This window comes from Hypanus sabinus, chromosome 6 (genome assembly GCF_030144855.1).
Source record: "Hypanus sabinus isolate sHypSab1 chromosome 6, sHypSab1.hap1, whole genome shotgun sequence".
NCBI lineage: Eukaryota > Metazoa > Chordata > Chondrichthyes > Myliobatiformes > Dasyatidae > Hypanus > Hypanus sabinus.
Genome location: NC_082711.1, coordinates 92,128,100 through 92,704,815, shown reverse-complemented (window position 1 = coordinate 92,704,815; position 576,716 = coordinate 92,128,100). Strand labels below are relative to the sequence as shown.

The 576,716-nt window shown below is 40.6% G+C and overlaps 3 protein-coding genes across 6 annotated transcripts; 1 reads left to right on the top strand and 2 right to left on the bottom strand.

Annotated features, from left to right (window-relative positions):
- Positions 1–114,400: 114,400 nt before the first annotated feature.
- Positions 114,401–366,789, bottom strand: phf14 (PHD finger protein 14). 3 transcript variants are annotated; one of them, XR_009512717.1, is made up of 19 exons: positions 366,642–366,789; positions 343,992–344,102; positions 334,416–334,996; positions 330,306–330,450; positions 289,017–289,176; positions 282,483–282,594; positions 281,580–281,717; positions 275,657–275,803; positions 273,514–273,784; positions 271,243–271,349; positions 268,617–268,712; positions 265,420–265,523; positions 257,028–257,159; positions 250,657–250,825; positions 200,712–200,768; positions 200,506–200,630; positions 150,789–150,906; positions 119,002–119,126; positions 114,401–117,140 (listed from the first exon to the last, which is right to left on the bottom strand). XR_009512717.1 is itself a non-coding variant. In XM_059972616.1 (18 exons), the coding sequence occupies exons 1-18, from the start codon at positions 366,682–366,684 to the stop codon at positions 117,063–117,065; spliced, it is 2,694 nt and encodes an 897-aa protein (XP_059828599.1). In that variant the 5' UTR covers positions 366,685–366,789; the 3' UTR covers positions 114,412–117,062. The 3 variants fall into 3 exon arrangements, 2 of the variants coding, with proteins under 2 accessions (XP_059828599.1, XP_059828600.1); XM_059972616.1 differs by lacking the exon at positions 119,002–119,126 and having other exon boundaries at positions 114,412–117,140; XM_059972617.1 differs by lacking the exons at positions 114,401–117,140; positions 119,002–119,126; positions 150,789–150,906 and adding an exon at positions 177,154–177,552.
- A 26,106-nt stretch (positions 366,790–392,895) lies between these two features.
- Positions 392,896–438,560, top strand: LOC132395695 (cytochrome c oxidase subunit NDUFA4-like). 2 transcript variants are annotated; one of them, XM_059972613.1, is made up of 6 exons: positions 392,896–393,030; positions 393,196–393,316; positions 417,324–417,412; positions 437,259–437,320; positions 437,987–438,047; positions 438,227–438,560. In XM_059972613.1, the coding sequence occupies exons 2-6, from the start codon at positions 393,275–393,277 to the stop codon at positions 438,258–438,260; spliced, it is 288 nt and encodes a 95-aa protein (XP_059828596.1). In that variant the 5' UTR covers positions 392,896–393,030; positions 393,196–393,274; the 3' UTR covers positions 438,261–438,560. The 2 variants fall into 2 exon arrangements, with proteins under 2 accessions (XP_059828596.1, XP_059828597.1); XM_059972614.1 differs by lacking the exon at positions 437,259–437,320.
- Positions 407,580–437,242, bottom strand: LOC132395694 (proline-rich protein 36-like). Its single transcript, XM_059972612.1, has 3 exons — positions 429,190–437,242; positions 415,284–415,449; positions 407,580–408,032 (listed from the first exon to the last, which is right to left on the bottom strand). Exon 1 carries the CDS (start codon positions 435,815–435,817, stop codon positions 434,303–434,305), a length of 1,515 nt encoding a protein of 504 aa, XP_059828595.1. The 5' UTR covers positions 435,818–437,242; the 3' UTR covers positions 407,580–408,032; positions 415,284–415,449; positions 429,190–434,302.
- Positions 438,561–576,716: the final 138,156 nt, after the last annotated feature.

Below are 576,716 nucleotides of genomic sequence, written 5' to 3'. Positions count from 1 at the left end.
TCTGCACCCTGACACTATCACATTTCTGGCATTCTGCTAGTGTCTTCCACAGTGAAGACTAACTCAAAATACTTATTAATTTTGTCCCCATTACTACCTCTCTAGCATAATTTTTCAGTAGTCTGATATCCACTCTTGTCTCTCTTTTATTCTTTATATATCTGAAAAAAACTTTTTGCATCCCCTTTTGTATTATTGGCTAGTTTACCTTCAATCTCCATTCTCTTTTTTTCTCTGTATGGCTTTCTTAAATTGCCTCTGTTGGCTTTTAAAAAAATTCTCAATTCTCTACTTTCACACTAATTTTTGTCACATCATACATTCTATCTTTTGCTCTGATGCTGTCTTTGACTTCCCTTGTCAGTCATGGTTGCCTCATCCTTCCTTTAGAATACTTCTTCATCATTGTGGTGTATCTATCCTGCACCTTTCAAATTGTTGGCAGAAACACCAGCCTTTGCTCTTTGCCATCATCCCTGATATATCCCCTTCCAATCAACTTTGGCTGATTTGTCTCCCATGCCCCTGTAATTCCCTTTACCCTACTGAAATATTGATACATCTAACTTTAGCTTCTCCTTCTCAAGCTGCAGGGTAAATTCTATCACATTATGATCACTGCATCCTAAGGGATCCTTTACCTTAAGCCCTCTAATCAACTCTGGGTCATTACATGACAGCCAATCCAGAATTGCCATTCTCTGGTGGGCTCAACCATTCTGGTTGGCTGCCGGTTACCAGTGGTGTTACACAGGGGTCTGTGTTGGGGCCGCTTGTTTTTACATTGTATATCAACGATTTGGATTATGGAATAGATGGCTTTGTGACTAAGTTTGCTGATGTTACAAAGATAGGTGGAGCGGCGGGTAGTGCTGAGGTAACAAAGAGTCTGCAGAGAGACTTGAATAGATTGGGGAAATGAGCAAAGAAGTGGCAAATGAATTACAATGTCGGAAAATATACGGTCATGCACTTTGGTAGAAGAAATAAACGGGCAGCCTATTATTGAAATGGGGAGAGAATTCAAAGTTCTGAGATGCAATGGGACTTGGGAGTCTTTGTGCAGGATACCCTTATCGTTAACCTCCTGGTTGAGTCGGTGGTGAAGAAGGCGAATGCAATGTTGGCATTCATTTGTAGAGGAATGGAGTATAGGAGCAGGGATGTGATGTTGAGGCTCTATAAGGCACTGGTAAGACCTCACTTGGAATACTGTGTGCAGTTTTGGGTTCCTTATTTAAGAAAGGATATGCTGACATTGGAGAGGGTTAGAGAAGATTCACTAGAATGATTCTGGGAATGAGAGGGTTAACATATGAGGAACGTTTGACCACTCTTGGACTGTACTCCTTGGAGTTTAGAAGAATGAGGGGGGACCTCATAGAAAGATTTTGAATGTTGAAAGGCATGGACAGAGTGGATGTGGCAAAGTTGTTTCCCATGGTGGAGGAGTCTAGTACGAGAGGACATGACCTGAGGATTGCAGGGAGCCCATTCAGAACAGAGATGTGAAAAAAAAAAATTTAGCCAGAGGGTGGTGAATCTGTGGAATTTGTTGCCACGGGCGGCAGTGGAGGCCAAGTCATTGGGTGTATTTAAGGCAGAGATTGATAGGTACGTGAGTAGTCAGGGCATCAAAGGTTATGGTGAGAAGGCGGGGGAATGGGATTAAAGGGGAGATTGGATCAGCTCATGATGAAATGGCAGAGCAGATTCGATGGGCTGAATGGCTGACTTCTGCTCCTTTTTCTTATGGTCTGATGGTCTTACCCTCAATGGTGCGTGGCACAGGGCAGCAATCCAGTGATTAATACCCTGGAGGTCCTGCTTTTGAAATTTCTACCTAATTCCCTATATTCACTCTTCAGAACCTCTCCCCTTTTCCTACCTATGCTTTTGGTACCAACTTGTACCACAACTTCTGACTGTTCACTCTTCCCCTTTAGAATGCTTTGGAACCAATCTGAGACATCCCTGGCACCTAGGAAGCAGCATACCATCTGGGTGTCCCTCTCACATCCACAGAACCTGCTGTCTGCTCCTCTAATTATGGAATCTCCTATTACTACTGCATTTCTCATCTGCCCTTTCCCTTTAGAGCCGCAGAACAGACTCAGTACCAGAGATCAGATTGCTGCATCTTCCTCCTGGTAGGTCGTCTCCCAAAACAGCATCCATAGCGGTATGCTGATTAAAGGGAAATGGCCACATGGGTTCTTTGCACTAGCTATCCATTCCCTTGCCCTCTCCTGACAGTGGCCTCTTTATTAGGTATAGCTGTACACCTGTTCATTAATGCAAATATCTAATCAGCCAATAATGTGGCTAAACTGAGTATGATCAAGAGGTTCAGCTGTTGTTCAGACCAAACGTCAGAATGGGGAGGAAATGTGAATCAAGTGACTTTGATAGTGGAATGATTGCTGGTGCCAGACAGGGTAGTTTGACTATCTCAGAAACTGCTGATCTCCTGGGATTTTCACGCACAGCAGTCTGTAGAGTTTACAGACAATAATACAAAATATTAGAAGACATCTAGCGAGGGGCAGCTCCGTGTGAAAAAATGCATTATTAATAAGACAGATCAGAGGAGAATGGCAAACTGATAGGAAGACAGCAGTAACTCAAATTACTGCGTGTTAAAACAGTGGTGTGCAGAAGAGCATCACCGGATGCACAACGTGTCGAACCTTGAAGTAGTTGGGCTATATCATCAGAAGACCATGATCATAGGCTCACTGGCTGCTTTATTAGGTACAGGAGGTATTGAATACAGTGGACACTGAGTGCATATGTAGTGTGTAAATCTTTCACTGAGCTTTAATAGTCAGGTTCACGTGGTTCTGCAATGGTTTTAGTGAAGGGAAGAGTCAAATTCCCTAACTAAATTGAAACTGGTAACAACCATAGTATATGGTTGTATTAGCACAGAAGTGTGTTAGCACAAAAACTTATAATGACCACCACACGTCTGCTTGTTTGCCCACTACCCTGGACCCCCATCAATTTGCCTATCGCACTAACAGGTCAACAGAGGACACCATCTCCATGGCACTTCCCTCTGCCTGACCCACCTGGACAACCCCAATTCTTATGTCAGAATGCTGCTCATTGACTTTAGATTGGCATTCAATACTGTTACCCCCTCCAAGCTGAATGCCAAACTTCATCAGCCTGGTATCAGCTCATCCCTCTGCAATTGGACCTTGGACTTTCTGACTAACAGAACCCAATTTGTTAAGTTAGACAACCTCTCCTCCCCCACTCTCACCCTGAACACCGGCGTGCCTCAAGGCTGTGTGCTGAGCCCTCTTCTGTACTCCCTTTTCACCTATGACTGCATTCCTGTACATGGTTCTCACTCCATAATCAAGTACGCAGACGACACTGTGGTGGTTGGCCTGATCAGAGGGGATGATGAGACGACCTACCGGAATGAGGTCCAGCACCAGGGCACGTGGTGTGCTGACGACAACCTGGCCCTTAACACCCAGATGACCAAGGAGATCATTGTGGACTTCAGGCACGCTAGGAGCCACACTCACATTCCCATCTACATCAATGGAGCTGTAGTGGAGCGTGTATCAAGCTTCAAATTCCTTAGTGTCCACATTTCCAAGGATCTCACCTGGTCCCTGAACTCCTCCATCCTGATCAAAAAGGCACAACAGCGCCTTTATTTCCTGCAGAGCATCAAGAAAGCTCACCCCTGTCCCAGGATACTAACTGACTTTTACCGCTGTACCCTTGAGAGCATATTCACCAACTGCATCTCAGTGTGGTATGGCAATTGTCCCGTATCGGACCGCAAAGCACTCCAGCATGTGGTGAAAACTGCCCAGCAGATTATTGGCACCCAATTGCCCACCATTGAGAACATCTACCATAAACGCTGCCTGGGCAGGGGGAAAAGCATTATCAAGGATGCATCTCACCCTAACCATGGACTTTTTACTCTCCTCACATCCGGTAGGCGCTACAGGAGCCTCCGCTCCCACACCAGCAGGCACAGGAAGAGCTTCTTCCCTGAGGCTGTGACCCTGCTGAACCTCACATCACAGCGCTAAGCAGGATTGAACCCACTTTGGACTGTCTCAGTACTTTTATATTTGTGTGCTGTAGCACTTACTTTTTACTCACAGTTATTTTTTAAATAACACATTTCTTTTGCATTTCTGGTTAGATGCTAACTGCATTTCATTGGCTTTGTATCTGTACTCGGCACAACGTCAATAATGTTGAATCTAATCTAATCTAATGTCATTGCCTAGAATGTCCCAAGAACAATGTGCAATTCAAAAGTGGCATACAGCATTCCTTAATTAAAATGAATGAAAATAAACATTCTGCATGGTTGCCACTTACTGGGAACAGAAAATTTTATTGGTGAAAACATTTCAAAGGGTTATTCTTTCAGATTTTAACAAATAAAAATGTTCAAGGTCTAACCATTTCCAGTCCACTTAAGATGCTTTGTGCTATGCCAATTATGCTTAGTATTATACTGCGAAATGTGAATCCTTGGAGTGCATAGGAATGCATTTTAGGACCAGTATATTGTGCCTCAGATTGGTTATTGTGCAACAAGAAAAGATTTGTTGGTTATTTTGTTCTGTAAGTCTCTTAGGAACAAGTGACTATTACATGATAAAATTCTTTACTAAGAAGAAAACTGAGGTGGTTGAAACCTACAATGCAAATTTAAAATTGAAACAAAGGAAACAATAAAGATCTGAGAAATGAATTGGGTATGATAGAATTGAGACCTTCATTAAGTGGTAGGGTGGATAGGTGATAGTCAACACTTAAGAAATGCAATGGTTATACATTCCTGCCTGCACTAAAAATGTTAAGAATAGTTCTAAGTCCAAAGGTGAGTCATGTAAGTATGCCAGACAAAATCACAAATCTGGCAATTGGGAGTTGTTTGGATCTCCACAAAGAAGGATTAAAAACATTGATTAAGGGAATTCACATTGATTGAGGGTATGAGTAAACCTGAAAGGAATGTAAAAGTGGACAGTAGAGGCTTCTATATACACGGAGAAAGAAACATATTAGTGAACGCATATGTGGCTACCCTTCAGTAGAATTGGAAAAGCTTAAAATAGAGAATATTGTCAGGATTACACAAAGTTAATGTAGGTCTTTGTAGGAGAAATATTGCTTGACAATCTTACAGGAGTTTTTGGACAAAATAGCTGGTAGACTAAAGAAAAAAATACACTGCACTCCAGTTTTCAAAAAGCCTTTGATAATGTCCCACATCCTAAAGCATATAGGATTGAGAGTGATATATTTGCAGGAATTGAAAACAGAAAGTAGAAATGGATCATTTTTGGATTGATGGGTGATAACTAGTTGTGTCAGAATCAGAAACAGAATCAGAATCAGGTTTATTATCACTGGCATGTGTCGTGAAATTTGTTAACTTAGCAGCAGCAGTTCAATGCAATACATAATATAGAAGAAAGAAAATAATAAACAAACAAACAAACAAATAAATAAATAAATAGATAAATAAATAGCAGTATATTTATATTGAATAGATATAAAAATGAGCAAAAACATAAATACTGTATATTGAAAGAAGGGTTCAATGTCCATTTAGGAATTGGATGGCAGAGGGGAAGAAGCTGTTCCTGAATCGCTGAATGTGTGCCTTGTTATGAATGTACCACAGCTCTGAGGGGCCGAAGGGGCAGGAGCAGCCCCCTCCTTCTGGAGAATCGCAAGATCGCTATTAATTCGGGTCTCGGACCCAGGAAGCGAGAGACAATGCAACGGTTTTGGCCATTGTTCTTAGAGGCACCTGTGTGACGTGCATGTCCCTGCTATGTGACAGCTCCACGGATATGGACACTCTCGGGCAATGTGGGGGTGGGGATTGCATCACCCTACTTTGATGGACATCTACAACTCTGCAAGTCAAGATAAAAGGGGACTGCAGGAGGAGGTACCCCAGCGACGCACCAGAAGGAGACGCTCACTCAGTGCTCCCGTAATAGCTGGAAGCCACTCAACGCCATGTGTGCTCCTAACTCCTTTGCCTGGGGAGCGGGTGGCTGATACTACCGAGAAGGAATTTGAACTAACAACAGGGAAACAACGTTCCCCTGATTTTACGGAGTGGCTTCATAAAGACCTGGGCAAGTTTTTTTCGTTTTTCACCGATCCCTCTAAAACACGTGAAACCCAGCGATTCCCCAAAAGGCTAAAGTCTGCAGACTTCTGAGTGATTTTTATATTTCCAATGGACAAAATATTATCCCCTAGACAACAGTCGAGATTATTTCTTAATGATGATTATTACTATACCCGCGTTTTAGATTGAGTATTGACGACGTGCATTATCTGAATGTTTGTATTAACCTTACTTTTGTGCCCCTTTATAAATAAAAACGTTTGAAAATAGTGACATCAGACTTCAACGGACCTCTCTATCTTTGCTGGTAAGTTATCCAGTTACAGTATATGTAACAGCCTTCAGGCTTCTGTACTTCCTACCTGATGGTAACAGTGAGAAAAGGGCATGCCCTGGGTGCTGGAGGTCCCTAATAATGGACCTTAATAAAAGACAGTGTCTTTCTGAGACACTGTTCCCTGAAGATGTCCTGGGTACTTTGTAGGCTAGTGCCCAAGATGGAGCTGACTAGATTTAGGACCTTCTGTAGCTTCTTTCGGTCCAGTGCAGTAGTCTTCCCATATCCACCTCCATACCAGATGATGATGCAGCAGTCAGAGCTTTGGTCCCAGCTTAGTTAACAATAAATTGACTTAAGGAACAAAAAAATACTTCGAAGTTGCAAGGAGAATGCAAAAAGGCTTCAAGTTGTCTTAGATTGCCATGATTTGGTCCACTTTGTCAGACACAGTATAAGACAGATAACTGTGAATGTGTTATTCAAATATTGTTAGATTGGGATGTATTTACATACCTCTATAAGGAGCCATGTGTGTTCTTGAACAGAGATGTCCTTGTGTGATGGGTTTGCGTTTGTTGACTGCAAAGTTCTAAATTCAACTGAGACTGTAACCCTATTGGAAATAATTAGGCACACGTACTCTTTGTAAAGGGAGACTATACAGTAACTACGCAATCTTCAAAGACTAGTTCACGTCTCTGTTTATTTTCCACAGAGAATACCCATTATTCGAGTGGTGAGTCCTCTCTTCCTACCAAGAAGATACTTCCAGTTAACAAAGCCCAGTCATTTTCAGTGATACATGTTTAAATGACATTCCTCAAGCACATTTAATACTCACAGAGAATTCCCATCTTACAAAAGATTTCCAAATTACAAACCATTTCTAAAGCACAAAGTATCTCCAAAACACAGGTACAAATCCTATAAGCTATAAAGACATGACAACAGTGCAGCTGACTGAATTATTCACCGCAGAAATCAAAGCCAAAGGAATAGATTCTAGTTCAAACAACAGCACACACAAAATGCTGGTGGAACACAGCAGGCCAGGCAGCATCTATAGGGAGAAGCACTGTTGATGTTTCGGGCCGAGACCCTTCGTCATGACTAACCGAAAGGAAAGACAGTAAGAGATTGTAAAGTAGTGGGGGGAGGGGAAAATGCAAAATGCTAGGAGAAGACCGGAGGGGGTGGGATGAAGCTAAGAGCTGGAAAGGTGATTGGCAAAAGGGATACAGAGCTGGAGAAGGGAAAGGTTCATGGGATGGGAGGCCTCAGGAGAAAGAAAGGGGGAGGGGGAAGCACCAGAGGGAGATGGAGAAGCACCAGAGGGAGATGGAGAAGCACCAGAGGGAGATGGAGAACAGGCAAACAACTAAGTATGTTAGAGATGGGGTAAGAAGGGGAGGAGGGGCATTAACAGAAGTTAGAGAAGTCAATGGTCATGCCATCAGGTTGGAGGCTACCCAGCCAGTATATAATGTGTTGTTCCTCCAACCTGAGTTTCGATTCATTTTGGCAGTAGAGGAGGCCATGGATAGACATATCAGAATGGGAATGGGACGTGGAATTAAAATGTGTGGCCACTGGGAGATCCTGCTTTCTCTGGCTTACTGAGCGTAGGTGTTCAGCGAAACGGTCTCCCAGTCTGCGTCGGTTCTCACCAATATATAAAAGGCCACACCGGGAGCACCGGACGCAGTATACCACACCAGCCAACTTACAGATGAAGTGTCGCCTCACCTGGAAGGACTGTCTGGGGCCCTGAATGGTGGTGAGAGTGGAAGCTTAAGGGCAGGTGTAGCACTTGTTCCATTTACAAGGATAAGTGCCAGGAGGGAGATCAGTGGGAAGGGATGGGGGGGACGAGTGGACAAGGGAGTCACGTAGGGAGTGATCCCTGCGAAAAGCAGAAAGAGGGGGGGAGGGAAAAATGTGTTTGGTAGTGGGATTCCGTTGGAGGTGGCGGAAGGTACAGAGAATTATACGTTGGACCTGGAGGCTGGTGGGGTGGTAGGTGAGGACAAGCGGAACCCTATCCCGAGTGGGGTGGCGGCTGGATGAGGTGAGGGCAGATGTGCGGGAAACGGGAGAAATGCATTTGAGAGCAGAGTTGATGGTGGACGAAGGGAAGCCCCTTTGTTTAAAAAAGGAAGAGGCGACACTTCACCTGTGAGTCGGTTGGTGTGGTATAGTGATCCGGTACTCCCAGTGTGGCCTTTTATATATTGGTGAGACCTGATGCAGACTGGGAGACCGTTTCGCTGAACACCTACACTCGGTCCGCCAGAAAAATCAGGATCTCCCAGTGGCCACACATTTTAATTTCACATCCCATTTCCATTCTGTTATGTCTATCCATGGCCTCCTCTACTGTCAAGATGAATCGAAACTCAGGTTGGAGGAACAACACCTTATATACCAGCTGGGTAGCCTCCAACCTGAAGGCATGAACATTGACTTCTCTAACTTCCGTTAATGCCCCGCCTCCCCTTCTTACCCCATCCCTGACATATTTAGTTGTTTGCCTGTTCTCCATCTCCCTCTGGTGTCGTCCCCCCAACTTTGTTTCTCCCGAGGCCTCCCATCCCATGATCCTTTCCCTTCTCCAGCTCTGTATCACTTTCGCCAATCACCTTTCCAGCTCTTAGCTTCATCCCACCCCCTCAGGTCTTCTCCTATCATTTCGCATTTCCCCCTCCCCCCACTACTTTCATATCTCTTACTATCTTTCCTTTCGGTTAGTCCTGACGAAGGGTCTCAGCCCAAAACGTCAACAGCGCTTCTCCCTATAGGTGCTGCCTGGCCTGTTGTGTTCCACCAGAATTTTGTGTGTGTTGCTGTTTGAATTTCTGGCATCTGCAGATTTCCTTGTGTAGATTCTAGTTCACCTATTTTCTATCATTCTTATTGATTCTCTTTAACATTTCAAAAATGCCTGGACTACTCTTTACATTTATACCCTTTTACTCCCACTTGAGTGACTTCACATGCATGTGATATTTCCTCAGAAATTCTTTTAACATAAATGGACTAAAAGCAATTTTGGAGTCCTAAGTTTAATGTTCACAGTTCACAATTAATACTATAAATCTGTGAAGCCAAATTCCTTGGGCTAAGCATATTAGAATCAGCTTGTCTGAAACAACCCATTGTATTACACTGAGCTCTTGAGCAATAATAAAGCAAGTGTAGTGAGCTGCATCTCATTTCTCATACACAGTGCCTTCTATCTACAGAGCTTGTTTGCAAAGTTGCGTATGTAATTTTAAGCACTACCTGCCATTTACATTTTAAGAACTGAAGACTGACTCCCATTTACAGCCAGAAACTAAACAAACTGTTAGTTGGAAGTTTACTGACAAGTACTTGTGATCTTAAAAGTGGCAGCTACTACTCAGAAAACAAGCTTAGCAAACATGAGATCTCCTTTCCCAAGTGAGAGAATATTATCACACTTGTTTATCAGTTACTGAAAGCTAAAAGGCAGTTGGAAGTGAATAGTGTTTGAAGAATTAAAGTACAGGAGTAAGATAACTTGCTACAATTCTCCATAGCTTCGGTGAGACCACATTCTCAAGTATTGTTTACAGTCTTGATCTCCTTGTCCAATAAAGATTTATTTGCCGTACTGGTTCCTGGGATGACTGAACTGCCAAATGAGGAAGATTATGTCTTCACTGGAGTTCAGAAGAATGAGAGAGGCTATCATTGTAATTCACTCGAGTTTAAAAAAAATGAGAGAGCTGTCATTGTAGTGTAAAGAATTCTGACAGAATTCAACAACACCAAGAGATTTAGGATTCGGATGAGATGAAATTGCTTTACTCAGAGGGTGCTAAATCTGTGGTTTGTAACATTACTTAAAAGTTTATATTTTAACATCTTTATCATCTTCTCATGTTCCACACATTGTTCATTCACTTTGGTTTCACCATTCAAAGAAAGTAGCAGCTTCTGTGAGAGAATCAAATAACTGTGTAGACTGAGGTAACTTTAATGTACAGCCCTGGGTTTTAATATTATAAATTATCTTTTTTTTCTGTATAACGTTACTCATACTTGACTGAAGGACATAGAAAAAATGGAAAATGTAAACTGCTGTTTGGACAAGAACAACTAAAATTAATTGATTTAGCGTAGCACTTTGGTTTGCTTTAGCCAATGTCCCACATTCTCCGAAATCCTGAATAGGGTTTTTACTTCTGCCAAAACATTGAAAAACCTCTGATTATAATTGTAGTGTAATTTATTGATAGATACACTAAGTCTTCCTCAAACTATCTGTAGCCTTCTAAAATAGCTCACCTTGCTACTTTAAGAACAAAAACACATAAGAAATAAGGGCAGGAGTAGGCCATCCCATCCTTTGAGCCTGCACTTAAAATTTATTTCGGATGAACTCAATGTCCAAGCACCCACAGCATCCAGGGGAAGTAATTTCAAAAGTTCCCCATCTTTAAATAAAGTAATGTCTCCTAGCCTCAGTACTAACACGTTATATCTTTTTCTGCAACTATGCCTCTTGATCTGAGATTCCTCAGCTGAGGAAGCAACTTCTCTGCATCCAGCCTGTCTGGCTTTTCCTGACTGCATTGCCTTGAAGCTGGATGGAACAAAACTCCTCCAGTTGCAATCCTGTCCATCCAGATGCAGCAGTAATTTGCTTTTAGTTTAAACTTAAATATCTGAGCTTCCACAAATCTGGCCCATTGGATATCCTTGAAGCTGCCAAGGCACCGAGCTCTAGAATTCTTTTCCTTAACTATTCTGCTTTCCTCCATAACAGATCCTCCTTTAAAACCCACTCTCTAGCCGCGTTTTTTTTGACTATTTGTTCCAATATTGCCTTCTGAAACCCAATGTAACCCAGCTGGTGGTGGAGTGACATCAGCGCTGGACTTTCAGGGGAGAGGTCCTGAGTTCGAATCCGGCCGGCTCTCTAGCACCCTCACCAGCCGTACCTGGGTTGAGTGTTGAGCTAGCAACTCGACCTCGTAAAAAAATCCTGGAGAGGGATGGGCTCTGCCAGGTTTCAGATGCCCAAGGCACGTCGTACGTCAAGCAATCACCAAAAAGATCGGTGCAAAAAGCTTGTCATGACGGCGCCCCGACGACTCCACCAGGAAATTTTATTTGACAAAATTCCTATGAAGTAATTTAAAGATGTATGTCTTGTTAAAGCTGATCTACGAATTCAAAGTCAGGTTTGTTGCCCAATGCAAAAGTACATATATGCACAGATGCAATGAGCAACTCGCAGCGACATTACAGGTATATAACATCATATAAGCAAAGCTCAAAGTAATTTAATTAACAAAGTAAATATAAGTCACCATACACAAGACTGAGATTCATTTCTTGTGGGCATACTCAATAAATCCAATAATCATAACATGAATCAAAGAAGGACCGCACCAACCAGTGTGCAGAAGACAACAAACTGTGCAAATAAAAAAGAAGGAATAAAAGATACAATAAAGTAATAATAAATAAATACATAAGCATTAAATATCGAGAACATAAGATAGAAAGTCCTTGAAAGTGCGTCCATGGGTTGTGGGAACAGTTCAGTGATGGGACAAGTGAAGTTGAGTGAAGTTACCCCCTCTGGTTCCAGAACCTAATGGTTGAGGGGTTAAAGACTGTTTCTGAACTTGATGATGTGATTCCTAGGACTCCTGTCCTGTTTTACTGATGGCAACAAGAAGAGGTCATGACCTGGGTGGAGGGGGTCCCTGATGAAGAAGAAACATAAATTAAACATAAAGTAGACACAATTTTTTCAAGAAAGAACACAATGTTAGTGCATAGTGATCAATGTGGTCATAATGTTGCTAAACTATAGTGTTTAGGATTTTGCCTGTTGGTTCAAGAACTGAATGGTTGAAAGGAAGTAGCTTTTTAATAACCCAGTGGTGTGAGATTTCAGGTGTCTGCTCCTCCTGCCCAGTGGTAGCCTTGAGTTGTTGTTCAAGTTCTTATTGCCACAGATATTTACTCTGTTAATTTAAGCTTGATAAAAATAATCTCAAACAAAATGCTAGAGGAACTCTGCAGGGTTGGCAGCATCAATGGAAATTAATAAACAGTCGACGTTTCATGCCGAGTCCGTTTATCAGGACCCATTGCATCCTGAAGAAGGGTCTCAGCCTGAAGCATTGACTCTTTATTCATTTCCTTAGATGCTGTGTGACCTGCTGAGTTCCTCCAGCATGTTGTGTGTGTTGCTTTGGATTTCCAGAATCTGTAGGTTTTCTTCTGTTTAAAAATAATCTCAGTTTAGGTCTTCATAGAAGACTATAATTGTCAGTTGTCACTATTTGTGTTCTAACACTGAAATATTGTTTCCTTCTTGAGTCTTAGCTAACCCTTGTTGCCACCAGGCATTCCTTTCACAGGAAGATCGAGGCAGTTTTGCAGCTTCAGATGACACTTTCACAGAACAGTCTATAATCCAGGTCTCCGACATAGCAAGAGCCTGGAGCCAAATAAATAGCATTTATTTCACTCATTTACTTCCAGGGAAATTAAGGGAGACCAAAGCCTGTATTTGTTCTGTCTGGTTGATTTGAAAACGTTTGATGAAATCCTGGCTGTCATAGGACTGTTTTTCTATGATCAGTTTCCTGGTGGTGGAACTGAAAGTGGATGAATTTACATCTGTTCATTTGCATGGCACCAGATTGCATGACAACATATGTGGCTTAAACTCTACCATCTGTGCAAGAAAAATATTCGAACCTGCTCAAAATATGGAAAATATCAAAAGCGTGTGGAAAAGACAGCCAGGGATACTTATATACAGATAAATCACTTTATAAAAAGCCTTGAGTTAACTAGTGAAGAATTATCTTGGCAGTCTAGCTTCAAAAATGTAGCAAATTCATGATTTCTTTGAGAAAAATGCCCTGCTGCTTTAATTCAATTTTCATGCAATGTTCAGAATTCAAAGAATGTTTGGGTGATTAAAGGACGTTATATATATTGAATTTTATTAACAAATTATTATTGAATGGTAAACTACCTTTGGTCAAGTTTGACATGCCATTCATGGATATAATAGAAACATGGAAACATAAAAAATAGGTGCAGGAGTAGGCCCTTCGGCCCTTCGAGCCTGCAACGCCATTCAGTGTGATCATGGCTGATCATCCAACTCAGAACCCTGTACCTGCTTTCTCTCCATACCCTCTGATCCCTTTAGCCACAAGGGCCATATCTAACTTCCTCTTAAATATAACCAATGAACCGGCCTCAACTGTTTCCTGTGGCAGAGAATTCCACAGATTCACCACTCCCTGTGTGAAGAAGTTTTTCCTCATCTCGGTCCTAAAAGGCTTCCCCTTTATCCTTAAACTGTGACCGCTCGTTCTGGACTTCCCCAACATCGGAAACAATCTTCCTGCATCTAGCCTGTCCAATCCCTTTAGAATTTTATAATGCATTGCCATTTGTTGCCAACTGGTACAGAAGTGATTTATCACCCAGTCCTTACACCAACAACACCACTGAAGGATCGCAGCTCAAGGGAAAGCTGGCTCCATTCCCTGGAGCTACAATAGGGACTGCTTCTCTGCAGTCAAGAGAAAAAAAGGGACATTGAGTTTTGAAAATGGAACCCAAAAGTCACAAGAAATATTTGAAACATCATGTTAATTAAAAAACTAAAAATGTATTGATGATTAACTCCTTCTGTAAACTAGTTTGCTTAGTAATTCTAATGTATTTATTAGTTTGTGTTGGAATGGTGAGGATATAGGCTGGTAACTATCAATTTTGTTGTTGCACCTGTTGCATAAAACATTAGGTCCAAAGTGTAAAGCCCAACAGAAGGGAACAGCTTCTTCCCTTCTTTCCTTTTGTGTGTCCCTGTGCAGGAAAATTCCTACCTGATCTCCTTTATGAGGCTGGCTCAGAGTCAGGGGTCTGAAAGACCAGCAAGGATGGATTATGGTCAAAGAACTCTTTCATAATTCCTCTCCACCAGTAGCAGCGGAGAACGGGTACAAGAACTTTGCATGTAGTAAGATACTTGCGGAAAATAACTTTGGTTTAATTGAGGTGAGTGATCCAGGGATGCTCTGCAGCACATGCCATCAGATGCAAAGACTTAATCATCACACACTATGTGTTGAACAGGCTTGTAGACTGGAGATAGCAGCTGGTATCGGAGGAAGAACAGCAGGGAGAGCTGGCGCCTGAGGACTATCAGGCAGAGGCTGAACTTCAGCAATGAGGAGGAGGATGGGAAAGTCTAGCAGAAGAATAATCCTGCTCACCATTCATGGCCTTTATGTCTTCCAGCTAAGCAGAAGAAGTAGTGATAATCCATACTATGTGGTAGTCCCCAGCACAAGCTCTGTAACCTACTCTGCCCTCTTCCTGATGCTACCATAAGGAAGGATGTGCAGGAACCTGCATTCCCACACACAACAATTTAGAAACAGCTTCTTCCCTTCTGCATTAAGATTTCTGAACCTTCCATAAATACTACCTCACTACTTTCTTATTTCTATGTTTGTATTACTTATTTAATTTAACAATTTTATATATATATACTGAAGTTCATGATTTTTTTTCTATTATTATGCATTGCATTGTACTTCCGCTGCAAAGGCAACAAATTTGATGACATATGCTGATGATATTAAACCTGATTCTGATTTTGAATCCTCTACCTCCAGAAAAATTGAAATTTTTCAAAGTAGTTACTTAAAAAAGCTATCACAGAGAATGGCTCATACGTTGCCTAAAAAAATGTGGAAGAAAGATAATTGCTTCATGGTTCCAGAATAGCTGTTACTAGTTACATTGATTTCCATATTGCAATGATTTTGATATAAATTTATACAACCTGGTCAGAAGAGTGAACATCCACTGGCAACTGCACAATGTTTAGTTTCATTGGCAACTTTCCAACAAGTGAAACAGTCTGTTCCAGCTGGCATTATTCAGGCACAGGTTGATAACTGGAAATTGCCATTTTCAATACAAAACTGCCAGGCAACGAATATCACCAAGAAAACAGAGCCTAATCAATGCCACTCTCTTTGCCAAATCACCATCTGTCTCTATGCTGGGGCTCACCACGACCACATGATTAAAGTAAACGCAAGAGCTGGCCAGAGGATGGCGGTGTGGGGGAGGGCTGACTCTCTTCCTATCACCCCAAGGCTATTCCACCATATTCAAGATGGAAGTCAGCAGCATACTACAGTATGCTTGCAAACCTCAAGTAGCTTGACATTGTCCAGTTAAAATGTGGGGCACCACAGTAGCATAGCAGTTAGCGCGACGCTATTACAGCTTGGGGCGTCCCGGAGTTCAGAGTTCAATTCTGGTACCGTTCTGTAAGGAATCTCTGTCTGTCCTTCCCATGGAATGGGTAGGATCTCCCTCGGTGCTTCGGTTTCCTCCCACAGTCTAAAGACGTACTGGATAAGTTAATTTGTCATTGCAAATTGGCCCAGAATTAAGTTAGGATCAATCAGGTTTGGTGGGGTTTGCTGGGGTGGAGTGGCTTAAAGGGCCAGAAGGATACTCTATCATTAAAATAAAATCAAATCAGTCCAACTGATTAGTATCCCGTCATCCTGGTAAATAGTCATTACCTCAACCATCAACCTACAGTGTAACATCTACAAATCACACTGTAATATCTCATTCACAATAAAACTGCCAATCTGCAACCTCTAATGGCAAGAAAGACAAGGGTAGCAAGTACATGAGCACTGCCACCTTTATGTTGCCCTCCATCCTGACATAAATATATAAGGATTTCACCTGAGTCCCTGGGCTTAAATAATGGTACTCCCTACCTAAAAGCACAGTGGAAGGACTGAAACAATTCAAGAAAGTGGCTGACCATCATCTTGTCAAACAATTAGTTAGGCAATAAATGCAGCTCAAAAATGAATCAAAAATATAGTAACTCCTATGTCATTTCATAATAAAGAGAACAGAGACATGTTAGGTAATAGAATGTCTTTTTTATTAGCCAACATTTTTTTTTTGTTTCAACCTGTAAGACTCAACACTGGAAATCAGAAATTAGGCATTGAAATTGACTAAAAAAACAGGAAATCAGTTTATTATTGTCACATGTACCAAACTACAGTGGAAAAGCTTTGTTTTGCATGTCATCCATACAGATCATTTCATTATGTCAGTGCATTGAAGGAAAAGAACAACAGAATGCAGAATAAAGTGTTAACAGTTACAGAGAAAGTGCAGTGCAGACAAGTGATAAGGGGTAAAGCCATAACAAGTTGGATTGTGAGGTCGAGAGTCCATACGGCCAGAGTAGGGAGCCATTCAATACTCTGGCAATAGGGATTGAAGCTGTCCTTTTGCTGGTGAATGTGCTTTCAGGCTTTAGTATCTTCTACCTGATGGAAGGATAAAGAAGAGAGAACTATCTGGGGTGTGTGGAGTCATTGACTTTGCTGGCTGCTTTACTGAGGCAGCAAGAAATGTAGGCTGAAACCATGGAGGGAAGGTTGGTTTTTGTGATGTACTGAGCTGTCTCTACAGCTGCCTGGCTGTTTCAGGCGTAGCAGTTGCCATCCTATGCTGTGAATCACCAAGAAAGAATACTTTTGATGGAGTATCAAAATAATTTGGTGAGTTTCAAAGGGAAGCTGGCAAATTTATTTTGCTTCCTGAGGAAGTAGAAGTGCTGGTGAGCTTTCTGGGCTGTGGCATCAGGACAACTGATGATGTTCACTCCTGAGAATGTGGATCATGGCCAACAAGGCCTGCCTAAACAAGCCCCTGCTTCCATTGCCAATTGCTATAGTAATCCTTTAGCTATGGGAAAATGTAACTAGATAATTAGAAATAGTGTTGACCTCCATAACATTTGAAAGCAGCATGAAACAACATCTCTTGTATGCTAAGGTATCAGTTAGCAGTCACCAAAGGCTTGAAGTCTAGGAGAAAACTTTGATTTTCCATTTTAATTTCGATGTGATTTTTGCCTTATACACATTCTTTGCCTATCCTTTGCATTCACTTCCTGGAAAACAATAAAGCTACATGAGCCCAGTCTTCTCCTGTAACATAGTTAAATAAGGCACAACTAAGTACATCATAGAATCGCAGTTCATGAGTCATATTGCAGTGTTGGCTATTAAGGTTACACTGCTTAAATTTGTGTCCCTGCAATCCTCTCTGAGACTATATAGATTTACTATAGACAATGTCTTAATTGGATTTCCAGTGCACAGATATTTTACCCAGCTCTAAAGCAGCATGAAGCAAGTAATCCCAGTGCTACATTAAAATTTCATTTCTAAAAGTAAAAACACTTGTCACTTAAAATAAAACTTGTGAATCTGAAATACAAAACACAGCACAAACAAATGTTCTGCCAGCATCTCAGCCATTAGAGCATGCAATTAAGGCCTGTGGATTTTGTGGAAAACTAGACAATAGTATCCTACTGTGATAAATTAGCAAATTCAAAAATTACTTCATCATTTTATTTGAATGTTTGGATTGCTTATTTTGAAAAATGTGTATGTAGATATAATATTTATATAATACTTAATATATAATAAATATTGCTATTTAATATATTTATATATATTAATAATATATATTATTTGTTTTCATTGAAAAATATAAAATCTGGGTTTAGCATTTATTTAACTCTTTTAGTGAATAAAATGCTGTAAATAATTATTGCTATTACCTTTATACACATGGCAGAATTGAGTTGTCATCCACACCTCTGCTGGAGACCATGCTTTTGGTAATGAGTGAGTGTGATGTGCTTGTCAGTAATTAAGATTTCAGCTTGTTTTTCTAATGGTATAGAAAATCTACCCTAACCTTGATTATTTCTTGCTGCTTGGGATGCAGTTTTGTCATCCTGATGACGCTGTCTATCGCAAAGCAATAAAGGTACTAAATGCAGATTAAGATGAAAAGGAAGCATTTTATGTAAATTAATCGGAAAACAGCAAAGCCTTGTATCTATGTGAGCAGAAACAGTTTCCATGCAATGAATCTCAGGACATATTAGTGTGGAAAAAATACATAGCAGGCATATTTTGCAACAAGCTTGACTGTTCATAAACATATTAGCTGCCATCTGTCAAGCTTCACCAGAAACTAGCAGGCTTTAGTTATTTGTTTCAGCCAAGTTTATGAAAGGCTGCTTTTCAGAGCGTTAAGCCAAAAATATCCTTTCAAATGGCAACTTGCGACTTCCTTAACTTGTAACATTGCCATTGGATTCCACTAAAGATATAAATCCAAATTTATTGCACAGGCATACTGTGTATTACTACAAGATTCTGCCGCTACTTGCAAAAGAGCAGAGCTTGAAAACAAATCAATACAAAATGATGATGGATGACCCAATTTTATCGGAAATAGAACCATAGCAAAAATTTACTGAAGGGGTGCCAATGCTTGGCGTTTCAGTGCAATAAATTTATATTTACAAATACTTTTCAGTAACATTCAAAATATTATAGAAGCAAGGTTTCCTAGATAGCTGTACCAGAGGCAGGTATAATTCTGAGTGTGCAGTGCAAATTGCATTATTCTGTAGGTTTCCACAGAAGACATTCCTCTTGAAAAAAATAATCATGTAATGTTCTCCCCAGTATCCACAATACTTGGCATTATAAATAATGCATGTAAATGGTCTGTTGCATATTAACTTATTTGCCCAAAAACTCTATCACAACTAATAGTATTATTCAATGAGTAAGTACAGGTTAAATTAATGAATTTAATTTTCAACTATACTACCAAATAATTCATTTATTCTTTTAAGTAGTTCTTGTTAACTACCATCTTCCTGGGGAGTCTCTTGAGATCAAGGATAATGAGTTTCCATTCTGGTTGTGTGGGTTCTGAGATGGTTGATTTTGGTCATTGCGGGGCAGCTGGGGGCTGACTTGGGTAGGTAGTTTGCACTGTGTACATTTCACTGCTCACAGATAGCTTAGTGTGCTTGTGATGCACTGAACGGAGATCTGCAATACTGTTCTGAGTACTCCTCCTCCAATTTGTATGGTCGTGGGCCAGCAATTCCCAGGAGTCGGAAGGATGGTTGCATTTCTTCGAGGGGATTTTGAGCACATGCTTAATCATTTCCTCTGTGTGGCCTCAGCAAAGCTTGGAACAGAGTGACACGCTGTGGGCTTCCTAACCAGGCATTTATTAGGGGCTGTCTCAGGGCTCTCCAAAGCCACAATGACTTTCTTAGTTCTCATGTCAACCCAATGTGTATAAGTTTCCTGAAATTTTTGCCTTATTCAGTACTATCAACAATTGCCACTGCTATTGAACTTAAAGTTCTTATGCACTTGAAAGTAATAATTAACCTTATCAACTCTAATAGGCATTTTACTCACATGAAATATTATAAAAAGGAAAATTGCTATCTTTTTATATTCCTTTTACACTGAACATTCTGCAATCAATGAGCTGCTGTCATACCTCTAGGTTTCCTCCATAAGTGGGAAAAGTTGTGCCTGCCCTAGTGAAAAATCAAGCACAAGCAAATAGGTTATTGTGAACTGATGGTACAACAAAATATTATGATCTAAAAAATTAAAGTTGAATTAGGTAGGCTTAAAACTTAGAATAAATATTCCATAAACTGCAATTAGATGTTGTTTAGGATAATATTACTCAAGGAGTTTAACTGAATTGTCCATTATGGAGCTGATTGAATGTAGCCTGACTTAATGGATGAGTGACCATTTTTCATAAAGTGTCTTTACTAGTTCATTATTAGTATGTTTAAGTCGTGTTTTTGTCTGGAAAAGATAAATCCAGTGTTTTGTCAGTGTAAGGAGGGGCCCCAGACTTCCTAAATTTATGATACCTGAATTTTTCAGAAATTCAAACTTCAGAGCTTTTTTTCTCATTTACAGAGTTGGCATTTTTAATTCTTCTTCAGAATACATTTGCTCTCAAGAATAAATAAATCAACATGGTGCTAAAACAATGTCGTCCTTAAATCTGAATAGAGCTAAATTCATTTTGCTATGTGACAAAGGAGGTCAGAAATGGCAGAAAATGCTTGGCTCCTTTTGGTAACAGAAGTAAAGTAATTAATTCACGAAAGTGGAATAGATTCAGAAAAAAAATTAAGATTGTCTGATTTGATTTCCCAAAATGCACTTCACACTCACACTTTTCTGGATTAAATTTCATCAGTCACTGTTATATCCATCTTTCCAGCTGATCTATGTCCCACTATAACAAACCAATTTATCGCTATTTATGACTCTACCGATATTCCTGTCACCTAAAAAATTGCTAATTAATCCACCCACATTTACATCCAAGTCATTCATACAAATTATGAATAACGAAGAACCCTGCACCAATCCTTGTCATATACCATTGGTTGCTGTGTTCCAGTCAGAGAATCACGAGTCCACTACACGCAGCCTCCTATCACCAAACTAGTTTTGGATCCCAACCTGTCCTTATAAAACTGGATCTTTTTTTCATCCTGCTTGTATCTTCCATTACCACCTAGCTTTATGTCATCTCTCATGTACAGTATTAACATATTATCATTAAGATTGAGGTCCCCACATTGAATCTCATGGTAGCCATTAGACACTGCCTGCCACCTGGAAAAAGACTCATTTATTGGTGGTCAAAAAGACCCACTTTTCATGTTTGCCAACCAATTCTCTATCAGCAACATTGCATTTTCTCCAATCTCATGTATTTCAGTTTTGTGCTATTTTTTGTGAAATTTATTCAAAAGAAATCTGAAAGTCCAATCAAATCCATTGGTTCTCCTTAATTCATCCTTCCAGGTTACATCCTCAAAATAAATCCAGTAAATTTGTAAAGCATGGTTTTCTTTCCATAAATCTATGGGCACCATGATAACACAGCCGCTAGTGTGACACTATTACAGCTCTGAGATGTCGGAGTTCAAAGTTCAATCCCAGCATCCTCTGCAAGGAGACTCTGTACGTTCTCCCTGTGGAGTGCATTGGGTTTCTCCAGACGCTCATGTTTCCTCCCACAGTCCAAAGACATACTAAGTAGGTTAATTGACCATTGTGAATTCTCCTGTGATCAGGTAAGGGTTAAATCGGAGTTGTAGGGGGTTGCGTTGTGGGGTGGGGTGGGTCCAAGGGCCAGAAGGACCTACTCCATGCTATATCTATAAATAATGGTAAAACTCTATTTTCCCAAAGCTCTTCAATTATATTTTTAATAGTAGACTTGTCCATTGGTGGTGTCAAGGAAACCAGTGAATAGTTCTCTATTTTCGCCAGTCTTTGAATAGTTGAGCTACAGTACCTACCCTCCAGATAATAGAAACTGGAAAATGACTATTAATGCATCCATTCTTCTCTGACCACTTTAAGTATTCTTTCACACAGACAACCAGATACTGGGGTTCCACTGGCCTTCAGTCTTGCCAATTTTGCTAACACCATTTCTCAGCTATTATTGATTCTCCTCAGTTCCTTCCTTTCACCTTTGGTTCCCAGATATTTCTGAGGCATAACTTGTACCCTCTTTGGTGGAAGAAGAATCAAACTTATTGGTTACTTTGCCCACCATTTCTTTGTTCCATGTTATAAATTTACTTTTTTAATCTAGGGAGCCAACACTGCTATTCGCTGATGCTTTCACAGTCATATATCTATAGAAACCCCCAATGTTTATGTTCCATGCAAGTTTGCTCTCAAACTCTTAAATAATTGCTTGACCCATCTTTGCTTAATTTTAATCAGTTTCCAGTCCCTGTATTTGCTATTTTTCCAGGCCAATTATACATCTTCTCCCTAGATCTGATACCACCTCTAATTTCCCTTCCTGTTTTATTTTTGTTAGACAATGAACAATTGTTGTAGACTACCCTTAAAGCTTGTCATTGATGATCAAATGTTAGTCTAATGTATAACATTTCACTATGCACCTTAACTAACTTGCCTCTCACAATAGTTTACCTCAGTTAGAATTTGGGTGGTGATCCAAAATTACACATAGCTTCTGCTGTGATGTTGCCTGACCTGCTGAGTTCCTCCAGCAGCTCCAGCATCTGCAGTCTTTTGGGTCTGTGTAATTGATATGAAATGCCAATTTTGCATGTTTCCAGGTGTTAGCAGTGCAAATAAGAACACTTTGGTAACATGGTGGCATAGACAATTGATGTTTGTCACTTGCTCTATCGGAACTAGGCTGCTTCCCAAACAGTAGGCACCATGGAGTTCAATGTTGTGATGGTGTTTTGACTTAGAAGACATGCTAACATAATAAATGGTCTATGGAGAATCCTGGGGAACTGGCAAAAAAAAATACTGAATATCTTGTATGTTGACTTGAATTTGCTATTGAATTTTTTACAGCTCCAAACCCATTCAGTCTGGAATTTAATAGTTTCTTGGGGTATCAACATGGTCCTAATTTCCAGAACATAATACGAAATAACTTCCTGTGGGAACAAACAAAAATTGTCCTTGGTATTTCACTTGTCCCATAAAAGTATTTAATGTATTGCACTGCCAGATACAGGATGCATGAGATACCAACAGTTTAGTAATCCCCAAGGGGCACCTGGGCTCCGAAGAACAGCACAAGCAGTTGTGAATCCCCCTAACAGGTCAGATCTTGAAATTATGCAAAAGTAATAGCTGCTGATGATTTAAAAAGAGAGAGAGAGATTGTTAGATGCACACCCTTAGAAAAGACCCGGGAACACTCACTTTCTGTAGACAAGTTAGCTCATTGAAAACAAAGGAATATAACCCCCTCAGTACTGTTGAATGGAGGCCTGGTGGTAAGCTGCTGTTTCGGTAAAACATGCCAGAATGGCACATCTTCAACAGGAACTTCTTAAGCACCTGCTTTATTCACACTGCTGCCCTTGTCCAAATTTGCAGAGCTATTTGTACATAACCTTAAAAATCTGCCGCAATGTTATTTTGATTGTAAGTTTTACCCCATTTAATTAATCTAGATTAATCAAACTGCCTGCTTTTCTTATTAATTTCTCTCAAAGGTGAAAATTTATAATAAAAATAAAAGGGAAAAACACTAAAGGCAATCATCTTATGGGGTTAAATAGGAAAGGTGGGTTTTGGAGTTCAAAACGCAGAAAACAACAGGATGGCTACAGAAACCTGCATTTCCTACATAGTCTCAGCACACAGATGTGAACACCAAACCTTTGATGTTTTGACCCATTGAACAAAGATGTGTACCGTTTTGATCGTATCCAACTGATAAACATATGTTTAAGAAACTATCGCAACAAAATAAAGTTTCCAAATGGCTTTTCCATCAGAAAGCGTGAATTTTATTTCTGTTTGTAATTTAGAGGCTAGTTAGTATGCTGTAAGTGTCAATAGAAGACTTAAAACAAGCATAAGGACTGAGCCTTTTAGTCATTAGTTCGATGATGGCTAACATTATTATGGGCATAATAAAATCTGCTATAGACAGGAATTCAGAGGTGTCATGCTGAGAAATCAATGATGTGGGTCGGTTTCTGACTGCGGGCAAGGAATATCTCATTAAAGCACGCAAATTCCATGTGTCTGTTTTAAAATTTAAAGCCCTTAATGTAATAGTTTATGAGGTTCAACAATTTTAAAAGGATGCTCTTGGAGTCATTGTAATAAAGGAAGCATTACTTCTTAAAGAAAAGTAAATGCAAGAAAAGCGAGGTCACTTTCTCTTCACCTAATCTTTCAAATATCAGGTTGCAGATTGGATAACCAAATCACGTGCTCTACAGCCGACCCCCTGTATAGACAATTTACAGCTGCTGTTGATTGCATGCAAATCAGATAGCTGGAATCCTGACTCTCATAGAATGCAAAAATCCTCTTCTGGAGAACAAAGAACAAAAAAGCAGCACAGTCATCATTAATCATATTAGATCTTTCTACAGACAAAGATGGAGTCCATTAAGAGTAGAGCACTTTCAGTTCAATAACAAAAGTCACTTGTTATAAAACTGAAGCTGCTCTGCAATTCTGGATTTTAAACAAGTGTCTCATGATATACCCACTCCAGTATCAGTGTAAGTAAAAGGACATTAATTGCTTTCAACAAGTCTTGCAAATGATATTCGAAGAAGAGCAGAGACACACTTTGAGTGGTTGCATAGAGACCAGGCTGTTGGGAGGTCACATAACTGACGGGAAGACTGTGCTGAATAAGCTTGCTAAAAATTGTATTAACCTGAATTTAGTTATTAATAATTCCTAATTTCTCATTCCAAACCTAAATCCAATTTTTCTCTAAAACTGCTCACAAACTTTAATGCAGATAATTTTAATCTGCATCCAGCAGTCCAAGAAAGAAATACACAAATTGAGTAGCAGCATATTTCTACCCATTTGATCTTATTATCCCAGCACCCATTGCTAATGATGAAATTAGAGCTTTCATTTAAGAGCCAAATGTCACTGGTCATGGTAGAACACCAACTGTGTGGCTTCTGGTAGAAAATGCAGAAGGGGCAATTTTAAGCAATTCAAAAGAAATAAGTAAATTCTTCTTATAGTTTGAATAATTTTGTGCGTTAGCCTCTAGGTATCATAGATATTATGTATAGATGAAATAAATGAATTGATCTTTTGCCATTACTGGGCTGTTGATATAATCAGGCAGCTGGTTTCATTTATCTACAGTATATACAGTATAATACAACATTTAATGAACTCCAAAGCAATGAGTTCACTCTAATGCTTTCAAGATAAGCCTCTTGCTAAAGCCACAGGAATGCAAAAATTTGAGATAATCACCAGATATACATCACCTCTGTTGTTTAAGCACAAAACCAGAAAGTACGAGGAACAGTTCAGACAAGTAGTCCCCTCATTGCAGCTTAGTGTGGTAGAACCTCTGCTACCCCAAGCTCACCAGTCATCTGGGATCTGGGACAATTCTGTTCCTTCCAATACTGGTTGAAAGTTTTGTCTTCCACTGAGCTCTCACAGGGCCTTTCCCACCACATGCAGACAACCCCAGTTATAGCAAGTGTGGGCTGTGATTAAAGTCATTTGTTTGTGAATATCTTTGTAAATAGGACCATAAGACATAAGAGCAGAATTAGGCCATTTGGCCCATCAAATCTGCTCCTCCATTTCATCATGGCTGATTTATTTCCCTCCTAACCCCATTCTCCTACCTTCTCTCCATAACCTTTCACACCCTGACTAATCAAAAGTCTATCAACCTCCACCTTAAAAGCATCCTGTGACCTGTCCTCCATAGCTACCTGTGGCAAAAGATTCACCACCGTCTAACTAAAGAAATCCCTCCTCATCTGTGTTCCAAATGAACGTCCCTCTATTTTAAGGCTGATCCCCCCCCCCCGCCGGTCCTAGACTCCCTACCAAAGGAAACATTCTCTTCACAGCCACTCCATCTAGGCCTTTCATCATTAACCCTGGAAGCTGGCTTTGTTGAGAGCATGTTGTAACTTACTTACTTACGAAAGGATGTGCTAACATTGGAGAGGGTTCATAGGAGGTTCATGAGCATGATTCTGGGAACGAAAGGGTTATCATATAAGTAGCGATTGAAGGTTATGGGCCTGTACTTGCCGAGACCAGCGGCCAACGAGGGGGTAGACTTCTGTTCCGATAACGTGGAGTCTTCAGGATACCCAGTCCTGTCTTCAAGGGCTGACAAGCCAGCTGCAATCGACAGACCACACAAGTCCCGACCCAATCCAATCAGGGGTGCACTTGAACTAGATCTCTAGTTCAGAAACAAACCATGGACCAATACGGAAATCTAGCAGCTAAGCAAAGGGACTCCAGTTCCCAGATCCCGTCTAAAGGGAAGGCTCCAAAACGGAGACCATTGGTGCCAAGTTCCAGGAGCATAGGGAACATTCGTCATGCTTTGAGGATATGGACAAAGAGTTGTACTGTGATTTGGCCTCTGTTTTCACTAAAGAATCTTGTGAACCTATGGAGGAAACTCTGGGGTCTGCCAAATCACTCCCGCCATTTAAGGACCCTCAGGAGTCATCTGTGGAAGAAGGGTCTGGGGTATTTGCTGCACCAATACAGGTAGAAATGCCTTCTGTCTACCAGGATTGGAAGAAATCTTCAGCAAATGAAAGGCCTTGACTGTTCCACCACACCGACCCTACGAATGTACAGTAGATCTACTGCCTGGTACTAATATACCACAGGGTTGAGTGTTCTCAGGCCCAGAGAAAAGCACTATGGAAGAGAATATAAAGGAGGCTCTTGCCCTGGAATTCATTTGATCCCCCACCTCTCTGGCCAGAACGGCCTCTTTGTACAGAGAAAGGACAGGACCCTGCAGTCATGTATTGCCTGTAGAGGGCTGAGTTGCATGACGATCAAGACCCTCTTCCACTCATGAACACTGCCTTTGAGGTTCTCCAAGGGGCAAGAGTATTATTAAAGCTAAACTTGCAGAGTGTGTATAGTCTAATTCACATAAGGGATGGTGTTGAGTGGAAGATGGCATTCAACACCCTGACAGGGCACTGTGAGTACTTGATCATGTCCTTCAGCCATGTGAACATCCCAGCAGTTTTCCAGGCCTTATAAACGATGTGCTGCAGGATGCTCTCCATAAGTACACCTTCGTCTGCTTGGATGACATCCTAATTTTCTCAAAGTCCATGGAGGAGCACATCACTCACATCAGAGATACCTGAAAGAGGCTTCTTGATCATGGACTTTATGTCAAGCTGGAGAAGTCTGAATTGCATATAATTGCCATTTCATTTTTGGGTTTTTATCATCTCTAATGGCAATCTCAAGATGGGCCTTAGTATGACTCAGACTATCAGAGATTGGCCACAACCATTCAGCATGAAACAAGTCCAACGATTCCTTGGATTTGCCAACTTTTATCAAAAGTTCATCAGAAACCACAGCTCAGTGGTGGCTGTGCTGACAGCAGTAACCCAGAGATACACCAGCCCTTTTGTTTGAACTACTGAAGCAGAGCCTGCTTTTGCAGAGCTCAAAGTTCACAACAGCTTCCATTTCAGTTGCACCTAACCGGATCCTTCCCTTCATCATGGAGGAGGGCACCTCGGACATTGGAGTGGGTGCAGTGTTGTCACAATGGACACCTTTGGACAATAAATGACACCCGCATGTGTCAGAGAGCTGCTAGCGGTCAAGTTCGCTTTGGAGGAATGATGTCTAAAGCTTGAATGCCCTTTCACTGTATGGACAGATCACAAAAACTTGGCTTTTATTCAGGAGGCCAAGGGACTGAATTCCAGGTAGGCCAGGTCGTCTCTATTCTTTAATTATTTTAATTTCAGCCTGATCTATCGACCAGGATCAAAGAACCAGAATCCGGATGCCTTGTCCCATTAATTTGACGAACCCAAATGTGAAAAGCAGCCTACCACCTTTCTCCACCTAGCCAATGTGATAGCACTTTTCGTTGGGGAATCAACACACTTGCTTGCAGAGCCCAGGTGCAAAGGATGATTTTTCAGAATGGCCCTCCAAATGGTCAGCTGTTTGTTCCTAGTCCCATCCAGTCTCAGATTCTTCAGTGGGGACCTGCATCAAGATTTACATCTCACTCAGGGATTGCCAGAACCCCTCAGTTCTGTAAGAGAAGATATTTGTGGTCTGGAATGGCGAGGGAGTTCCATTAATATTTGCTAGCACGCAAAGTTTACACCTGGAACAAGGAGCCCGCATGCAACCTCAAGGGCTCCTTCACACTTTGCCTATTTGGGAAAGACCATAGGTTCACATCTCCATGGACTTTGTCACAGGTCTTCGTCCTTCCAAGGGGAAAACCATTATCATGGTAATTGTGGATCGTTTCTCCTTGGACAGACTTCCATCTGCAGTGGAAATGGCTGAAATTGCCCTGTAGCAGCTCTTCAGGATCCATGGTTTTCCGGTGGACATTGTGTTGGATCACATTCCGCAATTCGCATCACTTTTCTGGAGGGCATTTTACAAACTGACTGGGGCAACAGCGAGTCTTTCCTCTGGGTTTCACCCGCAGTCTAACAGCCAGGCGGAGCGGGTTAACTGGGATATGGAATGTACCCCCTGAAAGGTCGAGTGAGTGGAGCAACCACTTAATGCAGGCAGAGGTCTCCCACAACGCTTTACGGTTTTCAGTGCACGGGATGTCTCCTTTCGAATTGCACTCTGGGTATTCTCCACCACTCATCCCTGAGCAGGAGCTCTTGCAGCCAAAGATCTCATCTGATGCTGCAAGGAGAGATGGACTAGGGCAAGGGAGATTTTGTTAGTAAGGCTAACTGCAAGAGAAGTCAGGGACCAGTTCTACAGCCTGGTCAGCAGGTCTGGCTGTTGACTCAGGATCTGCTTCTCCAAATGGAGTCCAGGAAATTGACACCCAAGTTCATTGGACCCTTCAAGATTTTTAGAAATGTATAGCAGGTGGTTTACACCTTGCAAATCCCCAAGAGCCTCAGAATCAATCCCACTTTCCACATTTCCAAATTAAAACCTTTGAACACCAACCCTTAGCCCCACCACCATCAGTCCTGCTGCCACCCATGTGGGAATAAATCTTCACAGTGAGGAGAACTTTGGATTCACAAACTGTTCAGGGTGTTCAGCAGCCCGTCGTGGACTGAGGAGGATTCAGACCTGAGGAACAGTGCTGGGTTCCTGAAAGGGGCGTCTTGGATCTGGCTTTCATCCATGACTACAACCGTGATCTCTCTGAGTAGCCAGGGCCGTCAGGAGTCGGCCATGGGGGAGAGGATCCCATTCTGACACCAGCTTCCAAGTTTAAACCCTCTAACTCTCCAGAATAGATAGTTGGTGTGGCCCCTTTAAAGATTCACAACCATCCTGCTAATTGGCAACAATGTTTTGGGGGTCGAAATGAGTAGTTAACGAGCACCTGAACTGAGGTTGTGCTCAGTCATAAGCCCTATTAGCGATATCGTCTAGTGTTTTGTGCTCAGTTCTCAATCCATTTTGGTACTGTGTCTCAACCCTTGCTTCAGATACTCCAGCATCTGGGTCCAACCCATCCTCGTCAAGGACACGCATCACAATAGGAGCACAAAACTGCTCACAATACTCCAAGTATGGCCTCACCAGTGCCTCATACAGTTTTAGCATTACATCCTTGCTTTTATATTCTAGTCCTCTTGAATTGAATGCTAACATTGCACTTGCCTTCCTCACCACTGACTCAACCTGGAAATTAAACCCTAATGATTCCTGCACAAAGACTCCCAAATCCTGTCTGCAGGATTTTTGAACTTTTCCCCCAGTTTAGAAAATAGTCTCTGCTTTTATTCCTTCTGTCAAATTGCATAGCTGGCTGGTGGTGTAGTGGTATCCACACTGGACTTTGACATGGGTGGTCCTTGGTTTGAATCTGGCTGGCTCCAATCTTCTGGAACCAGGCCACAGTTTATTGACTCTTGAAGTTTCATTACTAATGTCTCCACAATCTATTCAGCTACCTCTTTTGAAACCCTTGGGTGTCGTCCGTCAGGTGCACATAACTTATCTACAGTGCCTATAAAAAGTATTCACCCCCTTGGAAGTTTTCATGTTTTGTTTTAAAACATTGGATCACAGTGGACTTAATTTACCTTTTTTGACATGGTCAATAGGAAAGGATTATTTGGTATCAAAGTGAAAACAGATCTCTACAAAGTGATCTAAATTAATTACAAATACAAAACACAAAATAATTGATTGCACAAGTATTTACCCTCTTCAAGTCAGTATATAGTCAATGCACCTTTGACAGCAATTATAGTCCGTTTGGATAGTTCTCTACTAACTTTGCACTGCTGGACACTGCATTTTATCCCCATTCTTCTTTACAATACTGCTCAAGCTCTGTCAAATTGCATAGGGATTGTGAATGAACAGCTCTTTTCAAGTCCAGCCACAAATTCTCAATTGGATTGAGGTCTGAACTCTGACTTGGCCACTCCAGGGCATTAACTTTGTTGCTTTAAAGCCATTCCTGTGTAGCTTTGGCTTTATGTTTGGCTTCATTTTCTTGCTAGAAAACAAATCTTCTCCCAAATCACAGTTCTCTTGCGGATTGCATCAGGTTTTCCTCCAGTATTTCCCTGTATGTTGCTGTATTCATTTTATTCTCTACCTTCACAAGCCTTCCAGGGATTGTTGCAGTGAAGCATCCCCACAGCATGATGCAACCACCACTATGCTTCATGGTAGGGATGGTGTGTTTTTGATGATGTACAGTGTTTGACTTACACCAAACATAGTGTTCAGTCTGACGGCCAAAAAGCTCAACTTTGGTTTCATCAGACCATTGAACCTTCTTTCAGCTGGCTTCAGAATCTCCCGCATGCCTTGTGGAAAACTCAAGATGAGAATTCATATGACCTTTTTTCCCAACAATGCCTTACTCTCCATCTCTCTCCCATAAAGCTGTGACTGGTGAAGCACCCAGGCAACAGTTGTTTGTGCAGTCTCTCCCATCTCAGCCACTGAAGCTTTAACTCCTCCAGAGTTGTCATTGGTCTCTTGGCTGCCTCACTCACTCTCTCTCTCTCTCTCTCTCTCTCTCTCTCCCTTCTTGCATGGTCACTCAGAATTTGAGGGCAGCTACTCTAGGCAGATTACCAGCTGTGCATTATTCTTTCCATTTCTTGATGATTGACTTAACTAAAGTCCAAGGGATATTCAGTGACTTGGAAATGTTCTTGTACACATCTCCTGACTTCTGCTTTACAATAGCATCTTCACGGAGCTGCTTGGACTACTCTTTTGTCTTCATGGTGTAGTTTTTGCCAGGAAAGTGATTCCCCAGCAGTTAGACCTTCCAGATACATGTGTGTTTTTACTACAACCAATTGAAACACCTTGACTATACACAGGGTTCCAAAACCAGATCTCCATTTAACTAATTATGTGACTTCTAAAACCAGTTGGCTGTACCAGCAATGATTTGGTATGTCATTTTAAAAGGGGGGGGGGGAAATGGGGGGTGAATACTTAAGCAATCAATTATTTTGTGTTTTATATTCGTAATTAATTTAGATTATGTTGACACAAAAGAGTCATTTTTTCTGTTGATCAGTGTAAAAAAAACAACTTAAATCACTGTTAATCAATGTTAAACAATGCAACATGAAAATTTCCAAGCGGGGTGAATGCATGTTATAGGCACTGTACCTACAGACCTTTCAGTTTCCCAAGCACCATTTCCCTAGTAATAACATCTGTGCTCACTTCTGCCCCTTGACACTCGTACCTCTTGCATACTGCTACTGTCTTCCACAGTGAATGCTGATGCAGAATACATATTCAGTTGTCCACTATTTCCTTGTCCCCCATTATTATCTCTCCAGCATCATTTTCCAGAGATCTGATATCCACTCTTGCCTTTCTTTTACTCTTCATATACCTGAAAAAGCTATAGGTATAATGTTTGATATTATTGGCTAACTTACCTTCATATTACATCTTTTCCGCCTTATGGTGTTTTTAGGTGACTTGCATTGGTTATTAAAAATTTCCCAATCCTCTAACTCCCCACTAATTTTTACTCTATTATATGTCCTCTCTTTTGCAGTTATATTGGCTTTGACTTCCCTTGTCAGCCACAGTTGCATTATATTGCCTTTAGAATATGTCCTCTTCTTTGGGATGTATCCATCCTGCACCTTTCAAATTGTTCCCAGAATCTCTGGCCATTGCTGCTCTGCATCATTCCTACTAGTGTTCCCTTCAATCAACTTTGGCCAACTTCTCTCTCTTGCCTCTGTAATTCCCTTTACTCCACTAAAATACTGATATATCTGACTTCAGCTTCTTCCTCTCAATTTGCAGGATATATTCTATCATACTCTGATCATTGTTACCTGAGGATTCCTCTACATTAAGCTCTGTAGTCATATTTGGTTCATCACACAACACCCAGTCCAGAATTGCTGATCACCTAATGGGCTCAACCACAAGCTGCTCCAAAAAGCCACTAGACACTAGAATACTACAACACAGTACAGGCCCTTCAGCCTTCGATGTTGTGCTGACCCATATATTCCTTTTAAAAAATGTACTAAACCCACACTACCCTGTAACCCTCTATTTTTCTTTTATCCATGTGCCTGTCCAAGAGGCTCTTAAATAACCCTAATGTTTTAGCCTCCACCACCATCCCTGGAAAGTCATTCCAGGCACCCACAATCCTCTGTGTAAAAAACTTATCCCTGATATCTGCCCTAAACTTCTCTCCCTTAACTTGGGTACATATGCCCTCCAGTGTTTGCTATTGGTGCCCTGGGAAATAGGTTCTGGCTATCCACCTTATCTATGCCTCTCATAATCTTGTAGATCTCTATCAAGTAACCTCTCATCCTTCTACGCTCCAAAGAGAAAAGTCCCAGCTCGCTAACCTTGCCTCATAAGACTTGTTTTCCAATCCAGGCAACATCCTGGTAAATCTCCTCTGCACCCTCTCCATAGCTTCCACATCCTTCCTATAATGAGGTGACCAGAACTGAACACAAAACTCTTAAGTGTGGTCTCACCAGAGATTTGTAGAGTTGCAACATGACCTCTCTACTCTTGAACTCAATCCCCCTATTAATGAAGCCTAGCATCCCATAGGCCTTCTTAACTATCCTATCAACCTGTGCAACAACCTTGAGGGATGTATGGATTTGAAACCCAAGGTCCCTCTGTTCATCCACACTCTTAAGTATCTGACCATTAACCCTGTACTCAGCCTTCTGGTTTGTAAAATGCATCACCTCACACTTATCTGGATTGAACTCCATCTGCCACTTTTCTGCCCAAATCTGAATCCTGTCTATATCCTCTTGTAACCTTCGACAACCTACAGCTCCATCCATAACTCCTCCAATCTTCATGTCATCCGCAAACTTACTCACCCATCCTTCCGCCTCTTCATCCACAAAGAGCAGGGGTCCCAGGACAGATCCTTGAGGCACTGCACTAGTTACCAACCTCCAGGCAAAATACTTTCCTTCCACTACTACCCTCTGCTTTCTTCCTGTAGGCCAATTTTTTTATCCAAACACCCAAGGTTCCACTGATCCCATGCTTCATGATTTTCCAGATGAGCCTCTCATGGGGTACTTTGTCAAATGTCTTACTAAAATCTATCTAGACCACATCTACAGCCCTACCCTCATCAACTTCTTTTGTTACCTCTTCAGAAAACTCATTTGGGCTCGTGAGGCATGACTTTCCCTTCACAAAACCATGTTGACTATCCTTGAGTAGACTATACTTCTCCAAATGCTCATAGATCCTATCCTTAAGAATTTTTTCCATTAGTTTGCAGACCACTGACGTAAGACTCACCGGTCTATAGTTCCCAGGATTCTCACTATTATTTTTTTTTAAATAAGGGAACTACATTTGCCATTCTCCAATCCTCCAGCACCTCCCCTGCAGCCAAAGAGGAGTCAAAGATCATAGCTACTGCTCCAGCGATGTCTTCTCACGCTTCCCACAGCAACCTGGGGTAAATCACGTTCGGCCCTGGGGACTTAACAATCTTGATGTTTTTATGAAAATCCAACACTTCTTCTTCCTTAATTCTCACATTGCCCAGCACACAAGCCTGTTCTATTTTGACCTCACCCTGATCAAGGTCCTTTTCACTTGTGAATATTGAAGAAAAGTATATTGAAGAAAAGACCTCCCCAACCTCCTCCGCCTCCAGGCACATGTTGCCTTCTTTATCCTTCAGCAGCCCCACCTTCATTCTTGTTATTCTTCTGTTCTTCACATACACATAGAATGCTTTGGGGTTCTCCTTAATCCTACATGCCTACTTAATCCTCATGCCCCCTTCAAGTTCTCCCTACTCCTTTCTTGAGCTCCTTCCTGGCTACCCTATATTTCTCATGAGCCCCTCCTGCTTCCAGCTTCTTATATCTAACATATGCTTCCTTCTTCCTCTTGACAAGTTGCCTCACAATAGACAATAGGTGCAGAAATAGGCCATTCGGCCCTTCAATCCAGCACAACCATTCAATGTGATCATGACTGATTATCCACAATCAATACCACATTCCTGCCTTCTCCCTTGACTCTGCTATCTTTAAGAGCTCTATCTAACTCTTTCTTGAAAGCATCTAGAGAATTGGCCTCCACTGCCTTCTGAAGCAGAGCATTCCATAGATCCATAACTCTCTGGGTGAAAAAGTTTTTCCTGAACATTCTAAATGGCCTACCTCTTATTCTTAAACTGTGGCCTCTGGTTCTGGACTCCCAGAACATCAGGAAAATTTTTCCTGCTTCTAGCGTGTCCAATCCCATAATAATCTTATATGTTTTAATCAGATCCCTTCTCATCCTTCTAAATTCCAGTGTATACAAGCCCAGTTGCTCCAATCTTTCAACATATGACAGTCCCACCATCCTGGGAATCAACATTGTGAACCTATGCTGCATTCCCTCAATAACAAGAATGTCCTTCCTCAGATTTGGAGACCAAAACTGAACACAATATCCAGGTGTGGTCTCACCAGGGCCCTGTACAACTGCAGAAGGACCTCTTTGCTCCTATACTCAGTTCCCCTTGTTATGAAGACCAACATTCCATTAGCTTTCTTCATTGCCTGCTGTACCTGCATGTTTACTTTCAGTGACTGATGAACAAGGACACCTAGATCTTGTTGTACCTCCCCTTTTCCTAACTTGACACCATTCAGATAGTAATCTGACTTCCTATTCTTGCCACCAAAGTGGATAACCTCACATTTATCCACATTAAACTGCATCTGCCATGCATCTGCCCACTCACCCAACCTGTCCAAGTCACCCTGCATTCTCCTAACATCCTCTCGTATTTCACACTGCCAGCCAGCTTCGTGTTTTGTCAGCCATAATTCCCTTTTCCCACCATTTTTTCCTTGTCTCAGTGGGACAAACCTATCCTGAACCCAACACAAGTGGTCCCTAAACTTCCTCCACATTACTTTTGTGCTTTCACCCTTGAACATCTGTTTCCAATTTACTCTCGCTAGTTCCGGCCTCATCCCTTCATAGATAGCCCTTCCTCAGTTCAGCACTTATCCATTTTGTCTGTTTTTATCCTTTACCATAGCTATGCTGACTCTAAGGGAGTTGTGATCACTCTCACCAAAATGCTCCCCCACCAAGAGGTCTGCCACCTGACCAGGTTCATTAACTCGAACTAGATCTAGTATGGCCTCTCCTCTCATTGGCCAGTCCACATACTATGTCAGGAATCCTTCTTGAACACACTTCAGCCTCATCTATCCCCCTTGCAGTCAGGAGGTGCCAGTCAATATAAAGGAAATTGAAATCACCCATAACTACAACCCTGTATTTCTAAAATCTGCCTGCTTATCTGCTCCTCGGTGTCCCAAGGGGTATTTGGGGGCCTATAGACTATTCCCAGTTTTTGATCCCTTCCGATTTCTGACTTCCACCCACACCGACTCAGTGGACACTCCCTCTGCAGCGTCCTCTCTTTCTATAGCCGTGATACTATCCCTGACCAGTAACGCTACTCCTTCCCTTTCTACCTTCTATCCTATTCCTTTTAAAACACCTAAACCCCAGTACCTGCATCAGCCAATCCTGCTCTTCCTACAGCGAAGTTGCAGAAACAGCTACAACGTCGTAGTTCCACGTACTGTTCCATGCTCTAAGTTCACCCTTTTATTCCTAATATTCTTAGCATAGAAATAGACACATTCAACCCCTCTAAATGGCTACATTTATGTTTTGTCCCTTGCCTGTCCTTCCTCACCAACTCAGAACACATAGCATTATGCCCTTGCCCTTCTACCCTAATCTCTGCACATTCTGATTCCCACCCCCCTGCCAAACTAGTTTAAACCGTCCCCAACAGCTCTAGCAAACCTTCCCACCAGGATACTGGTCCCCTTCCAGTTCAGGTTCAGCCTGTCCTTTTTCTACAGGTCAGACCTTCCCTAGAGGCGATCCCAATTATCCAGAAATCTGTACCCCTGCCCCGTGCACCAATTCTTCAGCCATGCATTCATAACCATATAACAATTACAGCACCAAAACAGGCTATCTCGGCCCTTCTAGTCCATGTTGAATGCTTCCTCTCATCTAGTCCCACCGACCCACACTCAGCAAATAACCTTCCATTCCTTTCCTGTCCATATAACTATCCAATTTTTTTTAAGTGACAATACCGAACCTGCCTCTACCACTTCTACTGGAAGCTCATTCCACACAGCTACCACTCTCTGAGTAAAGAAGGTCCCCCTCATGTTACCCCTAAACTTTTGCCCCTTAACTCTCAACTCATGTCCTCTTGTTTGAATCTCCCCTACTCTCAATGGAAAAAACCTATTCACATCAACTCTATCTGTCCCCCTCATAATTTTAAATACCTCTATCATGTCCCCCCTCCACCTTCTACGCTCCAAAGAATAAAGACCTAACTTGTTCAACCTTTCCCTGTAACTTAGGTGCTGAAACCCAGGTAACATTCTAGTAAATCTCCTCTGTACTCTCTCTATTTTGTTGGCATCTTTCCTATAATTTGGTTACCAGAACTGTACACAATAACTGCCATAACTTCCTGTTCCTACCTTCTCCGTCCCATGGCACAAGAAACAATCCCGAGATTACCACCCCTGAGTTCCTGATTTTTAACTCCTTTCCTAACTCCCTATATTCCTTCTTCAGGACCTCATCCCTACTCCTATCTATGTCATTGGTTCCCACATGGAGCACGACATCTGGCTGCTTACCCTCTCTCTTGAGAATACTGAGAATTTGATCCAAGATATCATGGACCCTGACACCAGGGAGGCAACAGACCATCCGTGAATCTCAATCTCTCTCACAGAACCTCTTATCTGTCCCCATAACTATCGAATCCCCTATCACTACTACTCTCTTCTTTTCCCTCCTTCCTTTCTAAGCTGAGGGTCCAGTCTCGGTGCCAGAGACGCGATCACTACAACTTGTCCCTGGTAGGTCGTCCCCACCAACAGTATCCAAAACGGTATACTTATTGTTGATGGGAATGGCCTCAGGGGTGCTCTGCTCTTTCTGACTATTCCCCTTCCCTCTCCTGACAGTCACCCAATTACCTGTCTCCTGACTTTTAGGAGTGACTTTCTCTCTGAAACTCTATTACTGCCTCTGCTTCCTGAATGATCTGAAGTTCATCCAGCTCCAGATCCAGTTCCCTAACTTGGTTTGATAGGAACTGTAGCTGGATGTACCTTTTACAGGTGTAGTGATCAGAGACAATTGTACTGTCCCTTACTTCCCACATCCTACAATCGGAGCACTGGACTGTCCTATCTACTGCCTCCATTACCAACTCCTAAGTCAATTAAGTTAATTAAAGAAACCTACCCGACATTACCTCATTGGGAGCAAGCTCGTCCTCTGCCTCTTCTTGCCGAAGCCTCTTGAGCCAAAGCCTCAAAGCTCCACTCTTTCAATGGTCCACTCACTCACTGCCCGCCTTAGAGGCATTTCACAAATTTTCCCTCTTGGAATCCAGTATGAACTTGAGTTTCCCAATCTATTTGTACATTGAAATCCTCCATGACTAACATAACATTGTCTTTTTGATATGCTTTTTCTATCTCCTACTGTAATTTGCCAACCACATCCTATCTACTGTTCAGAGCTTGTAAATAACTCCAATCAGAGTCTGATTACCCTTGCATTTTCTTAACTCTACCCACATCTACATCTACATCTACATCTTCTACATCTTCTGATCCTAAGCCACCTCTTTCTAAAGATTTGATTTGATTTTTGTACCTGCTGAGCCACTCCTCTTCCTCTGCCTACCTGCCTGTCTTTTTGATAGATTTTGGATCCTTGGATATTATGCTCCCAACTACAATTGTCTTTCAGCCATGACTCTCACAGAGACTCTCATAGTCATAGCTAAAACGTCATACCTTCCAATCTCTAACTTTGCTACAAGATCATCTATCTTATTTTGTTCACTGTGTGTATTCAAATATAACAGCTTCAGTCCTATATCTGACACCCTTTTCAATTTTGTCCCTCTTTTTACACTGCAACCCATTCCACTTCACCTTAGTATCTGCCTTTGTCATTCCTGACAGTCTCACTATACACTACCTCTGCTTGTAAACTGACTTTCCTATCCTCTGCTTGTAAACTAACTTCCCTATCCTCTGCCTTTCACTCCCATTCCTACACCCCTGCCAAATTAGTTTAAACCCTCCCTAATAGCTCTGGCAAACTAGTCTGCAAATATATTGGTCCCCCTCGGGTTCAGGTGTAGCCCATCCCTTTTGTACAGGTCATACCTTAATCAGAAGAGATCCCAATGATCCATAAATCTGTATCCCTGTATCCTTCACCGGTTCTTCAGTCATGCACTCATTTGCCAAATCATCCTATTCCTATCCTCGTTGGCACATGACACAGGCAGCAATCCAGAGATTTTACCCTGGAGGTCCTGTTTTTCAGATTTCTGCCTAATTCTCCAAATATTGACAATTGCTTAGAAACTGCCAAATATCAAAATCATTCTTAAAAATCTAAATGATTAGAATAAGTTTCAAATTAAGGAAGTAAACTACTGTTATTCACCATTCTCCCAGTAGTAATTTCTCTATTTACACTTGGTTAATATAGCATTGAATCCAACACGTAGATGTTTTTTCCCAGCCTAAGCAGCTGGAAAATCTGCAGAAGTTGCCCTGTCCCAAAGGTTTCTATAAGGAATGTACCAGCTAGAAAATCATGTGGACAGCTTTCTGCTGGAATGAGTTGTCCAGTAATAGGCATGCATATTTTGATCCACCATGAACTCTGCAAACATCTAGTCTCATTGTTTATGTTTTCCAAGGACAAAAAACTTACAGAAGCACCAATTGTGAAAGACTATTTTTAACTTGGTTTATTTAAACCATAAAACTTCATCTTGGGTCATAAAAGTTTGTTAACACCGTTATAGAGAGTAATTATACTCTGGTGTACAGTATTTTATTTTCTATTGACCGAAAGTACAAGTAAAAATCTGCTTTGACTTAGCATGGCCCTCTTGACTTCGACTGAAAAGATCATGACAGAGGAAATTAATCTTAATTGCCAGCACATATTCTTCACTGTTTCTACTTCTCTGTTATTGTTAAGGTTGATTTACTGAGGTGAAGTATTGGTGTTGATTAGCAGCTCCGCTTGAAACAAAATTGATGGAAGTGCACTCTTCATTGATTTTTCAGAATGAAAAATTTCTCATTTTATGGACTTCATTCCGATGAAGCTAACGGCAGTTTGTCTGCTTTACAAGGAATTGAGAATGGGTTTTACAGTAGTTCCAGCATTACACCTGCTTTGTACCAGTATGCAAAATACTAACAAAACACCCCGGCCCAGAAATTTTCTATTGGCAAAGTCCTGCCCACAAACTTATCTTGGAAAGTGAAGAAGTTCATCAAAAGTTTGTCAGGTTTGGATGAGCAAGCAGAAGAAATGCTTATGCAGTATCAATAATTGCTATTGTAACCTAAAATAGGATGAACGTATCGTGCCATATGATTGCTAACTCTTCCATATCAAGAACACCTGAGCGTATAAATTTAATTACCTCCCTACAAATTTCACGGAAGAGGCAGATGCCTAAGGAAACTGTGCAGTGACCAGCCCTTTATTATCAGATAGCATCATGCCATATTGAAGCAGGTTCATTGGGAGCATTTGGAAACTTAATTACCAAATTTAAACAAGGGTCTACACTTGAAGGGTCCTTGATAAAGTTGAGCTGTTGCATCCAAACTAGCAGATTGGTATTCATAGACAGACCTTTACAGTTAATATTGCAGCAGTATATTGAAATAAATCTGCAAAATAATGTGTGACCTATTGAAGTAAATATTAGTATGGTTTCTATTTCATTCATTTTTACATTCAAGATTCAAGATTCAAAAACTTCATTGTCATTCTAACCGTACATCTACTGTTCGGATAAGTTCGCATTGGACTTTGATTCCTGGTAAATAATGGTAATCTTACTGTAAAGCACAGACAAGGGTTGAAAACTAACTTTTGGCATTTGCTCATGATTGGCACATGCAGTATGTTACCACTTGCATTGTTTGATGTTGGAAACATTTTCTGGATCAGCTTAGTTGGTGATGTGACAATGAATGTTGAAACAATGTTGCGATAAAGGGTGAAATTAATATTAAAATGTGTGTGGTTATCCAATGGTGAAATTATGTTTATTACACTGATCTAAAAGATTCTGAGAATTCATTACATTATGATTTGCTTCTTGGAGAGGGCCGATATCACTGGAGACATGACCAGGTATCTTGCTGAAGCAATCTTCTTAAGAATCAATAACAGCAAATGAGCTCAGCCCTTGCAACTGAACCATCACATCTGTGAGAGCAGGAGAGCAACCGGAAGCAAGAGTAAAGCCACCGACAGGAATGTTGGCACCCGCTCACGGCTGGCAGCTCATATCTGACCTGGGGAAACAAATGAAGTTCCTACAGCACGTCATCAAGACCACCTTAAGACCAGACATCCTCCTGGTCTCAGAGGCACCAAAATACATCATCCTGCTGGAGCTGACAGTGCTGCGGGAGGAGGGTCTGGAGGATGCCCGTGAGAGGAAACTTGCCGGATATGTGTAACTGGTCAGCGACTGTCGGAGGCAGGGATGGAAGGCAAATCTAACATGCCTGTTAGATTGAGCTGCCAGGGCTTCACTGGACAGTCTCTTCACAGAGCGCTCAGCCCATTGGGCATCGTTGGTGCAAGGAGCCAGAGGGCCATCAGCAACATCTCTGAGGCAGCAGAGAAAGACTCAAGATGGCTCTGGATGAAGAGAGCAGGTCCATGCGGACCTCAAGCACATGTTATGGCTCAATCGGCCATGACTGGTTCACCTGGGTGAGGGCGTCTGATGTTGAAAGACCAGAAACACCTGATGAACCCAGGTTACATCAATGATGGTGTGTTCAGAGTATCATGTATTTTTCAAATATGTGGTTTTCCACTGTTCGGATAGGTGCACATTGAACATTGATTCCTGGTAAATAATGGTAATTTTACTGTGAAGCACAGACAAGGATTGAAAACTAACTTTTGACCTTTACTCAGGATTGGCACATGCAGTATGTTACCACTTGCACTGCTTGACTTTGGGAACATTTTCAGGATCAGCTTGGTTGGAGAAAAAAGGTGAAATGATTATTAAAATGCATGTGCTATTGTGATGGTGAAATTATGATCCAAAATATTCTGAGAATTCATAACATTATGATTTGCTTTCCAAGGGTGCCCAAGTTTTGCACTGTAAGTCCAGGAGGCAATTAGATTGCAGTGTTTCTAACATAGCTAATTGATAAATTACTTACTGCAACAAAGATCCTCCTTAAAACTATGATGCGACTGGTATTTCTTCTGTCAGGAAAATAGAAAACACAGGGCCCTCACCATTATTAAATTAGAGGCAGCTTTTTTTAATGTAAAAATGGAATTTAAACTGCGAAATTAACCTAAAAAATACATCTAGAAATAAATATTAAACATCAGCAGTTCTTGTTAATCTGCAGTTTGCCTCATTAACTACACTTCCACAGATGCCAGCTTAACGAGGGTTGGCAAAATGTATCTAGAAGAGACCTTGATATGCTAAAACCTGGAGGAACAGCAGTACTGAAGCAAGCAAAGAGGTCTCCAGGTAGATTTTCTGAATCAATTGGAGCATTTAATGCTGTGGTAGCTTCTTGTTAGCAATTACTAAAACTTTGTCTGGTGAGCCTGAAAAGATTATCATTCCACTGCAAAGATGACAGGTAGTACATCAAAATAAAGAGCTCCTGCTTAAGATGGAACACTTTCCCATGACTATAGGAAATTAAGTCAGTTAGAAAGATGAGCGTTTCAGATGCGAAGCTCACATTGTGACAGTGCAAATGTGACAATTATTTTTATCATGTCCTTCATAATTTTCGTAAAGACAGTATGGGTGAAAGAGAATAAATGAAGGTGGTTAACACCATATGTATGAGGACACTTCACTGTCCCCTTGCATCAGTCTGGTTTATTCCCTAAAAAAAACACTATTATTCATACATGAAATATCATTCAATCTGCACTATCTGTCCAGTGCCTTATTCACACCTGATATTTGTTCTTTAGATGAGAGGTTTCCTCAGAGCTGTTTCCAGCTAATGCATCTGAGCATAGCAACTTTCAATAATTTGAAAATAGGAGGATACACTATTAGTAGGCCTGCTTAATTTTCTTGAATGTACACCTCAAAGGCTCCCCTATGAAATTATTACCTCAAATAAAGAATTGTGTTAATTCAGTAAGCACAACTTTTGATTTGTGGCAAATTACATTAACCAATGATTCTCACTGGCTAGTGCTTCCCGGTATGGTTACTTCCATTACAAACTGTAGCTATTAGCTTCTCTCCTGATCTCTGTCCTGGCCTGGTCATCCTCTTCTCTGTAAGCATATGTGGTCATATTTAAAGAAAGATCATAATACATTGCAGCAAAGCCACATTTACACTAATAGTATCTTTTCTAATGAGATGGATAAAGCATCAAACCAACTTTGAAAAGCAAAAGTAAATTTAAATTAATGAACATTTTAATAACCAGAGGCCATTGTTACTTCAGAAATAAATTGAGAGCATTGTAGTCTATAATCTTGGGGAAATTATAATGTTAAACAATATTTATCCTATACATAGAATTGCTGTACTTTACAAAGACACATCAGGTTTATTTCCTATCATGATGGCAATCAGATGATTCAATGATAATAGGGTTTTTTCCTCATTAGGCAACACAAGGTGAACTTTAACAAATCCTACCTAAGTTTCAGGATGAGCATCAAAAAATTGTGATGACATTATAATCTAAAACAGGTTAATGAAAAAGTTATGATAGCTGTTATTAATTGCAAAAGGTACCTGGCATTTTCGTTTCTGCAGAGTGAAATGAACTATGCTATATGAACACCTTCTATATTTTTATGAAATGTTTAAACTTAGGAAGATAGAAAAATTGTGCTGAGTAAGCCATCTTAGCCCCTCAAATCTGCATTAGCACACAATATAATCATAGCCGATCCTCTGTCGACCATATTTCTGCTCGCTCCACGTACCCTTTGATGTCTTTTACATTTAGAATTTATCTGTCACCTTATTAAACATAATCAGCAACTTGGCTACATGGCCCTCCATCACTTCACCACCCTCCAAGTGAAGACCTTTCTACATATGTCAGTCTTAAAAGCCATAATCCGATACTGTAACTCTACATTGTAGACACCCCAGCTGGGGCAAATACCCTGCTCTTGTCAAAGTTTGTAAGTTTTAATTAGATCTCCTCTCATTCTTCTGAATTTCAATAAGCACAAACCTAGTGGAACTAACCTCCTATCTCTCTTCATGCAACCAATCTAGCAATCAGAATAGTGAATGTTTGCTGCAATTCCTTTATGGAAGTGTTGCCTTTACTCGATAAGGAGAGCAAAATTGCACACACTACTCCAGATGTGGTCTCACCAAGAGCCAAAATATTTGTCCCATGTAGTAAATATATCATTTCCCCTCTAAACTGCTTACCACGTCTGGTGTACATGGGCACCCAAGTCTTTCAGTTCATTAGAAATTTGCAGTTCAATAATATTTAAATAATATGCTACCTTTTTACCTTTCCATCCAAACTAGTTAACTTCATGTTTATCCTCATTATTATTGCACAAAACATTTTGCCTGCATATCTAATGTCTAAGTCATATTAAAGCATTTTTATTGCATCCTCACTGTTTGTAATCTCACCCAATTACACATTATCAATTTACTTTGTAATGTTATATTCTGTTCCATTCTCCAAGCCATTTAATTAAATCACCTTTTGCATTACCTTCATTGAATGCTTTACTTTAGTAATTATCCATTTTACTTAATAAAATCCCTAGGTAAATTGCAGTTCATTGCTTCAGTCCAGTCATGCTATTGGTTGCATGCCAGACGTCTGCTGCATAATAGGTGGACAAATGCCGAGCTCAGGTGTGTCATGAGGAAGCTGTCAGAGAAAAGGGTGGTTAAAAATGGGGCTTGGAATGATGTTGCTCTTCGCAATACAGGCCTGACGCTGCACCTTCCACAGTATCCTAGAGAGGATATTGAACCATTAACTTTCAAGACAAATTTCAAGAGTCGTAGATTAATACAGCCTGGAAATAGGTCCTTCAGCCAAACTTGCCCATGACAACCAAAGTGCCCAACTAAGCTGGTCCCATTTAGCTCATATCCCTCTATGCATTTCCTGTCCAAGTTACTGTCTTTTAAATGTTGTTATTATACCAGCCTCAACAATTTGTTCTGGCAGCTTTATTACCTACCACCCTTGCTGTGAAGAAATTGCCTCTCAGGTTACTTTTAAATCTGTCCTCTCTCACCTTAAACTTATGTCTTTAGTTTATATTTCTCTTTCCCTGGGAGAGAAAATGATTACCTACCTTTTCCTCTATAATATGTGTTAAATCATGATGTATGTATAATGAGCCGCTATTTTTTCCCCAAGGTAGAGATGTCTAATGTGAAAGGACATTGCATTTAATGTGGGGAGCCGGGTGTAAATTCAAAAGAGATGTCCTGACAAGTTTTATTTACGTGAGAGTGGTAGGTGCCTGGAATGTGCTGTCAAGGATGGTATTGGAGGCAAATGCAACAGAGGTGGTTAACAGGCTCTTAGGAATGCACCTGAATGGAAGGATATGGAGGGCAATTAGCTTAGTTAGGCATTTAGTTATCAGTTCAATTAGTTCAGCACAACATCACAGGCCAAAGACCCTGTTCCTGTGATGCATTGTTCTATGGTCGAGGGCCACCCACCCAACTCCTGCATTCTAAGGACTAAGTTCCCAACTAACCAAACCTTTCTTTGTAACTCAGGCTGTCAAACAATTGAAAGGTTACAGTTAGTGAATCATGGGCATGCTATACTGGCACTGGAAAGTGTGACAACACATGTGGGCTGACCAGCATAACCCACACCGATCTGATTTGATGCAAATAGTGCATTTCACTCTATGTTTTGTTATACATGTGACGAATAAAGCTAATTCTTATCTTAAAACTAATCTTTCTTCTAGTTTAATGATGTCTTTCCGATACAAAACAGTACACAAAAGTCCATCTGTGGTCTCAACCAATATTTTGTACAATGGCAACATAATGTCCTACCTCCTTTGTCAGTGCTCTAACTGATGAAGGCAAGCATGCCAGATGCTGCCTTCACCGCCCTGAATACATCTTTCAGGGAACTGTGTATTTGTATCCTAGGTCCTGCTGGCCACAACTCTTCCCAGGGCCCCTCTGTTCACTGTGAAAGTCCTATTATGGTTTGACTTAGAAAAATGCAACAGCTCACACTTATCTGAATCAAAAATCAAATGTCTAAGTGCTTGTTTTTTTGCGGTCAGTGATCACCTGAAGGATATTACTCTCTTTGGTCCATCTATTAGTGACTGGAAATTAAATTCAAGACCAACATTAAAAGATAATGCACAACATGGGATCTACCTCTAATAAGATTTAATGCTTCAAGTGCACAGGCAATGTGCAGAAAGGGATGATGCCATAATGCAGATTCACAAAGAAAAACTGGTATTTGTTAGACTAATTTCTTTTGTGCTATTGCTTGCCATTTCTTATAAAGTTAAATACAGTTTACAGAAATAATCTTTAATAGCTTTCCATAAATAATGGTTTGGCAATATTATCTGTTTCTAAATTATCCCAATTTTATGCATTTTCATGAGCCATGAAAAATCAGTACTGAAGGTCAATTCTGCTAAAGATACCTGTGTCAGTTCAATGAATCTCATTTCCTCTGCTCTTTTAACCATATACTTCATATTTCTTCAAATATTGGTCTAATTTGTTTCTGCTTCTGCCTTTCTTGCTGGTAAGATACTCCAGTGTAGAACTTACTGCGTATTAAGTTTACTATAAAAAACAGAGCAAACAAGCCAATTTTGATGAATCTATGAAACCCTGTATTTGTATTGATTGATCTCTTTTGAAGGTTCCCATAACAAACAATTAAAACGTGTTAGATTCCAGATATATACGGATTGGAAGTTACACCCTGTGTATTACATCAGGAAAAATAGCTTTGATCCATTAAGAAAGTTAAATATTAATGAGCTGGAAGTTGTAGGAGTTAGTGAAATGCGTAAACTCTGAATGTGTGGACACAAAGCATGTGTGTAATTTTCTTAGTTTATGATGTACACCTGTGCACACTGAGCTCCCAGGCATGTTCAACAATGTCAGATACCATGCCATACATATTTTGATGGCAAGCCAATTAATTTTTACAAATATCTTAATGTAACACATGCATTAAAATTGATCTTAACAGGAGAGTTGATGACATAACTTAATCTACAGTAGAGGCATCCATGCCTGTAATTTCTCCTTCCTTGATGTTTGGTTCCTGCACACCCACCTTACTGACAAGATTCCCAGGATCCTTGCTGCTCAACTGCTCCACTCTCCTAAGCCTGAGCTTAAACTTTGTCCAAACTATCCACCATTTGTTTGCACAACACACACAAAATGCTGGTGGAACACAACAGGCCTAGCAGGACTAGTCCTGACGAAGGGTCTCGGCCCGATACGTCAACAGTGCTTCTCCTCTTAGATGCTGCCTGGCCTGCTGTGTTCCACCAGCATTTTGAGTGTGTTGTTTGAATTTCCAGCATCTGCAGATTTCCTTGTGTTCACCATTTGTTTGCAGATCTGTCTGCTCTACTTCAACACGCTTGTTTTTCCCAAATCCTTTCCCTTCTTCAACTAGCAATCCTCTGACTTAAGAGAATTGAGTTTTTGGAAGACAATAGAAATGTATATAAGAACAAGAGAATAATTGAGGGGAGGGCAGGACCATTCAAGGACAAAGGAAGGAATTTATCCCTGGAGCCAGAGGAAATAGAACATGGAATAATACAGCACATTACAGGCCCTTCAGCCCACAACGCTGTGCTGACCCTCAAACCCTGCCTCCCATATAACCCCCCCCCCACCTTAAATTCCTCCATATACCTGTCTAGTAGTCTCTTAAACTTCACTAGTGTATCTGCCTCCACCACTGACTCAGGCAGTGCATTCCACACACCAACCACCCTCTGAGTGAAAAACCTTCCTCTAATATCCCCCTTGAATTTCCCTCCCCTTACCTTAAAGCCATGTCCTTTTGTATTGAGCAGTGGTGCCCTGGGGAAGAGGCGCTGGATGTCCACTCTGTCTATTTCTCTTAATATCTTCTACACCTCTATCATGTCTCCTCTCATCCTCCTTCTCTCCAAAGAGTAAAGCCCTAGCTCCCTTAATCTCTGATCATAATCCATACTCTCTAAACCAGGCAGCATCCTGGTAAATCTCCTCTGTACCCTTTCCAATGCTTCTACATCATTCCTATAGTGAGGCGACCAGAACTGGACACAGTACTCCAAGTGTGGCCTAACCAGAGTTTTATAGAGCTGCATCTTTACATCATGTCTTTTAAACTCTATCCCTCTACTTATGAAAGCTAACACTCCATAAGCTTTCTTAACTACCCTATCTACCTGTGAGGCAACTTTCAGGGATCTGTGGACATGTACCCCCAGATCCCTCTGCTCCTCCACACTACCAAGTATCCTGCCATTTACTTTGTACTCTGCCTTGGAGTTTGTCCTTCTAAAGTGTTCACAGTTCTCCGGGTTGAACTCCATCTACCACTTCTCAGCCCACTTCTGCATCCTATCAATGTCTCTGCAATCTTCGACAATCCTCTACACTATCTACAACACCACTAACCTTTGTGTCCTCTGCAAACTTGCCAACCCACCCTTCTACCCCCACATCGAGATCGTTAATAAAAATCAGAAAAAGTAGAGGTCCCAGACCAGATCCTTGTGGGACACCACTAGTCACAACCCTCCAATCTGAATGTACTCCCTCCACCACGACCCTCTGCCTTCTGCAGGCAAGCCAATTCTGAATCCACCTGACCAAACTTCCCTGGATCCCATGCCTTCTGACTTTCTGAATAAGCCTAACTTTGTCAAATACCTTACTAAAATCCATGTAGATCACATCCACTGTACTACCCTCATCTATATGCCTGGTCACCTCCTCAAAGAACTCTATCAGGCTTGTTAGGCACGATCTGCCCTTCACAAAGCCATGCTGACTGTCACTGATCAGACCATGATTCTCTAAATGCCCATAGATCCTATCTCTAAGAATCTTTTCCAACAGCTTTCCCACCACAGACGTGAGGTTCACTGGTCTATAATTACCCGGATTATCCCTACTACCTTTTTTGAACAAGGGGACAACATTCGCCTTCCTCCAATCCTCCCGTACAATTCCTGTAGATAACAAGGACATAAAGATCCTAGCCAGAGGTTCAGCAATCTCTTCCTCTCCTCGTGGAGCAGCCTGGGGAATATTCCATCTGGCCCCAGGGACTTATCTGTCCTAATGTATTTTAACAACTCCAACATCTCCTCTCCCTTTATATCAACATGCTCCAGAACATCAACCTCACTCATATTGTCCTCACCATCATCAAGTTCCCTCTCAATGGTGAATACTGAAGAGAAGTATTCATTGAGGACCTTGCTCACTTCCACAGCCTCCAGGCATATCTTCCCACTTTTATCTCTAATCGGTCCTACCGTCACTCCTGTCATCCTTTTGTTCTTCACATAATTGTAGAATGCCTTGGGGTTTTCCTTTACCCTACTCACCAAGGCCTTCTCATGCCCCCTTCTTGCTCTTCTCAGCCCCTTCTTAAGCTCCTTTCTTGCTACCCTATATTCCTCAATAGACCCATCTGATCCTTGCTTCCTAAACCTCGTGTATGCTGCCTTCTTCCACCTGACTAGATTTTCCACTTCACTTGTCACCCATGGTTCCTTCACCCTACCATTCTTTATCTTCATCACCATAACATCCTGCAAGAGATCTTTAAACATTGTCCACATGTCCATAGTACATTTCCCTGCAAAAATATCATCCCAATTCACACCCACAGGTTCTAGCCTTGTAGCCTCATAATTTGCCCTTCCCCAATTAAAAATTTTCCAGTCCTCTTTGATTCTATCCTTTTTCATGATAATGCTAAAGGTCAGGGAGCGTTGATCATTGTCTCCCAGATGCTCACCCACTGGCAGATCTGTGACCTGACCCGGTTTGTTACCTAATATTAGATCTAGTATGGCATTCCCCCTAGTCGGCCTGTCAACATACTGTGACAGGAATCCATCCTGGATACACTTAACAAACACTGCCCCATCTAAACCCTAGAACGAATCAAGTGCCAATCAATATTAGGGAAGTTGAAGTCACCCATGATAACAACCCTGTTATTTTTGCACCTTTCCAAAATCTGCCTCCCAATCTGCTCCTCGACATCTTTGCTGCTACCAGGTGGCCTTTAGAATACCCCCAGTAGAGTAACTGCTCCCTTCCTGTTCCTGACTTCCACCCATACTGACTCAAAAGAGGATCCTGCTACTTTACCCGCCCTTTCTGCTGCTGTAATAGTATCCCTGACCAGTAATGCAACCCCTCCTTCCCTCCCCCCCCCATTCCTTTTAAAACACTGAAATCCAGGAATATTGAGAATCCATTCCTGCCCTGGTGCCAGCCAAGTCTCCGTAATGGCCACTACATCATAATTCCATGTATGTATCCAAGCTCTCAGTTCATCACCTTTGTTCCTGATGCTTCTTGCATTGAAGTACACACACTTTAGCCCTTCGACCTTACTACCTTTACACCCTTTATTCTGCTTCTCTTTCCTCAAAGCCTCTCTATATGTTAGATCTGGCTTTACTCCACGCACTTCTTTCACTGCTCTATTGCTCTGGGTCCCATCCCCCTTGCAAATTAGTTTAAACCCTCCTGAACCATGCTAGCAAACCTACCAGCAAGGATATTGCTCCCCCTCGAGTTCAGGTGCAACCCATTCAATCTGTATGGGTCCCACCTTCCCCAGAAGAGATCCCAATGGTCCAAAAATCTAAAACTCTGCCCCCTGCACCAACTCCTCAGCCACGCATTCAACTGCCATCTCCTCCAATTCTTACCATCACTATCACGTAGCACTGGCAGCAATCCTGAGAACGCCACCCTTGAGGTCCTGTTCTTCAGACTTCTGCCTAGTTCTGTAAACTCACACTTCAGGACCTCATCCCTCTTCCTGCCTATGTCATTGGTACCAACATGTATCACGATTTCTGGTTGTTTTCCCTCTCGTACCAGGATGTCATGCACCCAGTCAGAGACATCCCGGACCCTGGCACCCGGGAAGCAAGAAACCATGCGGGTGTCCTTCCCACGTCCACAAAATCTCCTGTCTGCTCCCCTAACTATAGAGTCTCCAATGATGACAGCTCTCCTCTTCTCCGTCCCATCCTTCTGCACCACAGGGTCAGACTCAGTGCCAGAGGCCCTGCCACTGTGGCTCACACCTGGACAGTCATCCTCACCAACAGCATCCAGGACGGTAAACTTATTATTCAGGGGAATAGCTACAGGGGTGCTCTGCACTACCTGTCTATTCACCTTCACTTTCCCCCCTCGGACTGTCACCCAACGACCTGCTTCCGGCAGCCTAGGTGTGACTACCTCCCTGTAGCTCTCATCTATGACGGCCTCATTCTCCCTTATGAGTCGAAGGTCATCCAGCAGCTGCTCCAGATTCCTTACACGGTCTTCCAGATCGCCCAGCCGCAAGCACTTCTGGCAGTTGTGACTCTGCAGGAGAGGGGAGTTCCCCCAAGACTGCCACATCTCACAGGAGAGGCACATCACCATCTCAGGAGGCAGTGTAAAGACTAACTGGGAACTAGCTCATCTTCCATCTCTTTTTGTTGAAGCCTCTTGAGTCAAAGCCATAAATCTCCACTCCTTCACTGGCCCACTCACTTACTGGCCGCTTTCCACAGGCTGCTTCGCTTGAGCTAGCCCTCTATTTATTTGTTAGGTGAGATACCGAACAAATCTTTAGCATCAGTATTCACCAAGGAGCAGCACATGGAAGGTAACAAGAGGGCATGTTAAGGTCAAGAAGGGGAGTTATTGGAGATCTTGATGAGCATTAAGGTGGTAAAGTCGTCAGAACCTGATGCAATCTATTGTATACTATTGAGAGAAGCCAGAGAAGAGATTGATGAGGCCTTGACAGAGATATTTCTTTACACTTTAGTCATAGGTAAAGTTTGAGAAGACTAGAAAAAAAGCCAGTGGTCTTTGTCTGTTTAAGAAGGGCAATAGAGTTAAACAAGGAAATTATAGGAGAGCATGCCTTACATCATTGGTAGGGATGGTGTTGGAGAAACTTCTTAAGGATAGGTACTATCTGCATATGGAAGAGCACAGTTATGAGGAATAGTCAGCAAGGCTTGGCTTTGTCTGGTGGAAGTCTGGTCTTATTATCTTTATTGAGTAGGTGAGAAAGGTGACTGATGAGGGTAGAGTAGTGGATGCTGAATACATAGATTTTGGTAAAGTTCTTGACAATGCCCTACAAGTTAAAATAATCCAGAAAGTTAAGACTCATGACTCCATGGACACTTGTAAGATAACATTCAAAATTGGCTTGGCCACAGAAGACAGCAGAATTGGGTAGAGGGGAATTATTCTGATTAGAAGCCTGTGATCAATAGTATTCTGTAAGTACCAGTGCTGGGATCTTTGCTTTTTGTGATCTGGTTGAAAATGCAGGTAGGCTGATTAGTATGTTTGCAGAAGACATAGAAATTGTGGAGTTATGAATGATGTGAAAGTCTTTCAAAGGATTCAGCTGGATATATATGAGTTGTAGATGGGGGAAGAAAAATTGTAAATAAAGTTCATTCCTGACAAGTCTGCAGTGTTGCTCTTCTGCAATGTCAAATGTAAGAAGAAAGCATACTGTAAGTGACAGGGCCCTGGTACAGAGGTTCTTGTGGTACAGAGGGGTATTGGGATGCAAGTGTATAGCCCCCAATAAGTGGCACACCAGTGCAAAGAAAGCATTCAACAAAATTGCCTTCATTGGTTACGTTGTTGATTATAAAAGTAGGAAATTATTTTGCAGCTGAAAAAAATTTGTTCAGGCTTCATATGGAGTATTGTGTGCATTTGTAGTTGCCCATTAGAGGAAGGTTGTGCAGGCTTTGCAGAGAGTGCAGGAGAATTTCACATGCAGAGATTATTAGCTATAAGGAGAGATTGAACAAACTTCTCTGAAAGTTGGAAGTTCAGGGGTGACCTAATCAAAGTATATAAGATTAAAAGAGGCATAGACAATGTTACCACAAGAACATAAGACAGAATTATGTCCATACAGTCTGCTCTGACATTCAATCATGGCTGATTTATTTTCCCTCTCAACCTCACTCTCATTCTCCTAATCTGTCCAAGTCATTCTGCATACCCTCTTCTTCCTCAGTACTTCCTTCCTCTCCAACATAACATCTGGAAAGTTGGATACAAAGCTATCAATCCCATCATCCAGATCATTAAACTATATCATGAAATGCAGCAGACATAACATCAACTTCTGCAGAAAACAAGTAGTCACTTGTGGCCCACCAGAAAAGCCCCACTTAATTCCCAGTCTTTGTCTTCTACCAGTCAGACAATCTCCTGTCCATGCTTGAATTTTTTTCTGTAATACCATAGGATTTTATTCTTGTTTAGCAGTTTCAGGTGCTGCATCTTGTCAAAGGATTTCTGAAAATTCAAGTAAGCATGATTCTCTGATTCTCCTTTGTCTGTTCTGACCACTGTTTCCTCATAGAATTCTAACACATTTGTCAGGTAAGATTTCCCCTTAAGGAAACCATTTTGACTTCTGTCTATTTTATCATGTGCATCCAAGTACCCTGAAATCTCATCCTAAATAATAGACTCTAATATCTTGCCGATCACTTATGTCAAACTAACTGGCTTATAATTTCCTGGCTTTGCCCTCCCTCTCTTCTCAGCACCAGCCTTATTTTCCTAAGCCTTCTGCATATCAAAATCTCCCATGATCATCACAAAATAGCCCTTTTTGTCTGCCTTTTCTACCTTCCATTGTAATTTGTACCCATATCCTACCAACTGTTCGGAGCCCTGTGTATAACTCTCATCAGCTGTCCTTTTACACTTGCATTTTCTTAACTTTACCCACAAGGATTCTACATCTTCTGATCCTTCTTTATAAGGATTTGATTTGATTTTTTACCAACAGAGCCACCCCAACCCCTCTATTTACCTGCCTGTCCTTTCAATTACAATGTTTATCCTTGGATATAAAGCTCCAAATTATGATCTTCTTTCATCCATGACTCAGTGATGCCTACAAAGTTAAACCTTCCAATTTCTAACTTGTCTACAAGATCATCTATCTTACTGAGTACCTTCAAGTATATCACCTCAAGTCTTCTATTTACTACCTGCCTTCCAATTTTTTCTCCATGTTTCCTGTAGTTAATTTCTTATCCCTCTCTAAACTTTTTGTCTTACTCTTTATTCTGGGTACTTCAGTAACCTGTCCTGCATTCTCTTTCCCTTTCACTTTATCCACACTTATCCAAGTTTAAAGCCCTACCCACCACTCTAGTTATGCAGTTTACTAGGATCCTGATCCTAGCATGGTTTAGGTGGAGCCTGTTCCATCGAAACAGCTCCCTCCTTCCCAATATTGGTGCCACTGTCCCATGAATTCAAATCCATTACTCCCTCACCAATCTTTAAGCCATGCATCTAGTTCTCTGATCTTATTAACCCTGTGCCAATTTGCATGTGTGTCGTAACAATCCAGAGATTAACTTTTTGATTCTGCACTTGTCCATAGCTGCTTTAATTCCCACAGTAGAGCCATTTTTTCCTTGTTTTTCCTACATCATTAGTATCTATGTAGACCAGGATCTTTCCTCTCCCATTCCAAATTCCTCTGTATGTCAGATGAGATGTCTCGATAAAGAAGCCTTCCGGACTCTCAGTCCTTGTAACTTATGTCTATTTCCCTGACTAAACTATCCCCAACTGCAACTACATTTCTCTTCTCTCCCCTCTTCTCTTGAATGTCTTCCGGAACCACAGTACCACAGTTCAGTTGCTCATTGTTCCTTCAGCCCCAACTCTCATTCTCACAGGGAACACAATTTCAAATCTGCTGGCCAAGCTCCTCCAGCGCTACCTCCTGGATTCCCCTACCTGCCTCACTTGCAGTCACTTCCCTTTGTTTCTGACTACAGACCAAATTTAAGAACAGAGTACATAGGACACTACTATACAATACAGCCTTTTTTAGCCTACTCTAAGATAAATCTAACCCTTCCCTCTATTTTTATATCATCCATGAGCCTATTTAAGAGCTTTTTAAATGTTCCTGTTGTATCTTCCTCTAGCACTGTTTCAGGCAGGGCATTCCACACACTCACAATACACAGTGTAAAAATCTTACCTCTGACATTCCTCCTGTATCTTCCTCCAATCACCGTAAAATGACCCTCTGGCATTAGCCATCTCTGCCCTGGAAAAGACATCTCTAGCTGTCTACTGGATCTATGCAACTTATCATCTTGCACATCTCTATCTACACCTCTCATCCACCTTTGCTTCAAGGAGGAAATCGGTAGCTCACTCAACCTATCTTCCTAAGACATGTTCTCTAATCCAGGCAGCATCCCGGTAAATCCTCTCTGAATCCTCTCTAAAGCTTTTACATCCTTCCTATAACTTGAAGTAATTCAGCTAATGGGTGTGACTGCCTCCTGAAACAGTATCCAAGTAACTCTCCACGTTCCTGCATTACAGTGTTTGAAGTTCAGATTCCAGGTCATCAGCTTTGAGCCTGAATTCCTGGAGCAACCAACGCTTACTGCAGATGTGATCACCAGGAACCACAATAGAGTCCACTATCTCCCAAATCATTTATCTACAACAAATCACCTGATTCTACATCCTTATTGGTAACTGTTTAGTTAACTACTATAAAAAATGCCTTTCCTGTTCTTATTAGCTACTTACCTGTGTCTCCTTGCCAAAGCCTCTTGACCTAAGAAAATGTTCTCATCTTTCAACTCTCTTTCAGCCCAGTCCAAGTTCATGTTTTTAACTAAAAGAAAGCTTTGACCAAATCATGATCAACATTAATCTTCATTGAGTTATTATTGCTAAGACTAATCGTTAGAGCCTTCCTCTGCAACTAGATACTTGGCTTTTGAGCAACAGACAATCAGTAAAGATAGGCACAAATACCTCCACAGCAATTAGTCCAAATGCTGATGCTCCACAAGGTTGCATCCTCAACTCCCTACTCTACTCCTTGTATGCTTATGAGAGTGTGGCCAGATTCTGTGCCAACTCCATCTACAAGTTTGCCAATGATACCACCATAGAGGACACATCTCAAAAAATGATTAGTTGCAGTGCAGGAGGGGGAATGAGAGCTTAGTAAAATGGTGTCATGACAAAAGCTTTTCCCTCAATGTCAATGAAACAAAGGAGCTGCTCTGACTTCAGGAAGGCATGTTCCTGTCTACATCAATGCTGTTGATGTTGAGAGCTTTGAGCTCCTAGGAGTGAACATCACCAATAGTGTGTTCTGGTCCAATCATATTGACGTCATGGTCCAGGAAGCTCACCAGTGCCTCTATATCCTCCAAAGGCTCAAGGAATTTGACATGTCTCTTTCAGCCCAGTGATGTGCTAAAGAAAATATTCTATCTGGATGCACAATGGTTTGGTATGACAACTGCTCTACATGTGGCTGGATGAAACTATAGAGAATTTTGGACACAATTCAGCAAATTATGAAAACAAGTATTCCCTCAGTGGATTCTGTCTATACTTCTTGCTGCCTCAGTAAAGCAACCAGCATAATCAATGACTCCACCCACCCTCTCCCCTCTCTCATCAGGCAGAAGCTACAAAAGCCTAAAATCACATACAGTACCAGCAGGCTCAAGGACAGCTCCTATCCCACTGCTATCAGACTCTTAAAATGGACCTCTGGTACAATAAGATGAACTCCTGACCTCACAGTTTACCTCATTATGACCTTGCACTTCATTGGTTATCTGCAATGTACTTTCTCTGCAACTTTTACACTTTATCCTGTAATGTTATTGTTTAACCTTATTCTACCTCAATGAACTGTGTAATGATTTGATCTGTATGTACAGAATATAAGCAAGCTTTTCACTGTATCTTGATACATGTGGCAATACTCACAATTTTACAACATTTTTGTTCCATAATTGGTGTTGAGTCTTTCATGAGTATTCCAGAAGACGGCAAAAAATCTCTAGATGTGATGAATCTTTCCCAACCTGAGACCTTTAGATAATTGATCCAGTAACCAGATATACAATCCATGGCTTTTGGGTGTGGATATAGTCTGTAGCATGGAAGGCTGGTGTTCAGATGCAACAGCACAATACAGAATTTGGGTAAGCAGGTCTGCATTAGTGGGCACACAGGCAAAGTAACCTGGAAATCTCTGCCATGTCTCAGGAACATTGTATTTCTCATTTCATTCAGGTAAATCCAAATGTTCCTGGGAATGGCACAAGTTTATAGGGATGACTGTAACTGTGTTCCTTCTAATGCAATTCATATGAACTGTACCCAATCCAGTGTTTTCCAAGTCTAGGTATATCAATCCATCTGTGGCCAAAACAATAATATCTAAAAACAAAATGAAGTGGAAATGTGAAATAGAAGTGCTAAATGCCGAACATATTCCGCACTCAGCTGGTGCACGTGGTGTGAGAAAAATAAAGTTGACAATTTAGATTTTAGACCGACGATTTTTCATTTAAATTGATGATGTAAGTTTAGCAAAAACAGCATTGAGTTTTCAATGGCTGAAAGGGGGCAGTGTTGACCAGCAAATGATGGGATTGGCGCTACCAGTAGCTCCCACTACTAAGGCCATGTCAGCCAATGGGCAGTCAGTTGGTGCCAACATGCATAGTAGACTATTTTAAAATGTAAATCTCTGTGGTACTCTGGCTTCTACTTTGGGCAGTATACATCACAGGAATCCCCTTGAAATGGAGGATGTTTTGATTCCAGGTTGGCTTCATGGCTTCTGAGGAGATTAATGAGACAGATGTGGGAATTTCAGACTCTTCCATTGATGGTGCAAGTAACATATGATGGGACATGGGGCCTCTCTGTGTTCTAACTTCATGGCTTTGAGCCTGTCAATGCCATCCCGAATGTTATTTTCCCATTTTGTGTGGCATGGGCAAGAGATTTCCACACAGTGGGAAGATTTCATTTCTTCTGAGAAGCTTTGAAGTTGTCTTTCTCTCTGCTTTCCCACAACAGGAGGCTGGTCTCAGGTATGCAGATCAAAGGGGCCTGGGCAAAGTGGCCTGCTGAGAGTGATCAGGGCCTTGTTGCTGGACATGTGGTTTGGGAGAGAACACTGATGTTGGTTCAAGTGAATGTGAGGACTTTGAACTGAGAACATTGGTGAAATTCTCCCATTGCTTTGTGAAGTCTACATAGATAGTCGAAGTCTTAGAAGCACATAAGAAGCAAGATCTCTGCTGTCTGGTAGGCCACGCATTTTGTACCAGAGTTGAGGTCTTAACCATCCAATAACATTGCCCTCTATTGACCAAAAGCAGTGCTAGTGCATTGAGGATGGTAATGAACTACTCATCCATACCTGCCTTCACCGAGATCTAGCTCGCAAAATGTCAGAAACTATTGACTTTTGTCTAGGGACTTGTCAGAGGGCAGGGGGAGTATGTTGGTAGAGGACCTTGATTGAGTGTGAGGCCTCTCCTTTTGTCTGTTGGGGAACGTATTAAGGACGACTTGGAGCTCAGCCACAGAGCCTGAGCAAACGCAGGCATTGTCTGTATAAGACTACAAAACAAAGAAGCAGAATTGAGCTAATCATCCCATTGAGCGTGCTCTGTCATTCAATCATGGCTGACTTAATTTCCCTCATAATCCCATTCTCCTCTAACCTTTGACACCATTAATAGTGAAGAACCTATCAACCTCCTCCTTAAATATACGCAATGACCCGGCCTCCACAACCGTCCGTAGCAATGAATTGCACAGATTCACCACCCTCTGACTGAAGAAGTTACTCCTCTTGCTGCAGTTCGGCTGCTGAGATTTGCCAGGACTTGGTTCTGAAGTGTAATCGCAACAGACTGAGCAGTTTCCCATTAGTTCTGAAGATTAGCTCCACACCCAGGGGAAATTTGTTGTTAATAAGTTTCAACGTTCCAGTGAGTAGGATTAAGAAAACTGTTGGGGCAGTAATGCAGCTTTATTTATCACTAGTCTTCACTGAGATCAGCTTTCAGCCCTGTCAGTCAGTATTGTGGCTTGCGTGCTACTGCAATGCAAGTACAAAGTGAAGACGGATTTCTGTGGGCAGCTACACTTGAGGAGAATTTTCCTCAGTCCCTTCCGACTAATACGGTCAGAGGCTTTAATGAGTTTGATGACAGCACGGTGATAAGATAGAAATAGGAAATTTGTTTCCATTGGTAGGTGAAACTTAAACTAGGGGACATTGCCTCATGATTCAGGGGAAAGGATTTAGGATGGAGATGAAGAGAAACTGTTTTTCCCAGAGAGTGGTGAATCTGTGGAATTCTCTGCCCAGGGAAGCAGTTGAGGCTTCTTCACTAAATATATTTAAGATACAGTTAGATAGATTTTTACACTGTAGGGGAATTAAGGGTTATGGGGCAAAGGCAGGTTGATGGAGCTGAGTTTACGGACAGATCAGCCAAGATCTTATTGAATGGCGGGGCAGTCTTAATGGGCCAGATGGTCTACTCCTGCTCCTATTGCTTATGTTCCTATGTTCTTATGTTCTTCCTGAAGCTTCTTTGAAGTTCCCCTGCAGCAGACAGTAGTTAGTTACTCGAGTTGGATTTGTCTCCTTTATTGAAATAGGTCATGCTTTTGGCATCTCTGAGGTCCCTTGATTATCTCTTCCCAGTTCTGGGCAATTAGATCTCTTCACTGACTGTCAAGTTTTAGAACTTCAGTGGGGATGCTTCTCATTCGTGAGGCCATTTTTTACAGTTAAGATGTGGCCTACTCAACTTCCTGTTGGTCGTATGTGTCTGTAAAGCTCATCTGAATAGCTTACTGTGAAACGTACTCCAGCTCACTCATCTTAAGGACAGAGCAATGATTGAGGAGGTGATAAAGGTGTTCCACAGGCATTGACTTCTGTTTGTGATAAGTTCACCATATTTTTGACTTTCATAGGCCTGGGGCCAGAGGTAGGTTTTACAGAAATGTATGATATTTAAAAGTCACACCTATCAGTGAGTTTCAGAGCCTACACTACTCCCTCATTCACTATCTATTCTTTATGCCATGGTTTTTCTGTAAGACCTCTACCTTCATATGCCTGTAGAATTGTTAGATTTGCCTTGAACAGAGATAGATACTCCAATCCAGAAATGCCTTACATTTGCAGTCAATTAGCTCTGCAATGTCATTATCATCAAACCAGCCCAATTCTTGTTAAAGAAGCCAGAAGTTTCTTCACTGATAGACTTCTGAGAATTTTTGTAGCACCCATAGACCTTGCTATCCAATCTGTGAAGAGTTCAAGATTCAAGATTCAAAAACCTTATTGTCATTCTAACTGTACATCAGCTCTGCAGGGCAGAATGAGACAGCGTTTCCCAGGAGCAGTGCAATCATAACATAACAAATGCAACACTAAGTAATAAACATAACAATAAATAGTAAAACACAACAGCTACATTCAGTTCAAAATAAGTTAGAAGTGTCCAGTGCAAGCTAAAAGTGTCCAAAGCAGAGTCAGGTCGAGCAGCTATTTAGCAGTGGGAGGAAGCTGTTTAGTAGCCTTGTGGTTTTAGTTTTGATGCTCCTGTAACATTTACCTGATGGCAGAAGAACTAACAGTTCATGGAGAGGGTGTGAGGGGTCTTTAATGATGTACCACGTCTTCAGGAGGCATCAACTCTGAAAGAGGTCTTGGTCAGATGGTAGGGAGACTCCAATAACCTTCTCTGCTCCCCTAACCACCCTCTGAAAGGCTTTTATGTCGGCAGCACTGCAGCTGGAATACTAGGTTGTGATGCAAAAGGTCAGCACACTCTCAACCACGCCTTTGTAGAATGTAGTTAAGATGTTAGTGGGGAGTGATGCTTGTTTAAGCATCCTCAAAAAGTGCAATCTCTGCTGGGCTTGTTTCACAATCCCAGTGGTGTTCCTGGACCAGGTGAGATTGTCCGAGATCTGCACCCCAAGGAACTTGATGTCTTCCACTCTCTCCACTGTGGAGCCACTGATGCTGAGGGGTGTGTGCTCAGGCTGAGACCGTCTGAAATTGACGATCATCTCCTTGGTTTTGGTGACATTAAGCATCAAGTTGTTGTCAGTGCACCAGTTCTCTAGGTGTTTGACCTCCTCCCTGTACATTGTTTCATCATTTTTGCTGATGACCCCCACCACTGTGGTATCATCAGCAAATTTAATGATCAGGTTCTCCTTGAATCTGGCTGCACAGTCATGTGTTTGAGTTGGTTTGGCATTAGATCTTCTTGTGACGGTATTTATGTTGAGTCGATGATTTTGCACCAGATTACTAGAATTAATAGAACTGATCAGATGGTGGATGATCCAACAGTCATTCATGGCATCATGACGCAGGTGATGTGGACACCATTGCAGTCACTTATTTGGACAATGACATAATCTGACTGGCTTCAGTGATTGGACCAGAGGTGATGTCATGAGTTCTTGCACTTGTCCCTCTGACAAAACATGATATTTGTTAGAACAAGGCCATGCTTGGAACATTTTGGAAAAGGAAGACCTTCATTGGGGTTGGTCTCTATTAACTCATTTGTGCCAGAATGTTGCATTCTTTGCCATGTTGGAGGATCCATTTGTCATCCTGGAAGCTCAGTTTAGCTCCCTTTGAGAACTGAACAATGTCTTGTACAAAGTCAAATGAGGTCTGATTTGACTCGTATGAAGTTTTCCATTTTGGACCTGTGTAATAATAATCGTTGCTCCATGAAGGGTCATAAGGCATTCTTTAATTCACAGTGCAAATTGCTGAAATGGTAATTGATAACAGAGTCTAGTTCATGAAACTGGTAACCACCTTCTGATCTTGCCTTCCAGTAGGTAATGTCATGTGGGCGGTTAGTTTACTTGTCGGTTGAAAGCCAGTTCTACTATACCAGTCATTGATTGGCCCATTTGAAGGATGCAGTAGCTCTTTCCCATTGGTTGTCTTTAGTGCTGTGGCACCAGCATCCAGTTCCAGGCAGGTCATGGTTATAAGAACTGCACATGTGGGAGGCTTGGCCTCTATTCCTGTTGTCCCCAGACACTCATTTTCACACTGCTGCAGAACCATTGGGAAAGTATACTCCAGACTTAGGAGGGCCATGTGCACTCTTAGCTAAGCATCTGTTTGCTGAGTGCTTACTTTTGCAGTTGTGTAACTCTGAGGGACTTAGATACTTTGTCAAATATTTTACTGTTTGCAAGCAAATGATTAATGTGCTTATTCGTAATCGATATCTTCTCAGGTTGGCTCAGACCCGGGCTGCAAAACTAGAAGACAAGTATACAGAGATAGCCTGCCTGCTAATGAAGTTACAGCAGCTAGGGGCTGCCCAGATGGCTAATTGGCAACTGCATATTGCTAAGGTCCAAGCCTTGATGCAGCAGGGTGATGAGGGTTGGGGATGTCTGGCTGGATGGAAAAAATGTGGAAGAGAGAGTTGAGTGGAATCCTGGGATTCTGCCTCTCCCAGGCCAGTGGTCACTCAGTCCCATACCTGCCATTCAGGGCATCAGCCCACGGTTTCTTCCTCCCAGGCGGAAGAGAAGGAGAAGGATGAGGAATGTATGGGGAGTGGTACAATCAGTCCCTCTATGACAACGGAGATCACGGAGTTTTCCTCTAACGATCTGACGAGATCAGGAGGTGGGTACAGACAGAAGCCTGGAGAGTCTCTGGCCGCATGGTTGTTCAGGATATAGAATGAGGGGGGTACCTAGATGAGCCTATCTAACAGAGAGATGGGCATTTTAATAAGCCTATCATCCCGACACACAATCAATAATGCTTTGAGGACTCTGCTCGCTACCTCTGAGCACAACGCATCATTGTGGGATGGAGTGGCAGTAGCCATCAGTTTCAGGTACCTTTCCCTCTTTCAATAGCATTTAAAGCCCCGGGCGGATGCAGCACAGTAGAGGGAGACACTAAAGCCCTTCACCAGAGGAGTCTTATTACAGAATTATGCAGTGACATTGGTAGCTCACTGGAGGATGTTGAACTAACACCTGGCATGATAGGATACGTGGTTACAGCAGTGGTTCTCCACTTGAAAGGACTAGGACTGTTTTTAACAGGACCACAGTTGGACATCCCGTAAAGCAGACAGGGAATGGGGATCCCACATGACCTGCAACAAATTGCTTTTACCATTGCTGAAAACTGGGGCCTGAAGGACTGGGTAAATGGATGTCCCAATCCCACCCTTCATGTGATGTGAAGGGAGTGCTGTCTAAGGAAGACAGGTCAGCTGGTCATTAAGGGTGAAGGGTCACTCTTCAAGCCCTCTCCCAGTAAGGGTTCCTTTGTTCCTCAGCTGGTTTCTTCACATTCCATTCAAGATTCCCTACATCCCTTGTTATAGGCTCTGGTGGGCCTCCAGTGACAGCAGGCATGGGAGGGTGGTTAGCACCTTTATACCTCACCCCCATAAGGAGGGGGCCATTCAGCCTCTTCTCTATAAATAGATTGTGAATGGTTTGAGTGCAGGAGAAATGTTGCGTGATGTGTGGCCACATATCAGTTTGCTTGAGAGTGTGGGTGACTGAGGTTTTTGCCATTAAGTGGCTGTGTGAATGTGTTAGTGTGCTGGGCCCCACCCCGTTATTTTCTCTTTCCCTTTGTTCTTTAGTAAAAAAGGTGTTAGGTTTTCCCTGTGGGAATTTACAGCACGCTCGAAGTTTTCCAGTTGCTTGAAAAGGTTCTGAAGAAGGAGATGTACAAGGATGGAATTTTTGTTTGCCCTGTTTTAAGGCTGTCATTTTATTTGTTGCACTTGCAATTGGTTTTAGGGAGAAACCCAGTGGCCAAGTGGAATTTCGGTTAAGGAGAAACCTGTGCATCTTTATTCTGGATATGAGATGCACATGTTGCAGAAGGAAATAGGCATTTGGGGAAAATTGCTCATTGGTGGACAGTTCCATTGGAAACTTGGGATTCATATTTTGGAAGATTGAGAGATTGGGGGAACAATTCTAGAAGCTGGTGTTTTTGTGATTTTTATATCTAAGTATCCAGTGATAGGGTTCGGATAATAGCCTTTCCCAGTATGGTAGGGCTAGACAATTCTGGGAACTGTTATCGATTGTCTTATATTACCTGCTTGCAAAGAAATGTGATATTCATGCTGTTGTTGGTCAAGAATGATGGACTAACATACCTGATGAGTCAAGGAATGCCACTCGCCTGGCTGATCTCAACTGACAGACAGAGGTTAAGGTTAAGGGGGTGACCTGCTCCACAGCTATTATGCTCCGGGAGAGGGCTGGTGGCCTACTGTAGTATACTGGAGGGCAAGTATTGGGTTTACAGTACTGGGTGTAGTACTTTGGCGTTTTGTATGTAGTTTAGTAGGGTGGTCACAAGGTTCATACCATTCTGAGGGCTGAATTGTCACGGTGTCACAACTTTTGAGGGGTGCAATGTGTTGTGGGGGGTAGTTTTCTTGGTCTGAAGCTCCTTCTGCCGTGCTGGTCATCGATTGGCTTCTTTGAGGGATGCAGCAGCTCATTCCCATTGGTTGCCTTGTGAGCCACAACACTGGTGGCCAGGTTCAGTCACGTCAGTGTGTGAGAACAGCACATGTGGAAGGCTCAGCCTCTTTTCCTTTTGTCACCAGGCACCCGTTGTCACACTGAGGTCATGACGAATGCTGAAGAACCTTTAGGAAAATATGCTGCAGACTTAGGCGGGCCCATGCACACACGTAGCCAAATATCTGTTACTGAATATTTAGTTTTGTAGTTGTATAACTTGGGGGGTGCTTAGATACTTAGTCAAATATTCTGTTGTTTATAATTAGATGATTAATTAGTGTCTTCTGTCTCACTCACCAAACCCATGAACCTGCTTCCTCGTGCACCCACCATTTTGTTCTTCTGTCTCCTGTATGTCTCAGTCAGCATGGAATGTTGGTGTCAATGCTTTTGAGTTCCCATTTTATGATTCCAGAGTGCCACTCAAGTCTGTGGTTGTTGGGATTGTCTGTGATGGTCCTAATGTTCCAGGTACCACACTTCACACTGTGACGAGGATACTGTGATTTCCAATATGGGGTACCCATTACATACCAGCTTCCATGCAGGCTTCACAGACAATGTCGTGATGCAGGATAACTGGTGTTACTGCATGGGAATTAATACTCCTGCCTGGGAGGCACATGTGCAGGAGCCTCCTGTCAATGTACGCACATGCACAAGCATACATTTGTGGACATGGACAAGAGACCTTGCACTCTATCCCTCTGCTCTTGCCTCTCAGTCACCAGTTCACAAGCCCGATCACATATTGGGTCCTGTTCCTGGTTACCGTGTGCTGCTTGTATTCCTAAACCTGGCTCTAACAATGTGCTTGTCACACATTCCAGACCTCTGGCTCCAGATGTACAGCAGCCCCTTGTTCCATCGCTGGCTTTGGTAGCAGACCCTGTCAATGTTACTGATTCCCCCACTCATTTTACTGATGTTTCTGGTCATTAAAGCACATCCTGCCATGAGTTCAGGAGTGTGACTGTGCTTTCCAGTCATCACAACCTCTGGCTCCCCAAAACTGAGTTGCACTGCCCTGGGATACCAATCAATCGCAATCACCACCAGTCTGCCTTGTTATTGCCAGAGATTGTCTATTCTTCAGGCATATAGAAATACCAGGCTCATCTATCTTTGGCTGCTGTGTTGAAGTTAATATTTAACACCTTTCACAATGGACAAACTACTTCGACAGATGGTTGAAACATTTGCTCGAGGTTTGCTTGGTAAGGGGTGAAGTCTATCCCACTGAGTGGTCTGTTTGTGATGCCCTTGATAAAAACACCGACTTTGCTCTTTAACAGAAAGATTTGTCATAAGAAACAATCCCAGCCCATCCTTACACATTTTTGATTTCCAACTTACAGTGCCACTGTTGGCTTCTCAAGTGAATTAAATTTCCTCATTATTTGATATCGCCTAGCCTGGGTAGCTATCTTACGAGTGAAGCCACTCATCATTTATTTATGCTGGGAAATCTTCAAAATAAATTGTGTTGCTCAACATCCTTTAATTACAAGATATAAATCTTTCAGGACACTATCTCTGGTCTGGCACACCAGCTGAATGAGAAAGCAGGATTTTAGAATGGAAAATATCTGATAAAGCATGAATAATGGTAAGTCTAGGTCACTTATAACACTTAGAAGCAATATTTTAAATCAGCCACAAGAAAGTGAAATCCTGTTTTGCTTGTTCTTGCCAATACTAGTTGGAAAGCAATGGAAAGTGCAGTTGTGAAATATGCCCATATTTTGGGCTAAGATTGAAAAACTTGCAGTGTTATATCTTGCGCCTCAAAGACAGCTGAAATATGTCCACAATATTTTGGCTTGGATGATATTCAGATGTCCCTGGAAGCTACCTTAACTGAAGTGTTAGTCCTCTGAGGGACCTAGTATCTGTTAGTGGGTACTTCCCAGTAAATTGCCAGTAATGATTATATAAATACTCAGCAAGTATAGTCCTAATAGAATACTTCACCCTAAAGTCATTAAAGGAATATTTTTTTAAACTGTAGATGTTGCAATATTGAAATTAAAAGAGAAACTGTTGAAAATGTTTGTCAGGGGAATGGAAAGAGAAACAGAGTTAATAGTTGAGGTCAAAGGCCCTTCTTCAAAATAAGGATCAAATGTTTCTGCTTCTCCTTCTGCAGGTCAAAACACAAAAATACAACTGCAGATGCTGTGGATCAAAGAATACAAACACAACGCTGGAAGAACTCAGCAGGTCAGGCAGCGTCCGTGAGAAAAGAGTAGCCAACATTTCGGGCCGAGACCTTTCATCATGTCCCCATTCCTGATGAAGAGTCTCGGCCCAAAACATTGGCTATGTTTATCTAAATTTATAAATGGCTTGTATAAATGGCTTCTTATAATTTTATATTGTATGCAATTAGTTGACTGATAACTTCATATCTGGACAGTTCTGTCTTCTTGAGCTTGTCACTTTTCAATGTGATAGCATATATTATGGGTATATTTGTACAATGTCGTGTGATTTTGAATGCTTTTTATCAACCATTACCTGAAGGATATTGTTGGTCCGTTCTCACCCAACACCTGCATACCTACCTTTACCCAGGTGCTCCTGAGGCTCCTATTCAATTTCTTCATTAACATGTTCCTATGCAATTCTGTCAAAAGCTGCAAGCAAAAATCCAAACCCAAATTAACTAGCACCATAAAACTCACTATCCAGAAAATTAACATTTTTAAACATTGCTACCTGCTGGCAGGAGTCTCCCCACTTATTAAGTTTAAATTTAGAATAACATATACCAGGTATTTATTTCTGATTTACTTTCTTCTTGTCATTGCAGGTTAATATTTTTATCACCATTTTATTCTGGTAGATACAGATATGTTATCTATCAATAACTGATTTATACCTGAGCAAGTGTATCTTGGATTGTTAATTTCTTTCACCAAATACTTTTGTAACATAAAGCAAAATAATAAATTTGTTATGTTATAATTGCAAGAAATACCACAAATAAAACAAATTAAACTGTGTCATCTTGCTCTCTTGCCTCTGGTTTGGAGCTTGATTAATAGCATCCTTTACAGGGCTTCAGCAAACAGGGCTGGTATATCAATGCAGGGCTGGAAAAATGCTCCCTTGTTAGTGGTGTTGTTCCTTGTGAGAAATTATATTAAGGTCCCAAATGATTCTAGTAATCTTTAACATAGCTGGAGGATTAGTCTAAAACAAACTCCAAGTTCAGTTAATGTTTGACTGCCAAAATTAGTACTGCCACAGGCAAGCTGGGTAGTTATTCATCTTGTTAACTTCTGGGATTGTGCACATGAAAATTGGCTACTAGCTCTCTCTGTAATTTCCTAAATAGTCCCTTAGGGTTGAGGATGACTTGTATCCACTCTAGTAGTAAGTGATAAGAGAGCTTCCGACTTCTCCACAGATGGGGCGGGAGGTACCTGAAGGGTGGATTAGTGGATGCTCCTTCTGAGCTTTATAATGGAGCTTTCTGGGGCTCTGCGTACAATGCCTTAATTTTTCAATTCCCTCCCAAATACTCTACCACTTGAAAGGCACATAGCCATAGCCATAGAGGATATCGCAGTTTTCTCAGAACACTTTGAGCACATCCTTAAATCTTTTCCTCTGCCCACATGGTTATTACTTCAGAGGATCTGTACTGGGTCCAGCATGTAAGTGCAATTACAAAAAAAGCACTGCAGCACTGCAGAGAGTTTGTGAAGATTTGGCATGACATGTAAACTCTTACAAACTTCTATAGATGTGTAGTGGAGAGTAAATTGACTGGCTGCATTACAGCCTGGTATGGGAAGCACCAAAGTCCTTAAAAAGAATATCCTACAAAATGTAATAGATATGGCCCAGTCCATGATGGGTAAAGCCCTCCCTTCCACTGAGCACATCTCCACGAAAAGCTGTTGCAGGAAAACAAGCATCCATCACCCAAGAAGGTATAGGAACCTCAGGACACACACCATCAGGTCAAAAACAGTTCCTACCCCTCAACCATCAGGCCCTTGAACCAACGAGGATAATTTCACTCAACCTCTCTTGCCCCATCATCAAAATTTTCCCGCAACCTATGGACTCTCTTTCAAGGACTCTTCATTCCATGTTCTCGAAGTATATTGATTATTTATTTATTATTATTACTTCATTTTTTGTATTTGTATAGTTTGTTTTCTTTTGCACACTGGTTGTACATCAAATTGGTGTGGTCTTTCATTGATTCTGATATAGTTATCATTTTATTATGGACTTATTGAGTATGCCCACAAGGAAATGAATGTCATGGTCATATGTGGTGACAGAAATGTACTTGGATAACAAATTTACTAGGAACTTTGTTGGATCTTTTTCAATAAATGAGTAACAAACCAAGTGTTTTGTGAATCCGGTATCAGGCTTATGAATAATAAGTCTTGTCCATTCTGGGTAACTAAGTATAATTAGGGACCTCATAGTAGAGATATTAGTAGAAGAGAAGGCACTGACTTAAATCCCTTTCTATTTAGAGAATTTGGTGACATTTGTGGAGACAGCATTGGTGTATTCTGGCTCCCAGAAACATATTGATAGACAGAGATCACCGTTGTCTAATTTTATTCCAGTTCTCAAAGATTGATTTCTTTGCACTATTTCCTTCTGTTGACCAAAAGCTGTGCTAGTGTATTCAAGATTATGATCAATTTTGTTTTTAATAACCTAGTAGTGGAAACATTTTTTAAAACTTTTTCTGAAGATGCTGCTGTGCAGACTTTTATAATGTAATCTGATAACCAATGAAAATGGCACAAGGTAATACTTAAGCTTTAAAATTGTTATTTCTTGTTTTTGTTTTCCCTTCTCCTTCCTTTTCCACATCATGAGCAGCATTTTTTAAAGAGAAGCAGAGCAAACTGATTTGTGCTGAGGTTCCCGACAGGCAGTTTGAATTAAAATCACCCCCTAAACTTTCAGCTTCAGTCGAAGAATAGGTTTCAACCATATAACAAAAAACAGCCTCAACAATAGATAGAATTTAAAACTCAGATTCCTTTATTGAAATTCCCGTTGCAGTTCAATCTGCAGGTTTAACTGATGAAATGTGAATTCCTAAGATACTTGTTTTGTGAGAGCAATGTCAGTATTAATCTTAATGCAATGGAACTGGAAAAAAAGTGTATATCTTACTTACAGAAACACATTTTTCACCCTGCGATTTAATATTTTGTCTGGAGGTTCAACTGATTTCAATTACTAACAGAGAACCTTTAAAAACTGACCACTCTACCTCATTGAATGACAACCACGCTTTAAGTTACCAGTACTGACTGATATACTTTATTCAAACAGCAACCTACTGAAGACTAGGCCTTTTGGGTTAAGTACTCTATAGATTGTTTGACTTAGTAACATCCTGCAGTTAGTAATTTGCAAACCTTATTTTAAATGTATTGATTGCTTTCTTGTAATTAGAACCACCATCTGATTAGCTTGCAACAGCAGTCTCACGTGAAAGAAAAAAATTAATTGTGTAGTCCTCAGATGTCTTGGCACTGAAAGGAAAGATTGATTGAAAAGTGCTCAATACATTGACAAATAATAGTGTGTCAAGTGCATATTTCAAATTCAGACGGCAAGAGGTAGTTCATTTAAACCTTTGCAGCCTGGTTTATGTTCAACCAAGTCTTTTGCAGGAGATGAGTGATGTTTGCTTACCAATGCTTTTCATAGTGCAAAACTACTTCCCAAATGAAGTCAATTTTTGATCAGTAGTTATTTCGGGGTTTTCAAAATGGTGATACGTTGTCAATTGCAGGAGGAACTCAAAGGGTCAGACAGCATTTATTGATGTAAAGGGATAGTCAACAGTTTAGAACAAGAACCTGCAAATATATCTTTCACATCAAATTAATTGCATTTGTTTCCTTCAATGCCTTCAGTTTAAGCTATGAAGAAGGCATGCATTTTAATCATTGTATTGATATATCCCAAGCCAGATTTCATTTTCCTTTTATATTCTAAAGATATTTAAGGTACAGACATTTCTTCCCAATCAAATTAACATACTTCAGACTTGATTTTTATGTTAAAAGCTAAATGTTCTTGACTTTGTATCCAGAAATAATATGAATTTTGTGGTAAGCATTCATGAGGCTCATGTCAGGAGCAGCACAGTGGAGCAGTTGGTAGAGCTATTAGCGAGGTCCACTAGAAAGCAAGTTATATTAAACAGGTGGGGCTCCTCTAGGTGCTCTGGTTTCCTCACATCTGTGAAATGGTAGTTGAATTGGCCCACTGTAAATTGTGCTTTATGTGTCGGGAAGAGGTAGAATCTGAGATGGCATGGGTGGTGGTGGTGTTGGGATTGATGTGAATTTGGTGAGATTAAAATAAAGGATTACTGTAGGATTGTTTACAATATTTGATGTTGACTCTTTTGACCAAGGGGCTAATTCTATGACTGATGGAGAGAGATAAACCTATCTCAGTGACACTGTGCTGAGTTCTCAGTGAGGGCTGTTATCTTGGGCTGCAGGGAAATGAGATGTTGATTTAGAAATTCAGTTGCAAAATAATTGAATCCTAATTTTTATGGTAGGCAATGTAGGCTTCAACTATTAGTGGTTGTTCAAGTACAACACAACATTTCCATTATGTAGACTCACCAACCACACTCAGGTAGGAGGAACAACACCTTATATTCCATTTGGGTAGCCTCCAACCTGATGGCATGAACATTGATTTCTCTAACTTCTGTTAATGCCCCTCCTCCCCTTCTTACCCCACCCTTTATTTATTTATTTGTTTGTTTGTTTGTTTGCTTGTTTATTTATTTATTAACCCCCCCTTTTTTTCCTGTCTCACTTTTTTCTCTCTCTGGCCCTCTCACAATCACTCCGCTTGTTCTCCATCTCCCCCTGGTGCTCCCTTCCCACTTTCTTTCTGCATTGGCCTCCCATCCCATGATCCTTTCCCTTCTCCAGCTCTGTATCCCTTTTGCCAACCACCTTTCTGGCTCTTAGCTTCACCCCTCCCCCTCCTGTCTGCTCCTATCATTTCGGATCTCCCTCTCCTGCTCCCACTTTCAAATCTCTTACTGTCTTTTCTTTCAGTTAGTCCTATCGAAGGGTCTCAGCCCAAAACATTGACTGTACTTCTTCCTACAGATGCTGCCTGGCTTGCTGTGTTCCACCAGCATTTTGTGTGTGTTGCTCATCATTTTAAGTTGTGGGTTAACATTTCTTCCTGTCATTGACTATTCCCATTGAGTTAATATCTCACCATTTTTCTTTAATGGTAATTGCCCATTCCTCATCCTGAGAGTCATCTTTAGTCCCAAGTTCAATGTTCAAAATAAACTTTATTATCAAAGGTCATATATGTCATCATATACAACTTCGAGATTCATTTTCTTGTGTGCATACTCAACAATTCTATAAAATAGATAGCTAGATAGCTACTTTATTGATCCCAAAGGAAATTAAAGTGTCACAATTGCATTACAAGTGTACTGATATACAAATGTGAGAAGAGAATTAAGAAGAATAAAAAATAAGTTACCTTAAAAAGATGATGTACATGATTTCCAAGTCAAAGATTGCAGGGTTTACAAGATTTCCAAGTTCACGCTGACAAGAATTACTGAAGTATTACATAGTAATGGGTGCACATTCACACCGGCCAGATAAGAGGTGATAGTAATATTGTATTCATCCTCCTGTCCTCTCTTTATACACCCAACTATTGCTGAGTCATCAGCAAATTTCTGCAGATGACATGACTCAGTGTTGTATCTAAAGTCCGGGGTATACAAGGTAAACAGGAAGGGAGCCAATGCAGTCCCCTGTGGGGCCCCAGTGCAGCTTATAACTATGTCTGGCACAAAGCGCTTAAGCCACTCAAACTGTGGTCTGCCAGTCAAGTAGTCTATTATCCAGGATACAATGGAAGTGCCAACCTGCACTGAATGGAGCTTTCCCCCCAGCAATGAGGGCTGTACAGTATTGAAAAAAAACATGATCCTCACAGTGCTGCCCTGCTTAGCCAAATGGGAGTCAACTCTGTTCAGCAGCTAGACAAGAGCATTATCAACTCCAATGTGCTGCTGGTAGGAAAACTGCAGAGGATCGAGGGATGATCTGACCAGTGGTCAGAGGTGAGCCAGCACCAGTCTCGCTGGTCTTCATGATGTATGAGGTCAGAGCCAATGGATGGTAGTCATTCAAGACTTTGGGTTGGCCCATTTTGGGTACTGGGACCACACATGATGTCTTCCGTACAGTCGGGATCCTTCCCAGACTGAAAATGTGCTCAGCACACTCCTTCAGCACCTTGGGTTTCATACCATCTGGTCCCGATGCTTTGCTGTGTCTCAGTTTTCCCAGAGCCCTTCTCACTCACTCAGTAGTGAAGGTGAGCCCATGATGACTGGGAGTTGGTGGGAGGTGGGGGCTGAGGGAATTGAAAATCTGTATGATAGCAGTTCGTGTGTGGATGGTAGGTGCAGGGCAAGGAGGGGATGTAGACAATGTTATTCACCCATGGGTTGAACTGGAAGGGAGAGGAGGGGGGATGGAAGGAGTTGGTGCTGAGGGAGCATTGGATGCCTCGACACCTGGGCTGGGGGGGGGGGGGTATGATCAGGAGGGCAAATGTCAAATCTATTAGAGAATTGGTTGAACTCACTAGTCCATACACGACTGCATTCCAAGGCTCTACAGCTAGGCCGATTGAATCCAGCGCCATTCCTCGTGCCTCTCCACACCTCCCATGTGCTATTCTGCCCAAGCTTGTTTTCCAGCTCTCTCCTGTATTCCTCTTTAGCCACCTTGATATTCTCCTCTGCACATGTTTCAATTCCTTCCTGTCTCCTGATTTGAAGGCTCTCTTTTGTGGTTGAGCAGAGCCGTCACTTCACTGGTGACCCATGGTTTGTTGTTAGGGAAGTAGTGAAGAGTCCTTGATGGTATTACATTGTCCACATAGAAGTTAATGTAGCCAATGATGCAATGAATAAGTCTGTTAATGTCCTCCCTATATGGTTCATAAAGCATATTCCAGTCAGTAACCTCGAAGTAGCCCTTCAAGGCCTCAATGGCCTCTGGAGACTATTTCTATACTTCCTTGATGGTAACTAGCTCCTGCTGTACTTTGGGTTTATGCAAGTGCATAAGGTGAACCAGGTTGTGATATGATCTTTCAATTGGGAAAGAGCTGTGAAGCTATATGCATCTTTAACATTTCCATACAAGAGGTCCAGTGTTTTATTTCCCTTTGTTTGACATTTGACAAACTGATCAAAGGTTGTTGAGAGAGAAACCCAGCTGAAGTCTCCCAATGCTGCAATGAACATACTGTGGTGTTGAGTGTGGAGTCTTGCGGTGGTAGCATGTATGACGTCACGTGCAGCATCGGGACTGCAGCGGGAAGGCGGAATGCAGACAGTGAGCAATATGGCATGGCTGAACTCACATGGTAGATGATAGTGATCTGCAGACTCTGGAGCAGTAAGGACACGGGAACAGCTGGAATGTGGGTGCTTGGCCAGTACGATCGTTCCAGCATCTCCTCTTATCTTCAGCAGTCGCTCTTCCAGATTCCTCAAAATTCATGGCTGCTCCATGGATCAGCTTTCTCCAGCGGTCTCTGTCATAACCGAGCTGCTGCCACTCGTTGACCTCAATACTTGCCCGAGAGAGCTGCTGTTTAAGTTGGTCTTTGTACTTCTTGCATGGGGCACCATGATCTCACTTGCCCTGACAGAGTTCACTGTAGAGTACTGCACTCAGTAATGTGGATTTGTCCACACGTGACACGTGGCCTGGCCAGCAGAACTGCCTGAGAGGCAAAGTGGCTTCCGTGCTAGGAAATTGAGCCTTCTCTGGGACCCTGTTGTTGAAGACATAATCCTGCCAGCTGATACCTATGATGGAGCAGAGATAAAACAGACACAAGCTCACAGGGAGCATTTTGATGTCCAGCCTGCAGATTTGTTCTGTCTCAGATGTTATGAATGCAGCAGCAATGAATATGAAACTGAGACAGGGTTTAAAACAAATCCCGAGATTTATTAACCTCTGCTCAAAACTTAGAAAAGTAAACAAAGGACTAACTTAACTGGTATTTAACAGATTAGGCGGCAATATCTAACAAACAGTCAAAAGTAGAAACTGTTGTTAATGAGTTCTCATCCAAGCACAGACTTAAAGTGATAAATTCAAAAGTCCATGTGATGTATACGGTCAGTAAGGAGAGACTTCCCCGAAACAATGATTCCTTCAAAGTAACAACGATCCGCCGATCCCACAGCCAGGAGATGCCTTGTTCACAGAAATCACGAAGAAATAAAAGGAACTGACCTTTTGACTGTAGGGTGGCCACTGCACAAACCTTCCCGACCTTGCAGGGGTTCAATTCAAATGTGCATGCCACAATTTCCAAATGAATTCATAAAAAAGGTCAATCAGTCCCAAGACACTGAACGACATTAACTTTACCCAATCCTTTGAACTCGGGTAATTCCGGTAATGCCTTCACTCTCCGATACTGGACTGTAAGGGGAAAAATAAACGTGCAGCAAACAAAACTGGTGGAGCCTCCACACCTCTGACTAGCAACAACAACGTTGCCTAAAAACAAAAATGAGAACTGCATCACAGTCGTGGGCTTTGGTTCAAATACTGTTTGGAACATGCCATCACGTGACATAACATCACCCTATGGTCATAAGACCATTACATCATCGCACTGTCCCGTGATCAAACTGTGAGCATGTAACACAGAAAGGTGACAGGGATTGCATTATCTGTTGTTCCCAAGCACAGCAAACTCACCTTCCTTCCTCTTACTGCACTGTAGGTTAACTCTGTCTCTCATAGCATTGAAAACCCATTCACAGTACCACTGGAATCCAGGATTTGCTCGTGTAGCCATGTCTCGGTGAAACACGTAGCACTGCATTTCTAATATTCATTCTGCATCCACATGAGTATTGCTAGTTCCTCCATTTTATTTGCCAGCAATCTTACGTTCCCCATAATGATACACAGGAGATATGGTTTATATCTCCGTCTCTTTTTGCACCACTTTGCCCGATCTGTAGCCACGGTATCTCTGTCTCAGCTTATCCAGAATATCAAAGGCTGCTTCCCGACTGCTAGAAGCTGTTCCCTCATATATAGAAAATTGTGTAGTCACAAGGTTCGATGGAATAAAGTAACCCAAGATCCAGAGGATGATGAAAATGTTCTTAAACAGATTAATATCCATTGTTTTTTCGCAGTGTTGCTAGCCAGTACAAGAAGCAGTAGAATAATAACTATAACAGAATCAATGAAAACCCATCCAACTCTGGTGTACAATTGGAGTGCAGAAGACAACAAACTGTGCAAATGCAAAAAGAAGCAATAATATAAATGGTTAAGCAATAAACATCAAGAACATGGGATGAAGAGTCCTTGAAAGTGAGTCCATTGGTTGTGGGAACAGTTCAATAATAGAATAAGTGAAGTTGTCCCCTTTGTTCAGAAAATAATGTGACATTTAATTGGTGTAAGTACAGAAACTTGTCAAAGGCTGTGAACACTGTCAGAAGGACAAGCTTTCAGAAATGAGAATGAGATACAAGGGAATGTTTCTGAAGCACCAACAGAACTGAAGAGTGCCCTTTACTCCTTCTAAATGCAGGTCCAAAGAAACTGAAGGATTCCACCTACTTTCCAGTGCAGGCCCAAAAAATACCCTCTATTTGCCTTTATACTTGTGCCTCCAGTCTGAAGAAAGTCTACCTTATTTGAAACAAAGCAGCTTGCTGCAATGCCAAGCCCATTAATCAATCTGTGCTTTCATTGCACAGCAATATTAATTCAATGTCTGATGTGTGCAGTTCTTTAGCTGCTATGTGGTGTTAGTGGAAGCCTCCTTTCTGTATTGAGGAGAGGTCTGGACCTATACCAAGAAGGAAAGGCAAGAACATAATTTTAAAAATGGAAGTCCATTATTCACCTTGTAATATATTTTCCATTTCCCTGTGCTCACTTATTCACTACGTTGTCCCCATAATAGCAATATTAATCTTCTTTCACCATAGTACTGTGTTTCACAAAGGTAGCCCCTCGCCACTCTCAATGACACTGGACTGAGCAGCAAAGGGTGAGCGCTCAGTAAGGGCTATTATCATGATACACTAGTGAAGAAAAGGCAATTTAACTTCCAGAAGTATCTTAATCCTGTGCCTCTCTTACTGGATATCAGGGACATCCTTTCCAAACGAATTAAGAAAGCCCGAAGCAAACAATCAAAGGACAAGCATCTATATTATACATCCAATGAACTGCAGACATTGATTGATTAAGTAATGGCTGCAGTGGCAGCAACTGTCTCCCCAGTTCTCTGCATCTGCACCATCTCTTCTGTTGCTGCAGCCGGGTTGGTGGATGGTTGCTGCCCTGGAATGCAGATGTTTTCAGAAAGCTGAGAAGGGCAAATAGAATTGAGCCTGAGCACTGTAGTTGGGGTTTGTATGACACAGTGTTGTGATGAGCACAGCCCTTTAAGCTGCCTGACGAATAAGCAACTGTGATAGTGCTGTAAGGTTGGAGGAGCATAAATGACCTCATCCTGAGAGACAACAGCAGCTCCATGCTCCCCAGAGCTGAGTGTCACATGACCATAACATGCTGATAATTTGATAAATGCAGTTACTATCCCCACCCCTGAGCTGAGCCTTAGTGCCTATGATGGCAGTGAGTTAGCTGAGCTTGCACAGAAACCCTCTGATATTGGGTGGCCACTGTTGTTTCGGTGTCAAAATGGAGTTCTGATGCATCTAGTGTGGTAATAGAGTGGATAGTGCTTGTCGCTCTCACTTTCAGCTTCCACCACTGGCCAGCAGTTTTGCGAAAAGGAGAGCTGACTGTGTAAGTTTCTCCCTACCTGTACACAGCCCCTCCAACAGCAAGCCTCGTGTAGTGCCTCCTCACTTGTGACACACGGAAACCAACCTCCTTTTGGGCTCAGGCTGAACTACAGAGGACGGGGAGGAGGTCTAGCCCTGGTACACGTAGCACTCAGGCCCACTGGTGTGTGAACAGCCTGGTGCTCATGAACCAGATTCCCAGCTGTGGGTGAATAGCTTCACTGCTTTGTGGGCAGCCTCAGGAGAGATGAAGGCTATGGGAGTGAACCCAGACAGCAAACCTAGAGCAGAGCCTCTTAGGTGGCTGGATGCCTTTGAACATCCTTCTGGCAGTTCCTGTAGCTGAGCTGGTTCCAATCGTATTGCTTTCCTTCAGATGATACTGGTGAGGTCGAGAGGGAGACTAGACATCTCAGGATCTCCATACGTTCCATCCAGGCTTGTGATGATAATGATCATCATCAGCCATTGTCCTTTGAGACCGACAGATGCCAACCCTCAGCTGTTGTTGTGCCAAGTCAGACCTCTCTTGGGCCTGGCCAAGTGGAAATGAGAAAAGCACAAGAGTCTGATCATGCTAGCGGAAAGGGACTGTCAAGATGGCATCATTTGCATCATCCAAAGGTTAGAAGTTAGAAGAGATTGTAATGAAAAGGGAGCTGGAATCTGGAAATCAGATTGGACTTAAGTATACTGTTCTCCTCTGTATTTGTTGATCCATTGCTGGATAATGTCTCTGAAAGATGAATTCTTGATCAGGAGCGCTCTCTCTCACAGCCAGATTCGACCAACTAGGTGGAATAAAAACCAGCCATAATTGCCATAATGCTGTAAACTGGATGATAAATCTCAGTAAAATATGCAAAGCTGTGGTTAAAAATTACCATAAATCATCACAGACAAATCAGCAAAACAGTCCTTGAGATGACTGCCTAAAAAAAAAGAAATCCAACTTAGCATCAGCTTAACATTCAGGTTAGTCTGGGAAAGTCGAGAAAAGATTAATGAGTTAGCTCCCTGCATGTCCAGTCTAGTGGGGTAAATTTGTATTTGTCTGGAGTATTGCTTTAGTTACCATGTTGTAACTAGATGTTCAATGAAGAATTTGGGGGGTGGGGAAGGGGTTGATGTTGGAAAACTTCCACTGATATAGTCTGCTGATGAATCTTGGAAAGTTCCAATAAGAAATATGTCATGAAATGTGTTGCTTTGTGGCAGCAGTACTGCGCAATATATAAAAAGTACTGTGAATTACAACAAAAAATATATTTAAAAATTAAATAAGTAATGCAAAAGGAGAGCAAAAATAGTAAGGTGGTGTTTATTGTCTGTTCAGAGACCTGATGGCCGAGGGGAAGAGGCTACTCCTGAAATATTGAATGTGTGTCTTCAGGTTTCTGTACCTCCTGTCTGATGGTAGTAATGAGAAGAGGGCTTATCCTGGGTGAGGAAGTCTGAACTGTTTGATGCCAACTTTTTAAGGCATAGCTTTTGAAGACGTTCTTGATAGTAGAGAGGCTAATGCCATGATAGAGCTGCCTGCGTTTACAACCATAGCTTTTCCCGATCCTGTGCAATGGCCCCTCCATATCAGATGGTGATGCAACCATTTAGAGTATTCTGCACAGTACATCTGTAGAAATTTGCTGAAGTCTTTAGTGACATACCAAATCTCCTCAGACTCCTAATGAACCATAGCCATTGACATGCCTTCGTCATAATAGCATCAATATATTGTGCCAGACGGATCCTCTATGATGTTGACACTGTGGGGTTGCTTGCCATCCAACTGCCGGGGGAGCAGCATCCACGCCAGTGTGCTCTACCAGGGGTGGCGTAGCACGTTTGTCGTAAGTGAAGGTTTCAAATAGACTGTGGGGTCTGGACTACATACAGTATATATTTGTGTGGCTGTGTATTCACTAATATTCTATATGGGTTTGTATATGTGAGGACCGGGCCTCAGAGCTGCAGATACACCCAGTGGGGCAAGGACTAGGCCTCAAAGGCATGGTGTCACCTAGTGGGTGTCGGGGTCCAGACAACAAATGATACTGATAAGTATACCGATAATTATGCTGATAAGTGTGAGGTGCTACATTTTGGTAGGACTGATCAAAATAGGACATACATGGTAAATGGTAGGGCATTGAGGAATGCGGTAGAACAGAGTGATCTAGGAATAATGGTGCATAGTTCCCTGAAGGTGGAATTTCATGTGGATAGAGTGGTGAAGAAAGCTTTTGCTATGCTGGCCTTTATAAATCAGAGCATTGAGTATAGGAGTTAGGATGTAATGTTAAAATTTGACAAGGCATTGGTGAGGCCAAATTTGGAGTATTGTGTACAGTTCTGGTCAATGAATTATAGGAAAGATGTCAACAGAATAGAGCGAGTACAGAGGAGATTTACTAGAATGTTACCTGGCTTTCAGCACCTAAGTTACAGAGAAAGGTTGAACAAGTTAGGTCTTTATTCTTTGGAGCATAGAAGGTTGAGGGGGGACTTGATAGAGGTATTTAAAATTATGAGGGGGATAGATAGAGTTGACATGGATAGGCTTTTTCCATTGAGAGTAGCAGAGATTCAAACAAGCGGACTTGAGTTGAGAGTTAAGGGGCAAAAGTTTAGGGGTAACAAGAGGGGGAACTTCTTTACTCAGGGAGTGGTAGCTGTGTGGAATGAGCTTCCAGTAGAAGTGGTAGATGCAGGTTCGATGTTGTTACTTAAAAAAAAATTGGATAGGTATATGGACAGGAAAGGAATGGAGGGTTATGGATTGAGTGTAGGCAGGTGAGACTCGGTGAGAGTAAGCGTTCGACACGGATTAGAAGGGCCGAGATGGCCTGCTTCCATGCTGTAATTGTTATATGGTTGTATGTTATATGATACCGGTGAGCAGGAGTGTGAGGGGTCTGGTCTATATACATGGATATTCTGCGTCATTGTATTTTTACTGATAACCTATATGGGTTTGTTGACTTGTATATGTGAGGACTGGGCACTGAGCTGTGGTATCGCGGAGCTCATGGGGACCCTTATTATGTGATTGTGATCTTGTATGTGCTTATTGTTGGTAATGTGTCTTTGTATTTTGACCCCATATTAGCTCTATCTCGTTTGACTATATTCATGAGCATTCATGTAAAGTGAAATGACAATTCACCTTGAATTGAATTGAATGGAATTGAATTGATGAGGACTGATGTGCGTTCCCTCAGCTTCCCTTTGCTAAAGTCCACAATCATTCCTTTGCCTTACTGACAATGAGTGCAAGGTTGTTGTTGGAACACCACTCAACCAACTGATCTATCTCACCCTGTACACCTCCTTGTCACCATCTGAAATTCTGCCGACAACAGTTGTATAGACAGCGTTTGTGCTGTGTCCAGCCACACAGTTGGCCACACGGAGAGAGTAGAACAGCAGGCTAAGTGTGCGTCCATAGTGTAAGCCTCTGTTGATTGTCAGTGAGAAGGAGGTGTTATTTCTAATCCTCACTGACTGTGGTCTCCCAATGAAGAAGCCAAGGATCCAGTTGCAGAGGGAAACACAGAGGGGCCCGTTTTAAAGCACTTTGATTGGTACTGAGGGGATGCTGGTGTTGAACACAGAGCTCTGGTAAATAAAGAGCAGCCTGACATAGATATTGCTCATGTCCAATAGCCCAAGTTTCAGTATATCATCAACTGGGAATCTAAATGCATATAAGCAATGATATGCACAATATTTTTTTAAATCTCATTTTCAATCTGAAGACAGACATATTGCAGAAGACAAGAATACTGAAAGAATGCAGTTTTTGATTATAGGATATATTTAGGAAACATGGGGTGTATGGGGTGTCCAGGGAGGGGTTGCACCACGTGAAAAAGTTTTTTGTGTCCATCCACATTTTGGCCCAACTAGACACTCAGCCCTAACCTATGATTCCAAGTAGCTGCTTGAATGCTGTAGCAGCCACACTTGGCTACCTGCTTTGACAGACATGCTAAACCACATGAGGATAGCTGGTGGGCTTCATATCCCAGTGAGATAGGAACATGCCTGTCCTTAGCATGTGAAGTCAGCTCTGGTGGAATGGGCAGATGAGATCAACAGAGAAGGAAGTTTTGGAAAGCTTCCTAGAGAGTGAAGGGTGTGACAAGGCACAGAAGTCATGGTCATCCACTGCAACCAAGGAAGAACCCAATTGTGATGACTACTTGTACCAATGGACCTGGACCTCTGAGATGGAGAGAGTGGAACTGCCTCTGTGGAGTTCCCACTTTAAAATCTCTCCTGCACAGATCTTCTGTCATTGTTGGATATGAAGGACAGCCACCATATGTAGGAAGTCTCCTTTTCGTGAAGCACATTTGGCATTCATCTGGTTTTGTTCAGAGAACGATCCATTAAACTGAAGAATAGAGATCCTCTTTGGTCTTGGAAGAACATGTTCAGTTTATTCTGATGGAAAATCAATAACTCTTTTATTGTGTGAGAGGGAGAATTAAATAGGATAAAGTCAAATTAGACTATTCTAGGAAACATTTTTTCCATGTTTCTTAATGCTTAGCATCAGGATGGCTGAAGTCTAAAATGATAGTTATAGCAAAAAAAATAAAATTTAAGTACCTATAGTACAGTTTTTATCCGTCACTACTAAAATCTAATTGGTTAAGGAAAATATGCTGTGGGAAAAGTTATCAATCAAGTTGAAGATTGTAAGAAATGTAATTCAGTTAAAAGAAATCAAAGTACAATTAAAAATGTAATTCATTAACACTCAAAAAGTTGAAAAAACCTAGGCAAACCGTTTTCACCTATTCATCCATCTTAATTGTTGGATTAACTTATGAGTATTTAAATATGTGACAAATTGTACTTTCCTTTTCTTTGTACAGAATCAGCTGGATCTTACAGTTGTAAAGAGGGCAGAACTATTTCTGTTTGGTGTCATTAGATTGTGCAAATGATGCGAGCTGATGTTCTCTCTGTGTACAGCAATTAAAATGCAAATCCAACATGCCATCAGTAGTTCCTTACTTCGTTAGGTGCATAATTTTACAGATTTCTCCATGACAATCAAATGAAATCCAATAAATTGACGTGAATTTCAAAGCCATTTCTTTAAACAATCAATTTTTTCCCCTGGGCTCTGTGCTTTTCATGATAATTAATCAGAATTATAATTAGTCATAATTACTGCTCAACAGACTCTCTGGCCCTAAATCATTACTTTAGTGTATCTTGTAAGTTTTCACAAATAAGTAAAAAACATAACACTCATTTACTGAGCTCCAAAAAACTGAACACAAAGCACAGTGAAAGTATTTAACGTAATTATGTAATCACGTCAGACCAGCCTCTTAAAGTGAACCCCAACTCAATGTCAGTGGTTGTGAATTCTGTACAATACCACCAACTGCATTACCCTACTTTATTGGAATGGTCCAATAGATATTCTAAAATGACTCTGAGATTGGACAAGTTAAGTTATAAGGATAGAGTGATGGCCTGGGGATTTTTTTCCCAAAAATGTAGGAAGCTAAAAGGTGACCTTACAGAGGTTTAACAATCGCAAAATGCATAGATAAAGTGAATGATCACAATGTTTTTCGTGGAGTAAGAGAGTCTGAAACTACAGAGCATAGGTTTAATGTAAGTGGAGACTAAAGTGGATTTAAGGAGCAAATATTTCAGACAGTGCAGGGACTATGTCTAACAACGTGCCAGAAGACATGGTAGAGGTGGAAACGATTATATTTAGGCATTTTGACAGGTCCATGGATCGGAAAGGTTCCAATCAGGGGTTCCCAACCTGGGGTCCATGTATCCCTCAAATATCCAAGGCATAAAGAAGATTGGGAGCCGCTGGTTTAGAGGGATATGGGCCATTGAAGGCAAATGGGGCTAGCTCAGGTAATCATCTTGGTCATCATGAATGTGCTAGATTTGCTAATTCTTTGACTCTGTGTAATTATTTCTTATCAAATTTATTTATAATTGTTCCATTTAAAAAAAATTGTTCTGTTTTGCTCAGCATAACATAACTCGCAATTTCCTGACACACTTACAGATATCAGGTATATTAGAACACTTCCATCAAAATATAGATATCACCACAACATCCTATACAAAAACCCTTATTAGTATAGCAGACAGGTTTACATCTACATACTGCAGAAAAGGTTGCAATGTTTTATGAAAACTATTTGTTTTTGAGTATACTATTCATGTCAAAAAGTCCATTTTTACTTGAGTCTGTCCTGACCTTTATTTTGATGTCTATAAAAAACTATTTTAAATACTGTTTTACTTTGCACTTTTATTTCCTTCCTGATTTATTTGGATTTATTTATGTAGCAGTGTTTCTAATCTAACAGTGTCAGGAGGTAAGCTCTGCTGGATAGGATAACACCCCGTCTTTCCAGCCTTTAAAACTCAGCTAGGGAAAGTGGATTTTGTCCTGACGAATCTTGATGAAGTATTGTGGCCCAAAGTTCCAACTGTCTATTTCCCTTTGTATATTCTGCCAGACCTGCTGAGCTCCTCCAGTATTTTATGTATGCTGCTCAAGGCTTTCAGCGTCTGCAGAATCCCTTGTTCACTGGATTTTGTTATATCTTTACTCAAAGCATGCAAACGGTTGGTGAGCTGGAGGTATAACACTTGTTAGCGCAGCTGCTAAGTGGATAACATTTATTTTCTGGTCTTTGTCCTGTGAAGGATAATGATATTTTACTAACTTGAAATTCTTGATGAGTTGGAAAGGAGAGGAAATTAATCCATTCACATGGAATGTCATTTATCCATGTTTATGGTTCGCCTTGTAACAGATTGCACCTGACAAGTATAAAATTGCAATAATACAATCTGGCTAATTGTTTAATTTACTTAAATCCATTATTCACCCTTTTAGGTATGTTATTATTTACCTTTTTTGGAATGTTAAGTAATTTATTTTATTTAGAGATAGAGAGTGGAACAGGCCCTTTCGACTCAATGAGACACAACCACCCAGTAGCCCACTTATTTAACACTAGCCTAATCACAGGACAATTTACAATGACCAATTAACCTACTAACTGGTAGGCTGTGGGAGGAAGCCAGGTCACCCAGAGGAAACCCGCATAGTTCCTGGTAGAACGTACAGGCAACGCAGGATTTGAAATCCAAATTCTAGAACACCCTGAGCTGCAATAGTGTAGCACATTGCAATGATCCTACCATATGGCCCGTTTGTAGCTAATCAAAGCTACCATCTTGGCTGCAAGATACAAAGCTGTTTGTCCAACTATTGATCTGAAAAATTAGTTCTCAGTGCAGCACAAATAGATGGTAACACTTATTGAGGGACAAATTTAAATGGTCTGTTTAATGAAATCCAAATTGATCTCTCAGATTCAGAAAATGTTCAGGTTCCCAAGGCACTACTTAAAGATGAGTACAGAGAAACATGAACACTCCTTTACCTGGTAATATTCATCTCCCAATTAAAAAATCTACCTCCTTATAAACCTTACTTCATTTCTGGGATAATGTTGTGACTGATTTGGTATTTGCCTTACAATTACAATGTTGAAAACACTTCATTATCTACCCATTCAATATATATTGCTTGAAGGAAAAGGATATTTTCTGGTGGTTAATAATCTATAATTTGAACATAATGTTCTTTTATCTCACACCTTTGTTGAGTCTGAAAGTTTAATTTAATGGCTGTGATCATTTTATCTTTTCATCATGCAATCACTAGAATTCTGAATGCCTTTTGTTTTGAAGTGATTATTACCATTGCTCTGTAATAATAAGTTCTTGGAATGTCAATGTCATAGAACTGACCGGATCAGCAAAAATTGATTGAAATCCTATTGACATTAAGGCTATTATTCTTCAAACAAAGGTGCATGTTGCTGTAATGTGCAAAATGCCTCAAACTATTGAGGTTCTAAGAACTGACTTTCACTTTTAAGATTTTCCGAATGGAAATTACTTCTTTCTGTGTGGTCCTATTGACAGTCATCTTCAGTTAATTTTCGTAGGGCAGGTATTTTGCATAGCATTCACGTTAGCATTACTCATGTTCCATTTATTCTTGAGGAGAATATTCTGAAAATGAAATATTTTGAATCTTGAAATCTGAATTAAGTCAGCAGTAGAAGATACTGTATATGCCAACTCGGTAAAAGCTTTTCAAAGGCTGACATCTGAACAAGTGTTTGAGAATAATACAATATAAAGGATCTAAAGTAGTATATAGATCATCAGATTGCACAAACTTAAGTACTTACTTCTGAAAGTACCCAATGCCTTACATATCTAGACACATTAAATATGACTTGTTTAATATCAGTACAGTAGGGAAAACTCAGGGAGTGCAACAACTGTGACTGTAACAAGAAATATGTCGACCAGGCAGGACGTCAACTCTCTACTCGTTTACAGGCGGTATGGAGACAGGATCCAATCCACTGTCACTGATCTCAATACAAGAAGACCGAGAAGGACACAAGTTTAACTCGGACACCATGGAGGTTCTGGCACAGGCAAACACAAAGCAGGCATGAGAACTTTTAGAAGCGTGGTTCTCTTCTACGAAGGGTGATTGATATGTTCGTGGTCTAAGGTAGAAGGAGTCAATTTTAGAAAACCTAGCACATTTATTTTTCAAATTAGACCCCTCCTACATTTACATACTTAGTCCAGCGGTCGTGAAGCATACGGATCTTGGACCTCCAGAAAGTGTCCACAGATGGGTGATTGATAAGTTTGTGGCCTAAGGTAGAAGGAGTTGAGTTATACAGCTCTCGTTACATGCACATGCAGGTCAACTCTTCGAGTGATTATGCAGAAAGTTTGAAATTAATAACTCATCTCCTTCAACTTAGGCTATAAACTTACCTGCTTATCATGAGTTATTAACTGATGAGTTATTAACTTCAAACTTCCTGCATAATCACTCAAAGAGTCGAACTGCATATGTTTGTAACGAGAGCTGTCTAACTCATCTCCTTCTACCTTAGGCCATGAACACCCTGATGAGTTATTACGGTCCAAGATCCGTATGCTCCACAACCACTGGACTAAGTGTGTAAATGTAGGAGGGGACTATGTTGAAAAATAAATGTACTAGGTTTTCTAAAATTGACTCCTTCTACCTTAGGCCACGAACATATCAATCATCCCTCGTAGTAAAAAACATATTGAAATAGATGCCACTTATAAACCCCTAAGAGCCAGAGAAACACGAGCCAATATAATTCAAAGGTCAATTGAAGGGGTGGGCAATAAGGACCGAAGCAAGTGAACAGGGGCCTATATAAATATGAGTGCTCCCAGAGAGAAACACCAGCAATTACACACTGAGGATGTCACCTTGACTGGCGATGTAAAGTCCGCAAGCTAATTGCCAAATTTGGTGAACTCCACAACATCAAGTGCAACTGCTTAAAATTTTTAAAAATAAAATTAAACAATAGTCTTATATCAAATCGATTATAAATATTGTTAATAAGGATTTCCTGCATGGCTGGTCACTTGATGTCGACATCCATGGATGTTGGGCTGCCCCAGGACAGTGAGTCCCAGAATCGGATTTCCATGTGAGCAGGAAACATAGAAGTCGGTATCTCAGTGAGCCCACGGTTTGTGGTCAGCTGGTCTGGGTGTTCATACTGAAGGCTGAAGGTCGATTGGAGGTCTGGAGGTGGAAGCCAGGGTTCCTATCCTGTGGTTGGAGGACTGTCCTTGTGTGTGGCTGGTTGGGAGGGAGGAAGGGGCTTGCTTTGTTTTGTTATTGCTTGTAATATGTCATTCTGCCTAGTATTGTGGACACGCTATGTTCAAAGTTCAAAGTTCAAAATACATTTATTATCAAAGTATTTCTACTATATACAACCTTGAATTCGTCTTCTTACAGGCTGCCACAAAAACAAAGAAACCTAATTGAATGCATTAATAAATGTGGTCAAACATCCAATGGGCAAAAAAAATAATGGTGCAAACAAATAACATTCAGAACTAAAGTTCATGAAGGTGAGTCTACAGCCCCAGAGCTTGTTCATTGCTATAGCCAGTCTACGAGTCTGTTAGTTGCAGACCATAGCCTCAGTTCAGTGTAGAGACAAGTAACCCTCGTGGAACAGCAAACTGGACATCAGTTCATCCCTTGCCTTTGGAACCAGCACCCCACGCTTTTCAATCTGTCGCTGCCAGAACATCTTTTTGATAGATGTTGTTGACACAAATAATGCACTTCACTGTTTGTTTTGATGTGCATCTGATAAATAAAGAACTCTTAAGTCTGATTTTGAGGACCAATATTCAGTAATTGTAGAATCGGGGATGATCTGCATTCACAGCTTTGAAGTACAATGAAACGGTCTTTATTTTCTGTCATTTTAATAACTGTTGTCACACATCAATGTAGATTCCTTCATTTAGCAATCTCACAACTTAAAAAACAAAACATATTAATTTATGTTTGTCTTTACTGGAAGTGTTCTATAATAATGTATTTGCATATTCAAAGTGTTGATACAAGGAGACATTTACATACCAAGGGATGTACCAAGAATTTGTGGGAGGGAATATTGAAATAGAAGTTCATATTTAGCAAGCTTTAATAGAGAAATATCTCCCAAGCATGTGCTGCATAGAATCTGATGTAAATACTCTTGAGCATGTTAAAGAGTTTATTCAGGATCTAACACACCTGATATTTAGATTCCTAATGCAGAAAATGTTGCTAATAAAAATATCATTTACTGTTCCCATTTTACGCAATTAAATACAATAATAATAAAATAATGGAGATTTTGTCATTTGAACTTAAACCATACTTTCACATTAGTTCTTTGATTTACATTTCATTGTACTCCAACTAGAATCTATTTATTTGTATCACATAGAACTCACAGATAACAAAAATGTCAGGAAATGTAGAGGAGGCTTAATCCAAACATAGAACAATGGGGATGATTTAGCAGTGAGCGAGATTTCTTCTAATAAACTGCAAAATAACAAGCCACAAAGAGCTACAAAGCAAGAGAGAACAAATACTTAACATGACAAGGCAACAAGGTAACTAAATGCGAGAAGCAACTCTTTGCGATTTGCTGGTTTGATGAGAGAAAAAGGATTGTGGACAAGATCTGGGGTTTGAATAGGCTGCAGGTGAGGAGTTGGAAACAAGGTGGAGATGATTCCTGTTAGCTGGATGGAGACTGGGAGGTGACTGCTTGTGCAAGCCTGCCAGGACCATTGCACCCCCCCGCCCCCCCAACTCATCTCCTTCTACCTTAGGCCACAAACTTATCAATTACTGCTGATGAGTTATTAACTTCAAACTTTCTGCATAATTACTCAAAGAGCTGACCTGCATGTGCATGTAACGAGAGCTATATAACTCATCTCCTTCTACCTTTGGCTGCAAACTTATCAATCACACCTGCAGTGGACACTTTCTGGAGATCCAAGATCAGTATACTCCACAACCGCTGGACTAAGTGTGTAAATGTAAGAAGGGACTATGTTGAAAAATAAATGTGCTAGGTTTTCTAAAAATGACTCCCTCTACCTTAGGCCACAAACTTATCAATCACCCTTCGTAGCTTGCTGTCAACAAACACCCCTTATGCATTAACCTTTATATTCCTACAGTCATTCTCGTGAACTTCCTCTGGACCCTCTCAAATCACAGTACATATTTTCTTCGATAAGGAGCCCAAAATTGTTGACAGTGCTCCAACTGTGGTCTGTTCAATACTTTATAAACTCTCAGCATTATATCCTTTTTATGTTTTAGTCCTCTCCAAATTAATGCTGACATTGAATTTGCCTTCATTACCACCAATTGAATCTGCAAGTTAACCATTTGGGAATCATGCACAAGGGCTCCCAAGTCCATTTTATCTCTGAATTTGCTCTCTGTTTATAAAATAGTCTATGCCTTTATTCCTTCTACCAACGTGCAGGACCATAAACTTTCCTACACTATAAATCATCCGTTACTTCTTTGCCTAATCTAATTTGTCCAAGTCTTTCTGCAGATTCCCTGTTTCCTCAACACTATTTGTCCATTCAACTACCTTTGTATTGTCTGCAAACTTGACTACAGAACCTTCAATTCTGACATCCAAGTAATTGACATATAACCTGATGTTACAAACCCTGTAACTGGGTCATTTACCAGCAAAGATAGAGAGGTCTGTTGAAGTCTGATGATACTATTTTTTACAGTATTTATTAGTAAAAATACACAAAAATAATATCAATGCAAATATACAGACAATATACGTCATCAATACTAAATCTAAAAGTGCGGGTATAATAATAATCAATAAGAAATAAGCTCTATCATTGTCTAGGGGATAATGTATTGTCCAATGGAAATATAAAGTTCACTCAGTTCATGCAGGCTGCAGCCGTTGGGGACTGCTGTGTTGCAATGGTTGGAGAGAGAGAGAGAGAGATTTGGAGAGAAAATTGCAGATTTTCCTTTTATGATTTCAATCCGTCAGAGTCTTGTTGGTGTGGCCGTTCACTTGTGGCCTCTCCTTTAGCTAAACCATTCTTTCGTGGTGAGCCCGCCAACCCAGGCAAGGGAGGATGCACACGGGCCCCCACCGGCTTTTGCTATAAAACGCTGTCACTGGATTTCCAGCGTTTCTCCTGGTGCGTGTAAAGGGGTTGTTCCCCAGACCCTCTTTTATCCTTACTCACAGGGTCTCAGATGTCAATCAGGTTGGGATGATGCAATCCCTCAACCAGCCCACTCTGGTTGTCCCCTGAGGGGTTTCAATGAATAGTACAGTACTCAATACACAATTCCGTCTCCAAGAGACAAAGACCATTATCAGCGGTTCCATTTCACTGAGGTCAGGACACATTCCAAACCTTGTGTATTCTGGACGTCTCTCTCTCATTTCCTGGGTCCCAGACCCGAATTACAAGCGATCTTGCGATTCTCAAAAAGGAGGGGGCGACTTTGTACCCTTTGGCCCCACAGAGTTGCATCACATTCGTAACACTGAAAAGAAACACTCCCAACACAAATCACTATAGAATACCACTAGACTCCAGCAGCCAACAAAAAAAGGCCCCCTTTATTCCCTCTCTTGATCCTAAGAGGGGGAAAAAATCTTTTCAATGCCATTGTAAATGAAGGGCACTCTATTGTTAAACATTGACCCTTCATTCTAGGTTCTCTACACATCCTCTCCACATCATTCATTCAAAACCTCACAGAATCTTGTATGTTTAAACCATGTTCCTCCCACTCTTCTAAATATTAACCTATACAGCCTTTTCTTATTTGAAAATCTGTCCATTTCAGGTATTGATCTAGTTGACCTTCTCTACACTGCTTCCAAAGTTGAAAACCGGGAGAGCAATACTGTACATAATGCACCAAATGGCATCTCTCCAATGCCCTGTGTAACAGAAGAATAACATAGAAACATAGAAAACCTACAGCACAATACAGGCCCTCTGGCCCACAAAGCTGAGCCGAACACATCCCTACCGTAGAACTACCCAGGCTTTACCCATAGCCCGCTATACTTCTAAGCTCCATGTAGCCATCCAGGAGTCTCTTAAAAGATCCTATCATTTCTGCCTCCATCACCACTGCCGGCAGCCAATTCCACGCACTCACCACTCTCTGCATAAAATACTTACCTCTGACATCTCCTCTTTACCTACTTCGAAGCACCTTAAAACTATGCCCTCTCAAGCTAGCTATTTCAGCCCTAGGGAAAAGCCTCTGACTATCCACATGATCAATGCCTCTCATTACCTTGAACACCTCTATCAGGTCATCTCTCATCCTCTGTCCCTCTAAGTAGAAAAGGCCAAGTTCACTCAACCTATTCTCATAAGGCATGCTACCCAATCCAGGCAACATCCTTGTAAATCTCTTCTGCACCCTTTCTATAGTTTCCATGTCCTTCCTGTAGTGAGGCGACCAGAATTGAGCACAGTACTCCAAGTGGGGTCTGACTAGGGTTCTATATAGCTGCAACATTACCTCTCAGCTCTTAAACTCAATCCCACAATTGATGAAGGCCAATGCATCATATGCCTTCTTAACCACAGAGTCAACCTGCATAGCAGCCTTGAGTGGCCAATGGACTCAGACCCCAAGATCCCTCTGATCCTCCACACTGCCAAGCATCTTACCATTAATACTTCATTCTGCCATTATGTTTGACCGACCTAAATGAACCACCTCACATTTACCTAGGTTGAACTCCATCTGCCACTTCTCAGCCCAGTTTTGCATCCTATCAATGTCCCGTTGTAACCTCTGACATCCCTCCACACTATCCACAACACCCCCAACCTTTGTGTCATCAACAAATTTACTAACCCATCCCTCCACTTCCTCATCCAGGTCATTTATAAAAATCACAAAGAAAAAGAGCCCCAGAACAGATCCCTGAGGCACACCACTGGTCACCAACCTACATGCAGAATATGACCCGTCTACAACCACTCTTTGCCTTCTGTGGGCAAGCCAGTTCCGGATCCACAAAGCAATGTTCCCTTGGATCCTATGCCTCCTTACTTTCTCAATAAGCCTTGAATGGGGTACCTTATCAAATGATTTGCTAAAATCCATACACACTACATCTACAGCTCTATCTTCAACAATGTGTTTAGTCACATCCTCAAATAATTCAATCAGGCTCATAAGGCACAACCTGCTTTTGACAAAGCCATGCTGACTATTCCTAATTATATTATGCCTCTCCAAATGTTCAAAAATCCTGCCTCTCAGGATCTTCTCCATCAACTTACCAACCACTGATGTAAGACTCACTGGCATATAATTTCCTGGGCTATCCCTACTCTGTTTCTTGAATAAGGAAAACAACATTCTCAACCCTCCAATCCTCCAGACCTCTCCTGTCCCCATTGATGTTGCAAAGATAATTTCCATAGACTCAGCAATCTCCTCCCTCGCTTCCCACAGTAGCCTGGGGTACATCCTGTCTGGTCCCGGTGATTTATCCAACTTGATGCTTTCCAAAAGCTCCAGCACAGCCTCTTTCTTAATATCTATATGCTCAAGCTTTTCAGTCCACTGCAAGTCATCCCTACAATCATCAAGATCCTTTTCCGTAGTGAATACTGAAGCAAAGTATTCATTAAGTACCCCCACTATTTCCTCCAGTTCCATACACACTTTTCCACTGTCACACTTGATTGGTCCTATTCTCTCACGTCTTATCCTCTTGCTCTTCACATACTTGTAGAATGATTTGGGATTTTCCTTAATCCTGTCTGCCAAGGCCTTCTTATGGCTCCTTCTGGCTAGCCTTATAATCTTGAGCTCCTTCCTGTTAGCCTTATAATCTTCTAGATTCCTATCATTACCAACTTTTTTGAACCTTTCATAAGCTCTTGTTTTATTCTTGTTAAATTTACAACAGCCTTTGTGCACCACGGATCTTGTACCCTATCATCCCTTCCACGTCTCATTGGAACGTACCTACTCAGAACCCCAAGCAAATATCCTCTGAATATTTGCCACATTCCTTCCGTACGTTTCCCCGAGAACATCTGCTTCCAATTTATGTTTCCATGTTCCTGCCTGATAGCCTCAGATTTCCCCTTACTCCAATCAAATGTTTCCCTAACTTGTCTTTTCCTAATCCTCTCCAACGCTATGGTAAAGGAGATAGAATTGTGATCACTCTCTCCAAAATGCCATCCCAATGAGAGATATGACACCTGACCAGGTTCATTTCCCAATACCAGATCAAGTACAGCCTCTCCTCTTGAAGTCTTATCTACATATTGTGCCAAGAAACCTTCCTGATCACACTAAAACAAACTCTACCCCATCTAAACCCCTCACTCTAGGGAGATGCCAGTCAACATTTGGGAAATTAAAATCTCCCACCACAACAACTCTCCTATTATTATGCCTTTCCAGAATATGTCACGCTATCTGCTCCTCAATGTCCCTGTTACTATTGGATGGTCTATTAAAACACCCAGCAGAGTTATTGACCCCTTCCTGTTTCTAACTTCCACCCACAGAGACTCCGTAGACAACCCCTCCATGACTTCCTCCTTGTCTGCAGCAGTGACACTATCTCTGATCAATAGTGCCACGCCCCCACCACTTTTGCCTCCCTCCCTATCCTACTGAAACATCTAAGGCCTGGCACTTGAAGTAGCCATTCCTGTCCCTGCACCATCAAGTCTCTGTAATGGCCACAACATCATAGCTCCAAGCACTGATCCACACTCTAAGCGTATCCGCTTTATTGATGATACCGTTCGCATTAAAATAGACACATCTCAAACCATCGGTCTGAGTGCATCCCTTCTCTATCACCTGCCTATCCCCCCTTTTGCACTGTCTCCAAGCTTTCTCTATTTGTGAGCCAACTTCCCTTTCATCCATCACTTCAGCTCGGTTCCCACCCACCAGCAATTCTAGTTTAAACTCTCCCCAGTAGCCTTAGCAAATCTTCCCGCCAAGATATTGATCCACCTCGGATTCCAGTGCAACCCGTCCATTTTGGGCAGGTCACACCTGCCCCAGAAGAGGTCCTGATGATCCAGAAATCTGAATCCCTGCACCCTGCTCCAATCCCCCAACCAAGCATTTATCCTCCACCTCATTCTTTTCTTATACTCACTGTCACGTGGCACAGGCAATAATCCCAGGATTACTCTCTTTGAGGTCCTGCTTCTCAACTTCTTTCCTAACTCCCTGTAGTCTGTTTTAAGGATCTCCTCCCTTTTCCTACCTACGTCGTTAGTACCAATATGTACCACAACCTCTGACTGTTCGCCTTCCCAGTTCAAGATATCGTGGACGCGATCAGAAACATCCGGACCCTGGCACCTGGGAGGCAAACTACCTTCTGCATTTCTTTCCTGTGTCCACAGAATCGCCTATCTGACCTGCTAACTATAGAGTCCCCTATCACTGCTGCCATCCTCTTCCTTTCCCTACCCTTCTGAGCCACAGGGCCAGACTCTGTGCCAGAGACGTGGCTACTGTTGCTTCCCCCAGGCAGGCCATCCCTCCCCCCCAACAGTTCTCAAACAGGAGTACTTATTGTTACGGGTTAGGGCTAATAATAACCCTACTTTTCTATTCAATTAGAAATAAGCAGTGATATTCAGTTAATTTTCCTAATCGTTGGACGGGTATACTATTGATTTGACATTTGTGCCTCAGCATCACAAAGGTTTGGAATGTGCAGAGTAACCATAATGTGGACAATCAAGGGAGACCGGAAACAGACTGACTCCATGTCTACTAAAAAGCTATGTCTGGCACTTTATGTTTTAAGTAACAAGAAATAAATTATTTACATTTATGTATTGATTTTTATATCTTAAAATTATTTTCTAGGTAAGGAGTTATAAATTGTTGTCAGTGATTGAGAGTAGAAAAAATATAAGTGTTAAGAACATGTTTATCTACCTATTCGGCACCATATTGTTTGGAAAAATTAAAACCAAATAAGCTGCATACTCTTTTAATAAATAAACACCAGAATCATTACTGCAAAAGAATATTGAGGTTATAGAAGGAAAGGAATAAATTTACATTTGTTTTTTTATGCCAGACCACAGTATAGATTTCAATGAGGGATCTAATTCTGTAGTCATCTTCATGAATCTTAATGTCATCCTATATTTTCCCACATCCTTTTACTCCATAGAGAGTTCAATAAAATGCTTTGGATATTTACTTGTTGTCAAATCAATGTGTTCAGAATATCTTACAGAATTTTTGAATGAACATAATTACTAAACCAGGAAGTATCTGCCTACTGCATAACTCTATAATGAAAAGGGTGCATGTTTCCTCACAAACCTGCATTAAGTATTGTTCTTTATAGGATAATACAATGTAATTTGCATAAGATGAATGATAGACTTAAACCTTGATATATATATTTAAATGGAATATAAATACATCATAAACTTTAAAACCAATGATAGAATATGTTAAAATATGCTGATTGCTATAATAAACAATTTAAATAAAACCAGGAAAATCAAATTTCCTGAATAACGTGTTCCTAGTTGCAATTCTGATTACACTGAATGACCAAGATTTTGCTTCTTGGATACTTTTGGATGTATCTTATGGGTTTTGGGCTACTGATCATTAAGCATGTCATCAATGACAGGCAATTTGAAGAACTTCTAGTGGGACTGGAGAAAATCGCATGGAGAGCATTCAAGGATGTTGTTGAAAGTTTTCTTGGCAACTACAGAGCACCAATCTATATGCTGCAAGTTGACAACATGCTTCAAGCACACAAAACCATGAATTGTAACATGCCACTAAAGATACATTTTCTGCATTCCCATTTAGACTTCTTCCCTGCAAATCTTGGCTCTGTCACTGACGAGCATGGTGAAAGGTTTCACTAGGCCATTGCAGTTGTGGAGAAATGCTATCAAGGTAATTGGAATCCATCAATGCTGGCTGATTATTGTTGGTCACTTAAGTGAGAAGCCTTAGACACTGAGTACAAATGAAAATCATCAACAAAACATGTTTAGCTTAGTTGAACTATTGCAAAGCTTCCGCACCATAATGCAATTAAACACATTATATTCAATAAAGTTAATTTATTGTTTCTCCAAATTCCAACGTGATACAAGTAGTCTGAAATTATATTTGTATTTAACCTTATGTGGTCTATCATAAACAGAATAAACTTCTGAGGAAGTAACACTTCTGAAAAAATGTGTTGCCTAGTGTTACCAATCGGATTCTCCCTTCCCAACAGCATTCCAGCCTTGTGATAGTCATTTATATACAATGACTAGCATACCTGCTTTGTTTTCTAAGTCCCACCTTGATCACTAATCTATTTTTACTGTCACATTTACTCCTTAACTAAAAATCAAACTATCTTCTCTAACTACCAAGTATACTCCATGACATCCAAGCCTATAACCTGACTAATGATCCTTCCTTAACTTCTAACCAATACCTGCAGTCAAAACTGACCTGAAACCTCCCAACCATTGATGAACGCCAACCTGAACTGTCTGATTGATATGACATATATTGGTTATGTAGTTGAGTCTCCTTTTGCTGTAAATGCTCATCTAGATAAACTTTTATCTTTGTGTCCACCAAGATCCTTCCAGCTTCCCCACTAATTACTTTGCAATTTTAAGTCTACATCTAATGTCTCCGTTACTGTTTTATGTACTTATATATCTTGTTATAAATTCTAAATTGTCCCTTCTAAGTCCATAACTGCTTTTTGTTTACAATGAGTTCCTTGTTATCGCTAAATATGCCCACAGTTTACTCTCACTGATCAGCGGGAAAATATACTCTCTCTTCAGTTCTATATCAAACCTCTACATTTTACTGGCTAAATATCTGAAAATGTATTTTCTATCTTAAACATTTCTTTCTAGTAATGTTTTCTATTCTATTTATAGTTTAGCATTTTACAATTCTAGATTTCATTATTCATCTCTATCTTGTTTCTCTCTTCAGCTATAATTCAATTGCAAGATTGTGTTTATTTAATTCTTTCATTTCATGGATCATTAGGGCAGTCTTAATACAGGATCTTTTGAACATCTTGTGGTTTAAAATTTATTTATTCAGACAGGCTTAATGTGTCAAAATGCCTTATTTATATTAAATCTCGTCAATCAAATACTATTGTAATTCAGGATTATTTATTTGAATTTCCCACTGAATATCCTTCTTAGTCACATCAGTACAGTAAACAGTAAATTAGCAATTGGTGAAGATTCATTCCAGCTTATTCCCAATATATTTAAAGATGACACAGCCAATTAAATTAACACACTAAAAATTATTTATGCTTCTATACCTTACCAGACATTTTTTCCATAAATTTAACCACTGAAGCACAATACAGATCTTTCCTGTTACATCCATCTGTTCAATAAAAAATGCATTTATTGGGTGTTTGTTGGAGCAAGGTTTGTTTTTTAATACTTGGTCTTTGTTATTAGTTCATTGCCTCAGATCAGTCATATAGCATGCTTCTTTGTAATTTATTTTTTTATTGAAGTTATAGCATGTTTTTTTAATCAGATGACCAGAATCCAACTCCACCTATCTAATGTCCAGGGAAATGTTGAATAGATAATGTTATGGTTGTGTAGAGGAGCAGAGTTGTCAGAGGAGCTACCTTTCAAATAGAATGTTTAATTGAAATTTGTCTGCTCTCTAAAATATTAGCAAAACAATTTAAGCACCATCCAAGAGAAGAGTGCAGATAGTAGTGAGAGAATTATTTGATTTTGCCATTGTTTATCCTCAATAAAATTGGATTCGGTTGCCCAAATATATCCTGTATCACATGTGAATTCTTTTATGCAATTAGAAATTGTTGAAGAGAAAAGAAAAGTTTGGCAAGGAACATTTAGCTATTATTAGACAGAAACTTGCAAAAGTTGATAGGAGGAGGCTTCTCATAAGCAAAGGGATGCCCAGTAGGTGAGAGGTTTTTATATGAATTAACGAGAGTTCAAGATCTGCATGTTCCTGTTCAAGTGAAGAACAAAACTGACAGAAGTAGGCAACTCTGGATGATGAGGAATATTGAGACTCTTGTCAGAAAAATGAAGTGGACATGAGTCAGATACAGAAAGCTGAGATCATTTGAATCACCGGAGAAGTACAGTGAATGCAAGGGTATACTTAAGAAGGAAGTCAGAAGGGCAAAAAGGGGCATGAGGCAGCTTGACAGAGAAGATTAAGGAGAATCAAACGCAATTTTATAACTATATTAAAGAGCAGAGAGAGAAAATAGGGCCCCTTAAGGAAGAAAATGGGCATCTCTGTTGTGGAGCTGCAGGAGATGAATGAAGTACTCAACTAATATCCAAGACTTGATCAGGTTTCTCCAAGAATGATTGGGAAGTTAGGGAAGAAATGGCGGGAAGCCAGGTAAAGAAATATGTATCACTGTTAGTGAAGGGTGAAATGTCGGTACACCGGTAGATGACTAATGTTATGCCTTCATATTGGAAGAGAAAATTCAGAGAACTATAGAGCAGTAGGTAGATAATCTACTAGATTCTGTGGTATAAAATACACATGCCTTTGGAAAGGCAGTGTTGATTGGGATAGTTGTGGTGGCTTGTGCATGAGAGATCATGTCTCATGAATTTGATTGAGTTTTTTGAAGAAGTAACCAAGCTCGTTGATGCAGCTTATGTGGACTTGTAAGCTTCTGCGTGGTTGGCTCCTATGGGAAATTAGATTGCATTGAATCCAGGGAGAGCTAGCTAACAGAATACAGAATTGGCTAAAGACCATAAGGTCATAAGATAAGCAGCAGAATTAGGCCATTCAGCCCACTAAATCTGCTCCACTATTCCATCATGGCTGATTAAATATCTCCCTGAACCCCATAACCTTTGACACTCTTACTAATCAAGAACCTTTTCCATTTTAAATATACCCAATCATTTGGCCACCATAGCCCTCTGCAGCAGTGAATTCCACAGACACGCTACCCTCTAACTAAATAAATTCTGTTCATCTCTGTTCTAAAGGGACACCCCTTTATTCTGAGGCTGGGCGCTCTAGTCATAGGCTCCACAACTATAGGAAGCATGTGCTCCACATCCATTCTGTCAAGGCCTTTCAATATTTGATAGGCTTCAATGAGATACCCCATTCCCCACCTCATTCCTCTAAACTCAAGCAAGTACAGGTGCAGAAACATAAAACACCCCTCAGACATTAACCTTTACGTTCCTAGAATAATTCTTGTGAACCTCCTTTGGACCCTCTCCAATGCCAGCACATCTTTTGTTAGATAAAGGGCCCAAAACTGCTCACGATACTCCAAGTCAGGTCTGACTAATGTCTTATGAAGCTTCTGCATTACTTCCTTGCATTTATATTTATAGTCCTCTCGAAATGAATGCATTGTCTTCCTTATCATCAACACAAGTTTCAAGTTAACATTTAGGGAATTCTGCATGATTATTTCCAAGTTCCTTTGCACCTCTGATTGCTGAACTTTTTCGCTGTTCAGAAAATAGTCTATGACTTTAATCCTTCTACCAAAGTGTATGACCACACCCTTCCTACACTATATTCCATCTGCTTCTTGTTTGCTTTCTGCTTTCTAGTCTGTCTACCTGCTCCTCCACCTATTTTTGTATTATCATTAATAATAGACTCCAACATCTTCCCAACCACTGAAGTTGGGCTGACTGGCTTATATGTTTTTTTTTCTTTTGCCTCCCTCCCTCTTTAAAGAGTGAAGCTACATTTGTATTTTCCAGTCCTCAGGAATCACTTCAGACGCTTGTAATTCCTGATCAGTCATTATTAATGCCTCCACTATCACTTCAGCTATCTCTTTCAGAAACAGGGGGTGTAGTCCACCTGGTCTAGGTGACTTATCTACCTTCAGACCTTTCAGTTTCCCAAGCACCTTCTCCTTAGTAGCAGGAATTACACTCACTTCTACTCCCTGATAATCTTGAATTTCTGTCATACTGCTGGTTTCTGTCCATGAACACTGATGCAATACACTTATTAACTCTGTCCCCCATTACAACTGCTTCAGCATTGTTTTCCAGCTGTATGATATTTACTCTCACCTCTTTTTTCTTTATGTATCTGAAAAAATATTTGGTATCCTCTTTTATATTATTAGCTAGTTTACCTTAATATTTAATCTTTGATCTCCTTATTACTTTTTTAATTGCCGTCTATTGGTTTTTAAAAGTGCCCCACTACTCTAACTTTCCACTAATCCTTGCTATTATTATATGCTCTCCCTTTTGCTTTTATACTGTCTTTGACTTCTTTGTCAGCCATCATCCTCCCTTTAGAAAACCTCTTTATTTTTGGGATGTATCTATCCTCAGCCTTCTGAATTGCCTCTAGAAATTCCAGCCATTGCTGTTCTGCCATCATTCCTACTAGTGTTGCCTTCCAATCAATTGGGCAGGTCCTCTCTCTTGCCTCTGTAATTCCCTTTCTTTCACTATGATACAAACACATCTGATTTTAGCTTCTCCCTCTCAAACTGCTGGGTGAATTCTATCATATTACTACCTTAAGTTCCCCAATCAAATCTGGTTTGTTACACAATCCAGAATTGCATTTTCACTAGTGGGCATCTTGTAGCAATACTTCCAATTCTCTGTCTTGGGATCCAGCACCAACCTAATTTTTCTAATCTACCTGCATATTGAACATGACTATTGTAACATTACCATTTTTACATGCCTTTTCTATCTTCTTTTGTAATTTTTACCCCATATCATGGCTACTGTTCAGAGGCCTCAATGTAACTCCCATCATGGTCTTTTCCACCCCTAAGGTTTCTTGTCTGTACTCAAATTTTGTAATCTTCAGATCTCATTTCACCTATTTTGAAGGATTTGATTTCATTTTTACCAGTAAATCCATGCCAACACTCCTGTCTACCTACCTGTCCTTTCAATACAAAGTGCATCTTTGAATGTTAAGCTTCAAGCTATGATCTCCTTTCAGCCACACACCCGTCATACCTGCAAATCTCTGAATGCGCTATAAGGTAATCTATATAATTTTGTAAATTGTATGCATTCAAGTATAACACCTTCAGACCTGTATTCATCACCCTTTTCAATTTTTCCCCCATGTTACACTTCAAATAATGCCACTAACTTCGATGTTGTCCTATTATTCTGCCTGTCCTTCCTCACAGTCTCACTACACACTGCGCTTATCTGCATACCAACTGCCCTATCCTCAGCCCTATCACTCCAGATCTTATTCCCTCACCAAATTAGTTTAAACCCACCCCTAAAGCTCAAGCAAACCTGCCAGCAATGATATTGGTCTCCCTTGGGTACCAGGTGTACCCTGTTCATTTTCTACAGGTCATACCTTCCCCAGAAGAGGTGCCAATGATCCAGAATTCTGGAACTCTGACCCCTGCACCAATTCCCCAGCAACACATTCACCTGCCAAATCATCCCATTCTTAATTTCACTGGTGCACGGAACAAGAAGCAATCCAGAGATTACTACCCTTGAGGTCCTGCTTTACTGCTTTCTACCAATTTCACTCTATTCTCTCTTCAGGACCTCACCCCTTTTCCTACCTACATCATTTGCACCAATACGTACCACGACTTCCTGCTGTTCACCCTCCCCCTTTAGAATGTTTGAGACATCCCTAACCCTGGCCCTGGGGAGGCAGCACGTCATCCGGAAGTCTCTTTCATCACAGAATCTCCTGTCTGCTCCTCTAACTATGGAATCCCCTATCACCACTGTGTCCTCTTCTCACTCCCTCCCTTCTTGAACCAAAGAGCCAGACTGAGTGCCAGAGACCCGATCACTATGGCTTCTCACTTTTAGGTCGTCCCCTCCAACAGTATCCAAAACAGTCTACTCATTAATGAGTGGATTAGCCACGGGGGCACTCTCCAATGGCCACCTACTCCCTTTTCCTTTCCTAACAGTAATCCAGCTGCCTGCCTCCTGCGACTTAGGAGTGACTACCTCCCTATGGTTCCTAGCTATCTCCTCCCGTATGAGTGGAAAGCCATCCAGTTGCGGCTTCTGCAAACCTGTAGGTGGAGTTAGAGCAGAATCTGTCCATGCAGCTATGAGTGTGCAGGAGCAGAGTTGGGCCTGGGAATACAACCAGTCTTTAGAATAATCGTGACTGAGGTGTTGCTGTCTGTTCGTACGGAGTGTCGTGTGTTGTTCAGGAAGTCAAGGATCTATTTACAGAGAGAGGCATGAACTCTCAGAGCCTGGAATCTGATGAAGAGTTGCTTGGAATTGAAGGATTGAAGGCAGGCTGTAGTCAATAAAGAATAGTCTGACATGGGTGTCTTTACAGTCCAAACATTGCAAGAATGAGTGTAGGGCCAAGGAGATGGTGCCTACCTAAGACGTGTTTCAGTGGTAGGGTAGGCAAATTGCAGTGGGCTGAGGCTGTCTGGAAGGCTGGTGTTGATGGATGCCATGGCTTGCACTAATGATATCAGAGGCAATTATGGTGTTTTTCTTGGGGGACTGGGATGATAGTGTTCTTCTTACGGCAGGTGGGAAGCTCATTTTGAAGCAGGGGGAGGTTAGAAATGTCTGTAAGTACCCCATCCAGTTGATCTGCACAGGATTTAAGGGCACAGCCAGAAACAGTCTGGGCCTGGTGCTTTCCATTGGTTCACTCTTCCAGTGATTCGGGGGGGGGGGGTACTCTTTGGGTTGTGTGATGGAAAGCCATTTCCCTTCTGTTCGAAAGAGCAGAGAATACATTCAACCATCAGAAAGGAACGTGCCGTTGTCTGCGGTTCTGCCGAACTTCATTTTCTAACCTATTGTAGCATATAATCCCTGCCATGGCTGACAGCTTGTCTGGGACTTGATTTTGGACTCTTAGCACCTCTGATAGCTTTACAGATGCCATATCTTGATTTCTTGTAAATATGAGGGTCACCTGATTTGAATGCTGCAGACCTAGACTTCAGGAGAGTGGATCCATGGCTTTCCAGTTTGAGAACACTTGGCTGGTCCGGTTTAGTACACAGTCCTTAACACATTTGCTGATAATGTCCGTGATGAGAAGGTAAGATTTAATAGGAATCTGAGGGGCAACCTTTTCACCCAGAGTGTGATCTGGTGATCTGTTTATAGAATGAGCTGCCAGGGGAATTAGCCGAGGCAAGTATATTAATAACATTTAAAAAGCACATGGATAGGAAAGGTTTAGAGGGGATATACACCAAATGCAGACAAATAGGGCTAGTTTAGATGGGGACCTCTGTTGGCATGGTCCAGTTAAACTGAACACCCTGTTTCCATGCTGTTCGACAGATTGAAATATACTATACAATTAATATGTAAAACTAGTTTCCAGCAATAATATATTGACATAACTGTGAATGTATTTTTTCTGGACAATTCTGTAGTTGAAATATTGTATTCAGTACTAAGCACAAAACTTTAGGAAAGACATGACAGCCTTGGAGTAGATGTAAAGGTGATTGACTGCAGAGATACCAGAAATGAGGAATCCTGGAAGGATGGACTGAAAATGGTAGGATTCCCTTCCCCAGAGCAAAACAAAAAGAGAGCTGCCATTAAAGACGACTCTGCCATAAATGGGGCAAAATGCAGATGATCAAGTAGTTGGGTATATCAAGTATTGTCATCCTTCCACTATTTATACTGGGCTTATGCTTTGAAACAAGGACTTGAGGATCCTCCTCCACTTCAAGCAGGCATGGGCCAGGGGTTTACGGGAGACATTGGGCACTTCGCCTCTTTTGTCAAAACAACTTTGAAAAAAATCCAGCTTTTAATCTCTTCTTGTAAAAGAACATAGAAAAGAATATGGCCAGCCCAGCCATGATCTTACAGAATGGCTGGGATGGAGAGCACTCAGTAAACGCACACCTTACACTTGCACATTTACACACACACGCAAACATTGCCTTGTCATTCTGCTGTCATTGTGCTGAGTTTATGCACTTCAACGTCTCCCCTGGAATATGCTCATAATGGGTCCTAAACTGAGTTGATGCATGCAGGTTGGCTTTATGGTGCCTTTCCCACTGCTCACATACTATTTCTTCAGTAATGGGAAAGTGTAAATGTGTATATGTTGTTTGTATAGTGTACTTTAGGCAGATAATTCTGTTTATTTTGTAATATGATTGTAACTACATTGTGAGGTGTTTCATATTCTAATTCATTTGTACTCTTAAGTTAACTTTGTTGGTAATTAAAGGCGGTATGTCCCAGGAACTCACCACCCTCAGTAAAAGAGAGAAATGGGGGCTGCAGGAATACCCACTGAACATGAGTAGTATGAAGCTATTATTGTGTTTTTGGTAGATAACTTTTTGTAAATAATTTCAGTTTTCTTTTTGCTATTTTCACTAAATCTTGTAAGTTTGATTTTTGTTTTCCTAATAAACGTGCTTGCACTAAAGTGCTAAGCGATTGCAGCCATTTTTTATTTTGGTATATCTAATAATGGCAGAGCAATCTTGACAGGCTAAATGGACTACTTCTGCTCCTATTTCTTATTTTTTTTACTATATAGAGCCACTCACAACCTTAGGATGTCCTATAGCATTTCTCTGCCACTAAAGTGCTTCAGAAATGTTATCACAGATGTACAAAATTTATACTAATAACCCTCCACTACCATCTGCAGTCCTCCCTGTAATGGTGCCTGAGATGATTCAGAGAGCAGTCGAGGTTCAGCTCAACGTTCAGTTTGAAAGCTGGCACTTGTGACAATGCAGCACACTGAATATATCAACCGAGAGATTCTGGAATGGGAGTCGAACCTACAGCTTCATTGCTTGGAGTCAAGGATGCCACCATCAGCCAAGGGTCCCTTGTAGAAAACTGAAAGTAAATTGAAAAGTGGAATCTGAATCCAAAGTAGTTTAGATAGAGCAAAAAATGAACAAGCCATTTAGCTGGCAAGCGAAAACAGATATAACACAATTAACACGGAAAATCTTAATTCAATGAGTAATTAGGGCTTGGAGTACTCTACAAGTCTGTCTTCAATATTAAACCTTCAAAGGGGAATTAGATATTGATTTGAAGAAGAAAAAGGTAACACAAGGTTATGGGGAATGAGCAGAGAGTAGGATGAATTAGAACTGCTCTTTCATTGAAAGCACATGTTTAGTACTGCCTCCTCTGTTGCACTGTGTTATAATTATACATAGCTTCATATTTGTTTAAAAATTTAAAATAAGCAGAACTAAACTTTTCTTTTCCTGTAAACTGTATTAGTTAACAAGTTCAAGTTCAGTTTATTGCCATTCATCCGTACGCGTGTATACCACCAAATGAAACAACATTCCCCCAAGGTGCAACACAGTGCATATAGCATACACACACACACACAGAGCACATTAAATAAAATCACTACAAAAAATTAACAACTAATAATGTGCATTTAGGAAACATGTAAAAGAGTAAAGAGTATATAACTACTACTGGTGCTTCATACAAGATGAGACCTTGGAGGTGGCAGGGAGTTCAATAATCTTACAGCCTGGGGGAAGAAGCAGCTTTTCATCTTAACTGTCCTTGTCTTAATGCCACTGTTAAAGGTTTTTGCAAATTAAGTGAAGTGAGGCATTTTATGTTTGATGAAACGCGTAACATTTTATTGAACTCTAAAACCTAAACACAAAGGCATGCTAAAAATCCTTACATAATAATGTCATCACATCTGACCAGACTCTTAAAGCAAGCTCAGACTAGTCTCCCGGCTCGGATCCTATGTTCCATGGGTGGTATGGACAACCATAGTAAGAAGCTGTGTGAAACTTTGGGAGGAGGGAGAAGGACCAATAAGGTTCACATTGACATCGTCAAACCGTCGCTCCCTATAGTCCTTCACGGATGCATTAGTGAGGGATATGCAGACTTGGTCAGGCATTTGCTGTATGAAGAGTTCTTTAAAAATAAAACAAGGGTGGTGATTTCCCAGGGGAGACAGCATGGGATCAATTAGCTCTGAAGGCCTATCATCATCGAGACTGAGTAAGGGCAGCAACTGTTCGGCTCACTGTGACTCCAATAGTCCAAAAGTTCGTAAAAGGTGAGCTTTCGGTGATCAGTATTTATCATATTCAGGCTGCTGTTCAAGAAGACTCACCACTCCGTCAGCCATGGAATTGCTGAGCGACATTACCACGTAATGGAATTTGGTGCTGTCAGCGGTGATTCCCTGCAGAGCGAACTGGGCCTCAGCTTGTACAAACCATGTGATGACATTTTGCTCCCAGAACTCAGACAGTTTCAAAGTGACTGCATTGGCTGACGTGTTCAATAACTCTGGAACTGTCCTCGAGCATTGGGGTCACCAATGTAGTTTATCACAAATAAACAAAGTGAGACATTTTATGTTTAATGAAACCAGTTATACATTTTATTGAACTCCAAAACTTAAACATAAAAGCGTGCTAAAAATCCTTATGTAACACATCATCATGTCAGACCAGCCTCTTAAAGCGAAACCCCAACTCAATGTCGGTGGTTGTGAATTATGTCAATTTCTCCCAATTATGTTGGCCCACACTGTACCTTTTGCCATTGTAGGGGGTCAAAGTGATTGTTTGATGTACTGTGAGGGATCCTTGACAATGACAAGGACCCTGCAAATGCAGTGCTCCTGATAAATATCTTTGATGTGTGGAAGAGAGACAACGACATAGGGACCTGCGAACAAGATGTCTTGCAATTGCCGGACAAGTCAGTGATGCATCTGGTCAGGACACTCTGTAGAAACTGGTGAGATTGAAAAGGGGGAGGGCGTTTGCTCACCTCAATCTCCTTACTCTCTCCACAGAGTAGCTGTTTATGTGCAGTGAGTAGTGTTCAGCCTGCAGCTTCCTATAGTCCACAGTCATCTCCCCTGGTCTTGTCCACATTGAGACTCAAGTTACTGTGCTCGCACCATTCTACCAGCTGCTCTAGCTCCTCTCTGTACACTGTCTCATCATCATTGTTGAGGTCAACCACTGTTGTGTCGTCAGTTAACCAGATGATTTGGTTTGAACTGGATCTAGCAATGCAGTCACACATCAGCAGTGGGGTGAGCACACAACACCGCTGCTCGGCGGCATGGAGCCAACACACACTGACTGGTCTTTCTGTCAATAAGTCCAGAGTCCAGTTACAGAGAGAGGCGTTGAGTCCCAATGAGGACAGTTTACCCATCAGCTTCTGAGGGGTGTTCATATTAAATGCTGAGCTGAAGTTGATAAGCAGCATCCTGGCAAATGAGGGAGGCACCATTTTCCAGCTGTGACAGGACAGAGTGGAGTACAGAGGCTATGCCATCAGCAAGCAAGTCATTCACAGGACCAGAAAACTGAGTACTTGTGCATGTGAACTCTACTTATCTTTCTCTATCTAATCACTTCTACCTATGCAAGTGTGGAACTGACTAATTGAATGGAGTAATTCTAAAATAGAAAGGCTTCCGATTCATCATTTTTGTTTAACCATTAGCAATATTTCTCTTTTGTCAGAAGATTCTGGGAACATGATCCAGATAAATAACTTGGTAGATTTTTACCAAAAGGGTGTAATTATTTCAATGAGATTATTAGTAACACCACATTTAGTGGGAACAATTTTCTCTAAATGACAATAGGAAAATGGTAATATCTAGTGAGATATTAAGTTAAGAGTTAACCATATAGCTGTGGACCTTTAGTTACACTGGCCTAACCAGGAAAGCGTGAAGGCTTGCTCTCCTAAAGTACATCAATGAATTTGACATGAAATAAGCATATAATCCAAATTAAATCAAACAATTTATTGAATGAAACAAAGAAGCAAGAACTAACGTGTAATTCTATTTATTATTTTTTTTATTTATTGAGGGACAGCACAAAATAAGACCTTCCAGCCCTTTGAGACGTGTCGCCCAGCAACCCCTGATTTAACCCTAGGACAATTTACAATGACCAGTTAACCTACTAACCGATAAGTCTTTGGACTGTGGGAGGAAACCAGACACCCAGAGAAAATCCACTCATTCCATGGGGAGGATGTATAAACTCCTTACAGATGACATTGGAATTGGAATAGAACTCTGAACTCCTAATACTGCGAGCTGTAATGACATCATGCTGACTGGATTTCCCATTAGTCCTATGACTGCTGTTTGACAGCAAACTATCCTTTAATTTGAATTATGAAAATAAGAGGTCTAGCTGGTAATAATTAAATGGATGTTTAAAAGTTAGACATAATTAAGCTTTGCAATCCAGAAAGATGCAATCATAAAATGAGGACCTCATTAAAATCTATTCCATGGATAAAGTATAAAAATTAGGAATTTTTAGCAGCATGGTAAATGCATAAAAATATAAGTTGATGCACTGACACTAAGTTAATATACAAGAAGCATGAGCTTCACAAATCTGCTTTTCTTCATCCATAGCATGTTCTTTTGGCAACAAACATTCTGGAAATATGTCAGATCTAGCAAATATTCTTTCCTTTTTGTTGCCATGACAAAACTCATCTAATTAGAGATGCCAGGACAGTTCTCAGTAATACACTTATGCTTTATGTGACTTACATCCAATTTATTTACAGGTCTGTTTTTGAATTGAAGTGTTAATGTGACAAGTTAAAGAATAGATGCATTTTAATTGTTATTTATTGGAGAGTTGTCTTCTAGAAGACAGTTATAAAATATTATTTAGTGATCTAGTTAAAATGCCAAGCTACACATTACAATGTTAAGAGAGAAAGCGAGAAGATGAAGCAAATCAGAAGCAAGTGATCTTCCAGTCAGACGCTTTTGAAGTTATAAAAATAAAACCCCTAGACGAGGAGGAATACAATGTTCTTCAGCTCTTTGATAATCATCTTATCCAAGGGCAGCTAAGCTGTACCTTAATGGTCCGGTTTGGTTCAGTCTGATTGGTTTTCAGAAAAGCATATGTCTAACAAGTTACAATGCTGTAAACAGCTAGCTACACTCGATATCACTTGTTACCATGTCATGATCTGGACAACTTTAATTTTTTTCAAAGGGTTGTGAAGTTATTTTGCTCAGTAATCAGAAGTACATCTTCTGCTTCTGAAAGAGAGGCAAGCAAGCATTCAGTTCCTGACATAATCGATTCATATGACACGGTGTATGCTGCAAAAGTGCTCCCAATGAAGCTATTATTTCCACAATACCTGAGGTGACCAGTATGCATTAACCTTGCAGATAACTTTACTCAAGAAGGGCAGCAGGGATAAAATAGGTAATTACAAACCAGCAAGCTTAATGTTAACAGTAGGGAAAAATGCTGAAGGCCAAAATTGTTCTACACTTGGAAAGATGGAGCTTAATCAAAGATGTATCAGATTCCTTCTTGTCTGGACCTTTTCCTTTTCCACCTATCTCTTCCCAGCTTCTTACTTCATCCACCCTCCCCTGCCCACCTGCTTTCCCCTTCCCCCTTCTTTTCCAGTCCTAATGAAGGATCTCAGCTCGAGACATTGACTCTGTTCAGTTCCGTAGATGTTGCTTGACCTGCTGAGTTCCTCCAGCATTTTGTGCATGTTGCCAAAGATGGTCAGCATGGTTTTGTTCTTGCCTGAACATTTTGTTTGATTTATTTCAAATAACAGCAACATGCACCAATTAAAACTGTGCAAGTTGGCATAGTCTATGTTGACTTTATTATGCCTTAACAAGGTTCCATATAGAAAACTCATCCAAAAGATAAGAACTCATGGAATCTAACACAAGTTGGCAAATTGGATCCAAAATCAGTGTTGTAACAGGAGGTAGAGGGTGTTGTCATCAGAAGATTATGATCAGTCGTACACCTGATGGCTGAAATCCATACTGTTTTCCAAATACATTAACAATTTGGATATGTATGTTTGAGGCGTGAATAATAAGCTTGCAGGTGACAAGGTAGTATGATTTTTCATGAGGAGGATATTGATCAGTTGGTAAAATAGGCAGAGCACTGGCAAATAAAATTTAATCCTTATGAGATGAAACACTTTGGGTGGATTAATAAGGATAGAACAGATTCTAGTGAATGATGGAACCCTTGAGTGTGTTAAAGAACATGAGACCTTTGTGTGCAAGTCCAAGGGTTCCTGAAAATGGCAGATAAGGTGATCAACAAGGCATTCAGTGTGCTTGCATTAGTTTGCTTGGGCAAAAAATGGAAGGGCAGTGAAGTTATAGTACAACATTATAAAATGTTGGTTAAGCCACAGTTTTGAGGCCTGTTGACATTTTTTGGTTGCAATGTGTTTGGAACAATGTATTGGAGAGAGTTCAGAGGGCGTTCATCTGAATGTTGTCTGGAATTGAATAGTTTATTGTGATGGTGTGAGAATCACAAAATGTGAGGAGAGTGAATAAGCAGAATTTGTAATCTTTGGAGTGGTAAAGATTAGGGAGGTGGGGAGGGAACCTTGTAGTGTGACTCATAGTCAGTGGTCAGTCTTCCCATCCTTATTATCTATAAATAATCTCTATGAATTGGAATTTGTACTTAAAATTCATACACTTGACCATATCTTTAAATGTTTGTCTATCCGCAAACATCATATTACATCTCACATCACCAGTCAGTCAGCTCCATCACAGGCACTAGCCTCCCCTGCATCGAGGGGCATCTTCAAGGCAAGATGTCTCAAAAAGGCAGTATCTGTCAGTAATGAACCCCAGCCCCCCGAACATGCCCTCTTCTCATTGCTACCACCAGGTAAAAGGTACAGGAGCTGGAAGGCACACACTCAGTGATTCAGAAATAGCTTCTTCACCTCTGCCATCCGATTTCTGAATGGATATTGAACCCATGAACACTACTTCACTTTTTTTCCTTCTTTTTTGTACTACTTATTTAACTTTTTACATATATACTTCTTACAGTAATTCAGTTTTTTATTGTGTATTGGACAATAGACAATAGACAGTAGGTGCAGGAGTAGGCCATTCGGCCCTTCTAGCCAGCACCACCATTCACTGTGATCATGGCTGATCATACACAATCAGTACCCAGTTCCTGCGCTCTCGCCATATCCCTTGACCCCACTATCTATAAGAGCTCTATCTAACTCTTCTATCTATAAGAACTCTATCTAAGTATTGCAATGCACTGCTACCAGAAAACCACAAATTTCATGACATATGCTAGTGATATTAAACCTGATTCTGATTATGCACTTGCCACCTATTCAATCATGAATTTCACTTCACAAGCACTTGAGGAACACTCAGATGAAACAGGCTGCAATATAAGACTGTTTTGCCTACACAATGAAACATTTGGAATCTTACCAGAATACCTGGGTTCAGTATCGAGGATCACTAATAATGTAGATATAGAGCTGAGAACCTATTCCTCACAATCTCCCACCTTCCTTACCCATTCCATTTTGGAAATTATGGATAAATCCACTGGCACATTGACAGCCCCAGTGCCTGATAGGCAAAGCTGCAACATTCTCTACAGCACAAACAGCGGTCACCCACACACAGCAGAAGGCAGGTTGCTGTTGTGCACATTGAACTCTCTAAGTAATAAGGCAGTGGACAGCTGTTGTCACAAAAATGGCTTGCCACGTGCCCAGAGGCATGCATGATCATACAGTTTTCCAACAGTTTGAAGCTAACAGACTACCAGACTAGTGAAACCTGTATGAGTAGTAGTAGCTCTGTGAGGCACAAGCCTGGCATTATTGCTGTTTGAAATTACTGGTGTGAAGTAGTTCACTGCTATGTTAAAGATTCTATGTAATGAGAATTTATCATTGTTTAAGATATAGATTGAGTGCTGGAAAATGGGTTTAGTATGACATGATACTCATTGGCTGATAAGGATACAGTGGCATGGAAAGCCTACTTCCATTCTGTCTCACTCTACTCAGCAATCAAACATTTACTATTGCTATTTATCCAGTGGCCTGTGTAGGGTAATGCAATAGGTGAAAACATACGCATAATTCACAACCACTGACATTGAGTTGGAGTTCATTTTAAGAGGCTGGTCTGACGTGATGACATAGCAACATGAATATTTTACTGCGGTTTAAGTTCTGTGTTTGGTAAAACTGAGTTGTTATGGTTTCTCTTGAACTTAAAATACTGCTGTGGTTTTATTTACGAAAGCCTGCCTTGGTGACTCTGATGCTCTAGGACGATTCTAGAGTTATTCAACATGTCAGCCAACACACTAGTTCTGGGAGCAAAATGCCATCACTTGGTTTGTACAAGCTGCACTCTAATTCACGCTGCAACAAATCTCCATGGACGACACCCGATATTACTATGTAGTCGTGTTGCTCAGCAGTTCCACACAACAGGACTGCTCTGAGTCTGCTTCAACACCCACCTGAATATGAAAAATACTGCACGCTGAAAACTCAACTTTTACAAAATTTTGGACTAACTGAGTCTGAGCATGTGAAATATTTGCGCTTCTTGCCTGGACTGGGGGATTCCAGGCCTTCGGAGCTAATGGATCACATGCTGCCTCTCCTGGGAAATCACCATCTTTGTTTGATTTTTAAAGAACTCCTTATGCAGTAAATGACTGAGCAAGTTCGCATAGCCCTCACTGACACCCCTGACTGACTGTTAGAAGCTTGCAAAAATGGCTGATAATCTACACTCAGCCAGGCTGAGGTGCAAAATTCCTCCTCCTTTCCCAGCCTTAATAGGCCTGGGCTCCCTGCAGGGCCTCTAACAGATGCACACCTGAAGCTGCAAAATAGACAACGCTGGGTCTGTGCTTTTACCACACTTTTTTTGGTATGAATGCTAGGAAGTGCTGACTGCCTTGCAGCTTTGACAGTGCCAGTGCGTCAGGACATCTATGGATTCCGACTGCCAGGGTTGTATACTTGTTCATTACGGACACGTTTTCAGGGTGATGCTCCTTGTGTGACATGGATGCTGTCAACATTGCCTATTAATAAGAAGGCAAAGAGCAATGAAACCTCACTGCAGGCTGCCAAAGGCAGTAGGATCCAGAGTTACAGTACACAACGGGTAGCACTCTACTTTAGTGGCCAACTTTATACACGGGAATTTACACATGTGATGGTTTGACCATGTCAATGTGGACATGGTTGGTCCTCTTCCCTCCTCCTGTGGTTTTGTGAACCTCCTTACCATGGTGGATTGTACCACAGGGTGGTCATAAGTCATCCCTCTGGCATCGATGATGGACACAGATGTGGCTCGGGCGTTTATCAGCACCTGAGTTGCTCGGTGTGGAACCCCATCTGATATTTTGTCTAACTGTGGTCTCCAGTTCACATCAGACCTTTGGCGTTGACTATACCACACTACAGCTTATCACTCACGATCCAATGGCCTACACAAGGGGTTTCACCACTCCTTAAGGCTACTCTGAGGGCTTCCCTGATGGATAAGTGTTGGCACAATCGCTTCCCGTGGGTCCTGCTGGGGTTCAGAATAGCTCCAAAAGAGGACCTGTAGATGTCCACGGCTGAGTGGTATACAGGCAGCCATTACGATTGCCAGATGATTTTGTTTCTGATGCCACTTCCGTTGGTTGACCCCTCAACAGCATTCTGCCCTCCTCAGTAAACTCATTTCCTTTACATCTATTCCTACTTCCCATCATGGCATACAGCACTGGTTCTTGACCTGCATTCTACCACGTTCGTTTTCATCCACTGTAATGCACACCAACATCTCCTTAGGCGCCCTCATGGTGGCCCGTTCCGCATTTTGGAACAGAAAGGGAAAGCTTTTATCATAGATACGAGGGGTAAACATGAATCTATTTTGGTAGATTGCCTTAAATGGGCCTACCAGGATTTGGAGGATTACTTTGCAATGCCCCCCGGCATCATGAGACATGACCACAAGCGTGTCAACACACTTTTGGACAAGCCAGAGGCACCTGCCTGTTCCTTCACCCATGGAACACAGGCCATGAACCGGATGGCTTGTCCTGAGCTTTGCACAGGCTCAGTGCCAGTTCTAGTAAATTCTGGGTGGGCCTGTGTAGGGTAATGTAACACTTGGGAACATATACATAATTCACAACCACTGACATTGAGTTGGGGTTTAAGAGGCTGATCTGACGCAAGGATGTGATAACGTAAAGTTTTCACCGCGCTTTATGTTCTGCATTTGATTGGCAAGAAAAGTAAGTTGTTAACAAAAACTGGCTATTGGTCCATATGATCCTTAAGAATTAGGAAATAGCTCATTGGCAGATTAGATAATCTGGCATGTTTTACAATACTGTGACTGGTAGTTGGTAGCCACATGACGGGTATATATTTAGAGAATAAAACAGAATGTATGTTTTAGGTCAATGCTCTTGATCACAACTGGAAAAATAAGAAAGCAAGTGTGTACTTAAGTCTCAGAGGAAGATTGTGGGAGATATGCCACTGCTGTCTGTAAGGTGTTTGTACGTTCTCCCCATGACTGAATGGGGTGCCCCTGGGTGCTCCAGCTGGTAGGTTAATTGGGCACTGTAAATTGTCCTGTGTTCGGGCTAGGTTTAAATTTAGAGACTGTTGGGTGGCACAGCTCAAAAGGCCGTAAGGGCCAATTCCACACAGTATCTTGATCAATAAATATGGAGAAAACAATGGGAATGCCATTGTTAAGGACCTTCAGCTCCCAGGACATGCCCTTTTCTCACTGTTACCACCAGATAAGAGATACAGAAGGCACACAGTCAGCAATTCAGGAACAATTCCCCTCTGTCATCCCATTCCCAAATGGAACATTGAAACTTTGGACACAAACCTCACTTTTTTTTAATACACAGTATTTCTGTTTTTGCACATTTTAAAATTTATTCAATATACAGAATTGATTTACTTGTTTATTTATTATGTTTTATTTTATTTAATATTTTTTTCTCTCTCTGCTAGATCATGTATTGCATTGAACTGCTGCTGCTAAGTTAACAAATTTCACGTCACATGCTCGTGATAATAAACCTGATTCTGATGGTGTGGAGACCATGATTGTCCAGGTGATACAACAGGATGCACTGAAAATAATTGTGTCACCTGGACAATCTTGGTCTCTTCCTCGGCCTTCCTTTTGTTCTCTCTGCCTGGCTCACCTCTTCAATTACAATATGCTTGCTTTCTAACTTCTCCAGTTCTGATCAAGGGTTATTCATTTGAAATGTTACCGGTTTCTACTTCCCTAGGTGCTGCCTGGCCTGTTAAGTAATTCCTTTTGCTTTTCATTCAGATATCTAACATCCACGTAAACAAATGGAGGCTAAATTTATGCACTGCACCTAAGAACAAATTCATTCAGTACTTATTTTTTTTTCGGTTGTGGGCATCACTAAGAAGACAAGCATTTATTGTTTATTTTAGGTTTCCTTGAGAAGGCAGCTGTTGGTATTACACACTTGAAATTACTTGCACCGTCCTTTTAAATGAGAAGGTCCAGGACTTTAATCCAGTGACAATAGATGAACAAAAACTGTGTGTCCAATTCAGCATGGTGTGTGCCTTGGAAGGGAACTTGTGGGTAGTAGTTTATTATACTTCTGCTGCTTTTGCAAACTAAATTGGTGGGAGGTTACAGGTTTGGATTAGGTAGCTAAACTTTGGGTTGTAGTCCACTGTAGCTGGAGGGATTATATGTGAATGGGTTGACTTCAAATGTACCGATGTGGCCACAGTAGCATCAAAACTGCCCGACAAATCAGTGGCACCAGACTACCTGCCATCAGGGACATGTAAGCAGAAAGATGCTGAGAGAGGGCCAGTAACATCATGAAGGACCCCACCCAACCTGCTAATGGACTGTTTGATCCACTTTCATCAGAGAGGAGGCTACATATCATCCACATTCATAAAGTTACTTTCCCCAAGCAGTAAGGTTAATCAACACCTCCACATCCCCAACTACCACTACTTTTTCATTTCCTGTCAGTCAGTTCATGTACAGACTCTACTGTGCCTAGCATCGCTTTGTGGACATACAATCCATGCATATAAGCTATCTTATTTATTTATATTTATTGTGTTCTCTTATTATTTTAACGTTCTTTATCTTACTGTGTACTTCTGCGCTGCATCAAATCCCGAATAACAATTATTTCGTGAACCTTTACGCTTGTGTACTGGAAATGACATTAAACAATCTTGAATCTTGAAACATTGCATATGTGCTTTGCAAGCATAGGAGAACTTTGGGGATTTTATAAAGCAGTCTCTGCATTGTGAGTAGGCACAACAGTTAGTTAAATGTGGGATAGACCTTTACTCATTTTTCCAGTGATAGTTTATCCTGTCAGCACAAAGAAGTGAATGTTTAATGAGGAAGGAAGATCCATGCTAGATAAGTATGGATTTGTTCCTCTGGTGGTAATAAGCACTAAAATTAGTGATAACTAAAATCTAATTTATTATTTCAACCAAGTTGCAATTTTCTTTTAAAATTAAATATAAACTTATAAATTGCAGTATGAATACTCATCTGCCATTCAAAGTATATATACATTTTGCAAGCGTGTACAATAAGTTAACATCAGAACATAGTTTGATCCGAACCAAAATAAGCAAAATTATTTAGATGAAAATTTGTGTATGGTTGTCACGGAAACTTCTGGGAACTGGGCCTTTAACAGGAATGGATATTTGTTGCACTGGGCTTCACCTGCAGCAGGGATCTGGCCTCTTATTGGATAACTGCACCTAGATATTATCTACAGGGAAGAGGTAATTTCAAGGACAGACAACAGCGTAGTTTAGCTGCCTCCACATCCAAGTTTGGCACCCAATTTAGACCTTTTGCTGTTGGTAAAATGTGGTTTCTAATGAGGCAGTTCTGCACTTTCAGTGAGTTTTAAATTTCAAAACAAACTTTTTAATTTCATTTTAATGGCATAATTTTAATCTGAACCCATGATTGTATTCGATTTATTAGCATTGTACAGATCCAAAATTAAAATTTCACAGAGAATTTGGACTGAGTTATCTCCTGCCAAAACATCAGGTCTGATGAGTCCTCAAAAGCAAAGTACTGAACTTCTACGACAACAGAACAAGTCATGGCTTCTTCTGAAAATCTACTGCACTAACTGCTTTAATTTCTTTAATGATTTTAATTCTGTTACAGTCACATAGGGAATTTGATACTTTATAAAAAGAGATATCTGAGCAAGAAATATTCACTCATGGATCTGAGATTGAGAAGTACAGATAAACAACTGCTAAAATTGAAATATCAATGAAGGATTATCTATATACATACACGCAACATTTTATTAAAAAAGTTAGGGAGGTATATATAACAGGTTTACAGACAAAGAACTAACTGACAACTTAACAGCTGTAATGTAAGACAAAACAGAAACGCTTTCTAAGAGTTGATCTGAAATTGAGACATGTATCAACTTTATTTTCTCTATGAAGTCATTCGGTCCTTATTCATTTACTGGGGCGAAGTCATTTTCTTCTTCCACTTCTTCTTCATCATCATCCTCCAGCTCTTCTTCATCTTCCTGTGAAACAGATGTTGACTTTTAAGATGAAGCATTATTTCTTCATTAATCCCAGACAATCGTAATAAAGTTGCTTAATGTTTACAGTAACCTCTGATATAACCTCTTTTCATTTCTAAAACAATATCTGCATTAAATCAATTTTCATTATTTTAATGCTGTAATACTTGGGTATCACTTATATCTTTAAATACGATATATTGATCTAACATGTTAGCATCCTGAGGAACCTTCTTTTTAATTTCTCTTTTGATGATTGTCACAATGTAATCAAAAGATAATTTCCTTGATTAATTCAATGTTGATTCGAAAAGATATTCAAGATATTGAAAATAAGGTTTATAAAAGTATTAATTATCTCAAACTAATAACACCAAATTGATGCAGTGATACAAAATGTTCTTTTACTCAGTTATTTCAGTCAATTGAAGTAACTATAAACCTTACTTCACAAGCATTTTATGTCTCTGCATTTTATGCTCTCTATCCCAAAGCTTCCTGACAAGTCTGTCAATTTTCCAATTACTAGCAGCACCATATGTTATCTGAAGTTTGATCAAGTCTATCATAGGAAAAAAAAATCATGTCAGACAGCAGTACGCTGGTGATCTACCATAACCCCTATTTAAGGAATCCTGCCTGCCAGTCTTTGCAGAGTCACAGTATGCCAATCGTTTAAATGAATTAGTGTCAGTACATTCTTTAGCATGATTAGTTCAATAGGTGGTACTGCATTCAATTTTAAGAAAGAAGCTGTAATTATGACACCAGCAGCAACCAATTTTCAATAAATTTTGAAATACTTTTGTTTACTCCTGGGCGAGTGTGTATAATGTTGAAAGACGCGAAACACCCGAAGACCCCAGGTTACATCACCGATGATGTGTCCCAGTGCATCACAGGATGTATCTCAGAATCAGAATTTTTTCAAGGATTCAATAAATTGTTGTATGAGACATTAGGAAATGATAGTCAGACGTCAGTGAGACAAATGTTGGAGATTCATCATTCAAGGAACAAGTTCAAAATATCACTGGATCTGTATTTTGCTGATATATTAGACACTTTCAATATTTAAAGTGTAGTACAGAGATAGATGACAATGTGGATACTGTGACATGGCCTCACACAGAGACAGCATATGATAGAAATATCCCTCTGCATTGTACTTATTGTGATAGCTTACTCCTTTCAATGAAGGATATGTGAAAATTCTACTGGATTCAGCAAATGAGTGCATTCCACATTATCCAGCAGCAATGTACACTGTGTGTCAATAATAATGGATGATGGTGGTCTCTTAAAAGATGTAGTGGCATGTGGTAACCTGCTATATGAAATACACTGGCTCAGTAATAAACATGGGACTGTGAACAGTTAAGCCTGGTACCAATTGCTTTTATAGACAGACATAAAATATTTACAATAGATTGCAAATTTTGACACTGCAACTGCAAAGTAGACAGCGGTTTATTATTCAGGGAAAAGGAGACCACGGCTACATGGATCATTTTCATATGACAGGCTCGACAACTTTGACATTTGCTTTGTTAAGAATTGTGAAGCAGCTGTCAAATGAATGCACCCCCTAGGGCTTTATACATTTTACAACAATACCCTCTGTTGTACATCTTTATTGGTTTTCATAAGGGAAGAAATGCGATTGCATGTGGAAAATGCCACCTTAATAATGGCTCTATGAAAGAAAGCTTGGACTGACTAATGACAAAAACGTGGCAGCCACTTGCTTGCTCAAATGCAAATACTCCGCAAGAGAAATTCTTTGTAAATGTTAATTTTGCTGAAGAATTAAGAGGAAGATTTCTAACAGACGTTAATTTTATTAACTTATTTCACTTACTTGTTATGTTACACCTTATTTGTTGTTATGAGGTAAAGGGTTAACACAATAGATTATGATTTCATCCTGATCAATACTCCACCTCTAAAAAGGTGAGGAAGGTAGTAAAATTCAATGCCAATTCCCTAAAATAATAAAAAAACAATGCATGCATCATATATTAGGAAAACCTCTATAATACCACTAGCTCTTTAACAGCTTTGCACTTTAAATTTCCAATCAATCAAATCTGTAATCAGCCTTTCTGGCTTCTGCCCCCTTCAGCTGCAGTTCAGATGAAAGGTCTTCATCCAAAGCATTGACTGTTTATTCCCCTCCATCGATGCTGCCTGACTAGCTCCTCCAACATTTTGTGTGTGTTATCAAGGTTTCCAGCATCTGCAAGATTGCTAAATTATTACTTAATCTGCCATCCACTTTTTGAGTATTCTAAAAAATATTGTGATGATTGTAAAGACATTATAATTGGTATAATATGCAAGGTAGAAATTCCTTGAAAATGTGATCCAAATATTTCAAATAAATTATTAATTTTATACAAGTTCTGAGTGTAATATGTTCAGGTGGGATTATTTATATCAGCATCATCAGTATGCATGGCATTTAAAGTGACACTTCATACATACTAGAATTAGTTTTTAAATATTAAATAGAGCCTACTAAAACTGGATTAAGATCAAGCAAAGACTTCATCAACAATAATACTAAATTGTTTTATTAAAATAAACTGGAGAAAATGCTTCATTTCTATAACTAACAAGAGTTGAAAACATTGATCTTAAAAAGTGCTTTTCTATGCAATTTATTTTTGCCAAGTACAGTATCCCTAATAGTATTAAAAAAAAACTGTCTTTAAAGAAGGTAGTTATTATTTACCAAGAAGGTTGTAATTTCAGATTCATATAAACCCCAAAACAAGTGGAATGCTTTGTGTAATATTGCAAAAAAAATGTAATGACTGGCTCATTTTACAAGAGTGATATAAAACTAAGACTTTATAAAAATGTTCAGATAATGGAGTGGGTAGATAGATAATAGATTCAAGTTTATGTTGAAAACTGAGAAGATGTTTTGGAAGAGTGAAAACGTTTGTGTATACAAACGTTTGTAGAATGAAGATTTAGTGATTCACTTATGTAATATGCAATTACAGATAAACAATAAACAAGCCAAAAAATGGGAACTAGATTAATAGACTGAAAAATCCATGAAATGGAAACTCATTGACTGTTTCAAGCAAGATTTCTTGGAAGTCGGCAGGACTGGCAACAGAGTTTTTGCAAAAACAAATGATTCAAGTAGTTGGTAAAAGCTTAGCCTGTTGTATTGTGTTCTTTAGCTTCCACTAGACTGTGTTCATTATCTCCACAGAATAGTTAACTACCCTTGCTTGACTGGATCCACATTCAAAAATCCAAAATAAAAGATCACACCCTACAATGGCATAGCTGAGAATAGTTAGAAAATGTCTACTGCACTTGTTTTCCCATGGTGGAACTCATGCTCGGTTTAAATAGAAAATTACTAATTCCATTTTCTGTTGCTTTCTAAACATAAAATTCAACATTAAGTATGACCTTGATAATCTCCTTCTACATTAACATAAACAATATCAGAATAATCTGGAAAAAAAAGACTGCAGTTAGTCACCTATATTCCACAAAATAAACCAAACATGCGGACAGTAACATGCTTTTGTCCTTTGCTATCAGATTCCCCCTTCCCCAGCCATGATCTTTTTCACCAATCGACTTCCCAGCTCTTCACTTTCACCCGTCCCGGTTTCACCTATCACCTTGTACTTCTTCCTCCCCTCCCTCACCTCTTACTCCGACTTCTCATCTCTTTACTCCAGTCCTGACGAAGGGTCTTGAACTGAAACATCGACTGTTTACCCTTTTCAATAGATGCTGCCTGGCCTGCTGAGTTCCTCCAGCATTTTATCTGTGATGCTGACAGTAAGTAGCATTGATGAGTTGACATTAATTTTACGTTATCAAAAGGACAGACTTTAAATCTTTTAGTGTATATTCTAGAGATGTATCTAAATCATGCCAGCTTCAAAATGCATTAAAATTAAAAAATAAATTAATGGTTTTGACAAGAGGTATGCTGAAATAAAGTGTTCCTAACAGTATATCAACACAAAGACACTCAGAAATAAGAGATTAGTCCATGAGCCAGCTCTGTCATGCAACAGGGCAGCACTGACTTGTGATCATGTACTTGTCTTTACCTAAGATTGCTTGAGGCTTTTGGTTAACAAGTCTAAGATTGACAGTGTTAAAATTAACAAATTTTCTATATTGATTTACATTTTTATAAGAAAATTCAAAACATTTTGGTAAATCTAAACCACACTTTTCTCTCCCATCATCCCCCAAAGCTTAAAATATATTGTACCTCCTGCAGTGTGGAGCCCAGAAATCTGCATGAGCCATGTGAAGGCTAATTAGTGTTGTATAGCTGGTACGTAACTGCTGGCTTCTTGAATTCTTGTTTCCTAGGAATGAGGTATTTCAATAGCTTTTGTGATTAGTCTCATTTTTTTCTGGCATTTGCTTGCATAAATGCCAGGACTATGGAGACTCCCATGCAAAGGCAGAAGTCAGGAACTCGTTGACTAGATCTTACGAACTACATGCTGATATTAGCATATCAAATTCCTGTGATTTCCTAGCAGTAACACCAAGAAATTGTGCTGTTAGTCTTGAAGGGTGTACTGGCTGCAGGTTTCACTGGAAAAAAATAGTTTCAGGGAGTCTGACAATTTTCAGGTAACTTAAGACTTTAAGTTTATTAGAATAGCTCCTGTGTATCAAATTATTAATGTGGCTTCCAGAGTCAGAGGCATTTGGGTATAGTCAAACTCTCTGACAAATGGTGAGCAGGTTGGGTGAGCTTCATGGAATTACCATGGAGAGATCTACTCTAGCTTAGAGCAGATCTAGCTGGAAGTGTAGTGGGAGTTGATGGTGTTTCAGACTGAAATGACAACTCTTTATTTTATTCCTTTCCATAGGTATTGCCTGACCTGCTGAGTTCCTCCAGCATTTTACATTTGTTACTCTGGATTTCCAGCATCTACAGAATATCTTGTGTAAATGGCTGAATAGCTGTAAGATTGCAGAGTTTGATCATATCCATCAATTACTGGATTATTTATTTTTATATATTATATTCTGCTGTTAGTATTTCTTGTTCTAACAACTGTAAGTGTTTTTAAGTTTCAGATATGAGAACATTCTGATTCCTTAGCTCCCCTCCATTTGAACAAAATGTTTCCCTTCTTCCTACAAAAAAAGAATAACCTTATTCTACTATGTTACATTCACCCACTACAATTTTGCTCACTCCTTTAACCTATTTATACCTCTTTGTTGATAATATTCTTCCCGTAACTTGCCTCCTTAATAAAATAAACTATAGGAAATCTTCAATACAGTCTGGGCTCAACCATCTTTAGCTGCTTCATACATGAATTTATTTGTTCCTGAGCAGATAAAAATAAATCCAACTGCTCACTGTAATATTGTGAACGTATCCGAACTTTGATGATTTTTGAGGAAATTTAGTAGCAAATTTCTATAGCTGTACCATGGAGCTCATTCTGACTGGTTGAATCACCACCTGGAACAGAAGCTCCAATGCACATGATGAAAAGATGTTGCAAAGGCGTGTAGATTCAATCAACTTCGACCATCAAGGACATCTTCAGAAGGCAGTGCCTCAAGAAGTTTGCTGCCATCATTGGGGACCCTCAACACCCAGGACGTGCCCTTTTCGCATTACTACCATCAAGGAGAAGGTACAGGAGCTAGAAGATCCATACTCAACATTTTAAAAATAGCTCCTTCCCATCTGCCATCAGATTTCTGAACATACCATTAACCCATGAATGCTACCTTATTATTTGTCTTTTGGCCTCTCGCTATCATAAATGATTATGTCTTACACAGTAATGCCTCCACAAAACAACAAATTTCAAGACATATGTCAGTGATAATAAGCATGATTCTGATTCTCATTCAATTCTGATTCCGCCTATTGTTCTACTATGCCAGGCAATCTACCTAACACTGAATAACAACTAATTTCACTTCCTGATCTGAAATGTTAATTTTGTTCCTCCTACGACTGATACTGCTGCACCTGCTTTGAATTTTAAACTTTACTCAATCTTTGAACGTTCAGGAACACAATTTAATTTAAAGCTTGAATTTAGATCCTCTCTGGTAAGTTTAAGGTGTAGAAGCTCAACATATCTTTCAAACTGTGGAGCCCAGAATAACTCATGGTAAAACAGATGTGGGCAACACATCTGGTCTTTGCAATGTTTCTTCCTGACTTGTGTCAAGAGGGTGATCAGAATCAGAATAATGAAATGTACTCTAGGTTTATGCTGGGGCATGTTTTATCAGCATTTCTTACCCTTTCAAGGAAACTTTTATTATTGGGTACCCCAATTGCCGTTAGATTTTATTATCACTAGTATTGATAGTCATTGATGATTTTTGTGTTCAGTATAATTTATTACATAAAGTACAACAGTAATTTAATACAAAATACTCTGGATTATTTATTTGAATCAATTTGCAATCATTTTTGCTGTTTCCTTGATAGGATCTCTTACAGGTAAAAGTAGCTCATGGGTAATACATTTCCAGTAGCCCTTTTACACACGCCAAAGAGAAAATTAAAATATATTTAAGTGGAAGAATGCAATTTATTCTATTTTAAGTCAGATGAGATCTTTTAAACAAAATAAATAATCATGTTAACAGGTAAATAGTGCCTGCTCTGTGACTGTCAGGACAGATTTTATTTAGAATCTGAGGAGAAACACACAGATTGGAAATCAGATCATTGAAAAACAAGGAGACAAGGAGTGGGAATAAAGGGGGCCTTTTCTGGTTGGCTGCCTGTAACTAGTGATGTTCAACAGGCATTGGTGCTGGGACCATATCTTCCATGTTATATGTCAATGGTTTGAATGACGGAATTCATGGCTTTGTAACCAGGCTTGCAGATGATACAAAAATAGGTGGAGGGTTATGTAGGGTTGAGGAAGCAGGGGGTCTGCAGAAAGACTTAGACAGATAGCTAGAATGGGCATTGTAGTGGCAAATGGAATATAGTGTAGGGAAGTCATCACTTTGGTAAAAGGAATAAAGGTTAGACATTTTTCTAAATGGGGAGAAAATTCAGAAATCAGAGGTGAAAAGGGACTTGGGAGTCTTCATGCAGAATTCCCTGAAGGTTAACTTGCAAGTTGAGTTGGTGAAGAAGGCAAATCCAATGTAAGCATTCATTTTGAGAGAACTAGAATATAAAAGCAAGGATGTAATGCTGACGCTTTAAAAGTCACCTGATTTAGCCAGAGGATGATGAATCTGTGGAATTCATTGTCACAGACAGCTGTGGTGGCCAAGTCATTGGGTATAGTTAAAGCAGTGGTAGATGGGTTCTTTATTATTAAGGGTGTCCAAGGTTAAGGGCAGAAGGCAGGAGAATGGGGTTGAGTGGGACCATAAATCAGCTATGATGGAATGATGGTGCTGACTCAATGGGCTGAATGGGCTAATACTGCCAATATGTTGTATAGCGTTATACTCATTGAGCCACAGAAGACTACAGCACAGAAACAGGTCCTTTGGCCATCTAGTCCATGCCGAACCATTTAAATTGCCTAGCAGAGATACAACTTTACCATAGGAGGTGTAAGGCACCCATTTCTTCTGCTAGTCAGCAGGTCATCCTTGGGCAAGATGTAGCACCTGCTTAGACCCCCCACCTCCAATCAAGGTCACGTGAAGCTATGGGAGTAGGTGGTGCACGGTCATATCAACAGTGGTGCATATAACAAGTCCTAGTTATGTGACGACCAATGAATGCCAAGCAATCTCTAAACAATATTGATAATGGCTGGGGTCACTTGTCTTGTAAAGACTGCCCAGAAGAAGGGAAAGGCCAACCATTTCTATAGAAAAAATTTCACTCTGAGTGAAAAAGTTTACCTTCATGCTCCCCTTAAACATTTCACCTTCACCATTAACTCATAACTTTTAGTCACAATCTTACCCAACCTCAGTATAAAATGCCTGCTTGTATTTACCCTATCTATGCCCCTCATAGTTTTGTATACCTCTAGCAAATCTCCCCCCAACCTTCTATGCTCTAGGCAATGAAGTTCTAACCTATCCAATCTTTACTTACAACCCAGGTCCTCCGGTCCTGGCAACATCCTTGTAAACCTTCTCTGTACTCTTTCACACTTATTTACTTAATTATTGTAGGTAGCTGAACAATACTGCACACAATTCTCCAAATTAGACCTCACAAATTTCTTATACAACTTCAACATAACATCTCAAATCCTGTACTCAATAAATTTAATCCATGAAGGTCAATGTGCCAAAAGCTTTCTTTATGACCCTATCTACCTGTGATGTCACTTTCAAAGAATTATGGGCCTGTATTGCCCTTTGTTCTACTGCACTCCTTCGTGCCCAACTGCTCATGTGTAAAACCAATTCTGGTTGTATATGCTTGTCAGAATAAAAGGAAAAGATACCAACCTCCCCACCATCTGTTCTGATTTCTATCCCCCTGCAACTCTAGTTTAAATGCCCCGTGCAATACTAGCCAACCTTCACATTAGGATATTAATCCCCCTCCTGTTCAGGTGCAAACCATCCCTTTTATACAGGTCCCACCTTCCCTAGAAGAGAGCCCAATGATCCAAAAATCTGATCCTCTCCCTCCTACACCAACTCTTTGGCCACATGTTAAACTGTATGATCTTCCTATTTCTGACCTCACTGGCATGCGTCATGGGCAACGATATCAAACTTTGGATATCCTGTCTAAGTTAGCACCTAACTCCCTGAACTCACTTTGCAGAACCTTGTCACTCTTCCTACCTATGTCATCAGTACCAGAATAGACCACAATTTCTGTCTGTTCACTGTCCCACTTAAGAATGCTGAGAACTTGATCCGAGATGTCCCAGACTCTGGCACCCAGCAGGCAACACACCATCCAGAAATATCATTCTCATCAACAGTACCTCCTTTCTGTTCCCCTAACCAATGAATTCCATGTCACTACAGGTCACCTCTTCTCCTCACTTCCCTTCTCATTTGTGGAGCCAGATTCAGTGCCACAGATCTGACCACTGTGGCTTTTTTCTGGTAGGTCATCCTCCACAACAGTATCTAAAATGGCTTTACGACAGCTTACTGTTATGAAAGACCTACATTAGTACCTGTTTTCGCTAACCAAAGAGAATTTTTGCTTTTACGAGAAAAAGGCGCCTGCTTTATACGTCTGTTTACCCTGAGAAAGACTACCATGACCGTGAAGCCTTGTGTGGGCAGTTGTGTGCGCATGCGGGTACGTGCCGATTTTTTTTCTCCAAATCGATTTTGGCTCGCTGTCTTCCCAAATTTGATAAGTGAAACTACACCGTACATACAATATTTCTACTTTATATAGGCTGTGTACTTATCATATCATTCCTGCTTTTACTATATGTTAGTGTTATTTTAGGTTTTATGTGTTATTTAGTATGATTTGGTAGATTTTTTTTTGGTTCTGGGAACGCTCAAAAAAATTTTCCCATATAAATTATTGGTAATTGCTTCTTCACTTTTCGACATTTCTGCTTACAAACGTTTCATAGGAATGGGAAACAGGGGAAACCTGTACCTGTTCTTGAGGGGGATGGCCACAGGGGTGCTCTGCACTGGCTGTTTAACCCCTTTCCCTTTCTGACTGCCACCCAGCCTCTTGTGTGCTGCACCCTGAGTGTAACTACATCTCTACATGTCCTATCTATCACCGCCTCAGCCTCCTGAATGTTCCAGATTTCATCCAGTCCATTTGGAGTGTTAGAAGCTGCAGCAGGACGCACTTCTTGCAGGTAAAGTCATCAGGGACACTGGAGGTCTCCCTGCCTTCCCACGTCCTGCAAGAGCAGCATTCAACTATCCAACTATTCAATGAATAGTTGAGGTTGCAGATGACAAAACAAGGGAGGGTTTTTTACCATTACAGGTCCTCTACCGTTTATAAATGCCAAACTTATGAGCAATGCATCTATAGGAATAAGTGTTCTGCAGATCAGAGGGATGAATTTGCTGGCTATTGCAGAGCTGAAAGCAACTGTTCTTGACACCAAATGAAATTTTGCCATATTGAACCCAAAAAGAATACAATCTAGTTGACACGCTGTCCTTTTCATGATCCCTACCTGGACACACTGACTAGGCCAGCAGCAGTGCCTTTACCATAAATAGCACTTAAAAGCTCATGTGTTGTAAAATCTTTTAAAATAATATTATTACCTGAGACAAGTTCAGGCTAAATTTGTTAACATCTGATTTATCATTAAGAATTGCAAAATGAAACTTAAAATGCTTCTCCATAGAACCTACAATGCGACAAGTACCTCTGAAGGCATCTTTTGCCTTGTGAGACCTCAGTTCACAGCTGCATTTCTGACTTACAAGCTATTTGGGTTATGAACAGTTTTCAGGAACAGAACCCTACTGTTATCTGGCAATGACCTGTAGCTAAATAGCTACTGTATGAGAGGTGCAAAAGCAGTCTTGTCTTTCTTATATAATGACATGCTTAAAGATATGTAAATTGAATTGAGATACAGACAAGCCATGATGAAGAATGGACTAATTGTACTATGTTGTGAGGATAAAAATAGGTAATATTTGAACAGGGCTTCAGATGAAATGACTTACTTCAGTTTCAGAAGAGAAAGGAATTTAGAGTAAGGTTACATGCCAAGAGTCAAAAGCAATTGTATAGTGTTCAAGCCTTAGATGTATTTAAATCCATGCTTTGCACCGTTGTCTTGATTTGGGAAAGCTTCAAAAACAGTAGTGATACTTGAATTTTACTTTTCTCCAGAACTGCATGAACTTGCATCGCGCGCTATCTCGATTTTGCTGAAAATCTCAGAAATCTTATTACAATGATAATTTAAAGCATAACGCATCGCTAATGCCAAGACTAAAGCTTGCTGTTCCTAAGCAGTGGAACACATGAATCCCAGAAAGCATACCCATTAGTTTTAATAATAAATGCAAATTTAATTTGTAGAGGACTAGATGTTTTAAAATAAACATTTAGTTGAATATAAACTAAATACACTTGTATTGAGTCTCCAAGACCAGTAACTGCTGTAAAATAATTTGAAGCACATTATGTCGTCAAACTCGAGAATCTTCTGCACATTAAATAAGAAATCTGAATAGAAACTACAATTAGTACTTCAATTTTAAAGCAAAATTTTATAACATATAATAAATATTATATAATATATAATCCATGTGAGTGTTTCTTAAGTGATTTGGATTGTTAAATTGCCTACATGTCATGAGCCACATAATTTATAGTCTGTTGCAACTCAGTGTTTTTAGGTTAGTATTTCCTATAACTACACCTGTGCAAATCCCTGCAGCATCTGGAAACCTCTTGATTTCTGTCTCAGAGGCTGACATCAGAACATCTTTCAAGAGAGTAAAATCTCGCAAGGCTTCAGGCCCTGATGGCATACTTGATAGGGCACTGAGAACCTGCGCCAACCAACCGGCAGGAGTGTTCAAGGACATCTTCAATCTCTCAGTACTACAGTCAGTTTCCCACCTGCTTCAAAGAACTGTTTCACTTCATTCACCATTGTTGCTGCCCTTATCTGAATCTCTTCTATTTCCTGGACATTCACATCTTCCCACCACCTTAACAGAGATAGAGTTCTTCTTGTCCTCACCTACCAACTGATGAGCCTCCACATCCAACACATTATTCTCTGCAACTTCCGCCATCCTCAACAAAACCCTTCCATCAAAGACACTTGTACCTCTGCTTTCTGCTAGGATCGCTCCCTCCATGAGTCTCTTCTCCACTTGTTATTGCCCATTAATTTTCCTCCTGGCACCCATTCCTGCAATGACAGAAGTGCTACACCTGTCCATTCATCTCCTCCCTCACCTCTATTTGGGGCCCCAAACAGTCTTTCCAGGTGAGGCAACACTTCACCTGCAAATCTGTTGGGAGTTGTTTAATGCATCCGGAACTCCCAAGGCAGCCTCTTCCACACTGATGAGACTGAACGTAGATTGGAGGACTGCTCTGTCGAGCACCTCAGCTTCACCTGCAAAAAGTGGAACTTCATGGTGGCCAACCATTTTATTTCTGACATGTCGGTCCAAGACCTTCTCTTCTGCCGTAATGAGACCACTTTCAGGTTGGAGAAGCAACATCTCATGTTTCGTCTAGGTTAACTCCAACCTAATGGCGTAAACAACTTGAGTAATTATTCCCCTACCCCTTCCCTTTTCTGTACTTTCCCACTCCAATCTCTTACCTCTTCTCCTCACCTGCCAATCACCTCCCTCTGGTGCCCCTCTTTCCTTCCTTTCTCCTTTGATGCACTCTCTTCTATCAGATTCCTTCCCCTCCACCCCTCTGCTCTTTCCATGTACCACTTCCCAGCCCTTTTCTTCATCCACCCACCAGCTTCACCTATCATTTTCTGGCTTGTCCTCCTTCCCCCCACCCCCCCACCTTCTTATCTGGCATCTTCCCCCTTACTTTGTAGTCCTGATGAAGGGCCCCAGTCTGAAACATAAACTATTTATTTCCATAGATACTGCCTGACCAGAATTCCTCCAGCATTTTGTGTGAATTACTCTAGATTTCCAGCATCTGCAGGATCTCGTGCTCAGAATTAACTCCTGCCTAAGCGAGGACTTGGAGTTGATGTAATATGCTATTGCCACAATAGGTGTAATCTTACTGGCTCTCTTCTTGGCCTTGGATCACCTAGACAACAGCAATCTCTAATGTCAAGCTGCTGTTTATTGATTACAGCTCTGCATTCAATACAATTATACCCTCAGCTCTAATCAACATGCTCCAAAATCTGGGCCTCTGTAAATGGATTCTTGATTCCCTCACCAGGAGACCACAGTCTGTGCGGATCAGAAATAAAATCTCCTCCTCACTGACAATCAGCACTGATGCACCTGCACCTACAATCATGTACAGCTCAAACTCCATCTATAAATTTGCTGATGACACACTGTTGGCAAATGCCGTCAAGAAGGCATACAGGAGTGAGATAGATCAGCTGATTGGGTGGTGTCGCAACAACCTTGCGCTAAGGAATTGATTGTGGACTTCAGGAAGGGGATATTGAGGGAATACACACGAGTCCTCATCGAGGGACCAGCAGTGGAAAGGATGCAGTTTCAGGTTTCTAGGTTTCAACATCTCTGAACATTGATTCTGGGCCCAACATATTGATGCAATTTCAAAGAAGGCATAACAGTAGCTATATTTCATTAGGAGTTTGAGAAGACTTGGTATATGATCAAAGATCTCACATATTTCTACAGATACAACACACTGTGGAGAGCATTCTAACTGGATGCATCACCATCAGATATGGATGGGGCACTAAGTAAGATCAGGAAAAAGCTGCAGAAAGTTGTAAGCTCAGTTAACTCCATCCTGGGCCATAGCCTCTCTAGCGCCATACACAACTTAAAAAGATGATGCCTCAAAAATGGCGCATCCATCAGTAAGGACCCCCATCGCCCAAGATATGCCCTCTTCAAATTGCTACCATCAAGGAGGTGGTACAGGAGCCACTCAACATTTCAAGAACAGCTTCTTCCCGTCTGCCATCAATTTATGAATGGACAATGAACCCCTTGAACTTTTGCTCTCTTCTTGCACTATTTGATTTTTAATATATACTTACTGTAATTCATAGTTTTAAAATTATGTATTGCAATGCACTACTGACACAAAACATCAAATTTTGTGACATAAGCCAGTGATATTAAACTTGATTCTGAGTCCTAAAACTGATCAAATAAGGAACTGCTAATTGCATTTTAATGATATATTAGACAATTGGGTGACCTATTGGGCGCCCTTTGAGAGAAAGGTAGTGATGTGTTTTGGAAGGACACGTTTGTGACATTTCTGGTTGATCTGCCACCCTTCAAGAATACTCTAACGTTTTTATTTCTTTTTCCCTGGCTTAAAGCCACATACAGCTGACCATGCTGGAATACTGTTTTTTCCAGATAAATCAACACATTCTCCATGGTTTGGCCTTGTGCCTTATGTATAGTCATAGCAAAGCATGAATGTATCAGAAACTGGCTCCGCTGAAGAGGGACATCTTCCCCTTCTGATAAATTGAGAGTAATTCTTGGGATCATGACAATATCATTATTGAATGCACCAATGTTTATCTTTGCAACGATGAGATTGTCGTGCAGTTCTTCCACCATCATTCGCGTTCCATTGCAAAGCCTTGGTGGATCCAAGTTACTCATTGAAATGATGGGAGATCCCTTCTTCAATTTCTGTTTATGTGACGGCAATCCAGAGAGTTCAACTGAATCAAGGAATTCTGTTGGAAAATGAGTGGTGTTAGCTCCTTCACTTACAGCATTGAAGGAACAGTATTCTTTTATGATTCCAGGGAAGCAGCTAATGCATGTGAAGTTTATTTTTTGCATCATTTCATTCAGAAGAACCAAGACAGAATTCCTCGAGAATAGTTCTGCAGGACTGTTGAATGTCAGATAGATGAAATCAATGCATTCTTCCATAGTTTTTGCTGGCAGAATCATATCTTCAGGTAATTCGATTTCATCGTTTTCATTTTTCTCAATCTTGTCTTCTCCAACATCCAATAACAACTTAGAATATCGTCCTTCTCCCTCACTCAGTCGCATGTTTCTCTTCAATTGAAACTTGATAAAGCTTCTCCATAAGTAGGATGTTTTTATGCATGCATTCTCCACATCAGCATCATTTCCACATTTCACAACTGGTAGAAGCTGACGGAAGTCGCAACAGCAAATGGTTAAAATACTCCCGAAGGCCTCATTCTTGCTTCACACATCATGAAGCGTCCAGTCCATGGCTTTGAAGCTCTTCCTCCTAATTGTGCGACACTCATCCCAGACAATAAGCCTTGCATTTTGGAGTAAATTTGCAGAATTGGTGTTTTTATCATTGTTACAAAGGGCATCTTCATTGACTTTGAAGGGTATTTTGAATCTTGAATGTGCTGACCTACCACCAGGCAGCAATGTGTTGCTGCAATACCTGATGATGCTACAGTAATAGCAACACCTCCATCTCCCCTAACTTTAGCGAGGATCAAGTTGATGATAAATGTCTTGCACGTTCCTCTTGGTGCATCAATGAAAATCATTGAAGAGAGATTCCTTTCCAAGCAGTCGTATACATATTCATATGCTTCTCTTTGCTCATAATTCAATAGGGGCGCCTTCTGTGAAACAAATTCCTGTCGTTCATGTCTGTTGTATTGCAGTTCACGCAATAATTTCAGATGGCCAGCACTTTGAGTAACTGTTCAGTTTTTTGGTGTTGGCAAGTTATATTCTTGAAGTGTTTTGCCCAAGTTCTCAAGTTTCTCTTGGAAATACATAAGAGCTTGTCCATGATGCCTCTCATCGATCATCATATTAGGATCATTGATAGTTCTCTCCAATTGTAAGAAATCTTCAGACATTGCATTCTTGAACTGGTTCCATAATTGCTGTGGATTGTTGAGTTCAGTGTTTGTTAGCAAGACAACAAACAAATCTCTCATTGCTCTGGGCATTCTTGTTGTTTCTGCTTCTTCCATAGTTTGCTGTGTCAATGATAGTTAGCTTACAACAATCTTCTCTCTCTTTGAATGATGGAAGGATATTTCCATCATGTGTTTTCAATGATTCGAAAGATACTGATCTCTTTAAGTGATGAAGACGTAATCTCAAATAGTAGAGGTCACCACTTCATGCAGAAACTGTATATACTCGACCCAGAACATTTGCTTCAAAAATCCCGGCATACTCCTCCACTCTTTTCCCCATTTTCCTTCTTTCCCATCTCTTATTAGTCCAAGTGTAGAATCTGGGAATATCTACGTAGTACAGGGTTCTTGTAAATGGATCACAAGTGGAAAGATCCATGAATTCCATTAAAGTGGTTCTTGCCATATCATTATTCAGTTGCACAGGAGCATTATCTTGAAAGAATACCTGATGCTGTTGGGGAAGGTACTCTTGAAGGCGAACAACGGCCGGCGCCCTCTCGTGAATTGGAAATCCAAGCATTGATCCGACAGCTTCAGAGGGCTCGATATATCTGCCTGTTAAATACTGTGTGATTTCATCTTCTCTACTCACTGCAAAAATAGCCCGATCACTCAAAGGTGGGATCACAAACACACAGACAGAGCATGAGAGTTTTAGTATTATATAGATATAAACCCTGGTCATGTTTCTGGACCGCTGCAAGTGCTAGCTTTTCATCTTTCATTTGTTATAAAATTCTTGATCTTTCAAATTCTCAAAATTTTGTCTTTTTGATTAATCCAATAGTAATTTTTATAATCAGTACATTCATTCATGTTGGTGATAAATCTGAATGATTCCATATCCTTGGTCTACTAGAATGAAGTTTTTATAAAGTCACTAGCAGTTGCTCATAAAGTTCTTGTAATTTGCCTAAGTAGTAATTTTATTTATTTAAAAATAACACCGGCAAGCAACTTTTGTGAAAAAGGAAATTATGACTGATAAAATTGCTGAGAACCGTATAAGAAAACTACTTTTCTTCCATATTTTCTCCTACTTGCAAAAGAAAACAGGCAGTTTAATGAAACAGAACTGAAGATTTTGTCAAAAAAATTGTTAGGTTCTTGGAAGAATTAGATGAGTTTTTTTTCTGAAATCAAAGTAAACTGATAGCATAAGTATCTCAAAAAAAACATTTGACAGTTCTTGACTTTAATGTTGGAAACTGAGGATTCAAAACCATGCTATCTTTGTCATTAAAATCCAATTCAGAGTTGAAAGCAGGAAAATGACAGGTTGTTGGAAAGCTGAATTCAAACACATTTTGCACAGTGTTGAAGATAACGTTGCATCCAGTTTGCTAACAACCTGTCATTTGTTGCTGTCCACATGAAGCACCATGAACAAAATCACAGGCTGTCTATTTCCCTTCACAGATGCTGGAACCTGGAGCAAAAAACAGTCTGTTGTGTCTCCAAACTGTCATTTTATTTTTCTAATTTGAACCCTGTACCCAAAATCATGTGATATTTACACAGAAATGCATAAACTCTGCTGGCAAAATACAGTAGGCTATTCTTTCCCCCAAAACAATGGCACCCGAAAATCAACTACCTCTCCAATATTCCTCATCCCACAGTCTCAATACTGCATGTCATCATATTAATCAAACAATTTAGAATATAGAACATTACAGCGCAGCACAGGCTCTTCAGCCCACCATTTTTCAATCAACCGTGTACCTACCTAAGAGTTTCTTAAATCTCCTTAATGTATCTGCCATACTACCATCGCTGCAGGGAGTTCCATGCATCCACCACGCTCTATGTAAAAAGCTTAACTCTAACATTCCCCTCCCTAATTCTTTCCCAAAATCACCTTAAAATTATGCCCCCTATATTAGCCATTTCCATCCTGGGAAAAAAGTCTCTGGCTATGCACTCAATCTATGCCGTTTTATCATCTTGTACACCGCTATCAAGTCACCTCTCATCCTCCTACACTCCAAAGGGAAAAGCCATAGCTTGCTCAACCAATCCTCATAAGACATGCTAGGATACATCCTGGTAAATCTCAGCACTCACTCTAAAGCATCCACATCCTTCCTATAAAGAGGCAACTGGAACTGTGCACAATATCCCAAGTGCGGTCGTTTGGCTTATAAAGAGGACTGTACTACATATTTTATTAAATGAAGAATAAATACCCCAGAATAACCTTTAAATTTTGAGGGAAAATGTACTTTATTAAACATTACAGAAGAACCTTCAGTTCTTAATGCACCTCCAAAGGGACTTTGGTTAGGTAATGACATTTTCAATGATGAAATGTTAATCTCAATTTCCAACAATTTAATTTAATCCAATTTTTTTTTCTGAGTGTCGTAGTAAGTGTTAATGGGATATGCTTTCACTATCCAATTAAGGACATTTTCATTTAAAAACCAATTGCACACAGAACTAAATGTAACAAAAGTCTATTTGCAAACATAGTAATCCGTGCCCATCACTTTATGGTTGCACTTTTGTTTAAAATAATGTCTTTACCTACTAGATGACAGGGAATGGAAAGGACAACAAGGAGGATATCCCATGTGGAAAATAAAAAGCTATTTTTTTCACTTGAATAATGATCTTTAATCTGTGCAAACTCTGAGTATAAAGACTGAGTAATGATCTTTGTTTCTAATTTCCTTCCGCCAGTAAACCCACCAGAGTAAGATAATTAACTAACTTAATTAGACTAACACTCTCTCAGGTCAATATGTATAATACCTTGAAATACTTATAAAGCTAACAGTATTTCTAATACCAAAGTCATCAATCGTGTTAAATAGCTGGCCACTAAATTATGGCACAAACAACAACTTGTATGTGGTAATGCTCTGGAGACAAAATGGAAATCTGTATTTGAAAATCTATTTCTCAAAATTAGGAAGAGAAACAAAGCTTTATCATGTAAATATATATGCATTCTAATAACTCATGGTCCAGAGCAACTTGTTTTTTTATTGAATAGAACAATAACGTAAGTTGTCACTAATGGGTACAAGAATTTAGTACAGTTGACCTTCACTAATCCGACTACCTGTAATCCAGTTCCTTCGGTAATCTGGCACTGATTTCAAATTTTCCGCGCAACTGTAATTTTAAATTTTCCGGGCCACTGTACCAATCTGCTGTGCATTGTTTTGGTTGCGCTAGATCTGTTCACGTGTTGGCGCGCTCTTGTAAGCATAGACAGGCGATTCCTACTTGTTTTCCTGCATTTATTATTATCATTTGCATGAGGTATGGCCGCCCGGAACCCACTCATCTCACCTACCAGTGGCAGGGGAGCTGGTGCACACTGGGTTGGTCTGCCTTCTTGCCTGCCTGCCAGCCGTCGCACACTGCTCTTCACTGAAGCCCGGCCGGCGCTCCATTCTCTTCTGCCTATGACCTCAGATCAGTCATGGCAACCCGCTAAATTTAAACATATTACTAAGTGGAAGAAAAGAAACTAATGAGGATTTCCTCAGTAACTGCGAGTGAAGAGGGAAAAGCCCAGCGCCAAATCACCAGCCACTTGGCGGTTGCGTGAAATATGGTGTATAGACCTCCTTTCTCCGACTTCTCCTTTTGCTCACCCAGATGTGCTGCCACCAACATCAACAGTTTTTGAAGAAACTGTTGTGCCAGTTTCAGCACCAGTTCCTGATGTTTCGCTCATTTTTCAAGATGAAGATGTTGATGATCCTGACAACCCCACACTTGCAAACATGAAACTTTGCCTGAAGGTATATTAAAACATCTCACTTTAGAAGTGGAATTGCTCAATTGTTCTGTATAAGTTAATTCTTGTACATTTACCTGTACCTTTTATTTTATCTGTGCTTGTATAGTATATTACTTTATTAAAATTTCATTTGCTACTCATTTAATATTTCTGTTTCATTATTATCTAACTTGCACTGATTTACATGATATTTTAAAGGTATGATGAGGCGGTTAGCTATTACTTAACTTGATCCTTCTGTAATTTGGCATTTTCACAAATACACTTAGAAGCTCCACTCTATATTGTACACAGTACAATAGTTAGTGCACTTACTAAGGACTGCTAAGCTAAAAAAAATTAGATTACTTTAAGACCAATTTCATTAAAAAATATTTCAAAGTACTTTAAATGCAAAACATATGCTAGCAACTGAATGCTTACGGAACAAAGAATGATCAAGTTCCATACTACTAAAGTAAAATTGGACAAAATATACCTAGACTATCTCTGAATATTCACAAAGAATTTTATTAAGTCAAGTAACATCATTCTTCAGTAAACAATGCCCACAAACAAAATTAGTTATTTATATTCATGTTGTTTAAATATTAACAAATCTTAAAATCACCCTAATTCTTTAACCATTACAGGAATTGTTGGAATGCAGAGCTAAAGATCTCTGAGTCAAAAATTAAGGCATCATAGTACAAAAAGCAAGATGTTCAAAAAATATAGATTAACTTGTGCTTTGACTCTTGGAATAAGTTAAGATAAATAGAGCATTCAAATTAAATTCAACATTAGGATTTAAAGTCTTACTTCATACACTATTGTTCAAAACAAACAATTACTAAAATAGAAACATAGAAAGCCTACAGCACAACACAAGCCCTTTGGCCCACGATGCTGTGTTAAACATGTAATTATTTTAGAAATTACCTAGGGTTACCCATAGCCCTCTATTTCTCTAAGCTCCATGTACCTATCTAGGAGTCTCCTAAACAATCCTATTGTATCTGCCTCTACCACCATCGCTGGCAGCCCATTCCATGCACTCACCACTGTCTGTGTAAAAAACTTGTCCCTGACATCTCCTCTGTACCTACTTCCAAACACCTTAAAGCCATACCCTCTCATGTTAGCCATTTCAGCTCTGGGAAAAAGCCTCTGACTATCCACATGATTGATGCCTTTCATCATCTAATACACCTCTAATAGGTCACCTCTCATCCTCCGTCACTCCAATGAGAAAAGGCCAAATTCACTCAACGTATTTTCATAGGGCATGCTCCATAATCCAGGGAACATCCTTGTAAACCTCTGCATCCTTTCTATAGTTTCCACATCCTTCCTGTAGAGAGGTGACCAGAACTGAGCACAGTACTCAAAGTGAGGTCTGACCAGAGTCCTATAAAGCTGTAATATTACCTCTCGGCTCGAAAACTCAAACTCATGGTTGATGAAAGCCAATGCACCGCATGCCTTCTTAACCACTCAGTCAAACTGTGCGGCAGCTTTAGGTGTCCTATGGACTGGGACCTCAAGATCCCTCTGATCCTCCATACTGCCAAGAGTCTTACCATTAATACTATATTCTGCCATCATATTTGACCTACCAAAATGAACCACCTCACACTTATCTGGGTTGAACTCCATCTACCACTTCTCTGCCCTGTTTTACATTCTATCAATGTCTGCTGTACCCTCTGACAGCCCTCCACGCTATCCACAACACTCCCAGCCTTTGTGCCAACAGCAAATTTACTAACCCATCCCTCCACTTCCTCATCCAGGTCATTTATAAAAATCATGAAGAGAAGGGGTCCCGGAACAGATCTCTGAGGCACACCATCGGTCACTGATCTCCACGCAGAATATGACCCATCTACAAACACTCTCTGCCTTCTTTGGTCAAGCCAATTCTAGATCCACAAAGCAAGGTCCCCTTGGATCCCATGACTGCTTACTTTCTCAATAAGCCTTGCATGGGGTACCTTCTCAAATGTCATGCTGAAATCCATATACACTACATCTACTGCTCTACATTCATCAATGTGTTTAGTCACATCCTCAAAAAATTCGATCAGGCTCGTAAGGCACGACCTGCCTTTGACAAAGCCATGCTGACTATACCTGATCATATTATGTCTCTCCAAATGTTCATAAATCCTACCTCTCAGGATCTTCTCCATCAACTTACCAACCACTGAAGTAAGACTCACTGGTCTAGAATTTCCTGGGCTAGCTCTACTCCCTTTCTTGAACAAGGGAACAACATCTGCAACCCTCCAATCCTCCGGAACCTCTCCTGTCCCCATTGATGATGCAAAGATCATCGCCAGAGGCTCAGCAATCTCCTCCCTCACCTCCCACGGTAGGCTGGGGTATATCTCAGCCGGTCCCGGTGACTTATCCAATTTGATGCTTTCCAAAAGCTCCAGCACATCCTCTTTCTTAATGTCTATATACTCAAGCTTTTCAGTCCACTGTAAATCATCCTTACAAACACCAAGGTCCTTATTCTTTAGTGAATACTGAAGCAAAGCATTCATTATGTACCTCCACTATCTCCTCTGGTTCCATATATGCTTTTCTACTGTCACACTTGATTGGTCCTATTCTCTTGTGTCTTATCCTCTTGCTCTTTACATTATTGTAGACTGCCTTGGGGTTTTCCTTAATCCTGCTCGCCAAGGCCTTCTCAAGGCCCCTTCTGGCTCTCTTAATTTCATTCTTAAGCTCCTTCCTGCTAGCCTTATAATTTTCTAGATCTCTATCATTACTTAGTTTATTGAACCTTTGGTAAGCTTTTCTTTTCTTCTTGACTAGATTTTCAACACCGCTTGTACACCACTTTTCCTTTCCCTGTCTCATTGGAAGGTACCAATGCAGAACATCACACAAATATCCCCTGAATATTTGCTACATTTCTGCCGTACATTTCCCTGAGAACATCTGTTCTCAATTTATACTTCCAAGGTCCTGCCTGATAGCTTCATATTTCTTCTTTCTCCATTTAAACGCTTTCCTAACTTGTCTGTTCCTATCCCTCTGCAATGTTATGGTAAAGGGTTCAGAATTATGATCACTATCTCCAAAATGCTCTCCAATATTTGAGGCATTTTTGTGTAAAGTTTTTGAGAAATTCTTGTATAAAACTTTGGAAAAAATTGACAATTATGCACATAAGAGGCTTATTAAAAACTGGGAGAAATGCTTTTTTTTTTAAAATGGTTGACTGAACCCTACAATCATCACGTTTCATCAGAAATCCTTACAATATGTCAAAGCATTCTAATCAACTTTCTCGAAGAGCTGGATAAGACTATTGAAAAATTTTATTCCAAATAAAAGCTGCAGCTCAAAAAAAAAAGAGAGTGCATAAATAAAAACTGGAAACATTGTAACAGAAGCCTTATTTGTGTACAACATTTACCTGAGTTTCATATAATTTAGGTGTGGTCAACCTGGACCTAAACTGAGCTTAGTTATTTTGCTCCCCAATCCAATCATTAATTCAAAATCCATGTGTACTGCTATTCTTTTGGCTATCCAAATGCATTACATAGAAACATAGAAACAATTGGAAAACCTACTGCACAATACAGGCCCTTCGGCCCATAATGTTGTGCCGAACATGAACTTACTTTAGAAATCACCTAGGGTTACCCATAGCTCTCTCCAGACTGAATTCTGTGCAATCTCTAGAGCTCTTACTCCTGCCTGAAACTTGCGTACTTCCTTACAATTAATAACCATATGGCATATACTGGCATTTGGTGAATTTCCTAATCACTTATGTCATCAAAATGTAATACTCCTCTTTGAATGCTTCCCTCTGCCATAATCATTTATTTATACATGGTCTCTTCTAATTTACTTTAGCTAAATCCCATCATAAACTGGCAAAATTGAACTTTTAAAACATTTATTTTTGGTCTACCTTTGTCCTTTTTAAATTATGCTTTGTCTAACTGACTTAGGATTTCTGCCTCCAATATGCTCTTCCACTGCTAACCTTTCCACTTGTAAAACACAAAAAATTCTGGGAGAACTCACTGGAATCTGGCTTCTGCCCTCTTCCTTTCCAGTCCTAGTAAGGGTCGCAGCCCGAAATGCTAACTAAACATTTCCCTTCATAGATGCTACCTGACATGCTGAGTTCTTCCAGAATATTGTGTGCGTTGTTCCAGATTTCCAGCATCTCCAATCTTGTGTATCCTTTCCACTTGCCCACGTTCACCCACTAAAAACTAAATCATACCCCTCCTTCTTAGTTTATTTGCCCCATATTGAATAAATATACCCTTCACACTACTATTGCCTCAATTAATGTTAGGATGCCTGTTTTTGATCAGTAATTATATTTCTCTCCTTTACTGATCATGTATGTCATGTGTTTCGCTCCTTTATTTCGAAACCTTGCAGAAATATATACTAACTTAGGCATTGCTACCGTCCTCATTTCAGTTTCTCCAGCCAGTATTTCTTCTGACTTGCAGACTTGCTTAATCCTCATCTTCCATAAGTAATTTTCTCTTTCCCTCCTGCACCCAACACTTATGCTTCTATTCCCCCAAGACAGTAGTTCACTAGAGAACGAGTAGGAAACCTGAAATTGCTTTGTTATTCAAACCTGTGATCATGGTGGTATCTTAGCAAGAAAGAGAATTAATTCATTGTAATCACTTGGACTTGTTAAAATCCTTTTAAACAACTGCAGTGATTGCTGAAATTAAATTCTCAATTGTTGACAAATCTTCGTAATGAAAAATAACGATCCTCATTAACGTTTCGTTATGATTATATGAATTACAGCCAGTTTGCAATAGCATCTGCAGCAGCTCGTGCAAGCATTTGGATTGCATCTGGGTGACCAAAAATTAGTCCAATCATCTGATGGGCAGAGGCTAAGAGACTTTTTGTATTTGCATGATTTGGTATTATTTCAGCCTTACACAGAATTGATAACATGCAAATGAAACCATTGCAATGCAAACAAATCTGGAATTAAGGGTAGCAATTTATTTGAAACAATTAACAGCCATTGCAAATACAGGTTACAGACTGGTTAGTCAGAATGACTGTTAATGAGAAATGACATTTAACATGTGAGGTCGTTAGACATCTTGTGGGACTACATTCAGTTCCTGGGCCATAACTCCTGACTCTTTACGTCCAAGACCTTTTGTTCCCTTCAGTACCTTCTGAGTTTCCTGGCTCCCCAGGGATAAGGTCATTTCTGCTAATTCCCTCCATTTTTCAATTCTTCCCAGGTCAGGCTCATTTGTAAAACATCTGCCAGCTCTTGCATCTATTATCATTTTTCTCCTCTTTATGACATAGAGATTAGCTTTAATTGAGGCATTCCTCTCATGATACTGTCTCCCACGGATGCATCCATAACAATAACCATGGCTAGCAGCTAAGTTCAAATAATCCACTATCTGATTAATCTGGAATCCCAAAAGTTCACCATCTGGCTCACAGGGTGAGGTTTCTTATGCTCCCTTTAAACTCACAGGGGCTCTGTTGTTTGGCTTCTTCAAAACACATGTGGCCCTGTTTCCAGCGTGCTTTATAAACTCTACAATTACCACACTTCTCTTAAGCTCACTAGCGCTCTGTTTCCCACTCTCCAATGAATTCACTATGTAATGTGCTCCACTTAAACTTCCGGGCTACTTTCCCAACACTCTTTAAATGCATCTTGCTCACTGAATGTTACTATGATACCATAAAACATATTTTAAAAATTGTGGTATTGATACAAGTATTATCCCACAGTCTGGAAAATCTGCCAGCATCACTGAAGTCTTAAAGGTGCTAGGTCATCACATTTTTACTGTAGTTATGGAAACAAAGAGGTGGCATGCTCTGAGATGAGATCTCTTCATGGGAAAGTATGACCTGTACAAAACAGACAGGTTAGATATGAACTTGAAGGGGACAGGTTTGCTAGAGCTGTTGGGGAAGGTTTAAACTAGCTTGGCAGGGGGATGGGGACAAAGTGATAGGTCAGAGGATGGGGCAGTTGTTGAAGAGCTAGAAGCAGCCTGCAGAGAGACTGTGAGGGAGGACAGGCAGTGGAAAGAACATCATTGCAGTCAGTTGGATGGGTTGAAAAGTGTCAATTTTAATGCAAGTATCGGGAACAAGGGTGATAAATTTAGAGTATGTGTCAGTACATGGAACTCTGATGTTATGGGGTTTCAATGTTTCAAAAGGGACGGGGGAGTAAAAGAGGTGGTGGAGTGGCATTGTAAATCAGGAATATTATCACAGCTGCAGAAACGGAGGGTGCCCTGGAGTAATCAATACTGTGGGTGGAATAAGAAACAAGTCCCTCCCCCCCCCCCCCCAAATAGCACAAAGACATTGGTGTTCAGTTTGGGGGGCAGATTTTGGGGAAAAAAATGCAAAACTAACAGGGTTGTTGTAATGGTTAACCAACTTCCTATTATTGATTAGCACCTCCTCAGTGCGAAAGGTTTAGATGGGACAGAATTTTTTATGTGTATTCAAGAAGGATTGCTGACACAGTATGTAGACATTTTGTCTAGAGAAGAGGCATTACTGGATCTGGTACTAAACAGTGACAGACCTCTGGGTGGGTGAGCATTTTGGAAATAGTGACCACAACTCACTGACCTTTACCGTGACCTTGGTATGGGAAGGTATATGATTGGGCGAGTGCAAATTATGATGCAATTAAGTAGGAACCTGGCAGCATAAATTGTGAATGGAAATGCACAACAAAAATGTGGAAATTGTTTAGGGTGCACACATGGGATTCTGGATAGGTCTGTCTCAATGAGGCAGAGAATGGTTGACAGGGTGAAGGAATCATTGTTGACAAGAGAGACTGAATATCTAGTCAAGAGGGAAAAGGAAGCATACTTAAAGCTTAGGAAGCAAGGAATACACAGGGCTCTTGGGAGTAACAAGGTAGCAAGGAATGAACTTAAGAATACTTATGAGAGCTAGAAGGGGACATGAGTAGGCCATGGCAAGTAGGATTAAGGGAAACCTCAAGTATTCTATATGTACATGAAGAACAAGTGGATGACGAGAGTGAAGGTAGGACTAATTAAAGAGACAATATGTGCTTGGAGTTGGAGGAGATAGGGGAGGTTCTTAATTAATGCTTTGCTTCAGTATTCACCAGTGACAGGGACTTTGATGAATGTGAACACAGCATAGAACAAACTGATATGCTGGAACATGTTGGTGTTAAGAAAGAGGATATGCTGGAACTTTTGAAAACCATTAGGATAGAAAAGTCCCTAGATCAGACAGGATATACCCCAGATTACTACAGGAAGTGAGCGAAGAAACTGCTGCAACTTTGGCAAATATCATTACATCCTCACTGGTCACAGAACAGTGTCAGAGCATTGCAGAGTAGATAATGTTATTCCTTTGCTCAACCCTAGGAATTATTAACCTGTGAGTCTTAGGTCAGCGGTGGGGAAACTATTGGAGAGGATTCTCAGATACAGAATTTTTGAGCATTTGGAGAAGCATAATCTGATTAGTGATTGTCCACGTGACCTTGTGAGGGGCAAGTTGTGCCTCACAAGTCTGATTGAATTCCCGGCAGAAGCAACAAAATATATTGATGAAGCTTGAGCAGTGAATGTAGTATATGTTATATTAGTAAAGCCTTTAATAAGGTCCCCATGTAAGGCTCATTTAGAAAGTCAGGAGCCATGAGCTCCAGGGAGACTTGGCAGTGTGAATTCAGAATTGGCTTCTGCACAGATGGCAGAGGGTAATAGTACAAGGAGCACATTCTGCCTGGAGATCGCTGACTAGTGATGTTCCACAGGGATCTGTGTCTGGACCCCTGTTACTTGTGATATTTATAAGTGACTTGGATGAGGAAGTGGAAGGGTAGGTTAGTAAGTTTGCAGATGCCATGAAGGCCAGTGCGGAAGGTTGTTGTAGGTTACAAAGGGACATTGATAGCATGCAGAGCTGGTCTGAGTAGTGTAGATGAAGTTCAATTCAGAAAAGTGTGAAATGATTAACTTTGGAGGATTGAACCTCAAGGCGGAATACAGGGTTAATGGCAGGATTGTCAACAGCGTGGAGGAATAGAGGGATTTTGGGACTCGTATCTATAGATTTCCCTAAGTTTCAATGCAAGCAAGAGAAAATCTGCAGATACTGGAAATGCTTTTTCTCCCCATAGATGCTGCCTGGCTGCTGGGTTCCTCCAGCATTTTATATGTGTTGCATGCAAGCTAATAGGGTGCTTAAGAAGGCATATTGTGTTTTGGCCTTCATTAGTTGTTGGAATGAGATCAAGACCCGTGAGTTAATATTGTAGCTCTACAAAACTCTGGTTAGACAACATTAAGAATATTGTACTCAGTTCTGGTCACCTCATTAGAGGAAGGATGTGGAAACTTTAGAGAGCGCAGATGAGATTTACTAGGATAAAGCCCGGATTAGCAGATATGTCTGGTAGGTTAAGAGAGCTAGTGCTCTTTGTTTTGGATAGAAAGAAGATGAGGTGTATAAGATGATAAGAGGAATAGATTGAGTGGACAGCCAGAGACTTTTCCCAAGCAGTAATAGCTAATACAAAGAGGTACGACTTTAAGGCGTTGGGAGGAAAGTACAGGGGGATGCGAAAGATAGGTTTTATTTACACAAAGAATGGTAGGTGCAAGCAATGCACTGCCAGGCATGGTGGTAGATGCAGATATATTAGAGACCATCAAGAGACTGCTGGATAAGCACGTGGATGTAAGAAAAATGGAGGGCTATGTGGGAGAGACTTATCTTGGAGTAGGTTAAAAGGTCAGTACAACATCATGGGCTGAAGAGCCTGTACTATGCTGTACTGTCCCATGCTGCCTGCATTTTGATCAATAACCACAGGTCAATTACAGACCTTGTTTTTAGGATTCTAAACTTTAACTACTTATATTAACTTTCCATTAATTCCAAAAATAATGTTGAAACCCAAAAAAACCAATGATAATCCACAATGCAGATTGACATTAATCTGTGTGTAACTCAAAATGGAACAGGATTTTAAATCAAGGTCTCATCAGTATGTTATGAGGTTCTGTCTTAGTAAAAAACAATCACCAGGTGTGGAAAAATAGATGCCGAGCTCAGTTGCAAGTGGTTTATCTCTGATGCCAGCCTCTGAAAGCATGACTACAATAAAGGAATGAGTTTAGCTTACTAATAAAGTCCTTGGCAACAATTAAAAATATGGTTCTTCTTTCAGATTAGTCAACATGATTATATAAATAAGCATAAATATTGCTAATATTGTTAATGACATTAACTATGCCAATAATTTGTAAAATTAAGATGCATAAGTATCAAACACTTAAGTAGATACTGGCTGCTGTGCAGGTTATTTAAACGCAACAAGGTTCTCATCACAGACAATATTATATTTTACATCTTGTTAGTTAACGCAAAGTACCCCTTGTGTAGTGATTATCTCTACACATAAAAGACTATTAACCATTTTTTTCATCACTTATGAACAAGACTTTTTTAAATAGTTATTGCTGGGGCCCCACCCATCTACTAACTCTATTAACAACTAAAAGGTTTCAGTACTATTTGTGCAGTACACCTGCAAAGCTTTCCAAATATCCTTCAAAAAGCTCACAACTGTAACTTGGTCAGATTGACTCTTTCCAAATCAATGCAAAAAAGTTGCTTTGTGCAACAAGTCTGAAGACACTTATCTATTTCCAAATTTGATTGTCATGGTAGAACCAACATCCCTCATTTCTGTTCCCTGCCATGGGAAGGGGAAAAAGGAAATAAGGAATGTTTTCTTATTTGAGACCTGTTAGCCAGGAAACATGTAGAATAAATACGTCACCAGTACCAGAACTAAATTTGGACTATTTTACAAGATTATATTGTCTCCTTACTGAAGCTTTTTGAAGATTTGTATTTCCTTAGACACCAACTAAAAGGTAATATTGCTGAATAATACAGGGTAGCTGCTATAACACAGTGGTCAACTACTCTACGCTACTCAGGTGCAACATACCACTTCAATCATTCAACTTGATTCAGTCCTCCACAAGCCTCCTTCCTCACTTCTTTTTCCAGTGAACTGATGACTACTGGTGCTGTTTCCTGCTTGAGAACAGAACCCAAACGTTTAAGCACTTTTTTCCTGTCAATTTAACTCAGTTTTAATCCCACTCCTACTCTGTCCTATCTGCTTGTGCTTGTAACAACGCTCAAAGTAAGCCTGAGGAATAGAGGCTCATCTTCCATTTAAGTACGCTATAACTTTCCTAGCTCCATCCTCAGGATACAGGCCAAGGACCAACATCCATTGCAAGCTCTCATGGCCCCTGGCTGGCCTGAACATATTTTTATATACACAGACGTGTGCCCTCTGGTTGGCAAATACGTGGGCGGAATGGCCCAGTTTCCAAGCTGTATGACTCGAGTCAAATCTGACTTGGTCGTTTGTTACGTTGATTACACTTTTCACACCAGTGCATCCTAGATATATTCCTTTTTGCATATTCATGATTTCCCCTCTATCAGAAATGACAGAACACTTAACTACCTCTGTACTATCTCTTGCACTGCTCTCATCCCCCTTGCTTCCTTCCGAGCAGGGTGTTGAAACTTCATCTTAGACCTTAACAATCTCTAGATTTAATGTTCATACTCTGATTTTTGCCACTGTCAATGTTATGCCAACTTAAGAAACATTCTCCTTCTCCTCCTTCAGAATTTCATAAACTGTGTCTCTGTCCACTCTACCATCTCCAACAATAAGATTCTTTCCTAGTCACACGTTCCCAAGCAACATGTCTACGAAGGTTTTCAGTCATCCAGGTCACTGTATACAAGCAGTAGTAAGTCAAGGCAAATGGACTTGCTGACAGCCCAACAGGCAGAGGTAAGCAGCAGAGAAGACAGAAAAGCATAGTCATCCCATATGTAGCTGCAATTTCAGAGAAATCCAGAAGGATTTTCTACAAGCACCGAATCCCTGTGTTCTTCAAACCTACAAACACATTCAGACAGAAACTTGTCCACAGAGCAATATTGTATATGTTATCCAATGCAATGAGATCTGCACAGATCTGTACATTGGTGAGAGAAAACAACCACTTCACAAACAGACAGCCCAGCGTTGGAGGGCTAACACCTCAGGTCAAGATGCGGCTGTATATCTACACCTAAAGGACAAGGGGCACTCCTTTGATGTTAACAATGTGTACATTTTGGACATGGAGGATAGGTGGTTTGAAAGAGGGATTAAAGAAACCACCTTATTCAAACTGGAAAACCCATTCTTGAACAGAGGGGGTACGACACCACCTATCAGCTACTTACAGTGCAGTCCTAACATCTCTACCCCAGTGTCTCCACAACAGTTCATACCTCCAGTCATGCAAAGATAAGACTAATGACCCCCTCATTACCTCTATGATTCTTAATGATCCTCACATGATTACTATACCTTTAAACAACTCTCAGAGTGTATAGGCCAGAAAACTATCCACGATGGATTAGAACTGAAGAAGTCTCTTGGATGAGTGGTGAAATGTCTTCTGGACAACACAGCAAGTCCAGTTGCCTTGATTTACTACTGCTTGATATGTTTTCCATGCAACATTTTCCTTTTGCCACTCTACTTTTCATTATCCTCAGACCCAAACACTTCCTCCAGGTGAGGCAGCAATCCATGTACACATCTTCCAATTAATTCAGTGGATCCAGTACTCATAATATAGTCTCTTCTACATTGCGCACTTGTGCTTGCAAATATCCTGAATCATGGGAAGTTCACAACTACAGCTATGCTGGGTTGTTCACACCACTGTCTGAAGAGTCCAGCGATTAAGGGAGGTACAGTTCCCATACCAGGCAGTGATGTAGCCAGTCCGGATGCTCTCAATTGTGCCATGTAGGAAGTCCTTAGGATTTGGGGGCCCATACCAAACTTCTTCAACCACCTGAAGAGAAAAAGATGCTGTTGTGCCTTTTTCACTACACAGCTGGTGTGCACATACCATGTGAAGTCCTTGGTGACGTGGATGCCGAGGAACTTGAAACTATTAACCCCTGCAACCCCAAAGCCATTGATGTCAATAGGGGTTAGCCTGTCTGCATTCCTCCTGTAATCCAGAACCAGCTCCTTTGTTTTTGCGACTTTGAGGGAGAGGTTGATTTCTTGACACCACTATGTCAGATGACTTCTTCCCTGTAGGCCACATTGTTATTATTTGAGATGAGGCCAATCAATGTAGTGTCATTGGCAAATTTAATTAGCAGATTAGAGTTGCGAGTAGCGATACAGTCATGGGTGTGCAAGGAGTAAAGGAGGGGACTCAGTACAGAGCCCTGAGAGGTTCCTGTATTGAGAGTCAGAGGATTGGAGGTGAGGGAGCCCACTCTTACCACCTGCTGGTGATCTGACAGGAAGTCCAGGATCCAGCTGCACAAGGCAGGGTCAAAGCCAAGGTCTCTGAGCTTCTTGTCGAGCCTGGATGGAACTCTGGTGTTGAATGCTGAACTGTAGTCCAAGAACAGATTCTCACCTAAGCATCCTTCTTCTCCAGATGTGTATGGATGGTACGTAGAGTAATGACTATTGTGTCATCTGTCGATCAGTTGTGTCGGTAGGCGAATCGTAGCAGGTCCAGTTTGGGTGGTAGCAAGCTGCAGATGCAATCCTTGACCAGCCTCTCAAAGCATTTACTTATTATTGAGGTGAGTGTGACAGGACGTCAATTGTTCAGGCATGTTACCTTAGTCTTTTTTGTTACAGCGACAATGGTGGATAATTTGAAGCAGGAGGGCACTCTACACTGGGAGAAGGAGAGATTAAAAATGTTTGTAAACACACCTGCCAGTGGTGCTACACACATCCTGTGTACTCACCGAGGAACGCCGTCTGGTCCCGCAGCCTTGCGACTGTCCAGTCGTTAGAAACATCTGCGTACCTCAGCTTCAGAGGTGACAAGGTTGCTGGTTGTAGTGGTGGCATTCCTCGGAGGCTCTGAGTAAGCGACATTGAACCTAGCTTAAAAACAATTGAGTTCATCTGGGAGAGAGGCCACGGTGTTGGTTGCACCACAACATTTGACTTTGAAGTCTGCGATGGTATGCAGCCCTCATCACAAGTCATGTGTGCTATTCGTGGTGAATCTTGATTCAATCTTCTCCCTATATTGTTGTTTTGCAGCCTTGATAGCTTTGCGCAGATCATAGTTGATCTCCAGCAATGTAAGCTTGATGTCACACTGCAAGTGCTGCATATTGTTAAATATTGAATAATATTAATTAAATATTGAATTTAACAAATTCAGATAAGCATTTTGCACCAAAACTGGTGACAAAGGAGATTGCAGATAGAGGAATCCGGAGCCACACAAAAGACTCTGGAGGAACTCAGTGGATCAGGCAGCATCTATGCAGGAAAATGGATCGTCAATATTTTGCGCAAGTTCCTCTAGCACCTTTTGTGCTGTATTGGATCAGAACTGGTTAGTTTTGAAGGCATCAACCTGTAACTTAAATTTCAATTTTCTTTCTCTACAGACCTGTTGAATACTTAAAGTCCTGCATTTTATTTCACATTTCCAGGATTTGCAGTGTTTTGTATCTCACAGTTCCAGCATGTTTTAGTGTACTTACAACTCCTCCAGACAGACAGATTCTTTTAACAATTCATTACCCTGCCTCATTTGATGCTGCCAATCTGCTAAGTATTTACCATATTGGCTGGTTTTATTTCAGATTTCTAACATCTGCAGTTTTTTTCTTTTGCTTTTCTAGCATTCAACTAGGAATTGCCTGTGAAAGTCTTCAGGTTTTAATAATCTGTCTGGTAAAGGAAGGCCATGTTATACAGTTCTGTTTTCTACTGGAATGCTGACAGACTAGAAATACTCTGAAGACATCTCTCTTGGAACTGAATAAATGTTACTCTATCACTTCATATAATCATTTTGTTTAATACTGTACATTCCTTTAACATAGATTAAATGACATGGAAGAAAATAATTAACTTATAGTTATCTCCAACAATTGAAATAACTCAGATTAAAATTCCAAAGGTCTACAAGTTGGTGTTCCAAACATCTTTCTAATTCATCAATAATGTAGAATTGGACTTCCCTAACTAACCTGAAGATTGGAATAATTGGGATTTATCTACTTTAACTACAAGATTGCACACTCTACATTAAAAGTCTGACAGAAATTCAATATCATTTTTGATTCGCTCCAAGTCTGACGAAGATATTTAAGCATTGTATGACTCAGCTTCTTGGATTTCTGAATCAATGCTGACAGGTATTTTCCACACACTAGTTTTTAGAGTTGTACACTGAAGTGAATTCTAAGGTAGCATGCATTTAATCTTACTTTTGAAGATGTAGAGTCACACTCCTGACAGATCCAACCATAACCTGTCTGCTTTGGGGATTTCTTCAGGGGTGGATCGAGGCAACCAAAGTGGTAACAAAGTCTGCATTCATCACATCTACATAAAAAAATAATTTTTAAAAAATCAAATTAATTTTATGATGACACAAAATTAAATCTATATTTTAAGAAACAAAAGTATGAATAAAGCATCAACTTCTTGTCAGGCTGGTTGCATAAAGAAACCACTAATTTATGACATTCTGGCATCACCCTACCCACCCACTTCAATGGGTTAATATACAAGGTGATGAAAATACTTTCAAACTTAACTATCCAATTTAACAGAATGAATTCTAGAACTCTTTAACAGGCCAAAAACGACTGTGGAGAAAGTTAACATGCTAGGTGAATTATTTTTCTCTAGTTCTGATGAAAAGACCATTAAGCTTTGCTGAGAATTAATCCTACCTGTTCGTAAATGTATTCAAAATAGTTCAAGATATATTTGGTATTTCAAAGTCTATCTGTATGAAATAAAAGTCATAGATAAAAATAGATCATATACATAGACTTCATTTTTGACAAAGGTTCTCTGACCTGAAACGCCGATTTTGGTTCTCTTCCCATAATTGCAGCCTAACCTGATTATCTCTCTTGAACAATTCCCCGCCCACTTCCCACAACAGAATCAGAATCAGGTTTAATATCACCGGTTCATGTTGTGAAATTTGTTAACTTTGTACAATAATAGAGAGAAAAAAAACTTGTGAATTAAAGTATATCTAAAATAGTTAAATTAAATAAGTAATGCAAAAAAAAAGGAAATAAATAAGTAGTGTTCATGGATTCAATGTCCATTTAGAAATTGGATGACAGAGGGGAAAGAGGATGTTCCTGAATCGTTGAGTGTGTCCCTCCTTCCTGATGGTAGCAATGAGAAGAAGGCAACTCCTAGGTGGTGGGGGTCCTTAATGATGGATGCCACCTTTCTGAGGCATCGTTCCTCGAAGATGTCCTGGATACTACAGGCTAGTGCCCATGATGGAGCTGACTAACTTTACAACACTCTGCAGCTTACTTCAACCCTGTTCAGTGCCCTCCACTGCCACCACTGATACCAGACAGTGATGCAGCTAGTTAAAATACTCTCCACCATTAATCTGTAGAAAACTGAGTGTTTTTGGTGACATACCAAACCTCTTCAAACTCCTAATGAAATAAAGACACTGTCTTGCCTTCTTTACAGCTGCATCGATATGTTGAGTCCAGATTAGGTCCTCAGAGATATTGACACCCAGGAACTTGACATTGCTCACTCTCTTCACTTCCGATCCCTCTATGAGGACTATCTTTTCTGAAGACCACAATCAGCTCTTTGATCTTACTGATGTTGAGTGCAAGTTTGTTGCTGTGACACCACTCAACTAGCTGGTATATCTCACTCCCATCTGCTTTCTTGTCACCATCTGAGATTCTGCCAACAATGGTTGCATCGTCAGCAAACTTATAGATGGCATTTGAGCTGTGCCTCGCCACAGTCATAGGTATGGAGAGATTAGAGCAGTGGATTAAGCACATATCACTAAAGTACACTAGATTGAAGTACACTGGATTGTTAACAAAGTGGAGATGTAATTTTCAATCTGCCCAGATTGTGTTCTTCCAATAGGAAAGTCAAGGATCCAGTTACAGAGGGAGGTACAAGTGCAAAGGTTCTGGACCTTTTCGATCAGAACTGTAGGAATGATGGTGTTAAATACTAAGCTGTACTCAATAAACACATCTTGACATAGGTATTTGTATTCTCCAGGTGATCCAAAGCCATTTAGAGAGCCAGTGAGATTGCATAGACCTATTGCGGCAATAGCAAATTGCAGTGGTCCAGGCAGGGGTTGATTCTAGCCATGACTAACCTCTTAAAACACTTGATCACTGTAGAAGTGAGTGCTATTGGAGATAGTTTCTAAGACAGCTTACTCTGCTCTTCTTGGGCAATGATATAATTGTTTCCCTTTGAAGCAGGTGGGGTATCTTTTTTTCATGATACAGATTTTCGACAACTATGACTTTTTTTCTCTCTGTTTGCTCATTCATGGGATGCAGAATGACTCTGGCAAACTCCTCATTTATTGTCCATCACTAATCACCTTTGAACCAAGAAGGTACTTAAATATGCAATAATTCACATTTGTGGACTTTAGCAGGCAAAACCAAACATAGCTTTTCTTCTAGGAAAACAGTGAAGGGGGAATGATGCGGATAAAGCAGATAATATTCAAATTAACTTAAGACTAGTTAATGTCCTGAAGAAGGGTCTCAGCCCAAAACGTTAACTGTTTATTAATTTCCATAGATGGTCCTTGACCTGCTGAGTTCCACCAGCATCTTGCATGTATTGCTTTTGATTTCTAGCATCTGCAGACTTTCTCATGTTTTTAACTTGGAGTTAGTTAATGTGAATACCTCTACCCTAACCCCTTTTAAATGTAAAACTACTCCTTTATTACTATTCTCACAATTAAAATGATCACCTGCAAGGACTTACATAATGCGATAAGATGATCACCAATGTTGATGGATATTCCAGATTTACTTTTATTCATTTTAGAGGATCTGCGTATTGCTACCAAGGCGTGTGCTTATTCACATCCCTACCTAATCATGAGAAGATTGAACTTGAATCACCATAGTCCTTCCTTATGTAGTTACTGCCTGTAACGCTGCTGGCATTTAGGCAGCAATGAAGGCCCCCCATCTCTAGGGGGGTGTTCAGGGCTTCCTTCATCATATAAGTAGCTTCCTCTTGGTTTTCACTACCATCAGTCATAGACCCAGCTCTAGCTAGAGACCCAGGAATACCATCACATTCAGATGTAGAAGGATTCTACATTGCTGTTTCTGTAACAATTTTGTTTTACCAGTCAGGGTTGTTAGCCCAGAGCTTAACCCCTGAACCTAGAGAACTGGTAGACCACTCTTTAGTCTGGCCTCTATCTTTTGACCTGTTTGGCATGTGCATCCCTACCAAGAGCCAAAGCATAAAGCCCTGACTCCAGCCAACATAGCTCTCTGGGTCACTGAAGCACACAAGCCTCCAAACCATGACAAGGTTGTCCTCTTGGAGGTTCCTTATGAAGATATAGCCACAATCATCTGACCATTTCAATACGATTCATAGTGCTAATCAAACTTAAGTTTCTCGATCTTTGGGCAACATAGTGGTACATTTGATGGAGCTGTTGCTTCACATCTCCAGGTTCCTGGGTTCTGTCCTGGCCTTTCGTACCATCTATGTGGGGTTTATAGAGTCTCCCTGTGACCCTGCTGGTTTCTTCTAGGTGCTCCAGCTTCCTCTCACGTTTCAAAGAAAAGAAGCTTATAAAAATTAATTTTAAAAAGATGTTAATAATTTAATTAGATTTGACTTGTGCAAGAATGGTAGAATTTGGGAGCAGTTGATGGCAACAAGAGGAAATTAAATGAAATTAGCACAGCTATGTCAATGAAACTTCATGGTTGGCACAGATTCTGAAGAACTCTGGATATAAGTTCGGTAACTTTAACTACGTTACCATACCCAAAATACAGGCTTACTAAGTACTAGGGAAATCTTATCCTGGACATGAACCAATTGTCGGTGCCAAACATTAACTTCTATATCTCCATTGCCTAAAATTGAATTTCTTATTAATGTAAGGCAATTTAATGTTAAGGTTATAAATTAAAAGAAACCCTATTTTTCCACCTTCCAAAAAAGTAGTCAGATGCAGGGTCCATAGAAAAGAACAAGACATGACAATGCATATCTCATTTAAAAATAGAATAACTAATATATTTTTATCTATTTAAATGTATGCCATGCTTGTTTAAGACAGAACTTTGGATTCTAGACAGACAGAATTACATGTCATAGATATCAAGTATTATGACACAAAAGCTAAAGGTATACTGGAGAAATGATCTTTCCTTTTAAACACTTTAAAATCTGGGTTTCAACGTAATACTAAATTCTGTCTATAACTCTGGAGCAATTGAAGCACTTAGAATTAAAATTTGATGCTATCCTGGAATAATTTCCAGTTAGCCTAAAAATTGTTTCATGCAGCATTGAACTCTGTTTTCTAAATTAGTCATGTTTGTACTCCCTATTAAGTAAAAACATCTAAAGTTTTACTTATTTATTAAAAATGGTCTCAATATTGTTGATTCTATTTCACTCTTCATTTCCTAATTCTTGTGCATTTTAATTAAAAGCAATCTCACGAGGACTAGCCCATTATTGTATAATTATATTCTATCAATCAAGGTGAACCAGATTTTGTATCGTAAATCAGATAACCAACCTATGGATCAATCACAATTCACTGCAAAAACCTTGATTCCAAATTCCACCTCATTAGATTTTCTGCATTGTCTTATCAGCGCGTTTGCAGAAGTCTTTGTTCTAATACACCAGAGAGAGTGTTTCAAGGAATAAGGGTCATATGCTACCAGATATAAGAGTTAAAAACAGAGGAAACACATGTTACATTTCAATTAACATCAAAAGGACAAACTAAGCAATCTAAATTGTCTGCTTAATGTTACATTTTTATTCCTATTTAAACTAACTACTCATTCCTTTTATTTTGCACTTTTCCCCTTCAGTCCTTTATTCATGCCCCTATCCTCTCTATCATTCATATCTAAAGGACAAATGATTAGAGGCCATTGCCCAAGGACCCAGTTATTTCCCCTTCCACTGAACTCCTACAATAACTTTGTATCAATTAAAAGCTATGCTGTTTTCCAAACATTCTTTAAAAATATCCAAAGGATTAAAAAGAGAAAGCTGTCTTCTTTCCATTTCTCTGTTACACAGTATTTCAGTATTGGAAATGAGAACTGATATCTCAATACAATAAATTCAAAGTAAATTTATCAAAGTACATATATCCCACCATATACAACCCAGAGATTCATTTCCTTGCGGGTATACTCAATAAATCCATAATAGAATAATAACCAAAGCAATCAATGGAAGACCCCACCAACCTGGGCATTCAACCAGTGTGCAGAAGACAACAAACTGTGTAAGTACAAAAAGAAAGAAATAACAATAATAAATAAGTATAAATATTGAGAACATGAGACAAAGAGTCCTTGAAAGTGAGTTGTTAGATTGAGGTAACATCTCGACAATGAAGTTATCCCCTTCGTTCAAAAGCTTGATCATTAAGCTCTTAGAAATTAGTTTTATTTAGTCACAAAAAGGAGAGAGACATTCGTTGACTTCAAAATACAACTGATGTGGTTTTTTCCAAAAACTAAGAGCACTACATTAGCACAAGATAGGGCAAATAGTCTGATCTATGCTACACACTCTGTGTAATACATAAAGATACAACATTTTGTTTTCTCCTCTTACACCTTGTAAAATTCACTGAATACAAAAGCAAAAACACCTAATTTTCACTCCTTCAGAGATGTACAAGGTGTCCTTGCCTAGACGTTCATTACAGTGGTACTAAATACAGAAATTTACAACACAGGTTTTAATCTGCTACCAAATTTCACATGAGGAAATACATTTTTTCATAAGAAAATACAACTCAATAACATGTTTGAGCTACTGACCGGTGTGGGGAGGAGGGGGGATATCTAGACAAGCATCCTTCAAATGACCATGCAACTTGCATTTTACCTTCACTTATTCTGCAGACTATTTATCTCAAGTCCGTTTCAGCAATTAGTTGGATTTCAAATGACAAATTTCAATGAAATTTATTCAGTTTCCTTAAATTCTTAACAGCTGATCCAAGCCTTGATAGTCAAAATTGCTCTACCACACATTTTAATTTAATTTTATTTATACTAGTGTGGCATCATTATACTAAAATACAAGTTATAGCCTCCATTTTTATGACATTAGAAACAATTCACCATAGCAGTAGCTGGCAAAGCATCTTGAGCTATTGCATAGGCAACTGATTAAGATTGTTGATCAAGGTCTTGTATGAGCCCATAGGAATGATGAACATAAAAAGCAAAGAAATGTCACATTAAGGTAAGGAGCTTCCACAAATTGATTAGGACTCCAATTCTGTAAAATGATTGGATAGGATAGAGTTTTGTCAAATATGCTTAGGAAAGTTTCATTAATCAGTATCTAGAGATCCAAACTATGGAGAACACAATACGAGATCTACCAGGGAACAAAGTAAGCCAGGTGACAGAAGTGTGAGTAGGGGAACACTTTGGATCCAGTGATCATAATTCTATTTGTTTCAAGATAATTATGGAGAAGGATAGGACTGGTTCTCATGTTGAGACATTGGAGAAAGCCCAATTTTGTTGGCATCAGAGGGATCTGGCAAGTGTGAATTGGCATAGGCTGTTTTCTGGCAAAGGGATGCTTGGGAGCACACAGAGTTTCTGTTCCTATTAGAATAAAAGGCAAGGCTAGCAGGTTTAGGGATCCTTTCAATGAATACTGAGGCCCTGTTTAGGAAGGAGATGCATGGTAGGTACAGGCAATAAGGAACAAATGAGGCTGTTGAGGAGTATAAGAAATGCAAGAGAGCACTTAAGAGGGAAATTAGGAAGACTAAAAGAAAGCATGAGGCTGCACTGGCAAACAAGGTGAAGAAAAACCCAAGGGCGTCTACAGATATAGTATATTAAATGCAAAGGATAGCAAGAGATAAAATTGGTCCACTTGAAGATTAGTGTGGTCATCTAAGCATAGAGTCAAAAGAGATGGAGGAGATCTTAAAAGGGCTTTTTCAATTTGTATTTACTCAGGAAATAGACACAAAATCGATCGAACTGAGGCAAAACAGTAGGTGGTGAGGTCATGAACTGTATACAGATTACAGAAGGGGAAGTGCTTGCTGTTTTGAGGCAAATTGGGGCGAATAAGTCCCCAGGGCCTGACAAGGTGCCCCTCAAGCGGTGTGAGAGCCTAGTGCAGAAATTGCAGAGGGCCTGGCAGACGTATTCAAAATGTCCTTAACCATGGGTGAGATGTTGGAGGACTGGAAAATAGCTAATGTTGTTCTGTTTTTCAAGACAGGCCTTCAGAATAAACTTGAAAATTACAGACAGTGATCCTGATTTCAATAGTTGGTAAGTAACTGGAGGTATTCTAAGGGACCGCATAACGTATATAAGTACTTGGATAGACAAAGACTGACTAGGGATAGTCACCATAGCTTTGCATAGACCAGGTCATGTATGACCAATATAACAGATTATTCAGGTGGCTAACAGGAAAATTGATGAAGGAAAGGCAATAGATGTTGTCTTTGTGAACTTTAGCAAGGCATTTGACAAAGTCCCGTATGGGAGGCTGATCCAGAAAGTTCAGTTGCTTGGCATTCAAGATGAGGTAGTAAAATTGATTCAAATGGCTTGATGGGAGAAACAGGAGAGTTGCAGCAAATGGTTTCTTCTCTGACTGGAGACCTATGACTAATGATGTGCTGCAGGGATTGGTGTTGGGTCCATTGTTGTTTGTCATCTATATTGATGATTTGGATGATAATATGGTAAACCAAATCAACAAATTTGCAGATGACACCAAAATTAGGGGAGTAGTGGACAGTGAGAAAGATGATCAAAGCTTGCAGTGTGATCTGGTCCATCTGGAAAAATGGGCTTAAAAATGGCAGGTGGAATTTAATGCAGACAAGTGTTGCACTTTGGAGGTCAAACCAGGGCTATGTTGGTCTATGGGCCAGACCAATGGGAGTAGGCCAAACAACAATTCCGCATGGACTAGGAGGTCAAACCAGCCTGTTTCTGTGCTGTAGTGCTCTATGACTAATAATTTTTGAGCTTGAAAGCAGGTAGAGGCTCTGTAAACTATACAACATGTTTTCTGATTCATGTAGTAATGAGAAAGTAAGAATGCAAGAAACAGCAAAAAGTCAATTAGACTTTCTCAATTCAATAAATCTACGACTGATCCCATTTTGCCCTCAATGCTTTTCTTGGCTTTTTTCCCCCACCTCATTCACCAAGAAGCCCTGCTTGATCAGATGCTTATCAATTAATTGCTGCCTTGAATATACTCATTGAATTTGCAACTGGATTATCGTTCAATAGCCAGAATGAGACTGAATTCTTCAGCACTCTTGCATAGGTGACCACCTTCATTTTATTAGCTGCCATGCTTTGTTTTAACAACACTGTTTCACTGTTGAGCCATAAATTTAGCCAATTCTCTCAACTGAGGGAATACTGTACAGTGAGATGTTAAACCTGCCAATATGCCCTCTCAGAAGGATATTAAAAAATCCGAGGCATTTTTCAAAGAAATATGGTGTAATTCTCCCAGCCCCTTTTCAATTGCTGACTGTCGAGTGGGAAGAAGAATTAGGTGAATGGACAGAAAGACAGTAGTAATGAAACAACAGCGGTAAGTATGTATTTAATTGGGAGTGAATAAAGAAGTCAGAGGAGAAAAATTAAATTATCTCTGAACTAGACCAATATTGAAGGAATCCAATGAATAAAAATCTAACATATCTGTACAATTTCAGGCAAATTTTGATAATATGGGAATACATTCAATTCAGATTACAAGACACAAATTAAGGTGTCTGTCTCATGAGCAGGTAGATCTGTAATCATAATAAATGGGCTGCAATTCAACAGGTAACAGGTGGAAGATCAAGTTCCCTGTGTTGGAAATACATAACTAATATCAAAATTCTCTCTTCAGCTATCAACCTCAGCATTGAGGCTATTCTTCTCTCTACAGATGCTGTTTTTCTTACAGTTTTCCAGTGAGGACAGTTTTGTTATTTCTTAACAATTATAAAATTTCCTGTCATTTAACAAAAATCCCCATGCTAGGGACCCAATTATTTTTTAAAAAAATCAATGTCTATGCAGGATATTACAAATTCTCACAGGGTTTCTGAGACTCTTCATTGCATTAATTTTTACATATCATTATTTGCAGAGAATTCAATTCATAATAAGTCAAAATACTCAACTTGTATTTTCAAAGTATATTATAATCAAATCACTCTTCTAAATGAAGTTAAATTCCTTGTCATCAGCAAGTAGCAAAATCAATTATTATAGCATAAACACCAGAGATTCTGTAGATGCTGGAAAACTTGACCAACATGCACAAAATGCTGGAGGAACTCAGGAAGTCAGGCAGCATCTGTGAAGCAGAATAAGCAGTTGACATTTCAGGCTCAGACCCTTCATTAGGACTGGAAAGGAAGGGGGCAGAAGCCAAGATAAAATGGCTGTTAGTATAACACCAGCAACTGGGGTTCAATTCCTGCCGCCGCTGTCTGTAAGTAGTTCGTATTTTCTCTCCATGGCTGCATGGATTTCCTACAGGTGGTCTGGTTTTTTCCCTCATTCTAAAGATATACAGGTATACTATGTTGGCAAAGAAAGCCAGGTGACATTTGCAAGCTATCCCCAGTACATCTTTAGACTTTGTTGGTTGTTGACACTTTTACCAAAGTGTCTTTTACTAAATAGCTTGTCATCAGTGAGTAACAAAATTAATTACAATATTATAAACACCAGAGATACTGCAGATGCTGGGAAACAATTAATTTTCCTGTATGTTTTTATGTTTTGAAGTACACATGACATATAAGATTCAAGATTCAAAAACTTTATTGTCATTCTAACTGTACATCAGCTCTGCAGGGCAGAATGAGGCAGCGTTTCCCAGGAGCAGTGCAATCATAACATAACAAATGCAAAACTAAATAATAAACATAAGAATAAATAGTAAAACACAACAGCCACATGTCAGTTAAAAACAAGTTATAAGTGTCCAGTGCAAGTTAAAAGTGTCCAAAGCAGAGTCAGGTAGAGCAGGTATTTAGCAGTCTGACTGCCTGCGGGAGGAAGCTGTTTAGTAGCCTTGTGGTTTTAGTTTTGATGTTCCTGTAACATTTACCTGATGGCAGAACAACAATCAATTCATGGAGAGGGTGTGAGGGGTTTTTAATGATGTACCGTGTCTTCTGGAGGCATCAACTCTGAAAGAGGTCTTGGACAGAAGGTAGGGAGACCCCAATAACCTTCCCTGCTCCCCTAACCACCTCTGCAAGGCTTCTTTGTCGGCAGCACTGCAGCTGGAGTACCAGGTTGGGATGCAAAAGATCAGCACACTCTCAACCACGCCTCTGTAGAATGTAGTTAAGATGTTAGTGGGGAGTAATACTTGTTTAAGTTCCTCAAAAAGTGCAATCTCTGCTGGGCTTGTTTCACAATCTCATTCTCTGAATATTTATGTGCTTATCGAAGAACCACTAAAATGCCTCTATTGTATCTGGTTCCAACATCACCCTGGCAGTGCATTCCAGGCACCCATCATTCTTTGTAAAAATAAACTTGTCCCATACATCTCCTTTGAACTTTTCTGCTCTCAATTTAAATGTATACCACTAATACTAGACACTTTATCCCTGGGAAAAAAATATCAAGGCCTTATGTAAGAGAAAATCCCCAGATGCTGAAAATCCAAGCAACACACATACAAAATGCTGGAGGAACTCAGCAGGCCAGGCGGCATCTATGGAAAAAAGTCCAGTCAACTTTTCGTGTCGAGACCTTTCAGCAGGATATCTAGGTTTCTCACTTTTATTAACTTGTGTCAGGTGTTGGGAGCAGGAGGAGCCATGCCAGAGGTTTTTGCGGACCTGAGCGACTTTGTTCAGTTTGTCTGAGAAAAAGTTGAATTGTCCTCTTCTCTCATCTCTTTTCCCTTTTTCAAGGTAGCCAGGGTCCTGTTGGTGTCCATGGTCTACAGCTGCATCTCAAACTACAGTTCTTCACAGGCAGTGGATTCTCACTCTCGAAACTCAGTGAGCACCCTGTTGTTCAATATCTTCAGGTGTGGTCAGGAAGACATGCGCCTTTGGGGTGTGGCCCTATGGATGACCCAATTCCTCACTGGTGTCACCACCTGAAGCGTTGAGGGAGATTAAAGCGTCAAGACAACAGGCAGGCAGTGTACGCTGCTGTCGAAAGAAGGCCTCTGCATTCTCTCGCTGGTGAGTGAAAGTCTGCTCATCCTTGAGTTCGGACAAGCAACGTGGCAGATTGTAACAATGAAAGAGGAAGCTATTGCTCTCCCCTCTTGTTGAGGAGGAGAGTGATGGCAAAGTGTTGGGATGGACAGTAGTTTTCAATGAACTCTAGATCATGGTCTCTTGGGGTTTTGCTATTGCTTGCATGGTGGATGGTGGATGTGGGGTCAATGCTTTTGCTGGAGCAAATGGGGTTGGGAAGTGGGGAGCGTTGGTTGATGCTTTTGCTACTGCTTGTGCATGGGATGGGGAGGAGGATTTGGAGTTCTAACATTTTCTGTCATTCATTCTTTATTTTTTCTCTTTGTTCCATGGATGTCCATGAAGAGTAAGGATTTCAACTTGTATTAAACCATTGAACTCAGCCTCCACTGCTTCAAAGAAAACAACTCTAGTTTATTGATCCTCTCTGTAACAGAGGATTCTGGGTAATTGGAACACATCAGGACCAGTAAGTATATTTTAGCCCAATTAAGCAGCTGCCTCAATTAGCCAAAATTTCATAGAAATAGCTAAAAAGATATAAAAATAAAAAACTAAAGTTTAACTGAGTAACAACTTATGTATTTAAATGAAATACAGAACTAGAACTCTACCAATACCACCACAACACTATAAAAATGTGTATTAGTTCCTAATAATTATCGACAGAGGAATTCATCCAGTGTACACTGCCATGTTCTTTTCACTGACTATAAATTGACAAAACCAGCGCAGACATCTAGTGCAGATAACGAGACTGTCTTCATACAATGCTTTTGACGATAGCATCCACCAAATCTTCAGTTTTACTGGGATTTTCAAGATGATTGTCAATAACCTTCAAATTCTCTGTAGTTCTTTCACTTGTTGAAGTAGTGAAATTGTTTCATTTTCACTCCCGGCCATTTCTGCAGTCTCCAAGTCTGAATGCCAACTTATCAGTGACAAAAACGATTGCTGTTTGAACACAAACATGCACAACTATTTGAAAACTGTTTGCTCTGAGCATGGTGTGGTGTCCAACAGCCATAGCAAGTACACGCGACTGGTGCTGGTTAGAAACTGTTCGGCAACAATCTCCTACCCCAATTCAGTAGCAGGGTGGCCCAAATAAACAAGGAGAATCCTGGCTATTTTCTCAATTAGTTTTTATTCTTTAAGAGATGTCCCAAATAAGTGGCTGCCCTGATTCACCCAATGGCCAAATATCTGGAATCCACTATAGCACATTCTCTTCAATCCAGGCAGCATAGGGAATGAAAAATATTGATATCTCTGGAGCCACTGGCACTAACAATAAGGCTGCAACAGATTACTGTGACCAACCCCTCCAGAGATGCAACAACTTCAATTTGGGTTCTGGCTTGTCAAAGCAAGCGCAGTTTACTTTTTGATTTTCTGCAGCCGTTTAGGCAGAGTTGTGAGCAAGACTACCCTGGCTCCAAAGTGTTTTAACCGTTTGGTTTTCACACCATTGGACACAACCACAGTGTACAGAGTTCACTACAAAGCCAACTTTATCTGAATACTACAGTGCTTCTTGTCAACCCCCTCTAAGGCCATCTACAGTCTCTTCTAATGAAAATCAGCAACCATGTTGTAGCATTTGGTTCACAAAAATAAATATGGATTGAAATGTTTATTTTTACCTGCTTTTAATTTTCAGTTGTAGCTAAGCATTTGCTTGATAAGTACAGTGGAAGTTGTACGCTTGTTGTGATGAGCACTGAATTCGAGTTACTACCATCAAGGTTGATGAGTTTTCCAGGAGGGGGAAAAAAGCTCCTTCATTGGATTTCTTCCTTTTTCTTTCTGCTTCCTGACCTCCATATTGTCTTGCCATTTGGTTGCTCAGTATACAGCTGAGGATAAGGCCTGTACTCTCATGGTGATACTGTAGTGTGGAACACCATGAACGAAAGGACAATATGGCCTCTTTACTGTGCTCCAGGTGATGGCAGACTTGATTCAGCATCTCAATGATCACTGATTTTACAGTTGTGAGGCAGTAGTTTTCACACTATGCACAACCTGCGCACTGGAATAAAAAGTCATGACATCCACATGATTTTTTTCTCTGTTTCCAAGTAGTTTGGTTTCTTCTGAAGGCATAAATACAGCTTCAAAATTAAATGCCATAGAATGAAAACACCAAAATTGTAGACTGGATATCAAGCATTGGCCATCCTTTCAGAAAAATTTAATAAAGTCTACAAGCCATCTTCAGGTTACAAGCTTGCCTATTCTTTAGGCTTACTACTATTAATGAGAGTATTATAGTGTGTTCTTCAACTTGTTTAATAAAAAACAGATAAATCAAGGGTTCATGTGGCACTTTACTGTTTATGGACAACACAAAAGCTAGTCACATCACAAGATTAATTATCAAAAATCCAGACACACTACTATGTACTTTTTCAGCCCATTCTTTCTTGTTATTTTTGTGCAGGAGAGGGGGATTTGGGGGCCAATGCTCCTGTTGCGTTTTATGTCCTAGGTGGGATTGATGTTCTTGTTGCATTTCATATGGAGGGGGTTTGGAGGGGGGTGATCGATGCTCTTGTTTGGTTTTATGTGCAGGGAGGGGAATTCAGGGAGCTGATGTTCTGGTTGCATCTCGTATGGAGGGGGTTTGGTGGGGGGGGGTGAAATGTTCTTGTCTGTTTTTATGTACGGGGAGGGGAGTTCAGGGGCTGATGATTTTGTTGCGTTTCATGTGGGGAAGGAGGGGGCTGATGATCATATTGTAGTTCTTTTTTGTGCAGAGGAGGGTGTGGTTTTTCATTTTTCTCTCTGAACTGACTTTGATGCTTTTTTCTATGTTTCGTGACTATCTGGCGAAGAAGAATCTCAGAGCTGTATATTGCATACACACTTTGATAATAAATGAACCTTTGAACTAGTTAGCAATTGCACAAACAGGGCAGAGTTTACAAAATGATAGGTATGCAAGCAATGGAACTCTACCATGGGGCAAGCCTACAATCCTACAAGAGCCATGAAAACAATCTGCTTGACCTGGAAGGTCAAAGATTCTTTGGGAACTATTGGCACTACATTCAGTGTTACAGTTAGCGATAGCTACAGCAGGTCTGAATGAGACATCCTTATTGAGGTACAGAAACATCAAATATTGTTGCAATGCTTTCTAAACATCAAGTTATATAGTGATGTCCTGCTGAAAAATTGTCCTCCTTTGCTTTTTCCCCCTCTAATCCCCTATCACCTCCTTGTTCCACCAGTTTGTTCGGATATATGCACCTACAGTTCACTTTCTCAGTAATGCTGCAGTGACAATGTTTAATAATGTACCAGTTTCTGGGAGAACAGGCTTGTGAGGAAGCCTTCACGTCAACAGAAAAATTTTTCAATGTTTGCCATTTATTCCCTGTAAACTTTTGGAACACAGAAAAATGTTCAACATTAAGCCAATGAAGAATCAAAAACAATCAGAAGAAATTAAACAAAAACAAGTTGGAAGTGGTTGATGATTTCTTTGTTAAACATGACTGGGGTCTTTCTCTTAGTCTTTAAAATTGTTCACAGTGCAATAGTTAGTGAGCAATAATCACTTGGAGTGATCATGCCATTAGTGCATGCACGCACCAACATAATCATGATTTTCCAACTCTGTATACTTCAAACAAGCTTTCACTGACTACATTCTTGTGCCCTCATAAACATGGTTCTGAGTGCAATTCATTCCAAAAGCATGGAGATCGCCTGTTGTCAGTTTTGAAAGCATGGAAAGACTTGCAGCACATAAAACATTGGTGGTTCCCATGCTAAATATGTTACAAATTTCAGTATTAAACAACTTGCTTTCCAAAAATTTCTTATTAAATTTATTTTTCCTTATCAACATTATTTTAAACAGACAAAAAAAAAACAAAAACAATTATCTTCCATTGAACATTTGTTGAAGATTGCAATACCTTTGCACCATAATACTGAAGTAATTTGCTTCAAGGAAATTATGCTTTCCTGAAAATAAAAAAATCTATTGCTGCAGGTCAGTTAAGAGTGACAATTTCTAACACATAGGAAAAATGCCCTGCAATTGCTGTAGAAATTTGGTACTTGCAGGGTTATTCCATTCAGTAATGCCAATTTATCAAAATTACGAAAGCCTAGGTTATTACCTTGTTATCTGACAAAAACAGTGGTACACTCATTGCTCCCTAGTGAAATAGACTCTGAAAGTATCCTGCTCTTGATACTCTCAATATTCAAAGCTTATTAAAAAAGAATTGTTAAATTAGGAAAAGGTAATGAAGTGTCTGCAACCTTTCAAGCATTACAGTTGAACACTCCGTCATGTACATTTTCCTATTTGAAATGACATCATCAAATTTCTATGCAACGATAAATTTACACACATCAGTGATCCTTAATATTGCAGGATATATTAAAGTAAGGTATCAACAGAATGGATATGCTAAATTTACACTTTTTAGTTAAAGTAATTCTGTATTATCTGTAGTCCAGTTTATAGACAAAATTAGGTCATTCTACAGACATCAGCATTATCAATGGGATAATGAAAAAAAAACTGCTGGAAAACTTAGCACAGCAAGCAGAATGTGTGGAGGCCAGGGAATAGTTGACAATTCAGGTCAAAACCCTGCATCAGGATTGAGGGTGTAGAAGGAAGATATCCAGTATGTAGAAGTGAAAAGAAGGGTGAAACGGAGTGATAAACTGAATTTTACAGCATCTGCAGTTTACCAATGAGGTAGCTCTTTTTACTGTGATAAGAAAAAAACATTAGATGACAATCGGAGAATATCAAAAGATTTTGATCAATGAAAAGGTCTTTCTTTTAGTCTTTCCCAATATTCAGACAATTATTTTAAACATAATTTGATATCCAAAATAAATGCTTGAAAACAAAGTTTCACTTTTAATTTGTAATTATATCCCACATTTATATTTTTATATATATTTTTGTCAAAGTCAAAAAACACAATTTGAAGATATATTTTATAATGTTCCCTTAATTCATTGTTTTTTGTGATATACTTCATTCTATTAAAAAGAACTAATATTTTAATAAAGTTATATCCAAATACTATTGTATAAAATTTATATTTCCTGCCCATAAAATTTACTTCCAGTTGTCATGAATTTTTCCTCCTTCCTCATCAAAAATAAGAATATAAACTGTTATGTCAACATTTCACATTTGGTTTGAATTTTTCAGTTGCTCAGATTTTTTTGTGACTCAAAGGCATTAGTCTGTCAATGCAGTTGTTTCTGAATTACTCTTCCTGCAACCCAGCTATTATCTTGTGTTGAGTGACTTTGTGCATGTATTGTATGATTTCTGTATGTACACAAATAAAATATTTAGATTCATTAACTGAACATGAGCAATCATCAGAACCCCTAAACGTGTTATCTCCATTAACATGCTTTGCAGACCTGCTTGTCCATGCAGCTTCTAACCTGTATGATTGCTTTGTCATTGCTGATGGAAAGGTATCTCATTATAAGACTTTTTATGAACAATGTTACTTGGGACATATTATTTTTATTTACCCTGACCTTTTAAAATTGATTTCATTCAATTTATAAAGTTTCTATAAATATTGTAAGATGTTTGTGTACAGGAGTCAGTGATGAATGTTGCTGAAATATGATCCACAAATGGATGCTGCACAATACTTATGGTCAACTGAGTTCAGACTAGAAATAAATTATTACAATCCTTCACTGTTCCAGCAAATGTAACCTGTACACCTTGGAAGTCTAAAACTCAAGCTGTAAGGAATTAGATCCTCGCAGAAGACAGTGTGGACATTACACTGTCAACTTAGTCAGTGACATTTTTACTTCTGTACATGGCAGTGTTAGCATGAATATGTAACCCAGGCTGATATTCCAGCATGCAATGTTTTGGCTGAGATATCGAACAGCACACTATGTGGAACTGCCTCCCTTGAATCAAAAGCTGTCCAATAAGTTGAGCTGCGGGTCAATTCATGTTTCATGGTCACTCTGGCAAAGTTTTGCAAATTAGTCAGCTTGTTGGTTTCAAGTCCCAACTCACAAATATTTTAAGATTGTTGCTCATTAATAAGTGTCCAGATACTGCATCTATAAATGTAAACACACTAGGGAAAAGATTATTTAGCACTGGAAATGTGTACTGCAAATGCAATGCATGAACAACAGGTGACCATTTGACCTATTTGCAGACCACACAAGAAGTGCTTCAGTTTAACAATCAGCATCCAGCAGTATGAAGTTTATTATTCATTGCCTTAATACGCACCTAAAGGGCCCAAGTTTTGTGAGTGGTGAGTTCCAGTTAAAATTGAGTATTGCTGATTTTAAGAATTTAAGTCATGTCTGCAACTTTCAAAGGATTGCTTCGAAGCTAATGGTGAAGTCGCTTCACTGGTTTTGGACACATTAGAGGCGATGGCAGTGGAAGGCTGCTGACATATAGTTTTTAAATAACTTTTTAGACCTTAGGTTAATAATTGAAAAGAGGTCTTTTCTCTAAAAGTGCAGGTGAGGTGAGAAGAAGATAGAGGACACTCCAAGCTGAGAGTCTAGCAGCAGAGGGAAGTTCCTCTGCTGTGTGCTGTGGTGCTGTGTCCCAAAAGTTTAATCACTAACAAACACAGTTAAGGTCAGTAAGATAATCCTTAATGCCATACTCTTGGACATTCTTCTAACTATAAATCAAAGCCGGGTGAAACAGTTAAATCCCCACTGCATCCTCACATAGATCTAATTTCCACACACCCTCTCTGCTCAACTTTGGATTGTCTTTTTACATAGACATGTTCCAAGACACTCACTAATACGTTTGCCTCCCTTAGAGATAACAACCAGCCAATTGCTGGTAAAAAGTGCAAATCCAGTGGTCCATTCTGCTAGAGGACATTGCTGATCACTACTGGAAATGATCACAGGCACTGTAATTGATGCCAATGTGGAGACAAGTGAAGGTCCACTTCCTTATACTACCCCACAATCACTTCTGCTAGGTAAGGTGCAGATGGAATAAGCAAATAGTTCCTTGCTTTCCTCACTGAGCCCCTATTCTTTAGATAATAGGATTGAATAGGAGATTTGACAGCTGCAGGTTCAGAAAGTGGTGTCACTTACTCCAAGGTGCTCCAACCACACATGAATACCCATGAATACAGCCAAATGAAACAGTGTTCCTCCGGGTCCAAGGTGCAAAACACTATACCAACAGTTGTACAAGAAAAATAGTCCAAGTCTCGTGACATGTCCTGTAAATTGATGGTGCAAAGGTGTTGTTCCAGTTCCAGTCTGCACACTAATATACGCACGCATGCAATCCAGCATGTCTTCCACTGAGCAAACACCGGACAGAGAGCATCACCAACCGGAGCAGCAGGCCCAACCCGGCATGGACACTGCACCAAGTTGCCTGTGGCTTCTCAAAAGATTCAAAGGTTCATTCATTATCTAAGCATGTTTCCATATACAACTCACATTCCTCTTCTCCAGATAGCCACTAAACAAAGAAAGAACTTGAAAGTCATTCAGATAGAAACATCAAACTCACCTCCACACAAAAATGAATGGCAACACAATCATCAACTCCCAAACCTTCCTCTCCTGCACAAAATGGAACAAGAACATCAACCCCCAAACCCCCTCCCCTTGCACAACAAAATGGAAAGGAACAGGCAAAAAACACAATATAAAAACCATGTCTTAAAAGTGTCCACAATCTATAAATGCAATTGTCTAATCCATAATGTAGAATCACGATAACATCCTCCATTACTGAAAGAGAACATCACATGACAGGTACAACTGCCTGCCCACAGTGAGTCATACAGCGATAGGCCTCTTACAGATTCCTTCTCCAGCAATGATCTAAAGGAAAGGTAGTCATGCTGATCTCTTGCTCGCCACCCACGTTCGTCTTGATGTCTTAAATCTTCCTCAGTGCTAAATTGGTGAAATTGAGTTGAACATCAGCTCAAAGTTTCTTTGCACTGAAGCCAGCCAAGTACGTGCTCGCTTCCTGGAATCCTCTCAGAGACAACAAAACACTGGATCACTCAATCAATCTCCAGACTGTAAATCACAGGCTCTAACATTTCCATAAACATACTTAAGATGAAAAAAAGTAAAACTTAAATGGCCATTTTCGTGAGCTATCCGGAGGGAGAGCTGTACGCTGCACCATCTTGACTTGTGAATTGATGGTGCATGGGTGTTGTCGGCAAGAACAAGTAGCTCCAGTCCATGCACACATGCAACCCAGCTTGTCTCCCACTGAGTGAACACTGGAGAGTATCACCAATGGTGATTATTAGACACTTTAATCAGCATCCATCTCTCCCCTCCTGGACTGCTGATGGGGTAGACCTGCAGTACTTGAAGTTCTTAATGCCCAGCATTATCTTACAATCATAAAAAAAGACATTTAAAAAAAGACAAAAGCACCTTTGGTTGACCCTGAGGAGGCTGCTGCATCTGAGCACACCACTATCTCAGAGAAAGCACTAATCTCTAAAGTAGGGGGTCTCAGCTGGGTTTCCATGAGAAGTCGCTTGGGATTCCGCAAGAGATTGTGATTTATAAAGATAAACATTGTTCTTTGAACTTTGCACAACACATGATGCTAGTGCTCGCAATGGTGGGCTGTGATCAAGCAGCCCTGTTAGCAATCTCGTTAGAGGTCTCTAAATCCACTCTGGCAGTGAGCAGTAGGCTTGTATTTATTTGCTTGATCCATTCTCTGTATTTGACGTGAGATAGGGGAGGTCATTGATAATTAGTGAGCATTGTGCTGCACGGAGGGGAGGATGGTAGGCTGATAATTAGCGAGCACTGTATTGCATGGAGGGGAGGATGGGAGACCAAAGAGGAGCGTGAAGTGCATTTTCTGAGCATTGAGTGCACTCAACCAACTTGGGATGTGACATTACATGGGAATTACATCCCTCAACTTCCTCTTACGTACCCCTGTCTGACTTATGAGAGTGAACAAACTCAGCTGGTGTAGTACAAAATTGGAGGGAAATTTTCATGCTAAATAAGAAATTTTTACGCGCGTGACTCAGCTGATGGCCTGCCACTTTATTCTCGTTGTAAACGTTGCAAAAGGTGGATTGTGTACATTAGAAGTGAATTGTATTCTGAAGCACTTGTATTTTTTGCAGTTTTCTTGTTTAGTTATTTATTATACTTTTCTTTTTTTTATGTTTTATTAACCTCTGTGTCTTACAGAAATGCCTGAGTCATGTACAATCATTTCAATGCACAAGTGCAACAAAAAAAATCCGCCTTTACAACGAAAGAGACTTATCAATAGGTTTTACGTGGACTAGTGATCCAAGTTGTCCTATTTCATTGTGCCTAGTCTTTGGAAAGCAACTTACCATTGTAGCAATAGCTCCAGCAAAATTGAAAAGACACTTAACTACAATTCACAGCCATATGGCACGGAAAAGTGCTGATTATTACGAACGGTTATTGGAATCTCAAAATAAACAGAGTAAAGCATTTGTTAATAAAGTCAAAGTCAGTGAAAGGATTCAGGAAGCAAGGTATTTAGTAGCAGAACTTATTACCCAAAAGAGGAAAAGTTATACAATTGGTGAGCTCTTAATAATGGCAGCATGTAAAATCATAGTGGGTAAAATGCTAGAACAAGATGCAGTACAAAGAATTGAAAAGGTTTCACTCTCAAACAATACATTAAGTCAAAGTACTAATGACATGTCACATGATGCTGCATAAACTGAAAAACAACAGTTTCTCTATCCAGGTTGACGAGTCAATAGATTTCACCAATAAATGTCATGTAACATTTGTACAATTTGTAAATGATGGTGAGATTCAGGAAAACTTTTTCTATTGCAAACATAAAGATATATTTAATGTTTTGTCTTCATATCTGGAAACAAAAGGCCTGTCTTGGAGGAACTGTGTTGCTTTGCCTTCTGGTTTTTAGTAACTTTACTACTCAACATTGAAGATAAATTTTCATGTTGTAAATAGAATTAAAATCAATTTACAACCTTCATTTAAATTAAATCAACTGAGCCTACCTTTCGAAAAATTAATTCCCATTTTGGCTTAAGCTAGTTATTTAACAGAAATTTATTATGTTTGTCTTTTGAGTTTTTAATTTCAAGAAAGGTAAGCTAAGGTTAACTACATGTTTTCTTCCAAGAAAGGTTAGCTAAAAATTCATTCCCTACTCAAAAGAGCACTGACAATTATTTTTGGATAATTATATCTACAACTTACTGATCGCACTAATGTAACACAAGCTGTAGTAATAATAATTTTTTTGCTGGGGTTCCCTGAGACCTGATTATTTCAAGGGTTCCTCCAGGGCAAAAAGCTTGACAAAGGCATACCACTTGTGTCCTGTTAACCACTAAAAGATTCATTTTTGCTTATTCTGCTTCCTATTGGTTATCAATCTTCCACCTGTGCCACTATGTTTTACATAATAATCAAGAGCCTTCTAAAAATTTAATTATAGCATATCCATCAGTATTCCTTTATCCACAAAAATTATTCCTTGATCAAGGAACTACAATCTATTGATTAACAAGATTTCATTTTCTCAAAAGCATGTTGACACATTCTGATTTCCTTGATTTTTTTCCTCATATTGCACAGCTGTCAACACATTTTAAATTGTGTTTAACCACTCCTTTGTTTTTGACAATTTATGCTTTGAATCCCTATCCAACTTTGGATAGGACACAGCCTTCAAACTGTTCTATGTTCTGCTCATGACAGTAATAACATTTTTCTAGATTCCACTTCTTCATCAACTCCTTCCTTTTATAACATCTTTTCATCAAACTATGGCTGAGGGAGGAATTAGGATCAAAATATTTGATCCTAATTTTTTCAGGTCACATCCAAAATACTCAGATCAAACATCAATTGCTCTTATCCGTGATAAAGAATGCAATAAAATAAATGTTCATTAGCTTTAAAGATAATGAAAAATTATGAATGTATTGAATATCCTCAAGGCCTTGCAGGAAACAAAACAGGCAGATATTGCTTGATGGTTCTCCAACTAGACTTTCAAATCCCTAACGCATACCTGTACTTGAAAGAATCTACAGAAGTGAGGCAAAGCAGCAATGAGGGCACGGACCCTGTAAAGATTACAGAGGAGGAGGTGTTTGCTGTCTTGAGGCAAATTAGGGTGAATAAATCCCCAGGATCTGACCTCAGAATTGGTGGAAATTGCAGGGGCTTTAATAGAGATGATCAAAACATCCTTAGCCGTGGGTGAGGTGCCAGAGGATTAGAGGACAGCTGAAGTTGTTCTGTTGTTTAAGAAAGTCTATAAGTATAAGCCAGGGAACTATAGACCAATGAGCCTGACATCAGAAATGTGAAAGTGACTGGGAGGTATTCTAAGGAACCAGATATATAAGTATTTGGATAGACAAGGACTGATTATAGATAGTCAGTGTGCATGCTAAGTCATGTCTAACCAATCTTACAGAGGTTTTTTGAGAAAGTTACCAGGAAAGTTGACGAAAGCAAGGCAGTGGATGCTGTCCACATGGACTTTGACAAGGTCTCGTATGGGAGGTTGGTCAAGGTTCAGTTACTTGGCATTCAAAATGAGGTCGTAAATTAGATTAGACATTGATTTTGCAAGAGAAGCTGGAATGGTAGTCGATGGTCACTTCTCTGACTGGCGGCCTGTGACTAGAGGTGTGTTGCAGGGATCGTTGCTGGGTCTATGGTTATTTCTCATCTACATCATCGATCTAGATGAGAATGTGGTAAAACGGATCATCAAATTTATGGATGACACCAAGATTGATGGTGTAGTGGACAGCAAGGAAGGCTAGCAAAACTTAGTGAGATCTGGACTAGTTGGAAAAATGGGCTGAAAAATGGCATAGAATTAAATGCATACAAGTGTGAGGTGTTGCACTTCAGAAGAACCAACCAGGGTTGGTTTTACTGAGAAGTTCAGTAGAACAGAGGGATCTGGGAATACAAATCCATAACTCCTTGGTGTCATCAGCAGATAGGGTCACAAAGAAAGCTTTTGGCACATTGGCCTTCATGAATCAATGCAATGAGTAGAGGTGTTAGGATGTTGTGTTGAAATTGTATAAACCTGGGAGAGTCCTAATTTAGAATACTGTGTACAATTTTCTTCAGCAGGTTGCCTGGACTTAAGGACCTGGGTTACAGGGAAAGGTTGAATAGGTTAGGACTTTATTCCCTAGATCATAGAACAGTGAGGGGAGACTTAATAGACGTATACAAAATTATGAGGGGTGCAGACAGTGTAAATGCAAGTACGATATTTACACTAAGATTGGGTGAGACTATATCTAGAGGTCATGGGTTAAGAGTTAAAGGTGAAATGTTTAGGAGAACATGGGGAGCGCTTCGTCACTCAGAGTATGGTGAGAGTGTGGACTGAGCTGCCAGTGTAAGTGGTTGATGCAGAGTCAATTTTAACATTTAAGAGGAATTAATATGTACATGAATGGATGGGGTTTGGGCCCAGGTCGAGGGGACGAGGCAGATTAACAGTTTGGCATGGACTAGATTGGCTGAAGGACCTGTTTCTGTGCTGTGGCATTTTATTACTCTACTACTCTAATTTAAGTCAGACCTACCAGTGTATACTGAGGGTCTTGGAACATTCTCAAACTTATATTTTATAAAATGGAATAATTAACCAACTCAATTTCTGGTCATTAAGTTTTCCTCTTAGCTCCTGTCTCTTGACAGTCACATCAGGTTGAGGCATAGAATTAGTACAGATAGCTTACCAACACAATGACCTACCTTCACCTATTCTATTAAGAGGTAACTTTCTCCTGCAGCCGTATAAACATCTCTGCCCCATCTTTTTTTTCCTTCACCAAACTTCAGGAACATATCTTTGACACAGTGAGTTAATCTTGAAGTTTAGTAGACTTCAAGTTAGCATGTCCCTGGTCAAAGATTGAATACACAATTTAATTCATCCACCTTTAGTGAAACCCTTTAGTGTTCTCCATTTTATCATACAATTCTTTTTCTTGAAAGGTTCTAGTTGCTTGTATCTACTCTAAAAAGGAAGCTCTAACAGTCAAGTCACAAATTTTAAAATATAGGAAAGGCTAGGCAGCCAGTATGTAATGGTGCAGATATTTTTTATATAGTTTATTAGAGCAAGCAACTCCACAAAAAACTCTTAACACATTCTTTCAGAAGGCTAAGATTGCTGTAAAAATATAGCTATGATACATATTTTAAAATAACGTGTATAATCTAGGGTAAGCATACTCATTCAAATATGGATCAACAACCATCAATTCCTAATTAGTACAGACTGTCCCTCAATTATGGACACCCAAGTTACGGGCACCCATACACATGAACAAGTGCCTTTAATTAAATTCGAAGTTCAATGTATATTCACATATTTGTCCCTACTCACAATATGACCAGTTTACCCCATCTCATCACTGCAGTAATTGTTCTTTAACATGTTTATGTGCTCTTAATGCCATTTATTATAATACTGTGGAGGACAACTACCATATTGATTGAATTCTGTGTACTCTTGACAAAAATTGACTCGTGTGTGTGTAAAACCAGAACCCAGGGAGTATCTGCACTTATCAATTGGAATGTATTGAATGAAAATAACCTACATGCAAATTTAAAAAAATATGATCCATATTAATCATAAAGTTAGCCTTCAATGGAATGTTGTGCTCATTTGATGTTGAATTGATCTATGTCCATGTCTCAGTGGATATTTGCCTCAAGAGAATGGATCTAATTTAAGCCAGGTAAAATACAAACAACTTATCAACCTTGAATACTTGACCTGAATGCAGAAACAAGAGAAAATCTGCAGATGCTGGAAATTCAAGCAACACACACAAAATGCTTAAGGACAGGGTCCCACTGAAGGGTCTCAGCCTGCAAACATCAACTGCACTCTTTTCTATAGACACTGCCTGACCTGCTGAGTTCCTCCAGCATTTTGTGTGTGTTGACCTGAATGTAGATTATGCAATGTTATATTTCTCAACATAAGCTGATAACCAACCAACAAAGATACATTTCAGCCTATCTACTTTATCTCACACAACAGAACAAGAAGTCTCACCACTAATCTTTTCTAATTGTGGAGTTACAAGGTTCATATACATTTATATCTGGTTTCAAGAAAATAATATTAACAGCTATAAGAGTAGCCACAAGTAGCAGAGATAAAAAGAATCAGAAAAGAATCAAAATTACTTTAAGTGTCATTACCCACTCAATGTAGCATTTAAATTCCGCTTATTTTCTCTGAATGCAAAAATAGATTACCTATCCCATTAAGATAAAACAAAAGAAATGAGCTATCAAAAGGGCTCTGAGGGACTAAACAAATTTGTCAAGGTTAGTGTCATGAAATGCAATCCAATAGCTGGGCACTTTACTAACTTCTAAACAGCCACAATGCTTGCACTGAATTGAAGCTATGTAATTATTTTGCCTAGCCTTATAAATTATTTGCATCAAGTGTGGATAAAGCACCTACATTTGTTCTCTGCTCCACCGTATTCTGACACTGATTTGTCTTCACTCCTGTGAAACGACATCCTACATCATAAACTGATGGCACCCACAAAAAGGTGCTAGCATGCGGCAAATAGAGCCATCCCTTCATCCTTTCAATGACATCCATAATAAAAAGGTACACATAACAATTAACTTTACTGTCAAATAAAGCAGCTAATAACTTTTACTACATGAGAGCAGTGAAATGTTTTCACAGAAAACATCTCACATCGGCTTGGCACCTGCTGGACGATTGCAAGAACATATGATGTTGAATGAAATGTATCAGTAGTTGGATAGTAAATGGTTGGCAAAGTTGGAATTGGCTTTGTTTGCTTATATTTGTTCTGTCATTTGTGAGTAAACATAGGATATTCAGTAATAGTAAAGTGGTTTAGCACCTCTATGAATATCTAGTTCTCCACATTAAACATATTCTCTTTACATTAGTAAAACTATGTTACTTAAGATTATTGGTGAGATATTTAAAAAATATATTTATCCATTAGAATGTCACATACACCCACAAAGAAACAAAAGTGTTCAAATGATGGGAGAAGCAGCAGAGAATTTCAAGAGTGGTAGAGTGAAAGATCCGGCATGATTGAAAAAGTTGATAAAGTAGTATGCATCTAATGTTCTGAAACAGTGGTGTGCAGTACTTCCTCCATAAAGCGGCATTGTGAACTATTCATTGATGACTTTGCGATAAAAGTTAGCAAGAATAAAAAGAAAACATTTCTTGAGAAATCAGCAACAAAAGAATGCAGTCATATATTTTGATGTCTTTATTTCAGGTAGTTCCAACTTAGTTGCTGCTAGTTTAGAGGTTTCAAAGATTATTGCTCAACATGGAAAACTAATCAGTGATGGGGAATACGTTAAAGAATCGTGGCTAAAGTCATGACGGTTTTTCAGAAAAGAAAAAATTATTCAGTCCATTCAGTATTTACCACTGAGCAGAAACACATTAAATAATAGAATATTAATGATGGGAACAAACATAGCAGAACAACTATCAAAAGATATTAGTTCATGTAAATCTCTTTCCGTTTGTCTTGATGAGAGCACTGATGTTACATCATCAGCTAGGCTAGCCATTATTGCTCGATTTCATAGGAATGATGAAATATTCGAAGAACTGGTTAACTTGATAACGTTACCTGAAAACACAATAAAAATACGTAAGGCAGTAATAAAAGAATTGCCTGGTTGACAAGTTAACCTTTCAAAGACTGTTGGCCCATCGAGTGTCTTTTGTAAAGAAACAGGTTTTGTCAATCTATTTGCAAAATATGTTGGACATCCACTGATAGGCTTTCATTGCATAGTACACGAGGAGGCTATGTGTGGAAAAAGCTGGTCTTAAAGAACTTGAAAAAGTGACGAAAATTATAGTCAAGATAATTATTTATATTTTCTAAGCATGCCTTGGAAAATAAAGACAATTTCAGAATTTACTTAGCAAAGTGAATTCAGTGTACAAAGGTCTAATTATGGACAACAGTGTTCACTGGCTGAGTAGATATTCTATCTTTAAATAATATGTTCAGAGTTTGTTTTTGATGAAATTTGTTTTTGATGAATGAAAATTGTTCTTGTTAAGAATTATATGGTATTGTATGGCATTTGTAGCTTGAAATTTTTACAGATTTCACCTCGTACAGTATTTAAATGACTCGAACATCAAGTTGCATGGACCTGGCAAAACATTTGATGTTATGTTTGATAACATAAAAACCTTTGAAATCAAATTGGAGATGATTAAATATGATGCCTAAAATGGCACTTTTAAATATTTCCCCAAATCTAAAAAAAGTGACAAGTATTGAAATACCGGAATAGACAGACATACAATGCCTTACAATGCAATTTTTGAGCATTACTGGTTCAACTACTGAACAATTTTAAGATTCACTAAATTCAGATTATTTGAAGAAATTTATAAAGTATGCAGACAGTGCAACATTAAACAAACTGAATTTGGAAATGTTGCAGTGGATTTTGGATAATTTTGAAAGGCAATTGATTGATTTACAAAGCAACTCAGTTTGGAGGTGATCATTTACAGATAAGAACTGAACTACAAGATATTGAGAGATTGGTTAGTGACTGAATCAAAGCATAAACATACAGATAAGAAGGTTCTGAAATTCTTCACTGAAAGTTTTAACTGAAAATTCTTGCATTGGCAGTATTAACAGTATTTTCGTCGACATATTCACATGAATTTTTGTTTTCAGTAATGAACTTGGTCAAGTTTAATGATAGGAGTAGGCTAACTGATGAAACTCCTAAAACTCCATGCATAACTCCTAAAATACAAGGCAGATATAAAATATTTGTCATCACTAGTGGAGCAACAAAGTATGCCTTTGTATCCTTTCTTTGATCTTTGATGAATATACACCAAAGTTTATAATTTCCATTATCTTTATATTTATATTTCCAATGCTAACAACACTATTTAGAAATTATACTATTTTTCAATATTTTAAAATATGAAAATAAATACTTTTAACATGGTTTCTAAAATGCTTCATTTATTTCAAGCAGACTCTGTCATACTTTTATTAATAGTGATGCAATAAATACATGTAAATAAGCAACAGGGCTCATCAGTTTTCCTTAAGAAGGTCCATAATTATTGTTGTTAATTCATTAATCAATTTGATAATTTATAAATTTTTAGAACATTATCGCCAATTTGGCACATGCCACTCCTTCCTACAGAATTATATATATATTCAATCTTTATTTCTTCCTGTATAATCACTGCACCTGATTTGCAATACATCTTGATAGACTAAGAGGAATAGAGTATTGCATGAATATTTGTTCCTTAGTTAATACTCTGTGCATATGCTCTTTGCTAATTAGTGGCTGATTTACAGTGTTTCTTGGAGTGGAATTACAACACAAGGGACAAAAATAAATTAGTTCCAAAGAACTAGGTGTCTAAAATTACTGTTCCCAAAAGGTAGAAAACCTAGTCAAAAAAAGACACAGATGATTAATTTTCTTTTGTTTACAACGCTCTGTCTTTCTGCTTATGATCTTTGTATTAGTATTTGAATACTTCCTTCACACATTTAATCTGCTATTTTAGTTTTTTTTAAAAATTACTTGGACTAAAAGATTCAACACAACAGGATGTTGACATTAAATTATTTAGTAATATTTTATATAAAATATCAGGAAGTAGTTTCGTCACAAGGAATATTACTATTCCCTCAGCACATTTTTTACCTGGTTTAAAGTACATTTGAGAATACACAATTATTCACTGAACAAGATTAGCCATTACTCTCAGTAGGTGTAATGGGGCATCTGAAGAACTCTGGTATTTAACAGACCATTTACAGTGCAGGATTACTGGGTATTAATTAGCTGATGGCCTACAAAACAGTTAAAGAAAATGAATAAATTTATATCCATTTTTCCAAATCTTGATGCATTAATGTAAATCTAAATAACATAATATGTTCACATCGAGAGTTCTGATATGCCAATGATTCTCAACTTGATTCTAACCCCCATGGTTCAGTCCCTTCCCACCTGCATCTGCAACACTTCTCACGTTTTCAATCTCCTCACTTACTTTCAATTTCCTTGCCCAGACCACCTCATTTTTACCATGGATGTCAGTCTTTATACACTTTTATTTCCCATCAAGAACGACTTAAAGCTCTGTTTCTTTCGCAATTAAAGAACCAACCAACTTTTCCCCCTGCTCCACTACCCTCCTCCATCTCGCAGAACTGGTCCTCACCTTCAACAATTTTTCCTTCGTCTCCTCCCACTTTCCTGACTCGGGGGGGCAGCCAGGCACCTGCATGGGCCCCAGCTAAGTCTTCCTTTTCATTGGCAACGTAGACAGTCCATGTTCCAAGCCTTCCCTGGTAATGCTGCACAACTCTCCTTGCACTACATTGATGACTGAATTGGTGCTGCTCCATTCCTCCATGCTTAGCAATCAGTTTCTTCAACTTTGCCTCCAACTTGCACCCTGGCCTTAAATTCACCCAGTCCATTTCTGACAACTTGCTCCCCTTTCTCAATCGCTCTGTCTCCATCTCTGGAAACAAACTGTCAGCTGATATCTTTTATAAACCTACTGATTCGCATGGCTATCTTGACTATATCTCTTCCGATCCCTGTTTCCTGCAAAAGTGCTATTCACTTTTCTCAGTTTCTTCATCTCCACTGCATCTGTTCCCTGTATGAGGCTTTCCTTTCTAGGATATCACTGACTGCATCACAGCTTAGTATGGAAACACCAGTGCCCTTGAATGGAAAATCCTACAAAAAGTAGTAGATACAGCCCAGTCTATCATGGGTAAAGCCCTCCCCACTATAAGCACATCCATAAGAAATGCTGTCGCAGGAAAACAGCACCTATTATCAGGGACCCCCACCACACAGGACATGCTTCTCTTCTTGCTGTTGCCATCAGGAAGAAGGTATAAAAGATTCAGGCTTCACACCACCAAGTTCAGGAACTGTTACTACCCCTCAATCATCAGGTTCTTGAGCAAAAGGAAGATAACTTCACTTAACTTCATTTGCCTTATTATTGAAATGTTCCCACAACCAATGGATTCACTTCCAAGGACTCTTCATCTCATGTTCTCGATATTTATTGTTACTTTTTTTCTTTTGCATTTACTTAGCTTGTTGTCTTCTGCATTCTAGTTGAATGCCTTAATTGGAAAGTCTTTCATTTGATTCTGTTGTGGTTATTATTCTGTAGATTAATTGAATAGGCTCACAAGAAAATGAATGCCAGGGTTATATAGGATGACATACATGTACATTGATAATAAAATTTACTTTGAACTTTAAATATCAGAGATACCCTCCTCCTTCAACGATCCGGGTTTCCTTCCTCCACGATTGATGGTGCTCTTACCTACATCTCCTTTATTTCCAGATAATGATGCTCCAACTTCCCACTGTCTTAACAGTGATAAGAGTTCCTCTTGTCCTTACTAAGCACCCATGCGCCTCTGCATTCTCTGCAAGATCTGCCATTTTCAAAGGGATCCTACCACCAAGCTCACACCCCCACTCTCCACAGGGATCACTCCCTCCATGACGCCCTTGTGCATTCGTCCTGCTCCACTAATCTCCCTCCCGACACTTATATCAATATTCTGCCAAGTACAACACCTGCGCATTCATCTCCTCCCTTACCTTTCAAACACAACAAATTAGAACACTACGACAGTACTATAAAACTGTATATTAGCTCCAAATATTTATGATGGAGGAATTCATCTAGGGTACGCTGCCAGGGTTTTGTGACTGACTGTAAATGAATACAATCAGAGCAGATGATTGTAGATAATGGAGTGTAGATAATGGACTGCCTCATGCAATGCTTTGGAAGATTGCATCCTCTAAATCATTATTTTCATTGCAACATTCAAGATGATTGTTGATATCTTCAAATTCTTTGTGATTCCTAACTTGTTGAAGTAGTGAAGTCATTATATTTTCAGTCCTGGTCATTTCTGTAATCACCAAGCCTCAATGTTTGAAGCTGCAGGGAGCAAAACAGTTCTGAATTGTCTATTGCATTTCTTGCCAAATATAAATGACAAAAATCATTGCTCGTTCTAAGCACAAGTAGAGTCTAGCAGTCATCCAAGGGCACACAACTGACAGTGGTTAGAAACCGTTTGGCAACAGTCTCCTGTCCCAATTAAGCAGCATAGAATCCAAAATAAATGAAGGGAATCCCGGCTATTTTCTTGATTAGTTCTTGTTCATTAAGAGTTGTCCCATATAATTGGCTGACCCGATTAACCGATGGTCCAATTAAACTGTATCCACTGTACTTCCAGAAAGTGTGATGTAATCCCTACTTTATACTGAGAACGTTAAGCTCAGCCAGAAAAATAGGAGAGTGCTTCAATCAACCTTTTCACCAAATAAAGCAAATAGTCAGTCAGGCCACCTCAGGCTGGATAATTTTTTAATGACTTTTTCTAGAAGTCTGCAGATCAACCAGACGCAAGATAAAACATAATAATTGCGTCTTCATTGATACAAATTGTTCCAACGTTTATCGCCAAGATTCCTCTGAACAGGGAACATTTTCTAACCTTTGGAACAAGAGTCAGCAGATACATGGCCTTCATTCCACCATGTTTGTGACAACCATCAAGTACCTATCCGTGATTGATAATCACATTCATCAGCATTTAATCCATAGCGTTCTATGCTTTGCTGATCCAAATGCTTGTTTAGATTCTTTTTAAATGATTCTTTTTAAATCCTTTTACATCCCTTTTAGAAAATCCCACAGAATTTTATTATGAGTCAAATATATTTGTGGTCACTATAATAAATTATGCTGCAAAAATATGCATGCCATAGATATTTTTCAGCAAATCTTGCCCAGTCAACTGTCATACACATTTTTTTTTACAAAGGCAAGAAAGCATTATTTGAAAAATAGCAAAATGAAAATTATAATATTTAAGCAAGAAATAACTCACTCAGCAGAAAGTTAGGGCCGATATCAAGCTGCTTGAAAAGATGCCTCAGTTGACAAGTTCTCAATGCCATTCAAGGATGACAAGGATAAAAGAGAAGGGGATCTTGGATGTTGAGAGATGTGGTGAACATAGTCAAGAAGAAAAAGGAAGTACATGCAAGATTTTGGAAGCTAAAATCAAATGGGGCCCTTGAGGATTATAAAGAAACTGAAAGATAACTCAAGAAGAGAATTAGGATAACCAGGAAGGAGGGGTAAGAGGGGGGAAGAGAGGGCAGGAAGGAGGGAAGAGAGGGGGAAGGAGGGAAGGGGGGAAGACCTATGTTTAACATTTTAGGAACAGCTTCTTCCTCATTGCCATCAGACTTTTGAATGGTTTATGAACCTATGAAAGCTGCCTTGCAATTCTTATTTTGCACTATTTATTTATATTGTACTTATAATAATTTTTAATGTATTGCACTGTACTGTTGCCATGAAACCATACATTTTATGACATATGAGTGATAATAAAATTGATTCTGATTTTGATCCTTGGGGATAGGATTTATGAGCAGTTGGAAAACCATAGCCTAATTAGGGATGTCCAGTAAACACGAGGAAATCTGCAAATGCTGAAAATTCAAGCAACACACGCAAAATGCTGGTGGAACACAGCAGGCCAGGCAGCAGCTATAGGGAGAAGCACTGTCGACGTTTCAGGCTGAGACCCTTCATCAGGACTAACTGAAAAGTAAGATAGTAAGAGATTTGAAAGTAGGAGGGAGAGAGGGAAATGCAAAATGACAGAAGACCAGAGGGGGTGGGGTGAAGCTGAGAGCTGGAAAGATGATTGGCAAAAGGGATTCAGAGCTGAGTAGAGGAGGCCATGGATAGACATATCAGAATGGGAATGGGATGTGGAATTAAAATGTGTGGCCACTGGGAGATCCTACTTTCTCGGGTGGACAGAGCGTAGGTGTTCAGCGAAATGGTCTCCCAGTCTGCGTCGGGTCTCACCAATATATAAAAGGCCACACCGGGAGCACCGGACACAGTATACCACACCAGCCGACTCACAGGTGAAACGTCATCTCACCTGGAAGGCCTGTCTGGGGCCCTGAATGGTGGTGAGGGAGGAAGTGTAAGGGCAGGTGTAGCACTTGTTCCGCTTACAACGATAAGTGCCAGGAGGGAGATCGGTGGGAAGGGATGGGGGTTGAATGGACAAGGGAGTCGCGTAGGGAGCGATCCCTGCGGAAAGCAGAAACGGGGGGGGGGGGGGGGGGCGGGAGGAAAGATGTGCTTGGTAGTGGGATCCCATTGTGATGTCCAGTATGGGTTTATGCAGAACAAGTTATGGCTTGCTAATTTGACTAAGTTTTATAAACACATCAGATGCCACGGTTGGATATTGACCCATCTCCAGATTAGCAGGTCAAACCTTTGGATAAAAGGTGACTTGATAAACATTTGAATACCAATAAAACACAGGTTATGAGTCTGATAGAACATACTCTACTTAGTTTGATGAGTGCCTATGCAATAGCATTCAACAACATGGTTACCATCCAGGCCAGAACACATTTTGATCTTATATGCTTCAGCTTTCATCTATCTGCTTTAAAAATGATATCCCCCCACCCACACTGCCATGGCTACAGCATGCAGATCTATCAGACTTATTTTCAACCACTGAGGACAAGGCAGCAGATGCACCAGCCTCCAAAAGAGTTCTGTTTAACTTTCATACAACTTCAATTTGTCTGCATAACAATGTTCCTCCTTCACTCAATCAAAATCCTGGAACTCCCTACCTAGCATTAATGGGGAAGCAGTGTACCTTCACAGAAACCATGTAAAATACTTCCCCATTAATAAAGAATGTTACTTTCACCTTTTCAAGAATAACAAGGAACGACTATTAAATGCAAGTTGGGCCAGTTAGATCCGGATTACCTATATCCAGATAATCAATGACAGGAAAAATACTGAAGTATTTTGGACCATAACAGCTCTGCACAATCACACAAACAGAAATAATTGTACAGGCAGTCCCCGGGTTATGTACGAGTTCCGTTCCTGAGTCCGTCTTTAAGTCGGATTTGAACGTAAGTCGGAACAAGTACATCCAGTATTATTTAGTGTCAGTTAGTCAAATGTTTGTCTTAGTATGTAGTATATATTTTACCTTTCCACGCATTGAAAACACTTAAGAAACGTATGTATTCCAATAATTAAACCACTGTGTTGCTTAGTAATAATTGTAGCTTTCAACAGGGCAAGGCCTTTCATATGCTCCATTATTCTCACTTCATCCTTTAAAATTGCTCCGATCGTTGACCGACTGTAGCCTAACGCTTTTCCAATGACCAACGGCATTTCAACTCTTTCCACTTTATTTTCAATCGCGATCGCTTCCCATCAGCGGATCAGAAACACTGCGGGCAGCGGGTCCTGACCTTTGCTGGCTCCCGAGGTCCGCTAGGTCCTAAGGACCACTGCACTGAATTCCCCGGGTCCAAAAGTCCACCGCACTGAGACAGGTTAAATGGGACAAGTGGGGACTGTGCTGGGTTTGGGTACTGTATTTGATCCTCCACAATATTCCGCGTGGTAATTTAAACTGGAGGCGGCAGTGTTTATTTTACAAGGTCGAGTTGCGCGCTTGACATCAACCCGGCACGGATGGTACGGTAGTCACTGGATCAGTATCAACGCAGCACAGGAGCGGTCTGTCGCTAGATCATGCCAATACTAATACAAATACACTAGGCCAATGCCACAGCGTGTGCCTTGGCTGTCCATAGCACTTCTCCAAACTATGTTGTCACAAATGACACATTTGTGTCATTCACTCAAAAATGTCTATATATGTACCATGGAGAGCATTCTGATAGGCTGCATCATTGTCTGGTATGAGGGGTGGGGGGCATGGTGGTCGCTACTGCACAGGACTGAAAGCTACAGAAAGTTGTAAAGTTAATCAGCTCCACCTTGGGTACTAGCCTCTGTCTTCAAGGACCAGTGCCTCACAAGGGCAGTGTCCATTATTAAGAACCCCATCACCTAGGACATGCCCTCTTCTCATTGATACTGCCAGGAAGAAGATACCTGTGGCATAAATCTAATACTGCACATCAGTAGGGAGCACAATCCCTACTGTAAAGTATGGTGGAGGTAGTATCATGCTATGGAGATGCTTTTCAGCAGCAGGGACTGAAAATCTGGTCAGGATTGACCAGAAACGGGAAGAAAAATGCTGCTAAATTCTCAGAAATCCTGGATAAATGATAACTAATAGAGACTTATCCAAAAACACTACTGGGAGTAATGGCTGTGAGAGGTGGCTCACTTAAATACTGAGCAAAGGGGAATAAATACTTCAGAACTGCTGACATTTCGGTTTTTGAATTATTAGTTTTTCTCCTGAACTTTGGGCTCTACTGTGAAAAAAAGAACATGTAATACACAAGCAAAAATTCTCAGTTCACTTGATCAAAATTCCTGGTTGTAATACTTATTTATGTGAACAAAGTCACTGTAAATACATTTTCTTCAACAGTAGCAATGTGTTCTTACAATGCAGATGTGGGCAAATAAATGCATTTTATTTATGTGAAAGATAATTTGAAATAGCTCATCACACATCATTTTAGCTGTGTTATATACAGTATTTCTAGGTAAGGCACGGGTTAGAGTCATAGTTATACAGCATAGAAATAGGACTTTTAGCCCAGCTCATCTAACCAAGTTGCCTATCTGATCTAAGCCATTCCAATGTCTAAATCGCTTTTAAATGATGTACCCACTATTTCCTGTAGGAAAATCTTTCCCTTCAGATCCCCTTTAAATATTTCCCTTTTCACTCTCCTTTTTAAGAGTACAATCTAAATGGGGTGTATGGGGTGTCAGGAAAGGGTAGCAACTCTGGTGGGGGAGCTTGTTGCGTCCTTTTCAGGCGGTTTGTCCACCTTTGGTCCCCACCTGGCACTCAGGCTCTCACCTGTGGCTCCCTGTAGCTGTTTGCATGCGACAACAGCCAAACCACAGGCAATGGCTTTGACAAGCCAGCTAAACCAGATGAGAGTAGCCGACAGGTCCCAAACTGTGAGATTGGTGAGATAGGAAGTTGTCTATCCCAGCATGTGAAGACAGACTCTGGCAGATTGAGCGGACGAGACCAATGGAAGGTCAATTGGTCAAGAAGGCGGTCTCAGCAAGCGTCGTGGAATGCGTAGAGCACGACAAGACACAGAAGATGTCCTGGTCATCCACTGTGTCTAGTCCCATCTCCAGCCGTCTCAACTCTTGTCTTGCCACTGGATCCAGATGGGAATTGGGAAGAGGGAGTGAGGCTGACGCTGTGTAACTCTCCCTCACTTAAATCCAAACCAAGCGCTAGTCTCGACACTATCATCATCATAATGGTGTCAAGGTCTTCATCGATGACGATGGACAAACAACCACAATCTAAATATGATAATGTGGGAGCCACCTCTTCATGATGAGACATTTAATTGCTCATCAGGTTCACTATACACATGACAATTGTATACAAGTGATATTTAGGACAAACAAGTCTCCTATTTTTATTCCTCATTATTAAACCCTTCCCCTTTATAGTTGGCAATGGAAGGGGTGGAAAAAAATGCTACCACAATTATATCTGAGCCCAAGGATTTTGAATTCAGAAGCTCCCCTGAGGTATCTTCTAATTAGCCACAATTTTCTTGCATATTTTACTTGCTTTCACATAACTCCACTTAAGGTATGGTGTGCCAAGCTGGAAATGCAAGTTTTCTACAGATGCTCCAGTTTCCTTTCACATGGTTTGGTGAGTGAATTGGCTGCTGTAAGTTGCTCTTAGTGTAGGTGAGGGATAGAATTTGAATGCAAATATAGTCAGAATAAATAAAGTGAGATTGAGGTAGGATTATTGTTAATGTGAATGGGTGGTTGGTGGTCAGCACAGACTTGGTGGGTTGAAAGGTCTGTTTCCATACTATATCTCTCTATGACTACAACGAGCACAACTTGATGACAGCAGATGAAACAGTATCTGCATGAGAATATAATGGTTCTAATGCCCTCACTTCCAGATTTCTCACTGATGTACAATTTTACTGCACTGATGTCCTAAGCACGAGACCCTTTGGCAGAACTGGGATAGAGCGAAAACAAGGTAGCATTCAGTAACAAAGAAGAATGGGGTTGGGATAGGTAGAGCAAAGGGAATATCTCAAATAGGATGGTATCAAATGACTTTTAGTAGAACCCATCACACTTGTCTTTGTTATATATTGTTAGGTCAAAGCTCTGTTGCATACCCAGCAAACCAGATAATCCTTATAATAAGCCAAACTGATGATAAATAAAAATGGCTAGTTCTGATACTGATAGAGAGAAAGAGTGAGTTTTCTACAGTTGGAGAATTTCATATTTGATCCTGCCGGCTGAAAAATGCCCAGACAAAAGAAGAGGTGCTATCCTTAAGCATAAGTTATACCTCACCGTACTCAGTAGAGCACAGTGAGGAAGGTCACAGCAGTAGTGCAATGGGAACTAAAATCGCAGGAAACTCAGGATCACTCATGTACTGAATGCTGGTGCTGTGCAAAGCAATTAAACTATCTGTATTTGGCTTATCCAACATATACAACACCACATTATGAACAATGAATGCCATACACTAGACAGGATGAAGTACAGCTGAATTGCCCTTCACCCAGAAATACTACTTGGATCCCTAGATGGCAAGAAGAAAAGAGGTGAAAGAACATGAGGTGTATCCCCTGCAGTTGCATACTTTCAGTATAACATTTTCAATTTCATATTTATTTATTTTTTTAAGCAATCACTTATCAAAAGTTGCAGAGAGAATTAGAATTAAACATACAGATTTTGATACTAAATGATTAGGTTGGCAGGTTCACAGTTAAGACAATCTACAAATGAACAAAATAGCTGTCACCTTTCAAAATAAACAAAAAATAATTGATGAATTTTAAGGAAACATATGATTTCCTTTAGTTATTGAATGATCTAGCTAATTAAATACGTTGTTAAGATAATGCAGTTCAACTAAATGGTTCACCAAACACACAGAAAGCCTAGGCAGGTGAAGATTTTTGGAGTTATTTCCTTTTTCATCAGATATTCAATTTCATATTCTCTACTGAATTTCCAGCCCTCACAATTATACATAATCCAGTAAATAATTCAGATAACAGAAACTAAATGCTGATATGACTACACTTTGCACTGCAGAGCTAAAAGTGAATCAAAGGTGACCATCAGATCTCAAAATTAGTTTGCTGCTGCAATCAGAAAATCACAAATTAACAAAACTGATGTTTGTAACATTGCTGTGTCAATGTAGGCAATTACTAGCATCAAAAGATTTAACTTGCAAAAGGTCACTAATTTAAGATCAATACTTTGAACATTGTTCCTCATTTGTTTTAGAAATGTCACCATGGATGCTTAAGAGCTGCTTTATGCCTAAAACTCCGTATACACTTCAAACATCAGAGATCTATTTTAATTGTGTTATTATGACAAAGACATTTTTTATTCTGTATATCATGTCAGCACCCAAAACACACAGATTTATTAAATACCAGAAACCCTATGGATATGTGTGCTGAAAAACAGGTCACCAAGCAAAGATGAATGGGAGACAAGAACAGGGTGCATGAAAAACAATATTCTTGCCTCTGCTGTTCACTTTTTGATCCATCAATGTATCAGAATTGAAGCTTGTAAGTCTGTTCAAAATCATTGCTTATTATTTTCGACTGAAATCCTCTATTTCTATGACAATAGAAAAGGCAAACCAACTGATTATTATCAATATATTCCTAGTCCAGTAAATAATCAACTGAATGGGTATGATGTTGAATGTAAAGTTATTGCTACATAAATTTGACTGAGTTCACCTAGGGGGAAGCAAAGGAGAGAGATGTAAACTGTAAACTCAAGGATTTGTTGGGGGTGGGGGGGGGGGTAAACAACCTGCCATTTATCATGCAGAGAAACATTTTAGATCTAAATGAGTGGAAAATGAGGCAACATTACAATCTACAATGAATGATTGCTATGTTATTCAAAGGGCTTGAAAAAGCTAATTCCTTGCATTTTGAAGTAAGAAAAATCTCAAACCAAGCAGCCTGATGAATAAACCTGCTGTCCAAAGAGTGAAAGGGAAATGGCAGAAATAGTTGTGTTATGAATGTGAAGCAACTCTGAGGGGCCGAAGGGTACAAAGTCACCCCCTCCTTTTTGAGAATCGCAAGACCGCGATTAATTCGAGTCTGGGACCCAGGAAATGAGAGGGAGACATGCAGAATACACAGGGTTTGGAATGTGCCCTGGCCTCAGTGGAATTGAACCACTGATAACGGCCATTGTCTCTTGGAGATGGAATTGTGTATTGAGTACTGTACTACTCATTGAAAACCTTCAGGGGACAACCAGAGTGGTCTGGTTGAGGGATTGCATCATCCCAACCTGATTGACATCTGAGACCCCATGAGTAAGGACAAAAGAGGGGTCTGGGGAACAACCCCTTTAGACGCACCAGGAGAAATGCTGGAAATCCAGTGACAGCATTTTATAGCAAAAGCCGGTGGGGGCTCGTGTGCGTCCTCCCTTGCCTGGGCTGGCGGCCTCACCACGGAAGAACGGTTTAACTAAAGGAGAGGCCACAAGTGAACGGCCATGACAACGGGACTCCTGATGGATCGAAATCATCAAGGAAAATCGGCAAGTTTTTCTCCAAATCTCTCTCTCTCTCCAACAATTGCAACACAGCAGTCCCCAACGCCTGCAGCCTGCATGAACTGAGTGAACTTTATATTTCCAACGGACAATACATTATCCCCTAGACAACGATAGAGCTTATTTCTTATTGATTATTATTATACCCGCACTTTTAGATTTAGTATTGACGACGTATATTATCTGTATATTTGCATTGATATTATTTTTGTGTATTTTTACTAATAAATACTGTTAAAAATAGTATCATCAGACTTCAACGGACGTCTCCATCTTTGCTGGTAAGTGACCCAGTTACGGGGTTCGTAACAGTTGGGTGAATGGGCTGAATATTAACAGAGAGAATTGCTGGAAAAGCCCAATGCTGGACATTGAATGTGATGATTAAAGAGACAAGAAAAACAGAAAAAGAAAAGAAACAAATGTGTTGATTGATACCATCATCAGATAGATAGACCACAGACTGGCAACTGTAGTACTGGCTTTGGAAGCTGGTGGTTATACAAATCAAGAAGTCCAAGATCAGTTCAACAGTACACATACAGTACAATGTTCCTCTGGAGCAAGGTGAACAACACAGTACATATAACTCACACAGACAACATAAAAGTAATCTTACCACAAATAAATTAACAAATAATAAGGTGCATTTACAACACAAGATGAAAAGTAAACTATATAATGCTACTGGTGCTTCATACATGATGAGACCTAAGTGACTGTAGGGAGTCAGTAGGATTATGGCCTTGAGAGAGAAATTGTTTCCTGTCCTAACAGTTTTTATCCTAATGCTACGGTACCTCCTGCCTGATGATTGAGGGCCAGAGGTTGTTGGATGGATGGGAGGGATCATACACATTGCTAAGGGCCCTGAGTATGCAGTATCTGGATAAATATCTCTGATATGTGGAAGAGAGACTTCAATGATCCACTCAGCAGTTCTTGCAATCCTTCTTTTTGGACTTGGGGTCAGATGCCTTGCACTTCCTGTACCAGACAGTGTATAGCGGATCAGCATACTCTTGATGATGGTTCTGTAAATATTGGTTAGAATAGGGGTGTGGCCTTGCTCATCTCAATCTTCTCAGAAAGTGGAGACGTTGCTACGCTTTCTTGACCAAAGAGGTGGTATTGAGGATCCTGGTGAGATTGTGCATTATGCGCATTCCCAGAAACTTGGTGTTCCTAATTCCCTCCATGGTGTGTAAGAGCTGGGATGTCATGTTGCTATTGGTTAGATTGCCTTTAAAGAATTATGTACAGTTTTTGTTGCCCTGCTACAAAAACAATAAGATGGTGCTAGAGAAAATGCAGATGATATTCATCAGAATGCTGCCTGGAATCAAGGACTGTAGTAATAAGGAGAGATTGGATAGGCTTATTCTCGTTGGAACATGGGAGACCATGTTATGGAGATTTAGAAAATTAAGACACATGCTCAGATTTTGTTTATCAGGTTAATGCAGTCTAAAACTAAAGGGCACAGACCTAAGGGGAGAGGTGAGAAATTTACAGAGTATGGAAAGGATTCAGGGCACTAAACTAAGCATGGTGGTCTTTCAATTTGATGGATGACCAATGTCTTGAGTGAGTCACTACTCCCTAACTGATTCCCTTATGCAATCAGAAACACAGTAGTGTTTGAGTGAATACTGTGCTGTTGACTGGATGAGTGGAATTCTATGGGTATTCTGCTTGACACCATTCAGAACTTAATCAACATTTTACCAGCATTTTTATCGAGTCATTGTATATATCATTTCCAAAATGCAGTGCAACAAGTCTCCACATGCTTATTCCACTGTGACCTTCAACAACGGTGTAGCAAGAGGGCATATGCACACTTCCTTCCAAATCTCACAATATTGTGAGCTTGAAATAAAACTTTCTTTTTCTTTTAAAGAGTTATGTCCCAGGATTGTCTATCAGCAATGCAGTAATAGTGAGTATCTTAACCATATAAGCTGCAGTGGTTCAGAGTGACAATTTGCCATCTTCTCAAGATCATTTAGATTTGGGCAATAAGTAATGGCTATGCTAATGATTTGATTTCTGCATTCTTTGCAAATTGAAGATGAGAGAATAACATGCAGCCTAAATTTCTGAATTCCAAAATTGATTCAAAATGTGTAAATTACATTTGTAACTACCACTAATGATGATGCAAAACAATATTTGATCCAGTTATGCTTTGTGTTTTGTATATCTCTATTTCCAGGTGAACACTACTTAAATAGGAGGACAGTTGTTCTCCCTATGCAGATTCAACTACGTTTACCTTGAGTATTATTGTGTCATCACTGAAAGGTCTTGCTCTGCTCTAAAGAGGGCACACTACAGTTTATAAAAAAAAAGCTTCAAAAAAAGATGACTATTTATATAGGAGGTTCCTAAAGACTGCTGACTCTTCATTTGTCACATGTATTTTAAATGCAATAAGTGTTAGTTAGATTCTGGGAATCCCACATGTAACAAAGCAAGTAGGCAGTGAAGCAACAGTGGTGTAATGCGTAATGGAGATAAGATATATTTAAATGCTATGAATTTCCAAATGCCTGTTTACTTCCGGTTGCTTCAATAAGGGGCAGAAATTTAGCGCTTTGGAAGTTTGAACATCAAAGTATTGGTGGTATCGAAGTACTGGCAGTATACTTGTAAAATTAACAATGTTGCAATAGTTATGGGGATTTCAATATGCAGGTTTGGAAAGTCAGGCTGGTATTGGATCCCAAGAGAGGGAAATTGTAGAATGCCAATAAGATGGCTTTCTAGAGCAGCTTGCGGTTGTGCCCACTAAATGAAAGGCAATTCTGTTGTGTAATAAATCAGACTTGATTATGGAGCTGAAGGTAAAATAACACTTTGGAGGTAGTGATCATAATATGATAGAATTCAACCTAGAGTGTGAGATGGTGAAGCAAGAGACAGATGTATCAGTACTACAGTGGAGTAAAGGGATTTATAGAGGCATGAGAGGGAGGTTGATTGGCAGGGGATACTAAGAGGGATGATAGCAAAACAGCATCGGCTGGAGTTTCTGGGAGCAATTCAGAAGGTGCAGAATAAGATGCATCCCAAAGATGAAGTGGCATTTTAAAGAGAGGATGTGGCAACCGGCTGACAAGGGAAGTGAAAGACAGCATAAAAGCAAGAGAGGGCATATAATATAGAAAACATTAGTGAGAAGGTTAGGAAGCTTTTAAAATCCAACAGAAAGCAACTAAAAAGCAATATGGAGAGAGTAGATTAAATATGAAGGTAAGCTAGCCAATAACATAAAAGAGGATACCAAATGCTTCTTTTCTGATGTATATGAAAAGGGAGGCCAAAATAAATATTAGACCACTGGAAAATTACACTGGATAGGTAGTAATAGAGGAATGGCAGAGGAATTTAGTAAGTATTTTGCACCAGTCTTCACTGTGAAAGACACTAGCAGAATGTCAGAGACTTAAGAGTGTAAGGGGCAGAAGTGTATGCAGTTGCTATTACTAAGGAGAAGGTGCTTGGGGAGCTGAAATGTTTGAAGGTAGATAAGTCATCTGGGCCCGATGGATTACATCCTAGGGTTCTGAAAGAGGTACATGAAGAGATTGTAAAGGCATTAATAATAATCTTTCAAGAAACACTAGATTCTGGAATGATTGCAGAGCACTGGAAAATTGCAAGCGTCACTCCTCTTTTTAAAAAGGGAAGGAGGAAGAAGAAAGGAAACTATAGGCCAGTTAGATTATCTACCATGGTTGGGAAGATGTTAGCAGCTACTATTAAGGATGAGATTTCAGCAGACTCGAAGGCACATGATAAAGTACAGCTGGCCGAAGTCAGCAGGATTTCTTTGAGAAGAAATCTTACCTGACACATCTGTTGGAACTCTTTGAGGAAATAACAAGCAGGATCGACAAAGGAGAGTCAGTGGATATTGTATACTTAATTCCTGGGTACAATTTCTACTGCTATGCTGTGAAATATTTTTATTTTAGCATTTTTCTGTAAAGCAGTGTGCCCTGCTGGTAACAGTGTTTTGGCTTTGACTTAAGATAAGGAGCCTTGTTGTCCAACTTAGGAATGTTGTGTCAGCCACTGGGTATGTGTTGTAACTTTCTGCTCAATGGGATGAGAAAAAAGGTTCTAGTGAACCAGCTGGGAAGTGTTTTCTGGAGGACAGTAGTCTGGTTTGGGGTTCCTTGATGGGAGGTGCAGAGAAAAGAGCACCAGGAAGGTGCCTGGAGGGTCCCATCTGAAGGGGAGAGCCTAATGCTAATATAAGGAGTTACTTTGCTAGATGAAGGATTCCAAGATGGGAAGTTCTACTTATGGTCAGTGATGGGGATTCAGTGCCATGAGTAATGCAAGACACCCAGCTACTGCAAAAACGAGCTCCAACATTTATGTGCACATTTAGACTGGTTTACATGCAATGGGCCCTTTTTTCTTTATTTTCCTCTTAACTGTATGATAAAGTTGAACAATTGGTAAATATAATTTCTTGATAACCTTATGCTAGTGACCAATAATTGTGTGCAAGCAGTATTTTACACAGCATTTGCACCCATCTATGTTCCTTAATTCAAACATCTGAACTTCACTATTCAGTTGAACCCAAATCATACCGACCTTAGACATATATTGTTTATGAAAGGAGGCCTTCTCGCTGCTGAATCACATGGCTGTTAGAAGAGTTAGCTTTTCTGGTTGGCTACCAGTGTCTAGTGGTGTGCTGCAGGGGTTGGTGTTGGGACCGCTTTCTTTCACGTTATTCGCTAATGACTTGGATGACATGAATAGATGGCTTTGTGGCCAGATTTTCAGATGATATTAAGACAGGCAAGTAGTCTTGAAGAAGCACGGAGTCGACAGAAGGACTTAGTCAGACTGGGAGAATGAGCAGATGGAATATAGTGTAGGGAAGTGCATGGTTATTCACATTGATAGAAGGAATAAAGGTGTGGACTATTTTCTATATGAGGAAAAAAATTCAAACAACAGAAGTGCAAAGGGATTTGGGAGTGTTCGTGCAGGATTACCTAAAGGTTAACTCACAAATTGAGTCGGTGATAAGGAAGGCAAATTCAGAGATAGCATTCATTTTGAGAGAACTTGAATACAAAAACAAAGATGCAATACTGAAGCTTTCAAAGGCATTGGTCAGACTGCACTTGGAGCATTGTGAGCAGGTTTTCAAGTCAAGTTTATTGTCATTTAACTATACACATATATACCGTCAAATGAGATGACATTTCTCTGAATCAGGCTATAAAGCAAAGTAGTACACATAACACACAATACTTACAATATCTACAAATGAACAACGCCTTGTATACATAAACAAAGTAAAGTGTATAAATTAAATATGGTAGGGTACAGTACATATTGTTCGGTGATTCTTTGAATGCTATGGAGCAGCGAGTTCGGAAGCCTTATGGCCTGAGGGAAGAAGCTGTTTCCCAACCTGACTGTTCTTGTCTTCATGTATTGCGGGTCTGCTGCCTGCTGATAGAATGCAGCTTGTCAGGATGCCCTCAATAGTGCTCCTGTAAAATTCAGTTAAGATGGGAGGAGGGGGGAGCCTCGGTTGCCTTAATCGTCTCAGGACATGGAGGCGTTGCTGTGCTTTCTTATTTGGGGAGGTAATATTGAAGGTTGAGGTGAGGTAATTTGTGATGTGAGCACCCAGGAACTTGGTGCACTTAACTTTCTCTACACATAGGAGCCATGTATGCGCAGAGGGGGATGGTTCATCTGCACCTTCCTAAAGTCCACAATAATTTCCTTGATCTTCTCCACATTCAGGTTGAGGTTGGTGTTCTCACACCAGTCCACCAGCCACTCCATTTCCCCTCTGTACGCCAACTCATCATCGTGGTTGATGAGGCCAAGCACTGTTGTGTCATCCGCAAACCTGATGATGTGGTTTGAGTTGCATTAGCAATAGGCTGAGCACTCAACCCTGGGGAGCACCAGTGCTTAGCGTAACGGAACTAGAGTCATTGCTGCCTACACGTACTGACTGTGGCCTTTCTGTTAAAAAGTTAAGGAGCCAGTTACAGAGGGAGGTATTAAGACCCAGGTGAAGGCAATGTCCCAGGTGAAGGTAGTTTCTGGAGTGCTAAGCACTGAACTGAAGTCTATAAACAGCAGCCTGGCACATGGAACTGCATTTTCCAGGTGGGATAGGACAGAATGGAGGGCAGACGCTATGGCATTGTCAGTGGGATCAACTTGAGAGATTAGGGAACTGGAAAGGGTCCAATGTAGCCGAGAGAAAGGCTTTAACGCATTCCATGACAAGCAGTTCGAAGCATTTCATTGTTAATGCCACAGGACTATAGTCATTTAGGCAGGTTACTGTCACCTTCTTCAGCACTGGAATGGTGGTTGCCACCTTGAAAACCGAGGGGACAAGAGACTATTCCAGCGAAATGTTGAATATATCCATCAGCACTTCAATTAGCAGAGCTACACAGTCTTTCAGAACCCAACCTGGTATGTTATCGGGCCCCAAAGCTTTGCATGAGTTGACTCTGGCGTTTGAGAGCGTTTGATGGCTCTGGGCCTGTACTTACTGGAGTTTAAAAGAATTGGGGGGAGGGGGAATCTCATAAAAAATGATCGAATATTGAAAGGCCTAGAGAGAGTGAATGTAGAAACATAGAAAACCTACAGCACAATACAGGCCTTTCGGCCCACAAAGTTGTGCCGAACATGTCCCTATCTTAGAAATTACTAGGGTTACTCACAGCCCTCTATTTTTCTAAGCTCCATGTACCTATCCAAAAGTCTCTTAAAAGACCCTATTGTATCCTCCTCCACCACTGTTGCTGGCAGCCCATTCCATGCACTCACCACTCTCTGTGTAAAAAAAACTTACCCAACATCTCCTCTGTACCTACTCCCAATCACCTTAAACCAGTGCCTTCTTGTGGAAGCCATTTCAGTCCTGAGAAAAAGCCTCTGACTATCCACACAATCAATGCCTCTCATCATCTTATACACCTCTATCTGAGCGTGTCCCTTCTCTGTCACCTGCCTATCCTCCCTCACACATTGTCTCCAAGCTTTCTCTATTTGTGAGCCAACTGCCTTTTTCATGGAGAGAGGATGTTTCCTATAGTGGCAGAGTTTAAAGCCAGAAGGCTCAGCCTCAGAATAGAGGGACATCCATTTAGCCAGAGTTCAAAGTAGATTTATTAATGAAGTATGTATATGGTACATAACCTTGAGATTTGTTTTCTTGCAGGCAGCCACAAAGCAAAAAAAAACAACAGAATCCATTCAAAAAGAAAACACACACATGACCATAAAACATGCAAATGTGTGAATGAAAGAACAAACCGTGCAAACAATAAAAAATAAACAAATAACATTAACCCCAGAGTCTCCAAAAGTAAGTCTACAGCCACAGAGCTGCTGAGGCAAGAGAAACCAGTCCAGGAGCTTGATAGCTCTATGCCATAGCCACAGAAACAGTACAGTACTGCATCAATGGCTGCAGGCTGTACAGTCCGTTCAGCATTAGAGTGCCTTGATGAAATTGTGCAAAGGGTTAAAAAAGTAGCAAACAGATACAGAGAACATGAACTGCAGAGTCCCAGAAAGAGAGGGTAGTGAATCTGTGGAATTCATTGCCACAAACAGCTGTGGAGACCAAGTCATTGGGTATATTTAAAGAGGACATTGATAGGTTCATGATTAGCTAGGATATCAAAGGTTATGGGGAGAAGGCAGGATAAAGGAGATGAGAGGGATAATAAATTAACCTTGGTGGAATGGTGGAGCAGACTCAATGGGCTGAATGACCTTCTATGCCCTATGGTTTTATGATTGCATGATTTCAAACAGGATTGAATATATGATGAAGAATTTTTTTGGCACACGTGATTTCAAGAAATTCTCAATTTAACAATCTAGATGGATCTAGCTGACATTTTACATTCATTTTTAAGAATACTTTGTTAGGGGGCACACAGCAGCAAAGAAATCAAGGCATTCCCCTGGGATTAGGTTATATTTACATTAGGAGAAGATATTTATTAATACAGCACTTTTTGTGTGCGGCTGCTTACCAGTGGAGACTTATTTGGTTTAAGGGTAGGGACATTGCTCTTCATCAACAAAATCATGAGCCAAAATAATGAATGTACAGCAAAACAAGAGCAGTGAATACAAATCAGTGAAATTATGCTGAACTATAGTAATTTTCTGATTAGGTCACAATTATAATATTACATCTAAGTTTTAATCTACGCCACAGGAAAGACATAAAGGTCCTTTACAAAGTATAGAGAAAATTTACAAGAACGTTTCTAAGGACCAGGATTTTAACTTATATTAGTTGAGAGGAACTATGGTACACTGAATCATAAGATCTTGCAGTGCAGGAACAGTTACTTATGACCCATCTCATCTATGTCAAATACGATTCCCATTTATGCTAATCCTGTCCACCTACATTAGACCCATATCCCACTGGTCCTTTCCTATCTTAACAACCTGTCCAAATGCCTTTTAAATGTTGCAATAGTATCTGCCTTTCTCTGAGGGTCATTTAATATTCACCATCTCTATGTCAAAAACTCTCAGATCCCCTTAACTGAAATCCATGCTCTAGTTTTAGAGACCCCCAAACTTGAGAGGGGAAAAAACACTGATTATTTATTCTCTCTATGTCCTTCATAGTTTAGCAGACCTCAACAAGGTCACCCCTTCACTTCCTGTATTTCAGTAAGAATAAACCTAACATTGACAATTTCTCCTTATAACTACAGACAACAACTTGGTGAATCTCTTCTGTGCTTTCTCTCTGTTGCTATAACATCCTTATTGTTGTGTGCCAATCAGAACTGTACATTATACTTCAAGTGTGGTCTTACCAAAGATTTGTACAGATGCAACATGACATTCTAACTCTTATATTGAAAACCCCAGTCTACGAAGGCAAGCATACCAAATGTCACCACTCTTAGAGAGCTAAGGACTTGCCCTCCAACATCAACATTCCTAGGCTCCTTCCATATACTATATATGCTCTAGCAGAAACTGATCTCCCCAACCACATTCTCTCACACTAATCCAGATTAAGTTATGTCTGACATGCCTCTGCACATCTTTCAGGTTGATCTATGACTGACTATAGCTTCACAAACCATAACTCCACCAGTTTCTGTGCCATCTGCAAACGCACAATCACTCCTATATTCTCACCCATGTCACATATATTTACAAACAACACAGGTCTCACCACTGATCCCTGCAATATTCCATTCTTTTAGCAGTAGATTCAATTAAGCATTAGCTGAAAGGCAACATTATTTGGTACACCACAATAAATGTCCAATTTCTGGATATAGAAAATCAAAACATGTTCAGAAAAAAATCTGATACTTCTCCTTACATTTGTGTGCGGTATTCTAGTGGGGAAAATGCAAGCGAACATCGTAACATAATCACAGATCAGATGACTAAATGTCAGAAGCAAACTAACCCATTGATTATTTGCTAGACTGAATAAGCTTTACTTAACGCAGAACTCTGTACTTCAATTGGATTACTGCCTGTTTATCTTTGTGACCTCTTGTTATACTATATTGACAATCAACCTGACAAGGTATAATTAATCCTCATGTACAGAAAGAGATTATCCAACTTAATTACATAAAAATCCATAATGCAAATGTTTGTGGTATCTCAATAGACATAATCAATCTGGTTTTCCAAATCAAAGCTTCTGCAGTCAGATTTTTAAAAGATTACAATATTGTAAATTACTTTATAATATTTATAATGTTATAAGTAAATACAAAGGTAAGAAAATGTTAAGTAGCAAGAGTAAAATTCATTGAACATCTACCTGACTAAATTTTCATTGTCTCCAGGATTCTTGCAGGTAGCACATTCTGTTCTCAGGTCTTCAGATTTTGGTCTTTTCTGTAATGAGGTTTGCCGTCGTCGTCTTGTTCTAGGAGGAATTGGTTCCTAGAAAATAATGAATTTCTAGATGCCATATACATAATGTTAAAAGATGGAAACATATGTGCCTTGTAAATTAGCACAAACCTCAGCCTTTTCGCCATCCGAGCTGGTACCTCTTTTTCGTTTCTGCCCTTTACTTCTCTGTGAAAGAATAAAAAATGTCTTTACAAATTACTTGCAATACAGTTTTTCAGTCAGCATTCTAAATGAAAGATTCTGTAACTTAATAATTGAATGCCTCTGGTTCTAATCACAAGCTTTTAATTGCCAGAATGTAATGCATCATGAATAATCCAGTTTAAAATACTAAAATCCATAAAAAAAGAAATTGTGGATTTGAATCATTTAATGTCTCTCTCAAAATAAAGGAGGACTTCAGAAGCCAACAGGTGTTCTATTGCTATTTAACTGTCTGATCCAATAATCAGAGTATACCATGATTCTAGCAACTATTCATGCTCAACTTTCACAGGCAGAGGGTCCCCTTGGATGTTCCTTAGCAGGCTCCTTATTCAGACTTAAGTCACATTGTAGTATCCAATTCTCTTTTCCAATACATAATTTTGTTATGTACAAATCATTAAAAAAAAGCAGTTATGAAGTGATGTGCTACACACAGCACTGAAATAACGACATGCAGTCAGGGCGGAAATGCACTCTCTGGGAGGAAATGACGTCAGAGGTGCATTACCAAAGTCTCCCCCTGCGTGCTGACTATTTGAGAGCCTGCGCAGAAAGTGGGTCGCCACATAACCCCCTCCCCCCCACAAACCGGCGATACACCTCCCAATGTCCACAGTCTGGATCAGCCTCTGTTTGGGAGGTCTGCCTCTGCGCCGCGGTGCCTGAACCTCGACCGGCTATGCCAAGTCCACGTGGGCTGGTTTGAGTTGGTCCACTGTGAAAACCTCCTCTCACCTCCCAATGTCCAGAACGTACGTGGACCCGTTCTTGTTGATCACCTTGAATGGCCCCTCGTACGGTTGCTGTAGCGGTGCCCAGTATCCACCCCTTCATACAAACACAAACTTACAGTTCTGCAGGTCTTTGGATACATGGGTTGGGGTCCGTCCGTGCTGTGAAGTTGGTATGGGGGCCAGGTTGCCGAGCCTTTCTCGTAACTAGTCCAAGACTGCTGCGGGTTCTTCCTCTTGCCCCCTTGGGGCTAGTATGAACTCTCCTGGGACGGCCAGGGGTGCGCCGTGCACCAATTCGGCAAGACGAGGCGTGCAGATCCTCTTTGGGCGCTGTGCAGGATCCAGGGAAGCTCGTCCACCCAGTTAGGTCCTCTCAGGCAGGCCATGAGAGAGCCGACTTCAAGTGACAGTGGAAGCGTTCCACTAGTCCGTTCAACTGTGGGTGGTAGGCAGTAGTGTGGTGTAGCTGCATTCCTAACAGGTTGGCCACAGCCGACCACAGGCTGGAGGTGAACTGGGCGCCTCTGTCGGAGGTAATGTGGGCCGGTACCCCAAAGTGTGCTACCCAGGTTGCGATCAGTGCTCGTGCGCAGGAATTGGCAGATATGTCGGTGAGCGGAACCACCTCTGGCCACCTCGTGAACCAGTCTACCATAGTTAGGAGGTACTGCGCTTCTTGGGACACTGGTAGAGGGCCCACGATATCCACATGAATATGGTCGGACCTCCGGTGGGTGAGTTTGAACTGCTGCGGCGGGGCTTTAGTGTGCCGCTGCACCTTGGCTGTTTGGCACTGCGCACACGTTCTGGCCCATTCACCAACCTGCTTGCGAAGTCCGTGCCATGCGAACTTGCTGGAGACCAGCCGGACGGTTGTCCTGATAGATGGGTGCGCCAAACCGTGTATGAAGTTGAAAACTCGCCACCAATAGGCGGCCGGGACGATGGGGTGAGGTTGGCCGGTAGCCACGTGGCACAGGAGGGTCCTATCACCTGGTCCTACGAGAAAGTTATGCAGCTGCAAACCTGAGACTGCGGTCCTGTAGCTGGGCATCTCGTCGTCTGCCTGCTGCGCCTCCGCCAGAGCTGCATAGACCACCCCCCGGGACAGGGACAGGGCCTGGACAGCTGGTCCGGAGAGTGCGTCCGCCACGACGTTGTCCTTTCCCGAGACGTTCTGGATGTCTGTCGTGTACTCGGAGATGTAGGACAGATGTCGCTGCTGGCGAGCCGACCAGGGTTCGGACACCTTTGTGAACGTGAAGGTCAACAACGCGGTGAACAGCCTGCCTTCTAAGAAGTACCTGAAATGGTGGATTGGCGGATACAGTACCAACAGCTCCCAGTCGAAAGCACTGTACTTGAGTTTGGGTGTTCGTAGGTGCTTGCTGAAGAATGCCAGGGGTTGCCAACGCCCCTTGATGAGCTGCTTCAGCACCCCACCAACTGCTGTGTTGGGTGCGTTCACTGTGAGGGCAGTTGGAACATCCGTTCTGGGGTGCACCAGCATCGTGGCATCTGCCAAGGCTTCCTTGGCTTTAACGAAAGTGGCCGCGGCCTCCTCGTCCCAAGTAATGTCCTTGCCTTTACACGACATCAGGGTGTACAAAGGGTGCATGATACGGGCTGCAGAGGGGAGGAAACCATGGTAGAAGTTCACCATACCAACGAACCCCTGCAGGCCTTTGACCATGTTGGGCCGGGCAATGTGGCGGATCGCATCTACCTTGGCGGGCAGAGGTGTTGCCCCGTCTTTAGTAATCCTGTGGCCCAGGAAGTCGATGGTATTGAGACTGAACTGGCATTTGGCCGGGTTGATCGTGAGGCCGAAATCACTCAGGCGGGAGTAGAGCTGGTGTAGGTGGGACAGATGCTCCTGGCGACTACTGCTGATTATAAGGATGTCGTCCAAATAGATGAATGCAAAGTCCAGGTCGCGTCCCACTGCATCCATCAGCCGCTGGAATGTCTGTGTGGCATTCTTCAGGCCGAACGGCATTCGGAGGAACTCGAACATGCCAAACGGGATGATGACTGCTGTTTTGGGGATGTCTTCAGGGTGCACTGGGATTTGATGGTATCCCCAGACGAGGAAAAGATTCTTGCTCCGTGCAGGTTTGCTGCAAAGTCCTGTATGTGCAGCATGGGGTAGCGGTCTGGAGTGGTAGCCTCGTTCAGCCTGCGGTAGTCGCCGCATGGTCTCCAACCCCCGGCTGCTTTGGGCACCATGTGCAGGGGGGAGGCCTATGGGCTGTTGGACCTCCGTATGATCCCCAATTCCTCCATTGTCTTGAACTCCTCCTTCGCCAGGCGGAGCTTTTCAGGGGGAAGCCTTTGTGCGCGGGCGTGGAGGAGTGGTCCCTGGGTCAGAATGTGATGCTGTATCTCATGTCTGGGCATGGCTGCCGTGAACTGCAGTGCCAGAATCGATGGAAAGTCCTCCAGGATTCTGGTGAATTCGTTGTCCGACAGCGTGATGGAGTCCAGATGTGGGGTCGGCAACTTGGCTTCACCCAGGGAGAACGTCTGGAAAGTCTCGGCATGTACCAGTCTTTTCCCTTGCAAGTCGACCAGCAGGCTGTGAGCTCGCAAGAAATCCGCCCCCAAGAGTGGTTGGGCCACCGCGGCCAGTGTGAAGTCCCACGTGAACCGGCTGGCGCCGAACTGCAGCTGCACTGTGCGGGTGCTGTAGGTCCGTATCGTGCTGCTGTTTACGGCCCTCAGGGTGGGTCCTGGCTTCCTGTTGCGGGTGTCGTACCCCGTCGGGGGCAAGACGCTGATCTCCGCTCCGGTGTCGACCAAGAAGCAGCGTCCCAACTGTTTGTCCCAGACGTACAAGAGGCTGTCCTGGTGGCCAGCCACCATAGTCATTAGCGGCAGTTGGCCCTGGCCCTTGCAGGGCGGGCGATGACGGCGGGCTTTTGTGCCCCACCGCTGGTGGTAGAAACACCACTGTTCACTGGCGTCCTCACCCCTGCCTCTGTGTTGTGTGCACCCCCCTGCCGGGCCTGGTCTGGTCTGCTGTTGGGCGCGTGGCCTGGTAATCTGACCGATGGACGCCACCCTCTCCCTCTTGGCTTTCCACAGCACATCTGCCTGGGCTGCCACCTTCCGGGGGTCGCTGAAATGTGCTTCGGCCAGCAGCAGATGTATGTACTTGGGCAGTCGCTCTAGAAACGCTTGCTTGAACATGAGGCAGGGCTTGTGTCCGTCAGCCAGGGACAGCATCTCGTTTATCAATGCTGACGGCAGTCTGTCTCCCAAACCATTCAGGTGAAGCAGGGGGGCACCTCACTCGCGCCATCAGAGGCTAAAGGTCCCAATGAGCAGTGCTTTGAATGCTTCATATTTGCCTTCTTCCAGGGGCGACTGTATGAAATCCAAAACCTGGGCGGCCGTCTCCTGGTCAAGGGCGCTCACCACGTGGTAGTAACGCGTGGAATCAGAGGATATCTGCTGAATCTGGAACTGGGCTTCTGCTTGGCTAAACCACACGCATGGTCGCAGCATCCAGAAAGTCGACAGTTTTAGTGAAACTGCGTGAACAGATGTCATCTTTGGTCCAAATCCCGTTTGTACCGTTGGGGTCACCAATGTAGCGATGAGCTACACACAGCGCTGAAATAACGACACGCAGTCCATAAGTCGTTTGGAGACTAGTTTATTCAAACTTCGTGGCGCTGGCATTTAATCCCCAGCGCCCACCCTCTCCGGGCGGAAATGAAGTCAGAGGTGCATTACCAAAGTCTCCCCCCGTGCGCTGGCTATTTGTAAGCCAGTTTGCCTGCGCAGAAAGTAGGTCGCCACAGTTAGGAATTTATCTGTTCGCACCAGCTGTTCTCAATAGTGAAGTGTTTCAATCTCTTTACTGAATTGTATGCTCAATTACACAGCAAGATCCACTCCTGTTGCTGGATATATCTTTGAATGGCATTTCTTAGCTTTGATACACAATTTTTGCCCATTGATATAAAATAGAGAGGAAAAAAATACACAATGCAACTTATGAAATCATTCCTAGTAAGGTTTTAAGGGATATTCCATGGAACCACATAGTTCTAAGCTTTTGCTCTAAACAGTCCAAGACCTCAATAAAAAATGCACAGGAAAACTGTAAAAATTGTCAACTGGTATCTGTTCTTATTTATATTTGCATTTGGAATTATTTCTGAAAACCGCTACAAAACTCCAGGCTAAGTTCACTGAGTTCATCAACATTTGTTGCTTCATTTCAGTCTCTGTGCTTTGAAATAAAGATATCAATAAGCAATCTGTGGCCCTCTTTCCTCCATATGAACTGCAGAACTAATATCGGGGACATTCCATAAACAACAAAATAACCTTTTCTTCAAAAAAAACTTCTTTCATAAACTTGTCAATCTATCTTTTTTACTCAGCTGTCAACCATGTTTCTTCTTGCCGACATATAACACTAGCTTTGCTAGTGTAAAGAAATTGGCATGATCAAGCTTTCTAATTTTTACTCTAAAATTTGCATTCCTATACTGCATTTGAATTTATTTTCATGGCGCATATTGACTCAGGATCTTACAAAGTGGAAATAGGCTATTTGGTCCAAAACGTCAATGGTAACCAGTGGTATCCATCCATCCATATTTATTCCACCTTGCAACACTTGGCCCATAGTCTTCTATGCCCAGGTAATTCAAGTACTTGTCTAGACAGTTTCTCCAGTTTCATATTATCCCTCAACACAGCGTTCTCCACTCTTGAGGCAAAATACTTTGGAAGTACCTGCCTGATTCATTCTGCATCAATTCCCCCCTCTTGAATGCATTTGCATTGCTAGTTTCCTTTTAAGTTTAAAAAAAAAGCTCTTTCTTTGACATACCTCTCTATTAACTTACCTTAACCCTCTCCACTTTACCTATTTCCTCAAAAATCAATTATGCAGATGTTTTCCAGTTCAAGTCTTAGTGGTTTTGTGGTACTAACCCAGAGGAAACTGGGGCCACTAACCCCGTCACATAGTTAAAGAATCTTTTGGAATGTGACATGGATTTCCTTAGCATTTGGAAGAAATAAATGGCAGTCTAGGTTCCATTCTGAAACACTACTTGATGCAAACTCTATAGAGCATCACCTGTTTAAGGGTGAACAAGAACAGTTGAATAAGGATAAAGGACAAAAGCTTGGTGCTAAGAGATGAGGGGTTAGAGAAAGGAGATCAAGCAGACATCAATACGTGGCTATGCTTTCTATGCAGCTCTTTTTTTTAAGTGTTGCACCAGACAGTCAGCCATTGGGGTTTCGGCATCTCCTCCCATAGATGCTGTCTGGCCTGCTGAATTCTGCCAGCATTTTGTGTTTTTAGTCAGCCATTCTTGTCTGGCGCGTGGTGTCAGGATTGGTCTCCTTTCGGATTAACCAGGTCATGATATGAACGTTCCTGACTCAACCCTTGTATTTTTTTTACAAGGCTGAGTGGCTAGCTTGACGCTCAACCCGGCACAAATGGAAAGCATGCTTGGGGGTGGCTCCACTTGGATTCCAACTCGGGAGCCTTCGCTCCCCGGTCTGGCATTGATGCCATTGCGCCACCAGCTGGCCTTGTGCAGCTCTGATAAGAATAATCAAACATTCACATTTAAGACAAATACAGCTGAAATCTAGTCACAGCCATGGGCACTTCAGTAAGCAACATAGTTCTAAGACATTTAAAATATCTATCGATGCTCAAAATTGGTGAACTCTGGACTGCAGACTCAGATCAAGAGTACAAGGAAGCATGAAAGGTGAGCCAGTCTGTAGGTACGATTGAAATGTAGAGCCCTCAGACACCCAATCCTGATTATCCTGCTGCTGACAAATATAGAGTCTCTGGAAAATAAAACAGAAGACCTCAGAGCAACATTGCAGTACTAGAGGGACTTCAGGGACTGCTGTGTATTTTGCTTCATGGAAACATGGCTCACCGCTGCCATGATGAATGCAGCGCTGCAATCTGAAGGCTTCACCATCCCCCAAAAAGACAGGGCAACTGAGTCTTTTAAAGGTAGAAGGGGTGGACTATGCTTTATGATTGACTCATCATGTGCACAGACATGTCAGTTCGGTCTCAATCCTACTCAACTGACCTGGAAAATCTAGCAGTCAAATGTCATCCATTTCATCTGTTGAGCAAGTTTTCTGGGTCATCCCAATAGTGCTGTACAATCCACCACTGGCCAACATTAGGCAAGCACTGGAGGACCCAGTGACAAGAGGGTAAACCTTCACACAGCTTCAGGCTGATAGTGTACTTTATAGGGCACTGTAAACTTCTGCCAACCAACAACTAGAGCTTGTGTCAAAGGACATCTTCAATCTCTCACTGCTGTAATTGGAATTTCCCCCCTGCTTTAAAAGGACAACAAACATACAGTGTCCAAGAAGAGCATGGTGAGCTGCCTCAATGACAATCAGACACTTGCACTCACACCTACTGTGATGAAGAGCTTTGAGAGGACAGTCATGGCCAGAATCAACTCCTTTCTAAGTAAGGACCTGGACCCGCTGCAATTTGCCTATCACCACAATAGGTCTATAGTGGTTACAATCTCACTGGCTCTCCACTCGGCTCTGGATTACCTGTAAATTAACAATACCTACGTCAGGTTGCTGTTTATTGACTACAGCTTTGCATTCAATACAATCATACCCTCAGTTCTAATAAACATGTTTCAAACAGTAGGTTTTTAAACCCTCTCTGCACTGGATCCTGGATTTCCTTACCAGGAGACTATCATCAGTGTGGATCAGAAATAACATCTCCTCCTCACTGACAATCAATGGCATGAAGGTGTACATGATTGAGAAAGATTAGCTGCTTGAGTGGTGTTGCAATAACAACATTGCTCTCAAAATCAGTAAAACCAAAGAATTTGTTATGGACTTCAGGAACGGGAAGTCAAGAGAACACACACCAATATCCACTGAGGGACCAGCAGTGGAAAGGGTGTGCAGTTTCAAGTTTTTTGGAGTCAACATTTTTGAAGATCTATCCTGCAATGAACAAAAAAGCATGACAGTGCCTATGTTTCATTAAGAGGAGACTTGATATATCACCAGAAACTCTTGCAAATTTGTATAGATGTATTGTGGAGAACATTCTAATCACTTGGATCAATGTCTTATATGGAGGTGCCACCGCATAGGTTCGGAAAAAACTGCACACAGTTGTAAACTCAGCCAGGTTCATCATAAGAACTAGCCTCCTGAACATTGAAGACACCTTCAAAAGACGATGCCTCAAAAGTTCGGCATCCATCATGAAGTACCCCCATTACCCAGGACCTGCCCTTTTTTCACTGTTACTATCTGGTACAGGAGCTTGAAGATACAAAATTTACGTTTCAGAAACAGGTTCTTCCCTTCCACCAGATTTCTGAATGGAAAAGAATCCCATTTGCACTACCTCAGTTTTCCTATTTCTGCACCACATACTTAATTCTTACACACACACACCACCACTACCACCACCACCCCCAATAGATATGTGACAGTTAATGACCCAGGGTTAATACTGTACTACATCTTCTGCTGATGAGCGCATGTGGACTAAAGAGAGAAAGGCAACAAATATTACCAAGAAAAGGATTTAGTAATAATGGGGTTGAGTTAAGCTTTGAAAAAAATGTCCCTTGAGACTTGCCACAATAAGAAGTTTGCTGCTTATGCAATCTGTTTCAGGTCATTCTAAAAACGCGAATTGCAGTAAATAATGACTCATATGAGAAAAGTACAATTTCCAATACTGCTCTTGTACATTCAATGACTCACTGCTAGTTACTGATGGAATCAAAGCTTCCATGACTTATTGTCCTATCTCTCTAGTTTTCTCTAATTTTTCTCATCACTTCCATGTTTTTAACAGTTTCTAGGTGGTTCTTGATTTTTGAAAATGCTTACAGTAACAACCACAAGCAAAGATATCCAGGAAAAGGGAACCACATTTTCAAAGGTAGAGGCAGTAATCAAACTGCTAAGACCTTAGTACAGAACCCTAATTGGCAAGTGTTGGAAAGATATCCTTATTAGAATCTCCATGTGTGATGCTTCCTACCTTTCAAAACATTTTTTATTCTACAATATATCTTAAATGCACTGAATGTCTCACCTTAACCCAGAGCATCACTGAGATTCCCCATTGTACTAATATAGTTATTAAGCATCACTTTCTTTATTTCATAGTCAATTTACAAATAAAAATGCAATACTAGGATTCCAAGACCTATTGATTTGAATGCTAAATCTGGGCCAGGGGTTCCCAACCTTTATTTATGCCATAGACCAATACCATTAAACAAGAGGTCTGTAGACCCCAGGTTGGAAACTCCTGATCTAGGCTCATACCCATGCATTATTGATAGGATCTTCACAGCAAATTTACTTGCTAGTTTGTTATGTTTTTGCTTGAGCAACCACTTACATGTGGGATTTGGAAATCAAAAGGTAAATGGAAACTGATTGAAGTTATGGGGACAGTGAAAAGTGATTGTAGAAGGCAATTTGTAAAAGCAGTACGCCCTCTTTTAACCTTTCCAAGTTGCTTTTTAAAAAAAAACTTTTGAACAACACAGGTACTTAAAAAGTATTGAAAATTGAAGAGAAAGCCCTCAAGGTAAGGAGAGGCTCCTGTAGCATCTTCCTCCTGAGGAAGGAGGTACAGGAGCCTCAGGGCTCATACCACCAGGTTCAGGAACATTTACTACCTGAACCACCAGGCTTTTGAACCAGAGGAGATAATTTCATACAACTTCACTTGCCCCATCATTAAACTGCTCCCACAACGTAGGGACTCATTTACTAGGACTCTTCACCTCATGCTCTCAATATTTATTGCTCATCTATTTATTATTATTATTATTATTATTATTATTATTACTTCTTTTTTTCTTATATTTGTACTTGTATAGTTTGGTGTCTGTTACACACTGGTCGTCTACCCTATTGGTGCGGTCTTTCATTGATTCTATTATGGTTACTGGATTTATTGAGTATGCCTGCAAGAAAATGAATCTCAGGGTTGTATATGGTGACATAAAAGTAGCTTTGATAATACATTTACTTTGAACTTTGCTTTTTCTTTGGCAGCTGTCAAAATGTATCACAAACATTTCAGGGGTGGGCCTTTTCATGGCTCTGCTAGAAGCTATGTTTCTGACTCAGCAATACAAGAGTAACATGATTGGCCTTTGCATTTAGCCCAGGGGACCTTAAGAGCCAATTCCATGAAAGGCATGCACTGAGCCAGTAAGATCTGGCCTGTCACAGGTCATTGGAAGCTATGCAAAACATTAGAAATTGAATGAAGTTGTTCCGCAAAGTAGTCACTTAAACTACAGTTTGTCTCCTTGATGGTTTGGAAACCGCAACATGAACAACAAATAAAGCAAACCAAAGTGTCAATGAAACGCTGAGTGGCTGGTGGTCACAGTAGAAGAACCGATAATGCATTTGTATATGAAAATATGCAATTAAAGATATTAGGTGATGGGGCATATCCACACCATATTAACCACCTAAATATTACATCCAAAAGTGTATCCAACCTTTTTATAAAAAATATAGCTCTCAGAATGTATTAAAATTTTACTATCAAAATCCACAAACGTCTAAGCTTCTTTTCCAATTTAGTTCCTTTCACTGTAATACCTTATATAAAAAAATAAAATTTTACCATCATAGCTGTCCAGCTAAACATCACATAATTAAAATTCTTTCAATTTTGAAAATCTTCAGCTAACTTAAGTCTTAACATTATAAATCAATAACCTGTTTTACTTTTCATACTTAACCAAATCAGTAATATTGTAAAATTAAGCATAAGTTCCTAAGAATAGCATAATTTGAAAACTTAGTTACTGCCAAAATGTAGAATCTCCAGTGCACAATTTGCATTCTTGCCTAAATGAAAAAGAAGGACTGCTTAATTCATTATTGCAAGCAGAAGCCTACCACCTCAGCCAGCAATTAACACACTCCCAGCTTTAGAGACTATCGTGGCTCTGCAGCACCAAGTACATAAAATTAAGATCCTATATTGCATTCTGAAGGGCCACAATAAAGAAGAAAGACCTGCAGCATATTTTAACAGATTGCGGTTTGTATCCCATCTGCTTGGTTTTGGCTGTGAACACACAACAGATGGAGTAGTTATCATCTAAAAGCACAAATAACACCAATGCTGCCAATTCAGGACTAAATTTAGAATCAAACTATTTCTAAATAGAAATATTAAAGATCATTAAAATAATTAACAAATACAACTGTACACATTTAAAATTTGTACCTGGGAGATTGCAATAGTCATCTGTATTGAACAGTCAAATGCAGTCAGATAGATTTTCACATAGAGAGCCATTTCTGCTACTTCTAAGTCTGCAACCTATTTAGTTTTCAAACAAATGGGTAATTTTCACTAGCAGAATGACATCATTCACTTCAGAACTTCCATCGATTCCACTACAACTAAAGGTTGGAATGTAGATATTCAAGCTCTTTCATTATATTCAAAATTTAGCTTTGTTATTCCTAATGTGTATGAGCACCAGGGTACTCCCATTGTAGGAATATATATTTTTTACTTTATATTTTAATAAACTTCGTTTCAATGTTCAAACAAAAGCTATCCCTGTGTATATCACATCCACAGCCCAAAAACTTCTAACCTTGCCTCTCATAGAAACCAGGATAAGTTTCATATGGCTCTGGGAATTTGCCCACCTTCAGGACTGACAAACCATTAAAAACCTCCTCTTGATGCATATACTTCCACTAAGTTCTTCAAAATCAAATTCCATTTCCTTTGTGAATTTCATTCTGGACCATACAGATTGCCACATCGTTCCTAATAGGCCTTACTCTTTCCCTGGTTATTTGTCTATTCATAATGTACTTATTATGTAATAAAACATCTTCAGATTTTCCTTAGTGTTGTCTGCACTGATAATCCGTACTCACGATGGGCTTCTGCTGTCTTTAGATTACTAAAGCTGTCATTTGATTCCTTTTTCCCCTTTATCCATTCCAGTAATTTCCCTGTATAACTACCCTGCAAATTTGCTCCATGATATCCTTTCCATTGGCTGATGACCCATGAGCTTCTTAAACAATCCCTTGGATTTGGTGGTTATGTTCATCTACTCCAATTGTTCTGAGATAGCAAACAAGACTGACATGGGATCACAGCCTTAGCCGTCAGTGAGATAAGAACTGCTTAATAGGGCCCTATTAAGATTTTTAAAAATATTTTAAAAATATATATTTTTTTTATAATTTTAAAAAAATATTTTAAAAATATAAAAACTAAAAAAAGATATTTTAATTTTTTTCTCCATTCTCAGCAGTCAGTCCTAGGATTGCCACAAGTTAATGAAAGTGTTGCATTTTCAAGAGACTCTGAGAGTATCATTGAATTATTTTTTCCACCCTGTCATAGGTATCTCTTGCCACATCTGAATTTAAGAGTACAATTTACAGTATACAGAATATAAACCCCTTCAATCGTGATATCCTGATATTTTTCTTAACTTTAAACAAATAGGTACTTTTGTCTGTTTGGGATACCTCACCCTATCTCTACAATACTCTCCTTAATCAATATCACTTCCATACATTCTCATTTTTCTTGATCAGCAATATTAAATATTGTCCTGCACTTGTTTTAAAATCAAATATCTGTTCTTATTATAACATCTTAATCCTATTTGGCCAATTACACCTGAAACGCTTAAACTTTGGTTAATATGATTAATGTATCCATGCACTATAAATTTCTTAGCCTAATCCTAACAGAAAGTACAAGGAAACCTATTCAATAAAAAGCTACTTCTTGTTCTTGACTTATCACTTCCATTTCTCTCCTTTTCAATGTCATAAGCTGATGCTCAACCCCCAGCCAAATTATTTCAAACTATTTCAGAGCTCTAGTGTATTTTCTTGCAAGGATACTGGTCCTGATTCTGCCGCAATGCAAACTATCAAACCTGTACAAGTCACACCCTGAATTATATGCATTCATTTGCATAACTGTTCCATTTCTATCCATGCTGGCATATGGCAACAGCCATAATCTTATATTTACTACATTTGAAGCCCTGATCATTAAATCCATTAAAATCCTTTGCCAGAAGCTCACACTTTTTCTAGTTTGGTATCAGATGCACCACAAATTCACAAATTCCAGGTCACTCTATTCCGCCCCGCCCCCCCTCCAGATTTTTATACAGGTGGGAAACATATTGACGGTTGCAAAATGATTGCTTATCTGGCCATCAAACCATGCAGTCTCCTGTGCCAACTGCATTTTTACACTGCCATCCTGAAGGTGGTTCACATGAGGCAAGGATTTGAGCAAGGAACAACAGTCATTTAAAAGAATCATCACTTCCACCAGTCTCTTAATACTCATGAAATTTTGAGAGTGCTACACAGCTTGATTCCTTCTTTTCCTGCCCTTTCACGTGACTATTGTTATCTGACTGAGTGGTGATCACCTCCTGGAATTTTCAATTCAGAAAATTGCCAGCTGCCTCTCAAGCCCTGAAGCCATAATATCTATTGTCCACATTGTTCCCCAGATTTTTTTTTAAAGAGTCCTGAAATTTCTGCATGTCAGTGGAACATCAGGTAATTGGAATCAGAATCAGGTTTAATATCGATGGCATGTGATGTGAAATTTGTTAACTTAGCAGCAGCAGTTCAATGCAATACGTAATCTAGCAGAGAGAAAAAAATAAAAATAACAATAATAAACAAGTAAATCAATTACAGTATACATATATTGAATAGATTTAAAAATGTGCAAAAACAGAAATACTGTATATTTTAAAAAAAGTGAGGTAGTGTTCACGAGTTCAATGTCCATTTAGGAATCGGGTGGCAGAGAGGAAGAAGATGTTCCTAAATCACTGAATATGTGCCTTCCGGCTTCTGTACTTCCTTCCTGATGGTAACAGTGAGAAAAGTGCATGCCCTAGGTGCTGGAGGTTCTTAATAATGGACACTGCCTTTCTGAGATACCACTCCCTAAAGATGTCCCGGGTACTTTGTAGGCTAGTACCCAAGGTGGAGCCGACTAGATACACAATCCCCTGTGGCTTCTTTCAGACTTGTGCAGTAGTTCCTCCGTACCAGACAGTGATACAGCCTGTCAGAATGCTCTCCATAGTACACCTATAGAAGTTTTTGAGTGTATTTGCTGACATGCCAAATCTCTTCAAACTCCTAATAAAGTATAACAGCTGTCTTGCCTTCTTTAACTACATCAATATGTAGATCCTCAAAGATCTTGACACTCAGGAACTTTAAACTACGCACTCTCTCCACTTCTGATTCCTCTATGAGGATGGTATGTGCTCCTTCGTCTTACCCTTCCTGAAGTGCACAATCAGCTCTTTCATCTTACTGACGCTGAGTGCCAGGTTGTTGCTACGGCACCATTCCACTAGTTGGCATATCTCACTCCTCTATGCCCTCTCGTCACCACCTGAGATTCTACCAACAATGGTTATATAGATTTATAGATGGTTATATAAATTTATAGACGGTATTTAAGCCATGCCTAGCCACACAGTCATGTGTATATAGAGAGTAGAGCAGTGGGCTAAGCACACACCGCTGAAGTGTGCCAGTGTTGATCGTCAGCGAGAAGGATATGTTACCACCAATCAGCACAGATAGTGCTCTTCCAGTTAGGAAGTCAGGAATAGGACTCAAATGTCTGTCCAACATATGAGAAATCCATTTACTTTTTTTTAATATATTTATTCATTTATAATCCTGATTTGATGCCCCAATTTCTAGTACAGGTTTATTTTCAGACAAAGCTACATGCCTAAGATAGTGATTACATAATTGTCATTTTCTTAATTTAACTTTTTGTTAAAACTTTGTTTTGCACCTCTCCAGTCTTCCTGAATTCCCTTGTTCACCAGATTCCCAATTTTTACACCTTGTGGAAAGCTCTTGCTTTTGGAGAATTGCATTCTACAATGAGCTCAGTTCCTTTTCATTCTATATTATGGAGCCTTAGCCCAGCGTTTAAGTTATCCCAAGGCAGAAATTCTGCATTGGTGGAAGATTAATGAATAGGTACGTGCAATGAAGTTTGAAATACCTTGCTCATTAGACAGATTCTAAATAGAACAGTTATTGCAGATGCTGGAAACCTAGACCACCACGCACAAAATGCCAGAGGAACTCAGCATAATTGGATATGAATAAACAGTCAACATTTCAGGCCAAAAACCTTCATCAGGACTTCAAATGAAAGGGTAAGATGCCAGAATAAGAAGGTAAAGGAGGGGAAGGAAGGCAAGCTAGAAGGTGACATGTGTTTGTGGGGATAAAGCAAGAAGAAGCAGGGAAGTGATAAGTGGCAAAGGCAAAGGGTTGGAGAAGGAGGAAACTGCTAGGAGAGGAGAATGGATCATGGCAGAAAGGACAGGAGGTGGGGCACCAGGGGTTAGATGATAGACAAGGGAGGAGAAAAGGGAAGAGCCAAAGTGAGGGAATGAAGAACAGGGAAGGGGGAAAGGGGAAGGGAAAAATACCAGAAATTGGAGAAACCAAAAGATGGAATATGAGGTATTGCTCCTCCAACTTGAGAATGGCCTCATTGTGGCAACAGACGCGGCCATGAACCAACATGGTGGAATTGGAATGGGGATAGGAAATGAAGTTGTTAGCCACCAGGAAATTCTGCATTTTGCAGTTGGAGCTGAGAGAGGTTCACAGCAAAGCCACCTCCCAATTTAGGTCAGATCTTACCATGAGGTGGCCACATTGGCAAAACTGGATACAGTAGACTACCTTGAATCTTTGGGGGGGGGGTTAAGTGTTTCCTCAGTTGGAATAACTGGGATCCTGAATGGAGGTGAGGGAGGAGATGAATGGCCAAGTGTAGCACTTCTCTGCCTGCGGGGATAAGTTACAGGATGGAGATTAGTGCAGAAGGACAACGTAACTATAGACGAGCGATCTTTGCAGAAAGCAGAGAATGGAGGAGGAGGAGGTTAAAATGTGTCTGGTGGTAAGGTCCCGTTGAAGATGGCAGAAGTTGCAGAGAATCATGGGTTGGATGTGGAAGTTCATGGAGTGGTAGGTGAGGATAAAAAGAACTCTATCCCTGTTATGGTGGCTGGAAGATGGGGTAAGCACGGATATTCAGGAAATGGAAGAGATGTAGGTGAGGGCAACATTAATGGTGCAGGATGGGAAACCCTGTTCTTTGAAGGAGGAGACTATCTCTGATGTCCTGGAAATGAAATTTTATCCTAGAAACAGATGCAGTGGAGACAAAGGAACTGAGAAAATGAAATGGCATTTCTACACGAGACTGTGGGGGGTGGGGGGGCTGGGGTTGATGGTAGAGGTATAGTCAAACAGCCATGGGAATCAGTGGGTTTATAAAAGATATCAGTAGATAGTTTGTCTGTAGGCAGATAATATCAAGGAAGGAGAGAGAGGTGTCAGAAATGAATTAGATTGATTTTCCAGAATACTATTTCAAAACCATTCTGAATTCCAACTTCAAGGGAGCTATTGCATGTTTACATAATTCTAAACTTATATTTTAACGTACTGGCTTTAGTAAATACAGAACTGTTCAACAGAGAAACCTTTGTCTACCTCACTTTAATCATATTTGCCTGCATTTACCTTTGACTTCATTAAGTACCTGCTCAATGCCTTTTAAACTTTTTAACTGTATGTGTCTCTGCTACCTCATCTGACAACTTATTTCATACATATATATTCAACACTTTCTACACTAAAAAATTACCTCCCAGATCGCATCTAAACTTCTTCTCTCTCAAAGCCTGCACCCTCCAGTTTTACACTCCCCTGCGGTGGGATAAAGGTTGACTGTTTATACTGCCCATGTCCTTCATAATTTTATGAACATCTGAAAGGTCACACCTCAGACTTCTGGTCCAGTTCCACTGATAATAAATTCAGCCTATCTATTCTCTCCTTGTAGTGTTCTCACACAGGTGTAAAAGAACTCTGAACTAAACACCAAGCATAAACCAGTCAATGAGGCGGTCCCAGTAAGATTAACCGTTTACTGGTTCACTCTTCCACATTAATGTATGGTGAAAACTGTTGATAAAACAATACAAAATATATACAGTATTTGTTTCCTTCTTGATATCACATTTACATCATAAATACTTGCAAAAGTAAAACTACAACAACTATATCACATTAAAGTGCAACATACAGTCAGAATCTACCTACGCCATCGACTGGCTTTAAATACACTTCAACACAATCTATCCACAACTCTTAAAAAAACAAAAAACATAAACATCAGCAATCATCATTACTTTTAACAGAATCAGTGTTAACATTTTGAATTCAACATATCGATTATCTCATGAACTTACAGTGTTGCTTCACTGATGTTTCTAGTGCGTAGAAAGAAAACTTTTCTCACGCTGATCCTGCACACACATAAGCCCCCTCCTTCCCGTTTCTCCAAACCGGTATTTTCCCACAAGACGCGGTGTAACCGGGTGTGACATCATTGCATGCCGCAATATATCACAGACAACGAATTTACTTTAAACAACCTTAATTTTAACTAGAAAACGATAACAAACAAATTACTAAAGCGAAAATATATGCCTAAACAAATGCCTTAAAAGCAACACACTCCTCCTAATTAAAGCCTTCCATTCCAGGCACACCCTCTTCTCCATTTTCTCTATTGCTACCACCAGTAGAGTGTGGCAAACAGATCTGTAAACCATATTCCAAATGTGATCAAACAAATCTTTTGACCAGATGCAACATGACATTTCAACTCCTATACTCAAAGCCCTGCACAATGAAGACACGCAATGCAAATACCTTTTCGCTACCTGTGTCACCACTTTCAGTAAGCTATGGACTTGCACCCAAATTCACAAGACAATGGATAATCATTTACATGAAATACAGCTATTGAAAATCAATATCAACTTCACAACTGGAACTCCAAATAGAATACAATGACCTCTTAATTGATCCCGCCTACTGTTAATGCTGAAAAATATTAAAATTGGAGACACCACCTATCATAAGTTTTATTTTTTATTACTCTGCCTTAAGAAGGCAGAAAATTTCTTCTATTTTCGAACCTAAGTACCAAGAACATATACTAAATGATAAGGAATGTCTGTAACATTTCTTTTAATGAAGTACATAAATTTCAAAGCTTTAATCTATTAGAAACAATGATTTACTTGGATGAAACAGAAAAATGTAGTGAGTACAAACATAATCCAATAAATGGCTCCCAGATGTTTTCACCAAGCTACTTTTGCATACAAATTAGTAGAAACAATCAAATAAATTGAACATTTTTCTTCAAAGCTGTAATAATTTTATCAATTCTAAGAACCTAGTAATTTGACGTAACCTTAAAAATATCACATTTCTCAAAATCCTGATCAATCAGAAAGAGAAATTTTGTTTTAGAAAACTTAGGGAAACTGGTAAAGCAACTTACATAATCTCTTCTTTTAATCGCACTGTTAAAACTGGCGAAAATGTTGGAACAACCGAAGTAAAGCCATTTTTAAACTAGTTTTCATTCTTCAAATTACTATTATTTCTTTACTTCAAATTGCTTCATTCAAATCAACCACCTTTATCAAAATTACAATTCAAAAAATTCAAAAAATTGATGCTTCAATAATGTCAATTTATGACAACATTATCATGATGCAAGTTCTTGCCTCTTAGCAAGAAGCAAAAAGTTTAATCCTTCCCCATCCTCATATGACTCAATTCATACAGTAATCTCCTCCTTGGCAATTGAGACAATGAAAGGTACATGCTATGGCTTTAATATATCTTCAAATATTCCATTTACCTGATGTGCTCCATCCTTGGTATCTAAGCAAGAAAACATGAGTGTAAAAACGCTTTGGGACATGGGATCATTTCAGTCTTCTAAAATAGTGCTACTTCACTTAATGGTAATATACCTAAATATGAATGGCAACCCTTGAACTTGGAGTTTTAATTAGTCTAGCAGTGATGCGGAGATGAAGTGAACAGCAATGCCAAGCAGAAAGGAAATTTCAGAGTTCAGGAAATTCAAATACAAGCTGGATGAGAACTGGTATAAAGAAAAACTGCAGACTAGAGCTCCAAAGGTGGTAGCCAGAGAAATAGTGAAAGGATTGGTTGTCATTTTCCAAAATTCTGTAGTCAAGAGTATAGTTCCTGCAGTTTGGAGGGTGACCAACTCCACTAATTAAAAGGAATCTATTTAAAAAGATGTGATAACTTGAAACTTTGAAAATATCAATGTCAAAACCAATTTATGAAAAGGAATCATGATAGGCTTTTGTTTTGAGGGCATAAATTGCAGAATAGACAAGCGAGAACCAGTGGAGGAGGAGCATTTGGATTTTCCATTTTAAAACCCTGGTACATTTTTTTTACCGTTATGCTGTTCTGTATATGATTTTGTGCTGTTCTCTGCAAGATGCTTGTTTGGGTTACTGTTGAAGATAAGAGATAGGAGAACTGTGTGCCATCCAATTAGGATGGCCAGGTTAAGGGGAGGTTTCTCTGGTGAGGGACACTAAGGTTGGGCTTAGGGCTTTTGTTATGGAGATGAAGAGAGAAGACGCGGGATGGTTGAGGTCATAGGATTCAACTCGGAGTGGGGCTGTGATTCGACGAAGCTGAAGGTGAGATTGAAGGAGGATCAGCGAAGGAGAACTCGTGAGCTCCAACTTGTGCACATTAGACTGTTTCATTAAAATGGGCCCTTTTCTTTTTTTGTTCCTTCTTTATTAACCCTTTAGTCAAATTAAGAATTATAAAGCTAAATCTTTTAATTGTACATGATGCACTGTCTGTTATTTCATGGCACTTATTGTTATTTCATGGCACTTATTGTTATTTCAGGGCAATGAATCATGCAGCATCCACACAAACAGGGGGTTTTGGGGTGGGCTCATACCTCAATCTCACACATTTGGCAGGGCCGGAGATTGTCTTCCCTTGATTTACGCAGTCAACGGAACCAGAGTGTTTCGTTGTGGGGGCTCGTCTGGGATTGATGTTATTGGATGTTGTGTAATACCCTGAGCTAAACTATTGTCCAGTAAAGTGGTTATAGATGCTGCAAGGGTTGAGCCGAGGTACGAATCCATGGGGGTACGGTGGTAGCAAATGCATGTGTGTTGAATAGGTAGACATTCGCATCCCTGATGAATTGTTAATTCAGACTTTAAGTACTGCTAAAGCAATAGGAACTGTTAGGATTGTGGAGTAAAGGTTTGATAAAATGGCGGGCAAAGACTTTGCTTTGGTTCAGACTAGCGCTGACGTAATGGCAGTGGAACTATTTGGTACTATTGGGGCCCAAAGAGGGGGCTCATTGGCTGTCCATACTTTCCAGGAGGGGCCAAGTTGCAAGACGAGTTTTCTGTAGCTGGGAGCAGAGACTTCAAAGACAGGTTGCTCTCATTTCTGCACAGCACCAGGAAGGAGTGGTCTGATTTGGAATGCCTAATGAGCCCCCAGCAAAGAGTGGGAGTTCTGAGTTGGTATCTGCCCTTACCTCCCTGGCGAATAAATGGCCCATGACAAGGGTCCTGGCTATCGAAAGCTCAAAATGTACTCTGGTGTGAAGTCCATCCCCAAGGGGGAAGAGGAGTATGAGACTTGGGCAGAGCAGACCTCTCAGTTGTTAGATGAGTGGCTCTGATTCAACTCTGATGATGTAAAAAGACAGCAATTGGTTGAGAGTTTGAGAGGATGGGCTGCTGACATAGTGAGAGCTGCCAGTTCTGCAGCCAGTGAGAGGCGCCCAGTCATAGGACCTGATTGTTTGGGGTCTCTGACTGCCTCACAAGACGTATGCCCCTCCATTTGTTGAACTGATCAGAGAAGTACAAGAGGAGGAGAACGCGTCAGAAGCACGGGAGGGTCTCTGTCAGCAGGGCACTGTCTTCGATAGTAGCCCCCTGCATTGAAGTGACCATTGACAGCCCAACCGGGGAGTGGTAGAGGAGATTGTGGGAGAATTGAGAACTGAGATGTCCTGGTTACCAGCTGGTGTGCCCCCACCCCCCCATATGATGGAGCTGATAGGGAGGCGGACATCCAAGGGGTCAGACTATGAAGAGGGCTGCTGGAAGCAGGGGTCCTGCGACAAGGGGAAACGGCCAGTATTGTCTGTTATAACTGTGGTGAAGAGGGACACTTCAGACATGAGTGTGAATGATGGGAAACCCCTTGGAGAGTGAGTCCCTGGGTAGCAGAGAGAAACATCCGGAAAACTTTGAAGAGACCCAGTGAGGGAATGGTCTGGCGTTTGGGGGGGGGGGGGGGTTGTTAAGACACATTCCCAGTAATATATTAACGAACACCCTAAAGCTAAAAACCCTATTCCTGACGGCTTAGTGGGGCCAAGTTCCACTGTATCACTATGGATAGAGGGTATTTATGCTAGACCCATACTTAACATAGGGTAGCAGGTCACTTTGGTGTATTGTCTGCTTTACAACCAACATTTGATGCATTTACTATTGACACCACTTAGTGCACTTGAGATCTGGGGTCTTAGTGTGGGTATTTATTCGTATGATGGTTATTTATCAATGAAGCTAGTTTTCGGATGCAGATAATGGAGTGGCTGAGGTCCTTGATACATTTGTGATGGTTTGTATGGACCCCGTTGAGAAGGGTGGAGTTTCAATTCTTGTAGGGACCAATACTCCTATTGTGAGGCTGGAAGCCTGCAATGAGAGAGGTGGAGAGTGCATTCTGAAAACATTGTCCATTCACCTGGTGTTTCAAGCTGCTTTTGAGGAAGTGCGTGGCCTCATTGGGCTGGATAATGAGCTTAGACGAGGGACTGTGTGGTTCACCCAGTCAAAGCACATCGTGTTACTGCCCAGGGAAGTAGCAAGAGTGATGGGAAACCTGAAATTTCCCAGAATGCCTGAGGCCAAGGCCCCCTTGGTGGATACTCTGAGAATTCGGGCTTACCTGCTGGGATACTGGTGAGGCCCGAACTACAGAAGCCCTCGGTTGTACAAGTGAACAGGATGGCAGTGATTGTCAGGAACATTACAAAGAGGGACATCACCTTCAAACAGGGGATACCCCTGGCACATCTCTTCCCAGTGACGGTAATGTCTACTGCCCCTGTGAGACAAGCCGGGGAGAAACTCTCTTTGAAAAAAGGGAAGTTGACAGCTGAGTCATTCAATTTTGGAGACTCCCCAGTAGCCGCGGGTTGAAAGAGTAGGTTGATAGAGAAGATATTGAAACTGGAAGGTGTCTTTTCTACTGACGAGTTTGATGTAGGTTGTCCCAAGAGCATTCACCACACTATCCGGGTGACCAAGAACACCTCATTCAGAGAAAGGTTGCAGCGACTGGCTCCTGCAGAGGTGGAAGACATTCGGCAGCATTTGTAGAAGCTGAAAGAAGCTGAGATCGTCATTGAGTCCAGAAACCCCTATGCATCCCCAATAGAAAAGGCCAGGAAGAAGAATAGGAAGATATGCATGTGTGTAGACTATAGGACTCTGAACAGGCGTACCGTCCCTGACCACTATATGGTCCCAAGGATCGAAGATGCACTGACCTGAGTGGTGCAAAGTGGTTCAATGTGCTGGGCTTGAGGAGTGGATATTACCAGATCCCCGTGAGTGAGGCTGACAAAAAGAAGACAGTATTTATATGTCCACTGGGATTCCTCCAGTTTGAAAGAATGTGTCAGGGGATATCAGGAGCCCTGTGACCTTCCAGCGTGACATGGAGAAAATGGGTGGGGAATATGAACTTGCCTGAGGTATTGGTGTATCTGGGTAACCTCATAGTGTTTGCGTCCACCTTGGAGGAACATGAAGCGAGGCTACTGCAGGTGCTGGGCTGACTGAAAGCTGAAGGGTTAAAACTTTCCCTTGGCAAGACGTCTGTCAGCTACGTTGGGCAGTCTCACTGTATGGAGTAGGTAGCTATGGATCCGTCTAAGATAGAGGCAGCGACCACATGGCCAAAGTCTCAGAGTGTGAGCGCTTTGCGCTTGGGTTCTGTAGGTACTATCAGAGGTCTGTGAAGGGCTACGTGAAAGTGAGTCTCCCTTCTGTGTGGTTACGCAGCCTTAGGGAAGAAAGGGAGGAGGACAAAAGGAAAGAAGGGTAAGGATTATCTTAGCCCTTTGGAGCCTTTTTGAGCGAGATGGGATGTAAAATGTGAAGAGGCCTTTCAGTCACTGAAGGAGTTGCTGACACAAGTGCATATGCTGGATTTTGCAGACCCCCCCCCCCCCTTAATTGCCATACGTACTGCATACGGATGCCAACAGAGAGGGCTTAAGGTGTGTTCTGTATCAGGATCAGAACACAGGATTGAGACCCGTTGCATTTGTCAGACGGAGTCTGTCACCCTCTGAGAAAAATTATCCCATGCACAAGTTGGCATTCCTGACATTGAAATGGGCTGTGGTGCATAAGTTGAGTGGCTACCTCTATGGTGCCGAGCTTGAAGGGAGGACAGACAACAATCCCCTAACTTATATCCTGACCTCAGCGAAATTGGATGCTACGGTGGTTGGCGGCGATGTCTGCCTGATTTCAGCCTGAAGTACTGGCCGGGAAATAGGAACATTGATGCTGATGCTTTGTCCGGACTTGCACTTGAAAGGTTGGACAGGGACAAAGAGTGGGAGAGCATTCCTGCCCTGTGAGTGAAAGCCATCTGCCAGTTTTCCATTACAGTGAAGGCAGAGGGAAGGTATGAGCAGTATCTAGCAGAAGAACAATTGGAAACTTCTGATGGCACCATTCCACAAGCTTAATGTAACCTGCCCACTCTGAAGATAAACCAGCTGCCAGAATTGAGTCCTGGGGAAGTGGCAGCTGCCCAGCGAGATAACCAGGGCAATGATACCTATTTGGTCAGCGAGGATGAAACATACTGTAGTGTCTCATGTACTGAGAGAATGTCCCAGATTGGAGTTGCAGAACCAGATCCTATACTGGGTCGCGTCGCGTCCAGACCAGTCTCAGCGTTCCCAGCTGGTTCTGCCTGAGAAGTATCGGAAGATTGTGTTGGAAGTCACTTCCTGATGATTCTGGCCATTTGGGGGTTGAAAAGACCTATAGATTGCTCAGAGATCGGTTTTACTGGCCCCGAATGAAGCCAGAGGTTGAAGAATACTGCAAGTCGTGCATTCGATGCACACAGAGGAAGACGCTGCCTGCGAGGGCCACTCCCTTGACCCACTTGCAGACTGTGGGATCCTTTGACCTGTTGTGTATTGATTTTCTATCAATAGAGCCAGATGCCAGCAACATGACGAATGTCTTGGTCTTTATGGATCACTACACCAGATATGTGCAAGCTTTCGCTACTAAGGATCAGAGGGCATCAATGGTGGCCAAAGTGTTGTGAAAGAAGCATTTCATTTATTATGGCCTCCCCAGGCGGACATATGGTGATCAGGGACAGGTATTCGAGAGTGGGCTCATACATGAGTTACTGAGTATGCCTGGAGTCAAGAAGTCGAGGACTACAATTTAAAATGGTGGGGTGATCCCTTGTCCAAGAGGTTTAATTGAACCTTGCTTGACATGCTCAGAACCTTGGAAATCAGCAAGAAGAACAAGTGGAGTCGACATATTGGACATCTGGTCTACTGCTACAACTGTACACGAAACAAAGCAACTGGATACTTGTCATATTATCTGATGTTTCGGCATGAGGTGAGGTTGCCCTTCGACCTTTGTTTTGGGACTGGTGAGGAAGACCTACAACTGAAGACTTATCTGAAGTACGTCTGATATAAGAAGGGAGCTGAAAAAGCTTAGGAATTAGCTGAGGTCGCGTCTGCCAAGCAGAATCAAGGAAATAAGAGCAGGTACAATGAAAAGGTTAGGTTCTCCCAACTCATGCCGGGAGACCAAGTCCTCATAAGGAACTTGGGGGCTACCTGGGAAGCATAAGTTGGCTGACCGCTGGGCGGCTACCCCCTATGCAGGGAAGAGTCAGATGCCAAATGTGCCAGTTTTACAGGTGAAAGCAGAGGATGAGAATAGGGCTGTCAGAGCCACCTTCTACCTCTGTGACAAGAGATGTGGGTTGACCCAGAGCCCAACCTGGAATCTACACCTAGTAAGAGGACTCTTCGACGACGTGGAGACTGAAGGACTGACAGCAAGAAAGATTAGACCAGCCCCCACTCCAGAATGGGATACAGACTCGGAGGATAAGGAAATGGGGGTGTGGTACATGCTGCCTTTTGCTAACTCCCCACTGATTGAGAAGAGATTTCCAACCCCTCTCACACTGAGTCAGATGAAATTGGGGGGACCATCTGCGGGCTTCAGTGGGACAGTGAAGGCATGAAGTAGGGTTAGGCCAAATGGTTGAGGGCTCCGAGTTGCAGGAGGGCACAAGTGATAGACCGGGGGAGGCCTCAGCAGATAGGTCAAAAGTATCCTAAAGAGTATTGGAACCTAAAGAAGTAGATGACAGGGTAAGGAGGTGTCAAAGAATCAGGAGACCCCCAGATAGGCTGGCCTATTTAGCACCGGGGGAACAGATTGCTACGGCTATCCCCCTAGTGAGATATGCCACCACCCTTTACAAATGGATTGGAGGTTCTGACATCATGACATTTCTTTGAAAACTTTATTATTAATGACAAGTTGACAAATTATTTCAAAGTCATGAGGGCATGACTGTTTTGGTGGGGGAAGGGGGAGAGTATAATGCCCTGGATCATGTTTTTTTTTTACTGTTATGCTGTTTTCTATTTGATTTTATGCTATTCTGTTCAAGTTGCTTGTTTGGGTTACTGTTGAAGATTAGAGGTAAGAGAATTGTGTGCCATCCAATTAGGACAGCCAGATTAAGGGGAGGTTTTTCTGTTGATGGAAACTAAGGTTGTGCTTAGGGTCTTTGTTAAGGAGATGAAGAGAGAGTATGACGGAGAGAGAAGAGGTTGTAGAATTCAACTTGGAGTGGGGCTGTGATTCAATGAAACCCAGGGTGAGATCAAAGGAGGATCGGCGAAGGGGAAACGGTGAGCTCCAACTTGTGCACATTAGACTGTTTCATTAAAATAGGCCTTTTTCTTTACTAAACCTTTAGCCAAATTAAGAATCATAAAGCTAAATCTTTTAATTGTAGGCGATGTACTGTCTGTTATTTCATGGCACTTATTTATAACAGGGCAATGAATCATGCAGCATCCACACAAACGGGGTTTTGGGATGGGCTCACACCTCAATCCTACACATTTGGCAGGGCCGAAGATTGTCTTCCCTAGACTTATGCACCAATGGAATCAGAGCGTTTCACAATGGGCCTTTGATAAAATCGCACATAAGAGGTCAGTATTCAAAATTAAATTACACAAAATTAAGAGTAATATGCTTGTATGAAAATTGGTTGACAGACAGGAAACAGAATTGGAATAAATGGAATTTTCTCAAGGTCGCAGAAGTGATTAATGGGATACCATAGAGATGTGGAATTTTACAACATACATCAATGACTTAAATGGAAGAGCCAAATATATATTATTTCAAAATGTGTTAATGACGTGAAACTGTTAGAAAGTAAGTTTAGTTAGATGCTAGAGTATATTCATTATTTTATGCATTTAGATTTTATTATACTTAAAGCATTTTCATGTATTGTTTATCTAATTACATCAGAGCTTCCCAACCTGGAGTCCAGGGACCCCTTGCTTAATGGTATGGTCCACAACATAAAAAAGGTTGGGAATCTCTGATTTAGATGAAACCACTTAAGAGTCTGAATACATCTGGATCAATTTCTCAAGAATGAACAATCAAAGAGATGCACTTCAATAGCTGCCATACAAAGTAAGGATTCCCTCTAAGATCAGAGATTAGGTTCACCTAGTCTGTATTCATTTGAATTTAGAAGATTTAGAATTTTGCCAGAAAGAGGATGTTTCCCCAACCAGTAGGTTTAGAATAAGGATATACATTTTCAGGTTATAGGGCAAGATATTTTGGACAGAGGTAAAGAGAAATATCTCCACTCAAACAGTGGTGAAGCTGTGGAGTACTCCATTACAGAATGTGAAAGCGAAGTCACTGAATATGTTTAAGAAGGTAGGCAGATTTCTAGACAGAAATTACATTCCATAAGAAGTAACAGGAAAATAGTACAACAATAGATTAGCCATAGCTTCAAAGGGCAGAATAGCATAGCTCTGCTCTTACTTTCTATGTGAAATGTATATATAACTAATAATTGTCAAATTTTCATTGGACAATGCAATACAGTATTCTTACTAGGAATATTACCCGATGTATTGCTCTCTGGCTCCCATCGCAAAAGACAAACACATATCAGGGATGGTGAACCTTTTTGAGAGCGTATGCCCAAACTGACCATAATTTTCATGAACATTTTCTAGCATGCCATGGTAATTTTGAACATAGATTATTATTAATTAATGAATTAGGAACAATAATTAAAGACCAAGGAAAAAGGAGTCCTGTTGCTTATTTACTTGTATATTGTTTTGCTATTAATAAAAGTACAACAGAGACAGATTGAAATAAATGAAGCATTTTAGAAAATTGCTCAAAAATTAATATAAATCTTCCAAAAGGGCAATTGAAAAATAACATCTCTAAATAGTATTGTTATTGTACGCCACTTATAAGAAATGTGAATGTAAAGTTATAAATTCATAACAGATCAAAGAAAAGAAAATAAACACACTTCAGCTCAATGAGACTTCTGTGCTGCATAAATGTTGATATTTTATATCCGGTTTGTACTCTGAACAAGGCTGGAAAGGGTACACAATTTTAAAATAACTCACTAATAAACATATATAACATTGTTTTACTAATATAAATAAAATGATTACAGCAAATCAGTAAATATTCATGGAAGTGCCAGACTACATGTACTATTTACCATTACTATCACTGGATATCCAGTGTTCACTCAAACAACATACGAAAAAATAAAAGCAGTATGAAGCCAAAGCCATCTGGCCCAATCTCTATCATCCATGTACTGATGTGTGCAGCAAGTCTGTAAAAGTTTTACAACATATCATCCGACATCAAGTGTTCTCATAACCGTCTAGTATAAGTGTTCCCAACCTGGGATCCACAGAACCCTCAGTTAATGGTAAGGCTCCACGGTATAAAAAAGGTTGGGAATCCCTGAACCAGCTGGTGTCAAAAAGCTACTAAAGGTGTCAAAAAGCTACTAAAGGTAACAAAGCACCTAGAGACTGCAATAAAAAATTATTAGCAAATCCCAGGATTAGCAGGGAAATTTGAAAGAGTGTGCCTATAATCAAAATAATAGTTAACATTTTGGGACACTTTTCAAAAGCTCTTTCTTTGGTGGAACTAACCAAGGCAGTGAGAGAAGGGACAAGGACAAGAGCTGGAGGCCAAAAAGAATAGCAGCTATTTGCAATGAAGGTCTGGATGAAATGCTGAAGGAGTTAGGGGTATGATGAGGACCATAGCATTGAATCTTAGAACGGTGTGAAATATAAGATGTGGAAGTTCATTACTGGCATTCAGTATCATAACTATATACAGAGCAAAAAGATTGTCCTTTGTTTAATAAAATTATATAGACTCTGCAAGCATACTAAGAATAGTTTTTAACAATGTAAATTACACAATTAAGCAAACATGCTCCAATGCAAGCTACAAGACCTTTGCTCTGACTAGTAATGTTTGAGCTTTGATTATCAATCTGATTTTGATTTATCCATTTGAATCATGGATATGGAAACATCTCATTAATTGGCCTCAAGATAGTTTGTTAAGGATGGAAAAAAAAGGATATTTTCTCCTGTTCATTGTACAGAAACTCCAACAAAGCAGCTAAAAGTGTGATGCCTAACAAGAATACAATTTGTACAAACCTATTGTTGTTACACACTAATTAATACATTGTTTCTCCAATCAAAGGTTTCAGACAACTATTGGCAACTTGAGTTACATACTGAACAATAATGGAATTGTATCTTAACAAGTCAATATATTAAACGCCCATGAAATTTAAAAAAAAGAAAATTGTAACTGAACCTTGAGTTTTAACTTACAAACACGGAGACAAATTTTAACTAGAATAATGTGTACATGAATTTTGCTCCATAAAAAGTGATTAAAAAAATCAAAAAAGCAGCAGTGAGAAGTGAAGCTAAGAGGTGGCAGGAGTTAAGACTGTCTATGAAAGTAACACGCACATCCTGGCCCTCCAGGTTTCACCTATCACGTTCCACCTTGTACTTAGAACATAGAACACTACAGCACAGTACAGGCCCTTCAGCCCTCCATGTTGTGCCGACCCATATAATCCTTAAAAAAAGTACTAAACCCACACTACCCCATAACACTCCATTTTTCTTTCATCTATGTGGCTGTCCAAGAAGCTCTTAAATATCCTTAATGTTTTAGCCTTCACCAACATCGCTGGCAAGTCATTCCAGGCACTCACAATCCTCTGTGTAAAAAACTTACCCCAGATGTCTCCCCTAAACTTCCCTCCGTTAATTTTGCACATATGCCCTCTGGTGTTTGCTATTAGTGCCCTGGGAAAAAGGTACTAACTATCCACCCTATCTATGCCTCTCATAATCTTGTAAACCTCTATCAAGTCCCCTCTCATTCTTCTACACTCCAAAGAGAAAAGTCCCAGCTCTGCTAACCTTGCTTCATATGACTTGTTCTCCATTCCAGGCAACATCCTGGTAAATCTCCTCTGCACCCTTTCCATAGCTTCCACATCCTTCCTGTAATGAGGTGACCAGAACTGAACACAATAGTCTAAGTGCAGTCTCACCAGAGATTTGTAGAGCTGCAACATGACCTCTCTACTCTTGAACTCAATCCCCCTCTTAATGAAGCCTAGCATCCCATAGGCCTTCTTAACTACCCTATCAACCTGTGCAGCGACCTTGAGGGATGTATGTATTTGAACCTCAAGGTCCCTTTGTTCATGCACACTCTTAAGTAACTGACCATTAATCCTGTACTTAGTCTTCTGGTTTGTCCTTCCAAAATGCATCACCTCACACTTATCTGGATTGAACTCCATCTGCCACTTTTCTGCCCAACTCTGCAGCCTGTCTATATCCTCTTGTAACCTTCGACCACCTATTGCTCCATCCACAATTCCTCCAATCTGCGTGTCATCTGCAAACTTACTCACCCATCCTTCCACCTCTATATCCAGGTCATTTATAAAAATCACAAATATCAGGGGTCCCAGGACAGATCCCTGCGGCACTCCGCTAGTCACCGACCTCCAGTCCTACTTCTTCCTCCACTCTCCGCACCTTCTTATTCTGATTTTTCCCCTTCCTTTCCAGTCCTGAAAAAGGGTCTCATCCCATAATGTCGACTGTTTAATCTTTTCGACAAATGCAGCCTGGCCTGCTGACTCCCTCCAACATTTTGTCTGAGTGGTTTTGGATCTCCAGCATCTGCAGATTTTCTTCTGTTTGTCCTGTCTATCAAGACAATTGTTTTTATTTCAGGACTTTCCAAACTGTGCACAATGCTTTTTCTTATAAATAACATTAACTTTAAAATCAAGACCGCCTCAGACACAGCATCAAGACATGGCTTCTGGCCCTGCTAGGCCATGCAAAAGCCATACATTATTTCTTTTGTATTCCAATAGCTGCTTTGGAACATAGCTATCAAATTTACAACTTTGAATTGAACAGTTTTCTACTTATTATGTTGCTCTCCAGGAAAAAATCCATGCTCATTCTTTCTTTCCAGAAGTTCAAAAATGACAATATGTAGATGTGAAGATGGAAGATGTCATCAGAAATCACACCATTCAAACAGCAGGCCATGATGGAACTTCTTCGTGTTAAATAAACAGACATTTACTTCAGAGTTTTCTTTTATCTGCCTCTAAATTGACCCAAAATGACTAGGGAGGAGCTGTTGTAAAGGAAGTGCTATCTGCCCCACTCCCTATGTGCAATTGTTTGCAAAAGGGCACAAGAGAAAATGAGGACCAGGAACAATTTTTGGAAACTTAAATTATAAGTAAAATACAGTGGATTCTAGTTAATTAGGACACATCGCGACCAGCAGATTTTGACCCAATTAAGCAGTTCCCCTAATTAGCTGAAGTTTCATGAAAATACGTAGTTTGAAAAGGTATAAAAAAAGATAAACTACCAGTTTACTGTATCAAATTATGTATTTGAATTAACCACAGGACAAATTAAAACACTACCAATGCTACTATAATACTATAAAACTGTGTATTAGTTCCTAATAGTTATCAGATGTATGCTGCTGTGTATGAGGTGTCCAGGGAGGGTTAGCACCTCTGCTGACGGGTCTTGTTGTGTTCATTCTGGGGAGACTCACTCACCTTTGGCCCCCACTGGACACACAGCTCTCACCTGTGGCTTCAAGTAGCTGTTTACTTATGACAGTGGCATCACCGCATTGACAGGCAGATTAAACTAGCTGCAGGTAGTCAGCGGGCCTTGTACTGGTGAAACAGGGACATGCCTGCCCTAGCATGTGAAGTCAGTTCCAACAGGCTGGGTATATGAGATCAACAGAGAGATCCAGTGGCCTAAAAGTCAGTTCTGCGACACTCATGGGAGAGTGAACGGAATGATAAGGCACAGAAGAAATCAATGTTATCCACTGCAACCAAGGAAGACACAGCTTGTTTCGACTACTCGTACCACTGGACCTGGACTTCCTGAGGTCGAGAGAATGGAACTGCCCCAGTGCAATGGTTTTTCCACTTTAAAAATCTCTCCCGCACTGGTTTCCTATCAGGATCAGAATCAGGTTTATTATCACTGGCGTGTGTCATGAAATTTGTTAACTTAGCAGCAGCAGTTCAAATGCAATACAGAATATAGAAGAAAGAAAAAATAATAAATAAGTAAGTGAATATTGTCGAATACAATGGACAACCGCTACTCAGTAATCCAAAAGCTTGCAAAACTCACTTTCCATTCTAGTATATCGACTTGAAAGACAGGTATGGGACGGGCTGCTGACATATCTGTAATTCCTGTATACCCTCGGAAGAAATAAAGGTTCCTTACAGCGTTCTTATTCTTCTAATTAATATTTGCTTTAGGAACACCATAAAGTTGGAATAATAAGCATCCAGGGTAGTATAGTGATCACAACAAAGAAAAAAAATACAAACAGAAATTTACCAGTTATCTGATAAAAGGTCATAGAACTTAAAAACATCAATTCTATTTCTCATTCCCTAAATGTTGTCTTTCACAAGTATTTTCAGCTTTCTCTTCTTCCAAATTGCTTATATCTGCAATTTTTTTGTTTCCATAATCAACTGGGAATGTGTGGTCCAGGATTGTCATTGCTGGAAAGTTTATTCCTTCAGTGTACTGTCACTAAAATCAGGTTATAACATAGCCAAACTACTAAACTGATCACTTGTACAGCATGAAAATGCAAATTAATTATTTTAAAGGGCCATTCCTGTTTATTACATACACTAATGATCTTGATGTGAATGTAGAAGTTAGCGAGTCTGCTTATGACTGAAAATTGGAGGGATTGTTGACAGCAAGGCAAATAAACTTCCATTACAGGTACTGATTGGCTGCTATAATGGCAAAGCAAGAGCAAGGAACCAAATAAGGGTGGACATATACCATGAATGATAGGAACTAGGAATTATTAGAAATCTGTAGGTTGATGAAGGTGACATGAGGGATATTTACATATTTTCGACATGTGGGATATTTATTTATTATTATATTTATTTCTTTTGCACATTGGCTGTTTGTCAGTCTTTGTTTGGGTGTCAGTTTTCATTTCTACTATATTTCTTTGTTCTGCTGTGAAGGCCCGCAAGAAAATGAACCTCAAGGTAGTATATATTAACATATAAGTACTGTGATAATATATTTATTTTGAACTTGCCTTTTTTAGCTGGAGCCTGGTGGTCTTAGAACAACATTATAAAGCTTTGAATACAGGACAAGTGAAAGATTGTGTGCCATTCAAGTTACCACAGGAAGGACATGATTGCATTGGAGAGGGTATACAGAAGAATCAGCAGAATATTACTTGGAAAGAAATAATTCAGTTATCAGGAGACAATAGATAGGCTGGATTTATTTTCCTTACAGCAGTCAAGATTGAAAGAGGACCTGATGATTCAAAGATGTATACAAAGATCAGGTAGATAACAAGAAAAATTTCTCCAAGGCAAAGGCATCCAATACCTGAAGGCATTTGTTTACGAATTTAGAATTAAGAATTTTTGTTTGTCCAGAGAATGGTTAGAATCTGCTAGTCATTATCTAAATTGGTGGCAGCTGGATGAACATTTGAATCACCAAATGTTTCAAATTGATTACTATGTGCCAGGAAAAGAGATTAGTGTAAAGAGGTACATGATGGTCAGTGTAAACATGGAGGTTGAAGAGCCTGTTTCTGTGATCTATGATCCAATTAAAATCTGAATTGATCCAATTAATCAATGAGATATTATCAAATAATTAATAGCTGTGAAGTTCTGATATATCTTAAATATTAAAGGTAAAGAATTAACAACTTTAAATTGAAAACTGCCCCAGCAGTTGGAATGACAGAAGTCATAAGAACAATAACAGTAGGCCTTTCAGCCTCTTCAGCCTGCTTTGTCACTTGGTAAGATCATGAGTAATTTTCTATCTGAACACTAATAATCCCTGTCCTGCTCACTCAATATCCAGAATTAACAAGGGCATGCTATCCATTAGCTTGAGAAGGGAATATCCAAAATCTTGTTTAACAAAATAAGCATTCCCATTCATGTTAATTTTTTTGCAAACGTTGCTGGCCAGCAGCTCATACAACTTATCTCAAAAAAACTACTATTTCCCTGAACTTAGAACCCCAAAGGAAGATTCATGCATATTGTCAAGAACAGAGATACTAAGTAATGGATCCAAGATGTTCAGCAAACGCTGACATTTAAGCTGTTTCTGAAATATACAAAAATATCATTCACTTCCAGTACACTTCCTGTTCCCCTCTCTCCCCTCATCTCCTTACTTGCCCATCACCTCCCTCAGGTGCTCCGTCTCCTTCTCTTTTTTCCAGAGTTTTCTATCTCTCCTATCAGATTCCCCCCTTCCGCAGCCCTTTAACTCTTTCACCAATCAACACTCAGCTCTTTACTTCATCCCCTTGCCCCGGTCTCACCTATCACCTACTTCTTCCTCCCTTCCCTCCACTTTGTTGGTCTGATTTATCTTTCTTGCCAGTCCTGAAGGACCTCGGCCCGAAATGACAACTGTTTATTCTTTTCCATAGATGCCTGCCCTGCTGAATTCCTCCAGCATTTTGTGTGTGTTGCTTTGAAACTGAAATGCAGATTAACGATTTCACTACTGCTCAAAAAGTAAAGTAGATTGCATTGTTCAAATTCATTCTGTATAATTTTGATAAGCATCTGAAATTCTTTTAACCCTCTACTTACACTGCTTTAATCTGATCATTATGATCTACAAGAAAGCCAAGTACCTTCATCTTCGAAGATTTTCAAAACTAGGTTCTGTTCTACTAAAAGTAACCAAACTGAAATAATGCAACACTTACACAACTTGTATATTATTTTTAATGGTTTACATCTGTAAATGCAATAAAGGGTTTTTTTGCCATCTGTTTATCCATATAACCTAATGTAGCAAATTGGATACAGTGCCAATCCCATTGTTGGGGTACAATGTAAATGAATCACAAAAATAGAGAAGAGTATAAACGAAGTTTCTTTACAATCAGATTTGCTAGAATCAAAATTCTCCATTACAGCAGAAAAAACAAAGAATCAAAAATAGTGAAAACAATGGTGACCAGAAATCAAATTAATGTGAGATGTTTCATAAAGAAAGAGGAAAGATTAATAAGATTAAAAGCAACAATTATCCCCAATTACAGGGTATCTTTAACATAAATGTCCCAAAATGTTTCACAGAAGCATTATTAAATAAAACAAAGACACTATGTCATATAAGAAAAGCTATGGCCAAAAGAGTAGGTTTTAAAAGCTTGTGAAAAAGAGAGAAACAGAGGTACTGAGGCCAAGGGACATTGGGAGGAAATTCCAGAGTGTAAGACCTTAGCAACTGAAGGAACAGCCTACTAATGTTGCAGCAAATAAGTTCTAGAAGTGGAAGAGTGCAGACTTCGAAGGTATTTGGGCTGGAGGTTACAGAAAAGAAGCTGCAAACAAAGATCAGAACTTTTAAAATTAAGGTATTATTTAACTAGAACTGAGTGGCAGCTCAGCTGAGCAAATACTGGTTCATTTTTTGAAAGAGACAAACATAGACATGATACAGATAAGGTGCCATAAATTCAGCTAAGGTCAAATATGACATTAAGGTTGCTAATAATGGTCAAGGAACAAAAACTTGGTTCTCTGATCACTAACTCAGCAACTCTCCCCAGCACAGGGGCAGATGTGATCCGCTTTTACCTGGTCAATATTTAATTTGAGGAAATCAGTGGTTTTCAGGATCAATAATAGAGAAGCCATTGTTGATGATTTTCTGGCTCTGAAGACAATAAGCATAGAATCAGGCAACACATCCTCTGGACTTGGTTAAACGGTCTAGGATTTTACATGAGATGAATGGGGAATAGCAAATAAGTTGTTTTTAAACTTCCACCAAGGCTTTGATTCCAAACAGTTCCTATCAATTATTAGCAAATATAACTACAAAAAGGGAAAAATGGTGGGGTGGGGGGGATAGCAGAAGAATAGTTGTTCAATATCCCAAAATCCCAAGAACTAAATAGAGGTTCCAAATTATACTAGATTTGTGAATATTAAGAGTACTGCTAGATCTGATACTTATTTTCAATGAAATAAAGAAACTATCAGGTAAATAGATGTGAATATTTTAGGTGGAGGAATGTTTTGGAATGGTTTCTACCAGGTGGTGATCCTTCTGTAAAATTATCTGAGTCCCATCACCAACGACATCCTAGAATATAATGGAAGTATTTGTTCTGCCATTATGAAAAAAAAATAATGGCTTCACAAGTTACCTGCATAGATACCATACAGTCAGTATTTTCAGGTTAAATCAATGGCACAGATCTTCTGCTGAAATGATGAGATGGTCACCTGCCCGAAGCCCACTTTTACCTGGACAAGCTCATAGATCCAGTTTCTTGCTGGGTAATCAGTTCTCAGCAAGGCATAGCATATTACAGAATAGACAATAGACAATAGGTGCTGAAGTAGACCATTCGGCCCCTCGAGTCTGCACCGCCATTCTGAGATCATGGCTGATCATTCACTATCAATACCCAGTCCCTGCCTTGTCCCCATAATCTCAGAATTGTCAGAATCTCTGACAATAACTGACACTCTTTGCTCCTCAGAATTTCTTACAAATATAAGGCTATGTCATGAAGCTGAGTCATCTGTCAAAGCTGTCAATAAGATTTAATATTTGTGAATGCCTGTAACATTCACCTGCAATAACAATTAAAAATTAAAAGTATTATTTGAAAAATTAAAACAATTCAAAACAATTATTTAACTTGTCAATTCAAAATAAAAAAAAATTCGTACCTGCCATTCTGCCTGCAGCTGTTCTATCTATCCACAGAAGTATGCAAACTCTTAATAGACATGTGAGCAGTCAAAAGGGTGCAATCAGTAATCAAATGAATGAATTTTTGGGATCCAAACATGAATGAGTGAGTCCCACATTTCTACCCAGTTACAAACAGAACTGATGACTGTTTAAACGGAACATCTACCCAAACAAAAAAATCATCCTAAAATAATGCTGCAATTATGATCAATGCAAGCAGTTGTCTATATATAGGATATTAACATGCTCTGAAAATCATACAAAAATGACGCTTGTACACTTCCAAATGTTTAGGATGAGATTCTTTAATCAACAATTTGATCATTCGGTAGGACTGCATCAATAGGAAATTCACTGGTCAAGTTAACTACACCTGTAGTAAATTTTACGCAATTCGAAATGAGTAATGAACTTCCTGAACCAGTGAATGTTCTAATTATACATAAGAAAATAGGAGTGGGAGTCAGATATCTAGCCCTTTAAGCATATCCTCCAATTCAAAGTAATTGCGACTGATTTGCTTCAACTTCAATTCTGTGCTCACAGTTCTCAATTCTTTTCAAAAAAATACCTACTTCCTTTTTGCAAACCTCTAGCCTCCACAACCTTCTATTTGATTCAGCACCTTCTGTAAGAAGAAATTTGCATGCATCTCTGTTTTAAATTATTATCCCTTACCTTGTGTCTCAATCAACAGGATATAGTAACATCTCAACATCATTAAACTTCCAGTTTAAGATGGCGCTGGTGAACTTCAGCTACTTCTGGTTGATGGCTAACGAAACAAGGAAAACAACTATATACTTTGTTAATCACACTTTTTCTGGCAAATGATCATCACAAGTAATAGTCTATAACTTCCCTTTGGACTTGCAGACAATTTGATGTGACAGAACAAAGGTGAGGAGGACCTGAGGTTCAATCAATTTAAACAGCACGCCGAAGGCTGAATTTAGGCAGAGAGGTTCGGGTACCAGAGCGTACCCAATTCGACTGAACTCTATGTCTAGGTGGAGATTTAAGCGGCATGCCAAATCAGAAAGGTCAGCTACAGGCCGAGTTGAGGCGCTGAGGTCCAGGACCTAGAGTGTAACGATTCAATTGAACTTGATGTTTGGACAGATTTACATGGTGTGCAGAATTAGAAAGCTCAGGTACTGGCCAAATCAAGGTCCAGGCCCCAGATCATATGGAGGTGACTGAATTCAATATTTGGATGTTGATTTATGCCCCAGGCCAGATTGAAAAGGACAGAATGTCAAGGCCGAAGGTAAGGGACAGACATGATCAGATCACTGCTCTGCGCTGAACAACGCAAAACTATCAGACTCTCTTGCGGATTTCAGTTCAGAACGCTATTTGCTTGTGGTTTCTTTTCTCTCAACACATTCGGTGTTTGATGGTCTTTTTTCTTAAGGGTTCTTCAATTTTTTTATTAAATACGCATAATGTTTTTTTTCTCTCTGCACAATGGATGTTCAATGTTTTTTTTTTAATATGGGTTCTTCGGGGTTTTTTTGTTCCAAGGCTGCCTGTTAGAGGAGACAAATCTCAAGGTTGTATAATGTATACATACTTCAATAATAAATGTACTTTGAACATTGATCTAGTCCTCTTAGCTTGCAGGTCATCATATTCTGACAACCTGTATTTAATATTTCCAATACTTTGACCCTCACGTTAAGAAATGTTAGATATCCTTCTGTTGGAAGTTGGTCCATTTTTACCTTTGGGATGTTTGTTAGGTTGTCCATTATGAAGATTGATGAATAGTATTGGCTTAAATTAACTGTCATTCCTTTGTTTTGATATTACTTAACTTTTTTATTCTCAATCCTTATTAGCATCTCAGTCCTCTATTGCCAGTTCCTTAAAAATTCTGAGCCCACTGCTCAACCACTAATTCTTGCCATTTTGCATGTTTTAGTTTTTGACTGAACACTAACCTCTACCTCAGGGGTTCCTGACCTGAGGTCACAAACCCCTTCATTAATATTAGGGGGTCCATAGCATTAAAAAAAAGGGAGGGAAACCCTCCTTTAATAGCCATCTTGCTCTTTGAGTTGGTCATTCTGATTGGGATACATTTCTGCTGAGCATCATGAAATATTTGCTTGAATTTCAGCCACTACTCATCTTCCCTTTGTTCAATTTTTCAAGTTAACTGTAAACAATTCTATTTGGGGACACTGATTGTGGACCAAAGCTGTTGGTCCTCAAACTCATACCTGGAATTCCATCAGGTTACAATTACTATTTGCTAGAAGATCCTCAGCTATAAGAACTCAAATTAATCCTGTATCATTAAAACAGACTATTCCACAGCATACATCCCTAAGTGCATTACAGAAATACCCCTCCCACAGTACCCTTTCCAGCTTGAATAGTCTAATTGATATAAGTTAAAAGTACTCATAGTTGCAGTTCCTTGCTTGGATATTCCCCCATTTACACCTTGCTTTTCCATGATGGCTTGTAGAATCAGAATCAGATTTAATATCACCAGCACATGATGTGAAATTTGTTAACTTTGCAGCAGCAGTACAATGCAATACATGATAAATATAGAGAAGAAAACTGAATTACAGTAATTATATATATGTATATTACATAGTTGAGTTAAAATAAGAAGTGCAAAAAACAGAAATAAATGCAAAAAGTAGTGAGGTATTGTTCAGGGGTTCAGTGTCCATTTAGAAATCGGATGGCACAGGGGAAGAAGCTGTTCCTGAGTCACTGAGTGTGTGCCTTCAGGCATTTGTACCCCCATTCTGACAGTAACAATGAAAAGAGGGCATGTCCTGAGTACTGGAGGTCCTTAATGATAAATACCGCCATCATAAGGCATTGCTCTTTGAAGATGTTTTGGATACTATGGAGGCTAGTAGCCATGATGGAGCTGACTAATTTTACAACTTTCTGCAACTTACTTCAAACCTGTGCGGTAGCCCCATATCAGACGGTGATGCAGCCATCAGATTGCTCTCTACTGTACATCTGTAGAAGTTTTCTAGTATTTTAAGTGACAAACTAAATTTCTTCAAATTCCTAATGATCACTTCCACCAATAATTTCTTTCCTTCACCAACATTCATTATTTCCACATAAACCAAGGCCATGTCACAATTTACCTGTACCACTATTCACCATCATACTGATTAATAATGCAACCTCACTTCCTTTATTTTTGTTTACTAAGCTCTCAGTACTGGTCAACTAAATCAAACCCAACTATTTCTATTTTTGTCACCAACTCATTTTTTACAAATACAACAGGCATTCAAATATTGTTTCTTGTTACTGAAAAGATTCTAGTTTCTACTGCACACTTCTGCTCTTTTCCCTCTCCTCAATACTTTTCAGTTTGTTTTTCTTTCACCACTTCATAAACCTGTATCACTGCATTCTTTTCAATTTGTTAGACTTTTCATCAACTGAACCATTCCCACCACCATGCTCCAAGTTTAAAGATGTCTTTGAATCCAGTTATTCAACTTGCTGGGACTGTCCATCCCAAATGAACTTCATTGTGAAGACAGATACAAGGATAGGAAAGGTTTGGAGAAGATATGAGCTAAATACAGACAAATTGGACTAGCTTAAATAGACATCTTGTTCAACACAGACAAGTTGGGCAGAATGAATCTGAATTCATTTCTCCCACAACAATCTTCAAGTCATGCATTTACTCTTTTCTACTTATCTTCTGCCAGGCTGCATATGGCTTAAGTAATAATCCAGAGATTATTACCTTTCTGCTTCTGCTTTTCAATTTTGCCCAATTCTAACATAACTCCTCTTTAAAACCACCAGCCTCTTCCTCCCAATATTGTTCAGGACTCTATACAGTGCAGAGAACAGTGTTGATTGACCTTAACAATGCTATCCATTATGATTATTATATTTCACCTACCATCCTCAATTCCAATGGTCAGCCGTGACATAATGCTCCAGATAGTTTTCTCATCCTCTCTGCTGACTTCATCTTCAGTCACACAGGGTGCATGAACCTCGACTAACTAGAAAGGGCAAGGGCTGAAGCTCCTTCAGTTTTGGCACAGATCCCTTTAACTGCCTTTTTCCAGCCACAATCTGACCAATGACTAAATTCAAGATTAATCAAGAGTGTTACTGCCTCCTAGAACAGTGTTCTTCCACATCCCCAAGGTTCAGACTGCAGATCCTCAACTCTGAGCTGAGGTTCGTTGACAAGTCAATTCTTGATAGGTATGATTGCATGTAGTATAACTGGGTCCATCAGTTTCCACATACTTCAGTTACAACACACCGCCTGCCCTGCCACCACTATTCTATTTAATTCCTTTGGATTTCATTTTCAACATGTACTCTTTAGCTTTAATCACATCTCTTGAATGAATCACAAAACAGTAATAGCTACATTACAGTAAAACTTGTTAAAATGTTAGTACTGCAATGACTTCATTTAACAGTACAAATTCAGACTCAAAGACCAACCAGATTCAAGAACTATTAGTAACACAGAGAAAATGCTGGAGAAGCTCAACAGGTCAGATAGCATAAATGAAAAGGAATAATCACTTGAGGCTTTGAGTCAGGATCCTTCATCAGGATGCAAATGGAATTCCAGATTATGTAATGATCAACCTGCTCAAATATTCACTCACCAGCCACATCTCAATCCAAATATTTAATGTTAAATTCCTAATTTTATATTGGCAAAATTTCAATGACTTAATTACCAGAAAAAATTGTAAAAGAAAATGCACTTTTTTTTAAAAACCCACTTTTTAGATATTTACAGATTAGGAATTTTTTAAATACTGTACTTCCTACTTTTCCAAACTTTGTGTCTTCAGGCATTTTGGAGAAATTGTTTGAATTAAACCCCTTTCAGAAAGGGCTTATATCAAAACTTTATAATATAATTATGAAGATACGTTCAGAGCCCCTTTATAAGACAAAAAATGATTGGGAAAGAGAGCTTAACCTTATTATTCCTATTGAGAATTGGGATAAATTAGTTAATACATCATCTATATGTGCCAAACATTCACTATTACAGTTTGAGGTCGTACATAGGGCTCATATGTCCAAGGATAAATTGGCTCATTTTTATTCCTATATAAATCCTATTTGTGATAGATGTCAATCTGAAATAGCGTCTTTAACTCATATGTTTTGGTCGTGTCCGCTTTTGAAACAATATTGGGAAGATATTTTTGATATTATCTATGCGGTATTGAACATTGATTTACAACCCCATCTTATTACCGTAATTTTTGGTTTACCAATGATGGATTCACTTCATTTATCTTCTTCCGCTTGTCGAATGATTGCATTTCTTACACTAGTGGTTAGAAGAGCTATTTTGTTGAATTGGAAGGAAATTAATCCGCCTACTGTATTTCATTGGTTTTCTCAAACTATGTTATGTTTAAATTTAGAAAAAATTAGAAGTGGTGTATTTGACACTTCTACTAAATTTGAAAAGATATGGAGACCATTTATTCAATATTTTCATATGATGTAATAGGACACTAGGATATGACAATAGGACAATAGGATATGATGTAATGTTCCAGGCCTATTTGATTTTCCGGTTTTGATTTCATATATGTCAAAAGGATCGGAGTTGACGAGACCGATGATTTTGTATTTTTGTGAGATATTATAAACAGCCCTTTTTTTTCTTTTTTATTTTTTCTTTTTTTCTCTTTTTTGTTTTTTTTCTTCTATTAGTTATTAGATTTTTAGATTAGTTTTTTTGCATAATTATTTTTTTCTCTTTTTTCCTTTTTCTTTTTATTCTATATTATGATACACCTAGGTTTGCCTTGTCTATTTGTATATTGTATCATTTACGATGTGGGAATACTCATTTATACTGTAATCATTGTTCTTGTAATCTTTTATAGTTAGTTGAAATATGTACGTTTGTAATCCCATTATCTATGTACCAATTTTATTTTGTTATTAATAATGATAATAAAAAGATGGAAAAAGAAAAGAAAATCGCACTGTCACTTGCATGAAACTTAATTTCATTAATAACCCAATTTCCCAGTTTAGGTGTCATCTTAACATGGCTCCAGATGTCATCATAGCCTTAATGCTAGTATGGAGATAGAAGTTGTGTTCTGCAGGTCAGATGAAAGTGACTGAACTTACTAACAAGGCAATGGTTGACAAATTTGCTACCCATGAGAATCAGGGGGAAAACTATTATCTCAGAGCCTAGATTTCACTGCAAGGTTTCTTAGAATCAGATTACTAGCCTAAAACATCCAAAGATGCTTCATCAAAGAATAATTCCATAATACATTCAGTAGCAAGTTTGCCAGTTAAAGAATGTATATTTTTCAGATCTGTTAACAAGTTCTCAATGAAGTAATCATTGAAAGATTTCAGCCTAAAATCTTGTGTTTGCTGCACAGTCAGCTTTATCTCCAGCAAGAGAATTTCACTTTTCCATGAAATTCATTAAAATTCTTCAGCATCAATGCTCTGTTGACCAGCAATGATCAGATACATGAGTCACAAACTGCTTAATCAAAAAAAGCATTTCACTCCTCATTCATAAAGTCCCTTCTATGACCAACAAGGGATAAATAAGAAGTGTGAAAGGATAATCCTCACAAGAAAGGAAGAATGAAGCTCCAAGAACAAAACAGCGTGCTTGTTTAGCATCCCAATGCCTCATTCCTTCATTCTCCATTGTATGCTATGTTGGCAACATCTACAATCTACAAAATCTGGAATTTACACAATCTGTGACCTCTATCCATTGGACAAAGGCAAAATATTCAGCCGTCCAGAACTTTCCTTCACAGTTCTGCTTACATCACTGCTCCTTTAGTGACACTGTGCAAAATTCTTTAATTCCTTACCTAATAGTTCTGTGTATTAGGTACAGTATAGATTGCAGCAGATAAAATAGGAAAATGTACATGAATGTTGACCTTGCTTATGATACCCAAATCTTATGGATGATCAATGAAAAGAAATGCCATTTCTCCTCTGACCTGACACTGCATATCTCCAAGTGTCCTTTTAAGATACAGAGAAAAAAATTCAATTTTCTTTTGTGAAATTTAGTTGTGTGCATTACAATTCAACAGGAAACTATAAGCTACCTCAAAAGTATATTGAAAACTCATCATTTGTATCTTAAGATTTAGCAAACACCTTTTAACAGTGCCTTTTAACTGAGTTCCAAGTCGGGAAAGAAGTATGGCCTTTATTACAAGACCAGCAAAGATGAAAGATCTTATAGCGATAAAAACTAATAAAACTAAATTAACATCCAAATTAGCGTAATTGTCAAGATCATAAATAAGCGGTCAACAAAAAAAATTATTCCACCAGCTCACTCCCCCTCAGCTAAACTAAGTTAAAGTGAGAATATGTAACTATACACATCTGCTTCTGCCATGCCCCAACCCACATGACAAATTGCCTATAATAAATGCACAACACAAAATACAATATAGAGACACTATAATGATTACAATTACATGCTACTAAAAGAGGAGACATGAAATCTTCAGGGATAAACATCTTAACATTTATGCAAATATCCTCTATCCTCTTCTAGTCAAGCCATGCAACAGTTATTTAGGCTAGAGGTTTCCAGCATTCAGCCCAATACAGAGTGATGTTTACCACCACCCTCTGTCAAGTCAAATTCATGAAGCTTCTAGAGCTCAATCTCCTCAAACCACTGCATCATGTGGAGGACAGATTTTGGTTATAGGCCTGTCCAGACAGCTAATCTTGATCCTGATGCGAACTTGACGCACAAATCCTCTTCTATCTGGAATACTTGAATGACTCTTACCATGATCCATGATTTTCAAAGCACTGTGGTAAATACTCCTTCACCCACCATTTCCAAAACAAGTTTGGCATGTATTGGATCTGCTTTGTATAGACAGACAGGTAAATATGACCCCATGCCCCTTCACTGTACTCCAGTTGTTCACCTCAAAAGGTCCAAAATAGTCCACTCCTATGTATGTAAACAGAGGTTCATCTGGACAGCCCTGTCCAGATGTGCTGGTATTCTGGAGCTGTGTGCAACTGTCAACAAACAACACACTTAGACAGCATTCTTTTCATAGCTATACTAGCACTAGGAATCCAGCATTTTTGGCACAAGTTGGTTAACATGAAGATCCTTTGCCAGTATAACAGGATGTTTCCACAAAGTTCAATGTAGATGCTAGGGTCAAAGCAACAAATACAACAAGCTGGAGGAACTCAGCAGATCGGGCAGCATCCGTGGAAACCAGCAGTCAACGTTTCATCAGGGTCTCGGCCTAAAAAGCTGACTGCTCATTTCCACGGACGCTGCCCAACCTGCTGAGTTCCTCCAGCTTGTTGTAACAGGATGTTTAGACTCCTGAAGCACGGATGCCCTAATAAGTCGTCCAACAATTCTCAAGATACCATCAAGTACTGGATTGAGCATAAAAATATGGTTGTTCATTTTCATAATTTCTCCCCTTTGCAAACTTGACAGTTCATCTGGAAATCTTTTTCTTTAACAAAATTCAATTATCTCCATTTCAGCCTTTCTGAGCTCTTCCATCGAGAGACATTCTCAGTTGATCTAGCATTTGGCCTTCTTAATCTCTCCCTCCAAAGAATATCCTTGTTCTTCAATCAAGTCAGAGTGAGCAAGAGCAATATTCAATTGCTTCCTCTTCTGACTAAGAAACAAGTACAGATTCTTAAATCTAAGGACCCAGGCCACTGTCCTCCTCAAAATGGTACAAAACAAAAAGTGATGGACTGCACATGTTATAGTGTCATCTCCATCATCCTTTCTTACATAGATCTTGTAGGATCTGTTTAGCAAATAGCACCACCAGATACAAGATTCCTAAAGGATGATAAATGGAATTACTGTAACCGTGGAGAGGACCCCTTCTGGTAATTGGTCTATCTTGGACCGTCATCTTAAACTTGAAAGTATCTGACTGAATGCACCATTGCAAACTCAGTACTCTCTCTAAGGAAGGTATAAGAAAGTGGTATATAACCATAAGATATAGGAGAACAAGTAGGCTATTCGGTCCATCAAGTCTGCTCCACCAGTAATCATGGGCTGTTTGAATTCTTTCAGTCATCCCCACTCCCCTGCCTTCTCCCCATACTCCTTGACGTTCAGGCTAATCAAGAACCTATCTATCTCTGCCTCCACAGCCAATCGTGGCAACAAATTCCACAGATATTCACCCTCTGACCAGAGTAAATTCTCTGCATCTCTGTTCTAAATGGACATTCTTCAATCCTGAAGTCATGCCATCTTGTCCTAGACTCCCCTATCATGAGAAATAACTTTGCCATATCTAATCTGTTCAGACCTCTTAACATTCGGAATGTTTCTGTGAGATCCCCCCTCATTCTCCTGAACTCCAGGGAATACAGCTCAGGATCTTCCAGATGTTCCTCATACAATAACCCTTTCATTCCTGGAATCATTCTGGTGAACCTTTTCTGAACCCTCTCCAACGTCAGTATATCCTTTTATAAGACTATATAATATAAAACTGTACACAATACTCAAGGTGTGGTCTCACGAGTGCCATATAGAGCCTCAATATCACAACCCTGCTCTTATATTCTATACCTCTAAAATGAATGCCAACATTGCATTCACAACTGGCTCAACCTGGATGTTAACCTTTAGGGTATCCTGTACAGGGACTTCCAAGTCCCTTTGCATCTCAGCATTTTGAATTCTCACCCCATCTAAATAATAGTCTGCCCGTTTATTTCTTCCACCAAACTGCATGACCATACACTTTCCAACCTTATATTTCATTTGCCACTTCTTTGCCCTTTCCTCTAAACTATCCAAGATTTTCTGCAGGCTCTGTTTCCTCAGCACAATCTGCTCCTCCATCTATCTTTGTATCATCGGCAAACTTAGCCACAGGTCCACTAATCCCATAGACCAAATCATTGACATACATCATAAAAAGCAGCCGTCCCAATATCGAGGTCTGTGGAACTCCATTGGTAACCGGCAGCCAGCCACAATACGATCCCTTTATTCCCACTCTGATTCTGCTAATCAGCTAATGCTCCACCTATGCTATTAACTTCCCTGTAATTCTTGCTGAGCAGCCTCATGAGTGGGAGTGGCACCTTTTCAAAGGCCTTCTGAAAATCCAAGTACACCACGTCTTACAATAAAGTCAACAATGTCAGCTAAAGTAGTTTTATGGTTATGCCTTTCTTGCAGTTCGTATACCACTGTTCTCCATTTATCCCTAAGCATAAAGAACAATTTCTTTATGACAATTGACATATTATCAGGCATGTCCAACTGGCACATCTGCGACACTTCTTCCATGGCATTGCAACAGCCTCTAAGAAAAAGACAATCGTCCTGAAGAGCTTCCATGTCTTTAGACTTGATAGGTACCTAAGAAAGAGCCTTTTGTATGTTGGAGGGTGCAATTTTCTGTTCAATGCCAAAATGTTCCTGTAGTAAAGGCTTACCCTTTACATATCCTTTCTTTGGGTCCACGTGCTGGCAGCTTCTGACAAGTTCTCTAGGGCAGCCCCTAGTGTACTTTTCAAGGAAACAGAGGCAGTCACTTTAGCTGTCAGTCTTGCCTTCAACACTATTTTCAAAAGTCTTCATGAATGCATGATACTGCAATGAAATGCCAATGAAGACTTGAATCTCTCTTTTCGGCAAAGAGGAAATACATTGTTGTTGTGCCAATAAAGTTGTTATGTCATTTTGTTTCTTCATAATATCAATAATACTGTTTTGACCTCTAACATTTGTGTTTCCATGCTGTAAATGAATATTCTCTTGTGCCTGTTGAGCTGTTGAATATGACATAGTTTCAGAGTGCCTCATTAACACAGGCTGAGAGTAAACTACCTCTTGGGGATCTTGTTCATGGTTTACAGACACTTGAGGAACAAATGAATCAATGTTGACACAGGGTATTTTTATTTCTCTCTATGCTTTTTTACTATAGGAATTCACACCACAGGCCAGTCCTGCTGGGGCACTTTTAGCACTCACCACACTTGAACCCTTTAGCATATTAACTTTAACCACAGATGCAGGAATTTCTGCTTCCAATGTAGGTTGTTCCTCCCTTCTCCATAACAACTGACTGCTCCTCTTGGTCCTCCAGCGCATGCTTGTCCTTCAATAATTGTCGACGAGCCATTAATGCCTAAATCAGCCTGTTTCAATGCATGCAAAGGAGGTAGCAGATAAAGGAGATTTTCTTCCTGCACCAGAACTTCAAGTGCTGACATTTGACACACTATCATCATTTACATCATTTTATGGGTCAGCTGCTATATGCGTAGTCAAAACATGCCTGAGAATTTGAGAAACATCGTCTGATAGAAGATGAGACACATTCACTGGTTTCAGCAACATGATCTTCAATGTAACATGCCTGGGTTAACCACTGTTTCACATCCTCTATGAGTGTACTACTATACCTATTAATGTTTGAAAAACATTCGTTCTGTTTCCTCCCTTCGTCCTTAAGATGAAGTAATAAGATTAGCATGTGACGTTGCTTAGCAACAGCTTCACAACAATTAGACAAGTCCTCAAGATGAGATTGCACTTGTAAGGCATTTTCCTTATTTTCTATAAGAACCTTAATTGATGGTATTAGACCTTTAATTTTGTTCACATTTGTTTTATCCTCCTTTTGAAGATTTTCAATTCTACCCATTAAAGCTTTCGAGGTATGTTTAATTTTCTTTTTGCAAGTGCTGACTTCAGGGTCGCTGATGTCAGTTCCATGCTTCGATTCACTCAAGTTACTTTCTCTGTATTGTGCAATTTGCAATTAACTCTGTTAACTTGCAGCACATTCACAAGTGCACTGGCAATATTCCGTTCAAAAAAAGTAGGCAACAAACCGTCCGCGCATCCACAGCACTTAAACAACACCAAACAAACGTGTTCAAGTTAAATGTCGTCAACAGGAAGAATATTTCAGCATTTCAATAAAACAAAGCGACAAACCCTCAGGCAAACACCATGCAATTAAGCAATGGTCCACAACGGCCAGGCAGCAATGACTATTCGAAACTGAGTTCAAACCACAAACGCACAGCATAAATCAATAAAATCAAGCTGTCCAGTTTTGCCAAAAGGTCCGAGGCAATCCTTTGCCGTAGACTTCTGTTCAGTTGGAATAACTTTTTTTGTTGACAAAATATAGCAGTTACTTGAAAACTAACCAAAACTGCTGAGAGACTGAGTATCAGAGTTGACACTGTATGACATGCTTCCAAATAACTGAGTTCCAAGTCGAAAATATGTACGTTCGATCCTTTATTACGAAACCAGCAAAGACGAATGATCATATAGCGATAAAAAACTAACACTAAATTAGCAATATAGCTAAGAGAATAATTAGTGTTCAAATTAGCGTAATTAAGCGATCATAAACAAGCGGTCAACAAAAAAAAAATCATTCCCCCAGCTCACTCCCTCTCAACTAAACAATATTAAGACAAAGTGAGAATACGTAACTATACTCATTTGCTTCCACCACACTCAAACCCACGTGACAAATTACCCATAATACATGCTCAACAAAAAATACAATACAGGCAGACAGAGAAAAGATACATGGCTCCTATAAACAGAAAATAGTTAATAAGCAGCTTGTTAAGAAAAAACAAAATTTTTAATAGCTTTTAAGTAAACTAGTTGCCCTGCATTTTCCAGTCAGCAGGAAAGTGTTGCTGGACACAAAAGCACTATTGCCTGACTTTAGTCAGATTCCTTCTATAGGAATCCTTGACCAACAGCATGAGTGATGTAATCAGCAAATCAATCAAAGAAAGATCACTATTCTAAAAGGTTAACTGTTTCTCTCTTTACAAATATGACCTGCTCGAGTATTTCCAGCACTATTTATTATTTCAGATTTAGAGGATCTACTGTATTTTGCTTTTTCATTGATGAAATTGATCTAGCTAGTCAGCTAAATTGATAAATTTTGAGAGGTTCAAAATTAAAAATTTTTAAACATTTTTTTCAGTGAGTGAAAAACATGCATAAATAAGGTTGAAAGTAAATATTTTAAAAGCAAACTAAAAAAAATGTTTGAATACCCCCCAAAAAACTGTACTCCATACATTTTGTTTAGATTCAGTTGTTGTTCAGCAACAATTACATCAATGTTCATTTAAAGACACAGTTACATCTCATTCAACAAGGATAACAATTTCAGTGATGTTTATACCAAGAACAGTGACAAAAGCTGAAGTTCACATCAACTCTGTGTTGAATATTTAGAACAGCAGCCTACAGAAGCAGGGTGGTGCTGACAGTACTTTCCAGATGTTTGGACTAAGTTTTGGTAATTACAACAGATATTGGTAACTTTATTTCATTACACTACAAAGAATTGGTCATTATGTCATCGCAAAACCTCAATTATAATGTATAGCATTTAAAGATGGATTACAAGAATAGAGGAAGAGGGGATTAAATTACCATATTTTTGTTCATGATCTTCTTTGGTTCAATCACAATATCCAATGGAGTGAATTTCACAGGCTCCTTAATCTGCCTCCTTGATCTCTTGGTCCCATCTGGTAAAGTTTCCATCGTGATGTCTGCCTCTAGATCACTACTCCCAGCTTGGTCACATTCTGAACATTGCCTGTACAATAGAATAGATCTTCAGCAGAGTGAAATATCAAGAAAAACTATGTAAATATGCTCTACCTTTTGTTTTGCATGGAGTGAAAGTATTTCACTGCAAAGTCCTCTCTACGTTTCAGTATGGCTGTTTATATGCTGAAATGATAGAAATTTGGACTCTTCCAAATGCAACACTACAAAGTTGTCAGTAAACAAAGCAATTACAATGTGTGAGCAAGTCAGTTTTCAATAAAATTTTCATCTCTATTTTACATAATCTTTTGAGTACCCTGATGTAAAAAGTATATTTCATACCTAGCCAAAATGGGAAGAATCACATTAAGAAAAATGTTCAATTCCTTTTAAGAAATAACTAAAAAAATTCACCCAATGATTCAGAATTAAATAAGCTACATAAAAGCCGAAACAATGAAATACTTCTGCCCTTGAGGTGTTTTAACAGGGGCATAAAATGTGCATCTTCAAGCAGGTCATGGTCTATGACGAATTCAATCATGCCCAGCTTATAAATATATTTTAAAATCTCCTGAACCTCTTTCAGAAGAATAAGCTTTTAGACATTTGTGCTGATAGTTCAAAAGGATTCATAAAAACACGACAAAAGGTAAAATATAACAATCAATACAACTCAATTTCTCAGAAGAAATCTGTTTTGCAGAGTATGCTCAGACTAATCAAAACTGAAACGCAAGTTGGTGATCTGGATCCCCTCTCAAGAATGCATTCACAAAAGGACAGCCACCAGCTCTACAAACTAACATTTTCACTAATGGGCTAAAATTCACTTTACTACCAACTACATGGAGATTTACAATTCATTCTGGATTATATAGAGGTGAAATTCAAATTTTATACAAGTTTGCTCTTGTCAAATGGAAAGGTGTAGAAAAAAAATAATTAATTACAAATTAAAAGTGACTCTTTTCATTCTGTCCTTATCTTTGACAAATACTTAAATTTGACCTAAAAGCATTAGATTTTCAAACAACCGAACTACGTGATCAGTTTGAGGCAGAATAATTCTCAACATTAGACATTTTATAAAGTTACATAATTAACACAAATTTTACAATTGATTCATTAAAATAGTGCTGTTACATCTGCTTAGAATGTTTCAAGGCACTTAACAAAAATGAAGCAACCTTGCATTGTAACATATGAAATACAAAGGAAATTCGGGTACTGCAAGGTCTCACAAACAGCAATGAGACAATGGTGATTATCATTTTATTGTGACTCAGGGATTAATATTAGTTATGAAACTTAAAATAACCATGTTCTTCTTCAAAGCAGTACTATAAGATTTGTGTGAACAACTTGCTAGTTATATAAAAGAGACCTTCTCTGATAATGTAGCACCTCAGGAATGCTGAACACATTTTCCTAGTTAGAAGTGAAATGAAACAGTGAGCTATAACTGGTACCAAATTGATACAGCAACAAAAAAAAAACTTTTTATATTGTTACTTCTCAAAGAACGGGCTTTTAGGCCCAATTTTGCTCTTTAATCAACTCTACGATACAACAAGCTCAAAACAAAATATCAATCACAACCTAAATGTTTCAATATTTACGAGTTGACACACCTTATAATCATAGATCTCATAAACAACCATGGAAGGAGTTATGATATGAACAAGCAGAGCACAATAAAGTATGCTCTATAAAGATTCCTTATGTTCAAAGATGTTAAGAGTAATAGAAACATAGAAAACCTACAGCACAATACAGGCCCTTCAGCCCACGAAGTTGTGCCAAACATGTCCCTACCTTAGAAATTACTAGGCTTACCTATAGCCCTCTACTTTTCTAAGCTCCATGTACCTATCCAAAAGTCTCTTAGACGACCTATTGTATCTGCCTTCACCACCGTTGCCGGCAGCCCATTCCACGCACTCACCACTCTGCATAAAAAATTTATTCCTGACATCGCTTTTGTACCTCACCTCAAACCTGTGCCCTCTTGTGGCAGCATTTCAGCCCTGCGAAAAAGCTTCTGACTATCCACAAGATCAATGCCTCTCATCATCGTATACACCTCTATCAGGTTAGCTCTCATCCTCTGACGCTCCAAGATCATTCAACCTGTTTTCATAAGGCATGCTCCCCAATCCAGGCAACATCCTTGTAGATCTCCTCAGCACCCTTTCTATGGTTTCTACATTCTCCCTGTAGTGAGACAACCAGAACTAAGCACAGTACTCCAAGTGGGGTCTGACCAGAGTCCTATATAGCTGCAACATTACCTCTCAGCTCTGAAATTCAATTCCACGATTGATGAAGGCCAATACACAATATGTCTTCCAAACCACAGAGTTAACCTAAACAGCTGCTTTGAGTGTCCTATGGACATGGACCCCAAGATCCCTCTGATCCTCCACACTGCCAAGAGTCTTATCATTAATACTATGTTCTGCCATATTTGACCTACCAAAATGAACTTCACACTTATCTAGGTTGAACTCCATCTGCCACTTCTCAGCCATTCTGCATCTTAACAATATCCCGCTGTAACCTCTGATGACCTTCCACACTATCCACAATACTCCCAACCTTTGGGTCATCAGCAAACATACTAAACCATCCCTCCACATCCTCATTGAAGAAAAAAGAAAGCCCTTAACTCTGAGTGGAGTCATAGGGATGCCATTGTGATGGCATTTTTTTAGCAGGCTTTCTTGTTTTCACGAAGCCGAATTGCTAGTTCGATACTCGACCCAGCACAGATGGAAAGCGTGCAAGGGAGCCGGCTGGATTTGACCTCAGGAGTCTTCACTATGAAGTCCAGTGCTAATGCCACTACGACAGCAACCAGGTCATTCATAAAACTCATGAAGAGAAAGGGTCCCAGAACAGATCTCTGCGGCACCCTACTGGTCACCGACCTCCATGCAGAATATGACCCATTTACAACCACTCTTTGCCATCTGTGGGCAAACCAGTTCTGGATCCATAAAGCAATGTCCCCTTGGATCCCATGCCTCCTTACTTTCTCAATAAACATTGCATGGGGTACCTTATCAAATGCCTTGCTGAAATCCATATACACCACATCTACATCCTTCGTCAATGTGTTTAGTCACATCCTCAAAAAATTCAATCAGGCCCATAAGGGACAACCTGTCCTTGACAAAACCATGTTGACTATTCCTAATCATATTATACCTCTCCAAATGTTCATAACTCCTGTCTCTCAGGATCTTCTCCATCAGCTTACCAACCACTGAAATAAGATTCATTGGTTTATAATTTCCTGGGCTATCTCTACTCCTTTTCTTGAATAAGGGAACAACATCCGCAACCCTCCAATCCTATGGAACCTCTCCTGTCCCCATTGATGATGCACAGAGCATCGTCAGAAGCTCAGCAATCTCCTCCCTCACCTCCCATAGTAGCCTGGGTTACATCTCTTCCGGTCTCGGCAACTTATCTAACTTGATGATTTCCAAAAGTTCCAGCATATCCTCTTTCTAAATATCTACATGCTCAAGCTTTTCAGTCTGCTGCAAGTCATCACTACAATCACCAAGATCCTTCTCTATAGTGAATACTGAAGTAAAGTATTCATTAAGTACCTCTGCCATTTTCTCCGGTTCCATATACACTTTCCCACTGTCACACTTGATAGGTCCTATTCTTTCACATCTTATCCTCGTGCTCTTCACACACTTGTAGAATGCCTTGGGGTTTTCCTTAATCCTGCCCGCCAAGGGCTTCTCATGGCCCCTTCTGTCTCTCTTAATTTCCTTCTTAAGCTCCTTCCTGTTAGCCTTAGAATCTTCTAGATCTCTAACATTACCTAACTCTCTGAACCTTTTGTAAGCTTTTCTTTTCTTCTTGACTAGATTTACTACAACCTTTGTACACCATGGTTCCTGTACCCTACTATGTAACGTACCTATGCAGAACTTCACACAAATATCGCCTGAACATATGCCACATATCTTCCGAACTTTTCCCTGAGAACGTCTGTTCCCAATTTAAGCTTCCAAGTTCCTGCCTGAGAGCCTCATAATTCCCATCAATCCAATTATACACTTTTCTAACTTGTCTGTTCCTATCTCTCTCCAATGCTTTTGAAAAGGAGATAGAATTATGATCACTATCTCCAAAATGCTCTCCCACTGAGAGATCCGACATTTGACCAGGTTCATTTCCCAATACCAAATTAAGTACAGTCTCTCCTCTTGTAGGCTTATCTACATATTGTGTCAAGCAACCTTCTTGAACACATCTAACAAACTCCACCCCATCTAAACCACTTGCTCTAGGGAGATGCCCATCGACATTTGGGAAATTTGAATCTCCCACTATGTCAACTCTGTTATTGTTACACCTCTCCAGGATCTGTTTCCCTATCTGCTCCTCGATATCCCTGTTGTTATTGGGTGGCCTACAAAAAACACCCAGTAGAGTTATTGACCTCCTAACCTCCACCCACAGAGACTACGTAGAGAATCCCTCCATGACTTCCACCTTTCCTACCGCCGTGACACTTACCTCTCAACAACAGTGCCACGCTGCCACCTCTTTTGCCTCCCTCTCTGTCCAATCTGAAATATCTAAAACCCAGCACTTGAAGTAACCATTCCTGCCCCTAAGCCATCCAAGTCTCTGTAATGGCCACCACATCATAGCTCCAAGTACTGATCCATGCTCTAAGCTTATCCGCTTTGTTCATAATACTTGCATTAAAATACACATCTCAAATGGTTGGCCTGAGAATGTCCCTTCTCTATCACCTGCCTATCCTCCCTCACACACTGTCTCCAAGCTTTTTCTATTTGTGAGCCAACCACCTCTTCCACAGTCTCTTCAGTTCAGTTCACACCCCCCAACAATTCTAGCTTAAACTCTCCCCAGTAGCCTTAACAAACCTCCCCGCCAGGATATTGGTCCCCCTGGGATTCAAGTGCAACCCGTCATTTTTGTACATGTCACACCTGCCCCAAAAGAGGCCACAATGATCCAGAAATCTGAATCCCTGCCCCCTGCTCCAATCCCTCAGCCATGCATTTATCCTCCATCTCATTCTACTCCCATACTCACCTTCACGTGGCACAGGCAGTAATCACGAGATTACTACCTTTGTGGTCCTGCTTCTCATCTTCCTTCCTAACTCCCTGTAGTCTGTTTTCATGACCTCTTCCCTTTTCCTACCTATGTCACTGGTACTAATATGTACCATGACCTCTGGCTGTTCTCCCTCCCACTGCAAGATATCGTGAACGCAATCTGTCCCAGACCTTGGCACCTGGGAGGCAAATTACCTTCCAAGTTTCTTTCCTCTATCCACAGAATCGCCTGTCTGACCTCCTAATTATAGAGTCCCCTATCACTACTGCCTTTCTCTTTTTTTCCCTACCCTTCTGAGCCACAGGGCCGGATTCTCTGCCAGAGGCATGGCCACTGTTGCTTCCCCCAGGTAGGATGTCCTCCCCCCACCCCCATACAGCCACAGGGGTACTTTCTAGTACCTGACTGTTCCCCTTCCCTCTCCTGACTGTTACCCACTTGTCTGTCTCCCGTGGCCCCATTGTGACCACCTGCCTATAACTCCTTTCTATCACCTCCTCACTCTCCCTGACCAGATGAAGGTCATCGAGCTTCCCTAACGAGGTCCCTTAGGAGCTGCAGCTCGACAGACCAGGTGCACATATGGCCGTCCAGGAGGCTTGGAGACTCCAGGACTTCCCACATCTGACACCGAGCACACAACACCGGCTTCACGCACACATACTTCCTTTCTGCAATTAACACAGGTAAACCTACCTTGCCTCGTTACCACCTAAGCCTGTTGAGCCAAAGCCCTATCACTCTGCTACCCACTGGATATGGTGGTCTTCTTTTTAAACTTTTCTCACTATACTGGCTGACATTACGTGCCTGCGCAGTCTTGCCTCTCTTTACCCAAGTAGTAAAATATTAACGATTACCATCTCATTCGACATTTCAATGGAGAAGGAAAAAAGTCTTGAGTAAAATTAAAAACTAATATTCAAACTAAAACATCTAGTGTTATCCTACTGCTTTTATTTAAAAAAATCAATATGGTGCAAAGTTATAAAAATGAGCCTACCTACTTGAGCATTGAAACTGTAAAAGATTTTAATTTTTCTGTATTGAAGGTTTTACACACTGCCACTTGATGCAAACTCCATACAACTTTTTGCATGTTTAGAACAGTGAAGAATTCTTACCAGTAACTGTTTTTGGTCTTTTTGGGCATCCTGGTGAGTGGGGGATCTAAACAACCAAGATGATAATAGAGTTTGCAAGTGTCACACAAAACAAGGAGGTGTTGGTCATGATTCTTCTTACAAATTCCACAACTGGAAATAAAAAAAACTTATTAATTCTACTCAATCATGAATCAAATGATCAATTATATCTTGATATTCAGTATCATACCCAATTCACAGTAAATGTGAAACAAGACTGAACAACTTTACAACTATATAATTACATTCACCAAGCTTTTACTTCATAAAATTAACAAACCAGCTTGTAAATGACAACACATTCCTCACCAATCCTACTGCATAACAACAGCAATTACATTAGGCTATTCTTAACATACTTGATTTCAGAATAGTAGATTTTTAAACAAGACAACTTGAATAATTTTCTAATTCTGTACCAAATTAGAGATTCCAAAAGCTAAATGCATACAAATCAAAAAACAGAAATTGAGGGGTTTGTTGCTGACCACATGTATGAATTACCTACTGTAGCTATACTTTCAATTTGTTCTTCAATGAAAAAGTACAATGCAAAAGATAGACTTTATTAAGTTAGTTCAAAAGCAACTTTAAAAATATCTGCTCTTGTATTTTGTAACTAAAGGGATAATTTCACATTATTCCCCCTAGTTATATTGTAAAAGGTACAATTTTGCCCCCAGAGGAGGGCAAAAGTTTAAAGTACGGGAAGAAGTTTTAAAGGAGGCACAAGGCAAAGAATGTCTGGAATTCTTTACGAGAGGAAATGGTGAAATCAGATGTAATCAAAATGTTTAACATTGCATGTAGACAGGCAAATGGGATTAGTGTAAATGGCAAAAGTGGTTGATATGACTATGACTGTTGATATGGTTGACTCTAACTGTGAACTTCTTTATATTCTCCTTTGTATTCACAATTCCACCTTGTTTTGAATCAATAGCAAATAGAAATATTTGGTTCCCTCAGCCAAACTGTTGATATAGGGTATGAATAGCAAACCGTCTGCCAATGTTAAAAAGATCAGTTTACTCTCACTTCTTCCTTTCTGTCTAATTAAGAATTTTAAACCTGTTTTTGAACAAGTAGTAATCTGTCCTCAAACATAAAATGCCTTTGGCAACACTGCAGGATGTTCATTACTATTTTGATTAAATTTAAAGAGTGATCAATTGATCTTAGATATTTTGCTTATGTAAATGACATTTACCTCAATCACGGACATAAACAACAACAAAATAATATTTCATACATCACCACATCCCAGTACTTATTTCTGGTCTCAAAAATATGATTAACTGCCTTAAACCATGTCTGTGGTGAAGCAGCATCAACAATTCTATTATGTTGAGCGCCCATGTTCTTAAAATGGCATCAATAAAGGAATAAAGATATACTTCAAGGCCAGAGGAGTGTGTGTCCTGGAGGAGTATTTTTGCAAGTCATCTTATCACCTGCAGCTCTTGTTCTTAAAGGTTTTAGAGGTCATACATTTAGGAGAATTAGTCATTGTCATCTTGATAAATGGCTGCAGTGCATCATATTGGAGATAAACTCTGCAGCAATGTTGCAGTGGCAGAGAATGTCAATAATTATGATGGCATCTCAAGCAAATTGCTGTATCTTGGATGATCTCAATACTTATGAGGCATTCATTTATTACACTCTCAAGTATAAAATGGTAGAAAGAATCTATAAACAATGCCCCATCTCCAACCTCTTCTAGCTGCAGTCTGTATATGCTTAGGATGCCAATGTTTGGAAATTTGACAATGGTAATGATATTGAATTCCAAGGTAGGTTTTTAGGTATTCCGTTTAGGAGATGGTAATGGCACTTCAGTGGCAAGGAAGTCACTTCGTTATCTGATTAGATATTAGCGAAACTGAACAATTTACATAGCAAATATTTTCACTTTTGACCTCACCATGAAAAAGGATCAATTAAATTGCTAGCCTGGATTGTACTAAGGCAAACTCCAGCAGAAGACAGATTATAGAATTCTGCTGTGGGGATGGCAGACCTCCAATAACTACAACCTTTCTTAATGTAGCCAATTGCTTCTGTCTTTGGAAATTCTTTAGATTCAATTTTTATTTTCAATTTTAATGCCATACTTGACATCAAAAGCAGTCTCATCTCACCCAAGGAATTTCAGCTTTTCTAGTTACAGTTGTGCCATCACACAAATTAGTTTCAGAGTCTATCATAACTAGGCATCAGGAAACTAGTAAAACCAAACTGCTGGAAGAACTCAGGGCATCAAGACACAAGAGGCAAAAAGAAGGTTAAGGTTTCAGGTCAAGACCCTACATCAGGTCAGACAGAAAAGAGGCGAGACAACCAATACAGAAAGGCAAGAAGCAGGGATGATACAGGGGTTGGCAGGTGATAGGGAGAAGAAATGATGGACAGATGAGACCAAGTGGGAGGAGTGGGCGTTGAATAGAGACAGAAGACAGAAGGTAACAAATGAAACCAAATAAGGGAGCAATAGGAAGGTTAAGCCAAGGGGGAAGAAACCCAGATGGATAGGTATGCAGGTATCGGGCAGATGGAGCCTGCTGAGGGAGGGTTACAAAACTAGGGAACAAGACAGGGAGGAATGGGAATAGAAATGGTGAATAAAGGGAGAGAGAACATAGATGGCCAGTTAGGAGAAGGAAAGAGGGTGTAGATTAGTTGAATTTGGAAAATTTGATGTTTGTATCATTCAGTTATAGGCTATCACAGTGGAAAATGCTAGATTTCGATTTTTGCTCCTTCACTTGTATTTAAGTTCCTTGCCCACCATCAAGGGATTCAAGCCTTTGCCTCTGGATCAGTATTATAGCTCAGTTGTTATGCTGCTGAACCTTTATTTGTGATGGTAAAGATGTCAGGAAGAGGCAGAGATATTTCATTCACTCAGCACATATTACTGAAGCTGGCTGTGAACACTTCTCACTTGCATGCTGAGGTTCTGCCATTATTAGCAATGGATATGTTGATGGAGTGAACATTATGCATTATTTATTTACCTGTCTTCAACCAGAATAAAGCAGAGTTAGGGGGCTTTGATCTGAACCAATATCTGTTAACAGATATTTTTATTCTGCCATGTACTTAATCAACACCGTCTGCTCAAAGTAATCATAATTCCTCAGCATGAACTAAAAGTGGAGTGAGATATATGCTAACCAAAGAATCTATAATGTGTGCCAGAGAACAAATTTGCTGTTGTCAATGGTCAACTGCCATCATGGACATTCAGTTTTGAGCTCTTATTAGATCATGGTACCACATAACATATCCTCAGTATGGATTTCTAATGAAGGTACAATATCAATGTAATTAAGTTACTGGACCAGCAGCCAGAAATCTACATTACTGACCTAAAAAAAAGTTTGTACAATGGTAGCTGGAGATTTAAGTTCATACAACTCAATAAATCTAGAATGTACAAAAGTTTCAATAACCATAATAATGAAACAACTAGATTGTCCTAGAAACAAACATGGATAATTTTTGTCTTTCAGGAAAAGAAAATTGTCATCCTTAACTTATTTAGCCTTCACCTTACTCCAGACACTAATGTGTTTTGAGTATTAACAGCTACCTCAGTTCAGGGAATTATCCTTGGAAAATAATCACTGCATTGCCAGCAATCTCAGCATCCATGAACAAAAAAAAAGATTATATCTCACAATCAACCTCCCCTTGCACTGCCTCCAAAAATACGTGTCGTGGTCTAAGTCTGCTCTGTGTAGTTGTAGCAAGACTTCCCTATTGTTGTACTCCAGCTATTGCAATAAAGGCCAGCATTCCATTTGACTTCCAAAATACTTGAGCTACCAGCATAATAACTTAGTTTTTCATTAACAAAACACTCACTTCTCTCTGAACACCAGCATTCTTTAATCATATACATCAATATGGATAACCTTGTATTTCCTTGTCTGCCATCTTTCTCTTCATTCACCTTGTTTGCCTACTTCCCTTTTCAGGATTCTTATGTCCTATTCACAATTTAATCAAGGCATCAAGGCCAAGGGTAAAGGACAAATGAGTGTTCAGCTCACTACTCTGAGAGGCTTTACCCACCTTAGTTGAACTGGATTTGTGTTGTGGCCTGCAGCCATTGGGCTCCTGGATTGGCTGCAGTGCTAAACTGGCTCCGTGGCTGGGGACCCACTTTTGAGGACTTTGTGGTTCATTCTCTGTGTGTTATTTGTTTACTTTTTTTATTGTTTGCACAATTTTTTCTTCATTTCACACACTGGGTGTTAGCTTTTGTTCTGCAGGGTTTTTTTTAGTGGGTTCTGTTGCATTGCTTTGTTTTGTGGCTGCCTGCAAGAAGATGAACCTCAAAGGCTGTATCTGGTATACATACTTCAATAATAGATTACTTTGAACTTTGAGCCTACACTTCTGTAGTCATAAATCTTGAAGATGATATACTCTGTCACTATACTGTTCTCAGTAGTCATTTTATAGGAAAAAAATGCAACTGAAAGACAGTGAAGAATTTTTTTTGAGAGGGTTCAATCATAAATTGTGTTATGTAACTGTACAATGTCCTGTGTATGTTACTCAAAATGGTTTCTTTGGTTTGTTACGAGCAGGAATGCTTCTTTGTCGGATAAGTGTTTCTCTCGCCGTTGTTTCGCTTTAGAATGGCTGATATGGTAATTGTATTCATTTGTTAATCAATGAGGAATGTTATTGTGTCTTGTGATGCTGGGAACTTGGGGGAGGGGTTTTTGCGGGTCTTTGGTGTGAGGGAGAGGCCAAGGAAGACGGCCAGGAAGGTGAACGTGTGCTGGACTGCTCGTAAGACCACCGGGGTGGTCCCAGGTGCGAAGGCCGGATGGGTCGATTGGTTCGTTGATTGAGCTCCAACGAGTGCACTAAACAGACTGAACTTTGATAAGTTGGTGCCTTTTGTTTTTTTCCTTTTTTATATATATATATATATATTGTATTGCCTACTACTCTTTTAATTTTAGTAAACTCTTTAAAGTGTATTTCATAACGGTATTTGTTGTGGGCTTGATATTGTTGGCGGGCGCGAGGCATAAATTCGATTCTCACAGTACCTGCGTGTACGGGAGGTGGGTTGGTGAGTTGCTGGAACTCTGTTTCCCCTAGACATATACCAGCCTTTTGGGTAAGTGTTAAATAACAAAACATACCTGCTACTGTCCAAATGAAAACAAAAAAAAGTGTTCACTTCAGTCAGCTAGCCACACTTGTGCATATTTTAAGAGCTCAAAGCATCTTTAAAAAATCTGACCAAAGGAAACCGGAGCATATCATTTAGCCAATCAAGCTACTTGCCCATTCAGTGATTGAACTATAACCTGACTTCATACACCAGCCAATAACACTTAACATTTTTGTACACTGATAGAGCCCTTGGTAAACACATTCCTTACATACCCACAAACAAAGCTTTGTCATTCTGTTGTCGTTGTGCTGACTGTGCACACTTAAATGTCTTCCGCCCATTATATTCTAATAATCAGTCCTAAGGGTTTGGCTTATGGAGCCCTTCCCACCATACACGGTGGAATATTCCAGCTCTTCAGTAATGGGGATATGTAAATGTGTATACAGGCAGTCCCTGGGTTACAAACGAGTTCCGTTCCTGAGTCCATCTTTAAGTCAGATTTGTACATAAGTCATAACAAGTACATCTGATATTATTTAGCGTCAGTTAGTCAAATGCTTGTCTTAGTATATAGTATATATTTTACCTTTCTATGCATATAAAACACTTAAGAAACATATGTATTCCAATAATTAAACCACTGCATTACTTAGTAATAACTGTAGCTTTCATCGGTGCAGGGCCTTTCACATGCTCCATTATTCTCACTTTATCCTTTAAAATTGCTCCGATCGTTGACCAACTGGAGCCTAACTCTTTTCCAATGACCGATGATGTTTCACCTCTTTCCAAACGCTTTATTATTTCCACTTTATTTTCAATCGTGATTGCTTCCCATCAACGGAACAGGAACACTGCGGGCAGTGGGTCCCAATCTCCGCTGGCTCCCAAGGAACACTGCACTGATTCCCCGGGTCCTAAAGTCCACTACACTGAGACAGGTTAAATGAGACAAGTGGGGGTTGTGCTGGGTTTGGGTATTTAATCCACATCAATATTCTGTGTGGGAATTTAAACTGGAGGTGGCAGTTTTTTTTTTACGAGGTTGAGTTGCAAGCTTGACATCAACCTGGCTCACTTGGGTCTGTCACTGGATCGAACTCGAGAACCTCCGTTCTCGAGCCCGGCGCTGCTCTCACTGCGCCACCAGCCGACCGGAAAAGTGGGGGGGGGTGGGAGTCAAGGTGAATCCTGCTAAGAAAAATTTACCCAAATACAAAGTTACACATTCAACACAATGTCAACAGCAAAGAATCAAAATGGAGGACGGTGTCGCAATCCAATTTTAAATGGCGGACGGCGTACTCCTTCCTCGGTTCGTAAGTACGGGTTGTTTGTACGTAGGATGTTTGTAACTCAGGGACTACCTGTATATTGTTTGTATACTGTATGTAAGGTAGATACTTCTGTTTATTTTGTAACGTGATTGTAACTATATTGTGGGGTACATCATATTCTAATTCATGTGTAGTTTTACGTTACCTTTGTGGGTAATTCAAGATGGTATGTCTTGGTGCCGAATAAACGGGAGTCATCACTGTCAGTGGGGGGGGAGGGGGGAAGAGAGGGACAGGGAGGCGGGGAGGGGAAGGCCATAACTCACATCTAACATACGGTGGCGGTGGTGGGATGGCCAGTAACAGAAAGGTGTTCAACTTAGAGCAGAGTGGGATTGTGGTTCCAAGTCAGGAAACCCTGAGGCTAAAAATAAAGCACATGTCTGGGGAACAGTGACCTCAGAGAAATAAGAACTTCAACAAAGGGCTAAATTCAAGTCTAAGGCAGAAAGGCCTTCAAATATGACCATCTCCAAACCATCTCTGGAAAATCTGTTCAGATACTTTTTGTCTGCTCAATCTGCGGAAGGATCTCGTCTTATCAACAAACTGATGATATTGTGAACTATTTCCTCAAGTTCAAGAGGATAGCCTGGATATGGAAAAGGACAGAGCAGGAGTGGGCTTGCCAGCCAGTGCCATTACTGACAGGTAAAACTCTCAAAGCCTACATTGCAAATGGATGAAGAGAGGTCCAACAACTATCTAGACCTGATGGAGGTAAATCTGATTATCTCAGCAAATGCTTCCATTCCACTACTTTACCACCAATGGAGCCGCCCACTCAGAAGTATCATCGCCTGAAGGGTCTCTACTGCTGATGGACTGAACCCAAGCAGGAGGAGACTGGTGAAGTCATTGTTCTGGAACAGCTGCTGCTATTGCTTCCTCCATACACCAGAACACAGACTCAGAGCAGCAGCCAGAAGGTGGACTCACTGCTGCCTGACAATGCCCACAAGGTGGTGCCATCGGGGTATTCATTCTAAAGCAACAGAGACTAACATTCCAAGGAACTCTCAGGGGAACTCTGCAGAACTGGAGAGTGGGGGAACAAGGGCAAAGAACATTTGGTAGGTTGTTCGAAGACTTTTATTTGTTACCATTGTTAGAAGCCAGGACATAAATTCTCTGCGTGTCCTCTTAAGGCACAAATTGTCAGGTATGTGCTATGTACCAAGAGTGGAAGCATGTGCTGATGATGATTATGATAATATCTGTAATGATCGTGAGTTTGGTAATGGGAAACAAGCAGAATGTGTGAAGAAAGAGTCTATGTTTATAATAGTCAAAGTTAATGGAAAACCTATTAAAGCTATAGTAGATTCTGGTAGCTACTGTTATTTATGAAGAAAAATTGCACCCCTGCTTTTGGAGTTCACTACAGTCACACAATACCTATCTACTGTGTCCATGGAGACTGAAAATTTGACCTACTGGCAGAACTAATTACTGAGATGGATGATCATAACTACTTGATGAAAGTGGGGGTGCTGGAGAAACTGCCAGTTGATATGACTCTGAGAAGACTCCAGTCATTTTCCCTTTAATCATAACCCACGTATCTAATGTACACAAATAGTTTATTAATCTAAGATTTAGACTTAACAATTTGTCTAGCATTAACTGTTGCTTGCACTAAATGGCTTCAAAATTTATTCCTTTATCTGCATATAGACTGTTTCTGAACTGCCTGTGAAATGTCTAATTTTATTGAAATCCTTTTGCCACAAATTTTGATCATTCATCTGTATTGCCTGCACTGTCAGCCTGAATACTCCCCATATCCTGGATCATTTTCCTGGACTTAGACACAATCATACAAAATACACTTAACTGCAGAGAGTCAATCATAGTCAAAACAAGCAGATAAAATTAATACCTGTACAATACTGCAGGAGGTGCCATTGATTTTAAAGTTCCTCCATCCTTTTTACTAGGTCGTCTTTCCTTAGGTGTACGCAAAATCACAGGGAAATTCAATTTCTATCAATTTAAAAATATTTTAAGATAACAAGAAAATCAATGCAAAATTATCACTATTATCACTAAAATTATCAGTGTACTGCAATCTCATATGGATATATAGCAGTATACAGTACTATGCAACTTATAGGGATCCTATGTTTTTTAAATACATTTTGCATCAGAAGTTTAATTTTGTTTTTTGTGCTAGTGTGTCAGTTGAAAAAAGCAAATTTTTTATTTCCAAACATTCATTTTCCAAAAAATTAAATGTTAGAGAATGTTTTACATTTAATTAAAGAAAGTAATGTATTAAATAACAGTCCACTTTTCAAATAAAAACTTGATTACTTTGTAGGTATATAGCCCAGTGCATGATTAAACAAAGACACCAAACAGGATGTTAATGATCAATGACATAATGAGTTGAATGAAAAAACTGATTAACGAAACAGAAATTAGCGTAAAAGGAATCAAACTGGCTGAAGGACAACCAAACTAAAAGGTGAGGGTGTGGCAGATGTGACAGTTTAACCTTTAAATCATCAATTCTTACAACAGACAAGAGTAAGCATAGCAACAAGATACATAAAGTGGTCATTTTGCATCAGCAGGGTCTCTTCTAAGCGGAAATTGTGCCACAGACAGGGGTTTCAAGATGTGCTGTTCAAGCTCTTCCGAAGAAGTACAAAGAAATTGCCAAGAATAAGGACAAGTAACTCAGTGGTCAGCCATGGACACTGAGTGCAGCAAACGAAATACATCAAACTGATTTTCCTTCCAAATTGGAAGAAATTCAGCATTGCTACTCACTAGAACCTAAGTACACCCCTCTACAGTCTGGAGAAGTCTTGTCCAAAATGGTCTTCATGAAAGAGTTGCTGCCAAAAAGCTATTCCTCTGAAGTGGAAACAAAGCTAAGACACTTACCTATGCACAAGAACACAAGGACTGGCGCACTGGGGCAGCAAGGGCTCTGGAGTGACGAGTCGAAATTTCAAATTTTTGGCTTAAGCAGGAGGCAGTTTATCCAAAGAAGAGGTGGAGAGTGCTACATGGATGAAAGTCTGCAGCCTACAGTGAAACACCGCAAGTTTGGAGGTGTATTTCTGCAAACGGAGTTTGTGATCTGGTCAGAGTTAATGGAACCCTCAATGCTGAGAAGTACAAGTAGATTCTCATTCATCACCCATGAGGGAATCCTCTGATCAGTCCCATCTTCATTCTGCAGCAGAACAATGACCAAACACACAGCCAAGGTTTTCAAGAGCTAATTCAGCCAAAAGAAGAACGAGGAGTTCTGCAACAGATGGTATGGGCTCCACATAGCCCTGATCTTAACATCATTGAGGCTGTCTGGGATTACTCAGAGAGACAGAAGCAAGTGAGACAACCAAAGTCTGCAAAAGAATGGTGGCAAGTTCTCCAAATTGCTTTGAACAGCATACCAGCTTCCATATTCAACAAAGATATAGGCCTGTATGATGCACATTCTCTATCTTTTTTAGGAATTAAAGAAATAGATGCTTCATAAAAGGATTGTGGTAATTTACCTATCAATAAACTTGCCAATTTGCTTATAAAACTGCATGACAAAGCATCTAAGAAAATTAATGCAGTTTTAAGGTGAAGGGTGGCTTCCTCAAATATTGATTTAATTTTTTACTGTTTACTGCTCTTTATAGTTTTTTTATTATTTAGAAACCTTTCATTTCATTATTTTTAAAAGCATTTTTGCTTTACAGATTTTTTTACTTGTGCCTAAAACCTGTACAGTACTGTACATATATCATTTGTGGAAGTTAAATTCTAAAGAAAACAGTGGTTTGAATCTAAAACACTTTTATGTATAAACAACATAAAAATTGTGCAGAACAATTGTTTCTATAAGTTTTCAAAGTGATGGCCAAGGACATGTTACTTTACAGGGGGAAAAACAGCAGTTTGACAAAAGAATATTGAAATAGTTTATTTTCCACAGCACCACTATACATTGGTGCTCTATAGGTTAATTAGAAAAATTATCTTATTGGACCAAACTCCCTGCAAAACAGGCAAGATTCTCTTTGGGTTTCCACTAATCTGTAGCATGCTCGCTTCCGAGACAGCAACCATCTATCAAAGTCATTTCACAGTGGCCCTGTGGGCTTGCATCTGTTCAGCCAACTGGAAAAAAAAAGTGTCATGCAAGCTGTGTAAATGAATCCTGCTGCTGCCAATGCTACTGCATGCGGCTGGAAATGTACTAGGTGTAGTTGGCAGTTGTGCTTTGTTATTTTCTCACTTGGCATAAGCACCAAAAGTAAGATATTGCATTTGATAAGCAAAATCCATTTTATGCATTGCAGATGGAACCTCTCTCTGCGTTAGTTTATGGTATCACAAGACAACCAAATGTACAATCTGCATCTAATACAAACGCTTAATTATCCTTATTGACAAATCTTCACTAATAAATGCAATGCACTCACCACAAAATCACCATTTAAAAGACAGAGGTTAATTTTTTATTGCAAAGTGCTATTAATGCTTCATCCTCTGAGATTTATTCATTTTCCATAAACTTCAGTAATAATGCTTTTACATCCGATTTAGATTTATTAGCCCCTCAACTAATTCCATATTCATTGCAATTCTAATTAACTAATTCACTCCCTCAAAATATATTAATTAAAATTATGAAAAGAGTGAAAAGATAAACAAACTGCATTATGGAGTTATAGTGCCTTTTACTTATGAAAATACAGAAGAATTGAATGTAATTATTTTTTCATGAGGCTTTCTTTGTTAATCAAAACAATATGGCTGAAATTAGAATATATTCATTGGTGCTACAGAACATTAGTTACAGCCAGTATTAGAGCACAACTGAAAAACAAAACATGATGGGTTGAAGAGGGGAGTCAGGTCACTGATACATAGCAGGTCAATCAGTAATTGAAAATGGAAACAGACATTCTGCAAAGAAAAATATCAGTTACAACCTATAAATAAAACTACATGAATGATACAAGAAGCAGGGCTTTCATCATTACCTCTTGTACTATTTTGATTTAATTGATGGTGGGATGAAGGAAACACTGTTTAATGCAACAACAGAATATATCTACTAACCTGTCCAACTATACTACTGAGTGTACTCCACAGCATTTGCCCCTCTCGACGTAATTTACCATTCTTGTCTCTCAGATTTTCTAGAGATTCAAACAACTGATGGCAAAGTAGTATATCAGCGAGGGAAATAGTGTATGGAATTAAAACAGAGAAAAAAATTAAGTTAATATAGGTCTGCTTTTTCTCTTATTGTCAATAGGAGGCACTCTAAACTTAAAAGTGCATAATCTCAGCAGAAAAACAAAATAGAAATTCCCTCCAGTTACCAAAACTACTGAAGAAAAAAAAATGCAATGGATTCAGAACAGCAGCAAAAGTTCACAAAACACAAAACTAGAGATCCATTAAGAAAATACATTCAATTCAGCTATCATACCACACTGACGTACAAGAAGCAGCCTAAAATGTAGAATGGTTTTGAATGTCTGTGAAAAAGCAACAAGCAAGTTCCAGTCTAAAGTATGATTCCAATACACAATAACTTCTAACTTCACCAATGCCATACATTTCCATGCAAATAAAATCAATGTGCTTATTCAGGTCTTCCCCTTAATAGAATTCAAAAGTGCTATCTTAGGGGTAATCTTGATTTGAGTTTTATTTGAGAATTCAGGTTTTGAGGCCAATCATTTACAAAACTTTCAGAATACAAATACTCCAATTTTTTATCTACCAACACTGAAATAATATACTTAGCTTGTTTATTAATGAAAGCAATAGCGCAATCTCCAGATTTATCTTATAGGCTCCTTATTCTATGTTAATTTGTCTCTGATATAATCAAACCTAGAACATGCTATTGCACAATGATAATAATATTAAAATATATAAAGACACAAGAGGAGGAGGAGCTCAATGGGTCAGACAGCATCAATGCAAGAAAATGAACGGGACTGATGAAGGGTCTCAGCCCACAATATTGACTGTTCATTTTCCAACACAGATTGTGCCTGACCAACAATTCTTCCAGAATTTACTATGTTGATGAAAATACATCAAGATCTTTTTTAAAAAATCTACCTAACTTAATCTGAAGATACGAAAATATGCATAGTAACGGCCAGGATTAGCTCATGATGCAATAACTTTTTTTTAAATCACAAGTATTTCATCATTTACAGAGACAAGACATTCAATCCCAGACTTCAAAAATCAAAGCTTTTTACCATAGTAGGGCATATATTTTTTAAGAAAACCCAGGTAAACCACCATGATGAAGTCTAAACCTTGTTGGATAGTTTGGCGCAGAATTATGGACAGAATATATATTTGTGCAATGTTTAATGCAAGTAACGGTAAAACATATCACTATAAATACAAACGTTTGAAAAATAATGATAAAACAAAGCTTTAATAGAACAATATATATTCCTATAACTTGCCCCATAAATGCACAGGACAATGTCTTTTGTTTTCAGGAAGTATTGTACCTAACATATGCTAAAAAAAACTACTTGGTACAAGACATTTCATCTCATGTCATGAGAGAATTTGACAAACTTCACAGCTATGTCATATAGCTAAGGTATTTGTAAAAACAAAAAAAGAGATTGTGCAGGGGTGGAAGATCAAATGATTAAAATAAAAGTTAGTGCCGATGGAGGTATTTCATTCAAGTCAATATTATGAAGTCTCAACTGCTGCAGTATAGAACAGCGAACCAAGCATTTTTACTCTGTCTACTGCAAGATAATATTCATGTCTTTATCATAATCTTTATAAGAAACCTTCATCAGTTATTCAATCACATATTGTACAATACCATGCATTTCTGCTTGGAATTGGACATATTTAAATTGACAGCTACTGCAGGTTTTCTTTAAAGGGAAAAAAAGATAACAAAAAAAAGTTAACAGTTTAACTTGACATAATGGGCTGTCTTGGAGTTCAAACTGACTCTGTCAAATGTTAACCTAAAAATACACAGTATGTGCATATAAGTGACCTGTTGCAGTTTGCTTTGTTTTTCTCGTTCCCCATACCCAAAGAAAAATATTGACTGTATCTAATTCTACATATAGACCAGCACACAGATAATATTCTTAGGATTGAGGACATCTATGAATTCTGTAGCATTCTGTTCCTCCATGGTGGCACAGAGATTAGCACGACGCTATTACAGCTCGAAGTATCAGAGTTTAGAGTTCAATCCAATATCAAATATAAGGAAGTTGTATGTCCTCCCTAAGTAATGCATGGATTTTCTTCAGGCGCTCCGGTGTCCTGCTGTAGTCCAAAGATTTACCATTTAGTAGGTTAATTAGTCATTGTAAATAGTCCAGTGATTAAATTAGGGTTAAATTGGTAGTTGTTGGGAATTGTAGGGTGGTACAGCTTGCGGGGTCAGTAGGGCCTGTACTGCACAGTACCTCTAAACAAAATAAAAAACGAATCTATCTTGATTACAATTCTCTCCAGCTAATTAGATATACAGATAACTCACACATTATGGCCATTCAGTTAACAGAAATTCACCCTTGCAGAATTAGTAAATAACCATCCACAACCCAAAAATTAGAAATATTGGATAAAATACATTTTCCAAGAACACAATAACCATTCCACCCCTTCATGACACAGATCCAATTGTACTAAAATAAGTAGATACATAAATTAGCAATCATACCTTGTTGTATTCTACATGAAGAGATTCCTGCTCATTTTGAAGTTTATCCTTCAAGTTCTTTTGTTCACAAATATTCTCTTGTATCTGCATCATGCGCATGTTCCTCTCTGCAAGGAGGAGGTAAGATGAGAATGTGAGATGTTATTACATACAAATCTCAAAATTATACAGTACGTGTATCAGCCCTTTGGCCCATAAGCATTAAGCCGAATTAAAACAATCCCTTCCTCCTGTTCGCGATTCATATCCCTCCATTCCCTGCATCCCTGTTTCCAACCAACAGCCTCTTAAATGCCACTTTACGGCGGATTCTGGTTGACTGGATCATCAATTAATCAGGGGAACAAACTATTTGGGATAACTGTTAAACAACAAAAAATAATCGAGAAAATGACTGGGATTACTTATGTGGGGCACTATGCTGCTTAATTGGGACAGGAGACTGTTGCCCAACAATTTCTAACTACTGTCTGTCGCCTGCATTTGTGTGGCCATTAGACACTGCATTAGAGCAAGCCGTTTTTAAATAGTATCAGTAGTGTGTGTTAGTGTTCAAAAAGCAGTGATTTTTGGCCCTGACAGCGAGAAATAAGCAGCAAGGTAATTCAGAACGGTTTTGCTCACTGCAGTTTCATGCATTGAGGCTTGGAGATTCCAGAAACAGCCAGGAGAGAAAATTAAACACTTCCACTTGTTCAGCGAGTTAAGAAACATGAAAAATTTGAAGGTATCAACGACCATCTTGAACGTTACAATGAAAATGAAGATTTGGGGGATGCAATTGTTGAAGGCGTTGTATGAAGGCAGTCCATTATCTACACTAGGTAGCTGCACAGATTTTGTTCATTTAGTCAATTAAAAGAACACAGCAGCATACTATCAATAACTACTTAGAACTAATACACAGTCTTATGGTCCTGAGGACTGAGCACTTGCAGTGCTCTAATTTATTCTGAATTTAATTTAAATACATAATTTGATAATCGGTTAAACAGTTGTTTGTCTTTTTTTACAATATACAATTTCCATGTATCTTCAGCTATTTGGGGCAACCATTTAATTAGAATCATAGAAGCCCTTTTGGCCCTTCTTGGCTGTGCCAAACCATTTTTCTGCCTAGTCCCACTGACCTGCACCTGGACCATATCCCTCCATACACCTCTCATCCATGTACCTGTCCAAGTTTTTCTTAAATGTTAAAAGTGAGCCCGCATTTACCACTTCATCTGCCAGCTCATTCCACACTCCCACCACTCTTTGTGTGAAGAAGCCCCCCCCCCAATGTTCCCTTTAAACTTTTCCCCCTTCACCCTTAAGCCATGTCTTCTGGGTTTTTTTCTCCCCTAGTCTCAGTGGAAAAAGCCTGCTTATATTCACTCTATCTATACCCATCATAATTTCATATATCTCTATCAAATCTCCCCTCATTCTTCTGCGCTCCAGGGAATGAAGTCCTAACCTATTCAATCTTTCTCTGTAACTCAGTTTCTCAAGTCCGGGCAACATCCTTATAAACCTTCTCTGCACTCTTTCAATCTTACTAACATCCTTCCTGTAATTCAGTGACCAAAACTGCACACAATACTCCAAATTCGGCCTCACTATTGCCTTATACAACTCCACCATAACATTCCAACTCTTATACTCAATACTTCGATTTATAAAGGCCAATGTACCAAAAGTCTCTACCGGTGACCTATCTACCCTATCCTATCTACCTGTGACTCCACTTTTAGGGAATTTTCTATCTGTTTTCCCAGTTCCCTCTGTTCTACTGCACTCTTCAGTGCCCTACCATTTACTTTGTATACTCTACCTTGGTTTTTCCCTTCCGAAGTGCCAGAATGTACTGGTCCTGATGTGTCCCAATTAACCAGAATCCACTGTTTCTGCAATTTACCATTACCAATAACAGCAAGTTCAAAGAACCTACCACTCTGTGGGAAGAACTTGCCCCGTACACTCCCTTTAAACATACTCTTTCTCAGCATAAAGCTATGCCTCCACTATTTGACATTTCTTGTTTCCATGTGTTATATTAAAATGTATTCTATAGCTTCAACTTTCCTGACATAGTTGGTCAATTTACACAATGAACATTTAGGTTTGACCATAAATTAAGACTCATTAATTAAACCCCGGTCTTTAAGGGAAATAAAATGTTTCAGCCATTTTGGGAAGTAAAATTACATGGACTTTTCTCCCAAGAACCAAATAATTTATTTTTCCACAAGAATTTTATTCTGTTTCTTTTTGTGTTTGTTTCCATACCAAGATAATAATTCACAAAGTCAGCAGTCAAGGCTGGTTGTTTGTGCTTTCTCCTGCCATCTACACTGGAGCTGGTATCTAAAGTGTCTACAGGGAAAATGTCGGTGCTAATTCCCATCAGCTCAGCTTTCCGCATAAGTTTGCGTATCACTGAGGCACTGCTGGTGAGTGGTCGTGGCAACTTCTCCCTGGGAACCCATGCATTGGGTTTGGTGCTGCGAGCTAACTCCACTTTAGCACGATATTGCTGTAGCCTTGTAGTAATGCGAGCCTAAATATAAGAAAAATTTTAAATATCAAAATATTGTAGAGGAAATAAAAGATTTCGATTAGCAGACTGATATACGATAGTAACATAGCTCAACATGAAAATGTACCAAATGGTGTCACAAGCAAATTTACTGGCATGACATCATGACATGTTGTCTGTCGGCTTTAATTATTATGATTTCATTTCTAAGATTTTAAAATGATGGTTCCTCAAATTTTTATCAGTTAGCTCATGTTAAAATTGAGATAGAAACTGGATTCATGATTTTCTTTTAAATGCTCCCTAGGCTGATGCACATTAAAGATTTCAGTAGTTTAATCTCCTTAGATCACATTTTAGTGCACATAGTTCGGGGATGGTCTGCCTCCCTAATCATCTCCTCTTCTGCCTTTGATCGTCACACATAATTCGACTTCAGCACTTCTCTGACTAAGATACCCTTCCTATTTCTCTTTCATCTTCGTACAACCTTGAAAACATTTCTTTCTACAGGAAAGTGGTGGCTAAAGCCCAGTCTATCACAGGCAAAGCTATCCCCACCAGCAAGCTTTGCTGTCTCCACAGGTGTTCTGTGAGGCTTCGATCAAAACTTGCAGCTTTGAGGCGAAGAAGCCTAGTTGACTCCATTTCTTGCCAATCTTGCTGATTAAAACAACAGAAAAGATTGAAATCAACGAGACAAGTGTGGAAGGTGAACAGGTGTTCAGTGCTGTCTAGCAGCTTCTTGTTTGCTGCTGCTGGAGGAAAGTGCCTTTGTGTGACGGTCTATCTCTCCCTCTTGTTTGCTGCTCCTGAAGGAAAATCACTGCATTCGTATAGCTTGTCTCTCCGTCAGCACTTTTGGAGGATAGTGCTGGTGTCCTGGGTCTTTGTCAAGGCTTAGTCGACACGGTTTGTGGACTGGACTCTAGTTCACATTATGATGTGTTTCTGACCACTCCTTATGTTGTTGCTATTTTGAGTGATTTTGAAATGGGGCAGTCTGCAGTTAATGAACGCTGAGCTAAACTGAATAAGCCTGAACTCTTTCAATTTTGTACTTTAATATTCTGTGTTTTTCACTCTTCTTTTTGTTGCTGTTAGCATGATCTGTTTTATTTTACACGTGAGGGGGTTCCATGGTTTTCTTTGTTTCTTGGCTGTCTATGGAGAAGATAAACCTCAAGAGTTACACATTGCATATATTCTCTGATAAAAAATGTACTTTCAATCATTGGAGTTTGTGTTTTTCTGTCTTACTGAGCCAGACCGAGAATTTTTTGGTGCATAGTTACACATATGATTTTGAAAACCTGTCCATTCACATTTCCAATCATCTTAATCCCAAATACAATGTTTATTATCACAAATGACAATTGATTTACATGATACAAATTTCTATCTGATCACCTCCCTCGTCTGCTTCCCTCACTTACACTATCTTATTGATCCTAGGACCTAAGCAGTGAGCTTGATTCCATTTTCAGGAAACCATGTGTCTGACCTCTAAGGTCTCTGTTCTATAATACTCCCCAAGATCCTCTCTCCCTATGAGCAATAAGTCCTCAAAAAGTATTGCCAATGATGTCATTACAGATTTTTTTTATATTTATGATACAAGTTTCTGGGAATGAAAATTGACAAACTGAACATACTGGCTGAATATTTTATCATTTCTTACACATATAAAATGCACATTGAAATTCAGTGCAATAAGTGCTGTATGTTGAGGTTTGAAAGAAAGTTGGCACAATATCAATTTACTCCTGAAACGCAATATATTTTCAAATTCATTGCTATTGCAACATGGTGTAGATATTACAAAATACACATCTGCTTTGTTTTTCACATTTAATGCTTTTACACAGTTTGGCATAATTTTGTCATTCATACCTGAGCTTCGGGGGCAACGTGCTTGTCTCGCTCTTGCAAGGTCATTTTACAGTATGACTGCAAAGCTAAATAGTTCTTTCGTTTCCACTTTCTGTCAAATTTGTCAGCATGCTGTTTGCAATATGCAAAAAATGGATCAGCTATATCCTGTATCAAAAAAACAAAAACAAAAATGTAAACATGAGGAAATCTGCAGATGCTGGAAATTCAAACAACACACACAAAAAGCTGGTGGAACACAGCAGGCCAGGCAGCATCTATAAAGAGAAGCACTGTCGACGTTTTGGGCCGAGACCCTTCGTCAGGTCCAAAACATCGACAGTGCTTCTCCTTATAGATGTTGACTGGCCTGCTGTGTTCCAAAAACAAAAATGTTCTATTTATAAGGAAGTTCTTCAAATCTTGCCACCGGCCTGCTTTGGAATAGATTAAAAGGGTCATGATGTTTTATGATCCAATTTCCAATTTCTTTCAATGATAGTACAAAAAAATTCAGACCTCTGTACAAAGCAGCTGGTTGGAATTTGCAGAGCGATGCAATTGCAAGATACTCTTACATTTCATAAGTAGGAATTAGCATTTCTAAAAATTGAGTATGCATTCAAATTAGGAACAGAACTTGTATCATGTTTTCTTCAAATATCAGTTTGAAATGCATTGTAATAACCTGTTTTAATATATTCCTGTTGAAACTGTACCTCCTCTTAACACAAACACATACAAACGCTCTCTGCAATTTAATCTCAAGGCAGTTTGTAATTAATTTTGTCTGCTGTTTGTCTGCTCATAAAGAAATTATTTTCCTCACTTCTCTCCCATCAAAAAGGCCTTAAGACAAGGTACTACTTAACAAAGAGTCAAACTGATAAACACCTGGATATAGGTGATAATCAGAAGATTAGCAAACATGCTTTATAGGGGAAAACAAGCAAAGAATGAATTAAGATAGCTTCTTTGACTGTAAGAATACAAAGGGCAGAAGAAATACTCCATTAGTATTGAAGCTCACAGATTACACCAACTATTTTGAGTTATGAAACTGAAATATAATAGAAAATTTAAATAAGGCATTGGCATAAAAGAATATTAGAATACAAATTCTTTCATTATTAAAAAGAGCAACTCAATTCCGTAAAGCTATACTGTATCCATATGTGTCATTTGTGCACACGAGTTTGCTTCTGATTGAAAAGAATTAAAAAGCTGAGAACTTACTTTGAAATTTATCGAACCTTAGTTAAATTACACTCAATTTTTCTCCATAGTTTATCTCTTTATTGCAAATCAGATATAATGGGCAATGGTAGAAATACAAAAAGGCTATTTCCATGGAACTGAGAGATTTGTTAACCATGAGGAAAGAACAAGCAAGTCTGGAGTACTTTTCTCTTAAAAGTAATAATGCATTTCAACGAGACAGGCAAGAAAAATATTTGCACCCTTGGAATGGTGAAGATTAGCAGGCATTGTTTTAAGACAGTCATCAATTAACCAAGAATTTAAGACAGCCTGCTAACTCATCGTGGAATATGTTAGCCCATGGAATAGTTCAAGTAATTAGTAGAAATACACTTATGGAAAAAGCTAGATAAGTAAGGAATAAAAGAAGTCTTAGTTGAACCAGGCTAGTAGGGCAAGGAAATATGCAGAGAGAAGTTTCAAAGACTATTTAAACCAAATGGCCAAGTTCCACTTCTCAAGATGGCTTGAGGAACATCTTGTCCACAAAGCCATCAACTAAAGCAATACCCAATAAGTATCTGACCCATCTTGACTTCTGATTTAGCTGTAAATAGTTCCCTATTCTTGTTCCCATTTCCCCATTAAAATTCAACAAATACATAACATCACCCCATGTCCATCAACACTACTATCATTGCAACTATTTATTATTTTGCTTTTTTCCACAGAGGCTGCATAATATGCAACTTTAAAAACTATCACCTTGTTTTAGCCTACTATCACAAACACCATTATTTGGTAAATTAGGTCTTCATTTTCACAAGAGCACCAACATGCATAAAATTATGTGCCTATCTGGCTGAGGTGTATCCATGTCCAAGACTTGATACAATCAAGTTATAGACCTAAATATAAAATCCTTCATGGATTTAACCAGCTTGCTTCAGCATCATTAATTTTTGACTCTGTAAAAGACATTAGGCTCTCTAGGTGTTACAGCACGACACAGCAAGTCCCTTTGGCCCATGATATTTGGTTGACCTATATAAACCTACATCGCAATCAAATAACATTTCCCTTCAACACAGCCCATTACCCACCACATGGCCAAGTCTCTTAAATTTCCCTATTTTATCAACCTCTACCACCAACCTTGGTAATGCATTCCAAGCACCTACCACTCTGTAAAAAAAAACTTCCTCTGACACCTCCTCTAAACCTTTATCCTCTGGTATAGGCCACTGCTTTGCTGAGGTAAAATGCAGTGGTTGTCAACTCTATCTATACCTCGCATAATCTTATATACATTTATCAGGTCACCTCTCATTCACCTTCGTTCTAAAGAGAAAAGCCCTGGTTTTTTCAGTCTTTCCTCATAATCCATGTTGTCTTCAAGGTAATATCATAGTAAATATCCTCTGCACCCCTTTAAAGCTTTGACATCCTTCCTATAATAAGGTGACCAGAACTGAACACAACATTCCAGTGTGGTATGGTCCAACTAAGGTTTTTTTTAAAATCTGGGACATTACCTCAAGGCTCTTGAACTTAATCCCTGACTAATGAAAGCCAACATACAAATGTATGTTGGCCTTCATAATCACCCTAACAAGTTGCATGGCAGTTTTGAGAGATCTATGGACTTAGACCTAAATATCCTACTGTTTCTCTATACTGCTAAGAATCATTCCATTAACCCTGTACTCTGCCTTCAAGTACAATTTTCCAAACTGTATCATTTCACACTACTCTAGATTGTCTGCCACATCTCCTCCTAGCTCTGCATCCTATCTACATCTCTTTGTAACCTACAACAACCTTCCAGCTATTCACAACCTTCTTGTCATCTGAAATCTTACTAACCCAGCCATCCATTTCCTCATCCAAGTTATTTATAAAAATCACAAAGAGCAGGAGCCCCAGAATGGATTCCTGAATAACATCATTAATCACCGACCTCAGACAGAATACGCTCTATCTACAACCATCCTCTACCTTCAAAGAGCATAAAATCCATACAATCTACATCCACCTCTCCAATTTCATCAATTTTCTTTGTTACCTCCTCAGAAAACTCAACCAGGCTCATGAGGCATTATCTGACCATCATAAAGCCATGACAATTATCCCAAAGCTTCACCAACTGTGCATAAATCCTGTCCCCAAGAATCCTCTCCATTAGTTAATAGTGACTAAACACTCCTCCAAATGACATTGAAGATAAAATGGAAAGTAACACTTATCCCACTAATCACAGTCATGCATTAAAAAAAAACTGAATCCTCAACAGTTTTTTAAAATTTAAATAAGCCATTTTTCACAGTTTGTTTTAAAGATCTGCAGCAATTGATCACGTCTTGGCTTATTTTAATGCTGGTCAGCTGATTTGTACCAGTTTCATTACAGTACACCTCAGAAATTGGATACAATTTAAATCCTAAACAGATGCAATGGGTGGAAACTTAGCTTTCATGCTCAAGCACTTTGCCACTTTTATGGACAGGGCCTTTATCAAGCAGAGTTCAATGAATTAATTTATATAGTTAGAGACACTAAGTACTGCACAATATATTTATGACTACTTTTAAAGATATTCAATATGTTTATGCCTAACAAAGCAGCCATAGTTCCTTATCTGATACCAAAGTCTTCAGGTATTTCACGTTTACATTTTCTTTGACTCCCAATTTATACACACACTCCTGCTAAAAATGGTGCGTTGCAAATAGGTCAGCAGATTTTAGCTATGCCTCCAATAATGATAACAAGTTATATTATACCTGAAACAGGCCAGAATATGCTGCTTATTTAAAACAAATCAACACTCACCTTTTTTTTAAGTATTGAGACCTGACCTAAAACCTGATAAGCTAAAATTGCAAAACTTTCATTTATGGCAAACACAAGCAAACAAATCATCTACAAGTTTCATTAACTCAATTTCAGATACATTCTTTATGTTCTCCAAGCACAGTTGTTAAAACTTCAACTTCTAGGCCTTGAGAAATTTGCTGAATAATATTACATTTTATCACACTAAGTAACCACAACAGTACATTGCTGAAAAATAATTTAATTATTTTCTTTCCAGTTTCTTACACCTTCCAATTTTTACTTGTAAATCCCCTCTATTACTTATAATTTTTCCACCTTTTAGAATATCGTCTAGTGAAACAATGTGACCTCCAAATTAGGTATGTGAATGGGTGAAATGGTTTAAGATAAGTTCATTATTTTACAGGCACAGATGGTTGCATGGTAACATGCAAACAGTAACAGAAGCATGTCTAAAATGGGGCAGGACTGGACATAACTACTCCAGGATACATGAGGTTCAAGAAGTACTGTGTAGACAAGAAAGAAAAGGTAGTGATATTGATTGAAGAGAATACTACAGTGCTAGAGAGGGAGGAAGTTGCAAAGGGGTCAAAGATAGAAATGGTTTGGTTACAGCTAAAAAACAGTAAAGGGAATATTACTGGCTGTATTCAATAGCACACCAATAAATCAGAAAGATACAGCTGCAAGACAAATTTGCCAACCCTTTGCAATTACCTGGTTTAATTACTTATGAAGTGTAGTATGATCTTCATCTAAATCACAATAATAAACAAACACAGTCTGTCTAAACTAATAACATACAAACAACTGTACTTCTCATCAGTACTGAGTACACTATTTAAATAATCAGTCTAGATTTAAAGAAGTATGTGGACCTCTGGGGTAATGCCTTCTACAGAAGTTGATGGGACGGTAGAGGAAGGTTCAATTACAATATTTAATAGGTATTTGGGCAGGTACTTGGATTCTAGAAGGTTATTAGCATAAAGGAGGCAAATGAGATTAGCATAGATGGGCAACACAGTCTGCACGGATAAAGTAAAGCCCATCTCAGAGTTGTGTATTTCTATGATTTTATGATTCAACATGTTTCTGATCCAATGAGGAAGGAAGTATTGATCAGTCTGGCTCTGGCAATTGAGATAAGTCAAACACATGAAACACTTGCAGGGGAATATCTAAGAGTTAATGATTATAAAACACAAGAGTAAGGTTAGCTTTAGAAAAATTGAAGCAGTCCAAGAAAAAAAATTCATTAGATACAGACCAATTTCTTGGGATAAAGATGGATCTAGGCCAAATAAAGTGGAACCAAAGGTTTACAGGCTAAACTGTAACAGAACAATGGGTTGTCCTTAAAGCAAACAAAAAGTTGCATACAGTAAGCATCAGTTTATCAGAAACTAGCTGAAACAGACTCAGAAAGGAATCAGAGAGCAAGCGAAAATTAAAATAAAGAAGGCAACAAGAGTGTATGAGAAAGTATTGGTTGTCGAGTAGAACCCAGAAGAGTTCTAGATATAAATCTTAAAACTGCAGAATATACAGTACAATACATTGTGGACAAAGTAATAAATTTGCACATGAATATTGAGATTACTAATAAGGTACTAAGTAAAGAGAGTGCTTCATACTAATAAAGGAGGAGAGATGTGAACTTAAAGTTGGTAAAGCACCAGGAACAGATAACGTCATCAATCCTTCATTTCTTTATTTAGACAATAAGCTATTTCATTCTGATAATCTCCAAAAAGTAGGCTGATGAAATTCCTAAATTTTCTTAAAATATATTTTGATACTGTTAACACAGAAAAGCCCATCATAAAAATCTTATCATATGGGTTTTTATTCATAGCTATGCAAAGAACGAAGAAAGGAAGGAGTTCAATTGTGGCTTCACCTCTTCAGCAGCTGCTTCAGAAAGCAGTCCTTCTCTCTGAGCACAGGTAACATGGAAATATGCTCTACACATACCAGCATCACAACTTATGCAAACTCCAGTTCGAGCAAATCGTATATCTTCACATAAGCTACATTCCTGAATAAATTAGAGAAGAATATCAATAGGGAATCTTGCAAACAATGTAGCATATAAAGCTTCAGCAGAAATTACACACCAAACATGGATATAAAAACCCAAACTTAGAACAATTTTAAGGCTACAGGATGTGAAACATTATTCCACAGAGAAAGGTAAAATGAAGCTAATCATTTAATACTAACTTGACCATCTGTACTGCATGGACAAAGGAAACAGATTCATTGGGTGCATTTAATATTGGAATATGCAGATATGGCTGCGTTGTTTACTTTTGGTAATGACAGCAAAGCAGAAATGTCACAGATCAGGCTGCAGTTATCAAAACTCCAAATATTTCATAGACCCTTAACTTCTAAATAATATACCTTATCATGATTATTCTTTCAACTTTGATATTTCAAACAATGCTGAAGTGAGGTTTCAGTAAGAGAAGGCACAGAAACAAGCACAGCACATGCAAATTATCAACATGATCTTCATCCTGAGCCATTATTGTGCATTGCAACTCAACTGCTATTTTCCCAATATGATATGCTTATACTAATTATATAGTCAATACTTTATTTAAAATCCTAATCCATTTTAAAAGTGAATAACAAAAATTTTAAGGAAATTTCCAGATGATGTCAAAGACCCTAGACAGAAAGTTCACTTTGATAATTTTTCTATTTCAACTCCTTTATTTGCCTTAAATCCTCCTACTAGACCATTAGAGCCTAAAAATATAAAATCAGTACTTGCACACAGAAGATGTAATCTTACCTTAGCACCATACTTTGAATAGTTCATTTCTGTAAGAGTAACAGGACGAAGTTTATCTATATCTCCAAATGCCACACCAGGAACATAAAGAGCACAAACAACGTGAACCCACCTGAAGGGAAAGCACATACGGAGCTTTATTAAAATTATTTGAAAAAAGAAATCAACATAGGAATTATTTACTTTATTCTAACTCAGGCTGTTGTCTTTGTTCTTTGTCCATAAAGATTACATTTTAAATACTCCAACCTTTGTGTTTGGCTTGCACCACCTTTTTGGATACAATGATCTATATCAAACTACTGAGAATGAAAAGATTTTCCATCATAAAGATCTTTTGCTAATAAGTTTAAATGAACAAGTCAATATAAAAAATCTCAAAAAAAACATCATCATTACAGCATGGAAACATAGGGTAATAAAGCATCCCATTTTCCAGTGATTGGCTCATAACATTCTAAACCTGTCCTATTCAATGCACTTGTCCAAATGATTTTTGAAAGTTGTTATTTTACCTTATTCAACCAATTCTTCTGGCAGCTCATTACACACACATAGCATACTTTCTGTAAAAAAAAGTGCGTTGGCCTCACATTCCCACTAGGTTTTTCTCCAATCACCTTAAGCCAATGGCCTCTAGTTGATGATTCATCAAGCCTGAGAAAAAGACTGCCCTCATGGTTTTATACACCTCATAATATCACATCTCAGTTTCCTACACTCTAAGGAATAAAGTCCTAGCCTGTCTAACCCAGTCCCTCAAGTACTGAAAACATTCTTGTAAATCTTTTCTGTACTCTTTCCAGTTTAATAACATGTTTCCTATATCAGGGTGAACAAAACTAAATACAATCCTACAAAGGTGGTTTCATCAGCCTGGAGACAGGGTGAAGGAAGAAATGAGTTGCAAACATTTCTTAACTTCACCTCTCAGTTTTTTACAGCCATGGGCTTTGGTATTATATTGATAGGATTGCCCTCTACCGCGAGTTACAAACGAGTTCCGTTCCTGAGTCCATCTTTAAGTCGGATTTGAACATAAGTTGGAACAAGTAAATCCGGTATTATTTGGCGTCAGTTATTCAAACGTTTGTCTTAGTATATAGTATGTATTTTACCTTTCTATGCATATAAAACACTTAAGAAACGTATGTAATGTGGCGACCCATTTCCTGGCATATCCGAACCGGCTCACAATTAGATAGCCTACGGGGGTTTGCGAGCACAGAGTTTTGGAGCCTCTGCGCCACGGGGGGCAGGTTGAGGGAGGCTTAAACGTGATGCTGAGGATTTCGAATAAAGTTTTTTCCTTCGACTGCAGTTACTGACTCCGTGTCGTAATTTTAGCGCTGCATGTAGCACACCGCTACAATTGGTGACCCCGACGGTCCAAACGATTTTTGGACCAGAAATGACCGACGCCGCCTCTGTTCATGCGGTTTCATTGAAACTGCCGGGTTTCTGGACACAGCAACCGAACCTATGGTTCCAGCAAGCCGAAGCCCAATTCCACGTTTGCCAGATCACCTCAGAAGACACCCGCTACTACTACGTGGTGAGCTCCCTCGACCAGGACACAGCGGCCCAGGTCGCGGAGTTCGTACAGTCGCCCCCGGCAGACGGCAAGTACACGGAATTCAAAGCCCTGCTCCTCAGGACTTTCGGACTCTCACGGCATGAGCAGGCTGCCCGTTTACTGCACCTGGATGGCTTGGGCGACAGACCTCCTTCGGCTTTAATGAATAAGATGTTGTCTCTGGCCGACGGACACACACCCTGCCTCATGTTTGAGCAGGCATTCCTGGAGCAGCTGCCCGAGGACATACGCCTGCTGCTCTCCGACGCAAATTCAGTGACCCTCGGAAGGTGGCAGCCCGGGCGGACTTGCTGTGGAACGCCAAAAAGGTGAGCGGGGCGTCCATCGCACAGATCTCCCAGCCACGCTCCCAGCATTAAACCAGTCCAGGCCCGGCCGCAGAGCCCGCCAACCCCCGGCCCAATGAACACTGGTGCTTCTACCACCAGCGGTGGGGCGTAGAAGCCCGCCGTTGTTGCCCGCCCTGCAAGTTCCCGGGAAACACCAGGGCCAGCCGCCGCTGATGGCTACGGCGGCTGGCCATCAGGATAGCCTCCAGTATGTGTGGGACAGAAGGTCGGGACGCGGGTTTTTGGTCGACACTGGTGCCGAGATCAGCGTTTTACCTCCGACGAGTTACGACACCCGCAGCAGGGCACCGGGGCCCCCCCTGAGGGCCATGAACGGCAGCACAGTAAGGACCTATGGCATCAGTCAGGTGCAGCTGGGCTCCAGCCAGTTCACGTGGGACTTTACACTGGCCGCTGTAGCCCAACCGCTTCTGGGTGCGGATTTTTTGCGGGCTCACAGCCTACTGGTCGACCTGCCCAGGAAGAGACTGGTACACACCGAGACCTTTCAGACGTTCTCCATGGGTGCAGCCCAGTTGCCAGCCCCTCACCTCGGCTCCATCACGCTGTCCGACAACGACTTCACCAGGGTCCTGGCGGATTTCCCATCGGTTCTGGCACCGCAGTTCACAGCGGCCATGCCCCGACACGGCGTACAGCACCACATCCCGACCCAGGGACCACCCCTCCACGCCCGCGCTCGGCGGCTTCCCCCGGACAAGCTCCGACTGGCGAAGGAGGAGTTCCAGAGGATGGAGGAATTGGGGATCATCCGGCGGTCCGACAGCCCATGGGCCTCCCCCCTACACATGGTGCCCAAAGCGACGGGAGGCTGGAGACCGTGCGGCGACTACCGCAGGCTGAACGAGGCTACCACACCGGACCGCTACCCTGTGCCGCACATTCAGGACTTTGCAGCAAATCTGCACAGCGCACGGATCTTCTCCAAGGTAGACCTCGTCCGAGGGTACCATCAAATCCCGATGCATCCTGATGACGTCCCCAAAACGGCTCTCATCACCCCATTTGGCCTTTTCGAGTTCCTCCGCATGCCGTTCGGCCTGAAGAATGCCGCACAGACGTTCCAGTGGTTAATGGACGCGGTGGGACGGGACCTGGACTTCGCATTCATCTATTTTGACGACATCCTCATAGTCAGCAGCAGTCGTCAGGAGCATCTGTCCCACCTCCGTCAACTCTGCGCCCGACTAAGTGAGTACGGTCTTACAATCAACCCCGCCAAATGCCAGTTCGGACTCGATACCATTGACTTCCTGGGCCACAGGATTACTAAAGACGGGGCAACCCCTCTGCCTGCTAAGGTGGATGCGGTCCGCCACTTCCCCCAACCCACCACGATCAAAGGCCTTCAGGAATTCGTAGGTTTGGTCAATTTCTACCACCGCTTCCTCCCTTCAGCTGCCCGGATCATGCGCCCCCTGTTCGCCCTGATGTCGGGTCCGAGCAAGGACATTACCTGGGACGAGGAGTCCGCCGCCGCTTTCGTTCAAATGAAGGAAGCTTTGGCGAACGCCGCAATGCTAGTACATCCCAGAATGGACGCCCCTACCGCCCTCACAGTGGACGCATCTAACAGGGCAGTCGATGGGGTGCTGGAGCAACTCATCGCAGGTCACTGGCAACCCCTGGCGTTTTTCAGCAAACGCCTGCGGCCACCCGAGCTCAAGTACAGTGCTTTCGACCGGGAACTGCTGGCGCTCTACCTGGCAATCCGGCATTTCAGGTACTTCCTAGAAGGTCGGCCCTTCACCGCGTTCACGGACCACAAACCGCTTACCTTTGCGTTTACGAAAGCGTATGACCCCTGGTCGTCCCACCAGCAACGCCACCTGTCCTACATCTCTAAATACACGACGGATGTCCGGCACGTCTCGGGTAAGGACAATGTCATGGCGGATGCGTTCTCTCGCCCTACCGTTCATGCCCTTTCCCAAGGGGTAGACTTTGAGGCACTGGCAGAGGCACAGCAGGCAGATGAGGAGATTCCGAGTTACAGAACCGCAGTCTCTGGTTTGCAGCTCCAGGACCTCCCTGTAGGCCCGGGTGAGAGGACCCTACTCTGTGACGTCACCACCGGCCAGCCCCGTCCCGTCGTCCCGACAGCCTGGCGGCGCCGTGTTTTCGACACCATTCATAACTTGGCGCATCCCTCCATCTGGACGACTGTTCATTTGGCACGGACTCCGCAAACAGGTCAGTGAATGGGCCAAAACTTGCATGCACTGCCAGACGGCCAAGGTGCAGCGGCACACCAAAGCCCCACCGCAGCAGTTCCATCCCGCCCACCGACATTTCGACCACATTCATGTGGATATCGTGGGCCCCCTGCCAGTGTCGCACGGAGCGCGGCACCTCCTGACTATCGTGGACCGGTTCACAAGATGGCCAGAGGCGGTCCCGCTCACCAACACCACCTCCGAATCTTGCGCCCGAGCCCTGATCACCACCTGGATATCTCGCTTTGGTATACCGGCCCACATTACCTCCGACAGAGGCGCCCAGTTCACCTCCAGCCTGTGGTCAGCTATGGCCAGCCTTTTGGGGACTCAGCTGCACCACACAACTGCCTACCACCCACAGTCGAATGGGCTAGTGGAGCGTTTCCACCGTCACCTGAAGTTGGCCCTCATGGCCCGCCTGCGAGGAGCCAACTGGGCGGACAAGCTTCCCTGGGTCCTACTCGGCATCCGCACAGCGCCCAAGGACGACCTGCATGCCTCGTCGGCCGAGTTGGTATACGGCGCGCCCCTGGTCGTCCCCGGGGAGTTCCAACCAGCCCCACGGGGGCAAGAGGAAGATCCCGCAGCAGTCCTGGGCAGACTACGCGAGAAGCTTGGTAACCTGGCCCCCAATACCCACTTCACAGCACGGGCGGAACCCGACCTGCGTACCCAAAGACCTGCAGAACTGTAAGTTTGTGTTTGTACGAAGCGGCGGGCATCGGCCACCGCTGCAGCGGCCATACGAGGGGCCGTTTATGGTGCTCCGGAACAACGGGTCCACGTTCGTGCTGGACGTTGGGGGGGAAAGAGGTTTTCATGGTGGACCGCCTCGAACCGGCCCATGTGGACCTGGCGCAACCGGCCGAGTTTCCGGCACCTCGGCGCAGAGGCCGACCTCCCAAGCAGGTTCCAGCCCAGACTGTGGACATTGGGGGGTGTATCGCCGGTTCTGGGGGGTGGGGGGGGGGGGTTATGTGGCGACTCATTTCCTGGCACATCTGAACCGGCTCACAATTAGATAGCCTACGGGGGTTTGCGAGCACAGAGCTTTGGAGCCTCTGCGCCACGGGGGGCAGGTTGGGGGAGGCTTAAACGTGAGGCTGAGGATTTTGAATAAAGTTTTTTCCTTCGACTGCAGTTACCGACTCCGTGTCGTAATTTTAGCGCTGCATGTAGCACACCGCTACAGTATTCCAATAAATAAACCACTACGTTGCCTAGTAATAATTGTAGCTTTCATCAGGGCAGCGCCTTTCACATGCTCCATTATTCTCACTTTATCCTTTTAAATTCTTCCGATTGTTGACCGACTGTAGCCTAATGCTTTTCCAATGACCGATGGTGTTTCACCTCTTTCCAAATGCTTTATTATTTCCACTTTATTTTCCATCATAATCGCTTCCCATCAATGGAACAGAAACACTGCGGGCGGCGGGTCCCGACCAGCTCCCGAGGTCTGCTGGGTCATAAGGACCACTGCACAGAATTCCCTAGGTCCTAAAGTACACCACACTGAGAGAGGTTAAATGGGACAAGTGGGGGCTGTGCTGGGTTTGTGTATTTGATCCTCCACAATATTCCGTGTGAGAATTTAAACTGGAGGCGGCAGTGTTTTTTTTTACGAGGTCGCGCTGCGAGCTCAACATCAACATGGTGCGCTCGAGTGGTTTGTCACTGGATCGAACTCAGGAACCTCCGTTCTTAAGCCCGGCGTTGATCTCACTGCGCCACCAGCCGACCGGAACTGGGGGGGGGGGGGCCGTCAGGGTGAATCTTGCTAAGAAAAATTTAAGCCAAATACAAAGTTACACACTGTGTTACAACACAGTGTCAACGGTAAAGACTTAAAATGGCGAGCGGCATCACGATCCAATTTAAAATGGTGGACGGCGTTCTCCTTCCTTGGTTTGTAAGTACAAGTTGTCCGTAAGTTGAACGTTCGTAACTCGGGGACTACCTGTATACAAAATTTAAATGTGTTGGAGTACAAACCTGTCTTCAATCAGTAGCACTAAACCACTGTGAGAATATCTGCCACCATCATGCTACCAATCTTCAAGAAGTTCATATCCTTTGAATTTGACAGATGGGAGGTTAAACCTGCAAATAGCCAGCCATACAGATGTATATAGGAAAAAGGACAAGGATGACAAAAACTTTCCATCTAACGTTTTCAGAATTCATGAGCAAGTCCTGAGTTGTCAACTAAAATGCAAATGATGACTGATGAAATAAACTTCCAACCCTAAGTATTACAAATTGTAAATTCGGCTAAGTTGACAAAATATTCAATCACCCCATATTCTATACATCTTCCCATTTCCCAAGGAATATGAAGATATTTTTCTACCAAAGCGAAACAAACCTTCCAGCATCGGTCTCTTTAAAAATTCCATCTAAGTTCGGGCATAGTTCACAACTGGGTGTCGCACCACATTTGCAAGCATCACAAAACCAGGGTTCTGTCGAGTTTTCAGAGGCAGAACTCATTATGGAGTCACTTTCTCCATCAACACCATAGCAACCTGCCAAAAGGGATAAGAAAACTTCACCTTAAGAATATACTTTTTGTGAACACCAAATTGAGAAGAATATCGTTTTTGTGCCATAACTCCTGTTATAATTCCCATTGACTTTAAGACTTAGAAAAATTACAGTCAAAATCATCATTACATATCCTTTAAAAAGACTTCATCCTGAAAGTGTAAAAATATTACTGCAGGATGAATTAATGAGAACAATCACAGCCTTTTGAAATTGAAAGAATACTTCCTCAAATCTTGACTCAAAAACAAATATTCTGTGTGGATGCAATATTAATAAAGACTAAAGTATACATACATACACATATTTTGCGAGTGTGCATGCAGGTTAATTGGGATCAGTGCATTTTGGCTCAATTAGGCTGTTGCCAACAATTAGCCAAAGTTTCATGGAAATAGTTAAGAGGCATAAAAAGGACAAACTACCATTTAACTGAGTTACAAATTATGTATTTAATTGAAATACAGAACAAATTAGAACACTACCAACACTACTACAGTATCATAAAACTGTATTAGTTATCAATGGAAGAATTCATCCAGTGTATGCTACCATGTTCTGCTGATTGACTGTAGATGAACAAAATCGGCAGACACCTAATGCAGACAATGGAGCGCCGTCATATACTGCTTCTGATGATGCCATCCTCCAAGTTTCATTTCCATTGTTACATTCAAGATGACTTACCTTCAAATTATTTTTAGTGAAACTGCAGTGAGTAAAACAATTCTGAATTGCCTTAATGCTTACTTCTCATCAGCTATCACTGCTTTTTAAACAGAGAAACATGCAACTGACGCGATTTAAAAACTTTAAGCATGGTGTAGTGTCTAATAGCCTCGTAAATCCTTGTCACTAATGCCAACTAGAAACTGGTTTGCAACAGGCTACCTTCACAATAGAGCAGCATGGTGTCCCAAATGAAGTCAAGAAACCCTGGCTATTTTCTTGATTAGCTTTTGTTCTTTAAGAGTTGTCCCAAATAAGCGGCTGCCCCAATTAACATATGGCTCAATTAATCACAATTATATATATTTTGTGGTAAACAGCTAAGCAAGTCATTGAGCATATTATAGGACAAAACATGCTTATCCTCAACAATAAAAACCTTTAAAACCATGGCACTAATCATTGCACAAACTTATACTGAAGGTGTATTACGTTGAACTCCGATGCTCCTAAAATATGTTCCAGGAATTTGCTCTGAGTGAATCAGAGGATTTGTTGTTGCATAAGAGATGAAAAAGCAGAATAAATAAGTAAACTTTATTTTAATGGAATTGCTTTTATATTTTGTTCTGATTTTTATTACTGAAATTGCCAAGATTATTGTTTAGCTCTAAACTATAGAAACAAATATCCATTGTTAATAGCAGACTTCATTACAAGTTCAATTATGATCCTGTGATCCTAATGTTACAAACCAACATTTATCTATAAAAATATTTTAAAAACTCAATTGCTCAAAGAGCACTTCAGCAGTGTTAAAAAACTGTAGTGAAATTGAAAACGTACACTTAAGAATAAAACTCCTCCAGACTCATTGATGCAGAACAAACCCAGTTTCAAGTTAAAATGTGTGCAACTTGCATGGAATTGCATTGTATGGAAGTGGTGCTGTCAATATAGCCAAGCCAGTTACACACTGCAATTCCCATCATCCTTTGATGAAGGGAAAACACACTTAGACGTGGGGTTCCAGACAATAAGCCTACTTTGTCCTGAATGGCATGATCGTCACTAGAGCTGCAATCCCTTAAACATGTGGAGCATAAGTCATACATTCTGTTGCCAATGCTTCAAGGACACTGGATACATTGAGTCACATATTTCAAACTCTGACATGCTCTTATAGCCATGGTTTTTGTATGGTTACTCATACATTTATGGAGTTTCAAATGAACAGTGATATATCCATGATGCTAATAGTAGGAGACGTAGTAATGGTAGTCAGAATCAGAATCACTGATATGTTGTGAAATCTGTTGTACCATTAACACCACTGTATGTCAAGTAAGGTGATTAGACTTTTGTTGAAGATGGCCACTGCCTGACAAATCTGCACTGCAAATGTTACTTTTCATTTATCAGTCTATTCCAAAACATTGCCCAGATCTTGCTACTTGCAGGCAATGACTGCTCCTCCTGCTAAAAGTGCAAACATTTCACTATTTTACACTTCAGGTAACATTCTATGTTCAACATAACACAGTCTCTCCAATTCAAATATTTCAGTAAGTATTATAACACAGAATCTTAAATGCTCAGCGTGCTTAAAAATGCTGTCTGTCATAATGGACCAAAGATAGTAAAAAAAAATAACTGTTTCCAGTGGAATGATTTTAGAATGAATTATATGCAAATGTACAACTTATCCCAAAACTATAGTTAACTTGACTCCAGCTGTGATGAAGAATATAGTGTAGGGATCCAGTCACTAAAGTTCATCTTCTGCCTAGGTAACCACTACAACAAACAAGATTTCTTTTATCAGGACTAGTCAATTTTAAACTCAGTTTTCAAACTACATATATTGCTAAGTTTTCCACATGAAGAAATAAATCAGACAAGTATAGTGGCATGCAAAAGTTTGGGCACCCCTGGTCAAAATTTCTGTTACTGTGAATAGTTATGTGAGTAGAAGATGAACTGATCTCCAAAAGTCATAAAGTTAAAGATGAAACATTCTTTTCAATATTTTAAGCAAGATTAGTATATTGTTTTTGTTCTGTACAATTTTAGAGTGGAAAAAAGGAAAGGAGCACCATGCAAAAGTTTGGGCATCCCAAGAGATTTGAGCTCTCAGACAACTTTTACCAAGGTCTCAGACCTTAATTAGCTTGTTAGGGCTTTGGCTTGTTCACAGTCATCGTCAGGAAAGTCCAGGTGATGTTTTAAACACCCTGATTTCTCAAACCTGGTCCTAACAACCAGCAGCCATGGGCTCCTCTAAGCAGCTGGCTGACACTCTGAAAATTAAAATAAGTGATGCCCACAAAGCAGGAGAAAGTTATAAGAAGATAGCAAAGCGTTTTCAGGTAGTCGCTTCCTCAGTTTATAATGTAATTAAGAAATGGCAGTTAACAAGAACAGTGGGGGTCTGATAGACCAAGAAAACTTTCCAAGAGAACTGCTTGTAGGATTGCTGGAAAGGCAAATCAAAACCCCTGTCTGACTGCAAAAGACCTTCAGGAAGACTCTGGAGTGGTGGTGCACTGTTCAACTGTGCAGCAACACCTACATAAATATGACCTTCCTGGAAGAGTCATCAGAAGAAAACCTTTCCTGCGTCCTCACCACAAAATTCAGCGTCAGAAGTTCACAAAGGAACATCTAAACAAACCTTATGTATTTTGGAAACAAGTCCTGTGGGTTGGAGAAGTTAAAATAGAACTTTTTGGCCGCAATGAGTAAAGGTATGTTTGGAGAAAAAAAGAGTGCAGAATTTCATGAAAAGAACACTTCTCCAACTGTTAAGCACTGTTAAGGGATTGATCAATCATGCTTTGGGCTTCTGTTGCAGCCAATCACATGGGAAACATTTCACTGATAAAGGGAAGAATGAATTCAATTAAATACCAGCAAATTCCGGAAGCAAACATCACACCATTAGTAAAACAGCTGAGCTTAAAAAGAGGATGGCTTCTACAATAGGATAATGATCCTCAAAATCCACAATGGACTATCTCAAGAGGCGCAAGCTGTACGTTTTGCCATGGCCCTCACAGTCCCCTGACCTGAACATCATCAAAAATCTGTGGCTAGACCTCAAAAGAGCAGTGCATGCAAGATGGCCTAAGAATCTCACAAAACTAGAAGACTTTTGCAAGGAAAAATGGGTGAAAATCCCCCAAACAAGAATTGAAAGACTCTTAGCTGGCTACAGAAAGCGTGTACAAGCTGTGATACTTGCCAAAGGGAGTGTTACTAAGTACTGACCATGCAGTGTGTCCAAACTTTTGCTTTGGGCCCTTTTCCTTTTCTGTTATTTTGAAACTGTAAAATATTGAAATAAAAAAGTAATCTTGCTTAAAATATTAAAAGAAATGTGTTATCTTTAAGTTTATGCCTTTTGAAAATCAGGTCATCTTTTACTCGCTTAGCTATTCTCAGTAACAGAAATTTTGAACAGGGGTGCCCAAACTTTTGCATGCCACTGTATGCTAAGAAAGTGTAAGTGAGAACCACAGGAAAAATTTTGCCAGTGTAGTTATCAATATACATATTCTTCATCTTTGATTCATCGAAAACCTGTTTAGCAACAAGCCTACTGCCATGAAAAAATACAAATGAAGCTGAGGAGGTGCATTGTGGATAGCCAAAGTTCTCAGATATTTGATAGAGTTGCATTCTTCACACGGTTTCAAATACCTTGGGTATTGACCAAAAACCAGTTGAGTTGGATTTCCTACTTCTGTAGTTCCACATGGAGCTGATGCAAGATCATATCTACCACAGATCATTCTACAAATCTATTATGTGTCTGTACATAGTCTCATGAGCTTCAAAACTGCTCTGACAATGGTCATCCTAGTAGCAATAAGGAGCAATCTACCGTGATATTACATGCATTTCTTGTGATCACTATCCTCTGTTAGAGACAGCTCTACCCCACTTGTAGTCTGTGGGACAGAGTTCCCTCTCCCCATGAAGAAGTGATCATTAAGGAATGGCAACATGAGAAATACTCCACATTCAAGAAATTCACTCTATACTATGTGCTTTCTTACTTGCTAGGGAAATCAATAGCCTTTAAAAGTTCAATTAATGATTGTTCCATGCTAAGTTAATCCACAAAAGACATTTCTCTCAATGAAGAATACTGAGTGCACTGAGAAGGCAACTTTGGGTAATTACTGTAATAGTCATGCAGAAGTAACAAATTAATCTTTAAAGCTAAATCCAAGGTCTGCATTTGCAGGATATTGTTTTATGCTAGTTCAGCTTCAGGTTAAAAAAAATAGAATGAAGGAAAAAAATCATCAATAGGCATTACCATGGGATCTGTCCTGTTCTTCCATATAGCTTCAAGAAGCTTTTAGAAATTTTAGTTCCTCTGCTTGCTGCAGTTTTAGGTCTCAAAGGCTATAACAGACACATTTCCTCACGAGTTTTATACAAAACATTTAAAGACAAGACACATATATGTCACCTCAATAAAGCTACTGAAATCTTTGATTTTTTTTTAATTTGAATTTGAATTTCGGTTTATTGTCATTTAGAACCCACAACTGCAATGCAGTTAAAAAATGAAACAACATTCCTCCAGAATGATATCACAAAAGCACACAACAAAACAGACTACACCAGAAAATCCACATAACGTTTGGCAATCCCCAAATCCAGAGTCCGGAGAGGCTGCTGCATATTAATATCATGCTACCATCTTAGCGCATTCCCCAGAAAGCAGCTCCAAACCCACCAGACAAAACAAGACTACCCAGACACATCAAGTTAGGAGACCAACTCTACCACCCAAGAAAACAAAAACTAAAGCTACAAGACCTACACAAAACCATATAGTTACAACAGTGCAAACAATACAATAATTGTTTTAAAAAAAGACCATGGGCCAGTAAAAATAGTCAAAAGATGTTAAAAGACTATAAGTTCGAAAGAAACCACCACACAGTTTCCACAAGTCCTCAGGGTCCCGATAGACTCGTCATCCCACGCAGGCGGCAGAAGGGAGTACCCCACTATGGACTTCCACCGTGCCACCGGACTCAGCCTCGCAGACATGGCACATCTCTAAAACTGTTTGGAGATTACACCAAGATTGGGGGTGTAGTCGACAGCAAGGAAGGCTATCATGGCTTGCAGAATGATCTGCATCAGCTGGGAAAATGAGCTGAAAAAATTACAGAAATTTAAGGCAGACAAGTGCGAGGTATTACATTTCAGTAGGACCAACCAGGGTCAGTCTTACACAGTGAATGGTAGGGCACTGAGGACTCTGGTAGAACAAAGGGAAGTAGGAATTCAGGTCCTTAATTCATAGAAAATGGCGTCACAGGTACATAGAAAATTTGTAAAGAAAACTTTTGGCACATTGGCCTTTCATAAATCAATGTATTGAGTACAAGAGATGGGATGTTATGTTGAGGTTGTTTAAGACATTGGTGAGGCCTAATTTGAGGCATTGTGTGCAGTTTTGGTCACCTGCCTACAGGAAAGAAATAAAAAAGATTGAAAGAGTACAAAGAAAATTTACAAAGATACTCACGACTCTGAAGGACCCAAGATTTAAAGAAAGATTAAATAGGTTAGGACTTGATTCCTCAGAATGTAGATGATCGGGAGATTTGACAGAGGTATACAAAATTATGAGGGGTTTAGAAAGGGTAAATGCAAGCAAGCTTTTTCCACTGGTTAGGTGGGACTACAACCAGAGGTCGTGGGTTAAGGGTGAAAGGTGAAAAGCTTAAGGGAAACATGAGGTGAAACTTCTTCATTCAGAGGGTTGTGAGAGCATGCAATGAGCTGTCAGCACAAGTGGTTTATGTGAGCTCTTCTTCAATTTTTAAGTGAAGTCTGGAGAGGTATATGGATAGCAGGGGTATGGAGGGCTGTAGTCCCGGTGCAGGTCGATGGGAGTAGGCAGTTTAAATGCTTTCAGCATGGACTAGATGGGCCAAAGGATCTGTTTCAGTGCTGCACTTCTCTCTGACTCTATTTCAAATGAAGATGAAAGATGAGATCACATTAACAACCTTTAAAAATAGTTCACTGATTCATTTGATGATAGAGCACTGAACAGCTTTGGTCTCAATGAGGGAATGGGTGGCAATGGTAAACTTAACTTTAAATAACGCTTTTGAAAAACACTTTTTTATGGTAAGTCAACACAAGTACACCAAGGTGCATGTCTCAAGAATGAATATTATAGGACACATGACATGTCAGTCCATGAAATATGCAAAAAGCATTGTAATGAGTTTTGAAAATTTGTGAATGAAATATATGTATTAATTTTGAAAAGTAATAAGTTCAAAAATAATAATAATACAAACAACTTTCAATTCACCTATGGTTTTCTCCTCCAAACCTTATTTTGATGGAAATTCTTTTAATCAGTAAATTATCAAATTATCAGTAACAAAGTAACAAATGGCAAAAATATTTTTCACTCAAAATTTTTTTTCCTATCTTAAATTCAACACATTTCATTTACAATTCATATTTTACTTGTATTCTAACACTCACTATTGAGAAACAGTCACCTTGACATTTTTAAAAAACTTCTTAAATATCTCTTGTTCCTCCCTTCAATGTTCCCCTTCATAAATTAAAAAAAATGTGCTCTTCACAATAAAAACACTTCTCTAAGCTTCTTGAGTATTCAAATAATATGTTTAGTTGTAAATTTGATTACTTGGCTATTTAGTCCCTTTGTTCTTAATCAACCACAAAAATGATTCATTTCAGGTAGTACAGCCAAGATCACAAATGCCTCATTATGCATTTTATTACACCTAGCTAGGAATTTATGTCACTATTTAGGAGATTAAAAGTAAAAGAGATTACAAAAAATTTACATATTTAATTTACATAGATTTATATATATGGAAACTACTCTACTCACCTATTTTGAAAACATTTTAAATAAGTAACTATAAAATATGTTAGATTACAAGAACAGAATGGGCAATTAGTGTAATGCTATTACAGCGCCAGTGATCTGGGTTTAATTTTAGAACACAGAATAGCACAGCACATTACTGGTCCTTCGGCCCACAACGTTGCCACTGCCTTTGAAGTTTGTGCATTCTCCTTGTGACAGCTGCATTTCCTTAGGGTGCTCTGATTTCCTTCCATATTCCAAAGACATCTGGGTTAGTAGGTTAGATTACATGGGTGCATTGGGTGGCACAGACTCATTGGGATGGAAGGTCCTATTACCTTGCCATACCTCTAAATATTTTTTTTTAAAACAGGTTTCTGTGGCTCAGAGTGTAGAGACCTAGATACACTTTCCTGATTTAAACAATCAGCTCAAAATATACTACATTTATCAGGGAAAATGTATTGGTCCTAACTGATGTTTGGACCAGTACTCTTCCCTACCCACATCACCAACCTGAGCAACGGATTCTCCCACACTCTCACAGACAACACAAACATCTGTGTTGGTGTCTGAACTTGAGATGAAACATAATGCCATTTAATTCTGCTGAGAAAAAGTATTAGACTGATATTTTCAACTCCCTTTGATACATGTTTGTTTTTTCAACCCTGTAGGGCAATCTATTATGTCCAGTAAACTGCTCTCCATTTAAGAATCCCAGTGGTTCAGCATCTGGTTCGCCAAATGACATTTGCTGTACTTCCTTCTCACTCACCAGGACCCCACTTTTCATACTTCCAGGAAAATTTATAATTTTGTAACACCTACATAAAGTGAATTAAGTGTGAGCAGGGGGTCACCAACATTTTCTGCACCGCGGACTGGTTTAATATTGACAATATTCTTGGGGACTGGCCAACTTGGGGGGGGGGGGGTGTTAACCACGACCAGTAAAGAGGTGATAAGTCACTTATAAGTGGCTAATACACTCAATTTCGTATCTAAAAGAGTTTCTCTAATGAATTTATTATTAAACACACAGCGCATATTTTCCTTGCATGAATATAGTGATAAGTCAATTATAAGTCAACAGCATCATAACATTTTAAGTAATGTTTGGATATTAAACACACAGCGCACATTTTCCTCGAATGTGAATGCAAGCAGGCTTTTTCCACTGAGGCTAGGGGAGAAAAAACCAGAGGACATAGGTTAAGGGTGAAGGGGGAAAAGTTTAAAGGGAACATTGGCAGGGGGCTTCTTCACACACAGAGTGGTGGGAGTGTGGAATGAGCTGCCAGATGAAGTGGTAAATGCGGGCTCACTTTTAACATTTAAGAAAAACTTGGACAGGTACATGGATGAGAGGTGTATGGAGGGATATGGTTCAGGTGCAGGTCAGCGGGTCCAGGCAGAAAAATGGTTTGGCATAGCCAAGAAGGACCAAAAGGCCTGTTTCCGTGCTGTAATGTTCTATGGTTCTATGAACATATTAAAGTCATTGCAACACACCAATACCGCTGAATCACTGGGAGCACTGGGCTTGTTTCCCTCCAATAAGATGGTCCCATCAAGGGGTGATGGGAGATAGCGATACTCGAAGGGGGTTGCTTATGTCCAGTCTATTCCACAATTTAGTTTTTGTTGCATTCATTGCAGAAAACCCCACTTTGCAGAGATATGATGTTGGAACTGGAAGCAATGTTTTCAGTGCTTTCGTGGCTATCTCAGGATATTCAGCCTTGACCTTGATCCAGAATGCCAGCAGAGATGTTATGTCAAACATACTTTTCAGCCCACCGTCATTTACAACCTCAAGGAGTTGATCTTCTTCCCGCACTGACATGGATGATTCACCGGGTACATTCACAAATGGGTCATGGACCCATTCCTTTGCATGTCTTGTGTCATTTGCGGTTGGGAAGTTACGCTGGAACCCTGTCGACAGCGAAGATAGGTGATTGTGCACCAGCTGTGAGAAGGATGGTGCAGCCTCAGTCTCTCCTAAAATCCCAGTTCCAGTTTGGCTGTGAAAGCAGACACTTTATCTGCCAACTTAAAGACAGTTGTCATTCTCCCCTGAAGTGACAAATTGAGTTCATTGAGCAGGTTGAAGATGTCACACAGATAAGCGAGTTTTGCTATCCACTCCTCACCACTGAAGTGTGCTGCCAGTGGTGACTTTTTTCCTGAAAGAAATCTCTGTAGCGGCTCTCTTAACTCAAGGACCCTGGCCAGGGCTCTCCCCCTTGAATTCAGTGTGTAAGAGAAGGCGTTTGTGCTCTGCATCCATTTCCTCACAAAGCTGCTCAAACAGATGTGAGTTCAGGGCTTTTGCTTTGATGTGATTGATAACTTCAACAACGTCACTCAATACGCTGTTAAGATCAGGTGACATTTTTCAGCTAGCCAACATTTCCCTGTGTATGACACAGTGTGTAGACTGGCATTCAGGAGCAACCTCTTTGACTCGGGTAGTGAAACCAGACAGCCGTCCAGTCATAGCTGCAGCCCCGTCTGTGCATATTCCAACACAGAATGACCAGTCCAGTTTGCCTGACATGTAGTCATTCAAAGACTTGAATAGTTCTGCCCCCAGTTGTGTTAGTTGGCAGCAGCAGTGCACACAACATATCCTCCTGCACATCGTCTTGAAATATATATCACACATAAACCAGCAGTATTGCCTTGTTGTTGACATCAGTAGACTTGTCGACCTGGATAGCATACCATGGTGACTCGTTAAGCCGTTCCAACAGCTGTGCTTCGATGTCCTCCGCTATGTTATCGACTCTCCTTGAAACTGTAGTAGCTGAAAGAGAAACCTGTGCCATCTTGTTAGCAGCAGCTTCTTCCAACAGTTCACCGTACATGTCCTTGGCAGCAGGCAGAATCAATTCTTCACCAACAGTGAAAGGCTTCTTAGCCTTAGCAATATGGCTAGCCACTAAGTACGACGCTCTCAGAGCAGCAGCATTTGTGGAGGTGGTGGATCTCAGCACCTGGTTCTGTCCCACTTGCTCACGTTTTTTCCACTCACAAAACTCAAAGGGTTTGTCTTTAATTGCATGGTGCTTGGACTCAAGGTGCCGAAGCAGTTTTGAGGGCTTCATTGCCTAGTTAGACAAGCTTGTCTCCACATATCACACACGGGGGCTTGGAGCATGTGAGTCACAGGTCGCATTAAAGCCATATTTTATGTACAACTCGTCGTATTTTCTGTTGAAGAAAGCTTTCTTTTTTTTTGCAGTCTCAGCCTCAGCTGTTTCTGCGTTATCATCATCATTAGGCCTTTTATGTCCCCTACCACCTCTTCCAAAGAAACTCTCAAGCGACATTTGGTTTTTACTCATCGAGCAGTTGTAGGTTAATGACTGACTGATGGACCTCGCATGCGTTCAACAGTGGGCGTGACAGGGAATGAAGAAAGGTGCAGCCGACTCATATTGTTTCATACCGCCAAATCATATCGTTTCCTTGCGGCCCAGTAACATATGCTTTGCGGCCCAGTGGTTTACAGTATTACAACTGTGTTGGGAAATAACATGTAAGAGACTGAAAAACCTGTGTGGCACTAATGCTGGATTATCAGACTCAATCCTCTAAACTCAGAGAAGTGCAGAGGCTCAACCATTGTTGATTTTAAAATAATAAATAGATCAATTTTGAAAAATCAGGAAACTGAGCACTACAGGAAAATGGCACAAAAGGTAAGGCCTGGAACAGATCAGCCATGATTACACTGAATGGCAGGGCAGGCTTAATGGCCAAATAGCTTCAGGAAGATAAAGACCTAGGTTATAAAGAGCACAAGTCTTTAGATGCTTTGTGGCCACTGCTGATGTGCTCTGGAGAAAACTAAATGATTAGTGTGTACAGTAAGGATGATCCAATATCAAACAAAATACATCTAAGCCATCAACTAGTGAACTATGTCGTGATCTCCTTCCACAAAAGCTATTCACACGCTGCAGTGGGAAGGTACAACATTGGCCATTCAATTAAAGCAAGGAGTTGGTACTTCTTTAAAAAGCCAAAATATTTTATTGCAACATTTAAGATGAAGTGACTAGTATATCTGGTTGCCCGTCATTTCTGATGATGGTGTTTGCTTGCACAGCTCATCATTGAGTAAACAGCTGCACAGAGAAAATCCTGTGTGGGAGGAGCTTTATAGTGAAAAAGACATTGCACTGGGGAAGTTCCACCCCCTCGGCCTCAAAAATCTTGGCCCAATGGTGCAAAATATTTTCATGACTGGAGACTTCCTTGGTTGCAGTGGATAGCTGTGACACTTTCTGTGCCTTGTTATGCCTTTCACTCTCCACAAAGTGTCACAGCACTACCCTCTTGGCCATTGAATCTTCACCCAAAAAGTCCACTGGAAATGGCTTCACATGTTGGGGTAGGTATACCCCCATCTCACTGGGGTTGGAAGCTCCCAGCTACCCTCACTTGGTTTAGCTTGCCTATTGAAGCGGTGTACTTGAGCCAATGTCACTAACATAACTACATTGTTACAAAAGATATAGAAAATGAATGACAATGGTTACAAAAACACAAAACTAAAAATGTCAGATTTTGCTCTTCACAAGGAGTTTACAGAACTCTGAAATTAATTCATAGCTAATGCAGTTGTTGCAAATTCATTGAAAACTTGAAGGAGAATGATATTACAGGTTACAAGAATAACAGGGTGACTTACATGACTATGGCTAGATGCCCACTGACTGAGTAGACATTGTGAGCCAAATAGCCTGTACCTACGCTGTATGACTGTATCACAGGAACAGGAATAAACTACTCAGCTCATCTATGATCTAGCCTGCACAACCAAAGTAGTGGATTCCAGATTCACCACCTTCTGCAAGAAGTTCCTATAAACTCAATTTTAAATGACTACCGCAAATATTTAACTAAATCCCTTGATAAAGATTCACCCAGTTATAAGACCATTTCAACAACTACCATTTCGTCTCATAAGGATTTTATATTTCTCAATAACCTCTCATTCCTCTAAATTTACAAAAATATGGATCTAATTTCTTTATCCGCTGACAAGACGACCTCCTATCCTAGACATTAGCCATGTGCTGCCAGTGCCAGCAAACCATTTCTCTAATCAAGAAACCAAAATTATGCACAGTGCACCAGATCTGGTCTCACCAGTACACTAAACAACTGTAACAATACTTCCTCCAACAATTTGATATAGATTCCAGCACCTACTGTCTCCTGGGAATCCATGGACCAATACTTGCCTAATGTTAAATGCTAATCAGCTTGTAATAAAACTAATATGCTTTTGTTTTTTCTGACCAATTGCTGTAACCACCTCCTAACCCTTTCTGATTCAAGCATAAACACTCTGTTCCTCTGCACTTTGCTCACTTGAAATCTTTTCTCCCATTTGAAATATTAATCTGCCTTTAGTTTCCTCTTACGGAAGCCTACATGACTTCTCACTTCCACACATTACATTCCATGTCCCAATTTTTCCACCATTCAATTTACTTTTCTATATCTTACTGCAGAGTCCAAATACCCTCATTGTAACATGTCCTTCCACCTATTTTTGTATCATTGGCAAACTTGATACTTTACACTCTACTCCCCCCGCAGGTTATTAATTTAAGTTATACATCATGAAGGCCAAGAACTGGTCCTTGGAGCAATCCACTAAATACATCTTTACAACCTAAGAAAAAGACAAATTTATATCTTCAATCCATGCTAACACACTTTAATACTAAAACATCCTATCTTGTACACCAGCCTTATCAAATGCCTTGTGGAAATTCAAATTCACAAGAACTACAAACTTCTATCAACTACATTTGATATAACTACAAACTATTTTTATAGTTGATGAAGAGAAATCTGTATCTGTACTGAATATGAATCTCTATCTTTGTTAGGTTTCCAAAAAACACTAACAAACTTATCAAATAGGATGTATCTTTCATAAACTAATGTTGTTCTGATCTTAATTACATCCAGCTTCTCTAAATGACTAGAAATTTATTTCTTGATTTAATGACACCAGCATCTTACCAACAACAGATATTAAGAATCTGTCCTACAGTTACTCACATTCTGTATCCTCCCTTGTTGAGCAAGGATATCACACTTGGAGGTTTTCAGTCCACTGGTACCTTTCCACAACTCTGAATACTGAAATACTTCAACCAATTGCTGCACTATCCTTTAAAACTCTTAAGTATAGGCCATTGGAACCTGAGGACCTGTCTACCTTTAGCCCCATTCATTTTTCCAAAATCTTGCCATCAAGGCAGTGATTGTTACAAACTGCTTGAAACTAACCCGGGGTAGGGGGGTTATATTTGTAGTATTCTCCACCATGAAGACAAATGAAGAGCATTGATTTAATTTTCCAGTTATTAATTACCCAGTCTCATGCTCTAGGGATCTCACACTTATTCCAGTTACTCTACTTATGCCAATTTTATCTCAATTTTCTGCCTCCATACTTACATATATTTACATATTAAAACTCACCTTTAAGAAATAAAAAAAAGCAATTTCTAAGGATTGTCCTCCCCTTCCCCCCCCCTCCAAAAAAGGGCCAAATAGTGGGAGGGGAGCAGAGATACAAGGAGTCTGGCTCAGATGTACTTAACTATATGATTGTCCTCTGTCAATTTAGTTCATAAGGTAGCCTACAATCACTCTTGCTTTTCTCATGCTTAGTTTTCTTTGCTCCTTCACACCTCTCAAGTGCATTTGAAAGAGTCATAATTCTTACTTCTATTCAGGCTCTAAAAATTAATGGGATTTTCTGTGTCAAGTCACAGATTTCTTCTCCAGTTTTTATGGACTGTTAAGTGTGACTGGGTCCTTCTCATATGCAAAGTGATATACAGCAGGGGTCACCAACCTTTTTTGCACTGTGGACCGGTTGACGGGGGGTGTTAAACACGACTGGAATACAGCGATACTCGAAGGAGGTTCCTTATGTCCAGTCTATTCCACAATTTAGTTTATGCGGCTATCAACACTTGCTTCTGTCCCGCTTGCTCATGTTTCTTTCCTCAAAAAACTCAACTGGTTTGTCTTTTAAGTGCAGGGTGCTTGGACTCAAGCTACCGAAGCAGTTTTGAGGGCTTCATTGCTTCATTAGTCAGTCTCTGGGCCTGAACTCCAGCTTCCCGCCTGTCCGCCTCTGGGCGCCTTGGCCAGGTGCAGCTGGTCGTGGGTGGGGTGAAAGGACAAGGTAAGGGCTTGTCCTTAAGGTCCCAGTGCCCGGGATACAGCAGTTGAAGTCCGGAGAGCGAGGCGCCTGCCCTCCTTGTAGGTCAGTAGGATCTATCGGCCGACAAAGGTTTGGCTTGAGAGATGACTTTCAGTAGATCACAGCAAGGTAGCTGCTCTGCTATTTACGAAACCCTGAGCCCGAATTAGGTTGTCTGCAAATATTTTAGCACTGGGTTCCCCATGAACATTTGGTGTGCTAAACAGGTTTAAAGGCGGCGTCCATCTGTCTGTGCTCCAGGCCAGCAGCAACAGCACTCCTCGCTGGCCACGCAAGGCCAACCAGTGATCTCTGGCATGAGGGTATCACTGCGTTTAGGCATCTGATGACCTCGTGTGCTTTCAAGTTCAACAGTAGGCACGACAGGGAATGAAGAAAGGTACAGCTGACTCACAACATTTCATATCGACAAATCATACCGTTTCCTCACGGCCCGGTAACACATGCTTTGCGGCCCGGTGGTTGGGGACCACTGATATACAGTATACAAAATATGTCAGAGTGTAACGTGATAGCTTTTTACTATTCAAAAATATTTCCATTTCTTTCATCTAAGCCAAGAAAATTATATTGCAGTTTTAAATATCAGTGCTTCTAGCATTTACTGATTAAAATTTAGTTTTAAGAAAAAAAACAAATTATTTGCATGAAATCACATCATCTATAAAGAAAACTAGTAAAAAATTTATTGCTTGCATAAACTTACAAATACACAGTTTGAGAAAACAATCAGTTGCAGTTCAACGAACGATGGTCAGTGACAAGTTGAATCGCAGAAATCATAAATCATCTGATACAAAGTTTAGCTGGTGAAGTGTGCAAAATTTTACAAATGTGCTTATTTCTCCTGAAAGAATCAATTTTTTACAATAGTCCAAACGGTTCTTTAGATATGCTAGCATAAATACACATACAGCTCTTAAAATTATACCATGGATTTAAAAGAGACTCCACAGAAATTTAAGACAAAGTGAATTAATATTGAAATTAAAATATCTTCTTCCGAAGCAATTACATGATTCTGATAATAAATCAGTTTGTTCTCCAGATGTGGGAGAAGGTATCACCTATTTTAAGCTATTAACAATGGCATGACTATCTTAATAAAAAAAAATAAAAATCTAGATTACCTCTTCTATCACTTGTCCCAAGAGATGCACGTTACACAAGTTTAATTTTCAATAAATGAAATGATCCTCTGTACAGCAGCATTAAATGCTTTTGAGACAATATTCAAATATTACATTTCTGTTTTTTGTTAATTTTTCATTGCTATAATTTTAATTAAATGCAGCACATTTGCTGTAGTATGCTTATCAGGAATATTTTAGCAAATGAATATGCTAGGTTGATATGCCTATATGTTCTAGAATAAGTACATCTTTCCAACAAAGAACCATTTGAGACTCGGTAACAACTCAAAAATAAAATTTCATCTTGTCTAACAACTGGTTTTGGTTTGGATTAAATAAAGGAGAATTTACTTTTGTTTTTTTTTTAAACATCTGGACACAAATCAAAAGTTTTATATCCAAAACTACTATCCAGGATTTATACTCTATCCAGCATGGACAAGACAACACTAATGGCCCATCCCTGGTTATCCTTGAGAATGTAATGATGACATGAAAGAATGGTGATGTTCTTTCAAGTCATCATGATGTGCCATTTCGAGGGAAATCTACAGGTATAACCATACTGTTTTGATTGTCTTTGAGAACAAAACAAAATTGACTAAGGTGTCTAGAATCAGTTTTCACTGTCACTAAATAAGGGGCAAGCTATTCCGTCCCTAAGAAATCTATTCATGCAAAGAGTAGTGATTTTACAGAATCTTCTGCCAGGAGCTGTGGTAGCTCAGTTGCATCCATATCGCTGACCTTCAAACATGGAGTGAAGGCTTAGACTTCAACCAGTCCTCTAATTCCCCCATACCCATGTCCTTAAATCCTAACCTGACCCTGAATTCCCTTCTCTATACCTAAAACCATCCTAACTACCCTTAAAAATTACCAAAAAAGACTGAGCAATGATTTCCTACAGCTGAGATTTCTAACATCCAGTTATAATAACAACCTTCCTTTATGATGTGATATTCTAAAACTGTAATGCTTTACTTTTGGTAGCTATTCTTGCTGGGGCTTCCTGTTGCCATTCTAAAGCCTAATTTATACTTCTGCATCACATCTATGCCGTAGGCCTGATTTTCACTTCTGCGTCATCTATATACTGTAGCGAGCATGCACTGGTGTGCGCCAAAATGCTAGTTGGCAGTGGGGTTTCTATGACACTGTGTTGAGTTTCTTCATGAGAGACATGGACGAGGAAATGCATTTCAAAAATTTTCGCATCTCAGCAGGTAGATTTGATTCATCTATTTTGCATCGGTGCACAGACATGGCAGAGAAGAAGCAACTGGAAATGCATAGGAGGAAAAGCGATGCTACCAAGCGGACCAATCACAGTTGCTGCGCTGCCGCGATGCATGAGTTACTTTTTTGGGGAGCTGCACGTCATCCTACAGCATAGAGTATGCGGTACCTAAGGCATAGATGTGACGCAGAAGTATAAATCAGGCTTTAGTCAAAAGCTAATTTGATGTAAACAGCAATCACTCTCACCTGTAATCATGTATTCAAGTAGGACAATACAACTCAAAAAAAAAATCTGATGTAAAAGTTATCCGCTCAGTAACAGTGGTTTTATAATAATTTGCACAAAAATCAAAGCTTCACTTTCCAGCATTATCTGAGGTACCAAAGTGAAAAATTTACTTTTAAAACAAACGGAGATGATTGGAATTAATTATACACTATTCCAAAGGGAATATACCTAATAATCAGCATTGACGAAATGCATTTTTTAAAATCTAACTAGTTGCCCTTATCTTTAAATACCTGAGAGTCCATCCACAAGATTTAGAATTCACATGACAAACTACAGGTCAAAAGGTAGTCAAGCCTTACTTATTCTGATTTACCTTCATTCAAATCAATAAGCACAGTTACCATGTAATAAAAAGGAACTCGGGCATTATAAGCTGCATAAAATTGTTCCTAAATAGTTATCATTTCCACCCTCTTGCACTGAAAAATAGATTTCCAGTATCTTACTTTTCAAAAAAAATCACCGTATACAAAATGAACAAATTATTGCTATGAAAGCAAACACAAAAATAACAAGTATATCAACAGAAATTAGCTGTAAGGCAATTATCCAAACAGTGTGGCAATAGGGGAGTCTACAAATAATTCACAAATGCACAAGAATGATTTTATTTTCAATCATCCAACTTTGAATAATTAATAATCATGTTACATTTTGTGCCACAAAATGTCAGCAGAATTTTTAAATCTTTACACCAAACAGCTGCACTGATCGCCTAATTTAGTCTATGGGGTTAGTTGAATAATCAATTCTGACACATCTGACAAGAGGATTGCATTAACCGTGCCAGCATTTTATTGTTTTTCCCTAACTGCCCCCAAACAGGATGACTTGCATGGCCACATCAGAGGGTCAGATTGAGTAAAGACGACAGATCTCCTTTCCCATGAGTTAGATATATTTCTGCAATAATGCAGTCTGATAGCATTAATGATCCCAGACAGTAAACTGACCAAATAAAACCAAATACCTGTTGTTATTCAGGCACTTTAAAATTTGCCTTGTAGCATAGGGGTATGTCTTTAAAATCAGCAACCCAATAAATTTCATTTACATGAGAATTTTTCCAAATTATTCAGTTTTTAATATAGTTATTACATTTCAAATTTATGACCACTTAAGTTTAGGGGATGAACAATTTTCCTATCGATTTATCTGGTTTAAACAATGCATCATTTTCCATAATTTTTACACTGCAAGATTATTTAAAACAATGTCAGCTACAACTTTTGCATTGCCACAATTCCAAGTAGAGTAATTACATTTAACATTCCAATGGATGTGCAAGATTTAAGGAGATAATGCTAATAGAGTAATGGTAAGAGTATGGTGAGAAAGCATGCATAAATTCTCTCCAAGTATTTAATATTCATGATTCCCTTCCAAATTACCAACTAATTTACAACTAAGCACACCTGCCTGCAGATATCTAAAGAAACCTGCATTCACTATCCACACTTTATATGAGAAAACTATCCATCACTTACAAGGATATTCTTCTTGTAGATCAGAACATTCACACAACTAGAACAGACTATAGGAACACTCATACCCTTAGCCATGTTAGTTCAGTTTCAATCCAATTATACACAAAACTATTTACAGGTGCTATTCTTGCCAATGTACTCAAAGTGTACGGAGTGGAATTAGAATTAACTTATTATTGTCACATGTACTGAAATGGGATGAAAACTTAGTTTTGCAAGCAATCCATACAGATAACTTCAAAACACGAGTACTGTATATTGAGGTAGTACAAGGGAAAAACAATAACAACGCGGAATGTAATGTTACAGTTATAGAGAAAGTGCACTGTAGGTAGACAATAAGGTATTAGGACTATGACAAAGTAGACTGAGGTGAAAATATACAGGAGGTCCATTCAAAAATCTTATAACAGTGGGATAGAAGCTGTCTTTGAGCCTGGTAGTGCATGATTTCAAGCTTTTGTAAGTTCTGCTCAATGAAGCAGGGTAAAGAGCTAAGAGGTGTCTTTGAATACTCAAGCTGGCTTTTCAAGGCAGCAATAAGTTGGACAAAGTCCATGGAGGGGAGGCTGATTTTCTTGATGTCTTGAGCTGCGTTCACAACTCTCTGAAATACCTTCCAGTCTTGGGCACAGTACTTGCCATATCAAGTTGTGAAGCATCCAGATAGGACAATTTCAAAGGAACATCTATGAAAATTGGTGGAAGTCAATGGGGATACTCCAAATTTCCTTAGCTTTCTGAAGAAGTAGAGGCATTTTATACTTTCTAGGGGGTAGTACTTTCAACATTTTTCCCAGGAAAGTAAACAATCAAACAGCATAGCATTTTTACTATTTTTGGTATTTTTTTTAGTTAAAAGCCTGAGCATCACAAATACAGTCGTCCCTCCTTATCCGTGGGGGATTGGTTCCGGGAACCCCCGCGGATACCAAAAAAGCGGATAGTCAAGTCCCTTATTTAACCTGTCTCAATACGGTGGTCTTTAGGACCCAGCGGAACCTCGGACCTTATTTAACCTGTATTAGTGTGGTGGACTTTAGGACCTGGCACAGCTCTGAATCCGCAGTGTTTCTGTTCACGAAAATAATCAAGATCACGATTGAAAATAAAGTGGAAGTAACAAAGCGATCAGAAAGAGATGAAACGCCATCGGTCATTGGAAAAGTGTTAGACCACAGCTGGTCAATGATCGGAACAATTTTAATGGAGCATTTGAAAGGCCCTGCCTTGATGAAATCTACAATTATTACTAAGCAACGCAGTGGTTTAATTAATGAAATACATATGTTTCTTAAGTGTTTTATATGCATAAAAAGGTAAAATATATACTATATACTAAGACAAATGTTTTACTAATTGAGGCTATATAATACCGAATGTATCTGTTCTGACTTCAAATCCAACTTAAAGATGGACTCAGGAACGGAACTCTTTCATAACCCGGGGACTGCCTGTACTTTAAAATCATCTTTAGATTACTTATAATACCTAATACAATGTAAATGCTATGTAAATAGTTGCTATACTGTACTGTTTAGGGAAAAATGACAAGAAAGAAAGTCTGTACATGCTCAAACAATGAATGCTGGAGAGAGAACTTCTGGGTTTTCCTGATTCACAGTTGGTTATATCTGTGCATGCAGAATCCGTGGATAAGGAGGACAGACTGTAATACAGAACCCCAAGATTTTAATATTTTCTCTTTTTTTTAAAGCACAGCGTCAATGCAAAGATTTACTGTGGCAACAACATGAGGTTCTCCTTATGCAAGATCTCCTTGTGCAAATGTGAATTAAAATCATACTCAGGCTTTCAATTCTTGTTTGGGGGATTTTCGCCCATTCTTCCTTGCAAAAGGCTTCTAGTTCTGTGAGATTCCTGGGCTGTCTTGCATGCACTGCTCCTTTGAGGTCTACCTACAGATCTTCCATGATGTTTAGGTCGGGGGACTGTGAGGGCCATGGCAAAACCTACAGCTTGCGCCTCTTGAGGTAGTCCATTGTGAATTTTGAGGATCATTATCCTATTGTAGAAGCCATCCTCTTTTCAACCTCATCTTTTTTACTAATGGTGTGATGCTTGCTTCCAGAATTTCCTGGTATTTAATTGAATTCATTCTTCCTTCTACTAGTGAAATGTTCCCCGTGTCACTCGCTGCACAAGCCCAAAACATGATCGATCAATCCCTGTGCTTAACAGTTGGAGAGGTGTTCTTTTCATGAAATTCTGCACCCTTTTTTCTCCAAATATACCTTTGCTCATTGTGGCCAAAAAGTTCTATTTTAACTTCATCAGTCCACAGGACTTGTTTCCAAAATGCATCAGGCTTGTTTAGATGTTCCTTAGCAAACTTCTGACGCTGAATTTTGTGGTGAGGACGCAGGAAAGGTTTTTTTCTGATGACTCTTCCATGAAGGTCGTATTTGTGCAGGTGTTGCTGCACAGTTGAACAGTGCACCACCACTCCAGAGTCTGCTAAATCTTCCTGAAAATCTTTGGTGGTCAAGTGGGGGTTTTGATTTGCCTTTCTAGCAATCCTAGGAGCAGTTCTTTCAGGAAGTTTTCTTGGTCTTCCAGACTTCAACTTGACCTCCACCGTTCCTGTTAACTGCATTCTTGTTAATTACATTACGAACTGAGGAAATGGCTACCTGAAAATGCTTTCTTATAGCCTTCTCCTGCTTTGTGGGCATCATTTATTTAACTTTCAGAGTACTAGGCAGCTGCTTAGAGGAGCCCAAGGCTGCTGATTGCTGGGACAAGATTTGAGGAATCAGGGTATTTATAAAGCTTTGAAATTTGCATCACCTGGCCTTTCCTAACAATGACTGTGAACAAGCCATAGCCCTAACAAGCTATTTAAGGTCTGAGACCTTGCTAAAAGTTATCTGAGAAGTCAAATCTCTTGGAATGCCCAATCTTTTGCATGGTGCTCCTTTCCTTTTATTCACTCTAAAATTGTACAAAACAAAAATAATACACTAATCTTGCTTAAAATGTTGAAAAGAATGTTTCATCTTTAACTTTATGACTTTTGGAGATCAGTTCATCTTGTACTCACATAACTATTCACAATAACAGAAATTTTAACCAGGGGTGCCCAAAATTTGCATGCCACTGCTACATTGCTTTAAAAAAATTGATGTCCAATTTCCACTTCTTTTTATTTTATATGCTTATGACTTGAATGATGGAACTGATTGTATTGAGGAAGTAGAGGGGCTACAGAAGGAATTAGACAGATGAGGAGAATGGGCAAAGAAGTAGCAGATGGAATCCAGCGTCATGAAGTGTATGGTCATGCGCTTTGGTAAAAGGAACAAAAGCATTGAGTCTAAATGGGGGGGAAAATTCAAGAATCTGAGGTGCAAAGGTACTTCGAGTCCTCGTGCCGAATTCCTTAAAGATCAATTTGCAGGTTGAGTTGGTAAGGAAGGCAAATGTGATGTTAGCATTCATTTCAGGAGGAGCAGAATATAAAAACAAAAATGTAATATTGATAAGACATTGGTGAGGCTTCATGGAGTACTGAGAGCAGTTTTGGGCCCCTTACCTAAGAAACTATGTGCTGACATTGGAAAAGATTCAAAGGAGGTTCATGAAAATGATTCTGGGAATGAAAGGCTAATGGTTCTTACCATTAAACATGTGCTTGTGCTTACTGAAAATTAGAAGAATGCAGGGGGGATCTCATTGAAACCAATCAAATCTTGAAACACCCATTGGATATGGAGAGGATGTTTCTTATAGTAGGGGAAATCTAGGACCAGAGGGCACAACCTCAGAATAGAGGGACTTCCATTTAGAATGGAGTTGAGAAATTTATTAAGCCAGTGGGTGGTGAATCTGGTGAATGAGTTTGTGCCTTTCACTATGTGATGACATGATGGTCTTGTTCCAATCTCTTACAATGTGGGTAAGAATAAAATATCATTAATAAGAAAGCAATTGACCTGCTTTTACAGCACTTCAAATCAGCCTCAAATTCGCAAGTTAACCTCAAGAGAATTTTTTTCTTAAATCTGCACTTTTTAAAAATCTTTTTGCATGTGAGAAGGTGGTGGTGAGTTGCCAATTTAAAATATTGCAATAATTATTGTGAAAGCACCTCCACGATACTGTTAGGGATGAAGTTTAAGGATTTAGACCCAGTGATGATGATGAATTTATTTTTGTTGATGTGTGTTAGGAAACTAATACTCTGTTTCTTTCCTGCCTCTTCAATCATAAAGGAAGTTTTCAAAATATCTATCTAGAATACACATCCTAGGCAAGATTTTTTTTTGAGTTGTGAGTTTTGTTTAGTCCTTATGATTTAGTCATTTTGTTCGAAGCATTAGTTGATCATCTGACTGTGAGTGCTTGTAAACTTTGCACTTTCTTCCAAGTGATATTTAGCTAATTAAAAATATACTGTATATAATTCAAACATAGATAACATTGTTTGTGAATGTGGTTAATATATCTGCTGCATTACTTACTTAAACGGGATGGTAATATGTAAGTGACAGTTAAGTGAAGGAATATTTCTATTGTTAGTTAATTGCCGGTTAACTGTCAGCTAACTATTACTTGGATTGCACTACCTGTATGTATAATCTATATTTTCATTTATATTTATCATTATTATTGTTATGAGCAGAGAGACAACATCTGCCGGAAGTAAATTCCTCGTATGTGCACAGGTACTTGGCGATTAAAGTCTGATTCTGATTCTGATTAAAACACTGATTTAAAATTCGATAGTCATAAATTAATTCACGAACTTTCCCATGATGCTCACCTAATCTAATTCCATTCGTCCGTGTTTGGTCCATGCATCTCTGTCTGTCGTATCTGTGTAGCAAACAATCTTCATCCACCAGTTACAGTATAGTTTTTATAACAATACCATCTACAATAGGTACTGGCATCTATCCTGCATTTTATGGTCCAGAGAGACATCATTCACTTCAGTGTTTCATGCCTTCTAAAAAAAACTATTCAACTTTATCTCACTTGCCAGTGTAAGATGACAATCTTGTGGAATGCAGAACGTCAACCCGTGTAGAAAGCCAACTACTACAGTCACTGGCAGCCAATCAAAAAAGTGTCTCATTATTTCTACACTTGGCTTCCTACCAATCAGCCAATGCTTTATCTATGTTAATAGTATTTCCCTTAATACTATGGGCTCTTATCTATGAGCTAAGCAGCCTCATGTGTGGGACTCCGTCAAAGGCCTTTTGAAAATCCAAGTACAAAACATCCACCAATTCTCATTTGTCTATCCTGCTTCTTATTTCTCAAGAATTCCAACAGATTTGTCAGGCAAGGTTTACTCATAAGGAAACCATGCTACTTTAGCCTATTTTTATCATGTGCCTCCAAGTGCCCCGAAACCTCATCCTTAACAATCGACTCCAAGATCTTCCCACCCACTGAGGTCAGGTAAACTGGCCTATAATTTTCTTCCTTCTGTCTCCCTCCTTTCCTGAAGAGTGGAGTGACATTTGCAATTGTCCAATCATCTGGAACCACACCACATTCTAGTGATTCTTGGAAGATCACAACCAATGCCTCTACAGTTTCTTCAGCTACCTTTTTCAGAACCCTGAGGTGTAGACCATCTGGTCTAGGTGACTTATCTACCTTCAGACCTTACAGCATCTCAAGTACCTTCTCCCGAGTAATAGCCACTGCACTCACTCCTGCCCCAACAGCGGCAGAAACTCACAAACTTCCAACATAATACTAGTATCTTGCACATGAAGATTGACACAAAATACTTATTCAGTTCGTCCACCATTTCCTTGTCCGCCATTACTACCTTTCCAGCATCATTTTCCAGCAGTCCAATATCTATTCTTGCCTCTCTTTTACTCTTTATTTATCTGAAAAAACTTTTGGTATTCTTTTTGATATTATTGGATAACTACATTCATATTTCATCTTTTCCCTCCTTATGGCTCTTTTAGTTACCTTCTGTTGATTTTTAAAAGCTTCCCAACCCTCTAATTAAAACTTCCCAACTAACTAATTTTTGCTCTATTCAATGCCCTTTTTTTGCTTTTATGATGGCTTTGAATTCCCTTGTCAGCCATAGATGTGTCATCCTGCCTTTAGAATACTGCTTTTTCTTAGGGACGTATTTATCTTGCGCCTTCTGAATGGCTCCCAGAAACTCTAGGCAGTGCTGCTCTGCTGTCATTCCAGCTAGTCCCATTCCAATCACCTTCGGCCGGATCCTCTCTCAAGCTTCTGCAATACACTTTGCTCCACTGTAATAATGATACATCTGACTTGCATTCAAGCTGCAGGGCGAGTTCTTTCATTGTATGATCACTGCCTACAAAGGTTCTTTTACTTTAAGCTGTCTAATCAAATCCAATCATTACATAACACCCAATCAGGCCAGGCAGCATCTATAGAGAGAAGCGCTGTCGACATTTCAGGCCGAGACCCTTCGTCAGGACTAACTGAAAGGAAAGATATTAAGAGATTTGAAAGTAGTGGGGGGAGGGGTAAATGCAAAATGATAGGAGAAGACCGGAGGGGGTGGGATGAAGCTGAGAGCCAGAAAGGTGATTGGCAAAAGGGATACAGAGCTAAAGAAGGGAAATGATCATGGGACAGGAGGCCTAGGGAGAAAGAAAGGGGGAGGGGAGCACCAGAGGGAGATGGAGAACAGGCAGAGTGATGGGCAGAGAGAGAAAGCAAAAAAAGGAGCGGGGAAAAAAACAAAAAAAACTAAATATATCAGGGATGGGGTAAGAAGGGGAGGAGGGGCATTAACAGAAGTTAGAGAAGTCAATGTTCATGCCATCAGGTTGGAGGCTACCCAGCTGGTATATCAGGTGTTGTTCCTCCAACCTGAGTGTGGCTTCATCTTGACAGTAGAGGAGGCCACGGATAGTCATATCAGAATGGGAATAGGATGTGGAATTAAAATGTGTGGCCACTGGGAGATCCTGCTTTCTCTGGCAGACAGAGCGTAGGTATTCAGCGAAACGAGTCTGCGTCGGGTCTCACCAATATATAAAAGGCCACACCAGGAGCACCGGACGCAGTATACCATACCAGCCAACTCACAGGTGAAGTGTCGCCTCACCTGGAAGGACTGTCTGGGGCCCAGAATGGTGGAGAGGGAGGAAGTGTAAGGGCAGGTGTAGCACTTGTTCCGCTTGCAAGTATAAGTGCCAGGAGGGAGATCGATGGGAAGGGATGGGGGAAAGAGGGGAGAGGGAAAGATGTGCTTGGTAGTGGTAGTGGGATCCCATTCGAGGTGGCAGAAGTTACGGAGAATTATACTTTGGATATTAAGAAAGAAATCAGGAGTGTTCAAAGAAGGCATGAAGTTGCCCTAGCAGACAAGGTGAAAGAGAATCCAAATGGATTCTACAGATATGTTAAGAGCAAAAGGAGAGTAAAGGACAAAATTGGCCCTCTGGAAGATAAGAATCGTAATCCATGTGTAGAGCCAAAAGAGATTGGGGGTGGGGGGTGGAGATCTTAAAAAAAAAATTTGCATCTGTATTTACTCAGTAAACAGTCAGAGTCTACAAAAGCGAGGCCAAGTTGCATCAACTTCATGGACCCAAAACAGATTACAAGAAGTAGTGTTTGCAGTCCTGAGGCAAATGAAGGGTGGATAAATCCACAGGGCCTCATAAGGTGTTCCCTCGGACCCTACAGGAGGCAGGTACAGAAACTGCCAGGGCCCTAGCAAAGATATTTTAATCATCCTTAGTGATGAAAGAGGTACCAGATGATTGGAGGACAGCCAATATTGTTCCGCCATTTAGAAAGGCTCTAAACATAAACCAGGAAATTGTAGCCCATTAAGTCTAACATCATAGAAACATAGAAAAACACAGAAAACCTACAACACAATACATGCACTTCTGCCCACAATGCTGTGCCGAACATGTACTGACTTCAGAAATTACCTAGGGTTACCCATAGCCCTCTATTTTTCTAAGCTCCGTGTACCTATCCAAGTCTTTTAAAAGACCCTATTGTATTTGCCTCCACCACCGCCGCCAGCAACCCATTCAAGGTAATCACCACTCTCTGCGTAAAAAACTTACCCCTCACATCTCCTCTGTACCTACATCTAAGCAACTTAAAATTGTGCCCTCTTGTGTTAGCCATTTCAGCCCTGGGAAAAAGCCTCTGACTATCCACACAATCAATGCCTCTCATCACCTTATACAATTCTAATCAGGTCACCCTCATCTTCCGTTGCTCCAAGGAGAAAAGGCCATGTTCACTCCATCTATTCTCATAAGGCATGCTCCGGGGCAGCTTCTCTGGGTGCAGAGCTCAGGGAAAAAAAGAATCAACAGACATAAATCAACGAGTTATATGTTATGTCTCCCTCTCACTGAAATGGGGACACCGCTTTTCCCTTATTAGGGCGAGAGAGCCTGTGGTATGTCGAATGGGTGAACATGTAATCTTAAGGGTACTGCAAGTCTGTATCTTTATTGATGCTTGCGTGCTCAGTGCAGGGCACTGATGCTTTTGTGCTGGGGGGGGCAGTTATTGCCTTTCTGCTGCTTGTGCATGGGAGGGGGAGTGGGGGGGCTTTGGGGTTCTAAAGTTCAACTGTCATTCATTCTTTGGGGCACTCCTCAGTTTTTCGTGGATGTTTACGAAGAAAAAGAATTTCAGGATGTATATTATATATATTTCTCTGACATTAAATGCATCTATTGAACCAATTGAAAAGGTCTAAGACATTGGTGAGCCCTAATTTGAAGTATTGTGTGCAGTTTTGGTCATCTATTTAGAGGAAAGATGTAAACAAGCTTGAAAGAGTACAGAGAAAATCTACAAGGATGCTGCTGAGTCTGGAGGACCTGAATTATGAGGAAAGATTGAATAGATTAGGACTTTGTTTCTTAAAATGTAGAATATTGAGAGAAGATTTGATAGAGGAATATAAAATTATGACAGTATAGACTTAGTAAATGAAAGCAGGCCATTTCCACTGAGGTTGGGAGGGACTGTAACCAGAGGTCAAAGGTTAAGGATGAAAGGTGAAAAGTTTAAAGTGAACATGAGGAGAAACCTCTTCACTTAGAGGGTCATGGGAGTGTGGAACAAGCTGATGATGGAAGTGGTACATGTGAGTTCGATTGCAACGCTTAATCAAAGTTTGGATTGATGCAGTGTATGGACAATAGGGGTAGAGAGCTATGGTGCCAGAGCATGTTGATGGGAGTAAGTAGATTAAATGATTTTGGCATGCCTTAGATAGGCCAAAGGACCTGCTTCTGTCCTGTGCTTTTCTATGACTATGGCTCTAAACCTGAAATCCTGCACCCCCTACAATTTGCCTACTGACACAACCAATTGACAGATGACACAATAGCCACAGCTCCAAGAAAAGGCCGAGTCCTATGGACTTGGACCCCAAGATCCCTCTGATCCTCCACACTGCCAAGAGTCTTACCATTAATACTATATTCTGTCATTATATTTGACCTACCAAAATGAACCACTTCACATTTATCTGGGTTGAACTCCATCTGTCACTTCTCAGCCCAGTTTTGCATCCTATCCAGTTCTGCTGTAACCTTCTGACAGCTCTCCACACTATCCACAACACCCCCAATCTTTGTGTCATCAGCAAACTTACTAACCCATCCCTCCACTTCCTCATCCATGTCATTTATAAAAAAGGGTCTCAGAACAGATCTGAGGCACACCACTGGTCACTGATCTCCATGCAGATTATGACCCATCTACAAAAGCTCTTTGCCTTCTGTGGGCAAGCCAGTTCTGGATCACAAAGCAATGTCCCCTTGGATCCAAAGCCTCCTTACTTTCTCAATAAGCCTTGCATGGGGTACCTTATCAAATACCTTGCTGAAATTCATATACACTACATCTACTGCTCTTCTTCAATGTGTTTAGTTACACCCTCAAAAGATTCAATCAGGCTCATAAGGCATGACCTGCCCTTGACAAAGCCATGCTGACTATTCCTAATCATATTATGCCTCTCCAATTGTTCATAAATCCTGTCTCTCTGGATCTTCTCCATCAACTTACCAACCACTGAAGTAAGAATCACTGGTCTATAATTTCCTGGGCTATCTCGACTCCCTTTCTTGAATAAGGGAACACAACTGCAACCCTCCAATCCTCCAAAACTTCTCCTGTCCCCATTGATGAAGGAAAGATCATTGCCAGAGGCTCAGCAATCTCCTCCCTCACCTCCCACAGTAGCATGGGGTACATCTCATCTGGTCCAAGCGACTTATCCACTTGATGCTTTCCAAAAGCTCCAGCACATCCTCTTTCTTAATATCTACATGTTCAAGCTTTTCAGTCTGCTGCAAGTCATCACTACAATCACCAAGATCCTTTTCCATAGTGAATACTGAAGTATACATTAAGTACCTTTGCCATTTCCCCTTGTTCCACACACACTTTCCCACTGTCATACTTGATAGGTCCTATTCTTTCACGTCTTATCCTCTTGCTCTTCACATACTTGTAAAATGTCTTGGGGTTTTCCCTAATCCTGCCTGCCAAGGCCTTCTCATGGCCCCTTCTGGCTCTCCTAATTTCCTTCTTAAGCCCCTTCGCACATGGTCTGTACGTACTGGCTGTGTGGTGAAAAAGGCACAACAGCACCTCTTTCACCTCAGATGGTTGAAGAAGTTTGATATTTGCTCCTAAGAACCTTCTATGGGAGCAATTGAGAGCATCCTGACTGTTTGTATCACTGCTTGGTATGGGAACTGTACTTCCCTCAATCGCGGGACTCTGCAGAGATTGGTGCAGACAGCCCAGCACATCTGTAGATGTGAACTCCCCACTATTCAGGACATTTACAAAGACAGGTAAAAAAAGGCCTGAAGGATCATTGGGGACCTGTGCCACCCCAGCCACAAACTGCTCCAGCTGCTACCATCTGTGGAATGGTACCACAACATAAAAGCCAGGACCAACAGACACCAGAACAGCTTCTTCCACCAGGCCATCAGACTGCTTAATTCATGCTGACACAACTGTATTTGTATATTATATTGACTATCCTGTTGTACATACTGTTTATTATAAATTACTATAAATTGCACATTTAGAGAGTGACATAACATATAGATTTTTACTCATGTACAGTCAACCCTCCTTATCTGTGGATTCCGCATGCGCAGATTCAACTAACCATGGATCAGGAAAACCCGGAAGTTCTCTCTCTAGCTCTTGCTGTTTGAGCATGTACAGACTTTTTTTCTTGTCATTATTCCCTAAACCGGGGGTCGGCAACCCGCGGCTCCGGAGCCACATGTGGCTCTTTTACGTCTGTGCTGCGGCTCCCTGTTGCTTTGGGAAATAATTGGTTGTGGCGACCCTTTTCCTGGCACATCCGAACCGGCTCACAATTAGATAGCCTACGGGGGTTTGCGAGCACAGAGCTTTGGAGCCTCTGCGCCATGGGGGGGGGGGGGGGGGGGCAGGTTGAGGGAGGCTTAAAAGTGAGGCTGAAGATTTCGAATAAAGTTTTTTCCTTCGACTGCAGTTACCGACTCCGTGTCGTAATTTTAGCGCTGCGTGTAGCACACCACTACATGGTCAGTATTTAATTAAAATGTATTTTATGTTAGTTTGTTAGTTTTTGAAATGTAAATCTAAATTTGAAGATTATGGTGATCTTGTACAATCTAAATAAGACGTTGTGGCGACCCATTTCCTGACACATCCGAACCGGCTCACAATTAGCCAGCGTTCAGGCTAAGGGAGATAGCCTACGGGGGTTTGTGAGTACGTGTCTTTTGCAGCATCCGCGCCCATGGGGGGCGGGTTGAGGGAGGCTTAAAAGCAAGGCTGTTTAGTTCGAATAAAGCTATCTTTGACTGCAGTTTACTGACTGCGTGTAGCACACCACTACAACGTGTTTTTATCGCTGGCTGTCCAGAGGGGAGGTGCTGAAACGCTTTGTCGCGTGTCTGGAAGAAGTGAAAACTTTCCTGGGCAGCAAAGGGCTCAACTTTCCTGAGCTGGAACAGCCAGAGTGGCTGGAAAAGCTACACTTCATGGTAGACATGACAGCGCACCTGAACACGCTGAACACAGCTCTTCAGGGGTAAGGACGTACAGCCCTGCACATGTTGGAGGATGTTTTGGCATTCGAGCGCAAGTTGATGTTGCTTGCCAGAGATTTACAGAAAGGCACATTGTCTCACTTCCCCAATTTGAGAGAGTTCAAACAAGGTCACGACATGATAAATTCGGGGTATTTACATTCTGCAATCATCGCAATGCAAACATCGTTTGGGAAACGCTTCTGTGAGTTCAGAGAGGAAAAAAACACATTATCCTTCCCGGTCACTCCCCTAAGCATCGATCCATCCCTACTGAATACGACTGCATTGTCAGGTGTGAGTCAACCTGAACAAGTATGATAAATATTTTAATTGCCTATTATTTTACGTATATTCATATGTTTTCATTGTTCAGTGAAATAGTCCTTTTATTTTTCAGGTTGACAGCTGGCTGACGTTATTTTTGGTTTGCTGCTGGCGGCAAATTTAAGTTTGGCATTTTTCATAAATACAAGAAGGACTCAAATAGACGTTGAGTATTTTACTTAAAAGTAACCTTCAACCCAACGTCTTTTTTTCGGAGTTCAAAATGTTTTTGTTGCATGCAGAAATGTAATTTCGTTTTCTCTGCAGGAGTTCATCAATTTCATAAATGCAACACATTATAGTTTGTTTATACATAGCATAAAGGCAAAACAAAACGTTGTATGCAGTGTTATTTCATTTTAAATGTCAAACGGGTTTTGCGGCTCCCAGTGTTTTCTTTTCTGTGGGAAACGGGTCCAAGTGGCTCTTTCAGTGGTAAAGGTTGCTGACCCCTGCCCTAAACAATACAGTATAACAACTATTTACACAGCATTTACATTGTATTAGGCATTATAAGTAATTTAGAGATGATTTAAAGTATTCGGGAGGATGTACTTAGGTTACCGCAGATCAGGAATTTCTCTAAGTCAGAACAGGTACATCTAGTATTATTTAGTGTCAGTTGGTCAAACGTTTGTCATAATATATAGTATATATTTTACCTTTCTTTGCATATAATATACTTAAGAAACATATGTATTTCAATAATTAAACCACTGTGTTGCTTAGTAATAATTGTAGCTTGCATCGGGGCAGGGCCTTCACATGCTCCATTATTCTCACTTTATCCTTTAAAATTGTTCCAATCGTTGACTGACTGTAACTTAACGCTTTTCCAATGATTGATGGCGTTTCACTTCTTTCCGATCGATTTATTATTTCCACTTTAATCGTGATCATTTTCCATCAATGGAACAGAAACACTGTGGGCGGCAGGTCCCGAGCTCCGCTGGTCCTAAAGTCCACCGCTCTGAGACAGGTTAAATAAGAGACTTGAGCACTGCGTTTTTTGGTATCCGCGGGGAGGGGGGGGGGGGGGGGATCCCAGAACCAATCCCCCGTGGATAAGGAGGGCTGACTGCATATGAAGGATGTAGGTAATAAAGTCAATTCAATTAAATTCAATTCTTCATCTGCCAAGTCATATTATTTTTACACAGGCACATGGCACAGGCAGCAATCCAGAGACTACTACCCTGGAGGTCCTTCTTTTTAGCTTTCTACCTAGATCCTTAAATTCTCTCTTCATGATCTCCTCCCTTTTCCTACCTATGTCATTGGTGCTAATATGTACCAAGACTTCTGGCTGTTCACCATTACCCTTTAGAATGCCGTGGAACTGATCTGAGACATCCATGACCCTGGTACTTGAGAGGCAACATACCATCTGGGTGTTTCTATTGCATTCACAGAATCTCATGTCTATTCCTCCAAGTGTGGAACCCCTATCACTATTGCAGTTCTTTTCTCCCCACCTTCCCTACTGAGCCACAGCGCTAGTCCTCGTAGCCCAACCTAACCATGGCCTATCTCCAGAAAAGCCATCTAACCCACTATACATCCTCAGCATTTGCAGCCTTTAAATCACCATCATAGGCCTGAGGGTTATAAACTTAGCCAGCTCCATCGAGGGCACTAGCACCATTAACATCAAGGATATCTTCAACAAAGGCAGTGGTGCCTCAACAAAGCAGCATCCATCATTAAGGACCCTCACTATCCAGGACATGCCCTCTTATTAATACCATCAGGGAGGAGGCACAGGTGCCTGAGAATGCACACTCAAGTGTTTTAGGAACAGCTTTTTCCCTCCACCATTAGATTTCTAATGGATCATGAAAACTACCTCACTATTTTACTCTTTTTTTGCACTTTTTTTTTATATATATTTCATATTTTAACTTATCATGATTTTTAATGCATGCTATTTAATGCGCTGCCACAAGGCAACAATTTTTACAACACAAGTCAGTGGTGATAAACAATTCTGATTCTCTAAGTTCCTCACCACCATGACTTGAAAACATACCATAGTCATTGGGTCTAAAATTCCAAATCTAACAGCACGTTGGAATTTAATTCTCCAGAAAGAATACAGTGATTTAAAAAAGGCAGCTCACTGCCAACTTCTCAAGGGCAATTTGGCATAGGCAAAATGTTAGTCTTGCTAATAATTCCATTATCAACAAAATAAATATTATAACATAGATCTGGCCTGATCTGTGATAAAGTGAAAAGGCTGCTCTTCTGAAAATGCTTTATTCATTATTGAGCCCTAAGGTAAAAGATCAAAGACAGAAGTCAGAATGGGTTTGGTATATAAAATTAAGAAGACAAGCGATGTAACTGAATTATCTGGAAGACTATTTTGGATCTATGGATAATGACAATAGAAGATGTTGCTGCTGCTTTATTTAAATGGAAAACAGCCATGAGAGGAGAGTGGATGTCATTGGAGATGGAAATGGGTGCAAGAGAGCTGTGGAGGGAGTGATTCCTTTGAAATGCTAAATGAAGAGGAAAGGGGAAAAGATGGCAGAAATTACAGAGAATACTCCATTAATTATGAAGCCTACTGGAGTGAAAGGCAAGATCAAGGAGAACATATCCTTTTTTTCAAATTACTTTTTTATGAGTTTCTACAATGCAACAAAACAAAAAAAAATTTAAAAAGAAGTTTATACAGTTCAAAACAAACATATCAAATGTACAGTTCATAACAATTAAGAAAAAGCACCTATAGCCGAATCGTATATAGTCACCACCCCACCCTCCCACTACCCAACTCCAGGCCAACCTTACGATTTAAGAAAAGTTAATCAGAACTTTTATCACCACAGAACTGTATTTATAAAAAGATATATTGCCTACTACCTCAACTATAATACGTTTACACATAAAAAAATGTAAATCTTAACCATAAGAAGCTGGAAGTAAGAGATTTACACCCTCTCCTCATTATATGCATCTTCAGACTCTGCGGATTCACAGTTATGCGAGGAACCTAGTTCTACCAATGTCTCCTTATATGCATCCAAAACTCACAGTTATGCGAGGACACCTGGTTTCCAGCCAATACAAGTCACATGCGCGCGCCTCACAATCTCACTCCCACCAGTCTCGCATTGGTTTTGGTAGCGTATGGATGCATGATCTTGTACTCTTAAACTTGTGTTGGTTTTACCTATGGTACAGTGATTCTGTGCTTGAAATATTTAACTATGCCTCCTAATCGTCCGATGTCATGTCCTGGGCCATCAACCAAGCGGCAGAGAACCGCTTTTACACTTGAAAAAAAGTTGGAAATTATTAACAGCACGGCATCAGCTCTGGGACACAACTACCGGGAACAGAATCATGCCTCTAAATTTCTTTTGTTGCCTGACAATGCGCCAGCCCATCCAAAACATTTGGACAGCATTCATCATAACAATGCATTTCCTGCCACCTAACACAACATCGCTGATTCAGCCACTTGACCAAGGTATGATCCATATTCAAAGCTTTTTTTTTACGGCAAACTATCAGATGCTGCAAGCAACAGATGATTTTGAAAATCCTGGGAGTTTACCAATGGTGAGAGAATGGCGGAAGTTGGAACACTTGGCACAAATAGCGATGGACATGGACTCAAGTTTAGAGCAGAGTCAGAATTTCTGTCGTTCCCTGCCGTCAATCCTTCTTCCCTACAAGCAAATTTACTGTGAAAAACAAAATGCTGTTAAACAAACAACCTTCAGCACGTTATTCAAACCGGTGTCATCTCCTGCTTCCGGGAGTTCAAAGAGTTCTGTGAGTCTTCCTTCATCCCTTGCTGTGCTTGATGTGATCCCAACACCACAACAACCACTGGAGCAAACACACCTGCCACTGTTGGTGAGTACCGTACACCCTAGTATGTTAACTTTCCATGATTTATTACATTGAATATTACCTTAAATTGATTAAATATAATACTAATGTGTCTTGTAGTACTACTTTTGTGTCGTATTGGTATGAAAATGTGAATAAATTACAGATAAAACATATCTAGGAAGCCCTCTGGAACGCATCCCTATTTTCTCCATTTAAATAATTATTCATATTATGCACTTTCACATTATGCGTCAACTGCAAGGAACGTATCCCCCGCATATAACGAGGATAGGGTGTATATGCAAAAGAATAAAAGGGAGGAATGCACCCTTAATCTAAATGGGAATTATGAAAATATTCAAGAAAAGCTCCCCACACCTTTTGGAACTTTATGTCCGAATTAAGAAATGAATAATTAATCTTTTCAAGGTCTAAGCAGGACATAACGTCTCTGAGCCATTGAGCATGAGTGGGTTGGGCAGCATTTCTCCACCTAAGAAGGACTACACGTCTGGCCAAAAGAGAGGTGAAAGACAATGTACGACACTTAGTTGGAATCAGATGCATGTCAACTTCTCCCGAAGTACCGAAAAGTGCAATCAGAGGGTTAAGTTCCAAGTAGCAATTAAGTATTTGAGATAAAGTTTTAAAAAATCTCTCCAGAATTTCCCCAAGCTAGGACAAGCCCAATACATATGAATAAGGAAAGCCTTGCCCCCTTTACACTTACCGCAACAGGGACTAATATCAGGATGGAAACGCAATAATTTAGTTTTAGACACATGAACCCTGTCTACAACCTTAAACTTCAAAAGGTCAATGGCAAGCACATAGAGAAGTTGAATTAATTGACTTGAGAATTGAACCCCAAACCTCATCAGACAAAGGAAAATTTTAAAAACGCTCCCAGGCAGTTTTAATTTTGTCAAAGGGGGCTGGCCTCAACATCGCTAACATATCTCGAATAGTAGAAATTAAACCTTTACCCAATGGATTCATATGAAGAAACAAATCTACATCATTTTTATCGGATGCCTCATGAAAGTTTGTTATTAAAGGGTTGATAAAATGTCTAATTTGGAGATATCTAAAGAAATGAGTGTTAGGTAGTCCTAGCTTTAGAGACAGTTGTTCAAAAGTTGCAAAGCGCTCATCTATGAAAAGATCTTCAAAGCACCTAATGCCCTTCCTGTGCCAGTCTAGAAATGTTAAATCCGGCATAAAAGGCTGAAAAAGATGACTATGTAGAATAGGACTAGAGAGAGAGAAACCATGAAGCCCATTATATTTTCTGAACTGAGCCCATATTCTCAGAGTGTGGCTTATAACCAAATTAACAATTAATTTAGGCAAATGGCAAGGAAGTGCAGAGATGGAGAGATTCTTATTAGAGTTCAACTCCATTCCCATCGATATTGGGCAGTCAGACTGATTATAAAAGTGTGACCAAAAGATAAGACAATGCATGTTGGATGCCCAGTAATATAAACAAAAACTGGGCAAGGCTATACCACCTACCCTTTTAGGTTTTAGAAGGTAAGCCTTATTTAATCCGGGACGTTTGCCCTTCTACAGAAAGGACAAAATAATAGAATCTAACAAGTCAAATAAAGCTTTAGAAATAAAAATTGGTAAAGATTGAAGTAAGTATAAAAATTTAGGAAGTATACACATTTTAACAACATTAATTCGACCTATCAGAGATATGGACAAGGGTGACCATTGTGCTAAACTCTGTTTTGTATGTTTTAAAAGATTAGTAACATTTTCTCCAAAAAGACGCTTATAATTTGTTACTGTAATGCCAAGGTAAGTAAATTGATTATTTACTACTTTAAAAGGGAGGTTATGAAATTCTAATAATTGTGCTCTATTTATTGGAAAGAATTCGCTCTTATGTAAATGAAGTCTGTATCCCGAAAGCTGGCTGAATTTGTTAAGGATTGAAAATATCGCGGATAAGGAGGTAGTCAGGTTTGATATAAAAAGTAAAAGATCATCAGCATAAAGAGACTTTATGCTCAGCACCCCTCTCCCCCAAATCCCCATCAATTCAGCGCAACTAAGAAACGCAATTGCCAATGGCTCTATGGCCAGATCGAAAAGTAAGGGACTTAAAGAGCACCCTTGCCAGGTGCCACATTTAAGATTGAAAGGTTGGGATCGCTGAGAATTAGTCAAGACAGAAGCAGTGGGGTGTGAATATAACAATTTAATCCATATAATAAAACTTTGTCCAAAAGCAAATTTTTCTAAAACCGCAAAACGATAATTCCACTCCACACAATCAAATGTTTTCTCCACATCTAGAGAAATGACACATTCAGGAATCCCAGCTGAAGGTGAGTATAAAATATTAAATAGACACTGTATATTAAAAAAAGAGGCAATTTTTAATAAAACCAGTTTGGTCTTCAGAAATAATTATGGGTAGAATGATCTCCAATCTACAGGCCAAAACTTTAGCCAACATTTTAACATCAACATTTAGCAAAGAAATTGGCCTGTACAAGGAACATTCTATTGGATCTTTGCCTTTTCTCGGTAAAAGAATGATACATGCCTCATTAAATGATGCTGGCAATTTACCATGTTTAAATGAGTCAGTTAAAACTCATATTAGTTGAGGAAAAAGCAGTGAGGAAAATGATTTATAGAATTCTGCAGAGAACCCGTCAGGTCCAGGAGATTTACCAGACTGCAGTACAGAAATAGCTGAGATATTTCCTCTAGTGATAATGGTTCATTCAATTTTGCTTTAAGATCACGAGAAAGCGTAGGAATATTTCAACTACTTAAGAAATGCTCAACAAAATTATGATCATTTAGAGATTCAGAAGTATAGAGTCGAGAATAGTAATTCTGAAATGTGTCATTAATTTCAGAATGATTCTAGGTAATGTTCTCATTTTCCATTCAAATTTTTGTTATATGTTGTTTAACTTTTGAGCGTCTTAGTTGGTTGACTAATTTACCAGATTTATCATCACGTATATAAAACCAGCTCTTACTTTCCAAAAGTTGGCGCTCAACTGGGTGAGTGGAAATAAGGTCAAACTTAGTCTGAAGTTCCACTTGTTTCTTATACAGCTCCTGATTTTCAGTCTGGGCATATAGTTAGTCTGTTGCTTTAATTTGATTGACCAGATCTAATCGCTCGTTATGGGCCTTTCTATTCAAATTCACAGTTTATGAAATTATTTGACCCCTTGGGTATATTTTCATAGTGTCCCATGACTTTTCATGACTTGAGGTTTCAGATGACGTGTTAGTGTTTAAAAAGTTATTTGGTTCTCCATAAGTTTTACAAAGTCATTATCTGACAAGGTTGGATTAAAATGTCAATGTTTATTCATTTGGGGAAACCAGGAAGAATTATGGACAGGGTGACTGGGGCATGATCAGAAATCAAAATACTCAGATAGTCACAAAAAGCGAACAGATGGAATCAACTGATTACTAATTAAAAATCAATTCTAATGAAAGCAACTGATGTGTGAAAAAAAGAATAATCTCTCACATTTGGATGGAGAAAATGCGATACATCAGTGATACTATAATTGGAAAGGAAAGACTGAATTGATAAAGCAGATTTACTTGGTAATCAAGGAATAGAGGACGATTGATCCAAAACTGGATGTAACCAACAATTAAAATCACCACCCAATATGAGAGAGTATGAACTCAGCTCAGGCAATAAAGAGAAGAAACGATCAAAAAACTCCACATCATCCGAATTGGGGGCATATTAGTTAGCCAAGACTACCAGTGTGTTGTATAATTTCCCCAAGACAATAATAAAATGACCATCTGTATCAGATACTTTGTTATGAAGCTCAAAGGGAACATATTGATTTATGAGAATTGAAACTCCCCCCCTGGCTTTAGCCTGAAAAGTTGAATGGAAGTGCTGCTCCATCCATCTTGACATAAGATGAGAATTATCAGAACTACGAATGTGTATTTCTTGCAAAAAAAGTAATTGCTGCGTTAAGCTGTTTAATATGTGAAAACACCTTCCTTATTTTAACAGGATGGTGCAATCCCTTAACATTCCAGCTTACAAAATTCAACAGACTAACCATTGTCCTTTTTTAAAAAAAGATAGAGGATAGTAGGCATAAGCATTGTCAGAAATTCAAGTAACAACTTTGTGCAGAAGTATAAAACAGGACAGAAAAGTGTCCTGAACAATACAAATGTCTAAAGGTTCTATGAATAATGTAGGCATTAGAGTTCCCTCAGCCCTCTTGTACCCCACTACGAGAGCTACCGAAAAGCAGCAGCAAGCTCTTCAAAAAAAAAATCACCTCATTATCCCAGTTCCTGTTTTTTAACATCATCAGCAGCTCCATTTTGCTTCAATTAAAAAAAAAATTTTGGCACTACAAACTAAAGTTATACATAATGAAAAGAAAAACGATTCCACCATAATTTGTTAAGTTTAACTCATGGTAATAATCCCAAAAAAATATATGAACTAGTGTTTAAGAAAAAATATAAAAACAAGTAAACAGATTTTACCCAATAACCTATCCATAAGGAACTACAAAAAAAAAATTACTGACTTAAGAAAGGTCAGAAAAAAAAAGACAAAAATAAAAGTACATCTCCATCAATGTAAGTAATCAGACCGAACCAGAGGGAGTCAAAGCACAGGGAGGTCATCAATAAATTTCTGGGCTTCTGAAGCCGAATTAAACCACCTTTTGCCTCCACTAGTAAGAATTATTTGAAGGCCAGCTGGAAATTGAAGGGAAGGCTTGAAGCCGCGATTATATTATTCTTTCATGACTCCCTTAAACTTGGCTCACTGACTCAGAACTTGGGGAGCATAGTCCTTGACAACACAAATTGGTTGACCCTTATATTCCAACTTCCCTCTCCAACAGGCTTCCCTAACGAGGAGATCTTTAGTCTGGTAGCGATGAAAACAAATAATTACTGGATGTGGTGTGTCCCGACTCTGGGATAAGCCTTAAAGTGCGAAGAGATCTGTCTATCTCAGGTGGGATTGAAAGTATATTGTTCCCAAAAATCCCATATAACAGAGCAGAGAAAAATTTGACAGGAGATCCATGTTCAATAAGCTCTGGCAAGCCGAGAATACGTAGATTTTGACATCTGCTCCAACTTTCCAAATCAGTAACTTTGTATAATAGCTTGCTGTTATGATCTCTCAAGTCGAAACAAACACTTCCCAGCTCTTAAAAATGGTGGTAGACTCAAGATGTGATAAGCATTGGGCATGATCCTCCACTATGGACTTAATTTGAACCAATTTCAAATTCACTGAACTGATTGAAGACTTAAATTCAGCTATTATCTCCTGTCGGTGCTGCTCTAAAATCAAAATAATGTTTTCACCTGAGGGGCCAGCGACAGGAACTTGTTTCTTCCCCAATTTGGTGGTCTTTGAAGTCATTGTAAAATAGGCGTATTTGCAGGCAGAAGGGAGAATAAAAGTTTAATACTTTGGAGTGGAAACAAGGGAGAGAAAGAGTGCAAAGATAAGAAATAAAACGGAGCAATATATTTTAGCCACTAAACTATCGCCATCTTGACTGGGAGTCTGGTGAACATATCCTTGATTTGCACAGAAATGGGTGAGCAACAATTTGGAAAATGGAACAAACATGCTGAGTGGCACATTGGCAGCAATGGAGATGAAGCCACAATACTTTGTGTCCAGTATTGTCCAACATAAATACATGTCAAACATGCCCAGTACAAAGATAAATGCATGCATATCTTTGGCACTTTTGTTCAAATTTTAGTATTAGGTTTATTTTGTCAACAAATTAAAATTATTGTTTTATACATGCCTGAATACTGAATGCATATAACTTACCTTCATGTACAGTTACTCCACAATTGTCACACTGGACAATTTCATCTGCATCTTCACTGTTATCTCCAAGACAAACACAGCAAATCTGTACAAAGTCCATTTTCTGAGAACTGAAGTTTTGGTCTCTGTCTGTTGAAAAGGAATCCTAAAACAAAATACAAAAATGCATTTTGAATTGCATCAAAACTGTTTCAGAAAGCAGAAATTATTTCTGTAGTCGTCTGTGATAATTTAATTCAATGCTATTTCTCAGAAATTGATGATAACTTCAGGCTAATTTTCAAGGAAATCAGTTCATAATTAATGAACAGCATCTGCAAATGAAGGATGACAGACCTAAGAGGCCTTAAAATTCTAAAGGGACTCAATGGAATACGACAGCTTTTTCCAGTTGCCAGACATCCCGACATGGGGCAACCTACATGGTCAATTAGAATAATTTCTACCTCATAAACAAATTGTAACTACTGTAAATGTTTTTTTAAAATGAGTTAAAAAACACACACATACACACATACACACACACACACACACACACACACACACACACACACACACACACACACACACACACTAAAGGATACACTGCTAGCAGAGATGCAGCAAGGAGATCCCCATATAAAGCTTTGCTAACAATATCAATCATATGAGCTATCGAACCACTTTGGTGTAAATTTTTGCTAGTATTTAAATGTGAAGATGTGAAGTTTGGCCAAATATGGAGATAGCAACTAATAGAAGCAAAGTAAATTTAACCCTTACAGAATTCACAAATCACTGAAATGTGAGACATGCAATAAAATCTGCTCAAGGAACTTGTGAAAAAAGCAAATGAATAAACTTATTTTTCTACTTGCATTTCTTGACACACTACTTCACATTACAGAAAATCATAAGGAAAACCACTGTTTAGGAATGAGCACACTTCCACCCACTGACTCTCCAATCCAGGAGTTACCTGTACAATATACTTCAATTGAAAATTCAGTCATTGTTAATTCAGGTAAGCTGAGATCATGGACCCACTACATAATGCCCTATTATTTACAAAAGAACCCAAAATGGCACAATATATTTATGCTAGAAATCGGAATGCAGGTTCTTATGTATTTTGTTTAGCCCTAATGTCATATCCAGCTCCTGGCAAAAAAAAAATAACCAAACAGCTTTGGAGTGGCTTACACCCAAAAACAAATTCTATAACTAGACTTCTATAGTTCTCTAACAGACCCTCACTCAGTTTAGCTTGTCTGACAGCAATCAGAAAAAGGGATCGGCTCTTAGAGCCCATGGAACATCCACACATATACTGACTTCAAGAGAGAGGCAGGCAGCTTCCACAAGTCCTCGTGCAAGTCTTCATCAGTGAGAAACAAGTCAGCAAGGAGATCCTATTTGCTGGGTGGGCAAGAATACCTCTGCTCATAGAACGTAACAGCATAAGAGTGGAAAGAATCCTGCAGTAATGAGAATCCCAAAATAGTGATTTAAGAAATGTTTTGCCCTCATGAAATGTCATTGTATCCTAAGCACAACTGTTTACACCTGCACAATGAAGATCCTTTTCAGAAAGTAAATTGTTTTGCAAAAAAAAAGTGAGTGAGATATCACTTATGGGTGATAGGACTGGCTCAGGAAAAGCTTGGTCAGAGTGGAAGTTGGGCTGAAGGGTCCATTTCCATGCTGTATAATTCTATTATTCATCAGCAAAGAGATATTGCAAGGGGCCAGGATTTATTCAATCATGTGCCCAAGGTCCTACAAAATAGAATGTGGGGTTCCCATCTGATTATTGGTATAGTACGTTGGCTTAAAAATTGGAACATGAAGAGCATCACTTGGCTTGCACTGAGGGCAATGATTGTGAAAACATATTACAGGAAGTATTTTTCAGTCAGCAAATCCTTTATGGCTGTGCTGACAATGCTTCCCTCCTCTATTCAACTAAGAAATGGAATATGCATTCAAAGGAATGCACCTGCAGAAGCTACCTTCGCGTTCCTGGTGTCCTTCAGACTGCATCTCATAGTCTGGAGGCTCTTGATCTGTTTGCTGCTCCTGTTCTGTTACCAATGGCTAATTTTGGTTTGATTCCAACACCATCACACTGAGCACGGGGGCCCCCTGGGGCTGTGTGCTCAGTCCACTGCTGTTCTCTCTGCTGACCCATGAATGTGCAGCAATACACAGCTCGAATCACATCAAGTTCACCGATGACACGACCGTGGTGGGTCTTATCAGCAAGAACGATGAGTCAGCATACAGAGAGGAGGTGCAGCGGGTAACGGACTGGTGCAGAGCCAACAACCTATCTCTGGATGTGAACAAAACAAAAGAGATGGTTGTTGACTTCAGGAGGGCACAGAGTGACCACTTTCCACTGAACATTGACAGCTCCTCAGTAGAGATCGTTTAGAGCACCAAATTTCTTGGGTGTTCACCTAGCGGAGGATCTCACCTGGTCCCTCAACACCAGCTCCACAGCCAAGAAAGCCCAGCAGCGTCTCTATTTTCTGCTAAGGCTGAGAAAAGTCCATCTCCCACCCTCATCACATTCTACAGAGGATGTATCAAGAGTATCCTGAGCAGCTGTATTACTGTCTGGATCAGGAACTGCACCGTCTCGGATCGCAAGACTTTGCAGTGGATAGTGAGATCAGCTGAAAAGATCATCGGGGTCTCTCTTCCTGCCATTACGGACATTTACACCACACGCTGCACCCACAAAGTTAACAGCATTGTGAAGGACCCCACACACCCCTCATACAAACTCCTCTCCCTCCTGCCATCTGGCAAAAGGTACCGAACGAAGCTTTCGGGCCCTCACAACCAGAGGGTTTCTTACCCCAAGCCATCAGACTCCTCAATACCCAGCGTCTAGACTGACATCTATATCATTTATTATTATATTGAAATTTGTCCTCTACTGTGCCTATTGTCGTGTTTATTAATTACTTATTTATTCATGTAGCACCATGGTCCTTTTGGAACTTTGTTTTGTTTTTACTGTGTACTGTACTAGCAGTTTATGGTCGAAATGATAATAAAAATCAACTTGACTTGACTTGATTCTGCAGTGATAAAAGTTCTCTGGCTGCTTAGCATGTGCTGAAGCATCCAAAGACTGATACAGGCAACAAATTCTTATCTTGAGACCACTGTTAACAACTGAAAGCATTAAACATTAGTTTCCCCCAGTTCCATGTGCTTCGTCAGAACTTACCACTAAATATCAGATTACTCTGCACTTTGAGTTGATAGAAACATTTCTTGTTGATTAAAATTTTTTGTTCTTAGTAAGATTCTCTATAGGCTTGAACATATACAATCGTTATCTGCACTTGTGAGAAGCCATCAATACTGGAAAATACCAGTGTCCAAGATGTCATCATTATGTTAATGAAATCAAGATATTCAAAATCTGTATTTTGTGAAGATTATCACAGTAGCATACAATTGTTCTGTGGAATTTTATACCACAAGTTTACATTGACAGAAAAAGAAAGCAAATAGCAGCACTAAGAGCTACAGGGATGATGCCTGGAAAAGATCAGGGATGCCAATGGATTCTATGGTAAGTGATCAATGCAATTTCATTACAAACGTGCCAATTCTTGGAAATGATCATCATCTGCTCAAAGTAAAACAGAATTTTGCACAATTAACATCTCCAAAACATGCACCATCAGATCTAATTTTAGGCATGGATGACAAACAGCATACTATCCTATAAAGTTTAAAGATTAAATATTAGAAATCGACCGACGGTATTTCTTTTTCACTGTAACAGAAGTTTTAAGAATCAAAGTTATTCATTTTCATCTGACTGCTTAACCCTCTGTGGACTAGAAAACAAAAGGTTAGGGAAGTCTCTGGATTATTTCCGGTGAGTCATATTTAAACAAATAACAAACTCCAGATCTCATAAAATGTAGTACCTAGATAAAAAAAAGTGCTTTTGTAAATAAATTTGCAATGGCTGACCATGTACAGATTATGCTTGAATTTAATCTTTACAGCATTCTCATCAGTTTTTTTAACATTATCTTTTTCTCCTGTATATTCAAACAGCCAAAAGTTATCTTTATGAATAAGGATTAAACACAGTACCTCATAATTCTTATTCTGGGACAGAAAACTGTCAGTCGTTCCTTCTGTCTTGGCAGCATTTCGATTAGATGGCCTGTTTTTTCTTCTAATTCGCTTATCATCCTCACTGGCACTGCTGCTGTCTTCATCATCAGGATTGCCCTCATCACTGTCACTGATATCATCCTCACCACCACCTTCATCATCATCATCATTTACACCTTTTCCTTTCTTTTTCTCACAAGGCCGCCAATCATTATCATCTTCACTGTCGTAATCATCAAACCCATTCAATTCTTCCACTGATATCATGTCAAGCATTGTTCTCTTTTTACGTAGATTCCACTTCTTTTGCCCATCGTTTGATTCATCTGGTGCAACGTCATCCATGGATTCTTTAGTTTTCTTCTGACTGGTTTCATTTTCAGTTTCTTCTTTGATTACAGGTTCTTCGGCTTGATCATCCTTGCATTCAACAATCTTTTCATCAATGGTAACCTTTTTATCCTGCTCTGAGTCTTCCTCACTGCCATTTTGTCCTCCCTCACTCTCCGAACCTTCTTCACTGTCCTTACCAGCACTTTCCCCACTGCCATCAGAATCTGTTATAAGTAAAAAACATTTTTGCATGTTTAAATAAGCAAATAATTCCCATGTAATTGATAATTATGTTAAGTATGGATATTGTAATTAATATTAACTAGGTTAGCTTCAAAGATGGCTGCTTTGCCAGGAGCTTCTGATTAATAATCTAAAGATGTTTTACTAATTATCACAACACTATTGAAATACTAAAAGGAGATATTCTGTGATGCAGAACTGTTCCATGCCTTTAGCATTGGAAAATTACAAATATTTCAGAAACAGCAGGTGTAATCTAAGACTATAAAACCATAAGACATTGGAGTAGAATTAGGCCATTTGGCTGATCATTGCTACCCATGCCAAGTGCTAATGAGGCTAGAAATAGAAAGATTATACAGTTTAAGACGGGGCTAAGGAGTTGTTAAACATAGGAGTAGAATTAGGTCATTCAGCCCATCAAGTCTGCTCCAGTATTCAATCATAGCTGATCCCGTATCTCATTTAACCCTATACACCTGCCTTCTTGCCATAGCCTTTGATGCCCTGACCAATCAGGAAACTATCAACTTCCACCTTAAATATACAAATGGACTTGACCTCCATCGCAGTCTGTGGCACAGCATTTCATAGATTTACTACTCTGGCTAAAAAAATTCCACCTTACCTCTGTTCTAAAGGGTCATTCCTCAAATTCGAGACTGGGTCCTCTAGTTCTGGATACCCCCACCACAGGAAACATCCTCTCCACATCCACCCTATCTAGTTCTCCCAACATTCGGTAGTTTCAATGAGATTCCCCCCACATTCCCCAAAATTCCAGTGAGTACAAACCCAAAGCTGCCAAACACTCCTCATATGTTAACCCCTTCATTCCCAGAACATACTCATGAACTTGCTCTGCTGGACTCTGTCCAATGACAACACATCGTTTCTGAGATATGCAGCACAAAACTGTGACAATACTCCAAGTGCAGCCAGACTAGTGTTATCAGAAAGCCTCAACATTATCTCCTAGCTTTTAAATTCTCTTCCCCTTGAAATAAATGCCAATGTTGCATTTGCCTTCTTTACCACAGACCCAACCCGTAAATTCACCTTCTGGGAGTCTTGCACAAGGATTCTCAAGTCTTTCTGCACCTCTGATGTTTGATTCTTCTCCCCATTTACGTAACAGTCTGCACTATTGTTCTTTTTACCAAAATGCATTATTATACATTCCCCAATATGGTATTTCATCTGCCAATCCTTTGCCCATTCTTTCAGTTTGTCTAAGTCCTGCTGCAACTGCAGTGCTTCTTCAGCACTACATACCACTGCACCTATCTTCCTATCATCCACAATCTTTGTCATTGTTACGTACTCGTGACACATGACAGTGGTGCCCTTGTCACGTGACTGGGGTTGAAGCTGTACTGGACTTGAGGTGATGGTCTTGTGATGGAGGAATGACGTCATTTTCCCGCCAGTAGAGATCATGTGACGGTTTTTTTTACAGGTTATAAAAGGTAGACCCCACCCTGTGAGGAGGGGCAGTTCGTGGCTGGATTTCCCAGGTTGACTTCATGCCACTGCGTGTGTTAAGTGATGACGCAGTTTAATTGAAGGATGAAGTTTTTATTTAATGCCTAAAGTTTAAAAGGTCATTGCCAGCAGGTTCTTTACGATTCTGTTAGTTCGAGACAGTGGAGAGTGAAGATTGGAAGTTCGGAAGTTAAAGATCGAGGAGAATCGCTTTCTACGGTAAAAAACAGGGGCGACTTTTGTTTGATCCTTATTTGGAAGGATTTCGTTGACTATCTTCGTGTTAATCCCTGGGTTTACCAGAAAGGATTGAGGATAGTGAGGAAGGAAAGGTCAGTGCCTTTAAGCCGTTCTGTTTCGTGAATTCTTCGTGGGAAGTTCGACGTCGGGGATCGAAGCCAAGCGACGTGAAAGAGAATTTAAATCGTCCTATAAAGTCTCTCCTTTTTAAATGGACCATGAGCATATCGAACTTTTGGTAATACCACTTTAAAGAACTGTTTTTGCAATACCACTTTAAATAACTGTTTTTGTAATATCGCTTTAAGAACTGTTTTAAGCTGCCGCACCGCAGCTGTTTCCGGTTGTGGTAGTGTTTGTTTACTTTTGGGGGGTTTGTTTTCTGTGTTTAATAAACGTGTTGTTTGTTATAAGAAACCCTTGCCGAACTCATATATTCATTGTTGCCTGAATATGTAACAGTCATAAAGCCATTAACTCCATTATCTAAATCATCGACAAACAATGTGAAATGTAGTCGTCCCAATAGTGAACTCTGAGGAACACTAGTCACTGGCAGCCAACCAGAAAAGTCCCCTTTTATTCACACTCACTCTCTCCTGCCTACCAGCCATTCCGTTATGCATACCAGTATCCTTCCTGTAATGCCAAAGGATTTTATCTTGTTAAGAGGTCTTATGTGTGACACCTTATCAAACACCTTCTGTATATCCAAGTAAATGACATCCACTGCCTCTCCTCCATCCACCCTGCTTGTTACTTCCTCAAAGAACTCTTATGGATTTGCTAAGCAAGATTTCCCTTACCAAAACCATACTGACTTTGACCGATTTTGTCATTAGTCTCCAAGTACATCGAAACCTCATCTTTAATAATAGACTCCAACACTTTCCCGACCACTGAGGTTCACCTAATTGGTTTATAATTTCCTTTCTTTTGTCTTACTCCTTTCTTAAAGAGTGGAGAGACATTTGCAATCTTCCAGTCCTCCGGGACCAGAGTCAAGTGATTCTTGAAAGATAATAACTTACGCATCCATTATCTCTTCAGCAACCTCTCCCAGGAATCTGAAATGTAGTCCATCTGGCCCAGGTGACTTACCCACCTTTAGACCTTTCAGTTTGCAAGGACTTTTTCCTTCGTAATATGGCACTCACAGACCTCTGGCATACTACTAGTGTCTTCCACAGTGAAGGCAGATGTAAAGTACCCATTAAGTTCATCTGCCATTTTTTTTGACCCCATTACTCCCTCACCAGCATAATTTTCCAGTGGTCCAATATCAACTCTCATCTCCCTTTTACTCTTTATATAACTGAAAGAACTTTTGGTATCCTGTTTTATATTACTAGTTTGTCTGCCCTCATATTTCATCTTTCTCCCCCTTAGAGCTTTTTTAGTTGTCTTTTGTCGGATTTTAAAAGCTTCCCCATCATCCAACCTCCCACTCACTGTTGCTACATTAAATACCCTTTCTTTAGCTTTTATACAGTCTTTAACTTCCTTTGTCAGCCGTAACTGCCTATCCTTTGTCTTGTGAACTTCAGCCATCTCTGCTCTGCTAATCATTCCCACCTGCATCCTCTTCCAATCCACCTGAGCAAGCTACTCCATCATGCCTCTGTAATTCCCTTTGTTCCACTGTCATATTGATACATGTGACTTGTGCTTCTCCCTCTCAAATTATAGTATGAATTCAATCATATTACGATCTCCATCTCCAAAGTGGTCCTTTAGATTAAGCTCCCTAATAAGATCTGGGTTATTACACAATACCCAATCTAAGATAGCCTTACCCCAAGTAGGCTCAAGCACAACCTGCTCTAAAAAGCCATTTCATAGGCATTCAACCAATTCCCTCTCTTGTAATCTGACGCCAACCTGATTTTCCCAATCCCCTTGCATATTGAAGTCCCCCATTACAATTGTGTCATTACCCGTATTACATGCCTTTTCCAGCTCCCTTTGCAATTTCAAACCTACATCTTGGCTACCATTTGGAGGCCTTTAAATAATTCCTATAATGTTTTATTTACCCTTTTTGAAGATGTAATTCCATCTCTTACCAACAGAGCCACACAACTGCCTCTGTCTTCCTGCCTGCCCTTTCAATACAAAGTATATCCTTTGATGTTAAGCCCCCAACTATACCCTTCTTTGAGTCACAACTCAGTGATGCCCATGTCATACCGACCAATCTCTAATTGTGCCATTAGTTTGTCCACCTTATTCTGAATGCTATGCGCATTTAAATACAGTACCTTCAGTCCTGCATTCTTTGTTTTTTTTTAAATTTTGCCTCTGTAGTACAATTTAACACTTGTCCTGTTTGCATTTCTGCCCAATCACTGGCTTGCCTTTCCTTACATTCATGTTTACACCCTTCTTCCACTTGTAAACCTGCTGGCTCATCCTCTGCTCTATCATGCCCGTTCCCATCCCCTGCCATATTAGTTTAAACCACTTCCAACAGCTCTTATCAATCTGCTCACAATAAGATTGGTCCTCCTCAGATTCTAGTGCAACCGATCGCTTTTGTACAAGTCCCACCTGCCCCAGAAGAAATTCCAAACATCCAGAAATCTGAATCCCTGCCCCCTGTTCCAATTCTTCAGCCATGCATTGTCGACTGAGGGAGGGCATAAGATTTTGGATCATTAAACACTCTTCCAGGGAAGGTGGCAGCTTTACAGAAGAGAGGGCTTGCACCTGAATTGGAAGGAGACTAATATCCTCATGGGAAAGTTTGCTAGCACTGCACGGTGAGGTTTAAACTAGGGTTGCAGGCGGATGGGAACCAAAATACCAGAATAGTTAGTAGAGAAGTTGTGGAGATGGATGTTGATGAGCTAGACAAAGACAGAAACCAAAATTTTGTGCATGCTGTGACTGGTATCCTGAGCTGTATATACTTCAATGCAAGAAGTATTGTAAGAAAGGTATTTGAGCTCAGAATATGGATCAACATCTGGAATTATGATATTGTAGCCATTAGTGAGACTTGGTTATAGGAGTGGAAGGTCTGGCAGCTCAATATTCTGAGTTTCAGTTGTTTTAGATGTGACAGAGCAGGAGTGATTACAGGAGAGACTGGCATTAATAATCAGGGAGACTGTCACAAGATTGCTCAATCAGGACAGATTGGAGAACTCATCTAAATAAGTGTTAAGGATAGAACTGAGAATTAAGAAAATTACAACCAAGCTAATGGGGCTATATCACAGACCACCCAGCAGTCCGAGGGATCTAGAAAAAACAACTTGCAGAGAAATCACAGACTGGTGCAAGAAACATAAGGTTGTTACAGTGGGTGATTTTAACTTCCTACATATTGGATGCTCATAATATAAAAGAACTAGATAAGATACAGTTTTTCAAATGTGTTCGGGGAAGTTTCCTTTATCGGTATAAAGAAGTCCCAATGAAAGAGTGTGTGATTCTTGATCTGCTATTAGTAATGAGACAGAGCAGGTGACAGAAGTTTATGTAGAGGAATACTTCGCATCTAGTGATCATAATGTTATTAATTTAAAGTAAATATGCAAAAAGATAGGTCGGGTCCACGAGTTAAGATTCTAAATAGAAGAAAGGCCAATTTTGATTGTATTAGGATCTGGATTGTGGATTGGGGCAGACTGTCTTCTGGCAAAATCATACTTTATAAGTGGGAGGCCTTTGAAAGTGAAATTTTAAGAGTATAAAGCTTGTATGTGCCTGTCAGAATAAAAGCTGAAGATAACAAGTATAGTGAACCTTAGTTTTCAAGAGATATTGGTTAATGCTATTGCTATGCACCTCCTTGGTTAAGAAACCAAGGAGGTGCATAGCAGGTATAGGTAGGTAGGAACAAATGAGGTACTTATGGAGTATAAGAAATGCAAGAGAACACTTAGAAAGAAATCAGGAGGACTAAATGAAGGCCTGAGGTTGCTCTAGTAGACAAAGTGAAGGAGAATCCTAAGGGATTCTACAAATATGTTAAGAGCAAAAGGATTAAATTGGTCTTCCGGAAGATAAGAATGGTAATCTATGTGTGGAGCCAAAAGAGATAGGAAAGATAGACAATAGGTGCAGAGGTAGACCATTCAGCCCTTCGAGCCTGCACCACCATTTTGAGATCTTGGCTGATCATCTACTATCAATACCCGGTTCCTGCCTTGTCCCCATATCCCTTGATTCCCCTATTTCTCTTGGAGAAGTTTTTCCTTAACTCTGTCCTAAATGACCTACCCCTTATTCTCAAACCATGCCCTCTGGTACTGGACTCTCCCACCATCTGGAACATATTTCCTGCCTCTATCTTGTCCAAACCCTTAATAATCTTATATGTTCCAATCAGATCCCCTCTCAATCTCCTTAATTCCAGCGTGTACAAGCCCAGTCTCTCTAACCTCTCTGCGTAAGACAGTCCAGACATCCCAGGAATTAACCTTGTGAATCTATGCTGCACTTTCTCTACAGCCAGGATGTCCTTCCTTAACCCTGGAGACCAAAACTGTACACAATACTCCAGGTGTGGTCTCACCAGGACCTTGTACAAATGCAAGAGGATTTCCTTGCTCTTGTACTCAATTCCCTTTGTAATAAAGGCCAACATTCCATTAGCCTTCTCCACTGCCTTCTGCACTTACTCATTCACCTTCAGTGACTGATGAACAAGGACTCCTAGATCTCTTTGTATTTCTCCCTTACCTAACTTTACACCATTCAGATAATAATCTGCCTTCCTGTTCTTACTCCCAAAATGGATAACCTCACACTTATTCACATTAAACATCATCTGCCAAGTATCTGCCCACTCACCCAGCCTATCCAAGTCACCCTGAATTCTCCTAACATCCTCATCACGTCACACTGCCACCCAGCTTAGCATCATCAGCAAACTTGCTGATGTTATTCTCAATGCCTTCATCTAAATCGTTGATGTAAATCGTAAACAGCTGTGGTCCCAATACTGAGCCCTGTGGCACCCCACTAGTCACCACCTGCCATTCCGAGAAACACCTATTCACCACTACCCTTTGCTTTCTATCTGCCAACCAGTTTTCTATCCATGTCAATGTCTTCCCCCCAATGCCATGAGCTTTGATTTTACCCACCAATGTCCTATGTGGGACCTTATTAAATGCCTTCTGAAAATCGAGGTACACTACATCCACTGGATCTCCCACCTGTTCCACCCATATTTACTCAGGGGACAGACACAAAATCTATAGAAGTGAGGCAAAGCAGCATCAATTTCATGGACCTATACAGATTACAAAAGGTGGTGTTTACTGTCCTGAGGTAAATTAAGGTGGACAAATCCCCAGAGCCTGATATGATGTTCCCTCGGACCCTGTGGGAGGCAAGTGCAGAATCTGCAGGGGCCCTAGCAGAGATACTTAAAACGTCCTCAGTGAGAGCTAAGGTACCAGAGAATTGGAGAATTATTCCACTGTTCAAGAAAACCTCTAAAAAAATACCTTGAAATTATAGGCCGGTCAGCCTAACATCAGCAGTGGCCAAGTTATTGGAAGGTGTTCTGAGGGACCAAATATGTAAGTATTTGGATAGACATGGACTGATTACGGATAGTTTGCATGGCTTTGTGAGTAATAGGTCATGACTAACCAATCTTATAGTTTTTCAATGAAGTTACTAGGAAAGTTGATGAAGGCACTGCAGTGGATGTTGCCTACATGGACTTTAGTACAGAATTGGTCAAGGTACCACATGGGAGCTTGGTCAAGAAGGTTCAGTTGCTCAGCATTAAAGATGAGGTAGTAAATTGCAAGGGCTATGGTCCCAATGCAGGTCACAGGGACTAGGCAGTTTAAATGGTTCGCCACAGAATACATAGGGTGAAGGGCTTGCTGCTGTGCTGTATTTTTCTATGACTCTATGGCTCTATCTTTCCTAAGTAGCCCACAACTACTCACAATACTCCAAGTGCAGTCTGACCAATGCCCTTTAAAACTTCAGCATTACATCCTTGCTTTTATCCCAGTGCTCTCAAAATGAATGCTAACATTGCAATTGCTATCCTTACCACTGACTCAAACTGCAAGTTAACCTTCAGGGAATCTTGCACGAGGACACCCAAGTCCCCCTGCATCTATCATGTGTGAATTTTCTTTCCATTTAAAATAATCTATTTGGGTCTTTGTATCTGCGTCATCATTCAATATGACTATAGCCATTTTTCTTTTAGTCTTAGTGACACTTTTTTGCACTAACCTTTAATTCTTTATCATATTATACATTCTTTATTATACATCAGTCTTGAATTTACAAAGCAACTTAACTTCCACAAAACAGTCTTCTAGAATTAAATCCCAAAAAAAAATCACTACTCAGTAGGTCAAAAAATTTCTTCTCAACTCTAACCTAAATAATCAAGCATTATTTTGAGACCATCATCCCTGGTGTCAACTCGTGTCAATGGCCCCTCTTCTTCTGAAATTTTGCTTAATCTTTGACAAACCTGCCATTAGAGGAAATTATCTAAAGAATCCTGACACTCTCACTAATATTTTTTTCTCTCTTAGGTGGGGATGCATATCAGCGTCATCCATCCTATCACATCAAAGCAGTGCCATCCATATTGATATAGTTCTTCAACAATTTTACTTTTACTAATGCTTAACATTTTCAAAGAGATGCTAACTTAAGTTTATAATTTAATAGCCTATCATTAATTACTTCTGAATTATTTTTGATCAGCAAATAAACCATGCACTTCCAAAGAAATTAAAGTTAAGACTTTTTTTTAAATACATCGATATAGAACTTGTTGGTTTATCTTTCCAGGCACTGATGGTTCAGATGAACATTTTTATTAACTGCCATTCTCAACATTCAACCACCATTGCCTCTCTTAAATTCTAATACGTGCAATCCATGAATGATTTTGTAGTTTCTTTCTCACTGATTTTAAATGGGCCTCCAGGAGGACAATGTACTCATGTCTCAACAGCTGAAAAATTGGGAAAATTATAAATGAGATCTCATACCTTAATTGTTCTCTAGTAATTCTTCCTAAATATAGCTTTGCATATGAACTAGGTTGTTGGATATAAGTGTTCACATGCAAACAGGTTGCCAACGTGACTGATTCTGGATTGTGGAAGCATCAGTAAAAGTGCAGCCTACAATAACTACACCTGAATAAAATAATCAGTACTTTCAGAAAGGGGCATGCAACAAAGAATGGAGAAGGTTCAGATCAAAATAAATTCTGTAAGTACATCTTCTATAAACAGCACCCACCTGAAGCATCTCCCACTTCAAAGTCACTGTCATCAGAGCTGTCATAATCTAATGCTTCCAGGAGGGAAGTTGCTAGTGTTTTCACTTGTCTCTTCTTTGGACCACGTTCAACTGCAGAAATCCAGAACCAAATATATTCAATAAATATGAAAAGATTGCTCACAAAATAGTTACAGTTTTCAAGATGTCAATATTAATTTTATCCTCTGACATTCAAAAATAATACTATCAAGTAGGATAAACAATTACAAACCAGGAATAGTTTCAGGCAATGTTTTAAATATTTTACAGATAGGAAAATAAGATGTGAAGTTCATAAGATCAAGACAAACTAAAATATCAAATAAACAATTTATTCAAAATTTGGATTTTTAAAATCATTGAGAGAATTAGATATCATGTAATTTTAGTTTCATGGAGGCAGAGAAGGAATCTGTATTAATTGTGGCTTAGCATACCATATAAAACTCTGCTGTATCTCCTTCAACAAGAAGTTACAGGCTTAAGGATTTTCACACTGTAAAAGCAGTTCGTAGAATCTTGTAACTCAACAACAGTCATGGAAGGTTTAGATTTTATGTATAGATTCCAGAAGATGATTGGTATAATGAAATGACAACAATGATAGTTTAATTGAGAATAGTCTGTAAAGTCTGCAGGTGATGAAAATTGAAAATCTAATGCACAATGAGATCAAGAAAATCAGATTTTACCCACTCAGATTTAATAGAATACACTGAAATACATTTTTGACAGGATAAATAAGAGGCAAAAATTGTACTGGAATTGACAGGCGTGAAGTACAGATTTTAAATTTTTTTAGAGATGACAGATAAGTTGAAAAGGTTTCTAAACCACTGATGGAGTACTGGTTAAGAGTAAAATTTTCAGATTTGGGGCCACATGTTAGGAAAGATTTCAAGGCCTTAGAGATAGTGCAGATGAGATTTTACAGATCAGTACCCCGGTACAGGCTACAGTACTTCAAGTCTGTGGAGATAGCAAAACAGCCTGTTTTCTATTCTCAGTGCAAAGGAGGTTTAGATGAGATTTTATAAGCTATTCTAAAACATGATCCATTTAGGAAGTAACTAAAGAAACTGAGACAGAAAACAGTTTTAAGGCGATTGTGAGGATTGTAACAAAAAAAAAACAGAAACTCAAGATTTTTTTTAAACAAAGCCAGAAGTCATTGCGTAGATTACACTGCCCAAAAGGATGCTAGAAGCAGATTCAATGGAGGCTTTGAGAATAAATGGATAAGTTGAAAAAGCATCCAAAGAGCTTTGGGGAACAATCAATAATGGGAGAATTAGACACCTCTACCTTAGCATTGGTATACAGAAGATATGACAAAGTGCCTCTTCTCACTCCATCGTTCTAAAATTCTGTACTTGAATTTAGTCCCAAAAGTGAAATGCCAAAGACTCAGCTAACTAGCTCAAATAATAGTGCCTCAGTTTTAAAATCTAATACTCGTTTTCAAATCCTTCTATAGTCCTAACACTATTTCTATAATCTCCATTGCCAAAATTCTCTCCATGACTAAGTGGCTTTCCTCAAGGTGTTGCTGTTTCCTGCCATATCCTAAAGACTGCTGGTCAATTAACAGACTACCATAAATTACTCCTCAGTGTAGGCTAATGGCATGAAAAAGCAGCTCAACAAAAGAAAAAGAAAGAACATATTGCAAACAATAAGAGAGGGAATGGGTTTTATAGACTTGGTCCTTGAGGAGGATCTGATAAGACTGCACAGCGTTCTCCTTTACTATTAGATATCTGCACACCTAATATTAGCCTCTCAGTCATCCCCAATGTAAATGCACCATATGTGGATGCATAATCAGCTGCCAAAACCCAACTTCTAGAAATTCCTCCCTAACTCTTTTTCCTCTTTTGATTCCTTGTACACTATCTCTTTGACCAAGTCATTTGTTTTCTGCCCTTTGAATCATCTGATGTGGCTTGGTGTCATATTTTGATAACATTCCTTGAAATTATTTGGGAATCTTTAATCATATTAGTAAAAGAATTTGTATGACGACTGGGGACTGGGGATAATAATCACTGGGCCAGTGATCCAAAGACACAAGTATGAATCCTACTATGACAGCTGGGACATATTAATTTGAAATAACTAAATAAATCTTGGATTTGGTAAATTAATCATTGGTTTATTATTCTCACACATACTGAGATACAGTGAATTTTTTTTTTGTCTGTCCTTTGTCTGCAACTTTAGACCCAACAATATTAGTTCAGAAGCATGCAGGAAAGGAAAATATATGATAGTATTATATCCAATGAACACTTTAAAAAGTAAAGGAATGGGATTGTTCTTCTTAGAACATAAGTAGGAGTAGGCCATCTGGCCCGTTGAGCCTGCTCTGCCATTAAACAAGATCATAGGTGATCTGGCCATGAACTCATTTCCACCTACCTGCCTTTTCCCCATAACCCTTAATTCCCCTACTATGCAAAAATCTATCCAACCTTGTCTTAAATATATTTACTGAGGTAGCCCCCACTGCTTCATTGAGCAGAGAATTGTACAGATTTATCACTCTCTGGGAAAAGCAGTTCCTCCTCATCTTCGTCCTAAATCTACTCCCCTGAATCCTGAGGCTATGTCCCCTAGTTCTAGTCTCACCTACCAGTGGAACGAACTTTCGTGTCTCTATCTATCTACCGTAAATTCCGGACTATAAGCCGCTACTTTTTTCCCACGCTTTGAACACTGCAGCAACAATGCGGCCTATACTACGGTGCGGCTAATGCATGTTTTTTTTCATGCCGCCAGAAACATTTTGCCTCGTAACAGTAGACTGTTATGAATCCCGTAACTGGAGAACTTACCAGCAAAGATAGAGAGGTCCGTTGAAGTCTGATGTCACTATTTTCAAACGTTTTATTTATAAAGGGACACAAAAGTAGGGTTAATACATACATTCAGATAGTGCACATCGTCAACACTCAATCTAAAGTGCGGGTATAGTAATACTCATCATTAAGTGAGCTCTGCTGTTGTCTAGGGGTTAATAGATTGTCCGTTGGAAATATAAAAGTCACTCAGAAAGTCTGCCGGCCTCAGCCCGTCGGAAATCGCTGGGTTTCACGTGGGGCGACCGAGAGAGAGAGATTGGGGGAGAAGAGAAAGAACTTGCCAAGTCTTGATGAATCTTCCGTGAAATCGGGGGAGCGTTGGTTTCCTCTCCCCGATGTTAGTTAAAAGCGGTTTCCTGTGATTCCAGCCACAAATTCCAATCCCGGAATCTAACGCACGTGGCTTCCTTCAGAATGGCTTCCCGCTGCTGAGGGACCACCCTCTCGTGTCTTCTGGGTGCGTCTGAGGGGTTGTCCCCCTGAGACTCTCCTTTATACTTCCTCACGGGGTCGCAGGAGTCAGTCAGGTTGGGATGATGCAGTCTCTCTCTCAACCAGCCCACCTTGCCCGAGGGCTTTTCACGTGGTCTCCATGAGACAATAGTCGCTGTCGCCTTATTCTGTATCCCGGGTGGAACTTGCAATTTGTATTGTTATGATCCCAGCCCCCTCCTTTGTGAGAATCGCAAGAGCACCCGTCGAAAGGTGGGGGGGGGGGGGGTCAGTAGACCCAGTTGGGGAGAGAGAGAGAGAGAGAAACGTGTCAAATTGCAGGTCCCACCAGGGATACAGAATAACAACAGCGACTATTGTCTCTGAATGTTTGTATTAACCCTACTTTTGTGTCCCTTTATCAATAAAAACGTTTGAAAATAGTGACATCAGACTTCAACAGACCTCTCTATCTTTGCTGGTAAGTTCTCCAGTTACGGGATTCGTAACAGCACGTTTCTCTCTCTCTCTCTCTGACTGGGTCTACTGACCCCCCCCCCCCCACCCCTTCGACGGGTGCTCTTGCGATTCTCACAAAGGAGGGGGCTGGGATCATAGCAAGACCAATAAAATTGATGAGTAGTTCACAGAGGTCCAATGAAATTGTACGATAAATCAAGCGCACTTTCACAATCAAATTATTGTAAATCAGTCATTTGTACTCACCCTCATCAACATGGAAAACACTCGAAGAAAAGCATATGATGCAGCTTTTAAGTTAAAGGCGATCAATAACTTTTCCTGGTAGGCTGCAGTATATATATTTTTTTACCAGTCGTTAGGAGATATTGGAATGTTGTTCGTGCACTGTTCAGTAAAAAAGTATACGCAACGTAATTTGTGTGTTACCGATACGTTAGTATATTTAAAAGTGGCTGTGTTACAGGCACTGTTCGAAAAAAAGCATTTGCAATATGTATTTGTTTATGTTACCATACGGATTTAATTAAAAGTTAAAAAATCCTCACGTGTAATATCTTTCTGTGTAAATATCTCATATTACAACGTGGGACTCCTGCGGCCTCCGATGCGGCTTGTACAAGTACAAAATTGATCTTCTTTCTAAAATTAGAGCGTGCGGCTTTTAATCAGGTGCGCTCTGTAGTCCGGAATCTACGGTATTTGTTCCATAATTTAACATGTTTCTATACCATCTCCTCTCATTCTTCTGAATTCCAGTGAGTACAGTCCCAGGCAACTCAATTTCTCCCCCTAGTCTAACCCCCCTCATCTCTGGAATCAAGCTGGTGGACCTCTTCGACACCGCCTCCAAAGCCAGTATATCCTTCCTAAAGTAAGGAGACCAGAACTGCACACAGTACTCCAGTTGTGGCCTTACCAGTACCCTGTACAGTTGCAGCATAACCTCCCTGCTCTAAAGTTCATTCTCTGTAGCAATGAAAGCCAACATTCCATTTGCCTTCTTGATAGCCAGATACCCCTGCAAACGAACCTTTTGTGATTCATGCGCAAACACTCCCAAGTCCCTGTGCACAACAGCATGCTGCAATTTTTTTTTACCACTGAAATCATAATCTGCTCTTTCATTTTTCCTTCCAAAGTGGATAACCTTGCATTTGCCAACATTGTACTCCATCTGCCAGATCCTTGCCCATTCACTTAACCTATCTACATCTCTCTGCAGCCTCTCCCTATCTTCTGCACAATTTGCTTTTACACCCAATTTAGTATCAACAGCAAAGTTAGATTCACTACACTTGGTTCCCTCTTCCAGATTGTTAATGTATATCAGGAACAGTTGCGAGCCCAGCACTGATCCTCATGGCACACCACTCACCAATGATTGTCAACAAGAGTATCACCAAGTATCCCAACTCTCTGCTTTCTATTAGTTAACCAATCCTCTATCCATGCTAATACATCATCCCACTGCATGCATCCTTATCTTATGAATAAGCCTTTTATGCGGCACTTTATCAAACACCTTCCAGAAATCCAAGTAAATAACGTCCATCTATTCCCCTCTATCCACTGCACTCGTTATATCTTGAAAGAACTGCAATAAGTTGGGGAGGTAGACTCACAGCTCAAATGAATTGGTAAATTGCTCTATTATTGTCACGTACTGAGGTACAGAGAAAAGCTGGTTTGCCTGCTATCCATACTGATCGTTTCATTACAACAGTCCATTGAGGTAATACAAGGGAACACAATAACAATGCAGAATGAAGTCTTACAGTTATAGAGAAAGGGGAACTGAGGCAGACAATAAGTTGCAAGGTCTAACGAGGCGGATAGTTTAAGTCATGAGGCTATCTTATTATACCAGGGGACTGTTGCATACTCTTATAACTGCAGGATAGATGCAATCCTTGAGCCTGGTGGTACGTGCTTTTAGGCTCTTGTTTCATCTACCCGATAGGTGGGTGAGGTGAGAGAATGGATTATGTTGGCCAGCAAGAAGTGTAAAAAGAGTTCATGGAGGGGAAGCTTCTTTCTGTGAAGTGCTGAGTTATGTTCACAACCTTATGCTATTTGACTCAGCCTAAAAGCCTTTCTAAAAAACAAAAATAAAAAATTAGCAAAGTCAATTCATCCCAACGCAGTGATATGCAACAGAAGTTAACAGAAGTTAAATCTTTAACAGAAGTTAAAGATTTCAAAAGCTTAAATAATGTTAAGCAAGCTTAATAACATGAAACACACAAAAATTCTATATATTAAATTGACAAAGTACAAAACTAAAAGCAGTCATTTAAAATATTGTAAAATTATAGCCAGATTAAAAGAGTTCAATCTTAACAATATCTAAATCCATCGATATCTAAACATGTCCACTTTCTTCCACCTTAGTCTGACACTCATTACCCTTCAGCAAAATCTTCCATTGATTGTTCCTCTTTGCAAACACAGACATATAAAGATGCCTGCGAAGGAGTGATTCTTTCAGTCAACTGCACTTAAAGATGGTTTGACTTGGGCAACTGTTGCACAAAAATTCATACCAACTGCATAACTGATGGTCTTCTGTATAAATAAGAGTAATGGCATTTTGCTGCTTCATGGCCGTTTTTCTCTAACCAATGACTAAATCAGAATCTGCATCCACAAAGCTGAAAGAGCATTTTTCTACATGCTATTTTAAGAACTAATACAATTTAGTGGTTTCCCACACAACTGTACTCTTTCACTTCTCATTCGGTCTCTTTCTAGAGCTGAACTGATAAACTTTGCAGACGATAAAACTGTATCTCTCAGTGTTTGTTGTCTTTCCCACTGCTTTTTGCTGACCCCAGCAAGTTAACCCTCCTCCCAACAATTGAGACATCAGCCCCGCTTCTCTAACACTCCAAAGGTTCAGTAAATCCCACAGATGGAGGTGCTTCCTTATAGCAATTCCTGACAACACAGGAAAAATAAGAATTGCAGGCAGAGGTAATTCATAAGATATTTTGATAGAAACAGAGACTCCAAGCCTTTTAAATCAGTCCTAAAGGTTTCTGAATATTACCGGTGACAAGATTTCTTTTTACATTATTTCTTATTGTTGACTATTTCCATTAGTCACCCAAATCTGTTTTTTTTTGCATACTAAGGTTTAAACATGAGCTTACTGAGCATGTTCTAGTCTAGACAAACACTATGCAAAGCCATTTCAAGAAAACAGTAAACGACATAGACTTTTAGTAATCTTATTGAAATTGAGAGACTTAAATCCAATCCTCTATTTTTAAGTTTCTAATATGAATACTACAGAAATGCCAAAGGCATATAATGTTTCAATAATTGTTTAAAAATATACATTGGCTGCCCAAACTATCAATTTCCAAAACCTGGACTGGAATTGAGAGGCCTGGAGCAAAATATATTTGCATCTTCACAAAAATAAAATTATTTTTTGAAATGAAATCATACTTATTAATATATTTATTAAAGGAAGCAATTTTATAAGTTCATTTGCCATATTTTGCTATAAGGTCAGTCTAATGAATATAGAATTACTTGCTGACAACAAAAGGTATCCAAAACACTCCAGATGTAGTTTATTATAGTTTAACAAAAATATGAGTTTGATAAAGTTACTGGAATTAAAGGGGGCTTATTCTCCTGTCCTCTTCAGTCATGATGAATGAAGCCTTTCACCCCGAAATATCAATTATTTACATCTCTCCATAGATGCTACCTGATCTGCTGAATTCCTTCACCACTTTGTGTGGATTCCTCAAAATTTGCAGCATCTGCAGAATATCATGTTTAAAATATATTCACAGCTTCCCTTCAACCAATGTTCTGATACTTTTGAGGTATAAGGATGAGGTATGGTAGGGATAATTGTTAAAAAGGATTAATGAACGCTTGTGAGTGCTTCAGCAGCAAGCCACAACATTTACCACAGATCTTGCAAAAATGTGTTCAGCAATCTTTCATGATGACATCATGCAAAAATGTTTACAGCATGAGGGTTTTAAACAATAGAACTGTATTATATACAATGGGGCACCCTTTGAGAGAATGGAAATACAGCTGCCCTGCCGTGCCTTTTTGCTCCGCTTGGTGTCGCTGCTAAGGCTGGACGTGTGCATGCTTCGTGGTGTCGCGTCCCAATTTCCATGATGGTGGCTTGGCTTTCAGGTGAAAGCGGGGCTGTTGATTTTGGCGAATGAGCAATTTTAAACAAACATATAACCCTGAACTTTGCCTGCATTCTGTAAGTTAGTGCATTTTAAGTCGACTTAGCCAAAAAAAAGTCACTGTAATGCACCGTTTGCGCTAATTGGAGGTCAAAGACAGATAGAGTATGAGAGTTTTAGTAGTATATAGACATCATTGCTGGATTTCTTCCAACTCATCACAGACATCCACAAGTTTATTCATAATGCAACGCAGAGAAACAGGGCAAGGAAACAGATCCTTTGACCCATATAGTCTGTGCCAAACTATTAATCTGCTTAGTCCCATCGACCTGCACCCAGATCATAGCCCACCATACCTCTCCCATTCACTTATCCAAATTGCTTTTAAATGTTGTCATTCACACCGCTTACACCACTTGCGCTAGCAGCTCTTTCCAAACTGTCACCATCCACTGAGTGAAGTTCCCCCTCATGTTCCCCTTAAACACTTACTTTTTACCTTTAACCCATGACCCAACCTCAGTGGGAAAAGTCTACAGGCAGTTCCCCGGGTTATGTATGAGTTCCTTTCCTAAGTCCGTCTTTAAGTCGGATTTGTACGTAAGTCGGAACAAGTACATCCGGTATTATTTAGCGTCAGTCAGTCAAACGTTTGTCTTAGTATACAGTATATATTTTACCTTTCTATGCATACAAAATACTTGAGAAATGTATGTATTCCAATGATTCAACCACTGCGTTGCTTAGTAATAATTGTAGCTTTCATCGGGGCAGGGCCTTTCACATGCTCCATTATTCTCACTTCATCCATTATCCTTTAAAATTGTTCCGATCGTTGACCAACTGCAGCCTAACGATTTTCCAATGACCGATGGTGTTTCACCTCTTTCCAAACGCTTTATTTTTTCCACTTTATTTTCAATCGCAATCACTTCCCATCAATGGAACAGAAACATGGCAGGCGACAGGTCCCGAGCTCCGCCGGGTCCTAACGACCACCGCACAGAGACAGGCTAAATGGGACAAGCGGGGGTTGTGCTGGGTTTGGGTTTTGATCTCCACAATATTCCGCGTGGGAATTTAAACTGGAGGTGGCAGTGTTTTTTTTATGAGGTCAAGTTGAGAGCTTGACTTCAACCCGGCACGGATGGTACGGGGGTCACTGGATCGACATCGACCCGGCACGGGAGCGGTTTCTCTCTGAATCGAACTTGGGAACCTCCGTTCTCCAGATCTGACTGCGCCACCAGCCGACCGAAACGTGGGGGGGGGGGGGGGGGGGGGGTCAGGGTAAATCTTACTAAGAAAAATTAAAGTCAAATACAAAGTTACACACTCAACACAGTATCAACGGCAATGACTTAAAATGGCGGAGGGCATTCTCCTTCCTCGGTTCGTAAGTACCAGTTGTCCATAAGTCGGATGTTCGTAACTTGGGGACTACCTGTACTTGCACTTATGCTATCCATACTCCTCATAATTTAACATACTTTTATCAAATCTCCCCTCAATCTTCTACTCTCTAGGGAATAAACCCTATTCAACTCTTCCCTATAACTCAGGTCCTCAAGTCATGGCAACATCATTGTAAATTTTCTCTGCACTCTTTCAACCTTATCTACACCTTTCCTGTAGATAGGTGACCAAAATTACACACATACTCCAAATTAAACCTCACTAATGTCTTAAACAACGTATACATAATCTCCTGTACTCAATACCTTGAATTATGAAAGCCAATCTGCAAAAACCTTTCTTTACAACCCTATCAACTTGTCACACAACTTTCAAGGAATTAACAATCTGTGTTCTCAGATCCCACTCTCACACTCTTCTGTGCCCTACTGCTCACCGTGTAAAAACTACCACAGTTGGTTCTCCAAAAGTGCAACACCTTACACTTGTTTGCATTAAATTCCATCAGTCATTTTCAGCCCATTTTTCCAGCTGGTCCAGATCCCACTGCAAGCTTTGATAGTCTTCCTCACTGTCCACTACACCCCCAATCTTGGTGTCATCTGCAAATTTGCTGACCCTGTTTACCATACTACCATTGATATAGATGAGAAACAAAAACAGAACCAGCACCGATTCCTGCGGCACACCAATAGTCACAGGACTCCAGTCAGAGAGGCAACTGTCTATAACCACTTCTGGCTTCTTCTGTGATGCCAATGTCTAACCCAATGTTCTTCCCCCATCTTGAATGACAAGCGAGTGAACCTTCCTGCCCAACATCTCTTGAGGGGACCTTTGTCAAAGGCCTTGCTAAAGTCTAGAGACCACATCTACTGCCTTGCCTTCATAATCCTACCTCAAAACTTCCTTAAAAATCTCCACAAGATTGGTTAGACATGACCTACCACACACAAAATCACGTTGACTAACACTAATCAGTCCCTGTCTATCCAAATACTTACCGTAGATTCCGGACTACAGAGCGCACCTGATTAAAAGCCGCACACTCTAATTTTAGAAAGAAAATCAATTTTGTACTTGTACAGGCCACACCGGATTTTAAGCCGCAGGTGTCCCACGTTGTAATATGAGATATTTACACAGAAAGATATTACACGTGAGGATTTTTTAACTTTTAATTAAATCCGTATGGTAACATAAACAAATACATATTGCAAATGCTTTTTTTCGAACAGTGCCTGTAACACAGCTGCTTTTAAATATACATACGTATCGGTAACACACAAATTACGTTGCGTATACTTTTTTAATGAACAGTGCACGAACAACATTCCAATATCTCCTAATGACTGGTAAAAAAAATATATATACTGCAGCCTACCAGGAAAAGTTATTGATCGCCTTCTTCATCTTCCTCCTGCACACTAAAACCATCAAAGTCCTCTTCTTCAGTGTCCGAATTGAATAAAACCTCAGGATCTCGTCACTCACTTCAGTCTCTTCATTGTTGCTCTCACTTGAGCGCACGCGGTCCTCTTCATCACGCAGCAGTCCAGCCTTTCGAAACCCGCTGGTAATGGTGGATGTTGTGACACAGCTCCACGCATTTAGGATCCACTGGCAGACTTGAGTTAAAGATGCTCTTCGCGTGCGTCCTGTTTTGGTAAAGGATTTCTCGCCGCTCGTCATCCAAGCCTCCCACTCAACGCGCAGCGCCACTTTAAATGCCCGGTTCACGCTGATGTCCAGTTGCTGCAAATACTTCGTGGTGCCCCCAGGAATCACAGCTGGAATTGAGTTTGTACTCTTGATGGCAGCTTTCACTGAACTTTCATTGTCAGCCGCTTAAAAAATCACCATCGGTGGAAGCTTTAGTCTGGATGCTGTGCAGCTCAGAACACAAGTAAAATGCGTTCTCTCATGGCCACTTGTTTTCAGTGTGATGGACGAGTCACCTTTTTTATTAACAGTCCAAGTGAGAGGCAGGTCAAACGTCAAAGGTACTTCATCCATATTTATGATATCATCTGGCCCGATGGAATTCTCCGCTATCTTTGTTTGAGTGAATGTGCGGAAGTTAGCAAGCTTTTCCTCGTGGTCGGGAGGGAGCTGCTGACACAGAGTCGTGTGTACCCTGACGGACAGGCCTTTTCGTCTCAAAAATCTAAAACACCACGATGGCCCACCTCTAAAATCTTCGATTTTCATTTTGGTGGCGATTGCTTTAGCCTTCAGTCTGATCTGCACGGTGGAAACACCGCGGCCGCCTCCTCTCTGTGTGTTAACCCAGTCTTCAAGAAAGTTTTCAAGTTCGGGCCATCTGCTATGATTACCTCTGAAAGCTTTTGTCGTCTTTTTGCATTGACTCAGTTCTTCACGCTGGCGTCTCCACTGTCTCAACATCGATTCATTTATGCCAAGATTATGTGCAGCAGCTCGATTTCCTTCTTCAACCGCCAGATTGATCGCCTTTAACTTAAAAGCTGCATCATATGCTTTTCTTCGAGTGTTTTCCATGTTGATGAGGGTGAATACAAATGACTGATTTACAATAATTTAATTGTGAAAGTGCGCTTGATTTATCGTACAATTTCATTGGACCTCTGTGAACTACTCATCAATTTTATTGGTCTACTGTTACGAGGCAAAATGTTTTTGGCGGCATGAAAAAAAAACATGCATTAGCCGCACCGTAGTATAGGCCGCAGTGTTCAAAGCATGGGAAAAAAGTAGCGGCTTATAGTCATGAAGTTACGGTATATATCCAATCCCTAGAAAACCTTCCAATAACTTTTCAACTAGTAATGTCAGGCTCACCAGCCTATAATTTCCTGGCTTATTCTTAAAGCTTTTCTTAATCAATGGAATTACATTAAATCTACTGGGCTGCAATCAGCATGAGGTCATTCGTTGGTGACACAGCACCAAATCTAGAAACAGCTCAGTTCTTTTGGCTCTTTACAGCAGGGCCAATAAAAAGTAGGGACGAATAAGCAGAGCGGCCATTGATGGAGTGGGCCAGTGTTAGAGTGGTCAGGCTTTGGCTCAACGGGCAGAGGTTCTAAGTAAGCAAGTAAGATCCTAGTAAGTTTTTTCCTGTTATTGCATAGCTACTGAGCTGAGAATGGGTTTGCATGGAGTGGTATGCTCTTTAAGTGAGATGCAGGAACTCTGGAACACGTCCCATCACCCTGATAACTACATCTAGATGAAGTGCACTGAACTGTAGTTTCTTAGAAACCATGTTGAGGAACTGGAGTTGTAGCTGGATGGCCTCTGGCTCATCTGGAAAAATGAGGTGGTGATGGATAGGAGCTGCATGGAGGTAGTCACCACTAAGTTGCAAGAAGCAGGTACCTAGGTAACTGCCAGAAGGAAAGAGATTAGACAGTCAGTTCAAAGTATCTCTATAGCCATTACCCTCAATAGTAAGTATATAGCTTTGGATACTGGTGGGGGAGGGGGAGGGACCTACCAGTGGGAAATCACAGTTACCAGGTCTCTGGCACCAAGTCTGGCTCTGAGACTCAGAAGCAAAGGGGGAAGGAGTGCAGTGATGATAAGGGATTTCATAGCTAGAAGAACAGGAAACAGATTCTGTGGACCTAAAAGAGGCAACTGGGAGGCAACGTATTTTCCGGGTGTCTCTTTTAGGTCACCCGGATAATACATTGCCTCCCAGGTGCCAAAGTCAGCGATGTGTCGGATCAAGTCCACGGTATTCTAAAGGGGGAGTGTGAACAGCAGGAAGTTTGGTAAATATTGGTACCAGCACTTAGCTTCATCCCACCCCTCCGGTCTTCTGCTATCATTTCGCATTTCCCCCTCCCCCCCTCTACTTTCAAATCTCTTAGTATCTTTCCTTTCAGTCAGTCCTGACAAAGGGTCTTGGCCCAAAACGTCCACAATGCTTCTCCTGCTGTGTTCCACCAGCATTTTGTGTGTGTGTTGTACCAACAACACAGGTAGGAAAAGGAAGGAGGTGCTGAAGAAAGAATATAGATGGGTTAGGCAAAAAACTGAAAAGAAGGACCCAGAGATTGCTGCCTGTGCCGCATGCCAGTGAGGGTAAATATAGGATGATTTGGCAGATGAACGTGTGGCTGAAAAATTGGTGAACGGGCAGGGTTGCAGATTTTTTTGATCAATTGGATCTCTTCTGGGGAATGTATGACTTGTACAAAAAGGATGGGTTATACCTAAACCTGAGGGATCCAATATCCTTACGGGCAGGTTTGCTTTTGGGTAGGGTTTAAACAAATTTGACGGGGGGTGAGAACCAGAGTGATAAGGTCGAGGATGGGGCAGTTGGTATACAACTAGATGCTATGTGTAGTGAGACTGTGACTGTGAGGAAGGATAGGCAGGTAAAAGGATAAAATTATGGTACACAGGATGAATTAACGAGTAACAGGGGCCCAAAATCAATAAGGGTGACGAACGCAGGACCAAGGGTGTTATATTTGAATGCACACAGTATACAGAACTAGGTAGATGATTTCTAGCGATGTTAGTGATTGCAAGGTATGATATTGTGGGCAGCTGAGTCGTGGCTGAAAGAAAATTATAGTTGGGAACTTAACATCCAAGGATACTCAATGCATTGGACTATTTTCTAAGTGGCGAAAAGTTCAAAAATGTGAGGTGTAGAGGGACTTGGGAATCCTCCTGCAGGATTCCTTAAAGGTTGACTTGCAGGTTGAGTCAGTGGCCAAGAAGACAAATGCAATGGAGCATTCACTTCAAGAGGACTAGAATACACAAAAGTAAGGATGTAGTGCCATGGCTTTATACAGCATTGAGATATGCTGGTGTTTCCTATAGAGGGAGAATCTAGGACTACAAGGCACAGCCTAAGAATTGAGGAACATCCATTCAGAATAGAAACAAAAAATTTCCTTAGCCAGAGGTTGGTGAATCTATGGAATTCATTGCCACAGAGAGCTGTGCAGGCTAGTCCATTGGGCATATTTAAGGTTCTTGATTAATCGGGGCATCAAATGTTACAGGGAGAAGCCAGGAGCATGGGGTTGAGAGGGATAATAAATCTGTGATGATGGAATGGCAGAGAAGACTCAAATGGCCTTATTCTGCCCTTATGTCCTATGGTCTTATTAGCTTTCTTCAAATTCTCCTGTACCTCACCTGCAGCTAAGAATATTTTAAGTATCTTTGCTAGAGTCCCTCCAATTTCTGCACTAGCCCTCCACAGGGTCTGATAAAATACCCTGTCAGTCCCTGGGGATTTATCCACCATAATTTGCCTCAAGATAGCAAATAACTCCTCCTCTGGAATCTGTGTAGGGTGTATGACCTCGCTACTGCATTTCCTCACATCTACAAACTCTGTGTCCATCTCTCAAGAAAATACAGATGCAAAAAAAAACAATTTAAGATCTTCTTCATCTCTTTCACTCCTTAAGTAGTTTACCACTCTGATCTTCCAGAGGGCCAATTTTGCCCCTTGCTATGCTATTGCTTTTAATATATTTGGAGAAGCCCTTAGGATTCTGCTTCACCTTGTCTGCTAGAGCAACCTCATGTCTTTTTTAAGCCCTCCAATTTCCTTCTTAACTGTTCTCTTGCATTTTTTTACACTCCTCAGTACCTCATTTGTTCCTGCCTGCTATACCTGCTATGCACCTTTTTCTTTTTCTTAGCCAGGGCCTCAATATCTTTCAAAGTCAAGGCTGCATAAAGTGTATCCTTGGCTTTTATTCTGACAGGAACATATAAATACTGCACTCTCAAAATTTTACTTTTGAAGGCCTCTCATTTACCAAATACATCTTTGCCAGAAAACAACCCATCCCAATTCACAGTTGCCAGATCCTTTCTGATACCATCAAAACTGCCCTTTCTCCAACGTTGAATCTCAACCCATGACTAGGCGTATCCATTACCTTGAAACTTGATGCGAAGTGATCAAGAATTATGATCACTTAATGTGAAGTGTTCCTCTACAAAAACGTCCTGAAACTTTACTGAACACATTTGACAAACTCTTTCCCATCCAGCCTTTTTACAGTATGAAAGCCCCAGACAATACTGTATGTGGAAAGTTAAAATCACCTATTGTCACAACTTTATCTTTCCTGCAGCAATCTGTGTTCTTTCTACAAATTTGCTCCTTTAAATTCTGTGGACTTTTGAGTGGTCTATAATATCCTCCCATTAACATGGTCATACCTTTCTTGTTCCTCTGTTCTATCCATAAAGGCTCAACAGACAGGCTCTCCAGTCTGTCCTGACTGAGCAATGCCATGACATTTTCCCTGACGATTAATGCCACAAAGTGCATGAGGGTAGAAGCCACCAGCTCCCCAAATGTAACACACAAGAATATCTTAAGTAGAACTATTTATTTTGCAAATAAATGTCATCAATTCTTTTAATTACAGGTGATCCTTAAGATCCACAATATTTTTATTTATTTAGAGATACAGCACGGTAACAAACCCTTCTGGCCCAAGGAGCCTGCACCACCCAGTTACACCCATGTGACCTATTAACCGACTAATCGCTATGTCTCTGAAATGTGGGAGGAAACAGGAACACTCGAAGGAAACCCATGCAGTCACAGGGATAACAAAGAAACTCATTACAAGGAATGGCAGAATTGAACCTGGATCTCTGGCGCTATAACAGCATTACACTAACCACTACACTACCTGTTCTGAGAACCACACAGTATGCCAATTTTGCCAAAAGTCAGAACAGTCAGTTTTCTATAGCTACCATACTGTATTTATGTCTTATTGTTTTACAACAATGAATCACAGTGGATTTAATTTGGCTTTGCCACTGACCAACAGAAAAAGAGTTGTGTCAAAGTGAATATAAATCTCTACAAAGTGATCCGAAATAATTACAAATATAAAACACAAAATAATTGATTGCATAAATGTTCACCCCCTTTAACGTGACACACTGAGACATCACTGGTGAAGCGAATTGATTTTAGAAGTCACTTAATTAGTTAAATGGAAATCACCATGAGCAGATGAGGTGTTTCAATTGATTATAGTAAAGTACATCTTTATCTGGATGGTCCAACTATCGGTTAGTTAGTATCCTGGCAAAAACTACACCATGAAGACAAAAGAACACTCCAAGCAACTCTGCAAAAAGGTTATTGAAAAGCACAAGTCAGGAGGTGGATACAAGAAAATTTCCAAGTCAGTGAATATCCCTTGGAGTACAGTTAAGTCAATCATTAAGAAATGGAGAGCATACAGCACAGCTGTAATCTGCCTAGAGCAGGCCATCATCAAAATCTAAGTGACCATGCAAAAAGGGGACTAGAAAGGGAGGTCACCAACAGACCAATGACAACTCTGCAGGAGTTACAAGCTTCAATGGCTGAGATGGGAGAGACTGCACATACAACAACTGATACCCTGGTGCTTCACTAGTCACAGCTTTATTAGAGAATGGCAGAGAAAGCCACTGTTGAAAAAACTTGCATGGAATCAAGACTAGGATTTGCCAGAAGACATGTGGAAGACTCTGAAGTCAGCTGGAAGAAGGTTCTATGGTCTAATTAAACCAAAATTAAGCTTTTTGGCCATCAGACTAAATGCTATTAGTGTAAGTCAAACTCTGTGCATCGTCAAAAACACACCATCCCTATGGTGCAGCATGGTGGTGGCTGCATCATGCTGTGAGGAAGCTTCACTGCAGCAGGCCCAGAAAGGCTTGTGAAGGTAAAGGGTAAAATGAATGCAGCAAAAAATGGGAAATCCTGCAAGAAAACCTGATGCAGTCTGCAAAAAAAATGGGACTTGGGAGATTTGTTTTCCAGCAAGACAATAAGCCCAAGTGTAAAGCCAAGGCTATGCAGGAATGGCTTAAAAACAACAAAGTTAATATCCTCGAGTGGCCATCAGAGTCTAGACCTCAATCCAATTGAGAATTTGTGGCTGAACTTGAAAAGGGCTGTTCACGTATGATCCCCATGCAACCTGACAGACCTTGAGCAGTTTTATAAAGAAGAATGGGGAAAAATTGCAGTGTCCAGAGGTGTAACGCTGATAGACATATCCACACAGACTCAAGGCTATAATTGCTTCCAAAGGTACATCTACTAAACACTGACTTGAAGGGGATGAACACTTATATAATCAATTATTTTGTGTTTTATATTTATATTTAGATCACTTTGCAGAGATTTGTTTTCACTTTGACATGAAAGAAACTTTTTCTGTTGATCAGTGTCAAAAAAGCCAAATTAAATCCACTGTGATTCAATGTTGTAAAACAATTAAACATGAAAACTTCTGGGGCAGGGTGAATACTTTTTATAAGCACTATAATTCTTTCACTTCATCAAATATTTGCCCTAGTACTATCCACAATTAAACACATGGAATACATCCCATTTCCAGTTATTAATAAATACCACAAAATATTTTATTATTATTTGCACCTTCAACAATGCTTTAAAAACAAATGGGTCAATTAGCATAAAGTTGGATTTCCTTAAGTCTGGTCGCCCATACAAGAAAAAGCTCCTATACCTATTTTTCTTAGAATCCTCATGGTGAGGGTAGAGTAGCACAATGATTAAGTTAATTGACTGTTAGTCAGGTTATCAGACCATTGATCAAGTGATATTTTAATTTCCCCATGATGGCAGCTAAATCTAAATTGATCAACTAAATTAATACGAAATTTAAGAAGAAAAGCTAACATCTGTGATAATAATCACAATACTAGTGGATGTCATATAAATCCTATTCTCCAAGAGCCTTCGGGAAAAGAAGTCTGCTCCTCCACTTAGTACATTATCCCAGGCTCACCAATGTAGGACCACCTCAGTTCAGGGACAATCATGATAGAAAATAAATACTGGCCTGATCAAAGATGTCCACATAAATAAACTCATCTGCATTCAAATGTACAGTATATGGTCACTGTCCCTCTTTAAGGTCTAATCTACCAAGTGTTCAATAGCCATTTTCCCTTGCCTAAGAAATGGAGAACTGACACAGATTCATAATTCCTTGTTGGATTCAATGAGGAGATAAAAGTTGATAACAAGTACATGCATTTGTCTGAAGATTCTGAACTTGATAGCAACACTAAATGTTTTTGCATTACCTTCTTAACATCAAAGTTCAAAGTAAATTTATTGTCAAAATACATGTATGTCACCATATACTACCCTGAGATTCATCACCTTGCGGGCATTGACAGTAAATACAAAGAAACACAATAATCAATGAAAAAACAAAGATGGAAAACAACCAACATACAAAAGACAGCAAATTTGGCAAATACAAAACAAAAAATAATAATACATAGGTGTTGGAGTGACTTAGTTATTCCCCGTGGTTCAAGTCTGATGGTTGAGGGATAACAACAATTCCCGAACTTGGTGGTGTGAGACCTGAGGCTCCTGTACCTCCTACCTGATGGTGGCAGTGAGAAGAGAGCATTGCCTGGATGGTGGGTTTCTTGATGATGGATGCTGATTTCTTGCAACAGTGCTCCTTGTAGGTATACTCAATGGTGAAGAACTTACCAGTGATGGACTGTATTCTATTCCCTTTTTATAAGCTGTTTTGTTCAAAAACACTGGTGTTCCCATTCCAGGTCATCATGCAACCAGTCAGTATACTCCCCACCATGCATCTATAGAAGTGTGTCTAAGTTTTAGATGACATGCCGAATCTTTGCAAACTTCCAAAAAAAGCAGAGGCACTGCCATCCCTTCTCTGTGATGGCACTTGCATGCTGGACATGGGACAGATATGAAACGGTCAAGTTGCTGATCCTTTCCATTTCTAATCCGCTGATGAGGACCAGCTCTGGTTTCCTCCTCCTGTAGTCAATAATCAGCTCCTTGGTTTTGCTGACGTTGAATGAGAGGTTGTTGTTGTGGCACCACTCAGCCAGATTTTCAGTCTTCCTCCTCTATGCTGATTCATCATCACCTTTGATTTGACCAATACCAGAGGCGTCATCAGCAAGTTTAACTATGGCATTGGAGATATGCCTAGCCTCATTCGTAAGTGTAAAGTGAGTAGAGCAGGGGTTAAGCACACAGTCTTGTGGTGGACCTGTGATGACTGTGATTGTGAAAGAGATGTTGTTGCCAATCCAAAATTGACTGGGATCTCCAAGTGAGGAAAAAGAGGATCCAGTTGCACAAGAAGATATTGAGGCCTAGGTCTTGGAGCTACTGATTAGTTTTTAGGGTGTAATTGTATTGAATGTAGAGCTGTAATTGATGAAGAACATCCTGATGAGTACTTCTTCACTGTTCATATGTCTCAGGGTTGAGTAAAGAGCCAATGAAATTGCATCTTCTGTTGACCTGTTACGATGGTAGTCCAATTGGAGCGGATTCAACTCGCTCCTCAGGAAGGAGTTGATATCCTTCATCACCTACCTCTCAAAGCACTTCATCAGAGTGGATGCAAGTGCTACTGGATGATAATCATTGAGGCAAGTTACCACGTTCTTCTTGGGCACCAGTATAGTTGAAGCCTGCTTGAAGCAGGTGGTGACATCCTACTGCCAAAGTGAGAGGTTAAAGATGTCGCTACATGCGCCATATGTGACAAGAAGGTTTCGCTCCCAGATGAGCTCAATACACTTTATGCTCACATTGAGCAGCTAAACATGGTGGCCCTCTCATAAACTTCCACACCCTTCGATGGCCTTGTGATTTCTTTCTCTGAGTGCGATGTTAGATACTTGTTAGATCTAAGATCCAAGATGGCGGTGCGACGCAGCTTGCAGCAGCCACTCTAGAGCTGATTATCTGTTGTTTGTGAAGCCGGGTGCCGTGCGCAATCATAATGGGTTGAAAACGGACGTGGGAGCACGGAGAAACATCTGGAAATCTCCAGGATGACCTTCTTCGTTGCTGCTGCTGCTGCTGCTGTGAGGTCCAGGTCTCTGCTGGGAAGAACAGGCCCCCAGTCCTTGGGGTCGCGTTGCCGATGGCCGTTGGCGGGAGCGTCTTAATACGCTCAGCAGAGGATGGTGCTCAGAGAAGCTGTGCCAGAGGGGATGGTCAGAGGCTCAATGGACTCGGAATCCACTGCGGTCAGGTCGCTTTCAATGTGCGCTGCGTCTGCAAGGCTGGGTTTGACAGAGCTTTCATTGTGTGCTGTGTCTGCGAGGCTGAGTCAGGCGGCACCATGGAAGTCCATAGCAGGGGTATTCCCTTCTGCCGCTGGCGTGGGATGACAAGTCAATCGGGACCCTGAGGACCTGTGAAAACTGTGTGATGGTTTCTTTTGAACTTACAGTCTTTTAACATCTTTGGACTATTTTTACTGAGCCCATGGTCTGTTCTTTTTATCAATTATGCTATTGTTTGCACTGTTGTAACTATATGTTGTAACTATGTGGTTTTGTGCAGGTCTTGTAGCTTTAGTGTTTTGTCTGGTGGATTTGGAGCTCCTTTCCAGAAAACGTGCTAAGATGGTAGCGCAATAGTAATACGCAGCAGCCTCTCCGGACTCTGGACTGGGGATTGCTAAACGTTATGTGGATTTTCTGGTGTAGTCTGTTTTGTCATATGCTTTTGTGATATAATTCTGGAGGAACATTGTCTCACTTTTAACTGCACTGTATTTGTGGTTTCTAAATGACAATAAACTGAATCTGAATCTGAATATGGGAGCATCCTTCAAAAAGGTGAACTCACTAAAAGCATCTGGCCTAGACAGAGTATCTAGCCAAGTACTAAAGACTAGAGCTTTATCCACTGAGGGTGGGTGAGATTAGAACCAGAGGTCACGGGTGAAAGGGTAAAACATGAAATATTTAAGGTGAACATGAGAGGAAACTTCTTCACTAAGGATGGTGAGAGTGGTGGATACAGGTTTGATTTCAATACTTAAGAGAAATTTGGATAGATACATGCATGGAATAGATATAGAAGGCTATGATCTGGGTGGAGGTCAAAGGAACTAGGCAGATTAATAAATGGGCCAAATGCCTGTTTCTGTACTGGAGTATTCTGTGGCTCTATTTCACTGTCAAACTTAATACCCTTTTTATTAACATGCAAATCAGAATTCTAATTTATAAACCAACTCCAGTCATAGGTATACAATTTCTGAATTCGGTATCTCTAATGGTGGTGGAAGCAGATTTCAAGAAGTTAAGGGAAACAAGATGAGTATGATCAAAAATAGGTCACAGGATAACTGCTTCTCTCTCCACTGATTCTGACTAATCTTCTGGTTATTTCCTACATTGTTTTTAATTACTTAACATCTTCAAGGCCTAGGTTCTTAGCTACCCAGTTTTAGACAATCACTTGTAATGATTTATCTTCCTACTGTCACAAAATTACCTGTGAAGTCTGCCTGTAAATCTATCCTTCATTCTGCCTGACAAATCCACCATCTCTTTCAAACCCATTACTGTGTCCATGTTGTCAAATGGTTGCCCAATATGTACTATTTTATTAGCTTAAATTTCCTTCAACTAAAGAAATTGCACCAGGTCCCATCATAAATAAACTTCATTTGTTGAGACAGAGCTGTATGATATTTTTTTCCATACAGTCTTGACCTGAGATGCTAAGACTTCTTGGGGATCTGAGCTCCAAGAGCAGTAAGCTCTTCCCTAAGTTATTGTGTTCCAAAAACATATTACAATTCTGATAAATAACCACAGAACCCCCCCCCCCCAACCCTTCTCCTTGAAACAGACAGGCCAACATTTGGTGTCTTGATTGACCCCAAGATGAAGTCTTGATCAAAACCTAGTAGTCAGATAGTCTACTTCTGTGCTACTGAGTATTAGGTCTAGTATTTTTTTTCCCTGGGCAAAGATGATCTTATCTGGAGACCCATCTGTAGCTGGTACTCTTGGATACGGCTCCCTCGAGGTTGGGCATAAACCTGGTCTGACAAAGAGCCATCAGGCCTGAAATGTTAATTGCCCTGCAACCTTATGGGATACTACCTAAGCTGAGGAGCATCCACATCATTCCCTGCACGGTGGGACTGATGTTTTAACATCGGCAAAAGCCAAGGCCGCAGCGGGGTAATGGCCTTCACGGCAGCGGTTGCTCGGGGCCAGGTTTCCCGCAGGACACAAACACCGAGTTATCGGCGAAGAAAGGGGGCACCCACTCAGGCTGTCTTAGCGATAGAAATGGCTTGGACTGCACTACGGTCCTCAGCGGCCCAGCCACTAAAGCAGACGGGAGACTGCGATCTGCGGCCGGCCGCTGTCCCCAGACGCGCTTGCAAGCGATGGGCGAGGAGAGGTGGCTCTTTACTTACACATGCTTTTCATAGCCGCGTCGCTCTCTTCTTTCCAGGACATCCTTCAACCGCCGCCTCTGTCGCCTAGGCCGCGGCTCGGCTCGGCTCGGCTCGCACTACCTGAAGCGCCGCCCCCTCTCAGCGACCGGCAATCCTGGCGGGGGCATGGGTGCCGCGCATGTGCGGTGCCGGCTCTGTTTTCCAGCCTGCGGTGCAAAAATGACAGCAGTGAAAGTAGTGGTAGGGTTGCTGGTCTGCGCCTTCTCATCATTTAGTCTGATCATACCTTCATTTAGGATGTAAAGGCACAAATGCTGAGCGGGTAAGCAAATATCTGTGCAGAATGAAGAAGGATTAACTTTCCAAGTTGCAGACTTCAGCCAAGTTGGTATGGAAGCTGATTTGCTTCATTTCAAGCCAATAAATTCTGAGGCGACTAGCAAGGCCACTGTGAGAACCAAGTGCTCATGCAAATAGAGGAGAAGCTGCCTGATGGATTAGCTTGGGATGTGGTGCACTTCCTTCAGCTCTTACGCAAAGGTTTTATGTGCTCCTTGTTCATGGGTTAAAACTTCTCATTCCTGAACGCTCCTTGACTGCAAGTAGCCATGAGCTAGAGATTCCCAGGAGTCAGTGGAGACTTTGCTTTTCTTGAAGAATTATTGTACTGCCCTGCATTGTTTTGTGCACTTTATGTAGTCCTGTGCACTTTATGTAGTCCTGTGCAGGTCTGCAGTCCAGTGCAGTTTTTATGTGGTTTTATATAGTCTAGCCTTGTGCTGTCTCACAAGTTTTGTGTTGTAGCACCAGGGTCCTGGAGCAACGTTGTTTTATTTTTATTGTGTACTGTACCAGCAGATTATGGTCAAAATGACAATAAAGGCAACTTGAACTTGAAGACACAGAGCACATCCATTAACCTTTTCCTTTATTCACCCAATATTCCTTACCCACAGCAGAGATGCATCAGTTTCTGTTGTGGGAGTTCTGATGTTTGGCAAGTGAAAGACAGTGGCCTGCCCTCTGTAGCTGATTTGAAGATAATTGCTGCAAAACTGGGATTTTTGGCCTGGAAGAGAACGGTGACATCTGTTCACTGAAGAATTTTGTGGGGTTTGTTGGTGGTATTTTTTCACTGCCTTGAAATGCCTCCGTGGGTCCTCCAGGTCCCCAGTAGCATTTAGGATGTCAGGAATCATTGCTGCCCAGTGGATCATGAGCTTAATGCCACATCTGAGGTCTTGATCTTCAAACAAAAAGACTCTTCTCCTCTATTGACGAAAGCTATGCTATGTATCAATGAGGGTAATAAGTTTCATTATTGATGGCATCCTTCACCAAGAGGTAGTTCCAGAGATGTGGGAAGGTGGTCCATATCTTCCAAGGTTTGGACATGAAAATTTGTTTTTGGAGGCCAGTACGTGCAATGGGGCAAATTGCTACATAACCTTTGTTTTGTGAATATTGAGCATAAATCCTAAGCCCTGTATATTTCAGAAAACTGCAGATCAAGTACAGGGTGTTCTTTAGTTTCTGTAAATCGAACAGTTCCCATTAGTTCTAAAGATTAGCTCCCCCCTCCCCATGGGAAATTTGAAGGAATTAGGGTGAAATATTGCAGCAAGTAAGATTTAAAAAATCATGTAGCAATGATTCAACCCTGTTTTATGTTGGAATTAGAACTGGAATTGGTTTATTATTGTCACATGTACTGAAGAAGTGCAAAGGTTTTTCTTGCATAAAACAGATCAATGCATTATATATTCTATCAAAATAGTTCAAGGTAAACTAATAACATAATGCAGAATAAAGTAAAACAGCTCGAGTAAAAGTGCAATGAAGAAATCAAGTACCTAACTGCACAAGGAGGTATCGAAACCAAAGGTCTTGAAGCTTATGGATTAGTTATAACTAAATTTGCTGTGTGTGACTCTATATACTGTGTTTTGTACCTTGGACTCAGGGAAATGTTGTTTCATTTATCTTTATGGCTGAATATGTTATGGTTGAAAGACAATTAAATTTGAACTTGAACTTGTTTCTACTTGGTTGAGAAGCCGAGAGACATCGATGGTACACATCTTAGCAGACCATGAGCTGTGGACATTTTGAAGTTCCTTTAAGTTGAAGTTTATTGTTGTCACATGCACAGAGACTTTTCCGTGCAGCAGACTTTGACATGCCATCCAGACGGATCATGCCTTGAGTCAGTACTTCTAGATAGTAAAAGGAAAACAGAATTCAGGAGGTAATGTTGCAGTTGCAGAGGATGTGCAGCACAGATAGGCAAATAGAGTCCATGAGTGACAATGAGGTAGTTTGGGAGGTCAAGAGCTGGCTCTTTAGCTGATGAGAGGTCCTTTCAAGAGTCTGATAACGGGATAGAAGCTGTGCTTGATCCTTATGTATGTACTCTCAAGCTTCTGCCTGATGGGAGAACGGAGAAGAGGGAATGACTGAGGGATAGGAGGGCTCCTTGATTATGTTAGTAGCTTTCCTAAGGCATCGGGAAGTGTAGATAGAACCAGTGGAGGGGAGGAGGATCCGTGTATCTGACTGAGCTCTATTCACAACTCTACAATTTTTTTTCATCTTGGGTGGAGTGATTTCCTTTGTTTGTGGTATGCTAGGTGAGAAAAGGTAACTTTCTGGGATCCTTTGGACCTTCTTGCTAAAATATTTCTGTTGGCAATGATACTTGGAGTCACATTGAAGAAACAAGCATGATCAGTCCAGCAGTGTTCAGCTTTCCAATACCGATCATACCTTGACTGGCGTGGACAACTTTGAATATTCCCATTCCAATAATGCTATCCAACAGGTGCCGATGCTTGGACTAGGGACATTGCTAAGCTATCTTGTGCTTGTCTCTTTGACTAAGTAGGATGTTTGTTGCTTCAAGCTCTTTGTCAAGAGACAGACCCTTACCTATTCCTTTTTGATCATAACTTGCCAAAGATGTTCATTCCTTCACACCATGGTGTTGAAATTACCCAAGAGGATCTGTTTGTTTGTCTTTGGGAATGCAGAACAGAGCTTTTCAAGGTCAGCATAAAGGTGAATCACACCAGGGACACCATATGTACTTTTGACCTTAGTTAATGAAGGAAGTATTTTAATCTCAAAAGTAGTGCTATGGAAGTTTACTCAATTGATGCCCAAGATGAGGTTGTGCCATGAGGAGAGGAAGTCCAACCAATCGAAGAATGACGGGTGATATTATTCATTGAAATCTTATCAAATCCTCTGGGCTTGAGAGGAAAATTCCTCCAAGGAAGTTTCTTCTTGTGATGGGATCTTATCACAAAGGGAAGAAGTCACACAAGAATAAAATGAGGAGAAATTTCTTCTCTTAGATCTAATGACAGCCTTTTCTATTTCTGATAAGAAATTATCACTTATTAAACGGAACTTGGAAAACCAAGGAGCAGAGACAGGAGAATATCTGAGAGATGGTCACTTGCTTTGATAAAATATTAGCCCTACTTTGATCATATCTCATTCGAGAAGGTCAGTCATCTCTCCACGGCACTGAGGCTATGAAGAGTGGTCCAGCTGCTGTGCTCAGTGCCTGCTAATATGACAAACTAATAAGCGGGGCTTTGGGCTTACTGAAGGGTTTGGATCTGAACACACCAGTTGCTTCAGAATGTTGTTGTTCCCTTCAATTACTTGCATGATTTGTGTTTTTTTTTTCCTTTCTCTTGCACATCGGGTGTTGGTCTTTTATTATTATAGTTTTTCTTTAATTGGGTTCTCTCCAGTTTCTTGCTTTGTAGCTACCAGTAATCAAACAAATCTCAAGGTTGTGTAATCTATGCACTTTTATAATAAATGTTCTTTGAATGGTGCATTATATTCGCCATGTTTAGTAAGTGAGGATGACTTTATTTAGGGCCTTGCCTGCTCCAATTTTAGTAAATTCACTGAAATTAAGGTAAGCAGCAAAAGAAAGCGCCAGCAAATGCTTTGGTGCATTACTGCCTGATATGAAAATTACCCTCTCAGCTGAGCATAAGATCCAACTGACATCAGATTCCAATTATAACAACAACAAATCCAGGCATGACTGTGCAAGCATGTGTACGTCAGTCAGTTAGAACAGAGAGAAGAGTTTAAAAGGAGACAGTTATTTCTTCAGCAGTTTGATCGAGGCACGACTGTGCAAATGTGTGGACGTCAGCCAGTTAGAACAGCGAGGAGAGTTTTAAAGGAGACAGCTTTATAGAGCGGGGTGTGGAGTAGAGGGAGACAGAGCGGAGGAATTTGGCTCAGCAGGGCTTCGGCGATAACGGGTCGAGACAAGGTACATTATTTATGTAGAATACAGACAGGAAGGGTATGTGTGAAGCCAGTTTTCTGTGCTCGGTGTCAGACGTGGGAATTCCTAGAGACTTCGAGCCTCCTGGACGGCCACATCTGCACCAGGTGGGTCGAGGTGCAGCTCCTTAGGGACCGCATTGGGGAACTGGAGATGCTGTTCTATGACCTTTGTCTCGTCAGGGAGAGTGAGGAGGTGATAGATAGGAGCTATAGGCATGTAGTCACAACGGGGCCTCAGGAGATAGATAAGTGGGTAACAGTCAGGAGAGGGAAGGGCAATAGTCAGGTGTTAGAGAGTATCCCTGTGGCTATCCCCCTTAAACAATAATTATACCTGCTTGAGTACTTTTGATGGGGTGGGGAACAGCCCACCTGGGGGAAGCAACAGTATCTGTGTCTCTGGCACATAGTCTAGCTGTGTGGCTCAGAAGGGTTGGGAAAAGAAGAGGACGGCAGCAGTGACAGGGAACACTATAGTTAGGGGGTCAGACAGGTAATTCTGTGGACGTAGGAAAGAAACACAGATGGTAGTTTGCCTCTCAGGTGCCAGGGTCCAGGATGTTTCTGATTGCGTCCACAATATCCTGAAGTAGGAAGAACAGCCAGAGGCTGTGGTACATATTGGTACCAACGACATAGGTAGGGAAAGAGAGGAGGTCCTGAAAACAGACTGTTAAATCTCCATTTTCTGCTTCTTGCAATCCAACAATTCGTATGTTGTTTCGGCGAGACCTGGTTTCAAAATCTATAATCTTATCATGATATTTTTGCAAACAGGTTGTAGTTTCAGACAATTTCTGCCTGGTTAACTTCAATTCCTCTTTGTGTTTAGTAACTTGAGTCTCCATATCTTAAAGATTTTCCAGAAATAAATTCATTTCATAATTATTCTTTTCTAGTTGATCTTTAATTACCGTATTCTGTTCTTGAATTAAATTCAATGTCCAAACGATGTCTTCAGCCCATGATGGCATTTCATCAGATCTTTCCTTCGGTAATTTCCTTTTCCATTACCTTTTCTATTCCCTTTGTCAGTAGATTCATGCAAATTCTTCCTACTTCTGGTCGACATATTATTCCCCTTCAAGAATCAGCAATTAAAAATTATAAATTCAAAATTTAAGCTGGGGGGAGAGAGAGAAAACTAAGAGCAGCACAGAATTACTGCTACTCCAGCGACAGACAGAGGCAGTCTCCCTGAAAACAGACTACGGGGAGTTAAGAAGCAGGACCTCAAAGGTAGTAAGCTCAGGATTACTGCCAAAGCCACGTGACAGTGAGTGTAGAAATTGAGTGAAGTGGACTGAGGGATTGGAGCAGGAGGTAGTGATTCAGATTTTTGGATCACTGGGACCTCTTTTGGGGCAGGTGTGACCTGTACAAAAAAGATGGGCTGCAATTGAATCCAAGGGGGACCAATATCCTGGCGGAGAGATTTGTTACAGCTGTTGGGGTCAGTTAAGCTAGAATTGCTGGGGGGTAGGAACGGAACTGAAGAGACGGATGAAAGGGAGGTTGGCTCACAGATGGAGAAAGCTTGGAGACAGTGCAAGAGGGAGAATAGGCAGGTGATATGGAAGGAACGCGCTCAGACGGATGTGTCTATTTTAATGCGAGGAGTGTTGTGAACAAAGCGGATGAGCTTAGAGCGTGGATCACTACTTGGAGCTATGATGTTGTGGCCATTACAGAGACTTGGATGACTCAGGGGCAGGAATGGTTACTTTGAGTGCCAGGCTTTAGATGTTTCAGGAAGTACAGGATGGGGAGGAGGCAAAAGAAGTGGGGAGTGGCCCTGCTGATCCAAGATAGTGTCACAGCTGCAGAAAAGGAGGAAGTCATGGAGAGGTTGTCTACGGAGCCTCTGTGAATATAAGTTAGGAACAGGAAGGGGTCAATAACTTGACTGGATGTTTTTTATAGACCACTGAATAGTAACAGGGACATCAAGGAGCAGATAAGGAAACAGATTCTGGAAAGGTGAAATAATAATGGGGTCGTCGTGCTGGGAGATTTTCCAAATATTGATTGGTATCTCCCTAGAGCAAGGGGTTTAGATGGTGTGGAGTTTGTTAAGTGTGTTCAGGAAGGTTTCTTGACACAATACGTAGAAAAGCCTACAAGAGGAGAAGCTGTACTTGATTTGGTATTGGGAATTGAACCTGGTCAGGTGCCTGGTCTCTCAGTGGGAGAGCATTTTGGGGATAGTGATCACAATTTTATCTTCTTTACATAGCATTGGAGAAGGATAGGAACAGACAAGTTAGGAAAGTGTTTAATTGGAGTAAGGGGAAGTATGAAGCTATCAGGCAGGAAATTGGAAGCTTAAACTGGAAACAGATGTTCTCAGGGAAACGTACAAGAGAAATGTGGCAAATGTTCAGGAGATATTTGCGTGTGGTTCTGCATAGGTACATTCCAATGAGACAGGGAAAGGATGGTAGGGTACAGGAACTGTGGTGTACAAAGGCTGTTGTAAATCTAGTCAAGAAGAAAAGAAGAGCTTATGAAAGGTTAAAAAAAACTAGGTAATGATAGAGATCTAGAAGATTATAAGGCTAGCAGGAAGGATCTTAAGAATGAAATTAGGAGGGCCAATAGGGGCCATGAGAAGGCCTTAGCAGACAGGATTAAGGAAAACCCCAGGGCATTCTACAGGTATGTGAAGAGCAAGAGGATAAGACATGAGAGAATAGGATCAATTAAGTGTGACAGTGGAAAAGCATGTATGGAACCAGAAGAGATAAGGTACTTAATGAATAATTTGCTTCAGTATTCACTATGGAAAAGGATCTTAGCGATTGTAGGGATGACTTACAGTGGACTGAAAAGCTTGAGCATGTAGATATTAAGGAAGATTACTGAGCCTGTGGCGATGATCTTTGTATCATCAATGGGGACGGAAGAGGTTCCAGAGGATTTGAGGATTGCGGATATTGTTCCCTTATTCAAAAAAGGGAGTAGAGATAGCCCAGAAAATTATAGACCAATGAGTCTTATTTCAGTAGTTGGTAAGTTACTGGAAAAGATCCTGCGAGGCAGGACTTGGGAACATTTGAAGAAACATAATATGAATAGGAATAGTCAGCATGGCTTTGTCAAAAGCTAGTTGTGCCTTACGAGCCTGATTGAATATTTTGAAGATGTGACTAAACACATTGATGAAGGTAGCACAGTGGATGTAGCGTATATGGATTTCAGCAAGGCATTTGATAAGGTACCCCATGCAAGGCTTATTGAGAAGGGAGGCATGGGATCCAAGGAGACATTGCTTTGTGGATCCATAACTGGCTTGCCCACAGAAGGTAAAGAGTGTTTGTAGACACTATATTCTGCATTCTGTATTCTATATTCTGCATAGAGATTGGTGACCAGCGGTATGCCTCAGGGATCTGTTCTGAGATTCTTACTCTTCGTGATTTTTTATAAATGACCTGGATGAGGAAGTGGAGGGATGGGTTAGTAAATTTGCTGATGACACAAAGGTTGAGGGTGTTGTGGATAGTGTGGAGAGCTGTCAGAGGTTACAGCAGGACATTGATTAGGATGCAAAACTGGGCTGAGAAGTGGCAGATGGAGTTCAACCCAGATAAGTGTGAGATGGTTCATTTTAGTAGGTCAAATATGGTGGCAGAATATAGTATTAATGTTAAAGCTCTTGGCAGTTTGGAGGATCAGAGGGATTTTGGAGTCAGAGTCCATAGGATGCTCAAATCTGCTGCGCAAGTTGACTCTGGTTAAGAAGACATACGGTGCATTGGCCTTCATCAATCATGGTTTTGAGTTTAGGAGCCAAGAGGTAATGTCGCAGCTATATAGGACCCTGGTCAGACCCCATTTGGAGTACTGTACTCAGTTCTGGTCACCTTGCTACAGAAAGGATGTAGAAGCCATAGAAAGGGTGCAGAGGAGATTTACAAGGATGTTGCCTGGATTGGGGAGCATGCCTTATGAGAATAGGTTGAGTGAACTCAGTCTTTTCTCCTTGGAGCGACGGAGGATGAGAGGTGACCTGATAGAGGTGTATAAGATGATGAGAGGCATTGATCTTGTGGATAGTCAGAGGCTTTTTTCCAGGGCTGAAATAGCTAGCACAAGAGGGAACAGTTTTAAGGTGCTTGGAAGTAGGTACAGAGGAAATGTCAGGGATAAGTTTTTTACACAGAGAGTGGTGAGTGCATGGAATGGGCTGCCAGCGGTGGTGGTGGAGATGGATACGATAGTGTCTTTTAAGAGACTCCTGGAGCTTAGAAAAATAGAGGGCAATGGATAACCCTATATAATTTCTAAAGTAAAGATATGTTTGGCACAGCTTTGTGGGCCGAAGGGCCTGTAATGTGCTGTAGTCTTTCTATGTTTCTCTAACAAAAAATTTGTTGTATATAACACAGTGAACAACTGTAAAAATCAAGAAATTCTAGACATCCGTATGTTAATTTGCATCATTTATCCAATATCAGAAAAACTTTTTTCTGCACTCCCCACAAGAACATCTGTTATTCTACATTCATACAATTGATCAATTTTATCAGGTTTTAATTAACAAGGGAGAAATTCCACTTAAGTATGCTGATCAGTTAAGTCACACACAAATGGTTAAGAAATGCACATTTTGTAAAGGTATTTTTTCCATAGTCAATTTACCTTAAACACCTGTTCATTTCTGAATGCACAGGGTGAACCTAAAGTTCTTGAAAGTCTTATGGCCTGCTAAGAAGAGATAGCAGACATATTGACATACTTTTTCCAAAATAGAATCCTTCTATTTAAGGAACACAAATACCCACTTTCAAAACAATGTAAATCCAAACATTTCAGACAGCCTTCACAATCCATTGGAAATTTGTTTCAGCAAGAATGATACAGGGTTTCATCCTGAATCACTAATAAATCCTCCTGCCCCCACAAATGCTGCTCAACCCTCTGTGTTCCTCCAGGTAATTGTTTGTTGCTCCAGACACCACCATCTGAATTCTTCTGTCTCTGTTGTGCTGAAACACGTCTTGGTTTTTCAGTGTTATTTTTAGATCAGTGTCAGGATCAGGTTTTATTATTTACTGATATATATCATTATACGTATTGTTCTACAGTGAATGACAAAGAAATTGCTATGTTACCAAAATAAATAGTGCAAAAATTAATAATGATGCAGTGTTTATAAGTTAATAGACCTTATAGAAATCTGATGGCAGAAGTGAAGAAGTTTTTTTTAAGAATTTGGATGTTAGTCTTCAGGCTCCTGTACCACCTCCTTGATGGTAGTGATATGAAGGCATGCCCCTGTGGTGAGGGCCCGTAATAATGAATGGCATCTTCTTGAGGCACCACCTGTTGAAGATGGTTCTCCATGGAGGGATCTTGTGCCCATGATGGAAGTGGCTGGTTTCTAGCCTCAACTCCTGCCCCTTGCGTTTATTTCCAATTTCCAGCCTCAGTTTTTCTCTTTGAGTATACTATAGGCTTCCTATTAGCCAGTAAGAGAAGGGAGTAAATATGTACAGTAGACAAACTATGGAAAGATGTGAAAGCAGCAAAGTTGCCGTAGTGGATAACTTCACCTTCCCCAAGTTGTGGATGTAAATGAATTGCCAAACTTCTTTTTTACTTATTTGCAATCGGTTAAATTAGAATAATATTTATCTCATTTACTCCCTGTGTTTAATTATTTTTAAATTTTTGTAACGACTCTAACCTCTGTGGGAAAAGTTCTGAGTAATTTTAATTAAGAATCTAAACCTACAAAGCTCAACCCTAAGCACATGTGATTTGCCAATTTAATACCTTGTGAGCCAAATTTAATTTAATAGCATACTCTAATTTCTTTCAAATCCCCCATGATCAAAAAGACAATAATTTCAAAATAGGATATAGCACTGGGGAAAATAAAAATAAAATGAGAGCGATGGAATAGAAATCATTGGGAAGAGTACTTAATTGTCAGCTTTGTAGGAATGCAAGTACCAACTGGAGCAGAAATTCTATTATGGTATGAACATTGCCTTTTAAAACTCTGGCACCAAAATAAATGGCTAGCTCCCAAATTGAAACTTCCGAGGCTTGTATGTATTTCCCAATCTAGAGAGTGACCTCAAAACAAAACTGAGCTCAGATTTGTTTGCAATGAAGCCTTTGATTGCACAAGGAAATAGAGTAGCATAAATTTATCATGGCTGAATGATGAGATATATTACAAACTTTTTCTAAGAGGTCTTGTGAACTGCTGCTAGGTTCATTGGTGGTTCCCCAGGGTCAGTCTCCTCCATTAAACTGAGAGGACCATAAATCATACAAAGCAAAGACCAGTTGAGCTTTGCTTATCTTGAATTAAACTGTGAAATTAAAACAATTTAAGAGAATTCCATTCTGAATCATTTTGGTCCTAAAATGGTCTTGTTAATACTTACTATGACGTACAGAGTAAATGGCAGGGACCTGATGTTGAAAGATTTTGAGGTACAAGTTGAGTTCTCCCCAAAATAACAACACAGGTGGATTAGCTAGTGAAAACCACATTTAGTATGCTTGCCTTCATAAGCTATGGTTTGAAAGTAACAGTTTTGCAGCCATACAAAACTTTGACTAGATGACAGACCACACTGAAAGTACTATGTTGTAGGAGTGTTGACGAAAATCAACATGAGTGTAAATACATCTAAGGTACACTTTATTCCCCCAGCAAAAAAACTGGCAATGTCGTGTTTCCAGGCTTGCGCCCTGGAAACTATCCAAGGCGCAAATTTATGGTCTGTTGAGACTAACGGAGGCCTACACATGACATATAAAACCCACCCCCAAAACGCAATGACATACAACATAACACATAATGTACACAGTGAATTTAACCCTTGACAGTCTGGGTGAATTTTGCCTAATGAAATTAAGGAGTCTGTACACACACATCCCTAGAATTCACCCTAGCAGACAAAGTCAAACAAGCAGGAGCCCGCAAAGCTTGGCCAGAGCTCCTCCTGCTGAGGAGAAAGAACAGTCAATGTCAGAAGGTCTGGAGGTGGGTTAGCCCATCCGTGGGGGCTGTGCCACTTCCACTGGAGAGTCTGGCTTCAAACGGGCAGGCTTGAGACAGTCCACATAAACACTGTCCGGGACACCTCCAAAATCCGGCACAGGAAGACTCATCCCCCGCTTCCAACATGTGGAACAAGCCGTTACAAAGCAGCCGCAGGGCATCCCAATATCCGTCATGATGCAGGAACGCATATTTCGCCTCCCACAGCCCCGGCAACAGGTACGACCATGGCAGGCCATGCTGCATCGTGGGAATCGGAGCAAACGTTTTGGCGCTGTCCATAAAATCTGACCATTGCTGCAAAGCAGACCGTGGGACCTTGGATGTTGGGAGAAACTCCTGTGGCACCTGCAGGGGTTGCCCGAAAATGAGCTCTGCTGAAGAGGACCGAAGATCTGCCCTAGCGGCCATCCTCAGGCCCAACAGAACCCACAGCAGTCTGTACACCTAACAACCGGCATTGAGGCATGCATGGAGAGCAGCTTTCATTGAATGGTGCAACCACTCACATGGACTGTTGGCCTGGGGGTGATAAGCCATGGTCTGATGCAGTTTGACACCCAAATGACGGGCAACCGCACATCAAAGCTCAGTCATAAACTGCTTCTCCTAATCTGAAGAGATATCCGATGGGATGCTGAACTGAGTGATCCACGAGCCAACAAATGGTTGTGCCACCTCCAGAGCTGAAATGGACAACAGTGGCACTGCCTCCGGCCAACATACAGTCGTATTAACAATGGTGAGGAGGTGAGTAAACCTGCAGGACAGGGGCAACGGGCCAACCAAATTGAATTCATGTAGTCGAAACGCTGCTCAGGGACTGTGAAAGGAGTTATAGGAGCCTTGGTGTGTTAATGCAACTTCACGTATTGGCATGCCAAAGAAGCACTAGCCTAGTCCCCGACATCCTCCTTAAGCCCATTTCACACAAGCTTTTCTGTCCGCATCAAAAACGCGCCACCGGCAGCTGGCTGGCACGACTGGCCTGAGTTGCCCCATTGACACATCACACGGTAGTGAAAGGCCACTGTCACCAAAAGCAACATCCAACAATTGTGTCTGGCAAATGCACTGCCTGCACAATCGGGTCGGAAACCTGGCCTGCCACAGTCTGAGCATAGTCCACGCCCAGATGGACAGCATCAGTGAAGGACCGGGAAAGGCAGTCAGCCACAATGTTACGCTTCCTCGCAACATGCTGGATGTCTATCATGACCTCTGAAATTAAAAAAAAAGATGGCCCTGCTGTTAAGCAAACCAATGTTCAGAGACCTCAGCTATGGCGAATGTTAGGGACTTATTACCCACAAAAGCCATAAATGCACGGCCCTTTAGGAGAAAACAAAAATGCCACGCTGCCAGGTACAGGCCGAGAAGCTCACAATTGAAGGTGCTGTACTCGTGCTCGCAGGGGCGAAGCTGACGGCTAAAAGAATTGAGAGGCTGTCAAATAGAAAAGGCGCTGGACAACTTCGAAGAGCTGCTGGCACTGAGTGTGCCAGAAAGAGAATAGTAAGCCTTTGCGTTGACAAGGCGCCGGTTTTGGATAACAATGAGAAGGCTGTTGGTGCAGAGTAAACCGGCCCCCAGGAACGCTGCCAACACAAAATTCCAGCAGAACTTCAGCCCGCTGAAGCACACCATCTCACACTTCACAAAAGTTCTGATGGCACTGCCCTTCACAGATTCCAGAGACTGTCCATATTCCCCAGTTTGTATGTCCAGTTTTGACGTGGGCAGGGTGCTCACTTGAGCCTGTGTGTCACAGAGGAAATGGCACCTGGAAACAGAGTCTGTAACAATCAGCAAGCTGCCTGACCTGCCAACGCCCATAACAGCTAACAGGCACCAGCCATTCTGTTTCCCGACCCCTTGAACCCAGGGGGTGGGTGGCACTCCTTAGCTCTCGGCCCAAACCTGTGTGCTAGAAACACAGGGTAGAAGACCATTGTTGAGCTATGGTGATTGTCTCATGTTCAGGTGGCAAAGTCATCCAGCCACATAGTCACATAGCCCCTCTTGGTAATGGAAAATACCTTGTCAGCCTCTCCCAGAGGTCTTTGAGATGACTGCACCTTGCATGGTAGTTGTTTCAGGAAAAGCTCTTTGAAGATGAAATACCTAGGAAGGACAGCATGTGGTCCATCAACTCCAACAGCTTGGAGTCAGCCCAGCTGGGCAGTGAGAGGAGCTGACTGACACCCTGAGACTTAGAAAGTTCAAAAAGTCTCTGGAGGGAGTTGCTTAAGAGACGCGTACCTGCCGACTTCCAGGGGATGCTCTTCACCTTGGTTGCCGTGGAGCTGTCTAATGCTGTGATGATGTAATAATATTTTCTGTCGTCTTGTGAGGTTCCCCGCACTATGAACTGGGCCTCCACTTGAGCGAACCATGTTCCTGCCAGAATTCAGGGAGCTTAAGAGCGATGGCGTTTGCAGACATGATTGTAAAATAAGCAAAATCACTCCAGAATCGTCTGGAGGAGAGTCAGGGTCATCAATGTAGGAGTGTAATTACTTCTAACATACATTTTATTCCCCCCAGCAAAAACATGGTGTCATCATGTGTGTGTTTAAAAATATTTCCAAATTTTGTCGACCAGGAGTCAATAAATTCCCAGGTGACTTATGTTTCACAGCTAATTTCTTTTCATGTGTCTTATAATAAACGATATACAGTATGTGGATTTGCATTGCAGAAGCTTTGAGTAAAGCTAAATTTCCCAGAGTAGTTCAAATAGTAAGGAGTTAGTACATTCAAACCTATTTCAATGTATATCAGAACATTTTTAAAAGATCCAGAATTGTCATACTTACTTTTGCTTGGTTCTGGAGCAGCTTAGCATTTTTCCCTAATGTCATTTAACAACAGTAGATTGGTTAAATTGTTCAACATCTTCCACCTCAAATTCCTTTTATACTCATGATGATATTAAAATTACACCAACAACTCTCACTCCAGTGCGATTCAAGTCTCAATGGTTATCCATAAAACAGAAACTGTTGGAAATACTCCACATATCAGGCAATCTGAGGAAACAGAGTTAACTTTTGAAGTCAGATACATGATTAAAGTGAAGTGTTATATGGGGGAGGAAAATTGGGGTAGGAAGTGGTGCAAGGAGAATGGAATGGACAAAAGAGAAGGTTTCTGATAGGGAGAACACCAGGAGAGATTGAATGACAACGAGAATGCTCAGTAGAAGAAACTGGTAGAGGAAAGTGAATAAGAAAAGAAAGTCTTTGGGAGGCATTAAATTACTACAGGAGGAGAGGGAAAAGGAAAATGAATGCTAGAAGTTCAAGATGTTGGACAAGAATAAGTGATTATCTGAAGCTATTGAAATTGTTGTTGAGTATGAGGGGCCTAGTTGGATGATGAGGTTTGTTCTGAGCTTACTTTGAAATTTTTGAAATTTCGTAGAAAACCAAAGGCAGAGTGTTCAGGGTTCAGGGTTAGATTGAGATGGAGTATTAAAATAGTAGGCAACTGAAACTTCAGGGTCACCTTTATGGATTCAACAGAAAGATTTCATACTTTGCATTTATTTTCTCTGATCTAAAACCTGAGTGTTCAATGTAGTACAATGGAAATAGTGTGCAAGTCACTGTTTAACCATGGAAAGGTTCCTGGTCAGCAGGAATTAAGGTGATTTCAAAGAAAATTTGTAGATCAAAGTGAAGCCATGATATATCACTGGTGGACAAGATTAAAGAAAGTCTCAAAGTATTTCACAAGGGCAAGTAGCTAACTAGTGAAAGAATAGGGATATTGGGAACAAAGGGGGTGATCTTTGTATTAAGCCAGAAGATATACAATATGAGGTCTAAATTCAATACTTTATATAAAGAGAAGGATATTGTCATTGGAAAACTCATGGAGAGGGCAGTGAAATTTCATAATTTACCATTAAAAAAGGACTAAAAATGGATGTTTTAGTGGACTTAATATTGAATAATGTCCTGGAATCTGATGAAATGTATTTGAGACTGCTATGAGAAGCAAGGAGGAATTTGCTGGGTGGTGAGGGTTTAAAAATCTTTGCTAAAATGAAGTGCCAGATGACTAGAGAACAACAAGTGTGTTGCTTTATTTACAGGAGCAGCAGGTGTAAGTCCAATAATTATAGACCAGAGAGTATAACATCATAAAGGTTATGAGGGACAGGGTTTTCTACACTTGGAATATCAGGGATAACCTGAGACAACAAGCATTTTGCTTCCTGAATACTTCTGGATGTATCTTATGGAATTTTATTTGCTGATCATGATGTTACGAATGAAGGGAGCAAAGTCGCCCCCCCCCCCTTTTGAGAATCACAAAATCGCTATTATTTTGGGTCTGATACCCAGGAAATAAGAGAGATACACATCATGTCAGTAGTGAGAGAGAGAAACGCAGGATCACAGCAAAGGCAGTTGTTATAGACAATGCAGAATACACAACAAGGTGGAATGTCTCCTATTGACAAATAGAGGGATTACTGCTATTGTCTCTTGAAGGAGGAATTGTGTATTGAGTACTGTACTATTCATTGAAACCCCTCAGGGAGCAACCAGAGTGGTCTGGTTGAGGGATTGCATCATCCCAACCCGATTGACATCTGAGACCCTGTGAGTAGGGATAAAAGTAGGGTCTGGGGAAACACCCCTCAGATGCACCAGGAGAGAGACGCTACGAGACCGGTGGGGGTGGGGGGGGCTTGTGTGTGTGTCCACCCTTGGCAGCGTGATGAGTCCTTCACGGAATGGTCTAGCTAAAGGACAGATACGGATCAAGATCGTTAAAAGGAAATTTGGCAAGTTAATAGCTGTTACTGCTTTCTCTCTCTCTCTCTCTCCAACAATTGCAACACAGCGATCAACAACGACTGCAGCCTGTATGAACTGAACTGAACTGAACTTTATATTTCCATCGGACAATTCATTATCCCCTAGACAATGATAGAGCTTATTTCTTATTGATTATTATCATACCCGCACTTTTAGGTTTAGTATTGATTATGTATATTATCTGTATATTTGCATTGATATTATTTTTGTGTATTTTTACCAATAAATACTGTTAAAAATAGTATCATCAGACTTCAACAGCTACTCCTATCTTTACTGGTAAGACACCCAGTTACGGGGTTCGTAACAACTTGGGGCCTCGTCCTGAGATTTGATACCAAATTGGAGGGCCAGTAAATCGGGCTTTTAAGTCCAGACTTGGATCTGGTTGCGCAGGTAGACATACACGAAAGCAGCAAAGATGGACGTAGACAAATTTATAAAAAACCCGACTCCAGAGGCGCTAGAGGCTGCCACAAAGACGGACTTGGTAAATATTGCGAAAGGACTAAATCTCGCAGAGATGAGGTCATCAATGAAAAAGTGGGCGATGCGGAGGACGGTAACTCAGCATTATATTAAGAAGAATGTGTTTTCAGCTGAGGTAATGGAACAGATCCCTGAAAAGGTACCAGCTATTGGGACGGCTCAGTTAAAGTTGGAAAAATTAAGATTGGAACATGAAATTAAGTTAAAACAGCTGGAAGCAGCTGAAAAGGAGAAGGAAAGAGCTGAAAACCAGAGGGAGAAGGAGAAACAGAGGCAGCATGAGCTGGACATGGAGAAGTTAAGGCAAGAGAGAAGGGTCCAAGGGGCAGACCGAGAGGAGAGGTTTAATCTTAGTAGGGAGTTTAGGTTAGTACCTCCATTCAAGAAAACGGATGTTGATAGTTACTTCTTGCATTTTGAAAAGGTGGCAGTGAATCAGAAGTGGCCCAGAGATCAGTGGGTGGCGTTGTTACAAAGTGTGTTAAAAGGGAAGGCACAACGGGCATATGCGGCGTTGTCTGTGGAGGAGGAGGAGTATGAGAATTACGAGGAAGTAAAACAGGCCATTCTTTGGGGCTACGAATTGATAGCTGAGGCCAATAGACAAAAGTTCAGAAATTTAAAGAAAGTACGGAATCAGACGTATGCAGAGTTTGCCTATGAGAAGGATGTGCTCTTGGATCATTGGTGTGCAGCAGAAATGGTGGAAGAAGATTTTCGGCATTTCAGGGAATAAATTCTGCTTGAGGAATTTAAAGGTTGTGTTTTAGATGATATCCAGATGTATTTGAACGAGAAGCCGAATAAGTCCATATCAGACTTTGCCAGGTTCGCAGATGAATGTGTCCTAACCCACAAGACAAAGTTTTCCTCGAATAAGAGTTACCAGAAAGACCATAGGAACGGTAGAGAAAGCCCGCCGGCTGAGGTAGAAATTCAGCCGGGAGCTACTGGTAAAAATAAGGAGGAAGAAAGGCAAGATGGCAGGAGGGTTCCTGGCTTGACCTGTTTTAATTGTGGAAATCTGGGTCATATTGCATCTAAGTGCTTTGCTCCGAGGAAGGAGACAGGAAAAGGGAAAGCAGCAGTCCCTACAGGGTGTATTGTGTTGATCAGTAAATCAACGAGAAAGCCCCAGGTAGATAGAATATGAGAGGGGCATGAGAAATTTATTTCAGAAGGGACCGTGTCTGTGAAAGAGGGAGAAACACCAGTTCCAGTGCGGATCTGGAGGGACACTGGAGCTGAGCAGTCATTGATTCTCAGTAAGGTACTAGATTTTGGTCCTGAGACTGGAGAGGTAGCTTTGAGAGGCATAGAAAAAGGGACAGAAGCTGTCCCTTTGCATAGGATCATTATAAATTGTGATCTGGTATCTGGACCAGTTGAAATAGGGGTGTGTTCAGAATTCCCGAAAGAAGGCGTGGACGTCCTTCTTGGTAACGATTTAGCCGGTGGTGAGATTTGGTTAGCAATGAAGCTGACGAGCAAGCCTGTAAGTGTTGAGGACCCGCCCCTAGGTTCCAAGATCTATCCCGCATGTGTGATCACTTGCAGCATGTCGAGAAAGGCAGCTGAGAAAGAGACCAGTTTAAATCAGTCCAGTATCGATTTGGCTGAGACATTTTTACTGACCCTGTATCAAGAGGGGTTAGAGGATGGTAAAACGGAGAATAGGGAGGTGAAAGAGAGTAAAGGAGAGAAGGTGGACCTACCCTTAGCCAGGAGGAAATTTATAGAGGCACGGAGTAAAAATGAGAAACAGATAAGGCTGTTAGAAGGTCCAGGGTTGGACATGGATGATCTGTCTGGCTTGACAGAACTGTTTGAAGAAGTTGAAAATTCTAAATGTGTTCCCAATAATGAAATGAATGCAGTCCTAGATGAAAAGGATGCCATTACCTTGAAGAGGTCTGCTGCGTTAGCAGATGAGGTTGTTTTAACCCATAGGGTTGAGTTTACTCTGGAAGGGAGTTGCCCAGAGAGTAACTGGGAGGATCAGGGGAATTTGAAAAGGGGACGGGTATTGAAAGCCTGGAAGAGGCAGAAGTCCCATTTGAGTGTGTTCAAGATGTGGATGCATGTGGTACTGAACCTAGTAATGAAACTCACCAAAAGTCTGAGGTATCTGATTCAGTTAAAAAGGAATGCAGTCCTTGTGGGTCAGATGGACTTGGTTCAGTGAAGAAAGGGTTAACCTTGGTAATAGTGGGAAGTGAGAATTCCCAGTCATTTGTGTTCAAAGGTGTGTTAAAAGTTAGTGAGGAGATAAAAGGTGGTGATGTGGATATTATTATTGAAGGGAAAGGGAAAAGTGTAGTTCCTAAATTGAATGAAGAAAATTTAAAGTCTGGATTGGTGTCAGAAGCAGTAACCAGGCTGAAAGAACAACGGCTTGTTACCAAAGTGCCTGTGAATCAATTACAGTTTGATTTGGAATGTAAAGGTGCCTCACTCGCTAATGTTATTCAAGAGTGTGCTGTGAAGAGGCAGACTTCGAAATGTTGTTTGGACAAAGAGGGATCGATTGCAGATATTAAACTGAAAACTAATAGAATGAAGGGTCCTGAAGATAAAACTAATGACTTGCTTAAAAATATAGAATTGTGTGGAAGTTCAGAAGGTGGGCTAAGTTTGGAAAACATTGTTGATAAAATAACTCCTATGAAAGGAGTATGCAAAAGCCTATTCTACACTGGTGAGCAAGCTGACCCCATGAGAGTTAAGTGGAAAAGGGGCAAAGGTTGATGAAATGCCACTTTAAATAACAGGATCTGGTTTTAAGGGATTTTGACAAAGCTTGTAACTAATGAAGACAACACCATGGAAGATTGACTGTTAAGTTTGAAAGTAAAATAAAGATTAGTATTTGCATAAACTTTTGTAATACACATAAACTAATATCACAACTCTTTAGTTTTGTTTTGCTGAAGAAAAGGAATAAAAATGGGTGGTTATTAAATTGGAGTCTGATACTATAGGAATTTATTAAGGTACAAGATATTAAGATATTAAAGGAAGTGACAATGTAATTGCTAACCGTTTAGGTGCTAAATTGAATGTATAACTGTATTACTCTGTAGTGAAAATAAAACTCTTTTGTATTGTGTTAAGATTCTGAAATTCTGCAAGACTCTATATTAGTTATTTTTCCCTGTGGTAAAAATCCTAGAAGGATGGGGGTGTTACGAATGAAGGGAGCAAAATCGCTATTATTTTGGGTCTGATACCCAGGAAATGAGAGAGATACACATCATGTCAGTAACGAGAGAGAGAGAGAGACGCAGGATCACAGCAAAGGCAGTTTTTATAGACAACGCAGAATACACAACAAGGTGGAATGCCTCCTATTGACAAAGAGAGGGATTTCTGCTATTGTCTCTTGAAGGAAGAATTGTGTATTGAGTACTGTACTATTCATTGAAACCCCTCAGGGAGCAACCAGAGTGGTCTGGTTGACATCTGAGACCCTGTGAGCAGGGATAAAAGTAGGGTCTGGGGAAACACACCTCAGACGCACCAGGAGAGATGCTACGAGACCGGTGAGGGCTTGTGTGTGTGTCCACACTTGCCTGCGTGATGAGTCCTCCACGGAATGGTCAAGGATGGATACGGATCAAGATTGTAAAAAGGAAAGTCGGCAAGTTAATTGCTGTTACTGCTTTCTCTCTCTCTCTCTCTCCAACAATTGCAACACAGCGATCAACAACGACTGCAGCCTGTATGAACTGAACGTTATATTTCCATTGGACAATTCATTATCCCCTAGACAACGATAGAGCTTATTTCTTATTGATTATTATTATACCCGCACTTTTAGGTTTAGTATTGATGATGTATATTATCTGTATATTTGCATTGATATTTTTGAGTAGTTTTACTAATAAATACTGTTAAAAATAGTATCATCAGACTTCAACGGATACTCCTACCTTTGCTGGTAAGACACCCAGTTACGGGGTTCGTAACAATGAAAATCACCATGAAAGTTCCCTATCAGACACCGTATTTTTGAAATTGCCTATAATTGTTATTTCAATTAATAACTCAAGTCAGAATAACTGATGCCAAGGTTAAAGAAGGTATTTTTGTTGGCCCACAAATCAAACATCAATGATAGGCAATTCAAAGAACTTCTCATGTGACCCAAGAAAATTACACGGAAGGCATTCAAGGATGTTGGTGAAAATTTTCTTGGCAACTACAGAACACCAAACCATGTGCAACTAGTTGATAACATGCTTCAAGCATACAAAACCATGAAATGCACCATGTTACTAAAGATTCATTTCCTATATTCCCATTTAGATGTCTTCTTTGCAAATCTTGGCACTGTTAGTGGTGAAAATGGTGAAAGGTTTCACCAGGATATTGCAGCCATGGAGAAACGGTATCAGGGAACTGGAATCCATGAATGCTGCTGATTATTGTTGGACACTTCAGCAAGAAGTGTCAGTCATTGAATACAAATGAAAATCAACAAAATGTTTTTAGCTTTATTGGACTATTGCAAAGCGTCAACACCATTATGCAATTAAATGCATTATATTCAATAAAAGTTAATTTCTTGTTTCTCCAAAGTGCTATGTGATACAAGTAGTCTGAAATTATACTTGTGTTCAGCTTGAAGTGATCTAACACAAACAAAAGAAATTTCTGAGGAAGCAACAGTTTCAAAAAAAGTTAGTTGTCCAATCTTATTAATCAAATATAGAACATGATTTTGTTAGGAAAAAGTCTGCCTTGCCATCTTAATTGATTTTTTTGAAGAGGTAACAGAAATATAGTTGAAGGCAGCAGTGCATTTGATGTAGTGTATATAACCTTCGCCAAGGCCCTTGATATGGTACCACATGGAAGACCAGCTCAAAGAGAATAAGTCATGATATCTGAACAAACTGGATCCAAAATTGTCTTCATAATAGGAGGCAGAGTTGGACATGGAACAAACTGCATGAGCCAGTGTTAGAGGAAAGACCCTTAAAACAATTTAGAAATAGCTGGATGAACTTGTGAATCATCAAGTCCTTGAAGACTACAGCCCAAAATGCGAGAAAATGGGAATGGTATGGATGTGAGAAAGTCTGCAGATGCCGGAGATCCAAAGCAAAACACACATCATGATGGAGGAACTCAGCAGGTCAGGCAGCCTCTATGAAAATGAATAGATAGTCAATGTTTCAGGCCAAGACCCTTCTTCGGGACTGAGGAGGAAGAGGGAAAATGGTAGGAGGAGGGTTAAAAGGCTACTGGAAGGTCATAACTGAAGCCAGGTGGGTGGGAAAGGTTAATCTGAAGAAGGAAGAAGCTGATAGGAGAGAAGAATGGGCCATAGGAGAAATGGAAGGAGGAGGGTACCCAGGGGGAAGTAATAGGGAGAAGAAGTAAAAGGTCAGAGTGGCGAATTGAGTAAGGGTTGGGGGATTTGTTTACCAGATGGGGAAATCACTATTCATACCATCAAGTTGGAGGGTACCCAGACGGAATATAGCATGGCCTCGTCTTGGCACAAGCGGAGGCCAAAGAACTGACACATCAAAATGGGAATGGGAATTAAAATGTTTAGCCACAGGGAAGTCCCACTTATGACGGATGGTGCTTGACAAAGCAGTCCCCCAATTTACGATGGGTCTCACCAATGTAGAGGAGGCTGAATCTGGAGCACTGGACACAATAGACAACCCCAGCAGTTTTGCAGGTGAAGTGTTACCTTACCTGGATGGACTGTTTGGGACCCTGAATGGAGGTGAGGGAGGAGATGTATGAGCAGGTGTAGCACTTGCAGGTGTAAGTGCCTGGAGGGAGATTAGTGGGGAGGGATAAATGGACAATGAAATCATGGAGGGAGCAATCCCTACAGAAAGTGGAGGAGGGAAGGTTGGACATGCTTTGGGTAGGATCCCTTTGGGACTGCTGAGGATAATGTGATGGATGTGGAGGCTTATGGGGTGGCAGGTAAGGACAAGAGGAATGCAATCACTATTAAGGCATCGGGAAAATGGGTTGAGTAAGGGAAATGAAATAGATGCAGGTGAGGGCAGCATCAATAGTAGAGGGAGCGAAACCCCATTTTTTAAAGAACAAGGGTATTTCTGGTGTCCTGGAATGGAAAGAGGCATCCTGGGAACAAATGCGGTTGAGGCAAAGTACTGAGAAAAGGGTATAGCATTTTTACAGGAGATAGGATGGGAAGAGGTAACGATGGGAATCAGTAGATTTATAAAAGCTGTCTGTGACAGTTTTTCTCCCGAGATGGAGACAGAGAGATCAAGAAAGGGTGGAAGTGTTTGGGTTGGACCAAGTGAAGGGCAAGGTGGAAGTTAGAGGCAGAGTTGATAAAATTGACCATCTCAGCACAGGTGCATGAAGCAGTGCCAATGCAGTCATCAGGGTAGTGGAGGAAGAGTTGTGGAGTATAACCGGGGAAGGATTCAAACGTGAATTGTTCTACATAGCCAACGAAGAGGCAGGCATAGCTAGGGCCCATGTGAGTATAGATTTTCGGAGTGAACATTGTAGGTTGAAGGCCTGTTTCTGTGCTATAATTAACATTGATTCTAGAGGACTGATGTTGCATTTAACACAGGTACACAGGATGATGCCATGAGTATTTGTTGAGTTGGATTGATTTTTTTTAATATTCATTCATATTTCTATTTATGTATTTCAAAAGTGCTTTTTTGAGGCAAACTGACCTGCAACATATTTAAAAGGAATGGTTTGCATGTGAGATAAGGGAGCACCCTAAGAGATTCTGTCAGTACATTAACAGCAAAATGATGATTATGGAGAGAATCGGGCCCTTTAAGGATATGGTCATCAAACGTGTGGGGCCAGAGGAAATGGGCAAGATCCAAATTAATAATTCTTTTTTGTATTACTATGGAGAAGGTCATGAAAGCTAGCAAGTTTGGGGAAGAGATTGATGATGGCTTGAAAAATATTCACATTATTAAAAAGAAGGTGCTGGCAGTGTTAAAACACATAAAGGTAAATAAATCCTTGGGGACTGACCAAGTGTACATAGGACATTTAGGGAAACCAACAAAGAAATTGCTCAAGAGTCGGCTAAGATAATTGTAACCTTGTTAGGCAAGGGTGAGGTACCAGAAGACTAGAGGGTGGCTAAAGTTGTGCCTTTATTTAAGAAAGGCTGCAAGGACAAGCAAGGGAACCTGTGAGCCTAAAATTAGTCGTGGAAAACTTTCTAGATAGGATTTACTTGCATTTTGAAAAGTAAAGAGGACTGATTAAACAAATTATGTCTAACAAATTTGATTTTTTTTGAAGACATGAGCAAGTGAATTGATGAGGGTTGGGCAGTAGACACTGGGAGGGTGCTCTATGTACACTGTAGCAGGTCCTTTGATAGGCCTTGCATGGCAGGCTGGTCTGTAAGTGAGATCATGCAGAATCCAGGGTGAGGAACCAAATTGGATATAAAATTATCTTGATGGTAGGAGCCAGAGGGTGATAGCAGGGGGTTGTTTTTCAGATTGGAGGCCTATGACCAGCGATGTGCCACACAGTTTGATGTTGATTGCACTGTTGTTTGCTATCTGTATTAACACGTTGGATGCCAATGTAATTGGCATTTTGGTAAGCTTACGGATGACACCAGAATTTGTGGTATAGCGAATCATGAAGAAGGTTATCTTACATTAAGATAGAATCTAGATCAATTGGGGAAGTGAACCAAGGATTGTCAAATGGGGTGGACATTGCTGAGGACCTATCCTGGGCCCAACATATCAATGCAGTTACAAAGAAGGCATGACAGTGGCCATATTTAATTCGATGTTTGACGAAATTTGGTATGTCACCAAAAAAACACAGATTCAAACGAGAGGACATGATTTGAGAGTTAGGAGGCAGAAGTTTAAGGGAAACACGAGGGGGTATTTCTTTACTCAGAGAGTGATAGCTGTGTGGAATGAGCTTCCTGTAGAAGTAGTAGAGGCCAGTTCAGTTGTGTCATTTAAGGTAAAATTGGATAGGTATATGGACAGGAAAGGAGTGGAGGGTTATGGGCTGAGTGCGGGTAGGTGGGACTAGGTGAGATTAAGAGTTCGGCACGGACTAGGAGGGCCGAGATGGCCTGTTTCCATGCTGTGATTGTTATATGTTATATGGTTATAAATGTCTATGGACGAACCACTGAGAGCATTCTAACCAGCTGCACACCATCTAGTATGGGGGTGGGGCACTGCACAGGATCAAAATAAGCTGCAGAAAGTTGTAAACTCTATAAGCTCAATCATGGGTACCAGCTTCCCCAGCATCCAGTACATCTTCAAGGAGTGATGCCTCAAAAAGGCAGCATCCAACATTAAAGAAGCCCTGCACCCAAGAAGTGCTACCTTCTCATTTCTACCATCAGGGAAGAGGTACAGAAGCCCGAAGGCACACACTCAAGGATTCACGAATAGCTTCTTCCCCTCTGCCATCTGATTTCTGAATGCACACTGAATCCATGGGTACTACCTCACTTATTTTCTCTCTCTTTTTGCATTACTTATTAATATAACCTTTTCCTTATATATACTTACTGTAATTTACAGTTATTACTATTTAGTACTGCAATGTATTGCTGCTGCATAACAAATTTCATGACATATGCCAATGTTATTAAACCTGATTCTGAGATGAGTGCAAATAATAAAAACTTAGTTTTACCAAGTTAATCTAGGACAGAACCTACGTAATAAATTGTAGGACCATGGATCGTGTGACTGATCAGAAAGACCTCAGTACATAGTTCCCTGAAAATGGTGACATGGGTAGATAGGATGGTAACTAAGGCTTATGGTATGTTTGCCTTCATTGGTCAGGGCATTGGGCACAAGTGTTAGGATGTCATGTTATAACTGCTCAGTATGTTGGTGAGTCGACAGATGGAGTATTGTGTGAAGTTCTGATCATCTAACTGTAGGAAGAATGTAATTTACATGGAAATGGCACTGAGATTCACAAGGATGGTACCAGGACATGAGGGCCTGAATTACAAGGAGAGACTAGATAGGATGGGACTTTATTTCCTGGAATACAGAAGGCTGAAGGGTGTCCTTATAGAGGTACATGCACAAAATCACGAGACATAGTGTGGTCAGTCTTTTTCTTGGGGATGGGGAGTCTAAAACTAATGGAACAGGTTTAAAGTCAGAGGGTATAGATTTATTGGGACCAGAGAGGCTTGCTTTTCCATACAGAGGGCGGTGGATATATGGAATGAGCTTACAGAGTAAGTGAGAGTGGTGAGAATACTTACAGTGCTTAAAGGACATTTGGATAGGTACATGGATAGCAAAGCTTTAAAGAGATATGAAAATGGGAACAGTTCAGGAAGGTCACATTGAAGTCACATTTAATCACATTGCCTGTTGCTATGCTGTATAACTCTGACTCTATGTCCCTGGTAGGATGCACGTTTTGATTTATTTAGTTATTTCCCGTGTTTGAAATACTACCACTAAATCGTCATTCTTACTAGTAATATTAATTGATAAGGAATAGAACCTGCTGACAATCTTGCAACGCAAAAAGAGAGCTTAAAAGATCAAATGGACTGAAGTACCCCCGCCTTTGCCGTCGGTTTGTTCTGACCCAGCCAACCACTGCAAACATGAGCACGGCCGCCTGCTGACAGCTCCAATTTGGACCCTAGCCCCGCCCCGAAGTATTTTTGGAAGTTAGTCCCTTCTCATTTGGGAGGAGGACATTCAAGGTTGAGCTGGTAAGCTGGTCGGTAGCGTTGAATAGCAAGTGTAACAGTTTATGCCCCTTCGTATTACGGGTTATATGAAAACTTAGATGTGTTATAAGTTTTATTACTGTGATTTGTGACACATATCAAGGATTACTTCAGTTCGCTGTTACTCAGGCAGAGATATTTGGTTAGTTTTAGCTGGTGCCCTGGCGCAGAGGCTTTGGGAGTGAAGTCCACTGGCCGCAAGGCTCTCGGTTCCTCGCCCGACGCAATGTTCGGTCTCATGATAAGACAAGCGAAGAAGCATCCAAGCGTGAGTAAAATCTGTCGATTCTTCTGCAAACTTCAGATGGCAACTTGTCTCGGTTCGTTAGGGGTGACGATATTTGCGCGGCATGTGATTTACACGGCGAGACTAACCCTGCCAGTAGATGCAACTGCAGGTAATGAGGCAAGAACAGATCAACACACGCGACCTGAGGACATCGGAAACATTTGTGACCCAACAATTGCAATACATGAGCATCGGAGACTTACATAGCTCAATACTTGCAATCTAAGAACACTTGGTTCAGCAAAAGAAAATCAATTGCGTTTGCAGTAGACATAACAGAACAATCCGTGGGCATTGATTGGGTGAACGTGTAAAGCCCGGTAATTTAACCCAAAGGCATTTGGAAACCTGTCGCTCAACAAGATTAATCTGTTGATATTTGGGGTATACACGATTCAATACTCACAATGCAGGAACATGATGTGTCATTCCTAGTGTAACCTCAACACAAGGAAGATAAAACAAATAACAACACACACACACAAAATGCTGGTGGAACACAGCAGGCCAGGCAGCATCTATAGGGAGAAGCGATGTCGATGCTTCGGGTGGAGACCCTTCAGCGGGACTAACTGAAAGGAAAGATAGTAAGAGATTTGAAAGTAGGAGGGGGAGGGGAAAATGCGAAATGATAGAAGACCGGAGGGGGTGGGATGAAGCTAAGAGCCAGACAGGTGATTGGCAAAAGTGATACAGAGCTGGAGAAGGGAAAGGATCATGGGACGGGAGGCCTAGGGAGAAAGAAAGGGGGAGGGGAGCACCAGAGGGAGATGAAGAACAGGCAAGGAGTGATGGGCAGAGAGAGAGAGAAAAAAAATAACTAAATATATCAGGGATGGGGTAAGAAGGGGAGGAGGGGCATTAACAGAAGTTAGAGAAGTCAATGTTCATGCCATCAGGTTGGAGGCTACCCAGCCGGTATATAAGGTGTTGTTCCTCCAACCTGAGTTTGGCTTCATCTTGACAGTAGAGGAGGCCATGGATAGACATATCAGAATGGGAATGGGACATGGAATTAAAATGTGTGGCCACTGGGAGATCCTGCTTTCTCTGGCGGACCGAGCGTAGGTGTTCAGCGAAATGGTCTCCCAGTCTGCGTCGGGTCTCACCAATATATAAAAGACCACACCGGGAGCACCGGACACAGTATACCACATCAGCCGACTCACAGGTGAAGTGTCGTCTCACCTGGAAGGGCTGGAAGGACTGTCTGGGGCCCTGAATGGTGGTGAGGGAGGAAGTGTAAGGGCAGGTGTAGCACTTGTTCCGCTTGCAAGAGTAAGCGCTAGGAGGGAGATTGGTGGGAAGGGATGGAGGGTATGAATGGACAAGGGAGTCGCGTAGGGAGCAATCCCTGCGGAAAGGAGAAAGATGGGGAGGGAAAGATGTGCTTTGTAGTGGGATCCCGTTGGAGGTGGCGTAAGTTACGGAGAATTATACGTTGGATCCGGAGGCTGGTGGGGTGGTAGGTGAGGACAAGGGGAACCCTATTCCGAGTGGGGTGGCGGGTGGATGGGGTGAGGGCAGATGTGCGGGAAATGGGAGAGATGCATTCGAGAGCAGAGTTGATGGTGGAAGAAGGGAAGTCCCTTTGTTTAAAAAGGAAGACATCTCCTTCGTCCTGGAATGAAAAGCCTCATCCTGAGAGCAGATGCGGCGGAGACGGAGGAATTGTGAGAAGGGCCTTTTTGCCAGAGACAGGGTGGGAAGAGGAATAGTTCAGGTAGCTGTGAGAGTCTGTTGGCTTATAGTAGATATCAGTAGATAGGCCATCTCCAGAGATGGAGACAGAAAGATCAAGAAAGTGGAAGGAGGTTTCAGAAATAGACCAGGTAAATTTGAGGGCAGGGTGAAAGTTGGAGGCAAAGTTAATGAAGTCAACGAGCTCAGCATGCACGCAGGAGGCAGCACCAATGCAGTCATCGATGTAGCGAAGAAAAAGAGGGGGACGGATACCTGTATAGGCTTGGAACATGGACTGTTCCACAAAGCCAACATAAAGGCAGACATAACTGGGACCCATGCGGGTGCCCATGGCTACACCTTTGGTTTGGAGGAAGTGGGAGGAGCCAAAGGAGAAATTATTGAGAGTAAGAACTAATTCGGCTAGATGGAGGAGAGTGGTGTTAGAGGGGAATTGGTTGGGTCTGGAATCCAAAAAGCGGAGAGCTTTGAGACCTTCCTGGTGGGGTATGGAGGTGTATAGGGACTGGATGTCCATGGTGAAAATAAGGCGGTGGGGGCCAGGGAACTTAAAATCATTTTAAAAATTCAAAGCGTGAGAAGTGTCACAAATATATTTAGTTGTTTTTTTCTCTCTCTGCCCATCACTCTGCCTGTTCTCCATCTCCCTCTGGTGCTTCCCCCTCCCCCTTTCTTTCTCCGTAGGCCTCCCATCCCATGATCCTTTCCCTTCTCTAGCTCTGTATCCCTTTTGCCAATCACCTGTCTGGCACTCAGCTTCACCCCACCCCCTCCGGTCTTCTCCTTTCATTTCGCATTTTCCCCTCCCCCTCCTACTTTCAAATCTCTTACTATCTTTCCTTTCAGTTAGTCCTGATGAAGGGTCTTGGCCCGAAATGTCGACAGTGCTTCTCTCTATAGATGATGCCTGGCCTGCTGTGTTCCACCAGCATTTTGTGTGTGTTGCTTGAATTTACAACATCTGCAGACTTCCTCGTGTTTGCATAACAAGCCCCTTGTTCCAGTATTAATTGAGGCCACCAATTATTAACAATTTTCCTGTTCTAATGTCATTTTCTATGATTATCTTAATATTTTCAAATGTGTTGATTTCTGTCTTGTACCCAATAACAGCCCCCTTGGATAGAAAATTCCAAAATTTCACTATTCTCTTGCTTGAAGCTTTTTCTTTTCACCTGAATCCTGGATGTCTGATTTCTGGTTCCAGACAGCTCAAGCAGGGAGAAATCACTTGGCCTCTTTATATACCCCTGAGGCTAGTTCACATCTTCTTTTCAGCCTGAGCTGCCACCCTCCTTGAGAGCCAAATGCATTTGATTCCAATTTCAATAAATTAACAGCAGGATGGTGATGAGGTATTCCCATATTAATGGTGTACAATTTATGGATTTGCAGTCCAAACCCCATGAGCTATTGGTATTTTGCCAACATTAAGCAGGGTATTACATACAGGAGTTTGGGTGTTATTTTAAAGTCATACAAGACATTAGTGAAGCTGAATTTAGAATACTGTGCACAGTTCTGGTCATCTATCTGCAGGAAAGATGCCAATAAACTAGAAAGAATGCAGAGAAAATTTACAAGGATGTTGTCAGACTTGAGGACCTAACTTTTTGGGGAAGATTGGATAGGTTAGAATTTTATTTCCTGGGGTGCAGGAGAATGAGAGAAGATCTTATAGAGGTACACAATTTTATGAGAGGTATAGATTAGGTGAATTTATGCAGGGTTTTGCCCTCAGGTTGGGTGAAATGAACTAGAGATTGTAGGTTTAGGTTGAAAGACGAAATAGATAAGGAGGGTCTGAGGGGAAGCTTGTTCACTCGAAGGGTGGTGAGGATGTGGAACGAGCTGCCAGCAGAAGTGGTGGATACAGGTTTGATTGTAATGTTGAAAAGAAAGCCAGGAGATTGATGGGGAGAGCTCGGAGGGCTATGGTCCAAGGTAGATGAACTAGGCATGGATTAGATGGGCCAAAGGGCCTGCTTCTGCGCTGTAGAATGAGGAAAAAAACACTTTAAAGGGCCACTTACCTGACACATTTACTTTATCTGTTCAGAACAAGGTACTGATACTTTAATTATGCTTATAGATATAGCTGCATACTGCTCCCTAAACATCTATTGCTTCTCATCTCTGGTTGTATTTCCTATGTTGCCAATGACTTCAACATATCACATAAAACAGAAATTGCCATCTATGGACATGGTTTGCTCAGTACTAGTCATCTACAGGCATTGGCATTCTAAGTAGATATGGGCAACGCTCAATATCTGTAACTCATGAGGATTAGGAATGTACATGGCTCTAATATATTCTATTGGCTAAGAACTCAAATTATGTATGCATTCTTGCAAGATTTGTCACAAATCTAGCCTTTTTTTCTACAACTGCAACAATTTCCAGTTTGTTTTGCATTACACCAGAAATGTGATCTTCCTGACACATCAGGTGTACAAGCATATTGACTCAGCACAAGAGATTCTGCAGATGCTGGAAATCCAGAGTAATACATGCAAAATGCTGGAGGAATTCATCAGGTCAGGCTATATCTCTGGAGAGGAATAAAGAGTCAATGTCTCAGGCTGAGACCCTTTGTCATGAATATCCATTCAAAATTTCCTTAGGAATATTGTGGGAAAATGTGAAGTAAATTTTCATGGAGTGACCCAAGCAGATATCCCCATCATTGCACAGATAAATCCATTATCTATAGTAATTTTGACACCCTCTGTGCCTACTCAGGCCCCCGCACCTCATAGCTATTTATCTGAATTCACAAAACCACAATGAATTATCCACCCTACAGTACCTCTTCTCCATAAGTTATTTCACTTCTCCCCAAAATTCTCAGCTAGGGTGTATCAGCTCAGTGGGAAGTCTTGATTTTTTTTCTCCACATCTTAAACTGCTTGCCTGATCATTGCTTTCTCCTGCTCCCTACCCCAGGCCACAAGACTGGCCTGATACTCCTTTTCTTTTCCCCACCCTAATTCAAAACTGAAAGTATAATGATTTTTCCCAAACCCAGGACACAGCTTTCCTGATCATTGTTGCCAAACCAGCCCAGTGTTGACGCGTGGCTAAGTGGTTAAGGCTTTGGGCTGGCGACCTGAAGGTCATTAGTTCGAACGAGGCAGCGTGTGTGTCCTTGAGCAAGGCATTTAATCACACACTGCTCCTGAACATTTATAGGCAGTGGTAGGCAAGACAATTCCCCAAATATACCCTTTGACCAAACTCCCAAAAGGTACATTACCAACATAGAAGGCTTTGGGTGCTAGTTTACAGTAAACAGCCCACAACCAAAATAGTCATTATCATCTTCCAGTAGCATTCATCTAGAATTTATTAAATTGAATTGATCTCATCTTTTGCATCCTTCACATACACGAGAATTAAAAAATTTTGTTACATCTCCGTTTAAATGTGCAATGTGCAATCATAGTAACTTGTTATAAATTATATTATATAAAATTATAATAGATAGAACAGTCAATGTAACATTGAAATACACTCAAATCAGTGTGAGTTCATCAGTCTGATGGCCTGGTGGAAGAAGCTGTCCTGGAGCCTATTGGTCCTGGCTTTTATGCTGCGTTACCGTTTCCCGGATGTTTGCAGCTGGAATAGATTGTGGTTGGGGTGACTCGGGTCCCCAATGATCCTTCAGGCCCTTTTTACACACCTGTCTTTGTAAATGTCCTGAATCATGGGAAGTTCACAACTACAGATGCACTGGGCTGTCCACACAACTCCCTACAGAACCCTGCGATTAAGGGAGTTACAGTTCCCATACCAGCTGATGATGCAGCCAGTCATGATGTTCTCAATTTTGCCCCTGTTGAAAGTTCTTAGGATTTCAGGACCCATACCAAACTTCCTCAACCGTCTGGAGTGAAAGAGGTACTATTGTGCCTTTATCACTGCACAGCTGGTGTGTACAGACCATGTGAGGTCCTCGGTGATGTGGATGCTGAGGATCTTAAAGTTGTTTACCCTCTCAACCCTAGATCCATTGACGTCAATAGGGGTTAACCCATCTCCATTCCTCCTGTAATCCACAACCAGCTCCTTTGTTTTTGCGACATTGAGCAAGAGGTTGTTTTCTTGACACCACTGTGTCAGAGAGATGACTTTTTCTCTGTAGGCCACCTTGTTATTGTTTGAGATTAGGGCAATCAATGTAGTGTTGTCGGCAAATTTAATTAGCAGATTAGAACTGTGGGTGGCGATACAGTCGTGGGTGTACAGACAGTAAAGGAGGGGACTTAGTACACAGACCTGACAGGCTCCTGTGTTGAGAGTCAGAGGGGTGGAGGTGGGGGAGCCCATTCATACCACCTGCCGGTGATGTGACAGGAAGTCCATGATCCAGCTGCACAGGGCAGGGTCAAGGCCGAGGTCTCTGAGCTTCCTGTCAAGCCTGGATGGGACTCTGGTGTTGAATGCTGAACTGTAGTCCAAGAACGGATTCTCACCTAAGCATCCTTCTTCTCCAGATGTGTAAGGATGGTGTGTAGAGCAGTGGCTATTGTCTCGTCTGTTGATTGATTGTGTTGGTAGGGGAATTGTAGGGGGTCCAGTTCGGGTGGTAGCAAGCTGCAGATGTAGTCCCTGACCAGTCTCTCAAAGCATTTGCTTATTATTGAGGTGAGTGTGGCAGAACATAGCAGTTGCTTTCCTTGGAACAAAGTCCTTTTGGTGTCCCCAGCTAAGTAGAAAATTCTAATGACTGTTGAACGTTCTTGAGTAGGAATGAGGTTAGATCATTTGTAAAGAGCCCCATCTATAATCAATCTCGAGTACTATGTCTTATTTTCTGAACAGAAGGAAGGAGCTATTGAGCTTGGGGGATTATGTAGCACAGATTTTATTTATTTTTTCCCCAGGATTTGGGCATTGCTGGCACAACCAGCATTTGTTACCCATTCCTAATTGCCACCAGTGATAAGCCACTGTTTTTCTGGTGAAGGTGCTCCCCCAATGATAGCAGAGGAAGAGAAATCTTGGATTTAGGCCCAATGACAATGAAGAACCAATGTAATCTGCAAGGGAGTCTTCAAATGTTTCCAAGCATGTGCTTCCCATGTTGATGGGAAAGGTTATGGTTTTGTTGTAACTAGGTGAATAACTACAGCACATATTACAGTAACTACACAGTACAACCACTGAGCATCAATGGCAATTGGCCAATGGCATACCAGGCAAGAAGGCTGGTCCTGGATTCACTAGTGGATCCTCCGGATGGTAAATGAGGCAGTAAGTTGCCTGCCATAGGGTTCCCAACTTCTGACCTGGCATGGCTGATATCCCTTTGCTTAGCAGCTTGAGGATCTAGATGATCTAGTTGAATTGTTTAATATTATAAAAGAAGTGTAGCTAGAGAGAAATAGGAATGAAAGGGCAACATGTTAAAGTTCAAAGTAAATTTATTATCAAAGTCACATATATGTCACCAAATATAACCATGAGATTTGTTTTCTTGCCGGCATAGTTAGTAAATCCACTAACCATAATAGAATCAATGGAAGACTGCATCCAACAGGGTGGACAACTAGTGTGTAAAAGATGACAAATTGTGCAAATATGAAAGAAAATAAAATGAAATAATAACAATAATAATAAATAAGCAATAAATATTGAGAACATGCGATGAAGAGTCCTTGAAAGTGAGTCCATAGGTTGTGGGAACATTTCAGTGGTGGAGCAAGTGAAGTTATCCCCACTGATTCAAGAGCTTGATAATTGAGGGTAATAACTGTTCCTGAACATGGTGGTTCTGTTGTATTAGAATGCAGGAACTTTCTCCTCAATATTTTAATGACAGCACAGTTGACAACTTTTGTGATAGTAATTGACCAGAATTTGCAAGCATATCACATTATTAGCATATAAAACACACGTAAAAGTTATAGCAAAGAAGAGATAGTGCAAGTTGTATATCAACATGAAACTTCTGTTCGTTAAGAATGTCAAACATTATTCAATGGCATGGAAATAGAAATTAAAAAAACAAACAGAAAATGCAGAAAATAAGGCAGGTCAAACAGTATGTTTAAAAAGTGAGACACAGTAAACATTTCTTACAAAATGTCTTCAAACTGAAGTGTTAATTCTTTTGCTCTTTCCACAAATGCTACCTGATCTGCTAAATGTCTCCATCATTTTATACATGCAAGTCTTGATCAACAGACTAGGCAGAAAAATGAAATGGTATACTACTATTGCTATAATCCTAAGTACTCTTGAACAATTATAACTAATGCGCAGTAGGAGTTAAACAGCATTGAGTGAGGGAAAGTGAAATTGTCCCTGATGTTCTCAAGATATAATTAAAGTTCAAGGTACATTTATTATCAAAGTATGATGCAGTATACAACTCTGAGATTCATCTTCTCCAGACAGCCACAAAATGGAAGCTGACCAAAGAAAAACATCAACACCCACGTGCAAAAAAACAGATTGTGCTAATGGCAACAAGAATATGAACCCCTCCCCCCACATACAAAAACAAATAGCACAAAGGGCAATAAGAACACCAAACCCCAAACTCTTCTCCCCCCAACACAATAAAACAAACAAGTCATGAAATGGCAAAAGAAAGAACAGGCAAATAACACAGAATATGAAAGCATAAAACTGAAAGAATCCAAGTGAACTTCAGTACATTCCAGAAATTGCAGATCCGTACCATTCTCCGAAAGCATCGAGGGAGAGAGAGAGAGACCACTCAAATGCAAGGGCCTTCCCTTGGGAGGAGCAAGTGGTAGAATATCTCATGCAGACGCCTTCCTCCAGCAGCAGTGAGCGATAGGCTGTTAGACGATGCTGAACACCCGCTCATCTTCCGCACTCATCTTGTTGCTTCAGTCTTTCTTGACTCTTTAACTGGCGAGATCAAGGAGAGATGCAGTTGATCATAGGCTTGTGCCCCATTTCTAAGCTTCTTGGACTTCAGGCCAGTCGCCTTCTGGAACCTTCTCAGAGACAGCAAAGCGCCAGATCGCTCAATCAATCTTCAAACTGGCTCTAACAGTACCAGAAACCCACTGAAAATAAAAAGAAGAATTAAAAGGCATGGAAGAAACTGTTTTGTGGACCATCTGGAAGATGTCACCCAAAGTAGAGTTGTTTACTGGCTCCATCTTGACCAAAAGAGGTCAATTAGTAACATGGTTTACACATCTCCATACTTCTGCTGATGAATCTTGGTCCTATAGTCAGGAATAGGTTGTGGGGGGTGGGGTGGCAACCTGCAAAGTGGATAGTGATATGTGATTACAGCAATTGATCTTTGTATTTATACTTGAGAATAATGAAATTATCAAGGGCTTACACCAAGAGCATTTTTTTCCCCTTTGCTTTCCTGAAGGAAATAATTTATGCTCGATCATGAATGCTAACGCCATGTTCATGCATTCTCAATAGAACAGAGGAATTAGTGTATAGCTTCTTAGGGATTACCATCAAGATAGGTAACTTGGAAAAAGTAAGTTTATCTACACCATAAAATGATAAATACAAGATATCAGCAGCCCGTCCATGTTGTGACAAAGGATAAAAGGGAACTTGTTTAAGACTAAGATTTGAAATAAATATGTAGAACTCCAATCAAAATAGAAGACGCTCAATAAATATTTTAAGTCCAAATCTGATCATTTCTGGTACATTGTATAATTTTGTTTATATTATTGTGTCAGACTTGGGGAGAACTTTCCCAGAATTTAAAGACATATACCATTACTAGCACATAAAAACACACAGCAAATTGTTGCAAAGAAGGGATGTTTGAGATGTATTTCAACACAAATTGTTGAACAGCAGTGTTATTTGCCTAAATAAATGGGATCCCTTTGTTATGTAATGTGTGTGGGGAATTTACTGCATTTTCCCAGCAAATACAAATTAAAATGTGCTGCTTCTCTATAACATAGGCACAATGATTAGTCATGTGATATATGGTTCTGATCTCTTAATCTTGGAATCTCAGAAGTTAAAAAAAAAAGAAATTTTCACTTCTACAGACAGAAAAAGGAGAATAACTAGAAAGATTTAAAAAATGGTTTGATGTCCTTATGAACTTCCCCTCAGGACAAAAATAAAATGGATAGTCAAATAGTTGATTCATTGGTTTTAATTTCCCTTAATTCACTAATAGTGAACAGTGAATGTTAACTATCTCATTCAGAAAGGGATCGATCGAGGAAGCAGGAAATTAACTGGCACATTAGCTTAATATCTGTCAGAGGGAAATATAATAAGTCATTGCTAAAACATTGTATCAGGGAACTTAGGGGAAAAAAGTTAACAAGGCAAAGTCAACTTGCTTTTTTAAAGAAGAAAATCATGATTTAACAATATATTAGTTTATTGTAAAAGTAACTTGTGTTACAGATAAAGGAGAAAATATCATTTAAAAAGCTATAATTAAGAGCCCAAGTCATTGGAGGAAGTGTATAAGTGTAGAAATAAATGAGTTGAAATGACTGTGTTCTTCTTTTGGTTGGAAGTATGTAACTAGTGGAGTATTCCAGGGATTGGTTCTTGGTCTTCAAGCATTTACTATTTACGTCAATGACCTGGAGGATGAAGCAAAATGTAATGTTTCAAGTTTGATGAATATATGAAAGTAGGTGGGAAATGTGAGTCTGCAGCAGGATGTGGATTGATAGTGATTGCATAGAAAGCTGACACATGGAATTTAATGGGGGGGGGGGGTGTCATGCTTTTTTGGAAAAAGATGTCAAAGATGGGTTATTATCTAAATTGATGAGGTTGCTGGGTACTTGGAGGCACATGATAAAATCAGCCAAAGCCTTTTTTTCTCCAGTCCTGCCCACAGGACTTAGCCCAAAATGTTGACTGTCTTTTTTCCATAGATATTTAAATCATTGACAAAGTGGAAACTAGCGGTCCCAATACTAACTCAAGAGGAACACCACTAGTCACTGGCAGCCAACCAGAAAAGGCCCCCTTTATTCCCACTCACTGTCTCCTACCTACCAGCCATTCCTTTATACATGCCAGTATATTTTTTGTAACACCTTAGGATTTTATCTTGTTAAGTAGCCTCATGTGTGACACCTTATCAAATGCCTTCTGGAAATCCAAGTAAATGACATCCACTGTCTCCCCTTTGTTCACCATGCTTGTTACTTCCTCAAAGAACTCTAGCGGATTTGTCGGGCAAGATTGCCCTTTCCGGAAACCATGCTGACTTTCACTTATTTTATCATTAGTCTCCAAGTACCAAAAAACTTCACCCTCAACAATAGACTCCAACACTTTACCAACCACTGAGTTTAGGCTAACTGGCCTATAATTTCCTTTCTTTTGCCTTCTTCCCTTCTTAAAGAGTGGAGTGACATTTGCAATTTTCCATCTTCCGGGACCATACCAGAATCAAGTGATTCTTGAAAGATCATGACCAGTGCATCCGTTATCTTTTCAGCAACTCTCTCAGGACTCTGGAATGTAGTCTGTCTGGCCCAGGTGACTTATCCACTTTAAGACCTTTGAGTTTGCCCAACAGTTTTTCCTTTGTAATAGCAATGGCACTCACTCCAGCTCCCTGATACTCAAGAACCTCTAGCACGCTGCTAGTGTCTTCCACAGTGAAGACAGATTCAAAGTACTCATTAAGTTCATCTGTCATTTCTTTGTCCTCCATTACTACCTCACCAGCATCATTTTCCAGTGGTTCAATATCAACTCTTCTCCTGCCTTTTGTTCCTTATATAATTGAAAAAAAGTGTCCTGCTTTATATTATTGGCTGGTTTGTCCTCATAGTTCATCTTTTCTCTTCTTATAGCTTGTTTTAGTTGCCTTTTATTGGATTTTAAAAGCTTCCCAATCATCCCACTTCCCACTCATTTTTGCTACCTCATATGCCCTTTCCTTGGCTTTTATGCAATCATTAACTTCCGTTGTCAGCTATGGTTGCCTAGCGATGCCATTTGAGAACTACTTCTTCTGTGGTACATATCTATCCTGTGTCTTGTGAGCTATTCCCAGAAACTTCAGCCATCTCTGTTCTGCTGCCATCCCTGCCAGTATCCCCTCCTAGGTGGATATACTTTGTATATGCTTTTTGGAAAAAGATGTCAAAGATGGGTTATTATCTAAATTGATGAGGTATACTTTGATATACCTTGTATATCCACCTGGGCAAGCTCCGCTCTCATGCCTCTGTAATTGCCTTTATCCCATTATGACACTGTTGCATGTGACTTGTGCTTCTCCCTCTCAAATTGCAGTATGAATTCAATCACATTATGAACCCAGCCTCCTATAGGGCTCCTCTACATTAAGCTGACTAATAAGATCCAAGTTATTACACAACATTCAATCTAAGATAGCCTTTCCTCAATAGGCTCAAGCACAAGCTGCTCCAAAAAGCCATCTCTTAGGCATTCCCTCTCTTGCGATCTGACACCAACTTGATTTTCCCAGTCCCCTTGCACATTGAAGTCCCCCATTACAATTGTGAAATTACCCTTATTACATGCCTTTTCCAGCTTCCTTTGCACTCAACCCCACATTTAGGCTATTATTTGGAAGCCTATATATGATTCCCATCATGTTTCTTTTTATCTTCGCATTTTCTTAACTCCACACACAGAGATTCAACATTCTCCAACTCTATGTCACTTTTTTCTAAAGATGTAATTCCACCTCTTACCAACAGAGACATATCATTGCCTATGCCTTTCTGCCTGCCATTTCAATACAAAGTATATCCTTTGATGTTAAGCTCCCATCTATGGCCTTCTTTCAGTCAGGACTGATGCTACAATGTCATACTGATCAATCTCTAATTACACCAGGAGTTCATCCACCTTATTCTGAATGTTGCACACTTTTAAATATAACACCTTCAGTCTTGCATTCTTCACTCTTTTGAATTTTGCCTCTGTGGTACAATTTAGCTCTTTGCTCTGTCTGTATGTTTACCCAATCATTGGCTTGACCTTCCTTACATTCATGTTACACTCATCATCTGCTTAAAAACCTGTTGGTTCATCCTCAGCTCTATCATACTGGCTGTCAATAAGGCATTGGTCAAATTGTACTTGGAATATTGTGAGCAGTTTTGGGCCACTAATCTAAGAAAAGATGTACTGACATTTTTAGAGGGTCCAGAGGAAGTTCAAGAATCATTTCAGGAATGAACGGGTTACCACCAAGAGGAACATTTGATGGCTCTGGGCCTGGACTTGCTGGAGTTTAGAAGAATGAGGAGTGATCTCACTGAAACCTATCAAATATTGAATGGCCTAGGTAGAGTGGATGTGGGGATGATGTTAACTATCATGTGTGAGTCTAGCACCAAAGGGCACAGACTCAGAACAGAGAGATATTCATTTAGAACAGAGATTTCCTTAGAGGGTAGTAATTCTGTGGAATTCATTGTCACAGACAGCTGTAGAGGCCAAGTCATTGAGTATATTTAGGGCAGAGGTTGGCAGGTTCTTGGTTGTGGGCTGAGGGCAGAAAAATGGGATTGAAAAGGATAATAAATTAGCTGTGATGGAATGGCAGAGCAGACTCAATGTGCCAGGTGGCCTAATTCTGCTTCTATGTCATATGGTCTTATGGTACTATGGAGAAAGACTGAAAAAGATTGAGATTCATAAGGATTTGGATGAACTATGTGCATGCACAAACAGGTCAACAAATAGTTAAGAAGGCAAACAGCCTGTTGGCTTTAATTGCAAATGGCTTGAAGTTGAAGTACAGGGAAATTTTGTTACAGTTATACAAAGTTTTGGTGAGGCCTCAACTAGAATAATGTGCACAGTTTAGTTTTCTTACCTAAAAAAGGGATATAATAGCATTGGAGCAGTCTATTGGAAACTCATCATGTTAATTCCTGGGCTGATTTCAAGCAATGATGAGACTGCAGGAGGAAGATTCAAGTTCAAGTTGCATGATGCCAAGAAACAAACTCGCTCTTAATATCGGCAAAATGAAGGAATTCATTACCAACTACAGAAAAATGCCCCAGTCCGTTTCAGTGCAGCTGAGGTGGAGATGGTTAAGAGCTTCAAGTTCTTAGATGTTAGTGATATTAATTCCCGTCCTTTATTAGCCATGTTGACACTACAGATAAGAAAGCACCAAATCCTTTACTTCCTCAGAAGCTAAGGAAATGCGGTATGTCCCTGATGATAACACACCATAGAGAGCATCCTATCAGAGCTTGGTAATATTAACTGCTCTGCCTAAGGTCGTAAGAAATTGCAGAGAGTTGTGAATGCAGCCTAGTCCATCGTGAAAATCGGCCTTCCTCCATTGACATTTCCCACTGCTATATGAAGGCAGCCAACATAATCCAGGGCCCCTCCCACCCCACTCATTCTCGCTTCTCCCACTCCCTTTAAAGAGAACATATTAAAGCTTGAGATTACATGGCATCAGGCTCAAGGTCAATTTTAATCTTGCTGATCTAAGACTCTTGAATGGATCCCTCATATACTAAAGGTAAACGTTTGATCTCTCAATCAAGGATTCATCATAGTCCCTACACTTGATTTGTCTACTTAAAGAATATTGTACTTTACCTGTAACTGTGTATCTATATTGTTACGTATTCCGGCAACAATAAATATATGAGTTCGGCAAGGGTTTCTTATAACAAACAACACGTTTATTAAACACAGAAAACAAACCCCCCAAAAGTAAACAAACACTACCGTAACCGGAAACAGCTGCTGAGCGGCAGCCCAAACAGTTCTTAAAGTGATATTGCAGAAACAGTTCTTAAAGTGATATTCCAAAAACAGTTCTTAAAAGTGGTATTGCCAAAAGTTCGATATGCTCACAGTCCATTTAAAAGGAGAGACTTTATAGGACGATTTAGGTTCTCTTTCACGTCGCTTGCTTCGATCCCCGACGTCGAACTTCCCACGAAGAATTCACGAAACAGAACGGCTTAAAGGCACTGACCTTTCCTTCTCCACTACCTTCAATCCTTTCTAGGTAAACCTAGGGATTAACACGAAGATAGTCAACAAAATCCTTCCAAATAAGGATCAAACAAAGGTCGCCCCCGTTTCACCGTAGAAAGCGATTCTCCTCGATCTTTAACTTCCAACTTCCAATCTTCACTATCCACTAATTTCGAACTAACAGAATCATAAAGAACCTGCTGGCAATGACCTTTTAAACTTTAGCATTAAATAAAAACTTCATCCTTCAGCTAAACTGCGTCATCACTTCAAACACGTAGTGGCATGAAGTCAACCTGGCAAATCCAGCCACGATCTGCCCCTCCTCACAGGGTGGGGTCTACCTTTTATAACCTGTAAAAAAAACCCGTCACATGATCTCTACTGGCGGGAAAATGACGTCACCACCATCACAAGACCATCACCTCAAGTCCAGTACAGCTTCAACCCCAGTCACTTGACAAGGGCTCCACTGTCATGTGTCACGAGTACGTAACAATATGTAATGTTTGATATACCACAGGGATCAGTGATGGAACCTCAACTGGTGAAATGATTGAAAATATAGTTGCTCAATTTGTCCAATGATGCAAAAGTAAGTAGCAAAATAAATTAGGAAGCAAAGTTGTCAAAAAGCTAGAAAGCAATATGGGTAGAATGAGTGAGTGGATAAAGGATTGACAAAGTGATGAAAGTGAAATAGTCCATCTTGACAAGCAAAATAAAAGAAGGTATCTAAGTGCAGAAAGATTGCAGAGTTTTGAGATGCAGAGAGATCACATGTCCCAGTGTATGATTTGCAAAAATTCTTACCTAGCGATATAGCGAGTAAATACAAATGCTGATGGTTTGTTATTATTTATTGCTGAAGGGGTGGAAAGAAGGACACAATATCGGTTTCCTTATTTAAGAAAGAATATAAATGCATTTGAAGCAGTGGTCGCAAACATATAAAGAATTAAGGTGTTGAGGACGGTGGTGAGGGATGTCACAGGATAAAGCTTATAAATCAGTTACAGATAAGGGTGAGAAAATGTTAAATGGTGTTTAATCTGAGTATACGTGAGGTGTTGCACCATGAGGGGTCAAATAAAAGGGGAAAGTTCACAGTTAATGGTAGATCCCTTAACAGCTTTAAGGGATGTTGGGATCAACAGATGTAGATAGGGTAGTAAAGAAGGGTGCATGGTATGCTTGCCTTCATTTGTTGGGACTTTGAGAATAAGAACGTCACATTGCAGAGGTATCAACCTTCAGTTAAACTGCTCTTGGAGTATTGTGTACAGTTCTGTTACCCCCATTACAGGAAGAATGGTGACATGACTTTGGAAGATGCAAAAGAGGTTTATCAGAATGCTGTCTGGATTAGAGGGTATGAGCAATGAGGGGAGATTGGAGGAACTTGAATTGTTTTCTCTGTAGCATCAGTAGGGTGGCTGAGGGAATACCTGACAGAAGTAACAAAAGAAATTGATGAGGGTAGGGCAGTGGATGTTGTCTACATGGACCTTAGCAAAGCATTTGACAAGGTCCCTCATGAGAGACTCATCCAGAAAGTCATGAGGCATGGGATAAGTGGAACCTTGGCTGTTTGGATAAAACAATTGGCTTAAAGGAAGAAAGCAGTGAGTAGTTGTGGAAGGAAACTATTCTGCCTGGAGGTCGGTGACAAGTGGAGTGCCGCAGGGATCTGTCCTGGGATCCCTGCTATTTGTGATTTTTTTTAAATGACTTGGCTGTAGAGTTGGAAGGATGGGTGAGAAAGTTTGCGGATGACACGAAGATTGGAGGAGTTGTGGATGGACCTATAGGGGGTCGAAGGTTACAAGAGGATATAGACAGGCTGCAGAATTGGGCAGAAAAATGGCAGACGGAGTTCAATCTGGACAAGTGTGAGGTGATGCATTTTGGAAGGACAAACCAGAAGACTGAGTATAGGATTAATGGTCAGTTACTTAAGAGTGTTGGTGAACAAAGGGACCTTGGGGTTCAAATCCATACATCCCTCAAGGTTGCTGCACAGGTTGATAGGGTAGTTAAGAAGGCCTATGGGATACTAGGCTTCATTAACAGAGGGATTGAGTTCAAGAGTAGAGAGGTCATGTTGCAACTCTACAAATCTCTGGTGAGACCGCACTTAGGGTATTGTGTTCAATTCTGGTCACCTCATTATACAAAGGATGTGGAAGCTATAGAAAGGGTGCAGAGGAGATTTACCAGGATGTTGCCTGGATTGGAGAACAAGGCATATGAAGCAAGGTTAGCAGAGCAGGGACTTTTCTCTTTGGAGTGTAGAAGAATGAGAGGGGACTTGATAGAGGTCTACAAGATTTTGAGAGGCGTAGATAAGGTGGATAGTCAGTACCTGTTTCCCAGGGCACCAATAGCAAACACCAGAGGGTATATGTAGAAAATTAAGGGAGGGAAGTTTTGCGGAGACATCAGGGGTAAGTTTTTTTTACACAGAGTGTTGTGAGTGCCTGGAATGACTTGCCAGGGATGGTGGTGGAGGCTAAAACATTAGGGGTATTTAAAAGCCTCTTGGACAGGCACATGGATGAAAGAAAAATGGACGGTTATGGGGTAGTGTGGGTTTAGTACATTTTTTTTTTAAGGATTATATGGGTCAGCACAACATGGAGGGCTGAAGGGCCTCTACTGTGCTGTAGTGTTCTATAGTTAAGTTTATAAAATTATGATAAGCACAGATAGGGTAGAGAGTCAGAGTCATTTTCAAGTACTAGAGGATATGCATAAGGTAAGAGAATGAAAATACAAAGGAGACGTGCAGGATAAGTTTGTTATGACGCTAAGTGTGTGATAGGTGCCTGGAATGAGCAGTTTGGTGTCGTGATAGCAGATATGAGAGGCTGTCAGATAGACACCTAAATATACAGTGTTTGGAAGGATATGGATCATGTACAGGTGGAAGAGTATTTTTTTTTGTTTAATTCAGTGCAGATCTTGTGGGTCAAAGGGCCTGTTCCTGTTCTGTACTGCTCCATGTTTGGTTCTAGTTCAAAGTAGTTTTGCAACACTGGTACCTGCAAATGGATGGGTTGTCCCACAATTTCAGGGAGGGTGTATCCACTGGAGCTTGGAAGAGAGAGAATTGAAACCTTTTAGATCAGGATGTGTGAAGGATGCCACTTTCTTCTGGTGAATCTAAAACTCATGTTCACTGCTTAGACAAATATAATCCTGCTCATCTAAGGCAGTGATAGGCAGTTTTTGTTCCTTTGATGCGGGTCATGAGATTTTGCAATTCTCTTTTTCTCAACAGTAAGTTTATTTTTAAAGGTAGATTCATCATAATTAAAGATTACTATGATTAGGCAGGAGTATGGTGGAGTGGAAGATTAAATCTTACTGAATAGTAGGGCAAACCTGAAGTGTTCAGTGATATTCTCCTTACTCATATGTTCTTATGCATATTTTTTTTAAACTGGGCTTGTTTTTCTCTTTTAATCCAATCATTCTGCCCCTCTACTTGGACTTTAATCATTCTATTTCATTTGTCTATGTTCACTCTCTTTGTTATCCTTTCACACGCTAGGGATCTTCATGATCCAATCATTCTGTGAAGTTCCAATATAAGTTGCTTTTACAACTATTTGACACACAAAAATAATGGGAACTAATGTGCATGGAAGACATCTAAGTCAGGTCTAGGGCTGTAAATGCCCCTTCTACAGCAAATTCTAGGTCAGCAGTGATCCGTGTATCAGACTAAAATTAAACTTTGCCTTGGAGTCATTGATGAAACCAGTAAAACAAGAAGGAAATCCCAAATTGAATGAGACTGATAGAACTGCGGAGTGTGCTGTAGAACATAGACAAAAACACTTGAAAGAGCAGGATATAGACTACCTTTAACCTGCTTAAGTAATCATAAAAACTAAGCACCTTTCATACTTACTGGTCATCTGATAACTCTAAATACTTAATCTATGCATTGCATTGTTTCAAGTTTAGAACATTTTACCTTCTCATGAGATAGACGTGTTCATCCTGCCAAATCAGCCACTGTACACTTGGAATTAAGACTCACTAAGATGTTGATATTTCATCTTTGCTGAGGCAGGAGGGTTAGATTTCAAGTCCTAACTGGAATTGCTGCAGTACTCTGAATATAAATTTGCCCCCAGATCTGTTTTAAAATGTGAAACAACATAAACAACAGGGCCTGTCCATCACCAGGGACGTACCCTGTTCTCATTGCTACCATCAGAAAGGAGGTACAGGAGCCTGGAGGCACACACTCAATGATTCAGCAACAATTTCTTTCCAGCAGCCATCCAATATCTGAATGGACATTGGACCCATGGGCACTACCTCATTATTTATTTTAAATTTGTTGTTATTTTTGCACAATTTACTTAATTTAACCATTTAATTTATAGACTTACTGTAATTCAGTTTTCCCCCTCTATTATCACACATTGCATTTTGCTGCTGCTGCAAGTTTCAGGCAACAAACTTCGCGACATATGCCGGTGATATTCAACCAGATTTTGATTCTGACAAATTAAACAAACCCGTGAGGAAAATTTAAGGTATATATTGTATGACCCAAGTATATTTGTACTTGTACATAGATTTACAGTTTTGCAGATCCCTGAAACAGATGTTCATTGTAACATATACATGATATCAGTGTTTTGGCTAAGGCCAAACTTGAGCCTAATAGTCATTAGTCTGCTCCAGTTTTCTTTATCAGCATTCTCCACCTCCCTCTTTACAGTATAATTTTCCCTTACACTTCATATCCTTTACAAGAGTTTAAGACAGGAAAGTATATATCAACTGAAAGCTCAAACTAGATATACACTGACCTATCTCAATCCAAAACATCAACAGTCCATTTCCCTCTGTAGATTCTACCTGACCTGCGGAGTTCCTCCATTATCTTGTGTGTTGCTTCAGATTTGTGTCTCCATCTGCAGATTGGTATATTTGTTTTATTCTATGTCAGGAATAGCAACATTGAAAATAATTTCATTCCTCTTTACATACTAACAAAAGAGCAGATGCTAACATAGTCTGTGAGTGTAAGGAGAGATGATTAAGAACACAATAAAAAAGGTTTGGAAGAACCACAGGTTAGTTCGCAGAAGTTAGAAATTAATTTGACAGTTATCATAATTCACGTGTCAAATTTTTCAACAGAACTAGCCTTAGCAAAAGCTTTTTGGGGGCAGTGATAAGAGAGAAAGAGATAAAGGATAATATATCTTAATAATTGCCAAACAACTTTGACAATGCAACTCAGTGTGGAGTTCTATTAGATTTTTGTTACTCATATGGTTTATAAAATCAAGAAAATGTTTAAATAATTCTTTTAGACTTTACATTATTTATGTCTTATTTCCCCTGCTATTCCACTGCCTATTACTGATATTGAACTAAATATTCTATCATTTCCTGGGACAGATAGCATCTTATTATTTGTTCTTCAATCTGATTGGTTAAGGAAACACATAGTTACTGGATCAATTCCCTTACGTTCTTGAACCCTTGCCAATAACAGTACAGTAAAATTCTGATAATCCCACGAGACTTTGTTAGTGCTCATTTTCTGGACTATTGCTACCCCAACCTACTTTTAATTCATAATATTTAGATGTGAATTTTATAATAAATTTCCCATTAAACCTTAATGGGCTTAAAGAGTGCATGAGCAACTGAGCATGGGTACCTATGAGTTGAGTGGAAGAACGACAATTAGGGCCTTCACATGCAGATGTGTGATAGAGAACTCTCCCTTCTATGGTCTGTTCCCAAGGACACACTCAGAAACAATCATCAAGTGCTGCTGGAAGATCATCAACTTGCTGAAAAATGCCCTTGGGTCTGCCAGCCTAGAGGAATGTTACTGACTAGCACATTCCTGGCTACAGGAGTACGTGGCGAGGGACACATTGAAATATGGTGCAGCCACCACAAGGTCTTGGTGGGGAAGGACTACAGTATAGGGTTCTTCTGCTTCTGGATGGGAAGGGGCCTGTTGGAGCCAATTATTGCAGTGGTGTACTACCTCAGGGGGCCACATGAATGGGGACAGTAAGGAATGTAACAAACCATTACTTAGCGCATTGACTATGAATGTAAGAACAGTTTATTCTCTTAAATATTTTTTATTATGAATAAGGTATATTGTCATTAAAATAAACAGGGGTCATATTGAGTTGGAGGAAGAATGGGAACCAAGGCCTAGTGAATGAAAGAGGAAGATGGGAATGAGGGACCCAGCATTAAAAAGCTGTCCAGGAACCAGGGCCCTGGCCTGTGTTAAAGGTGCATAGCCAAATGCTGCACTAACACTATTTCCCAGATTACCAGATTAATGGATTATTGGAACATTACTTTAATATCGAGGAAAAGATGCAGAGAAGGTTTCAGAAGAGACTAAGAAGAGAATTAGTAATGTGAAGAAAACCTAGGAAATGTCTGTTTTCAAGGGAACAGAATGGGTTTCCAAGTTCAAAGTAAATTTATTATCAAAGTACAAGATTCATTTTCTTGTGGGCATACTAAATAAGTCCATAATTGAATGACAACCATAACAGATTCAATGAAAGACTGCACCAACTTGGGCATTCAACCAGTGTGCAAAAGACAACATACTGTGCAAATACACAAAGAAATAGTGATAATAAATAAACAGGCAATGAATATTGAGAATATGATATGAAGATTCAAAGTACATTTGTTATCAAAGTACGTATGCAGATTATAACCCTGAGATTCATCTTCCCACACGCAGCCACGAAACAAAGAAACACCATGGAACCTGTTCACAGAAAACATCAAACAACTAACGCACAAAAAACAAATTGCACAAATGCTAAAAAATGAGTGAAAATCACAGAATATAAAACATCAGACCATGAAGTCATTGAAGCAGTGTAGGAATGTTCAGTTTAGCTCAGTTCAATTTAGTGCTGTGTTGTTCATTGACTGCAGGCCACAGAGCCAGGCCACCCCGATCAAAATTGCACAAAATAGCAATAAAAGGGAGTAACCAGAAACACTTATAACATGAGCTACAGAGGACAATCCACAAGCCACCTCAATTCAACCTTGCCCCAGACCCAAGACTCTGGTGCCTTCCTCCAGCAACATCAAGTGAGAGGGTGAGGGAGAGAGAGAGAGAGACCTGTCAACCACAGGCAGGAGTTGGCATGCTTCATTACCAACCTCTCAAAACACTTCATCACTGTGGATGCAAGTACTACTTAACAATAGTCATTGAGGCTTCTTAGATTCTGGTACAAGTTAAACTTACTTGAAGCAGATGGGTACTTCAGACTGCCGAAGTGAGAGGTTAAAGATCTCAGTCAGCATTCAATCAGCGTAGGTCTTTAGTTCTTGGCCAGGTACTCCATCTGTGCTGGGGCATACTTGTTGTGGGTTCACCCTCCAGAAGGCTGCTCACACGTCCGCCTCCGAGACTGAAATCACAGAATCATAGGGGGCTCTATCATATTTCCTCCATGTTTTGACGGTCAAAGCAAGCACAGAAGGCATTGAGCTCATCTGGAAGCAAAGCCCTGTTGTTGCCTGGGTCTCCTGATTTTACATATTGGAGATGATAGCATTCAAGCCTTGCCACAACTGTTGAGCATCCTATGTTGATGCAAGTTTAGTCCAGTATTGCCACTTTATCCATGAGAGGGCTTTCCAGAGATCATACCCGGACCTCTTGTAACTTTCTTGGTCACCTTCAGCAGATTGTGGCTCTCATGGTTTACCCAGGCCTTCTGTTTGGGAAAGACTGAATGATTTTATGGGGTATCGGGATTCAAATAAAGTTATCAAAAGAATAAAAAGATTAGATTTGATAGGGCAAGATCATCTTCCATTAGTTAGCAACCAGAGGGCATATACAGATGTTCACTTAACACTAGAAAGAAAGACAAAATTAAGCATGTGTGGCTGACTTCAGTACAGGACATTTTTTTTAAACTGTAAGTGACTCTGAAGCTGTTTTATTGAAAGGGAATTGGATAAATGTTGGAAAAATAATACAAGTCAGAGAGGAAAGCAAGGTTCACAATATTTTTATTGGAAGGGCTAGCTTGACAATCCAGAACACTTCTAATTGATGTGAAGAGGAAGGTGACAAACTTCCTGAGAGTTCCTTTCTATTGTCTTTTTGACAGTGCAGTAGTGATGGATTCCTTATGGAATCCAGTGGCAGAGTGACAGGTTCCTCCAGTTTCCAGAGAAAAGAAAGTTCCAGAGCAGTATTTTTGAATTAATTGGGCCAATAATTGCATTTTATTGTTTTTTGTTAATTTTTATTTACAATTTAATAAAAACAATTAAATAGTTTAATGGTTCAATTAATGTTGAATAGTTTTCCTATTTTTGAAAGCTTGTGAATGTGTACAGTACTCAGTTCTAACAGACTGTTGAGCTTGGGGGTATGACTTATGGCTGACAATGCTCCATAGAGTTTAACTAATTAAGACCCAGTTTGAGGGACTAGGCTGGTGAAGTTAAATTAGTTCATGTCCTTCAGGAGGATTATTGCCACCTTGGGATCTCATCCATCAATTAAGTTTTGCAGATAAAGTGGGTATGGGATTAACAAGTCCTGGTGCTTCACTGAACGTTGAGGTGGTCTGGACAGAACTGTGCAGTGGGCTGGATTTGGACTGCAGGCACATCATCATCACCATGGGATTACAGTAATTGAAAAACAAAAATAAACTGGAGATGCTGACAAATTGAAATAAAACAGAAAAAGCTGAAAATAGACCCAATTCCTCTCTCACTTCACTATAGATTAGGAAATTAAATATACTTAATATACAAAATTAAATATACAGAATTAGGAAATCAAATATACTTTATCGACCTGAAATAATGACTGTACTTCCCTCAGCAGCAGCTGCCTGAAATGCTGAGTATTTCCAGAATTCTTTTTAATGTGATAAATCATTTGAGTGCAAAGCTCCAATTGAGAAGTAAATTACACAACAGATAATTCACATAAATTGCAACTCTTTCCCTCAATTGCCCCACTACATTCAGTGACTTGGAGAGAATGCAAGAAGAGACAGTACTGGATTCCCAAAGATATATGGGGCTTTGAATTTGTATGTAAAGGTAATACCATTGCAAATGTTGCAGCTCATTGCAGTGATATTTTCCCCATCAGCACTCACCAAATGAATTATTATTTACTGTAGTTATATAATTTTAAAGTAGTGCATTGCTTTAAACAGTATAAATATTAATCGCTTATTCAAAATTGTGATTAAACATTTTTATTCCGCTTAATGAAGAAAAGTAACATTGATTTATTTCATTACTTTAGTTGATTCCTTTGTTCACTTTCATTTCACTTGGAATTTCTGGTGCTACACTTTACTTATCACGCATGGCATTATTCAGTCCTGATGTCAGGTATGTAAAAAACATACTGTAGCTAATGTTAATTTCTACTTTCTTGTATGGTTAAATTTATAACTATACAGTGCAGATTAAAAGTATTCACCCCCCCCCCCCCCCCGCCTGGAAGTTTTCATGTTTTACAACATTGAATCACGTTTGGCATTTTTAACACTGATAACAGAAAAGACTCTTTTCATGTCAAAGTGAAATTGGTTTAACAAATTGGTTTAAGTTTATTATAAATACTAAACACAAAATAATTGATTCCATAATTACTCACTCCCTTCAATTCAGCTACAAGTTCTCAATTGGATTGAGGTCTGGACTTTGATCGCTAGTCCAGGACATTAACTTTGTAGTTTTTAAGCCATTCATTTGTAGCTTTGACTTTATGCTTGGGGTCATTGTCTTGCTGGCAAACAAATCTTCTTCTAAGTCACATTTCTCTTGCAGGCTGCATCAGGTTTTCTTCCAGGATTTGCTGTATTCATTTTACTCTCCACCTTCACCAGTCTTCCAGAGCCTGCTGCATTGAAGCATCCCCACAGCATGATGCAGCCACCACCATGCTTCATGGTAGGGATGGTTTGTTTCTGATGATGTGCAGTGTTTGGCTCACACCAAACATAGCATTTAGTCTGATGGCCAAAAAGCTCAATTTTGATTTCATCAGACCATAGAACCTTCTTCCAGCTGACTTCAGACGCTCCCACGTGTCTCCTGGCAAACTCTAGCCGAAATTTTATGTGAGTTTTTTTTCTCAATGGTGGCTTTCTCTTTGCCACTCTCCCATAAAGCTGCAACTGGTGACACATCCAGGCAACAGTTGTTGATTACACAGTCTCTCCCATCTCAGTTACTGAAGCTTGTAACTCCACCAGAGTTGTCATAAGTGTCTTGGTGGCCTCCCTCACTAGTCCCCTTCTTGCACGGTCACTCAGTTCTTGATCTAGACAGATTTACAGCTGTGCCATATGTTTTCCATTTCTTGACAATTGACTTAACTGTACTCCAAGGGATATTCAGTGACTTGGAAATGTTCTTGTATCCATCTCCTGACTTGTGCTTTTCAATAACCTTTTTACAGAGTTGCTTGGAGTGTTCTTTTGTCTTCATGGTGTAGTTTTTGCCAGGATACTGACTCACCAGCAGTTGGTCCTTCCAGATACAGGTGTATTTTACGACAGTCAATTGAAACACCTTGATCTCGTGATCTCCATTTAACTAATTATGTGACTTCTAAAACCAATTGGCTGCACCAGTGATGATTTGATGATAAAGGGTGTGAATACTTGCACAATCAATTATTTAGTGTTTTATATTGGTAACTAATTTAGATTACTTTGTAGAGATCTGTTTTCACTTTGACATGGAAGAGACTTTTTCTGTTGATCAATGTCAAAATGGCCAAATTAAATCCACTGTGATTTAATGTTGTAAAACAATAAAACAAGGAAACTTCCAAGGGGGAGTGAATACTTTTTATAGGCACTGTATATTTACAGAATGTGAAAGCACAGAGATTATGTTTAACCTTTATTAAACTCTATTATGAAAATGATTTAATTGCTAATGTAGTACTGCATTCAGTTCTAAGCAGAGTTGAAGTGGGTGGCAACCGGGAGATCCTATCTGTGGAAGCGGGGGTCCCCTGGGGGACTGCTTCACTAAGCACCTCCACTCCGTCCGCCACAACAGACAGGATCTTCCGGTTGCCACCCACTTCAACTCTGCTTCACATTCCCATTCCGACATGTCCATACATGGCCTCCTCTACTGCCATGATGAGGCCAAACTCAGGTTGGAGGAGCAACACCTCATCTACCATCTGGGTAGCCTCCAGCCCCTTGATATGAACATCGAATTCTCCAACTTCCGGTAATTCCCTCCCTCTCCCTTCCCTCATCCCACTTTAGCTCTGCCTCCTCTCCAGCTGCCTATCACCTCTCTAATGCCTTCTTCTACTACCCATAGTGCTTTCCTCTTACATTCCATCTTCCCCTTTCCTGCCTATACCCTCCCTGCTTCCCCTCCTCTACCCCTTGATCTTTCCTCTGATTTGTTTTTCACCTGGCACCTTCCACCCTCTCCCCACCTTCTTTATAGGGCCCCTGCCCCCTCCTCCTTCAGTCCTGACGAAGGGTCTTGACCCGAAACATTGACTGCCTATTTCAATGGATGCTGCCCGACCTGCTGAGTTCCTCCAGCTTGACACATCCTTCTTATATTGAGACAATCAAAACTGAACACAGTACCCCAAATATGTTGGAGCCGAAGTTTTTTTAGCTACAACATTACATTCTAGCTCTTGAACGCAATATCCTGACTAACAAAGGCTGGCACATTATATACTTCCTTAACCTCCCCATCAACCTGGGTGATGTCTTTGAGGGATCTATGCATGTGGACACCCAGATCCCTCTGTTCCACCTCACTGCTAAGAATCCTGCCATTAACCTTGCATTCTCCCTTTCAATTCAACCTTCCAAAGTGTATCACTTCATGGATTCAATTTCATCTGCTACTTCTTAGCCTAGCTCTGCATTCTCTCGATGTCCCATTATAACCGTTACAACCTTCTATACCATCCACAATAGCACCAAAGTCTGCAAACTTACTAACCCACCCTTCCACATCCTCATCCAATTCATTTATAAAAATCACAAAGAGCAGGGGTCCTAGAACATCAGGGATTCTGTATCCTTATAGAACACCACTGGATGGTAACCTCCAAGCAGAACATGCTCCATCTACACCTCCCTTTACCTTCTGTGGACTAGCCAATTCCGAAACTATGCAACCAAGACTCCTTGGATCCCATGCCTTCTGTCTTTCTGAATAAGCATGGGGAACCTTGTCAACTGCATTAATAAAATCCACATACACCACATTCACCACTCCTTCTTCATGAACTTGTTTTGTCACTTCCTCAAAAAAATGTCTATCAGGCTTGCAAGGCATGACCTGCCCTTCACAAAGCCATGCTGACGAAGCATAATCAGGCTATAGTTCTCCAAATGTTTATTAATCCTGCGTCTAAGAATCTTTTCCAATACTTTCTCCACCACAGATGAGGTCTATAATTGCTAGGATTATCCCTATTACCTTTACTGAACAAGGGAATAACATTTGCCATCCTCTGATCATTTCGTACTACAGTCGGCAGAGAGGATCCAAATGGCACAGCAATCTATTTCCTCACTTTCTGTCCTGGGGTGTAGCTCATCCGGCCCTGGACAATTATCTATCCTGAAGTTTTGCAAAAGTTCAAGCATATCCTCCTCCTTAACCTCTTTATGTTACAGCACATTAGTGTGTTCTACACTGACCTCACATTTGTCTAGGTCCCTCTCACTAGTGAGTACTGAAGTAGTTAGTTATTAATGACCTCCCATACTGTTGTGTGTTTAATCCTTAAGTAATATTTGAATAACCTTGTATATATATTGGATGATTTAGTATTCTTGTTTGTATAAATGATTAATTATATGTAAAAAGACTTTAATTGCATACATCATCATGCTACCACCTGATGCATACACACTTTGCTTCAACTAACATGAAGTTAGACTCACATTTTGGAATCACGTGTTTTCCTTTGAATTAGTTTAATGTTTTGAAGTTACAAAAGATGGCCTCGGTGACGAGGTATTTTTAAAATGATCCCAAGATGGCTACTGACCTGTTAAAGTGCAGCGAGACATTCAAAGAAAAACATAGTGAGTAAAAAACGCAGCGCAGCTTATGCAGAAAGATTGATATAAATAAAATGCCATAAATGGAAGAATTCAGGGTTCAAAAAGAGTGAGTACCATGTGATAATAATCATAAAAAGTAGTAGAAATGGCTGGCTACATCCAAAAGATTAACAAGCTTGATTACACAATGTGTAATTGCCTTGTATACGGACCTATTGGAACAGTATTTTTAAGAAACTGAAATAGCAAATGAGAAGTGAGTGCTTATTTTGCTGAGTACATTGGGTTTAAAGGCATACAGTTTGCTTTGAAGCTTGAGTGCTCCAACCAAACCAGCAGTAATGGGTTTTGCTGCTGTTGTAAAAGTAATACCGGAACACCTGGAGCTGAAGTCATTGTTGAACGCTTTTAGGTTTCATAAGTAGAATCAAAAAGAAGGGGAGTCTATTTTATTTAAGAGATTGTGCGTTGTCAGTTCAGTAATGGATTTAATGATACACTGAGAAGTTGTTTAGTTTGTAGAATTTAAAAAGAAATTCAGAAATGGCTCATGACTGAAGCACAACCTACATTTAAAAGATCAATGGAAATCACCGTATCAATGTAAACAGCAGACAGAAATATAATTCAGTTGCAGTCAGGAATGAAGGTGAGCATAAACAAAATTGGAATATCTAAACATAAAACAGCCTGGCCAAACAAATTGCACTACTGATGAGGCAGGGCTCACATACACTACAGAAATGCAGATTAACTGGTGAAACTTGCACAAAATTCAGCAAAGTAGGACATGTACAAAGAGCATGTCGGGCAGACAAAAATAAATGGACTGCTCATGGAAGAGGAAAAGCTAAAGAGTCAAGCTGCATTTCAAAAAGGGTACTAATCTACATGCTATTCATGAAAACTCTGATAACAATGGGAGAGACACAGGACTGTGCAGCCTTGGAAATTCCAGTGTGCAAATTAATAATAGACAGAGCAATCTGGCTTACGCCAGAAGTGAATGACAAATTAATTAAAATAGAATTATACACTGGTTCAGCTATTTCAGTCATTCCACAAAATGAGTTGAGAGATATTTCAAAGATACTAAACTGAAGCCTGGAGATATCCGACTAAGAACTTATACTGGAGAAAAGGTAACTCATATGGAAATGACATCCATTACAGTGCAATACAACAACCACAAGCTATATTGAGCTTATATGTAGTAAAAACTGAAGGAGCAGCCTTTTGGGAATGTGACTAGCTAGGAAAATTACAACTTGATAGGAGAATCCATCCACCATTTGCCTGTCATATTCCTTGTGATGAAGCCAACTAAAAATGAATTAAGAAAGGTAGTGGGTGATTGCAGAACTGTCTCCATGCTGAACACTGAGGTCTGTTACTTAGTGGAGGACCAACAGGTGTTGAGGCCGATCTCTGTGCCTCCGCTTGGAAAGCATATTGGACCAAGGAAGGACCATGTTGCTCAGAAGAAGCATGAAAGTAACAAAAACAGCGGTCCAGATGCAGCAGATTTTGTAGGCAACGTACCTGACAAAACTTCTAATATGTTAATCAGGCAGTAACTTGTGAAATGTGGCTTGCTTTTAAGTTGGAAGAGAGTTCAAAGAGCTTTAGGAAAGTTACAAGCATTCTGCTTTTGTGAGTATAAGGATCCAGAATTTACTCTGCATGCATTAAGGTAATTGTATGAACTTCAATTTGGAAACAAAAGCTGCTTGTAAAAGTAAATATAAAGACCAAAGCCCAGCTGGATGATTAGCCCAGCCCACTTAGATTCTTTCCCATTCTATCTACTACTATCCCTGTGCGAGGCTATGGTAAGTGTCAGGGAGTTGGGCTTATCCACTGAGAGATCTGTCACATGACCAGCTTCATTGCTCAGCACCAGATCCAGTATGACATCTCTTCTGGTTGGCCTGTTTACATACTGTGTCAGAATCCTTCCTGGACAATCTAATAAATTCTGCTCCATCTAACCCTCTTGCATTAAGGAGGTGCCAATCTATTTTAAGGAAGTTGAAGTCACCCTTGACAACAACCCTGTAATTTTTGCACCTTTCTGATTTGCCTCCAGATCTGTCCCTCAGTATTTCTGTTACAGTTGGGGGTGTGGTGTAAGAATACTCCCAAAAGAGTATTTTCTTCATGTTTCTGATTTCCACCCACTTTGACTCAGTAGTCAATACCATCATGAAGTCCCCTACCCCAACTTTCTGCAGATGTAATACTATCCCTGTCACAACCACAGATTCATTAGGGCAGCAGGTAGACAATTGCACTCATGAATATGCACTTATCAGCTAATTATTATTTCATTGCAATGATATTTAACTCCATTCTTTTTGTTGTCGTACTTGTTGAGACTTGAGATAAGTACAGCAACGTTTCACTGCCTGCTTGCATTCGGCCTTACCTCAGAAATTGGACTGTCGAGTCAACTGACTCTGAAGACGAGCAGTATTTGTTTTACATTTAGTTATTCCTTTCAGCCTGTTGGCTTCGTTTTTCATTTGAGAGTTTTAGTTAACAGACCTGTTTGGCCTAGTGTTTATTGCTTTCTTTTCCCTCTGAATTTGTTTGCATTAAAGTCTGTAAACTATTGACCTACTTCAGTATCTCTTGCACTGCACTTGGGCCATATCTGAACGTTGCTCAGCCGCAAAAAGATGGGCCCAGCAGAGAGAGAGAGAGAGAGAGAGCAGCTGACCTTGCCCCTGAGATTCATTGGTCAAGTAGAGGACAAGCTACAGGCAATGGAATCTGTTCTGAGTGAAGTTATGGAAGCAAGGAGGCAGATAATCTCATGCTGACAAGCCCAGGCTCATTTCAAGGAACAGATGGTTGAACAGCTCACTATAGACAATCCGAGTCAGGTGTTTGCGATTTCCGCTCTCACGGCCGCCATCCGTGAGCTCACTGTGGACAGCCAGTGTCAGCTGACACCCTTTAACATTCTTGCCAATGTAATTCAGCAGCCTCTGGCCACCTCTGTCCCACTCCCAGTACCTCACAGATCCACCTTTTCTGTGCCGCAACAATCTCTGCTGCTAATGCTCCCATTCCCATGCCCCGACCTGAACTGACATCAGCCTTTGGAGCCTCACAGAGTCCTGTATCCATACAGAAACTGAGTACTTCATCACCAGGCAGACCTTCTGGTGATCCTAATGGTTGCAGGAATTTTATTACCTAATACAAGCTGACATTCCAGGCCCAGCCTGGTCATTTTGGTGATGATATGTGAAAACTGGTGTACATGTTTAATCCTCTAGATAGACCTTCACTCAGCCTGTTCAGTGCTTTATGGGAGCAAGGACACCAACATTTTGTGGCAGAGTTAAGGAGGATTTTTGACCTTCTAGTATGGGGTCAGGAGACTGCACCAAGTCAGAGGAACAGTGAGAGCCTATGCAGTCAAATTCCACACTCTTGCAGTAAAGACGGGATGGAATGAGAGATCTCTCATCACTACCTTCCAGCACGGACTGAACGCAGGGGTCCGGCATGAGATCGCTGTCTGGAACGAGCAGGATAATCTGGCTGACCTGATTAATCTGTCTATTCGAGTTGAAGATGGGTGACTGAGTGACGCAGGAAAAGAATGTTTTACTGTCGTTCCTTGCCCTCTCTCCCTCACTTTCCACCCAGCCCCCAGTCCATGGAGGATCCTCTGCAAATAGGGCACATGCGCCTGTCTCAGGAGGAACGAGAACAGTGCAAGAGAAAAGGTTCTTGCCTCTATTGTGGCAATCCAAGACACTTCTGAGCAGCATGTCCCAAGCATCTAGTAAAGGAGGAGACCCGTCAGCAGGAAGGGGAGTCCTGGCGGGTTGGTTCTGTCTGCAGTCAGCTTCCCCTAATTGTGTAACGTTTGCAACTTCCTTGTTGTGGAGGTCTCAGACCCATAAACTTAAGGCATTTATCGAATCTACAAAGTTTGTAGTACAGCTGGAAATCTCATGAACATCTCTCTAGCTCAAAGATGGGGATGTCTGACTCAGGAATTAAGAGAAAAGATCAACATCAAGGTGATGGACAGTCGACCTCTGGGCACCGACCAGATCCACCTTTGTACCCAGTTCCCAGTTCAAAGGCAACCATCATGAACAAATCTCTTTCTATCTGGTTGATTCACCTGAACTGCCACTCGTACTTGGTCTCCCCTGGTTATCCCGACATAACCCGCAGATCAATCGGTCTCTGAAAGCACTCCAAAGAGTGAGGACTGGCATGCCTGTCTACCTGTCTGGGTCCAGCTCAAGCTCCATTCCCTGAATCCCTCCTGTGTCAGCTAAGGATGTGGACCTGTCTGGGATTCCAGGTGAATATGTGGATCTCTTTGAGGCCTTCAATAAAAGGAAGGCCACCACCCTGCCCCCACACCAGCCATAGGACTGTGCCATAGACTTCCTATCTGGCACTAGTCCTCCCCAGGGCTGGCCTTTTCTTCCTCTCTCATCCTGAAAAGGTTACCATAGAGGAATATATCAAGGAGGTATTGGCCATAGGGTTTATCCATCCATCAACCTCACTGACAGGAGCAGGCTTCTTTTTTGTTAGCAAGAAAAATGGCAAGCTCCATCCCCGTATCGATTATCAGCCCCTGAACCACATCACTGTGGAGAATCACGATCCTCTTCCCCTGCTGACATCTACGTTTGAACATCTCCAGGGAGCAACCATGTTTTCAAAAAATCATCTGTGCAATGCCTACAATTTGGTTTGCATAAAGGAAGGAGATGGGTGGAAGACAGCTTTCAATACCTCTAATGGCCACTATGAGTACCTGATGCTGCTTTTTAGTCCAGTCAATGATCCCGCTGTATTCCTGGCCCTTGTTAACAAGGTGCTCAGAGACATGTTGAACCAATTTGTGTTTGTGTATTTAGGTTACATCCTTATCTATTCCCATCAGAAACACATCTAGCATCTCTAGAGAGTTCTCAGGTGGCTTCTTGAAAACAACCTGTCCATCAAGCCCAAAAAATGCAAGTTCCATAAAAACCAGTTGTCATTTTTGGGCTATATACTTATCCCATCCAGTGTTCGAATGGATCCTAGTAAAATGCAGGCAGTACACAGGGGTCATCTACAGTCAAACAGGTACGGCGCTTCATGGGGTTTGCACTTTTATCGCTGCTTCATCCAGAATGTCGGTTCTATCGTGGCTCCTATAAATGCACTCACCAAGACAACCCCGCCAGAATGGTGCCGACCAAGCATTTTTGGAGTTAAAGTGATGTTTCACCACTGTCCCGCTGCTGCAACACACAGACCCATCACAGCCATTCATTGTCAAGGTAGATGCATCCAATGTCGGCATTGGAGCTGTCCTCTCTCAGCGCTCGTCTGCAGATAGCCAGCTGCACCCTTGTGCCTTTCTTTCGCATTGCTTGATTCTAACTGAGGGGAATTACGATGTTGGAAACTGGGAGCTTCTGGCTGTCAAGGAGGCCCTGGAGGAATGGCGACACTGGCTGGAGGGGGCAGATCATCCATTCCTGGTCTGGACAGATCACAAGAACCTCTCCTATATTCAGGATGCGAAGAGACTCAATTCTCGTCAAGCCTGGTGGGCACTCTTCTTCACATTGTTCAATTTCGCCCTCACTTACTGTCCCGGCAGCAAGAGTACAAAGGCCAACACTCTCTCCTGGCAGTTCAAGAGATCGGAGGACAATGCCGATTCAGAACCTATTCTTCCTCACTCATGCATTACTGCACAAGTGATCTGGGGCATAGAGGCAGAGGTGAGGGCCGCCCAACAGTCAGACCCAGGCCCAGATAAGGGACCTCCCAATTGGCTGTTTGTCCCTGCTGCATTGCGTTCCAAAGTGTTGGAATGGGATCACTCCTCCCATTTGGCTGGACATCTGGGAATTCAACGGACCCAGGAGTTTATAAAAGGACGATATCGGTGGCTATCTATGTCCCAGAATGTCCATGAATTCCTACCTGCCTGTCCCACCTATGCTCGGAACAAGACATCACACCAGCGTCCTGCAGGTCTGTTATGTCCACTGCCTGTGCTGTACCACCGTTTTGGTTGTTGTGGATCGATGTTCCGAAGCTGCCCATTTTATTGCCTTCCCCAAGCTCCCACACTCATGGTTCAAAGTATGTTCAGGCTGCATGTCTTTTCTCAAGACATAGTGACTGATCGTGAACCACAGTTCACTTCCCACTTTTGGAAGGCTTTGTGCTGTCTTGTAGGAGCCAATGTTAGGCTCATGTCTGGCTTCCACCCCCAATCAAATGGCCAGACTGAGAGAGTGAAAGAGGAGTTGGAGACAACCCTGCACTGTCTTGCCTCTTTCAACCCCACGTCCTGGAGCTCCCAATTGGTTTGGGTAGAAATCACCCACAATAGTATCCAGTCATCCTCCACTGGTATGTCTCCCTTTGAGTGCCAGAAGGGATTCCAGCCCCCACTCTTCCCTCATCAGGAGATTGATGTAGGAGTTCCTGCTGCTGAACAGCTGATCCAGCGCTACAAGCGCAGCTGGATCAAAGCCAGGGCTTCTCTGCTGTGCACCCAGAAGCAACATTCCTGGCAGGCTGATTGGCTCCATTGACAGGTAAGGTCATTCAAGCCAGGACAGGAGGTCAGGTTGGCATCAAGGAATCTTCCCCCGAAAGTCAAGAGCCACAAATTGGCACCGTGCTACATGGGACCATTTGTATTGGAAAAGGCTGTCAACAAGGTGTCATATAGATTGTGTCTACCAGCATCTCTGAAGATCCACCCAGTATTCCATGTTTCCAAGCTCAAGCCAATTACTACCTCTCCCCTGGCCTCAGATACCCCACCTCCCCCTCCTCTCCACTTGGTAGATGGTTCCATTGACTGTACGGTGCGGCACCTCCTGGCATCTCGTTGCGTACGTGGTGAAGTCCAGTACCTTGTGGACTGGGATGGGTGTGGTCTTCCCTCAGAACGTACTTGGATCTCAGCGAAGGACATCTTGGACAAGTTGCTCATCCAGGACTTCCAGCGGACACAGGTCTGTGGTGCCTCAGGGGCTGTGCCTAGGGAGGGGGGCCTTTTCACAACAATGGATATGGACGCGCAGCAGATATGGCAATTGCACTTGTAAATATATATATGTCAACTAATTATCATTTCAGTGTGATAGTATTTAACTCCATTCTTTTTGTCATAGTGTTTACTGAGACTTGAGATAAGCACAGCAATGTTTCACTGCCTGCTTGCATTTAGCCTTGCCTGAGAAATTAGACTGTTGAGTCATGTGACTTCAAAGACCATTTTACATTTAATCATTCTTTTCAGTTGCAGTGTTGGCTTCATTTTCCATTTGAGAGTTTTAATTAACAGCCCTGTTTGGTCTGGCATTTGTTTTCTTTTCTTTCTAACTCTGTTCACGTTGAAGTCTGTGAATTATTAACCTGCCTCAGTGTTGCTTGCTCTGCACTTGGGCCATATCTGAACATAGTCACAATCCCTGATTAGCAATGCCACTCTCCTACCTCTTTTACCTCTCTCCCTGTCACTTTTGAAACATCTAAACCCAGGAGCATCCAGCAACCATTCCTGCTCTAGTACCGGTTTCCGTAATGGCCACAGTGTCTTGGTTCCATATACTGAACTATGCTCTAAGTTCATCGTCCTTGTTCCTGATTCCGCTTGCATAAAAAATAGACATATTTTAACCCATCCCACTGTCTGCAATCTTGCCCTGTCAGCTGCCTATCCTTCCTCACAGTTTTTCTAAATGCAACATCTACCTATATACCAACTGTCCCATCCTCTGACTTAACACTCTGAACCCCCTGAATTAGTTTAAATCCTCCCCAACGTCTCTAGCCAACCTGCCCTCATGGAATTGATTCCCCTCAAAGTCAGAAGTAACCCATCTTTTTGTACAGGTTATATCTTCCTCAGAAGAGATCACAATGACCCACAAATCTGAAATCTTGCCTCCTGCACCAGTTTCTCAGTCATCAGGGAACTGGTCTTCCTACATAATGCATGAGGAGCACATCACTGCCCTGGGTTCCATTCCCACTGCTCTACCTTTGCAATAATAAAGAAAGAGAAACTTACAAGAAACTCACCTTGGCCTCCACTTCATTTTACTGAAGCCACTTGAACTAAAGTCTCATTTCCTCACTCTTACCTTGTCCATGCATACTATGGCCTCGCCACCCAAATCAAATTTGTTTGTTCAGTCCTTGCCAATTGCTTAATAACCCAGTCAATCTGAAACTGAACAGAAAGTCCTGACAGGTGGCTTATTTTTTTTTTAATATCCTGCTTCTCCCAACAAGTCGTGACTCCAGCTACATGAAATTGAACAGAAGATCTGAAGAGATGCCTCATTATAAATTTAAGGTTATAAGGAAAGGAACTAAAAGTGGAATGACAATGGTTGTGATTATTGAAAGTTAATCAGTCCCAGAGCATTTATGTCCTAAGTCCAATGATTATCAGCTGGTCTTACATTGACCCTTCCTTGTAAGGTCAGAAATGAGGAAGTTTCAAAGCTAATAAAACACTGTGTGCTGCACGCAATAAGTTTGGATATAAGAACACAAGCTTAAAATGGTAAATACAAGTAACATTTGCACAACCAAGTGACTGCTAATGGTTGTTACCAACATTGAGGATCTGACCACCTACCCTTAAAAATCAATAGTGTTACCACAGTGTATCTTAGAGGAATCACCAGCAATACAAACTTAACTGGAATTGTGAAGAGTTAGGTACAACATGTTAATTGCATAAATATGGTACATGGAGCTTAGAAAAGTAGAGGGCTATGGGTAACCCTAGGTAGTTTCTAAGGTAAAAACATGTTCAGCACAGCTTTGTGGGCTGAAGGGCCTGTATTGCGCTGTAAGTTTTCTATGGTGTGACCACATAGGAGTTTAGAGGGGTGACTGCTCTATGTGAATGTAACTCAAGTTGGAATTGTGTAGTGTCTGATAGTCAGCAAGTACATGTGACTGATGCTACTTGGACACTGTTCAGCAATAGTCTTCTTCCTCAAATTAAGTAGCATAGTGTTCAAATAAATGACGGGAATCCTGGCAATTTTCTTGATTTAGTTTTTGTTCTTTAAGAGTTATTCCAAGTAGTCAATAGCCCAGATAACCAGAATCAACTGTATATCATAGTTCCTTCATTGTCACTGGGTGAAAATCATGGAAGCTCTTAGCTAACAGCACACTGGGAATATATTCACCAGAAGGGTTAGTGTGATTTAGAGCGGCAAGCTTGTCCTGTGTAAGTTCACGATAAATAATAAATGCTGATGTAATGTTCTGGTTAAGATTTTTACTGCTATGCTGCAGCCATTTCATTTTAGCAGCTCTGAAAAAGCAGTGTGTTCTGCTTTTAGAATACTTTGGTTTCATCTAAAAGATAGGGTGCCATGATGTTCAACCTAAAAATGCTGCATCAGCAAGTCAGGATGGGCAGTACTTACACAGTGTTCACCCAAATTTAGGTTCCTTTAATCAGAACATCACAACGTTCTTTTTTGGTTGACTCTAGACATATATTATTTATGAAAAGTGGCCTTCTCACTGCTGAGTCCTATGGCTGATAGCAGAGCCAGCTAATGAGCCAAGTTTGCAAAGGAGACCCGGTGAGGGGGTTACAAATATGGGGGATCATCTGAGATTCGCTGAATGCTGTGTATTTACTGTTAAGAATTGATTAAGCAGTTTGTGTGTTAAAAGTGACTGTTAATTATGGATGACGAAGGGATTAAAGATTGGTTCATTGCAAAGAGATTATCCACAAATAATGCTTGTGTTATGAGTGGGGTGGATGTCTGGATTCCCAATGAACTTTTATTCAGAGTGCTAAGTTCTGTAAAGATTTTGGGGAAAGATACATTGATTGAACACCAATTAGTTAGTAAGGATGTTGTGTTAGTTCAGGCTAGCAGTGATGTGACAGAAGTTGCATGGGTTGGGAGAGCCTGGAGAGGCAGGGCCATGGGCAGTCCATATTTTTAGAGAAGGGTGGGCATGTAGCTGAGGGCAAAGAGTTTAAAGACAAGTTGTTCTCATTCCTGCAAAGTGAGGGTCAAGAGTTGTTTGATGTGGAAAGTCTCATTGTTGCTTCAGCAGTTGATTCTCAGCTAGTTTTGGCTATTATATCACTGGTTGATCAATGCAGAAGTGTATCTGTGGAGAGCCAGAGTTATTATTGGCTGAGAGGCTGAGAGTGTTATCTGGAGTCAAGCCCACACGTGATGAGGAAGAAGAATATGAGGCTTGGGCTGAGCAGACATTCCAGTTACGTGATGAATAGCAGTGCTCAGTTAATACGAAAAAACAGAGACTGGTAGAGAGTTGAAAGGGTCTGGCAGCTGATATGGTGAGGTTCCTAAAGGCAGAAAATCCATTAGCCACGTCAGTCAATTACTTGGAACCTCTCGGAGGTGCTTTTGGCACTGCTGGAAGTGCAGCCGATCTTAGCATGAAGTCTAGACACACAGTCTAGGAGGAAGGAGAGAAGCCGCCTACCTGCCTTTTCAGGTTGGAGAAATTGCTGCATTGTTTGTGCCACAAAGTGGGTATTCAACTATCCGAGAGAAATTGCTTGAGGATGGAACAAACTGTCACATGACGTGATTGCACTACTTAGTCAAATGACCCACCAGATGTGCCTTCCTCCATCTTTTACTAAAGTTACTCAGGGAATTTAGAGAGGAGGAAACATGATTGAGAAGCAGAACATTTCCAAAACCCGAGTACTGTCTTCAGTGGTAGCTTCTGCTGCTAAAGTGACCCCTGATGCCACAGAGAAGGAGCTTCTGAGGAATGAGCTGGATAACTTCCAAGCTGAGCTGATTTGATGGATGGCTGCTAATGTTTCAGCTAAATGTGATATGTCCATTGGGAAACCCAACCCACCTGTAGGACTTACAATGCAGAGGAATGCTGCTAAACTAGAGTGGCAACTGGTATATTCTGTTACAGCTGTAAAGAAGGTGGACATCTCAAGCGAGATTGTGAGGGACAACTAAATCTTCAAAAAGTAAACCAGCAGTTAATCAAACAGAGCAAAACTGAGGGGAGGAGACCCAAGTAAAGGAATGGGTTGGCATTTCAGAGAGGATATGTTCCTTGAATCAAGGGAAATACTAAAGTGCAAAACAGTATTCTTGAAGGTTTGGTGGGACCAAGCTCTGATGTATCCATATGGATTGAAGATGTTTATGCTAGAGTCATACTTGACACAGATTCTCAAGTTATTTTGCTGTATAGATCCTTTTACATCTGGTATTTGATGCATTGGCCATCCATTGAGGTTCAAGGGAGTACCGCTGAGTACCCATATGATGGTTACTTGTAGTTGAAACTGGAGCTTTTGGAAGAAGATATTGGAGTAAATAGGACTATTGACACACCAATAGAGTCAGCAGTGGAGTGCCTCAGGGATCTGTTCTGGGACCTTTGCTCTTCATGATTTTTATAAATGACCTGGATAAGGAAGTGGAGGGATGGGTTAGTAAGTTTGCTGATGACACAAAGGTTGGGGGTGTTGTGGATAGTATGGAGGGCTGTCAAAGTTACAGCAGGACATTGATAGGATGCAAAGCTGGGCAGAGAAGTGGCAAATGGAGTTCGACTCAGATAAGTGTAAAGTGGTTCATTTTGGTAGGTCAAATATGATTCCAGAATATAGTATTAATGGTAAGACTCTTGGCAGAGTGGAGGATCAGAGGGATCTTGGGGTCCGAGTCCATAGGACGCTCAAAGCAGCTGCACAGGTTGACTCTGTGGTTAAAAAATTGTATGGTGTATAGGCCTTCATTAATTGGGGAATTGAATTTAGGATCTCAGAAGTAATTTTGCAGCTATATTGGACCCTGGTCAGACCGCACTTGGAGTACTGTGCTCAATTCTGGTCGCTTCACTACAGGAAGTTTGTAGAAACCATAGAAAGGGTGTAGAGGAGATTTACCAGGAAGTTGCCTGGATTGGGGAGCATGCCTTATGAAAACAGGTTAAGTGAACTCGGCCTTTTCTCCTTGGAGTGACGGAGGATGAGAGGTGACCTGATAGAGGTGTATAAGATGATGAGAGGCATTGATCGAGTGGATAGTCAGAGGCTTTTTCCCAGGGCTGAAATGGTTGTCACAAGAGACATGGGTTTAAGGTGCTGGGAAGCAAGTACAGAGGAGACGTCAGGGGTAAGTTCTTACTCAGAGTGGTGAGCACGGAATGGGCTGCCGGCAATGGTGGTGGAGGTGGATATGATAGGGTCTTTTAAGAGATTTTTGGATAGGTACATGGAGCTTAGGGAAATAGAGGGCTGTGGGTAAGCATAGTAATTTCTAAGGTAGGGACATGTTTGGCACAATTTTGTGGGTCGAAGGGCCTGTATTGTGCTGTAGGTTTTCTATGTTTCTATGTTTTGGTCTGCCTGGATCCAGTCAAAAAGAGTGGAGCTTCCATTCTTGTGGGAACAATACTTCCTTTGTGAGAAGGCTTGTGGGAGCATGCAAGGAAAAAAATGGAAAGAGCTTTTTGAAAACCCTAAACACAAAGTGCACTGCAGATGATGTGGTCAAATCAAGACGTACAAAAACGCTGGATGAACTCAGCAGGTCGGGCAGCAACAGTTGAAAGAAGCAGTCAACGTTTCTGGTTGAGACCCTTCGTCAGGACTAAAGAAGGAGGGGGCAGGGGCCCTATAAAGAAGGTTGGGAGAGGGTGGAAAACCAATCAGAGGAAAGATCAAGGGGTGGGGGAGAGGATAGGCAGGAGAGGTGAAGAAGGAATCTAAGGGGAAAACACTGTGGGTAGTAGAAGAAGGCAGAGTTATGAGAGGTGATAGGCAGCTAGAAGAGGAGACAGAGTAGAGGTGGGATGGGGAAGGGAGAGGGAGGGAATTACCGGAAGTTGGAGAATTCAAAGTTCATACCAAGGGGCTGGAGACTACCCAGACGGTATATGAGATGTTGTTCCTCCAATCGAAGTTTGGCCTCATCATGGCAGTAGGGGAGGCCATGTATGGACATATCCAAATGGGAATGAGAGGGAAAGTTGAAGTGAGTGGCAACCAGGAGATCCTGTCTGTTGTGGCGTAGGTGCTTGACGAAGTGGTCCCCCAATCTGCATCGGGTTTCGCCAATGTAGAGGAGGCCGCACTGGGAGCACCGGATGCAATAGATTACCCCAACAGACTCACAAGTGAAGTGTTGCCTCATCTGGAAGGACTGTTTGGGGCCCTGAATGGTGGTAAGAGATGAGGTGTAGAGACAGGTGTAGCACTTACGCTTGCAGGGATAAATACCAGGTGGGAAATCTGTGGGGAGGGACGTGTGGACCAGGCAGTCGCAGAGGGAATGATCCCTGCGAAAAGCAGAGAGGGATAGAGAGGGAAAGATGTCCTTAGTAGTGGGGTCCTGTTGAAGGTGGCGGAAGTTGCGGAGGATAATATGCTGGATCCGGAGGCTGGTGGGGTGGTAAGTGAGGACAAGGGGGACACAGTCCCTGTTGTGGTGACGGGAGGATGGGGTGAAGGCTGAAGAGCGGGAAATGGAGGAGATGCAGTTGAGGGCATCATTGATGATGGCAGAAGGGAAACCACGATTCTTAAAGAAAGAGGACATTTGGGATGTCCTGGAACGGAAAGCCTCATCCTTGGAGCAGATGCGGCGGAGACGGAGGAACCAGGAATAGGGAATAGAATTTTTGCATTTGGCAAGGTGGGAAGAGGTATAGTCAAGGTAGTTATGGGAGTCAGTGGGTTTATAGAAGATGTCAGTGGACAGTCTATCTCCAGAGATAGAGACCAAGAGAATGAGAAAGGGGAGAGAAGTGTCTGAGATGGACCAAGTGAATTTGAGGGCTGGGTGAAAGTTAGAGGCAAAGTCAATGAAATTGACGAGCTCAGCATGGGTGCAGGAAGCAGCACCAATGTAGTCATCAATGCATCAAAGGAAAAGTTGGGGAGCAGTACCAGTATAGATTTGGAGCATAGACTGTTCCACATAACCCACAAAGAGGCAGGCATAGCTAGGGCCCATGCGAGTGCCCATAGCTGCACCCTTGATCTGGAGAAAGTGGGAAAAGCCGAAAGAGAAGTTATTAAGTGTGAGTACCAGTTCCGCCAACCGGAGGAGTGTGGTGGTGTTGGGGAACTGGTGAGGTCTATTGTCAAGAAAGTAGCGGAGTGCTTTGAGGCCTTCTTGATGAGGAATTGAAGTGCATAAGAATTGGCCATCCATTGTGAAAATGAAGCTGTCAGGACTGGGGAACTGGAAGTTATTGAAGAGGTGGAGGGCATGGAATGTATCCCGATGTAGGTAGGGAGGGACTGAACTATGGGTGACAAAATGGAGTCCAGGTAGGTAGATACAAGTTTGGTGGGGCAGGAGCAGGCCCAAACTATAGACCTACCAGAACAGTCAGGCTTATGGATTTTGGAGAGGAGGTAAAAGCGAGCAGTGGGGGGTGTGGGAATTATGAGTTTTTTGGCTGAGGATGGAAGGTCTCCGGAGTTGATAAGGGCAGTGATGGTACGGGAGACAATGGTTTGATGTTTTTTGGTTGGGTCCTGTTTCAGGGGTAAGTAAGAGGAGGTGTCAGAGAGCTGCCATTTGGCCTCAGTGAGGTAGAGGTCCGTCCTCCAGACCACTACGGCACCACCTTTGTTTGCGGGTTTGATGGTGAGGTTAGGATTAGTGCGGAGAGAGTGGCGGCAGTGCCTGTCCATTCACCTGGTGTTCAGAGCTGCTTTTGAGAAGTGCAAGTTCCTCCGAAGCAGGATGATGAACAGAAACAAGAAACTGTGTGGTACACCCAGTCTAAACCTGTCCTATTGTGTCCTGGTGGAACAGCCAGAGGCACAGGAACCCCCACGTTTGATGGAATGCCCAGCGCCTCAGCCATCCAGGTGGATGCTCCTGATGACAAGCAAGAAGAGTCACGCTTACCCCCAGGAGTGCTGATGAGACTTGGAACTACAGAAATCTTCAGCTGTAAACAGCATGACAGTAATTATCAAGAACACCTCATGGAGAGAGGTAACCCTCAAATGTAGGGTGCCAACTGCCCGACTTTTTCCAATGATGGTAGTGCCTATTTTTCCTGGATCGAGGAAGTTGACATCAAAGTCATGCAACTGTGGTGACTCATCGATACACGAGAAATGGAAAAGGAGAATATGTTGGAACAGGAAGGTGCCTTTTCTACTGACAAGTCTGATGTTGTTGAGTACTTGCCACGCTATTAGAGTGACCGAGGACACCTCTTTCCGAGAGAGGACTCACCGTTTTGTGCCAGCAGAGGTTGAAGATGTTCAGCAGCACCTGCTTAAACTGAGGAAAGCTTCAGTGATGGAACAGGGGAAGACGTCCTCCAGTAGACAGATGACATCACAAGGAGTGGTTGAATCTGGAGAAGGTGAAGATGAGATAAGGAGGTTTCAGAGAGTCAGGAAACCCCTAGCTAGTCTGGCAGAGGATGCACCTGGGAAGCAGAATTCCCATGGTCAGATATGCTACTTCCTTTTACTAATGGATTAGGGGTCCTGAAACCACAACATTTAATTGATTACTGTGTTATTAGTAATGGTTTAATAAGTTCCTAAGTCTCAAGGACATGACTATTTTGGTAGAGTGTAATGGTAAGAGTTTAAGAGTGTAAAGGACATGGTGGTAGAGTGTAATGGTAAGAGTGTAAAGGACATGGTGGTAGAGTGTAATGGTAAGAGTGTAAAGGACATGGTGGTAGAGTGTAATGGTAAGAGTGTAAAGGACATGGTGGTAGAGTGTAATGACTGGGTAAGATATTTACTGCTATGCTGCAGGTATTTCATTTAAGCAGTTCTTTCAAACCAGTGTGCTCTGCATTTAGAATGTTTTGGTTTCAGCCAAAAGAAAAGGGCCTATGATGTTCAACTTGAGAATTTTGTGTCAGCCAATCAGGAATTATGACAAGGTTCTAGAGAGAGCTAGGTGGAGTGAGATTTGTGACAGTCAGTGTGGTCCGCTGGTCTTTTTTGGTGGGACCTGCAGAGAGGACAGGGGGTGGGGAGGTGGGGGAAGAATGGCTGAGAGTGCCATGGGAAGGAGTGTCCCTGTTGCATGAAGTGCAGATGACTGGCTCCAAGGAAGAATGGCCAGTACTCCTGAGAGAGTGCCCATTTGTTCCAGATGGATTTTGAGCGACGTTCGGAATGTGGTGTGTGCTTTCATGCAGACTGTGAGTCCAGAGCGTGAGTATTAAGACAACTTTAAGATGAGCTTCAACTTTATGTGCACATTTGGAGTTAACTGTAATGGGCCCTTTTAGTTTTTTTTTTCTTCTTGCTAACTGTTCGATAAAGCTGAAATTTGTAAATATACTTCATATTTTTATGTGTTGTACAATCGGTTATTTCTTGCTGACAAAACTTTGTATATGGGCAGTATTTAACAGAGCATTCACCCAAGTCAAGATTTCTTTAATCAGAACATCACAATTCTCATTTTTGGTTGAACGCCAAATCATTCCAACCTTAAATGTACATTGATTGTGAAAAGTGACCTTCTCTCCACTGTCCCATGGCTGTTTGCAGAGCTGATTAATGAGCCAAGTTTGCATATGAGCCTAGTGACGGGGCTGCACTGGCTTTCCCATTGATGCCAAATAAATGCTTTTATGCTACAAGTTGTTTTTGAGAGGGTGGTCGAAGCAAATTCAATAATAATTTCTAATGGTAATTGGTTACATCCATGAACTGGAAACACTTGCTGGGCTAGCATGCAAAAACATGGAGTACAACTAATTGGATTGATTCGTCGAAGTGTTGTGGTGACATAATGAAATAAATGAACTACTGCTGTATCATTCAGATGATTTATGATCCTGTATATTTATAAACTTCCATTGTTTTCTTCAGCTGGGATAAAAAGAACAACCCTGAGCCATGGAACAAGTTGGGCCATAATCAGCAATACAAGGTAATAGAGGAAAGAAAATTTGTTGAGAAGATTTACTTGTTATTGCACTGTTGGAAGTAAATTTATTTCCTTTCATGCATTTAAATAATCTGGATAAAGTAGTAGTCATAACATAATAAATGAACTGTGAAATGATTGAGAAATATGCCTGCTGATTTGTTTTATTCTTATTTTGACAGTTTATTGCAGTCAACACCGATTATAAATACCTGAAGAAGAATCGCCCTGATTTTTGAATGGTTGATTGATAAAATGCTTCTCTATCTTCACAGAATTTCTATAATCACGCTAAATCCGTTTTAAATTGCTCAGTGTACTACGTACCTTAGTGTTTCAAATGCAGACATCGATTGATCATGTGCTCTTATTTTCATATCAGGCAAAAATAATAGGCTCTTTGAAATCTGCTTTGACTTTTACAAACAAATTAAATCATATTGAGATCAAGTATATATGATGTTTAATGCACATATGCTTCGTTAAACAATCATGTCAATAAAACTTTTAAAGTTCTTCTTGCTTTATTCTTTACTTTAAGCATATAAATACTTTTGTTGTCGACAGTAAAGTGTTGTATTTTATCTGATTAAACTGGGGAATTACATTTAGTCATTAAAATTAAGGCAAAAATAGCAGAGGATTTCACATTCAAGTGAACAACAAAACAGCATCTAGTTCCAGAAGTATAAATTGTACAATGCAAATCAAACCTCTTTAAGCACACTTAATTTTAATTTCTTCAACATTGAAACTGAACCTTCATCTGCAAAAGATCTGCATGCTGGAACTCCTCAAGTCTCTTTGTCTGTCTCCATTTCTTCTTCTTTAAGACACTCATGAATAGCACCCTCCTAATGGAGTTAATCACAGCAAAAGATTGCAAGGAAATAGATGGCTAGAGAAAGCTACTTAAAATCTAGGAGTATAAACTCACATATGTATATTCCAATCCTTCCTTAGCATTCTCAGAGTAAAAGGCAGTAACTTTTTCTGTACTTTGTGCCAGAATATTCATTGTGAACTGGTAATGCCACAATAGAACATCAGGATATGTGTGAGCATAATAACTACGAGGATCGGTAGAGCATCTAATTGGTCAACAAAAATTAAGGTTTGAAACGGTAACTGGAACTATAGAGAAAGTGATAACTTACAGTGTATGAATTAAAGTCTTAAAAATTAAAAAGAGATGGAAAGGTACAAGTAAAAGGAATGTTGAAATCCTTAACAACATTGCTGCATTTAAACTTAATATCTCACTGTTAAAGTTATTCGTTCTCTAGCACAGGGAGGTTGATAATCAAGATTACCAGAAAGAATTACCATGTCACTACAAAAATATTTGAACTGAGAAATTGCAGCCATAACTTCCTATATTAATCAAGACAGTCAATGTAAAGTTTTGGTCACTTAAAAATTTCTTTGCGAGGTTTAAGTAAAACACATACTGCGCAAAGTGTGATGTAGAAATCCACCATCAGGTTCAGGAGCTTTGAAATTCGTATTGTATCTCATTTTTCCTATGTACATTATTGATTGAATTACTAACTGTCACCCCTTCCCGGCAAGATCTAGCTTACTGTAATATTTTTGAAATGTAATGTTTAAACTATTCTACTTTATGTGTTTCACCCCTGATGGGAACAAATTCAATTTTCAGCCACTTTGCTAAATTTCAAAACCTGAAATTATCAATTTTCTTTGGAGAGGAGAAATGGTGTTTGCTGTAGTTTTGGTCACGACAAGCATTTTTTAAATGTCCTTTGTCCACCATGACATAATATATGTAGTCTTATTCATCAGGACCAAGATTACAGTAACTGATACAATGATATTCTTCAGGGGAGTAAACCTGATCTGGTGTGCAGGTGATTTCATAACAGTGTAGATTTTTGCAAATAAAATAGCGGAGGTGTTTATGTTTCAGAAAAGCCATAGCAATTCATTTATTGAACACCAAATAACTTAACTCAAAAGTGTAGAAACCCTTTATGTCATTACTACATCATGTCAGACCAGCCTCTTGAAGTGAAACCCCAACTCAATGTTGGTGGCTGTGAATTATGTACATTTTCACCAACTACATTACCTTGCGTAGCTCCCCTTGGCCCCCCGGAGGTGTTCTGAGCCCCAGCAGGACCCACAGGACACAATCAAGCCAGCACTCATCAGTCAGAGAAGCCCTCAGAGAAGCCTTTAAGGAGCAGTGAAACTGCTTGCGTAGGCCATTGAACTGTGGATGATACACTGCGGTGTGATGTCAAACTCTGTGTGTATGGCCTCATTGGCTGGCTGTGCGACGCAATCAGCCGCGGCATTATTTTTACCCTTGGTATGTTGTATATCAATGGTGAACTCGGATATGTAGGCCAGGTGGCATTGCTGCCATGTAGTCCAAGGGTCCGATATTTTGGCCATCATGCACATCAGGGGTTTGTGATCAACGAACACTGTGAAATGGCAACCCTCTAAAAGAAAATGAAATGGTGGACAGGCAGGTAGAGACAAAGATGCTCATGGTTGAACATACTGTACTTCCTTTTGGTGGGGGCAGGGGGGGTGGGTAACAGAGTTGGTGGCTGAAGGAGGTGAGCAGCTGCCACACGCCTCTGATTAACTGTTCGCACACATCACCCACAGCATAGTCTATGGCTATGGGTGTGTTTGAGGAGTGGGTGCGTGTTAGAAAGAGCTCATTTTGTTTCATCAAATAGCATGGTCATGTCCGCTGACTAGTCAAGCACGTGATTAGAGGTATTGCCTTTAAGTGCTCTATACAGGGGGAGCAGAAGTTCAGCAGTTTGCAGAATAAAGCGGTGCTAGAAATTCTCCATGTCTAAAAACTCCTGTAGCTTTTTAGTAGTGCAAGGCAGTGGGAAATCCAATATAGCGGCTACTCTTGATGGAGGAGTTTCACACTTTTTGCAAAGGTGCAATGGTCAGAGATGTCAATGGTTAACAACCCAAACTGACATTTAGCGGGGTTTATAATCAACCCATGTTGGCTTAGTTGCTTAAAGAGTGTGTGGAAATAAAACACAAAATTGGATTTGGATGCACTGGCATCCAAATAAACAAAAAGAAAATCTTAAGTCTTTTAATGTAGAGTCCTTCAGCCATTGGAAATCTGTGCTTCATTTTTCAGTACAAGCAGCATGCGCAGAAAATCAGAGGCCAGTTCAGGTTGTCTCAGCAGTTTTGGGAACCTAACTTGATCAAATTTGGAAAAAATTTACTTTCCAGCTAAATGTGCTGGGAAGTCTTGAATGTGTGGGACAGGGTAGCGATAGGGGTGGTGGCCTGGTTTAAGCATTGGTAATCGCCACATAGGCAGCAACCACCATCTGACTTAGGGACCACTTTGAGGGGCGAAGCCCATTGAGTACTCAACCGATGTACAATGCCAAGTCCTTCCATGTTGGCAAACTCAACCGTTGTGGCTGCCAGCTTTTCAACGGGCATAGACTGTTGGGCCAGTTGCAGAAATGTGGTGCTCAACCACATGTTTTGTGTCTGTTGTGGGGAATGTGGGCTTGGTGCAGTTTGGGAATTCACCCAGCCTTGGAGGAGTAACCTCACATGTGGTGGAGTATGTACTTGACAGACTCATTGTGAGGAACTTACTGGGGGAACAGGGTAACAACCCAAAGTCTTTGACATCCACAAGCCAGCTGTACTTAAGATTGACCTAAAGTCCCTGGGCACACAAGAAATCTGCACCAAGCAGAGGTCTAGCCACTTTAGTCATGACGAACTCCCATGTGTAAAGTCGCCCCACTGAAGTAAAGCATCACACTTTGTGTCCCATAGATCTGGGTCTCGCTACTGTTGGTGGTCTCCAGCAAGGGTTCAGTGTTCTTTGCCTTTGCATCAATAGGCGATGTTGGCAGTACACTCACTTGAGCACCCATGTCACACAGGAAGCGTTGCCCTGGACAGGTGTCTAATGAACAGTAGACGACACTGGCAGATGGAAACCACGGTGTTCACAGACCTCTGATGTCCTGATGCACTGGCACTGTCGAAGTGGCAAGGTGGTCGGCACTTCTTAGCATTCCTACCAAAGCAAGCATAATAAATGCACGGGTCTAGCCTTGTCTGTTTCGCAGCCACAGGAGACCTTATGTTGGGGATCTTGCTGACCAGGTTTATTGAGGCAGTGAAAGCAGGAGGAATGATGTGCCACTGCCTAGCTGAGGGTAGAGTATCAGCCATTTTAGCAAATTCCCTATAGTCCTTCATGGATGCAATAGCAAAGACTATGCAAACTTGATCTGGCATTTACTGCATTTTCTGTAAAAACAAAACAAGGGTGGTGATTTCCCAGGAGAGACAGCATGTGGTCCATCAACTCTGAAGGCCTAGCATCACTGAGACCAGGTAAGGAGAGCACCCTGGCATGCTCAGACTCTGATAGACCAAAAGTCTGTATAGGCTGAGACTACAGCAATCGGTATTTATCGTGTTCAGGGAGGTAGTCTATTAGACCCACCACTCTTGCAGCTATGGAGTTGCTGAATGATGCTACTACATAGGAATATTAGGTGCTGTCAGCAGAAATTTCTCAGTGTGAATTGAGCATCTATTTGTACGAACCAAGTGATGGCATTTTTGCTCCCAAAACTCAGGCAGCTTCAAAATGATTGCATTGGCCGACACGTTCAATAATTCTGGAATTGTTCAAGAGCATCGTGGTCACCAATGTAGATTTTTGCAAATAAAATAACAGAGGCATTTTTTGTTTCAGGAAAGCTGTAGCAACTCAATTATTGAAGATCAGAAAACTGAACTCAAAGCGAGCCAAGAGCCCTTTATGTAATTACATCATCACATCAGACCAGCCTCATATAGTGAAATCCCAACTCAATGTCAGTGGTTGTGAATTATATACATTTCCACACTCTATGACAGCAGCAATATGAATGACTTAGCTGCCAACCAACTTGCTCCAGAGGTCACTCAGTTGCATCAACTGCTATGTTTAAATCAGAATAAGAAACAATCAGACTGGCGTCAATCTGGACTTAGAAATCAGCTACAGCAAAGTTGTCCTTGGCCAGTTGCAAAGTCTTCCTTATAGATTAAGATATCAGAGCAGAATTAAGCCACTTGACCAACTGAATCTGCTTCACTATTATTGCTAATTTATTTTCTTCTTAGTCCCATTCTCCTGCCTTGTCCCTGTAACGTTTGATGCCCATACTAATCAAGAATCCACCAATCTTCACTTTAAATATACCCAACAATTTGACCTTCACAGCAGTCTGTGGCAATTAATTCCACAGATTTACCACCCTTTGGCTTAAGAAATTCCTCCTCATCTTTGTTCTTAAGGACTTCCTTCTTTAAGTTTTGACCTGCTCCACAAAAATCTGACAAAGCTGTACTTATAGAATCCTACCTTACAGAAAATGTGCCAGACACCATCAGTACAAATCCTTAGTATGTCTTATCTCATTAGCACAACAAACACAACAGTGCTAGTAAGGAAAGGAGATACGTCAAATTAATACATGGCTGAAATAATTGGTACAGATTTTGGGACAACTGCAATCTCTTTTGGGGCAGAGATAACCTCTACAGGAGGGACATAAATTGGAGGGAGACCAATATCCTGGCAATTAGATTTGTTAGTGCTTTTGGAGAGAGTTTAAACCAGATTGGCAGAGTGTGGGATCCTAAGCAGCAGGGAGGCAAATCAGAAGCTGGAAAGTAACATAGAAGTCAGCATGAGCACACCTGCAGGAGTATGCAGGAAGCAAGGATAGGCCATTGGATTAAATTGCATTTATTTCAATGCATGTAGAGTGACAGGTAAAGTGGATGAACTCAGGACATAGATAGGTATGTGGGACTGGGATGTTGTAATCATTACAGCAACATGGCTAATGGAGGAACAGGATTGGCTGCTTAATGTTCCAGGGCACAGGTGCTTTAGGTGAGATGGAGTTCAACGGAAGAGTGGGGTTTTCATTATTGATTAAGGGGAACAGCACAGAAATAGTAAGAGATGTAATTAGTCTAGGATCATTCACTGAGCCTTATGGGCAGACCAGAGAAATAAGAAAGGGATGAGCACCTTCAGGTTGTACTAAAGGCCCCCGAAGAGTCATTAGGAGTTAGAGGAATGAGTATGCAGAGGAATTGGGGAGAGTTGCAAGATATACATGATTGTAATAGGGAATTTTAACTTTCCTAACATACACTGTAACTGCCATTCAATGAGGGTCAAGGGTCCATTATATTTGTCATCTATGTCAGCAATTTGGATGAAAGTATACAAGGCATTGTTAGTAAGTTTGCAGGTGTCACAAAAATAGGTGATACAGTTGACAGTGAAGAAGGTTATCAAAAATTACAAGGAGTTCTTGAACAGCTGAGTATGTGGAGCGAGGGATTGCAAGTGGAGTTCAATCCAAATGATTGAAAGGTTAAATAAAGGTAAGACTTTCACAGTAAGTGATAGGGCCCTGGAGATTGTTTTAGAATAGAGAGACCTTGGAGTTCATTTACATGGTTGCCTGAAAGTAGAGTCACAAGTAGGTAGGATAGTGAAGAAGACTTTTGAAATACTGGCCTTCATCAGTTAGGGTGCTGAGTATCGAAGTTGGGAGGTTATGTTGCAGTTGTGCAAGATGCAAGTGAAGCCATACCTGGAGTATTGTGTTCAGTTTTATGTTATTAAACTGGGAAGATTATTAAATCAATTTACAGGGATGTTGACAGAACTTGAGGAAATAAGTTACGGCAAGAGGTTGAGAAGGCTAGGATTTTATTCATTGGAGCATAGGAGAATGAGAGGTGATCTTAAAGAGATGTGTAAAATCACAAAGGACATAAATATGGTGAGTGCACTCAGTCTTTTCCCATGGTTGAGGAATCAAGAACTACAGAGCATAGGTTTAAGGTGAGAGGGGAGAGATTGAATAGGAACCTAAGGGGCAACTTCCTATTTTGACTATTATTTGTGTATTTCTATTGGGTGCCAAGGCAGACTAGAGATTTGTGCAGTACTACTGCAGCTCAGAGCATTCTGGAGTTAGTGTTCAATTTTGGGGATGGTCAGAGGTTCGACAGACTTGGAGTCCACTGCGGTCAGGTCGCTTTCACTGTGTGTTGTGTTTGCGAGGCTGGGTTCGATAGAGCTTTCACTGTGTGCTGTGTTTGCGAGGCTGGGTTCGATAGAGCTTTCATAGTGTGCTGCGTTTGCGAGGCTGAGTCTGGCGGCGCCGTGGAAGTCCATAGCGGGGGTACTCCCCCCTGCTGCCTGCGTGGGATGACAAGTCTATCGGGACCTTGAGGACTTGTGGTGGTTTCTTTTGAACTTATAGTCTTTTAATATCTTTGGACTAGTTTTACTGTGCCCATGGTCTGTTTTTATCAATTATGCTATTGTTTGCACTGTTGTAACTATATGTTGTAACTATGTGGTTTTGTGCAAGTCTTGTAGCTTTAGTTTTTGGTCTTATTTTGTCTGGTGGGATGGGAGCTCCTTTCCGGGGGTATTAACACGCAGCAGCCTCTCCGGACTCTGGATTGGGGATTGCCAAACATTATGTGGATTTTCTGGTGTAGTCTGTTTTGTCATATGCTTTTGTGATATCATTCTGGAGGAACGTTGTCTCATTTTTTAACTGCATCGCATTCGTGGTTTCTAAATGACAATAAACTGAATCTGAATCTTGACCATTCTATAAGGAGCCTGCAGTTCCTCCGCATGGAATGCATGGGTTTTCACTGGATGATCCAGTTTCCTTCCACAGTCCAAAGACATACCAGTTATGTTAATAGGTTAGGGTTAATCAGGTTTGTCAGGGGTGGCTGAAAGGGCCAGTAGAGCCTACGCTGCACTGTATTGCTAAATAAAATTTACACAGAAAATGGAATGTATATGAAAAGGAGCTGCAGGGGAGGTGGTTGAGGGAGGTACAATGGTAATTTTTAACAGGAACATGGATAGGAAAGAATAGAAGAATATTGTCCAAGCACTGGCAAATAGGACTAGTTTAGATGGACATCTTTGTTAGAATGATCTGGTTGGGCCAAAGGGCCTATTTTCATGCTGTATGACTATGAACAGAAGGGTTGGCATAGTGGATGAATTAGAGAGAGTATTCTATGAATTCCTAGTATTGTCTTTATGTTACTCAATATCTCTGTCAAGTAAGGACAAGGAAATCCTCCATGAAATGACAGATCAGTGCTCCTCCCTAAAGTGGTAGGGGCACAGAATGTACTCCAGGTGAATTCTTTATTGTCAGTATCCACTGACTCAGCCGATTGTGAACAAAACAAATGGGTTTCCAAAGTGTATTTGTGGCAGCTGTGTGTGCACCAAATCAAGGGATAAATCTCTTTGATCTGTTCCTTTCTACTCTATGAACCTCAAGGCTGGGTGCTTAGCTCCCTGCTCTACTCACTTTAATCCTGCGACTGTGAGGCTATGTGCAGTACCAGTGCTATGTTCAAGTTGCCAAATCAGGGGTGTTGACGAATTGGCATACAGGAGGGAGATTGAAAATCTGGATGAGTGGTGCCATAACAACAACTTCTCATTCAATGTCAGCAAGACCAAGAAGGTATTAATTGACTTTAGGGGGAGGAAACCAGAGGTCGATGAGCCTGTGCTCATTGGGGGATCGGAGTCTGGGAGGGTTGGTAATTTTAAAGTCCTATCAATTTAGAGGATTTGCCTTGGGACCAGTATGTAAGCACCATTTCAAAGAAAGCACAGCTGCACCTCTACTTTCTTCAAAGTTTATGTATATTTGGCATGTCACCTATTTGAAAAACTTCTGTAGATGCACAGTGAGAGTATTAAGACTGGTTGTATCATGGTCTAGAATGGAAACACCAATGCACAGTAATGGAAAAGCTGCAAAAAGTGGTGGATCAAGCCCAGATCATCAGAGACAAAGCTCTCCCCACCATTGAGCACATCTACAAAGATTACTTCCATAAGAAAGCAGCATCAGTCATTAAGGATCCCCACCATCCAAGCTATGCTATCTTCTTGCTGCTACCATCAGGAAGGAGGTACAGGAGCCTTAGGTCCCACACCAGCAGGTTCAGGAATGGTTATTACCCTTCAACCATCAGGCTTCTGAAGCAGATTGGTCAATTACACTGACCATAACACTGAACTGAACCTATGGACACATTTTCAAGGACTCTCCAACTCGTATTTCCATTATTATTCATTTATTTATTTATTATTTTTATATATATTTCTGTTATTTGGGGATTTGCACAATTTGCCTTTTTTGCACATTGGTTGCTTGCTAGTGTTTCTTTGCATGTAGGATCTCATTGATTCTGTTGCACTTATTTTTCTATTGTGAATGCCTGCAAGAAAATGAAGGTATGATTTGGTGACATATACATATCTTGGTAATAAATTTACTTTGAACATTGAGCTCAGCAACTTAGGCAGCATCTATGGAGGGGAATAATCTGAGACCCTTTACATGACTAAAATGAAAGGAGGAAGAAGCCAGAATAAGAAGATGGAGAGAGGAAAGGGATTGAAGCTGGCAAGTGGTATATGAAACCTGTTGGGGGGCAAGGTGGGTGGGTGGGGGAGAGGTTGAATAAGAAGATGGGAGATGATAATTGGAAGAGGTTAAGGGCTGAAGAAGAAGGAATCTGATTGGAGACGATAGTGCAACATAGAAGAAAGGGAAGGAGGAGGGTGACCAGAGGAAGGCGATGGGCAGGTGTGGAGAAGAGAGGAACCAGAATGTGGAATAAACAAGGAGAGATGGACAAGGGTTCATGTCATCAGGTTGGAGGCTACTCAGACGGAATATGAGGTGTTGCTCCTGCAAACTGGGTGTGGCCTCGTAATGGCAGTAGTGAGGCCATGGAACGCATGTGTCGTACTGCATTCATGCTGAGTGGCATGAACTCCAAGCAAATCTAACAATTCAAAGTTGGGTATACTTGAAATGCTGTGACAAGCAACAGTAAAAGTGTATATCCAACAATCTCAGTATATAACATTGTAGACAGATAGAGCACAGAAACAGGCTCTTCAGCCCACTGAACCCCTTACAGTAATCCCACCATAAACCACTTTATTCTTCTAAAATACCCACCAACTGCCCTTGATTCTGCCACTCGTCTACATATTAGGAGCAGCTTAGCATGACCAATTAACTTGCCAACTTGCACGTCTAAGGAATGTAGCAGGAAAGTAGAGGACCCAGTAGAAACCAGTGTGGTCACAGACAGTATGTGCAACTTTCCAAAGACAGCACCAGAGGTCAATATCAAACCCAGTTTACTGGAGCTCTGAGACAGCAGCTCCAGTCACTGTGCCACTCGTGGCCTTACATAGTCCTCTCTTACTAGACTACTCCAGTCAAATTAGGGGTGCAGCAGTGCTTGGTTGAGGAGGCAGAAGCAGCACCAAGTGTACCTAAAATTGAGGTATTCACCTAGTGGAGGTGCAACAAAGCGTAAACATACATTGCTGAGCAACAAAACAGTGTGTTTGATGTATTCATATCCATGAACAATTGTAGTCTCAGAATCAGAATCAGGTCTAGTATCACTGACATATGTTGTGAAATTTGTTGTAATGTGATGGCAGTACATTGCAATACATAATAATAGAGACTGTGAATTACAGTAAATATATATATGTTTCATGGGTTCAATGTCTATTCAGTAATCTTTTGGCAGAAGGGAAGAAGCTGTTCCTGAATTTCTGATTCATATTGCTGATTTCCTGGGTGTACTGAATGTCTGCCCTTATCCTTCACTTCTTTCTTTATCGGAAGACAGGATCTTGAATTAATTTTCATTTCAAGGGAAGTGATGGAATAGTAGGAGTATTAGGCCCTGTAGTAAGGAAGGGAGTTTTTAAAATAACTTATTCATATTGTTCACCTGCTGAGCATGGAAATTTAGCTTTCTGCTAAAAATAGATACTGAGTTTGACCCCTGTGTAATAACCGATACTCTGGAAGGCAATGGAACAATGGCTTTGCTGTTTGCAGAGCACCCTTTGTTTATTTGCAATACCTGATTTATTTGCTGCAACCCCCCCAGAAAAAAATTAATAAATTTGCCATTTTTAAGGAACAATTTTTACCTAATAGTTCATTTACAGGGTATCTTCCTAATAATGAAGCCTTTGTCATTAGTTCTGTTTAAAGAATTAAAATACAGTTTATATATTGGATTGAATTAAATTTAAGTCAATGTTATTAAATATTTTAAAAATTTCAAATGCAATTTGTGGCCTGAAATCTGGTTTCTTTTACATTTAATCTAAGAGAAATTCATATGTTCTTATGCATAGAAAACAAACATAAGGGCACAGAATAAAGGCACAGAACACCAGTGGTATGTTAGCCTTTACTATAAGGAAGGGACTGGATCATAAGGGCAGGCTGCATATTTTATAGAAATCAGAATACTGCAGATGTTATAAATCTGAGATATTCTGTATGGAATATTGAATTCTCTAATTTTAGGTAACCCACATTTTCCATCTGTCTGTATTAGAACTGATTATTTAAGCGTGTCACAGCTTTGGTTTAAGTGTTTATTCTGTATTAATATAGTTAAGCCTGCCGGGCAAGTCCCACAGATGCTATTAAAAGCACCGTATTCAGATAAAGAAGCACAATGTGCTGCTAACTGCTATACTAGCTCTGCCACTGATAGATTTGGTCTCAGTCTATCAAAGAGTTTCCACCCATCTCTCCTGTACCTCTCTGCTTTTGAAAACCAATAAACTCGCCCTCAGCTTTGTTGAAGGATTTAACCACTGTTGTGAAATAAGTGGAAATTTCTCATTTCACTTGATAGTAAATTTAGGAATTCTTTCCCTTAGAGGTTTGCAAATGCACAATTCCTGAGTATATTCAAGTAAGGAGCTGACCACTTGTATACTAAAAGAGCGTTGGGACATGAAGACTGGACAGCAAACTAGAATTGACGTATAGAATCAGGCAAGATCATATTGAATAGTGAAGTCACCTTAGCCCACTCCTGCTCCTTGTTTTATGTTCTTATGTTTTTAAACTAATCTGACCTTTGTTGATATTACAAAAAAGCAGGACAGGATAATGAATAGTTTGCTTCACTGGAGGGTAAAAATACCTTGTAGTCTTAATCTAATTGAAGTCTGAATAAGGCTGTAGTCATTATAATTTTGTTATCTGCTGTGATGTTCCCATCTCAAAAATGTTACTTGTGTTTATCCTTTTGCAATATTCTTGTCCCTGAGGTGCATGGCCATTCTGTTTAATAGCAGATAACCTTTCGTTTCAACCAGGCAATAATGGAGCAGAATTATTTGTTTCAACTTTTTGTGACAAATTATGCATAATGTATCACAAAGTAAAATAAGGAGATTAATTTAACAGAAAATGGTTATGACATGAACACAAATTATGCAGCATAATATTCTATTTTATGATTATATTGTCTCAATCTTGGCAATCTAGGGTCTAAAAAGGTAAGTGCCAAAAGAACAATGAAACATTGCCTCGAGGAAACAAAACATCTAAAAGTTTCATACCAAGAGATGGAAGAAAATAACTGCTTATGATGATCCCATTTAAATAAAGATGATAGAATAAAAATGGACAAGTTATCCTGGTAAACAGAGTGGCTTCAATACAAGTTATGTTTTATGCAGGTATTGATTATTTCCTTTGAAAATTTTAGGTGCCTTTACTCATCTATTTTGCTGGTAGGAAAGAAGCAGTGGCATGTTAGTGTGAATTGAATTATCCTCCATTGAAATTAATACAATGATACAATATAATACAATAATACAATGGGATCACCTGTAGTAAGTCTAAATTGACAGAATGTAGCTGAATAAATTGCTGGTTTGCAGAAAGCCCAAACGACCTTTTAAAAATACATGAAGTCATCCAGAAAAACACTCCACCAAATTTTAAGTACGTCAAGCTCCTACTTCTCCAAAAACCATACAAGTCAAATGTAAACAGCCCCGTGGATACCAAAGCACCACTGAGAAATGTTGAGAGGTAAAGTTAAACTCAAACAAAAATGCTTTTATTTTCTGCAGTAAACATGCTTCATAAATTATCTGTTTAATCATCATAGTATCCCAACAAATCTAACAGCTATTGATCAACTAGAGGAGCAGAATTAATCGCCATCACCCTTCTGGAAAAATAAGTGAATTATGCTGCTGATGCAATTTGACACAAAAAATCTATCATTCAACGAAGAACATTTTGGGTATTAAAATGAACTATTATTCTAATTAATGCCAACATTCACATTGACTTATGGTAGCATTGGACAACTGTAGTATGAATGACAGTGTCTAATATTTAGTTTTGTGTAGGCATTGTTAGTTGTATTCAGTTGCACTGGTGAAATTACGAATATTTACTTCATCATGTCATAAATACAAAGAACTATTTATTCAGGGTAGTTACAGAGGGAAGAAAGATTTAGACAGTTAAGTTGGTAACCATAATCAAGATGAGGTAACAAGGTAATGAGGTAAGGAAATTCCTGAGTTGCTGGTTGTGCAATTTATATTACTAAAGCACAACAGCTATAAATGATCAGTACACTTCAGGGTAAATGGGGGACAAAAAAACAGCTTGGAATGACCAATTTTATCTTTATTCCAGTTCTCTCATGTGAAAATATACAGTATTTGCAATTGTACAGGGGCTTTCCATTCTAGAGCAACTTCCATTACATATCAAGAAAGTGTAGTTTATATTGCAATATCTTTCATTCATAAAATGTATTCTGTCTGTGCTTCAACTTGTTAAGGACTTATGAGCTATCATGCTCCTCTGGTGGTCTGTTAACCAACAGTTCTGTAATGCTGATCATTGGCTTGAACTAAGAATAGTGGTTCCTTTCAGCAAAGATCCCATATCATGGAGTTATAGAGTGATACACATGGGAGCAAGCCTTATGTCCCAATCTGTTTACGCCAACTATGATACCAACAAAGCTACTTTCATTTGTATGTGCTTTGGCCCATACCCCCTTAAGCTCCTCCTATCCATGTACTTATCCAACTGCCTTTGGAATGTTGTTATAATACCTGCTTTAACCACTATCTCTGCATCTCATTTCATATACAGTATGCACTATCCTATGCATGAAGAAGTTGCGTCTCGGGCCCCCTTTAAATCATTCAACTCTCACCTTAATCCTATGCCCTCTAGTTTTTAATTCCCCTCCTCTGGGAAAAAGAGCATCTGCAGTCACCCCCTTTATGGCCTTTTATATGCCTCTATAAGGTCACTATTTAACCCTCCTACATTGCAAGGAATAAAGTCCTTGCCTGTCCAAACTCTCCCTATTGCTCAGGCCTTTGAGTTCTGCCAGCATCTTCATAAAGCTCTGCTCTTTTTCTTGTTTTATACCATCTTTTCTGCCAAAGGAGAACCAAAACTGTACATAATACTCCAAGTGCAATCTCACCAATATCGTTCCTCTCACAAAGTGCAGCGTTCATGATTTCAGCATTGCCTTCTCTTGCCTGTCAATCTTTTGGATTTGACATGATGTTTCAAATGTGCATGACGTGACAGGCAGGTACAAAAACATGCGGCATGACTGTATGTATGTAGATAATGAATCATGACCATCAAAATGCATGAGGTACAGTCACAGATCCCATTCAGGGCAATGAAAATCCTTGCAATACAGAGCTTTTCAACATGGTATCCTTGAGAAAGGTGTGCTGAATCTTGTCTTTGTGTTCTCTCTGCTGTGATTTTCTCTCTTGGATGTGGCATGACTTCCAGTCTTCTGGAGTACAGACTGATGATCTTCCTCATGCAGGGATGTGACGCAAAAAGAAAAGTTTCAGGTGCCCCGCCTTCCATATCGGAAAACGTTAGAGCCATGAAATTGACCAATAAAACAACAAATAATATTATTCTTTCTCTGTAGCTTCCATAGTCATAGAGTGATACACCAGGGAACAAAAACATATGACCCAACTGGTCCATGCAGACCACAGCATACTCCCTGTTAGTCCCAGTTATCTGCATTCAACCTACAGCACTTCAAGCTCTTCCCTTCCGTGTATCTATCCAAATGCCTCTTAAAAGCTGCAACTGTGTTTGCCTCTGGGCTGCTTATTCTGCATTCTCACTACCCCCATGTAAAGAAGTTACCTCTCAGCTCTCTCTTAAGTCTCCCCCCACTTCCTTTATATCTGCACCCTCTGCTTTTGGACTTCCCATCCCTGGGGTAAAGAGTATGGCTGCTCAAGTTATCTGTAGCCCTCATGATTAAAAAAAAAATCTATGAGGTTAACCTTCATTCTGCTATGCTCGATGGAATAAGACCATGAAACGTAGAAGCAGAATTAAGCCATTCTGCCCATTGAGTCTGCTCAAAATAAGATATAGGCAGTTCGGCAACAAGCTGGGAATGGAAATCAGTCACAGCAAAACTGTTCTTGGCCAGTTGATCTTGTAAAATCTTCCATACAGATGTAAGACCACAAGACATAGGAGCAGAATTAGACCAATCATCTCATAGAATTGGCTTTGCCATTCTGCTGTTTTATTTTCCCTCTCAACTCCATTCTCTTGCCCTCTCCCCAAATCATTTGATGTCCCTACTGAGCAAGAACCCATCAACCTCCACTTAAAATATACCTAACAACTTGGCCTCCACAGCCATATGTGGCAATGAATTCCACTGATTCACCACCATCTGGCTAAATAATTTTTTGCTATCTCTGTTTTTTTTTATTAGTTTTTTTATACATTTTCTACATCGCTACAGATAAAAAATACCCAGATCAAAATGAAGAACATTAATACAGTGCAAAAATAAACATGCAATAATAATATAATACAAAAAAAGATAATTGAGAAAGCACCCAAATTGAAGACATGTAAAATTAGTATCCTCCCCAAGCCCCGCAACAAAAAAGAACTCCACAACACAATATAGAGAATGTAAATCAGGACATTCAAACCCCCAAAACTGTAAATACACCTAGCAACAGAAGATATTAATGCCTACTACTAAAAAAAAGGAGCTGAAAGCAAGGGACCGATAAAAAAACCTTAGTTAAGAGGAAGGTTATGAAAGTACTCAATAAAAGGTCCCCAGACCTTATGGAACTTTATATCTGAATTAAGAACTGAATAATGAATTTTTTCAAGGTCTAAACAGGACATAATATCATTAAGCCATTGAGCATGCGTGGGTGGGGCAACATCTCTCCATCTAAGGAGGATTAAACGTCTAGCCAGGAGAGAAGCAAAAGATAATATTCGACACTTAGTCGAACTCAAACGTAAATCTGTCTCACCCAAAAAAATGAACAAAGCAATTAAAGGGTTAGGTTCTAGGTGGTGATTCAGAATATAAGATAACGTTATGAAGACATCTTTCCAAAATTTGAGAATATGAATGTGAGAGGCCTTGCCCCTTCTGCATTTATCACAAAAAGGACTAATATTAGGGTAAAATCGAGATAGTTTAGATTTAGACATATTTGCTGTATGAACAATCTTAAACTGTAAAAGACAATGGCGAGCACAAAGAGAGGTTGAATTAACCGATTTGAGAATCGAGTCCCAAGACTCATCAGATAAGGAGATATTTAAATCATGCTCCCAAGCCATTCTAATTTTATCCACAGGGGCATGTCGTAAGGATGCTAATTTATCACGAATAAATGATATTAAACCTTTAGCTAGTGGATTAATAGAAAGAAAGAAATCCATAACATTTTTCTCAGGCATTTCAGGGAAGCTAGGAATTAAAGGATTAATAAAATGTCTAATTTGGAGATATCTAAAAAAATGATCATTGGGCAGATTGAACTTAGCAGAGAGCTGTTGAAAAGATGCGAAGCGATTATCAATAAAAAGATCTTCAAAATGTCTAATGCCCTTCCTATACCAATCATGGAATGCTGAATCATTCGTAGTAGGTAAAAAAAGGTGATTATGTAAGATAGGGCTAGAAAAGGAAAAACCATGGAAACCATAAAATTTCCTAAACTGAGCCCATATACACAAAGTGTGTCTAACAAGGGGATTAACAATGAATCTGGACAAACTACTAGGGAGTACAGAGCCAAGAAGTGCAGAAATAGATAAATCTTTAGTGGAACTCAACTCCATTGCCACCCAATTAGGGCACTCAGGTTGGCCATGGAAAAAAGACCAAAAGGTAGCACAATGTATATTGGCTGCCCAATAATATAAATGAAAATTAGGTAAAGCCATGCCACCCTCTTTTTTAGATTTTTGGAGATAAACTTTATTAATTCTAAACTGCTTATTCTTCCACAGATATGACAAAATAATAGAGTCTAAGGAATCAAAAAAAGATTTAGGAATAAAAATTGGGATTGATTGAAATAAATATAAAAGTTTAGGGAGAGCATACATTTTAACAACATTAATACGACCTACCAAAGACATAGATAGAGGTTACCATTGTAACAGACTCTGTTTTATAGTATATGACAGATTGGCAAAATTTTCACGAAAAAGATCTTTAAACTTCCTTGTGACTGTAATCCCAAGATAAGTAAATTGATTATGAACTACTTTAAAAGGGAGATCACGGAATGTTAATTCTTGTGCTTCTTTATTAATTGGGAAAAATTCACTCTTATGTAAATTAAGTTTATAACCAGAGAACTGGCTAAACTGATCAAGAAGTGAAAACATTGGAGGTAAGTATGTAGACGGATTTGAAAGAAAAAGTAATAAGTCATCAGCATAAAGAGAAACTTTATAGTCAACACCCGCTCTCCAAATCCTGGTCAATTCAGGACAATTTCGAAATGCCATCGCCAAATGTTCTATAGCCAAATCAAAGTGAAAGGGACTTAAAGGGCATCCCTGACGGGTGCCACGTTTGAGGTTAAATAACTGGGATTTCTGAAAATTAGTCAAAACAGAGGCAGTTGGACACAGATACAGCAATTAGATCCAAGAGATAAAACTTTGACCGAAGTCAAATTTTTCTAACATTGCAAAAAGGTAGTTCCATTCTATACGATCAAATGCTTTCTCCGCATCGGGGGTAATAACACATTCAGGAATCCCAGTTGGAGGTGAATATAAAATGTTAAATAAACGCCAAATGTTAAAAAAAGGAAGACGGTTTTTAATAAAACCAGTTTGATCATCAGAAATAATAGAGGGAATAACAGTTTCTAATCTATAAGCCAAAACTTTGGCCAAGATTTTAACATCAACATTAAGCAAAGAAATCGGCCTATATGAGGAATACTCTGTTGGGTCTTTACCCTTTTTTAATAGAAGAATAATAGATGCCTCATTAAAAGAAGGTGGCAATTTACCGTAATTAAACGAGTCAGATGATACTGAGAATAACTGAGGAGAAAGAAGTGAAGAGAATGACTTATAACATTCTACGGGGAACCCATCAGGTCCAGGAGATTTCCCTGAAGACAATGCAGAAATTGCAAAAGATATTTCTTCTGATGATATAGGCGCGTTAAGTTTGGCTTTAAAATCAGATAAAAGTGAAGGAATATTCAGATTATTTAAAAAATGATCAACAGAGATATTCTCATTCAGAGATTCAGAGGAATAAAGTCGAGAATAAAAAATTTTAAATGCGTCATTGATTTCTAAGTGATCCGAGGTAAAGTCTCCATTCTCCTTCCACATCTTTGTAATAAGTTGTTTGGCTTTGGAACACCTCAGCTGATTGGCTAGAAATTTACCAGATTTGTCACCATGAATATAAAAGCGACTCTTACTTTCAAGAAGTTGGCGTTAGACAGGTTGTGTAGACAGAAGATTAAATTTAGTTTGAAGTTCTACACGCTTCTTGTATAATTCAGGATTCTTAGTTTGAGCATACAGTTGATCTAATTCTTTAATCTGATTAATGAGGTCTAATCGATCTGCACAGGACTTTCTATTAACATTTGCTGAATAGGAGATTATTTGACCCCTCAAATATGCTTTCATGGCATCCCAGCCAATCTGGGATGACATTTCAGATGATGTATTGGTGTTAAAATAAAAGGTTATCTGATCCTTAATAAATTTTAGAAAATCATCATCCGATAATAAAGTCGAGTCAAAACGCCAGTGTTTTTTCCTCCGAGGGAGAGCAGGAAAATTTAAAGACAAAGTAATTGGGGCATGGTCAGAAATCAGTATACTCTGATAATCGCAAGAATAGACAAATGGAATAAGTTGATTATTGAGTAAAAAGTAGTCAATTCTAGTAAAGGTATGGTGAACATGTGAAAAAAAAGAATAATCTCTCTCAGTAGGATGAAGGAAACGCCATATATCAGAGATACCATAATTAGAGAGAAAAGAGTGAATAGCTAAGGCAGATTTAGTAGGTAGTCTAGTAACAGGATGATTGATCCAAATTAGGATCTAAACAACAATTGAAATCTCCGCCCAGTATAAGGGAGTATGAGTTTAAATCTGGTAGTGAGGAGAAAAAACGTTCAAAAAAATTAACATCATCAAAATTGGGAGCATACAGGTTTGCTAGTATAACTTTAGTATTATATAATTTACCAGAAACAATAATAAAACGGCCATTTGTATCAGATATCTTATTATGGAGTTCAAAAGGAATACTTGAATTAATAAGGATGGAGATTCCCCCCCCCCCCAAGCTTTGGCGGCAAAGGATGAATGAAAATGCTGACCCGCCCACTTTGACAAAAGCCGAGAATTATCAAAACTACGAATATGAGTTTCTTGAAGGAAAGCAATGTCAGCTTTGAGTTGCTTAATATGCGAGAAGACCTTCCTTCTTTTACCAGGATGATTCAATCCCTTTACATTCCAGCTCACAAATTTAAGTGTATTGACCATTATCAATTGTTAGTGCATAGAAGGTAGCGGGCATATAGAAAATCAAGCAGTACAATAACAGTCTGGGAGCAAAAATGTAAACATAGATCCGAAGAATCAAAACAGAGACATGTCCTGAATAACAAAGGAAAACAAAAGAAACAGTGAGTAGTGTTGGAACTGGAGAACCCACCCCACTTCTCGCAACCCAAAACTAGACGGATACCTAAAAAAGCAGCTAGCTCTAACAAAAAAATTAACCCAAATTGACTTCCAGTTCTGTGTCATTAACAAAAGTTCAGTATAAATAATATAGCAAATAATAACTAATTATGCACTAGAAAACAGAATTACAAATAGGAACAACTTCAACAGAGGTATAAAACTTAATACAAAGAAAATCAGAAGAAATCTAAAACTAACTTACCCGTGAAAAATTATAAAAGATTAAAAGAAAAGAAAAGGGAGGGAGAAAAGGGGGAAATTATAAATTCAAAGAGAGTACTTATCAACCATTTACAGAAAAAGAAGCAAAATTTAAACTATGAATCAACCAACAGGGAGGCCTTCAATAAAAACTCCAAACCTCCAAAACAAGTTAAAGTCAATTGTAGTTCTCTATAGATAAAGTTATACAAAAATAAAATAGATTACACAAGTAAAATCTAAAAGTCCGCAGGGAAACATTAAACTTAAATTATCTATTTAGAAAAAATGCACCAAGTCCAGGGAGAGATTGACTACAGCCCTTAGAGTTTCAATGGATAATGTCTGAATTATTCAAGTAAGTCTGAGTTCGGAAAAAATAGTTTTACTTCGAGAAGTATTTATCAACCATTTTAGAAGGTCAGGCCGGTTCCGAAGAAGACGAGGTGACTGGAAGACTTCCAACAAACACCTCAGCCTCCTTCACTGATTTAAACCACTTATAATCTCCAGTAGTAAGCGTAATTCGAAGATTGGCTGGATTTCGGAGAAAGGGTCTGAATCCGCGATCAAAAAGCACTTTCATTACACCTTTAAACTCAGCACGCATCTTCAGAACCTGCGGGGCATAATCCTCCACAAAACGAATGACCGTATTTTGAAAAGCAAAAGTACCTCTGCGGCGTGCCTCCATAATCAAATAGTTTTTCACCTGGTATTGATGAAACCATAAAATAACCGGCCATGGACGGGAACCCAGAGTTGCACGAGGAACATAAATCTTGTGAGCCCTTTCAAGCTCAGGTGGAGTCGGAAGAAATTCTTTCCCGAGAATCTCAGAGAAAATCAGAAAAAAATTCAACGGGAGAGCCCTTTTCGGTGGCCTCTGGCAAACCAAGAATTCGTAGATTGCAACGTCTGCTCCGATTTTCAAGATTCACCATTTTGGAAAAAAGTTTACTGTTCTCCTCCTCTAGGTTGGAGCAGAGAGTTTCAAGATATTGAACACGGCGTTTTAAATCTTCCGAAGTTAAGTCAATGTGAGATAAATGTTCAGCCTGTTCATCCACTCTAGCATTGATCTGATCCAATTTGAAATCCAGCTGGTTGAAAGAAGTTCTAAATTCAGTTCTAAAATCCATTAAAGTATCTTGTCGATGTTGTTCCAAAACAGCGAGAATGTCAGCCGGCAAAGCCATAGAAGTTTCCTTTTTCCCAGTTTTAGTACTTTTGGTAGCCATTATAAGATAGATGTGTTCGCAGGCAGGTAAAAGAGAACTAATAAAATACCTAACTAAGGTTTAAGAAGGGAGACATATAGAGCAAAGATAAGAAGAATAACGGAGCAAAAGTTTGGAGCGACTAAACAATCGCCATGTTCTGCCATCTCTGTTCTAAAGCAATTTCTTGTATCTGAGACTGTTGTGCTCTTTGTGTGAAATGTGGGAATTCTGTGAGAACTCTGGCCTCCTGGATAACCACATCTGCATCAGGTGCACCAAGCTGCAGCTCCTCAGAGAACATGCTATGGAACTGGAGCTGCAGCTCAATGACCTTCAGCTTAAACAGGAGGATGAGGAGGTCATAGAGAAGTTGTCACCCCTAAGTTGCAGGAGGCAGGTCAATGGATGACTGTCAGGAGAGAGAAGGGAAACTGGCAACCCTATAGCCATTTCACTCAATACTAAGTATACCATTTCAGATACTGGTGAAGAGGACGATCTACTGGGTGCTTGTAGTGACTGGGTCTTTGGCACTGAGTTTGGCGCTATGGCTCAGAAGGTTAAGGGGGAAGAAGAGGATTGCAGTAGTGATACGAGATTCCATAGTTAGAGGAGTGGACACAAGATTATATTGATGCAATAGAGACAAGCAGATGATATTTTGCCTTCTAGGTGCCAGATTCAGGGACATCTCAGATTGGATCCATGGCATTCTAAAGGAGGAGAGTGAGCAGCAAGAAGGCTTTGTACATATTGGCACCAATGATATAGGTAGGAAAAAGGAGGAGGTCCGGAAGAGAGAATTTGGGGGCTAAGTAAAAAGCAGAAAAATACAAGCTCTGGGGTAGTAATCTCTGGATTTTTGCCTGTTCCACATGCCAGTGAGGATACGAATAGGATTACATGATCGATGAATGTGTGGCTGAGGAATTGGTGCAGAGGATAGCGTTTCAGATTTCTTGATCATTGGGATCTCATTTGGGGAAGATGTCAGCTGTATAAAATGGATAGGTTACACCTGAATCTGAGGGAGACCAAAATCCTTGCAAGCAGGTTTGAGAAAGCTGTTTGGAAGGGTTTAAGCAACACAGCCCAGAATGTAGACTGTACTTCTTCTTATAGATTCTGCCTGGCCTGCTGTGTTCCACTAGCATTTTGTGTATGTTGCTTGAATTTCCAGCATGTGCAGATTTTTTTGTGTTTGGGAAGGGGAAAAATTAATTTAGCTAGGGGAAGGGCAACTGAATGATAGGGCTGAGGATGGGGCAGTTAGTGTGCAAGCAGATGCAGTGTATAGTGAGGTTATCAGGAAGGACAGGCAGATGATAGGGCAAAACTGCAGTCACTGAGTTGTAGTGCAACAGGAGCAAAATTGAAAAGGTTGATAAATACAGGACTGAAGGTGTTATATTCAAATGCGCACAGTATACAAATAAGCTAAATGATGTTATAGTGCAGTTAGAGATTGGCAGGCATGATGTTGCAGGCACCACTGAGTTTTGACTGAAAGAAGATTTAGTTGGGAGCTTAAAATCCAAGGATACTGTGTCAAAAGGGCAGGCAGGTAGGCAGAGAGGGTGGCATGGCTCTGTTAATAAAAATGAAATCAAATACTTAGAAAGATGTGACATAGCAGTGGAAGGTGTAGAATCCTTGTGGTAGAGTTAAGAATCTGCAAGGATAAAAAGACACTGATGGGAGTTATATCCGTACAGGCCTCTGAACAGTAGCCAGGATGTGGGCTACAAATTACAATGGGAGATAGAAAAGGCATGTCAAAAGGGCAATGTTACAATAGTTATGAGGGATTTCAATATGCAGGTAGCTTAGGAAAATCAATTCAGATTGAAGCTGGATCCCAAGAGAGAGAAATTGTAGATTGCCTACATGACGGCTTTTTGGGTGAGTTCACTTAGGGATCAGTTTCTTCTGGATTAGGTGTTTTGTAATAAACTGGATTTGATTAGGGAGCTTAATGTAAAGGAACCTGTAGGAGTCAATAATCATAATATTATAGTATTCACACGACAGTTTCAGTAGGAAAATCTAAAGTCAAAATAATCAGTATTACAGTGGAATAAAGGGAATTACAAAGGCATGAGAGAGGAACTAGCCAAAGTTAATTGGAAGGGGACACTAGCAGGGATAATGGCAGAGCAGCAATGGTTAGAGTTTCTGGGAGCAATTTGGAAGACCCAGAATAGCTACATCCCAAAAATAAAGTATTTTAAAGGCAGGATGACACTAATGTTGCTGACAAGAAAAATCAAAGCCAACAAAAAGGGAAAACGGTGGCATATAATAAAGCAAATAATCAAAAGGTATACCAAATTTTTTCCAGATATATAAAAAGTCAAAGGCAGGCAGGAGTAGATATTGAACCATTGGAAAATGACACTGGAGATGGGGAACAAGGAAATGGTGGATAAACTGAATAAGTAATTTTCACCACTCTTTGCTGTGGAAGGCACTAGCTGTATGCCGGGATTTTGAGAGCATCAGGCAGCAGAGGCAACTGCAGCTGCTGTTACTATGGAGAACATGTTTCTAAAAGTGGGAGGCCTGAAGGTAGATAAGTTTCCTAGACCATATGGACTTCACTCCAGGGTTCTGAAAGAGGTAGCTGAAGAGATCATTGTGGCATTAGTAATGATCTTTTAGAATCACTAGATTCTGATATGCTTCTGGAGGACTGGAACATTGCACTCTTCCAGAAAGGAGGGAGGCAGAAGAAAGGAAACTGTGGTCTAGTTAGCCTGACTTCAATGATTGGGAAGGTGTTGGAGTCGATTGTTAAGGATAAGGTTTCATGTCATAGCCAATCCTTTTCCCTCTGAACCAGTTCTCCTGCTTTCTCCCCGTAACCTTTCACACCCTGACTAATCACAGACCTATTAACCTTCATCTTAAATACACTCAGTCACCTGGACTCCGCAGTTGCCTGTTGCAATGAATTCCACTGCTTCAATCTCCCATGGCTAAAGAAATTCCTCCTTATCTCCATTCTGAATGGATGTCCTTCTATTTTGAGGCCATAGCTGTTGGTCCTACACTCCCCCATCATAAGGAACATCCTCTCCACATTCACTCTATATAGCCTTTCAATATTCGATTGGTTTCAATGAGGTCAACCCTCATTCTTCTAAGTTCCAGAAGGTAAAGGCCAAGACCCATATGACAAGCCATTCATTTCTGGGATGATTTTCATGAACCTCCTTTGAACCCTCTACAATTTCACTTCTTTGCCCATTCTCTTGAATGGCCCCCCAGCTTTCACTGCACTACCTGTCCCACCACCTATCTCTGTATCAGCTGCAAACTTGGCCACAAAGCCATCTATTCCATCAACCAAATTATTGACATATAATGTTAAAAGAAGCGGTCCCAGCTCTGACCCATGTGGCTCATTGCTAATCATCAGTAACCAATCAGAAAAGGCTTCCTTTATGCTCAGTCTTTGCCTCCTGCCAATCAGCCAATGCTCTAAGTATGCTAGTATCCTTCCTGCAATACCATGTGCTCTTAAGCAACCTCATGTGTGGCACCTTGCCAAAGGCCTCTTGAAAATCTAAGTAAACATCATCCACTAATTCTCCTTTGTCTATCCTGCTTGTTATTTCCTCAAAAAATTCTAACAGATTTGTCAGGCAAAAATTTTCCTTAAGGAAACCATGATAACCTTAGCCTATTTTAATATGTGCCTCCAAGTAATTCAATGTCTTTCCTATAATGGGATGACCAAAACCATACATAATACTCCAGGTGTGGTCTCACCAGTACTTGTATAATTGCAATATGATTCTAAACACAGTGCCCTGATTAGTGAGACAGCATTTCTCCTTAAAGACATCCACAGTAAAGCAGAGTTTCCTAAGGGATGGATACCTGATGAAATTCATAAAGATGATTTGCTCACTAACTACATTTGCTGGATTTATTTTTGATGGGTGACCCTCTGTCCCTCATTCTCTTTCTAATTTGGGCTGATTGCCCTGTTCTCCATATCCTCTCTTGTTGCACTAATCTTGATACACTATTAGTAGAATACTTGTTACCATATCTTAATTGGAAGCAGGAGCTTGTAGTCAACATGTGTCCACTAACTTTTGTATACCAGTCAAAGAAGATAACCAAAAGTCCAGGGAATAGATCAATTCAAGATCTATTCTAAGCAGTATTCCACGTCAATCTGCAATGAGCTCACGATAGTTGCTTATTCCTTTAAATAGCTCACATAGAGAAGACACAAAGGACTGGAGGTACTGGGATCTGGAAGATAAAAAACTTCAAGTTGCTACAGGAAGTCAGTGGTTTAGGCAAACAATCCTTTGCCTTCTGATCCATGGAGTTCTTCCGAGCAGTTTAATTTTGCTCACATAGAGAAGACCTGCCGGGTGCTAAAATACTAGGACATATTTATGAATTGAGCATAAGGGTATCATCAGCATTAAAATTCATGGTTCTGGTATCAAATTAGTATGTACACTACTGTCATTATCTGCTATTCTGATTATTTCCAGCACATAATAATGGCACACTTATGACAGCAGTTTCAAATATTGCAAGCAGATCAACTCATACTGCAAATACCTTCAGTGGCCACTTTATTAGGCACTTCTCATCTTAGACCTATGCCCTCTAGCTTTAAGTTCCCCCTTTGTGTGGGAAAAAATTTTTGTGTTCACCCAATCTATGGCCCTCATGATTTAAAGGTGACACATTTAAATAGTCACCTATCAATCTCCCCTGCTCCCAGAAATAAAGTGATAGCCTGCTCAATCTTTCCATATAACTCAGGCCTCTGAATCCTTGTAAATCTTCTCTACACTCTACACTCCTTCCAGTTTCAGGTTCATTGTCATCATGTGCCATGTCACATAGGCAATTATGGGCCCATGACCATGACTGTTCTTGCCAAACTTTTCTACGAAAGTGGTTTTCCATTGCCTTCTTCTGGGCATTGTCTTTACAATATGGGTGGCACACCTATTATCAATACACTTTAGAACTTGTTTGACTGGTGTCAGTGGTTGCATAACTAGGATTGTGATATCTGCTCATACAACCATCCACCACCTTCTCCCACAGATTCACATGACCCTGATTGGTGGTAGGGGGGCTAAACAGGTATTACACTTTTCCCAAGAGTGACCTGCAGGCTTGCAGAAGGAAGGAGCATTTATACCTCCTTTGGTAGAGATGTATCTCCATCCCAAGACCTGCAGATTAAGGATATCTTTCCTATAACAGGGCAACCTAAGCTATACACATGTTCTCCTTGTGCTCTCACAATGTTCTCATTTGGAAATTCAAAATGCTGGAGGAACTCAGCATGCCAGGCAGCATCTATGGAAAAAAGTACAGTCGACACTTTAGGCCAAGACCCTTCAGCAGGACATAAAAATGAGAAGACTTTGTCAAAAGTTTAAGAAATTATCCTATAGCGGATAGCAAATCTTTAAGCAACAAACACAGAATGCTGGTGGAACACAGCAGGCCAGGTAGGGAGAATCACTGTCAACGTTTCGGGCCGAGACCCTTTGTCAGGACTAACTGAAAGGAAAGATAGTAAGAGATTTGAAAGTAGGAGGAAGAGGGGAAATGTGAAATGATAGGAAAAGATCAGAGGGGGTGGGGTGAAGCTGAGAGCCAGACAGGTGATTGGCAAAAGGGATACAGAGCTGGAGAAGGGAAAGGATCATGGGACAGGAGGCCTAGGGAGAAAGAAAGGGGGAGGGGAGCACCAGAGGGAGATGGAGTACAGGCAGAGTGATGGGCAGAGAAAGAGAAAAAAAGGGGAGGGGGAGAAAACTAAATATATCAGGGATGGGGTAAGAAGGGGAGGGGGGCATTAACGGAAGTTAGAGAAGTCAATGTCCATGCCATCAGGTTGGAGGCTACCTAGCTGGTATACAAGGTGTTGTTCCTCCAACCTGAGTGTGGCTTCATCTTGACAGTAGAGGAGGCCATGGACAGACATATCAGAATGAGAATGGGATGTGGAATTAAAGTGTGTGGCTACTGGGAGATCCTGCTTTCTCTGGCGGACAGAGTGTAGGTGTTCAGCGAAACGGTCTCCCAGTCTGCGTCAGGTCTCACCAATATATAGAAGGCCACACCTGGAGCACCGGATGCAGTATTCCACACCAGCCGACTCACAGGTGAAGTGTCGCCTCACCTGGAAGGACTGTCTGGGGCCCTGAATGGTGGTGAGGGAGGAAGTGTAGGGGCAGGTGTAGCACTTGTTCGGCTTACAAGGATAAGTGCCAGGAGGGAGATTGGTGGGAAGGGATGGGGGGGACGAATGGACAAGGGAGTCACGTAGGGAGCGATCCCTGCAGAAAGCAGAAAGAGGGGGGTAGGGAACGATGTGCTTGGTAGTGGGATCCCATTGGAGGCAGCAGAAGTTATGGACAATTATACATTGGACCCGGAGTCTGGTGGGATGGTAGGTGAGGACAAGGGGAACCCTATCCTCACATGATGGTGAGGTGGTGGGCGATGGGATGAGGGCAGATGTGCAGGAAATGGGAGAGATGTGTTTAACTTTTGTTAATGCCCCCCTCCCCTTCTTACCCCATCCCTGATATATTTAGTTTTTTTCCCCCTCCCTTTTTTTCTCTTTCTGCCCATCTCTCTGCCTGTTCTCCATCTCCCTTTGGTGCTCCCCTCCCCCTTTCTTTCTCCCTAGGCCTCCAGTCCCATGATCCTTTCCCTTCTCCAGCTCTGTATCCCTTTTTGCCAATCAGCATTCCAGCTCTCAGCTCAACCCCACCCTCTCCGGTCTTCAACTAACATTTTGCATTTTCCCCTCCCCCTCCTACTTTCAAACTCTTACTATCTTTCCTTTCAGTTAGTCCTGACGAAGGGTCTTGGCCCGAAACGTCGACAGCGCTTCTCCCTATAGATGCTGCCTGGCCTGCTGTGTTCCACCAGCATTTTGTGTGTGTTGCTTGAATTTCCAGCATCTGCAGATTTCCTCATGTTTGTTTAGTAAATCTTTAGATATTTTGAAATCAAGGCAAAAACAATCATTTACTTACAAGAAACTCAACACCATCTCAGACAAATCAGCCCACCTGATTTGGCTCTTTATCCACAACCTTCATTTTCCTTTAGCATCAGTACATTGCGGTTGCAGTGAAATACAAAAAAAAACACAACAGCATGAGTACCAGGCACATATAAAACTAGAAATAAATTACTATGTTGTTCACCAGCTTAAACTGGAAGGATTTTACTGGTTTCTTCAATGTCAGTGTCAAGGGTTTACATGAAACGTGAAGCACTGTTGGAGTAATTTCACTAGGAAGATGGCAGTGGTGCAAGAAGTTTGTTTATTATCACCTTTTCATGGTCAGTTATTAATGAGCAGTAAACTTGGGTTTGCTAGCAATCATAAAGCCCATAAAGTAACTAGAAGTGTGCAAATATCATGCAATACCATTTTTAAAAAACAATAAAATTGTGAAGAAACAATAACATTAGTGCTTAGCTTCATATGTATTCATTACATATAAACTGTATGCAAATGTTACAACACTTTGACTTTTGTTTCAATAGAATCCAGTTTCAGAAGTGGACTACAGAATTTTTGAAGACAACTTTTTATGAGACATACAAAATATGAAAACTTCTAAACTGATATTTGTTCATTAGTCATATTTATGAGAATACTGGCCAAATAAATGTTGATATGAATACAGTGACCGAAAATAAACTGCAATTCTGAATGAAGAGTATACACAGATAATACGAGGGGAATGAGCAGACTAGTTATGGATGTTGAACAGTTTTGTTTTACTTATGACTTATTTAGTTGTTCTGTGTACTGAAGCGAGAGATTGCACAATCAATATGCTGAGATTGCATTTTAGTAAGTTGGCAAGGTGTGGCATGCTTGGAAGCAGCAGTCTCTCTGGGTCCAACCAAAGGTGTAATTGTCCTTTACAATATATAGAACGGGTGATTGTCAAAGATGTTTTTGTTGTGATTGCAAACCCTGGCGGATAGGTAAGTTGATTCATCAGTTCATTGGCAAGAATGATGGTGGGGGAATTGCATGGCCTCAGCTGTGGCACATACCAGGCCCTTATTCATGCCTTGGGGTTGCCAGGGAAGAAATGCTGGAGCTGGCTGTGAGTAACTGGATTCTGTACCGAGTTAGAGGCTGGTCCCTCCTATCGCTGCTGCCCTCCAGTGTTTGCTGAGTGAGACACAAGCTGGATTGTGTTCATCTGTGGCTGTACTGCGCATTATGAGAAACTGCTGCGGGCTGTAATTGCAGAAACGTGACTCCAGCACAACATTGATGCAATATCATATACTGGTCGTGGCACTCAGTGACTTGAGCTATATTAATTTTTTAAAATATTCTTTGGAACTGTACAGTATATTTTTCTACTTTCATAAGTATGTGTACTACGTGTACTGTCTGTGAGAGTTGGTTATGTGTTTTGCACCGTGACCCCTGAGAAACACTTTGTCATTTGGCTGTATTCATATGTATGATTGTATGACAATTAAACTTGAACTTGAATTAGTAAGTCCTTCAATCCACCACACCTGATGATAAAAAGAGTCACTCATTAAGTCTCAGCTATAATAAGGTAAAAATAGCTCAAATGATTCTGTTTAGAATCAGAGAATGTAGTCAACATACAATCTGAAATTCTTGTCTTCACAGACATCCACAAAAAAAAAATAAAAACCCTAAGAAAATGAAGGAAAGAAAAACATTGAACCCCAAAGCTTACTCTGCGCAACTTACTGCGCAAATGGCAACGAAGCATCAACACATCAATCTCCGACCTCAGCTGACCCGTTTCAGCATGATGTGTCAGCGCCCACCGCTAACTAACCAGCAGCAAAGCAACCAGAGGGTCCCTGATCTGCAGTCAACAAAAACTATTGTTTACCCAATAGTTCGATATGCCACAGGCTCTCTCTCTCTCTCTCACTAATGAGGGACAGAGAGACATCACCCATTTCACAGCGAAAGGCGAGACTGAAAGTCACTGTTATGATATTATAGTCTGTTGTGTCACTTTTTATTCCGAGATTTTTGACTTGAGAATTGACAGCAAACTCTCCCCACCATCAAGAAAAAGAGCTCAATTTGCTCGACAACAGAGAGTCTATCCTTACATTCACCACAGTGAAATCCTAATGTTCCATCTCCTGCGACACCTCAGATGGCAACTCCGGACTAGAAATGGTCATCCACAGAGCAGCATAAGGGCTCAACGTGGAGGGGCCATCTTCCAAGCTGTGTCTGGAAAATGGTTGGCCGGTGAGCTCCTGGAACAGGAACTCATTCACCATAAAAAAAACACAGTTTGAGTGCCATTGCAGATCAGGACTTTGATAGAACACAATCCACATTGAAAAGGAATAAAAAAGAGGCGTTAAGGAGAGGAACTTAAGCTGTTACTGCAGATGAGCTGGAAGAGGTAGCCACTTGGGACCATCTTAACTCCATACATTAAGGTCTTTTAGGAGACTAATGGAGCTTAGAAAAATAGAGGGCTATGGGTAACCCTAGGTAATTTCTAAAGTAAGTTCATGTTCGGCACAACATTGTGGGCCGAAGGGCCTGTATTGTGCTGTAGGTTTTATATGTTCTATGTTCTATTAATAATTAAAAACTGCTGATCAACTTTTCTGGACAAAAACTGAATAATTGAAATATGATTTCTGAATCTTTTCAGTTGTTAGAGATTTAAAGAAGCCAAGAGTAATTTTCTAACATATTTTTTCTTAGGTCTGTCCCTTATACAGCAATCATTGAAAACAAACAAGCAGCAGAACCGACACACACAAAATGCTGGTGGAACACAGCAGGCCAGGCAGCATCTATAAGGAGAAGCACTGTCGATGTTTCGGGCCGAGACCCTTCGTCAGCAGAATCGAGCAGTTACAGAAACAAATGCAAGTTTTGGGTACACGAGCAGGGATATCTTACTATAATTGTACAGGGATTTTTTATGATCACATCTGAAGTACTGTGTGTTATTTTGGTCTCTTCATTGAAGAAAAGGTACACTTTCCATAAAGAGAGTGCAGTGAAGGGTCTGCAAACTAATGCTTCAAATGGCAGGGCTGTCACATGAGCTATGGAAAACTATATATTTGTTTTACTATTACTAAGCTTAGCATTACTTTCAGACCAGTAAGTGTTGGGATATGTATGACAAGAAAAAAAGTTTGGATTTGATATTTTGCTTTGCTCATATATTTTGCAATATTATGGCACTTATTGCAGTATTAAATTACTTCACATATTTCATCAATAAATATTGAAGCAGAAATAACAAGACATACAATGGTGCAATAATTAACTACCACAGAGGTTAATATTTTGATTGTTTGGTTGACATTTAGCATGAAAATCCAGCATTTGACTCAATGATTCCATTGATTTTTTCAGTTTTCATTAATATCTTCTTGTTTACCATTTTTGAATATTATGGAGTGTTTATTAATTTTCTTCAGAATACCTTCAAAACAGTATGGATTATTATTCTTTAAAAAGGTGTGTTAATTTTCAAGTAATCAGTTTTCATGAATTGTGCATATATTCAATTTTTGCAAAGGACTTAACACGGTGCAGTAACATAGTAACACCAGGCAACAAATTTTATACATTCTATGCATGCTTTTAGTTGATCAGTGCCTCTTGACATTGAACAATGACTTTGGGTCTAAGCAAGTTTAAGTAATAATCATTTGCCTCAAGAAAGGAATTACTGAATTGCTGTCAATTTCTCCCATAAATGTATTGTTTTAGAACTTCATTGATAAAGAATTTGCAACTTATAAATAAAGTTTATTTATTAAATGAATCATATGTGTATGCAAATGAAAGTGAATAAAATGTTTGAATTAGCCTAATTTTGTGGGATAGGATATTATAATGTTTTGTTTTCTGGCAAATTGATTGGAACTACAGATACAGAAGAGACACCAGGGGTCTAGAAATTAAGCAGGATTTTTTTTTCCTCTCCAGTATCATTTAGACCAGCATATGCAAAGCTTTGATTTCAATATTAAATTAAGAAAACAATACTGGACACCAAAGTTTTGACCTAATTTTTCCCTAGTGAAGAATCTAATGTGTGCTGGAACTTGACAGTAAATATCTTCCAAATAGTCTGATTTATTGGCAGATGGAGTTTTGAGAGAACATATGAAAGATTCGACCTTCCTCACAATTGGAGGCAGCCGCTGATCCCAGGGAATCATGGGTTTGTGCTTCTGGTGGACTGTGTCCAGGCACAAGCCTGGGTGGGAAAACTTGAAGAACAGGCTGTTGCCCATGCAGCGGGTTCCCCCTCTCCATGTCACTGATGTAGTCCAAGGGAAGGGCAAGCGCTGATACAGCTTGGCAATAGTGTTGTCGCAGAAGTTGCCAGAGTGAAGTTGTAGACAACATCAAACTGCCTTAGGGACCCTGGCTCCAGATTTCTTCCTCAGGGTTTACTCCCGAAGCCTTTCCAGTGGGTGGGTATGGCCGCAAGGCAGAGGAAGTTTAAAATCAGAGTTTTCCTTCTCCTAGGCAGGCTGCTGTCCAAGGCTGACAAGCCCCATTTGCTCAAAGCAACTGGTTTTGAGGCGCCAGTGGACCACCTTTGTCCCTTCTCTTCTCAGTCAAAACAGTTCTGCCGGGCTAGTGGCTAAGCCACACGTGAAGGCCAGGAGTTGGACTTGGTTGTCAGAGGCTATTAGAGTTGCATGCCTTTTGGAACACTTTATAGGTAGTGGGAGCTTATCCCCACTACCACCCCAGCTATGACAACCATCAGAACCTTCCTCACAATACATCTTTTGTTAGAAGCACAATATACACTTTATTAATTCGATGAAACAATTGAATGTGTTTTAGAAGCTGAGTATCACATGGGTCATTTGACTACATCCCACAAATAGCACAAATGCTTTGGAAACATTTCAATGCCAGCAATGCAGTAGGAATGTCACTGAAGTAATAACATAAATAACGTTCTCAAGGTTTTGAAAATGAGGCATGAACTTCCTGACTCAAGGCCAAGAATTTGCAGATTAAATCAAGACAACTATTGCCAAGTTCACCGAGTCTTAAAAGATGAATACATTCATGATATGTTATAACAGATAAATAATCAAAAGTCTTAACTTGATTAAATATTTGGAATGTTCTCTAGTTTCCAAAAAGTTCTTTAAAGATTCCTAATAAACTGAAACACCACTACAATCCATATAAAGTGTAGGTTTGGAAAACTTGGATAACCAACAATATTCATTTTAACAGGCCACTACCTTTCCAGTCTCATTCCTTATGCTCTCCCAGTCACTGTTAACTTCAACTCCTGTCACAGTTCTTCATTAGTTTCCTTTAGAGACTTGCCTAAGGATAGTTGCTGGTATTGCACCAGCTCTTCTTGTTTGAGTTGCCTCGAGTATTAATACAGCACCCAGAATTTACCAATGTGATAAATTGGAGACCAAAACCTTAAGTTGTCCATTCTCATGTGGTAGCTGTTATCTGCAAGAAGGCCTCAAATTTCTAAGTCAGAGGTTTGCCGGTTCACGGTTCAAGTGGTTAAGCTGCAAGCATTAAAAAGAATATTCAACAAAAGTTCACTCTAATCAGAGAAGTCTTTAGATATGTGAAAAATAAACATTAAACTTGGGATATATTTCTTTGTTCAACAGGGAGCAAGTATTCAGAGTGACAATAGAATCAGTGTATTAGAGGAGATTTATATATTTTTGATTTCTTGACAGGTGAAGTTGAATTAAGAGAACAGATCAATGAGATCAATTATATAGTCTATGTACCTTTTTTCTAAAAGTGTTCAAGGATAAGGCAATGCCAACTAACAGCTTTTGGGTCAAATTTTGACCGTTACTGCTACGGTCCCAACAAGATGACTTAAATAGTTGTTTCCTCCTCTGTAAATATATCACTGTAGGCACATCAGCAGTTCAAACGGAGTTTAAAACCTAATTATGAGAACTGCCTTTTATATCTTCATAAATGAACCCTCTTCAACCACCACTGAGGAAAGTGAGTGAATGCAATTGTAGCTGCTGATGTCTTTCATCAGAATAAAGGACAATTGCAATCCAAAGGCTATCGTTTGGTGTACAACAACCTCTGGCAGTACAAATTTTTGTATTAAATTAAAATTAACAGTAGTTAATTGAAATAAAGAATAGATTTGTGAGGTTAAATCACTCGTCTGTATACGTCTGAATGATTTAAATTAGTTATAGCCTCGGTACCTGAGTAGTATCATACCATTATACTCATTAAATCTATAAATGGACATTGTGCTCTGGAATGATTTAGCACCTCAATCCTTCATCTGTAAACAGCGTGCAAACAAAGGCTAATCAGTAGTTGTGGTATGCAAAAGTTAAATATCTTTCACATACATTTTTGAACAAAGTTTGTAGCATGGTATCCAAAATTATTTGTTAGCTGGTTAAGAATATCAGACTTATGGTTCCATAAGATTCTGATTAATTGTCTTGGCCGTCTTTATTAGCATTTATCACTTTAAACTGCCTCAATCTAAATAAGGTCAAACAGTAAAGTCTTCTTAACAAAATGTAAATGTGTTTTTTACCAAGTAATAAATTGTTGGGTATTAGTTTACAGCTGTAATTCAGTCTTGATGTTCCATTGACATTCATAAACTGCATAAACTTCAGTCGTAATTGATAAGGTCTTCAGACTGCCTGACTGAATAGCAGTCAGGCAACATGGATCTGACAATTCATTATCCTATATTTGCAAGTCATTTCATTTAAAGAAGACGTGTGAAGGTAATACATTAAATTACACTGCAGTTGTTACTTTTCTTAATCTTCAGATCGAGCAGACTATGTTCCAAAATATTGTATATTTATATTCTCAGAGTCTAGTGGATTTTCTGCATTATTTTGGCTTTATTAAGATTATTACACAAAGCAAGTGAAATCCTACAATGTATTTACATATGTCTCATGTGTGACAATTCCGGACCAAATCTGAATCACTGGAGGATGCTCGACAACAGTGGCAGGGCTTGAATGCTATCACCTCTTACAAAGTGATATCAAGCAACACAAGTGACAATGAGGATCTGCTCCCCAATGAGCTCAATGTCTTCTATGCTCGCTTTGACTGTCAATACATGGAGGAACCTTCATGAATACCCACAGCCCCCAGTGACCCTGTGATTTCAGTCTCTGAGGCTGACATGATAGCATCCTACTGGCTGGCCCAGAAGGGATACCTGGCTGAGTACGAAAGACTTAAGTTGATCAGCTAGATGGAGTGTTCACCTATATCTTTAACCTCTCACTACAGCAGTCTGATAAACCCACCTGCTACAAGCAGGCTTCCATCATACCAGGGCCTGAGAAGATAACCTGCCTCAATAAGTATTGTTCAGTAGCACTTCCATCCACTGTGATGAAGTACTTTGTCAGGTTGGTGATGAAATATATTTACCCCTGCCTGAGAACTGATTTGGATCCAATTTGTCTACCATCACAATGGGTCCACGGCAGGTGCCATTTCATTGACTATTCATTCGAGCCTGGAACATCTGGACAGCAAAGCTGCATACATCAGGATGCTCTTTATTGACTACAGTTCCGCATTCAATACCATCATCTTCTCAAAACTAAACAATAAACTCCTTGGTGTCAATGCATTCTTGTGCAATTGGATTCTCAATTTCATCACTTGCAGACCCCAGTTAATTTGAATTGGCAGCAACATCTCCTTCCCAATCTCTGACAGTACAAGGCTGTGTGCTTAGCCCCCTGCTCTGCTCCCTTTATACTTAATACTGTCAGGCTAAGCACCGTTCCAAAGCCATATTTAAGCTTGCTGATGACAGCGCTGTTGTTGGTCAAATCAAAGGTGGTGATGAATTAGCATAAAGGAAGGAGATTGAAAATCTGTCTGAGTGATGCCATAACAACGCCTCACTCAATGTCAGTGAGACCAAGGAGCTAATTATTGGTTTCAGAAAGAGGAAACCAGGGGTCCATGAGCCATTCCTTATCAAGGGAATCAGAGTGGAGAGGGTCAGCAACTCTAAATTCCTTGGTGTTATCAGTTCAGAGGATCTGCCTTGGGCCCAGCAATGTAGGTGCCATTATGAAGAAAGCATGGCAGCGCCTCAACTTCCTAAGTAGTTTGTGAAGATTCGGCATGACATTTAGAACTTTGACATTCTTACAAAAATTTTAGCTATTAGGTTAGAAAAGGTATTATCACAGATTATTTCAGGAGATCAAACTGGTTTTATTAGGAACCGATATTTTTTTAATACTAGAAAATTGATTAATATAATTTATACTTCCTCACCCACAACCCCAGAATGTATTATTTCATTAGATGCTGAAAAAGCTTTTGATAGAGTTGAATGGATATATTTATTTAATGCCTTGAAAAATTTTAATTTTAGTTCTAATTTTATATCATGGATTAAATTAATATATTATAAACCTGTTGCTTCTGTTCTTACGAACAATTATAGATCCTCTTTTTTTCAATTATCTTATGGTACGAGACAAGGTTGTCCCTTAAGTCCTTTATTATTTAATATTGCATTAGAACCTTTAGCCATTGCTATTCGTGAATCTCCTAATATTTTTGGTATTATCCGTAATGAGAAGTTATACAAGTTATCACTTTATGCTGATGACTTGTTGTTATATATTTCTGATCCTGATAGATCTATTCCCGCTATTCTATCCTTGTTGGTTCAATTTGGTAGTTTTTCTGGTTATAAACTAAATTTGGATAAGAGTGAATTATTCCCTTAAAATGCACAAACTTTACTGAATGATAGGATACCATTTAAAGTAGTTACTGATAATTTTATTTATTTAGGTATAAAAATTACCAAGAAATATAAAGATTTATTCAGATTGAATTTTTTACCTATGCTTCATCAAATTCAACAACTTATTACTAGATGGTCTCCTTTATCCTTATCATTAGTTGGTCGGATTAATGCTATTAAAATGATGATCTTGCCGAAATTTTTATACTTATTTCAAGCCTTACCAATTTTTATTCCTAAATCTTTTTTTGATAACATTGATTCAAAAGTTTCCTCATTTGTGTGGCAAAATAAAAACACCAGATTAAGTAAAAGACAGTTACAGAAATCTAAAAAAGATGGTGGTTTAGCCTTACCCAATTTTAGATTTTACTATTGGGCGAATAATATTCGAAATTTAATATATTGGAAATTAGATTTAGATTCACCATTGTGCCCACAGTGGGTAAATTCAGAATGTAATGATGCACAAGGATATTCTTTATTTTCTGTTCTTGGCTCTTCTCTTCCTACTGACTTAGTTAAACTTAATAAACAGATATCTAACCCTACTGTCAAACATACATTACGAATTTGGTTTCAATTTCGTAAGTTTTTTACTTTGAAAAACTTTGTTCTTAATAGCCCTATCTCACTTAACTTTTTTTTTAAACCTTCTTTAACAGATCAAACTTTTAGTATATGGAAAAGGAAAGGTATAATATGTTTTCGTGATCTTTTTTCTGAAGGTAGTTTAATGTCTTTTGACCAACTTTCTAACAAATTTAAGTTACCTAAATCTAATTTTTTTAGATATTTACAAATTAGAAATTTTTTATATAAAGTTTTACCATCCTTTCCTAATTCAACTTTGATAGATTTTTCAGATATGATTTTTACTTTAAATCCCTGTCAGAAGGGATTAGTGGCTTTTATTTATAATATGATTATGAAGATACAACCAGAGGTATTGGGTAGAATAAAACAGGAATGGGAAAAAGAACTTCAATACAATATATCAACGGAAAAATGGGAAAAATTTTTACAAATGGTTAATTCTTCTTCTATTTGTGCTAAACATGCTTTAATACAATTTAAGGTCGTACATAGAGCTCATATGTCTAAAGATAAGCTTGCTTGGTTCTATTCTCATGTTAATCCTCAATGTGACAGATGTCATTTAGATGTGGCTTCATTGACCCACATGTTTTGGTCATGTCCTACCTTACATAATTATTGGAAAGACATATTTGCCACCATTTCCTCAGTTTGGAATATTGATTTACAACCTCATTCTATTACTGCAATTTTTGGTATACTAAATGAAGATGATAGTTGACTCTCCCCTTCAATTAGACGAATGATTGCCTTTGTAACATTAATGGCCAGGAGGTCTATATTACAAAATTGGAAAGAAGTAAATCCTCCTACCACATTTCAGTGGTTTTCCCAAACTATTTCTTGTTTAAGTTTAGAAAAAATTAGAAGTACTATTTTCGATTCATCAATTAAATTTGAAGAAACTTGGGGACCGTTCATTCGATATTTTTATTCCGGACCTTTACTCTTTTTATTCTGTTCTGGTATGGAGTTCCGGAGTTTTTGACACTTCCATATATATATAAACTATTATTATTGCCCATGTTAGTTTAGGTTTATTTTTTTTTCTATTTCTTAATATACATTTTTTCTGTATTTTATATATTGTTTTCTTTTGATGATTATCTTTAATCTTTTTCATGTATAATTAATATAGGTTAGATTGATTATTGTACAATCTTCATTTTTTGCTGATAGTTTAATAAGATATTGTTATCTTATTACTAATTTAATTTCAAATTTAATGTATTCATAACCTATTTAATACAATACTATGTTATGTTTTTTTATATATGAAACTTAATAAAAAGATTGAAAAAGAAAGAAGAAGAACTTTGACAAACTTCTATGGATGTGTTCTGCAGAGTATATTGACTGGTTGCATCACAGCCTGATATGGAAGTACCAATGCCCTTGAACAGAAAATACTACAAAATGTAGTGGAGATGGTTCAGTCTATCATGGGAAAAGCTCTCCCTACTATTGAGAACATCTGCACAGAGCGCTGTCACAGGAAGGCAGCTTCCATCATGAAGGACTCCCAGCACCCATGTCGTACTTTTGTCTTACGACTGCCATCAGGAAGAAAGTACAGGAACCTCAGGACCCACAAAACCAGGTTCAGGAACAGTTATTACCCCTCATACATCAGGTTCTTGAACCAAAAGGGATAACTTCACTGAATCTCATTGCCCCATCACTGAACAGTTCCCACAACCTATGGAGTCACTTTCAAGGATTCCGCATCTCATGTTCTTTATACTTAATGCTTATTTAATTTTAATTATAATTTTTTTTGTATTTGCACAGATTATACATTGTTTGCCTATGTGGTCTTTCATTGATTCTATTGTGTTTCTCGGATTTACTGTGCATGCTGCAAGACAACAAATCTCAGGCTTGTATACGGTGACTTACATGTACTGTGATAATAAATTTACTTTGAATTTTGATATATTTGGAAAAAATTCTGCTAATTGGCTGTAGGCGGATGTAGACTTGTGCTTCATAGCATGCTGATTTTTAATTATAAGTTTTTGGTTTAAAACAAAACAGAGCACATTAGTTATGGTTCAAGCTTGAGCTTCACTTGGAATATATTGCCCCTGCCCAAAAAGCTGCACTATAGAGATTCTTGGTTGAAGACCAAGGGACAGAGTTCAATAATCTGTAATGCAAATAACCTGTTTTTCAGTACCAAAAGCAAAAACAGTGAGTAGATCCTGCGAGTTTGTATTCTCCCTGGACCAAATCCACTGCCGTGATAAATGTGTGTATCTCTTCTTTTTAGAGGAAGATAAATTTGAATGCATCCTTCATTGAAGCATGCTTAGTCCAAGTGTTTCTTTCCTTTAAGAGTCATATTGCTTCAACAAAGAAAACAATAATAAAGTTGGTTGGAGATGGTTCTATTCAATAAGAATACTTATAATGTGCTGTAACTTTGTGATATTCAATAGTGACTGCTGTCTTTCAGCTCCTCAGTTTTGTCTTCACAGCTAAAGCAAACAAAGATCAGGTCTACAGAATTAATGAACAAGTAAATTAGGATTTACCTGCAGTAATAAATATTACAGACTCATAAACACGAGGAAATCTGCAGATGCTAGAAATCCTTTCTTTCTTTCTTTTTCAATCTTTTTATTGAGTTTCATATAAATATAAAAAAACATAACAAAATAATGAATAGGTTATGAATACAATAGAGTTAAGATTACATTAATAATAGGATAATAATATCCTATTAAACATCAACAACAAAAAAGTACATTAATCAATCAAGTCTATATAATTATATATGAAAAAAAACAAAACTAATCATCCAAAGAAAAAGAAAAAAAAAATTTAAAATGTGTGAAAGAAAATATATATATGAAACAAGCACTAAACTAAAACTAACATGGGCAATAATAACAATTTATAAGTATATGATAGTGTCAAAGAACTCCGGAACTCCGTACCTGAACAAGAATAAACAAAGAGAAGGTCTGGGAAAGGCCAAATTAATTCACATGAAAATGTCGGATGAACGGTCCCCAAGTTTCTTCAAATTTAATTGACGAGTCAAAAATTGTGCTAATTTTTTCCAAACTCAGATAAGAAATAGTTTGAAAAAGCCACTGAGACGTGGTAGGAGGGTTTACTTCTTTCCAATTTTGTAATATAGACCTTCTGGCCGTTAATGTTACAAAAGCAATCATTCGTCTGATTGAAGGAGAAAACTGATTACCATCCTCATTTGGTATACCAAAGATTGCAGTAATAAAGTTAGGTTGTAAATCAATGTTCCAAATTGAGGAAATGGTAACGAATATATCCTTCCAATAATTATGTAAAGTAGGACATGACCAAAACATATAGGTCAGTGAAGCCACTTCTGAATGACATCTATCACATTGAGGGTTAATATGAGAATAAAATCGAGCAAGTTTATCTTTAGACATATAAGCTCTATGTACAATTTTAAATTGTATTAAAGCATGTTTAGCACATATAGAAGAAGAATTAACCATTTGTAAAATTTTTTCCCATTTATCTGTTGGTATATTGTAGCGAAGTTCTTTTTCCCATTGTTGTTTAATTCTATCAGACATTTCTGGTTGTATCTTCATAATCATAAATAAAAGCAACTAATCCCTTCTGACAAGGATTTAAGGTAAAAATCAAATCTGAGAAATCCGTTGAAGTTGAGTTGGGAAAAGATGGTAAAACTTTATGTAAAAAATTTCTAATTTGTAAATATCTGAAGAAATTAGATTTAGGTAATTTAAATTTATTGGAAAGTTGGTCAAAAGACATCAAAGTACCTTCAAAAAAAAGGTCACGAAAACATTTTATACCTTTCCTTTTCCATATGCTAAAGGCTTGATCTGTCAAGGAAGGTTTAAAGAAAAAATTAAATAAAATAGGGCTATCAAGCACAAAGTTTTTCAAAGTAAAGAATTTCTGAAATTGAAACCAAATTCGTAATGTGTGTTTAATAACAGGATTAGATATCTGTTTATTAAATTTAACTAAATCAGCAGGAAGAGAAGAACCAAGAACAGAGAATAAAGAATATCCCTTTACTTCATTGCATTCCAAATTTACCCACTGCGGACACAATAATGAGTCCAAATCCAATTTCCAATACGTTAGATTACGAATATTATTCGCCCAATAATAAAATCTAAAATTAGGCAAAGCTAAACCACCATCTTTTTTAGATTTTTGTAATTGCCTTTTACTTAACCTAGGGTTTTTGTTTTGCCACACAAATGAGGAAATTTTTGAATCAATGTTGTCAAAAAAGGATTTAGGAATAAAAATTGGTAAGGCTTGAAATAAGTATAAAAATTTCGGTAAAATCATCATTTTAATAGCATTAATCCGACCAACTAATGATAAGAATAAGGGAGACCATCTTGTAGTAAGATGTTGTATTTGAAGAAGCATAGGTAAAAAATTCAGTCTAAATAAATCTTTATATTTCTTGGTAATTTTTATACCTAAATAGGTAAAATTATCAGTAACAACTTTAAATGGAATCCTGTCATTCAATAAAGTTTGCGCATTTAAAGGGAATAATTCACTCTTATCTAAGTTTAATTTGTAACCAGAAAAACTACCAAATTGAGCCAACAAGGATAAAATAGTGGGAATAGATCTATCAAGATCAGAAATATATAACAGCAAATCATCAGCATAGAGTGATGCTAGAAATCCAAGTAATGCACATAAAATGCTTGAGAAACTCAGCAGGCCAGGCAGCATCTATGGAAAAGAGTAAACAGTCAACATTTCATGCACAACCCTTCATCAAGACTCTTTTCCATAAATGCTGCCTGGTCAGATGAGTCCCTTCAGTATTTTTTGTATGTGGCAAGTATTTCAGGCTGGCGGGGTGGAAATACATTCTTCCAAAGGAGGTGTAAGGATCTCCTTCCCTTTGCTAGTCTGCAGGCCACTCATGGGCAAGATGTAGCACCTGCTTAGCCCCCCTCAATCAGGGTCACATGAAGTCATGGGAGTAGGTGGTGGAGGATGGTCGTATGTGCAGCTGGTTCATAGCACAAGTCCTGTTTATGTGACCGTTGATGCCAGGCAGACTATCTCAGAAGAGTATTGATAATGGCTTGGGTCATGATATTGCACAGAAAAATGCAATGGCAAACCACTTCTGTAGAAAAAAATTGTCAAGAACAATCATGGTCATGAATAGAATCATGATTACCTATGTACGTCATATGACATGGCACATAATGATGATGGTGATGTATGAGTATTTCAAGTCAATGGCTAAGATGCTTGATTGTAAGGATTCAGAGCATGTAGTCAGTGTTTCCATTGCTATTCATTAGCTCTGCACCCATTTTCTGGAATTTATATTCAGTGATACAGTTTAAGGACTGTCAGAATAGCTTAAAGATGCTATTTGACTGTGCACAGAAAGGTAACCAGAAAAACTTCACAGGTGAATAAATGGTTTCAAGGGTGACTCCAGGTTCTCTGCCTACTGATTAATGTGGTGGGCAAAAAAATGAAATCAATGTCTCTTCGTGGAATAAAAAGTAAATAGTTATGGTAGAGAGGGTCTTGAACTTGACCAGTCATGATCTTGAACACTTTTAGCAAATGGAGAATTACTCCAGCACCTCCAGACTCACCTTACAGTTGAATTCCCAAACCCAGGAAACACATTAGCATTCTACATCATGCAGTATTTTTCTATTTTCTCTCCATTCTTTATCATGCAGAAAATATCCAAAATCTCAATTGTGATGTCAAAACCTACCACTAATTTTCTTCTGTACCAATCTAACATCTTCATTTTGCAACCATGTCTTCCTTGGTAGAGATTTGCATTTTGAATATGTTTATGCATTTCCATTGAATTTATCTAGTAAGAGCTGTCAGCATAAATCAATATTAATGAATTTTTCTGAAAACATTAGGTCAAAATTCTTCTGTTAGCTCAATCATCATTCATGTCATTCCTGATTATTTGAAGACATAACCCTATCTTCAGCCTTGATTTGATGCTGTAGGCACCACTACTACATCACAATATTATGCAGACATTTCTCACCCAAATAGCATCAATATGAATACAATAATTGAAGGAAAAGAGACAAGAGGAAAACAGTTCTATGCATTTAGGAATATTTTGCTGCAATTATAGCCCAAGGTGCCAGTTGACTGCAGTGATAAAATTATACTGCATAATTGAAGACAAAAATGAGAAAATAACATTCAGCCTGAGGAAAATCACCATCCTGATATCTTAACTTCCCCATCATAATATCGAGTTGAATTTCATATTACCATGTTATCCTGTGTCTACCATTTCCTGTACATAAGGAAGAAGGAAAAAAATTACCTTGATTAAATTTATATGCAATTCAAAAAGTCCACCTTCTTGAAATTGATGTTGGTCTCGGGAGAGTGACCTTGCTTGTGAGCTTCCAGGCAGATCAGTTGGCTTGGACACTAGCTCAGGTTTTACGTAGAGCCAGACTTTGGATTGATATTAGGGAGGTGGATAATGAGTTGACAATTCCCCCAAAAATTTAATGTTGAATTGTGAGCATAGTCTTACCCATATCAGGTGGAGAACCATCCTTTTTTTTCTACAAGTACAGCTGGAGCAGAGTAGGAAAGGCAGTATATAATTATATCAAATAAATAGAATTTTATAAAGTTTTTGACAATTGTTTTGTGTCTGATGTTAGAACTCTTCAAGCAATATTTTGAATTTATTTATTAGAGAAAATGTCAGTAAAAATGAAACCAAGAAAACTCTTTGAAAAACTTACAGTATCACATCAAGGCAGACAAAATAATTCATGCAAAATGTATATTTAATCTTTTACCCAATAAAAGTAGAAATTTAAATGGTTTGCTAAAGTTTAATAAATTAATATTTCTTAACTTTTCTTGTTTGTTAATGAATATTTATTGCTATTTAATTAATACTTTCAAAATTCATTTTGTTGTCATTTTAATTTCTCCACACCTCAGCTCATTTAGGAAAGTGAAGCATAAAAAAGTGATGCATATGCAGACTGCAGACGAACACGACAAAGAAACACTGCAATGGTAGAAAATACAATCTAAATGAAAATTTAATGACTGACATGCCTATAATTAAATTTAAGGCATTAATTCACTTTGGAAGATAATGATTTTACTCTTTTCCATCTTAGCACCAATAATTTGTGATGTCATCAGAACCCTCAGATTCCTGTCCTGTAATTCCTTTGTATATATACTGTAGTGGATTTTGACTGTGGTTCGTAGTACAAAATACTTGGTAGCAAACCTACATTTAATAATTAAACTAGATCTCTACTTTAGAGGAAAAGCGTGCAATGATTGATAGAAAACTAGTGGCTTGTTTTACATCTCCTATTTTTTTGTTTCATTCAGTAAGTTTTGGTTTCGATCTCCACTTTGTACAACACTGTGTGTAGTAATTGTGTAATAATAACATCTGTGAGTACAGAGACAAAATTAATATTTCAATTCAAAGGGCTTTCATTAGAACAAGATTATCGATCACTTGGAAAGGCAGAGACTTGATCAGAGATAGTCAGCATGCCATCATCAAGGGTAGATCTTGTTTGACCAACCTTATTCAATTTTTTAGTGATAAGACATTGCTCCAAGGAGTGCAGTGGAGCTATTGTTGCACGGACTTCAGCAAGACTTTGTGCAAGATCTCAGATAGGATACTGATGCAAGTGCTTAGGCTCCATAGGATCCAGTGCAAGTTGTTAACTTGGATCCAAAAATCAGCTTGGCAACATGCGGCAGAGGGTGATGATAGAGAGCTGTTTTTGTGATTGGATTACTGTGACACACAGTGTTCCATAGCGAACCACTGCTGGGAACATTTCTGCTAGTAATGTGCAAATGATTTGGAAGTAGATGTGGGAAACATCATCAGCAAATTCATAGACGAAGATTGATGGAAGTATTTACAGTGAAAAGTAATCTTAGCTACAGGGTATTATTGATGTGTTAGTGAAATGGGCTGAGAACTGGCTGAAGGAGTTAAATCCCGATAAATGTAAAATGATACACTTTGGGAGTACTAATGAGGCTGGGAAATGTACAATGAATGATAAAGTCCAAGGTTGTATTGAGGAACTGGGGAGCCTTGGTGTGCAAGTTCAAGGATGCTTGAAAGTGGCAACCTAGGTGGAAAATATGGTTAAGAACACATATATAATACTGGGCTTATACAGTCAGAGCATTACATACAAGTATAGGGAGATAATGCTACTTATTTATAAAACATTGTTCAGACTTCAGCTGGAGAATTACATGCAGTTTTGGTCATCGCACTATAGTAAAGATAAAATGGGCCTGGATGAAATGCAGGGAGGATGAGATTTCTATGAGTCCTGATCAATGATTAATTCAAGATAATGAAAATGTGTAAAACTACAACTGATAATTCAGTTCAGAAATGTTAGTGTTTTTCTAGGAATGGGACCCTTGTGCATTGACCATTTCTTAAAAAAATGTCCAAATCATGTACAAAAGTGAATTAACTCAAGGTTGATTCTACTGGTGGTCATGTTGAATTTTTGTTCACATTCAGATTTTGAAATTGATCTATGACTCAGAAAATTTCTCCTCTTCATTGTCTGCTTATCACCCTCCCATCCCCTTCCCCAATTCTTTTTGCTGTACCAGAACCAAATATCAGAAAAACTAGGAAAGTGTGCGTGAAACAGAAATCAGATAAAATTAAATGGAGTAACCCCAAAAGAGCATTTACTAGTCTTGGTTTTTGGTATTTTATGGTGTGGAAAATGACTGAGTATAGTTTCCTTCACTGATTGTAGTGTTTTTTTGAGTATCAATACTGAGTTGCATGCTGTGATAGCTGACCCCTTGATGAGTGGGTTCCATGTTTTACACTCATAGTATGTGGGTTGATTGGGCTAGACTATCACAGGGGACGATTTGGCATAGAGGAAAGAATATGTGTCCTCTTGCCTCATGTCCCCGCTCTCCCACACAGCAACTTTTCCTGCAGCTCCATTGTGGAGGGTTCTTCAAGCATAGCTTTGCTTCCCATTTCTTGATGGGAACTGTACAAATTCCATTTCAGTGTATAATTCTGCGTTAAAAATGCCATAATATTACTTCAACATATTTCCCCCAATTTCATGAGTTTTTCAAGCAAATCAAAGTGAATATTAGCTCTTAAGCAAAGCACATGCCGAGCATTCCAAATAAGCATAAAACCCCAATGTAAAGGCAAATGTATTGTGTAAGTGATCCTAAGATATAATCCTTTAAAGGTCCCTAACCAAAGCTACTGTACAAATTCACTGTTCACTTAACACATTTTCTTTTAGCAGAACCTTGCATTTACTAATTGATTGCTTTCAAAACACCATTAACCATATCTTACTGGTTATTTTATTGGCTATTAAAATACATTAGGATGTTTGAAGCACAGAGGTGCCTAATAAATATTATTTTTGCTATTACTTCTGATGCATCACATGATCACTGGAACCCTCAAGCTCTGCAGAATTACTTTGAGCTGACACAAATCTGAAGGGCTGATTGGCCTCCTTCAATGTTACATGATTTTAATTTATTCAATCAATCTCCCATTAACAGCATGAAATTGTCAAGGTATTTGGCAAAAGACAGGAGCTATCAAACAACATATTATAATTAATATACAGCATTAGAATTACTAAGACTGCTGCCACTCAATTTTATAACAGAAAATAGTAATAAGTAATTTATTTAGAACCACAAACTGTATATTGATCAGAAGCATGGTGCTCCCTGTAGCTGCTGTCTAGCTGGATATAAAACAGATTTTATTCAGAAAGATAGTCGAGTTGATCTAATGTTGATTCCAGCTGGAATCTCTGGGACCAGAAAATGAGTCACCACTGTACCAGTGACATCATTCTGCAACACAACTTTCATAATTTTTGAGAAAATGTCATGACATCATTATTGTGCTTGCTTGCTTACAAATCTGATGGTGTTATAAAATAAAACATGAGAACAGCTTATTTAATTCACAGTGACCAAGACCTCAACTGTAATGAAATTGCATAGGGCTTGATTCCAAAGTAATACAGAAAATAGAAAAATATATCCATTGCAAAAAAAAGGTCATATTTGTTTTTCTCTGTTTATATGTGGGTCCGAGTTTATATCTAAGGACATTGAAAATCTGGTTGAATGTTCTCAGTCAAAAGCTGATTATTGACTATAGGAGGAAGAAATTAGAGTCAGTCCTCACTGGGGGATCAGAGCTGGAGAGAGTCAGTAACTTTGAATTCCTTGGTGTGATCACATCGGAGAATCTGTCCTGAGTCCATCATGTAAGTGCCATTTTAAAGAAGGCACAGAAGTGCCACAACTTTCTTAGAAGTTTGTGTGTATTTGACATGTCATTTAAAACTTTGACAAACTTCGATAGATGCTCAGTGGAGAGTGTCCCGACTGGTTGCATCACAGCCTGGTATGGGAACAACAATGCTCGAGAAAGGAAACCCTACAAAATGTGATAGATGCTGCCAAGTCCGTCACTGAAAAAGCTCTGAACACAAGGAGCACAGACACAAGCACTACGTCCATCATCCAGGACTCCCACTATCCATGGCAGGCTCTATTCCTGCTACTGTCATCAGGAAGGTCCCTCTCCGCCAGGTTCAGGAACATTATTACACCTCAACTATCAGGCACCTGAACCAGCGTGGATAATTTCACTGACCTCAACAGTGAATTGATTTCGCAACCTGTGGACTCACTTTCAAGAACTTCACAGCTCAGGTTCTCAGAATTTATTCATGTATGTATGTATGTATTTATTTATTTATCTAACTATTTATTTTTTGTACTTGCACAGTTTGTCTTCTTTTGCACATTGGTCATTTATCAGTTTTTTTTAAGTGTAGTTTTTCATTGATTCTATTGTAATAATTTGTTCTACTATGAATGCCTGCAAGAAACTATAATCAGATTAGTGTATGATGACATACAATATTTATACTTTGATAATAAATTTACTTTCAACTTTGAAATTTGACGCTAATCTATAAACAGTTGTAGAATACTAGAAACATTGTATGCAATGTAGTTTCAATACCTTGTAGAAACCTTTGTCTCAGATAGGTATTTTGCCCTAAATATGTTAATTGTGTCCCTCTCACATTCAAATTAAAACAGTGTGTCCTTTCCAACTGGTCTCACTCTTCTTGATTCTGTATCCCTACTGATGATTCAATCAAGGTCTCAGTGGCCGATGTTACTTGCTCACAGCATAGAACATAGAAACATAGAAAACCTACAGCACAATACAGGCCCTTCGGCCCACAAAGCTGGGCCGAACAGGTCCTTACCTTCAACATTACCTAGAGTTACATATAGCCCTCTTTTTTGTTCTGAGCTCCATGTAGCTGTCCAGGAATCTCTTGCTAAAGCATCTTCAGGGAATAATAGAATTTTATATAAAGTGACTTACTTCATACTTCTAATTTAAGAAAACAAACAATGAAACTCATCAGCTTTACTGTATGGGCCAAGCTATCCAGCATCTAGAGCAAGAAAGATGCTCATTAAAATTACAAAATTATTGTGATGACTCAATAGTGTAGATGCTAGAATGATGTTTCCCTGGGCTAGGGAGTCTAGAACAAATGATCACAGTTTGAAAGTTAAAGGTTGACCGTGTAGAACTGAGATCAAAATTGTGTTTAGTCAAGAAATTAGTGAACCTTTGGAATTGTTTATTTGACAGTTGCCAGTACGTTCAAACAGATTGATAGATTTTTTGGATATTAAGGAAATAAAAGGATATGAGGATAAAGAACAGAAAAGAGATGCTGAGAGAAAAGATCAACAAGAACTTTGTTGAATAGCATGGGAGAGACAAATGGCCTCTGCACAGTTGTTATTTTTATCTACTGCTATTCTTAAAAGGAAGTGTGTGCATTGTGCTTGGGTGATGTAATTGTTATGGGTAAGTAACTGGCAGTGTAATCAAGCTGTGGGATTTATTTCTTATGTTGCAGTGTAAGGTCTGTGGATTGTGAAGTGTCTGGATATTTCTTAAGATTTTTGATGGGTATGTGAAGGGGGTGGCGGTGAATTGAGCAGTGCCTGAGGCTGATGCATAAAATATGAGATTTGGAGATGTCTTCGCTGACCTTGATTACACACATGATGTCATTGAACTTCTCATAGGAATGCATGGCTCCTAATTGCCTGAATGGACTTCTTATATGCCCAGTTTCAGGTATTGGAAGTATCTCTTTTTTTCAAAGTTCAAAGTAAATTTATAATCAACGTATGTATACATCAATATATCCTAACCTGGGAATCACTTTCTTGCAGGCATTCACAATAGAATAAATTAATACATTAGAATGATTGAAAAACTACACACAAAGACAGATAAAAAAAACAATGTGCAAAAGAAGACAAGCTGGGCAAATACAAAATAATAATAAATCAACCAATCAATCAATGTTGAGAAAATGATAACATCGGCAAACTCTGGGAATATGTTTTAGATCGGCAATGACTGATGTTATTTCTTCAGCGGTTTGATCAGGGCACAACTGCTCAGTAGCGTAGACATCAGCCAGTGAGAACAGCGAGAAGAGTTTAAAAGTTTATTGAGCAGATGTTGGAGGAGTGGGCGATGGAGTAGAGGGAAACAGAGTAGGAAAGCTTTGGCTCAATGGGGCATCGGCAGTAATGGGTCAAGGTGAGCTAGGTTATCTGTGTAGATTACAGCCAAGAAGTATGTGTGTGAGGCCTGTGTTCTGTGCTTGGTGTCAGATGTGGGAATTCCGGGAGACTACCAGCCTCCCGGATGGCCAAATCTGCACCAGGTGCTTCGAGCTGCAGCTCCTTAGGGACCACGTCAGTGAAATGGAGATACAACTTGATGACCTTCGTCTGGTCAGGGAGAGTGAGGAGGTGATAGACAGGAGCTATAGACAGGTAGCCTGGGGAGATAAGCGAGTAACAGTCAGGAGAGGGAAGGGCAGGAGTCAGAGGCCAGAGAGCACCCCTGTGGCTATCCCCCTTAACAATAAGTACTCCTGCTTGAGTACTGTTGGGGGGAGAATGGCCTACCTGGGAGAAACAGCAGTGGCCGTGCCCCTGGCACAGAGTCCGGCCCTGTGGCTCAGAAGGTTAGGGAAAGGAAGAGGATGGCAGCAGTAATAGGGGACTCTATAGTTAGAGGGTCAGCCAGGCGATTCTGAGAACACTGGAGAGCAGCACCAAGTGAACACTGGAGAGCAGCACTGAGTGAACCCTGGAGAGCAGCACTGAGTGAACCCTGGAGAGCAGCACTGAGTGAACACTGGAGAGCAGCACTGAGTGAACACTGGAGAGCAGCACCAAGTGAACACTGGAGAGCAGCACTGAGAAAACACTGGAGAGCAGCACTGAGCAAACACTGGAGAGCAGCACTGAGTGAACACTGGAGAGCAGCACTGAGTGAACACTGCAGAGCAGCACTGAGTGAACCCTGGAGAGCAGCACTGAGTGAACACTGGAGAGCAGCACTGAGAAAACACTGGAGAGCAGCACTGAGCAAACACTGGAGAGCAGCACTGAGTGAACACTGGAGAGCAGCACTGAGCAAACACTGGAGAGCAGCACTGAGAAAACACTGGAGAGCAGCACTGAGTGAACACTGGAGAGCAGCACTGAGTGAACACTGGAGAGCAGCACTGAGTGAACACTGGAGAGCAGCACCAAGTGAACACTGGAGAGCAGCACTGAGAAAACACTGGAGAGCAGCACTGAGTGAACACTGGAGAGCAGCACTGAGCAAACACTGGAGAGCAGCACTGAGTGAACCCTGGAGAGCAGCACTGAGTGAACACTGGAGAGCAGCACTGAGTGAACACTGGAGAGCAGCACTGAGTGAACCCTGGAGAGCAGCACTGAGTGAACACTGGAGAGCAGCACTGAGTGAACCCTGGAGAGCAGCACTGAGTGAACACTGGAGAGCAGCACTGAGCAAACACTGGAGAGCAGCACTGAGAAAACACTGGAGAGCAGCACTGAGCAAACACTGGAGAGCAGCACTGAGTGAACACTGGAGAGCAGCACTGAGTGAACACTGGAGAGCAGCACTGAGCAAACACTGGAGAGCAGCACTGAGTGAACACTGGAGAGCAGCACTGAGTGAACCCTGGAGAGCAGCACTGAGTGAACACTGGAGAGCAGCACTGAGTGAACACTGGAGAGCAGCACTGAGTGAACCCTGGAGAGCAGCACTGAATGAGCACTGGAGAGCAGCACTGAGTGAACCCTGGAGAGCAGCACTGAGCGAACCCTGCAGTGCGGCACTGAACAAACTTTAGGGTGTAGCACTGAACACCAGAAGTGAGCACTGACTCAGGGTTTCCTCCCCTGTACGACTGTAGCAGGTGACTCTGCTGGCTCGGCTTAGTCTTTGCCACAACCGAGGCAATGCAGCTCCCCAGCTGTCGGTCTCACTAGTGAACTGGACTTGCAGTATTTTATGTAACCAATGGCCAAAAGGGTCTTGTCCAATGGTACACACCAAGTCCAGGTGACAGTATAACAACGGTACTCTATAAGTCTAGCTCCATTGCTATCACACAACTCACTGATGGGATAATCCTGCAGTTCTTGGTATTCTTAGTATCCAACAGAGAAATGTGATTGTAAAAAAGAAGTATAAGACAAATACAGTAAATGCACCTTTGATTTGACTAAAAGCGGCTGCTGCATCTAACCACATCACAATCTTATGTGAGTTCCAGGGGCTGGATGGGATGAGCCCAGGTTACTAATGGAAGCAAGGGAAGAGATTGCTGTGTCTTTGTCAGTCCTTGCATCTTCACTGTCCACAGGAGTAGTACCAGAAGATTGGAGGGTGGAAAATGTTAGACCTTTATTCAAGACAGGTAATAGGGATGGTTCTGGGAATTAGAAACCAGCACTTCTTACATCAGTGTTGGCCAAACTATTGGAGAAGATTTTTAGAGCCAGGATTTACTGTTATTTGAAGAAGCATAGTCTAATTAGTGATAATCAGCATGGTTTATTGAGGAGCGGGTCATGCCTCAGAAGTCTAATCCAGTTCTTCGAGGAGGTGACAAAAAATAACTGATAAAGGTAGAGCAATGGATGTGCATATATAGATTTTAGTAAGGCATTTCACAAGGTTCTCCTTGGTAGGCTCAATCATGAAATCCACAAAACCTGGCTGTATATTCAGAATTGGCTTGTCCAATTGAAAGCAGAGGGTGATAGAAGATGGAGCACAGTCTGCTTGGAGGTCTGTGAACTGTGGGGTTCCACAGCGATCTGTTTTGAGACCACTGGTCCTCGTGACTTCTATAAGTGACTTGAATGAGGAAGTGGAAGGGTGGCCTAGTAATATGAACGTTGGTGGAGTTGTGCATAGTGTAGGTTACAACAGGGTAATGGTAAGATACAGAGTTGGGTTTAGAAGTGACATACAGGGTTCAATCTGGAGGAATGCTAAGTGATACACATTGGAAGGCAAAGACAGAATACAAGGTAAATGGAGGGTTCTTAGCAGTGTGGAGGAGCAGACAGATCTGGGGTCTATATCCATGGGTCCCTTAAAGTTGCCTGCTCCCCCAAATTGATAGTGTGGTTAAAAAGGAGTATGGCATGTTGGCCTTCGATAGTTGGGGGATTAAGTTCAAGAGCCACAAGATGATGTTGCATCTCTATAAAACTCTGGTTAGACCACACTTGGAATATTGCATTCAGTTCTGGTCACCTTATTATAGGAAGAATATGGAAACTTTGGAGAGGCTGCAGGGGAAACTTACCAGGGTGCTGGCTGGAGTAGAGAGCATGTCTTATGAGGAAAGGTTGAGTGAGCTAGGGTGTTCCTATTTGGTGTGAAGGAGAATGGGAGGTGATTTGATAAAGGTGTACAGATGATATGAGGCACAGATAGAGTGGATCGTCAATGTCTTTTTTCCCGGGATAGCAAGGGCATAATTTTCAGATAATTGGAATAAAGTATAGGGGGGAAGTCAGTGGCAGTTTCTTTTTTAACACAGTTGTAACTGCATGGAACACACTGCTGGGGTGGCAGTAGAGGGAGATACAGTACATTAGGGACATTCAAGAGATTCATAGATAGGTACATGGATGAAAGAAAAATGAAGAGTTCTCTGGGGGGAAGAGTTAGGTTGATCTTGAACTAGATTAAGATTGTGACTGAAGATCCTGTGCTGTGCTGTACTATTAATTGTTCTAATATTTGCAGCTTCGGCTTATTTACCCCTTCCACCTGATGGTACATTTATTCTTTAAATTTCATTTTCTGGAGCTAAGTAATCCTTGGAACAGAACTACTTTCTTGGCAGCTAAGAAATCAGCTGCATAGACCAACTGAAAAATCAACTTTAATTTGTTTAGCACTAAGCCTCCTCCTTTGAGAATCCTGATAATTATTCTTGTTTTTAATTTGATTTATGCAGAGAAGAACAGCAATTTTCATCAGTTCCATTTACAGCAGACCTTCTGTTTGTCTTCTGGAATTACATAAAACGATTGCAGTGACAAGTGAAGATGTGACGCATTCATTATTTGCTTTATTAATAAGGAGACCATAAAACATGTTATATCAACAGTTCAAGACAGTGTAACTTGATGGGCTGTTTCCTTTAATGCATAGTTTGGTAGCTTTGCTTTGAACAAAAGAGTGAAAATATTGTTTTTGACTAGAAGTAACAGATCAAACAACAAAAAATGTCACAGTAAATAAGGTGCAAATTCTAACCAGTTATTTCTTCAGTGCAAGCATGGTACATATTTTCTCACTCCAGCTGATTATCTCAATGTCAGAAACAGAACAAACCCAAATGTTTTCAAAGGCATACAAGTTCCTCAATTCCAAAAGGAAAGGGATTTAGATACAGGAGGATATGGAATTCCTGGTTGGGCATAAAGACTAAAGCCATCTCTCACTTCTTGCATATCAGTATTGCCAAACAAGAGCTGGTAGAGGCTTGTACTCCCTATGCAGTTGCCTGTGTTACAAACTGAGAAGCAATCTGTTGTATTAATGGAGACCAGTAAGCTAAGGAAGATGAGAAGCACCAAATTGTTCATGGGGATAGTGATTCCTACCAGACTAGGGAGGTCCAGGTAAGGAAAAAGGTCTTAATCCCTGAAGAAATGTAAGAAATTATTAACTCGAGACAATTCATGTCAGTACACTGTCATCAGTGATAGGGTATGGATCATTAAAGATAAAGAAGATAAAGAGCTGTCTAAAGTCTCTTGAACCCCTTCCACTCAGTGGAATGCCAGTGACAGATTTCCTCACTGTCAGACCAAGTTGGAATGTAATGATAATTGCAGGATAATTGCCAATAGCTACCTATGAATGAAATGATTGCTGCTGACTAGTATAATGAAATATTTATCAATGAAATATACAATAAAAGCCCTAACGTGCTTCACAATATTAGAATAAGATAAGATTGATGTCAATGAGGAAAACATCAGATAGGATGACCGTGGGTCTGGTCAAATAGGAAAAGTTCAAGGGAATATGAACCAGTTGCAGTTACCAAAAGCATAGGAATATTTAGGATTTAAATGTTTACTCATTTCACATTGCTGCAAATAACAGCTTGTCAGTGTTCAAAATTTAATTAGTTCCTTTCTGAAGCAGGTGCTGTTTAATGCTCAACAATGATGTGCAACCTGAGAAATAGTCTATTTACATATTCCACGGCAGCTATATGTCTGCACCACTCACTCTTGGCAGTTTTAATTTATTGATAATGGACTGAGGAAACAATAAGGTCCCCACTGCTATATATTTTGCATGTAATGTCTACAATGGGTATCCCACCTACAACTTCACCAAATGTTAAAGCCACACTGTTTTGCATAAAATTAAGTCAAAATTGATCAGTGCTGATTTTGGCCCACTGAATGGAGAGCATAAACACCCAGAGTATATTTCATTGCCTTGTTGTTTCAAAATATGTGAAAGTACACAGTATATTATATGACTTTATTCATACCATAAATTAATCAATCAAAGATACGGGACCAAAATATTTTTAGACAAAGTTACTTTAGGAAGACATAATAAATATTACTTAAATTATTGAGGAAGAGATTTTGTCCACTCAATGTAACTAGAAACAGTGGGTTGGAAGTAATAAAGCAGAAAGGATGGTGAATATTCCTCCACTGATTCAGAAGATACTGCTGATGTCATACTAAGGCATGCTTATAAACAGGCTCTGATTTATTGTACAGTGTCCTGAGCAATTTAAACACATCCTAAAATATCCATTTTCTCAAATTAAGAAAGACTCCAGTATCAATGAGACAAAGATGCATATCTAAGGCATTCACATTTGCCTGTATGAGTCCATATTCCTCCAAACCTTTCCTATTCATGTACCTATCCAAATGGCTTTTAAATGTTGTTATCGTAGCTGCCTCAACAACTTCCTCTGGCAGCTCATTCCATATACTGCATGTAAAGTTTTAAATCTTTTATTTTTTCCCTCTCACCTTAAGTCTATGCTCCACAGTTTTTGTTTCAGTTTCCCCAGGAAAAGGACTGTGTTCATTCACCCTATCAATGCCCCTTATGAATTTATATAAGATCACTCCTCAGTCTCCTGTGCCCCAGCACATAAAGTGCTGCCCAGCCACCTCTTATAATCAAGGAAACATTTTCTTAAATCTTCTTCACACTTTTTCCTGCTTTATGATGTTTTTACTAGAGCATGGTAACCAAAACAGTCCACAATACTCCAGGTATGGCCTTCCCAACACCTTGTAGAGCAGCAACATAACATAACTTCTGTTCTCAATGCCCTTGAAGGATAACATGCCAAAAGCCATCCTCACTACCCTGTCTACCTATGATGCCTCTTGCATCTTCTTGGAACAACACTAATACTGTAGGTCCCTACCCTTTTAGCCTTAAAATGTAATCTTTCCTCCTCTCAGGATTTTGTTGGGCCTGATGGGATCAAGTAGAATCCTTTCCTCAATGTTCTTGTTGTAATAAATGTTTTTAATGTCAATTGTGCCTTTCAAAGTTCAAGGTACATTTATTAGCACAGTATGTATGCAGATGATCACCCTGAGATTCGTCTCCCCCACTACAAAACAAAGAAGAGCGATGGAACCTTTTCAAAGTAAAACATCAAACCTCCCTCCATGTATTAAAAAAGTAGCACAAGCAGCAATGAAAAAATATGTGGAAACATATCTTAGAATATAAAACACAAAATCAAAAGGCATCTTTCAGTTCAGCTCTGTGTTCATTTTCTGTGAGCTATCCTGATTCAAAAATCGCCTAACAATAGCAACATAAAAAGGAGCAAACTGAACTAGAACACATCATAATGCAAATTAGAGTCCAGTCTACAAACTGCATTGATTAAACCTTGCTCCGGCACTGTCCTCCAGCAGTGTCGAGGGAGGAACAGATCACTCGAATACCCTTGGGAGCCTTGAGCAAGAAGGAGAGCGAAACCACCACATGCAGACGCTCTCCTCCAGCAGTGACCAGAGGCTAGTAGACCGCACCAAACACTCGCTCTTCCTCCACATCCGCCTCGATAATTAAAATCTTCCTCGGCGCTTTAATTGGCAAGATCGATGCGAGTTGGAGTCGATCATGGGCTCTCGCCCCCCTCTCCAGGCTTCTTGGCCTCTACACTGCACACTTTGCTCGCAGCTTTGTGACCTTTTTGGAGACAGCAAAGCACAAAATCCCCCGGTCAGCCTGAAAACACGCCAACAGAGTGTAGATAACTGGCTCCAATAGTAGCAGAATCACAACTGAAATAAAAAGGTGAAAGAGTTGCTTAGAGAACCGTATTGGTAGCATTGTGCACTGTCCTTTATATGTGTACAGTTTTGAACCAAAGCTCACAGACAAGAAACTCACCACTGTATGTCTGTACGCCTGTTGAGAAATCTCTAAAAGATCATTCAGAGTGTCATGGAAATATAACCACATTCCATGTTCTTTGTAGTATTGCACAAAAGTATCCTGCATTAAATAGAAAACTGTGCCAGAGAAGTCTACATGGGAAAAATAGGGTAAGAATTTTTTGACATGAGTTTCCAAGAGACTGAGAGTAGCCTATTCACGGCTTCCCCTGCAGAAGGGGGATTGCCAGCTCTGATTCAGCTAGGGAAGCAGCAGAGGATTTTTCTATTTGTAACTTGGAAATGCAACTTCTACAGCACTGTGCGAACAAATTTTATCACTTTATTGGTATCCTGGAGTCACTCTATCTGGAGGAGATGCATGCCAAAAATACCTGTCATATTATTATTGTCAATGTGTCGTCTCCCAATAGCTGCATGACATCCTGTCGCCAGAAATTCATGTCAACATTATGTGCGTAATAGATAACACAAAGAATATGGTCTGTAAGTTTTCTCCATTCATCTTATTTGTCCCCTAAAATAACCTTTGATTAGCTTACTAATGTTATTTAGGAGTCGGCCCTTCTGTCTCTTCAAGCTACGACACCCCAGCAACTCCACAACCCTGATTAACTCCAACCTAATCATGGGGCAATTTACAATCACCAATTAACCTACCAGGTACATTTTTGTGCTGTGGGACTAAATCAGAGCCCCCTGGGAAACCCCATGCATTCCATACAGAAACTCCTTACAGAACAGCGCTGGAATTGAACTCTGAACTTTGGAATGCCACGAGGTGTAATAGCATTGCACTAACTGTAAAGCTGCCATTGGGCTCCATAATTCATCAGGTAGAAAACTGAGAAATATTAAGATTCTGTGTTTTTGCTCACGCCAAAGTTTAAAGTATATATATTGCACCATATACAACACTGAGATTCATTTTCTTGAAGGCATACTCAATAAACATAATAGAATCAATGGAAGATCACACCCATAAGGTGGGACAACCAGTATGCCAAAGAGTACAAATAAATTAGTAATAAATGTCTACAACATGAGACGAAGAATGCTTGAAAGTGATTCCAAAGGTTGTGGACAAATGATGGGGCAAATGAAGTTGAGTGAAATTATTCCTTCTGGTTCAAGACCCTGATGTTTAGGGGCAATAATTGTTCCTGTGATGTGAGTCCTGAGGCTCCTGTACCTTCAGCAGTGATAAGGGAGCATGACCTGTGTGGTGGGGGTCCCTGATGATGAATACTGCTTTCCTGCAATGACCTTCTGTGTAGATGTGCTCAGTGGTGGGAAGGGCTTTACCCGTGATGGACTGGGCCATATCCACTAATTCTTGTAGGATTCTTCATTCAAGAGCATTGGTGTTTCCATACCAGGCAGTGATGCAGCCAGTCAATACACTCTCCACCACACATTTATGCAAGTTTTTCAGTGTTTTAGATGTCATGCCAAATCTTCACAAATTGCTAAGGAAGTAAATGTGTTCTATGTCATTGCATTTACATGCTGGGCCCAGGTCAGGTCACCTGAAGTAATTACATCGAGGAACTTTAACTTGCTAACCCTCTCAAACTCCAAACGCCCAATGCCGACACGCTTATGGACCTTTGGTTTCCTCAATAATCAGCTTTTTCGTTTGGCTGATATTAAGTAAAAACTTTTGTTGTGGCACCACTCAGCCAGATTTTCAACCTCCTTCCTATATGCTGTTTCATTACCACCTTTGATTTGGCCAACAATAGTGTCATCAAGAAACTTAAATATTGCATTGGAGCTGTGCTTATCCACACAGTCCTAAGTGTGAAGCGAGTAGAGCAGGGGCCCAAGCACACAGTCTTGTGCACCTGTGCTGATGGAGATTGTGGAAGAAGTGATTTTGCCAGTTCTGAAGAAAATGACGCCAGTGAAGAATGTGATCAAGAGCGACATCCTTCAGATGGTTCACAAAACTACTTAAAATTCTTTCTTTTCTTTCAAATGGTTCTGATACTGTTGGGGCCAGTGATCAACATTTTTGTGATGTGTTTTTGGGCTGATTGAGCAATCTGGTCCTTTGCTGTGTCCGAGGGGTTTTGCTGAGGTTTCGAGCAAAGTGAATGGCCTGGAGGCCAAGAAGCCTGGAGACAGGGCACGAGACCATGATTGACTCCGTTTCTCACTGATTTCACTGATTAACATGTCAAGGAAGATTGAAATCAATGAAGATGGGAGCGGAAGTCGGGCTAGTGTTCAGTACTCCCTCACACATGCTGTTCCCGGAGGAAGGTTCCTGAGTGACTGGTCTCTATCTCACTCCCACTCACTGCTCGTGTTCAGTACTCCCTCACATGCGCTTCACCTGGATGAAGGTGCCTGTGTACGAACAGTCTCTCTCTCTCCCTCCCGCTCGTTGCTGTCACAGGATATTTGTGGATTGGCTCTGTAGTCCACAATATTATGTCTTTCAGGTAGTACTCCTGAAAAAGGAATAAGGCGAATGAAACATATATACTCTGTACTGTTCATGCATCGGTAACTTTATGGTGAACGATTACAGCCTGTACTCCCATCCTCCCAGGTATTCTAGCAGGAGTGAGCAATCAATCGCATGCTGAAGATTAAATGCAAGCACTTACAAGTCAATGGCAGATTCAGTGCTCAATACTGTAAAAGAATACCTTGCACACAGATTTTCAGAATTTTCAACTAAATATATTTGCATGTTTTCAAAGGCATATCCCCTTTTCAATATGAAATGATATTCACATTAAATAAATTATTTTAACTTTTTAAAAATGATTTGAACATTTATTTATAACTAAACTGAATAAGATATCATCATCACACACTCCCCCTCACAAGTAGATATCATCCCGTCATCTCCTCCCAGTGTTAGACTTGAATCGCTACGTTCCTTGTACAAAACATCCCTTTGGTTTCTAATAGGGAAATAATAGCTGATATAGGAACTGAGGCACAGGTAGCCATGAAGTTATTGACAGCACACAATTATAAGGCAAGGTCTGATACTGACGTGGTCAGCAGTCTACAGTCAGTATGTTGTGACATGTGGGGGGGGGGGGGTTCCGACCCTGTCATAAGTAAAGCATTTTGGTGGCTGTCATTCTCTCTGAGGAAACTTTGAGCTCCATTGTCTTTGCTCCATCTGATTGTCTGGTTCACTGGAACTGGTATTGGTTCACATGCAGGAAAATCACTTGGTTTGCTTGGTTCAGATGAACATACGGGGACTGGTAATGATTTGCAATCGGTAAGTCATTTAGGTTACCTGGTACGGATGAAGATACAGGACTGGGACTGGTTCATATGCAGGCAAGCTCGAAAACTGTTCATTCTCAGCCATTTGTCACTGGACGTTTTGTGAATCCTCAGCCCTCATTTGCTGCTCAGCGGGTTGTATAGGTTCTACTTCAAAACTTTTGCTGTGCTTGCCGCTGTGAGGTTGGGGACATTTGACTTGGTAGTAATATTCATCTTCACTGTCGCTGGCTGGCTCACTCTCTTCCCTTTCTTTGGGTGGACGAGCCCTGGTACTCTGCTTTGACAGACGCTCCTGCTTTGTTGCTGTATCCATTTGTGTTTCCACATCCCAAGGCAGGTGTTCACGTGGCCTGAGAGGATTGCGATGCGATGTAGCACTCCGGATCTTCTCTTTCCTTCTGCAGGTTCTACTTCAGAGATTGTCATATGCTCCCCAGTCTTTCATACATTATGGATGCAGTCCTCCCAATAGGTTCAAAGCTCCCCCGGACCTCCGTGGGGTGTCAGATTTTTTACTAGGACACAATTCCCAGTTTGCAACTCTGTGAATCTCACTGTGCTGACATAATTTCTCTTAGAATGGAGAGAATCCTGTTACTTCTGACCTTGTACGGTTGTAAACATAGACCATTTTATTCAATGACTCTTTCCAGTTTTCTTTTCATCTTTCTGCATCTTTCAACATTTGCAGAAGGGTCTGGTTGACCCTCACTACTTGTCCATTTTCCAGAGGGTGGTGTGGTGTAGTTCTTGATCCTGCATGCTGCTATGTTTTCTCAGTTGCGTGAAGAGTTGGTTCTTAAATTTGGCCCCTTGGTCAAGGTGTGTTCATGATCCTCATCCTATACTACTTTACCCCACTCTCGCAGAAAGCACCTGGCTCGCTTGCTTAAAGTCTGCATTTGTTGAAAAGGAGACATCGAACCTGAGCGTACAAAGTCAATTACCATTTTGATGTCACAATCCTCTTCCTGTACTTGCTAGATCTCTCTCCTGGACTCTGGTGGAACTGATGTGTTTACCAAATCAACGTTTAATGCATCTAACTGTACAGATAGTGCTGTGGACCATGGTATGTGTGCAATTTGGTGCACTTCCATAGCCTGGACTGTGGATCCCACTGAATTGGACAACATTTCTTCTGTGAACTCACTCATTGTCATTTCCAAAACTACTAGCATTTGGGACAAAGAGTCAGCATCAACCTTTCTTTTACCTGGCGATATGGATAGTGAAGTAGAAATCAGACAGTTCAGCAACCCATCTACATCCGGTTGCATTCAACTTTGCTGAATATCCGTGAGGGGGTTGTTGTTACTGTAATCTCTGAATGTCAGGGCAGAGTACAGATAATCCCTAAATTTTTCAGTAATTGCCCACTTCAAGGCAAGGAATTTAAATTTCCCACTGTGCAGGTGGTAGTTTTTTTTCTGCTTTTGCCAATGTTGGTGAACCATAGGCCATCACTCTCAATTTGCTATCCTGTCCTTGATACAGGACTGCTCTCAGCCCCTGATTGGAGGTTTCAATGTGGAGAATGAACAGTGGTGCAAAGCCAGGGAATTTCAGCACATGTGGCTTTGCTGGACATTCAATCAGTCCAGAGTTTCTTGCAGTGTCTCTGTCTAAGTGATCGGTTTGCAAGAAGAAACACTGTTCCTCTTCTTATTTGTCTTTCTAATGCTATCCCTACTGAGCTGATTTTGGTCACTGTCATCTCTGCTTTTTGAGAGATCATAGAGAGAGGGCAGTGTTGCGATTTGAGAGAAATCTTTAATGCACTGTTGATATTAGCTTAATAGACCAAGAATCTTTCTCAGTTCTCCCACTGTGCCTGGCTTCTTCTCTTTCAGTGCTATTACTGCCACTGCGTCTGCAGGATCCATCCAATTTCCCTCTGCCAATACAATTCTCCCCAGGTAGCGAACCTCAGCCTTACAAAACTCACATTTGTTGGGTTTAAGTTTCACTCCAAGTGCCCACATTCGCTATAGGTCTCTTCCCACCGCATCAACATACTCATCGAAGGTCTTAGTGAACACCAGGTATGGTAAACAGACTTCATCTCTTAATCCTCCAAGGCACTCCTCCAAGAAATGCTGGTAGGTCGCAGGCACATTCATGAGTCCAAAGGGGATTTGAACCCACTCATACAAGCCCCAGGAGGTTACGAAGGCCGTTAGTGGCCTGCTTTCCTTCATCATGAATGCTTGGTGGTATGCTTTCCACTGGTCAAGTAACAAGAATCAAGCATTTACACCCAAGCTGTCCACAAGGTATTACCCTCGTGGAATTGGCTAGTGGTCATGAATAGTTTTCCTATACGGGTCCCTATAGTCAATACAGAGACGAAGCCTTCAGTCTTTCTTTCTGACACACATGATTGGCAAGGCATAAGACGAGTTAGATTTCTCGACCCATTTGTGGACGATTAAATCATGCAAATAATCCTTCATTTCATTACAGTGGGGATTTGAAACTGAATTATTTTAAGTGGATAACCAATTCATCATCTTTGAGAGAAATGCTCAGTACAAACTCTTGATATATCCAACGTAATTTTCTGATTTTGAAAAGGAGTGACATTCTTCTTGTAGGATCTGCTTCATGATCTACTGCTGTTGTATATTTAGGTGGCTCACATCGACTTGGGGGATCCCATACGTCAGAGTTGAGTTCTTGCTCATCATCCTCTGTTTGGTGTTGAGTGACTGAGTCGAATACGCACCTTCTTGCACAGTGACATGGAACACAGACTTAACTGTTAGCAACGTCCCGAGGACTGTCTTCTCAGCAAGCACAACATCATGGTCTGTTCTGTTGTGCACATCAATGACAATGTTTGTACATGTACCCCTCTGGTGTGTTTTCAGTGTTTTACACAATTCAGGGTCTTCTGCCCACCGAAGGTTCACTTCTGGTTCAAAGAGCATTATTTTGTCTTCTCTCACAAATGGAGACTGTACATAGCATTGAACTTGAGCTGTTGTATGTTCTGGTATGTTAACCTTCTCCTTTGTTGTTTTTATTCAATACTCACTGGGATTCTCAATGCTAATCTCGGGATTAACGCCTGTGCCAAGGTAGTAATCTCGGGATTACTGCCTGTGCTGCGCGACAGTGAGAGTAGGAATAGAATGAGGTGGAGGGTAAATGCATGGCTGAGGGATTGGAGCGGGGGCAAGAATTCAAGATTCTGGATCATTGGGACCTCTTTTGGGGCGGGTGTGACCTGTACAAAAAGGACAGGTTACACTTGAATCCTAGGGGGACCAACTTCCTGGCGGGAAGGTTTAATAGAGTTGTTAGGGAGGGTTTAAACTAATTTGGCAGGGGGATGGGAACTGGAATGATGGAGCGGAGGAGAGGGAAAACAGAAATAGATCTAAGGCAGTGAGCAGTAAGGATGTCAGGAAGGACAGCCAGGTGATGGAGCAAATTTGCCGCCATTGGGGTGAGTTGCAGAGCAATCAATGCAAAAAGTACCAAATACTGGACTTAAGGTGTTCTACTTAAATGCACACAGCATAAGGAATAAGGTGGATGATCTTGTTGTACAGTTACAGATTGGCAGGTATGATATTGTGGCCATCACTGAGACGTGGCTAAAGGATGCATGTCTCTGGGAGCTGAACGTCCAAGGATACATGATGTATCAGAAGGATAGACAGTTAGGTAGAGGGGGTGGCATGGCTTTAATGGTAAGAAATTATATTAAATCATTAGAAAGAGTTGACATGGGATCAAAAGGTACAGAATCTTTATGGGTTGAGCTAAGAAATCACAGGGGTAAAAGGACCCTGATGACAGGCTTCCTAACAGCTGCAGTGATGTGGACAACAAATTACAACAGGAAATAGAAAAGGCTTGCCAGAAGGGCAGTGTTATGATAATTGTGGGGGATTTTAACATGCGAGTGGATTGGGAAAATTAGGCCGGCACTGGATCTCAAGAGAGAGAATTTGTAGAATGTTTACGAGATGGCTTTTTTAGAACAGCTTGTTGTTGAGCCCACTAGGGGATCGGCTGTACTGGATTGGGTATTGTGTAATGAACCAGAGTTGATTAGAGAGAGGGAAGTGAAGGAAACCTTAGGAGACAGTGATCATAACATGATTGAGTTCACTGTGAAATTTGAGATAGAGAAGCTGAAATCCGATGTGTCGGTATTTCAGTAGAGTAAACAAAATTACAGTGGCATGAGAGAGGAACTGGCCAAGGTTGACTGGAAAGGGACACTAGTGGGAAGGACAGCAGCGCAGCAGTGGCTGGAGTTTATGTGAGAAGTGAGGAAGGTGCAAGACAGATATATTCCAAAGAAGAAGAAATTTTCGAATGGAAAAAGGATGCAACCGTGGCTGACAAGAGAAGTCAAAGCCATAGTAAAAGCAATGCAGAGGGAATACAAGGAAGCAAAAATTAATGGGAAGACAGAGGATTGGGAAGTTTTTAAAAGCTTACAAAAGGAAACTAAGAAGGTTATTAAGAGGGAGAAGATGAACTATGAAAGGAAGCTAGCAAATAATATCAAAGAGGATACTAAAAGCTTTTTCAAGTATATGAAGAGTAAAAGACAGGTGAGAGTAGATATAGGGCTGATAGAAAATGATGCTGGAGACATTGTAATGGGAGATAAGGAGATGGCGGAGGAACTGAACAAGTATTTTGCATCAGTCTTCACTGAGGAAGACATCAGCAATATACTGGACATTCAAGAATGTCAGGGAAGAGAAACATACACAGTCACAATTACGACAGAGAAAGTACTCAGGAAGCTGAATAGTCTAAGGGTAGATAAATCTCCCGGACCAGATGGAATGCACCCTTGTGTTCTGAAGGAAATAGCAGCGGAGATTGTGGAGGCATTAGCAATGATCTTTCAGAAGTCAATAGATTCTGGCCTGGTTCCAGAGGACTGGAAGATTGCAAATATCACTTCACTATTTAAGAAGTGGGAAAGGAAGCAAAAAGGAAATTATGGGCCTGTTAGCTTGACATCGGTGGTTCTGAAGTTGTTGGAGTTGATTGTCAAGAATTAGGTTACGGAGTACCTGGAGGCATATGACAAGATAGGCAGAACTCAGCATGGTTTTCATAAAGGAAAATCCTGCCTGACAAACCTAGTGCAATTTTTTTAAGGGAATTACAAGTAGGCTAGACAAGGGAGATGTAGTGGATGTTATGTATTTAGATTTTCAGAAGTCTTTTGATCAGGTACCACACATGAGGCTGCTAAACATTACGGGAAATTACAGGAATACGGGAATTACGGGAAAGTTACATACGTGGATAGAGTGTTGGTTGATTGGCAGGAAACAGAGAGTGGGAATAAAGCGATCCCATTCTGGTTGGCTGCCAGTTACCAGCGGTGTTCCACAGGGGTCCATGTTGGGGCTGCTTCTTTTTACGTTGTATATCAACAATTTGGATTATGGATTAGATAGCTTTGTGGCTAAGTATGCTGATGATACAAAGATAGGCGGAGGGGTTGGAATTTCTGAGGAAACAGAGAGTCTGCAGGGGGACTTGGATAGATTGGGGGAATGGGCAAAGAAGTAGCAAATGAATTACAATGTCAGAAAGTGTACGGTCATGCACTTTGGTAGAAGAAATAAATGGGCAGCCTATTATTTAAATGGGGAGAGAATTCAAAGTTCTGAGATGAAATGGAACTTGGGAATCCTCGTGCAGGATACCCTTAAGGTTAACCCTCAGGTTGAGTTGGTGGTGAAGAAGGCGAATCCAATGTTGGCATTCATTTGTAGAGGAATAGAGTATAGGAGCAGGGATGTGATGCTGAGGCTCTATAAGGCACCGGTAAGACCTCACTTGGAATACTGTGTGCAATTTTGGGCTTCTTATTTAAGAAAGGATGTGCTGACATTGGAGAGGGTTAGAGAAGATTCACTAGAATGATTCCGGGAATGAGAGGGTTAACATATGAGGAACGTTTGACCGCTCTTGGACTGTACTCCTTGGAGTTTAGAAGAATGAGGGGGGACCTCATAGAAACATTTTGAATGTTGAAAGGCATGGACAGAGTGGATGTGGCAAAGTTGTTTCCCATGGTGGGGGAGTCTAGTACGAGAGGACATGACTTGAGGATTGCAGGGAGCCCATTCAGAACAGAGATGTGAAAAAAAAAATTTAGCCAGAGGGTGGTGAATCTGTGGAATTTGTTGCCACGGGCAGCAGTGGAGGCCAAGTCATTGGGTGTATTTAAGGCAGAGATTGATAGTTATCTGAGTAGTCAGGGCATCAAAGGTTGTGGTGAGTAGGTGGGGGAATGGAACTAAAAGGGAGGTTGGATCAGCTCATGATGAAATGGCGGAGCAGACTCAATGGGCCGAATGGCTGACTTCTGCTCCTTTATGGTCTTATGGTCTAATCATATGATAAAAATCTTGGTTTTGCTTCCCATAAGGCTAGGGAATGCGGCTCTTACCATTTCATACAAAAGTTCTCCCTTCCTGTTGTTAAGTCTTCTTTCATCACTCTCCTTTATAATCTGTTCAATCACGTTGACTCCTATGATGGGATGGGGTAGAGGTCTGCCTTTCAGAACCAGAACCGGTATGATCAATTCTTTTGCACCAGGCAAAGCTAATTTGAAATTGATCTCATCTCATCCTACAAATGGCATGCTTTCTGAAATCTGTATTGCCTCGGGTGTCTCTACTGTTTCCAAAACACCCCTCAGATTAATTCCAGGTAAGTGCCTAGTTTTCTACTGCTCATCTATGATGCACGCCTGTGAACCATATTTCTTCACTTTGACGTCCCTGTAAGTAGGATTCTACAAGGCACTGTCTCTCCTCCAGTGAAGTTACAGACAAATGTTGATTACCTTGGCTCTGTGCAACTAAAACACTGGTGGTTGGCTGTCCCTTCACTGACTCCAATGGTTTGTCTGACATTTTTTGAGCAGTAATATGAGGCTTTATATCTGGGGCATCCTCTGTACCACAGCTGGCTCATTGGTTGGGCCACTTCTGTTACGTCCTGTCCCACGGAGGCAACCCATCTTCGTTTAAAGGATCCTCTCTTGGTAGTCTTATTCCTCATGCTTTACATCCTGCTAAGTAGTCCTCATTGTTCTCACAGTGGTAACAGTGGGTGCAAAATTCCTCCCACGCTCTCTGCTGACAGTGGAAGCACTTTCTAGTTAGTGGTAAACGAAGATGCTGAGGCAGGCCAGGATACACACATATTGGGACTGGATACTGTGCTGCAACTCCATGCTGCTGTGGTAAAAATGAATAAATCTGTGGAGCTACTCGGCATGGCTGCTGAGCTTCAGACGACAATACATATGATACTGTTGCGTACTGCTGAAATGGGGGAAAATTTTGTTGTGGGGCTGGGAGTGATTGAGGCAGAGCCTGTTCAAGTAACTTTTGCTTTTTCCACTGTTGTTTTTGTGCAATGCTTGGCCCTCTCTGGAGTTCAGGCCTGACAGGCCACAGACTGCTCAGACCGTTTTGTACCCCTCTCTAGTGGCTGTTGATGGCTCTGTGTTAGGCCCTGCAGCTGAAAAGGAGCTGCTCTCCTGCTTTTTATTTGAAACTGAAAAGCATTGTTGACGCACAGGTAGGGGCTGTCAAAGTTGCTCCTTGATCTGTACAAGATCTTCACTAAGTGTTTTCAACCGTGACACTAGGGCTATATGAGTCTTTTCCATCTGACCTTTACACTCAACAGATGTTCCTCTAACTGTGCAGAGTTGCGCGTGGCAGTGCGGGCTGACCCGGCTGGCTTCCTTTTATTCTTTTTCTCCACTTCATTTGCACATGCAATGTTCAGTTTCTCAAATAGTACCTCATCTGTGGCTCTGGGACCTAAAAGCAGGGGTGCAGTGCTAATTATTTAGGTGCTGGAGCTGACAAGATGCTTGCCATTTCCTATATCTTCTCTATATATATGTCACACCCAATTTGTGTATCTGCTCATTTCATGTGCTGGGGCAATTTCCTTGCCCCATTCATGTAATGAGCAGGTGTGACATATATATCTGAATAGGGCTTCTGATAATGTCAAGCGCTAAACCAAAATGAAAGAAATATATGAATTCCAGAGTTCCACATAAAGATAGTGATAGTTATAGTGATGGACGTTAACAAGATTCTAGCCTATCACTACATTTCAGTGTATAACTGGTACAATAAAACATATAATACTTAACTTAATAATATGACGAAGTATTACATAGTTGCACTCACTAATTATCATAAAATATAACTATCAGGCAAGTAAAGAAAAAGACGGTAATCATGTATTTTACCAATTTAAAAGTAATTACCTACTTACCAAATGCCACCAATGAGAAGTTTCACAATAATTTCCACAAAGGGTCATACGTAATATGTGTTCAGGGGTCTAAAGCAATTCTTGTCCAGGTGTCATCTGCTGACCTGTGGCACCGCAGCCATGATGTGACATACGGTTCAGGATGCCACTGAACTAGAGGAGGTCCATGTAGATTAACAAACGTAAGTGATGATGCATGACTTATGAGAAATCTTGAGCACGTTGTTGTTATTATCAAGTTCATGTAACTGAATCCTCTCTCACACTCAGCAGTACTAACAGTAATAACTTGTGAACGGGTCATTAATGGGCATAGATCGTGGGGGATGTGGCATCCATGATCCTCCACATGATCTCTGAAGACATTTATTACAGAGGAGGAAGAAAGCTTAAACCTCTTACAGGGAGATGATGTTGCAGCTTCTCCATAATTAGGTGATATTTCAGCAGGCCAGTTATCTTTATCAAGGACACACATGTCACTTAGCAGGGACTTTTCATACTTTGAGGTTCAGAAGTTTGAGAACCTTTCAAGGATGTTGCTGTGAACATACAGTGCTGCAACTTGTTTATAAGACTAGTAAGAAACTGTAGATAATTAATGGAGACAATTTTGATGTTGCTTGTTAAGGTAATTTGTCTTAACTTCCCATTTCAACTGCCTCTTGAGCTTCTAGAGTTTTGTACCAGGTTGCTCTTTCAGTCCATGCAGTGATCTTATGCTCCGTTGGATCAGTTTGTCTGCATAAACAATCATTGTAGTGCGTTTATGTAAACACTTTGACTGGAAACCAAGTTCATGCAACCCGTCATACATTAAAGCTAAGTCCAATAGAAACTGTTCTGAAGAGAGACTTTTCAACAGACCTTCACAGGTTTTTCTGTTACTCCCAGATGTTGTTTCATCCTTCATTGCTTTTTCAAAATGAAAACACAGTGCTTCATAATTTTGCCACACTGCTGAAACTGTTCAAAATGAGTTAGCTACCCTCCTAGTGCCCAGAACACGGCCCATTTTGCAAATTTGTTGTTCCAGTTGAGATGCTCATTCAGACAGTTCCTTTTGCTTTAGAGGTGATCTACTGTAAACAGAGTACAATTTGTCCATAAGTGATTGAAAATTATTTATTCCATGAACTTCTGTCACCGAATCACCTACTGCAAGTTCTAATCTGTGAATAAGACAGTGCCAAATTATCACATCAAGGTAATGTTCCTTGAGAATTGTAGCAACACCAGATTTGACAGCAAGCATTACACTCGCCCCATCACTAGCAAATGCTACAAGTAAGAGTCATCAAACCCATGGTTATTGGGACAGTTCAATACTTGCAGCTTTCTGATCAGCTAGTTCAATTAGATCTAAAATCATAAGATGGGCATCACCTTCCTTATCGCTTCCACATTTCAAATAAACTATTAGAGCGGTCTTAATGCTCAGGCTTGTTGATTCATCAGTAAGAACAGAAAATTTGCCATTTATCTGCTTGATATGCTGGCAAATTTTCTTTTTTCATATTTATAGCTATGTGATTAATTATCTCTGTAGCACTACTGCGGGAATGCAGTCCATTTCCAATGTCAATACCATTTTTATTTTGAAGTTCCAATAAGCCAAAGTAATCAGAGTATGCTCTGTCATTCTGAGCTAAATAATACGCAGAACGAAAAATTGAACAAGTTGCCTTTAGATGCGAAGCACTCATAGTGTCACATAATTTTCCAAGAGCATCTTCACTAGCTATATTTTCGACACTTAGAGCAGCAGTGTGAGCTTTTGATATTTTGTGATCAACAATTTTTTTTCGGAGAGACTTCAAACATGTAGTTTGATCGGCTCCATAAAAGGATACTTAGTGCATCTGCCATGCCGATTCTCCCATGATCTTTAAGTTCTTGAGGCTGTAGCGCTTTACATGGCTAGGCATCCCTTAGTAGTCTTAAACTCCTTCCTCTTGCTCTCCTCAAACCCCTCACAGTAGTGCTCAGAGAGGCTAAGTGCTTTTTCACGCATAATTTTACCATCAACAAGGATATGCTTCTGTGGTATGTCCTCTAGCCACACACTTAATGCTTCCTCAGACTTTGTAAGCACTTCATCATGAACCAGAGAGACCATTTTTGCTATTGTGGTGGTAGCACTAACACTTCCATGAATTTCAGCTTCTTTCTGCTTTATTGTGCGAATGCTCGATTGATTCTCACCGACCTTACGGCCCGTTTTGACAAGCGGCATGCCACTTTTCAAAAGATCTAAGATTTTTATTTTCTCAGCGAACAATGCTCAAGCAACGAGTGCTGGAGAGAGACTGAGGATCTGTGAAATAGTGGGAGGCTACAGCAGGGTATGCTGGGACAACAGGTTGAGTGAGGAGGAATTTCACGAAATAGTCACAGCTCCAGGATTTCATTGAAAACAATCAAATATCCTAATGTTATTAGTGGTATTTTCCCCCACCAGCCACTAACCCCCTCCCCAACACCCACTTCCGTAAAATTCCCTCTATTTAATATGCGGCTGCTGTTAAATTCCCCGTTTGTTTATTTTGACTTTTTTTTACAGAGGTGCCTGAGCGGTGCTCCGGTGAGCTCTAGCAGCACTGCACCCCTGCCTAAAGGGTATAACTGGAGGTCCTCTTGAAGACAATCACTTTGTAAAGCGATGAGTACAGTCTGTCAAAACATACTCTGCACTAAGGCTGAATCATATTTCAGACCAGGCTCTGCTGCTTGTGAGGCAAACAGTACTTTCTGCTTCAGATCAAGAACATGCATTAAGAAAATTACACCTTCTCTGTACTACATTTGGGCTTCTGCTGTCAACTGCTCATATAGTTCAGTTGCCCCATTTTCCTGATAATGTGAAAGAACGATCCTTCTAAGGGTAGGTAAGTTCAAGTCTGATTTACGCTCAAGATAACTTTACAACTGGAGCCCAGGTACAATTGCTCTGATCACTGCATTGGGTATCTCCTCCTCTGGATAGCCTTTGTTTAGGGTACCTTCAATCTGGTGAGCAAGGCTAGAAAATGACAACTTGTCTTTCTGACCGGGCTCACCAACCTGACCAGATATTTTAAAGTCTTTGCACCATGCTGGTGGGATAATTTCCCTCTGAACTAACTGCTGTGGATGGCTCAAATTCATCCTGTTAAGAGCTGACCTTTGTATTGACCTGCAGGCTACTGTAATTTCCCTGTTGTCTTCCTCCATTTCATCAGCCACAGCATATAAAGTAACTGCTAACTATTTAACTTGTCTCTAACCTGCAGAAGTTCAGATGCGTCATTACCCTCCAAAGTTCCCATCTCCTGTCTTTCCAGGTGGTCACTTATTACAGGTACAAAAGACAAGCGTGTTTACTTATCTGCGTTTCCTCCTGGGAGCTGAAGGAAGCTACTAAGTTCTACCGGTTTGTCTTAGGTAATTCACACACTTTCTCGTTAATTTCTCTGTGGAGATAACTAAACATATCCATTTTCTTTTCCCCTTGGCAGTGGTGCGAGTTATTGTGGTAACCGTAAGACTCCCTGCTGCTGACTGGATTCTACAGCCTCTAGCGTTCACTGTGACTCAAGTGCGTGCACTGCTCCATCAGCCTCAGCCTCACCTACCTCAATCAACTGCCACACTCTGCTACTGTTCTAGGCGATTAAGGAAAGGCTGGGTGCAGCTTGGATGAACTCTATCTGACAAGGAGATGGTCCACCTGCTGACCCAAACTCAGTGGGTGCTTCCAAAATTTTGTAGTACCCCTGAAAAAGGGATGTGGCGAATGAAACGTATCTACGCTGTACTATTTATGCATCAGTAACTTTATGGTGAATGAGTATAGCATGTACGCCGCCTCTCCCCCAGGTATTCTGGCAGGCATTAGCAATCAATCACGTGCTGAAGATTGAGCGCAAGCCCTTACAAGTCAATAGCAGATTCAGTGCTTGATACTATAAAAGAACAGCTTGCATACAGATTCTCAGAATTTTCAACTAAACACATTTGCATGTAACTAAATTGAACAGATTTCAACCTTGTCACAGTAGCTGCTTTTTTGCTGTTGCTATTTTGTGTGATTTTGATTGGGGCAGACTGGCTCTGAGGCCTGCAGATAATGAACGACACAGCGCTAGATTGAACTGAACTGAATATACCAGGACTTTTTCAATAAATTTGTACGTAGGCGTTTTTATATTCTGTGTTTTTCGCTCTTTTTGCCATTTGTGTGTGATTTTTTTTTTTTGCATATTGGGGGTTTTGATGCTTTTCTTTGAATGGGTTCCATGGCTTTCTTTGTTTCATTGCTGTCTGTGGGCAGATGGTTCACAGGGTTATATATTGCATACATTGGTAATAAATGTACTTTAAATCTTTGAATCTTTGAATTTGGACTGACTGCGGTTGCAAGTGAGGAAATGAGGCTCCAACTGCACAAAGAGTTATTGAGGCCAAGACCTTGAAGCGTATTGATTAATTTTAAGGGAATGATGGTATTGATTGCCAAGTTGTAGATGACAAATAGCAACCTGATGTATGTATCTTTGCTGACCGGCTGTTTCAGGGTTGAGTGAAGAGCTAATGAAATGGCATCTCCTATGGACCTGCTGTCCCAGTAGGTGAATTGGAGCAAATCCAAGTCATCTTGAGGCAGGAGTTGATATATTTCATCACCTATTTCTGAAACATTCAATCACTGTGGATGTAAGTGCTACTGGATGATAGTCATTAAGGCAGGGTACCACGATCTTGTGATTTCTGGGCCATGCCATTACTTTAACTTTGAAAGGCATCTTAAGCTTCTTACAATTATCACTGAGTCTGCCTTACTGACATTTATTATTTCCACATCCATAGTCAAATATAACTATTTTACTTTTGGCCTGTTAAAATGATTAAATTCTTTCTCCCTTTTGTGGGAATGGACACTTTGACCTTATAACTCAAAAGTTATTTTCAAAATTGCATTTATTTCACAAATGATCCCCATAGAGCCATATTGAAAAGGTGAATTTATGGAAACTTAACGACCTGATGCATTTTCCAGAGAAAGGGTGGAATGGATAAATATCCAAGAAGTATATTGTTAAACCCGATGCTTGTGTGTAAATATGCTTTGGCATGACCTAGCCAGATTGAACAATGCAGTCTTGCTTGCTCAGGAAGATTATTCCTGTCCAAGGTGACTCTTACTCAGTTTACATTGACAATTGCATTGTCTTTTTATATGAAAGCACTTACACAGATATACAGGCATACTTACAGAGGTTCTATATCATCCTGATGAAAGGTCTCGACCCAAGACATTGACTGTTTACTTCTTCCCATAGATGCTGCCTGGCCTGCTAAGTTCCTCCAGCATTTTATGTGTGCCTCTTCTATATCATTGATCTTATTGGTTCAAAAAAGTGCCAATTAAATATTCACAAGGTTCAGTTTCTAACGGAGCTATAAGCTAAAGTTATGGGTATGGACACAACATGATTGTGTTGATATTAAATAAGTATGATGTTCAACAGAATGAATCTTACTGCAAATACAAATCAATACTCCCTCATGTTGCTCTTTATTCCCTTGGCGAACAGCTTCATTTCATGTCCATTTGTTCTTGACTTCTCTGCCGGTTGGATCAGTTCCTCTCAACCATCTCTGTCTAAACCCTTCATGCTGGCACTGACTCAACACCAAGCCTGTCACGTTGCTGCATACATTCCATGCTATTACATTTATATTTAACTTTGCTTTATCACCAACTAATGTTGCTCTCAGAAATCAGCATAAACAACACATTGTCATTCTGCCATGCTACAATTTCTGTACAGCAAGTTATTTCTCAAGAGGTTAAACATGTAATGATGGTTACAAATTAATTCTTGATGCAATTATCATGAATCAATTGATTTGTATTAAATTTAATACACTTTAATTTAATTATACCAAGTTTCAAAATTACCAAAGGAAACAAATAAACATACTATGTTTTCACTAAATAAGTGCTGGAAGCTTAAATTAAGTTGTAAGTGAGGTAATGTGAAGAAACCTTTTACATAAACCTAATGTTCTATAAATAATCAGGGATGTGAGAAATGCACAATATTCCTGGATGTTTACACAGTTATCAAACAGTGACTCCTAATTAAAGATAATCACTAATAATGAGGGATATATTTATGCTTTGGTGATTTTTGGATGAATCAGTAAATTCAAGATAGAGCTAACTACAATCTTGATATTGGACATTCCAAAAGAGAAGGCAAGTGATTTGTGTGACCAACACATCATTTATCAATGTTCCCTTTCAAAATAGTTTCTTTTAGCTAATAGGTGGGAATGCATGGCATTACAACTGAGAATATCCACGTTGAGTTGCAATAGTGTATTTGTTTTAGCACACTGTCATAATTCAGTACTCAAGTCATAACATTTATTCTAAGTCACTAATTGCGAACTAATTGGTAATGAAAGGACCAGATCTCATTATTCTGTTAAATAAATATCAAATGACGGTGAATTAATGGGATAGTGTCCTAATGATAAACTGCATGTGACAGAGGAGACATAAATGGACATTTGTTTCAAAGAAACATGCACACACAGAAGGAGGAGACAGTTTTTTCATTAAACCCATGTTGCTCAATGCCAGACTAACTGTGCTAGTCCCTCCAAGCTCTTTCCTTGTAGCTTTATTATATCTCAACTACTGATCAAGTTTCTTTTTCAATTCATATTGAATCTGACCCCATTCTTCCCACAGCCATTTCAGATCCTAGTGCTGGTAGTCCGTCGTTTCCGATCATGAAGTAAACCTGTGTGAGAGGAGTTTTATAGTGAAACAGCTGTTGCATTGGGGCAGTTCCTGTCTCTCTTAGCCTCAAAAATCTTGGTCCAATGGTATGAAAAATCATCACAACCAGAGACCTCTTCAGCTCCAGTGGATAGCCATGTGCTTTCAGTACCTTGTCATGACCTTTGCTCTCCATGGAGCATTGCAGCGCCACCTTCTTGGCTGTTGGATCTCATAGTTGATCTCATCCACCCAGTCAGCCGGATCTAGCTTCATATACTGGTGTACGCATATCCCTGTCTCACCGGGGTTGGAGGTCCCTGGCTTCCTGGTTTAGCCTGCCTGTCGAAGCAGTGTACCGGGTGTGGCCACTGTGAACAGTTACTTGGAGCCACAGGTAAGGGCTGTGGGGGGGGGGGGGGAAGGTGGGGACCACCTTTGAACCCTAGTAATCTCTGGTTTAAAACTTTTCTCTTCATGTAGCCAATCACCTTCATTCTAAATAAGCCTCATTCTGATGAATAGTCTTCAAATTAAAAGGCAAATGAACTCTGTTTTATTTTTCCTTTCCACAGATGCTGCCTGACCCACTGAGTTTTTCCAGCATCTTGTATTTTCAGAACAAAAGAACAAAATAGAATTCCAATGTATGGGGTAGAGATCCTGTATCAGGACTGAGAGTGAAGAGGGAGTTTAACCAGTATAAAGAACAGAGGTAGATGATTGATAGAGCCTGGTAGGGCCGAGTGAGGGGTGGAGTTGGAAGCAGGTAGATGATAGGTGGAAGTAGACAAAGGAAATAAAGAGACAGATGGAGCCATTTGGTGGTAGGAGAAGGTGAAGGTGGAAACATAGGTTGGAGGATGATAAGCAGGGACACAAAATTTGCAAGTGATACAAGTGCTGGAATGTGATAAGTAAGGAAGGTGATCGAGGGAAGTTTAGAGAGAGATGAAAGACAGATGGAATCAGAGAAGGGAATGGATCCCATGCGTTGTGTGTGAGTGGCAGATAGGACCAGGAGAGGGTAAGGGCAAATGGCTCGGGGAGGGGGGGAGCTAGGTAGGATATGGGAAACAGAATTAAAAATAGCAGGACCTAGGGTTCAATCATAAGAAGAGAGGGAAGCAGAGGAGGTAAAAGTAACCCTACCCAATAGATCCTAATTTCACTCATCGGATCCCCTCACCTTCCCTCTGCATCATATTCCCCACTTTAGTTCCCTTATCTGCTTCCATCTGTCCCTGTCTCTCAGCTCAACTCATCTCCCCGTCCACTTGCCTCCCTCTGCCCATCAATTCCAACCCTTCCTTTGTCCTCCTATCACCCACTGGCCGCAAACTCATCCTTTCCCCTCTCCTTTTTGTAGCAGCTATTTTACCCTCCACTCTCAGTCCTGACGCAGGGCTCTGAACTGAAGCACCAACAATTACTTTTTCCCTCATAGATGTTGCTTGGGCTGCCGAATTCCTTCATCAGCTTATTTTTGTTCTTGTTTTCCTATAGATACTAGCATTACTTTTGTCTTCGTTTTCTGTTTTATGTTTCTCTTCTCCATTCTACATCTTCTAGTTCTTGGCATTTTTTCCAATAGGATCTGCTTCTCTCTATAACTACCAGAGATCCCCAACCTTTTTAGTGCCATGGACCAATATCATTAAACAAAAAGTCCATTAACCCAGGCTTGGGAACCCTTCCATATTTGATTTTAGATACCTTCATAAAGCCCCTTCTCATTTGCTTTCTTCCCCCATTCCTGGAATTGTATTAGTAAATCTCTTCTGTATCTTCTCTTTGGCCTTCCTTTCATGTCCTTCTCAAAGTGTGCTGCTCAACAATACACTTGCAGTGGCCAAAGCAGTATTTTTTTTTAAGGTTGTCATGACTTGCTAGCTTCTCTCCAATTTATAAAGTCAGTGGTCGCAAGGAGTTTATACGTTCTCCCCATGCTTGTGTGCATTTCCTCTGGGTTCTCTGGTTTCCTCCCACAGTCCAAAGATGTACCAGTCTTATAAATTATCCCGTGATTAGGCTAGGGTTAAATTTGAGGTTGCTGGGTGATGTGGCTTGAAGGGTCAGAGGGGTCTATTCTGTGTTGTGTCTCAACAAATAACTAAATATACTTTTTCCACCACTACCTTGGCCTACTTGGCCACTGTGAATAATTGCTACATCTGTGGCCCAGGGTCTTTCCAGTTCAGAGCATTTTAGACTATAATCTTTTGGACTGTCTTGCCACATTCCTATTGAAATATAACATTCTGCATTAGAGTTCATTAGTCATTTATTGCTCCATTCTTCCTGCTTGCCTTTGTATTCTTGAAGTCTCTTACTATTCTCCTCATAATCTATAATTTTGCACTATGTGGAACTTTGGAAATTGTGTCCTGAACACTTGAGTCCAAACTATTAATATTTGTTAAGAACGGCCTAATTCTAATACCAATCACCACTGTGCACTTGGCTTCAATTGAGGAAACTAATTTTACCACTACTCTCCTGTCACCACCAATTTTCTAATCATGCTGCAGCTGCTCCATTTATTTCATGGACTTTGGTCCTTATTCCAATGCAGTATATGATGAAAATCTTTTTGCAAGTCCGTATACAGTGCATCAACTGCATTTCTGTCATCTACACTTTCTGTTACCTCATGAAAACTTCTATTAAATTCATCAACTCAGATTTGCCTTCAAACATTCCAAAAGAACTTTGCCCATTCAAGTCAGATTTGTCCAAGTGACTGCTAATTCTGTACTTGATTCATCATCATCAGGTGCCTTGCACCTGGCGTGGGCGATCATATCTCTCCATCCATCACGGTCCCTGACCCTCCGAATTGTAGTCGTTGCCTCCCCTGTTTCTAATCGTGATGTTAATCCATCTCTCATTTTCATTCTCTGACTGCCTCTGCTTCTTTTTCCGTCCGGCTTTCCAGTTGTAACTAAATGTTCCAATGTCTCTCTTCACATGATATGTCCAAAGAATTTTGATTGCTGTTTTCTGATTTTTTTAAGTGTGTATGTTTTGTTTTCGTTCTCTATAGAACTTCTTATCCTGTCAGTATATGATATGCATAGCATTCTTCTGAGGAACCACATCTCTGCTGCATTGATTCTTTTTTCCATTGCATTTGTGATGGTCCATGACTCGCAGCCATACATCAATATAGGAAGAATGTAGCAGCTGAGAGGTCTAAGGCAGATGTCAATTGCTATTTTCATGTTTGTTAGGATGTTTCTCATTTCTGTAAATGTTGTTCTTGCCATTGCTGTTCTTGCTTTTGCTTCTGTTTTGCATTTGCCATCAGATGTTACCCATGATCCAAGGTACTTGAAGTTGTGAACTTGTGTACTTGACTAGTGCTTTTTAAAATTTTTCTCACTTGAATTTGTAAGTGACAGGATGACATAATTGGATTTGATGTCCATACTGCTGCTGTTCGAATATAAATTACTCACCTCCAGAGCAAAACTGGGCGATGTTCTCACACACTGTGGGAGCCACCTTTACCTCCTGGTCTGCTCACCTTATGTATCCCACACATACACAGACCTGAGATCTGAATAAGTACTTCAGAAACTGGTGCAAATTAGCAATTGTGTCCCTTTCATTCTACAAGAGAAATAGAATTCATTGGTGAGTGTGATGTCATGTACTTGTCATAGTGAGTAGCTGTATGTGCAAAATAGGAAATGTCAGAACAGGGGGACATCAAAGTAACATGCACATTGGTTATGTGCTCTGAATAACTAGATTTGTGTCAGGTGAGTGGTGGATTTTATAGCACTATGTCCTGTTGGGTTGTATCGATGCATTTGTTGTGAGATGGGACATTGATATGTTCATTGACCCTGTTAATAATATAATTCTATTAACTTTCTTCCAATATTACATCCAACTCTTAGGTTGAAATCTGTCCAATAATGACTCGGATCAGATCTGAATCATACCCTGCATTATAGCCTAGAGAACTTCTCTTCTCCACGAGAAACATTTTGAATGACATTTGAACTGTGAAGTGTTTACTCTTTCTCCAGATGTCTTCTAAGCAACCAGAAACTGTAGAATGACTCCTACCAATGGTTGGAGATAATGTGCACCTCCCCCCATAAAAGATGTCATCATGTCAGTAAGGGGTAGTTAACTTCCAATAGAGTAAACTTTAAAAAAAAGCATCATGAACGAGTGCTCAACTGATAACCAGAAGAACTGATTGTTACACTGACGATAACAAGCTGCACACTCAATTTTCAACTTATTTTATTACTGCATTGCAATTTCAGCATACATTTTTCAGCAGGATCCAATTTTGTTCCTTTTGTGCACAGTGCTGTTTTAAGCTATAATACCAAACTCTTTCAGAGATGTCCAAGTCTACATAATAACCTTCATATGACATGTACAGTTTCTGATTTAGCTAGTTGATGTTCTTGCATTGACTTAAAAATGTTTTTTTAAAATTGAAATAGAATGCCATGTTCCTGTGTTGTGTTTCTTGGTCTGAAAATTACTTTAATTTTTAAAAAATGTCACTCTTACAGAGGTTCTGGCCAAAGATTTAAAGATTAAGAGAACAGAAGAAGAAAAAATAATTCAAATTGTTTATGTAATAGAATACTCTAAACTGAAAATTTACATTTTCATCTGTAAACTGAAAGAATCAGAGTTATCATTTTATTTCTTGTAATGATTTTTTGGTTTTAATGCAGAGTGCCAAGATTTGACTTTGCTCATCACTAAGAAGAATGTTTTGGGAAATTTCATCTCTTTTGGAAGTTAAACATACAAGAAATTGTTCAAAATCTGAGGTTGATTTAAGAATAGTAAACTAATCACAATAAGAAAGGTTAAGTACTTAGATCAGAAAAAAAAGCATAGAGAGTAAATTGCATCTGCTGCATTGCTTAAAGTAAACCATACTCCAGAGAAAACATGTTCTGTGCAAGTTAGTTGCAGTGAGGAAAAATAGAAATCCAACAAGGTCTCACATTGCAATTGAAGTTCCTGTTGTTCTATCTTGACTCACAAAAAAAACCCTGCAGAATGGCTTGGATAACCTTGCTGTAAAGTAAAAATACTGTGTGACTTTACCCCTAAGGTATACTCATGTGACCAAAGAATAATATTAACTTTGGAAGCAGCCAATGGTAAGTGTTATACAATCTGGAAACTTAACCCTTGTGAGACTGTACTGTCTAAAAATAAACCTAATTAGTTTCATGGTTTGAGCATGATCAGTTGATAACATTAAAATGTGATGTCAATGGCAGTGGGTCCACAATTTGCTTGTTTAAACCTCTCTCCAAAAGTAATCATCATTTCTGTGTAAGAGATATGAAGTCTACACATGGAAGTCAGGAAGATTTTTTTGTGTGATTGAAGTGAAAGGAACTATCACTTCACTGAAAAAAATCACAAACTATTTGTCAAAATTTGTACTTAATTTTGAAAGGTACTTAAATGTAGGATTACTTCTGGAGGATAGGGAAGACCCAGAAATTGAGGTACACATACATTCATTTAAGAAACTTTATCTTAACAAATGTGAATGTACAGAGCAACAATTGTTATCAGACTCTCTTAATTAAATCAATAAAATGATCTCTGAGGATGAAACCAAGTTCTGCTAGCAAGACACAGAAAAGAGATGTTTAACTTTGTATTTTTTTCTGTATTAAAAATAGATAATAAAATATTGTAGATATCAGGTGCACATAACAGAACTGAAGAGATAACAATGAATATTTCTTTTCACACCAAGTTTCCATAAATGGTGACAATAACAAAGATGAAATATTTAAAGAAGGAATTGGACATTCATTTGAAAGTGGAAAATATAAAAGAAAATATGAAAAATGTCATAGTAATGGAATTATTGGATTCAACACCTTCTGTGCAACTAGTAACAGCATAATTAGTATGGGTTGAATTATTTCATTTCATGCTGTAACTTCCAAGTTTCTGTTTAATGGCAGCCCAAAAGTACCTGCAGCCAAGTGCTGATGTGTTTGGTTTGTTCCTTCACATTACTAAATAGTCTGTGAGTTTATACACTCTCTTCATCAGTATACGAGGGGTGATTGATATGTTTGTGGCCTAGGGTAGAAGGAGTCAATTTTAGAAAACCTAGCACATTTACTTTTTCAACATAGTCCCTTCCTACATATACACACTTAGTCCAATAGTCATGGAGCATACAGATCTTGGACCTCCAGGAAGTGTCCACAGCAGGGATGATTGATAAGTTTGTGGCCTAAGGTAGAAGGAGATGAGTTATGCAGCTCTCTTTACACGCGCATGCAATTCAACTCTTTGAGTGATTATGCAGGAAGTTTGAAGTTAATAACATTAGTTAATAACTCTTCAGGAGTGATTGATACACATGGCCCTCATTTCGATTCACTGCTGAGCTGGGGACCCACTTGCCTGCACTCCTCACCAAACTCCCATCAGAGTACCATGGCTTAGCCATTGCCTTCAGCAAAAAGGAAGCCAGCACCCTGCCATCTCACAGAGTACAGTACTGAGTGATCGACATCATCCTGGGTACCACCCTTCCCCAAGGTCATCTGTTCTCCCTCTCCCTTCCTGAGACCCGAGTCATTGCTGAAGCTCACCCCGGCCTCTTGCCCAACTCACTCACTCACACACAGCTTCAATCAACAATACCCTTCCCCAGCCAGAGCAGGGTTTTTCTTTGTTAAAAAGAAAGATGTGGGTGTGTGGTCTCCATCCCTGCATCAACTACCACACACTCAACAAAGTCACCATTCAGAGATATTACCCTCTCTCCTTGTTGGATAGCATATTCGAAACACTCTGTGCAGCCCAGATCTTCACCAAACTGGATCTACAGAGTGCATACAACCTGATTCGCATCCACCAGGGGGATGTGGGGAAGATGGCATTCCCAACACCAACTGGCCACCACGAGTTCTTAGTGATGACCCCCAACACCCCAGTTGTTTCCCAAGCCTTCATCAAGGAGATCCTCCAAGACAGGCTACACTGGTCTGTGTTCCTCTACCTCAGTGATATCTTCATCTTCTCCAAGGATCCCCATGACCCTGTCTGTCACATCCATTCAGTCCTTCAGTATCTGCTTGAAAACTAGCTGTACTGCAAATTCCACACTCCAGTCATTTCCTTCCTGGATTACATCCTTTCACACTAAGGCTTAACCATGGGCCCAGAGCATATGTATGTTATCAATGAATGGCCCTGACCACACTCCCTCAAACAGCTCCAGCACATCTTGGGCTTATACAACTTCTACCACCATTTCATCCAAAATTACAACCAAAATTTCACTCCCTCACCAAATCACCTACCTCATGGATAACCTGATTCGCCACCGCACACATTCTTTGCCATCTGATCCCCTCTGCACCTTTTGTGGTAAAGGTGAACACATCTGATGTGGGCACCAAGGTTGTCCTCTCCCAGTGAGGACTGAACAGGAAGACACACCTTTGTGACTTCTTCTCATGCAAGTTTCACTCTACACAGCACCATTAAGGAGTAGTAGATGAGGAGCTATTTGCTATCAAATGGGCCTTAGAGGAATGGAGACATTGGCTGACAGGAAACACCAAGCCATTCCTGATTTGGGCTGACTACCAGACCTCATATCCATACAACAGATCCGCCAACTCAACCCACATCAGGCTCTCTTTTTTTGAGCAATTCAATTTCACCATCTCCTACAGATCCAGCTCTAAGAACACTAAGGTGGACTCTCTCTCAAAGCAGATCAACCATCAGATCCTTGCTCCAGTTATCTAGGATCTTGTGAACTAGGCCCTACATCACAAGCTTTTTCCAGCTGACAAACCTGACAACCACATGTATGTGCCAGCGGCTATACATTCTGAGACACTCCAGTGGGACTGCTCCTAACCCCTCACCAGCTATACAGGCACACAAAGGAGTCTGGACTTTCTGCAATGTTCATTCTGGTGTCCCATCATAATTGCAAATGCATGTCAGTTCATTGGCACCAGCCCTCAATGTAGCCAGTCCAATTCCTCCAAGCTCTGGGCTCTGGGCTCCTGTGGCCCCTACCAGCATGTATTCCCACATCACCATGGGTTTGCCACTTTCCAATGGCATCATGGTGATTATAACAGTGGTTGACTGGTTCTTCAAGGTGGCTCACTTCATTGCCCTTGTCAAACTTCTGTCAGCCAATGAGATGGTGGACCTGGTTCTTCCACATAGAGTTCATCTCCATGGTTTCCCTCTGGACATTGTGTCAGACTGGTTCCCACAATTTATTTCCTGCTTCTGGTAAGCTTTCTGTTTCCTCCTCTGCACCTCAGTGAGTTTATCCTCTGGCTATTATCCACTGACCAATGGCCAGTCAGGAAGAGCCAATCAGCAACTAGAGAAGTTTCTATGAAGCTCTGCCACCTCTAAGCCCTTCCACAGAGAAGAAGTATCTGCTCTGGACTGAACAGTCCCATAATCTACACACCGCCTCTAGCATGGGTTTGTCACCCTTTGATCTACTTCATGGCCACCAAACACCCTGTCCTTCCCCAAGGAGAAGCCAGCAGAGGAGGTCGCATACATCAGGACCCTGGTTTGCTGATACTGGAATGCTTGGAAGAGGGCATGGAGGGCCATCCTATCTGGCAACTGCACCTACTGCTGCCTGGCAGGCTAACTGCTGTTGGCACCCAGACGGACTACTCCAGTGTGGGGACCATGGCTGGCTGTCCACCTGAGAGCTGCTCCTGTGCACTGACTCCCACAAGCTCTCACCCCTAGTTCATTGGTCCCCTTATGATTTCTCATCACATCAACCAGTCACTTACCATCTCCAGCTGCCTCCACCCCTTAGGATCACACTTACGTTCAACATGTTCTGCCTCAAGACATTGTCCATGGACCAGTCAACCCATCTGAGTCTGCATCTCTGGAACCAATGATGGTTGAAGGTGGTCCAGTGTACACAGTTCGCTGGTTAATGGATTCACCTTGTCATGGATAGGTATGCAGTACATAGTTGACTAAGAAGGGGTACAGCCTGGAGGAGATATCTTGGATGCTGTCCATTGCATCTTAGATCCATCACACATTGAAGAATTCCACCAAACCCATCTGAATCATTCTGGGCTTTTGGGGACTGGTCATGAATGGGTGGGGGAGGGGCATATCAGGTCTACTCATGCAAGCTCTTCCCAGTCTCCATCAACTGCCATTCATTCATAACACATCACCTGCAGCCTATTTAAACCCAGCTTGCAACCACAGTCCTTGTTCACTCATCAAACCAGACAGTCTCAACCATTTGCTCCTGGCCTTCAGTTACCTTGTTCTTATTAGTATCTGTTCTCTCTTGTTTTGGGTTCCTATGTGATTTGTTATTTTGCAGTTTATTATTAAAGTTATTGCTCACTGGCAAGTCATCTCTGTTGCTCTACTTTTGGATTACGCCCCCTCTACAGTTCCTGACATTTGAAATGATTAATAGTAATACTGAGAGATGAATATTTAGTACGGCTAAATTTATAATTCCCTGCTTGCCTGGTAGGATGAGATATTGAGAAATCATAACTTCAGGAACAGAATATAGCATTAATGGTAAGACTTTTGACAGTGTGGAGGATCAGAGGGATCTTGGGGTCTGTGTCCATAGGATGCTCAAAGCGGCTGCACAGGTTGACTTTGTGGTTAAGAAGGCGTATGGTGTATTGGCCTTCATCAATCATGGAACTGAATTTAGGAGCCAAGAGGCAATGTTGCAGCTATATAGGACCCTGGTCAGACCCCACTTGGAGTACTGTGCTCAGTTCTGGTCGCCTCACTATAGGAAGGATGTGGAAGCCATAGAAAGGGTGCAGAAGAGATTTACAAGGATGTTGCCTGGATTAGGGAGCATGGCTTATGAGAATAGGTTGAGTGAACTTGGCCTTTTCTCCTTGGAGCGATGGAGGATGAGAGGTGACCTGATAGAGGTGTATTCGATGATGAGAGGAATTGATTGTGTGGATAGTCAGAGACTTTTTCCCAGGGCTGAAATGGTTGCCACAAGAGGACACAGGGTTAAGGTGCTGGGGAGTAGGTACAGAGGAGATGTCAGGGGTAAGTTTTTTACGCAGAGAGTGGTGAGTGCATGGAATGGGCTGCCGGCAACGGTGGTGGAGGCAGATATGATAGGGTCTTTTAAGAGGCTTTTGGATAGGCACATGGTGTTTAGAAAAATAGAGGGCTATAGGTAAGCCTAGTAATTTCTAAGATAGGGACATGTTTGGCACAACTTTGTGGGTTGAAGGGCCTGTATTGTGCTGTAGGTTTTCTATGTTACTATGTAGGAACATAGAAAAAGGTAATGCTTAGCTGCAGAAAGAAAATAAAGACACATTTTTTTTTTACTTTGGTGGCTATATTAGAGGTATGTTTTAGTAATTGTTGCTGGTGCTCCAACTGCTCATAATCCATACCAATGATTGTGATGAGGACACCAAGTGTAATATGTCTAAGCTGTGAATAAGAAAAAGCTGGATGGGAGTGGAAATGGGAAATGAGCTAAAACAGAAATACTCAAGAGGATATGGACAGTCTAACTAAATGGTTGATGATATGGTAAATGAACCATAATGTTGAAAAAATGTTAGATCATCATTTTTATAGAAATTCTAGCAAAACAGATTTTTATAATTGGCATGAAACTGAAATGATTTCCTGTTGAGTGGGTCCTGGATGTGTTTACAAACAAATTGTTAAAATGAGAAGATATGAGAAACTAGGAAGGCAAATTGTATGCTGGCTTTTATTGTAAGAGGATTTGAATGCAAGAATAAAGACACCTTACTGCTATTGTGATAGGGCACGGATTCCCGACCTTCTTTATGTCATGGACCTAAGGGTCTGTGGACCCCAGGTTGAGAAGCCCTGGTGTAGGGCCTCTTTGACATCATACTGAGAGTCATGTATACAGTCACAGGGAAGCACCACACCTGCAACAACGATTCACCAAATCAATTCTGGGATGAGTTTGTTTGTCCTTTAAGAAGAGATTAAACAGTATAAATCTGTAAATTCTGGAGTTTTGAGGAATGATAGATACAAAAATACAAAAGGTGTATGTAGAATTGATGTACCTACCAACTGAATTGTCCAGATCTAAGGTTTCAAAAGTTTCAAAAACAAAATTAAGATAGAAAGAATAAGTAGAAGACATAGAAAAACTGGAAGGATTAACTATGTGGAAGATGTCGCCCAAGGAATCGTTGTTAGTTGGTACCATCTTGACTGGAATCCAAGTGATACTATTGAGCCTCCTTCAATTACTTTCTTTCGCAGCTCATCCCACACACTCACCATCCTCTGTGTGAAAAGTTGCTCCATAGGTCCCTTTGAAATCATTCCCCTCTCAGCCAAAATCTATGCCTTCTGGTTTGGTCTCCCCTACCCTAGTGAAAAGATTGTTACCATTCATCTCTCATAGCATTCAATGATACCTCCCTTACTTTAAACACTTCTATAAGATTTCCCCTCATTCTTTTGCATTACAAGGAATGGAGACCTAACCTAGCCAACTCTCCCTATAACGTAAGTTCTCTAGAACTGTGAACATCCTCATAAATCTGTCTACCTTTGATATCCCTTTCAACAGACTGTGCCTTCGTACTCTCAGGTGCCTCTGTTCCATTAAACCCTTTAGTTCCCTACCATTCATAATAGGTAAAATGGATGTGGAGATGATGCTTCGTATAGTGGGAAAGCCTAGGACAGAGGGTACAGCCTTAGATTAGAAGAATATTCCTTTAGATTGGCAATGAGGAGGAATTATTTTAACCAGTGGGTGGTGAATCTGTGGAAGTCATTGTCACAGACAGCTGTGGAAGGCAAGTCATTTGGTATCGCTAAAGCCAAGGTTGTTAAGTTCTTGTTAATTCATTGCATCACCATCTAGTATGGAGGAGACGCTGCTCACAATCTGGAAAAAACTGCAGAGGATTGCAAATTCAACCAGTTCATCACCAAGGATATCTTCAAAAGGCAAATGCCTCAAAAAAGGTGTCATCCATCATTAAGGATCCCTACCACACAGGACATACACTCTTCTCATTACTATCATCAGACCAGAGGTGCAGAAGCCTGAAAGCACACACTTAATGATTTAGGATCAGTTTTCACTAACCACAGTTTCAGGTATTCAGGCTTGAAGATGCCAGGTATGCCAGAGTGAAAATGAAACTATTTTACCACTTCAACAAATTAGGAACAATGAAGGTATCAACAATTATCTTGAATATCACAATGACTGTATGAAGGCAACCTATTATTTGCACTAGGTGTCTGTGCTGATTTTGTTCATTTACAGTCAGCCAAAAGAACACGGCAGGTGAATTCCTCTGTCCATAACTATTAGGAACTAATACACAGATTTATATTACTGTAGAGGTAGTTATAGTGTTCTAATTTGTTCTGTAACACGCACAAAATGGTGGAACTTTGACTGTACTTTTTTCCATAGATGCTGCTTGGCCAGCTGAGTTCCTTCACCATTTTGTGATGCTCAGATTTCCAGCATCTGGAGATTTTCGCTTGCTTGTAACCTGTTCTGTATTTCATTTAAATACATAAATTGTTATTCAGTTAAATTGTAGTTTGGCTTTTTTTAATCTTTTAAGTATTTCCATGAAACCTCACTTAACTGGGGCAGCCGCTTACTTGGGCCAAAATGTACAATGTATAACTTACAGTAAATTTTATGTGTTACACTGTGCTACTGCTGCTGTAAAACAACAAACTTCTTGCATATGGTAGTTATACTTTCTGTTTCTTTCCTTGATTTGTTAGACAGTCAAAGACTATGGGAAAAAGGCAGGGGAATGGTCCTGAGGGAGAAATTAAGTTAGCCATATTTGAATGGTGGAGTGGATTCATTGTGCTGAATGGCCTAATTCTGCTTCTCTGATTTCAGGTCTTATGGTTACACCTGTAACATCTATATCCCGGAACACTGCCCTTCTCTCAGCCATGTTTCGGTTTTGACCACTACATCCCAGTCCCCAGGGCCAATTCACAATTTGAGTTTGTCTGTTTTACCTGCAATCTTCAGGCATTAAAATAAATGCAGTTTAAGTGAGTATTGCTTTCTCTTCCTTTACAGTGTCCCTGGCTATCCTGACTACTGGATTTGCTCTCACAGATCATAGAGTTATTGAGCAATGCAGCAGATACAACAAGCCCATGCTGACCACATTGACCGTGCATCTGGTCCCATTTTCCTGTGTTTAACTCATATTCTTCTAGGCTCTCCTCTTCCATGTACTTATCTAAATTTTGCTTAAGTGATACTGTGGTATCTCCTTCAACAACTTCCTATGACTTTATCCCATGACTTACTCCTGCTCAGAGTACCCCCCCCCCCCCACCCCCGTCAATCAAGCTTAAATGCTCCTGTGTCGCACTGGCAAACTTTCTTACAAGGGTATTGGTCCTTTTCTGGTTCAAGTGCAATCCATCCCCCTTATCCAGTTTGCCTCTACCCCAAAAGAGTTCACTATAGTCCACGCCCCTTACTCCCTGACACCTGCTCCAGCTCTTCAGCCACAATTTGATCAGTCCGAACTTACTATTGAGACCAGTACCCTCAAGGTCTTTTTTCTTTACTTCTTACCTAGCTCTCTCTACTCACTCTGCAGGACCTCATCCCTTGTTTTACATACCGTTTGTTACTTTCACTGACGTACATGACCTTCTTACCTAGCTCTCTCTACTCACTCTGCAGGACCTCATCCCTTGTTTTACATACCGTTTGTTACTTTCGCTGACGTACATGACCTTCTTACCTAGCTCTCTCTACTCACTCTGCAGGACCTCATCCCTTGTTTTACATACCGTTTGTTACTTTCGCTGGCGTACATGACCGCTTCAGGCCGTTTGCACTTCCGAATATTCTCCACCCACTCAGATATATCTCCGACCCTGTCACCCGGGAGCTGGGGGCGGAGAGCAACGCAGCATCCTAGTGGCTCTTCTGTGGTCACAGAACCTCTTAACTGTACCTCCTGCTGTTGAATATCATATCACGATCACTCCTTCTGACTGCAACCTTTCCCTCTGAGTCCCAGAGCCAGTCGGATTGCCAGGGACCTGACTACTGCTGCTGGCCTCTGAACAAATATCACTCTCAACATTATCCAAAGATATGCCTGTTACTGAGGAGAAGGGCAGTAAGGCAGCTTTCACTCTCTGCCTACTCCCTTCGCTTCTTCTGATGGTCACCCATCTATCAGAAGCTTGTACCTAAGCGTGACCATCTCAGTAAGGTCTCAAGAAAACATTGTGTTCCTTGCTTTGACTGCATTTTGCATCTAAGTATAACATCATTCAATTTATATAACAATTTCTTCAAATTTTTAGCAAAGTGACCTACTGCTGTAACTTCACTAATTAATCACTATTAACGTTGCCCAGTGAAACATCTTGCTGGTCCCAAAACATTAATTAACAGAGAATGACAGAACATGGCTGCATTATTATAACACATAAAACATCAGTTTCCTCAAACACATGTAGATAAGGCTGCTATTTATAAGGCCAAGAGTTATCTGGAGTATTGCTAGAAATTAAATAAAAGACGTCTCGTTATTTCAATTAGTGCTGGAAGAATATAGGAGCAAATCCGTGACATGACGACTTATGAAGGTAATGGTGCCGATCACATGCTGCTCTGATAAGCTGGCTTTGATATTCTTTGCTTTGTTTCCTGTCATTGAGACAGCCCTGTCAGGATAAGAAAGATAATAATTTTGAGGTCGTGTCCTTCACCTTAAAAGCTAAACATTTTTATTTTTTCCTTTCAAGTGCTGCTAATTTTCAGAATTTTCACTTGAAACTGTTCTACGCATTACCAGTCTTTCCTGTAGATAAACACGGAGCCAGCTGTGCTTTTACAGGCCCAGTATCTCTCTCTGCAACCCAGGCATCACAAACTAGAGCTCTTATTCTGCACACTAATTACTGAAATAAAACATGTGGCTGCTACTTGATTCTCCTTCTCATAACTGAACTGAAATTAACAGATTGAAAGTCATGGCATAAACCAGCAGAAGAAATATTTAAATTAAATAGCTGAATACAAGATGAAGTAAATAAGGAGAAATTGCCAATAGGAAGGCCAATAAAGGGAGGATACAGATTCAAGGTGATTGCCACTAGTGTAAAATATTACTTAAAATACAGAAAATATAACTAGCTAAGTAGTATTTATAAAGTGATCATTGAGGAGTCTTTGCATGCAAAATTGGGCAGAATGTCTATTGTATCCTCAGACAAACATTTTTGCTGTGTATGACTCCACAGATTTTTGTGTCATCTTCAGATTTACTAATCAGACCACCTTCATTCTCCTCTAAGTCATTTATATGTAGTGCAAACAACAAAGGTCCCAGCACCAACCATTGCATTACCTCACATTTTACATATGTCCATTGAGAGAAATGCCCCTTTATTACTACCCACTACCTCCTCTCACCAAGCCTACTTTGGATCCAGTTTTCCGACATGCTTGAAAAGATTTTGTGAAAAAGTTAACATAGATTTTAAGATGAAACTGGGTCCAAAGGAATGAATTCCAAAGCCAGGTGAGTCTGCTGAGGACTGCCTGACAAGATTTAGAAGAACAAACATTTAATGCAAATTCAAGGAACTACATTGAAAATCAGTGGAAAAGTTCATTTGGAAAACCTGAGCATAAATTTGGAGAAGAGAAACCCAAGATAGCATGAAGTCTGGATATCCAAAGCACAGGCAGACAGAAGTGGACAAATTAGTGCAACGCTATTACAGCTCAGTGTGTCAAGAGCTCAGAGACCGATACCGGTAATCTCTGTAAGGAGTTTGTTCTTCCTCCCTATGGAACGTGTGCATCTTCTCCAGGAGCTCCAATTTCCTCCCACAGTCCAAAGGTGTACAGGTTAGTAGGTTAGAGGGTCATTGTAAAATTGTCCCATGATTAAGTTAGGGTTAAATCATGGGTTGCTATATGACCAGCTGGACAGGCTGGATGAGCCTATTCTGTGCAGGGTTGAGTTGATGAGGGAGCTACCAAGGCCTTGGTTCTGAGACTTGGTAAGTAATACTGAGAAACTGATGGTGTTGAACACTGAGTTGTAACCAATAAACAGAGGCCTTAATGTAATTTCAAGTATATAAGTGTAAAGCAGAGTGAAATAATTGTTACTATGGATACAATGCAGCACAAAAAATACACAATAAGATAAAGAACACAATGATAAAAATAATTTAAAAAAGGAGGATTGGATACAGTATTGACATAATCTAAAATTGTCCTGAAGTTCTAACTTCACTCAACACCTAAAACAAACTTATTACTCATTTCATTCTTGTTTGTTGATCTATTCCATGCACAAATTAACTGTCCTCAATAGAAAGTGACAACACTTCAAAAGACCCACACTTGCATATCATTTTAGGGATCCTAGGGTCACCAGTGGTTCCATATTTTCTCTCTTTCTGCATCTGTTTTCCAATCTAGATAGGTGAAGGGAGATGCAGAGTTATATATAAGCAGCTTCGGCATAAGTGCACAAAGTCTGTATGTGGCCAGGTTTCAGAATGGGAAGAGGCAGATAGATCATAAACTTAGGTGTGAACTTTTATTTGTTGCTGGTTCTGGATACTCGTTTGTAAGCTCCTTAGTAAGGAAATACAGAGAAACAGAAAATGATGGAGATACTCAAAGGGTTGTGCAGAGAAACATTGCAAATGTTTCAGGTTGGCAGTTCAAATGTTTTGCTTTTCTCTCTCCATGAATGCTGACTGGCTTGCCAAGTACCTCTTACATTTTCTGTTTTTATTTCAAATTTCCAGCATCTGATGCTGATTACCTTTTAACGTGGCTGATTGATCTATTGTCTCATTTCTATTTCTTCTATACCTTCCTCATGCTAGTGCCTGACTTTTTAACTTTAGAAACCATTTTTTTTGAGTCCCGTAAGTGAAGAGATGTCTTTGGTCACACCTTCTTCCAGCAACTTTCATTCTGTCTTTTTGTGCATTTACATGCTTAGCTGTAAGTAAATAAAATCACTGACTAAAGTTATCAAAGCACCATAAAGCTAGTTCTAAACTTGCTGTTATCAATGGAATGGGTCGAAATGAACATTTTAGAATATTTCTGGAAATAAAATGGCTAATAGATTTACTCTGTTTGGTTGGGTTCCAGATATAAATTTAGACCCATAAGAGAAGCATTCCACATAGAGGGTAAGGTTCTCTAGAAAAGACTGTTGGAAGAAGGTATGCTATTAGATGATACTCTGCTTATGTCTATGAGAGTGAGAAAAAATTTATGGCTTGCGATCTAGTCTATAGGAGGTGAGTAATCTGACAAGGTTCCATGTCTGCTTGCAGTCAAGAGCTAAATAATGCACTGTTCTGAGAGAGTGACAGGTTTGTCTACATCCACCAGTTTACAGAAAAAGAACAGGAAAAATTGTAAATCTTTGAGATCATTTTGAGTTCCAGTAGGATGTACAGACTACGCACCTGAAAAAATAGGCCCCATCAGAAACCCAATAACACATTCACATTCGGTATTTCCTCATTTTACAAACGGCCACAATAAACATGTAAGATAATTCACACCGTGTTTCTATCATTTCAATAAATTACACGTGTCTATATCCTTCCCAGTGAATCGGAGTTGCCAGGTTTGTTTATGTATGGAAGAACTTGCATTGCTGTGGAGTCGTGATAAGTTTCATCATAAGGACAGTAATGAAAGAAAGAAGAGCCAGGTGACTTCTTTGTCCCTTCCAACTTCTTCTGCGTTCTGATTCAGCCAATGACAGTGGTGCCATCAGCAAACTAAAATATGGCTTTGGAGCTGTGCTTAGCCTCATAGTCATAAGTGTAAATCAAATAGATAGAGCGGAGGTCGGGGAAAGGCACACAGCCTTGCGGTCTACACATGCTGATGGAAATGGTGGAGGAGCTGTTTTTGCCAATCAAACTGAGTCTGCAGGTGAGGAAATTGCACAAGGAAGTACAGAGACCAAGGTCTTGAAGTTTACTGATTATTTTTGAGGGGATGATAGTATTGAATCCTGAGTTGTAGTCAATAAAGAGCATGTTGATGTATGCATCTTTGCTGTCTGGATGTTCAAGAGTTGAGTGAAGAGCCAGTTAAATGGCATCTGCTGTGGACCTGTTGCTGTGCTGATAGGCAAATTGAAGTGGATTTAAGTCACTTCTCAGGCAGGAGATTATATGTTTCATCACCAACCTCTCAAAACACTTCTGCACAGAGGGGGTAAGTGCTACTGGATGATAGTCATCGAAGAAGGTCACCACATCTTTCTTGGGTACCTGTATAAATGAAGTCTGCTTGAAGCAGGCTCAGACTGACAAGGTGAGAGGTTAAACATATAGGTGAAACTCCAGTCAGTTTAATAGTGCAGTTCTTTAGTACTCAGCCAGATTATTACAGACATAATGACTGAGCCCACTACACTTCCATTAGCCTCCAAGTGAAGATATTTCTTTTCACCTTTCCCTGAAATTTACTCCTCAGTCAGTGGAAACATTTTCCCTTCATTCAGATTTTCAAGCACTGCAAGAATGTTCTAAATTTGAGAGAGATCTCTTATTATTCATCTGAATACCAGAGAATACCCACCTAGCCTATTCAATCCCACTTCAGCAAACCTCCCATCCCAGGATCCAGTTTCATGAAACTTAATAATGTTCCCTCAATAATAAGTATATCCTTATGAGCAAAATGAGCCAAAACTGCATGCAAGATTCCAGGTGTGATCTCACATCTTATATTTAGCAACTAATTAATTAATAATTAAGTACATTCTGTACTGAAATTCTATCAGCATACCATTTGCCTTCCTAATGGTTTGTTGCACTAGCATGTTGACTTTCATTCACTTGTGGTCCTGGATCCCTTTGAGAATTTCTTACATTACAAAATACTCTGATTTTCAATTTTGTGCACCGAAGTAGATCTCTCTTGGTTCTTGCCCACTTACACTCATTATCTCAAATACAATATGCTCAGATTTAGAAGGAGTATATTTATAGAATGCTGCCTCCGTTACATACATACAGGCAAATATGTACATTAGCTGTGTTACGTACCCGTGACATGTGACAGTGGTGTACTTGTCATGTGACAGGTGTTGAAGCTATACTGGACTTGAGGTAATGGTCTTGTGATGGTGGAGTGACATCATTTTCCTGCCAGTAGAGGTCATGTGACACGTTTTTTTTTACAGGGTATAAAAGGAGGACCCCTCCCTGTGAGGAGGGGTAGTTCGTGGCTGGATTTGCCATGTTGACTTCATGCCACTGCGCGATTTAATGTTATGACACAGTTCAGTTGAAAGATGAAGTTTTATTTAACGCCTAAAGTTTAAAAGGTCATTGCCAGCAGTTTCTTTATAATACTGCTACCTGAGAATCAGTGGAGAGTGAAGATCTGAGTTCAGGAGTTAAAAGATCGAGGGAAGTCGATTTAGACGGTGAAACAGGTTCGACCTTGTTTGATCCTCATTCGGAAGGAATTTGTTGACTGTACCCATGTTAATCCCTGTGAATAGCAGAAAGGATTGGGAACAGTTTTATAAAGGAAAACTTTAGCTCATAGTGTGCCTTTAGGTGGACATCAAGGGGTAAGGAAAACTGTGGACAAGATTTTAAAACATTTTTACTGGCCTGGTTTAAGAAAAGATGTGGCGATGTTTTGTAGAACGTGCCATACTTGTCAAATTGTGGGTAAACCAAATCAGGTTACACCAGTAGCTCCATTACAACCTATCCCAGCATTTGGTGAACCATTTTCTAAAGTTATTGTAGATTGTGTTGGTCCATTACCAAAGACAAAAACTGGTTATCAGTACTTGTTGACTATCAAGTGTACTTCGTCTAGGTTTCCAGAGGCAGTACCACTAAGGAATATTAAAGCTAAAACTGTGACAAAGGCTCTTATAAAATTCTTTACTTATTTTGGATTATCTAAGGAAATACAAACTGATCAAGGCAGTAATTTTATGTCTGGATTGTTTCAACAGATAGTTTATAAATTGGGAGCTAAACAAATCACTTCGTCTGCATATCATCCAGAGCCTCAAGGTGCCTTGGAGAGGTTTCATTTTACCCTCAAGAATATGATTAGGACATATTGTGTGGAAAATGAAAGTGATTGGGGTGAGGGTATAAACTTACTTTTATTTGCACTAAGGGAATTGGTACAAGAATCTTTAGGTTTCAGTCCATTTGAACTTGTATTTGGGCATAGAGTTAGAGGACCTTTAGTTTTATTAAAAGAACAGTGGATTAGTAAAGAAATTCACACTAATTTGTTGGACTATGTTTTGAAATTTAAGGACAGATTACATAAAGCTTGTAGCGTCACCAAGGAAAATTTAAAATTGGCTCAGGAGAAAATGAAAATTTGGTATGATAAAGAAGCTAGGATGAGGATGTTTAAGTCTGGAGATAAGGTGTTGGTTCTTTTCCCAGTGCAAATGAATCCTTTACAAACTAGATTTCATGGTCCTTATGAAATTGTGTCTAAAATCAATTACGTGGATTACGTGATAAAATCTCCAGATCGTAGAAGGTCAACACAACTTTGCCATATAAATATGATAAAACCATATTTTGAGAAACAATCTGATACTGTGACTGTTGTGGTTAGTGAGAATGAGTTTGATTTAACTAGGAACATGACAGATGATTCATCTGAATTTCATTCTAAATCCAACATTGTTTCTGTCAAGTTACCAAATTCAACCATTCTGGAAAATATTGATGAGAAATTAGCACATTTACAGCTAGAGCAGAAACAACAGATGAAGGAATTAATTTTTAAATATAAGGATTTGTTTCTAGATGTTCCGAGAAGGACTACTATAGCTTCACATGATGTAGATGTTGGAGATGCCAAACCTATTAAACAACACCCATATAGGATGGACTTAGAAAAATGTGAACTTGCTGAGAAAAAAATTAAATATATGTTAGAGAATAATATTATTAGACCTTCTAACTCGAATTGGAGTTCACCCTGTGTTATGGTGCCAAAACCAGATGGTAGTATTAGGTTTTGTATGGACTATAGGAAGGTGAATGCTGTAACAGAAACAGATGCGTATCCAATTCCTAGAGTAGATGATTGTGTAGATAAAGTTGGAAAAGCAAAGTTCCTTACAAAGATTAATTTATTGAAAGGGTATTGGTGTGTTCTATTAATGGACAGAGGTAGAGAGACTTCTGCATTTGTAACTCCATCTGGGCTATATGAATACATTGTTCTTCCATTTGGGATGAAGAATGCCCCAGGTACTTTCCAGAGGATGATTAACTCTGTGATTCAGGGACTGAAAGATACTGATGCTTATATTGATGATTTAGTGACAGGAAATGATACTTGGGAAGCACACATTATTGCGGTGGAGAAATTGTTTGAAAGGCTTTCAAAAGCTAACAACTATTATGTACAATGTCCTGTGTATGTTACTCAAAATGGGTTTTTTGTTTGTTAAGAGTAGGAATGCTTCTTTGTCTGATAAGTGTTTCTCTTGCAGTTGTTTTGCTTTATACTTGTTGATATGGTAATTATATTCATTTGTTAACCAATGGGGAATGTTATTTTGTTTTGTGAGGCTGGGAACTTGGGGGAGGGGTTTTTCGCGGGCTTTTGGGAGAGAGCGGGAGGAAGACATGGAGGAAGGTGGACGTGCGCTGCACTGCTTGGAAGACCACCGGGGGTGGTCCTAGGTGTGAAGACGTGGAGGTCGGAGGCAGGCGACGAGGGGTCGAATGGTTCGATGTTTGATCTCCAACGATGTGCACTAAACTGACTGAACTTTGATAAGTTGGCGACTTTTTGTTTTTTCCCTTGCATATATATTGTATTGCCTAATACTCTTTTAATTTTAGTAAACTCTTTAAAGTGTATTTCATAATGGTATTTGTTGTGGGTTTGATACTGTGGGCGGGCGCGAGGCATAAACTTGATTCTCACAGCACCTGCATGCACGGGAGGTGGGATTGGTGTGTGTCTGGATCTCCTTTTCCCCTAGACATATACCAGCTTGTTGGGTAAGTGTTACAATTAATTTAGCTAAGAGTGAATATGGACATGCCACTGTGGCTTACCTTGGTTATGTTGTGGGTCAAGGTAAGGTAGCTACTGTTCAGGCAAAAGTTCATGCAATTTTAGAGATTCCCACTCCAACGGGGAAATAAAACTCTCAGAAGATTCTTGGGAATGGTAGGATATTATCAAAAATTTTGTAAGAATTTTGCTAATGTTGCCCTTCCATTAACTAACCTTTTGCAGAAGAATGTGAAGTTTGTGTGGACAGTGCCTTGTAAAGAAGCATTTGAAAAATTGAAAACAATGATATGTCAACAACCTGTGCTCAAGGCACCTGATTTTGAAAAACCTTTTTCATTAGCTGTAGATGCTAGTGATGAGGCTGCAGGAGTAGTATTAATGCAAAGGAATGAAGGTGATGAGGTTGATCATCCAGTAGCTTACTTTTCTAAGAAATTTAATAAGCATCAAAGAAACTGTTCAACAATAGAGAAGGAATTGTTATCTCTTGTTTTAGCTTTAGAATATTTTGAGGTATATGTTGGTACAACTCAAAAACCACTTATTGTTTACACTGATCATAATCCATTAGTTTTTCTGAGTAAGATGAAAAACAAAAACAGAAGATTATTAAATTGGAGTTTGATGTTACAAGAGTACAATATTGTGATAACTCATATTAAAGGTAAAAATAATGTGGTTGCTGATTGTCTATATCGATGTTGAATGTACAATGTAAATTTTTTATGGAGTTGTTTTTTTTTACAATTGTTACACTCCTATTGTATTGTGAGTTGTAAGATGTTATATGATGATACTGTATTGTATATCGTGTATTTTATAAAATTTATACATTTGTTTTTCTTGTAAATAATTGTTAAAATTTTTGTTCTTGACAGACAAAAAATTTTTTTTTGGAGGGAGGTGTTACATACCCGTGACATGTGACAGTGGTGTACTTGTCATGTGACAGGTGTTGAAGCTGTACTGGACTTGAGATAATGGTCTTGTGATGGTGGAGTGTCGTCATTTTCCCACCAGTAGAGGTCATGTGACAGGTTTTTTTTTACAGGGTATAAAAGGAGGACCCCTCCCTGTGAGGAGGGGTAGTTCGTGGCTGGATTTGCCATGTTGACTTCATGCCACTGCACAATTTAATGTTATGTCACAGTTTAGTTGAAAGATGAAGTTTTATTTAATGCCTAAAGTTTAAAAGGTCATTGTCAGCAGTTTCTTTATAATACTGCTACCTGAGAATCAGTGGAGAGTGAAGATCTGAGTTCAGGAGTTAAAAGATCGAGGGAAGTCGATTTCGACGGTGAAACATGTTCGACCTTGTTTGATCCTCATTCGGAAGGAATTTGTTGACTGTACCCATGTTAATCCCTGTGAATAGCAGAAAGGATTGAGAACAGTTTTGTAAAGGAAAGGTCAGCGCCTTTAAGCTGTTTCATTTGTCCATCTCCGTAAATTCTGCGTGGGCAAAGTTTGATTTGGGAACCGAAACAACACAACGTGAAAGAGAATTTAAATCATCTTAAAAAGTCTCTCCTTTAATGGACTGTAAGCATTTTGAACTTTTGCAGTACTACTTTGAAGAACTGTTTTTGCAACATCACTTTAAGAACTGTAAGCTTCGTTGCTTTAAGAACTGTGTAAGCACAGCAGCTGATTTCCGGTTACGTTAGTGATTTGTTTACTTTTGGGGGGTTTATTTTCAGTGTTTAATAAACGTGTTGTTTGTTATAAAAACCCCTGCCTCACTCATATATTTATTGTTGCTTGAATCCATAACAGTTGTTATTAGATATTGTAGATGTGATAAATGGCAAGTAAGTTAGTTTTTGGTTGAACGTAAAGTCAGCTGACCATCCCTCACCTCTTTAAAGCAGAGATAGATAGGTTCTTGATTAGCCAGGACATCAAAGGGTATAGGCTGAAAACAGGGGAGTGAGGATGACTGGAAGAATTGGATCAGCCCATGATTAAATGGCGGAGCAGTCACGATGGGCTGAATGGCTGACTTCTGCTCTATCTAATGGTCTTATCATTTTAAATGCTAAGTAATCTATTGCATCTATTTCAAAGGTAGATAATGGTCTGGGCTTGTTATTATTGCAGAAGTAAAACTTTAGAAATTCTATTTTTTTAAAAAAAACTACACAATTAAAAAGTGCATTAGGTACACCTGCATGATGTAAAATTGTTAAAGTAGCACATTAATGCTACAAAAATGGGCAATAATCACTGTTATTTTCATTGGAGAGTCAACTTCATCTGCTTCTGGAGACCATATGGATGCTGAACAACATTTTCAGCTTCCTATCTTTTTGCCATAGACACTTCTGGTCAACTACACTTCAAATGAAGCATCTTGACCTGGGACTTATCCTTTTTCCTTCACAGATGCTGCCTGACCTGCTGAGTTTTTCCTGCATCTTGGAGATTTTACCTCACATGTCTGGACTGCTAATTCAGGCTTTTGCACTACTGGATGGTAACTTAACTATGCACCATGACAACAACAACAGGGTTATGAGTTTGCATGTTGGACTATTCCAACAGAAAACTTGACAGAACAACTGAAGCAATAGAAATTGCTTGGACATTGGGATGAGATCTGTGGAAATTTCAGTCTTGTAGCCCCCAGCATCCCTGCTGTGAAACACCAGTCTGGTCCTCCACAAACCTATCCAATAGAGTACTGATCATTAAACCTGCAGGTGGTCTTTCCTTGCCTACTTGAAAATCCTGGGTGTCAATGACTCCCTCTGCAAACGGATCCTTGACTTCCTGACCAACAGAACACAAATCAGTATGGATAGGCAGCAACATGTCCACAGTGATTATTCCAAACATTCCTGCTCAACACGGCTGTGTCCTCAGACACTCTACTCAACTGCCTGTATACTCCTGACTGCATGGCCAGATTCTGCTCTAACTTCATCTACGAGTGTGCAGATGATACTATCGGGCTGTATGACAGATAATGCTGAATCAGAAAACAAGAAGCAGAGTTTTAGTGACATACTGTCATTTTGATAACCTGTCCCTGAATGTAAACAAAATAAAAGAATTGATCAGAAAGGAGGGGCATGCAAACTTTCCTGTCTATGTTAACATGCTTGGTGGACAGGGTTGAGACCTTCAAGTTCCTAGGTGTGAACATTGCCAATGTTCCTGGTCCAACAATGTTGATGCCATGGCCAAGACCGCTCATTAACTTCGTCAGGAGGCTAAAGAAATTGAACATGTTCCCTTTGACCATTGCCAATTTTTAATAATGCACTCCAGAAAACATCCTGTCTAGATTTATAATGGGTTGTTCTGACAGCTGCTCTGCCTGGGAATGCGAGAAGCTGCTGAGTTTTGGACACAGATCAGCACATCACAGAAACCAACCTGCTCTCGATAGATTCTGTCTATGCTTCTGACTGCCTCAGTAAAGCAGCCAACATAATCAAAGACCCACCCCACCCCAGAATTCTTTCTTCTCCCCCCCCCCCAATCAGGCAGAAGATACAAAGGCCCAGAAGTGCGTTCAGCCATTCTCAAAGGCAGCTGGTACCCAGTTATAATAAGATTATTAAATAGTGACCTAATACAACAAGATGGACTCTTGGTCTCATAACTGACCACATTTTGATCTTGCAATTTATTGCTCCTCCCCGCACTATACTTTCTCTGTAGCTGTTAAACTTTATTCTGTATTTTTATTGTTTTACCTTGTTCTATCTCAATACACTGTGTAATGATTTGATCTACGTTTCAATTAGTTCAGGATGAGGCTGAAAGGTACACAGTATTCATCAGATAAAAAATGCTTTTTATACAATGTTAGAAAAACTAAGGGACAATGCATTTTAAATGTACATCTGTTTCACACAAGGGGAGGAGAAATTGTTCTCAAAGGGACTGTTATCAGCAGGTAAGGTTCTATGCACAACACTGCTTTAATACATTTAACTAAGAGCTTAAGAATTTCCAATGCCACTATTTCCAGTGGTACAGTGTAGTACAAATAATATCAACTTCATTGTCTAAAATGAAGAATTGAGGTTTAAGGGGAACTGGCACAGAAGAGGTCACATTGATAGCCATGATCAAATAAATGGTAGGACCTGATGGCCTAAGCTGCTCCATTTTCTTGTCTTCCCTTGAAGTGTATTCCAGACACCCAACATACTCTGGTTAAAAAACTTACCATGTAAATCTCTTTTAAACTTTTCCTCTCTCACTTGAAATGTATGCCTTCTAAGGTTTGACATTTCCAACTCTAGATAAAAGGACTCTGCTACCTATCCTAATCATGCTTTGCAAAATTTTATGTACTTCCATTAGGCTGCTCCTCTGTCTCAAACTTTCCAGATAAAGTAATCCAAGTTTGTCCAACCTCTCCTTATAGTTAGCATCCTGATGAACCTCTTCTACAACCTCATTAAAACTTCCACATCTTTCCTGTAATAAGGCGATTGCACACAATACTCCAAAAGCTATCTGATCAACACATACACAGATGATTTATCCTCACAATTCTGTTCTATTAAAGTAATTGAGGAGTTGTTTATCAACAACATTTGCTTCCAGTTTATGAAGTACTTATACTGCATACAAATTCAATGTTAAGTTGAGCACGTTTAATGCAATGTTCCATTTGGACAAAAAGTTCTCATAATCTCCTCATTATGCCACTGACCTTTGTCACCAGAAGCAGATAAAATCATTAATTTATTATTTATGGCAAATTATGAGAAAATTGACTTTTCCAATGATGTAGTCTTCTCCAAATTGTCTGGATCTGAAGATATAGAGGCGGTTGATGAGGCTAATCTGGAATTTGGCGCCTGCCAACTACAGATCTTGATGGGGATGACTGGATAGTAGCTAGGGTGGTAGTGTGGTGCACCCACTCTACATGCTGGGCTTCCATGCCTTCCCAACAAAGGAACTTATGGTCTATCAGTACCATTCTACATTCTGAGCTATTATGGACCAGGGATTCCTACAGTTCAGAAGCATCTTACATATTTTTAAAGAACCTTTGAGGATATCCTTGATTTTCTTTTCCTCTGTCTACCTGTGACAGAGCTTGAAATAGAGTGCCTATTTCTGAGTTCTCTTGTGAATGATATGGCCATCAAAGTTGACAGAGTGGAATTAGTTGATACTGTTGTCCTGGGAGAGAATGATGGCATTGATATAATTATTCTACATGATATGGAATGGATTTTTATGGAGACTATTTTGCTGATGTTTCCAGCTGGTTGCTGTAGGATGCTGTGAAGATACGTTCTGAAACTTTCCATTCTGTCATTAACTTCATAAACTAAGGAGGTGTTGTGAGAACGTCGCATATGTGGGTTTTCACTGAAGGGAAAAGGAAATGGCTGGATTCTCTTAGCACTTTTGTGCAAGGGTGTTTATTATGTACGTTGTGGTGGCCCACACAAGCGGGACTCGAGCCGCCATCGGGAGCCGCGGGCAGACACGCGGTAGTGCGTTTGAAACTACTCACTCGGAGCGGATCTTCCGGGGACAGTCTGACGTCACGTCCACCCCGCGGGTCACAGGGGCCCATGGGAGGGGAGATTTAAGCACGCGATTTTGAATCAGTAAAGGCATTCTGAGTTCAGTTCTCTCTGCCTCCGTGTGTTTCTTTAGTAGCGCGTTGTGTGCGACCACATTGGTGACCCCAACGTTCCAGACGGCACCTGAAGCTGGCGACTCAGCGACCAGCCGTGAGTTCGAACAACTCACACAGCGCGGTCTCTCTGAAGCTCCCGACTTTCTGGGCCATTTATGGACGGCCATAAGCCGTGCCTTTTATTTGAACAGTTGATCCTTGAGCAAGTGCCAGAGGACATTCACCTCCTCCTCGTGAGTGAGGATTTCAGCGACCAACGTAGGGTCGCGGCTAAGGTAGACATCCTTTGGCAGAGCAAGCAACGTGGAGCAGCCTCCATGGGCCTGGCCATGATCGCGTGCCCCAAAGCCCAGGCCCTGCAACAGAAGCTGTCGAGACCCACAGGGGAAAAAGATGAAAGTTCGGAAGAGTGGTGCTTCTATCACCAAAGGTGGGGCTCAGCCGCGCGCCAATGCCGTCCACCATGTGCTTTTCTGGGAAACGCTGGGGTCAGCCGTCGCTAATGGCTACGACGGCTGGCCACCGAGACAGCCTCCTGTACCTCTGGGACCGACACTCTGGGCGGCACTTCCTGGCAGACCCCGGGGCCGAAATCAGTGTACTCCCCCCCTCGAACATGGACACTGGTAACGCGGTCCCAGGCCCTGAACTCACAGCTGAAAATGGCACCAGTATTCGGACGTACGGCCTGTGAACTATCTCACTGCATTTCGGGTCCAGCCGTTTCACTTGGACTTTCACATTGGCAGCGGTGTCACAGCCACTACTAGGGGCAGACTTCCTATGCGCCAGCTGCCTCCTGGTCCACTTGAAAGGCCGGCATTTGGTCCACGCCGAGACGTTCCAGACTTTCCAGCTCGGAGAAGCCAAGCTACCGGCCCTCCATCTGGATTCCGTGACCCTCTCAGGTAACGAATTCGCCAGCGTGTTGGTGGAATTCCTCTCCATAGTCACCGCACAGTTCTCCACGGCTGACCCCAAGCACGGCGTGCGGCACCACATCCTCACACAAGGACCGCCGCTGCACGCCCGAGCTCGCAGGCTCCCACCCGACAAGCTCCACCTCGCCAAGGAGGAGTTCCGTAAGATGGAAGAGCTGGGGATCGTACGCCACTCAGACAGCCCGTGGGCATCCCCACTGCACGTGGTGCCCAAGTCTGCAGGAGGATGGAGGCCCTGCGGAGACCACAGAAGGCTCAACGACGCCACAACCGCCGACAGATACCCGGTACCCCACATCCAGGACTTCATGGCGAACCCATATGGAGCGACCATCTTCTTGAAAATCGACCTGGTCAGGGGATACCATCAGATCCCAGTGCACCCTAATGACATGCCCAAGACAGCCCTCATCACCCCTTTCGGCTTGGTTGAATTGCTGAGGATGCCTTTCGGTCTCAAGAATGCAGCCCAAACTTCCCAAAGGTTTATGGGCTCGGTGGAACGTGACCTGGATTTCATTTTCATTTACTTGGGCGATATCCTGATGGCCAGCAGTTCACACTGAGAGCACATGGCACATTTGCGCCAGCTCTGCCAATGCCTGAGCAATCAATCCAGCAAAGTGCCAGTTTGGGCTGATGGAGATCGATTTCTTGGGCCACAGAGTCAACTGACATGGCAGTTCCCCTACTGGACAAGGCCCAGGCCATCCGCCAGTTCCCCAAGCCCACCACTTTAAAGGGCCTATGGGAGATCGTAGGGATGGTCAACTTTTATCATTGGTTCGTGCCGGTGGCGACCCGCACCGTGAGACACTTGTTCAGTCTGATGGCCGGCAAGGCCAAAGTGGCATGGGACACGGAGTCCACGCAGGCGTTTGAGCAGACCAAGGAGGCACTGGCAAAGGCAGCCCTCCTAGTGCACCCGAGAGTCGATGTACCCAAGGCACTCACAGTCGATGCTTCCAACCCGGCAGTTGGCGGAGTCCTGGAGCAGCTCGTTGAGGACCAGTTACGACCACTCGCTTTCTTCAGCCGGCACCTATGGCCACCAGAGGTGAAGTACAGCGCCTTCAACAGAGAGTTGCTAGCGCTCTACCTGGCTGTCTGGCATTTCCGGTACTTCCTCGAGGGATGGGAGTTCATCATCTATACGGACCACAAGCCCCTCACCTTCGCACTGGCCAAGGTATCGGACCCATGGTCGGCTCGGCAGCCGAGGCACCTGTCCTTTATTTCAGAATTCACCATGGATGTCCGCCACATCGCAGGGAAGAACAACATCGTCACCAATGCACTGTCTCGCCTCTGCTTCCACTCAGTGGGCATATCGTCCTCAGGAATAGACTACGCAGCACTGGCGGAATCACAACGGTCGGACACCAAGGTCCCGGCTTACTGCACCGCCATTTCGGGGCTCCAGTTGGAGGACATCTCCATCAGCCCAGCAGTGGATCGACTCCTGTGTGACATGTCTCCCGACAAACCCCGACCCGTGGTACCAGCAGCATGGAGGTGCCGGGTGCTCGACACGCTGCACGACCTGGCCCACCTGTTCATCCAGACATCCATCAAGCTGGTAGCGGACAGATTCATCTGGCACGGTTTGCGCAAACAGGTTGGACACTGGGCCTGGACCTGTGTACACTGCCAGACCACCAAAGTCCAGCGGCACGTGAAGGCTCCCCTCCAGCAGTTCCAGCCGATGCACAGGAGGTTCCAACACATCCACGTGGACATCGTCGGCCCACTGCCAGTCTCCCGGGGCACCAGGTATATCTTTACCGTGGTAGACAGGTTCACCAGATGGCTGGAAGCCGTACCACTCGCAGACACGTCCACTGAGTCCTGTGCCAGGACGCTCATTGCAAACTGGATCGCCAGGTTCAGCACAGTTCACGTCTGGTTTGTGGATAACTCTGGAGCAGCTCCTGGGCACCCAGCTGCATCACACCACAGCCTACCATCCCCAGTCCAACGGTTTGGTAGAGCAATTCCACTGGCATCTCAAGTTGGCCCTGATGGTGTGCCTCTGGGGCCCCAACTGGACTGATGAACTTTCCTGGGTCCTATTGGGCATCCAGACAGCCCCTAAGGAGGACCTGGACACCTCCTTGGCAGAACTGGTCTACGTCATCTCCCTGAGGGTCCCAGGCGAGTTCATACCAGAGGCATGATGTTCGGACGAAAGTCCAGCAGCGGTGCTAACGAGGATGCGGGACAAGATAGGGAACCTGGCACCGGTCCTGACCTCCAGGCACAGTCCCACGCCATCCTTCACCCCTAAAGACCTCCGAGACTGTGAGTATGTTATTATTTGCAGGGGCATGCACAGGTCACCTCTACAGCGGCCATACGAGGGACCCTTCAGGGTGATCCATCACAACGGATCCACGTGTGTCATGGAGGTGGGTGGCCAGGTAGAGACTTTTCCAGTGGACCTTCTCAAACCGGCACATGTGGACATTGAGCAGCCAGTGAGGGTACCCACACCGCGCTGGTGAGGCCGGCCGCACAGGCAAGACACACAGACTGGGGGCTCCACTCCCCTGATGGACATTTCTGGGGGGAGGGTGTGGCGACCCGCACACGCGGGCCTCAAACCTTCATTGAGAGCAGTGGACAGACACGCGGTAGCGTGTTTGGAACTACCCGCTCGGGGCGGACCTTCTGGGGATAGTCTGATGTCACGTCCACCCCGCGGGTCACAGGGCTCCATGGGAGGGGAATTTAAGCTCGCGATTTTGATCAGTAAAGGCATTCTGAGTTCAGCCCTCTCTGCCTCCGTGTGTTTCTTTAGTAGTGGGTTGCACTTGACTACAATGTCAAGAATTCAACTTACAAAAAATTAGTGAAAATAGTGAAAAGAAAATTGCCAATATTTACAAAATATCGTAAAGTCTACCTGAAAACAAAACTTATGGCTACATACCATGTCCAGTGCGAATTCGCAGCAGCTCAATCTCTCTCCTACAGAGAGCCATCCGCTCCATTTTTTCCACATGAGGGCATGCCATCTTTAATTTCCCACAAAGCTAGCTTAAAAATGCAAATGAATTAGAATATGATGCACCCCAAAATGAGGTTACAATCATATTACAAAATAAACAGAGTTACCTACCTTAAATACAGTATCCAAACAATATATACACATTTACACATCACAATGGAATATTCCACCATATATAATGGGAAAGAGACTGGGGTGGGGTGCAGGGGGCTGCTGGGGGTAGACATTGAAGTCCACATAGTCAATTCAATGACAACAGAATTGTGTGTGTGTGTGTGTGTGTGTGTGTGTGTGTGTGTGTGTGTGTGTGTGTGTGTGTGTGTGTGTGTGTGTGTGTGTGTGTGTGTGTGTGTGTGTTTGTTTGTTTCATTTACTGGGAGCACTCCGTCACAGAGTTTTGACAGTACTAAAGTGGTTTCTAAGAAACAACCGGGATTGGCTGGAAACACGTTCTCCTTCAAACTGTTTTAGTGCTATTTTATTTTTCACTCAACACAAAGCTGACAAGAGCTCCTCATCGCCAGTGTAAAAAGTACTTTGTCTGAATCTGGCTTTTAATTCAAGGTAGAAAAACCCAATTTGAGTATTTACTGCCAAAAAGGTAGACCCTTACATGAATAACTGTATCACTGTTCAATATAAATCAACGTTTAAAATGCTAGATTCCATCTCCAAGTATTACTCAGCTGATTTTACTGTTACAGTATTGGTGCAAATCTTTTCTAACACAACATCTGAAGTAACCAGCAAGTGGAGCTCTGTGTATGTGTTCTTCCATAGAGTTAATTTGTAAATGATTCATCCAGCATCATGACGGGCATTGCAGGCTTTGCATTACCAAGCCCTGTAGGACGACAATATCATATTCTGGGATCATCGGCCTCAAGAAACTAATATAACTTAAACTCCATTTATATCTAAAAGTTCTTTGAGGCAAAGGGCACCAATGTAACATAGGACATTTAAAATCTATCACTGCGTAAAAATAACAATTGCCTGCTTGAATATCCTATATCAATCTTCATTAAGGAAATAAATACAATTAATTAATGATAAACAAAAATTTATATGCTTTGAATATTATAATACTTTCTCATGCCACTAGTTTAAATGATGAAATACTTATTGAACCTTTATTGAACATTTTCATTACTGCAATAAATATTAATATTAAATGGAAACTTTATCTTACAGGGTATATTTCCATTGCAAAATTGTTTTTTCTTCATTTCTGTATTTATTCAGATTATCACGCTACCTTGCAGAGCAAAAACAAACACAGTGCTCTTTTAACCTTTTTATTGCCCAGTACTTTATATAGGATTGAATGGTATTTAAAAACTAATTGGTATTAAATATGTTCTTCTAATTAACATGTTGCTGAAATAAACATTCGTATTTGTTGAGCTGATAGGGAGTTTACAGATCCTAAATTAATATGGGATTTGTTGCACTCAGGTGATTATACTCTTCTCTCCTTCCTGAGAAAATATACTCTTGTATGCTATTTGATATTTATTCTGATTGGCTTTATATATTTTTCTAGGAAGTACTTAATGTTCCTGTGGATGAAGTGTTTGGACTAAATATCTCTGCACTAATTATTCTATTGGTCTCAAAAGATAACTTTATAAAGTTCTTTGATTAATGAGAATTAGACTGTAAATAAATTACTGAGATGGCAGCAAAAGATGGTCGTAAGTTGATAGTGTGTCATCTACAGATAAATATTTATATATTATAACTATTACAAAACAACATAATTGAACATTTCTTTCAGTATAATTTGAACTAATTTGTAGTTTTCAAACAGTCAGTCCAGCGGATATTGTTCTGGATAAGAACTACTACTGAGCCAAGAACAAGACTTGGCTGAGTTATTCTGGGAAGTCTTTATGACTGGCACTGGTTTCTCTCTGTTTCTCCTTCCATAAATGCAGCCTTATCTGCTGAATGTTTCCAGCATTGTTTGCTTCTGTTTCTGATTTCTCTCTTTCTGTCAGGGATTTACATAGGTAACGACTGATCTTGAGAAAGCAAAAACATCTTAGAGCTCTTTCTGAAAGCTAAATTTTAAAGGGAATAATCTTGAAAGCCATATTCAAATTTGAAAGGAAACAGAAGATTTATTTAATCCATCACAGAATATTAATAGTGGTGCCGTAGTTGTGCAAATTATGGGCAACTGTTCATTCCAAGTAAATGAAGGCTTTCATACCATGTGGAGTCTCAGAGTATTTAGATATTAGTGTGAGGGTGGCCGTCTACTCACCTTAGAACACACAGACTGAACAGATAGGAAAATACATATAATTATGATACTGGGCTGTTAAGAGGAACCTGAAACAAGAGAAATGCTGGAATATGGTGGAAATCCAAACAAGACATATGCTGAAGGAACTCAGCAGGCCAGGCAGTTTCTATGGAAAAAAGTACAGTTGACATTTTGGGCCGAGACCCTTCAGTAGGACTGCTTAGAAAGTGAGACCTCAGGAAAATGGAAAAGATTTATTGAAATGAAGCATGATAACCCATTAGTAAGTTCAATATGACATCTTTTTTGTTTGCCAATGTCAAAAAAGACATATAAATATTTATGAACCCCTGTTGACCCTAATCTGGGTCAACAACAAAGTTTTCTTTGCAATCAATGCCCAAATTTCTCCATGCATACCACAAACCATTGAGAAATCAGCACTTGCTCAGGTAAATGTTTCTGCCAGGGTCTTATTTCAGTCATTGAATTATTTGTTCAAGCTTGTGATATCCTACTCTACACTACTCAAAGAATGTCAATGAGTATCCAAACCTCCTGTGGGTCCTTTTGTAGAAGTGGCCCATGCAACTTAGATATGCTCCAAGAAATAAAAACATTTTATCCAAGAAAGAAGAGGAGGGCTTGAAAGACGTTACTCATGTTGATACAAAAGTCCAGACTGAGGCATAACATCTTCAGAATGATAGATGTGTTTAAGCTTTGGGAAGGGTATGTCAGCTCCTGGCATCTTCTTGCTCAGTCTTAAAAACTAATTGGCCTTAAGTGTCTGAATCACTTCTTTCCAAAGGCATAGGTTAATTTTGTTTTCACCACCCCTGTTAAGCAGTAAGTTTCAGTTCACAAATACTCATGGTGTAAAAAAATGTATCTTCACACCTCTTTTGCATCTTTTGCCTACTATTTTATTATCTGCTAATGAACAATATTTCCTTCCATTAACCCTATCTAAATTTATCACACTTACTTGTTATGACAATGAAAGATGCCATTTGTCTAACTCCACCTTTCCTTCATTCTATATAGCCTTGCAAATTGTTTCTCTCACAGGCCTATCAAGATCTAGCTGCACTGATGGGAAATAACAGTGGCCAATTAGTCTGTGGCATGTGTGAGGAAGTCAGAAAAGCAAGTGGAAATTATTCGGTCACAGGGAGAACATGCAAACTCCACACAGGCACCATTGGAGATCAGGATAAAACCCTTGTTTCAGACACCTCACTCAGGTATAGAAGTGTTCTATGTACTTGGCCTGAAACTTAAAAATTATCCCTGCTTTGTCCCCAGACCAATTGCTGTGTAACTCCTCATCCTCAAGCACAACAACAATGGTTCTTTGCACAAAGGGACAAAGTTGGTCTTCCTAGTCACATATTGACTTTAAAATGAAAACAAGAGGTTAAAGTAATAGTTTTCTGTTCAGGGTTGCTTCAAGATGACCAAACTTTCTTTCCCTTAATGACCATCATGACAATTATTTTGGAGCATTTGCTCCTTAACATCAGTTGAGGCATTGTTGGTTGGCTTGATATCAATCCTGATGCTATAAACCCAAACCAACCCTGATAATTATGACTCCCAGAATTAATGCGGGAGCCCCAGAGTTAATCACAGATATGATACATCTAGGTGACTTTTTGAATTCTCCCTTCAGACTAGTTATTGAGAAAAATCTTGTTGGCTAATAGGAATTTATGCACCTTGATTATCTGCCAGTCAACTTAACATTGACTTAAGATTGAACATTGTTGAGTGGACCATGTGGTGCAGCATGAATGCATTGTAAATTTTAATACTAAAGAATATTTTCAAAATACGCATACACTTCAATCAGTTCCAAATTGAATATTTTAATTAATGAATAAAATAATAAAAATATTATACAATAGATTACTAACGCACAAACTACATGACACCATAATGTATCATCTAAATTGAGATATTCACTCAGTGGCCACTTTCTTACACCAGCTCATTAATGCAAATTTCTAATCAGCCAATTATATAGCAGTAACTCAACGCATAGAAGCATGCAGACATGGTCAAGAGGTCCAGTTGTTGTTCAGACCAAACATCAGATTGGGGAAGAAATGTGAAATGGGATGATTGCTAGTGCCAGATGGGGTGGTTGGAGTATCTCAGAAACCATGATACTCAAGCTTACATTGTTATCCACTCCCAGTAGCTTTCCACCCTCCTCAGTGGTCAAACATCTATCCACCCTGCCTTTAAAAATGGAGAGACTCATTTTCCACCATCCTGTGAGAAAAAGATTTCCAAACCTCTGCAAGGAACTAATGCTTTTCATCTTTGTCTCGTGGACAACTCATATTATAGACTAATTAGCTTAACTAGCGAACCTCATTTTGAGATTATCATATGACAAAACATTCTGCCTGCATCCACAGTGTCAAAAGCCTTCTTTATCTATTATGTTTCAATCATGTCACCTTTCATTTTTTAAAACCGTAGCCTCTGCAAGCTTACTCCATCCAACGGCTCATCATCAGGCAGCCTAGCTACTCCAGGTATCAGTTTATTAGAGCATTTTGAACTGCTTCCAATGCATAATACCAATAAAAGCTCTGAAATGTCACATCATTTAGATAATACCGAGATTTTTCTTGCCAAAGTGAACCATTTCACATTTTCCTCATGATACTCCACCAGGCAGATTGTTGTTTCCTTTTACTGAATCTTTCTATATCCCTTTGTGCTCTCCTTTTGCCCTCTTCACAATTGACTTTCCTACAAAATACAGTTCAATCCGAACACAAATGTTTTCAGATGTTAAGCCAACAGCCTGATCTAGAAATTGAAAAGTTGAACATGATGGGACTAGTAGTCAGAGTAGTATCTATTTCTATGCAAGAAGATTTGTAGGTAAGGCAGGTAACATTTGAGCACAAATTAGCATGGGTGATTCTGATATTGTAGCATTATTGGTTGCAGGAGGGACCAAACTGGCAGCTCATTGCTCTGGGGCTCTGCTGTTTTAGACACGATAGAGGGAGTGGTATTGAAGGGAAAGGGGTGACATTACTCATCAGGGAAAATTCCACAGCAGTGCTCAGACAAGACAGAATGGGGTGGGGGGGGGGGGTTGTCTACCGAGGATTTAAGGATGGAACTGAGGAATAAGAAAGGGATAACCACATCAATATGATTATATTATAGACCTCCCAATAGTCAGTGGAATTTAGAGGAGCACATTTGTGGAGAGATAGCAGACAGTTAGAAGAAAAATAGGGTTATAATAGTAGCTGATTTTAACTTTCCACATATTAACTGGGACTCCCACAATGTAGAAGGGCTAGATGGGATAGTGTTTGTCAAATACTGTATGTTCAGGAAAATTTCCTTAATTAACATGTAGAGGTCCCACCTAGGGTGAGTGTGATACTGGATCTCCTACCAGTGAACAAGACAGGGAAGATGACAGAAATGCGTGCAGGGGAATGCTTTCAATCTAGTGATCATAATTCCAGTAGTTTCAAGATATTTATGGAGAGGCAACACACACAAAATTCTGAAGAAACTCAGCAGGTCAGGCAGTGTTTATGGATAAAACAAGTCGAAATTTCGGGCAGAGACCCTTCAGCAGGTCAGGCTGAGACCAAAGGGTTTCCACCCGACATGTCATCTATACATTTTTTCCATAGATGCTGCCTGGTCTGCTGAGTTCCTCCAGAATTTTGTGTATGTTGACTAGATTTCTAACATGTACAGATTTTCTCTTGTTTGTGAATTATGGAGAGGTAAGGGTCTAGTCATGTTGGGATTCTCAGTTGGAGGAAGGCCAATTTTGTTGGCATCAGAAAGGATCTGACTGGAAAGGAGATTTCTGGCAAAGCAATGCTTGGTAAGTAAGAGGCCTTCAAAGGTGAAATACTGGGAGTACAGAGTTTGTTTGTTCATGTTAGAATAAAGGAATAAGAGATTTCGGAAATCTTGGTTTTAAGGGATATTGAGGCCCTGGTTAAGAAGAAGAAGTTGCATAGCAGGTAACAAAGAAATCTTGAGCTCCGTACTCAAAATACTGGAGGAACACAGCAAGTCGGGCACTATCTATGGAGGAAATAAACAGTTGACATTTCAGCTGAGACCCTTTGTCATGACTGGAAAGGATGGGGACAGAAGCCAGATTAGGAAGCCTGCTGGGGGGAGGTCTGGGAAGGAGTGAGAGATGGTAGGCAATAGGTGAAACCAGCTGATAGGAAAGATAGGGAGGTAGAAGAGCAGGGATAAAATAAGAAGCTAGGAGATCATAGGTGGAAGAAGGGCAGAGAAAAAATAGCAGGAACAAATGTGGCAATTGAGGAGTATAAGAAATGCAAGAGAACACTTGAGAGAGAAATCAGGAGGGCTGAAAGATGACATGAGGTTGTTCCGGTAGACAGATAAAGGGGAATCCCAAGGGCTTCTACAGATAAATTAAGAGCAAGAGGATAACAAGGGATACAAAATTGGTCATCTATGCATGGAGCTGAAGGAGATGGGATGATCTAGAAATGAGATAAAACATTAGTGAGGTCATGGACTGTATTGGTTAACAGAAGAGGAATTGCTTGCTGGTCGGAGGCAAGTTAGGGTGGATAAGTTCTCAGGACCTGGCAAGCGGTCCCATCAGACTTTGTGACAGTACAGAGATTACAAGGGCACTGGCTGAGATATTTAGAACATCCTTAGCAACAGGTGATGTGCCAGAGGGCTGGAGGATAGCTATTTTTGTTCTTTTGTTCAAGAAGACTTCAAGATAAGATGGGAAACTTTTGGCCTCTGAGACTGCCATCAGTAGTGAGAAAATAATGGAAGGTATTCTAAAGGACTGAGTGGCAGGGTGGAGATGCAGTATGCATGTACCAAAGGAAGTGTAAAGCGCCCTTTCCCTTCATTAGCTTGTAGGTCATCATTGGGCAAGATGTAGCACCTGCTTAGCCCCTTGATAAGGGTCACGTGAAGCTACAAGAGCAGGTATTGAATGGTCGTATGAGCATCTGGTACACATCACAAGTCCTGGTTATGCAACTGCCATTGACGCCAGGCAGACAACATCTGAAGACTATTGACAATGGTTGGTGTCACCCGTCTTGTAAGGACACTGCCTAGAAGGTGATAATGGAAAACCACTTCTGTAGAATTTGCTTAGAACAATCATGGTCCATGATTACCCCCATCATATGACATGGCACATGATGATGATGATTCCAAGGGACAGGATATACCAGTAGAAAACACACACCTGCCTGTATTGAGGTGTCAGCAGCAGAAAGGGTGACCAGTTTCAAGTAGCTGAATGTCAACATCTCTGAAGATTGATCCTGTGCCCAACATATTGATGCAATTATGAAGAAGGCACGTTAGTAGTTATATTTCATTTGGAGATGGAAGAGATTTGGTATGTCTCTACAGGTGTACCAAGGGTAGAATTCTAACTGGTTGCATCACTCTCTGGCATGGGGGGGGGGGGTTACTGCACAGGACTGGAAAAAGCTACAGAGGGCTGCAAATTTAGCGGCACCATCACGGGCACTGGCCCCCACTCAGCTGAGGACATCTTCAAAAGGGGCATCCACCATTAAGCAGTCCCATCACCCAGGACATGCTTTCTTCTTATTATAATTTGAGAAGAGGTATAAGAGCCTGAAGACAGCCAAACTCACACACATATGTTTTTGAAACAGCTTAGAACCTTCACCATTGGATTTATGAACCAACCCATGGAAATGCTCACTACTTTTGTTCTCTTTTTGCACTACTTATTTAATTAAAAAAATTATACCATATATATTTCTTTTTTAAAAAAATTACTAATTTACAGGCTAAGCCAGCATTTATTGCCCAACCCTAGTTGCCCTTGAGAAGGTGGTGATGAGCTGCCTTCTTGAACCACTGCAGTCCCTGAGGTGTAGGTACACCCACAGTACTGTTAGGGAGGGAATGTCAGGATTTTGAACCAGCGACAATGAAGAATCAGTGATATGTTTCCAAGTCAGGGTGATGAGTGACTTGGAACGGATTTCCAGGCGGTGGTTTTCTAGGTATCTGCTGTTCCTGTCCTTCTAGATGGTAGTAGTCGTGGGTCTGGATGGTGTTGCCTTAGGAACTTTGGTGCGTTGTAGATGATAAAAATGGCTGCAACTGTTCATCAATGGTGGAGGGATTGGATGCTTGTGGAAGAGGTACCAATCAAGTGGGCTGCCTTGTACTGGATGGAGTCAAGCTTCTTGAGTGTTGATGGAGCTGCACTCATCCAGGTGAGTGGCGAGTGTTCCATTACACTCGTGACCTGAGCCTTGTAGATGGTGGACAGGCTTTGGGGAGTCAGGAGGCAAGTTACACGGCACAGCTTTTGACCTGCTCTGGTAACCATGGTGTTTATATGGCTAGACCAGTTCAATTTCCTGACAACGGTAACCCCCAGGATGTTGATTGTAGGGGATTCAGTGATGGTGTTACCATTAAATGTCAAGGGATGATGGCTAGAGCCTCTCTTGTTGGAGATGGTCAATTGGGTGGCTCGAATGTTACTTGCCACTTTTCAGCCCAAGCCTGGATATCGTCCAGGTCCTGCTGCATTTTGGTATGAACTGCTTCTCTACCTGAGGAGTCACAAATGGTGCAGATCATTGTGCAGTCATCTGTGAATATCCCCACTTCTGACCTAATGATGGAAGGAAGGTCATTGATGAAGCAGCTGAAGATGATTGGTTCTAGGACACTTCACTGAGGAACTCCTTTACTGATCTCCTGAGAAGGAGGTGATTGAACTTCAACCATCACAACCATCAGGTATGATTCCAACCAGTGGAGGGTTTCCCCCTAATTTTAACTAGGGCGGCTTGATGCTATTCTCGGTCAAATGCTGCCTTGATGCCAAGGGCTATCACTCTCACCTCACCTCTGGTATTCAGCTGTTTGGTCTATGTTTGGTCCAAGGCGGTGATGAGGTCAGGGCTGGTTTTGCCATTGTTGTTTCCAGTGCCTAGGTCGATGCCGGGTTATCCAATTGGGTTCATTCCTCATTATTTTCTTTTTAGCGGTTGAGTACAACTGAATGACTTGCGAGGCCATTTCAGAGGGCATTTAAGAGTCAACCACATTGCTGTGGGTCTGAAGTCACACACAGGCCAGACCAAGTAAGGACGGCAGGATTCCTCCCCTCCAGGCTGATCGGAATTACACTGAGAGTGGTAAGCGTAAAGGAGGGGGGCTTGTTGCTCTGGTTAACAACAGATGGTGCAATCCTGGTCATATTACGATCAAGGAATGTATTTGTAACCCGGATATTGAACTTTTTGCTGTTGGAATCTGGCCATATTATTTGCCAAGGGAAATCTCACATGCAATTGTGGTTGTTGTGTACATCCCTCCCTCTGCCAACCCGATGTCGGCGTGTAACTTCATTCACACCGTCATAGCCAGACTGCAAACTCAGCACCCAAGTGCCCTCATTACTATCTCGGGTGACTTCAACCATGTTACCATGGCTAGAACCCTGCCCAACTTCATGCAGTATGTGAGCTGTACAACCAGAGGGGAGAGGACCCTGGACTTGATGTATGCTAACGTTAAGGATGTAATGGTGTAATGTAGTGAGGAAATGTAGTAAGGATGTAGTGGTGTAATGTAGTGAGGAAATGGTTGGGGGAGGTTTACGAGGCACCCCAGGACTGCTTAGAGGTGACAGACTGGCAGGCACTCTGTGAGCCACATGGAGATGACATTGATGGGCTCACAGAGTGCATCACTGGTTACATCAACTTCTGTGTGGACTGCAATGTTCCGGCAAGAACTGTCCTTTGTTATTCAAATAACAAGCCATGGGTAACAAAGGACATTAAGGACATCCCTGTACCGAAGACGCCGTGCCCCAGTGGCTCCAATGACTACAGACCGATGGCATTGACCTCCCACATCATGAAGACCCTGGAAAGACTAGTTCTAGAGCAGCTCCGGCCTATGGTTAGGCCACACTTAGACCCCCTCCAGTTTGCCTATCAGCCCCGACTAGGAGTGGAGGATGCCATCATCTACCTACTGAACCGTGTCTACATCCACCTGGACAAGCCGGTGAGCACTGTGAGGGTCATGTTTTTTGACTTCTCCAGTGCGTTCAACACCATCCGCCCTGCTCTTCTGGGTGAAAAGCTGACAGTGATGCAGGTGGATGCTTCCCTGGTGTCATGGATTATTGATTACCTGACTGGCAGACCACAGTACGTGCGCTTGTAACACTGTGTGTCAGACAGAGTGGTCAGCAGCACTGGGGCTCCACAGGGGACTGTCCTGTCTCCCTTTCTCTTCACCATCTACACCTCGGACTTCAACTACTGCACAGAGTCTTGCCATCTTCAGAAGTTTTCCAATGACTCTGCCATAGTTGGATGCATCAGCAAGGAAGATGAGGCTGAGTGCAGGGTGACGGTGGGAAACTTTGTCACATGGTGCGAGCAGAATCATCTGCAACTTAATCTGCAGCTTAAAAAGACTAAGGAGCTGGTGGAGGACCTGAGGAGGGCTAAAGCACCGGTGACCCCTGTTTCCATCCAAGGGGTCAGTGTGAACATGGTGGAGGATTACAAATACCTGGGGATATGAATCGACAATAAACTGGACTGGTCAAAGAACACTGAGGCTGTCTACAAGAAGGGTCAGAGCCGTCTCTATTTCCTGAGGAGACTGAGGTCCTTTAACATCTGCTGGACGATGCTGAGGATGTTCTCGAGTTTGTGGAGGCCAGTGCTATCATGTTTGCTGTTGTGTGCTGGGGCAGCAGGCTGAGGGTAGCAGACACCAACAAAATCAACAAACTCATTCGTAAGACCAGTGATGTCGTGGGGGTGGAACTGGACTCTCTGACGGTGATGTCTGAAAACAGGATGCTGTCCAAGTTACATGCCATCTTGGACAATGACTCCCATCCACTCCATAATGTACTGGTTAGGCACAGGAGTACATTCAGTCAGAGACTCTTTCCACTGAGATGTAACACTGCGTGTCATAGGAAGTCATTCCTACCTGTTGTCATCAAACTTTACAATTCCTCCCTCAGAGTGTCAGACACCCTGAGCCAATAGGCTGCTCCTGGACTAATTTCCACTTGGCATGATTTACTTATCATTATTTATTTATGGTTTTATATTGCTATATTTCTTTACTATTCTTGGTTGGTATGGCTGTAACGAAACCCAATTTCCCACGGGATTAATTAAGTATGTCTGTCTGTCTGTCAGAACATTAGTAAACCATTCTTAATGTAAATTTTTGGTATTCTCATTAGTATTGCACTGTACACAAAACAATAAATTTCACATCAGCACATCAGTGATATTAAACCTGATTTTGATTCTAAATACCCAATTTCTACAAATGAATAAAAAGGAGTATTTATTTCACATTGTATGAAATTATACATATTTTTTTATACATCTGATGTCAATTATTGATAGTCACAAGTCTGTTGTGTTAATGTTAAAATATATTTATTGAAAACATTGAATGGTGTACAATACCATAACCATGCGGTTTGTTTTCTTGAGTGCAACTAGGCAAAATACTGACAATATTTAGTAGCTATAAACTGTTTTTAATACATTGGCATTTAAAAGAAATAAATGTTCTATGCATATATCAGAAAGAGTAACTTCAAATATGCATTCCTCTCTGTAGCTTCCAGAATATGCAACACTTTTGTCTGATAACCATCTTCAGAATTGATTTCCTGTCAGTGTTTAATGCTTATTACTATAGAATAGAGTTAAAGAAATCTCTTTAATCACAAACAATTCTTCAATATACGCAAATTATTCCTTGAATGTAACAAAGTCATCATTTTGCTTTAGCCTTTGAAATGCGACTGCTATCTTCAAAGGGGTAATGTAACTCAATTGCAAAAGGTTTAATACATCATATTGTGTAGCTAGATTGAAATTGTGCTTGGATTAAGTGCTTGGTTAATAGAATTCCAACATTCCAGATGAAAATGCAAAGATAAATATTTCCTGAAATAAATCAGTTTTGTTTTGTTTTATATAACAATATTTTAAATATGACTCATTTTTCCCTCATTTTGGTGCAAAGAATAAAATATTACTTCTGTTACAGCATATAAGGAAGCCATTTAGCAAATTGTGCCTGAGATGTCTTTTTAAGAGACAGATTCAGATTCAGATTTTTTTATATATATCAAAACATACAGTGAAATGGGTCATTTTCTTTAATAACCAACAGATTTAAGGATGTGCTGGTGGCAGCCTGCAAGAACTGTCCCACATTCCGGTGCAAACAGAGCATGCCCACAATGTTCAGCAGAACAACTCAAGCAGCAGCAGCAGCAGCAACAATAATGGAACAGAGCAAGGTAACAACATCAAAACAAACCCCTTTCCCATCTCCTACCTACCAATCCCTCATGCACACAGATAGCCCTCCAGCCGCAGGACAGGCCAACTCCAGACCTCCTGTCATTGGTCCAACCTAACTCAGATTCTTAGACATCAGTGTCCAGCCTCTAGTTCCTGGCTCGGACTTGAAGACACAGCCTTTGGGCCTCTACCTCCAGACATGCGATTTCAGACTTTGATCTTTCAGGCTCGTGACCACTGATTTCACCGACTTCGGTCTTTGACCTTTTGAGTTTTCTACTATCGAATGTGCCAAGCTCTGAACTTAGATCTTTGACATTACCCTCCAGACTTCACTGACCTCTGGGTGTCAAATCCACGACTCTCCTGTCACAAGTTTGCCCTTTGGGCCTTGACTTGACTCGGACTGTGGGGTTGCTGACCTTTGACTGCGGAGTGTTTGCAGCTTGACTTCCAGACTCGCATGGACCCCTTAGCCTGAGGGCTCACCGGCCTTTGAGAATCCTGCCTGTGTGAACATCCAGCTCAGGGATCGCTGCCCTGGGGATCTCTGGTTCCTCTCAACACATCCTCCAGGATCAACTGTAGAGCATTTCCACCTGGACTCCAAACACAGAGTCTTCACTCTTCCTCATTCCTGTTCCTTATCCCTAGCCTGACCCCTAACTCCTCAGCAACAAAGAGAAAATCCAAGCAACACACTGTGGAGAAGATTTAAAAGGTGGGGGGGGAGGGGAGGGGAAAGACAAACAACAGGTGATAGGTGAAACCATTCTGATATATCTATCCATGGCCTCCTCCACTGTGGTGATGAGGCCACACTTAGGCTGGAGGAACAACATCTTATATTCCATTTGGGTAGCCTCCAGTTTGATGGCATGAACGTCAATATCTTGAACTTCCAGTAATGGCCTCCCCACCCCATTCCTTCGCCATTCCCCATCCCCCTTTTCTCTCTCTCTCACACCTTATCTCCTTGCCTGCCCATTGGTGCTCCTCCCCCCTTTTCTTTGTTCCATGGCCTTCTGTCTCCTTCACCAATCAACTTCCATGCTCTTAGCTTCATCCCTGCCCCTCCAGGTTTCACCTATCGCCTGGTGCTTTTCTCTCTCCACTCCCCCCATCTTTTAAATCTACTCCTGAGCATTTTTCTCCCTCTAGTCCTGCCAAAGGGTGTCGGCCTGAAAAGTCAACTGTACTTTCCATAGATGCTGCCTGGCCTGCTGAGCACCTCCAGCATTTTGTGTGTGTTCCCTAACTCCCCAGGCTGTCCCCAAAACCATCACAATGAACCTAAAAAAAAACAACCAAGTTTGAGCCAAGACATCAACCAACATTTTAGCCTGACACCATCGCGACCCACTCACTGGCTTCTGCCCTGACTCTTCATTTACTGACACCATCGCGACCCACTCACTGGCTTCTGCCCTGACTCTTCATTTACTGACACCATCGAGACCCAATCACTGGCTCCTGCCCTGACTCTTCATTTACTGACACCATCGAGACCCAATCACTGGCTTCTGCCCTGACCCTTCATTTACTGACACCATCGAGACCCAATCACTGGCTCCTGCCCTGATCCTTCATTTACTGACACCATCGCGACCCAATCACTGGCTCCTGCCCTGACTCTTCATTTACTGACACCATCGAGACCCAATCACTGGCTCCTGCCCTGACTCTTCATTTACTGACACCATCGAGATCCAATCACTGGCTCCTGCCCTGATCCTTCATTTACTGACACCATCGAGACCCAATCACTAGCTCCTGCCCTGACTCTTCATTTACTGACACCATCGAGACCCAATCACTGGCTCCTGCCCTGACTCTTCATTTACTGACACCATCGCGACCCAATCACTGGCTCCTGCCCTGATCCTTCATTTACTGACACCATCGAGACCCAATCACTGGCTCCTGCCCTGATCCTTCATTTACTGACACCATCGAGACCCAATCACTGGCTCCTGCCCTGATCCTTCATTTACTGACACCATCGAGACCCAATCACTGGCTCCTGCCCTGACTCTTCATTTACTGACACCATCGCGACCCAATCACTGGCTCCTGCCCTGATCCTTCATTTACTGACACCATCGAGACCCAATCACTGGCTCCTGCCCTGATCCTTCATTTACTGACACCATCGAGACCCAATCACTGGCTTCCGCCCTGACTCTTCATTTACTGACACCATCGAGACCCAATCACTGGCTCCTGCCCTGATCCTTCATTTACTGACACCGTCGAGATCCAATCACTGGCTCCTGCCCTGATCCTTCATTTACTGACACCGTCGAGATCCAATCACTGGCTCCTGCCCTGATCCTTCATTTACTGACACCGTCGAGATCCAATCACTGGCTCCTGCCCTGACCCTTCATTTACTGACACCGTCGAGACCCAATCACTGGCTCCTGCCCTGATCCTTCATTTACTGACACCATCGAGACCCAATCACTGGCTCCTGCCCTGACTCTTCATTTACTGACACCGTCGAGACCCAATCACTGGCTCCTGCCCTGACCCTTCATTTACTGACACCGTCGAGACCCAATCACTGGCTCCTGCCCTGACTCTTCATTTACTGACACCATCGAGACCCAATCACTGGCTCCTGCCCTGACTCTTCATTTACTGACACCATCGCGACCCAATCACTGGCTCCTGCCCTGACCCTTCATTTACTGACACCATCGAGACCCAATCACTGGCTCCTGCCCTGATCCTTCATTTACTGACACCATCGAGACCCAATCACTGGCTCCTGCCCTGACTCTTCATTTACTGACACCATCGAGACCCAATCACTGGCTCCTGCCCTAACTCTTCATTAACTGACACCATCGAGACCCAATCACTGGCTCCTGCCCTGACTCTTCATTTACTGACACCATCGAGACCCAATCACTGGCTCCTGCCCTGATCCTTCATTTACTGACACCATTGCGACCCACTCACTGGCTCCTGCCCTGACTCTTCATTTACTGACACCATTGAGATCCAATCACTGGCTTCCACCCTGACTCTTCATTTACTGACACCATCGAGACCCAATCACTGGCTCCTGCCCTGACTCTTCATTTACTGACACCATCGAGACCCAATCACTGGCTCCTGCCCTGACTCTTCATTTACTGACACCATCGAGACCCAATCACTGGCTCCTGCCCTGATCCTTCATTTACTGACACCATCGAGACCCAATCACTGGCTCCTGCCCTGACTCTTCATTTACTGACACCATCTAGACCCAATCACTGGCTCCTGCCCTGACTCTTCATTTACTGACACCATTGAGATCCAATCACTGGCTTCCGCCCTGACTCTTCATTTACTGACACCATCGAGACCCAATCACTGGCTCCTGCCCTGACTCTTCATTTACTGACACCATCGAGACCCAATCACTGGCTTCCGCCCTGACTCTTCATTTACTGCCCCAAACTCCAACTCTCCCACCTCCCTTTCAGTGAAGATGGTTGCAAATTGTGATGTTTATGAATTTCGTGGCTCAAACATAGTTTTTTTTTAGGTTTGTAGTCATGGTTTTGGGGACAGTGTAGGGAGTGTGGGGTATTTTTGAAAAAAAAAACTATCCAATTAATTCCACTGCCTTTCTCATTTCTCCTTGACCAGTTGTAGTATGGAATATTAATTTACTTGTTAATCAAAAATTGTTCCGAAAGTCACTTCCAGCATGTTGGCCTGCTTGAGGTATGTGGCTGCCTTCCCATTGGTTAGGTCGTGTGCCTTACTGCATTGGTTTCTGGTCCCGGGTCACATCCTGCGATTCTGGCAACTGGCTTCCAGTCTTTAGGTGTATAAAGGAGAACTCAAGTGTATGAGTTGTTTTCATTCCCTTTTTTGGGACCCTGAGCTCGCTTTAGGCAGTAAGCCATGGGTAGCTCTGGAGAAACCATTTTGAAGGTATGTTGCAGATAATAGCAGGAAGGGTTCATGTTCTGGGTGCAGGTCTAGTTAAGTAGATGTCTATTGCTCGTTTAATCTTGTTGTGTGACTTGGTCAGATTTAGCAAGAATATTGAATGCTTAGTGTTGTAGTTTCTATGGTTTGGGTGACTTGGATGAGTGCTTGTTTGACTTACGTTGTGAGTAAATTGTGTTACTGCTTGCTTGTGAATAAACAGTTGCTGTACTTACCCGCAATCAGTGCTTGCTGTTTCTCTTAATGAAACCCACAAATCTGCTTCCATACAACACCAGTACAGAACTTACATTTATCAATCACTTCTGTACATTCCAAGATAATCCTAAGTTTCTTGAAAGGTCATTGGCCAGAAACATTAACTTTCTTTCTTTCTTTCCCAATCCAGGTTGACCTACTGAGCTGTTCCTGCTGCTGATGTTTACGTTTTAGATTTCTACTTCCCATGCTGTTTTCATATACTCAGAGTATTCTGAACATGTTTGAACTTTAATTTCTATTGATTTGCAGACAAACTTTGTTGGCTGGAAGTTAAAGGTTGGCCAACAATTCTTAAAGTATAAACAGGAAGTGTCATAAATACTCATCAGGTGAGGCAGAATCCTCGACGACAGAAGCAAAAGTAAAAATTCTTGTCCGATGATCTTCCAGCAGAACTACGCTAGAAAATAAACATGAAAAGTTTCTGAGAGAAAGATAAAAAGTCTGTGTCTATTTTGAATCCTATAAAGGATTCTCTCACAGGCTGCATCAGGTTCAAACGTGGTTGAATTCACCATGAGGAGCAGCATGTAAACAGACTAAGGTCAAAATCTGGTGGAAAAAGAAGTTTTTGGCTCGGGCCTGAGCCAAAGTAAATGGCAGAGATTAGGCTAATATAATAAATAGTCGAGGGAAGGAATATCTTGCAATGAATTTTGTGAGTGTGAATGCTGGCTGGAGAAGGAATCCAAACTTTAGGTACTGATGCACCTTTCCCACCTCCATGAGTTGCATCATGATATTTAGATTGACACATTATATGCATCTGCAGCCATCACATTTCCCGCATACCATTCTGAAAAAGCAAAAGAAAAACGAATGTTGACAAAATAAAATTAATCTTATTTTCCAAACTGCAAATTTAAATATATTTGGACATCTTTATCAAAAGGAGGAATCATTAGTAAGGTTAAGGCCAAGTATATAAAGCACTTCTACACTTGAGAGCTGTGATTGATACTCTCCATTACCTGTCACAACCACGGATTCGGCAGCACAGCAGATTCGGCAATTGTGCTTGTGAATATGCATGTGTCAGCTAATTATTATTTCAGTGTGATAGTATCTAACTCCATTCATTCTATTGTAGTGTTTGTCAAGACTTGAATCCAGGATATAACTACGCTTCATTATCTCCATTCTGCCTTGCCTGAGAAATTGGACTGTCGAGTCAACTGTGAAGACTAGTGGTATCCATGTTATTCTCAGTTGTTCTTTTCAGCTGCAGTTTGGGCTTTGTTTTCCATTTGAGTGTTTTAGTTAACAGCCCTGCTTGGCCTAGTGTTTATTGTTTTGTTTTCCCTTTAAGAGTGTTCACATTAAAGTCTGTGAACTCTTGACCTGCTTCAGTGTCTCTCACTCTGCACTTGGGCCATATCCAAACCTGGTGACATTACCTGGATGAATGCAGCTTCAATTTCATCTAAGAAGTGTGATGCTATCCAGGACAAGGTTTGGGACAGCATCCATATAACCATATAACAATTACAGCACGGAAACAGCCCATCTCGGCCCTTCTAGTCCGTGCCGATGCTTACACTCACCTAGTCCCACTGACCCGCACTCAGCCCATAATCCTCCATTCCCTTCCTGTCCAATTTTACTTTAAAAGACAATATCGAACCTGCCTCTACCACCTACTGGAAGCTCATTCCACACAGCTACCACTCTCTGAGTAAAGAAATTCCCCCTTGTGTTACCCTTAAACTTTTGCCCCCTAACTCTTGTTATGAATGCTGAACAAACCTGATGGAAATGGGGTGGAGAGTTAACCATTCCCCCCCCCCCCCGAGAACTATGAACTATTGTTATTGCTATGCTGCTAATGAGAGAGAGAGAGAGAGATGAAGCACAGAGGCAGAGACATCTGCTACAGATAAGAGGGAGAGACACACACCAGTGGACACTGACCGAATGTTGTGCACCCACAGGAAGGTGGGGTCTTCAAGGACTGAATCAGGAGATCGGTCAGTAAAGCTCACAGTGTGATGGCAGGGCTGGTGGGGACTTGTGTGTGTGTCCACTCATGCCAGAGTGACGAGTCCACCACAGAAGAATGGTCTAGCCAGAGAATGGAGGGTCATAACTGAGTGACCACAATGGTATGACGGAATCAGAATACAACAGAAGGTTTGCTGGCTGCAGCTGCTCAATCTCTCGCTCGCTTGCTCTCTCTCTCTCTCTCTAATGATTGCAGCACAACCATAACTACCTCAGCACACATGAACTGAACTGAACTCTATATTCTCTTATGACAATTCATTTACCCCTATACATTGATAGAGCTTGTTTATTATTGTTGATTATTATTCCTACACTTCTATGTTTATTATTGCTAACGTGTTTTATATGTATATTTGCATTTTTGATATTGTATTGCTTAGTTTACTAATAAACACCTTTAGTTTTCAGTACCACCAGACTCCAACGGATTCTTCTATTTCTGCTGGTCTGTAAACCCAGTTACGGGATATGTAACACTCTCAAATCATGTCCTCTTGTTGGAATCTCCCATTAACCTAACTTGCTTACTTACCTTGATGTTCACTTATCCAGCTACAGAGTCGCATCCACAAAATGCATTAATGTCACTTGCCAAGGATTTTTCCAAAGCACCTCTTAAATCTGTAAGTTCCATTATCCAGAGTATGTGTCCCAGATGTATGGATATATCAGCTGTTACAAGGATCCCTGATACAAGACATGGAAATATTATTTCTGATCTAGATCTTGGAATTCACTACCTAACATCACCAGATGGCCTGTAGCAGTTTACAAAAGTGATTTTCTGCCATCTTCTCATAAACAATTTGATCTGTGTTATTATTTCTGGCACACCTCACAAAAGAATGAAAATAATGTTTCATTTGGAACAAAGCCCTTTCAGGAGAGGAATATTACATGTTCCCGAGGACTACGACATGCTGGGTCATCAATGTAAGCAATTAGTCCAAGTGAATTGCAGAGAGAAATTTTCAGTGTTCTTCTCCCAGAAAATGTTTTCAAGAATACACTAAGAAACATCATTATATTTTTATTTTTCACACCTGTAAGGGTAGTAAAATACCATGAGTTTGCATTTCAGCGTGGACAGCTTTGTACAAAGAACACATATCTACTGGAAACTAATTCATGAATTTTCAAATCCTCTTACTTATGGCCATCAGCTGCAAGAGAGAATTTTGAATTTGACTTTTTACTTCTTCTCAGCTACCTATTACTTCCCTTTAGGTCCTCTCCTCCTTCTCTTATCTCCTCTCCTTTCAGATCCATTCTTCTCCATGACTTTAGTCAGAAAAAACGCAGAAAGCATTGGGTAATGTTTGACATATAATAGAAATATTAATTAGGAAAGAGAAAGTAGAGTATATGAGTCATCCCCTAAGAAACATAAAAAAATAGTCTAGACAAACTTCTACAGATAGATAACTATAAAAATATTAGAAAATTTTACTGTCCTGTTGAGGCAGCACTCAGGTTGGAGGAACTACACCTTGTATTCAGTCGGCGTAAACACCAACCTGGTGGCATGAATATCAATTTCTCATACTTCTGGTAATGCCCCTTCCCCCCTCTCCTTCACCATTTCCCATCCCCTTTTCCCTCTCTCATCTCCTTGCCTGCACATCGCCTCCATCTAGTGCTCCTCCATGCTCCCTCTAGTGTTCTTTCTTCCATGGCCTTATGTCCTCTCCTATCAGACTCCCCCTTCTCTAGCCCTGTATCTCTTTCACCAATCAATTTTCCAGCTCTTTACTTCACCCCTCCCCATTCCGGTTTCACATATCACCTTGTGTTTCTCTTCCCCTCTCCCCCACCTTTTAAATCTACTCAACTTTTTTTCTCCGGTCCTGACAAAAGGTTTTGGCTGGAAAAGTCGACTGTACTCTTTTCCATAGATGCTGCCTGGCTTGCGAGTTCCTCCAGCATTTTGTGTGTGATGCTTGGAGTTCCAGCAACTATAGATTTTCTCTTGTTTATGAGAACATTTTATGTGGTTTCCTTACTGATTAAGAAAGGAAAAGAGCAGGTATATTGGAGGACAAGAAAATGACAGAGAACTTTACCAAATGTAACCTGTCTGTCTTCACAAAGGAATAATATTTCCTTTGTCTATAACTGAGGTAATGTTCTCAAAATAAGAATCAACCATTTAGGACAGGGATGAGAAGAAATGTTGTTTCCTTGTGGGAATTTTGGTACATGGGAGTAGTAAGGAATGTGGTTAGCATGATCATATTGATTGCTGGAACAAGCTTATTCTGCCAAGAGGCCTATTTCTAGAATATGTAATAGCACCCCCTGCTAACAGTGACACACTTACACAAAGAACAATAATAAGTCTTTACATTTTAAAGAACTGTATCCTCAAATGGTAGGGTAGTTAAAAATTACTTTACATGGTCATTGTTACCAGACTGTACAAGTCAGAGAATATCACAAATTCTGATGGCACTGTAATCCATATACAGATTGCCCTCTCCCAAAGGAGCCCTGGAAAATCAGAGATGTGATAATGATGTATCAGCAAGCACACTCACTGGCCTTTCCATTTCCAGTTGACTCATTAAAAGTGTCAGAGAGGATCCAAAACAATGTTTCTTCAGTTAATGGATAAAAATTGGAACAAGACTGGGGAAATTTTATTTAGAGACTATAAGCCCGACTGGAGATGTGATGTGAGTATAGGCAATGATGAGTGATCTGGTTTAAGTTTAGGTTGTAGTATAAAATAAAAGAGGAAAAGATTTAAAAGTGACAAATGAAAGAAGTTTTCTACTTACATAGCATGTGGTTGGAAACTGGAACATGCAGTCTGAACAGCAATTGAACCTCTTGACCCTGTCAACATGCTTTTATGCATTGAGCTGCTGCCACATGATTGGCTGATTAAATATTTGCATTGGTAAGTAGGTGTACAGGTGTACCTAATAAAGTGACCATGGAGTGTAAGTACTTTGTTAACTATAACAGAAATAGGAAAAATAGTAGAAATGTCCAGCACGTAAGACATCATGTGTGGATAGAGAAACAGTCAAGTTTCAAGCTGATGACTTTTCATTAGAACCAGTGGAAGTTAGAAAAACGCATACTTTAATTTTACAGAGAGGTGTTACAAACAAAGTGAATGTCTGTGCTGGGTTGGAGACTGACATAAGCAGAATGTCCATGCCCGTCGAGAGTTGCAAATGTTTGTTAAACACAACTGTAGTATCTGAAGAGAAAAAGAAGTTGAAGGAGAACAGAGATAGCTGCTTTGATAGTTGCTGGAAGCCTTAAATAAAGTTGTACAGTTAATTCAGTTCTTCTCTCTCCAATGATGCTGCCTGGCCTGCTAATATAGCCAGTATTTTCTTTTATTTCAGATTTCTTCCAATTGCTATCTCCCAAATCACAAAGTTCCAGCTGTTATGAGTGATGAACAGACCTGATGGACAATGGGGTACAGAGTTAACCATCCCCCCCCTGAGAAACATGAACTAATTACTGTTGCTATGCTGATCATGAAAGGGAGATGGAAAAACAGGCAAGAACATCTGTGACAGATAAGAGAGAGGGGGAAATTGCTGATTAACCATATTGTGAATCCTTTTTTGAATTATTTACTGTTTTGCTGCAAGGACAATAGTTTGCTCATAAACATTCCTCAGTGGACTGAAGGAGTGGCCTTATTTGATGGACACAGTCATTCAAAATTGATTGATAACTGAGACCCCGTTAGTAGGGATAAAAAGACAGGTCTGGAGAGACACCCTCCAGACATGCCAGTGGACACTGGTTGAGTGTTGGAACCCAAAAGAAAGGTGGGGGCTTCGAAGACTGAACCAGGAGGTTGGTCAGGGAGACTATCAGTGTAAAAGCAGGGCCGGTGGGGACTTGTGTGTGTGTCCACTGTACAATGTCCTGGGTATGTTACTCAAAATGGCCTCGTTGGTTTGTTACAAGTAGGAATGTTTCTTTGTCGGATAAGTGTTTCTCTCGCCGTTGTTTCACTTTAGAATGGCTGATATGGTAATTGTCTTCATTTGTTAATCAATGGGGAATGTCATTGTGTCTTGTGATGCTGGGAACTTGGGGAAGGGGTTTTCGCGGGTTTTTTTGGAGAGGCCGAGGAAGACGCTGAGGAAGGTGGACGTGTGCTGGACTGCTCGTAAGACCACCGGGGTGGTCCCAGGTGCGACGGCCGGATGGGTCGATTGGTTCGTGGATTGAGCTCCAACGAGTGCACTAAACAGACTGAACTTTGATAAGTTGGCACCTTTTGTTTTTTTCCTTGTATATATATATATATATATTGTACTGCCTACTATTTTTTTTAATTTTAGTAAACTCTTTAAAGTGTATTTCATAACGGTATTTGTTGTGGGTTTGATACTGTTGGCGGGCGCGAGGCATTAACTCAATTCTCACAGCACCTGTGTGTACGGGAGGTGGGTTGGTGAGTGGCTGGATCTCCTTTTTCCCCTAGACATATACCAGCCTGTGGGTAAGTGTTACATTTGTGGGGTGCTCGTCCCGGATTGGATTGTCAGGGGCTGTGGAATCGCGCAGACAGCAGAGCGGAGATGGACAGAGATAAGATTTTTTGTTGGTGCCAGTTTGAAGATGTCCCAGTACAGTACACATGCGTAGTGAGCGGAGTGGATTTTCGAGTTTCGGGAGACGCGATAGTGCGGGGTTTAAGTTCGGTGAAGGGTATTGGGCAGGTAGAATTGGTAGCTAGACGGTGTGGTAAAGAGGTAGAGTCTAGCTGGGTGTTGGTTCGTACGAGTGCTGAAGTCAGGACGGTGGAACTGCCGGCGACGGTCAGTGTACCGGGGGAGGAGGGGCTGTGGGGGCTCCACTCCTACAAGGATGAGGCTGAGGAGACATCGGAGGAGGAGCTAGAGGTGGACCCCAGAGAGGTGCCCGGCACTAGTAAAGGGAGGTGGGAGGAGGGAGTCGTGACTAAGCCCCGCTCCCCAGGTAGGGTGGAAGCCTCGGAGCTGGCAGCCGCACTTAATTCCCTGGTGGGGACTAACTCCCCAGTTGTGCGACGGCTCCGGGAGCTTGTAAGCAGAAAGGGGGGGGAAGACTTTCTGGAGACCCTCTCAGTGCATCCAGTGTTTCGAGCAGTGTTTGCAGAAGGGGTTGCCTCCCAAGGGCTGGACCCGGAGTGTAAACGAGGGACGGTGTGGTGTACGCAGGCGAGGCCCAAGGTGATCCGACCCGGGGAGGTAGCCCTAGTGATGGGGACCCCCAGATTCCCAGGAGTGCCGACGGGAGAAGCCCTGTTAGTAGACGCCCCAGTCGATCTTGAAGGGGAGACACGATTTCCGGCGGGGGCGCTGGTGAGGCCCGAAGTGCGGAGACCAGGGGTGGTACATGCGAGGCGTATAGCTATAAGTGTCAGGAACACCACGGCAAGAGAAATCACCTTTAAGAGGGGAATGCCGCTGGCACATCTGTTCCCGGTGACGGTAATGTCCAGCGCACCAGTGCGGACCCCTAACGGGGAGGGATCGGACCATCGAAGGGAGCTGACCGCTGAAGCCTTTAACTTCGGGGATTCCCCTGTGTCGCCGGAGTGGAAACGTAGGCTAGTGGAGAAGATGCTGAAGATGGAAGCTGTTTTTTCTCGGGGCGAGTTTGATGTTGGCTGCTCCAAAAGCACTCGCCACACCATCCGGGTGACGGAGGACACCCCGTTCTGAGAGAGATCCCGGCGGCTGGCTCCGGCAGATGTTGAGGACGTGCGACAGCACTTGTGCAAGTTGAAGGAGGCCGGAATCATAGCCGAGTCCCGAAGTCCTTATGCGTCCCCAATAGTGGTGGCACGGAAGAAGAATGGGCGAGTGCGCATGTGTGTTGACTACAGGACGTTGAATCGGCGAACTGTCCCTGATCAATATACTGTCCCAAGAGTCGAGGATGCACTGGCCTGCCTGAGCGGTGCGAAGTGGTTCAGTGTGCTGGATTTAAGAAGTGGGTATTACCAGATCCCGATGAGTGCGGCCGATAAAGAGAAGACTGCTTTTATCTGCCCGCTGGGGTTCTTTCAGTTCGAACGAATTCCCCAAGGCATATCCGGAGCCCCAGCCACCTTCCAGAGGCTCATGGAGAGAACTGTGGGGGGATGCGGCGTTGGCTGAGCAGGCGAAACACCCATGCGTGCCTCTGTTGTTGAAGGAGTGGTCTCGGTTGAAGTTAAAGAACAAAATCTTGTACCGGGTAACGACGCCTCCGGATCAACCCCGCTATTGGCAACTGGTCCTGCCGGAGGAGTATCGCCAGACTGTACTCCAGGCCTTACATGATGATTCTGGACACTTGGGGGTGGAAAAGACATATGGATTGCTCAAAGACCGGTTCTACTGGCCCCGGATGAGGGGGGACGTCGAAGAATACTGTAGGGGATGCCGTCGTTGCATCCAGAGGAAGACCCTGCCAGCATTGGCGGCTCCACTGTCGCACTTGCAGAGTGCGGGACCTCTGGACCTGGTATGTATGGATTTCCTGTCGATTGAGACTGACACCAGCAACACCGCAAATGTCTTGGTCATCACCGATCATTACACTCGCTATGCTCAGGCATTTCCCACCAAGGATCAGAAGGCGACGACAGTGGCGAAGGTGTTATGGGAGAAGTACTTTGTGCATTACGGTCTTCCCAGGCGAATCCATAGTGATCAGGGGCGGGACTTTGAGAGCCGCCTTATCCAGGAATTACTGACTATGCTTGGGGTTGAGAAATCCAGGACTACCCCTTACCACCCACAGGAAGATCCTCAGCCAGAGAGATTCAACAGGACCCTGTTGGATATGCTCGGGACGCTGGAGATTGGGCAGAAAAGCAGGTGGAGTCGTCATATTGGACAATTGGTTCACTGTTACAATTGTACTCGCAATGATGCTACAGGGTATTCGCCCTATTATCTGATGTTCGGGCGGGAAACGAGGTTGCCCATTGACGTGTGTTTTGGAGGTGGAGTGGGTGAATTTCCCGGGAAGTCCCATCTAAAGTACGTGTCCGACATGAAGAGGGAGTTACAGCGGGCGTATGAGTTGGCCGAGGCGGCAGCTATCAAACAAAATCAGAGGAATAAGATGCGGTATGATCGAAAGGTGAAGTTTGTACAATTATTACCGGGCGACCGGGTCCTTTTACGGAATTTGGGACTCCCTGGTAAGCACAAGTTGGCAGATCGATGGGCGGCCAGCCCCTATGTAATAGAGAGCCAGATGCTGAACCTGCCAGTTTACCGGGTGAAACCCGAGGATGGAAAAGGGCCTATCAAGGTACTCCATAGGAATCACCTGCTGCCACTGGGTCAAGCGGTGCAGGTGGATAAGGAGCCCGAGTGGGAGGTTACGCCCAGTACAAGGACTCTGCGAGGGCGCGGAGAACGGGAAGAGCCCGCTGCTGAAGAGCGGGGACGGGTCCCTCACCCGGGAATGGCTACCGATTCAGAGGAGGACGACTCAGATGAGTGGGCCCTGTTCCCATTCGCTGGTGCTCCAGTACCAGGAGAGGAGGCTCCTGGCCCTTCCCATACTGAATTGGGTAAGGGGAGGGAAGGTCTTGAGGGTCAGATGGAGAGGCAGCCTACATTGGTGGGAGAGAGGGTGGAACCCAAGCGTGAGCCGGAGAGATCTCGGGTGAGGGAGGACCCCTGTGAGGAAGGGGGTGCGGGTCTGTCAGGTAGACCTGGGGTGTCTGAGACAGTGGGTTCGCAGGTGACGAGGGAGCCCAGTGGGGCAGAAGGGGTTTGGAGATCTCAGAGGATTAGGCGCCCCCCGAAGCGGTTGACATATGTGGTACCAGGAGAACCGAGTGTGATTTCTACTGCTCTGGGTAGTTATGTCACTGCTTTCTGCACCTGGGTTGGGTTTTGTGTGTTGCAAGAAGCTTTGGGGACCTCTTGTAATGCCATGAGGGCATGACATTTGCTGGTGGGGAGAGAATGTACAATGTCCTGGGTATGTTACTCAAAATGGCCTCGTTGGTTTGTTACAAGTAGGAATGTTTCTTTGTCGGATAAGTGTTTCTCTCGCCGTTGTTTCACTTTAGAATGGCTGATATGGTAATTGTCTTCATTTGTTAATCAATGGGGAATGTCATTGTGTCTTGTGATGCTGGGAACTTGGGGGAGGGGTTTTCGCGGGTTTTTTTGGGGAGGCTGAGGAAGACGCTGAGGAAGGTGGACGTGTGCTGGACTGCTTGTAAGACCACCGGGGTGGTCCCAGGTGCGACGGCCGGATGGGTCGATTGGTTCGTGGATTGAGCTCCAACGAGTGCACTAAACAGACTGAACTTTAATAAGTTGGCGCCTTTTGTTTTTTTCCTTGTATATATATATTGTATTGCCTACTATTTTTTTTAATTTTAGTAAACTCTTTAAAGTGTATTTCATAACGGTATTTGTTGTGGGTTTGATACTGTTGGCGGGCGCGAGGCATTAACTCGATTCTCACAGCACCTGCGTGTACGGGAGGTGGGTTGGTGAGTGGCTGGATCTCCTTTTTCCCCTAGACATATACCAGCCTGTGGGTAAGTGTTACACCACTCATGCCAGAGTGACGAGTCCACCACAGAAGAATGGTCTAGCAGAAGGACGGAGAGGTCATAGCCAAAAAGCAAAGGAAGGTTTGCCTGCCTGTAGCTGTTACATCTCGCTCACTCACTCTCTCGCTCTCTCTCTCTCTCCAACAATTACAATATAACAACCATAACTACATCAGCACTCATGAACTGAACTGAACTTTATACTTTTCTATGACAATTTATTTACCCCTAGACATTGATTGAGCTTGTTTATTATTATTATTATTATTATTATTATTATTATTCTTACTCTTTTAGGTTTATTACTGCAAACTTGTTTTATATGTATATTTGCATTATTGATATAGTTTTTGCTTATTTTTATTAATAAACACCTTTAATTTGGTACCACCAGACTCCAACGGATTCTTCTTTCTCTGCTGGTTAGACACCCAGTTAGGGGGTACGTAACAAATTGGGGGCTCGTCCGGGATTTGATTTCCAAATTAACGGGCCAGTGAATCGGGATAAAAGTCCCTTATCGGATCTGGTTGTGAGATTAACCAGATGGGAAACCAGCAGATATGGACAATGTCAAATTTTTAAAAGACCCGACTGTGGGGGCATTAGAGATTGCCAGGAAGGCTGAATTGATGATTGTTGCAAAATGATTAGATCTCCCAGAGGCAAAATCGTCGATGAGAAAGGTGGATATACAGAGAGAAATAGTTATGCATTATGTATCCAAGGGTGTGTTCACACCAGATGTATTGGACCTGTTCCCTGGGAGGAAACCAGCTGAGGGGGAGGTTCAGTTAGAAATAGAAAAATTAAAGTTGGCTGGGAAAGAGAAAAAGAGGCAGCATGAACTTCAGATGAGGCAGCTGGAAGCAGAGAGAGAGAAGCTGCAGGGCAAAGAGAGGATGCTGTGAGACGAAAAGAAGAAGCTAAATGGAGGAGAGAGGAAGAAGAAAGGAAGGCTGAAAGGGAGAAGGAAGAAGCTGAAAGGCAGATGGAGGAAAGGGAGAAAGAGAGGCAGCATGTGCTGGAAATAGAGAGGTTAAAGGTACAGCAGGGATGAGTCTGGGTGGCAGACCCAGATGAGGGGTTCAAGATTAGTCGGGAGATCCAGTTGGTACCTCCATTCAAGGAGATGGATGCCGATAAGTTCTTCCTCCATTTTGAGAAAGTGACTGTGAATCAGAACTGGCCTGAGAAAATGGGCTGTTTTGGTACAGAGCGTACTTAGGGGGAAGGATCAGCGAGCGTATTCCGCATTGTCCATGGATGAGTCTAGGGATTATGAGGAAGTAAAAAGGGCTGTACTGAGGAGTTACGAGTTGGTGCCAGAGGCATACCGGCAGAAGTTCCGGAACTTGAGAAAGCCATGGAACCACATGTATTTAGAGTTTGCCCGTGAGATGCAAATTGTGAGTATTGGTGCACCTCAAAAGGAGTTGTTGAAGATTATGATAACCTGTTACAGTTAATACTGATGGAGCAATTTAAAAGTTGTATCCCTGAGAGTATGAAGATGTACTTGGATGAGAAGAAGACAGAGACTCTGTCTGCAACTGCCAAATTAGCAGATGAGTATGCTTTAAACCACAAGTCAAAGTTTTCCTCAAATAAGAGCTACCAGAGAGGCAGTAGGGACATAGAGAAAGCCCACCGGCTAAGGCAGAGAATAAGCTGGGAGCTAGTGGAAAAGGGAAGGAGGAGGAAAAGCAGGCTGGCAGGAAGTTTCCTAGCTTTACCTGTTATAATTGTGGGAAAGCTGGTCATATAGCATCTAAGTACATTGCTCCAAAGAAGGAGACACGGAAAGGGAAAACGGCAGTCCCTACAGGTTGCATTGAGTCGGTCAGCAGATTGATGGGGAAGGCAAAGGTAGATAGAGCACAAGAGGGGCGTGAGAAGTTTATATCAGAAGGGACGGTATCTGTGAAGGAAGGAGAAACCCCAGTTCCAGTGCAGAACTGGAGAGATACTGGGGACGTGTATTCAGCAGTGAAGCTGACAAGTAAGCCTGTGAGTGCTGAGGATCCGCCCATAGATTCCAAGATTTATCCGGCATGCGCAATCACTCGCAGCATGTCTGGAAAGGTGGCTGAGACAGGAGCCAGTTTAAATGAGTCCAGTGTTGATTTGGTGGAGATGTTTTTACCGACCCTGTACCAACAGGGTGGTAAAACAGAGGATAGTGGAGTGAAAGAGAGTAAAGGAGAGGAGGTAGATCTACCCTTAGTCAGGAGGGAATTTATGGAGGCACAGAGTAAAGATGAGAAACAGATATGGCAGTTAGAAGGTCCAGGGTTGGACATGGATGATCTGTCTGGCTTGACAGAGCAGTTTGCAGTTGAAGAATTTAAATGTGTTCCCGATAATGATGTAAGGGCTGTCCGAGATGAAAAGGATGCCACTGCCTTGAGGGAGTCTGCTGGGTTAGCAGACGAGGTTGTTTTAACCCGCAAGGTTGAGTTTACTCTGGAGGGGAGTTGCCCAGAGAGTAACTGGGAGGATCAGGGGAACTTAGAATTTGAAAAGGGGACGAGTATTGAAAGCCTGGAAGAGGCAGATGTCCCATTTGTGTGTGTTCAGGATGTGGATGCACAAGGTGCTGAAGCTAGTATTAAAACTCAGGAAAAGTCTGAGGTATCTGATTTAGTTGAAAAGGAATGCAGTTCTTTTGGGTCAGATGGACTTGGTTTAGTGAAGAAAGGGTTAATCTTGGTACCAGTGGAAAGTGAGAATTCTCAATTGTTTGTGTTAGAAGGTGTGTTAAAAGTTAATGACAAAATGAAAGCTGGTGATGTGAATATTATTGAAGGAGAAGGGAAAGGTGTTGTTCCTAAATTGAATAAAGAAAATTTAAAGTTTGATTTGGTTTTAGAAGGATTGACAAAAGGGAAGGGACCATTAACTGAACAATGGCTTGTTAACAAGGTGCCTGTGAATCAATTACAGTTTGTTTGGAAATTTAAAGATAAACAACTCGCTGATGTTATTCGAGTATGTGATTTGGAGAGGCAGAACTTGAAATGTTGTTTTGACCAAGAGGGATCATCTGCCACTGTTAAACTGAAAACAAATAGAATGAACTATCCTGAAGATAAAATTAATGACTTGCTTAAAATTAACGAATTGTGTTGAAGTTCAGCAAATGGGCTTAGTTTGGAAAACATTGGTGATAAGATAACTCCTGTGAAAAGAGACTGTGAAGGCCTATTCCACACTGGTGAGCAAGCTAACCATGTGAGAGTTAAGTGGAAAAGGGACAAAGGTTGACCAAATACCACTTTGAATAACAGGATCTGGTTTTGAGGGAATTTGACAAAGCATGTGAATAATAAAGACAACATCATGGAAGATTGAATGTTAAGTTTAAAAGTAAAATAAAGATTAGTATTTGCACAAACTTTTATAATGTACCA

Excerpts from the sequence above, each read along its gene's own strand:
- phf14 (XM_059972616.1), bottom strand. The coding sequence starts at position 366,684 with ATGTCCTGGAAAGAAGAGAGCGACGCGGCTATGAAAAGCATGT. Across the intron at positions 273,785-275,656 it reads ACGTTGCCCCCGAAGCTCAG|GCTCGCATTACTACAAGGCT; the intron begins GTATGAATGACA and ends TCTTATATTTAG. Across the intron at positions 200,769-250,656 it reads AGATCATGAACAAAAATATG|AGAAGTAAAGGGCAGAAACG; the intron begins GTAATTTAATCC and ends ATTCTTTCACAG.
- LOC132395695 (XM_059972613.1), top strand. The coding sequence starts at position 393,275 with ATGTTCGGTCTCATGATAAGACAAGCGAAGAAGCATCCAAGC. Across the intron at positions 417,413-437,258 it reads TTATTCAGTCCTGATGTCAG|ATGGATTTTGAGCGACGTTC; the intron begins GTATGTAAAAAA and ends CATTTGTTCCAG. Across the intron at positions 437,321-437,986 it reads GCAGACTGTGAGTCCAGAGC|CTGGGATAAAAAGAACAACC; the intron begins GTGAGTATTAAG and ends TGTTTTCTTCAG.
- LOC132395694 (XM_059972612.1), bottom strand. The coding sequence starts at position 435,817 with ATGGACAGGCACTGCCGCCACTCTCTCCGCACTAATCCTAACCTCACC.